The 456,602-nt window shown below is 40.2% G+C and overlaps 14 protein-coding genes across 16 annotated transcripts; 7 read left to right on the top strand and 7 right to left on the bottom strand.

Moving 5' to 3' along the window:
* Positions 1-41,845: 41,845 nt before the first annotated feature.
* On the bottom strand, positions 41,846-62,803 carry SLC25A24 (solute carrier family 25 member 24; the record flags this gene model as incomplete). The annotated part of the gene is made up of 10 exons (XM_084266407.1): positions 62,562-62,803; positions 51,960-52,086; positions 51,383-51,470; positions 50,814-50,925; positions 47,407-47,565; positions 46,894-47,046; positions 45,685-45,792; positions 43,925-44,092; positions 42,689-42,839; positions 41,846-42,024 (listed from the first exon to the last, which is right to left on the bottom strand). Exons 1-10 carry the CDS (start codon positions 62,745-62,747, stop codon positions 41,846-41,848), a joined length of 1,431 nt encoding a protein of 476 aa, XP_084122533.1. The 5' UTR covers positions 62,748-62,803.
* Positions 62,804-70,090: 7,287 nt separating this feature from the next.
* On the top strand, positions 70,091-94,507 carry EEIG2 (EEIG family member 2). The gene is made up of 11 exons (XM_084266423.1): positions 70,091-70,242; positions 84,291-84,411; positions 84,988-85,017; positions 85,488-85,604; positions 86,724-86,770; positions 90,195-90,301; positions 91,217-91,312; positions 91,874-92,060; positions 92,141-92,268; positions 92,643-92,712; positions 94,229-94,507. Exons 1-11 carry the CDS (start codon positions 70,094-70,096, stop codon positions 94,269-94,271), a joined length of 1,095 nt encoding a protein of 364 aa, XP_084122549.1. The 5' UTR covers positions 70,091-70,093; the 3' UTR covers positions 94,272-94,507.
* A 9,429-nt stretch (positions 94,508-103,936) lies between these two features.
* Positions 103,937-111,410, bottom strand: HENMT1 (HEN methyltransferase 1; the record flags this gene model as incomplete). Its single annotated transcript, XM_084266002.1, has 6 exons — positions 103,937-104,683; positions 106,462-106,639; positions 107,997-108,179; positions 108,534-108,668; positions 109,686-109,798; positions 111,294-111,410. 6 exons carry the CDS (start codon positions 111,408-111,410, stop codon positions 104,279-104,281), a joined length of 1,131 nt encoding a protein of 376 aa, XP_084122128.1. The 3' UTR covers positions 103,937-104,278.
* A 5,603-nt stretch (positions 111,411-117,013) lies between these two features.
* On the top strand, positions 117,014-126,173 carry PRPF38B (pre-mRNA processing factor 38B). Of its 2 annotated transcripts, XM_084266237.1 has the most exons (6): positions 117,014-117,370; positions 120,403-120,471; positions 120,767-120,918; positions 121,002-121,062; positions 123,615-123,838; positions 124,099-126,173. In XM_084266237.1, the coding sequence occupies exons 1-6, from the start codon at positions 117,086-117,088 to the stop codon at positions 124,949-124,951; spliced, it is 1,644 nt and encodes a 547-aa protein (XP_084122363.1). In that variant the 5' UTR covers positions 117,014-117,085; the 3' UTR covers positions 124,952-126,173. The 2 variants fall into 2 exon arrangements, with proteins under 2 accessions (XP_084122363.1, XP_084122364.1); XM_084266238.1 differs by lacking the exons at positions 117,014-117,370; positions 120,403-120,471; positions 120,767-120,918; positions 121,002-121,062 and adding an exon at positions 122,847-122,971.
* A 1,975-nt stretch (positions 126,174-128,148) lies between these two features.
* On the bottom strand, positions 128,149-142,595 carry FNDC7 (fibronectin type III domain containing 7; the record flags this gene model as incomplete). The annotated part of the gene is made up of 12 exons (XM_084266316.1): positions 128,149-128,302; positions 131,499-131,565; positions 132,155-132,409; positions 132,899-133,153; positions 134,039-134,293; positions 134,695-134,952; positions 135,629-135,883; positions 137,416-137,673; positions 138,177-138,437; positions 139,167-139,421; positions 140,762-141,019; positions 142,580-142,595. The coding sequence occupies 12 exons, from the start codon at positions 142,593-142,595 to the stop codon at positions 128,149-128,151; spliced, it is 2,547 nt and encodes an 848-aa protein (XP_084122442.1).
* An 8,883-nt stretch (positions 142,596-151,478) lies between these two features.
* Positions 151,479-167,073, top strand: STXBP3 (syntaxin binding protein 3). Its single transcript, XM_084266417.1, has 16 exons — positions 151,479-151,529; positions 152,152-152,230; positions 152,891-152,991; positions 154,853-155,007; positions 155,823-155,913; positions 156,834-156,962; positions 158,396-158,487; positions 158,960-159,017; positions 159,239-159,304; positions 159,756-159,836; positions 160,457-160,595; positions 161,102-161,208; positions 161,647-161,745; positions 162,589-162,674; positions 163,649-163,797; positions 166,154-167,073. Exons 1-16 carry the CDS (start codon positions 151,494-151,496, stop codon positions 166,243-166,245), a joined length of 1,560 nt encoding a protein of 519 aa, XP_084122543.1. The 5' UTR covers positions 151,479-151,493; the 3' UTR covers positions 166,246-167,073.
* A 1,265-nt stretch (positions 167,074-168,338) lies between these two features.
* On the bottom strand, positions 168,339-179,944 carry AKNAD1 (AKNA domain containing 1; the record flags this gene model as incomplete). The annotated part of the gene is made up of 17 exons (XM_084266315.1): positions 168,339-168,582; positions 169,159-169,300; positions 170,041-170,122; positions 170,993-171,103; positions 171,192-171,314; positions 172,827-172,912; positions 173,712-173,812; positions 174,455-174,548; positions 175,036-175,196; positions 175,833-175,965; positions 176,313-176,446; positions 176,933-176,992; positions 177,103-177,254; positions 177,369-177,498; positions 177,779-177,838; positions 178,455-179,582; positions 179,909-179,944. The coding sequence occupies 17 exons, from the start codon at positions 179,942-179,944 to the stop codon at positions 168,463-168,465; spliced, it is 2,853 nt and encodes a 950-aa protein (XP_084122441.1). The 3' UTR covers positions 168,339-168,462.
* A 12,484-nt stretch (positions 179,945-192,428) lies between these two features.
* GPSM2 (G protein signaling modulator 2) lies at positions 192,429-208,915 on the top strand (the record flags this gene model as incomplete). The annotated part of the gene is made up of 14 exons (XM_084266065.1): positions 192,429-192,490; positions 198,676-198,897; positions 199,939-200,074; positions 200,515-200,657; positions 201,210-201,333; positions 201,578-201,693; positions 202,392-202,547; positions 203,163-203,271; positions 203,675-203,804; positions 204,366-204,436; positions 206,339-206,515; positions 207,291-207,453; positions 207,574-207,791; positions 208,316-208,915. 14 exons carry the CDS (start codon positions 192,429-192,431, stop codon positions 208,478-208,480), a joined length of 1,992 nt encoding a protein of 663 aa, XP_084122191.1. The 3' UTR covers positions 208,481-208,915.
* On the bottom strand, positions 207,072-220,375 carry CLCC1 (chloride channel CLIC like 1). 2 transcript variants are annotated; one of them, XM_084266066.1, is made up of 12 exons: positions 220,336-220,375; positions 219,337-219,477; positions 217,512-217,607; positions 216,507-216,614; positions 215,354-215,575; positions 214,031-214,171; positions 213,348-213,441; positions 212,255-212,352; positions 212,026-212,172; positions 211,178-211,471; positions 210,427-210,673; positions 207,072-207,435 (listed from the first exon to the last, which is right to left on the bottom strand). In XM_084266066.1, exons 2-11 carry the CDS (start codon positions 219,466-219,468, stop codon positions 210,446-210,448), a joined length of 1,560 nt encoding a protein of 519 aa, XP_084122192.1. In that variant the 5' UTR covers positions 219,469-219,477; positions 220,336-220,375; the 3' UTR covers positions 207,072-207,435; positions 210,427-210,445. The 2 variants fall into 2 exon arrangements, with proteins under 2 accessions (XP_084122192.1, XP_084122193.1); XM_084266067.1 differs by lacking the exon at positions 207,072-207,435 and having other exon boundaries at positions 210,521-210,668.
* A 2,083-nt stretch (positions 220,376-222,458) lies between these two features.
* Positions 222,459-240,578, bottom strand: WDR47 (WD repeat domain 47; the record flags this gene model as incomplete). Its single annotated transcript, XM_084265994.1, has 14 exons — positions 222,459-222,601; positions 223,237-223,455; positions 224,210-224,341; positions 224,746-224,916; positions 226,226-226,395; positions 229,319-229,476; positions 230,685-230,760; positions 231,448-231,705; positions 231,812-231,990; positions 234,268-234,391; positions 236,098-236,900; positions 238,402-238,486; positions 238,956-239,039; positions 240,421-240,578. The coding sequence occupies 14 exons, from the start codon at positions 240,576-240,578 to the stop codon at positions 222,459-222,461; spliced, it is 2,760 nt and encodes a 919-aa protein (XP_084122120.1).
* A 13,474-nt stretch (positions 240,579-254,052) lies between these two features.
* On the bottom strand, positions 254,053-327,611 carry CAMSAP2 (calmodulin regulated spectrin associated protein family member 2; the record flags this gene model as incomplete). Its single annotated transcript, XM_084266314.1, has 18 exons — positions 254,053-254,578; positions 256,039-256,157; positions 257,824-257,939; positions 259,848-259,920; positions 260,967-261,187; positions 261,734-261,870; positions 262,965-265,176; positions 265,904-265,973; positions 266,396-266,466; positions 270,039-270,132; positions 271,176-271,269; positions 279,753-279,892; positions 282,178-282,319; positions 286,263-286,295; positions 292,101-292,184; positions 292,811-292,972; positions 316,984-317,243; positions 327,473-327,611. The coding sequence occupies 18 exons, from the start codon at positions 327,609-327,611 to the stop codon at positions 254,273-254,275; spliced, it is 4,473 nt and encodes a 1,490-aa protein (XP_084122440.1). The 3' UTR covers positions 254,053-254,272.
* Positions 327,612-346,909: 19,298 nt separating this feature from the next.
* On the top strand, positions 346,910-356,194 carry DDX59 (DEAD-box helicase 59). The gene is made up of 8 exons (XM_084266128.1): positions 346,910-346,935; positions 348,340-349,166; positions 351,515-351,682; positions 352,248-352,337; positions 352,695-352,946; positions 353,634-353,786; positions 354,255-354,383; positions 355,864-356,194. Exons 2-8 carry the CDS (start codon positions 348,351-348,353, stop codon positions 356,125-356,127), a joined length of 1,872 nt encoding a protein of 623 aa, XP_084122254.1. The 5' UTR covers positions 346,910-346,935; positions 348,340-348,350; the 3' UTR covers positions 356,128-356,194.
* Positions 356,195-359,652: 3,458 nt separating this feature from the next.
* KIF14 (kinesin family member 14) lies at positions 359,653-426,082 on the top strand (the record flags this gene model as incomplete). Its single annotated transcript, XM_084266313.1, has 32 exons — positions 359,653-360,749; positions 360,956-361,210; positions 362,102-362,189; positions 363,331-363,429; positions 364,897-364,949; positions 365,284-365,314; positions 365,672-365,779; positions 366,883-366,999; positions 368,258-368,376; positions 368,691-368,863; positions 369,194-369,341; positions 369,443-369,506; positions 369,714-369,898; positions 370,592-370,694; positions 370,917-371,077; positions 371,486-371,633; positions 372,303-372,455; positions 373,061-373,187; positions 373,727-373,820; positions 374,667-374,802; positions 376,796-376,896; positions 377,572-377,666; positions 378,405-378,626; positions 378,757-378,941; positions 379,510-379,668; positions 380,236-380,355; positions 382,372-382,446; positions 383,030-383,168; positions 383,307-383,678; positions 424,197-424,238; positions 425,124-425,280; positions 425,365-426,082. The coding sequence occupies 32 exons, from the start codon at positions 359,653-359,655 to the stop codon at positions 426,080-426,082; spliced, it is 5,844 nt and encodes a 1,947-aa protein (XP_084122439.1).
* Positions 426,083-426,346: 264 nt separating this feature from the next.
* Positions 426,347-428,983, top strand: ZNF281 (zinc finger protein 281; the record flags this gene model as incomplete). Its single annotated transcript, XM_084266149.1, has 1 exon — positions 426,347-428,983. One exon carries the CDS (start codon positions 426,347-426,349, stop codon positions 428,981-428,983), a length of 2,637 nt encoding a protein of 878 aa, XP_084122275.1.
* Between the last annotated feature and the right edge of the window lie 27,619 nt (positions 428,984-456,602).

The raw sequence follows: 456,602 nt of genomic DNA, 5'->3' as shown, positions 1-456,602 counted from the left end.
TATAACAGGGAAAAGCTAAAAATTGGCACAAGTAAGCCCTAAAGCAAGGAAAAGCTGTTGTTATGTTTTCATAGTCTCTTTGGGACCCAGAACTGAGAATCCAGGAAGATTTTCCTGCAGTGTTGGAAGAAGAGATCAATTGCTGAAAGTGTGATGCTTGCAGGAAACACTGTGCTGGGTGAGGTCTGGCTACATGAGAATTCAGGGGGAGAAAACCTTCACATTAAAATATTTTTTTATTTTAAAATCTCCATTCTACCTAAAGTTTGGAAAAACTGAGAAGTGCCATGCATGAAATACCTACTCAAACAGTGAAACAATATCTGGAGTAATGTTTACAACTCTATTGCTAAGAGAATATTTATTTTAAAAATTAGAAGTATTAGACAATTGAATTTTTCACATCCTAAAGGCAACATTTACTATCTTTCTCTGGCCTCACACTGTGTTAGCTGTTATAATAAATAGGGCAGTCACATATAAGCTCTGAGATGCTGTTCCAGTTTTCCACTTACAATGTTAGCTCTGTATTTACTTACTAATCCAAGTTTGGTAAATAAAAGTTTCCTTTTATGCTTACAAGTCAAAAATATTAATGATTTTTAACAACAAAACATTCAGATTTATTTTTAGAGAAGTCAGCAGGCAAAAATATTTCTAAACACTTCAGCAGGCAGTGCTGCTTCATCTTCAATGTTACCCATACTTGTCTCTCCTCAGGAATCAAGAGTATAAATATTTCATAACATTCTGCTACCTACTTTTTTTTTAACCTTTTATAAGATAGTTACTTGGGTACTGCCTGTCTAGAGAGGCAAGGCCAACACTTGGCTGCCCGTCAGGAGAGGCTGAAGAGTTAGGTGGCTCTTCATTCAGAGCACTGGGGTTGAACCTGCAGCATCAGGGACAATAACACTAGATTAGGGCCTGAGAGTGGCAGGGGCCACGAACCTCAGGCTCCAGCTGAGAAGAACAAGCTGCCACAAGCACAGGACGTGCATTTTCAGATCCGTTCTCTGCATGTGGTGCACTTCTGTTTCTGCAGGCTTGGTTTTAGACCCAGAGTGAGATTCCACTTTCCTGGTGCCAAGAACATCTCTTTTATTCTGACAGAAACCAGATGTTACTCCAACCTTTAATTTCACTACCTAGGACCCCCCACTTCAGTTGAAGTCATCAGCATCTGTGGCCTCCAGTAACTTCAGTTACAAAGCTGTGTATTCAAATTACAAACCCCATTAAAATAATGACTAGTAGTTTCTTAAATTACATGAGGGATCACTGACAGCAAGACAATGACAGACAGAAATTATCTCCTATCTTAAGGCATCAAGTCCAACACAAGATGCTGGTGTCAAAAGTTTCCCAATCCTGGTTGAGAAATAGTAGTACTCTTCAGATGAAACTATTTGAGTGGAATTGTGATTTAGAAACAAAAATATTTAGATTGAGATCTACCACATAGATCAATGTCAGAAAGAAAACACGCTGCCCTCACTGTGTCAGAAATAGCAGTAGGCAGTTGCCAATTTAAGGCATTTGAGACTCAACCACCCCACCAAAGAAGCAAGTGCCACACCCAAGTGGGACAACACAGCTTCTCTACAGACTTGTGTTGTGCTCTGAGGGCCATCCTCTCACCAACAGGAGAGAGATGGGATGCCAAAACTCCCTGCAGAAACCAAAACTGGCTTCAGGCATACAGCACTAAAGTGGCAATACTCTCATAGGATGCAGGGGATGCTGAAGGTACAGGATAATAAAAACACAGCTTGCCTTGAAGAACTTGCTAAGATAATATGAACTTCACTCCAGTAAGACAAAGACATAACCACCCAAAGACAGAAGTATAACAGATCTGTCTACTGAAGAGCTGATTTAGTAGGCAAAACAGAGAAAAAAAATGCACTGTCCAACTATCACTCAACCTTTTGGTTTTCCACGTTTCATTCAATCTGACCTTCTTGTATCACTGCAACCTGCACAGCCAAAGAAAACAAAGACAAACCTAAAGCACCTGTGTACCCTATTACAGCCTTCCCTTGTACTCTGCATAGGACCCCTTTACAGAACAGTCTGAAAATGCTAATACCCTAGGCACAGTTTTAATGATAAAATATCAAAATTTTTCACATCCAAGTTAGATAAACTGATGCAAACAGTTTTCTAAAGGAGTAAAAACATTCCAGTAAGTAACAGAAAGGCACGAGTATGACCAGCACAAACCCATGCCCAGCAAAGCCAGTCAGCATGCACTGCAGCAGAATGTGATGCTGCCATCACAAACAAGGCATATTCCTTCACTCCAAGGGAGAAATGTTCCTCCTAATTCCTTTCTCAGACAGCTGTGGTTGTATTGCCTCCCTCATTGGCCTTACGGGCCGGACATACAAATGCACACAAGCCAAATTCCAGGGTTTGATTTGGCTTCTACATCCCTTTTTACCAGGAAGGTACTGAAGGGCAGATGAAGCGTGGGTAGGGGCCAGGCAAAAGTCTGGCAGCAGAGCAGCTGTGCTGGAGCCAGCTCCTGAAGCAGGAACCAAGTCAGAACAGGCAGGAGCACCAAGCACCGGGCTGGCCACCAAGAAGCCCCCAGGGGCATGCAGCACACCTCCCCAGGCACTGCACAGCAAACCCTGGGGCAGCCCCAAAGTCAGTCTTTAGTCTCCTGGGAGACTAATGGTGGGCAGGTGGCCCAGCCAGAGCTTAACTGCTCAGGAAGCCGCAACAGCTAGTAATGCCAAACCAAATCTCCCCAGACAGGATCCTCATGGGCTTAGCATGTCAGGAGAGCCTGAGCAAAGACAGGTTAGGTTACACTTGTCCAAAGGCTGTATTTGGAGCATTTTGGGCTGCATAAGAGGATAAAACACTGTAAACTAAAGCAAGATGTATGTAGAGATTTCACTGATCTCACACAAAGCTATTAGGTGCATTAATCAAGGTGACTTCAAGACTTCTACAAATTATTCTGTCCTGCTAGTTTGTCAACATCATCTTTGTATGGAAATAAAGGGGCTGTGGATTTTTTCTTCTTCAAATACGTTTTGTGTTACAAATGCAATTACACCAGGATCTGTACTGATCCAGTAATACCTGGAATGATGGCTACTACACCAGTGACTGGTGGTTTAACTTACCAACTGTGGCATCCCCTACAATGGGAAACAGCAGAAATAAGGACAGCAATCAGCCAGGAGCTGCCATGTGCCAGTGGGTATCCCACAAATCTGAAAAGACAGAAGCCTGTTCCAGCCATGGGGGTGGTGCAAGGTGCTGTTCAGTCACTGGGAACCTGGCTAAACGCTGCGTTGGGCAGCAATTCCAATCAGGAGATCCCAACCTGTAACAAACTTAAAAATTCATTAATCTGAGAGGACAGGATACAAAATAAATGGACATGTATGGTGATATGCTTACAGTCTCATTTTCATCTGCAATTAAAAACTAATTAAGTATTTTCAATAGTATGACCAGTCTATCACCATTTTGTCCAAAATTTAGAGTGTGGAAAACGTTGAGTTGTAGAGATCCGAGTGAACAAGCTCCCTTTCTGGATGGGAACAATGTTGGAAAGGCTTGGCATGGCCTTTTACCTCTTCTTTAAACCATCTCCTTTGCCACCCCCCATGAAAGCCCTGCATGCAGCACAGGTTCAGAGCTCTGAGGCACATCTGCCTGCCCCCGTGCCCGTGGCTGGCTGGAGCCGCAGCCACCCTGGGGCACGGCTCCCTGCCACCCACCCTCTGCCGGCTCCGTGCCACCAGCAGCCAGCACGAGCTTTAGGGAGGGAGCTCAGCAGATGTCAGCTCCAGCTGTGTAGGATTATACACCAATGGCAGTCTCGTCCTCGTCCTGACTATGTGCTGAGGGATGGTGTGCAGAGTGATGAAGGATTGGCTGACTCATGAGCCATACTGGCCTTTTGGATGTCACATTTCTCAACAGCAAACACTCAAAAAGGTCCAGGGCTGGTGAGGTTGGTAGAGATTGGTAGTTCATGAGCAACAGTCACCACACAAGAGTCCCAAATTCCTGTTTAATTTAAAATTAGCTAGACCTTTAAAACATTCCATGGGGTATAAGAGGTGTCTGCTTGAATTTAAGTTGGAATTTCAGTGCCCCCAACAGCAAGAGTTTGAATTTTCTTCCCATTTTCAGGATAAACTGCTCTTGGGGTTTAGGATAAATCTCAGTTGCCCCTCAGCAACCTCACCCAGCACATGTAGTTTTTGTAGGGGTTTGGGTTGGGTTTTTTCCTAGGAGGGGGTTGGGAAGCTGCTGGGGGAAACACCTAGAGAAACTGATTGAAGTGACACCTTCAAGGCCAGGCAGCTTGGTGGCTGGCCGCTCAGCCATGTAATTGCACTGTGTTCGGGCCCGCTGCTAACCATCCCTCTTGCATGCATTCAGGGCACTTCTAGATACTGAGATAAATTCATCCCTGGTGAAAAGGGCTAATTTCAATAGAGTTATACCAGGCATGAATTCGAGTCACTCTGTCCTTGTGAAAGGAGCCCACTGGGATTAGTTACAGGAATGCAGTTAAGCTCAGATAGAACAGTTAGCAAGATCAGGGCCACTGCTGGATCACAATTACAACCAAGAAAAACAAATGCACTAACCAGCTGCCAATCAAACATATGAAAATGAATAGCAATTACAGTTATTAGCTATTTGTAACAGCATGCTCACACTAGGACCTTAGATACCTTAAACAATCTGGAAGCTCAGCAGAATGATCACTCTAAAAGGGGAAACCGTGTTGGTAATGGTCATTACAAGACAGTAAGGTTTTAAGCAGATGGTAAAAAGTGTCAGTCTGAGTCAAAATATAGATCTTCCTGCTGCTGAATAATTAATGAAAAGCTCCTTCCCCATTACAGCCATTGTAGCTGCATGACTGAATAGTCTCCATTTAATAAGGCTCAAGTCACCGCTTACAATCAGACTTTTTTTTCCAGGGCTGATTTCTGTTGTGCTCTCTGCCTCTCCTGATCCCTTTCCACAGGAGAAAATCTCTTGTGCCTAATCAAGCAGGGCTTCCAGTGAAAGCAATCAAGGCTGTTTGATTTAGGAGCACAGCCTTTATTAGAGAAATCCTGACCTCACTGAAGTTGGTTGGAGCCACGGCACTGACTCCCCCATGGAGGGCATCCTGAGTTCTCCCTTTTGACTGGAGCAGACCCTTCTGCTGGCTTACACCAAGGCAAATGGGAGCTTTCTCACAAAGAATTTTATTTTTAGGTACTGGAATACATTAATTGGAAATGTTCAAATATACCTGAACTAAAAAAAATAAATCATGCAGCCAGCTCTAATTTCAGGGATATTATTGTGACATTTAGATTTTCTTATCACACTAACTGCCATGAACTACTGCCAGAATGTTCCTGCATTTCATTACAGAAAGAGGATCTGGGAGCCTAAGAAGCCAGAAAAAAAAGAGTGAGATAAAAAAGGGCTTTCCAAAAAATGAGAAGGAAAAGGCGGTGGTCAGAGATTACACCCTAACATATCACAAGCTGAAAGACACTGATGTGCACAGAGAGATAGGGCAGGCCGTGAAAGGATGCTTGAAACCAGCAGCTCAGTGCCTGCTGCAGCACAGACGGCGAGCAGAGCACTAGCAGAGTACCCGAATGCAATGGGAAAGGACTGCTGCCTTACCCCCGAGGGGAAAGCTGCCACTCCATTCTCCTCTTAACAAATGCCCTTAGCTATGGAATTTGTCACAAAGTATTGAGTTTTGTCCAACCTCGGTGCTGATAGGAACTCGAGCAGTTATCAAATTCTCTGCGTACTCAGAGATTTAACAGCCAAAAGTCACCTCTGTCTCCACAGGCAGGGAAGGCAAACCCACAGAGCCACGCTCTGCAGCAGAGCAGGGAGCTGCCAGCTCAGCAGTGCCTCTCTAATGACTTTAGCCTGTGCCTCCCGGTCTCCATCATTGCCAGGGCTGGCATCCCTGCCAGCTACAGCCCTCGGGATCTCGGGGAATGTAGCTGTTTTCTGGGCAAAGATAGTATCCATGGTGGGTGAGGACTGAGCGGTGAGGGCTGCTCGCATTTTTCTACCACGGCTGAGGTCACAATTGAGGGGTTTTTAATGCAAAGTCAATGGTTTATTTTAAAACATGACACTATTGCTTTTCCTCCTCAGTGCAGGACCGCTGTGGTAGCTGGAGAGAATGCTCCACTTACAGTGCCAGATCAATGCAAAGATGGAAAAGGCGACAACAGCCATTATCATTTGCTTCTTGTGACTCTGCTGGATCATCTGCACTTAGCAGTGCAGCCCAGGGTACTACATGAAGCTCATGCCTTTGCTACATTAAAGGCTTGTAATCAGAGAAATACAGGTTCAATTCACTCACGTTCACGCAGGGTGGCCAGATGGAAACCAGACCTCTCTCTCCTCCACACTGTCTCTCAGCTCTGGGGCGAGACCCCAAAGTCCCAGGGCTGCTACAGGAGAGCTGCCACATCACTGGAGCTCACTAGCAGAACAGCACAGAGCAACGTTATAAGGCAATAAATGCTGGTGGGTGAGATGAAGCCCCCATGTTCCCTCTTACGTTCACCTTTGCTTTTGCAGCTAATGACAAATAATGGTTTCACATCAGCAGGCATTCCATGAGGTCTGTGCATGCAAATGCCTTTCCCCACTGCCAGAATGTAACATGGAAACATAAGCAATAGGGAAATATCAGCAATAAACACACTAAATTTTTAGTATGGCTGTCAGAGAAACGTAACAGTTCTTATTCGCTGCTGCGAGCCAGATACTGCCTGAAATTAAATCTTACATCTTCTCTTGGAGCTTGTGTGCTAGCAGATTTCTTTGCATAATACTGACAGCTTGTCTTCAAACATATCCTGCGTAAATAGCTCAGGGAAAAGAAACAAGCTTAAAGCTCACTTGTAACTGATTTGATCCTGCTATTCAGTGTTTGCCAAATTCCCCTCATCTTTCTACAGAAATTAAAAAAAGAAAAAAAAAAGATGTTTCCTGATGCCCTACGATGATCACAGGGAATTGCTTCCAAAGAAATCCCAAAGCTGACACCCTGCAGTCCCTTGCGAGGCACAGCCAGGTGAACAAAGACAGGTGACTCCGGACAGTGCCACACAGAACGCTCTGAGGGAAACACTGGGGCACTTCTTATAGGTTGACTGCCTTCAACTTTCTAAGAAGGAAAAGCATGTGATCTAATGTTGCCACAAGTTTACAGAAGTAAGCCATTATTTAAAGACAGTCTTTCTGAATGCAAGGTTCCCCTTGGCAGGATGCTGCTGCACCGTGCCTGGAGGCGGCTGCACCATTCCTCACTGGGCATGGCCAGCCAGGCCCTGCATCCCAGGGGCAAACAAACTCACTGGCTATGAGGTCAAGAAACATGTTGCTCCAGACCATGGTGCAGAGACCTTAAACCTTGCACCAGGAACTGACCTGGTCCCCGTGTACTGCACTTCAGGTGGGAGTCTGCAATAGTCCTGGCTTCCATCACTTGGGCTTGCAGCGAGGTTTGTTCAGCTTTGCAGGTCTGTCACAGCAAAGAGTGAACAAAGTTCATGCTAAAAATAAAGAAAAGGTAATTTGAGCCCTTGGGGTGACCACATTTTCTGTCTGAGAACACTCTGGGTGTGAGATGCTACCTAGCTCACATCGGTGAAGTATGGGCTGTCTTGAAGCCAGCAAATGTTCAATGATCTCTCTTTGGCAGTATTGACCTTCAGTCCTAAACACACTGGATGACAACCACTAGGTACTTAGCTACAAATGAAAAGCAAGGACCAACCCAGAACTTCTCAAGAATCCAAAGGTTCAGAAACCTCTGTCAATGTCTGTGGAGGAAGATGCCTTTAAACTGCCACACAAGTATACTCCTTTCAAGTAGAATGCCACTTGGATCATCAAAGCCTAAAATAATTATCCTAACAAAAATTAATTGCTGTTTTGAATTGAGGGAGATAATTATTTTTACTATCATTGCGAGCATTTTTGGATATTTAAGTGGAACTAGTGATGAAGCTAAAGGAAGTGCTTCTTGGAGATAGCAGCTCTTACTTTAACTGAGTTATCACCAGAAACTGCATAACAATAAGGGGTGGCAGGTATGACTACAAAGGAAATGAGTGTTACATTTGTATATTTTCCAGAGCAAAATAACCTAGGAGCATGCAGAGAACAGAGGACAGATGCATAATCTTCCTTCATAAGATATTGTGATGATTTTTCTAGCCAAAGTTCTTCCCAGACATAGTATATTATGGTAGGCAAGCATATAAATGTACAATTTACTGTTTCACACTGCCCTGTTTTCCTTCCACTGCCTCATACCCAATTGTGTTTATAAACAGACATTATACTTTGAACCTCTTGGCCTGGATGTAGAGGATAGAGAATTGACAGCTGGGGGACGTGTTTATTAAGCAACGTGAATCATCTGCTTCTGTCAACACATGCTTTACCTATTCACAGGAGACACAAATTTATATTCAGTTCACCACTATACCCACCAAACTATTACAACTACAATGCAATTAGGATATAAAGCGTAGTGCAGTGATAGAGCAGTTTCCTTAACCACCAAGGTGCTGTGTGTCCATAAAACTCCACATGGCTGGTATCTCCAGGGCACGCCTGCATGCCTCACCGAATCAACTAGCAGATCCCTGGGCAGCAATGTCCTTTCTCCCCCAAGGAAATTCTAGTGCTATTACAAAAACATTTGTCTTTCTATGTCTGCAACTTCCGATTATCTGCAAAATGCTATATATGGGATGTGGTGCTTCTCCCTGCCCCCGAACTAGCGTGCCAGCACATGCAGAGTGTATGGGAGTGCTTACCTTCAGTGGTCCCACTCTGTGCAGTGACTTCAGCAAAACTCCCTTACACATTACTGCTAGCTGCTCAGCTCCAAGGGCTCCTTTTACTCACGTTCAGTTCCTGCACACAGAAGTTCACCGTTTTTACGCCTGGACCAGCCTACAGAGCTTTGCTCCTACCACTGGCAAGAATGACAGCTCGGTATTACTCGTACCAGCCCAAGACAAGACAGCGCAGGACGGGAGGGATCAGAATTAGCAACCTGAATTACTTTCACTGACCGTGGCCTCGCTTTCCACAGCACCATATAGTGCCACGATGCTGCAGCGTGGCAACAATTTTGCTTTCAATACCGTAGGTCAAGGTGACATCGCAGCCTGGGCGCGGAACAGTTTAGCACGGCAGCGCCGCTCCTCCTGCACGCAGCACCCACGTCCCAGCAGGGCCAACAGCTGGCAAGGGCAGCGCGGCGCCTCTGCGTACACCCCTCTTAGCTCACAGGCTGGTCTGCTCCTGGTGCATTTCTAATGAGCGGTTACAGAGCAACACCTGCCTGTGGTCTAGCTGTTCTCTTCACTTTGGAAAGTAAAAATAAACACCAAGGACATTTTTGTCCTACGCAAACTCCAGCAGAGAGCTGGGGTTAAAGGGTCTCTACAGTTTGACAGCAAGGAAGCAACAGCAACCAAACGAAAGGCAGCCTGTGGAACTCCGATAGAGCAGGCTGGCTAAACACATGCATATGAATGATTTCTTACAGCAAAGACCCGCTTTCTTTTCATTCATGAAATAACACAAATTTAAATTATTTGGGGAAGCAACCATCTTCTAATAGGCAGACCGCATATTTAAGACTTAAAACAGATTGAAAGTTAAAATTATGCTAAAATCATGGGCCATGCAAATCCTTGTTTAATTGACACTGCGTGAGCTGCCAGGAATAATTAATAAGGCTAAATTTAACTGCTCTGGCAGTATTTCCCTTTCAGATGCAGATTGTTTTGGGCATAGCCCAGGCGATCTAAGTCAGGTCCTTATTTCCAGTGCTGCCAGGGAGGGCCAGTGCCCGGGGGAGAGGTGAGCTGCCTTGCTTTCTTTGGAAGAGCTGCAACCATTTTGTGTCCAAGGGTGCTGAAAAGTCACTCCTCTGCTGCAAGGTGCTGCTTCAGGCTGAAAAGTCTTTCAGCCTGGCTGCAAACCAGTGAAACGAGATGAAACCAAACAGGCTGGTTTACCATTCTCCCTTCTGCTTTGGTATGTGAGGTCTCATTGACCTCACGTGTTCAGCTCAGGAAGGAAACCCAGACACGGTGCAGGCAAGCAACAGAGTGTAAGCGATGCTACCCTACCCTGCTTCGGGTGCAAGGGAATTGGTTTTGTGAGATGTGAAGTGGTGAGTGACCTTTTTAACCCAGGCCTTTGTCTCAATTTCCTGTCTTAAACTTGAAGAAGAGAAGAAACGAGTAGAAACTTGTCATAATTTCATTTCAACACCCTCCTCCCAGTGTTTTTCCCATGAGACATTCAGGTATCCAGAATAATACTGGTGTATTAAGAAATCAGAAATGACTTGCTGCGAAGGCACGGGGATCCAGGCAATATAACTCAACACCTTCTGCTGTAATAGCTGGTAAAAATAGCTGCCCCTACCAAAATCCGCCTGAGATGCTGCCTTAAGCCCTCGAGGTGCTATTTGTGCATTCCTAAGCGTGAAGGCAAACCAGGCTTGCAGTGGGATGTGAGCACAGCAGCGCAGACGGCTCAGCAGCAGCTTCAGCACAGCAGCAACTCAGAGGAGAAAACGAAGCTGCCGGTCATAGCAGCAGGACCTAACCTGGGTGTTAGATCATCGGCTCCCTTTGTGCTCTGCGACAGGAAAAGATGACTCCAAAGCCCAGTCCTGTTAGCTGGCAGCCAGCCCTCTCCCATGCACACCCTCGGCTTCTTCTTTCCCTACCGTGTAATTAAAGAGAAATAAAAAGACCACAAGAATGACCCAACTGCCAATAGAGTGGCAGTTGGCAAATAATTGCATTCACATTAATTACCGCAGTGTTTGTCTGCAGGAGAAAGACGGGTGGTTTTATTACTGTTGTTTTACCACTAGAAACAGTGCAAAGCTCCTATCTGGCTGATGCATGCAACTACTCTTCAAGGTACAATGGGGAGAAGTACTTGTAGCAAAGGCTGCCTTGCAGAAGGTAAGATAATTTATATTTTAATCCACAGAGAGAGAAGAAAAGGCTGCAGCCAGAAAGCTAGTTATCCAAGCATCTAGGGAGCAACCATTACACTGTAAGAGTTTTAAATTATTTTAGCACTCCATTTAAGAAATGTTTTAAAATCCAGGACAAACCATCCCTAAGCACAGAGAAAATGTGTGTTTGTGGTTAAGATGAAACTAGAAATTCAAGACACACGTTAATTCCTAATCTGAATGACATGGGAGTAATTTGATTCACTGTGTCCCAGTTCCTCACCTATAAAATCAAGCTGAAAATACTCCCTTCTTTTTTTAAAGGCACTACCTTTTAGATTACCAGCTCACAGAGCAGGTGTTACATCTTACTTTGTGTTAGGTACAACAGTCAGAAGAAAGATGCTATAATCTCAGATGGGCAAGCCTATACTGAAAATTTAAACTTAAATGGTAAGATGCTAATTTTAACCTAATTCCATGTCTTGTCATGTCTTATTTGGGATGTACTGACTTAAAGGAAAGACAATAATAGCATCATACCTATGCTTCATCTACCGTAATAACTCTTGGAAGAAAAAAAATACCAAAAACATTAGCTGTGAACAAGAACTGAAAGAGATGAAATATAGTTGTAACCCCTACACTGACACAGCAACAGCTTCAGCTCCCCATACAAGCTGTAATTTGAAAACCTGAGCCTTTTACTTTAAGTTGCTCCATCAGCAACTGCCACCGTATCTCCCCACTCAGCATCTGCTGTCCTGTTCTTGCCTGCTTCTCGCCCCTCACATAGAATAATTTAGGTCGGAAAAGGCCCTTAAGATCATTGAGTCCAACCGTAAGATCATCAAGTCCAGCTGCAGGATCGTCAAGTCCAGCTGTACATCACCACCTATTGTACCCAGTGAGCTGAAACACCATGGAGGGAGCCCAGAGCTGGCAGTTATGGGGAAGGAATGAAGCAGGGCTCCTTGGGAGGGAAGGGGCACAGCCCTGCTCACTCCCAGCAGAAGCATTGCTTCATTGCCTTCCTCCCCTCAGTGGTGCAAGCTTTCATGGGAGCTTATGCCACTCCACACTGTCCTTCTAGTGTGGCCATACTGGAGGAGGATGTCTGACCCCTTGAACACCTGGCTTGAAACTGCATAACCTACAAAACCGTGGTCCTCTATGTCTGGGGACTCAGCTGTCAGCCTGAAAACTGGGGTTTCCACACACTTGCATGTTACTTTGCATATTTCAAGCCAAGATCCTGCCACACTACCACGATCTCTCCAGGCCCCACTGCTCTGTTTGTGGCCACCACACTCAGCTCCACAGCAGTTGCATACTCTTGCCCAAGCACTGGGCATCCCCCTTGCTCATGCACAGCTCCATCCCTCATCCTTCGCCCCACACAAACGAGCTTGGACAGTTCTGCTCCAGGATGGTTTCCTGCTGGGGGCAGTTCCTCTCCTGAAGCTGGTTCCCCCCACCCCCAGGTCATGCTTGGCTGCACCCCACACAAGCAAGCTTTTATTCTTCAGGCAAATGCAGGCAGAAACACTGCTGCCACAGGCCATCCCCACTTCCTACACTCCTCAGAGGCAACACCTGGCTCCTCTCCAGTGGTTTTCGCTGGCTAACCTTGGCTTTAATGGTGTCACCTATGGCATCCTGTGCCATTTAATGGCCAGTGTCCTTGCTTCCCACCAAAGCAGTCACTTCATATGGGCTGAGATTGAGTGGACTGCTTGAGACACAGAATCACAACAGGTAGGGTCTGAATATCTGTGGAGACGGAGACCTCACCACCTCTCTGGGCAGCCTGTCCCAGCACTCTGTCTCCTAGGAGGTGAAGAAGTTCTTCCTCATATTGAGGTGGAACTTGCTCTGTTCCTGTTTGTGCCCATTGCCCCTTGTCCTGTTGCTGAGCACCACTGAAAATATTCTAACCCCATCCTCTGGACACACCCCCTTTACATGTTTATAAACCTTAACAAAATCCTCTCTCAGCCTTTTCCTCTCCTGACTAAACAGCCCCAGGTCTCTCAGCCTTTCCTCATACGAGAGATGCTCCCGTCCCCTCATCATCCTTGCAGCCCTCCACTGGACTCTCTCCAGTAGTTCCTCGTCTTTGAAGCACACACAATGCTTCCCGTTCCCACGCACAGTGACCAAAGGCTGCGAGTGTTTCCACACTGATTGCAGTAGCTGACTGCTGAACCCGCCTGCCTTCTCCAGAGGTTCAATTTCCCATGAGCAACTTTCTAGGGAGAGTCCTGGTACTCCCTTCAAATTAATTTGTCTGTTTAGCGCCCCAAACTGGATCTCAAACACAAATTTCATATGTATGCAAAACAGTCAGTTAATTGGTAAGAGGAGCCACAGAGGCCTGGGCGGCTGGCAGTACACACTACATGATCATTCGAACGCCACTTGGCTGTGACGACAAAGGACACTTGCACAGCACGGGCAGGCACATCCCGAACAGCCTGCAGCGCAGCCCGTCTCTGTACAGCCCCATGAGTCATGCCGAGCTGGAAAATACTTTATAAATGCTGGTAATGGTAGGCAATCATTTTAATTAGATACGGCCTAATTAAAAAAGAATAGAGGCTTTTATAGTTCATGCCTCCCCAGTGTGCACTAGGGATCCCCACTCTTTGGCAAACAGGAAAGATGTTTGTATTATTTAATACACATAATGTTATCAGCGGAGCTCTAATGTGGGATTTAATGTGTATGCTCTGGCTCACCAGACCGAACCTTGACTGGTCAGCGTGCAGCCACGATGGAGGAAGGTCGTGGGCATTTCACATCTCAAAATGAGATCTCAGAATGTCTCGAAGTGATAAAGTACACACAAGGAATTGGCTAAACCTCCTGGGTGTTTAATTAAACTGCATGTGGGTGCTGGGCAGATTCATTCAGATTTCGTAAGGATTGGCCTAAAGCTGCACCCCAGGTCTATCAAGTGCCTCCACGCTGGCCCTCGGCCCGCCACTGCGGAGCTGGGAATGGCTGTGGAAAGCAGAAATCCAGCGCTCCCATGACCTGGCCCACCAGCGCCGTGGGTCCCTCTCTCATTTTCACATGCCGTTGTGTAATGCTTCCACTCTGCTGGGAGAGGAAGCAAAAATACCACAAGCAAAAGCACTTCCTGCAGTACTTCTGAGCGAGGCAAACCCAGGAAATAATGGACATTACAGTGATGCAGGCTATCGAGTTTCTTCAGTTTATGTTGCACTTCTGTTTTCTTCCTGTGTTTTTCACAGGAATATTTGAAGTCCTAAAGAAGTTAAGTCTGCACATATGAACACAACAGCGTTAAAGCAGCAAAAGCTGCTCTGCTCCCTGCGCATATTTCAAGTAACAGAGCGATATCCTTGAGTGCGTGATGGCTGTGCATGGTGCTCGACATAGCCCCCGCGCCAGACTGCCCAGCCTGCAGTCCCCTGGATCCCAGTGATGCTACAGACTAATCGAAGACCATTACTCCTGCTCGGGGGGCTCAGCGAGCCCATCTCACAAAACAGCCCAGCGAGCTGAAGATCCACAGTGTCTCCCTGAGACCCTGCTGCTTGGCACAACTGAAGCACCTCCATGGGTTTCAATCACCCTCCATGTTACCTACTTGCATGCGGGGGTGCCGTCAGCTCCCCAAGGCCAGGATCAGCAGCTGGGGTGGGCTGCCATGGGGCTGGGGTTGGCTGGGGCTGCCTGACTCTGGCATCAGTGTTTCTGCTGAGCGCAAGTGCTGCTTTCAGCAGTCCTGTATTGATTCACCTCGCCCGAGGTCACCTTAGAAGATGATTTACATTAAGAAAATCAATTTTTTAAAGTCATTGCTGGGACCAATGCTTGATTTCTAAATTCAGAGCACGACCAGGCACGTGTCTGAGTTCAAAGAGCTACCCACTTCTTATTAAGGGTAGCAGGAAGTCTTCTGCCCATTTCATAGCTTTACACTGGAAACATGCACAATGCAATTCTTATCATTATCCCAGTATCATAATTCCAAAATACTTAAAAGCAAAATACTGCTTTCTTATCATTTTGGCTTTTTCCAACCCTGCCTGAAATTGTTAGTGGTGACTCCTTTGCCTTGAAAATGAAAAAAGGGTTTTGAAATGGAGTTCTTTCCAAGTATGTCGCCCAAATGTCATCATTTCCTTCCTTAGTGAAACACATGCATTCACCTACTTTTTAATAACTGAGAATCAGATGATACTTAGTCATCCATTGCTCAAGGATGTCATGCAACGTGCCCAGTAACTCATCAGTGCGATGTCGGGAATATTGCCCTGCCGTCCAAGTTAATCTGTGTTTTTTTCCTCATGGATAGCTAGATGCTGTACACGCATTAATATTCCTCATCACTCCCTATGGAGGTCCCAAATCCCTTTCACCACCCCCTTTTCCACTCTGAAGGTCACTCTGTAATCTCTGTGATGACCTCCTTTAGTGCCTGGGTCCCAGAGGCGAGTCCTTGTGCCACCCATGGCGGTGCTGGCTGCTGCCCCAGCCTGCTCTTGCCTGCAGGCAGGATGCAAATGCTGAATGTCACAGGAAGAGGCAAAACTTGAAGAGAGCTGAGGAAGGCAGAGGCCCTAGCTCATTCCACCTGCCTGCAGCTGCGTCAGACAACCCGGCTGAGTTTCCAAGGAGGGTGTAGGTGGTGGAATGATGGTTAAGGCATGTTGGCACGCGATTTTCCTCTCCTTGTATAACAGAGCAATATGGAGAACGGCTGAAGGACCCGGGAAGAAGAGTGAGAGTTGAACCCTGAGCAGAAGAGGAGAGGCAGGAGCTGGTGTCTCTGTAAGCCTGATGTTCAGTGTTCTCTCTAAAGGAGAGTTCCTCAAGGAACTGATTTATACACAGAGATTTTTCTCAATCTGTCCCCTCAGCCAGAGCCTGCCAACCAGAGAGCAGTTATTTATACCGCCCGCCAAGCGCTCGCCTCCCCTCAGAGCCAAACTGGGCGGTTTGCCACCATCCAGGTCATCAGCTGGCCAGGCTGCTCTGCCCCACAGGCAGCTGCAGGATCTGCTGTGCTGGGACCTACTGCCTCCGCCTGCAGTTCCACTGTCCCTGAGCCACATGGCATCCGTGCCAAGGCAGCCTGGCTCTGACAGCACAGGGTCTGCACACCCTGTCCGTGCACCCATGCTTGGGCTGGGTAAGGCTAAGCTTCCATGCTACCTGGCTACTCCTAGCATCTTCCTCCAAGACTTCATCTGCCATCCGTCTGTCTCCTTAGACAGCTGTCAATCACCAGCCCAATCCTTTCTCCACTCTCCAGGGAGTCGCATAAATCCCGAGCCCATCCGTGGGTCTCTTTCTGTTCCAACTTTCCAAACCACCCCTCTGTTTGTGGGCAGAGGACGCTGTGCCAATCTCCTGTTACAAAGGGGATAGCAGTTGCAAGAGCAGTAACTCAACAGTCAGCCTGCAGAGCTCCTCTGTCCTACCACAGGTACCTTCAACGTCTGAACTATCATCCAAAACAATACTGTATTCTTAAAATAATTTAACATTTATTTGCACCTCAAAAAGTTGCTTAAATAATACATTAGTCTATGACAGATGGTAATTTTTTGAAGTCGTCACTAATGTACGCATTTATGCACATAAAAATGTAATTATATGCTTTTTATAGTCGTTTATCCTCTTTTCAGTCCACTACAGGTCCCTGTCAGGATGCTGTCAGCACTCCAAAGCGCTGACTGCATGCGATGCCTGCTAGCTGCATCCACACACTTACAGAACGTGTGCGTCAAGTGCGGCACATTTCCTCGTGTCAGCACCCTTTGCGCAACACGGCACAGACAAACGGATGGATTGAGGATTTCCTGCTGATGGCTTTTGCCAGAGGATGGAGGCGCCTGTTCCTGACTCTGTTAAATGAAATACAGATGCAGTGTTAAGATTGCCTTTTAAAACCAAAGGTGATGTTGCAGAACAACAGTATGTCGCCTTTGAAATTACACAAGGATAACAAAGGGTTCTCCAGGTCTACAGTACTTGGGAAGCATCACTGAGAGGCTGCTACCAGCACAGCCAGGCACGGAACAAACATTTAGTCAAGATCCTTAACCTGGACTATTTAGCCATCCTTAACTGGGCTGAGCATGGCGGTAGCTCACATTAAAACCCCGAGCTATGTACGCACCATAGGTTGCAGGTTGTGAATCCCAACACTTGCACATGCAATCAGACAAATACATCCCCACTCTCACTTGTATCACAGCATATTTGGCAGCTACTTGACAGGGTGATTTGGAACTTCCTCACCACAGCAGTCTCCTTTGGCTCAGAAGGACCTTCAGCTATGAATTTTGTGTTAACCAGTGCTCCAAAGATGCGTTGCAGCAGTTTTCTGGGGCCGTTAGCATCCAAGTGTTTTATCTTCTGTTTTCAACCACCTCTGAGCAGCCTCATACCGCAGCACTGCCAGGCTCCCCTGTCTCCGTGACTGGATTATATGAATTCAATGACACACCACAGACATTTTTTTCTTAAGCATTTGCTTTACATCTCCACCCTGTGCATTTTCTGTCCTTATCTGTAGGACAATGCCATATACTAACTTCGTGGTTTGCTTTTTCCTTTGCACACTTAATTACTTCATTAGAAAAACCTATGCAGACACCAGGCCCAATTTGCTTCTAATTGGAAATGGGAATATTGAATCATCCCATTTTAAAATGGGTGAAGTGGGAAGAGAATTAGGTAATTACATGGGAGGACGATGGGGAGGAACACGATACATCCATATATTAAAATTAAAATGCAGGGTAGAATTTTCTACCACATTTTCGGCTTGATGAAGTTAACCTTTCTTTGCTTGTCATACATAAATACTCTACAGAAGCCTCCTGAATCTGAGGATCCACTGGAGGTTTTTACTCACCCCACTGTTAAGGGAAGAGAAATAGATCCCAGTATCAAATTCACAACTGAATTTACGAGTTCTGCCATTCAAAAGCAAGGACCAAGCAGGGTTGGAAGGATACGCTGTTATGGAAGCATCAAATAACTGATCAGATAACAACTCAGATAAAACTGTATGCAACTCTAGGAAAGAAAAACAGCACCTCCATACAAACACAGAAAGGTCTTCAGCCCTTTCTGCCTCTTGTAATAGCACTTCAGGCTCTTCTGCCTCTTGTAGTGGTGGTGTAAGTCCTTTCCACCAGATGGATGTTATCCTTCTGTGATTTGAAATGCTGGAGATGTGTGAACACAATGGAAAGGAGGAATTTAACCCATGTTTAGTAGAATCAGGTAGGACAGAGTGAGTTTTCCCAGCGATACTAACATTGATAAGATTTTTGCTTTGTAAACCATCCAAAACCATGATTCTGCCAGAAAGAGCCCTACCATCACTTGGAAAACAGATCATTGCCTGGCAGGGACAGAGACTCACCAAATCCTCCTCGAGCAGCAAGCTCTGGCTTGTGGGTGCTGAACCACCCACATGGCCGCCAGGGATGCCCCAGGAACCCAGCAGGTACACTTATGTCAAAAAACCCACAATTCTACTAAATATAAGGGGGGAAGCATTTGAGTTAATTAATATTGAAGGTCCCCTGAAGTTACACCACTGAAAGAGGTCTGTGGCTTCTATAGCAGGGCCCAAGACCAGCTCCAAGCAAGGAATCAGCCAGTTCCTCCATGACAAAAGTCTGCTTGCCTGAAGTAAATGGCCAAAGAATCATACTGATATAAAGGGAAAGTAGGTCGGTTTTATCCCAGCTATCTTGTGCAGCTACTTTCTATGATCAGTAAAGATTTCTGGTGAGGCAATCACAATTCCTGTATGGTACATTACATATTCCTACCCATTTATTTGCTTTCTAAGATGAAAGACTTGAGTCACTGTACTGGATTTGATATAATATTAATTCACACATAATACTTCACTATCGTGAATGCTCTAACCACATGATATTCATAAGTGCTAAATGATTATGCCTAATATATGCAAGTAATAACGTTCATCCTAGAGAAGCCCAAGAAAGCATGGCATCAAATGTTTAAACATATGAATCCACAGGACTAAAGAGTAAGAGGGAAAATAATTTAAAACATATTTTTTTTAAAAAACCTAAGAAACCTCAAAACTGTATTGCTGTCCACCACTTAGTACGTAAAGACTGAGAGTCCTGCGGACAGCAACTGCTTTATCCACAGTGAACACGGTTTCCCTTCCTTCTTAGCAGCTGGCTGGGAGGAACTAAACTTAGCAGGCCTGAGGTGTAGGAAACCAGATAGCACGGTGTGCGGCAGGATAGGAAATACAGGGCTCAATGTGTTTAAGGTTAAGATTAAGCCCTGACTTCCTTTGGGTCTATTTTAAACAGTGGCAAATGATGGGATGCTTTCTTACAACAAAATAACAGATGATCAAAAGTCAAATATGATCTGTATGTCAAGCATTTGCACAAGGACCTTTCTTTGAGGGACAGGGCAGGAAGTGTTTTAACGTGGTGTCTCATACTTCCCCTCATCTGTGTTTGTTCAAAACATCCCAGTAACCGGGGAAAGCCGGATGACTGGCTGCGGGCGATGGCCGAGCAGCGCGCGCCCGCGAGAGGCGAGCAGCTGGTTCTGGATGGAGGGCAGGAGCGGTTAGCGCAGCCCCAGCCGCCGCTCGCGTGCAGAACACAGTACGGCAGAACAAGGTGGGGGGAAATGTTTGGAAAATTGGCACTTTCCAATGGCCATTTTCAACACAGTCCTGCAGCACCTGTGGCAAACAGGAGGCACGACTTGCTGTGCCGTGCTGACTGCCGACTGCAGACAGGCTAAATTTGCTGTTATTATGCATTACCTGTGGTTGGTGCTGAGGCAGCCAAAGGAGGACTTCACCTTCATGTGGGATGGAAAAAGACAGAAAAGAAAGACAAGGGGGCACCTGAGCACCACAACCAGGTCATCTACCACAAGGCTGGCTTCCCTCTCACCCTCCTGCTCACACCCAGAACTCTGTAGGATTGAAGTCTCTGTCTATAAATCCCTTTGAATCAAATTTTTCATCTCACCTCAGGAGCTGCTGCAAAAGTCCAGAGCTCCTCGGCTCCAGCTCCTACCCGGAGACCTGGCAGCATTGCAGCTGACCCTGCCCAACATGCATCCTGCTTTGCTCAGGCACAGCAACAGCTTGCCAAGATAACTGGGACCACTTTGCTCCTCTGCAAATCTACCCAAAAGCCCAAAAATATCAGTTATAGAAAGAGTTTTAGTAAGCTGGAAATAAATTGATCTGTTCGGGCCACCCTTTCTGAGGATCCTGCTGACAGGACCTATGTTCGTGAAAACATCATGTCTCAGTACAGCTGCGGGGACTCAAAGAGTTGCTCAAATCCTCCTTCCTCATGGCAGGTATCTCCATGCAACACAAGTGCATGGACCCTACAGCTCACTCACCAGCCACCCATCGAAACAATTTGGCACAATCAGTAGAGGGGTATTTTACCACTCTGGGCAAAAAAAAAAACCCAAAACCAAGCTCATTAACAAGGCAACCATTAGGGTATAAAGGTGGGAACGATCCCACCTAGACACATACCATAACTGAACTTAGAACCGGACTGAGAACCAAGATGTAGAAACCATAGTTTTTGGACTTGTGGCCAAACTACTAAAACACTGGGATCCATGTGAACATCCAAAGCATTCTCATTTCATACAAAACATTCTTTGTAAAACAGGAAAATGTACCCAAAGTGCCATTTCAAGTTAAAGCAAATATGATGTTCAACAAGTTTTAAGTTTGGGATTTCATTAACACCACCTTGTATGTTCCTTTTCACAACAAAGCAGTCACTTCCAAAACAAAACCATGATTTTGTTGGTGGTTGGATTTTCAGGGGGTTTGAAACTGACTGTTCCGTTTAGAAAACACCAAAACATTTTCCTAGTTCCTAACTCTGCCCCATGTCTCTGGCTGAAAGCTTTTGCTCAACCCAAGATAAAATCACTGAGGCTTCCAGTCTCTGTAAACCTGCTTTCTGGCAGGTCACCCAGCTCTAACAGGGGCCAGACCCGGGGGGGCGGAATCTCAACAAAATGATGAGCTCAGTCTTGGCCCATCCTCATACAGATGTCAAAACAACATGGCTGTGATGCAGGCAGGCTGCAGTGGCCTGAGTAAGTCAACACAGAAGAACATGAGAATCCTCCACTCCACACCTCCTGGTCCCACTGATTACTGTCTTCTAACATCATGGCAGCTATTAACATTTCAGCACATACACTACAGACCAGTACCAACAGTGAGGCCACAGTGAATAAATGACACCAATACCTCTGCCTTCAGGTTTAAACGCTCAGCAGAGCTGAGGTATGAGTTCTCTCAGCTCTGAAGGAGCCCTGCAGATACAGCCGAGTCTCAGAGCAGAGGTGAGATGCTGTCACAGTGACATGTCCACTGTCAGCAAAAAGGATCACACTCCAACTTTACCCTAGCACAGTGTCCTGGGCGGCAGAGAGCTGCCACCCCTAAACCTTCTCCACCTCCTGGTGTACAGTGTAGGAACATGGGAATGGACTGCTAGGTAAAGGAAATATCATTTATGCTACTTAAAATAACATACAGCATTTAAAAACAGTGTATTTAAGCTTATCAGGTAGAATTCCCACAGTTTCACAAATGTTCCTTGCGGACTGTCAACGCGACACAGTTGTCTCCACAAGAAATTTAACTCTTTCAGGTGCTCCAGCTTTGATTCAGCACGGAGTGGAATCACAGCATGAATAATTAATTTTGCTCTGTAAAAGCAATGGCAGGGCATCACATACATTTTCATCAGGCCTGGTGAGAAGGCTCGGGATTTTTCTGTGCATTCCCGTTCTAAATATAGGTCTGGCGTGGATGTTCTGGGGGAAGGACATGGGAGTTGTAGCCTCCCTCCTGGTGCTGCCCACATGTCTTGTGTGATGGGACACGGGAAGGTCTGCACCTCTGGGCAGCAGCATGATAGTTACAACTGACAACGTGACATAAACTTTGTGTCTGAAGAGGTACTAAAGGAATCAGGGAGGCTCCACGGGAGGCTGGCGAAGGCTTTAATTCCCCCTGAGCCGGTGGGGCTGGAAGGATAAGCACAGGCACTAAAGCACAGCACTTTTCTTGCCAGCTCTGCCACTAAGTCCATGCAAATCACTTAATCTTCCTATTTCATTCCCCCCTTGCTAAAAGGGGAATGTTAATATTTATTTACCGTCCAACTCACAGGCATGTTGTGAGGATTAATTAGTTAATAACTGTTAAGTGCTTTGAAGATACAAGTGACTGTGCAAAACACTAAGTATTATTAACTAACATTAGGCTAATGATGCAGACAGGAGTGGCAATGTTCATTAGCTGTATCAAAGCAGAGCCAAGGATTCAGCCCCAAGATGCGTACTAGCTAGTGAAAAATTAACGAGGTTATGGGAAAGATTAAAAGAATAAAGTAAAGTTTTTTTCTACCGGTCCACTGAAGCACAAGAAAAAATAAAACAGCTGTACCATTCCTGACTGAGCAGAGCCACAGCTCTATTAATAACTCAAGACCACGCTCTGAAAGTTGTTGCTTTACACCTTCATTAGTCACTTCCACCAACGTGCTAAGTGGTTTTGAGGTGGTGGCAACTTCCACTCCTACACCGTGCTCTGCACCTGCGAGAATGGCGGCAGGCAGGCTGAGGCCAGCAGGGACCCAGCGCAGCACGCGCAGGCTGCGTACGGCAGCTCTGCAGCGCGCTCACTTGGCATCCTTTAACTTCTATGGAACCCAGGCAGTTACAGCACGTCTTTAGGGAGAGGCTGGTTTTGCTCTCAGGTGGCTCTCCTTGTACAGAGGAAGGCGCTGTCTGGGTGGCTGGCCTGAGGTTCACGAGGGCCAGCTGCACGGGAACAGCACACACACCTCTGCCTTGCGCTGTTACCACAGTTCTAGCAAAGACAGATAGCAAAGATGCAGCCTGGAAAGTTGAGACAGCAACTAAAATAACTTCGGAAGATGCTTCTCAGAGCAGCTGTCCACATAGCTCTGCCAGGAAGCCAGGCACAGCCCCTAAAAGCCATCAGCAGCTTACACCTGTGGACCTAAATCACTTGTTGCTTATACAAAAAGACCAGGAATTCCCCAAACTGACTTGCAATCAAGTCTCTTGCTGATACATGCAAATAATTTGCAATTCATGTGTATAATATGTACATCTACCTTAGTATCTGGATGATTCTCCATGCTGTAGCTCCAGGTGCACAAGGCAGCATTTTCACAGCTCTCTCTTTTCACTTCTTTGCACCTGAGTCCACAAACTTAGCTTTGGCTCCCTGTTTTTAAATTTTTCTAGTAGTGGCAGAGGGTGGTAAGCACACAATGGTTTTAGGAGGGAAAGAAGATAACCTGCTACAGGTCACTGTTTCAGTAACCCTTCATACAACCATTCCGGTCCTGGGCAAAATTTTTAACTTCTTCCTATCATTTCACAACATCACTGGGCAAAATTAAGATCAAAATAAGCCTTACAAAACAGAGAAACACAGAAGTGGGGAAAGCTGAGGAGAGAGGGTTCCAGTTACCTCCAAAAATCTACAAGCCCCTTTTTCCTTCTGAGTGATACATAAATACCTGGTGCTGTTAATGTCTGTTGGCAGACACTGGGCTTGCTGCGAGGCAAAGATGACCTCAGATAGGCCACAGGCTCCTTTAGACGGAGGATGCCGGTGCTCAGGCAGGCAGATGGCTGAGGAAGCAACACACCCGGCCTTGGCAGTGTTCCTTCCACCCAGTTGTGAGGAAGGAGGCAATTCCTCTACTCTCACCTCCCGATTCCAAAGCTCAGGGGCATGATGTGATTCCCAAAGGTACAGGTTTGTCACCAGCACAAGAAATCACATTTTTCTCTGCATCACAAGTCATTAAGCCCTTTAGGGCTTACTCTCCCAGGTACCCTCCTCCTGGGAAGGTGAGAGAAACTCCTCTGTGAAGCCATCGCCTCACAAGCCTTTAGTCAGGAGAGAGGCAGCTGCTGCGATTGAAATAGGCAGGGGGAAGGGCTCCTGCTGAGCCCAGTGAAAGCTCCCGAAGCCTGCTGTTCCCTCTCAAGCCTGCACACTGCTGCAGTAGGGTGGCAAAATGTAATTAGCCATTAGGTATAGGAGGTTATCATTGTAAAATTTAAATGCAGTAAATACCTGCAGTAACTGCATCCCAACACAGGAAACACGAGAGGTTGAATCTCATGCCTCAGCGTAACGCTCAGAGTAGTAGCTACTGTTAAGGATGCTCAGCATTGTAACTGTCTTCTGATGTTCCACCTCTGTTTGCAGATACTTATAACGGGACTAAACAGTAATGATTTGAAGTTAAATGCTGCATAACTCAACGTCTTTAGACTGATCTGTTTACTGACAACATTTGGGGTTTTTTCCTTCTAAAATGCAACAAACAGAATCTGTTTTTCATGTTAAAAATACATCCAGTGTGATGTATCCCTTCCTGCATTTTATTTAATAGGCTTTAACATTAGCTTAAGGTTTCTGTGCCACTGTAAACACCAATACACATTATAAATATATCACCTATAACACTGGAAAGGTTAAAAACATTTAGGCAAGGACGAAGGCCAACTACTCACTCAAAATACCTTGCCCCCTGGACATATTGCTGCCTAATCATTTTTTACATGGGTTTTACTTTTGCTGCTGAAATTACTGGCTATCGTTTGACACACTGTGTTGGACCAGAAATACTATAAATCTGAAATGCTAACGGGCTTTCTGCTGCGTGTGACTCCTACCAATTGAATACATCATCCACAGTCACTTTTATCTCAAGCCAAGACTAGCAAGGGCAAAACACGGTCTTTTATTGACTTTGGAGCTCAGGCCATTAAATTCCCTGTGTTTTCACCCTCTAAAGCAAATCGCAGGCCGACAGCACCATCCTGGATTTTATTTTGCAGTATTAGGAGCCCAGCTCCACACAGGAAGCATGTGGTGGGGGCTGGGAACCTTCTCCGAGGCGAGAAGGCGGCCTGACAACAGGGTAATTGCTTTTTACTTTGGCAACCCAGGCGAAGGGCAGACCTAGCCAGCGCAGAGGCTTCTGCGGAGCCTCCGGGGAAGGGGGAAAACACTTCACGCTCTTTGCCAAGACGTTTTAGATGAGAAGTGGGCCTTCAGCAAACCTGAACTAAGCAACTAAAGCCCTCACAAGCCAGCCATGCAAACAAGGAAAACAACCCTTCAGGAACACCTCTTTTTTTTTTTAAAACAACCCATAGAAAAGCAAGCAAATGCACACAGTTACTAATAGTGCCGCCGCTTATCATACATGAACCAGAGATGCTGCTGTTGAAAGAATAAAAAAAAACCCCACAGGCTCTTACAAGTGCAATATCCAGCACTTCAAACACTGCTAAATTAGCAACACATCCTCTAGATTTTGTGGGAGAGTCACACCCTCTGCTTCATCTGTTGTCCCCACGCAGCGAAAGTGAGCAAATCCAGCGCCCTTTCTTTTAAGCAGACTCGGCACAATTTTTTGCAGTTCAGAAGCAGCTGCAGCAGCGTCCATGGAAGGTCTGTCATCATTCACCTCACAGAGCACTGGGCAGAGAGACACTGCGAACACAGCACAAAGTCTGTGCAAGCATCTCGTAACTCCTGCTGACACTGTACCAGCTCCCAAGGCCAAAAGGCAAACACCATGATTCCTATTCCTGTTGCTCACAGTCTAAAGAAAAAAAAAGTCTTACTCCGAGGGCAAAGGCATTTTGCAATTTTCTTGCATAACTGATTGTGCATATAAAAGTTAACATTAAACACCTGGCTAGAACTAATCAGAAAACACCACCTTTTTTTCAGGAGGAAAACCGAGCTGTGGCACCCACCGTGGCTCCAATCCAAAGTAACATCGAACTGCTGTCACATTCGGCAGAAAAGATCCAGCAGGATTCAAGGCCCCAGTTTCCACTGCAGACTCCCAAATCTCCTGCCTACCAATTCCTATACAGAGACCTTGTCATATGGTGCACACACAAGCCTGTGTGTGCACACACAAGCCTGAACGAGGGTCCTGACACTCCAAATTAATTAAAAGCTAAGAACCTTAATGCCACTCATACTGACCCATAAACAGGGGGCTACCTTGAGCCTACTCACCCCGCTACACTGAGTATACATGATATTGTCAGGGACATGGGCTTAAAAACTGCTACAGAGATGGTATTGAGAGTCCAGTCAGGAAACCCTCAGCCAGGTCGGTTTTCTCTCAGATTCCTCAAGACATTGTATTTAGACTACATGGAACTTTCTTAACATTTTCCGACTGTTGCTAACTCTCTATGGACACAGAACACAGGCCTGGGTTTGTCAGAAACCAGTTGAATCATGTAGCAGCTAAGCACTTGGGAAATGAGATAGAGGTGGATCTGGAGTGCTACAGCGATGACTGTTTACTGCATAGCCACTAGATAAATACAAACATTGTTTTAACAGCTGTATGCAATTTTGTATGTACAAGGTCGTGGATTGAACAATTGAATCGCACTAAAAATCCTTAAGAACAAACTAACTGGTTGATTTTTTTATTAATGAGTCCACATATTTCTCATTTGTTCTGGTTGGCAGCATTGTAACCTATTCATTAAGAGTGGCTCATCTGCTTTGTTAGAGCTATTGTCCAAATGTCCAAATATATATATCATTATATAAATTACAAGTTTAAATCCAAATTGCTTCTTAGTAGAATGGTATAAACTAATAGAATGTATAGATTTTATTTTTTTTTAGCTAGACTTCAAACAAAATGTTACAAAATGAGAAGATACTCACATGTTCAAAATGCACATCAACATGCTGAGTTTATTACAGAACAGCTCATTGGAAATTAACTGGGTACTAATCTCTTAATACTGCAGCTGATCCTTGGTCAACCTGTTCCAAGACTAAATTGCCATTCCCAGCTGCGCCATACTCTAAGAGGATAAACCTCAGAGTGGTCCTTAGGAACAACCTATTTCAAGACGATCTCCTCAGTCTTTTACAGCTAATCAGAGCAAGGCTAACAGAAGAAAAGCCACTAGATGTGGAATGGGATGGATGTGAATATGAATCCAGTTTGATGCTGCAGTAAGGCACAGATTTATTTTTTTTTAAAACTGTAAGACACTGAAAACTCGGCATTAAAAGGAACTGAGAAAAAAAGAACTGATAAATCAATTGAGCCCAAGGATCCATTTCAGTAAGACTCAGGGATCTCACAATCAAACCCCTGGGCCTTTGTACTTAGGAGAGTCTCCTTTCTTTCACTGCAGTAAATGAAGCTATAGTGGAGCTTGGGGGCAGTTACCTAACTGAGGGCTCAGGGTGGTTTGGAGGTTTCTTGGACCTGAAGTCACAGCACCAATCAGAGCGTGACATACATTTGGGCACCCAAAGGTCTCTGGCTCCTACTGGCTGCTACCGGAACCCAAATTTCCACCGAAACAAGGTGTGCTGAGCACTTCTTCGTACGTACAGGCTTTTTATTCCACCAATGTGTTTTCTCTTTCGGTTTCTTCAACTTTCATTTGCACTTAACTCTACCTTGCGCTTCCTCCACAATTTCAAGATGACTAAGTCACAGCTGAGCAGAAGCCCCTGCGCTCACAGAAAGTCTTGTCTAAAAAAAGGCTGCCAGCACTCCTAAGTTTTTAAGGCAGAAATAGTTCTTTGCTGTTTGCGTAACACCAAAAGCTATGGGACCTCGAACCTAGCTGAGGCCTTTGGTCACTACTGCAATATTAATGCTACACAGTGATCATAAATTCATAATGTTTTGCCCTCTCTTGCACGTGCAAAAAAAGTGTGTTCATGTTAGTTGACAGATGCCTAAACGCCACCTCATTTTATCACTCCCATCTCATTCTAAGGTGACAATATAGAACAGCTGCAGAATTACGCTATATTTAGCACGCTATATTATGTCAAAGAGCCCCCAGCACCTCCCAAAACACCTCTGTGGCTACGCAATGAGTACTAGAGAAGGCTACTTTCATACTGATCTCCACCACTTACAGAAACACAGGCTAGGTGATTTTTAATATTGATAAAACCTAGTGTGTGGCTGTGACCTGGCTCTGCAGAAGTCACCCTGAATCTTCTACAACCTAGCCCCTAGTTCTGGAGAAATCATCAGAGGAAGGAAAAGTTATTTCTGTACCATTGGCAACGCCCAGGGCAGCACCCATTCCATGTGGTGGGGCGGGACAGGCTGTGTTCCCCATCCCCAACCATGCAGCTGCATCTCCGCAGCATTACCCAGGCTGGCGGACAGCTGACACCCTCAGACTGCTGCCCTTGCTGATTCTCCAACCTGTGTGGACTGAAGGGAGAGTGGGAGGAGGCAAGACGGCTTGATGGATGACTGCTGAAAATTGGGAAGTGGTGCTAACCATGGAAAAAACTAGGGTGTTTGAGAACTGCTAATAAAACAGATAGTGAGAGATGAATGTAGTAATACTTTCCATGACTGATGACAGAGCTAGATTTAAAAGCTGGCACTAAAGAACATTTCTTCTTACCAGTCTTATAAGCTCTTTCTTTGCCCATGTACTCAAGAGTGCCTGGTACAACACAGACCAAAGGGCTTCACACCTCAGGATGAACTGGCATTATATGGACATTCTGTTTTGTTTTGGGGGGGTGGTGGTGATTTTTTTTTTTCCTCACCAGCCCTTCAACAATTACCCTCTCTCCAGCAATGGTAGAAGCATCTTTAGCCATTTTCTGTCCTCCAGCATGGGGAGTATCTAGCCAGCCCTCAGAAAAAGAGTCCAGTTTGAGAGCGGCCCAAATTACAAAATAATTACAGTGAGAGCCACAAAGCCACCCCTCCATGTAGAAGCAGAGTGTCTTGTGTCCTTCTGCTGCTAATGTCAGCATCACTAGAACAGCCTCTCCAAACCCACAGAAAGTACTTCCCTTTCGTGCCAATGCTTCCCTGTGTGCAGGAGGAAGGATGGTCTTGTGGCTCACCCAGACTCGGCTGTCAGCATGTGTGGCTTCTATTCCTGGTGGTCACCAACTTCTCTTGTGACTTTGGGAGAGTTACCTAACTTCTCCATCCACCCAAGAGCCCATCTGCTGAACAACATCATTTGATGCTGACCTGTAATGTAAACACCATTGGCAAACTGAAGGGGTTGGGATAGATGGGAAGCAGTGTAAGAGTTCAAAATGTCATTATTCTCTTGGTGTTACTATTTAGTGGCATTTTAGTTCTCCTCACCAAGAAAAACTTTTATCAAATGTGCAGGGCCTTTATCACCTACAGCATCAAGACACTGAGAGACAGTTAAGTATTTAAGAGAAGTAGCTATTCAAATATACCCATTTACAACATCCAAGGGAGGGTTACAGGAAACACAACCACAGTTCTTCCTTACCCAGGCTGGTACTAACAGCACTGCAGGTCACTCCTGCCAGAGAAAACTGCTTTGTTCAACGTTTGACCATTTTCCTGCAACATCTAAGTCAAGAGTCAGCTCTGTGCAGACAAATTATGGAAGCTGCCAAGGGGCTCAGTCTGTTGATTTCCACTGTGTGTGCTCCCAGAACCTCCAAGAGCAAACACAGAGACTGAAAGAGAGAATCAACTCTCAGAAATTATTTCAGTACAGTAATATGAGCTATTGTTACTAATGAAGGAGAAGAGCTGTTTTCACAACCAATGTGAGATGTTGTGGTGGTCTTACTTTTGTGGGGGTCAACCTGACAATCAGAACCAGAAGGACATTAAGTTCCTATTCACTGACTTTTTTCAGATGCTCCTTCCAGAACATCACATACTCTGTGCAGAGTATGAACACACAAAGCTGCTGCCTGTATCTTTATCCCACCCAATCTGTAGGCTCATTAGTCCTGTCTTGAGGGAAACACTTTGTTCTGATTCTTCATTCTCTGTTTTTATAATTTGAGAAGCTTCTCAGCAAATGTCAGAGAGTCCTGCTGTCTACTGATTAAATCCAGTGTCAGAGAAGTATTTAAAGTGTGATCAAATGGGAGATCAAGCTCCTTTTCTTTTCCTCACCCCTACAGCTAGTAAATCCCTACAAATTAACAGAAAAAACTCAATTACTGTGAACTGAAATGGACAGAAAATCCCTCTACATCACTTTAGCAAAACTAGAAGCAAAAAGTTCCCCTGTTACAAAAGCACAGTGTGGTCGTGGGCACACAGCAATGAAGAAGAAAGGGCTTTCAGACAGACACTTGTAAGGAGTGTGACTGAGTGATTAGATGTAAGGAGCACATCAGAACGCTGTCTGAGAGCCTTCAGTTTTTCACTTGAAGTTCTCAATAACTCAGAATCGCATTAATTAACACCTGGGGGAATATTCATGCATTTTTCATACACAAAACCAATTTGCATGCAGAAGCCATCCAGACTCTCCCAAAGCAACTCAGTAGAGCCAGTCTGCAAAGAAAGCCCACGAACTCATCCTCAGAGAAAGCACATAGCCAAAGCACTGGGGGAAAGGGGTGTTAGTCGGCTTTGTTCAAGTGGTTTCATAAGGCCAGTGCCTACTGAAGCACAAATAAGGTGCTGAACACATTCAGTGCTTGAAATCTTTTCCAAAGTTCCCTCCTAAGTTTTAAACCCCAGTAAATCAAAATTGCCTTTTTCACTAGAAAGGCAAAACATCTGACATGTTCTTAGGAAGCAAGCTGTTGGAAATTAATAGGAGGTAAGTAGCCTAAAGACAAATATTGAAACGTCTGCATGTACATAGATACAAGAGAAGGGCTGCTCCAGCCTCTCAGTTCTGGTATCTGCTGGAGGACGTTTATTTCCTTTCTCTCAAGTTGGGCACCTTTTAAAGGAGATAGCCTGGAGAACCAGTCAGAAAGTAAGCATAAGATCTTATTCCGAACATCCCAAATATTTCCATCTCTTCTTTATATCTCCATTGCAGGTTTTAAGGTTTTTTTCTACCAGGATTTTAAGACCTTAAACTTGATTATTTTCTATTTAGGTGCCAATAAAACCTGCAAACTGAGATTCAAAAATGTGAGCCACAAAAAAATTTCCTTGCTTTATCAGTTTAAGACAGTTCAATGAAATATTTACTACTGATTTAAATTCTTAAAGCCTGCTGGAAGCTGAACTACGCTTATGTCTTACTCCCAAACCCAGGCAGTGATACATCAAAGTACACAATCCCTAAAAAATGTAAAAAAACCTCCACCCTGCAACAAACCTAAACACTTCCTGGCAGATTGATAGCTTTAAAAGTATAACTGACAAAGCAAAGCCGCCTTACAAGCTGTCTCTCTTAGTTGGTACTGGATAGGTCACTGTACACACACACCACACACCAGCCCCCACAGTTAAGCACTGAATTGAAGCAGAACACTTTGATCCCACAGGAGCAGCCTGGGAGAGAGGGCAACTGCCCACTGCAGCAGCCTGCGACCGGGGACAACCTGCCTTAAGGACACAGGTTAATAATTCTTATTCCTCTACTGCCTTTTCATGTTCTACGTTTTCCTGAAGCCTCTAAGGACATTCAGCCCAGAGAAAATAGCGATAACAGTGAGGAAGCCGCTCTCCAGCCTTGGTCTCCTGAGGCACTGGGATGACACTGGGAGAGGGCTCCCATGCATAGTTTGGAGCATGGAGGAAGGCTTTTCACATAACATCCTCTCCCTACAGAAGCACTTGAACAGATTTCATACAAGCAGTTGAAAGTCCTCAGGCCACCAAGAATTTCAAAACAAGCTCAGTTACTCAGAGAGGACAACATGCTGAGGAATTTCCCTTCTGGAAAGCAACTTCCAGACAGCACCTCTGAGTAAAGTCCTCCCCTGCATGAGCCCGCGAGCACCACTTGTGTTGAGTTTTGGTCATCTTTTAAGTAGGGCTCATACTCAACAGTTGCACTATAAAGCCTTTGAGTGTTTGTATTTCAAGTATTAATGCAATGCACTTGAAAGTTAAACAAGCCTGTGATTACAGGTTTCAAATAGTTCCTCAGAGCAACAGCTTCTGGGGACAGAGATCCCTAGAGCAGTGGCTTCTTACCATGCAACTTCCATGGCAAAATCCAGCCCCGGTACCTTTACATGGAACAAACTATGGGAAACCCAACTTCCAGCACCCAGGAAGCTTCCAGAATGCTTGTGATTTCTGCACGCTATTTCACAATGGGAAATTAAGGGAGAAGACCGTACAGAATTGGTAAAAAGAGAGTTTATGTATCAGTTTTGGGTTTTTTAGCTATTAACTCCTCACTAGCACCAGTGAAATACCGAATTATCCACTGAGGCTTTCTCATGAGAAGCTCCTGTGACGCTTATTTGCACCTTTACTACGTCAGTCAGGCTACAGCCAGTGCGGGTTCATCACCTCAAGCCCCAGCAGAAAGCTGGACTAGGCTCAGGAGGCCGCTGATGGAACACGCTGCCCGCCCAAGGCCACGGGAAAGGTCGGCTCATGGTTATTTCAGCCCAGGGCGTCCTGCAGCGGGCGAGGGCTGCGGAACACACGGCAAACAGGTTTGATTGATTCTATTTTTAACATGACTCACGCGACAGGATTCCCTTGGGGAGCATCTGCCCCCTCAGGCGCAGTTTCCTGCCCCTCAGCCTCAGACTTCACTCGCTCGCTTTGATCCCACCTGCCCCAGCGCGGCGGGGCGACCCTTGCGCACCCGGGGCTACCTGACTAGAGGCTGACGCGCTCGTCGCCGGCCTCTCCTCGCTTCCCTCTGGCGCCGGGCGTGGGGCAGGGGGTGCTCGCAGCCGCAGAGCTCAAGCGCAGGGCATCGCCGCTGCACCAGCGCCATCTCTGCCGGAGGCGGGCATGACGGAGAAGGGGATGACGGAGGCGGGAGCGCCCTCTGCCGGGCGCGGCGGGCCTCGGCGCGTCGCAGCCTCGGGGAGAAGGGAGCGGCGGCAGCAAAAAGGGCGGGAAGGGGCGGCTGCTGCCAGCCCGCCGCCGCCTCGCGCCCGCCGCGTGCGTGGGAAGCCCCGCGCAAGAGCGGGGCAGGGCTGCCCGCGGCCCAGGCGGGCAGGGGAGAGAGGTTCGAGGGGCACCTTCAGGTGCCCCGGCACTGTAGCTCCGCGTGTCGCCCTTAGAAGCGCAGCGCGGCGGCTGGGGCCGGCTGCACAAGGGTGACAAATGGCGCTGCCAATGGAGAATAACCCAGGAGACAGGTCTGAGAAGGAGGAGGAAGCAGGAAGCCAAAGTTCTGTTCGGAGATGAGAGACCAATGTGAATTACCCGAGCAGGCGGCTTTGGCAACCACCCATTTTTTACACTGTGATTGCTTCCTTCTGGTTTCTTTTCACAGTGCAGCCTTGCCCTAAGCACCCAACTGACAGAAAATCTCTGCAGGGAGTGTATGTCACCTTAACAAGTGGCTGTCATAGGCTCAGATCTTCATTTGTTCACCAGAACGTTGTGTATGTACTAGCACGACCCAGGCTATGTGCTGAAGCGGCACCAAGTGATGGCAGGCCCAGGAAGCTTAACTGGGCAAGAAACCACAGGGCCAGGGCAGCTGACACAAGATCAGTAAGAGGACCGAGATGAAAATCCCTGTTTACCAGACTCCCCTGCTGACAGGATCATGCTGTTTCCTATCAAAATGTCCTACTGTGGAAACGATGAGTGCCATTAGATCTCAGTCCAGCAAACGCTTCCCAGCAAGGTATGGGCTGCAGAAACAAGCAAAAACAAAGGATAAATCTTTGCCTTTATCCCTCTTTTTTTTTCCTTCCTAGGATAGAGAAAGCACAGAAGACTGGAGAAGTGAACTAAAACCAGATACTCCTTTAGGGACTCGTGAGCACTATTTGATATCTAGGCCAAAATAACTTCAAGGGGTTGGCAGTGTCGTGACTGATTCAGAAGTGCTCCAGTTCCCTGGAGAGAAATGCAACACTAAACTTGCATCTTTTCTCCGCTGCACAGAAACCAATCTTCTGGCAAACTCTGTCTGATTGGTAAAAGCAAAATTAAACATTCATGTGCCAGGTGGATCAGATGTGTGCACTGTCACTCATTGGTTAGCACAGGCACTTAAAGGAGGACATATTGCAAGCAGAGGGCCCATTACTGCTGCCATCCTAGAGGCAGAAAGCTTTGTATGATCAAGTCAAGGAGTTTTGGGGAACCCAAGAGTTTTCCCACCTGCATTACACACCCTTTTCCTAAGCCATAAGGAATAACATCATCTTGCTCATAACAGAAGCAGCTATGGTGATGGATAAGTCAGGATTTTGTATCATTGCTCATCACTGACAAAATTTGCAATGATCACATTCCTCCTTCCCTAGTGAAACCTTCATACAATCTGTCCAGGCAGGGAGAAACAAGAAGCTACAAACATGGGAAAGCAATTCTAAAATGCAGCTCTTCCTGCAACCCCCCAGAGAAGGTAAGAGCTGTTAGGGATCAGTTTGGACATGGATGCACAACTGCGCAACCTCTGAGGTGCAGTATAAACCCAAACTTTACAGCTGAGGCCCATCCAAAGTGTACACTGATAGCTTCAGTATTTATGGGACAAAAGCAACAGTTTTGGTATACATCTGTTTTCAGAAGGATGGCATCAGAGATGTCACCAGGATCAAGATAGTAATCCGTCCCACCAAGATGACAAAGAAATCCTGTTTGCCAACCACGTCCTAATAAACCATCCCCAGGGTAACCCGGCCTCTGAACTTCTCCTTTAGTCAGTTACTGCCAGGCCACAATATTTGAAAGGTTTGCTTTGTGTTTTTATACAGGAAGAATGGAAGAAGCATGACACCACAGTAACCCAGTGAAACTCTCTGGCCTGTGAGTATCTAAGGAAGCTAAAAAAGATGGGCTAAGAGTGCCAACCTTAAAATCCACAAAGCTATATGCTGTTAACCTAGCCCAGCTACAGCCATGCAAACTTACAGAGATCGGCAGTAAAAGACACATCAATGCAATGAATGGAAGAGATCCAAGACTCTATCTACACAGCAAGCCACTTCCAGTTAAGGAATTCATTGGAGTAGGGGAAGCAAAGTGGCCCTGCTGTCAGCCTGCCTCGCACACAGTACTGAAGCACAGGGAGGGCTGCAAGAACATGCCATCACAGACGCTCTGTCAGTGGTAACAGCAATTCCAAGTTCCCATTTAAACCCTGCTCAAGCAGATCTCTCCCAAAATAACTGAAGCAAGGTACCACAAAGAACAAGAGTAAAGGATCCAAGGATTGAATGTGGAAGTCAAGGTGCTAAGCAGAAATGCCTGCAATGTATGATATGTTCAGAGGAAGCTGGGCCAGCTGCCATGGATGGGGCACACAAAACACTTCTTCCACAGAGCATCATGGCCGTACATGAGCAACCTACTGAACATCCAGCTTTCCAAGGGACAGGATTCATAGATCTGGAATCTGGCCTCCAGGACACAGCCTGTTCCAGGGGGAAATGAACTCATGGTGATCACCAATTTGTCCAATATCCTCAAATATACTGATGAATGGGGGTTTGGTTCCACAGACATAATTCCTACAACGAAACAGATTTGGAGTCTTAGATTGGATTGAAAGCAGAGGATAAGGAGCCTGGGTTATTTCAAACACACAGTTAGGTTGCAGGGTAAACAGAAGGGCATTTGTTAGAAGTCCAAAGGTGGAAATGACCGGGGCAGTGTTGGAGCTAGCTGGACCAAGTCCAGTTTGCTTAGCTGGGACGTGCACAGCAGTGGCATCCACAAATTGGTGGCTGCACCACAATGTAGTGGTCATTTCATGAGCAACCATGAGAAACATCCTGGCTACAATTAGGTGGTGTTTTAACATAGTGAAATGCAAACACGGCACTCAGTGCAGACCTTGATACCAGCACAATTAGCAAGTACTGAAATACAGAGTAAGAATTTACGCCTCAAAAACAATCAGGCAAGTCTCGTATCAACTTGGTTTTAGTTATATACCAGTAAGAATGATTAAAGAATCTTTATCCCCCATGGCAGTTGGATCTTACTGAGAAACCAAGACACTGACACATAAAAGTCATTTTATGAAAGCAAAAAGAAAACAACAGTATGGAGACTATTTTCTATTTCAAACAGTGTTGATTAAAAGGAAAACAGTCATACCAGTTGATACACGCTACAGATTCTCCCAATACCTTACCAAGATGTCTATTCCTGATTTTTGTAATTCACACCTGAGCACACTGCTCCCATGCATCACCTTAGTTCACACTAGTGGTGACTGCCACAGTCACCACGAAATATGGCTCAGGTGGGTTTATCCTGCACAGCTACAAACTGATTTTCCTTTGCTGTGAAGGTAACTTCAAGGAACGAGCTCAAAAGGCTCAGCCTAGAAAAGCCATCTCCTTACAAATCAGTATTACAACCTGGCAGCAGGTGGCACTGCCCGAATTTACGCTGAACCTATGCCTCCCCCAGACACAGCCAAGAGAGCACCCGGGAGACACTGGGCTTGCCCACACAGGCTCATAACAATTAAAAAGCATGGGGCATTTGCTTTAGAGAGTGCTTCCTTATCAGTGCTTTAGCAAGAGCTAAACTGTGTATGTTAGCAGAAGGCTTAGTTTGAGGTGGTGGGAGTACCCCTTCCAAAGTCCACCTACCTTGCCTACACCTACTCATTCATCAGGATGGATACTAGACACGCTGCTTCACGTGAGCCTAGTGGGGACAAGAACATTCCGGATTCTAGTCTGAGGAGTACTACTGACCTGTTACTCCAGGGGAAGTATTGGCAACTTCTCCTGCATCTCTTACTTTCTGCTTGCAGGGGAGAGGTCCGCAGGGAGAGCAGCTCGCTGCTGCTTCACTGTGTCCAATTAAAAGGCTGTCCTGGAAGCTGCTCCAGCTACTGCACAGAGAGGATGCATGAATTTGGTGCAGAGAAGAGGTTTTATACATATAAACACACGAGTAACTATGTGTTCACACACTATTTTTTATACACCTGTATCATACCTACTAGACTCCTTTGTTAACCCTTTAGCAACCCTTTACTCAAAGTCTAAGGTCTTGAAGTGCACAATACTCACACATTCAGTTAGTTGCCAGAACAAAAGTAATTGTTACTCTGAATCACACAAATATTGACCAAAAAAACCCCCAAAACTTTCTACATATTTTCAGAGGCCAGGAGCACTTAGAAGCCAGAGAACGTAATTCATACAGCAAGACTGACAATATTGCCACATCACTCTGTGGAGTATACAGTCCTTACCGATTATGTTCTCCACAAAACACAGTTTAGACCAGCTTCTTGTTTTTAGGCAAGCCTTAAAAGCCATCCTGAAGACGACTCAGACATCAGAAGTGGAAGCATATGAAAACCACATCTCCTTACGTGGCAGGTTAAGACATCCTTGCTATTTCAGTATTTTATGTGCAGCAACATCACATACTACAACACACCTCTTGGCATACCTTCTCTAGCCCCCAAATAATAGAAGGGAATGAAAAGATGTCAGCACATTCTGCTGCATAGCAACAAGTGCAGCTAGCTCAGGCAGTTGAAACGAGCCAGCAAAGAACAGAAGACATCTCAACATAGGCTTCTGAAGGCTAATTTGGGCCTCAGACAGGTCCACATCCAGCCTCACCGGGGTTCCTTTGCAGAACAGAAAGCTGCCAAGTGGATTTCATATGGAGCATTCACCGTAGTGTTTCCACTAGCAAGTGTGCATGACTGCTCAGGGCTGGGCTGGTGCCATCCTACGGAACACCACTGCAGCAGCAGGCGCACACTGCCAGGAAGCCCACCACAGCCCAGAGGGGAAGACGCACCCTGTCAGCCCTATTTTAAATTCCAAGCCACTTCTGCAGTGGTTTCTAGCAGTAATGCCACTGAATGGTGGTCACACCCCACATATAGCCTTGAAGGGAAAAAAATAAAGCTTGCCCTTTCCCTCCTGGGGCCTCATGCACAGGAAGAATCCTTCCCTCAAGGAGCACCACAGAGAAGGTTAGAGCTGTTAGGGATCAGTTAGGATGTGGATGAACAAGTCCCAAACCTCTTATTAACTGGCTGATGACACTACAGGATTTACATCCTCTTCATGCCTCAGTTTAAGGGGGTAGTAGCAAGTCACATGGCAACATTTTTACATGTGACCTCCAGGCACCATCTTTGCGTGCTTTCTGACAAACATTGAGCACTCAAACCAAGACACAGAGGAAATGGGGAAGATTTTTCTGGCCTAGAATTTAGCGAGTTCCAGACTAAACATTTTAAGACAAGGGACAAAGTATTCAGCAACCTACAAACCCATCACCACTGAATTAAGAACTCAGAAGGCATTATGGAAACACACTATTTCAACAGATTATAAAAATGCAGTGGTGGAATACACTAAAAGCTAAAGGAACAAACTTGAAGGAACAGTTCAGACACTTGCTTAGCAATCCTCTTGCCTCAGCCAACACACAAAAAACTTCAAAATGACAGTAAAAATATTTTTATGAGGAAGAGAAACAGGCTGTCTGTCCATGTGTTTTTGCTGACTCCGTGTTACTGTAAACACAAGCTGCACATAGTTGCAAGCAGTTAAAAATACTGGTACTACACAGTGATCCGAGCTGTTTCAAAAGCCCAGCATCATATTTGCTGTCTGTGTAATAACTCCTATTAGTAGGAAAAGCATCTTATCAAGAGCAGCCTTCCATAGAAAGACTGCAAAATTGAGTTTCCCAACAGGGAAATCTTGCCTGAAAGCAAGATTTTAAATACCTGTGCTGCGTTCTGTAGCAGTTCAGACTTTCTTGGTGGAAGGGGTGGGAGGACCATTTAACTCAGACACCTTCAAGACCCCACTTCACTGCTTGGTCACGAGACAGCCCCTCCAACTGCAGCCTCCCCAGCTGCAGAGCCATCCCAGCTAAAAGCATCCTTGCCTCCAGTGGAATCAAATGTCAGATCGTTCATTCAGTCAGGAGTCACAATCTGAGCATCTACCTCTGCTGTCATTTAAAAGGAAACATCCAAATCTTAAGTACAGTATTTGCAGGAATCCGAGACAAGAAAAGCCTCCCTGATTTACTTACAGTTCTCTAACATTCAGAGGATTGGTGTGAGGAGCTCTCCAGGAGCTGTCAGAGCTGGCTACCGAGCACACTTTAGCAGGCAGCCGGACTACACACACAGATACATTAACCAATTACCTTGGAAAGTGTTTATGTTGTTCCTTTGACTAACGAGAGTTTAGTCTGCAGTGAAGCAAGAGAAACATTAATGTACTACAAGCAACTGTGTTTGTACAGATTAAGAGTTCTGTCACACAGCACACAGAAACAAGTCATGGAGTAATACTGTTCAATTAACAAGCAAAAGTATTAACCCTTGTGTGATCTTCCATTAACCAATCAGGCAGCTCAGGTGTTTAACAGGAGGACAATCAACTAATCTCAGTCTAGGCTTTCAAATATCAATGTAATACCAAGCCATAGGCTAGTCTCAGACTTGTTTTTTTAGATAAATCAGCTCCATTTTTGACATTGAGTATTATGCATAGAGTACAATAAGTGGGATCAGTCAGTGAAAAAAAAAACAACCACACGCTCCAGCCAGATAAGAAAACAAACATTTATTAGAAACTGGTAGTTTTATAAGAGCTAAAAAGGTAAACATGTTTAAGAGACAAAGAGTACACAATTGAACACAGTCATTGTAAAGGCACATAATGAAAAATTAAATTTGAAAGACTTCATCTTTTCAACACCTGAAAACATGATTGCCGTAATTTTCAATACTTAGAGTGGCACTTGCACACTATAAACAAAATGGGGCAAGTCTAGAAGACAAGAGACCACTAAAGTCATCTTTGCATCACACACACACACACACAAACTCATTGGTCACAGTCAAACAAATGATTGGGAACCGATCTCACAAACCCCACCAAGATACAAGAATGCTGGCACACCCAAGAAGCATTCACATAAGAAAGGCGTCGTACGCATGGGTGAGTTGGATAGAATGACTTTTTGTTTTTTAAAAAAGTGCAAAGTCCAAGGTTTCCCTAAAGGGAAGGCCAAAAGACACAGCTAAAGCTGCCATTTTCTGAAATCTGATAAAACAACATTTTATAATACAGGTTTTATGGAGTTATGTATCAGTTTATGGAGAATAAACACCAGCCATGGAAGCACTGAACAGATTTACATCTGACTAAAAATATGGCTCAAATAGTTTATGTGGGATGAGGTTCAAGTCTTCATTCATGTTTGCTTGCTATTTGTTTAAATCAAAACAAAAAGCACAGGAGGGGAAAAAAACCAAACCCTTAATGACCTTACAAGAACAAAAGTTCTTCCTTCAGTAACCCAGTCTCAAGAAGTGGTCTAAGAGTTGCTTTTACAAGGTCAAGATTATCTATAATCTCGACTTGACAAATATTAAGACACCACACATTACAGAAAGCAGAAGCAGCACAAAAAATGAGCTTGGCAATAACTGTTACTCTGATTTCAGCGTTCAAGCCTGAAGACAACTGGAATGTGGCATCACCACCTCCTCACTCCCCCAGAAAAAGGAAGTCAGTTTGGAAGTATGTGTACATGGAATAACCTACTCCCTGCATTGAGGAAGTGCTGCTTTGCTTTTTGAGGAGCTGTTTCTGAAATGCTAAAGAGTTCTGTGTGTGCCCTTTGCTGCTTTAACATCAGTCTGATGGGCACCTGAGATCAGCAGTCCCATTTGGTCACTTGGACAAACTGCTTCGGTATTTTACTATCTGAATTTCACACACACACAGCCAGTGTGCACAGAAGACTGTGAGGAAAAGAGGATTTATCTCACTTGACAAACCTGTAAAACCTGTATATAATAATGCAATCCTCTACTGGCTAAAAGCACATAGTGGACTGCAGCCCTCTGAGTGAGGGAAAGAATGGGGGGGTCCAACATGAGAAGCATTTCTCTCCCCAAGGCGGCTATGATGAGCTCTGCTACTGGCTGTGTAACAATCGCTATCAGCTTAGTACTGAATCCACCCCACTTTGAAACAGTAGCTTGCACTTGTACAGAAAGGACCTGGTGACCAAGCTTCTGCTGTACCTGTATGCTATGATCCCATGGTGCTAACATTCACAGGTGCAATGAAAGGCAGGTCCAGTGAAGCAAGTTACAAACCCACTGATTGTATTACAAAATACCATGTCAGTCCATTTGAGGTATCCTGATACCGTGGAACAGCAGTTTCTCAGGCTTTTATTCTTAAAATATTTTTTTTAAAAGAAGGTTGGCCTGAAGAGCTACATTTTAATATGTTACTCCATTCTTGTCTGTAAGATAAAAGATCCTTTTTCATACGAACTTAACCATTAAGTCTTCAAAAATAACAATGGTAAGTGCTTGTAGGCATGCAAAATGTTGCCTGTGAATTGCTTGTGTATTGGCAGCACGACAAAACAAAAAGTCACTTTCATATATCAAGGCAGTATAAACTTCTCCTACCTTTGGTTTGATCCAGGCCAAATACATATTTAGAAAAGACAAATACAAAAAAAGCCAATGAGTAAAATATGCAAAATTTCCTGAAAATATATAAACATATTGCTGATTTAAAGATAGTTTCTTGATTTTTTTTCTTTTTAAACTCAGTGACATTTTAAAGTGCAATATAAGCATCTGTTTAGAAATGGTGAACTAGAATTTAAGAAAGTTTCTTCCCCCTTGAATGCAAAAGTAGAAGCTGCAGCATCTCTCCACAAAGATCTGTCTCTAATTGTCAGAGCAGATTACTTGAGAAATAATATTTGTTCTGGTGTTTCCAACATTAGCAGCATCTCACCTTTTTCCTTCATTTCATGCTATTCCCAAATTCTGCTTCATTTTTTCATATACAACATAGCTGATGCTCACAGCTGGAAGCACCTTCATAAAATTAGGAGCTATGCCCCTATAAAGTCCTTGGATTCCCTCTGTAGCAACAATTCTTTTAAAGAGACCAACCATGTTCAGCTGTGGTGCTCCTTCCACCGAGGCTAGAACAAAAAGATGTGTTATTCAGCAGAGAAAATAACATTACAGTTCTCAAGCAAGTATTAAACACTTGGGTTGTGAGCTCCCTATCACCTCTAGGGCCACTGGTTAAAACTTGAGTCCTCAAAGTGCTTTTTAATCCCAGACGTTTGAGATCCAGTGTCTAAATCCCGCTGAAAAGCATTATTCACCCACATTCTCTGGGAACTCTCTCATCCTTAACTCTGTGCACCAACCTATCTAGTAAAGATCTCAGCTATGAAACTGTCTTTATGAAATGCCCTCTAGAGCCAACATTGCTGTCTACCTTCACAGGATGATGCAAGTCCTTTCAATTTTACCTCTAAAGTGTAAAAAGCATTCTGCATTTTAGAGAAGTGCTCCCAAGACTGTGACAGGAGCTCCACGCCTGGTAGTCTTGTAAGGAACATGGTGCTCAGAACACGCAGAGCACTCATGTCTGAAATGCCAGGTCTGAACCAAGTATGACAAACAGCAATGCTGGGGATAGCAGGGAGAAGGGACTGATGTTATGAATGATTTTCCACCTAAGTCCTTGGTTTTCCAAGCTGAGCTTCTTCATCCTCATGTCTCTGCTACAGCTATCCCAAATTACACAGTTTTGATGTGATCACACAGAAACATTTTCAGTGCAACAGGACTCACCTTGAGCCTGCATGCGCGTTCTGATAAGAGCAAGAGGGTAACTGGCCAGCTGCCCACATGTGCTGGAAACAGTGCCACATCCCAACAACACAAAAACACCTGGGTTAGCAGAGCTTGATGCATAGTGTTCTAGCCAGGTACTCTTTAAGAGCTGCCAAGACACAAAGTTGAATATTAAGAGAAGAGATCTGCATTCGAGAAACTTAACATCTTTTTTCATAACAAATCTCAGGGGCTCAATCCTAAAAAGCACCAATCTCACTACACCAGTCCCAGATGCTTACTTCAAGTGCACACCTTAGCACACAGGTAAGGACTTGAACCAGACTACAGCAGTTACTGCCTAGAAGAGAAACCCTTAAAAGATCCAACAGCCCATGTTCTAGACCTGTTAATATTTTGGGGAAGGAGAGAAACACAACTCAGCACCCCCCAGTGTGCAACAGCAGCTTGCACAGTTGTTCATATCATACCATGCAGAATCAATGATGTGAACTGTAGAAAAAAGGATGCTTTGAAAATGTTTGTTCAAACAATTCTGCAAATTACTACTGCAGTGTCACAAGAAGATTAACCTAGACTAGGAAGTAAATTAGTCTGTGCATCTGAGTTACTTAAACTTTGAAGCAACACCTATCATCTAAGGTAGATTAAACATTTTAATTGTTGCTGATTATATCTAAGACATGCCAGATCCTCTCCTGAACAGCAAGAAAGCAGTGTTTTCAACTCCTCACAACTATATGTCAGCCACAAAGAATTCTGGTGACATGCACAGGCACACAAGGAATTCACATTACTATAATCCAATTATAAATCAGGGAAAAAGGCAAAAAAGTGTATCAAGTATCTTAAATGCAGGACAGGTAACAGCATGAATATCCTATCAGGTTTCCTGTAGAACGGGTATGTTCCAGTCCAACAGGGTTAGTGAAGTATGGAAGCACATTGCATTGCCATGGTCCATACAATCCTGCCTCATACATAAGTATCTTGTTTGATATCATTGTCTGTAAGGGCCCATCAGCACAGGCACTCCTTCCAGAGAGGCAAAGAAAAAAGTTATAGTCTAGTAAGATTAGTGGAAATGCTCATTTCTCTATTTTCAATTGAAGGTAACTGTAATGCTACAAGCATATGACAGATCTAACCAATAATACAGGTATTCTAAAGAATATTTACCCTTCTTGTAAATAACTAAACACAAGCTACATGCATTCAGAGATCCACACTCACCTCATAAACAGCAAGGTCAATGCCAGCGTAAGGAATTATACCCAAAATATTAGGAATGTAGCCTTTGTAAAAGGCCTTTACACCTTCTCTTTTTAAGATCTTCTTAGCACAGTCAAACATCCCAGAATATTGTCCTGTTTTACCCACAGCCAATCTGGTCTTTAAAACCTGAAGGGGAAAAAATGGTAGCCTTAATTGCATACCTGTTTGTTAATGTATTTTACAGACACAGGAAAAGACAGCATCTCTCTGCTTATTCAACTGTCTGGAGCTGCCTGGCATTTTAGTACTTCAAACCTCCTGTGATGAAGCAGGTTTCTGTTACGGCTTCTTCAGGTTTCCTCATTAGTGCCAGGTAGCACACATACTACCATGCACTACCTGACACATTGTCACCCTTTGAAAACCGTGGCTTAGCTTTCTTTTCTGGAGTAAAGCAGGCAGATTTTTCAGCAACTTGAAGGCAACCGTGTAGGCAATATGAAACAGAAGCATTAGCTAAAGGACAAGTGAGAGCATTAACATACTACAATGTGTATTAAGCCTATTAAGAAAATAATCTTTTAAAAAGCACAACCCTTTGATAGGTAGTTATGGAATATGAAGACTGTGTCTCTACTGAAACCCAACATCTGATTAATAATGCATAGAAGTCCATACAGCATCTCAGTACAAACAAGTTAAGAGTATCCAAAAGAAACCACAGACAGAATTTCCTAAGCAAGAATTTGGGCAACTTCAAAGCATCATAAGACTGCAGCTTCCTCAGGAGCTTCCTGGCACTTTGCTTTTCTCTTTTACTTCAAAACACCTTAAAAACCACTTCCAGGACAGCACTGTATCTTTGTTAGGAAGGCCAGTGCACCTTAGTGCAGTATAGTTCACCTGCCTCCACTAATCAGTATCATTCAGATGACCTACATAACATTTCAGTTACTCTTCAACTTAACATCTGAATAACTTCAGTTAATCTCTGTACTTCAGCTAGCTGTGACTGAGTGGCTCTAACAGCAAGGATGCTACTGAAGAAGAGATTATCTTCACTGTCAGCATGGAAAACGGTTGAGTTCTATTCCTACTGACACCCCTCCCTATAAAAAGGTATTTAGGTTACATCTACCATTACTTTCAAATCTTGACACTAGCATTGGTTTAATCCCAGACCCAACATATATTCCAGTTATTTGCACAAGATGATAATCCTTCTGGGGAACCAGCAGTAAAGGAAGTACATCCTACTTCCAGTTAAGAAAAGCAGGATGTGAAACAGCTACCCCAGAGCAGTTAATCTAGTAATGCTAGTTAAATTGCAACATACGTAGCACCACATACAAATACATCCTACAGAGGAAAGAGTAGTTACTCCATCCAGCCTCAACTGTACCATCCTAATCAGACACAGCTCCCAGCCATAATGCAACAGAACTCCATCAGTTCTGCTACAGACAATTAGAAAAAAACCACAAGAATATGTAATTTTAAATGCATTCTTTGATTATTTTTTCCTTGAAGATTTAATTTAAACATTGCTTTAGACAGTATTATACAGCCAAATGTATAGAAAAATGTCAAGTAACAATTAGGACACAGTATGTTCTAAAATGCTTACTAGTGTAATTCTTAAAAGAAGCCCAAAGTAAAAATAAATGAGAATACAGATGAATTCTTAGAATACTTCCAAGAGCAAAAGGGGTTTTACTTTGGAAACGAACGAGCTATTTGGCAGCGTGTCCAATGGAAGCAGATTCTCTGCTACTTACCTCCATGGGATAAATAGAAGTTTGTGCTGTTGCTCCAGCCAAAGAACCAGATACAAATCTCTCAACGGTGCCTAACTTTCCATCATCCTTAGTGAGTATCTTCTTATACTGTGTAGGTAAGACACACAAAATAAACACCACATTTCTTTTTACTATGAGAGGCAGGAGTACAGTACAAAATGTCTTTTGAAGCTGTACTCAAGGTGTACTTACTTTTTAATGTATTTACATTTACACCTACTAACCCAACAAATTTAACAGTATAGTCACTGCAACTCTGCAGATGAAGATTCTCAAGAACACAAAAATTAGTCCAGCCTGCAAGAATGTTTTACATAAAACACCTCAGCCACCCACAGTACTGTCAGGTACTCTACAAACAGCCAACATGAGGGTACTCACACCACGGTCCCCAGATAGCAGAAAGGATCCCCACTCCCTTGCACATCTAGTTCCTCAGTCAAAGAGTGAAAAATCAACTCACATGGTCACAGAGACACTCACAACAGACACCACCATGTAAGAAGGAACCATCAGCTCCCAAAAGGCAGAGCAAGAATAAAGACTAATGTGCTCACAGTTACTCTGTGGCATCACCACTCTGTGGTTCAGCCTTGTGATATCCCAAAGTTTGCTTGACTATTGCTTTTATTCCACAGTGGTATAGGTATGTACAATATGCTCATTTATTCTTACTTCAGACACTAGCAAACCTCACAGAGGAAAAATAAAGATCATTTACCTGCACCAGAATGGGAGTTCATTTTCCAAAGGAGGATTAGGCCTTAACATGATGCTTAAAGCTGATTCAGAGGTAAATATAACTCTGAAATCCAGGATGAGGGCATCTTACATAGCACCATGATATTTGACTTGAAAAGAAATTCAGCTAGCATAACATGCTACTTGTTTGGTAGTAATGCAGTGCTCCATATAAAGCTATGCAGACTGGAGGACAGTGTAAAACGTATGACAGATGTAGGTTATTTACACAGCCTGTAATACAATAACAAAATCTGCCAAATACTGAGTATTCTATTAACAGAATACATAGAGTATTTTAAATCTGAAAGTCACTCTAAATTCCTGTGACCAAGTCCCCCTACTGCAACAAGAACTCCTCCGTAACACAACAGTGCAAATAACGAACCGTGAGAGTGACACAGTATTTTATTTACCAGTACTTTCATTCCCAATTTATCATCCTACCTGCTCATAAGCCCAGAACTTAATAGCCGTTTCAGGAGCTATCTTCACAACATTTACACCATTTCCCCTCCAGAGGGATCGGACGCCACCTTCTTTCAACATCTGCTTAAAACCACTGGCAATATTCATTTTGTTTGATTTTGAACCATGAACCTAAAAATAACACCAAAAACCAAAACAAAGTCACAGTAAAGATACAGCTCTGATTAGATGGTAAAACTCATCACCAAAGTATTACATGGCTGACATACCAACTTGCAAAAAAGCACCCACTATTGAAAAAAGTATTTCAGTGGCAGAAGTAGTACAGTATTTTGCTCCCATTTTTGCCAGTATGAGTATGAAAAAACAATTTTTATGAACACAAAATATGGAAGTTGTCCAGGTGTAACCAGACCTCCAGAATCCAAACACTGTATTTGGCCATCAGTTTTCCCTAACAGCTCTGAATTAAATAAAAATTGGAGTGATATACTGGAAACTTTATAAAAAGTTCCTGAACATGGTACCTACCTGCATCATCACTTTAAGGCGGTCTAACGGCGCTGTACCTGTTCGTGAGACAGCACCAGCCACTCCTCCTGCCAACAGCTGTTTCCACCACTGTCCAGTCTTTTTCTCTTCTTCCGTGAACTCATCTGGAACAGTCAAACTATCTCCTATATCCAACACCTGTTAGAATCCAAAGCAAAAACGTGCCAATACCATTGCATTCCATCAGCAGTTTTATCAGCAGTTCTAATCCCAAATGAAACTACCACCTGGGAGTACGTCAATGAAATGCTAGTTTAAAAAAACAACAGTCTAAGTCACTTGCTGTGGATTGCTATTGCTATTAAAGGAACAGCACCTTCTAATGACTTCTACATAGATACCACACAGTTACAGCACAGACCCACCATTTCAAAGACCACCCCATCATCATTAAAAATGACGACAGATTTCCGCCTTGAGCGCGGCCCCAAGACAGACATTCTGTCATGGCCAGCAGCCCTCCACAGCCAGCACAGAGGCTCAAATGCTGCTATGTTGCTGCTAACCTTTCCCCAGACAGCCTCCTGGGATTAGTTTGCTAATCTCCTAAGGATGCTAACAAGAGATTTCTCTCTCATGATAATTTATTCACTCATCTGTGAATTTCCCCCTCCTCACCTCCCCAGCATTTCAAGTGGCACTTTCCGTGATATATCAGAATATTCTATTTCCAGTCACTGATGTGTATTATCTTGCAAAATTACAACTTGGACTAATGCTTTATGAAACCTCTTCTCAGCCACACTAAAACCCACTTTGGTTATTTTTTTCAGCTGTAAAAGTTTGCAATCTCATGAAGATGTGCTAGTTCGTGTTACCATTCAATTTGATCAAAGAACATCGTTACTGCAAGCTTTAGCAATAAAGCTGTCTGAGACGTAAGGCTACGGAACCTCACATATCACTGAAGCACATTTTCTGCACTTCATGGCATTTATAACCATGATATATGACTAAATACACTGCAAATAATGCAAAGCCAGTAGTACACATAAATTAAATCTAGGAAGAGGCAAGTATGTTTTAATAACTGTAAGTACTGACCAGAAAGAGTGTTAACTGATAAACTTTAACTACTGTTGATTTTAACTGTAGCCACTATGTCCCTTACTTATGCAGCGTTCCTTATCTGTTAAATAGACAGAATGCTGTCTTGGTCATCTGGAACACAACAATTGCAGGATGCAGATTATAGCGATAGCCACTGGACAAACGGGATAAGCACCAACTACTCTGGATAAGAACATAGAACAGATTAATTGAAAAAGCCTTTAATCTTTCTGACATTCACAGTTTCCAAGTAAGGTGTAATCAGTTGCTCAACCACATGGAATCATCAGAACTCTCAAAATATAAATTCAACGTCCTTGGAGATAGCATGTATATCTACTTGGGTTTAAACTTTGTATCTACTGAGCTCTAAACACAACCAAGAAAAAAAGCTAAATTTGAGGGTGTGTACAACAGAAAAGCAACATCTACCTCTATGCCAACACAGCTATCTGCTGGGAAGAGTCTGACAGCAATTACAACTTTACAATAAAAACAAATTGGAAGAGCTGTCAATGCCAGCCAGGCACGTGAGGTCTCACATCTGCTCTTATCTGAAACACCAGCTGGGTTGCTGTATAGCTGGATTTTGCTTGCAATGATAACTGGGTCATCAGCTGACTACAACGCTACAAGACCACAAGAGTCCTCTAAAATGTTTCTTGGGGGTAACTAATGACATGGCAGAATTACAAAAAATATTGTTCTTATGTTTAATACTAACGTGAAACATTTTCTTAAAACAAAGTAAACTGGGACCAGGACTGTCTGATCTCATAGCCATGGTTCAAGTGTTTTCTTCAGCAAACAGGGAGCTAACTCCCTTTTGTCAGGCATTTTAGAACTGAGTTTGTAGAATATGAAACACTCACAGCTTTTAGATATCATTAACTGTTTTTATTGTGGAAGTGCTGACCAATACCTGAAGATATAAATGGTCTCAGTATATTCAAATAAACCTCTCTTTACCTAACTTCATGGATTACTACAATTATCTACAGAGACAATATTTAGCAGACAGGTTTACTACTTCTAAAGATTTACTTAACATTTGTTCTTACAAGTTAGTCACTGACCTTCATTCAACAGTAACTTAAAGACACGTCTGCACAGTGGGTAGCCTATCACTGTACCTTCTGTCATTGTGAAATGAACATGTGCACAGAAAATCATCACTGACACAATGATCCCAGAATGGTTTGGGTTGGAAGGGACCTTAAAGACCACCTAGTCCCAGACCCTTGCCATGGGCAGGGACACCGTCCACTAGCCCAGGTTGCCCAAAGCCCCATCCAACCTGGCCTCGAACACTGCCAGGGAGAGGGCAGCTACAACCTGTTCCAGGGCCTCACCACCCTCACTGGGAAGAATTTCTTCCTAACCTCTAAACTACATCTTCCCTCCTTCAGCCTAAAGCAATTCCCCCTCGTCCTGTCACTCCATGCTCATGTAAACATCCCCTCCCCAGCTTTCCTCTAGCCCCTTCAGGTACTGTAAGGCTGCCTTCTCTTCTCCAGGCTGAACAAGCCAAACTCACAGTCTGTCTTCATAGGAGAGGTTCTCCAGCCCTCTGAACATCTTTGTGGCCTCCTCTGGACCTGCTCCAACAGCTCTATGTCTTTCCTGTAGTGGGGCCCACAGAGATGGATGCAGTACTCCAGGTAACACCAGAGTGGAGCAGAGGGCCAGAATCACCTCCCTTGACCCATTGGCCACACTGTTCTTGATGCAGCTCAGGATACACTTGACTTTCAGGGCTGCAAGTGCACATTGCTAAGTCATGTTGACCTTATCACCTGGCAAGACCCTTAAGCTCTGGTCCTCAGGGCTGCTCTCAATCCATTCAGCTTGTATTTGTGGTTGGGATTGCCCCAGCCCACGTGCATGGGTGCAATTCTCAAACCTTGTCAAGGTCCATCAAGATGGTAAATACTGAACTAATTTCAACATAAGAAACAGTTAAAGCATATCTTTAATTTATTTCAGCACATCAAAAGCACTGAACATAATTATGTACTGCAACATGAAAAGAAAAAAGATTTACTATTGTGGTGGTTATCTTTCTGTGGGCTGTGTTCAAGGGAAGAAAAGGATTCCTTCCTAAGAATTACTGATAACTAGTTGCAAAATGTAGAGGAAGTTCTTAGCTGAGAAGAAACTCACATCATGCTACCCTGCTTGTAGATGGGAAAGCATGAAGTGTAAAGAAAAACCAAACCACCTTAAAAAAAAGTATGCTTGAAATATTGCAACTGTGGGGTTGTTACACTAAATACTGAAAATTAACCCAAAGATGAACTTGAGAGCTGCATTAAGTTAAAAGAAGTGGAACTTACAGTGGAATGTTTCCAATAGCGAATTATTTCCTCAATGTCTGTAGCTGGGTTAAACATAAAGTGATCTCTCCACTCATTCCAGTCTACTGTCATTGTCCCATCAGCATCAATACTGAAAAGAAATTGAACTACATAAGGAAAAACTAGCAAGGATGAGGATTTATTCTGTTTTGTTTGTTGCCTTTTCAAATACTGGCCATCACATCAGTGACAACTGAATGTAAACTCCATATGGAGTTTTCAAGGCTGAATCTGCCATGGGTTTTCAATACTACACTCTTCTTATCCAAGTGTATCTGGCATATTCCATTTGAAACATAATATAACACTTCATTGTGTCAACAATATTTACAGGGAAATGAGAGATTCTCTTCCCAGAACCAGATGCTCAACTGGTGAGTAGATGTACCATCACCCAAAACCAGAGAGAATACATGAGATTTCCTATAAAAGCACCACTGAAGGTACCAATACCTTTTAATCCCATTGATCTTGTTCTGAGTTATAAAAATACAATAGAACACAATACAAAGAATCTTAAAATACTTTAAAAAATAGTAACTCCTGACCTTTGAAGGATCTTTTCTGCTTGTTTTTCTGAAATGCTTATACCCAATATCTTGAGAGACTGGACAACTTCTGATGCTTCAATTTTTCCTTGAAACATTAAAAGAGAGATGATAAATATTTAAAACATGAAGCCCAATAGGTTATATTGTCACACCTATGTAATAGCAAAGATAATTTAAAATAAATTTAAAACACAATGATATACTTTGGTTGTCTACTACAAGGACTGAGAAAAGGTAAATACATTCAAACCATGCAACCAAATGAGATGCAAGCATTCAGCAAGTTAAAAACTGTATTATCTTTAATACTTAGAAACATCTTCATAATTTCTGCATCCAGGGAACAAAAAGCCCCAGAACAACTGGCCTGGAAGATAATAGAAAGAAAAAAGACTATAATAATTTATTATTTCAACCTACAGTAAACTATAATTGTGATCCTATTAAGGAAAAGGATTAGCAGTTCCATATTCACAACTTTACCTCCAGTTCAGACAAATAATATAAATTAACTTACACTACACAGTTTCTTCAAACAACGTTTGAACAAATAAAATAAACCAAGCATACAGACCATCGTTGTTCTTGTCCAGGCTCTTAAATGCCAGTTTCATCTTTTTCTCATGATCTTTAAGATACTGCATAAATTCTTCAAAATCAAGCTGTCCATCTTGGTTAGTATCTCCAGCTTTAAAAATTTTCTGTCAAAAGAAAATTCAACATTTGACTTTTCCAAATTACAGCAGGTCACAAAGCAGCAGCATGGTACAGCCCTGGGTTTAAGAAAAGCATCATATTGGTCACTTCAGGAGTCAAATCAAGAAAAAACCTAAGCATACGCTTCAGAGCTGCATTTTATTTTCATAATTTAACACATTCACAGTATTTTCATGTAGAGAGAAAACATTTGTCTGCAAAGACAGATTTAAGAAAGTATTATTTAATAATTTACATAACCTTTCTATTCAAAGATTTTAAGGTTTCTTACCAGCACTGGCAAGTTACATATATAGGTAACAAATATTTTGTTGAGGAAGAGGTAGGGGACAAAAATCATCAAAGCAACTTTAAGCCTGTGACTTCCTTGGTTATACATGACATTTGTTAACGCCATCAGAATTTTAAAAAGACAAAAAAACCCAGTCTTAATCCTCTTTAATCCAGTCGTCTATTAATTATGAAGTACAAGAACACAAATAGCAATTAACTAACTGCTGACAAAAAGCCAACACAAAGGTCTTGCCTGACCAGTACTTCCAGCCCACAGTTTGGAGAAGGCAGGGCTTCCTTCTTCACACTGAAGTCCTGACAAAAAGCTAAACCAAGCAGAGTCATAACAAAGAGAAGCACAGTTACCTTCCACTTGTGCATGTGTTTCCTAGTAACTGTCCCGCAGAGAAGAAACACCTACATGTAAAATCAGCTGCCAGCTGAACACGTGGTATACAGTCGCCAGCACTGCAGGAAACAAGCTGCACACACAGGCAGGGCACACACTTCTCCATCAACAAAGGGCCACAACACCTACCCATCTCTCCGTGTGAAAACATACTGTTTAACACAGAGAAATTACAGCAGTGCCCCCAGACATCAGCCTGATGTGAAGGGAGGCTCATCTTCAAAGGCAAGGCCCCAGCCCCAAGGAAAGCCAAGCCCAGGCTCAAAAGCTCTGGAGGATTCCTCACCTTGGCCTTCATGCCACAGCAAGGGCTGCTGAGAGCCGTGGGGCAGAGATTCCATCCCCAAACCCTGCTGCTCTAGAGTCCCAGATTTAAGGGGAGATTGTGTGTTAGCACTTTGCTTGGGCAGGGTCCCTGTGGCTTCCCTCAGTGTGTGCAGTCCTACAGGCGCACTGCTCTGTGTAAAGCAGACAGGACACCAACCTTGCAGCACAAGCTCCTCACTGGTCTGCAGTCCTTGGAAGAGCACTTCAAGGTACACGCATAGCACATGCCAGAAGTTCTTCCAAATATCTTCTATTTTGCAGGCTGCCTCAAGAAACTGCAGTTTCTGAATAAAGTAACTCAACAAGATTTGCACAGCTTTTCTAATCTGCAAAATCTGGTTTTAATAATTTTTACTTCACTATAATTAGAAGTCCTCAAAAGACCAAAGTCCAACAAGTTTCAGCCTACAGAATCTAACAGAAAGGAAGCTGAAAACTCTGTTACAACTGTTACAGGCGTCTGAGAAAACCTGAAGACATTTGAGTACATATATGTTGTCTCCTTTATCTCTCCTATCCCTCTATGAAAACACATGTACTTTAATCTCAAAAAAAAACAAATTCCTAAGATTACCATAGATTTCTCAATGAAAGGGAGGAAGACTATGTGGTACTCCATAGGGAAATACAAAGCAAATTATTTACTTCCTGTAATACAGCAAGTTACACATGGTAAAATCAACTCCAGTTACCCCATACTCAGCTAAAGGCGTTCAGTACCAGCTTAGACAAACAGTGTAAAGCCATCTGGATTGTAATTTTTATTAAAACCCTGATAACAAAACCGCACTCATCAATTCAGTTCCGTGCCCTTGCCAATATGGTTAGGGCTGTTCAGAATTTCCTATTACAAAAAAAAAATAGTTTACATTTCTTGAAGTTTATAGATGGATTCCTGACCATGACCATTTAACAAGCAATTAAGGCTAACAGACTGTTAAAAAAATCCCAAACAAATTAAAGAAACACAAACAAAACCCCACCACTAAACCTTACACTAGCCAGAAAAGTGTCCCTGCTCAAAGATACTGCAATCTCAACCCATCTTGTACTTAGGCACAGCACCTTGTACCACAGGACCCAAACACCCTGCTAGACTCCCACAAGCTACTGCCAAGAGGTGATTTGTGTGGCAGCCATACACACACTTCGAGTGAGTTCTAATCACCACAGTTTGTTACTATTCCCCACTGCTATCTGCACAAAGAAAAACATGGAACAAGGAAAGTGTTGTTCTGGCTCACAGATGTCAAAACTTGAACTCAACTCCAGTTACAAAACCTCCACTGCTGAGGATGACGTGAGCCAAAGAAAGCAGAAATTCCTAGGAGGTTTAGAGAGCTGGCAATTACTGTGTTTGAAGCAGGGGGGGCACCTTCCTTTTCATCTGCCAGATGAGTGGATTTTATAATTGCAACAACTAGAAAAGGATAAGCACAAACACACTCCCCATTCACTGCTTTTGGTTTTACAGTTGTTTTCCAGACTTCCAGCCACTCTCGATGCAGCAGAACAGAACACCTATGCCTTGCCTCAGCAGCCACATGCATTTTTCTCACATTACAAATCTGTAAATTCATACAAAGCCTCCTGCTGTCTATGAAATGCAGTAATTATGTGGGTGTCAAAGTTTCAGATTAAAACCAGTAATTTGCAAGTCTGTGGAGCAAACAGGAACAGTGAAGGGTGCTTGCCTGCTGTGGCACACAAACTCCCAGGCACAAGCTGCCCATTCACAGCATCAAACAATAACTCAGGTTGAAAGGAACCTCTGAAGGCTCAAGGCATGCCTGTTCAGATCAGGTTGTGCAGGACTGCATCCAGTCGAGTTGTGGACATCTCCAAGGACAGAGATCCCACAGCCTCTCCAGGCAACCCGTTCCAATATCCCATCACCCTCACTTCAGTCCAACAAGGAACCCAACTCTGCTGTTCCCCACTTGATATTCTACCAGATGTTGCAGTTACAACCACTTGTCATTCTGCCACTTCCTGGTTGACCAGCTCCTCTGGTGGAGGAGAACTGGGTGCATTTTAAAACGGGCATGCTCACAACAATAAAGCAGGAACCAAACTACATGCCAGTCCTTGCTTGGAAACAATGTTCAGTGTGCCTGCCACGGAAAACCTGCCATTTCTAGTTACGGGCGTGCTGCGGGATCACCTCACCTTTACGAGGGCCCAGCCCCAACAGGCAAATGCTTATGCTTTAAGGTGTGCCATTTCCTTTCTCATGGTCTAAAAACTTTAACCCCAAGCAATAAAGACAATTCATTAGATAAAATTAAATGGTGAAGAATTGCTAATTACTGATAGCCACAGGATGATAGCTCAGATGACCTTTCTTTTTAATGCCATGGGCCTTCCCACATACTGATTACAATGCTCCTGTGCTGACCTACTAGGTCATGAGACTGCTGCCTTTTCTTTTTATTTTTTTTAATTTCTTCTACTTTTGTTCTTGTTCTGCTGTGTATTTTTGTTAATATAGCTGCTTTCAAAGTCCTGCACGGCCAGGCACCACTGATGTGAAAAGCCACAAGCAGACTGAAACACTGGAGGTTTTTGTTTTGAAATTTCTGAATTATATAAAGCATGTTGCAGTGCTGAATTCCTACTCCTCCAAGAGACCTCTGTATTTGGTATGGAAACATAAGCCAGCAGGTCTGCTAAAAAAAAAAATTCAAAAAATCACAAAAGTTGCAGACAGGCTTTATATACACCTCAAAATCCTGACGCTCTCTAAGTGTCCTGATGAATTATTGGGTTACTCTGTGCCAAAGTTGTGAACTTTAACACATTCATAGTTGCAGTGTAAAGCCAGAGAATGCAAGACACTAAAAGACTTAACGCTTTTATGTGCATGTCTATTTTAAAGTAACAATTTAGTTTTTATATTACTTAGTATCATTATTTGCCTAAAGCCTTCACAGCACTGTTACAAAACTGAATTGCAGGAGAAAGGTGGGGCTTCTCAGTACATGGCTAACAAGCTGATGAACAGATAATTAGTATTTCAGCTAACGAATATAACATAAAGAGTATTTAAAAGGAAGTGACCCATCAAGAAGTTACTGGGTGTTTCTGGCTTCCTATCACGCTATCTACAAGATAGGAATAAAACCCCCAATATTTAAAGATACATGATTGGTGCAATTAACAATTTGCTGTTCTGCAATCTATGACTAGAGCTCCAAAGGGCACAGTGACAAATATTGCACAGAAGCACCACGTTAAGAACAGCATGATGTGTGAGGACATTCACCAACTTCTCCTCCCCTTTTTCTGGTCTTGCCCCCTTCAGCTCCAAAATATCTAGTGCCAGCCACCCACACAGCTCTGCATCCTACAGTTTCAAGTTACTTGATTTAATCTTATCAGCAACCAAGTTCAGTCACAGCTCAGCTGTACACAGCTCTTTACTGGATACATACCCTTCAATATAAAAAAAAACACTGTCCTGTTCCTATCGGTGTCTGCCAAGACCACACAAATTGATGACCCAGAATCATAGCCTAAAAATCAATAGTGAAGTTTATTAAAGTGAATTTTATCAAAGTGCATGAGCTGGGAGAGAGATCCAGCACAAAGGGAAGGGGCCTGTGGATGTGTCCACACAGCATTAAACCCCAACCAGGAGCCCACATAACACACCAGGGAACCAGACTGCCATTTGACCTCCAGAACCCAATGCAACACTGCATTTTGAACAGAACAGTCATCTGCACTGCCTCCAAACATCTCCCAACTTCTTCAGATGCTGCATTCCTATTTATATGCCTCTCTCCCAAAAGACACTACCAACTTGTGAACAGTACCCAAGCAGGCTCTTAAAGAACTCCCAGAGACATGGATTCCCCCACTCCAGCATAGCAGGCTTGCACCCCTGCAGCAGCAGGTGCTGCTATCAGCTGCAGAGCTTCCTTCCCCTTCCTCTTCTTCATCCTGAGCACCACTCTGCCCTGCAACACGAAAGCATTACCACCAGTCTTCTCAAGGGTCCATTTCAGGTAAGAGAATATCTACAAAATGAGCCTAAAAAGGAAGGGATTAAAGTCAGGAGTATCCTCTCCAATAGGCCTTGCAGAAGCTGCTCCCTTGGGACCTGGATAAACTCTCTCAACTCGCAGCTATGAATTAGATTCCAAGAATCTGAAACAGCATAAATGGGAGATGCAAACTATTCCTTTTACCCTCATTCATCATTCCCTGCAAGCTACACTGGTATTTTTGACTTTGAACATACTTGGTAGACTTTTTCCATTAAATGACTGCTCTGCCACACAGGCATCCCCACCTTACAGTCATCTCAAAGGATTTACCAGTTCACCTTGTTTGTTTACCTGGGACACACTGCTGTCTAAGACAGGGATTTAGCAAAGCATTTCAACACACAGTTAAGAGATCTTCCAGAGGCGGGTGGGGGTTCCCATATTTGGTGCCTGGCATTCTTACACTTCGCAGCAACAAGAGCAAGAAATAATCATTCACCACCCCCTGTCACTGGTCAGGAAAAAACCTATCAAGTTAGTATTAAAAAAATTCATTTTATCTCCTTGGGTGTCTAAAGTGTTATGGAAACAAATTTATATTCATCTTGCTCTTCCATATGGAGGCTTGGAGACTACAGCATGCATCAGGTAAAAGCTTCTGGAGTCGTACACACTGAAAGGAGATGTTTGCCTGGAACTGAAGGCAGCTATACTACTGAAGAGGTTTGTGGAATTTCACAACTAAATGCCCATAATCAGGCATAATTGGAACACCTATTATGACCTGAAAAGCAAAGTTTAAGTGAACTAAGTGGTTCCAGTATTCTTCAATCATGTGATGTGACATCTGTTCCAGTAAAGAGTTCACGCTGCCTGTCTCCTCTCAGTCTATAGCACCAGATTTGTGCATGCTATTAAGGTGAGAGAAAGCTTCACACCACATAGCCCATGACACAGAGACGTGGAAGTGCTGAAGCTTACAGGACTGTGAATCTGCATATCAAGATTTATAATAATAATTTCTAAGAGTGGGTATCGTGTGATCAAAGCCACCAATGCTTCTTACAAAAAGTTGCCAAAGTAACAGGGCTTTTTGTAAGCTTCCAGCCAAGCTACCACACAATGAAAAGGCTTCAGTAGCCTTGGCCCACTCTTCTTCCGACTTTGCCACCTAAAAGAAGTGACCAACATTAAGAAAAGCACAGAACTACTAATAAAACAGGGAAGAAATCTTCAAGGACATATTTAGCTCGGTCACTAAACAGGTATGTGCTTTCTGGACTAAGAACAAGCGATGTGCAAGTTCTGACACCCTATCTAGCAGTAGTTTTTGGAGGCCAGAGAACAGTGCAGAAGGCAGTAATACACAGGTGGCCCTGTTCTCACCCAGAGATGTGGCACTGTAACACAGCACAGGGCCTGCCTCGCTTAATGGCATTCTGCATTTTCTTTGGTTTAAACCCTTCAACACACTTCAAGTGTTCTGAGTATTTTTAGATTTTGTTGGACTAAAATTTTCATAAACACAGCCAATTCCTCTAAACAGACCATATTCTGATTGCAAGAACTTAATCTTGCTGGGCCCTGTTTCCAGCACACAGAGGTGTCTCATCACACTGTTTCTCCATCTAAAGGAGCCTTAACACAGCCAACGACTTCCAGCAAAAACCGACAGAGAGTCAGCCCAAACAAGATCATTACACAGTTTCCAGAAGGTAGTTATTCATTCCAGTAACATCTTTCTACTCTTAGCTCCAGGACTGGATGTATAAATAGTACCCAAATTTGAACGCTTAGCTTTCCTACCCCAAACTGAAGCTTGAAATATGGGGTTTGACTCCTACAGGTTTACTGTAAGGATTGACTGCAACAGAAGGAAAGGGTGAACAAAAATAGTACTTCATATAACCACTCGCACCATTTATGGTACTCCTGCCTAAGAGACTCACAGCATTCTGAAGACACAGGATGAGATCATTTGAGATCTGATCCCAGCATCTATTTTGTCTCTCTACTGGACAACTCTGCTAATCAAAGTGACCACACACAATCGCTGTTAGTGCTGCTCGTGCAGCGCCACACGATACTGTCACCACACCGAATTCCTTCTTCATAGGCAGTGACGCGTTACATCAGGGATCCTTTGTCAAGCTTTGCAAAGTGACCCGTTGCTGGCAGGTAACACACTACAATATGAAACAGGAGCCATGCTGGCAGCCTGTAGCCAGCAGGCATTGCAGATTTTCCAGTGGTTTACTTTTGTCTGTCAGTATCTGACAGGAGGCAGGTCAAGTGAACAGTCAGGAGCTTCTGTCATGTTGCGCTACGATGTCTTGGACATGATTCTTCCTTAGAGGGACATGTGACCTACCTCCAAGCTTACCACATGGTTTCCCATCAGCTCTCATATCTACAGCATTGCATCACCTAAAAGAATGTCTCATCATACATTACATATTAATAAAACAGCCAGGACAACTGATGAAAGGTGAAATAAAAAGAGCATACTGGTCGGCTATACACAAATGGACAGCAGCTTGGTATCTTTTAAAGGCATGCATATTCTTTCTAGAAAAGAATTCCATTTTGAGAGGTAAGAGGAAAGTTATACTAGTAGCACAAACAATAATCTATACCCTGAATGGCCTAGAATGAACCAACTCACTTTGCAGTGAAAGCACAGTACCACTCACATGGTCCCCTCACCAGGAGTTGACCAGGGAGCAGCTGTGCTCCCCAGGAGCACGGGGACTCCCACATCCATGGATTTCATCTCATGCTAAGACAGCCAGCCCTGCAAGAGTGCTTTTGGAAACCAAACCCAGACCTGCATCTCAAACCTAACAGTGACCCAACTACAAGGCACTAAAGTCTACTCTCCTTTAGGGTATCCCAAGGCTTGCCCACCCACCCAGCAGTGCCACAATGCTGTCAGGCTAATCCTTTGCTACATCACCTAATACTTGCACGTCTCACTTCCTTACCCATTAGCTATCAGCAATCATAAGACTACTTTTGCCTCTCCAGATAAACATGTTGATTCAATACCTGACTTCAATTATTAAATACCTTTTTCCTGAGTTGTAAAAAGACATTTTACTGAATTCAGCATCACTTTAGAGCTTGAAGGGAAGTGAGAGAAGGGAGCTCTGAGCTGCAAGACAATACAGGAAGCAGCTTCACCACATGAAGACAGGAACAAAGCTGGAGGCAAGGCTGAGTGTCTCTTATTACAAGAGGTCTAATATGACCAGTCTAGTTTCTGGTTCAAACTATGCCCACTACTAAGTTTAAAATAGTGAGCATACAGGAAGTTTCAGTGTACCCCAACAACCCTTCCACCTCATTCAAACGTGCAACATGACTCACAGCTTATTTTGTTTACTCTTAAGCAACTATGGCAGCCAGTTCCTGCTCCCCATGGCATTCAGGTAAGTCTTATCTCTATTGATTGCATGGGATTCACTTCCAGTTTACCCCATCACAACCCATCAGAATTTGACAGATGCTCAGGTGTGCACTGTTAATGAAAGGCATCAAACCAATCTTGAGAAAGAACTCAGAACTTCAATTCTCAGCTGTTCAGAACTTAAGAAACAAGGCACTTGTGTCTTAAGGTTTTCAGTGAAATACGTGGGAAGACGACTTGTTACACACCAGAAAATTAACTGGTCACCTGCTCCCCTGTTGTTCAATCTAAGTAAAAACCCCAAATTGTTACAGTTAAACTGGTACAACAGGTTTTCAACAATGTGTATATAGTGTGTGACTGAAGTTCGCTACTAGCAGGCTCTTATTACTGACAACTCTCATGGAGAAACCAACAGGCCAAAGTGTCCCTTCTTTAGACACCCAAAACTGAGAACACGAAATGCACTTATTGTAAAGATGATTTTGATCAGCAGCAACTCTGAAGTGACAGTGTGTTTTCATTTATGCTCTCACACAAGCATCCTTCAAGAAGCCTGCTGGATACTTTTCCCTTAAGTATGAGGCAGAGAATTAAATATACCAAAAAGAAGTAAAATAGAGACCAAATAATGCAACAAGGGGAAAGAACTGACAGCACACTATGATTAGTATAAGGTCACTGAAATTGAATTACTGACCCAGTGTATTTCTTAACACCGCAGCCAAAAATGTAAGTTTACTTTCCTGAACCTCTTTCAGAAGGTGTGCAACAGCTGGTACAGGCACAGCAGTGGAATGTCACCTCACCATGCTGTATACTGAAATAAAGAACAGAACTGCTGTGGCAATAGCTCCAACGCACATCTCGGCCGTACCTGTTCAGCCTATCTGAACCTCTGTGTGCCTTTTCAGCACAAATACATGCCTCCAGGACTGTGCATGAAATTAGTTCATATTCTGATCCCTGGGGATTAACTAAAACAACTAGGGAAGGGAGGTTTCTCTTCCAGGTACAGGTCAGATTTGCTAGTCTCATGCAGTATTGCCCTGGAACACTCAATGACTCAAATTTTACTGACCTGTGAGGTCACAGCATAGATAACAGGAGAAAGTGTAATATCTGCCATAGGGGAATGCAATAGTCCAACCTGATCACTGGAGAACCCACTGCAATAGTCCAACCTGATGACTGCAGAACCCACTGCAATAGTCCAACCTGATGACTGCAGAACCTGATCACAGTACAAAGAGAGCACGCTGTCTGCTTCGTGGTTTGATGGCTGCTGTTGCAAGGCTGTATTTTTTAACAGAAGGGCCTTATTATCAGGCACAGATAATGCCAAGAAGAATCATTTCCATGTCCATGGGTCCACAGAGATCCAGTTTATAACCAGTTCTGACACTGCAGCCTACCGTTAAACAGATCCACTTACCTGCTGCCCAGAGCAAACCGCAATCTACTCCGACCTAGGATTAGGCAAAGGTGGAGCAACACAGCAGCTGTAAATCACCGTCCTTTATCAGGCTGAGGAGGGAATATGCTATCAAATAACATGCCACAGGCAGTCAAAGGAAGTCAGGAGTCGACTCATGATGAATGAACGCGGCCGTGCCCAGCTGGTGATAGAGGGGATGACAGCGGCACCACCAACGTCACCCGGGAGCCTCTACAGCCCCGAGGCGCGCCCGTGAGGCACGGCCCCGGAGCAGGCACGGCGTACCTGGTTAGGCAAAGGCAGGCCCCAGGCCGACTTCACCCGGGAGCAGCCCAAAGCCCCCGGGGCGCGGCTGCCGGCTCTGAGGCAGCCCCCGACGTGCCGCCTCGGCTCCGGGGGCATCCCGGCAAGCGCCAGCCGGGCAGCTCCCCATCCCTCGCGGGGCGGGCGGCGGGGTGGGGCGGTCAGGCCGCGCCTCGCCCTCTCCGCACGGCCGCGGGGTGCCGGAGAGAGGCCGCTCGGCAGCGGCTGCTCCTCCGGGAGACGGCGCAAGGCTGAGGCGGCTAAAGAGCGGGGAAAGGGCCGCCGCCGGGTCCCCGGCCCGCACTTACCTCCTCCGCTTCTTTTCCCAGGGGGATGCCCATGGCCCGGAGGCCCGTTTGGAGCTCGGCGATATCCACCCTCCCATCTTCGTTGAGATCCAGCTTCCTAAAGAGGTTGGCGTACCGAGAATCGCCGTCCCTGCTCCCGTCGCAGGCGGCCGACGGTAACGCGAAACCTCGCAAGAACCGGAACATGGCGGGTCCGTGTGGTGCCGAGAGCAGGACACTCGCCCCTCGGCTCCCCGCGGGCTGGGCGCGGACGGGAGGCACCGCCCGCGAGCGCCCCTGCCAACGCCCGCAGCTGCCGGAGGCGGAGCCGGCCGCGCTCCGCCCAGCAGCGGGGTGAAGAAGGAACCGGCCGCCTCAGGGCGCTCCGGGCCCGCCCGCCTGTCTCCCGCCGCCGAGGGAAGGGGGCGGGCGGCAGCCGCAGCCCCTGGGCCTCGCCTCGGCTTTCCCTCCCGCGCCTGCACGGTTGTACCCGCCTAAACGTTTCCCGTCAAGCGGAGAGCAGCCAACAACGCTGCAAACAAGCTGACTGGGATATTTTGGCTCGTTTTACGCACCAACGATGTAGGTCTGAGTTGCAGCCGTGTGTGAGGCCAGAAGGGCAGTCTCTGGAAGAGCTTGGCTCATTTAGTCCAACAGAACAAAGACTAGGAGAGGAAACTCCCCGGGTGGGGGGTTGTTGGGGTTTTTTTTTTGCTTCATAATAGCCTCATAAATAAATCAGTGGGGTAAATGTGAAGGGAACCACTTAACTGACACAAGTGGTATAACAACAAGTGAATAGAAAACATCTGCCAAGTACGCTTTCCATGGAGAGCATAGTGGGAACAAGTGCTGCTGAATGGAGCCTTGCTTTCCTGCTCTCTACTCAGCCAACACACAGCCATGGAAAGCACATTTCAGCCTTACCGCAGAAACTGAGTAGCCCTGCTCAAAGAATAATTAGCTAAATTAATGTGCTACATTGTCTGACTACAGACTAAGTGGCATTTGAAAGGGCCAAATGTATATGCATCATATAAAGGCTACACAATTACTGAATCACAGATTAAGTGGGGAAGAACAGGACCTCAGGGAGAATCTAGTCCAACCTCCTGCTCAAAGCAAGCTCTGCCACAAACTCAGACCTTCACAGATGGAGACTGCAAACTTCCCTAAGTGCCTGCTCTGCTGCCTGACTATCCCCAGGGAGGAAGCTTTTCCCCTTCAATCCAGTCAATCCTCTCTCACTTGATTTTGTGCCTGGTGTCTCTGCTCTTGTGCTCCCACCATGAAGAGCCTGGACCAATTTTCTTTATAAAATCTGTAAGTACCGAGGAGGGCTGAGGCTTCCTTTTAGATCCCTACAAAACCTGTTCTTCTCTCAATTGAGTAAGCGGTTTCCTCAGACTCTCCTCACAAAGCACATGCTCCAGTCCCCAGACATCTCGGTGGCCCTCTGGTGAACCCTCTGGTTTATCCATGAGTTTCATGTACTGGAGAGCCTGGAACTGGACAGGAGTATCTGAATTCAGTCTGGCTTGTGCAGAGTGGGAGGAGAGAATCACTGTTAACACAGCCAGTATGGTGCTGACCCACACTCAGCTCCCTCTCTACCAAGACCCCCAAGTCCTTCTCAGCAGAGCTGCTCCCTGGCCTGTATCACTGAAAGGGGCTATTCCTGCCTAGATGTAGTACTTCACATTCCTCCCTGTTGATTTTCATAAGGTCCCAGCCACCCCATTCTTCCACCCTCTCTGTATGGCATCAGTGAACATCCCCCTGTCACTGCCTCCCAGCAATGTAACACCGCTAAGTTCTACGGCCTTTGATTCTGTTTTTTCACTCATACCATCATCCTTACCCCTTTAGTAATTAAGTACAGTGAGCACAACATTCCCTTTTACCACTAACGAGAACATGCAATTTGTATCCATACTAGTTATTGACTACAATAAGTAGAAACATGACATAAGTGAGCATGAAACTGCACTACCTTAAGTACCCATTACATGTTACTCAGCTTCTAACACCCAGTACCATCATCATCTGACACCCTCTTGAAATTAACACCATGTATGGACTAGAACCACCAAAAATTAACACCAAATACATGAACCTTACACTTAACTGACCTCAGGCAGTTGTACCCTATATTCTGAACTTCTAAATGAATTAGTACATCAGCTAATTATTTCCATCTGATTCAAGCACTCAGAGGAACCTGCAGGTAGTGATCGTTAACATTTTCCTAGCAACATAATGACAGACAACACGTTTTGGTAATCAAATCAGAGTCAATATGCATATATTTTTTATAAAGACACACTAAAACATTGTTTAACAATAGAACTATTATTTTAGTGGCAATTCATACATATTTGTGGACCGATTATCTACTATAATTTACCTGCAGTGTGGGTTGAAAGTAGTATCTGATGAGGAATGATTGACTGAACTAAGAAGTAACATGAATAAAAGATCAAGACAAGAGAACTTCAATGGGATACTGACATTTTTTTCCAACAACTTTATAGCTGTCATTAACACTCATGAAAGTGAGTCTCCCTGAAAGTGGAGTAAGCAGCAGAGAGCTGTGCAGGAGATTTAAACACTTTGACTTTAGCATAACCAGCTGATACTAAGAAAAGTAGGTAAGAGCCCATATGTTGATAGGTAAACTGTTAGACTCACCTCTGAGGAAGCAGTTGCCCTTGTTGAAAGACACAGACAGTACTCAGACCTAGTTAACTTCCTGCAGCAGCATCTCAGACAGTGATCACAAGCACAATTCCAGAGCTCTGCCTCATATAGATCTCTAACAAGAAAATAAATCTTTCCTGTTATTTAGAAGCTTGCACCACCAAAACTACCATTTCTTCTACCAGTGGCTTAATATGACTGGTTTTGGGGCTGCACCATTTCTAGAGCCCTTCTTCATTACAAAGGAGTTTTGAACAATTAATCACCTCGCATCCTGATTTCTACCTTGCCTGAAGGAGCTGCACAGCCACAAAGGACATCTGAGTCGAGACATATCTTTGCCCAAGGTACACATCTTCAATGATTTTTTTATAAAACTCTGTAACATTTATATTATTTGTACTGAGTGTTACAAGGCTTGCTGATGTCAGTGTTGATTAGCATCAGAACAAAAACACACCAGGAAAACATAAGCATTTTACTAAAACAAGAGCTTTTAATTAGCATATGTATAATACATGTACAATCAATGTTTAAATTGCATCAATACTATCCACTTAGAGGAAATGCTATAAATATCACAAAATCTCAGAGGCTAGAACCAGACTTGCTGTATTTTATTAATAGACAAGGATAACTCAGCTGAATTGCATGATTCAGTGTCTGCTCAAGATCCCGTAGTTCTTTTTCTGTGAGCAAGGAAACACTCCATAATAACCTTAAAGTTATGAAAATAGGCTGCTGCATGAGCCAAAAGTAATTTCTGGCTTAACTCCAGGGACTGCAGTGAAGTTGAATAATTTTTAAATGATGAGATCAAATCCAGTTCTGCTGTACTGTTAAAAAATGGTCTAAGTACATCCAGAAATTTTCTCACCTGAAGGAGCAATCTTTAGAACACAGGAAAAGATAATTAGACCACAGAGAGGCAATAAATAATTAAAAGGAAACAAAGTTCTGTGTTTTTTTTCTTGGTTTAGGGTAACACTAATACTTGCTCTATTATATCAGTGCAATTAGCTCATTTTTACACTATCATTATAAAATAATTCCTCAAAACAAATATATTTTGGAATGTTACTATGACACAACAACAAGCTACAGTAAATTCAGATTCTTTTATGATTTTTCTTTACTGATACTTGTCTCTCCTAGCACAGAGACTGGGCTGGTTTAGATTGAAAAAACACATTATGTGTTAATTCAGAAAGATTGGTGCTGTTCAGATCAATACTGTTTACAGATCAAGAAGTGGTGATTTAGTGTTGTCAGTGGAGGTTAAACTAGGTGCATTGCAGCTGTGTTCTGAGTGACACACCACCATCCTGGAGGGCACAGAGCACCTCATTACCTGAGGCTTATTCACAGCACAGCTTTAAATAGTCAGGCCACATGAAGGCACTGGTCATTCAGAGGGCAGAGACTGCTCCTGTGGGCTTGCACTGGACAAGTACAAACGTATTTAGAGGACAGACTTCACCACATAACCCTTAAAGCAGCATAAGAAGTACCAGGGTATAGCACTTAGTTTCCCACATTGCATTTAGCTCCTACTGAGCTCACTCTTTAGTTTGATTTAGTTTCAGACATCTAAATTAAACTCTTTCATGATCAAGATAGAGTGCTGCTGGAAGCTCTGCTCTGGGTACAGGTTGTAGGCCAGACTTTATGTCAGATCAAGAGCAGTCTAAAGCCAAATCCCAGGAACGCTTCCCAATTATTTAATGCTGCTACTCTTAAGAAAAAGAGTTAAAGGTCAGAACCAGACACACCCAGCAGGGAAGTGGTGCAGCAGAAAATACATAGGCTGAGCAGGTGACCACAAGCCACAGTAGCACTGTCTCCAACAAGGATACATACACTGATGCTCCAGAGGATTTAAACACCATAGTGAACTGGGCTCTCCCATCCATGGAATCACTAGTCCATAAAGCAGCTTCACTATAAACTCCTGCAGTTTTGTGACTGAAATCCTACATTCTTCAGGAAAATAGACCTCTTTTATATTATTTGTTTTACCTTGGTATAACTGTGGCATTTTGAAAAATGCCCTTTTGTTGAATCTTTGAGATTTTGTACCTGCTTAAGTAACATCCAACTTGTTTAAAGATTTATGATTGTCTCCTAAAATAAAACATCAGTGCTTTAAACTTGCAGAAGCTCTACATCACTGACAACACAGGATTGTTAGATTGCCCACAGTGTTTATCCTTTTTTGAAAGGCTCCTCTGCTATTTTAAGAGTCTTTAGATTAAATGTTCTAAGTATATATTTAGAAATCTATAGTTCTGACACTTTTGACTTTCACTCTCTAATCACTAAGGCTATGCTCAGTCTATAAGACCTACACAAGGCACAGAGTTTCAGAATGCAAACATAGCCCCTAAATAGTGTTGGACCTTTCAGAAGAGAATTACATGCAACTTGAGCCTTTATACCCCAGCAGTTATTTCCGAAAAGCAGAAGACTCTCTCTTTCCAAGAACAGGTATCTAAGCAGAGAAACACAGGCAGCAGGGCCTGCACCACCCAGAGCCTCTCCTACTACACCTGACTGAAGACAGCCAGCACCCAATGGACACCATGACTCAGGGTCCAGTCCAACAACCAGATATACCTACAAAGACAAGACAGCACTAAAATTAAGCTAAGTCAACAAGCAGATTCATACTCGGAAAGAAAATAGAAAAGCCCAACCCACCTAGGACTACACCACAAGCATTCCCCCAGCACCCAGGCAGCCCTAGAGCATAACTCAAAGACTCACTGGGCAAAGCTGAGTTTAAATGGGTCCCCGGGCAGGGTGTGGTGAGGACACAGCTGAGGTTGGCCAGGGCTGTTGCATATAAAAAACCCTACAGCTTGCTAAACAGTTCTGTTATTCTGAGGCTCTGTGGGGACTGGAGGTTTGTTTTGAGGCCTGATAATAGTGGTAGGCTTTGATAGTTTATGGAGGCTATCATTCTTTTTTTCTGGTCAAGAGTAGATTAGTTCAGATTTTCTGATAAGGCATTATATAATATATTGACCAATTATGCTGATTAACTGCCCTACAGATAATCCCCCTGCAGCTCTTACTTTTTTTCCTAGACTTTAATATGCAGGGCCTTTCAGCTAAGTGCAGTAACTTCTTCATCAATCTTACCTACTGGTTTTTGACAAGCACCTGAAATTAGCTTTTCAGCTTTAGAAGAAAGGAGCACCTGGACATAAACCAAACCCTAGCTCTCTCCCTTCAGGTGGTGAAAGTCTTTTGCTTTCTATTTCTTCTAGCAGAGAGCTGATGAACACAGTACTCAAAGAATTTTCCTGCTACAAGTGAAAAAATAAAGACTTTTAGAACTATGTTAGACTTGGTGGAAGAAGTGTTCCCAAGGGGGGGAATTCCTAGGTCGAGGCCAAGTGCCTAGACCTTCTTCCAAAGATGTCTTCACGACAACTTTGCTTTACTTAATTCTTTCAAAGCCACTGATATTTGGGAGTTTTAGAGGGAAGTTTTTATTAGGCACATGGCACTGATAATAGAGTCAGAGCTACCCTTGTTTGTCATTCTTTCTACTGGAAAACACTGTATATAAATAATTTTTATGTCCTGGGTGTCGCAGGACAGGAAGAAGCAAGGACACTTCTCTTTCAGGTACTCTGGTTTTATGCTTTTTGCCTTTTCACTACTTTTGTTCTAGGATCATGCTGCAGGACAGCCACACGCATCACTTGAGAGGTTTGTGTTCATCAGGTGTGTGTTCTATGCAAAGTACTTTTTCAATCTGTTTACCCTGAACAAGGGGCAGCAGTTACCTTCACAAGCTGCACCAAGATTTCAGGGGCTCAGCATCATACTACATGCATGATCTTGTATGTTCTCTCTCTTGTCGTGTGAACAAACGTGTGGTTGCAGGAAGACATACTGTGTGTTAAGAGTCTCCTTACGCCATGCTCTGTGAAGAGGAAACTGACATGCTGACAGAGGTTGCTCAGAGCCTGCTTTGTGTTTTGGTCTCCTGGAATGGCCTCCTGAGACAAAGCTGTGCTTTGGAGAGAGGATGCTGGTGTGGAACCACACATTATATGAAAGAGCACTGCACGTGTGCTGCTGTGAGCATCGCTGCTGCCAGGCTGCTCTTAACTGTAAACCTGAATGCCCGCATATCTTCCTTTCTACAGAACAGCAGCTGTTGCTTGTACCAGGAGCCGAGCTAGTTGTAAGTTACAGGCTGACCTGCGGTACAAGACCCTGAGAAGGTCTGAATCAAAGTGGAAGGAACCTGAATTCGGAGTTGAAACTTCCAGGTCTAAACGGTGCTTCGGTAACGTCCCTAAAGCGACACGCGTAAGGGCTGCACGCTGCGAGAAAGCAGGCTTCCGCCCTGCGGGGTGCGGAGCGGGCAGAGCTGCCGGGGCCGGATTGCACAAGCCCCGCTTGGCCGGGACGGCGGCGCGCCCCTCCCCCGGACGGCCTCGGCTGCGCGGGACGGCGGCGGGGCGAGTTCCCGGGACCGAAAAGCCTGGCAACGGCACCGGCCGGCTCCGCGCAACGACGGCGCGGTGGCAGCCGGGGCTCGGCGGGGCCAGCGAGCGGCTCCTGCCGGCCGCGCCCCGCCGCCGGCCGTTGCCGGCAGCGGGCGGAGCGGAGGGCGGGCGGGTTTGAAAGGGAGGCGCCGGCTGCCATGTAAGCGCTGGCCGGGAGGCGCTGCGGCCGCCAGGGGCTGAGCTGGGAGCGGCCAGCGCTCCGGGCCGGCCCGCGGTGCCGCCCTCGCTCCGGGCATGGGAGCGGAGCGGGGTGGTGGGCGCGGAGGGGAGCTGCCACGCGGCGCTGAGCGGGCGTGGGGGCGGCCCCCGGGGAGCCCCCGGCCCATGGCCTTCATCATGATGAAGAAGAAGAAGTTCAAGTTCCGCGTGGAGCTGGAGCTGGATGAGCTCTCCTCCGTGCCCTTCGTCAACGGCATCCTTTTCTGCAAGGTGCGACTGCTGGACGGGGGCAGCTTCAGCGGCGAGTCCTCCCGGTAGGTGCCTCCGGCGTCCGCTGCCCTGCCGGCAGCCCCGTCCCGGCCGCCCCCTTTCCGAGGGGCTTCGCTCGAATCGGCGCCTCCGCAGAGCCGCGTCCCGGTCCCCGGGAGCCAGGGCGGCCGGCCGCCCTTGCAGCCCCCTCCGCCCGCTCCTCTGGGACCCCTCGGTGCCGCGCACCGGGGGCTGGGGCTCAGCCGGCTCCCGCGGCGCGGCGGCCGCTGCCCTGGAGGTCGGGGGCCCGGGGCAGGGAGCGGCTGCGGGCCCTTCGCCCCGGGACCGAACGCGGGCACGGGCGTTCGGCGGTCCCGTGCGCGGCTTGTCACCGAGCTGTCAGCTCATCCCGCCTGCGCTGCCATCAAGGGCAGCAGAGAATGGACGCGGGAGCACTTGTGGCTGCTCGCTGCCTGAAGCCGTAATGCCTGGAAGTACATTCTGAGGCTCTTAAGCGCTGGGTGTCAGGGGAAACGAATGCGTCGGTGGAGAAAGGTTGTCCTAGAGAAACCGGGCGCTTGTGCCACAGCGCTTCGAGCTGTAAAGCCCGCGGACTGCGTGGGGAAGGGGGGAAATTTCTTGCTGCCTTGTCTGAAGTCAGAGCTGTCCCCCTGGATGCGAGTTGTGCCACCTTGATGCTTTACTCTGCTGGATGCTGGCTCGCTGTGTTTCTTTCTGGGGGGGTTAACACTGAGTTTGATGGGGAAGTCATCTCTCATTTCCTGAACGTGCTCAGGTCACAAGTGTTACAGACCTTGTCCGTGCGGTTAGTTGTGCAGTGCGAGGGCAGCCGTAGGCAGGTGTCTCCTCTTCCTCTGTGCCTCAGCAACGGAGCTGTCATCCGCTGTGACGGGGGCTTCCCGACCCGCTGGTGCGGTGGGTAAACAGTGCAGGTGGATTAATTTTTATCAGGTGCCAGGCTGAGGCAGGAGCTTGTCAATAAGGAGGGTGAGCTGTGGCTTCAGGTCTGGGGAGGGCACTGCCCTGCCATTCCCCTCGGTCATGCCATCTAGGATATTCTATTGCTTTAATGTTGTTATGAGAAGGATTTACTGAAAAATGTCAAGCAGAGTTTTTGGAGCAGACAAAGAATAGTAACAAATCTATGAATATTCAGTTATTTCCCTATTAAAATACTGCTGTTACTGAAGTTGCTGAATTATCTGCTTTTGCTTTTGTAAATAGAATTAATCAAGGTGAATAAGGAGCATAAAAATGGAGCTTTGGCTAAAAGCTCCTTTTAATCTATGCTGTTATACTATGATATATAATTGAAGATTAATTTTCCTTCTTTACAGTTGGAGGGCCTTCACACATCAGTGTTCTGTTATCATTTCATGTCTTCTTCCTCAATGTTTTTCTTGTGAGCAACTTCTCCATGAGTAACAGATAATGATTATAATCATGATTTTAGGCAGTAATGTGCCATTACTGCCCTAATGCAGCCCTTGCTGCCTTGAAGTAATTTTCACAGGCTGATGTACATCTTCTGGAGAGTATCTCTATTTTAAAGGTTTCAGCTGAGCTGATGGGTTTTCATACATTACTGTGATCTTAGCCCTTTTTGCTTTGCCTGTTTATAATGCTAAAATTAAAGGCTTGAAAGAATACCTGCATGTCTTTGTGAATGTGAACAGTGTATTAAGAGTAAAATCTGCATGGCAGGAGGTAGTACATGTACATAGGAAGTGTCTGTGGAAGTGTGACGATGCTAAAAATGGTGTGGGAAATATTGTGTTTGATTTAAAGAAGCTTTGATATTCTTCCATTTGCTTTTTCTGTAAGTTTGGCTTAAAAATAAGAACAGCAGTTAAACTTACCAAAGTACCCGTGAGTGAAACTGGTCCATTGCTCCTGGACTGGGAAGTGTTGAGGTACACTGGTAGAAGGTAAAGAATTTCTCTGCAGTGATCCTTCAATGCCAATTTAGGGAGTGCCTTTGCTCTTGGCTTAAGAATTAACAGATGGATTTTCACAGTGGTGATTCAGCAAAGGTCTGAATAAATAAGGAAGAAATTAAGTTAAGATCAGAGTGGCAGCCTTTCACAACTTGTCAACAGCAAACTCTTTTTAATAGCCATCATCTTCTAAGTTGCATGCATTTATCAGTTGCAGTGAGAGCCTACAATTGCACCCTTGAAGTAGTGATCTTTGCAGCATTGTAACAGAAGTTGTGTTTCAGAAAGCAACATACAGACTCATTTCAAATAGGGTGTAATACATGGAAAACTGACCATGCCTTTGTCATTGCATTTTTGTTACTGACTGAGGTCTAGTAAACTATAGTTTTAGGAAGAGAAGTTATGAGAATTAACTTCTGGAGCTGGTACTGACACAAAGCAATAACTACCCTGCTGCCCCTTGCCTTAAAAACACAAAACCCCTCGAAAGACATACTGAAGGCACTCCTATTGAGGAGCTATAAAGGAGCCTAACGTTACAGGCGCTTCCTTCCAAAGCTTACTCACTGAGAAAGAAATGTCACCTAACAGGGGCTGGCAGCCCTGGAACAGAAGTACTGAGCTGTGCTGGAAGCAGACTGAAGCTTTCCAGCCCTGTAGGGATCTTGGTGCAGGAAGGATTAAAAGCCTGATCCCGCAAGCTGGGTGGCACTGTGGTGTCTCACTCCGAGCCATGAAGTGGGACAAAAAGAAGACAGATAAGACTCCTATAACTTTTTTTCCACTTCTTTGATCATTAGTGATAGAGATATGTAAGAAATATGTGATGGAGACACGGTCTGTGTTATTGGAGGCTTGTCAGAGCCCAGCTCCTTTCCCGGGTGATGCAGATGTGTGCCTGAAGTGCACAGAACTCCTGTGTGTGTGCAGTGTAGTACACAGCAGCCTGCTTTGTGTGTGAGCAGCAACAGAGTTTGTTGTTCACACATCACTAGTTTTTGTGTTTGTGTGTACTCTTTCAGAACTCCAATTTGAAAACTTCCATTTGACATTTACTGTAGGAAAAGAAAATTCTGTGTTATAGTGCTAAATGCTTAATTGCCTGTCAAAATATTCAACTTTTTAAAGTAATCTGTGACTGTTAAATCATAGTTTGATCGAAGGTCATTAAACAGCTAAGGAGTAGTAGTGTTTAAACCTGAGGGGAATGTTTGTGTGTCTGTGTGCAAGAACAGGACCTTAGAGGTTGAGGGAGAATGAATGAGTTGGAGGCTTTGACTCTATGGCAAAATCTCAGGGGAGTTGTGGAAGAGGGACAGGTTTTGTTTGGTTGATTTAGTAAACTGCCAATCAGCCTTATGGTTTGATTCCTGCCCTCTCCTGTTTGAAATCATTTTCATTTAGACAACTTTCTAGCTTAAGCCTGGCTTCCTGTGTGGAAAGGGGTCTTCCTATGTTTTTTTTCCCTTCCCTGGACCAATGGTAATAGATCTGACTCTTTGAAACTGGATACATTAATATTGGGTACTTGTGGAGATGCCAAGATACTATATACCTACTATATACCAGACGGTCATAAAATTGTGCACATAATGTCTATTGTACCATGAAAGGACAGAAGATTATTCCAGGACAGCCATTATACCTGTGAATTCTTTGAACTGAAAAATACTCTTTCAAAGTACAGATTTGACTAAATACGAAACATATTTATTCTAGTCTAATGCAGACATGAATACATTGAAAGTCTAGGCTGTCTGCACCTCCCCTCACTGTAACAGTGTGATGAAATAATTGATGGGTCCCTAGAGTAGATAGCTGCTCGTAGGTCAAGTTGTTGCTCAACCAGCAACAAAAGAACAGATGGGATATGAGGAAATCAAAGAAGTTTTGGAAAATAAAGGATCTCATTTCTTGAGGGTGTGATTTCAGCACTATACTGTACAGATTTTAGGCTACAGTAGTTGTAAGCCTGGTAGTTACATTTTTAGCTCAGCTTCTACCTGCACCCCACTAAAGGAAAGGAAGTCTTGGTTGCTGTGTTCGTCTGACTCCAGTCTTAAGTTTGTTCATATTCCCCTGCCTCTGAGATCTGACTTCTGACTCTTTAGACTTCATTCTTTTACAAAACAGCATTCAGAACTAAGCAGCTTAGTGTCGCTGGGATCTGTGTGACAGATTAGGGGCAGATGAGAACTATAATTTTTTCATCAAAACATTCTTTTTCCTGACAGATTCTGGGGAATTTTTTTATGCACACCATACACTTCAGTCCTGAGAGGCAGTCTCAAAGGTCTTGCTTTACTTGTATGAATATATTCTTATCCTAACAGACACAGGCTAGAATAGGTAATTGTCTTTTGTAGTAAGTGATTTCTTATCTTCCAGTTGAGTTCTATTTTGTTCTTGTGATGCTTGGCTACCTCCTTCTCAACTTCCTAAAACTACATCTGTTTTTTGTGACTCCAGTAAATACGTTTTCTGCCTCACTGGACTCTTCAAATGGCTTTTTAACCGTTGTTTTCCCCATTGTTGCTATTGCACTTGAAAGGCAAAATTTCTCCTGAGAGTAACACAGCTCAAACAACTTTGTTGTAAATAAAAAATGCTTTTTAAAAACCGTACCTGTCAGGTGGAATTACTGTCCCTATCACTCCCATCTTCCTGCATGATGTATGCATTCTGCTGACAGACTTCAGAGCTGGTAATAGATAATGCTACTTCTAATAGCTTTTCAGATGTAACTGGATTTGCAGTTGGATAAACTGAAACAAAGTAAGTTTTGAAGTGCCTTGAGGCAAATTGATGGTGGAATAAAAATTCTCACTTGCAATTTTGTAGCTGCTCTTTTCACATTGCAGATTGTCCACCAAAGTGTTTTATCAGTTGAGAAGAGACTGTTGGGTAAGCAGCTTCCAGGCCCCGTGTCTCTCTGTATGGAGGAAGAGATAAGAAGAGGAAGTTCTCTATACAAATTGTAGCCTTTTTAAAAAATGCAGTTTCTTTGTACCTCTTCAGCCTTTCATTGACAGCTACAGGACAATGGGTTCAGGCAACAGATTCAGAGAACAGGCTTGAGGAAGGTGATGTGGTGCAGAAGGATTGGTATGGGTATTCTGGGCAGGGCTGAAGTGGAAGAAACGAAGGGTAAAATAATAATGTTAGAGTTCACCTATGAAGGTGGAAGAGTAACGGTGTGGAAATAAGAGGGATGAAGAAATCAAATCTCTGAAATAGACTGAGTGGGGGAAAATCAAAGAATTAATCAAAGGAGTAAAGAAAATAAAATCAGATCTGAAGAGAGTTGTCTTTGGGCTTCAGCAGGAGGTAAAAACATGTTTGTACGGACTGCATTTTGCAAGGTGTGTAACTGGTCACTGCCCTTATGAAAAGGGCTTTCTGGCTTTGTATCTCTTACCAGTTCTTAGAGCTAACAGCAACAGCAAGCTTTCCAGGAAAAAGTTCCTCAAGTTCCTGATGCATGACAGGCATCTGTTGAAGAGGAAGGCGTGCAGGGGAGAAGCTTTTATGTTCAGTGTTTGGCTCGTGCAGAGGGGGTACTTGGGTTTAGAAGGGCTGGTGGTGGTGGTGTTTCCCCTGACCTCAGACAATACATGCAACACACTATTTTGCTGTCATCATCTTGCAAGCACTGCAACACCTGGCTGCCTTTGTGTTTTAAGGACTCCTTGTGTTTATGGAATAATTTGGGGGGGGGGGGGGGGGGGGGGGGGGGGGGAGACCTAAAGTTCATGTAGTCCAACTTCCCACTCAAAGCAAGACCAACTTCAAGTGTGTCAGGAAGCTCAGAGCTTTGTCCTGCCAACTTCAGAAAACCTGTAAGAACAAGGATTCTAGACTTCGTAGACATCCTGCCCCTCTGCTTCATCACTTCTGTTGGGAATGCTTGTTTCCCTTATTTTATTGGAATTTCTCTTGTTATTGCTTTTCCCTTCTCCACTCCCCACTAAAAAATGTCTGGCTCCATTGTCTCTCTAACTCAAAAAAGGTGGCTGAAGACAGCAATTAGACCTTCCTTTGCCTCTTCTGATTGACAAAATCCCATGTTTGTAACTTTGGCATCAGGTCCTTCATCCCCTCATCCTTGTTTCCAGACCCTCATCTCTCACCCCCTGGACTTGCTTCAGTTTATCAGTTCAGTTTATTGGCTCAGCTGAGAGGTCCCAAAACCAGATGCAGTGCTGCAGATGCAGCCTCCCAAATGCTCAACAGAGGGTAAAGCTCATTTCCTTTGAACTGCTGGCTAGGGTCTTGCTAGGGCAGTTTGCCCTTCACAGTGCTAATTCCCTTTCAGGTTTCTGCAGTTGCCTGTAGCAAGCAAGTTTTCCCTAAGTAAAAGTATTCCAAAGCAGCTTTATTTCCATGTGATCATCAGCTTACACACATTTTATAAGAAATACTTGACATGAAATGTTGCTACTTAAAGATTTAACCTGGGTTTTGTGAGTAAAAACACGTGGAGCAGAAAATGATTCCTCTGTTGAAGTTTTGCATGTACGAACAGCAAATTAACTGCAGAATTGTGCACAAGTGGAGCTCTTCCTGCAGAGCTAGCTGCTTGCTGGCTTGCTTAGTGCCAAAACTTGTGAAACATTGAAGCTCTGTTTGTAAATGACTGGTTTTGTTTGGTTTATTTGCAATGCTTAGGAAAAAATGTTTTTGTTGGAGAGTGTGTCCTCTTATATGACTCAGGCTGGAGGAAACACAGAGTATTAAAGGAAAAGTAAATTACTTTTTCCTGAATATAAGAAATAAACTGAAGTTTTGCATAAGTTATTACTACAGTGTATACATTGGAGATTGTGCTCTCAAACCTAGAGATGTGTTTCTACATGCAGACTGAATTTAGCATGCTGGTTATCAAAGAACCTAAAGCAGGGCTTGGTGTTTGAGAAGTCATAGTGAATATGCCTTGCTCCTTTGTAGCTCATCATACTTTAAAGATTGAGGTTGGAACTGGCTCATGCATGGGCAGCATGTGTTATGTGCATTAAGTTACAGTATTAGATGCACAGAATACACTGGAATAACACTTGTGCTACAACATATTTAGAACACTTGTGTTAATTTTGTATTTGTCTATTTGTTTGTTTCCACTTCCATCTTAGCAGTCAGGATTCTATTTTAATTGGGAAGTGAAGGATGATCTTGTTTATATTTTTATGTGTACAGTGTAGATCTTAAAAGACAAGACCATGAGTAGGTCATATTGTTTGGCACCTCAGCTGTATAGAACTAAACCAAACAAGAAAACTACATTTGTGTGTACTAAGAGTAGTTTTCTTCTGAGGATCTTAATGCTTTACAAATACCAAGCTACTTGGCAGATCTCAGGACACTGAATAGCATTGCATGATGTTTTGCCTGAAAGCAAACTGATAGAACAGCCACTCAGTTGCTCTGGGAGCAACCTGTGTCTTTCCCTCAACTGTAAGACTGCTCAGACTTGAAATGGAAGTAGACTTTGGGTAAGAGGGGTGCAAGAGGATATTCTTCCCTGGCATGCCAAACCATTATGTGTTCCCAAGTATAAATGAGAACTCTGTATCTAACAATACCTTCCTAATGCTAAAGATAGCCAATGAAAGGTCAAATCTTCCTGTGAAGTACCTGAACCATCAAGGGCACTGAAAGTGTGGCTGGTGAACTGTTAAATTAGAGGCTAATGCCTTAATTCTTGTCTCTGCCAATGTCATGATCCTACCTTACTCTGGCATTCTGCAGAAGACAGATGTTTGGTTTTATTTATATCTTTTTAAAAAGTATATAACACAAAGCACCATTCCCATTTTAAAAGGCTACTTTGTACACTAGAACTAACCAAGTTATTGCAGTGTACTAAACACTGTGTATGCATGAGAAGGGCAGAGCTAACTGTATGAAGTTTAGTCAGCCAAAGGCTGATCCGAGGAAGCTGTTAGGTTAGGTGATAAACATTCATATGCACTCCCAGAAAACAAGTGCAGGAAACAAAGGTAGGGGAGGGTGGAAGAGCTGCAGTGATATCCTCCCCCACCTACTCCCAGCCCTGTCACATGAGCCATCAGCCCAACAAAGGCCCATCTACAGAAGCCCAGGGACACAGAAGCAGACGGGGAATTGCAATTAGGGACTTGGACCAGGGGATGCCCTGTCTGGGCCCCTCCCAACACTGTCTCAGGAGAGACTGCTCCCATTGTCTGGGCAGGAAACCCCATCGTGTTTAGCTAAAGCACCTTTTGGACTGAGAGGAGTTACTGCAGAGCACTATGACACACATCATGGGATGCAAGGAAAAAGGCTTATTATGGGCTGCTTAGGGGAGGTACTAAAGGTGGAGGAAGGGATGAGTTTAGGTGACCTGGGGAGGAACAAGTGTGAGGAAAAAAAGAGTTAGGGGACAAAAAGGCCAGTTTGGTATAAATAGTTTGCTGGTTAGCATATTGGTCCATCCAGCCCTGCCCAGTTTCTAATTAGTGCACTCTGTTCTATCTTCACATTAAACCATATTCTAATTCTCTCCTGGGAGGAGGGCTCTCTGCTCAGTGTGTGTGGGGGACATGTGAGTGTCAGCAAGTGGAGAAAAAACATTGCAGCAGAGGCCCTAAGTGCCTGAGGTGCCAGCAAGAGCAGAGACCCAAGTGATAGACACAGGGTGGGACTGTGGGTCACAGAGGCCTGTGTGTCTGTTGTGACAGCAAGGGGCCTAGGACTGGGGGGCAGAGCACCTGAGTGCCAGCAGCTGGGGGGACCAGAGGAGTGAGACAAAGTGCTGGTGGTCACTGGTGTGGAAGCAGGGGTCAGGCCCCGTGTGCCTGCGGTGCTGGCACCTGGACTGAGTGCAGGTGTGCGAGTGAGTAAAGGCTCTCAGGGCTCAAGCTGGGCTGGCTGTCAAGTAGGTTCTGTAGCCTGGGAGCCGTGTACATAGGTGTCCTGCTCTGTCAGAGGGAGAAGAGGGATGAGGCTGGGGCGCTGGCAGGCTCTGTGGCTGTCACCTGTGTGGCCAGCGGTCTCCAAAATCCCTAGAAGGCCACAGCAGCCCTTCCATCCAACTACCAGCTTTTAAAAATGGCAACAGTAATATTCCAATTTACCCCATGGAGTGAGAAAGCTGCAAAACGTCTGAGCAAACACCCCTTTCCTTAATATAAAGCAGCATACTGACCCAACTGATCACAAAGTATTTCTAGAAGTAGTTGCATGTGAAAGTAATCTGATATAAAGACTGAACAACATCTTGAAACTGAAAACAACTGCTCCTAATTTCTTGTTTCTTTGGTGACCACTGATTCCAAAATAATTGCACTAGAAAAACAATCCATTTAACATAATTATCCCCATATGGCTAAATGTTATAACTGGCTGTCTTGAATAATTCAGATAAAAACTTGAATAAACAATTTTCTGATTATTGGAACATAGAGTTTTGGTAAATGCCCACAAGGAATTTTGGCTTCTTTATGTCTAAGCCTCTCCTGCTAAAGCTTTTCCATTTGGCAAGAAGGGATTTTTCCCATGACACATAAGGTCCTGCAAAGTGATTTATTTTTGCGTTTTTAGCTGTTTGCTGAAACAAGCCATTTTTCCTGTCCTTTATCTATGTGGAAATGAACAACAATCTGCTGGTCATAAACAACACCTAAAAAAACAACAAAAAAAGAGCCCTCCACTTGTCAACTGTTTAGGATGAAGAGTTGACTGGGTTCTTTCTTTTGAGTTGGTTTTCTTGTTGATTTTCTGTTTGGATCAGAAAAGCCAAGACTTTTATTCATCATTCTGAATGGCAGTTGGGTACAGTGCATAAAATACATATAGACCAAGACTTGCCTACAGCTGAAATCTTTCTTTAGAAATCTAGGCAATCTCAACCTGTCCCTCTGAAGAAAAAACATGGTTTAAACCAATGGTAACTGAAACTATACTTTGGAATCAATTTATTTAAAATGTCTATCAATTTATCCTTTGTTACACCTTACTGGCACCATTTGTTAAGTTACACCAAAGCACTACAACCTCCTAAGTATCTGAATGCAACAGTAACTAAGATATTTTTTTATTTGTAAAACAACTGGTTTTGCTTTGCATGTGGTAAAGTGACTGTGAGGCTCATAGGAAACTGACTCATAACGGAAAGCTTTCTCCAGCATACCCTGTAGCATAGGCACAGCTGCCAAGAAGTTATCTGGGTTCATTTCCATAGTAACCTATCAATATAACTGTTTATTTTCTAAGGGCCTTGCACTTGAACTAAGAATCTCATAAACTTAGATACTACTCTTTAAAGTTAAACGTTCTGATTTGGTTTTTATTTCAGCAAGAAAGGAATAAATTGCTGGTCCTTTTCTTAGAAAAAATACATTAATTAAAATATGTCAAATTTGTCATTATACAATGGAATTAGAAGAACTGTTGGGTGGTAGGCAGTTGGTTGAAGGTTGTTTTGCAGACTGTGTATGAATATTTCAATTTTTTTTTGTTTTTGTTTTAAATAGTGTGCCAGTGAAAAAACCAAACCATGTATTTTTGATGTTTTTATGAGGAGGAAGGAGTATTGCTCATTTTACCTGATATTATTTTTACAAGAATAAGAGCATCAGTATCTCTAAGTGAGGCCTTTTTACTGGAACTTTTGTTTTCTTGTTTGTAAGAGAAGTAAAAACCTATTCATTGCATTTAATGTTTATTACATTACTTGCCTGAATAAATCTTGAGCTGTGCTATGAGTGGATTGAGTCTTCCAAAGGCAGGGTGGTTCCTTACTTGAACAATAGCATACACCTATCAGTATCCTGAAATAAATTCAAAATCCTTAAAGGATTTAAGGACACATAATATTTCTCAAGCAGATGTGACTTAGATTTATCTTGTATTTACAAGCAAAAAACCCATTCAGTGTTCACTAAATTGTCTTTTGTTATAATGTTAGACATGTCTGGAATACTGTAGAAGTGTAAAACTATATAACTATAGAGCTGCTTTGACTGCAGTTTGCTATGAAGGTTGCAAGGTGTTCTGGGAAGCAGCAACATCATCTGAACTGTAATACTGAGCTGTACAAAGATTTTTGCACATTATTTTGACCTGAAGAGTTTGCACAAACATTTTTTGTAAGAAAATAGTATTATTACTTAAGTTACAGATGTAAAACCACTATGAGAACTTAGAAAATTGATAAATAGGATAAGTGATTCAATTCTGGGTGATAAGGGAAGGGTGATAATGGTTATGACAACTGTCCTACTAGTACAGTGCCATGCAAAGGGATTTTCTGACCTTTGTGGGTTGATTACAGGTGAACACTTCCAGTCTTGTAGCCTGGTTTTATAGCTGTACAGTGAACAGCAGAAAATCTACATCGTTTCTAGTCCCCAGAAGGACCCAGGAGGCTGGAATTGGTTTGCAGGTACTACTGGATTCATAGAGATGTGCAAATGCAGGCTCCCTGGGGGTTCATGGCCGTAGCTGATATGTCTTGATCTGAAACTAGAGATAGAATGCAGGAGGAGGTTGAGTCAAAGGATTGTTATGAAGTCTTGCTTTTTGAAACTTTATAATAAAGGTTTGTGTAATTGCATGCATTTTACTACTGATTAGATATTTCTGGTAAGATTTAATTTCAGTGATTCTTCAAAGTCTAGTAAAACAGACAGCTACGACCATAACTTTGTTTAATCAACAGCGTTTTTCATTATTATCTTAATTTAGAGGGTTTTTTAATTCTAGTGGTGTGCTATAACTGAGGTTCTCACTCTATGCTGAATCCATACATAATATCTGAATCTGGATTTTTTTTATGTCTATGCATCTGGGGGTGTTTGGGAAGAATACTACTAGTGTGTCAAAATGTGATGGTTTTAGAGAAAGAAAATCTCAACCAATCACATCACTTAGTTAATCTGTATTCAAGTTCCCCTTCCTGTGCAGTCTTTTTAGTCTAACAAGCTCCCAAAATTCTCAGTAGCTATCAGTAGGGTTGAGGCTGTGAGCAAGTCTACTGTCTTTCCATATCAATGGAGGCCTGTTGTTTCTGATGCTTACAAAAGAACATTAGTACTGCTTCATAAATTTCTAGCATTCTCAAGCTATCCTGAACTGCTGACAGAGTACTACAGTGAATTTAATGACTTAAGATGGTGACATAAATATCCCTTCTTTATCTGAAGCAAAAATTTATAGCTGGACAGCTGATGAATAAGTTTTTTTTTCTCCTTTTATCCTGCTTGTGATAAAACTGGTTTTGATGTGATGGTGTTTTTAAGAGAGAAAAGGGCCCTTTATATTTTCATTTTTAGGATAAACTTAAAATGTTACTTAGAAAAAAATAAAGAACTTTAAATTCTGGAGATTTCAATTCTAAGTTACTTTGAGTAAGGCTGGACCAATGTCACTATGCATGCATTTGGATAGCTGTGTTCTGCTGGACAGTGGACGTGCAATTGACCATTTTCTTTACCTGGGAGTTGAGAAAATATCACATTAAGTGCTACAACAGTTATTCCTAGTCCTTCTAAGTGTAACAAATGTTAGCTGTTATCAGATATCCCTTTAAGTCTGTAATTGTAACTATTTGTAATTTGCCTTCTTAAAATTCTGGTTCCATTGTGTGGATTTCAATAACTCACAGTTGGGATGATTTTTTTTCAAATCATGGGCAAGTGTACAATGTAAAACATAACAGATAAGTAGATCACTGTCTACAGAGCCTGTTCCTTTTAGGTCATATGCTCCAATGTGACTCAGTGTTGTATCATCAGAAGCCGTTAAGTCTGTTCTAGTCATTAATCTGACTCATTTTAGGCAGGCGACTTTATTCCTACCTTAGGAAGTGGTGCTGGCAGTGAGCACCAGAGCTGGCAGCCTCACCAGCACAGCAAACTGGAGCTTTTGCATGAGCCTTGCAATTCAGCATTTCTCCATAGGTGTGATAAACTGACTCCAGCTTACGTGGAACCACAGAGTTCTACCTCTGCTAAAGACATCAAACTGGATGTAAAACATAGGAATGTATGTAATGGAAAACTGGAAGAGAAAGAAAAGGACAAATGCTACTTTAATATGTGAAGACTGTATTTTAAAAGTTCCAAATTTAGAAATGTGGGACTAGAGAACAGCTTTTGATCACTGAGGCAGGTTGCTCAGAATCACAGTCCTTATGTCCCCTGTTACTGACAAACTGGCCAACCTTCCCTTTACTTACAAAAAAGAGGTTTTTTGCTCCTCTGATTTGAAGGTTGTTCTAGAAACTTGTTCTGTGGTAATACTCAGTTTTAAATGGGTATTTGATTATGCCTTATTTTGGTCCTAATCACTTGTCATGTGGCTTAATGTTGTTTGGTCTCTGAAGTGTTTGAATCACTAGAGTATTTTTATTATATGTATTTTTTTTTTTTTACAAGATCCAAGAGTTTTCCCATTGTTCTCCCTGTAGCTGTTCATGCTGGAGTCTGTTCTTGCTCAACAAGAGCTACCCCAACAAAACAATGTGTTCTGTTTGAGCCTTACATAATGATGTTAATATAGCTGAAAGCAGCCTGCATTTTGACTTTTTCTCAGCTGCATCATGCTGTCAGGTTGTAGTCCTTGGGTGATGAGCAAATCCATTCAGATATTAATCATCCTGCTGTGCTCTCAAACAGCAAGCTCCCAGTATGTAGCTGAAATTCTTGTTTGCCCCAAGTGCATTATGTTGTATCTGGATATTGTACATGATCTGCTTTGCACATTTCCAGGCCTCAAATTGATCCAGTTCTGCTGGTATGATGCCCCTTCTCTCTGTACTGAAAAACCACCTGTCAAAATAGCATCTTGAGCATGTCCCAAAGCTCAGCAGCTTGGAAGGCAGCACCTGGGAGCTAAGGAGGACTTCACTGTCCTGAGGCAAACTGGAGAAATCAGTCTCATCAATTCACAGAAACACATGGCTGCTGAATTGTTCTGTTAAGTTTAAGTTTAAACTGTTCAAGGTTTGAACAGTTATTAGTCTTGCTGCACACAGAGAAGGGAGGATGATTACTCAGCCCTTGGAACAGTCTTCGTATGAAGTCACCACCTTACAAACAGTGGAGCAGTGTTTGTTCTTGAACTGTCCTATTCCATCTGATGGTCCTGAATGTACATGCAACTGATCCTAAGCACATGTTCTCTATCTGCAGGGAGGTGGTACAGGCAAACTGCGTCCGCTGGAAGAAAAAGTTCTTATTTATGTGTAAAATCAGTGCCAGTGCCACAACAGGGATTCTGGACACGTGTGTTTGTAGGGTGTCTGTACGGAAGGTAAGCAGCACTTTTTCTCTCCTCTTTCCCTGCTCTCTCTCACTTGTTTTGGTTTTATTTTTAAATGCATGGTAACCTTCATAAAACAAATTTCAGCTGCAACCATGCAAGGTACTCTTCCTATAAAAAAATTTGTAATAATCGTAGTAATTACCTTAGTTTGACTAATTAATGGATTTTTATGTTCTTGATTCTAAAGGAATTGCTCATCAGTGTTTTATAAAGTTATCCCTTGATAGAAACTTTTAGCAAGAGGCAGTAAACTTAGAAGCCTTGAACTATGCAAAGTGCCAGAATTTTGTATGCAGTACTTCATACCTTTGGGGCTGGTCTTTGCAAGAGCCAAATGCTGGTTGGCATCAGGCACTCACCCTTCCCCTCCTCTGCAAGATGAGAGTCTCCCACAGGGCCTGCACTAAGGGCATTATTAATACTAAGTTCTAAATGGCAACTGTACACCCTAGCAAATGTGTGTTGAGCTACTGTAAAATTAAGATTACCATTTGCTTTTCTAAAGAAAGCAAAAAAACCAAAAAAACCCAGTCACTATCTTTAATGACATGTCTTTTTTTCTAGGAGTTAAAAGGAGGCAAGGCTTATGCAAAGGTAAATTGAGATGTATCTGACTTTGCCTAGCTTTTTTATTGTGCTTTTATGCCACTTTAATTCCATTAAAGTTTAATAATTCCATTAATTTAATAATACTCTAATACCCATTACTTCATTATGCACAGTACAGTGATGTGGTGGAACACTCGTCAATGTGGGGTTTTTTCTTTTAATTTAGTATTTTGAAAGGGTTGATTAAAAGTAAACCCTTCTTCATGTGCTTATTTTTTAAAATAAAGCTTTCCTTGTTCTGTTTCCTCTCTTGAAACATTAATTTTTAACTGAGTGACACAAAATTTGGTACCCAAAGTTTGTTTTCTGCTTGTTGCCTCGGGCCACTCCCTTCAATGGGCATCCTCTAACTCACATCTGAAACTGCTGTTGAGTGGCACTCCATACTGTGCACATAGCAAGCACCCACATTTAGTAGTATGCTTACTACTAACTGTGTAATTTTCTCTTAACAGCTGGGATTTGCAGATCTGAATCTAGCAGAGTTTGCTGGATCGGGAATCACCACTCGTCGCTGTTTACTGGAAGGTTATGATACCAAAAATACAAGACAAGATAACTCCATTCTCAAAGTAATTTGCTGCTTTTCTCATACTTAAACTAATAAGGCAGAGAACAAGTGGTATGATTAAGCACATCAGCCCTGTTTAGAGAGAATCACTGAAATCCATGCAGTCAAAACCAGAATTTGTCCTGCTCTCTGAACTGGAGCTGGATCAGTGTAAAAAGCTTTCAAAAGGTTTTCCTGTTCTAAGAGGAATTAAAAAATGAAATAGGGAAACACAATGAAAATTAATATAAATGTAGTAATTAGATGTTTAAGACTGGGCAACTTCTTGTGCAGCTTTCCTAAGGGTGAATCTCTTAATTGGTTTGTTTATAAGCTAGCTTTGACACCTCCATGACTCCTGGAACTTTCCCTTTTCTATCTGATAGTAATCAATGCAACAACTGGTGAGCACTGTTGGAAGGAACCACCCTACTGTTCTCTCTCATTAGTCCAGGGAGTTTAAAGAAATGGAGTAAGATGCATGAACCCAAAAGTAATTACATGCAGGATGTTACAAGTAAATTTTCCAAGAATTTCTTTTCCCACTAAGACACTGGGATTCATTCCTCATACCACTGAGTACACCCTGTAAGGATGCACTCTTATTTCTTTAGGACGCTCGCCGCCTTTGTCCAGAGAACTTGTAATTGATGGCTTTGCCCCAGCTAACAAGCCTTCTCAAGGCATTGTTGTCCTGCAGCATTATTTGCCTTTCGTGGCTGGGCTCTATCTCTTATGTTAGCACAACCTGTTCTCATGTGCCAGCAGTTTGCCAAACACTCTCAGCAAAGAAAGAACATATTTCAGCACCCACTGTTGTAAACAGTAAATTCTGTCTGCTCATGGATCTTTTAGATTTCCCTTGAAACCACTTTAACTGTTAATAATTCTAAGATTCTTATTGAGCTAAGCATCTTTTGCATAGCCTTGTCTATGCAACTATGTTACTTCAAATGCTATTTTGTGTTGTTTGCATATGTACCAAGAAAAAATGTATTTGATCTGCATATGTGATGATGTCATTTTATGTGACATAAGTGTAAGACTTGTGGCAAGTATAACTTAGGGACAGGACCTTATATGATAGACCAATTACTATTTTTTTTTTCCTTACAATGGCTTTTGTTTTCTTAATATGCAGGTTTTGATCAACATGCAGCTAATGTCTGGAGACCCATGTTTTAAAATGTAAGTTTATGAAAAAATCTGTGTGGGATATAGAGTTTTGGTCATGTACTCCATGTTCAGAATTGTCCTTCTAATTGGTGTTAACAAATCTCCTCATTATGACAAGAATATTAAAAAAAAAACCAAACCCACAAACCAAAGAAAGAAAAAGGCTCAAAGAACTGGAATGGCAGCTGAATAATGGCTAACATGATAAAAATGCCAATACAAATATCGTTGTTCTCCCTGCTGTTAAATACCTAATCATATTTTCAAGCAAAGCCTGTACATCTTTAAGTTAAAAAGAAAAAATTAAATCAAATTTATACTTAAGGGAAACTGTTCCTGCAGGAAGCTCATATAAAGATGTGGTATATAGTGATCTAATGCTTGTGTTTGGAAAAATGTGTATTCACAAGTCTCAGGTGAACTTAAAAGATTTATTTAAAAGAAGAATTTAGAAGTGTGATTAGGACTTAATACAAGAGAATGCACTTAGAGATTTTTAGTTGGCAAAGACATTATGCAACTTGATAAATGATGCAAGAGGTAACATCTGAAGCAGTAGCTAGGAAAACCAATGCTATGTTTTCAGGATCCTTTGGCTTCACTGTCCTTAAACTATACTTAAGGAAATGCAATAGCTTTGCTAAAGCACGTTAGCTTCCATAACTAACCATAGGCCAGAAAAATCACACGTGCCAGGGAAAAACCCAGCCATGAGTAAGATGAGATTGTTGCCTTCTTTCTAGGCTAACAAGCTATTTGTTATGAGGCACCCAAGCTTAGTGGATAACTAAACTGACAGGGTGCAACGGAAAAGCTTTCAGTTTCCAGAGAACACAGCTATCTTACTAACCATGACTTAATTATCCTGATCAGTATGAAGTGAAGAACTCTCACATGTCATTTGTATTTTAAGAGGTATTTCATAATAAGATAAATGCCATTCATTTTAAGGATAGACTGAGATATGTATAGAATCAGCTTCCATGAATGCAGGGTGGAAAATTCCTCAATACTTGCCCATATTCTTTGCCACAGTTTTTTCTGCAATTCAGAATGTTGGTAGACTGGGTTCTTCAAAGTGTATGTGCTCAGTTCAATGTCAATCTTTCTAATTCTACATGACAGCATGTGGCAATTTTGTCTAGATCAGGTTTAAAACAACTTAGTTGTATTTCACTTGTCCCAAGATGTTTGGGAAAGGGGTTCATTAAATAATACCTTGAAAATAAATCTGATCCCTTAAATTCTAGTTTAACTTAACTTTTTCTTCAATGCACTTCATTTGCCATGTTGTTATACTGAAAGTAGCAGGAGATGAATGATAAGGTGCATTTTCTTTTCAGAACATGATTAAGCTGCAGAATTCCTTGCTGCTACACAATGTGAATACTAAAAGCTTGAGATAGAATTAACACAAATTCCTTAATGAAAAATTCTTGAGGGCTATTAAGTCTAAAACATTATATGAGGCTCAAGAAATACCTAACTTATGGATGAGGAAAAGCTAGAAGAATATTCAGGAGATGCCTTACTATGTGTGCCATACTCTCTCAGCACCTGTGGTTTCCTGCTGACAGGGAGAGGATGCAAGGCTCTGCAGGCCTTTGGTCTGAAGCAGTATGCTTGTTCTCATGTTTGCTCTTCCAAGGCAGAGTTAAAAGAAAAAAATGAGCATAAGAAAAACAGTCTGAAAAACAATTGCTAGCTCCACCCTTGTTATGTCCATCTCAGCTTTTTGTGGGGGTTCTCAACTTTCATTTATGCTCTCAGACCTTATGTTGGATCAAAGATATCTTCCTTTGTAAAGATATAGTACTTGCTTACAAACTGCTACATGAACGCACTTATGCTTCTGTATGGATCAGGGGGTTCATTAAAAATACTCTCATTAACTCTATTTAAACTAATTTTTATTAGATTAGATTAATATCGGCAACCCATGTCCCTCTGAATAACCCAGTGAAGGGGCCTAGTAATGTCATACAGCCTTAATCTGTAGCAGTAAACATATACTGAAGTCTTCCCTAAGTGAAAAAGATTGTGTTTGAAGTGAAATGAGACTGCAGCTTCCAGAAAAGCAGCACTGATCTCCTAACTCAGTCTGAGGTTACCAGTATGAAGAACCTCATGATTTGTAGGTTTTAGCTGATTCAAGGTATGTAATTAGTGTAATCAAAAACTCTTTTCTGTATCAACAAGAGATTTTGTGAGCTGCTGCTGTGGCTGTTATGCTTACCATCGTTTCTGAGGAGACAGGCGAACGTTTGCTGCACCAGTTTTGCTCAGTTGATTCACCAGAGGAATTCTTCAGTGTCCCCCTTGCACTGACCAGTAAAGGCCCTTTGTCCTGTCTTCTTCCACCCTTCAGTAAGAGTAGAACACTGTAAGATCTCATCTTGTGCTCACTGAATAAATAGTAAGAGGGAATTCCCTGAATTTGATTGGGCAAAATGTTTCTGTACTTTCAGACCAGTTAACAAATACATCACTGGTACTGATAAACAGTTTCTTAAAAGCAACTAATCATCAGTCATGCATACTAATAAAACAGTGCATTAGTGTTCTTCAGTGGCTGGTACTGAAGTAGTTGAAACTACTACTTAGTTTTCTGTCCACCTAGGAAAAAAATCTCTAACTGAAATTATTCACACTTGGCATTCTCACCCAAACTGATGGTATAACCATTTCCTGGAATGTAAACTTTCAACACATGCAGAACAAAAAAATTATCTAATCCAGATGATCTTCACAGAAGGAAAAATAAACTTTACAGTATTTTCATAATCTGCACTCAGCTCCCTATTTTGTGAGGAAGGCTTTTTAAAAAGCCTTTTATTATTGAAGTAAGTTTATGATGTACATGATGCTTTTTTTATTTTTGCAGGAGGTATTATTCAGAGATGGTAACACAGGCCCCTTTGTTAGGAGAGGGAGGGTTATCAGCCCAGAATGTCTTTAAGTGCTCTAACAGAGATGAAACAAAGCCAGGAGCGTATGACACAGCGCAACCCAAGTAGGCCAAGTGTCATCATGCTGTTGTTTTGTTATTGGGTTTTTTTCCCCACTTAGCATCCTGCCATGCATTTCATGAAATACTGAATTACATATATTCTTAGCAGGTAAAGTATCCTATGATTCATACACATTAAGAACTTCAAAATAAACATGTATCACCCCATCAATCATTGAAAAAGGAAAAGCCTTCCCAAGGATCCCCAGAAGCCTGCAGGATTCTGTAAAATGTCCTTAAACTCAACAGAAAAAAACCTTTTCTGTGATTTTTAACAGGGGGCTAGACAGCGTTTTTTCAGGAAAAAAGTTACAACCCTGTTAACAGGGAACACAATATGAATTATTCCAACTGACTTGAAAAGAAAAATCTGTGCTGATCAATATGGAAGGATTAAAGCAAATCTTTACTACCTTTTTCTTACAGGCCTCCTTCCACAGCAATGTCTTTAGCAATTGCTGGAGAATCAGAATCTTTGCATGAAGACAGGAAAGGTGGAGACAATTTAAATGTAGTACATCTGGGCATAGCAGGTATAAAATAATGCTTCTAATTTCTCAATGCTTTTATAACTGGCTTCACAGCTTCAAGGCGATGTATGAAATATTTCTAATCTTAAAGGGATGCAGAAGGTTGGCCAACAGAGGAACCTTCATCCATTATTTGTTGAAGCAATCTTCTCGAGAACATCAGTTGAATCTCTCTTTTTTTTACTTTTGTAAAGGATTATTTAATGGAAAGGAGGAATAGAAAATAGATTGGAAGCCTACCTTTTTTAACAGTTAAAATATTTCATTTTGTGGCATGTTTCTTGATTTGCTTGGGATTTATGTTTTGACTCAGCATTTAATTTAGCTCATGATTTTCAACTTACGAATCATAGGAATACGCATAACAGTAAATTTTGAGGGGCAAAAGTTCTAAGTATTAAAATTGAAGTAGTTTTTCTACTATTAAAATACTTTATTAGATGTTGAAATTTGGGGGTGGGGTTTTGTTAGTTGGGGTTTGGGGTTTTTTTGGGTTTTTTTACAAGCTTCAGGCTCTGCCCTAGCTTACTTGCTTCCACCCTAACCATAGCCTAAGCTGCCTTAACCACAGATGTCAGAAAACATCTAGCACACCATTACACTATGGTACTACAGAAACTGTGGTAATGTCTTTAGTGTCTACAGTGTAGACAGATCTAGAACTACATTTCATACCAATCTTTCTAATTTAATTGGACTGTGTTATTCAGAAATATGTGATTTTTTTTTTAAAGGAATGCACATTTGTTACCATACATGGTATTTTTGCAGCACTTGAATCTCCGAAGCGTTTGTACAAAAGCAGTGTCAAGTCCCTAATTCCTCTGGGAAATCTGACATTTGAATCTAATCAAGATTACAGGCAAAGTAACAACAAAGTTTGCTTTAGCAACAGTATCTGACTTTCCTGTGTTGCAGATGTCTCATCAAAGAGTGCCTCAGTCCCAGATGAACTTGGTGCATGTGGACATTCCAGAACATCAAGCTATACGAGTCAGCAGTCAAAACTGTCAGGTAGCTGTTAACAATTTTGTTATGAGCTGTTGGAGGTTATTTACTTTCACTGTTTTAGACTGTAAAAAATAGAGTATACTTTACCAAAAATGGTGTGAAATGGAATGTGTTTTTTCCTAGGAGCTTAGGGAGTGGGGAGGGTTATTTTTTTTTTCCTTTTAAGAGCACAATGCATTATTTGTTCAGATGTGAGACAGCTTTTTCCCTTAGCTGTCTCCAATAAACATACCTGAATGAGATTTTTACTTCTTCCATTTGTAAAATCAAGTAACTTAGAAATGCAGACTGAGGTCTAAAAGCTGAAGGGGGAGTATTAACAGCAGGTCGTTATATTTGTTAGGAAGCAAGAGTTATTTAGAACAAAGAGAAAACAACATGTGCTAGATTATCAAACCCCAAGTGAGTTGCCTAGCTGATATACACACATACATTCATAAGGCTTTTGACATTTCTTTGTAAGAAGTCAAAACACAATCTCTGCTTTCAGGACAGTAAAATGTAAGTAATGACCCTAGCTGCCAAGAACATACCTAACTTACCTCTCCTGTACCTTCCCAACAGGATATAGCACGTGTCACTCCAGATCATCCAGTCTGTCTGAACTCTGCCACAGGAGAAACACCTCTGTGGGTAGCACCTCAACAGGAATTGGAAGTATTCTGGAGCCATGTGAAGAGACTGAGCCAAAAGTAGCCGAAGCTGATATTGATACAGCTGATAAAGATGCAGCATCAGAAAGACTCTGCAGGTACACATAACTTAAAAGCCTTATCTAGTAGAGGTAAAACATAAGTTACTGTATCACTTCTAAGAGCTCCTATTTTGCAGACATCCTGTAAAGCAAGACTCTGTGGAGTCCCAGCTGAAGAGGGTTGATGCTACCAGAGTTGATGCTGATGACATAGTTGAAAAAATACTCCAGAGTCAAGACTTCAGTTTAGACTCAAGTGCAGAAGGTAAGGAGATAAATAAGAATGCTTAAGGAAAACTGATGCACGTTACAGGCCTCAAGAATACCTACTTTTATTATAGTCCTTGATGCTTGCAATCATAAGGACGTTTTCTGCTTCATCCTGCCTTCCAAGAGTTGAAGAGATCCTTGTATGACTCAGGTAACTTTCCCAGAGAATTACTTCTAAGCCTGGAAAGAGCAGAGACAAATCTATGAGGAAGGCAGTTCCTACAATCCATAACATGAAGTTTTGTTCTTCATTATTTAAATCACTTGCATTTGAAAGTAACAGTAACAGAACTGAGAGACTTAAACCAACTCAGTTTCCTTTAATGTTGCCCTAACTAAAACTAACTTGTTAATTTGTTTGCTTTCCAGAAGAAGGTTTAAGATTATTTGTGGGTCCTGGTGGAAGCACTTCTTTTGGAAGCCATCATCTACCTAACAGGTATGTAGCCTGAAAAACTAGTCTACAGGTAATACTAAAAAAACACCACAAAATGCATCTCATACAGCAATTACTCTACATATACAAACTTCATCTTTGTATCTTTATATTCTGTATAATTCAAAAGCGCCAAAAGAACTAGATCATCAACTTCTAAAGCAAAGACAAAATTAGTTCCAAAACAGAAGTGATTATCAGCCATAAGAATTATAACTTTTGGATGTTCTGAGGAGTCTCAGTTCCAAAGTTTTCTTATATGAGTGGTGTTTCAGTAAGGACACAGGAAACAGGCACCAGTTTGAAATCTTAGCTCCATAGACTTACTAAACCGGAACTGGAAAGAGTCTCAAGAGATATACACACCTACCTTCACAGGATCAAACTTGTGTGTTTTCCTGATAACGAGTCGGATTTTCTCACATCTGTTTTGCTCACATCTGTTTCCATACACTACACTGTTCCTGTTTCAACAGCTTCTTTATTTTTCAACTACTTGTAGCCCTGAACTCTCTCCCTTGATAATAATTTTTTTTTAGAACCAGGGGTATCCCTTTCTTCTCTAAACCCTTTTAAAATATCCTGATATATGTCTTGACCTGAATGAACTACTGTCTTGTCTGATAGTGAAACATGAAAGCCAGGTAAAAATATATCCTAATACCATAACTCTGCAGTCCAGTGTAACTCTTAAGATTTTTCTTTATCTCAAAAAATTAGTATAGCATAGCATCAGTATTTCAGCAATATTTCTGGAATTAGCTATAAAAGCAGCAGATAATGTGCTGAAAACAACCCCTGAGTTTTACACAAGCAAGTAATACCAATGGTTAAAAACGTTCTCTTGGTGATGTACCAACTGGGCACTCTAACTTCTATCTGAGATGATGCGTATCTTTACAGAGCACAGTACTGTAGCATAGAGATCTATCTCAGTTCAGTGCCAGAACAGTACAGGCAGAGTGTTATAGGAAGGCATCTCACCCTATTAATTTTTGACACAGTACTGCAATTTGCCATGTAAAACTACCACTACCCTCTGTCATGTGGGGGGTGAGGCAGTTTCACAACTATACATGTGCAATTCAGTGTGAACAAAAGAGATTTTCTTCTATCTTAACATAAAGCTATCACTTACTGGTTTTTTAGACACATCTATGTATAAATGTATATGAAAATATTAGCTGCATAGGATATAGCTGGGGTGGGAGAGAGAACATTTAAGAAACTATATAGAAGTCCAACACTGACGTCTTTTTCAGCAATGTCATTTATCATCTTGAATGCAGTATAACACGAAATGCTTTAATGCATTGAACTGTAGGTTACTCAGTGGCACAGTAATTACACCTTTCCTACCCTTCACATTTAGCTCTTCTGGTACTAGCTGTTCAGTTGGGGTGTTTATTGGGGGGCAGTGTTAATTTAGGTTTTGTGTAAACAGTTAACTTGCTGATCTGTGAGGGGTGTTGTTTAGCTTTATTTAAATTGAACTAACTTCTTTTGAATATTCTTTCAGAGTAGGATCTGGAGCATATGAGCAGGTGGTGATAAAACGCTAGAGTGACAAACAAGAGGAAAACTTGGAGCTCTGACACGATACTTCTGGTTCTGTTTGCTCTGTTGCAAGAGTTGTGAAACCCAAAATGAACTCAATGTGGTTTTTTTTAAAAGTAATGGAATGTGTTTTGTTCATCAAGCTTCATCTTCTGTGGTATGAAGGCAATGTTTAACTGTATACCTTGTACAAGTACTTGAGGACAGTTTTGGTAAGCTCTACTGGTCATTAGTGTAATTATTCGCTTTAAGTTGTGTGAAACGTTTTCAGAAGCATACTGAGTCCAATTTCAGAATTTTACTCCGATCACTTGTGGTGATGTCTTTTGTTCATCATTTCTTCTCTAAAGAAACTTCTAATGTTCTTCAGTGAACCCAAAGAAATTACTCAAGTTGACCCTAACTGCCATTTCAGTCTTACAGAAGCTGATTACTTCTACAAGTCAACATTACTATCAAGTCACAATTAAGCCCTCCACAAAACAGCACAGCTATATTTTAACATAAACAAAACCTTCTCTTAAGAGGAGTACTGAGCATAACTTCTTTGTCAGCTTGAAGAGTAGAGGTGAACTTCACATGCATTTACAAAAACCCAAACTAAACAGATAATCAGTTGTGTTAACTGTAAATGAAGCCTATAGACTAAAATACATCAAACGTGACATCTGTTTTCATGCAAGTGACAAAAGAAGTGGGATTTCATACCAAAATACTAAGGCACAGTACTGTATTGCTGCAACGAGAGGGAAGAATGCTGCCAATCAATGTGATTGACAGAGCACTTCATCTTCATTGCAGGCACACACTTCCTTGTATACCATTCCTACCACGTGTTATACCTGTCGTATTCTAATTGGCTCTTAACTAAAAGTTACATTTACATACTCCACCCATCTTGCAGCCTGGGAATCATGTCTTCTTCTCAGTCCCAGGAACACTGAATCCTTATCACACCTCCTGCTCCCACATCTTGTGACCATGCTGTATGATGCATATAAATACGCTGGCCGACTGTTGACCCTTCTGTTCCCACCAAGACGGCGTGGGGCCTGGTCTGACTGAGCTACACAGGCAACTGCTTGGACAGCTGCTCCATAGGCTCATGGCCTTGCTCCTAAGCCATTCTGCATCAGGAAAGCTGGCTTAATTGTTAAGTCTGGAGTTCAAAAGCTGCTTCCACCAAAACTCACTTCAATATGCATGAGCCTCAAGATTGAAAGGGATGGTACTGTTTACAAACCTTGTCAGTAGTTTACTACCACTTACAACTTTTTTATTGTAGGTTAATTCTTCACAGTTAGTGCTTGGCTTGTGTTTTGAATGTGCCTTGTGGTTAGGGACCTACAGTGAGATTAAACTATTTACTAAGCAATTCAAGCTTTAAAGCTAGGTAAACATCTGTACTATTATCAATATAACTTATTAAGAGAAGCACTTTATTGTAGATGTACTCTGCACTCTGAAGAAGTCTTACTGTGCAACAGATCTGTTAAACCCTTTTCTTCACTATCTGTCCACTGTTATATTATTAAATTTGCACAAATAGTCATTTGCCTGACAGGCAAGAAAGATGAAAGGACTCTTAAATCTTTCATTGAGAATGAGGAAAGAATCCATTTCTAAAGGGATGTATAGATGACAGGTCTAATTCAGGCTTGGCTCTGCTGTATTTCATTGTAAACTGCCTATGACCTTAATTTTCTTAGGATTGGTTGTAACATTTATCAGTAAGGCTGGGATTAAATAAAATACAAATAGTGTGGTCATTTCTGAAATGCTTTAAACTCTGCTCAGAGTGATATCACCTTTTATTGAAGTAGGCCATATTTAAGAGAAAATGAGGAAAAGCATTCTTTGTTTTCCATAAATCCATAGTAGAATTATTAATCTAATTTTATTTCTTTTTTTAAGGAAAGATTTTAAAACTTGAGGACTGCTAATGAATGAGTTGTTTCTCAGTTATGGTACTTAAATACTTTTTTTCTACTGTTGTTTATAATCTTCTAGTGTTTTAATGGATTAAAGGACTAATACAAGCATTATATTATAGCTGCTGTTAGAAGTATATTATCCACTTCTGTCCTCCACATTACTACTAGTATACAACCATCTAACAGCCATGATAGTTTCCTTTCCTCTTATATAATTAATTTGTACAAAAAAAATTCCTACTGCAAGTCAAAAGATGCATGAAATTTGAATAAATTAAATGGCTTTCAGTACTTTTTAATACTGCTACACCTGTTGACGAATCTTATTAAAACAATTAGTAGTTAGATGGTAGCTTAAGTATACTAAAAAAAGTAGGTATAAAACCAGACTTATAAGAAACATTGTACAGTTCTTAATGGAATTTCCATAGTCCAGATTTGTATTCTATGTTAAAAGATACAGCTAATTGCTGTAGATTAGCTGGTTTGTTTATTAGAACCTAATTATTTTCTTGCCTGAGCAGATCTTCTAAACAGGAGGGAAGTTTACATGAAAAAAATCAAGCTTTTAGTAAAACTGTATCCTAGTAACTTATTGTTCTGAGTTACAACTCACTATGAAGTGATTCTCTAATGGTGCATATTTTAAGTGGAACATAACCTTCACATTTAGATGTAGAATTTTCTTTTGTGTAAACTGTATTGTAAGAATACTGGAGACTCATACAGTTTGAGATGCATTGGTGGGTATTTTTGTTTAACTATTTAAATGCAAATCTCTCAGACATTCAATAAACTCACATCCTGAGCTTGGAAGCTGGCTTTTAAACAATTATGTGTCGTTTTTAACACAAGACTGACAAACTTAACAGGAAGTTTGTGTCCATTTCAGTTTCTCTACTACTTTTCAAACTACTTCTGCAGCTTATTAAGCTTCATCTCCAGTCCACCAAAAATGTAATGGCACTGTTACTAGTACATAGCTATTTGTCTGCTGGAGACCAAATGTCATATGTCAGTCTTCTGCAACAGAAAATCAATTTTCAAGTTTGAGACTTATTGGTAGGTTAATTATTAAGCAGACTCCACAACTAACAGCAATTGGGGAAAGTAAGGACACTGTGTCTAGTCCCTTCTCACCCTGCAAATGACAAAATGAATCCTCCTTAGTCAAATGTAAAGACTTATTACTAAAGCTCTTCACACAGTTTGTGTAACTCTTTAAATTACCTTCTTATTTTTCTAATAAAGTTACTTGAGGTATGTATTTCTTTTCTCATCAACACATTCAGAATAACCAAGCTTTTTGGTACTGCAGTAAAAAATAATCAGCATTAGTAAGAATGCAGCTAATGATAGTACTTAGCACTCATCAGTTCAGTAATCAATTAATTGTATGGTAAGGATTAAGTAACTGTACTGTGTCTAACCAACTCCAGCCTCAGCTATTGTTCAATTCAAAGTAGAAGGAAGTTTTTTCCAAAATTTCAGCAGAATATACTATAATTTTTTGTAGTTCTTGTCTCTCCTTGTTTGAAGTATCATAGTTTTCATATGGAATAAAAGGCAAATCTCATCAGCAAAGAAATCCTTCAGTTATGGACCTCACAGTGGAAACTGTACATACATAGACATAAAATATTCATAGATACCAGTCACCTTACCAAAGCTCCCAATATAATCGCTAAGGCATTTAATTAAATGCTTTGCTTTTTCTAATGCTGTGGTTTCACACTGTGTTAGTGACATCAATGTTGTAAGGAAATGGGTCATTTAGACCTTTTTAAGCTGGAAGGAAAAACACTTTATGAATGAAAATACGGCTTATGAATTTTGTGAACCTTCTGACATGGGAAAACAATACAGAGACAAAAGGTTAGCATGAGAAGAAAGAAACCTAGTTTTCTGTAATACTTGAGGCAAAATAAATAGTTCTGCCTTCTCCCCACCCAACTGCTCATTCTTGCTGCTCTCCTCTTCCCACCTGTTGCACCACTACAAGTTTGTAACAGATGAGTTGATTCAGCTCCCTGTATGGCCGGCCCCACAGCAGGCTCTACCAACAAGAAAGGCAAACACTTATCTGTGAGACAGGTTATTTTTATTTTGTTGCTTCCTTGCTAAAAACCAGAGAAAAGCATTGTGTAATTTATGTGAATTTGTATTTATCTCTATGCACAAGCTAACAAAGCTGTGCTCAAGTTCAGAGTTGGATGCACTGTACTTTTGATCACAGCTAAAACTGTTCATACACTGGCAATGGTGGCACTAGTTTTTCTTTGTTTATGCCTCCTCTTACCATCTAGTTATGTTTCCACCGTGTTTTCATTCGAGCATAAACAGTCAGGGCATTTTATTTTGGGGATGTTCCCCCTGAGTTACTTGCCTACAGGACTGCATTAAAATGTGTTTTGTGAGGAAGAAAGTGCAAAGGACTCCCGTGGAAGAATTTTTCTGTCACTTCAGAAACACATCCCTTCGTTTCTTAAGTTTAAGTAACATCCCAACAACTAACTGTTATGAGTTACACAACCCAGCTATCACTGAATGATCCTATCCTCATTCATCAACATAATGATAACAAGCATGGAGTAGAGCCTAACACCATGGAAACCCATAGGAGGCTGGACCAAAACACATCAGAAATTTATTAACCGAGATACATTTGAGACACCTCTAGGGAGACAGCGAATTAACTCCTTCAGCTCTGACAAACAGGCAGTTGGGGTTTATTTATTAAAAGAAGTATTTATTTATACCACCTCTTTACTTTGTTATTGTTCATTTAAAGCACTGATACGAAACATTCTGTTTGGCTCTTCTGACCATAACCAACCCCTAAACTTGCCCAAAAGCTATCAAGTTATTTTCCTTTTATTTAGGATACTGCACTAATATTGGGATGTGTGTGCCTGTGTTTAGTTTGGGGGCTTTTAAAATCTGTTTTATTTGGATTTTATGGTTCTGAACAACCTAGGGCTCATGGAGTTTGTGTGTGCCATCTCCTGGTCAGTGATACTGCCACACACAGGCTGAAACATCTCATCTTCATAAACTTTCAACATCGTGATTTGAGACATCAGAATTGACCTTGTTTAAACAGGACATGACAAATACTATGTTTATGCACAAATATGCATAATATTTTAATCAAAAGACCAACCTGATAATGAAGAGCTGTCCACAACAAATCCCATGAGAGGGTTTAACTGCTCCTGAAAAGACAGTTAATCCAGTACTTTAGAGATCTAAAGTCTTTATTAAAATGGCCTTAAGCCAGGGGAAACCTGGCACACAAAATAGGATAACTTGTTTTAATAAAAGGCTAGAGTCTCAGTTAAACTGTATATATTCTAAATAGCCCTTCTGTACACGATATCTAATAGCCTCTTCAGTTTCAGGACAGATATGTATATTATGGAACACTGTCAACAGATGGGGCCAAACATCAGTAGTCTGACTTCAGATTTTCCCCAGGAAAGGCATAAGCAAGAATCTAACAATTTCTATTTGTGCTAGACATCATTAAAAACTAAACCCTGTTTTAAAGATAGGGGACTAGATCCATGAACCCCTTAAAAACTAACTTACTCTTTAGACCCTTTTACATCAGTCCACCAAATAGTCACATAAACATATAGCTACAGACCCCTAAGGGTATAATGTTTTGAGGGAAAAAAGCATCTATTTATACATACTTCTGTCTGTTCACAAGACATTCCTGTAATAAAACACTAACCAATCACTCAAACCTCAAGGCAAGTAATCATTCTGAATTTGACAGGTCTTTCTCTTCCCTTTTCCTCATTTTTAAGTCATCAAGCTGTAAGGAACACTAAAGATACAATCTTTCAAAAAGAAACAACATAGGAAGAAGTTCTATGGTTCAAAAAATCTTCATGTAAAACATACAGTTAACTGCAGATATTTTCCAAGAAAAACCAATACTGCTCTCAAACAGCTATGCCTATTCGTGTCCAAGACTACTTACCAATTTCAAATCTCATATATATTTGAGCATACCAACTATGGCAAGTTCATATCACTATGTCAAAAAATTGAAACCATTCTAAATATCCTATTAAAGATTAATTTTAATTATTAAAATTTATTCTAAATGTTGTGTTCATTTTTAATAATCCGTGCCTATTTAATGTAGGGGAAAGTCTCCCACAAAAGACAAAGCTTATTAACTGTGTGTTCTTAAATCATTCAGTATGACAGAGCCCTGCAGATAAACATTCGTTCCCTGAAACTCAGCCTGTTCTAGATTCTGAACCATTTCCCAATTCAGAGAATTACAGCTGCCCTTTCCCTTTCTCTGATCTTTAACCGTAATCATTTCAAGGTAGAATGCAGTCATTTTCCTTAAGTCATCTCTTACATAGGATTTATTTCAGAAAGTTGTGGAATTTTCATGTTTCACAAGCATGAAATCTAGGCCCATTCAGAGTAGCCAACAACATTGTGAAGCATACATAGAATGTGGCCTTTTAACTAACTCTCTCTTTACTCAGGAGTATATAGTTGAGATATCAAAAGTAGTTAAAAAAATTGGATACACAAAGAAACTTAACAACAGCATTTTCCTTCATTAGTTCTGTATAAACAAGCCAATCCTGTGCATTCTTCTTTCTAAATGGAGTCTAACATTTACTTACAGTGCAGCAGCACATGCAGTTCAGCTCTACTTAAGAAAGTCGTTTTGGCCAAGCCCAGTTAACCTCTATTATCTGTAACACCCCTGCCTTTCATTTCTGCTGAAGGTGTTGTCAAGACCTTTTGAAAACTGCTGTACATGAAGACACAGATTTCCCCCCAACCACCACCCCCCATTCACAACAATTGTTTTCCCCTCCCCCCAAAAAAACCCCAACCCTGAGTAGTCAGTTACACCAGTTTGAAATTAAATTCTGCTTCTGGGAAGTTCTAGGGTGCAAGTTAGTCCTCAAACAGCAGTGATCAAGAAACTGGATCAAGTCATAAGGCTCAAGCTACACCTTCCCCACCCCTCTCAAATTCAACACCACAGCGCTTTTCTGCAGTATTGAATTTACTGAGCTGTAAACATTTGTGGCGTATTTCAATTTATTTGGAATAATAATTGGTTTTCTCAAGGGCTGGGTATGTCCTCGTTGTCAGTAGATAGGGCCTGGCGGTCGGAAGATTTCGGGCTGTACGGAAAGGTAGGATCCCCCCCCCCCTCTCGTCAGGTAACCAGTAGGAGGCAGCCGGTGAGGTAAGCAGACAGAAGTGACATCCTACCCCTAGGCTATAAAGCCCCGTGCCCCTCGCTATTCAACGCCATTTGCCATCCAGCACACGGGTGTCTGTGAGCTGATGGCCCGTGCAGCCAGAGTGTGGCCCCGTTGCCGTTCCTGAGCCAGGTCACCACGCCTAACAAGGGCAACACGTGGTGCCGGCACCCGGGAAACTCGCCTGGATGCGGGTGAACGGCGGCCTGAGCGGCGGGACCAGCCTGGCGGAGGGGACACCCTCGGACCCGCAAGGAGGATGGAAGCCCTTGTGAAGGTCGTATTGGAATTGCATAAGCAGTGTAAGCCTAAAGATTTTACTCTCGCCGTTGCGAGACTTCTACAAATCGGGGTCACTGACCATTCTCCATCCTGAGGTGTGGGATAAATGTACTGAAGCTTTGGCCGAGGAAACTATGTCCTCCGGGGAGAGTCGTGCAGGCACTCCGGAAGGGGATACAGGAGCAGGACACTTGGAGGGCAGCGCAAGAATGTTTGTTGGTCACCCCAAAATTGGGAATCGGGGCGGCCACACAAACTGTGCAGCCCCCAGACGGTGATAAGCCTGCCGAGCCCAAAGATCCAGAGGGCGATACGCCGCCTCCATCCCTGAACCCCGATCCACTCACGGAGGGGCAGGTACCTCAGAATGCAACTCTGACCTCACAATTGCATTAGGTACAGAAAACTGATACTGGAGAGATCTTGGGGGGCTCCCAGCATAAAAAGACCTAAGGAGGGAGAGTTATGTAGATATTTTATGCTAAATGTAACAAATGAGAATGACTGGGGATGGACTACTGGCAACCCGGGGCTTTAGGTACTGGGAAGGTGGCATTAATGGGGGGGACTATTTTTTATTAGAAGACAGGAGCTGAGACCCACCTCAGCAATCGGTCCCAATGTTGGGATCAAAAGCAATAACCAACAAGGAAAAGACAACTTGACAGTTCCTACTTTGGTCCCAACCAGTCCCCTACCAGCTGAACGAAAGGTTCCCTTAGGCAATTCCATCACAGACTCTCGCCTTTCAGCTGGCAAATCATTCTTAGGTGTGTTAGATGCTACTTTCCGATCACTGAATCAATCCTACCCCAATCTTACTAATGCATGTTGGCTGTGTTATGATGCGTAACCCCCTTTCTACAAGGGTATTGCCCTCAACACTCCTTTTAGCTACTCATCGAAAGATAACCCGACTCAGTGCAAGTGGGATACACCACGGAGAGGAATCACTTTGAACCAGGTTAAAGGCCAAGGCATATGTTTTGGCAATGCCACCCTAGCAAGCTGGAACTGTGTGGTCTGTGCAAAACCCATTGTGATCAATAGAACCTATAAATGGGCAATTCCATCTGCACCTGGGATGTGGGTGTGTCATCAGACAGGTCTAACCCCCTGTGTGTCCATTAAGTGTTTCAACTCTACAACTGACTTCTGTGCACAAATTTTGATTGTTCCCAGGGTCCTATATCATTTGGATGAAGAAATAAGCTATCATTGGGGAGAAGTAGACAACAGAATTCAAAAGAGAGAAATACTGACAGCACTGACAATAGCAACACTGCTCAGCCTGGGAGTAGCTGGTACAGCCACAGGAGTGACCTCCGGTAAACCGTCAGCAAGACCTGTCTCGACTACAAACTGCCATCGACAAAGATCTGCAAAGACTCGAATCTATGACCCTTGTAGAACAATCTGTCTCTTCACTCTCAGAGGTTGTCTTGCAGAAGAGACAGGGATTAGACTTGCTGTTCATGCAACAAGGAGGCCTTCATGCCGCCTTGAAAGAGGAATGCTGCTTTTATGCTGACCACACTGGAATAGTCAGGGATTCAATGGCTCAACTGAGAGAAAGGTTATCTCAGAGAAAAAAGCAAAGAGAGGCCCAACAAGGATGGCTGGAATCATGGTTTAATTATTCGCCATGGCTAACCACCTTAATATCTACCTTGGTGGGACCAGTTGTGATGACCATAATAGCACTGATTTTTGGACCCTGTGTACTGAACAGGCTCACAGCATTCGTCAAGAGTTGGCTAGAGAGGGTTTGTATATATCAGTATTATAAGTCACCTTGCACTTTGCACTGTAAGTAGTTTTAGTGAGCACGGGAAGGGGGGAAATGTCCGTACATAGGGCCTGGTGGTCGGAAGATTTCGGGCTGTACAGAAAGGTAGGTCCATCCCCCCCCCTCCTCAGGTAACCAGTAGGAGGTAGCCGGTGAGGTAAGCAGACAGATGTGACATCCTAGCCCTAGGCTATAAAAGACTGTGACCCTCACTATTCAACACCATTTGCCATCCACCACATTGGTGTCTGTGAGCTGATGGACTGTGCGGCCAGAGTGTAGTGCCATTGCCGTTCCTGAACCAGGTCACCACACCTAACAAAGGCAACACCTCATCTTGAAAAAGGCATCTTTAAGTTCTACTCTATTGAGAAAAAAGTTACCCTAAACTTACATCTGATTCATACTATTCAGCACAACATAATTCTTTATTATCATCAACTATCCTTGCAAGTAGCAAAAGATTACCAAAAAGAACCTAGTAATGATAGCTACAACATGGTAATAGAAAACAAACAGAAATACTTAAGCTTTTTCTTCATGAGAATTCTTTCCTTTTAGCCCCTGATACTCCACTTCAAAACCCTACAAGTTACTATGATCTTTGCAGAAGCACTCCACTATTCATTACATCAGAGACATGCTGGTGGATAAATACTGCAAAGTTTAGAAAAGATTGTGTGTTTCTAGTTAGCATACAGAAAACATCATCTGACATACTTTAACTGACCTTTATTCTAGAAATCTGTGATCTAATTCTCTTCCTGTTCAGCATTGAGCATCACAGCAGAACCATCACTGCTCAGTGTGACCTTGCCAGCAATAAGCTTGCATAGCTTCTCAAAAGTACCGCAAAGTTGATTCACTTTAGGAAAAGAAAAGATTGTTGTAAGAGGTATATAAACCACATTTCCATCAACAAATGCTTCCATGCTTTTTTCAATGACCAGTTTTTCAAAATTTTCTGAACACCAGTTCATTGAAGGTTGGAAATTGGAACTTCTTTCAGTAGGATCATCATTATAGTCCTCACGTTCTGACATTAAACGGTCCAGCAGATTTTGCTTCATCATTTGTGCTCCGAAAATAACTTCATTGACCACTGCATTCTGCAGGTACTTCTCATCTTTAAGGCTTGGATACACTGCTTTGAAGATCTTTACAACATACAAGAACACATAACATTTATTATCATAAGCTTAGATTAACATTAACAAAAAGATCCTAAAATGTTGATGTTCTGATTCAATCCTGTTTTGCTTATTACCTCAAATGTTTTCAGGTACCAGGAAAACTAGACAGCATGACTTGATTTTTGTAGATTACGACAGCATTTGGGTAAGTTAACAGAACTTGAATAAAAGTCATGTTTGTATCTGTAAACTGAACCTGTAGATCCAAGTGAAGACCTGCAATTCTTCAATACTTTTTAATCATTCTAAGGAAAGCGTCATAAGGCCCTGGTGACAGTTCCACAGCTACCTAGATTCTAAACTTCTGAACTGTCATCTGGAAACTGGGACTGCAGCTATGTCTTTCACTATTTTCAGAGTAGAATTTAAATATGCTCTCAAAGATGCAGGGAACACTAAAAAATAAATTGACATCAAATTTGTAGTATGTTCTACACTGAGCTGTACTCCAAAGCAACTAAGAGAACTAGACTGGCCATCTCATTCCCGTTAGTCTACTGTCGAGTGCCTTATGCCAATGCACTACCACTGGAGTTCCACAGTCTGTAACTACTACTTGTTACCTTCTGACTGGATCTTGAAACGCTGATTTATTCATGTAAATTAGTTAATTAGTGAAATAAAATTCATAATCTAGGTTTGAAAATAAGCACCATATGTAACATTCTTGTTTAAACACAAAGGATACTGGTGTCAAAACCCTCTCCCATAACAACCCCATAACTGAAGATAATGAAAGCAATTTCTAGTACATGTTAGTCACCTGAACTTATTTCCAAGTTTGCTGAACATTAAAAAACACTTCACAACACCATTAAGGGCAGTAGATGGCAAGTGAAATTTCAAGTGAGTTTACAGCTTGAAAACTACATGAGACAATCCCATAATGTCACCTGACATTTCACTTCAGGTCACAAGTCACTTGACACATACATACCTTTAAGGAAAGTGAAATACTTCAATACATTCACTAAAACTTAATTTAAGGCCTCATGAGGTAAAACACCCATATATTTTATCTTTTTGCTTTAATACTTCATATTAACTCTGAAAATAAGTCCTTTGATTTCTACCACATTGTACTTAGATGCACTATGCTGTCAGTGTGACACTGCAACACAGAGTGCTTTACAAAAATACCATCTGATGTCATACAGATGAACAAAATGGTTTGATGTTCACCACTGGAGAACAGTGTACAAAGAACAGAGCTGGCTACCTGACAACACCAAGATTTCTGTGTAACACCAATGCTACTAAGACAAACTTCAGAAAAGAGGTCCTCAATCCAGTATCTGGAAAATGTCTCCCTTTTAGTAATATACTTCACAAGGCTATGCAGCTCTAAACACACACTGTTAGAAATTACTTTTAATGCTTTTTATTTTTTACCTATGTGAGAAATCTCATGTCACTGCCACCAACCACATAATAAAAAAATGAATGGTATGAGAAGCAGTTATAACAAGTGTCACAGTACACCTGGGGGAAAGAAGAACTTTCAGTAAGGATAACAGGATGTTAATTTAAGAATTATCCATATAGCTACTCAGCAAATAACCTAGAAGTTAAACACCTTTAAACATTTAGAAACACAAATCATGGAGACTTAGTCCGATGGTGTGTGTTAATCAGAGCTAAGACTGGATAGCAGCAGTAGACCACAGCAAGAACACCTTCACAAGCAGCTCACAGACAATTTTGCTCTGTTCATCCTCCTAAAGGAAGAAGCTAATACCTACTGTTTTGTACACTGCCTCAGGGGGCTTCTCAGACTGAGCAGATGTGCTGGCTTGAGGGTATTTTCTAACAAACACGCCTATTTGGGAACAAAACCCAACATTCTCCATTCCTGTTGGTGGGTGTCCTACACCAGTAAATTCCACCGAGTAACCATAGCGTCTGGCAGCCTCTAGAGCCCTAAAAAGACAAATTATTCCAACAATACTAAATATTGTATTACATGATAAATATGCATTCTCTAACAGAAGAAAGACACAGAGTCTGTAAATGCTCGAGAAGAATTTATCTAATACACACATGCCTGAAGATAAGCCCTGTCAAAACTTGCTTAGAGCTTTAATCATATGCTTACTACAGCCTGAATCATTTAGTATCAGTAACTCAGGCAAACAAATATTGTTATTTCTATAGCTGCATAGAACATAGAGTCTTAGTTGCTTACTCACTATTGAAAGGGAGATAAAACACTAGCTACATAGCATCATGTGTAGCTTAGAGATCAGTGCAATACTTTTCAATACAATTTCAAAACACAAACGTAAAGACTTTCTTGTATTTGCAGCTCAAAGTATTTCACTCCTTCCGTGATACCAGTGTTTTAAATTCACATATATCAAAAAGCAGAATCTAAACTTACTTTAAGCCATATAAATAGTTTCTAAGATAGTCTAGTCACCCTTCAGCTCATAATGCAGGCAGATTTTAGTATCACTATTAAGAGGACAATTACATGCTTCAAGATTTGCAAAGCTATATACTTTAAAACCACTGCATACTTTGAAGTCCCTGGCAGAATAACCTAATTTAAGGAGCAAATTTTCCAAGATACCATTTCTGACCAAGACTTGGCTACTGAGGTATGGCATCATTTACTATACCATATACTTTCTTCCATTACTGCCTAACAGTTGAATGTTATCACATGATATGTATCCCACTCCCGCTTCATTTTGCTTTTATTACATCTACTGATATTAGAATAAAATACATCTCACACAACCCTCTTACACACACGTTTTCAGTAAAATCTTTCATTGTGCCATGTGTGATTCACTAAACTGTCCTTAAGATTTTTCAACATGCTCTAGTGCTGTGATTAGGTGACAAATCTGCTTGCATACTTTCAGAGAAAGCTCCAGACTAATTGAGTGCTTTGATTACACACTACACAGAACAAGCACTTCTTTTTAAAAGGTTTTTATCAAGCATGTCTATAGCAGGGCATTATTATGCAAAAATGTTAATACCTTACACTTCAAATGCATTAATTATAACAAGATACCTAAAAAAGAAAGCCAAAGTTTAAAATACTTTTTTGCAGAGCAGCTACAGTAAAACCAAGCCAACTTAACAACCATCTTAGATACACGGAAAATCCACAGAGCATCAAGAGAAATGTTTCACCAAATCAGTAGGTGTGAAGCTCCACTGACACCAAACCACATACACAAAGCATTCTGAAAATGCATAGCTATTCCTTTCTCACATTACTGAACACTCCAAACCATCTGCATACGGTGCTCAGTCAACTCACCAGCTTTGAAACTGTGCTCGGTCCCATTCAAATTTATGGTCTGGATCCCTGAATAACGTCACTCCAGGAAGCAAAGGGTTGAACTCAGAATTTGGAGTACTGATCACAACTATGTTTGGAGCCATGAAACCAAACACCATCTCAGGAAACTTCTTTAGATCCCATTCTTGCAGGTGCTCTATTCTGTAAAGGATAAATCATACTACATTTTAATCTTCTTAACCAGTAAAAAACCAAAAATCCAGCAACAAGCCAAACAGCCACCCCAAATCCGTATCTGTACCTTGTAATTTTAAGCCTAGTTCTGTAATATTAGCACTGGCACTGTGGCTGAGTGGCAGCTTAAGAGGTATCTGTCTGAGAAAATTCTCTCTTGCATTTTCTACTTTTTCCATCACCAACCTTTTCCCACAAGCTAACACCACCATTTCTTAATTTGGTTACTTTAAACTCAAATTAGCCACGTTTTGCTATTCTTGTGGGCATGGACAAAATTCTAAACTGAATACTAATGAACATTGGTCTAAAAATACTCACAGTTCAATACACGTTACCAAGTCAAAACCAAGCATGCAAGGATCTTTATCAGCAATTGAACCATGATGCAAGGTAACAGTTAGGGATCTTTCAGCTGGTTGCAAATAATCAACAGGAAGAGGAGACAACCTGTGCCTACAGAAGTTCGAAAAGAAATTTGAAAAACGTGTCATGGAAAAGGCCTTAGCACAAGATGAATTGAACTAACTCACACCATACATAGATACCTAGTAAATCTCAAAAAAAGGTTAACTATTTTACAGGGATAAGGAAAGTTCTAATGTAAGCACTTTTTATGACTATCTCCAGTAGGCCAGAAAGAGCAGAGGACTTAATCCAGCAGTTGTCCTTCATGCTTACAAAGATTCCCACTCCACTCCCAAGCCACTTTTAATTCTGATAGTAGCTCAATTCTAGACAGAGTAAATCTGGCTTAGACACACTTTACAGGGACTTTGGGGAAGTTACTGAGCAAGCATATGAACTTATTTTTCCCCAATGAAATAGACCAAGAACTAAAACATACATGCAAATTTCACTCTGAAGTACTGCACCAGACAAAACACACAATAAAAGGCCACTTTTTTTCATTCTTGAGAAAGATCAAGCCATGTCAGCATCTAGATCCCACATATTAATTGAAATAACATTAATCAGATCTCAAGACAGGAACTTTGGTTTCTTCACCAGTCTGCATCATGCTTCGAAAAAAATCACGTATGCTTCATACTTTAGAGCTTTCTAAGTCAAACACAAAACATCGAGCTAATCTACCTATTTTGAAAAGATTAACAAAAATGAACTCCCCACCTACTATGCTGACTAGAGTTACACACACATTTCTGAAAGATCAGATTTTTATATCACAGTAATGTCATGTCTAAGCATAACCAGTAACATAACAAATAGCTATTTCTCAGATGTACACACTTTCAGGGCCACTCTGTGACTTGGACCTTTGCTACATTAGGTGATGCTATGGGCATCTACAGCCCAGTAGTCCCCAAATACTTTAACTTATTAACAACAGTGCTTTATTTGCCAAGTTGGTATTTCTGCATTTACCCTCATTCTGAAATTCCTGACACAAAATGATGTAACATGCTACTAGGTAAAGACGATTACAAACATTGAATTAACACAAGAGCTTACATTTTCTCTTTCATTACACTTGCACAGATATCTAGCCCTGCTAACACTTCAATGCAACTGCAGAATTTCAGCATCCAGAGAAGTGTGCAGTCAGCACACCCTAAATCCGCCACCTGTAAATCAGACATTAGACACTGTAAATGCTGCACCTTCCCAGGTAAATTCAGAGCCTCTCAATTTATTAAAAATTATACTTAGGTAAAAATATTTTTTATTATAACATAAAGCATTTCACAATCACAACTAAGACCTACAGTTGCAAGCAGGACAGACAAGGATTGCAATGTTCTTTTTAAGAAGGTATACAAAGATCCCTCTGGAAGTTTTAAATGGAATAACCTTTTGTTATCACAGCCATAAACAAGTACATGCTGAACATCCTACTCATTCTAGAGAATGTTTTCCACATGAAGGTGTATTCCCTCAAACAACAGTAAAATATGACTTAGTATTAAAGCTGTACCAATTTGACATTCACCAACCACTACTTTTCACTGCATCCAAGGCACTGAGAATAGGCTCACCAGCCGCAAGATTAGCAGCAAAGCATCTGAATAACCAGTTTACACCCTCACTCTAAGGTTTAAAGTGGGGAAGGCTGGGGATATTCAGACCACACAGTCAAATATGTAACAGATATTCTTTAAGAGGTAGCTGAGTACACAAAACAACCCCCACTGTTCTTTCCCAGGTTAAGTCAAAGTTGAAGCACACTGCTCATTTCTCAGTGTGAAAATCCTCAATTGTTTTATTCAGTTTATCTCTATCCCATGGGTAAACAGAAAGTTTACCCTCCTCTCCATTTCACATCAGAATATTCAAAACTTCAAATACAGATGCAACGCTACTGAATACATTCCATTTACAAGCAGATTATAGTGCCTTACCCTCTAGGCTGTTTTTTAACTAGCTACTGAAATATGATTATGTAAGCCCACTCCATGTGCATCTCTCAATTTCTTGCATACTCCCTAAGATAATAGCATCAGAGTTAAACCCTGAAGACAGAGGTATTTCTCAACTTTTTACATTTTGAGAGGAGGTGTCAGAGGGAAAGATATCAGAATAGAGCAAACAGCATATTTCTTTAATAATTGTAACTTCAAAATGAGTATTGAAATAAAAGTCCTGGTAAATTAGGGGGGAGGAGGTAACAGGAGGGGGTGACCAGACCTTAGAGTGGAGGGGAATTAGCTTCATATAGCCTCACACTCTTAACATCACTTATCATCTGAGAACATCCATATGAAAGAAGAGATAAACCTAATACTGCACATTGAACTAACACTTCTTGAAAGCAAAACTAAACTATGATGAAAGCAGCCATTAAAGACAGAGTACCAACTGTTCCCTGAAACAGGCTAAGGCATTTTTCTTGTTAGATCGTCCCCTTTCCATCAGCAGGCAACAATTATACGCACCCCTGAAGAACAAAATATGATCATGAAGTGTCTGCTAAGCAATTCCATTTTAACAATAACTCCTCCATTTTAACAATAACTGTTTGGTAGTTAGGTCAGCAAGTTATCTACACATTTCTGATCTTCTGAGTTACCAAATACTAAGTTTTTTCCATACTTATAATGTAGAAAGAGAAAGTGTACCAACCTTCTGAGGTTTGTATTTCTCCACTAAATCTTTAACGAACTGGTAGCGTTGTTTGTACAAAGGTGGTGTAAATTTACTAATTCCTGTAAGCCGTTCTTCTTGAAAGTTCTTATCCATAATATTTTGCTAATGCTAAAATTAAGAAGTTAACTTTTGTTTTCTGCAGCACTTTAGAACAAGTTAGAGAACTTGCTCTTATTAGTGGTGGTCAATTCACAATTAAGCACGGTAGACCTGATGCCCGTTCTATTCAAAGGACAAAAACACAGGAATGAGCAAAATCAGGCAGTAGCTGCTCCCTACACATAGAGCATAAATACCCTTTCTGCAAACAATTATGAATAATATACAACCAGAGAAAAACAAGACTCAATTTGTCATCCTACAAAGTGCATACGCAGCTGTAGCACACGAAATCTTCCTTAGTTTTTCTAGCAAGTGCAGAAAAACAATTTCTTGCTCAGGTGCCTTTGTGTCTCCCATCTATCATTTCTTTTATCTTACAATTTCAGATGATTTTGTATATGTATGGCTACAGCGTAACAGCCAGTAGGAAATATTTTAATCATTAGTCTATTATGCAGGAGGAAAGGTTCTGCTAGGCTGTAGCTTTGCTATAAGCTAAACCTTACTATTAGTGAATACATTTTGTAAGTAATCTAACATAACTCAACATGGCATTAGTCAAAACCATCCGTGCACTTGCAACTCTCCCACCTTTTATTAAAAAATACACCTTAATACACATAAATATTAACAAGAAATATCCCCATTAAACCTAAAAAAAGGCCCTGATGATAAAGGAACTCCATGGGAATCACGTAAGTGAAGGAACAAGGTCCTGTGGGCACAGAGCCATCCTCCCGCCCTGAGCTCACTAGCATGTCTAAGGAGAAGTGGGTCCAACACAACCAGAGCAACTGAGTGGAACCTGCCCACAACTTGACCGCCCTACAGGGTCTTTTATACCTAAATCTATATATTCAACATACATATTATTACCTGTTCAAAGCCAGGAAACCGGCTCAGCGTTCCGGCCAGCCAGTTGCCTCGGGAGCAAAGTGAGCCCGTTCGCCTTCCCTCAGTAGCAACCTGCGAAGGAGCCAGCCTCAGGCACCCACCTCCTCACCCCAGCCCTGCCGCCTCAGCCCCGCAGCCTGCCCAGTCCTTGCCCTCTACCGACAGCAAGCCCCTCCCGGGGCGGCTACTCCTCGCTCTCTGCAGGACCCGCAAGCGCTATAGCGGAGCGGCCCCAACCATCCCCCGGGCACCCCCCTTCACCTGACCCCCTGCAAACAACCGCCTCCCACACAACGCCACACCACCAGCCCCGGCCGCGGCGGGCGGGAAAAGCGCGTCGCGCTGCCTCAGGCGGGAGCTGCGGGCAGGCGCACAGCCGGCCGCGCGGCGCGGGCGGGCCTATCGCCAGGCGCCCGAGGAGAAAGGGCCGCCTATCGCTTCCGCCCGCGCCAGGCCGCTCCCGCATGCGTACGGAGTCTGGAGCCGCACCTGCGAGCGGAAAGCTTCGACGCTTCAGCAGCATCAGGAGCGCCGGGAAACTGCTCCCCGGGAAGGGCAGCGGGCTGCCCCCCAGCCTGACTCCTGCGCCTCAGGAGCAACCAGTTGTACCTTTTCCTAAAGAAGCACGTTCTCTAATGCCCCTTAGCACAACCCCATCCATTAGCATCACCTGTGCAGCCCCTGTTCTATTTATCTCTGCCTGTGCCAGCCTCTTCCTGTGTAATTAAAAGGTGATTGGCAGAGGGTGTGTGTGTGCCTAATTTTCACACCGAACAGCACTCCCGTCCCTGGTGCTGCTGGGTTCTGTAGCGCAGTCCCTGCAGAGGTGTGCGGGGTTCCCCATAGGGAAAGCTGGTCATGATCGCAGTGCACCGGCTGTGCCAGGGTGAGCAAGGTGGAGGCTGCAAAAACAGAAAGTTGATGGGGATTTTTTCAGGATTTCATTCGGTATTTTCCATATTGGGGTGAAATTTGTAATTTAAAGAGGACACAGCTGTTTGGATGTAGAGTAGAAAAGAAAACACAACTCTTAAATCTCCTGTTACTTTGTTTACAAGCTTGTAAAGCAATTTGCTAATCACAGGGTGGGGCTGCCATATAAAAAGGGTAGAGTAGTTAAGGTGCCTGGCACTGAGAGGAGTTCCAGTGCTTTTTGTTTTAGTAAGATTTTAGAAGATTCTGTGTTGTTAGTTGTCTGTGACAAAAGGTTAGCCAGAACTCATAGTTAAAACTAAATTTTACAGGGCAAGGCCTAGGCAGAGCATATATAGTTAATAACCTGTTAGCTGTGTTGTTCCTTTAGCAGCCAGGAGGTGTATGTATGTGTGCTTGCAAGTGAGAAATCCAGCCTTGGTTTTTTTCAGGTATTTCAAGTTACTGTGATGGTTCTGTTCTGGTTTTAGTGCATTTTGTTTTCCGGGTTGTAAAATACAAAAGGTATTAGCTTGTCATTATATTTGCTTTTGTTTATGAGAAATAGGGAGTTATCTGTACAATTTTTCATTGTTTTTCTGTGATGATAGTGAAGTGCTAATAGTGATGTGGGCAAATAAGAGTTGATATTAAGGCAGAGTTTGGATTGCAAATGGGTTTTAAATGTTATAATATTACCAATCTTTGCTTAAATAGGAAGTTTACTTTTGCAAAATATATAACAGTGGGTCAATTTTTTTTAAGAGTTTTCCGCCAACAAGATTTAAAGGTGTGTATAACCCAATCTGGCCATGTATAGGAAGTATACTTATATATGGAAAAATTCCAATTAAATTCCTTTAGCTAGACCAGTAAATAGATTTTTAGTTTTAAATTAGGTTTTTTTTTGTGAAAAAAACAAATTCCCACATATTGATTCAAAGCTCTTTCTTTTGTAGTACAGTTGTTCTTTTTGGCTGTTATTATTTAACCTTTAAGTATCGTTTAGTATATCTATTAAACTAAAGTTTATAGATATCTTATAAAGTAAAAAAATCAAAACTGTAGATAGCTTATAGATACTTTTTAAATATGTATTAAACTGCAGAATTTTTTTACTGTAGATAATGTAAAGTCTAGTAATACACGTCTTTAACTTCCTGGCTTAAAATGCTATATTAACTAAAAACTTGTTTTTAAAATTTTCATTTAAATGTTGTAAAATTTTAGTCCTAGTTCACTATGATATGCTTAAGAATAAAAAAGGTTATTCAGAAGCGTGGTAGTAAAGTTACAGTATACAGTAAAAGTGAATTTACAGAAACTTCTAATACTCTGTGATCCTACTCAAAGTACCCCATAAGTGAAACCTTCAGAATTATCAGATGTTTAATTCTCCATTATCAAACTATATAATCACAGAAATACCTTTTCTTTATTGCTCCATGGTAGGTGGTGATACAATCTTTTGATGATGGGAAACCTAAAAAGGATGGAGAAGTGTTACTAGCAGGTAGTTTTAAACCTGACAATCTGCTCTGACTCCAGGCTGTTTGAGCTTTTTCTTGCTAGGAAAAAGTTTTGAAATTCTTCTGATTATTCCCCATTAGATCAGTTTTTTATTGTTTTCTCTCAGTGGAAAAAAACCTCTTTTTATTTAATCTGTTTGAAGTTTGGGGGGGTGGTCCTCATGCATTAGTACTCTAGTTAACAGTCTCAAGGAATTGTAGAAGGATTTGTTGAAATGGACCTTTAGCAGTTTAGCAAGCCCCCTGCTCAAAGGAGGTCTTAGGCAATTAGGTTCTAAGAAGCTTCAGTTCAAAGATAATTTTTCCATTATGATCTGTAACTTCAAACTGAATATTCAAGTTGTATTCAGTTCAATATAGCCCCAAATTAAGCATGTTATTGTTAGAGAAGCAAAAGGGAAAAAAACCCCTAAAGCCAAGAAACCAAAAGCCCGCAGGTTGGGCTAAGGGTAGTTTCCTAGAATAGCAGAAAGATATAACAGTGACAACAGGACCTTAGGGCACAAAATATATGAAACTGTTGATACAGGATGCAGTTTCTCTCCGAACCCACAACTCAGGCCGTGCAGCCCAGAGCCACCCCGGAACCCGACCGTCCCCAAAAACTGCAGGTCCTGGAGCCGCCCGCTCCTCCCCTCACCAGCCTGCTTTATACTGAGCAGGATGTAACTGGCATGGAACACCCCCTTCGGCCAGCTTGAGTCACCTGTCCTGGCTGCGTTCCCTCCCTTCTTGTTAGCAGGGAAATATGAACAACTGGAAAAGTCCTTGATTGCTTGGCAGTGATTAGGAACATCAGGGTGATATCAGCACTGCTCCCATCCTGACTCCCAAACACGGCATTCTATCGCTATTAGGAAAGAAATGAACTCCAGCCTAACTGAAACCAGGACAGGAGCCTAGAGAGTCAAACAGGCCTAGAGCCGCTGGTAGGGCCCTGATAAGAACCCTGTTCTGCTACAGTACAAGCTCTAAGGTATGTTAAGGGGCTGGAGTTACGAAGATCATTCAGTGTTTCTTGGGTTTTTCAATGTGATGAAAAGTGAAGATATTTTGATGTTACTCCCAGCTGTATTTCTCTCCTTGGTTTTAAATTCGGAATTTAGTTTCCAATAGCACGCATGTAAAGATGGCATTTCCATGGGTGCTTTCATACCAACTTCCCCCTCCACCTCTACCTTGACACACTGAGCAATGCGGAGCCCTTTTCTGTGGGTACAACTGAATGTATTTTATTGCCACCATGCTCAGTTTGCAGTAATTTTGGTGGACTTTCAGTTACTTTTTTGAAGTCATTTGATGTTTAGCATCTCTTGATGGTTCTTTTAAACTGAGCACTCAGTCTGTCTCCTGTGCAGGTTAAGGCCTGACACTGAAGCATTTTGCGTCTGCAAGAAAACCACCTGCAATTCAAAACCTGTTGGAAACCTTTGAGTACCGAGTTAAATGCAATCTGAAAATTCGGTTAGTCTCTTAGATGTATTTCAGGCAAAAAGTGGAGGATTTATCTCGTCTGGTTTCCTGATGGCATTTAGACGTAGCCAGTTCCTTTCTTAAATCCAGCGGTTTGTTTTCAAAGGCAGGAACCCAGCCCGCACGCGGCACCACTCGCGTCAGAAAGGGCCGTTCGGCCTGAACTCAGCAGCAGCGGGAGGAGGTTACCGCGTTCTGGGCCTGGCACAAGCCTCTGGAAGCGGCTCGGCCGCCGCCAGGTGCCGGCCGGGGGCGCGGGCCGCAGAACTGTTTCAGTGCGCAGGCTGTGCTGTACCGCGGCCGCCGCGTCGCCCCCGATTCACGCGCTAGGCCAGCCTGTCGTTCCCTGTTCGCTCCTCTGCTCCCGCCGTGCCCTGGCCCCGCCAGCAGCCCCGAGGGCGACCGCCGGGACCCGCTTCCAAGCCGGCCGAGTCGCTGGCTTCGCATCTCGCGTTACGGAGGGCCCGCGGCCTAGGCGGCAGAGAGGAGGGGAGCGTCAGGCGGAGGACACGGCGGCTCAGAGGCGCGAAGGGGGAGCTGGCGGGTGTCGCCTCCCCGGCCCCGTGAGGCGGCCGACGTGGGGGAGGAGCAGCCACCCGGCGGGACAGAGCCCCGGGGGGTAGGGACGCCCCAACCTCTGCCGCTTCTCTCCCGCCCCCGCCCGGCGCCGCCGCCGCGCTTCCTCGCGGGGATTGGTCGACTCGGCCCCGGAAGGCGAAGCCGTCACTTCCGCGGAGGCCGCCATCTTGTCGGCGGTTGGCGGAGGCAGCGCCCGGCCCGGCAGCCCGCGCTCTGGTGTGGTGCGGCCGCTCGTCCGCCTCGCAGGCCGCGCGCCTCCGCTCCGGGCCACGAGCCGCCATGGCCAACAACAGCCCCGCTGTCGGCGCCGGCAACTGCCAAGGGCAGCAGGCGGCCCAGCACCAGCCTGGCGCCGTCCCTCCGGCCCAGCAGCAGCTGCAGAGCGGAGCCCCCAAGCCGGCGGCCTCGGGCAAACAGGGCAACGTGCTGCCGCTGTGGGGGAACGAGAAGACCATGAACCTGAACCCCATGATCCTCACCAACATCCTCTCGTCGCCTTACTTCAAGGTGCAGCTCTACGAGCTCAAGACTTACCACGAAGTGGTGGACGAGATCTACTTCAAGGTGAGCCTGCGGGCCGCGCCCTGGGCGCCGCGGGCTGCTCGGGGCAGCGCTGGCGCCCGTCCCGAGCCTGTCGGTGGCTGGCGCGTCGGGAAGGGAAGGCTCGGATGCGGCCTGCCGATTCTCCATTCCGCCTTCTTGCCCCTTATGTCGTGGTAAGGGACGGGAACAACATTTCCTTTCTTCCTTTTTTTTCCCCCTTTTTCTTTTAACTGCTCGATTGGCGGTTTCAGGGATGCTGCTCTCTCTCCCTTACGCAAGGAGCGTGTTCCGAGTCGGGCCCGAGTTTGGGAATTGTAGTTTTGAAGTGGGCAGCGGGAGCCAGGCCAGTGGGGACGAAATGGCCGTCTGAGGACTGCGCTTTCCGTCGGAGAGAGCGGGGAGGGGACCCGGCCTGGCTGCCGCTCCTAGGAACGAGCGCTCCCCGCAGCCTCGAGTTGCCGGCAGCCCGTGTAGCTGCGCTGGAGGTGCGGTGATGGCTGGAGGGGGTTTCGGCAGGGGTTTCCACGTGGCCGCTCCCGTAATTAGGCGTTAGGGCCTCCTCCCTGCACCCAGCTCGTTCTGGAGCTTCTCCTGGCGTTAGGTAGGGTGTGCTGGGGAGATAACTGTATCGGCGCGCCCGTGTCTCCGTTCTTGTTTTGTTAGTAGGGCTGAATTAGTTCTGCAGCGAGGCTTCCTTCCAGCCAGGCTCCCAGGTAGAGGTATGCATAATTAATGCTCATCAACACAGCCGCATTCTTTGTTCTGATAGAGAGCAAAACTTGGATAATTGAGGCCCTTGCCTTCAGTCCATCTATACTTTGATGGTTGTGAAGATGTTTTTCTCAGGTGAATTGATTCTGCTTGGTAATGTTACTGTGTCAGTAAGTGGGCTTCAGTATACTCTGAAATAATTAAAAAATAGCCTTTTTGTCTCATTACTCAGGGCAAGTCAAGATAGTTTGGGCACTGCAGTTGTGAATATATCCACAGCAGTGTGTTAGGTTTTTGGTATTGCTTGCACTGAGGAAGACAGGGCTACTGTGTTTCCTCTAAACGACAGCCTTTTCATTTCATTTCATTGCACTCTGTCATTTGAAATAGACAAATTAATCCTAATGTGTAGAGGAATACAGATTGTGAACAATGCTTATTTTCAGTTAATTTCTCACTTGTTGCATATGAGATAGAAATAACTTATTCTGACTATCAGAATGGAAAACAACAAAGTTCAATTTTCTAAGTGATAGTGAGAGCCCAAAAACTCATAACAGAAACATTTTAAGAAAATTGGAGCGTCTGCTGCATTTTACAGGGACCCTTCTGATGTAGTGAAAATACTTGATGTGATTTGTCTTGGTATTGGTGGAGCTCAACTGCAGTCAGTCAGTTCATTTGTTTGTCTCAGAGTTTCATTCTCTAAGTGCCTTAATCTTCAATTGGGGAAGAATTTGATTGTATTTCTTTTCTCTCCGTGTTTTTTGCTTCCCCCACCCTGAATGAGTGAGAGACACTCAGAAATATAGCTGCTGTGGTGGGTATTCATCTTCGGGAACCAAGATAAGTGGCTCGTTTAAAAAATGAGAGAGTGCTGGATCCTCAGGAAGAATGATCTTAAGTCACAGAGGCACCATCTTTGAAGATACAGATTCTGTCTAGATGTCTGAATCGATTCGCTTGTAATTTTGGTCTCCTGTTTCAGTTCTGCAAAGTGGATGACTTCCTCTTTCTGTATCCCGGATCTTAGCACCCTGTGTGCGCCCTCAACTGCATTTAATCTGAAAAGTTCCCACAAGTTAAACATGTGCAGAGGTCTTTGTAGGATCAAAACTTTAAATGCTTTTTTCTGAAATGTGTATTTTTTAGGGCTTTGGGGTTTTTATTAGTATTTGTCAAACCCAGCATGTTTATACTGCTTGTCCCCTATAAATGTGAGAGGCAAAACCATAAATAAACATAAAGGTGTGCAGTATTATTCACAAAGTATTTGTGAAGTTCTCATATGATGCTAACAATACAGGAAGTCATAGTGGATTTTAAAATTCTGTGGTATTGGCATATCTCATCTTTCCTATTTGGATAAGATGGCAACTGTGAAATAACCCCAAACAAACAGTTCAGCAGCTGTTAATGTATCTGCTTCTCCATCTGATTGTGTACAGAATTAGTTTTGTGTATTGCTGAAGAATTTTAGTTTGTGAATTACGGAACAACCAGGCCACAAACCCATATCCCTGACCCAGCATAACACCATTGTATCTTGTTTGTCTAGCTTGGTTTTTTAAGTTGACTTGTTCAGGAAACATGCATGCTTATTGAGCCAGATTTTATTTACTTGTCTAAATTCTACAATTTCGAGTGTAGCTTAGGCAGTTTTTATGGTTCTTAACTTGTTTATGATTCATATTGTCAAATTTAAGGAATGGTGTTGGTTAACTGTACCACTCATCTCTAAATGATCTAAAAGATGTGATAGGCAGGCTTTACTCACTAGTAGTTGGGAACCATTTTATTTCAGAACATAACTGTGCAGTCTACAAGAAAAAACCTGGGGTTTTAGTTTGAAATACAATACTTTATAGACATCTTCTTTTGTCCTTATTGTGGGTGATAGTCAAATCTCTAGTTAAACTCACTGCATGAATGAGACTCATGAATAAGAGACTAGATTCTGGCTTCTGTAGCTGTCATCAGCTGGTATCACTAAACTTAAGAGACAGTTTAAAGAAAGGCAATTGTTTAGTCACTGTAGAAAGTAGTAATGATGGGGTTTAGTCATAAAGTATTTGAAAGTATGTGGAGCATAGAATAAGCGTGTGGGTGTTTAGGGTTCATCGGTTTGTTTTGGCTTTTTTAAACTTCATTATTTTGTATATAATTTCTTAATGTGGTAATTAGGCCAAATCCTTTGCTTTAATGACAACGCAGACTTGATCCTGCATTTGGTAGGAGAAGATTGATTTAGGAAATCCCTTGTTTAAATTAGATTGGTATAGGCAGCTACACATTACGAAGTGGTAATTGTCGTATTCTTTCTTTCATTCCTACCCATTCAGGTGACACACGTTGAGCCATGGGAAAAGGGGAGCAGAAAAACAGCAGGCCAGACAGGGATGTGTGGCGGGGTAAGTAGAAGTACGTGCCTTCTTACGTTTTTCTGTCTGGTAAATACATTTCACAAGCATAGCTGAAGCTTGTGTGTTGGCTCGGTCCCTGGATGTGAAAGTATTTATTACAGAGAGTTGATACATTCCTCTTAGTTCTGGAGCTGTGGAGGCAATTAGTGCTACTTTTTCCACATAGCTCTGTTCGTAGATTTAGATCTTACCCTGCATAAGTTCTTTCTTTTGGAGGTTTGGGATAATATCTTTCTAACTTCTTGTGCTGTCACCTAACTTTTTTTCTTTTTCCTTTTGAAAGGTGCGTGGAGTTGGAACTGGAGGAATTGTGTCTACTGCCTTCTGCCTGCTCTACAAACTCTTTACACTGAAACTCACTCGTAAGCAAGTGATGGGCCTTATAACTCATACAGACTCTCCATATATTAGGGCTCTTGGATTTATGTATATTAGGTAAGTATCAACATAATCAGCTGGTGACTAATTTAATATACAGAAAGTTGTATTAAAATTCTACACTCTTTCTGTACTTAAAGGTACACACAGCCACCTACAGATCTATGGGACTGGTTTGAATCCTTTCTTGATGATGAAGAGGTATGTCGGCGAGGGTAATAATTTGTTTTCTTTTGTTCCTTCTCATGTTACTATTTTAGGTTTAAACAGTTTGATAAGGTTTTCTATAGTTTCACTGTTCTTGTCATTTTGTTAATTGGTGCAGGAAGTAGATCTGAGCTGGGCCCCGGACTTTAAAGATTTGACAGAATTTTCAATGGGTGAGGATGTTACTGTGTCAAATAATAGAAAGCCATGTGAAAGAGGTTTATTGAATCAGAATGCAGAGAGCAGGCAGTGTGAGTGCGGCTTCTGTGCAGTTTTTAGAAGAAAGTATTACTTTAAGCAAGGCGTAGTAACTCCTGAGAATGCCAAATTTGGCAATTTGCATTTAATTCTGGGTCAGGGGGAATTATTGCTTACATAAAAGGGTGAGAAGTATATAGTAGCAACCAGTGTTCGCTTTGAAAAATGTTTCTGGATATCTCTGTAAATGTTCATGTCGTGGAGTAAACTGGGGTTCCTTCAGAGGAGAAACAAACAGCCTAATTACTGCATCAAGTGACATTGTTACTAGTAACCTTTGTGTCTTTGCTAATTGGGGGGGTGGGGGGAAACACCAACAAAAAACCCAGGAGCTGCTAACTAAAGAAGTTGAGTAAAGAGGCTGTCCTAATGCAGTCAGGTAGGAGAATACCTGTAGTAACATAGTCCTGATTTACTGTCTAGGACCTGGTGGGTGAGGTTTGCCAGTCTGTGAATGTACAGTCTGCTACATACTGTTGGAATTTGTATTTATCGAGCAGGTTTTAAATTACGTCCTAGATTAAGAATGGAACAGGAAGGATCACTTGCCCTTTTCAATGTGACAGTAGGCATCTACTTCAAGCAATTTCAAATGTTGTAGTTGGAAATTATGTCCGAATGCTTGTAATTAAAAGCAGTGTTCATTATACCTGTATCTGACTGCAATACAGTGTATTTATTTTAAACAGCTTCTTTCATGCTAAGTATCAAAAACACTGTGCAAAGGAAGCAGCTGTTATTTCAGGTAAACCTGTGTTACTGTATGTTTCTAACAAAAATCAACCCAAGCTTAACTCGTGATTACATTGCTGTGATATGCTCCTTCTCCCCCAGGTTATGCTAGTTAATCTGAACTCTTCTCTGCACTGTTGCATTGTAACTTGTGAGGAGGATTCATTTGTGGGGTGGATTCATTTTCAGGGTCCCACAAACAGCTTGATCCCCAGGACAATGAAGTGATCACAAGTGTGATTTGTTGTGCAGGTCTTCAATGGTTCATTATTCAAAGCGCCTTTTTTAGTTGGTACTTTTCAGTTCTTGCAGTTATGGGTTGTCAGCATATATTTGTATACTGTTGTTTAAATTGTCTCAGTATATTTTTGGGATTAGTGTTTCTTTCCCAGCTGACCTAAGCAGCTTTGCCTTATGTAGGAAAAAGTGCTTGAGGCTGAGTAAGTTTGTCACCAGCCCTGGTCAAGCTCAGTAGGATTGTCCTGGGTTTGGCTAGGGTAGAGTTAATATATGTGGAATTACTTAAACCTACAGGATTTTCTTTTCCCTCCAGTTCTTTCATATGTGGAAGCAGTTCATCTTTTGTCATGCTGCTGTGAAAACCTTCCCAGGACACAGAGTTACTTTTCAAAATGTTTATGTTTATTTTGTTGAACTGTTCATACTCTCCAGGTGCTACGTTTAACTCCTTTTTTTCTTCTTTAGATCTCTGCAGCGATTATATTTGGAAAAACTGTTTATCTGAACACTTAAATGTGTGTGAGTGCAAGCAGTTTTACATTTAGATTTTCTCTTCCTGTTTAGATAACAAATCTCACTTTCCTTGTGTGCTTGCACTATAGGTTTGGGACTGACAATAGCTGACTAACATGTCCTGAGCTGTGAGAGGGCATAGCAAGAAGGCCTTCATGCGGTAATGACCCTTTTCAGAGACAATGGTCATCATGGATTATGCGTTTCCAATTATTTGTTCATTTATTTATTTTTTTACATATTTCTAAATTAGAAACCTCACTGCTTCATGGCAGTTGGTTTGCTATTGCTTCCAATTCTGTTAGGATGCCATTTTGTACTAGAGGTTTTTCTATGATCATTCTTAGTTAGGCAATGATGTAGTTCCTAAATGATTTAGACCACAGGGTTGGGTATGCTGGTATGCAGTTGTACATCCACAGTATGGAGCATTAAATGTAGTTTGAGAGGACTTCTCAACTTTGTGGCATTCTAAATAAAATACAAGATCATACCATGTAACCAGACTGTGTATGGGGATTTTGTGTTAATCTCTTCATCGACAGTCCCTTACCATCCAGATGGCTGCAGGATTAGTCTGTGCCTGCATGCATATGTGTTAAGTCCCGTTCCCTATCTGTAACGTACTGCCAAATCCAAAGGGCGCAGAGTTTGAATTTTTCTAAGGAAATGTATTAGAATGTGAGAGAAGTAAGCTTTCATAATCATGAGACTTCAAGAAGGCAGTAATGTAGCAGAATTTTTTTTTAAATGAATAGAGAATGTTTTTGACCATCAGGGTATTTTTCGCTTGTATTTTGCAGGACCTGGATGTGAAGGCAGGAGGGGGTTGTGTTATGACCATCGGGGAGATGCTTCGTTCCTTCCTCACTAAGCTTGAATGGTTTTCCACACTGTTTCCAAGAATTCCTGTGCCAGTCCAGAAAACCATTGACCAGCAAATCAAAAGCAGGCCTAGAAAAATCAAGAAAGATGGCAAGGAGGGAATGGAAGAAATAGACCGGCATGCAGAACGCAGACGTTCCAGGTCATACATACGTTATTTTGAAAACGAATGTTAAAAGTTCGTTTTTGAACTACTTATTACCAGAAACGCTTTTCACTGGGATAGGTTTTAAGGCAACAGGCAAAACAGTTCATGGGTGCTAATGGATTAAAATAATCAGGTGGTATTTGGTATTTATGGTTAAATATAGACTGTGTACGTAAAGTATTAAGTTTGAAAGTAAAGAGGGTCCCTTAACTTCAAAGGCTGTGTTTCACATTGAATATCTTTTCCTTTCACAGGTCTCCAAGACGATCCATCAGTCCCAGGAGATCTCCCAGAAGATCCAGAAGCAGAAGTCATCATCGGGAAGGCCATGGATCATCTAGCTTTGATAGGGAACTAGAAAGAGAACGAGAACGGCAGAGATTAGAACGTGAAGCTAAGGAGAGAGAAAAAGAAAGGCGGAGGTCTCGAAGTACCGATCGCACACTAGAACGGAGGCGAAGCAGAAGCAGGGACAGGTACAGAAGCCGTAGTCGAAGTCGTGAGAGGAAAGGAGATAGAAGAGACAGGGATAGAGAGCGAGAGAAAGAAAATGAACGGAGCCGGAAAAAGGAGAGAGATTATGATAAGGAAAGAGGCAGCGAGAGGGAAAAAGATCGATCTAGAGAAAGATCAAAAGAAAGGAAAAGTAAGGGTGATGCAGAAGATAGAAGACACAAGGATGACAAGGATGACAAGAAGCACCGGGATGACAAGAGGGAATCCAAAAAAGAGAGAAAACATAGTAGAAGTCGAAGCCGGGAAAGAAAGCATAGGAGTAGGAGCCGAAGTAAGAACACAGGTAAGCGCAGCAGAAGCAGGAGCAAAGAGAAATCAAGTAAACATAAAAATGAAAGCAAAGAGAAGTCTAATAAACGAAGTAGAAGCAGAAGCCGAGGGAGAACAGATAGTGTTGAGAAGTCCAGAAAACGAGACCAGAGTCCCAGCAAAGAAAAGCCTAGGAAGCGTAGCAGAAGCAAAGAACGCTCCCACAAACATGACCACAGTGAGAGCAAGGACCATGCGGACAAACACGACCGTCGAAGGAGCCAAAGCACGGAACGAGAGAGCCAAGAAAAGCAACATAAAAACAAAGATGAGACTGTGTGAACTCTTTCAGAAGTGGATCACATTGAATCCTATAAATGTTTGATTAAGTCCTGCTTATTTTTTCTTAAAGTTGAGATTGTTCAGTAGTTGATGAGCACTCTTCTCCAACCTCCTTCTAGGCTGCAGATTGTCATTTCCTATTTTGGGTAGGGAAGTGCCTTTGTAAACCCATTCAATGCATTGACGGTTTCAAACCATTTGTTTAGTTTAATTCGTAATTCACAGAGATTGTTCTTGCATTTTTATTGTTCAGATGTTTCTGAAATGTACAGTCTGTACATATGTCCTGAAAATGTTTTAATTCCTTTGGCATGGTTGCCATGTTGGTTAAATTTGTATGAGGCAATAAACTGCCACTAATTCTACTTTCATTTGTAGATGTGGAATTATGGTTTGTACCCTGACGTTAGCATGGCTGTGCTTTACATAATAGTATGGCTTTTAGGGATGGATCTTGAATGTGTATTATAGCTGAGATATTTATGTGCATACGATGTACATTGAGGGCTGCAGATTTAGAACTAACGTTTATGTCCACTGTACCTGCTGTTTTTTCAAAAGCTTTTAAAATGTGTTATGTTGTTGATCACCACTGGTGTTAAATTGAGAGTGGGCTTTCAACGAGATAGTGGTCTTGATGCAAAGATTTAGATTATTTTGAGGCTTGTTTAGTAATTCTTTAGGAAGGCTACCTCAGGTGGACACTGTAAAGGTTAACAGATGAATACCGTAGCCATCTATGCATTTTATTTGTTTGGGAAAAAATATCCATGTAAGCTTCCTTTTTTCTTTTTAACTCAATTTATCCATTTGTGATCTTCTACTGTTTTTTAATCAGCAGCTGCACTCTTGTCATTTGTGATAATCCTGGGCTAATAAAGGCATTTAAGATGGGAAGAGGGAGGTAGGAAGAAGAAAGTAATTACAAAGGATTTCAGTTTCAAGCTTCCAAAGCATTTTTATAAGTGTAAACATTTAAAATAAGAATTACCCAATAGTGTCCTTTTTTAAGTCATATTTTCTACGAATAGTAAGGATTGCAGTTTGTGCTGAACACTTCATCTGGCAGACTTTTTTTTTTAAACAGGTTGTTAGAAGCAAAAACCAAAATGCATTATAGAAAACCATATCATTAAAGTCCAAGTCTATTTGATAGATTATTCTGATGACTTGTATACTAAGTGAGGAGAACCATCTGGAATAAACTCTCAATTCATTCCTTTGTATTGGGTGTCAGCTTTTCCCTGCATGCTCATTGCCAGTTGGTGAGTGTTTGGGTTCCTCCATGTTTCATTTTCAGACTAAGGAATACTTGTATGAATAAGGGATTTTATATAATGAGTACCTTCAAAGGAAGATGCAGCTAACGAATTCAACAGCCCCGAAATAAGAGTAACATTAAATGTTACTCCTATTAATTTAAAACATTAATTTATATTTGTGCCTTTTTTGCATCTGTGTGATGCAGGTCACCTAGGCATGATTTTTATTTGTTAGGGTTTTTTTAAAAACCTCTAGGAGAAAGTCCAGAATGCTGGAATTTCTAGCACTATATTTCATCCATAGTATTCAGAGAAGCAAAAATAACCAACTCAGGTTTTTTCCTGCTCTTAACTGTTTCAGAACTGTTAGTCTGCCACTGTGATCCTTAGTACCTGAAATTGTCTAATACTGAGGTGGTTCATATATTGTCTGTTTATATTTGTTACCTGATACTTAAATGTGAGCTTGATACAAAGCTTAAGCTTCAACAAGTTTGTTCCCTTGCAGTGTAAAACTAAAACACTGAGCTCTCATTTAGTATGGGATGCGAAAAAACTATCGGCTGTTTAAGAAATACCCTGACTAGTAGATTGTTAGAACTGTCTTTGCAGTCTGCCAGGGATTTACATGGATTCTATTGGGAGACATAAGAACAATTTTAATTTACCTCACTTGCCACCAGAAGGCTTCTTTTGGCCTTGTTAGTTGTTTCAGGCTTTTTTGACCCAAAGTTTCTGAAACGAATAGGTTTTGGGCAGAGAAGCTGCAGGGACAGTGTTCTGTCAGGGAAAGTGGATTACTGATACCTGTTCCTTCAGGGCTTGTCCTCCTCTGCCATCGTTGGGAAATACTGTGAAAGAATGGCTTATTTGCAGGCAAAATTCAGTTATTAAAGAAACAATCTTTGACCTGAAAGTGGAGAGATCTGCCTTATTTCAGTGAAGATAGCATTCTGATACGGCTTGTGCAAAAGACCAGCCGATGCCAGTGCAATAATTTAAGGAGTTTGCATTTATTTTTCAGTAAATCATCCTTTCTGACTTAATTTAATCCATATTGTGCACTTGAGCTAGCAAAGTAATGGGTAGCACAGACTGAACAAGACTCCCATCTTAAGTTGTTACTTGGATTTAGTGTCTTGCAGCTCTTGGGTTTGGATCCAGGGACTTTTAATTCATGTTTGCCTTTCTGGTGCCATTTTATTTCATGTGAATTCACTTGTAACCAGAAGGAACAGATCCACAGAACTTCCCTAGAGAGCTCTGATCAGAAATGGTAAGGTAGTGGCGTCTGCAGGGCTGACTGCTCTGATGCAGTAAGCTGCAGTGGACGTTTGGCTCAGGGTCATTAGCAGTTTCCTGCCAATTGCCACTAGGTATTGGAGTTGTCCCAGGAGGAGCAGTTGCAGAGCTGTTGTCTTGACAGCCTCTGCCGTCCCCCTTCGGTTATCAGAGCCTGAAGCCTGCACGGTATGTCCATAGGTGGAATCATTACTCATCTTAAAGCCTCATCTGTTTTTCAAATTTCCTGTGGCTCCAACAGTAAGTTCCTATCTGGATTAAAACTACTAATGTGAGAAATACACCTCTACTTCTATTACTCCTTTTTTTCTTGCTAAGATACTACTCTACTGTTTGAACAATATTTCAGATCTTGAGAAGCATCAAATAGGAATTCTTTACAGGCCACAGAGATACACATCTATTCACTACCACATGCTAGCAAGTAATAAGCATCAGTACAAAAGGACTTGCATGTATCTGACATAAACAGGAGTGGTATTTTGATTTTTCTATTGAAAAATATAACTTGAATGGCAGGGAAATCTATGCTATCACATTGGGAAGTACTTGGTACGCTACGCACACAGATGTGTTTCATACTTCCACTTGTATGTTGGTGAAGGAACTTCGCCAGGCTCACACTTCTGGTATTTACCGCTGGCCGTTACTGTGCTGACAAGGATGGCAGACAGATGACCAGGATCTCTTAAGAGGAACCTGACTGAATCCGATGCCTCCTGGGCTTGGCAGGTTTTTAGCCTTTTCTACACTGCTACAAAATGCACATAATCCTGGAGACGTAATCCTGTTAAGCAGGGGCAAAAGGCAGTTAAGTGTCACTCTTGAGGTTTTGCAGTACAGTTGTCTCTTACTCTTTTTATTTCCTCTCTCTTCCCCCAGAGTAGATGTGGGAGAAAACTTAAATCTTGGCAATTTTGGGTCAAATCTGAAACCAACTGAAGGATGGATTTTTGCCAGTTTCTTTGCTGAAGGATAGATTTTTCCAAATTGTTTACTGGACTGAAAACAGCCTGTCTGAGAAACAATTAGAATGAATTTGCATTTGGAACAACACTTTTTTTTTTTTTTTTTTTGAAAATGTTACTGCAACTAACACATCTTTAAAGTCATGAAATTAATGAAGGCATCTGTCATGAAAGAGCTAGGTGGTTTTAATCATCTAAGTTACTAGTATCAGTGATTTTGTAGCTCCTGTTCTGAAAGTACTACTTAGTATACTGGTACACTGCCTACCTCTAGGTCTTTGAACTGGAATTTTCTTGATTCTCAAGTTTTTAAGAGGCTTGTGGGGTTGGCTAGGTGGGGTTTGGGGTTATTTTTTGGGGGGTGGTGGCTGTGTATGTGTTCAGTGGTTTGCTTTTTTTGCTGCACAAAGAGCTTCGTCCTAGTAAACAGTTTAGAAACTACATCTATGGAAACACTATGTCCAATTGCCCTGTGATCTTCTAACAAGTCGGTGTGACCCATAAAAAAGCTTTGCCTCAATCTGGGGGAATCTGAAACTAATCCTGACTAAATTTTTTTAATCATCTCTGTGAGTGCCAGTGATGTTTCACAGATGAGCAGTGTTAATTAGACAGTGTCTAATGCCTGAGTAACAACGCCTGCTACGTAGAGCCACAGAAGGAGGCTTGGATCTGGCTCAGCCTGGTTGTCTTGCTTTTCCTCCCTGTTTTGGTAAATTGTCTACATCCTCCAACTACTTTTTTATTGAGCTGAATCAGTGTGGCTTTTCTTGGAATCTGAATGCCTCTCCAGCTTTCTTCTTTTTCTTCACATGCATGTAATATGTTCTGTAACAATTAGACTTCTCATTTTCAATCATGAAAATGAGAGCAGCTGATGGAAAGTGTAATGTTGTGTGTAATCTTGAGGTGTTGATGTCTGTACCCCAGGAAGAATGGAGAAAGCACCAACAGTTTAAAATTGCTTAAAATGCATGACAGAAGCACAGAAGTATCAAAATTCTTTGTATGAAAAGAAGAAAGCTGTGGCTTGAATTCGATTCCAAAAGAAACTGATTGCTTTAAACCTCTGAAACTCCACTTAATAGCCGCCTGGTTAAACACTTAGGCTTTGGTGACAGTATTTTATGACAACTGCAAAGAAAAAACATTTGAATAAAATGCTCCATGAAGAAAGTTAGGAATACTTATTTTTACAATCTTATTTTTTCTTCAGACTAGATTAGAAATAAACCCAAATCTTTATTAAGTAATATGGGGCAGTTTTTAATGTTTCCAAAAGAAAGGGTTGCTTGGCAGTGATTAAATACAGATCATGTTCCAAGAAGCAAAATATAATCCCTGGGCCATCTACAATCAATGTATTGAAGAGTGAGATTCTCAAAAGATTATTTTGTGCAAGTGATCCGAAACAGTGACTTGAGATACCCCATCCAGATGTGTTCTGCCAGGAAAGGAAGCTTTCAGAATGCTTGGTGTCTATTTTTATCAGCTGAAAATAGCGTTAAAAGCCCTGTTCCCTTGAGTAACGTTTATACATAAATTTCTGAAGACCTTGTGAGTCGCCTCTCAAAATTGTAAAGGAGGAAACTTTTTAAAATTTAAAATGACATAGCCTCAGAATACTTGATTAAGCCTCAAGACACTTTTAATTGAGTGCACCTAACTTGTTTAGGGGATTTTAAGGAGTTAAATTTCACTCGATCTTTATTTCAGCCTCTACTATTTCATCAATACATTGGGTCTAGAACAGACCTATTGGTTAATAACTGTTTTGGAAGAGCTTTCAAAATTGATTACAGGGAAAATTACAGTTTAAGATCATGGAGATCTATTTGTGTTTGTTGGCATTTTAAAAAATTCTCATCAGTTGGGACTGAAATTTGATGTCCTGGATTAGATCTTGGATGTGGCTAGCTCTTCAGCTTCCCTCCTCCCAGGCCTCAAGCAGCTGTGCCTGTTGCAGTTAAGGACAGATGTCACTCCAGCTTCAGGGAAAGAAAGACTGAGAGGAGCATTTAGGAAGAATGCTGTTATCAACAACTTTAACATCCAGGATAGCTGCAGAACAGCAGCAAACAGGAGATGATCAACTTTGGGGGGGGTAAAGAGTCAGCAGTGACTTCTTGCCATCCTTTTGAGACAAGGGCAGTATATAGTCCAGAACACTAATAATTCTGTTAAAAGAATGAGCAATTTTAGCTAGCAGAGAGAAAAAGAGCTGCAGAGTTTAGTGATCTGTTTGGATTTTGAGGGCTTTTCTGGGAAACTATAGGATCTTAATGAAGTGAAAGTTGTATTGGAAATGGAGAGGAGTGGGAGTAGACAACATGAGGTTTCTGCAATAAATAGGATGGATTTTAACAAACCAGTTACATTTGGGGTATACAGGACTGGTGAACCTTATCACTCTGATCCCAAAGATATAATCAGCAAGAAAAGGTTGATCAATACAGTGTAATATGAATTATGTTTACCTCCTTATCAGAACCAGAATTTTCATCTAGATATCTTGTTCTGCATTGCTCTTTCCTCTATAAATCACTGTAACAGATTCAGAAATTACGACAATTTCAGTCACAGAGAAGCAACTCTCTTGAGAAGTGTTTGTTTCAGCAACTGCTTTTGAAGTTGTTTATAGCAATTTACACGAGCAAATAAAGCACAAGACTCTTATAGAAACCCCAGAAGAAATAAGGTAGATATGTTGAGGTAAGCCACACTCTTACTTCTTTAAAAATAAAAATCATAACTGTGAGCTAGTTTAATTTGTAATGTGATATGGCAAGGCTGTACAACAGAAGCCTGCCTTTTATTATGTCCTGTCAGATAAACAATAAATGCATGATGTATACATGCTGCAATATAGGTAAGGTTTGGGTTTTTTAATACACATTATAAGATGGGTGGGATAAGACAAACCTGCATAAACACTAACACATGCTTTGACTATTAAATGCATCTATTATTTGCATCTTATTTTTAGTTAACTTGATGATAATATGTTTTACAAACATCATAGATTTGGAATGAATGTACTTTGTGCTCTTACCCATTCCAACAGAGCTCCCAGAACAGGTTACTGAAATGAGATCAAACAGTAACATAAACGTTAGGTGTCAGGTCATAAGATGGAAAACATTACTGGTCTGTAGAATGTAGTCCATGCTGTACAACTGTGCAATCCTATCAGAGAACACTAATTTTTAAATGGATTAAATTTATGTCCTAGGAAAGGAATGGCAAGGAAATGACTGCCCCTTTAAACAGTTTCTACTTTTAAAATGTGGTTGGAGTGGTTCATAGAAGTTCTTGATTTATTTGTTCAAAACCAGTAATTCCATAAAACAAATTATAAAACTTACAATTAAAAATTCTCATTTATCTGCTTCTGTATTCTAACAGAATACAACAGAAAATGAACCTCTCTATTCACCAGGTTACGAGTGATCCAGTTGAGGCACCTGTGACAGCATAAGTATGCCCAGTCTCCCAAAATGTTCCTGTGCAATTCCTGTCACAGCTATTGCATGAGAGCACCCAATGGAGTCAACACTAGAACAGTATCATTCTATTCCACATCACCTTTTCTCACACAATTTAGGATTACCTTGTAATCATCTACCACGTGTGGGCAAAAATTACCTAATTGAAAGCAATTTCAGTTTTACCTGAATAGATTTTTTTCGGACAAAACGTAAGCTTCGGCTCAGCCACGGGAGACACCACCACCGTGTACACATCCCCACAAGGCACCTCAGTGATGTCGCAGTGACTGAGACCTGGGCTAGGGCTGCAGGTGAAATTGCCTTTGGAGCCACGTAAATCGGTGGTGTAGTTTATTGTTTCATCGGAAGCTTGCCAGTAAACCCTGATGCTATTATTGCCCAGTCTATACAGCTTCACCCCAGATGGGCAGCAAGCACCTAATAAAATAAATATTGATAAGCAAATTTTATCAACCTGGCTTATGCTATAAATTCCTAGAGACAATGTTATTACTATCACGCTAGATACCAGCATTTCAATGGGAAATGATTCTTTCACAGAAAGCCAAAATAATGCTTATAGTGACCTTAGGAAGAAAATGTTCTCCCAGACTCATGTTATGGAGCTGGAATTCACACGGGAATATTGTTGCTCTCTCCTGACTACAGAGGCATCCCAGCTACCCTACAATGCCCAGAATCCCTTTGTGGTCTCTCAGATTTAATTATGCCATAGCATACAGCCACTGTTTGGCTGTTATAAGAATAGGGTTTGAATGATACATAATCCAAAGTGCATTTATTTAAGAGAGGGAACAAGTATATTAACTGTGTATTGAGTTTCACTTGCATTACTGGTATGAAAGGAGTGCTATATGAACTAAGTTGTGTGCTTATTCTTCCTGATTGCACTTACAATTTACATACCTGAGGAATATCCTTGATATGTGCAACTGGATGCCAAACCCGTTTCACTGATTGCTTTCAGAGAGACTGTGTAATTGGTGCCACACATGATACATCCCAGGAGACAGTAGTTAAGGAGAGTGTGACACTTTGCCTGTCCTTTTGGAGACTCCAGTGTTGTTTCATATGTCTGTGCACCCATCCCAACAGACCAGCTGATATTTGTTACAGACTGTGTCACTTGAGTTAGTGTCAGCTCATTAGGGCAGCAAGGAGCTTACAACAAACAAAAAGTGAGAAAAGTCAAATCTTTTTTGTACTTGGAAAAATGGAAGGTATTTTGGGGGTTACAAGTAGAATAGTACATGTTCAAGAGCAAAGGAATGAAGACGTGCATACTTTTCAGGCAAACATTAGCTTGCTGAAAATCAATTGATTATTCTGGCAAGCTTCTAATGAACAGACCATCAGTGTAAGACTGATTTCTCTGTAACACTGAGTCATAACGCTGGAATTATTGTAAGATGATTGCTCACCAACATACTAAAAGTTATCATCAGAATGTCAGGGTACACCTGCAGTTCAGTTAAGCATGGGCCATCTCTACCCTTCAAGTTTTACAGCTCAGTCCAGCTCTGATTAAAATCTCTTTCTCTAGAGTGTAAGGTCACTGCAGCCAAACTGCCTGTTAAAAATGGATCCTGTTGCACATTAATGTCTGAACTGGGCCAGAGAATTGTCTGGGTAAGTGGTACAGGACAAAACTCTGCCAGCAAATTAAAAGCAGGAATGGTGGGAAGGGTGGGCTTTAATCTGTTCTTCACACTGTTTATTGACATGGACATCACCTCATTGCCTCTCTCAGTAATGTTAAAAGTCAAAATACTGACAAGGAAGTTATGCATTACATTAGTGGATTATGTTATTAGATGTTAGTTAACTGTGCCAGATGATAATTGGTTGCACTAAGGCTTCTCAGGATGAGGTAAATGCCAAGTCATCCTTCCTTCTTTCACACACAGATACATAAGATACATACATGTTTTAGCAATGGACACCCAGCAATAGATAGTATAAAATTCACACATGGTAATATATATATATAAAAAAAAGCCCCAAACATATGACATACATTTCTCACTCTATACAATTCCCACATACCTGTCTCTAAAGGGACACTGTAGCTTGGTAAGCTCTGTCCTGCTGGTGACCTTGCTATAGCACTAACAGCAAAAGCAGATCCACAGGGGAGGTTAACTAGGGCACAAGAATTTCCAGAGCTTGTGCAATGCCAAAGTCCAGCCTCCCCTCTGGCCGTGACAGTATATGTAGCTTCTTCATTGTCAGATTGCCAGTGCACGCTGATTACAGAAAGAGACTCCTTTGAGATATTTTTAATTTCAGGACTGCAGGGAGCTGAAATATTTCATGTTAAGAGTATTTAAACATTGTTTATATATACTGTATAAGTTAAGCATGAAAATTAAATTCCAGTTAGAACTGAAAAACTACTTTGGAAAAGTATATGATCCTTAAATGCTTACTTCTGGTGAGAATTCAGCATTTGTGGTAGAACTGACAACATAAGGATTTTGTATACAAAACCATGGATGAATCATAAATCTGATTTGGAGCTATCAGAAGCTTTCCATAGAACTCCCTGCTTACAGTACATTTTTAAAGCATTCCAGTTTTTTACAAAGTTTTACTTTCATCAGCCAGAGTAACTTAGCACTCCAGTAGTGCTTTTCATCCATGAGTCACTGCAGTGTCTAATAATTTCTTCTGCTAAAGGAAAATAAGAAAAATCACGGTACCTGTTGCCACGTACTTAGATGCACACGACGTGTTGCTGCCCCTGGCCTCACTGAAAGAATAGACGGTGATATTATACCGGGCGTCGCACTGCAGGGCAGACAAGGTGCAGGCCGTGGCGGTGTCGTTGCAGAGCACTGCGCCGCTCCAGCCGACAGCCCGCGTTTCGTACAGTTCAGCACCTCGGACAGGAGCCCAGGTGACGTGCACCGTGTCGCTGGAGACCAACGCGGCCGAGACGTCGCTGGGACAACAAGGTGCTGGGAACGGACAAGGCGGAGAGGGAAACTTGAATGTGAACGGAAAAGTGGCGCAAGGCGAAGAGTTTTGTTTCTTTTATCTGTTTCATAAATCTCCCAAGGCGACCGATATTCTGCAGCCTTGTTAATCCCAGACTTGCTGCTTCAATTAATTCAGTCCTCCTCCTACCGAATCAATAGAGGACATTCTAATGCTTAGGCAAAACACAGGAATTATGCATATCCTTGACTTAAAATTTCAAAGCATCACGAAGTTACATTTACAAATGTTCTTCACGATTTCCCAATGAACTCATTTTTTTCATTTTCCAAATATGAAAAATAATCTCTACAAGGAAGTTTAAGATTTTGGTTCAGCCTTATTAAGGTGATAGAAAAAGAAACAGTACTGGAATTCAAATGTTATGCCAGAACTCTGTGTTAACTCCTATGTCCTGGGTTGATGATTGTGAATCACTGAACTGCTTTAAAGTTTGTAAGCATGTCGTTGCACTTGACTATGCAAGTTTAATTTAATTGCAACGTGAAACCAGTTCTTTTTCTCTGCCAATCTTTGTGTGTTTGTTCAAAAAATTAATTAAAGTAGAAGTTTAAGTCATTATTTGACATAAAAACATCAAATCAGCTCTACCATAAACACAGTTAAATTAGTTTGCAAGAATACATTGCTACTTACCAGTAGTGTAATTGAATACATCACCCAAAGGACTCTGCCCTGCCTTGTTATATGCAAAGACACTAATAAAATACGTGAAGCCACAGTCTGACTGGAACCGGCACTCAGTATGTGATGTGTTGCAGTGCACCTCCAAGCCGTCATCACTCTTCACAAAAACCACATAATAATGACCAAAATTGACACTAGACCATGACACCAGCAAGTGGCCAGGTTCATCCTCTTCAATTGATAGATTTACTGGAGCACAAGGAACTGAAAACAAACATTTTTAGAAAGAAAGAAAAAAGGAATTGCAATCAGAATATTTTTATTGACGTGATACTTTTGGGGAATAAAGGAAAGTCAGCATTATATAGAATTATTCTACTCAGTTTGAATGGCTGTTCCATCTTGTTCAAGAAAACAGCAACTTACTTGCCTTCATAGAGGACACTACTTACATTTAGATGAACAGTGAGTATGACTTTTACAAAACAAAATAGATGCTACTTTCATGTTTTACAGAAAACAGATCTGCTTAAGGAACCCTTATGCATAAAACCAGTGGCACCAGGCAGTATTTCAAAAGGAACCAACACAGTCTGTACTCACAAGTAGTAGTTTTGGATGACAATCAGAATACTAGCTTGAATAGCAGGTGGCATCCAAAAGGCTTTATGTGAAAGCCCTTCATATATTGGCATGAAACTCGCTGGCTGTGTCTGAATAGAGCTGTCGATTGCTCAGGTCTCCTTTCTGGTGGAATCCCAAAAAGTCAATTCTTTCTAGTTTAAAAAGTTTAGCTGGCTGCTATGAGAATGAATAGGCATGATCTCGCTGAAACAGTGTTGGTGAGAAGATTAGCACTCCCAGCTTAAAAGCTGTATCTTCTTGTTATATCCACCTCTGTGCTGCTCACACAGATGATCTCTAGCTCATATCAGTGAGTCGTCAAAACAAGGGACGTTACATCAAACAGAGTAGAGCTATTCTGGTAGTTATGGTAGAGCTGGGGAAGGCCTAACATAGCCTCAGTAAACATTGCAAGGAAGCCCATCTTTTCCACAGAGAGAGACAAGTCGAGCCAGAGGTAAGTCATGTAACTGGTCACACGAGTGGAGGTCTGAACACTGCACGTGGTCTGTAAACTCACCCGGATGTAAGTAAATAACAGTGTGTCTTTAAGGTAGCACATAGTAACAAAAATGGTTTAGGCTTCGCTTGCATGGGCAATGCATGGACCAGGTCAGGAAGTAATAACCTCTGACATGGCAGCCTTTTGTTCTGACAAAGCTGCTACCTGAGAATGGTCTGTGATGGTATCTTAATTGAGTCTAGTGGTGCTACTTTAGCTGCAAGTGGTTTTGTTGACCTGCTTTTTAACTAACTAGATTTAGCCTAGAGCAGCTCTCAGCCTAAGGCTAGTCCTTAATGCTATTTCCTCACAGATTTCTCCCAATCTATTTGTGACAGACCTGACACAGCAGAACAGATCTGTTATTCCTCACATTAGTTTTGCACTCAGAAAATTGACTTTAGAACAGGTACTTCTGGTAAGAGGAAAATGCAGGCTTAGTGGTTCAGATAACAATATATACACCATTGCAAGTTTTTCTCACAGAAATAGGAGAAACACTTAGGCTATTATCACCAAAATAGAAAGGTATATGGCACAGTTCATGCGTGAAATTCATAACTTCTCTATTTGAGAAAGACTTATGAATTGTAATGGGCCAATTTACATTCAAAATTAAAGAAATATATGTTAAAAAGCTATGAGCTATGTAAGGATCAAGGACACATACTAGTTTTTAAGCTTACTGCATCAGTAGGTTTACTAGATCCAGCATCATTGTACGCTGTGACAGATACGTGATACTCAGAGCCGCACTGGAGTGATGGCACCACGCAGGAGGCAGAAGATGTGTTACACTTCAGTTTCAAGAATCCACTGGAGGCTGTCACACTGTAAATCAGAGCTCCTTCTGTTGGCATCCAAGAAACAACAGCTCTTAAAGCACCACTATTAAAAGCTACTTGAACATCCGCTGGTGTGTTAGGACCTATGGTATATCAGTTTGGAACACATAAATACAACTTAGCATACAGCCCACAGACATGAACTTTTCTATTAGCTGCAAACTAAATACAATTCTTGTGGTGCAGACCTTACCTTCATTTATGAAAGGGACATTTTTTGGAAAGAAACAGTTTTAATTGTACACCATAACAAAGCTTTCTTTAGTAACTCCTTGCCTTATTTTAATATTTGCTGCTCAGAGTTAGAAAAATCCTCAAATCAGTCTAAGCCTGTGTAGCCTTTATTGAGGCCTGCCCAAAGTACAACTTTAGGGGTAGTTAATGGTATCTTTGCTTCAGTAAAATTCATTAGACACAGCTATGTCATCTGAACTTTCATGAACTTTGAGAGGGGGTAAAAATTATATGATCTGAAAATCTACTCAATGTATCCTTGAAAAATCACAATCACACATGCACATAAACACATCCTGGTCTATCTTTTTTGTTTAATGCTTGTTTGTATTCAGAAAAGAAAATGTCTTACTTGTTCTTTGGTTACATGTGAAATCATCCCCGGGTATCCCATTGACATTCCAGGCATACGCCTTGATAGTATAAAGAGTTCCTGGATCTAGATTTGTAAATATCAAGGAGGTGTTGGTGGTGTTCTCCTTCAGCATTCTGCCCAAACCATCTGATCTCATGAGGGACACAGAGAATCCAGCTGCCATATACACAGCTTTCCAGCTCACTGCAATGGAGTCACAACTCGGAGAACTAACAGACAGAACTGGGGCAGCCAGGACTGTTGAGACAAAACACCAATGAAGCTTTTGGGTTTTTTTTCAGTAATACTGTTTGAAAGGGCCAAACTTGAACTGAATATGTAAAAACAACAATCACCCAACTCTTGAGAGACAAAAACAGCGACAACCATACCAGAAAAATAAACTAATGCAAGACTGACAGAATGAATATGGAGACTGATTTGGCACATTCGTTATGGTATTGCAGGTTTTGTAAAATCAATGTAACTGACATACAAAATATGAAAGATTGAGTGAGTAGAAAAATGAAAATCACCAAGAAGACACTGCATTTTTCCATCCTCTAAATTTTACATTGTCCTATTATTTTATACTTCTGGTTGTTTCTTCATTTCTTCCATTCTCTGTCATTATGTAGAATACAGTAAAATCTGGTTTTGTTAAAACAAAATACGACTATTGATATAAATTCTACTAAATCTTCCTATTAAATATATAAAAATCAGTACTGTCATAAAGTAAACTCTTAATTCAGACTGTTGCACTGGTCATTCGTTCAGATGGGTAAATTCTACTCCTCTCCTTGAAAGGAGAATATGATCAATAAAATTCAACAATACAAGATTATAATATTTTGGTACTGGCACACTCCTGGGCTCTACTGCTGTGGGGGTTGTTTGCTTGTTTTTTAAAAACCTTGCATGAGTGCTTTATATCATAATACCATTACAGAATTTGAAATAGGAGTAAGAATTTGAAAAGTGCACCTGTTTTTGCTTTTCTGAATGGTGAAGGCAGGCTTTTTCCTCCTGAATTTATAGACCTGATAGTGATTCTGTACAAGGTGGCAGGTTTCAATCCCGTCACTGTGCCTGGAGAATTTGTAACCATGGTTTCAATGAAGGAATCTCCATCTTGTGCAGTCAGCAGATAACCAGTAGCCCCAGGTACCACTCTCCATTCCACTGTGATACTGTTGCTAAGTTTTGAATAAGCTTGGTCAATAACAGGTATGTCTGGAGCTGAAATGCAAATAACAATAGACATACTGAAGTTGGGGAAGTCAGCCCTGTGAAATGCTAAGTGCTCTGAACATTTCATAAAGACTGGTCAGGAGAAATGACCTAAAATTTCTAGCAATGTTTAAAATTTAAGTTAAATGAAGTTTGAGGTAACATTAACAATATACAGAGTCTTGATATATTCTAGACCAACTTTCATCTTTCAATAAAAATATTCTAGTACCCTTGAAATCACTACTGACAATGACCATCACTTAACCTAGATTGCACTGAGAGGTCTCTTTTTTGTCTTGCTCCATAGACAATTAACTATATTGTATGTTTATAGAAAGCAATATACAAAGAAACATATATAAAAAGCAGCAGATGTTTATACAAAGCAGTCTGAAATAGGATGCTCAATCATAGGTATTTCTGTATCAGAGCAACATTAGTTTGGAAGGGACCATGGGAAGTCATCTGATCCAACCTCCTGCTCAGAACATATATACTTAGAAATACAATAACATGACATATCAAGTATTGCAATTAAATGCTTTTCAGTTATGCTACTCTGCAGACCATTCACAAAGGGTGCTCTTGGATACTGCAGTCACAAACAAACTTCAGAGTATTTCTTAACCACGAGTAATTTATATTCAATAATCTGAGTTGCTTGCCCAACAGTCAAGTACAGAATATATAATATATGATTTATACCGGAAACAAATGACAGATCATTAATCATTACTCTCTGTTCTCTAGCTAGCAATAAATTTTTTTACCAACTAATCAGTATAAACGCTGCTACTTTGTTATTTTCAATTTTTATTACAATAATAACTTTTACAAGATACAAATTCTAATAGAAGAATAATGGCTATTTCTAAAAATGATCAGTTAAAGTACTTTAAAAATAGAATTTCAACATGTTGAATGTTTTTTCAATTACATTTCGGTGATGAAATAGAAAAGCACTTTTATTTATGTAGATCCTCCTTCAAGATCTGTTGATGACATATAGTAAAAAGCCTTTTGTGAATGAAACAGAAATACTGTTTAACAGCATCAGTACTGAAAAACGTATATAGCTTCACATCTGCATTTGTATTAAAAGGGTAGATGATTCAGAAAGCTGCAGGATGAGCAAGCTGTGTGTGGCAGGCCAGGGAAACACACATATTAGAGAGGGAAAAAAAAAGCAGAGGAGAAAGATAGCTAAACACATTAATATTGAGCTCAGCAGGAGAACCAGCAACAGGCTTCAACAGGAATGGCAGCTACAGTGAAACATCAAGGTTAAAATCACAGCCCTACATAAGTCTATAGAAATTAAATTTCACAAAGTTTCTCTAACTAACCTGTTGACTGCAGAACTTGTGTTTCTGCAAGAACAATTCCGTTCTTGTCAACGGCTTCTGCTTGTATAGCATAAATAGTATTGGGAATTAATGAAGTTAGAGTTCCTTTAAGTGTAACGTCACTAAAATGAGCCAGTAATGAATGGCCTACAGTGTTCACAGCCGTAGCTGTGACTCTGTAAGATGAGGCTCCTGAAAACTTGGGCCATCTGAGATAAACGCTTCGTGATGTCACATCGTATATAGACATAGAGAAACCTGAAAAAAGAAACCATTGTAAAAAAAAAAATATTCAGTCATACCTAAATTTAGTCAAACCTCGTTGAGAAGATTGTTCAGTGCCTTAGCAAGAATCTGTGACCTACTTTTCACAAGACAGACATTCCACCAAATCTGTAGTGCTATTTCCCTTGTTCACTTTTGTAATCCGTTAATGACTGTAGTAACTGCTGCATGCTCTCATAATATCACATTGTGATGATGGCTGACTTTCTCAAAACATTCATATGGTAGCCTTAATTATTTAAAAAAATACTGGGTATAATCTTTATGTGAATAGACAGCCAGTGTCAACAGTATTCCACATTTGAATAGGATAAAATGCTTGTTTTGCAAATCATGTATAGACTCTGCTACAGCAAGTGTCCAGATAGATACAGCAAAAATTAAGATTTTAGGCTCTCCACAGTTTATCATGTGTATAAACAGGTACTGTCACCAGTATTAATGAATTCTGAGAGCATTTCTTGTAACCTTGCATTCCTCAAATTTTAAACTAAGCAGTATTCCCACAGTTAAGGCAATAGGAGCTGTAGCACAAAATACAAGACTGAAGGAAGTACAAAGTCTTATAAAACATTGGAAATATATTGCTTAAGAAATCATGCTGCTTCTGTTTTTGTTTTTGGGTGTTTTTTTGTACATGTGGTTGTTTCTGGTTGTTTTTTTTTTTAAAGTAAAAGATACAACAAATAACTGGGTGCAAATATGGAACAGTTTTAATTCATAACTGTAGCACAGTTATGTAGGTAATGAGTAGCATAATTTGTTCAGCTGAGTGTCCTCCCTCGTTCATGCTTGTGTCAATGCATAAGCAATCCATCAGAATCTTTGTGCAAGTGTCTGGCCTCATCAGGACTCTTAAAAATAAGGTTTAAAATTTATAAAGATATCAACATAGAAATTTTTCAAGATGAAAAAAAAATTGAAACCAAATTTTTTTTTATAAAGCAGCTAAAACTTACAGAATGTTTTATTAGAAACCAGATACATGAATTCTCTTTAGACACATTCAAAAATAAGCATGTAAAATCAAAATACCGTTTTGAAGATTCACCTGTGTTAGCTGTAGAGATCTGAAATGAAGATGTAAAAAATTATAAATATAGAATGAAATATTGTATTTGAAAAATTAAAAATTGACATTAGTAAAACCCATAAAATATTACATTTTTTAAAAACACGTTTTATTGTTATGATGTATTTGCTCACATTCCCTAAGCACAGAAAATTTATGCAACCAATGAGAACTTGTACAGGTATGCAGACAGTATTTCTTCTTCATTTTCCTTTCTGGATTAGCTATCGATCCAGTTTACAGTTGTTCACAGACTTCAAAAGATCTTTGGTCCTAATATAGTAGTTTATTTTTCAGTCACTTGCAAATACTGCAGAAGTGTATGTCAGTCTCCACCCTAACAGTTAGTTTACTTTTATAAAAAGTACAGTATCATTCTTGGGAACAGTTTTAAAGCAAATTAGTTGCACTTACCATTTCTAGGCAGCTGAAAACCAGTCCAAGAAATACTAATGATTTACTTTTTGCATCAAGCATCTTGTCAGAACTTTGTTCCAGCCTTCACACAGGGACAAGCTCCAGCTGATCCTCTGCCATGACCAGTGATATTTTGCAGCAGCGTAGTCACGGTAGGTTTACTCCCTGGAGGAGAGGAGGTGGTGCTATTTTATGCCCTCCTCCCAGTCAGGTTAGAGCCTGCCAGTGGTTACCATGGGAAAAAAGAGTCCAACATAGCATTGACCTTTTAGGCAGGTGGGTGGTGGTTCCTGTCCCCAACCCGCTTCTATCACAGGATACAGTTTCTGTATTGCATATACAAGATTCATAAAATAATCAAGACAGTTTAAAATCTAAAACTGCTGTTCATCAGATATATATTATTATCTATTGTGATTTTTGTTCACTTATAAGGCTTTTTTGTTTTTTTCCCCTGTCAGGAACGATGCCCTCCTCACAGTCCCCTTTGAATGGAACGCTGTGGCACTGACTGGGAAACACTCTTCCTCATACTTTGCCTTGCAGAAAAATTTCCTCTCAGTTATTTGTATTCATACTGGCTGCTGGTTCCCCTTTGACAACACGCCTTTTCGTCTTCAAACTATAACTTCTGACAGATTTTAGGCGTCAGGACTATGGCACCCATAATGCTTTCCTCGGTAGGGGACACAAATGGAACCGGGAACCCAGAGAGCGTTTCTATGAAGGCACCCCGAGGGGACCCGGGACTACAGCAGGTTTCGTGGAGGCCCCCTCAGCCAAGCGGTCTCCCCGCCCCGAGGCTACTCCCGCCTGGCGCAAGGAGCCCGCCTCGGGAGGCGGCTGTCTGTGTCCGGAGCATACCTGACGAGCAACAGGACGCTCCTTCTTCAGGGGACAAGCCCTGGCGTTGGGGTGCTTTCTCAAAGGGAGTTTCAGACACCAGACCCCTGCTGCTGGCACACCTGCCGGAATGCCCCACAACACACTCCACCCCCGTCCAGCTCCTCGAACCGCCTCTGAAGAGGGCGCGGCGGGGCCAGGCGGGGCAGCGGAAGGGCGTGGTGGCGGTGTGAGGCGTTACTTGTAAGCAAGATGGCGCCGGCAGTGTTCGGGTTGAAGAGTTTCGTGTGGCAGAGTGAGTGTCGGGTTTCATTCTGTATCCCCTTCCCTTCTGCCCCTACGGGCTGACAGGGCTCTGGGGGCTGTCGGCGGCGCGAGCTGTCCTGGGGCCCGCTGCGTTGCTGTTGAGGTGCCGTCTCCTCGTCTGTTGGGGCCGGGGGCCCCTTGGTAGCCGAGGATAGGGCTGAGACTCGGGCCTCTCCAGGTGTGGCTGGGAGCGCGATAGAGGCCGCGCAGCGTGTCGCAGCTGAGCCGGGCGGCAGGGTCTGCCGTCCGCCTGGGACGCTGTGTGGGAGGCTGGTGTGTGGCAGAGGCTGGTGTGTGGCAGAGGCTGGTGTGTGGCAGAGGCTGGTGTGTGGCAGAGGCTGGTGTGTGGCAGAGGCTGGTGTGTGGCAGAGGCTGGTGTGTGGCAGAGGCTGGTGTGTGGCAGAGGCTGGTGTGTGGCAGAGGCTGGTGTGTGGCAGAGGCTGGTGTGTGGCAGAGGCTGGTGTGTGGCAGAGGCTGGTGTGTGGCAGAGGCTGGTGTGTGGCAGAGGCTGGTGTGTGGCAGAGGCTGGTGTGTGGCAGAGGCTGGTGTGTGGCAGAGGCTGGTGTGTGGCAGAGGCTGGTGTGTGGCAGAGGCTGGTGTGTGGCAGAGGCTGGTGTGTGGCAGAGGCTGGTGTGTGGCAGAGGCTGGTGTGTGGCAGAGGCTGGTGTGTGGCAGAGGCTGGTGTGTGGCAGAGGCTGGTGTGTGGCAGAGGCTGGTGTGTGGCAGAGGCTGGTGTGTGGCAGAGGCTGGTGTGTGGCAGAGGCTGGTGTGTGGCAGAGGCTGGTGTGTGGCAGAGGCTGGTGTGTGGCAGAGGCTGGTGTGTGGCAGAGGCTGGTGTGTGGCAGAGGCTGGTGTGTGGCAGAGGCTGGTGTGTGGCAGAGGCTGGTGTGTGGCAGAGGCTGGTGTGTGGCAGAGGCTGGTGTGTGGCAGAGGCTGGTGTGTGGCAGAGGCTGGAGTCGGCAGCGCTTCCCCGGGTGTTTCGGCTCGGGATGCGTCAGGTGGCGGCCGCCTCGGGTTGCGGCCGCGCCGCGGGTGCCTGCGGTAGTAGCGCCTAGATGGCAACGATTTTGCCTTATTGCGCGATGAGGGGGAGCTCTGCAGGGCACAGTGCACCGCGCCAGGTCGTGGAGAAGTTAACCCGAGTTCGCTGTGCGAGGGCTTCTCTGTTGCCCGCGAAATGGCAGGTTTAGAGAGCGTTCCCGGTTGCCAAGGGGCTCTCAGGGCTGTCACAGAGGCACTGCCTGATTTATTTTGGGCTTCACGGTATAAAAAACCCCTGAAATCTGAAATACCACGTGTATTTTCATAAGTGAGCTGCAGGTTTTTATCTCCGTGTTCAGGAGCAGGTTGCTCTGGTGTTTTTTACAGACAATGCAGTTTTAACTGCAGCGTGTGTTACTGGGGTAGAAGAGCTAATGCAATTCCTGGCTGCATGGGACTCTTGGGGAAAGGCAACAGCAGACACCTTATGCCAAGCCTTAGTGTACTGAAGTTGTGACTTCTGTGAGCAGTTTGGCCAGCCTAGTAACAGCCTCACTGAAATGGGAATGTTCTGCTGCGTTGTTACTGGTTTTCCTCCTCTGCTCCCACCTGTGAGCTCTTGCTCGTGCCACGGGAGGAGAAAAATGAAAAAGAAGAGGGAGGGAAGCAGTCTGTTCCTATGGTGTTCAGTCTTTGGTGGCTGACATCTGTACCCTGCTCACATGAGTTAAATACCGTTGTTGAAAACGTGACCTTTAGAAATACTTTTGCTGCTTTGCTTGGCCTGTTATTTGTACTTTTGACTGCAAAGCAATTGATTTGCCCTGAGGTGTTTTATAGAAGACTTGGACCTTAAAAGGAAGGACCCCCAAACAATGTGTCATCAGGCTGTATAAAGACCTTTTGAAAATGGCATTGCCAATGTGGACAAAACCATGAGGGGAGAGTAAAGTGAGGAAGTATGAATAATAAAAGTGTTTGCACTGCAAACTCTGTAAAAAAACAATCTTCTCCTTAAAAGAATGTTTTATTAGATTGACTTTTGAAGACTACAACAGCAATGAAAACTCATGACCTAGGCTTTAGATGTTGTTCGGCACTTCGTTTATGGCTAGTTCAAGGTCATAAACTGCTGCTTCCTAATGCTTCAACAAACTGTTTTCTTTTAAGGCTGGTTTGTCTGAAAATAATGTGTCAGTGATAATGATGTTTCATACAGCAGCTTGTCAATGTTTATCTTATTCCTGTTCTGCAAATAGGCAAGGAAGTTTTACTTTTGTTACATCTACAGAGTGTTGTACCTGTGCTGTGGTGCTGTTAAAACCCCTTTCTGTCGTGATACCCATATACCCCTTTCTGTAAGGTGCCTTTTTAGACTGAATCGAAGTGGAAGTATTTGAAAAAGTTACTTCACCAGAGTTTGTTGTCAGTTAAGTTCATGGTTACAGGAGCAGGGGCAGCTGCCTGTATTTAGGAGGCAGTAGTTCTTGTGGGTAAAATGACAACATGATCTGTGCACTGCATCTCTGAGTGTATCTGTAAAGGTAATTTCCACAAGGAATTATGTCTTTCAGTTATGGTGAGTTGGTTTGGGTTTCTTTTCAACTTTAAAATGTATTTAGGACTTGCTATATAAGATTGTAGCCTAGCCATAGATATCTGTATTATTTTTTTACAAATGATTCAGCATTTCTGTAGCTTTACTGTCCAGAACACTTGCTTATAGTGAAAGCTGTTCTAGTCCTTTCTTCAGGAAGTGTGTTATAAATGGGTCATTAACTCTGGCAAGGTGTGGTTCGTTTTTTGGTTTTGTTTGTTTTTCACAAAGGGATTTAACAGTCTGCTGTTCCATCAGGGCTCTGTACAGTTCTTCTATGGATTGGAAAGTAAAAGTAGAAAAAAATGCCTTAAGCGAATTCAATGTATTCAGAGAAGATAAAATTAGAGAAAGGTAGTTAGGATGCCTGGTGAGTATGAAACTTGTGAGGAAACAAAAGCTTAGACAAAAATGGAGCACTTCTTGTATTTGGGTTTATGATTGGTTTTGGTGCATTTAGAATGCTCATTGGAGACAAGTGAGATGAATTTGAGAGCTTGTAAACCAGTGCAGGTCAATTATTTGGGTAAAGCAGCTGCAGGTGAAGGACAAAACAAAAAGTTGGAATGCTGTGGGAGCGAGTACACTGTATCTGGTGCACTGATAGCATGAAATCAAACTCATTTTTGTGATGGTACACAACTGGATTATTCACTTGCATGTTCTGGCTTAAAGGGAAGTAAATTTAAGTATTGTATAAAAAATAGATTTAAGATTTTGGACAAAAAATTTCTATATAATGCTGTGGATTCATTCATTGATAAGAGTGTTCTCAGAAAGTATCATGGTTAATGAAACTTTCATGGGGCTGAAGATTTGTTCTGACACTTTGTGTGCAGACTTAGAAAAATGTAACAAACAAATACACAATATAAAAGTGACAGGAAAATATGTCTGTACTATATCCTGGATTCAGGAGTTAGGAACAAATACATCTGGGTAGTAGCTGTGGAGTGACGAGCGTTCTCTAGAGTGTATCCGAAGAAGTCATAGGAGCTTCTACACCAGGCTAAGCAGAAGTAGAACCCGTTCAAAACTGCCAGAGGGCAAGTTTGAGGGATGCTAATGAGTTTTGGGAGTTGTGTAAGCAGAAAAAGGTTCAGGAAGACTGAGCTGGAGCGTTAGTGTTTCTAAACACCAACAAAATATGCCAGTTGTTTCCCTCTGTGCTTTCTGCATAACTTTTAGACCAGTGTTTTTGTCCGTTTTAGATGGTGTGTAAGTTTTTTTAAGCTGCTACAAAGAATGTAGATGCTGCAAAAAGGAACTTGATCATGTATTCCTTTTCAAAAGAAACTTCTTGTGTTAGTGTGAAAGAGTCTGTGTAGGACTAGCAGTGAGAAGCAAGAAGTGTGACATCTTGGGAGCACTGTGTGCTATGTAGTGTTAGAGTTGGTGAAACAGAGGTAAAATGAAGGCTGGGTGAGCAGGTAGGCTGCTCAGTTGAAAGTAACTGCTGAAGTCTGGAAGTTGGGGATAGAGGTGGAGTGATAGCACTGTGCTTAAGGGGCTTGCACATCAGTGAATGTACCAACATTTATAAACCCTGAAGAAATAGGTATACTTTTTGTTGTATGTGCACCTACTATTCTGAAACTTGTCTTTCACTTGGCAGTACATGTGTGCTGAAGTTGCTTAGTTGTTCTGGGCTTCTGTTTATTTTTTTCATTTGGGAAGAAGGTCCAGCTATTTTAGTAGACAGCAGTAATCATCAGCTGCTCTCTGGGTTAAGAGAACACTCAAACCTCTTTATTTCTGTTTATAAATACCACGTTTTAAACAGTAACCAAAGTATTCTAATGCTTAATGCACCACTGCTGTGAGATCAAATCTGTGTTAGACTGATGGCGTGACTTTTGCAAGTTACAACTTAGTTCTGATGGTCTTTAAAAATAGCAGCTTATAACTAGATGCTGACTTCTATTGCTGAATCTTGTACAAACTTTGTAGTTGACATTTCTCTCAAAATCGTAGGAGGAAAAGATAGTGGAGACATTATATAAGATAACTTGGAATTCCTGAAGGAAATTTGGTGTTCTCTTAGGCTTATTCTAGAATTCCAGAGAGAGAGCAAGGACATCTGAAGTCAGCACATATTTTAAAATAGGTCTGTGAATGTGTTGGTCCAGCTGCCTTATCTTAGAATACCTTAAACTTTTTTGCATGAGGACAATCTATTTAGTGGAAGAGTTCACAAAAAAAAAAAAAAATTAGTGATCTTTCAGACTGATTTTTGTAAAAAATGTTTATTATCAATGTGATGAAGAATTCTGTAGAAGAATTCTCTGTGGGGTATTTTTTTTGACTTGTTGTTTACGTCTCAAAACATTTGAGTTTATGTTTTGCAACAATTTTGTTCCTCCAACTGGTAAATTATCTCTTTTTCTTCTTAGAGCTAAAATCATTAATATTTGATGACTGCAGGAAAGAAGAAGAGTGGAAGGTATAGTTTTGTTATAACTTGTCTAAGAATGTTACAGATTACTTGTTCAAATGATTCTATCTATGAACATGCAGTAAATAAGTATCACTAGTGTCTGGCACTTAAAATTGTTTTCTATCCAAGGAATGGATTTTAGTCATCTCTGTAATGTGTAACAAAAAAAGAAATCCAAGGGCTACTATAGGAAGAATAAATGGTTAGTCATCTTGATTATTATTTCAAAACGAAAAAACTAATTTCAAACTGGTTTTGTTTAAACTTTTGTTTTGTAAAAATTTGTAGTTTATTTTCTTCAGAAATTATACTACTGTGTAATACATGTGGAGCTGGATTCAACAGTATGTTTGAACTGCTTAAGCTGTAAGGTCATTCTAGAGTAAGCTCAGATATATTGAGGCAGGCTGTGAGGTAGATTAGAAGGAATTCAGAAGACTTGTGTCACACTGAAAGTTTAAAAACATTTCGAGTTGGAGTAATGGGGGCAGGCTACTTAAGACAGAACTGATCTTTTGGAATGTAGGGAGCTGCCTTCTGATGGTATTTGGGATGAATTTTCCACAGTAAAGTAGCTATGTTCAGGTGATGAAAAGATACAGAGTAATAAAATGTATTTCAGCTTCAATTTCCATGGCAAATTTTTTGTTGAGGGCTTTACTCTAGCTGATTAATTTATCTAAATACTTGTGTTTTTAAAATATATTTAGGTAATGCTTTTAGATGATTACACTACTAAATTACTGTCATTGTGTTGCAAAATGACTGATCTACTGGCAGAAGGTATCACAGGTAAGCATAATTCTTTTTAATTTTATTATATTCAGATAGCAATATTCTGAGAAGAACAAATGATAGAGTGAAATTGATGGTACACTTGCTAGAGATTGTCTTAATTTTGTTGATGAAGGCAAGAAGCTTTGGGATATTAGGCTAGTAGCATTTATGGTAATTATCTTTTTTTAAATGAAAAGTGAAATGTTTCTCTGCCTAAAAGCTAAAACTCTTAAATTTTTGCTAAAGATCACTGCGAGCTGTTTTTTGGTGTTTCCTGGTTCTGTGGCTTTTTTTTCTATGGGGTTGGGTGGGTGTTTATTTGCTGATGTCCAGAATGGGGTAAATGAGAGAGTTATCTCTTACAGTGATATTAAGGATATTATTTGTCAGCTAAGGGAGAACAAGAGCTCAGTAAAGAATTGATGAATATTTGTAAAACATACAAGAACAGGCAAATTGCTCTCTATTTTTTCCTATTGTGTTCTGTAAATCAGTAATAATTACTGTTTCGAATTCATTATGCTCACGAACAGTAGAGAAAATGAGACCAATAGGCAAACTGGTGAGTTGCTTGCTGGCAGGTTGATATGATAGAGGCCAGAATTTTGAGTTCTGTATTGTGTAGATGTATTTTAGCATCTTCTCAAAATGAGAACTTTTTGCAATTAAAAAACCACACAACTTTGGGACACTAAATCCATAAGCAAAAGTTAGAGTAGTTAGTTTGTCACTTTTCTCAGCAACTTCTAGTGGAGTGGAATTTCTCATCTGTCTGAATGTCTCTCCTGTTCCTTGATGTTGGCCTCTGTCAGAAGTGAATAATAGATGTACTCTGATAGAGTCTATTTAGATAAGACTTTGTTTCTCTAGATAAATTTTCTCTAGTAAATTCTATGGGCTTTGCTTTCTTGTAACTTAAAAACTGTTTTTCCTATCATAAAATACTTTTTAAAGTTGCCTTTTTTTGAGATTGACTTTTCTGTAATGTCCATTGGTGTATAATCCTGTCAAACGTTTTTCCTGCCCGTTTTTAAAATTGAAATGAACACACAAAATACAAATGATCTAGCTTTTAATTAGGTTTAAGTTTAGATTTTTAAGAAATATTTTTGTAAGGAAACATTATTAAAACATAGGAATTTTTCACAAATAGCAAGAGTTTTTATTCCAGCTATTCAGTATAACATGCTATAACATCTGACAACATAATAGCAAAGCTGTAATACACTCAACTTTTTGGAGTGTATTTTTAATAAGAAGTACAGCTTATACTTTATGATATATTTTCAGTGAGCATGTGTTCTATCAATAATAATCCTTTTATTTTTAGTGAGTACAATACAGAAAAGAACCTGCTGTTGCACACCCAGATGTCTGATATTACTGATCTTCTTTGCTCCTTCCCCTTGAAATTACTGAGCAACATGAGTAATGACTCTATTAAACAGAGAAGAGCTGAGTGAAGATGACTTGCTGAAAATGTTTAATTTGTGCTTGCAATTATATTGAAACAGAGTAAGTGCCCAGGAAATGGACAAAGGACAGAAGAGGCTCTAGTCCAAAATTTCATTCTGTCTTTCCTTCAGTGTGCTGGAAAAAGAATGATCTTGCTGAGGTAGTTCTCTTGCAAGATGGTTCATACTGGGCCCCGTAGTTTCAACATGTTGGTGTTGCCATACTGTTCTTTGAGGGCAAAACTCTGCTTGTGTAGAATAGCCAGGAAAAAATTAGGCCTACATATTTAGTTGACACTAGACTGAGGGTTGAAGTCTTGTGCTAAATTGCTGTATTTAAAATAATAAATAAAAAAAATCAAGGCTGTCTTGAGAGAAGATAAGCCCTTACCACTGATTTTGTGAACAGCTTGATTTCTGTTATTTTACTTCTACCACCTCTATACTGAAACATGTATGGTGCTTCCCTTAAGGATGCATAAAGCTCTTAATAGTAAAAATGTAATATTTCTTTCTTTATAGTGGTGGAGAACGTATATAAAAACCGTGAGCCTGTCCCACACATGAAAGCAGTGTATTTCATAACTCCCACTAAAAAGGTTAGTTTTTAATGCATAGCAACATCGTTCAGAGTGAAAAAGCAGTAATTTAAAAATTTACTCTGTACAACTATCCAGCACTTAACTTTTGCATTTTGTGTGATATTCCTCTGTGTGGTGTTCAGTTTTCCATAATGAAAAGACAATGCATTGTCACCACAGAGTATGTTGCAAATGTGTACCTTTCCATCAATGGAGGCACTGTTTCATTGCTGAGATATTGATAACCCTGCTGAAAGAGATGTTGTAGCAAATAAAGATGCAATACTTTGAAAAGTAGAATTCAAATTAAAAGCTTTAATTAGAGATTGCTATTACCTCCTGGAAAATGAGAGAACAAATCTAAGCACTGTCATAGGTGGAAAATGATGCAAGCATCCTGCTTTGTGTGTTTCCAGAGGTGATATTGGGGTGTGACTCACCTTCTGTAATTGTTTGTTATTCTTGGTCTGGAATTAAAAATATTCTACTTAAGTTTTTTCTTATGTGTTGATTTGCAGTATTTTATGTGGGACTGAGTAATTAACAGGGCGAGAGGAGGGGAAAGCTTTGTCTGGGATGTGAGTAAAGGCAAAACACTGTAATGATTTTGTTTTTCCCTTACTTCACCTGTCCCTGTAAGTCTGTGGATGGACTTATCGATGACTTCATCAATAAATCATCCAGGAGATACAAAGCAGCGTATGTGTATTTCACCGACTGTAAGTAAGCTTTTGTCTTGTAGTTTGATAACTTTATGTAGTTTCTCAACTCTTCTTTCCTATACCTTAATACATGAATTTTGGGTCCTGTTTCTTGAGAGAAGATTTGAGACTCAAGTCATTAACCGTATTTGGGTTGCTTGGGCATGGTCATTATGCTGTGTGGCAATAGTAATTTCATTCACAATTACAAGTGTTGATCATTCCTTACATCAGCTTTTTATTTAGGTAATAGTTCTATTTTTAGAATATTCTAGTCTTTGCCTATGTTGGAGAGCATCGAGGTAGGCAGTCCAAGTAAAACTATACATTTCATAAAGAAAAAAGTATTTGCATGTAAATGCATGAGAATTTACTGCAAGTACAATGTTGTGTAATTGGTTACTTTGTGTAGTTCCTTCAGACTCGTGAGCCAGCTTTTTCCCATCACCTGGAGAAGGTGCCTATTTAGCACTTGCATGCATGAAATAAATTGCGAAGCAGAGACAATTAGTGCAAATGAGGTTAATGTGACTGCATGTTGCTCTGCAATCAGGGTGACTAAAATGGTGCATAATGAAAGGGAAAAAAAACCCACCTATGCTGCTGAAGGCCAAAATGGAGTTGTGTCTGTTTTTGGATGGTCTGTGGATCTGCTATACTTCCAATATTTTTTCCTAGTTTGTCCTGACAATCTCTTCAACAAAATTAAGTCATCCTGTGCAAAATCAATAAGGAGATGCAAGGAGATCAACATTTCCTTCTTCCCATATGAGTCTCAGGTGAGTTTCACTCTTTTATCTCAAAAGCAGAATATAGTCTGGAGAACTGTTTTCAAGTGTTACTGACCTGCTAGTAAACAATTAAATATAATTAAGTCTTTTTTTTTTTTTTACTCACAGACTCTATGTGAAACCTGTTGCTATTTTGGCAGATTTCCAGTGCATGCCTGCGCTGTTAGGTGAAAGCAAATGCTCTTGTACTCAATGGTTTACTGTTTGCATTTGACCTCTTTGCAAGACTTGCAGTAGAGAGGTTAGAGAGGGAATATTCCTTGAGAGATGGAAAGTATTCTGGCTTGTCTTCATTAATCAGTAGAGTTTGTTACTGCTTGTGCTTGAGGTGGTATTTTGCTAGGTTGGTGCATACTCGGGGAAAATTAGAGAAGGAGAGTGAATGAAGAGAACTGAAAGGGGAGGAACAAATCCACAACTTCACGGAATGCAGAAGAAATGCCCATGACTACTTGATAAACTTTTTAATGAAAGGAGAACATGTGAATCCAGGTTTTCTCAAATAGAAGTTTGATACTACCAGTGCAAACCAATGAGTGGCTTCCATGTGAAACTGCACAGTGGGTATTGTGTGCAAATAATTTGTTGCTGGTGCACTTCCTCATATACAGAAGGCTGAAATGTACTCTGCTCGCTGATCCAGTCAGGCTCTCACACCCTGTCTGCTACTGGGAGTTGTGGAATTAACTGTGAATGTTTCCCACAAGTCCTTCCTGTATTCTTCAAACCTTTAGGAACATACAAGGGGTCAGAACTCTTATGTGTACCATGAATATAGGAAAGGTTGCTGCTATCCGTGTCTTACTGTGATGGCAGTTTCCTAGTTTGAAGACACACTCCTCCTTATAATAAAGGGGGTTTATTATTTAGATTGAGAAGCCATGAGAGAATCACTAGTGTGGTAGCTTGTTTTACAGTGATGTTGAGTTCCCAAGCTTTCTGCTAAAGCTTACTCTTAAAGTTGTGTGGCTTCCTTTACCAAATAAAGCATATGAACCTCCTGATTCTCTGGAGGACTTCCCATGAAAGTAGAAATTTGGACTCCCTTTCTAAAGTTGAAAATAAGCAGCACTTAGTCTCTTCTTGCTAGTCTTCTCACTATTTTGAGTTGTGAGAACACTTTTGAATTCTTAGTAAAGGAGCAGAAAATGCTAACCAGCTTTCCTAATTTATCAGTCCAGAAAGCAGGCCCAGGGATTTTAAGAGTAAATAAGCAGACTGAGCTCTGGACAAAGTTCAAGTGATTATCATCTCTATCTGGATGGATATTCTTTGCCTCTGTAGTTACAGAGTCCATCTGAAGCTGGAGAAAATTCATTTACTAATGATAGGACAGTTTCTATGTTTGCATTCCGTTTACGAAGCTGTTAGAAAGCTTTGCTGTGCATTATTAAACATCTTTTATCAGAGTTTAATGCGTTTAAAGAATTTAACTTCTTGCAGGTAAAGTCGTCTTATAATCAAGAGCTGCAGTATGTAAAATTTAATTTTGAACAAATTTTACTTGATACCTTCTGTGGTCGTTCTGATACTGCATTGCATGCCTCTGTGGGACTGACTGTTACTTAGTGCTGCCTGTCTCTGGTCCCTTCATCTGTGTAGTTAGTAAGCAATTTGAAAAATATGATAACTTACCTAGCAGAGGAGAGGAATAGAGGAAAAGAGTGTGAGAACAAGAAGCAGATGAGCTGAAGAGGACAGAGAAAGAGGACTGAAGTGTGGGTTTGCTTTTTTAAAGTATATTATTTATGGTTTTGCTACTACTTTAAAGCATACTGTAATGAATTATTTTACCAAATATTTTAGAAATATACAGTTTAAGCCTTTTTCTTGGTTGTGCTTTACGTAGGTATTTACTCTCAATGTGCCAGATGCATTCTACCGTTGCTACAGTCCAACTCTGGAAAAGACAAAGGATAGAGAAGATGTAATGCAAGTAATGGCTGAACAAATTGTTACCTTATGTGCCATACTAGATGAGAATCCAGGAGTCCGATATAAAAGGTGGGGCAGAAATAAGGCTGTTTAGTGTAGTTGATTTCACTTCTAGGACTTCCCACACTGCTTGGTCATAATGTCATGCTGCAGTGTACTGTCTCTTACTGTGGATTATTTTGAATCCACAATTATGAAATATGGAATGATAGCAGTCTGAAGTGTAGGCAGAGCAGTGAATGATTTATCTGTGTGTGTCTTCATGTCACAGTGCTTAGTATACCCTGTTTTGTCAGTAGGATGACACTATTATGCTGTGTTCAAATATACCACACACATGATCCTGTAACAGAACTGTTCCATCAAGGAACTCATAAATTGCTGAGGCAGATGGGATCAGGATCTCTTTGTAGTAAATAACGTTAAGGAGAACAGGTCTTTTGAGGGTTGATAGAGAGTACAGAATAGTATAGTTGAAGCCAAAGTAGGTGGTGTCCTGAAATTATGTAAGAATTACATTCCACGGTGTAATGTGAAGCGGTGCCTTATTCTCTGGGAAGGTAGAAAAGAACTAATTGCTTGACTCTTTTCTTTCCCTCTTTGTCCTTTTTTTCTAGTTTCCTGCCTTTGTGAGAGTTTCAGGTGCCAGCTATTGTCAGTCTTTTTGCTGAAGCTGTTTCTAATGTGTGAAATACTTGAAGCGTTCAAAGAATGGACACATCATGTAAGAGAGAAAGTATATTGGAGGTGCTTAGAAAGGAGTTCAGAAACTGCTCATGAAACCAGAGGATCAATCTAGGGAGATGGTTTTTTTTCTTAAAGTTAGCATTTCAGTGTGTTGAAGAAACTTAGGTTATTTTTTTGCATGCTTGCTTTTTTCCCAGTGGACCATCTGATAAAGCCAGCAAACTTGCACAGCTTGTTGAAAAAAATCTTGAAAACTACTACAAAACTGATGAGCAAAGCCAAATAAAGGTAGAAAGTGAACGGTTTGCTTTTTTTGTAAATCTGGGGAAAAAACCCTTTGTAATATGTTTTGACAATAGGTTCTACAAAAACAGATTTTATTAACAAATAAAGGCAATTAGTTGCCACTTAAGTGTTTTTGTGTGTGAGAGCAGCTTAAAGGTACAGCAAATCTGTGTGTAGTTGAATATAACCTGCGTGATCAAACTAATTGTGCTTGAAAAATTTGTTATGTAGGGGATGACATAAACCTGAAGGAAAGTAGAGAACTTTAGCTTTAACATAATCTTCTGTATGGCTGTGTGTAGAAGGGACTTCACTGCAGGATTGAAATGTCTCCCATTAAAGGATTTGCTGTTGGCAAAGATAGAGCTTTTCACACAAATAGTGTTTTTGGTCTGTTGCTGCAGATTGGGGCAGATTAGGGCAGCTGCCTCAATGAGGAAGTATTTAGGGAACAGTTCTAACTTGGGCATGTTCCACTCTGCTGCAGAAATAAATGTACCTGATTCTACTGCCACTTTACCAAACCCCAAGATATAACTTTTACTAGAATGCTTAGAGAAATTTTCCTGTACTGCAGCACAGTATAGATAATCATCTCTGAAATATTCTTGACAAGTAAGTGTACTGTTTGTCAGGCCATTTTTCTGTGTTTTTTTCTTTACACATTCTGTTCATTAGGAGAGGTTACTAAATGTGTTGCAGTGGTCTAAGAGTGTTGCCTTAAAATTAGCATTTAAAACCACTGTATTCTGGTTATTTAAATGTTTGTTTCTATGTTAATAAACACTTGGCCCATACTTTTTAGTTGTTTTCATTATTTTTCCAGACATGTCAGCAGTGCTGCAATTTACCCTGAATAGACTTAACATGCATTAATTTTATATTGTATGTCTTGACTTGATGTTTCTTTGATGACATTTTAGGCTAAAACAAACGCCCAACTACTAATAATTGATCGTGGCTTTGACCCAGTATCAACTGTACTTCATGAACTCACCTTCCAGGCAATGGTGTATGATCTGCTCCCAATTGAAAATGATACTTACAAGCAAGTACTTTTAAAATAAAATCTTAACACTTTATTAACAAATCTATGGAATTGTTTAGCTGAATTGTGCAGTAGCAGTATTAGCAGCTTATATTGCATAAGGGTTGCTTCAGTTAATACATTGTCTTTCCTTTGGATCTGTAACTTCCTCATTTAGTGGAGATTAGGTAGGATCTAATTGGCATTTTAAGTTTTGAGTCTAACGAATGAGATGGCTTCTAAAAACAAATAACCTTTTTCTAGACTTGAAGCAAGACCATTTTAGTCCACATTCAGATGCTCTTTTATACTCTCAAACTTCTTTTTCTCAAGGCAAAGAAGACCAGTAATCAAATACTGAGAGAAAGCATATGTATTTCTCAGGAACGCTCACTTTTATAGCTCTAGCCATGTAATTTGTGTAGCTGTTAAAATGTACATGTGTCTGTCCTAAATGCATATTTGGGTAAGCCCTGTTCCACTTGTGAAGGTTATTTTGTCACTGTTCAGGGGAGTGTGACATTGTTTTGCATAAGGCATGTACTTCGTTGGATTGTTATGATGCCAAAGATTTTGGTAAATCTGATGACCTGCAACAGCAACTGAGGCCAAATTGCCTCACTGAGTACTTAAGCAAACAGGAATGCCTGTTTCCTGTCAGAAACCATGAGTGAATGTTTTTCCAGAAAGAGTAGAATTCTATGAATGTGAGATTTGCTGGGCATGCAGAGTGTGCTTTCTCAGTAGTCATGATCTGACCTTCACAATTAATCTTGTAATTTTTTTATATTTTGTGCTTGCTGGCTGCATACACTATGTAAGTCTGTAAATATGAGAATGTTATGTAGCATGATTGCTGTCCTGCTTTATAGTTTTTTCTGTTTGTAGAGAAGTAATAGCTGGTCTGTCATGCTGCAAAGAATGTTCCTTGTACCTGTGAGGTAACTTGTTCTTCTTAGTCTATTTTGTGGGTGAATGGAACTTATTCTTTCAGAGATAGGAAGTGACTTACAGTAGATACAAAAAGCTGCACTTGACAATCTCTGTGCCAAGTGCTATCTCAGTCTGTGTTACTTTGTACCCCATCTGCATTTGAAGCCAAAGGGAAGTTGACATTGGAAGCTGAAGAGAAATTGATGTGTGTGTAAACATATGGATGAAACTCAGTTACTGTTGGTTTAAAAGGATGTCTGGAACCTGTTGGCCCAAAGAGTCATTCAAATATTCATCTGCTTCTATATTCAAATATGTAATTTTCAAAATCCTTATGTAAATCATACTGTGTCAGACAGTAGCTTGGCTTATAAGTGAAAACCTTTGTCTGTTTCTGCTGTTACCTCGCATGTTGATTTAAAAAAACCCAAATTAATACTCTAATATATAAAGTTATGAAGCTGGGAGAGGGAAACCCAAATCAAACAACTGTCTGAATTTTCTTTTGGAAGATACAAAACAGAGGGATCTGCTGGGAAGGAACGAGAGGCAATTCTGGAGGAAGATGATGATCTCTGGGTGAAGATTCGGCACAGTCATATTGCAGATGTCATAGAGTATGTGAATAAGTAACGAGTTAAAAACACAGGTTATAAAAATTTCTCTCTGAGGGGAATGTATTTGAGCTGTTAAATAGAATAATAGGCAGTGGGAAAGATGGTAGTATAGACTGGATCCCACTAAATAATTGATGTCAGGGAGAAGACATACTTGGAGAAATACAGTATGCACAGAGAAATGCGATTTTACTAAAACTAGAATTCTTGAGGAAAATGGAAGTTGGTTTATTTTTTTTCTGGGGAGTATCTTTACATCCTTAAAATCTGTAGGACAATTTATTGGATCAAATACTACCAAGGTCACAAACAGAATGCTTAATTTCAGTTTCCTTCATCATAACCCACTTTCTTCTCCGAAATAGACTTGTATTTGAAGGTCTTACTTCCATTCAGAAGTTGTACTGTTAAAGATCTTATGATTTAAGATCTGTGGTTCTGTTGCATTTGATCACTTTTTTTTTCTTTTCAGGGAAATACCAAAGCTTTTGAAAGAAGTTTCGTCAAAAAAAAAAGCAACAGAGGGAAAAGTAAGTTGGATCAAGTAGTGCTGTTTTCCTTGGTAATTTAATTATTTCTATCTGATAAAAACTATGTAATTCATAGACCTATTATGGAAATTTGGCCTTATCTCAATGGCAGTTTTCAGGGGGGAGGGGGAAGCAGCAAGGCTGCATCAGGAAATGAAATAAGCATGTCAAATATTGGGGAAACAATGTTCAGCTTGTATCCTTTCTTCATTTCTTCACAGCTATCGATATCTGCTCTGAGCCAGTTAATGAAAAAGATGCCGCAGTACCGTAAAGAGATTAGTAGGGTAAGGGCTCTTGTAACTACAACTTCACAATCAAGAGTTTTGTACACCATCATTATCTGTGCTGCTGAAGCCTGGTTTTATTCTGTCATTTTCCGTTTAATTATGCTGTATAACATTTCTCTAAATTAGTATGTTCACCTGCTGCAAAATTGAGAAGATAATTTGTTCCCAGGTGTTCATTTTAGTATGTAGAAAAACCCCACATAAATTGTCTGTGTTCTTTGAGGATTGAAGATAGCACGGCAGTTCCATGCTTTGAAAGGTATTGTAGAAGCCAGTCTCCAAGTGAAAGATGAAATGGAGAAAATGCATGATGGTACTGCAGGGTACTTGAAGGACTGACTCTTGTAACTAGTAAAAATCATTGCTTGATACATGGGTTTTGTTGTGGCTATTTTTTTTAAAAAAGCAAGTATGGCAGCTTATGATTGTTTTATTTTTGGTCTTCCAGCAAGTTGTCCATCTTAACCTAGCAGAAGATTGCATGAGCAAGTTTAAATCTAACATAGAAAGGCTCTGTAAAACTGAACAGGTATGTTTAAAAAAACCCCACAAACTAACCAATTTACAGCTACTGTGACTTTTTTTAACTTGCAGAAATACATTGCTTGTTTTGAACTGACAAAAGTAGCATCTTTTTTCTCTCCTCTCCCCCCCCCCCCCCCCCCCCCCCATCATGTTTGGAGGCAAAGTGAGATATATGAAGCTCTTACTCTACCAATAAAGGAGGTGCTTTTAGAGTTAGAGAGGTTTTTTATATTCAAATCTGGCTGAGTTATATCAGGATCATCTTTCTTTTTTCTTTTGTTTAGAACTATGAAGTTGCCTTACTGTGTTCTGCAGAAGGCAGCCCTTTAAAAATGTCTGGGAAAAGCACCTTTTAGGCAGTACAATCTAATGCCTCACCCTATCTTAAGTTCAAAGCTACACTTGAGTTCTAGGCATCAGTTTTTGATGTTTGAGTGTTATGTAGTGTTGCTATAATGCTGTAACTATTGAAATAATTATGTCCAAGACTTTTCATATGGACTTTAAATTGATGTAGTTTAAATGTTTCTTGAAACCCATGATTTCATAAAAACGCATTTTGGAACCCACAACAATTACTATTCACTAAAACCCTTTTTAAATTTTTTTTTTTTTTAAATTTAGGACTTGGCTCTTGGAACTGATGCAGAAGGTCAAAAAGTGAAAGACTCCATGAGAGTACTCCTTCCAGTTCTGCTGAACAAAAGTCATGAAAGCTATGACAAAATCAGAGCTATTCTCCTGTATATCTTTAGCACAAATGGTATGGCAAGCTGCCCTGTTTGCTTTCCTCAGTGCTATGGGCTTAAAATCAAATTTTGTGGTAGTCCAGTTGTTTTAATGAACTTAAGCATCTGATGGCCAAGTTTGAAATAAGTATCCTCTGTAGCTTATCTTCTCTCAAATTAGTAGCAAACATAATATTGATACCAAGTTACAAGATTCAGTACAAGTACAGATCCATACAGCGCTTTAGCATCATTCCCATGCTTGGATGTGTGCAACAGTTACTGTTCTACTTTTCATATAGTACTGAAGCTGTTGCAGGGGGAGCTCGTGTCCATTGCAGGAAGGAAGAATTTCAGTACCAGCAGGGGGAATTAATAGAATTCCCTGATGAATCTGTAACAATGTTCTCTAAAATGTACTATTATGTTAAACTGGCCAAACAAAAAATCCGGGACTAAATAATAGCCCAGAATGTGAGATACAAAATTGCTCCTACTCATAGTCACGTGGTAATGAAATTATGTATTTTCCTTATTGCAGGAACTACAGAGGAGAAATTGGACAAGCTGATCCAGAATGTACAAATAGAAAGTGATAGTGATATGATAAGAAATTGGAAATACCTTGATGTTCCTGTTATCTCTTCAGTAAGAATGTTTTTTTTTTTTCTTATTTTCTGCCATACAAGCACTTGTCTTCAGCTTTTTCAGTAACTCTTGGCAGTATTATCTGGGATGTTACAGTGTTTTTTTGGAAACAGTCAATGAGTGGAATTCTGGTAAAGAATTCTTGGTAAATCTTTTAAACAATTAACATGAATACCTTTCAAAGATGCCTATAATGTTCCCTCTAAAATCATCAGATGGCGATGAGCTATGTGGTTTTGAGAAGTGCCAACTTACTCAGTTCCTCATCTCTGAAATGAATATTTCTAGTCTGTCCTGAATTCTACAGGTATTACTTATTGTTCTTTGTTGTTTTTTCTCTTAAATTTTCTGATGATCTCCTCTACTATTAACTGGGAGTAAGTTTTCAAAACTCAAAGCACACTGTTTAATACAGCCACGTTTTGAAAATCTTTTCAGCCTGCTGCTCAGCTGCATAAACACCCAAGGAGGGACCGCTCTTCAGAAGAGACTTTTCAGCTTTCTAGATGGACGCCTGTTATCAAAGATGTTATGGAGGTATATTTAACCAGCCAGTTAATTTATGGGTGCAGCACTGAAATTTACTCAAGTGAGCAGTTACAGCTGTATATGTTTTTCAAATCCATACTATCTTGAGTGCTCAACAAACATATTTAACAAAATTCCAATTTATCACTTTCAGTCTGTCTCTCTAATACAGTCTGTGTGATAGCAGTGCTCCTTTTGGAGGGTATGTTAAAGGTGAAGTAATTGGAAGCCAAAGCAAACATTCTTTTAGTATAGCTTGTGACTAGTAGTGTTTACTGTCATTTGAAGATCTGGGTAATTTTTTTTCCCTCCAGTGGGTCTTCAAACTGCAATTCAGATCTGACCTGTACATGGGTAGAGGCTGGAAAATGTTACTGGCCAGATGTGCGTTGGTCTTAAACCTTTCTAATCATCAGTCAGTGACTGATGTCAGACAGAACAGTGAGTTGACTGGACCTTAAATCTGACCCAGTGCTGTCATTCATAGGATTCTTGGTGACACTCACGCCTTATATATGTGTCTTCAGGGGACCCTAAGGTTTCCTATACTGCTATGGAGAAATATATTACATTAGCTACACATGAAAAATACTAGTGATATTGGAATGGTTAAATCCATTTATAAAGAAAGCAGATCTACTCCCAATTCCCTGTGATAACTCTTAATGTTCTGTGGCCTAGCGTTTTGTTGCACAGGAGTGTTGTTCATGAGATACTGCTTGAGATTGATTGTCCTAAGAAATTGCACGTGCTGGCATTAAATTCTGGTTAAACCTTCTTACTGGAGCTTGAAACTTGGTGGGTTTTAGGTCTGCATGGCTTTTTAAAGTAGATCTTTGCTTTGCCCTTCAGGATGCTATAGAAAACAAACTAGACTCAAAAGACTGGCCTTACTGTTCCCAGTGTCCTCCAACCTGGAATGGTTCAGGAGTAGTAAGGTAAATGTTTTAGTTTTCTTGAAACATACTTTACCTATTTGTCAGTGTGTTTGTCATGTACATTATAAAAGCACACATATGAAATGGTGAAATAGTTTATATAAGATTATGTTAAATGTGTAAAACCTGTATTTTTATTTCATCTGAAACATACTGAACTTTGTTGTTAGTTTAATAACTCTTCTATAGCTTTTTATTTGGAGCATATCCATTTTGCTTCAAAGGTAGAAATATCACTTCCATGTTCCCAGAATGAGAAGTTTAAACCATTGAGCTGCTTAGTGTGAAGCAGTTTCAGGAAAGAATTATCAGTATACTCAAACAGGAAGTTTTCATTTCTTAAAGCTATTTCTGCTGCAGTAGTCATTCTTGAAGATAATGGCTTCAGTAGCTGGTGTCTTTAGGGAACGCGGGCCTCTTAGATCCTGTTGGCAGGTTGAGGTTTAGAGAAGTCCAGAAAAGGTGGAGGTCTCAAGACTAATTCTCAAACCTAATTCAGGACTGCAGATGACTAAATAAGAATCTGCAATTGCTGTATATGTGCTAGAAGGTAGAGCTTTATTTTTTGTTGTTCTGAGCCTTCTGAATTTTAGTTGATAATCTCTAAAAATATATTTGGCTGTTCTGTTTGTTTGAAGACTTAAAAACCCAAGACTAGCTTTTTCAAATGAACCTCACATGAAAAATGCCAGTGAAATTGCTAGCATGCAGAACTAAACTGCTCAGTAGAATCCCTTTGTGAGCTGTGTGTGCAGCAAGGTTTTTGACTTGTATTTTTTCATTGTGATAACTGAATAGTTCGAGTAGTGTGCTAACTTGTTTTTATTTAAAATACTATGAATTATCAATTTGTCTGAATTCTTTTGCTGAAATTATAATCAAACCATGAAGTGCATGATAGGAATTGCTACTCCTTACTCATTTTTACCAAAATCGGTCAAGCTATATACATCTCATTGTGTGAACTTCTCCAGTGCGCGGCAGAAACCTAGAGCTAGCTATCGAGAGGAGCGAAAACGTAGCACGAGGCTGATCGTGTTTGTGATTGGAGGAATTACATACTCTGAGATGCGCTGTGCCTATGAAGTCTCTCGAGCCTGCAAGTCCTGTGAAGTTGTTATTGGTAAGCTTGTCTTGGGAAGAGGGTGTTATAGGGGGATTTATTATATGCATTTCTGGAAAACATAAGGATCTCTTTTCCTACACTCCCTAAGTTGGGTCTGTAAACTGAAAAGATGACTTCTAAATGCACAGGTTTTTAACAATACATTAGCTGGAGTATCAGTTAATCTGGACTGCTTAATGTTTGGGATGTTTTACAACAATATCCTAAGGGCGATAAAACCAGAAGAATCATCACTAATTTGGTCAAATATATTAAAAGTAGCTTGATGTATAACAAAAAGGGTTTAAGCAGATCTGTATTTCTTTGTATTAATTTTACAAAACCACTGCATGGTAGGTGTTGTAAGGGATCTCTGGAGATCACCTAGAACAGGTTGCACAGGAACATGTCCAGGTGGGTTTTGAATATCTCTGAAGAAGGTGACTCCATAACCTCTCTGAGGGTTACAGAGCACTAGCACAGGCTGCCCAAAGTGAAGAAGTTTTTTTTTCCTCGTGTTAAGATGGAACTTTCTGTGTTCCTGTTTGTGCCTGTTGCCCCTTGTCCTGTTGCTGGGCACCACTGAAAAGAGTCTGGCTCTGTCTTCCTGACACCCACCCTTTAAATGTTTATAAGCTTTGATAAGATCCTCTCAAACTTTTTTGCATCTGCCTGTGATTTACTTGCAGCTACACTTAGTACTTTCATTGCTATTGGAAGTAGTAGAAAAGCTAGTGGATGAGTGTAAAATTAATCACTTTGGGAGGAAGGGAAGCAAGTGAGTTTTTTTTTTAAACAAAACCCCATCAGCCAAGTACACAACCCCCCCTAACAAAACCTAAACAAAACGCACACAGTCAGCGTAGCTCTGTTGACTTTGCAACAACCGTAGTTCTTGTCATGGTTTCTTCAGAGACTTTGCACAAACCACACCATAATTTATAGCTTTTGCCCTGAAAACCAGAGTATATCTCCCTAATCTTGTAAAATTCAGCAGTAAATGCATGAATTACCAGCTGGGGTAGTAAACTCTCAATTAATATCTCAGAGCAAGCAAATATTTGTTCCATCAACTCTTGTGCTTCAATGAATTGTGTCCTGCAATGCTGTTTAAGTGCTAAAAGGTTTGTAATTGGGATACATCAAAACATAACTAGATACTTGAGACTTTTATCTGAGTGGCAGCTAGTGTCAGGGTGCAGGGGTACCTGAAGCATTCTAAATTGAGATGCCTGTCTGGCAACTAAACTTAGATTTAATCCATTTTGAAACTCAAGACTATCTACCATAATTTTGAATTAATAAATACTTTTGCCTAAAGCAAGGTCTCAGTCAAGGTTGTCTGTTACCTCAAAATAACGGGACACATTGTAGGTATGTCTGTGTGTCTTTGTTCCTTGTTTATTTTTTGTTTGCTGGTTTAGCTGGTAGTTGAGGTATGTCTATGGCTAGTCCTAGTTTTCAGTTGCAGTGGAAAGACTGGGACAACAGGAATGTAGTTTAACAAGCCTGTTTCTTCATTTGAGGCTTGTTGACAAAACTGTTCAGTGTAGGTCACTATTTCACTGAACTACCTGCTACAAACCACAGCCTCATCTTTTTGTTTAGCCATGATTCTTGTAGTTTTATTGGTAATCCTGGAAAGTGATAACTGCCAGATTATGTTACCTACTTCAAGATGAAAATCTTCCTGTATTCCTGATTCAGAACTTGAGGAATACTAGTCCATTCAGATTGACACTACTAAAACTTGAGGTTCAAGACAGCCCTAGCCTTAAACAGTTAAAAGTTCCCGTGATAACTATAGGCTGACCCTTCACAGCAGAAGTTATAATTGCTCTGTGAGAACAAGAGGGGTACTTGTGTGCTTCTGAAAAATAATAAGGATTTTCTTTGTTCCAGACTTGGAATTTGTTGCAAATATTTGAAGGAAATGTTAGTCAGTAAAAGCCAATTTTCTGTAACTGATATTTATGTGGAAAACTACTGTTTTGGTAATCTTTAATCCAGATGGCTTCTTGATTCTAGGATGAAGCTTGTCATTAACAGAGCAGGCAGATTTCTTGCAGGTTAGGAGAGTGCATAGAGTGAAAGTGTCCCAGGTTCAAGCCTGTGTTTCAAACCAGGGAGCGCAGAGGTTTAATGTGTATCCAAAGTCCTAATCTGATGTCTCAGTGTGTGGAAGAGGGACACTGCCTACATAATGGTCATAATGGTGACACTTTGTAACACACAAAAAAACTCGGAATTGTTGTACTTTTCAGTTTTCTAGGTACATTAAAAACCACTGGCATATGAGTTTGTTTTTATAGTAGTAGTGCCTGGAAGTCAGAATTTCAGACTAACACAGGAATACTTAATGCTCTTTTGTCAGGTTCTACTCATATCTTGACACCTAAAAGACTACTGGATGAAGTAAAGAACCTTAGTAAACCAAAGGATATGGTCTCCATCAAGGATGACTAGAAATGGTGATGTTTGTGATGCACTATGAAAAAAACAAATAAAATGTACGTACTCTTAGAGAATTGCATTTCCTGAATACTGTATCAGGACACTACATGGTTCTGACTAATGGAATGTAATTTTGTAATTTAAACTTGCTGCTTTTTGGGGGGGAATAGAAGGGAGAGGAAGAAAACAACACATGTGTTTCTTAGGTTGTATTTAATACAGATGGTGTTATGTTGTAAGTGCTTTTTTCAGAAGGGTATGTTCATTCCTAACACTATGCTAAAAGGTGTCATGGTTATATATGCACTGGAATTATTTTTTGAACTGTGAAATATTTCTATAATAGAGTTTATTTCTAAAAATGACTGAATTGTAAAAGGATCTATGTTCTTAAAGGCCTCAGAAGAAAATTTGTAATGAGTTCGTGGTAAAAATATTTCTTTGAGGTGCCATGTCTCAAAATCAATTTTCTGTAAAATAACCCACTGAAAATTCTTGAAGAAGTTCTAATTGTGAAAGATTAAAAACTCTTGTAGCTGGTGGTGGGTAAGGTAGAAAGTCAATCACAGAAATATTAAGCACTGTGAATTTCAATTAATAACTCTGGAGCAATGCTGTCAATTGTGCACTGAAGTACACTTTAACTATATACATGGATTATTACTAAAGCTTTTCAAAAAACCTGTAGCTCTATTTTCAAATGCTCCAATATGAGTATATTGACTATTCTCAATACCAGTACAGGAACAGCATCGTTTTAACTGTTTCATCAAATGTTGTGTGCATTAAAGCTTAAAAAATGTTGAGGTATCTACAATGTTGTTCTAGTTTCTAACTATAAATATCCTTCTGAGCTTTCAGCTTGCTAGGGAATGTTCTGAGGATGTGTCACTACACACTTGTCTCTTCAAATAATATTTTTTCTTTAAGCATTTGCTGTCAAGACCCAGGACAGCAGGTTCAGACAATGATCCAGAATAAACAAAAGATATATCAAGGTTCTTGTGGTGGAGAAAGATTTTTTTTTTTTTTTGGTGGAAAGGATTAATATTTTTTTTATGGGATCTAGGAAGCCTACAGCAATTATTTCAGCTATGAAGTTCAGTTGCAAAGTGCTATCAGGGCCATGCCAACCATGAATCTAGCACAGGGGAACGAGCTTTTCACTGTGCTGCTCTCAAAGTAAAAACGTGGATAATAAGCAGAGGCAAAATGAGTCACAAGGATATACCCTATACAGGGCGAAAACATTGGTGGTGTTGGCTGTGAAATGTGGAGAAAGCTCTGAAAATTAAGGCATTGACTCAGGCTAGTAAACCAGTGGTACACAACACCAAATTTCGTTATCATTGCTTGCATGAACAGTCTGGATTATCTCTGTCCATCAACTGATGAAACTGCTCAGGTTAGCCTGGAAATGACTGTCCCTTTCCAGGAATGCATTGATACTTCTGAGTGACGATTTCCATCAGTCCTTATATACTTCAGAAAGCCTTTAGCGAATAGCAGCCCTGATAAAAAATACAAGGCTGTTAGCTGCCTACTTGCTTTTAATCACTGCAGTTAAATGGATTTCAGAAATAAATAAGACTGCTTTTCTTGGCTGGATATATTTCTACAGTAAAATTTTTCCAATTTACTTATATCGGCTAAAATCTCTGAGCCAGATATATCTGCCAAGGAAGGATACCACACTGAAGAAAGAGACCATTTAATTGTTAAGTATACATAGGCATCAAGTGGTATTACTCAAGTTACTGAGACATATGAGGAAGTACCTTAAAACAAACAACTCTCAATGTAGGGCACTCTAAAAACAAAATAATTATATATGCTAACCATGACTTGGTAGGACTTGGTATGTTAGCGTGATGCTAACCTTATGTCTCAGGTGCAGAGGTTGTTTCCTTTTGTTGGTGTTTTTAAGCAACTGCTGTTAAAGTATGGGAAGAGAATATATGTAGTAATGACTGAGATTTATTCTATTTTGGGGTTAAACTTTCTTGAAGACAATTTTTATGAAGCTTACAGAAGGTAGCTGTACACAGTAACCAGGGGTAGCCAACACATTAAAGATTTTCTGGAGACTTGGCAATGTATCTTCTGTTTCTGAGACTGAGTGTAAACCTGTAGAATATCAATATCTTGGTGTTTATAACTTTGTATTTGTAGAGATACTGACACTTCACTATCAATCAGCAAAGCAATATTGCATTTGAAACTGGGTAATTAAAACTGATTTCTTTTGACTTTAGCTAGATCTTCTGAAACTGCTCGTACCATTCGTTCTGTAGCTTTCTTCAAGCTGTTCGCTGTCTGTATGGCATGATCCAAAGTGGAACTTAAAATCTGTTGGGAATAATAAATACAGCTTTGTTAATGCTGAAGGCAATGTTGAGGTATAGAATACAAAATTATGTCCAATTATGGTTCTGTGTAGCATTTTCACTCTGAATACATGTTGAGAAGCTCCAGGATTCAAGGTGGAAGTATCTGTTTAACTGTATAATCCTTTGAACTGAGAGATATTAATACCTTTCTACAGTAGCAGCCCTAGTGTGGTGCATGTTAGTTGTACTGAAAAGGTTTTCTTTTGTGTTTGACTTGGGTTTGTATGGCTAGGGAAACATTCTTAGTTTCAGTATATGTAACGTAATTCCAGAGGTAAGATCCAGTCCCCCTCTTCTGTCCTTTTCACCATTTATGCAGAGAGGAAGTTGCATAAGAAGTCTGTAACACAATAATACTTAATATATAAGCTAAAATACTTGGGGTTTTAGCTTCCTTTTGTCTTATCCTCAATTAGAATATACATGCTTAGATTGTAATAATCAAAGAGTGGAGATGTTCAACAGTGCCATGATGTGGGGATGAACTCTTTCTGAGACAGTTCTGTGGCTTTTAATTTCCATACTGAAGTCTTACATTTGCATTGGGGTCATTGGTGTTTCTGAAGTTGATTGCAGACTTGCTTCGGGCAGACCTAGACCTGGGTAAGTATTGATGTGAAAGGCTGATCTTGTCGTATGTGCTTGGATAGCAGGTTTTGGCAGCTTCAAAGTTTTGCCTAAAGATGAGATATATAGAATATAGTACAAACAATTTTGGGAAGTAGTTCCTAAACTATGAATATATACACCTTGATGGCATACTCAGTTGCAAGTTAATTGTACAAGTAGTATTTTACATTTAATTATAAGACAGAATCAAAATGTGTTTTATGTCTGCATTGCAGTAATACAGAAAACACTCCAGGATGCAGTCAGGAAACCTCACGTAATAGCATCATGTTCTTCGTGCTGTAACCTCTGAGTGGTTTGTGCCACTGATTCCCAAATGCAGCTACTGTATTGCCAGGCAGCTACTGCTGTTGTGTAATGATGTCGAAAACTGGCAATAAAACTTGTCTTGAGTTTGTCTAGTCTGTGCTATAGTTAAGAATCCATTTGACTTCTCAGAATCCCAGTGTAATTTAATGTTAATAACAGTTAAAACTAGGACTGTTACCTGTAAAGAAATAGTTGGTAGCAAACAGAATTGCATCCTACAAATATACACCTGCTTTTCAATCTGTGAATGGGAACATACTCTTAAAATGAGAAGTCAGATGTTCACTCTCCTTAAATTAGAAAGGTTAAAGAACTACTTTGAATTACTTACACTTGCTCACAGGTTAAATATTAGAATTCTATTCAGTAATGAAATGAAAATATACAGTTTTTTTGCAAAAGAAACTGGTGAGTTTTTTCCATGCTGAATTTAAGTGGCATTTTCTGTTTGCTGTGTACAGTTACTGCTACAGCTTACCTTTGGGAAAGTCTGTTTACAAGTTCAGCCGGCTGTTTATTTTTTTGAGCCTTTTGAGTGGAGATTCTTTTCCATGAATAAACTGGAGTCATTGAGGCCATGTTTCAACCAAAAGCCAAAAGAATTAATATTCAATGTACTTTCTTTAGCATAAACAAAAATCAAGTAACTCTTGCTGATGAATAAAACTTGAATATGTTTAAGATGTTTGGCAAATGAAGACATTGACTTTCTTGGGTTTGCTGTTGAATTTAGTTCTGTGACAAATGTTACACAGACTCATATTCTCTTTTGTACACTGAAAGACAGCAGGGGACCTGTAGAATAATCAAACTCTCATAATCCTAATAATTGCATGACTACTGCTGTAATTTATAGTTCTACAGTATTAATATAGAGAAGTAGCTAACTTACACTTTCTTCCTACTGTTTGAAAATTTATATTTTTCTATGCGAAGCTTCTTCCTGCAGTATGGAGGCAGCAGTCTGAGGTAAGTGCCTGTAAAAGCTACATGTACAACACCTTTTTTAAACTGGGCTTTTGGTGGTTTTGCTGTATGTCACAAGATTTGAGCCTGGAGCTTGAATCTTCTTTACTACTTGCTTATGCTACGTTAGGTAACAGGACTGAAAGCTGGCACAGTAATGCTCAATGTTAATATACTTCCATGTGGGCACTGCTAAAGGAGATGTTCCTGTCATAGATGAAATATGGAAAGGACTCCTCATGAAGAATGAGGGAAGGCTGAAGCTTTTAGGCATGGGGATTAAACTTGTCTAGGTGTATTAAAAAGATTCGTTGATCTTGCTTTATACCCATCCACTGCTTAGCTACAGTGTTAACAATTGCTTATAGTAGTTAAATTTGGTCTGATAAATGTGCAGTGGGGCTTTCTGCCCCTTAAAATCCAACCTGCGATTGGTAATTACTTCAGTAACACATCATACTTACAGGTTGAACCAGAACTTTTATTTCTATACAGGGGGCAAGACTGAACAGACTCTTTGTAATTCCTGAGTTTAAATTGATCTCTACTTCCTTTAGGGCATCTGCATCCAAGTCCTGAAAACAAAGGCATGTTGTTTAGAAAAACAATACACTATAAACAGTATTTTTTTGGTGCGTTGTAATATTTTTGTAATCGTTATACCTTTTTTCTCTCCACATAATCTTGTACTGAATGTTTTGTAACTTTCAGCTTCATAGTTCCCAAGTTCCTGGCTTGGTGAATCATTATAAGAATCACAGGCTGAGATGTCGTCTGAATCGCTGCCTAAAATCCCAAAAATACATTAGAGGTCTGAAACATTATAAGCTTTGTCTTGTGTACTTAGGTAATTATTTGGTTTTCAGCACCGTAATTTCTAGGCCCTTTGCTGCTGTTAACACTACTGCAGCTTGAAGGAGCACTTTTTTGTCTATTTTACAGGTGGGGATTGAATTTTAAAGATTGCCTTTCAGCCCTGACTGTAAGCCTCAAATGTGTAGGGGGTTTTTTGGTGGTGGTTTTTTCCAGTCTCAGAAGTGTGGGGGTGTGTTGGTTTGGGTTGTTTTTTTTTTCTTTTTAAACTCTCTATATCCCTGTCCTTAGGTTCTTGTTTTGAAGGTTGGAATTCCTACAAGTTCAAGTGTTATGAAAACAATTCGGCCTAATAGAAGCGTGATGAGTATTTGGGTGGATCTAGTACGGTACCTCTTGAGCTATTGCACAGACCAGTTCTAGCAGTAATGGCACCAGTGTATTTCACTGAAGTGAAAGGATATCACAGAGTAGTCAAGGGCAAGAGGTGGACCAAAGGTAGGAATAACCTACATATTCAGACTTCAACCTGAATCTATGACAGCTTATTCTATTTTAGCTATTGGGTGCTAACAGCTTCAAAGTGTTCTGCGGTGGGATGCTCTAACAGAAACAAATGCTGACAGATTCTTAGTAAACCTCCAGGAGCTGGGGTCTTGGTGACTTAGCAGCTGACTGAAGTAGCTCTTGGTAGCCTGTACAGGCTTTAGGTTGGATTTGGTGAAATTACATTATTAGGAGCTGGACCAAGGAAGGATAATGTTTCCAGTCTCTGTCAGTCCTGAAAGGATCATGGATTTAGGAAAACTTTTTTTCCTTGGTTTTCATGTGGAAAAGAAAGTTGAATCCCCAAACTAAAAGCAGCAGTACAGACACAGTCACTGCATCTGTGATTTCCTTCTAGGATGTGAAATAAATGTACATGATAAAAAGCAAAACCAAAGTATTGTGTGAACACTGCTGTTACTCTTTTGAAAAAAAAAAAAAGAAAGTAGTAGAAATATATGGAAACTTAGCTAAAAAAGTTTAATTAGAATTATAGAGTAATTTGGGTTGGATAGGACTTCTGGAGATTATCTGGCTCTCAAAGCAGGACCAACTTAGATGAAGTTGCTTAGGACCCTGTCTGGTTGAGTTTTGAGCATCTCTAAGGATGGAGATGCTACAGATTCTCTAGGCAAAACTATGTCAGTGTTTGACTTGACCCAGACTTGAAGCTTTTTTGCTTGTGCCTAACTGGAAATTCTGGTGCAGTTTGTCTGTTGCCTCTTGGACTCTCACTGAGACTTCCAGAGTGAATTGGACTTGGTGTCCTCTTTAGTCGCTCTTTTCTTCTTAGTGTCTTGTTCTTTGCTAAGCAGTAGCATCTGTTAAAGCTCTGAAACAGTTTTCATGCTGCTGAGATGTGACAGGAATGTATTTCTTAACAGGATTCAATAGTAGATGCAAGCTCAGTTCTGACTTCTGAATACCATCAGTACTTACTCAGGTTGGTATCTGATAAGTCAGTCGGTTTTCTCTGAATGAGGAGGGAATGTGTTCCAGTTTTCCTTTCCTGGATGTTTGTTTTTCTTTGAGCATGAAAACAGAATATCTTTATTGTATGACAAGCCTTATGAGCATATAGTAATGTTTGACCACTTCTTAGTTAAGGAGAAATCATCAGATTTATTCATAGAAAAATTCTGCTTGTATCAGCTATCTGAAAAAGTGGCAAGTGGAACCTTAAATGAAAAACTAACCAATCGCAAAATCATGGCCCCTTTACCTAATGAAAACATTCTGGCAAAAGGATCCTGCCTTGTCAGAGCTGTTAAATGTGCTTAAAAAATAGAACTCTCAATGATGACACCTTTGAATAACCAAGTAGTATGAAATTCTGCATCAAAATAATAATCAATGGTAAGGATGATATGATTTCTTAGTAACTTTGGGTTATTAAGGTTTTAGTTGTACTGCTGATAGATAATTAGAGGAATACTTTATGTACCTTCTGAGACAACAAGGAACAAGTTCCTTGTTTGCTGTATTCAACAGGTATTTTCAACACAGAATTACAGTATCATCAAACTTGGAAAATTTTCTAAACGTTCATGAAAACAGTGATCAGATGATTGAGCTAGCTTCCCTTAAATGACAGAGGTGGGGGGGAAAAAAGAAGCTAGGTGAGTTTTACTAGATAAATAGTAAGATCTACTCTGTAAAGTAAGAGCAGATTTAGGGTCATCCTCATAATTTTATATGCACTGAGGATGTTATTCAGTATTTCATGCAGGGTCCAGTATAGAGACCTATCAGCATACATATATGTGTTCACTGAGCTGTAGAAAACCATGCCTATGACTAGCCAAAATATGTAATAACACTTACCCTTTCATACCTTCATTGGCATTACATTTTTGACTTAAGGTACGCTGACAGTAAAGTGCAAGGCCTTCAACAGCATGCTTTTCCTCAGGTGAAAGGAATGTCTGTTGCACCCAGAAGGCAAAACAAATTTATGTAAGATTGTTTATATTACTGTCTGTATATCAAACAGCATAGTGTGAACAGTGGCATCACTGGCACATCACTTCTATATAGCTTTTAGTTGCCCTCAGCTCTACCCCTTGATTTTTCTATTTACAATTCTAACTGTAGAGCAGACTAAAAAACAGGAGAACTTTTTTATGAAGCTGGAGTTCAAGACAGATTTTCATATTGCTTTGGGAGGGATTAATAATTTTAATTTTTCTTACTACCTTAAAATCAATTTTTGCAGGCAAAATTAGTCAATTGCTTGCAATTACTGTCAATGGCTTGCAATTGACTGTAGGCTTTTGCTTTCTGAAGAAATAGTAAATGAAGACTGGTAAATGCAGTGAAGTCTTCCCTCAGAAAAGCAAATTTTATCAAAACCTTAAAAACATTTGCAAGTCAGCCCTTAAATTTCTCCTTTGGAAACCAGTTCAGCAATGTTATGATACGCAGTAGCATCTCAAAATCTAAGCCATCCTGCTGTGCAAAAACTGAAGAGAAAAATGTTGCAGAATCTCAAAGCTGAATGTTTATCTAAGGTGGGTTGTTTTTTTATAAAAGGAAAAAAAAAACCAACATGGAAATAGATCTCATACCATCTTGTTGGAAGCCTGCTTGTTTCCTAGCAAACCTCCTTCTCCCAGAGGCTCAGTTTCTCTTCTGGAAGTTGATGCAGATGTTGCTTGCAACCTTAATTGGGTAAGGAGAAACCATTTATTTTATTTTTCTAATCTCATTGAGATGATTAACAAACCCATGAAATACTCCCCTGGAGGGCAGGGATGGTATCTAGCATTGTTTGACAGAGTTTCAATGACTAACTGTGTAAATATCTGCTTCCTTCCATTTTCACATTTAATTGAAAATACCTTTTTACTGGCACTGTGCTTTGACTGCAGTCATTCATGTCCTGGATTTGTGTTTGCAATGAATTTAGTACAGATTTAACTCTTAGTGAAACTGCTGATGGTGTGTTTTGGCTTCAGTAAATGCTTTGAGGTCTGTAAGGTAAGAATGCTAGACTGGGAGGAATTTTTGGGTATGTGGTTACAGAATTCTGTAAACATTATGTTCTGGAAATGCTCCTGTTGTTATGGAGATTCCAGACATGCCAATTTTCTATATTCAGCACATAATTCCAGGTATTTTTTTATGCAAGTTAAAAGCTTTCACTTACACGTGAAGACAAAGATTGCATTTGTTGCTTTCTAAAGAAAATTGATTTGTCTGTGGGATCACATCAGTTGTCTGACTCTTCTGTGCCTCATTCTTGTGAAGAAATGCAGTTTCAGTAGCTCTTCTTTCTGGAGGATCAGCAGTGCTTGAAGCTACGGAGCTCTGTACCAAGGAACCATAGCACAGATACATGTAGTATGTGGTCATTCCATTGCAAGTATGTGACTTCTATTGGCCTACACTTCCTGACTGTCTCTGATGTGGGACTGAGAAAAATGTTTTCTGACCCGCTGACTATGGAAGCATTAGGGGGTGGTGATCTGTAGATTTGTACAGGGCCATAAGATTTTTGTGTGTGTGTGCACTCATGATCAGAATGAAGTATTACCATACCTGAAAGTAAACAACTTTCTATAGCACAACAGTGTTTGGTCTTCTAGTAACTCTGCAGCTTAATCTTGAGCAAACCAAGTAGTATTTCTTCCAACTAAATTATAAATTCCTAAAACCAGAGGCAGCTTTGTAAAAGCTAAAGTAGCTGCTCATATTTTCTTATTCCAAAATTAATGCTTTTGCAGCATTAATTATGACTATTTGGTGTGGCCATGGTTTTATATTTAAACTTCTGTTAAAATATCTGAGGTAGTATGAAATTAATACATTTAAGTAACATGCTATCTAAAAGCACCATGCTCTTAGATGACAACATACAATAGTACTACCATACAGAGGTTCTTGAGACTTGCATCAGTAAAACCAAACAATGTAGTCACTAAATAATAACACTCACTGAGTTACCTCACAAAGAGAATACGATGAATGGGCAGATTCATAGGAAGTAAGTAAAGATGAGTTGCATTTGCTGTCATCAGTTTTTTCTTGGATGTCTTCAAGCAGCATGCCAAGTCTAAATATTTCCCCTTCCACCTTTCTAAACCCAACGGCAACACAGTTAGTGAAATGTGTATAAACTTGCATTTTATTTCTCACTATGATAACCACATTAGGCATTGCAGCACACTTCCCATAAGAAAAAATAAATTAATGGAGTTCACTGGGTCCCTTTTTAAGAACTTGAATCAATTAGAGTGGTAATTATAACTAGGATATGTCAAGTCCAAGATAAATTTTGGGCAAATCACTACTAGTTTACCACATAAAACATGAAGATCATGTTGTCGCTTTAGAAAAATAGTAAAGGATTAATGAAGTAATAGTTGTAAGGCACTCAAAATGTGGAAAATACACTGGTGCATTATTCAGCATTTATATTCTAACCTTTCAGGATCAAACTCTCCAATGTTGATAGACTTGCCCTTGTAGTTCTGCTGCTGTGAACTTCGGTGCTCTTCTCTAGCTGTTAAGTAATTCTTTTCCAAGGCAGCAAGGTATCTTTTCAATTGATTTAATGCCTTCACCAAGAAATAATTCAATAGCAACTGTCATCATGATTTAGCAAGCCATAGGGATAGCGATTTATGCTATGTAACACAGGCACTATTTGTAGTCACACAGGTAAAAATTTTGGTACTGCTCTCAATTGGAACAGGACTGTATCTTGTATGTGCACCTAGTGCTCTGTGTTGCTCTAATACTATGTGCAAGTAAACTTTGAATTCTGAACTGATACCCTATGTGACAAAATTCACAACTTAGATGGCAACTTTCAGTAATAGGGCCTTTCAGTAATAGTTTTGAGTCTGAATTCTTAAATCTGTTTTAAGAATTATGCTGCCTACTGAAAACCTTAATTGTTTCCTCTTAAACTCATAATTTCGGTCCAAGATTCAGAAAAGTAGTATTTTAAAATGTCTGTTTGACATTTAAAATGGAAAACTTGGAGTATCTTGCCAGAAAACTGAGAGTCTACAGCCATTTTAAGTACATAAATTAATTACCAGATACTTGTCTTGTGTGAGGAATGTTTCTTGCGTCATATGCTTACAGAAGTCTTCTACCTTCAAGACAAAATATTAGATTTTTACTTGAGATTTTAAAAATGAATATGCTAAATGAATATAGAATTCGAGCATCACTGAAAGATATATATTGAAGCAGAGCTCTTTACTTTCTTTATCAGTTGATCTGTCTGATCCTTCAATACTTGAGACAGCTTTTCTCCTTGTATAGGTTCTGGCAGAAAAGTACAAGGATTGAGACAGCATGCTTCTGTGGTACCAGCTGCTGGTAATGCTGATGCTGTTGTGCCACGCTGTAATCCTACATAATATAAGATCAGTGAATTGGAATTTCTGCTGCAAATATCTGCCTAAAATGTCTACATATCAAGCTACATGAAATAGTCGTTTGCATAGTTACTGTAACTTCATTTACTTGCTTTAGAGAAACCATTTGTAGATTGCATAGGGATAGGAGCACATGATCTAAAGACTTGAGAGGACGTCCCAGTGTCTCCTGAGTAAATGGCAACGCTGGCATTTGGAAAATCTGACTGAGGAAGCATCTGTTAAAAATGAGAACTTTGGTTATAGAAACAATATATTGAACACTTGTGGGGAAAAAAACCCACCTCAATACATAGGAGAAGCTATTAATAATGTTTTAATTATAAAAATATCATACAATTGTATCTGTTTATAGTTTAATATATGCATAGTGTCTCTCATAAAAATACTTTGAAGATTATTTTTATAAATGTAAAATATGAAGGTGACAGAATAGTTTTGGGGAATAATCATAGTCTTTGAGATAAAGAGGAATAAATAATATCTTTAGAGATTTACCTTAGGATTCAGTCCCAGATGGTCAGTGTGACTCTGGGTGCCAGTGTGCTGTGTCTGCATGTTATTTGCAGCCAAGAAAGAATAGGGAAAACTATTAAAACTGATTATATCTCAGACAATTTACTAAGATAAAAGTCTAGGAATAGACTTGGGCATCTGTATAGCTCCCTGCATGAACTGTGGCAGGGCATCGGACTGAAAACCTATTATCTAATTGCTAACAAACTCCTTCCTACAGTAAGGGAAATACTGTTATTAAACAAATCCTTTGGAAAAGAATTAACTTGCCAATAAATAGCTGAAGAGTGATAACATGAAAAAAGGTAGAGATGCCAGGCACAATATAAAGATATATTTTTAAGGAAAACTTTCAATATAGTACTTTTACACACAAAATACTAGAGTTAACAATTTATAATGAACTTCCTAATGATTTGATAAGATGCTTTGTAATTGCAGATAATACTGTGGAACATCATTAAATATTTAGTAATGAGAGTTCTACAGAAATTCAGTCCCACAATTTTATTAGTGAAAGCAGTGTTGGCTGTGTACTTGCTGAAACCTTCAGACTGCCTGCATGAGCTAGTTGTGTTAGATTTTACTGGGCACAGAGCATCTCACAGTAAATACCACTCTACCAAGTGTTGAGAATTTCTTAAAGCACCGTAGTTACCTCTAGTTGTTGCACCAGTTGTGGCATGCTGACTTCTTGGTTCTCTACTTCCACAGATCTGAAATAGCTCTTATTTTCTAGGATGTTGTTCACAATTCCTGATTTGCTTAACAAAATAGGGAAGGATTTTGTTCCTTCAGTTGTAGGAACTGAGTTAACATGGTGACTTCTTTCTGGTATTTGAACTTGTGAAGTGACTTCAGGAAAGTGAGGAAGACAATGGTGAGCTTGACCTTGGCTGTATCTGAACTCCTGAACTGAAAGTGGTTTCTTCAACAGGGCATGCTCTCCATTCATTTCTTGCAAGATGTGTGTATCTTCGTTCTCATTAATCACTTGTGAGTTTTGTTGTCTGTACCCATACCTATCAGAAGAAACAGGCATCTTCACAAACCACCTGTTTTCATCTAGTAAATTGTGATTAATATCACCAGTGTCTATTTCCTTGTGCTTTTCTAAGTGATACTCCTCCAAGTTAGTTGCCCATTGTGTATATGCTAGAGGGCCTTTGACATGTTGTGAAGGCTCAGGTTGGTTTGTAGTGTCATCGATACTCTCAGTACAGGATGTCTCTGGTATTGTCTCACATTCAATTAACTGGCATGTGCTTATTAGCTCTCCCTTAGGAAAATGACGCAAAAGGACACTGGACATTTTTGAGCGAGTTAGATGTTCTTTGCCATCTCGTTTGCTAAACCCACTAACGGGTAGTTCCTCCCTGAACGAAGCTTCACTTCCAGGATTTTCAGCTGAAATTCGCACTGTTCCTCTGGCAGCTCTGTGGTGACCAGAGGTTTCTTCAGACTGCAGATGAGTTTCATTACTTGCCGTTGCTTTTACCTTTTGGTTGTCTTCAGGACAGGATAAGCGTAAAAGGCCAGAAATGCCTTTTGTGCAAGCATTCAAGTGATCCACATGATCACTGTATCTACAGGTGGTTTCTATATCTACATAATAAGGTAAGTCATCTTGTTCCTCCTCAGTTGCATCTGTCATGCAGCCTAATCCATCTGGAAATGAACTATTCCTTTGGTTTCTCAGCCCGTCTGGCACCCTGTACATCTTTGTAGTCTCCATCTCTGGTTTACACAGAATGTGAGTGCCATTACTTGTTGTGTGGATCAGGATCTGTAAGGTATGAGCAAGAATGGTTTTATACTTAAATATGCTTGCGAATGAGATCTGCTTCTGTCGTGCACCTGCTGTAAGCTTTGTTTAGGACCACCCCCATGGCGTGGATGTTTTCTATCTATGTTGGTGTAAGTCTCCATTAACTGCTGGAGGAAGTAGAAGGGCACACGTGAAGTATCAGGGATGAAGGAGCGTTGAGCACAGTGCCAGGTCACTGTCCTGGCTGGTTAACCCTCTGCAGCCAGCACTGTCCCGCCAGCGCCCTGCCGGGGAGATCTCGGATTAAACGAACAAGTAAGAGCGTATCACTCCTCACACGTTACCTTACCCCTCTGCAGAATTTCTCCAGCCAGAACCATAGCACCGGCCTCTTCTGAATTTCTCACCCTGCTCCTTCTGCCGCGCGGCTGTCACCGTGCCCGCGCCCGAGCGCACCTTACTGCAGCTTCGCCGCCGTGTCGCACGCAGGACCAGCAGCGAGCCGAGCACTTACAGCGCTGCTCTGCCTGTAGGGCTGTGCCTTTCGTTCCCTGGGGCACAGGGAGCTGTGCCGCTGCCGCTTTCACCAGCGGTGCCCCCCGCCCCAGGCTTTGCTGCGGCGGGCGGGCAGCGGACCCCGATGCGGCCTTGGGGCGGGGGGGCGGTACGGCGCCAGGTGTGCGGCGGCGCTGCCCTGCCCCGCCCCGCCCTGGCGCGGTGTCCGCTTACGCGCCCGCACCCCCAGCGGGGAGGAGCGCGCGGGCAGGTGCTGCCGTGGCCAAAGCCGCTCCCGTCCTCGCCCCGCCCCGCCACTCGCGGCCGTGCCCCCTGCCCCTACCCATTGGTTCGTATGAATGATGCGGTCTTCCGGGGGCGGGGAGGAGCCTGCGCAGAGCCAGCTGCGGGCGGCCGTTGGCCGGAGCTGGGGGCGGGTGAGTGCGCGGGGATTGGCGGGTTCGAAGAGCGGCTGCGCGTGGGCAGGCACCGCCCCGCCCCCTGCAGCCCGCCGCGGAGATCGCTCGGGGAACGGCTCCGGCGCCGGGGCCTGCCGGCGCCTCAGCCCGTGGCCGCGCCGACACCCAGGTGAGGCGCGGCCCCGGGCGGGGTGGGGGGCAGCGCCGGGAGGCCCGGTCGCTCGCCGCCGGCTGTGAAGGCGGCGGCTGGGGCGGGGGGTGGCGCAGTGAGCGCTGGATGCCAGGACAGGGGCTTCGCGGCCGGCAGGCGCCGCGCTGCGGGGAGCCGCCTGGCCCGGGTGCGACCATCAGCTCCCGCTGCCGCTCGTCGGCACCTGCTCCGGGGCCGCGCTCGGACCGTTCCGGCGGCGGCTCTTCCCGGCCCGACTTGCCAGGGCGGCTGCGGCCTCTGTCGCTGAGCCGCTTCTGAGGGCCTGATGCGCTAGCCGGTAGCCTTGCCGTGCGGGCGCTGCCAGAGGCCCGGCACTTGGGCTTCGCACGGGGCTTCTGGCGGGCGTCGGGCTCAGCCCGTCAGAAACAAGCGCGGGACGTACCTATCCAGCCGGGCCGCGCTGTTCGTGCAGCACTGAGAGATCGCCCGTGTCTCTCTGAAGTCAGCTGGAGGCAACAGGCATCGCTTCGGGTATGGGGGGGCGGGGGACCCGCAAGCGGGCCGAGAAGCGCTGAGGGAGCGAGCTCTGAACTCCTTAGTAACTCGCGTTAGGAGCTGTGCTGGGGTATAGCTGCTCCAGCACCAGACCTTCCTTACCCCCTGGCTTGTCGCCGTTGCGTGCGTAGTGCAGGTTTTGTACAGAGGAGTGTAGAAACCGGGAATTCCTCATCCCTGTGTCGACTGGATTGCAGAGACACGAGAGGCTGCACCCCGCCTTGAAGCTGGGGCTTTTCTTTGTAGAAGCTTTTCCAGGCGCTGTGCGGTTCCTGTCAGGCTCCTGCCGGCAGGCCGCAGGCATCCTGGGTTGCCATGGGGAGCTGCACAACCATCTCAGAATTTAAAAGAACAGGCCTTTGAGTCTTGGAGCTCAAAACGGTCCGTTGAGAGACTCCAGTACCTCCTGAAATTGTGTCTGAAAACTTCATACTTTTCGTTTAAGTAATAATTTCATTAGAGCTGAAAACTTCAGCTCATCATGGTCATCCTCACAATGCAATCCTAAATTCTTATGTTTTTATTGTGTGTTTCATTTCTAGGCCTGTAATTCCATTAATGGTTAGCTAGGCTTACGAACTGTGGCTGTGCCTCCCTCTTTGGAGGGAAGGACTTTACACTTTGCTACTTCCGTATAAAGCTGAGACAAAACTCACCTGAAACTTAAGACAGTTGTATTGGATGTGGAGAAACCTGTGTAGGTCTTGTCTGTTGCTTTATTTAAAATGCTAAATCCCCTTGCAGCTCTTTCAGGCAGCTTTTAAAACTCTGATGCTACCCTTGATTGAGATTTACATAAGAACTTGATGATTACATTAAAGTAATTTCTACAGACGTATTAATAGTCATTTACTGTCTTGTTCTTGTGCTCTCACGTGTGGTTTAAATTGTTAGGGTTTTTTCCCCCAAGTATTTAGAGACAACAATTCTTTCTCCTCTTAGACTTTCTTTTGGTAGTCACCAAGCCAGTCGCTTCCGGTGTGAATGCTGAGTAAAAGCATTGTAAAAGGGTAGAAAACTTGTTTATTTTAGCATGTTGCAGAGGAGAGCAGCACAGTTTTGAAAACGTTAAACTCCTACAGCTTGTCAGGGTGGGAATTTATTCTAATTTTGCTAGCACTCTTCTCTTTCTGATGTCAATTCTCAGCCTGTTCTTGTCAACAAACGACAGAAGAGTAATTTTCTAAACCAGTGTCCTTCAGGTCCCCATGTGCAGTATGATTTGGAGAGCAGCGTGGCTCCCCATTAGTTAGGAAGGAACAGTTTTGTTAAGAAGTGGGTGATTTTTCTAAAACTAAATGCTGTCTGCCCATAGTTTTAACTATTGAACGTGTTTTCCTCATTTTATGCAGCTTATTGGGATTTTTGTGTTTTGCATAAAACTGGGTCATTATTAACTTCTCCTAGTTTTCCACTTAAAAAAAAATTATAGAAAAGATACTGGTACGTTTGTCTTTGTCATTCATTTTTTTGTCGGTTGTGTGGTCAGTTTCACTTTCCACAAAGTAGTCATTCCTGCCCAGATCTGGTAACGATGGTTTTGGTTTTCTTAGTCTTTTATGGTTAATTTCATAAGGAAATTGTTTAAGGAGTAAGTATTGATCTTACATCTTTCTGAAACATTAACCTGCTACTGCTATTACTATTCCTGTGAATGAAATAACAAGAGAGATGAGATGAAGAATAAAACCCCTAAATGTTTATTTATGTACTTAATAGTAAATCAGCTGTGCAAATTATAGTATAACAAAAACCATGGCTGGTGGAAGATTAAGAAGGTAAAAATACAAGAAAAATAGAAGTGGAAAAATTGGTTAGAGATGGTCTTGAAACATAGGTATTGTTGAACAGGTGGTAAATGTCTAGCTGCTTTTGGGGAGTCATTTGGCAGTGTTTGAAGGTTATGGTTCTTGTTCATATAATAAGACACTAGTATTTTAAACCTTTACTAATAGGATACTAATAGGATACTTGCATACAGCTGAGTTACAGGCTATATGAACCATAGACTGCTTTGCAGACCACATATCTAAATCTTTTTAAACTTCTGTTTACCGCTTTTTACATTTTATTTTTGTCTTCCATCATCATGCTGGTGTACTGTTAGGGATTTTGCTCCTGTACCTTACCTGTGATCATTGCTTTGTTAAGAGGTCACTATTGTGACCAAGAGTATCTGTGTGATCATATGTGTATGTAGCAGATAAATCTGTAGGCAAGGGGGCAAAAGTGGAATCCAGTTCAGTACAAACAGACTGCAGAAAAATGGATTGGCTAACTTCTGAATAGATTTGCACCTGCATCCCAAATGTTAGAATAAATATGTAAAGCAGTCTACAACTTGGCACCTCAACACATGGATTTTCACTAAAACTGTCTAGGTGATGTGCCATAAATAAACTGTACCTGTGTCTGGCGGAAGCAAACAGTCAGAAAAAACAAGAGTTTCTTCTTATTACTGTCTGCTTCCTGCAGGCACAGGTACAGTTGTGTTCATCCTGCATTTTGACAGTTTTTACAGGTTGTAGCTGTATGTTGTTCAGGTGCAGGCTAATAATTGAGAAGCCAGTTAATATTTGCTGTGAATACTTGAGAACTGAGGGCACAGGTGATGCACCAAGCAGTACTGCTAGTGGTGAACTGTCACGGATGTTTCAGCTGCATCATACGGGTTCTGTGACAGCTGCATCTGCTCCTGGCTGGATAAAAACTTGCTGTAGTGGTAATAAGTTATTTATGCTGATTGCCTGCTTAGTCTTTGAATGAACATTACAGTGTTTGATAGAGTAAATTAAATCAAATTAGGAGATTTAAATTTCTTCATTTAAATTGCTGTTGTGTTTTACTGCCTGTGATTCTAAGGCTTTTAAATGAATTTATTTTTTAATTTATGAATTATGGCTAATTTTCCCCTCTCTCTGCAAGATGCTTGTGCAGCCTGCCTGTCTTCCTTTCACTTTCCAGAATAACTTTGTAAGAGATGTTATAGGCCAGTAAGGAGCTGTGCTAAGTGGAACGTTTTATTGGAGAGATTTCTGTTGAACTTGCTCTATCAGCTTAAGTACAAATAGTCAGTACTTTGTGCTGTGCTTTTCCCATCTGGTGTTCTTTCACATCATATGACATGCTCCATTTCCCAAACTGAGGGTACTTGAATAAATGTCTTGTTGGCTGGAAGAGGCCTGAGATCTTGTGTATGTTAATTTGTATGATGAGATAGTGTCTAATAAGCAGAAGGAGCAATGTTCAAATCTGTGTTGAGAACATCATAACAGAACTCTTACTGATTTTTTGCCAGTGTGATTTAAGCTAACACCAAGAATAAAAGGATGTCAAGTTACTGCTTTGTTATCAACTGTCGTTGAACTGTGTTATGACATTGAAGCGTATCTCACCTCCAGTTGTGGGATGCCTGGAAAGAAGGCAGCACAATGTTTGGTTTTGGTCTGTGAATGATAATATATTCAAACTAAGAACTCATTCTGATTTAAAAAAAAAAAAAAAAGAAAAGGAATCCTAATAATACATTAATGCATCAAATATGTGAAAACTTATTGTCTGTTCTGACCTTGTCCTTTTTAGGGCAAAGAGAGGATGCTATTCTGCTATCTCTTTGTATCTGAAATCTTAATCTTGATGCATTTAGAATTAGTTTTCAGTTGCCTGATTAGTTTTATTATGTGGATGTTATGTTCTGCTGGCACTTCATGTTCTTTTCCTTTCTTATTTTGTTGTATTGTGGGATTGCCTTACTTCAGGATTTAAATAGATGGCTTACATAAGACTATCTGCAGGAATATCCTTATAATAAAAATGCTTGTGGTTACTCATGTTAGCTACACCCAGTTCTTCAACTTGCACGCTAGACAGTAATTACGTACATTAAGTAGCAAGCTGATTTCCAGCTATATACTGATTCTCTTAGGAAAAGGATGTTCTATTCTGGAAAGATACTCTGTGATGGAGGCACTGAGAGGTCCCGGTCCAGTCTTGCATCGTTGAACACTGATACTTAATGTACTTGGATATCAGTCTAGTATGTGCATTTATTGCTACTTGATTTTACTCATTGAGACTGTATGTTCTGCTTGTTTGGTGGTGTTGACAGTAATCCTTAGGCTGTAAGTCACTATATGGCTTGCAGTGTTGCCAGATGCCTTCAATATTTCTATTCACAAACAGGCTAGAACTACTTCACTATGCCTAAGAGGGTATGTTCACGTTTACTAAAGTTAATAGACTTGGCCTGGAACTGTGACAGTACTCTGAATATTCCAGCGATGAGGATATGTATTTTTTTGTCACTTAAGTATTGTATCATTTTTCTAAGTTTCTGACATCTCTTTCTTAACTGAAATGTATATATAGTCCATTTTAAGGACTATATATACATTTCAGTCTGATTGCTGGGTGAAAATAGTGTGTTTAGTGTGAGTAGAGATACCAGATTCTGGCCAGAAATTTGAATGTTCCTTAACTGAAAGCTTTACATTTTCCTTGAGTCTTTGGCATGATACAGGTTTTGCTTGTTCCGTAATGTACGTGGTTTTTATCTCCTGCTCATGTTTTTGCATGAAAAACGTGACTCAGAGAAGGAAGATGCTTCTGGATTCAGTTATCATGGTTGTTTGGAATATTTTTATTATGATCTGGCAGAAATAGCTTGTGTCATTCATACTGATTGTGTGTTAAGGTTGATAATTGTGAGTAATATTGAAAATAATGTTAGGCAATGCTTGCTTGTTAAACATTCTGTTTAACAACAGAAGGGAAAATGAACAAAAAGAACATACAGAGTTTAAAAGGCTTGGCATGTCACACATCTTTAGTGTTATTTAAAGCCCCAAACACTCTATTATTGGTGCCCCATAAACAGAAAGGAAAAAAACTTCTAATATACAGAATAAATGGAAAGTGTATGCAAGTAATGCTAGAGAGCACGTAGAAATTCTCCTAGACTTTTGTTTTCCTTCAGCAGAATGTTGTGTGAGCCAGGGTGTTTGCTATGCCAAGAAGAGATGTGAGCAGAGGGGAAATCAGGAGGAAGTAGAATATGTGAAAGGGTACAGAGGAGCCGAACCTTCTTCTACCTGTATTTAGAACCCACCACGCAGCAAGGTCAGTTTGAGTTTAGGTAACTAAAGAAAGGCAGGGAAACACAGGCAAACAACCTTTTTAGAAACAGGGTTTCTAAACCTCCACTGTTACTCTGTGTCATCCTGTAGGACTGTATTAGCAGTTGGACAATAAATGTTGGACTCTGCTCTGGAGCTGTGTTCCTCTAATACTGAAGTCAAGTCCGTGCTTTCATTTTCAGCTGTGGATGCAGCGAGATCCTTGCTTCTTTGTGAGTAAAATTTGTCTCAGAAGCACTTGCCACCTAGTAGTGCTTTTTTTAAAAATCATCTCATGATTTAGGAAGATCTAATTGCTAAGACCTTTTCAAAACTTATTAAAAATATAATTTCCTATATGAGTACGATTTATAATTATATATTTAAACTTGTAAAGTAGCTGTGGATTTTTATGCAATGTTGTCATTGCTTATAGTTATTACTATTTTCAGTAAAATTCTTTTACAGTCCTACTTTGGACTACCATCCTGGACATACTTGTGCACCTTTGTCATGAGGAGTTTGCTCCTCCTGCAGTCATATTGATGACTAAATTAAAGCAAATTGAGTAAATTAAAATACTCGAACATCAAGTCTTCTGTTTGGGTAACAGTGCCAGAAACAAATTGGGGAGAGAAATGAAGAGCAGAATCACTCGGATCATGCAGGAGTTCATGACAGATGATTGTATTTGTGTCATTTTTCACTTAGCACTTATTTTAATTTTTTTGAGGGGTGGTATCATGAGTGTCATAGCTCCTGTCATTAGTATTTTTCCACTCTTCCATAACTTCAGTGCTTCTGTTACCTGTCTAGAAAGACTGCTGGTTATACTGCAGTAATTGTCTTGAGCATTAAGTGGCTAAGAAAGGAGATTAAATAATTTCAGATGGTGGAGTTAAGCTTTCATACCTCAGTGTTGTAATTCTATTCTTTTGATTCATAAAAGGTAGTTAGCTATGCATTGATGGGTTCTGGTAATAAATGCTTGCCTAGCCTTATGGGGCCAGTTACAATTTCTTTATTCTCTTTCCATCAAGGAGCTGATAATTTCATATATAAAAGATAGTTCTGTCTACGTTATTTGGGGAAAGGAGAGGAAACTTCATATTCCTTCTTCTATGTGTATCCTATGAGTGAAATTCCAGGCTTGTGAAGCAGAGGGTTCATACTATAGGATTCCCATCGTGCTGAAAGAACGTCAAGTGTGGCCCAAAGCTGACATGATACCCACCCATTCCACCCATTTTGGGATTGTCTACGGTATTCTATAGTGTATCTTGGTTTCATACAGGTCCATATTTCTAAGTCAGCGTGGTAAACATGATTGGGGTGGAGGAGAGAGCATCTGAATCAAGAACATTAGACAGTGGTATCAGTTTACTTGCATCTTGTCTGATGAGCCTGGTAGCATAGGATGTGTTAGGCTGGTTCTTTCCCATTCACAGCTGATTACAAACTGCAGAATCTGCTTTATCAGACTCACACCTAGGAGGGATGTCTGAGGTTGTTTACTAACCTCAGCTTTCCTGTTCTGTCCTTTAGATGCAACCTGTTAAAGTCTGATGTGAGCAGCACTTGGATTATACGCTGGAAAGTATGCTTGTGTGCTGCCAAACCAGTCCTTTAAAAGAAGCCTTTGGCTTATTCTGGGGGTATCTGCTCCTTATAAATACACAAGGAGGAGAAGGCAGTATTTCAGAGCAGGTTTTGCTTGATGCAGTTACTGACCCTAAATAACACCTCAGATTCACTTTATGAGCAAAGGGGGTTTCTGTGTGCTGTCAGCTGATCAGATGTCAAACTTCTGCGGGAAGTGGTGCAGACAGGAGGTTAAGCTTCCAGGAGTAACTGTGCTGGTCTTAGCACAGTGTCTCTTGTATCTGCAGGATCCATGCTCAGGACTAGTTGCATATACTGTGCTTAAAGTTTGGAAGAAAATAGCTTTTTCCTAGCATGGCACACAGTTATTTTAACATTTGTTCACATGGGTGTATTTCTTACTACAGAAATGCTAAGAAGGATGCTGATACATCCTTATTATGACTTGATACAGAATTCTAAGGGGGGGGGGGTGAGGCTTATTTTAGGCTTATTTGTTAATTCAGGTATAAACCTAAAAAATATCACTGGGCAGCACTGAAAACTAAAATTAAGGTTTGTCTAGTTCTCTGTGATCCTTGTTGAACTATTTGTGTTTATATGTTAGTTTGTGTTATGGTTTGGAGCCAAGCTAATTTCTGCATGACAGTAACCCAATTGTCAGTATGTTTTTGTTGATGTTTAGTCTGTCTCTACCCATAGGGTATGTAAAGCACTTCTTTGTTTTCAGGTAATCCACTTCAAGCTTCTTTTCCACCCATGCTTTAGCCTCTGCCTGAAAGGAAATTCAAACTTTGGGCTGATCTTGGAACAACAAATTTCTGTACCTTTTTTTTCTAGGGAAATACAATTTGTGCAGTTGGTCTACCTCTGTTTCTACTTTCCTTTAGTAGCTTTTGAATCTCTCGGTCTTCCTTTGGCAGCTGCTCTTTTCCTTTGTAAAAAACCAGCATTATTCGATTGTCTCCTTCAGAGCCAGGCAGAAAGAACTGAGCTGTGGGACCTCTGCCAGCCTCTACCGGCCAGTCAGCCGTGTAGCTGTGAAGCCAACGTGTAACTCTAAAACCGAGGGATCTGCCAGGGTGTTCAGTGTAACTAAGAACTGCAGATGGATTCGAGTCATTGTCTCCCACTGTGATAAGCTGTAGTATGTAATCAAATCTTTTCTGAAGTGGAAAATGGCTTAGAACATGAAACACTTCTCTGGAAGTTGTATTAAGTAGGGCAGGTAGCTTGTGTAACAGGCTTTGGAGAGAGAAGTCACAGGTATTGTTTTATTGCTGTCAGGGACTTGATACATCCTGATCAGAATTGAAGATGGAGAAAGTCTTGGTTTCTTCCTTAACTTTTCTGGAGAGGGAGTGAGCCTCATTCAGGTCTGTTTGGTCAGTTCAGCACTGCTAATGGAAGGTTGAGATGTACTTTCTTTGGGTATCAGCCACTCGGCCTTGGTTCCCTTGCTGAGAACGCTGGTAATGATGTTATGAATGATTCCAAATAAGTGCAACTGTGATGGGATTCCACTTTTTAAAGCACTATTGGGTGGGATTCCTTTCAGTCTGTGACATTGGTATTTTACCTCTTTTATTATTTTGCTGCAAAATTTTTAGAAAATAATGTAGATGTTATGCACTTTCAAAGAAGCAAGTTGAAAGTAGTTCCATAGAATTTAGTGAAGAATCCTGTCTTAAAACCTCCTGCCATGCAAACTCTGATCTTCTCTCTCTATAGAGCTTCTATATGAATCCAAGATTTAATAGAAAAGAATGGAAAGTGACTTTTTGACAGTGATTTTTAGATAAGATTGAGGCAAAGTTGGCTTTTTACTGAAGGAGGCACAGTATTTTTCTGTATGCTGTTTTCTGGTACTTCGAAATATTAAAAAAGCTAGGGCTTCCTGCATTGGATAGCTGGAATAGTAAAACTCTGCATTTTATATTTGTGCATGCAACCTCAATTTTCTATTCATGCTTTTCCTGAAAGGCAGAGCTCCAACACGGATATGAGTTTTGCATTGTTTAAGCAGCAGCTTTGTGATAATGCAGATTTTCTTCTGAGGAGACACCAAGTGCTTCTTTCATGCTACATGATGTTTTAATTTAAAAAAAAAAAAAGGCAAGTTTAGGAGACAGCCTGTTCCACTGTTAGATAGATGTGTGGAGGAACTTTGGGTTTCTGCTGCTTCACTAGGCTTTTCTGCTGAAGTACCCTGTCCTCTGAGTCAGTCCTCACATACACTGGCTCAGGAGGGGCTTGGTTACACAGAGGTAATTCTGAATAAAGGTGCACCAGTAGAAAGAGCAGGGCTTGGTTTGCTATAGTGTAATCCTCCCAAGGTGGGTTCGTGCCTGAGAGATGCTCATCAACTTCCACCTCCGGGATTTTTAATTCACTGCTGTAATTAATATGTTTAACTTTGCGTACTGATTACGTGTTGCAATGGCTGAATGTAGAACTTGACATCCTAATGACTTAGGAGTGAAGGAAGGGAGGTATGAAGACCAGACCCAGTAATTTTTGTTGGATCTGCAATCATCATGTATTGGCTGGCTCGGGTGTGTCCATATCACCCTCCCAAGACCAGGAACATGCCATATGGCCAATAAGGAGGGAGGAAAGCAGGAGTAGTGGTTCTAGCTGGTAGGAGATGGTGGCATCAGTCAGAAGATGAGGTTAAGTACGAGGCTAGACATATAGCTCAGATAAGATGAAGTTCTAAACAGCTGATGTGAAATTTACTGTTAAAAATAACTCATTTAAATAAATAGTCAACCTGATGTACTTTCAAATATTTTTTAAAAATTAAATTTGACTTTTTACTTTTAAAAAAAGCTTCTTAAATTATTCAGTTAATTACAGTTATTGTATAAATATACCAGTTGCCCTAGTCACAATTTCATGATTGTGGCAGTTGCCGAAGCACACGCTTCTGTTTGTGGCATGTAGTAATTTGCATGAGTGTATCCACCTATGGAAGAGAACTTACCTGAGCAGCAGGGGTGCTCATGGATTGCAGTAGACTGGGTGGCCTGCAGCCGTCTGCTTGGATGAGTTATCTGATTTGAGGTTCAGACAAACTTCCGGAGAGTGGATACCTGTAACACAGTCTTCCCAGCACGTGGGTTGCAGTGGTATTGTAAACTGTATGTGTCACACTTAGTAATTGCCAAAATATACCCACACCCAGTTGTTGATGCCAAACAGGTTGAATGATGAGCATGGAAAGGCAAAATAGTTGTTTGACTGGAAGAATGTGGATGGTCTGTCTGAGGGGTGCTGCTGAGGTAGTAGTGATAGGAAGGATGAATCTTCACAGCTCGTACTTGATAAAAGTAATGAGAGGAAAAGGCATGGCCTGCAATGACAATTAAAAATAGGGTTGCATTTTCTTCTGGTGACAGCTTTAAATCTTGTCTTTTGATGTTTCTAGTCTCTTGATGAAATATGCATTTGTGAGTTACACTATATTTACTTGCAAAGGAAGGTAATTAGTACTGAGCAATAAATGTGTCAACTCCTCTACTAAATATATACATAAAAGTGGGTAATTTTTTGAATACAGAGCTCCTTTTCTGTTAATCTTTTCCCTGCCAGCATAAACAAGACTAGCTTCTTTAGTGCTGGCTGCTGCAGTCCCTTGGAAGCGGAGTTTGGAGCTCATATGACAACGCTGCAGCATTTTGGAATGTGAAGCTGGTGTTAAAAAAAAAAAAACCCTAAATCAACACTTTCCCTCTTGCCCCCCATACCTCTTCCCCTTTTCTTTTGGAGGGGGGAAAAAGGAATCGAGCTTAAACCTCTGCTACCTTCTGTACTCATAGCATCCTGGGTGGGATGATCACCAGAACAGATCATCTCCAGATGGGATTGTGTCAGCCAGTTCTGACTAGTGTGGCACTTCAGCTAAATATCAGGGTTTCTGCAGTACCCATTACAAGTAACACAACTTGTGATCTGTTTTACAGTATGCCTTTCATTGTGTCACTTTCATCCTTTAAGCTTTTTGCTTGGAACTTCATGAGGCCAAAGAATAAATAACATGGTTAAATTACTCAAGATCTCCAACAGAAAAAAGCGTTGCTTTTTGTTAAACCTTCTTTGCTTTCTTGCTTGCCTACAGGAGCTGCAGTACGTATGGAGGGTTTGGCTCTGGCTTTAGTTTGTGATTGACACTTCCTGCTTGGTAGGAGTAGTGTTATGCTTTTGCATCAGCTGCAAATGGTTATGAGCTATTAACTGGTTATGAGACTTCAAGCCAAGCATCTTGTGTTCCCTTTTCAGAAACGCAGCTGAATGGACCTTAAAGGGCCACAGATGAAAGAACTTGAACACGTTTCTGAAGGTTTAAGGATGTGTCTGACAGTGACCTCCTTACCTTAGTAATAAAGAAGAGTTTTTCGACAGGAGCTTAGGAAATCTTATCTCCACCTTACTAATATACTGACTGGAATGGTGTTCTGACAACAAATCTCCGTAGTAAAGTACTTACCTACTACAGAACCGTGTTATTTACTGATAATGCAACTCAATGGAGGGAAGTGATGTTGTGGTGAGCATGCCTGAAGACCAGCCCTTTCATGTGCGATACAGGTAAGACTAATAATTCCAGTGTGGATGAACGAGTGCTGTAGTAATAGAAACCTAAACAAGCTGCGCCAGATGGCTGGTATCTTTGTTTATTACTGTTACTGAAAGTGAAAGCCTAATATATTTTTCTGGATTTTTGAACTGTGAAATTTCGCTGTTGTTACAGAGTAATTATATAATCACACAATTGTGTAGTATTGGAACTGTGTGCAGCTGCAGAACGGGACACAGTTGTCTTCATTTCCTTGTATTTCTGATGGAGTAATAATGAAGTATGATCCCTGCATGGTAGTAGCCTGCTCTCTTCCTTTAGCTTTTGAACAGTGTATGAAAATTGTTGTTTTGTCTGCTAAAGCTCTCTGTCCTTTTCCCATTACTACTTCTATGAATGATGAATTTTTAGATGCGTTGTCACTTAGAGCATAGTTTTCTTTGCTTAAAATAAACAGATTTGATTGATAGAAACTGCTGTCATACCTTGGACTGAAAAATACTGTTTGTGCAAGAGGTGCAGTTGACCTTCTGAGAGCTTTTACCATTTGTCTTCTGGATGCCCCAGACAGACCTGGGACAACATGTTAGCTTTGCAGGCTCCCCTAATGAACCCGAACAGCAGAAGCATTGTGTAGGACGTGGTGGTTGGGTGTTTAGAAGGGTAAATCTTGCAGCTCATTCAACAGGAAGAGATGCTGGAACACTGGAATGATTGTTTTAAAACTAAAAAGCATGATTCTTGTTGTGCACTCCCCTACCCTCTGCTCTGGTCGTGTTTGCTTTGGCGGTCTTTGTTCCTGTGAGCTAACAAGGACAAGCACTGCCCTTATTTGTCAGACAGGGCATGCTACAGCTTAAAATTAATTCTAAAAATGTTCTGACAGTGTTAGGTTGCTGTTAAATCAGTCTTCTGCCATTTCACAGAAGTACACTGTTACTTCTGGTTAGCAGTGCAGTCAGCAGGAGGATCTTATGGTCAGTAAGGAGAAGATCCCCAAATAAAACTGTAATTTACTTTCTGCTTGCTCTGTTTTGCTGAAATCTTTACATGGTGGCCTTGACAGCAGGAACCTGTCGGTGTGGGTGCATGGTGTTTCTTCTGTGCTGTTTCTTGGACGTATGGAACTCCTGGTGTTGCTGTAACATGTTTCCCCACGCTGTGCTGATGCGCTCGCTGCTGCCCAGACACCTGTTATCAAACACGGGCTTAAAATGTACCTGTTCCTTCTCTAGGTTCAGTACAGCTGGCTCCCTGTCCACCCGAGTCAGAGTGGGTAGTTTTTGTCTCTACAGAAGATTCTTGGTCTCTCTTTAATAAAAGCAGGAGCTGTTCAGGGTCCTGTTACAACATTAAACACTGAAAGTGGCACAGCCAATTGTCTGGTTGTGATTGACAAGCCAAAAATAACTTCAGAAAAATTGGCAAGCACAGTCAGGGCACAGTGTCTTACCACTTTGTGCTGTATTTCAGCACAGGCTTGAATGGTGCTGATTAACCATAAAAATTTTAATGGCCTTATAAAGCCCTTCTGTAAGAACTGTAATCTGATGAGTATGTAAAAAAAATCAAGGAATATTTTTTTTAAAAATACTAAACTTTTCCCAAACTTAAAGAGAAACTGCAGGTTCATTCAGTATATTGAACTACATTTTTATGATGATTTAATAGCTATAATTTGAAAGATTTTATTGGTTTTAGTTTAAATTTGAATGCAGGAAAGAACAGATGATAAATTACTGGGGGTGATGGTGTTATTTGTTGGGTTTAATTTTCCTTTTTACCTACAGGTATTGTGCCAGGCTGGTTTGGCTCTGGCTGCTTTTTCCTTCCCACTGGTATTCCAGTAGAACCGACTTTACAAGGGAAGCTGGTGTCCCTGCCCTGAGGAAAGGCTTCAGTAAGGGCCCGTCCCTCACTGTGCAAGCTGGCTGTCCCCAGTGCAGTCAACCAGCTGTAGCAGCTATTAAAATGCTTATGCTGTTTTGTGACTGAAAACAAGATGCTGATGTTAATAAATGGGACTAATAAGTGATCTATAGAGTAAATATTTGTAGAAAACTCTGGTCTTGGCCTGCTAAATTCATGCACCCAGAACTTGTAACTGCTTTTGTCTTGAACAGAGCAAAAGGACCCAAAACTCAGGTGTGTCATTTCTTGGTGTATGTGTGCGTGTTGTTTTGCGTTGTAGTTTCCCATCACATTTAGTTTGACTGAACACAGTGGTGCTGTGCAGGTGTAGTTAGGTTGTTTGGAGTGGTCAATGTGATGTGTAGAAACCAAGAGTAAGGGCAGGAGTCAGACATAGTATGTGATCATCATAGGATGCTGTGGCATTAGGCATTTTGTGCATCTGAATTAGAGAGATGTGATAGGGTTGGTTTTGGGGTGTTTTTATGTGTCTAGATGCATTACGTGTGTTGACATGTTTCATGGCAAATTGCATGGCAGCCCCCTTCCCCTTCAGCAGCAAAAAACCCTGTTAGTGGGAACTCAAGAGAGTAAAACTCTGTTATGCTCAGAGACTGTAGCAGTCAGTGAGTCTTCTTACTCTGTCACGTTATTTCCTACCAGCTTTCTGTTCTGTGTGGTAAGATGAGAACAGCTGAAGGAAAAGAAACTCCAAGATGGAAGCTAAAAACCGTGAGGTTAGGGTGAAGGCACTATGCTTAGGGCTTATATTCTTGTAACTATAAATGTTCAAAAGGGAATGTGAAGAAGCTGAGAGAAGAACAAGGGGGAGGAAAAGAAGAAAAAAAAAAAAAGGAAAAGAGAAAGCAAAGAGGGAGCCAGGTGAGATGAAAAGCTCAGGGGGTCAGATAAGCATGAGGTAGTTTTACAAATGAGGAATTATTCAGGAGGTGCCAGCCCTTCAGAGAACAGGCCCAGGCAGCGATAAACAGAAAAACAAAACGAAGCCCTGTGTGAGTATTGCCCCAGTAATATCTGGAAGAACATTATCCTGTTTACCAGGAACAGAATTTCATCACAAGTACAGGGATGAATAGGCCTCCTTCTCTGCTCCTCTCTGCAGATTGAATGTATCTTTTGTTTAGCCATCCCGTGCTGAATAAATAAGTAATTCAATTCAGCCCTGGGAACAAAGAAAGTAATTTCATATTCTTCTTGTAACTATTTAATGACTTCCTAAAATATTGATAACCTAGCCCTGCCTAGTCTGCCAACATGCTTTTTAATCATTACTAGGGACAGTTAAAGCGTTCTTAAGAGCTGATGGGGTTTTTTTGACTGGAGAACACCCATGTACATCATAAAAAAAACAAACCCAAGCTCTGTAACAGTCTTTTAAGTAATGGAGTTACAAACCTAAACCAAAACCAAACCTCTTTGAAGTCCAGTTTTGGTACTTGGATGGATAAGCCTAGTAAAGTTTTAAAATAACCAAATTATTTCTTAGCTCTTACATGACATGAATAAAATACTGATGTTGGGTAAAGGCAACTGCAGAAATAAATATTTCATTTTCTCTGTTCTTTTTTTATAGCTTATTTAGATTTTGAGGTTGTAGGAGGTCAGTAAGAACAGATCCAAATGGAATTATAGTTTTAGTTTGCTGTGCAGATTCTAGCAACATCTTAACACAACTTTTTAGAGCTGCACTTCAGAATAGCGTTAAATTTTGGGTTCTCTTACTCAATTACTAATTCCCATTCTCATTTACTTCCTGTAATTGTGGTTGAATTGAAACACCCTGTAATAACAGCTGATTTTCATGAACTTGGGTCCATCAGCTTGATCATTATTTATGTTCTGTATAAAAAAACCCCAAATCTTTTATAAGTTATATTGAGTTTGCTGCTTACAAGGTCAAGTGACTATGTTTGAAGTTCCCTGCTGAAATGGCAATGTTGCCTGGGCATTTGGCAGGCTCTGGCATAGGGTGAGGCAACTGCATGTGGTGCATCCGGAGTATTACGGGTCCCCAGTGTCCCCTGACACTGTCCTTTGCAAACTGTGCCTTCATGTCATTCATTGGGTGGCTGATGCATCACAGTGGCAGAGCAGACACGGGGTGGGGGTTTGTGGGTTAACTTGACTTAGAGAAGGGGAGTCCAGGAGAGCATTCTGGCTGTTGTGTCACGCACACACTTTGCTGCTCAGGCTGAAACTCTAAAGAAATGAATGTGATTGTGTAATGATCTAAATCTTTGCGTTGAGGAGCACCACATTTTCTAGCTGTCACCTTAATTGGACATGTCAGTTAACATGAGGTGCCCGGAGAGAACCTCTGTGGATAGGATTAAGATTACCTAATGAAGTGTTTTAAGTCTTAAACCTTCAGTTGCTGATGGTGTAATCATTTCTGCCTGTACTTAACTGTACTTAATCATTTCTGCCTTTTTCTGCCTTACATTCCACACACGCACAATGTCCTAAAAGCCAAGTGGTGTGTTCTAACGAATAGGAATGCTTTGCTTCTCTGAGAAGAGCTTCCAAACTTAAAAATACTGCATGTGTTATGGATATCCAACCTGAGAAGGTGGGCCTGGGAAGAACTTCGTGCCTGAGTTACCACTTGCTGTCTGCGTCTCTACCAGCTAGCAAGCACTCAGTATTTTTAACTGCAGAGGTTAAATATGTCTCTCATCTCGTTGTGCTTAAGTTGTGGAATGTCGAAGAGCAGCAGGTATGGTACTATTTTGTCTTGGCAGCTTATTTTACTTATGATCCAAATTGTTTTAGTTCTCTTGAAAGCCAGTGGATTTTTTAAAAACATTGCTCCTTGCTCAGACTTGAGTAGAATCTTGTATAACCTATTTTCTTCCTGATTTAGGAAAATTAAGAATTGTCACCATTGCAGGTGTGTTAAACACTTCATCGCTGTGTTTGGCAAAACAGCTGTCTCCTGGTGCTGTCATTAACGTAACTTGGGGCAGCAAACATTTGATTGTTGGTATTACTGGTCTGTGGGTATGAAAGGAATAGAATTCTACATGGTTTATTCTTACAAAAGGTAAATATCTAATGATGGTGTAACAAGGATATCTAATTACAGAGGATGTTCTGTTTTGGCATGCAAGCCCTTATACTTACTGTGTAATCCATCTTGAAGAAAAATCCAAAGCAATGTGCAGATTTACAATGTCTCAGTCTCTGTTTTTGGATACTAACACATCTTTTTGCATTCTTACAGAATGGCTCTTAGTTTGCTTTTTGAAAGCTCTTTAAAAGTACAGTGATGGTGGTTTTGTGAGCTTTAAAATGCACGCCTGTCGAAAAAGCCAGAGCCCATAAGGCTGCAAGATCAAGACTCTGAAGTTCTCTTCTTCCTTGTCATCCTCTTCTTCCCTCACACCTCGGAACTGGGAAGTAGGAAACATTTGTGTGCAGCCCCTGACCCTTCCCGAGATGCTACCTCTTGTACTCCTGGGTTCCCAGGGCAGAAGCACAGAGGATTGGGTTCTGGCAGCTGCGGTTCCCTGACGGCTGCTTTGCTCACTGTTCAAAATGTAACCTGCACGTGCTGCTGTAGATTAATTCCTGGACTGCTCACAGTATTTTGCACCTGTATAATTACTTGCTGATATTAATTAAAAAACCCGACTGGCTTCTCAAATGATTGCATCTCAGTTAAGTAACTAGAGTTGACGTTTTGTGGTTAATTCTGTCTAGATCTTTTCTCTTCACACTCTGCTGTTTTCATAGCAGTGCCACTATAGGAGATGCTCAGGTGCTAAGGAGCATTGAATTACAGAGGAAACAACTCTGGGGAAAACAGCTGGGGTCTTTTGGTACAGGAATATTTTAATTTTATTCTTTTCCGCAAGACATTTTGCAGGTAACTGTGGTATCAACCCAAAAATAAAAGGGCTGATGCTTGTCAAAATCAGTATTTGCCAAGAATAGCTTGATTTTTAGGTCACTCTTCTATAATTGTCGAGCTGGTGAAAACGGCATTTCTGAATCCTATGGATGCTATATATAGAAAAAGCAGCGTCTGCACTTCCTTAAAAAGAAAGAAAAAAGAAGTTGAAGCTGTTTGTTCTAATGTTATGTTTGCTCATCACTTCCATTGCAGCATTTGTTCTGTAATACTGCAGTACCAAGCTCATCCCTCGTACCGGGATTCGACTCCCTGCCCTACGCAGGCTAAAATAACCTCTTCAGACCTCAGGTTATTGGACAAAGAACAGCATTTCAAGTGATGTTTTTCTCTTTTACTTGAATTGTGCAGGATGGAGGCTTCCTGCCTCGAGCTGGCTTTGGAAGGGGAGCGCCTGTGTAAAGCAGGAGACTGCCGAGCTGGCGTGTCATTCTTTGAAGCAGCCGTTCAGGTTGGAACTGAAGACTTAAAAACACTCAGTGCTATTTACAGCCAGTTGGGCAATGCCTATTTCTACTTGCATGAATATGCAAAGGCCTTGGAGTACCATCACCATGATTTAACCCTTGCAAGGTAATCTCGGGTCTGTCTTCAACCACGTTCTCCATTTCCTCCCATTCTTGTGGAGATGAGCAGTTGACAGGTCATTTTCCTCCCGAGCCCTGCTACTAATACGGGATAAGGAGCAGATGTGATGGCAGAGGGACGGGGGGCTGGCAGGTAACTTGACTGCCCTTTAACCTGGGAGCTAATACCCACTCTAGCACTGTAATCCCAGTACTGACTGGGGCCTCACCAGGTTTGTGGGTAATTCAGTGGCTGCTGTACATCCACCCTTTCTTTACCCTCTCATGTTTCTAAAGCTGAGTGTTTCTGGTTCTCCAGAATGTTATGGTAGCGCTCTCGTTTGCTCATTCATGTTTCTCTGTGCGAAACTCAGAATACTGTGGAGTCTAACCCCTATTTATGCATCTGCCTTTTAATGATGTGGTATAGATCCAGTGTACTTGGTCACCTAAGGTACTTAACCTCAGTTTAGGCACAAATACGTGCTTTCACCCACCTTAACCTGTTCAAGTGCTGTCACCTTGTGGGAATTTGTATTATTCCCCAGGCATCACAGAGGGTGATACTGAGTGGTACAGTGACAGTCTTTGGCCTTAGTCTCATTTAGAACCTGTAGTACTGCCTCTGAGCTTTCTGGGAGACCCGTGTGGCTTGTAAATCATGTAAGAACATGGCAGTCAAGTAAAATGCCACCTGTCTTTCTAATGCTGGGACTGCCTTTCTACATTATCAGTAAGAATTTTCCCTCTGTTCTCTTCCTAAAAGAAGTGAAGGTTGTGGGCGTTTGGTTTTGTTTATTTAATGGTAAGTAGATGGCCAATACTATGAATGCTAGCAGCTGTACAGCCACCACCAAGACAGCATCTGTAACCAGAGGCTGAACAATGTTTGTGAGTGCACTTCAGATACAAAATGAACTGAACACATACACATGTACAGGGTTGTAATCTCCTTCCATCATTTCTTATAATTGTCAACCATGCATCGATGACCTTCTTGGTTTCAAATCCTACACTGTTTACTGGATGCCTGTTTCTGCAATTTTAGGACAATTGGAGATCTACTGGGAGAAGCTAAAGCTAGTGGGAATCTGGGCAACACCTTGAAGGTGCTGGGGAATTTTGAAGAAGCTATTGTTTGTTGTCAAAGACATCTGGATATTTCCAGAGAGCTTAATGATAAGGTAAGAATTGCATAGGAATTTGGAAGTGAACTGTCAGTGTGTATTTCTGAACCCCACTGTGCTGGCCATGTACCCCACGGTACCTTTCAGAAGGAAGTAGGTACAGAATGTCATATTGTTTCTTCCAGGCGATAAGAGGTTTGGTTGCACTTGGAAGATTGTAGATCCAGATTAAAAAGCGTTAACCTGCCTTTTAAATTTTTATAATAATAATTGGCCTCGAGAATCATTGTGTATCTTGCACCTCAAAAGGAATCAGTATGCAAAACAATCTGAGTGAGGGATGTGATGGGGTGGGAAGAACAAGTTCAGCATGGCTACAGCATCTGTTGACAATTAGTTAACAAACTTTTTCCTATCTATGGGTATGCAACACTAGTTGTTGTGAGACAAGACTTTGAAGCATAACATTTTAATGCCTTATTTTACTTCTGGTTTAGGTTGGAGAAGCAAGAGCACTGTATAATCTGGGAAATGTTTATCACTCTAAAGGGAAAAAAGTAGCTAGTGCTGGGACTCATGATCCTGGGGAACTTCCAGATGATGTCAAAAGCGCTTTACAAAAAGCTGCTAATTATTACGAGTAAGTAGTAGCTTTACATGTTGGGGGTTGAGAAAATAGGGTCATCCAGTCCACTAGACTATTGGGAGATCTGTGATGTCATGAACTAGCCTGTGGCACACTTCTGGTCAGAACAGTGGTACCTGTGGGTTTTTTTTCCCCGTTTAAACTGGAGAGTGTGCTGTATTTCTGTTACACCCTCATCCTCAGCGTACCTCTTACTGTGTGGTAACCCCTTCCCTTATGTCAGGATCCAGTGTTACTCTGTGAACCGGACTCGGCCGAGGGCAGGACCTCGGGGTACTTGTGTATAGTGCAGCTCTGACTAGAACCAGCACAGCAGCTTGAGTAACAACACAGTGAAGTGTGGTATCTCACAGGAAGTAGCTCCTGTTCAGTGGAAGACTTGTGGGTGCCATTAGAGGCTATTAAAATAGGTGAAAGTAGAATACCTCAACCTTTTCCTTTATCTAAATGGAAAGAATTTTTATTATTATTATTTAAATGATCATCAGGGGGAAAAAACCCTCTTTGAAATCACTATTCTTTCCCTCCTTGCTTTCCCCAAAACAGGGAAAACTTGGCAATAGTGACAGAGCTGGGTGATAGAGCAGCACAAGGACGTGCCTTTGGAAACCTGGGAAACACACACTACCTTCTGGGCAACTTCAGGAGTGCAGTTTTAGCCCATGAACAGGTACAGCCACATGCTAATAAGGAATTCTGCTCTAGCAAAATGCCACCCTCTGCTCCTTACAGGGGCGTGTATTGTGAAGCTGTGTGAGCAGCTTGGGAGTTCAGCTGTGCCTGGCAGGCAGCGGTGGCCTAGAGAACAGATCAAGGTGCATGGTGGCAAAAGGATGAGTGTGCATTTCTGTAAGCACCTGTATGCTACAAAGAACAAAATTCACTAAATAACACAATTATTTCACGTTTTTAAGCGTCTCCTGATTGCAAAAGAATTTGGGGATCGATCAGCGGAAAGGAGAGCGTACAGCAACCTCGGCAACGCCTACATCTTCCTGGGAGAATTTGAAACTGCTTCGGAATACTACAAGTTAGTTGACTGGTTACCTATTTATACCCCATCCTGTATAGTTCTGTTGTGCTTGGTACTTTAGGTCACTGTAGAACAGCCACCTCATTAGCATTTACTTAGAAGAGCTGCATTTGTTTAGCAAAAGTAACGTTTTCCCCCTTTAAACTTAAGGAAAGGTCAGCATTAATCTTATTTATTAAACTTTGTTACTTTAAATAGGTTCTTCTCAGCACTTGCAGGCATCTCTCCTGATAGGCATTTATTCCCCTTTGTTATAGAACCAAGCTTTGCTGCCTTTGCTCTTAGTAAGTTCTGGAGTGATCTGACTACAGATCACCAAGAGACACCTGGGATGGGTGGCTGTAGTCTGCCTTGGTCATGCTGATGGTGGATGTACAGTATTTATTGTAGTGCTGGTACTAAATTGTTTCAGGTGCAGCTGTTGGGAAACCTGCAGTGAATTATTGATGAAACAATGTAATATGTTGTTTGAGGGATCAGTCTGCTCTCTGATAAAGTAAATGGAAATAGGTTGCAGTGGAGGGCAGACAATTAAAATACTTCTAAGAATTAACAAGATAGTAATTTGTTGGCTGCTAATTTGCCAGTGTGGTGTCCTACTTTAATTTGTATAGTTGATTTTTAGTTGCACAAGTATACTTATATAGACACTTACTCTTGCAGTGATTTTTGAGGTGTCTAACCCTTTCTTTCAGGAGGACGTTACAGCTGGCTCGACAGCTTAAAGACAGAGCTGTGGAAGCCCAGGCCTGCTACAGCCTGGGGAACACATACACTTTGCTTCAAGATTATGAAAAAGCCATCGATTATCACTTAAAGCACTTGGTGATTGCTCAGGAGTTAAATGACAAGTAAGCCCTGAGGGAAGGCTTAGTTTACCCCTATGTATGACACCTAAACCAAATCCTGTCACCTCTAGCTCATTTGTCATGCAGCAGCTGAATTAACATGAGTTCCCTGCAATGCTGGGCTCCAGCTTTCATGTGTGTGGGGGGAAACTGCTCATGCACATACAGCACCTAATAAGCCTGAGATGAAAGAGGAGTTGATGAATGACTGTGTCTGCGCCATCTTCTGTCAGCATCTCCTTTGTAAATTAAGGAAAAGCAGGTCTCTCACGACTTCAATAGATGACTTCTGCAGACTGTCACAGGAATACTGCAAATTAAGATGAGGGGAAGGGATGGGGAGAGGAGAGTAACAAACACAGTAGCAAGTGACGCTTACTTTATAATCATGACTTCTAAGGCCTTTATGTATCACTTTGGGTGCAACTAAGATTTTTTACCATTTTAAAAGCACTGGTTCTAACTCAGTAACCAGAATACATGAAGACTAGTAAGGTTTCTGAGAACAGCCTTCACCTGTCTTGGCCCTGCAGTCTGACTGCGGGAACAGTGTGCAAACCTGACCCCTAGTGTTGTGCAGCTGAAGGTGTCATTGAAAATGTTCTGGTTTTTTTTCAGAATTGGTGAAGGAAGAGCGTGCTGGAGCTTAGGGAACGCCTACACTGCTCTGGGGAATCACGACCAGGCTATGCACTTTGCGGAAAGGCACCTGGACATTTCGAGAGAGGTACTATTTTCACACTTGGTCTATGTTAGCTGTTGGTTTTTGTTTTCACTTCCATGGTGATTTTTATGGAGGTGTGTCCATGATTTTGAATGATGGAATGGCATTTGGATGATTTTTGAGATGGCTGACCCAAATGACTTCAGTCATGTCTCACTGCAGATACTTCCTTTGTTCTTCTGCCACCTCCGGTACTGTCATCGTGGGATTCAAGTTAATAGCTAGGAGAGGTTCGTTTAGGCTTTGTTTTTAGTTCCTACAGACTTCATTAACAAGATGATTCAGTTTGCAACCAGGAAAAAAATGTCAGCCTTCTCTCAGGGATTGAGGGGACAAGGTTTGCTCTGTGTTAACATACATGTACGCTGTGTTACAGTACTAGAACTGCTTGTTTTGTTTGTTGCAGGTAGGAGATAGAAGTGGAGAACTCACTGCTAGACTTAACCTGTCAGATCTTCAAATGGTCCTTGGATTAAGCTACAGCACCAACAACTCCATGCTGTCAGAAAGCCAGGTGGTAGAGAACAGTTTGTATGGTAGGTGCCTATTTCCACAGTACCTCCAGCAGCAAACTTGTATAATAATGTGTTGCGTGCTGACTACTGTTGGTTGAATATTGTGTTGGTTTGGGTGCTCCCCCCCCACCAGCCAAAAAAGGTTTCTGCAGTGTTGGACCCCCTCAGGTCCTCCTTTTTTGGAGAATTTACATTGTGAATCACAGGTTACTGCCTAAGTTCTTCACATTCCTACTTGTGTGGCCTCCAGCCTGTTTTTTTTAAATGTGGGAGATTTATATATTTGCTGCCAAATTATGTCTTTCCACCCTGCCCCCCCCCCCATCTTAGCGACACTGGGGGTTGCAGCAGAACCCAGTTCATGTGATGTTCCTCTTCTTTCAGAGATCCATGGTCCTTGTGTCTCATGGAAGCAATTTGTGTGGCTCAAACTGGTGTGGGTTTGGAGGCAGCTTTTACTAACAGCTCCCTATTCTCCGCCCTGTTTCGGAACTCTTGGACCCTGGCTGAGCACAGCTGCTGCTTTGAAGGTGACACCGTGAATCTCAGAGTTAAGTTCATCTTACTGTCATTTTCTTGCAGGTACCAGACCACGAGCAGGACGCCGCCACAGCATGGAGAACATGGAGCTGATGAAATTAACACCTGAAAAGGTTGGCACTTTCCTTCTCTCTGTTCTGCTGCTGAGAACATAATGAAACGTTTCTAAGGGTTCAGCTTCAACACTTGGGGAGTCACACGTTTTTATACTTGACAACTTGGAAAGAACTCACCAGCCTGTCCATGCTCATCTGCATCCCTTTTTAACTTAGTTGATTTTAAGGGTTAGGTCTAACCATGCTAACAAATACTTTCACCATGTAACAGTCCCCACTTCCCATCTGTAATGGTTGTAACAGGGCTGTGGAGAGCTTGCTTGGCTCCCCTCACTAATAACAGTGGGGTCCTGTGGTGTGCACCAAAGGCATACCTTTCTTCTCTTTCAAAGTGGTTTGAGGTTGCAGCATGAAAGTAAAACTCCTAAGCTCTAAATACTTTTTTTCCTTGGTTAGAGTAATGTTATAGGCACTTAAGATACAGGCTGTGTTTTCACTTCAGGATTTTGGGCAATCTGCAAGCCATTAGGAGTCTGAACATCCGTCCTAAGTAAGGATGGTTTCAGAAACACTGAAACTGAGTCACAGAGAAGTCAAGTAACTTCCCTCTCAAGCTCAAAGAAATCTCGTGGAGCTGGGAGTTCCTGATGAAAATCGTTGTCAGCCTTCAACTGATTTCTTTCAACTTGTGTTGCCTTTAAATGCTGGGCTGGCAGTTCTGCATCAATGACCCCGGGGCAGACTGACAATGCGTTTTTCCCCTCCCTCCCGCGATCCCTAATTCCCGCCTCAAGTGATGCAAAGCCTGCCACCTGTCTGTCAAATAGGAAATGAACTCTCAAAGCTTACGTCTGGACAGCTGGTACAGCTGAGGTCGCACAGATGCTTAACAGCCTCTTTGTGCACCGATTAAAAAAGATCCTGCTGTCGGTCCAGGCGGGTTGTATCTTCTCGCCCTCTGAATCTGTTATCTGTGGTACTTTTAAAAGCACAGTGCCCTAAATACACTGCAATGCTTCACATGGATTTTTGCAGTGCAGTATTAACCTCATCTTGCAGCTCAGCTCTTAGAAAGGGCCCTTCTCAAGCTATAGACTTCATAGGTTCTGAACATTCATTCTGTAGGTGCCTGTGCCAGACAGGACGATGTGCAACACTTGCAGTTGGGTTACACAGACACTCCCTTTGGAGTCAGGAGCCTTCCAACAGAGATCCCTTTGGGCAGGACCTGTGGTTCTGTTCAAATGTTCTGATGTTGAATCAAGGAAAAAAGGGGTTTATTCAATTATTGTAAGAGTTTAACTATGGATAAAGCTGTTATTGTGTGGATGATTTTGTTTATTTTGGAAGAGAATTTAGGGAAAAATCTGTCAGGTTGCTAAAGCTATTCTGTTCTTCAGTGAAGACAGTTACTCCTCTCTGCTCTGTGCTGGTATTCTTCTCTCCTTTTTCAACCTACACTGGGCACTTTGTTTCTATCAGGGACTTCCAGAAGGCTGGTGGAGAAGGATCTGGGTCTGTATCAGGGTTCCTTTTCTCTTAGCTTTGTAAAACTATGGGATTTAAAGATGGTTTCTATAAACATAGGGGAAGGGCCAGTGCTGTCTTCATTTGAGCATACACCTTACCTACACCACTTCCTGCCCTGTCTTCAGCAACAGGAACTTCAGTGTGTTGGCTCAGATGGATGAGCATGTGGGCAAACTGTCTGTCAGGTGTCACCCCCAGTTCAGGTACAAGACTGACCAGTAACAGTACTGACCCCCTTCATGTAACAAGAGCTCCATAACACAGGTAGAGCAGTAGGACCAAACCCCAGGTTTTCACAGCCTTGTGCTTGGACAAACTAAATCATGTAAAGCTGCTTCGCTTTGGGGAGGAAAAGCAGCAGCAAGTAAGCGGCAAGGGTAGAGGCAATTAAAACCTGAAGGCTTGATTTCGTGACTCTTGTTTTCTTAGGTTCAGAACTGGAACAGTGAAATCCTAGCAAAACAGAAACAACTGGTTGTCAAACCTTCAACAAAACTGCATTTTGTAAATCGACTCAAAGGCAAAAAGTACAAAAGCGGCACCACTTCCAAAGTTTTGCAGGATGCCAGTAATTCTATTGATCATCGACTTCCAAACTCCCAGAGGGTAGGTCTGGCGAGCTGTGGAGTGTAGCCCTTGCTAACCTCTGTCTGGTTACAGTCTTGGAAAACATTCCCACAGCTGTCTCTTCACTTCTCCTGTTGTACCTGATTCAAACACGGCGGCTCTGTGAAACTGTGCAGAATCTGCCACGCTGCAGCTGTCTCATTCATTGGTGGTGCCAACTTTAAGCCTTTCCTACTACTGGAACCTTTTTTTCCTGGTGGATTTTGCTGAAGTTCCAGCTCAGCTTGCCCATCTATTTGTAGTGGTTTCTAAGCCCCGCTTCTCCTGGAGTCACAAGATCTAGTTGTTGGGGTGTAATTTTAGGTTACTGCAGTCCCAATGGGAGGCAGGTAAAAAGGAAAGCACCGAGATGCTTGCTCTGGGTGCCAGGTGCCTGCTTCTGACCACAGACCTGAGGAGACCATGGAAACTGTTGCTGTTCTTGGGGTTTTCCTCCCTGGGTGTGTGTTTGGGGGCTCAGTGGATTTGTGGCGGAGGAGGAGGAACCCCAGCTGTGCTGCTCACAGTGCTGTTTCTTGCTGGGTGAGAGAATGAAACGTTTCTAATGTATTTCACCTTCCAAAACCACTTGCCGTGCTATTAGCCTTTCCTCTTACGATAAGTCTCTGTCTACAGAAATGGATGACTACAAAAATGCATTTAATGGATTTCAGATATGCAAATACCAAACACATTACTGGACTGAAACTGTGATGCAGTTGTCCTAGTTTCACATACTCTCCTGTTGAAAACATAACTCTTCTCTCCTCTTCAGAAAAGCAGTCGCGAGACAATGGCAGATGAAGGGTTCTTTGATCTGCTGAGTCGGTTCCAGAGTAACAGGATGGATGATCAGAGGTGCTACTTCCAGGAGAAGAACAGATTCTCAGCTGCTTCAGTGGCAACATCCTCTACTCCAACTAAAACAATGAGAAAATGTAATTTTAAAAGCAAAATCCCTATCTAACTTTAGTTCCTGCCCAATACTACTAAAAATGTATTACTATGGAAAGGAACTTATTTCTAGGCTAACTCGTTCTCCTCCTCCTCCCCCCCAGCCTTTTCTGCTTCTGTAGTCTCGCCCCACACGGACGAGTTCCTAGACCTGCTCGCTAGCTCACAGAGCCGCCGCCTGGATGACCAGCGGGCCAGCTTCAGTAATCTACCTGGGCTGCTTCTCAATCAGCACAACAGCCAGTCAGTCCTGGGCCACCTCATGGCAAGTAACAACAGAGAACTCGACGACGACTTCTTTGATAGACTGATCAAATGCCAGGTAAGCTTCTTCCCCAAGTTCTTGAGCGTCTGAGTCTTTGGGCACTTGATCTGTGCATCCTGCTATTTACTTCCTTCAAGTAAGCCACCTTGTCCATTGTGTGTTTTAAGATAAGGATGGATTTGGCAGGTAAAGAAGAACATGGGGAACAAAAAATGAGGATTATTTTTTTTTGTTGACTGTTGAGGGTTGTCTCCTCCTCTTCACTTCCCTTCCTGTGGTGTTTTTATGGTGCCCTCCTCCCAGTTACCCAGTCTTTAGCAAGTGTAATTTTAGTATTTATGGCGTATCGACCATTTCAAGTAACAAATACTGAAAAATGGTTTGGAGGAACCCTTTTAGCTGCAGCTGCACTGTTAACTTACTTGTTTCATTTGAGAAGTTTAACTTGAAACAAGACTGACTTATAAATTAAACCCTTGTAAGAGCTCTAACCGAAAACAGAAGCTTGTAGTAATTTTCTTCTTACTTGATTATGCATAATTCCTGTAAACATGGAGCATTATTGCTTGGCCTGCCTGCAGGGTTCCAGACTGGATGATCAAAGATGTGCTCCTCCATCCTCTGCAAAAGGCCCGACTGTGCCGGATGAGGATTTCTTCAGCCTGATCTTACGATCACAAGCGAAGAGAATGGATGAACAAAGAGTCCATCTACCCCCGAGTATAAAGGGACCCAATGCTAGCTGAAGAAACAAGCAGGTGTGGGCTGTCCAGTAGCCTCTCAGGTCCCAGTTCTGTTTGCTGGAAAAACATACCCGTCCTTTTCCCATTTGTAGTTTTGTCCCTTTATATGAATTTTTGTATAAAGAGCAGCAGCGTCCCTCTCGTGACCAGTAGTTAGAGTTGCTACTGCTCCTCACAGTTGGCAACTGCTTTTAGCAGTGTCAGAGACACAGGTGACTCCATCTCCCCTTTGCTGTCTATGAACATTAATACAATTAAGGTTTTTTCCTGCCAAGGTACTCTCATTGCTGAAGCGTGGATCCTCCCACTGCCTCCATCTAGTGCAAGACATACATTTGTACTTTCTTTTTAAAGAAAACTTGATTTTCTTGATTTTTACCTCCCTGGAAAAACACCCTGTTTTCTTTTATACTTTTTTGTAAAAATAAAAAAAGACAATTGACAAACAACTTGAGTATCAGGTCTGTTTCTTCCAAACTCTGCTGCTACCATCTTCTCTTTTTTAATTACCAATTCCTAGTTTTAATTCTTTTAAATACAGAAACAAGTCTTTACAAGCTGTGCTGAGGTTTTGCTAGTATTGTTTCCTATGTTACTCAGTGGCATTTTACATCAGAAGAACTTTTTAAGATGGCCTTGTTTTTAAGGAACTGCTGCCAGGGCTGCTGTGTGGATTGTGTGGTACAAGTCCAATACCTGTAGCAGTCCCCGCACCAGGGAATCACAGGGCCGGAAGGTGCTTGGCATGAACTACCAGAGACAACCATACTTCCTGCAGGAGCTGAATTTAAAAACGTTACGAACAGTAGATGTATTATGCTGCTCATTATGTGTCCTCAACTACTTCTCCTGTTGATAAGCATGCACTATGCTGGGGTAGTTTTTGGGAACAACAGCTGTAACTTGGTCTTCCCCTTGGTCGATACCTGGGAACCCTGAGGGCTGTATGGTAAGCGTAGGTACCTTGAGTTAGAAGCCACTGGTTTTAATGCCAAAGGTGGCAAACTGTTTGCTTCAGGTCATTACAAATGAAGTGATGCCAATTTTTTATTGAAGTATTACACACCTAGATAAGAACTGACTGTTAATTTTAGCTTCTGAGGAAAATGGCATTGTAAGAGTAGTTAGACTCTGGGTCTCCATATTTCAAACTACTTCAGTTACTAGAAGTTTCACATTGCTCTTGCTGCTTTTTTAGCACTGAAATGGATGCCTACTAAAACTGTCCTCTGCATTTAAAGAGACATGCAAGAATATTCTTCCAACATCCCTGTACCACCATCAGTTCATCACCGGGAACTTGTCTGTTACCTAGTACTTACTACTCTTCCCCTAGTCAGTTTGGAACCACCCTAAAAAAACACCTGATACAACATCAGATTCTCACCCCTTGGCCAATTATTAAACTATAAGAAATGAAGATGACACCAAGGCATTCTAAAACCATGCTGGTAAGCAGCAATTCTGTTTATTTAAAATTGATTTTGAAGATTATAAACCAAAAGACAGGCCTGAGACAGCTCAGACACCTGTGACTAGTCCAATGTGAGCTACATGGTTACCAGTGACATCTACAGGTGGTTTTTGACAGTTATGGGGTTAGGCTTGTGTTTGCTAGAGCACAGAGTATCAGTGCTTCCCCACTGCTGAGGCTCTAGTTTTAATCAAAGCTCACACAAATTTTGTTTCTAACAAGCAGCAACACCCACAAGCCTGTTTTCTTGTCCACTTGAAATTGTATTATCTCAACAATGTATTTATTTCAAATTCCAGGCATAATTTATATAGAGAGTCTCCCTGTTTCTAACTCTATCTACTATACAGCTCTGCAATCTAGTGCTCTGACTGCAGCTGGGTTCCCATCACCTTCCCAGTGCTTGCTTCTCTGTGTTTCAAAACTAGAGTAGAACTGGCAAGTATGTGACAAGTAGAAATTAGCCAATACTTACAGCAGAGCTTGGGGCTTCCTTAGTGTCCTTCCTGTGAGCCACGTGAGTCGCTCTCTGACTTCTCTTCAGGCGGTTCCACTGTAGAACTCTTCCCTTGTAGGTTTTTAGTGGGCTCATGGTTTTCTCCAGTCTCTTGTTCTGCTTTGTCTGGCTCCTGTTTCTGCTGCTCAAGTACGTGTTCTTCAGTAAGGTTTTCAGCTCTGGTAGCTTCTGCTGTACAGACTTCAGACCCACTGTGCAATCTATTCTGTAAAAGTAACAAGCTATTTATCAAGCAATCCGAAGTGACAGCATTGACTGCTTCAGGTGCGCCTCAGCTGAGGGGGCACAACTCCCCTGAAACATAACTGGTGTCTTTTTTTTCCTGGGGAGACAGTACGTGTAAAGAACAACAATCTAAGGTATAAGTCTGGTTTTAATTTTCTATAGTTTACAGGAAAGTCAACACTGCTGCTGTTCCCAGCCTTCCCACTGTGGGTAACCACTCATGCCCTGGCTGAGGTAAGGACTGATCTCTCAAACCAGCTATGCAGGGTTTTAGTTGGACAGCTTCCTGCCATTGCACGGTACTTTTCCAGAACAAAACATGCCCAAGCTACCTCCACCGAACTGTCTGCAGGGGAAAAGGTTCTTCCTTAACTCCTCCCTCCCCAAGATTTGGGTTAGGCTTGTTGCTCAAACATCTTCTAGCAGATGATGTTTAAATCTATTCAATTTAATCCCAGCTCGAAGAGCACAAGGACTAACATACAGCAGGTTCTGGATTGTGAGCCTCCTCTACTTGCACGTCTGGCTCTCTGCTTGTATCCACAGCGTCAGGACTTCTGCCACCACTTCTGAGTCTCACAGGAATATCTCCTCTGTCGTAAGGTCCTCTGTGAACATCAGGCAGCTGCTGCAAGTAATACCCATCTACTCTACTCCCATCGTACTGCCCGAAGTCTATCTTCTCCTGCTGACTGTGAGGTGGAGGAAGACTTTTCTTCTGATGAGATGTGAGGTATCTTAACATAGGCACCGATGATCCTGCACCATAGCAGAAAGCCTGGGGAAAGGGAAGAAAAAAAAAACCACCACAAAATATTTGCAGCCCGTGGTTTTCAGAGAGAATCCAAAGTCACACAGCTCAAAAACACTGCTAGAAGCACTCGGGTGATCACACTGGCTACAGTGAAAGTCAAACTCTCTGCAGCATCAGTCCAGGGCAGGCACTGCCAGGCTCTAGTTCACATTTGGTGCTGCTATAAACATGGTGGAGGTTCTAACTCATGCTTTAGTGTACCCTATGCCAACTACATGCACCCGTGTGCAATGACACAAAGAAGAAATGGAAACTAAGCTGTCATAGAGTCTAAAATTTTAAGGAGTTTCATCCTGGTTTTCATCCCACTTGGGGAGTGAGGGAGAGATGCGGTTTCAATAGACTTACCTGTTTTCATTGCTAAACCAGCTGCAATATGCAGATTTTGTCAAGAAAAAACCTCCCCTGTAGAAATCTGTTCAGTACTACAAATAATAGATAAAATACTTAAACTTATTCCTATTTAACATATAACCAATAAACCTGGGCTTTTAAATATAAGATAAATGCATACAAACCAGAACACCCAGAGCCATGATGATTAGCACAGGAATCTGCAGAATAAACGGTATCTCCTTCATAAGGGCTTTGATGAATTCCCCAACTCCTTGTCCCACGTGCTTCAAAGGCTCAGTAACGAAGTTGGTGAAAGTAATTGCCAAGGCCTGGAAAAATGCAGACAGACAGATGGGGCTGTCACTGACCCCAGACGTAAACACACACAGTGTCTCTAGGCCTGGCCTGTACCTTTGTGGGTGGAACCAGCAGCACAGGATTCACCAGCAGAGTTTCGTAGTACTTCTGACAGGGATCGTCCTGAAACGTCCATTTACTCCGCAGCCATTCTGTTGCCAAAGCAGAGACAGATTTTCAGTACTTTTGAAAAACACATTTGAAGACACGGCAGCAATCTAGGAGGTAGCATTTCCATTATGGGTGGAAGAGAATTCTTCTCTGAACACGTGGTTCAAAGCTCAGATTTATTTTAAAAATCTGAGCTTAGCTCAGCAGTGTAGTTTATGTAGTCATGGGGATGCTGGGAAGAGAGGGAAGGCTGGAAATAAAGTCTTCCCAGGTTTAGTGAGAGAGTTCACTTTGTTAGCTGAACTTAGTCCCTAGAAGCCTCTGCCACAAAAAAATAATTCTGCTCTGTGGGAACTATTATTTCATGGATTTTGTCCATGGCTACTGGAACAGAAGTAATTCTGAGTGTTCTTACTCATCTTCAAGGCTGCAAGTGGATTAAAAAAGCCTATTACTTGGCTTGTTAGATTTCACGAGACTACTTTTTAGTTAGAAGCAGAAAGTCTTACTCCTTAAAGGAATTTACAAACAGTTAATTTATAACATTTGTGTTTCTGCAGTTTGATTTTAGTGCAGTGAGAAGATAACAGTCAATAAATTCTACAGGGAAGACCACAAACAAGCACTCAGGAAGATCTGCCATCATGCAGATCTACCTGCTTACAGCACTGGCTAATAAATACTGGCTGACAGGAACATCCAGCCTTCGCAGTAAACACTAGAGCAAGTAGTTACAGAGCAAACTTCCCAGGGCATCCTACTCCTCCTGCGTTCTGCCCTCCCCTCTGCAGTGCAGCGCTGGGCGGCACTGGGGGCGGGGAGCTGGGGAAATGCTCACGGGGCAAGTTTTAAGCAGAAGAAGTAACACATGCTCTGAGCCCTGTGCTGTGATCTGCTCTCCTTCAAAGGCCTCGCCAAGCGTCTTGTGCAACGGGAAAACGACCGTGTAACTGTGTGTTGCTGGAGGTTTCAGGTACTACTCAAAGAAATTATTTAGTGATCTTGACTCCTATAAAGTAACAAAACAGGTATTTACCAATAAGACTCGCCCCCCAGTCCAACTTCTCAGCACAGACGTTATCGAACTGCCCCATTTTGGCAATTTCTGCCTGATGCTGCGCAAAGGCCAGCTGCAGGAGAACAGGGATTCTTGTCAGACATAAACCAAGGGGTGCTGGGCACACATCACCTGCCTGCCCATCACGCAGTGCTACACCTGAGCTGCTGTCTGCTCTCAGCACATCTCAGGTAACTACATGGGTAAGTCGGCATTTATAAAGTCTGCTACTTGTACAGTTTGAGTGAAGTGCCAAGTGCTTCCTGGGAACAGGTGCAGACCACCGAGATGGCCACCTCCCAGCTGCCCTCCAAAAGGAGACTGAATTGCCAAGAAAGCAAACTTCAGTGTTCAAAGGTGTCAGTTCAGGGCAAAAATAATCTGACATCTCATTGCCTTCAAATGCTTCTGGATTTAAACAGAGACATCTGCCATGCAATTACTAATTGAAACATCAGGACATTCAGATTTTCAAATAATTCCCATTAGAAATACCTGCATGCTTAAGAATTCTGCCTTAACAGTTCCCCACTGATAATCAAATTGAAAAAAAAATTAAGTCAAATCACGTGCTGAAAACCTCTGCCATTCTTCACTGGCTCCAAGTCATGTAACTGTAAAATCTGAGGCCTAAAGGCCATAAAGATTCCAGAACAACTTACCTTGTACAAGTAAAGCCAATTCCACGCAAAACTGATGAGAAAACTTATTAATAAGATGCGTTTCAGCTGAACGAACCAATGAATCCGTGTCCAGAGCTCTGTAGCTATCACGGTTACAACACACACCAAGCACAGGAGTAGCTGGAAAAGGACACAGGAAAAAATTACCATCCAGATCTGGACTTTCCCCAGAGTCCTGCCAGCACACAGGCAGGGACTTCCAACTTTCCTTTTCACTAGTGGTCATTTGCATGGCACAGCTGAGAGAACTCCTCTGTGCTTTCACAGCATGCCTGCAGCACTACAAGGCAGGAAAGCTCTCATGGTAGACTAGCAGTTGTTCCTATCACAGCCTTATGCTGCAGCCACTCTTCTTTCTTGTGATATTTAGTTTTCTCTTCCACACAGTATTTATCACGTTACCTACCACATTTTAAAATTACAAAACTGATGTAGTTAGGGGCTTCAGCAGTATTTGCTTGGTACAAACCACAGAACTGCTGCTGCCAACTCCAGTCTGGTTAGGACACAGTTACAGGCTGGGTAACAGCAGGAAGACTGCAGAGAAGCACCTGCAGTCTCTTTCCAACCAAGGACCCCCAACAGTGAAGTTACACTACTGACCACTTGCTTTTTCATTTGGCTTTCATGGACTTCCTCAAAAATAGACAGGCTACTTTCAAGATGATGTTAGCATAAAATGTTAGCATATTCTGAATTGTAAAAACTTATTCAGAGAGCTTCAACTTACTATACTGAGCTTACTACTCTGTAATTCTATGTCTGAGAACAGAAAATACTCACACAGACATGCTCTCCTCTCCAACATTACTCAACTTTTTTCCACAAAGTCACAAAACCCTCTAACCTATAGAATCTAAGACCTCAAATACATGCTTGTCTCACCTGCACAAGCCAGCAGCTTTCAACATCTATCTGAACAAAAGACTAAATTGGAAAATTTACAACCCACACATCAGTTCTAGTGGTAAGTACTAAGTCTAATGAGTCAGGCAGCACAGAGAGACAAGATGACGAGAAAAAGAAAGCAGAGCAGAAAGAAAAACCCTGAACAAAAACTGCAAAGCTACAATAAAAAAAAAAAGACCAGAGGAATAAAAAACTTGAATTCTTAGTTCAAGTGAATATACTCCACCACTGCCTTGGGTGACTGTGAAACAGAGTGACTCACTGGAAGTATGAAGGGAAGAACTGCTTTAGGTGTGGAGCCAAGGTGACAGTATTCACTGGCTACACTGGCACAAAGAAACTGGACAAAACAGCAATTAAAGAACAACAAAACCCCCTTAATTCTTCTCTTACCAGAAACATATTGTACAGATCAATTCCAAAAGTGTCTTCAAATCTCCAGTGCCAAGCATTATAATCATGGTGCTTAAAATTGATCAAAATATCACTAAGTGCATCATCCACAGCACCTGACTGCCAGGCTTCTTCGTTGAGAAACCTGAGGATCTCCAAATACGTCTGTTTTGTAAGGATGATCTCAGCATCATAATGGGCATGACCCACATTTTCCTCAGGCTGCATTAAAAGCAAAGCAAAACAATGATTAAAAAGTGCTTATTTGGAAACAGAAGTACTGATGAAGAAACAGTATCCCTATGCAAAAACCAGATTATAGAATTATGCACCAGCACTTTTTTGAAGCAGACTTCAGGATGACCATGGGATGGGGAAGCACACTGTGATTCTATACCCTCTTTGTTAGTTCTTCTAAATGATATAAACCAGAAATTCAACTGGCTTGTACTATTTCAATTTTACTGCAGAAACCTAAAAAAACCAAGCTGGTTATCTCATCTGTTATTAAAATTTTAGAAACACTTCTTAAAAAGTAATTACTAATGTGCTAAATGTGTCCTGATCATGGCTGGATAATAGAGAGTAGAGAGAAGCTACTGAGTACTGAAATAAGAGATTTTACATCGCAAAGTATAATACTGAGCATTAAATATTTATTGTGCTTACTGCTGTAAAGTTATTTCTCTGTCTGCAGAGAGAAAAAAGTATCTCTGAATACAATGTAAGAAAGTAGTGAGGTGATTCTCATAAGCAAACTCTAATAAGCTGTTATTCCCATCTGGTTAATGTACTGGAGCCTAAAACAAAGACCTAAAAAGTCTACAACAAGTAAACAGAGTCCAGCCCTTTCAAGTTTAGCCACCGTTAATGTAAACCAAACAGGGTGTTACTACAGCAGTGTCCCAGCAACAGACTTAGATACATACTCTGAATTCACACTCTTTTCCTTCGGACACTCTACAGATCAAACACAAACTGTCTCTCCCTGACCAAGCACTGCTAACATCCTTCTACATTTTTTCCTTTGCAATTCAGTTCCACTCAATTTAAATTTCAGCAAGCCAGAATAATTAATCAGTACTTGATAACCATGAACATAAGGTAGTAATATGAATTTGAATTAATTTTAAATGGATGTTTCAATACTTACAAGGCCAAGTTTTCTAGCTTCATTTAAAATCTTATTCAAGTATCGCTTGAAGATATAAAAGCTCCGGCTCTCATGTGATTTGGTGTTTCTCTTCTCACACTCTGCAAGCTGCAATGTAAAGTCATTTTTATTCCCTTCGTGCTCGGACCAGCTTGTTGACAGGAGAGTGCCACCCCCACCCCCAACACATTAAACTCAGGCTTACAGAGGGTGCCTAACCATAAGCCCCTATGCCAGGTATGAAGCACAGACAGTTCCTGAGATAATACTTCTCATGGGCCAGTACGAGCGATTCCAGATCTGCTAATCATGCAGTTTGAACAGCAACCTCAGTAAGACCAGGAAAAACTGAAGACCTGAATCTCCTTAAATTTTAACTTCACATCAGAAGAAGAAGAAAGCAAACAAAAAACCCCTGTGGGAAATACTAAGTAACTAAACCAACCTTAAAACCACATATCCCATTGGGTCCTCAAATGGCTGAGGGAAGTGAGAGCCCTGGCAACTACACCAACATCACTGCCTCCTCCTGAGCTCCAAGCAAGAAGCACAGCGGGGGTCTTAGAGCAGCTTCTGAGAGCTGCAGCATTGCACACTGCGGTCAGCCACAAAGCTGTTCTCCATGCCCACAGCCCAGCCCTTAAAATCCAACAGAACTGAACAACTTGGAAATAAAAAGTCAGATTTCTTCGCTTTCGGCAGCATGGTGTAACATCAACACGACACAGTGGAAGTGTTGACACTGGACAGAAGCACACAGCTCCTATCAACCTCTGTTACACTATAAAACGTTTCAGGAAACAGACCCTGGTAGGCAGAGCAGCAATTTGGAATTGAATTCAAACCACTTCCAGTGTCTCCTCTGAATAAATAGGTGCCCCCTACGTAACGCACTGTCTCACAAATGAAGCCAGCCATTCACCCAGGCTATGCTACCCTGAAAAACATCATCAGAGAGCACAAACTATACAAGGCTGGAAAACACTATGAAGACCCGTAACAAACCTTCTGTTGCAAGGCATCTACTTCTCTGGAACAACTCGACAAGATTTCAGTATTGACTGTATCCACAGTCTTATCCTCAGAGTCATGATAGTTTGCCTACAATTACATAAGAGAAACACATATTTTTATGTTTTTATATGTCACGTTACACTTCCATAGTCAGATCACTTTGAAAGGAGCAAAGAAGCTAAAAACTGAGTGCTTGCCTTTGCTGCTAATAGTCTCCCAGGGATATGCTCCACCTACCTCTCTGCTGATAAGTGGGGCTCCAAACTGAAGACTGCTTTATCAAAATACATGCTGCCTGCAAAAGATGAGGTCTTGCCCTTTCGCCCCCCACCTGCCCTTTCCCCTCCTTTGAGGGTTGGTGAGCCGTGCAGATTCATCAGATTAGGCAATGGGACGGGCTACAAACTGACTCAGCAAGCAAAGGGGCCACTTGCAGCCAGACAAACTCCCAGTCCAGATGGCCACGCGGCCAGCCAGACCGAAAGTAAACACAAAACCCCACTCTGGGCTGCATGCCTTTCTTCTCTTACTCCCTCTGTGCACTGAAACAGCATCCCATTTCTTCTGTTAATTGCTCAGATTTAGTTTTAACAGTGCTGCTTCGACACAGCCAGGTATGTGCACTGACGCAAGGGCCACATCACACATGCTGGGGCACTCATGCTGATAGGAAGCTTTGAGGTCTCAGCTGGCCCACTCAGCCTGCCTACCTAAAACCTCTCACTGCAGAGCAGACAAGAGTCCTGAAAAGATGGATTAACCCCACGTAGTCATCCTTCTCCTAGAAGATGCAGTTCTATTTTTGTGGGAAACAACAGTAAGACTCCTAATATTTTTTTATATAAGGTGAAGCAGTTGGGCACCAAGCTTGACGACGCCAAAGCTTGCAGCTGAATTTTAGGGGTGCTAATGACTATCAGATGACTGATAGAGAAAAACAATGGCTGAGGAGAAAAATAATGCAGTTTGCGTCTTTTAAGCTTCAGGAAATCACGTTCTGAGGTGTATTTACATGGTATTATTCAAGACTGCCAGATCAGCCTTGAAAGCTGAGTAACAACAAAACCAAGGGTGCCCATACAACCAACCAGTTTACAGTGCCACATGTGCACACAGGATAAACTATACATATCTCATACGCTAAGTCCCTCCCTCCTACGAGACAACTGAGATGATTTGCCTGGTTAAAACTAGCTTTTCATATTTAATCTTCTCCTCAATGTTCATGAAATATGTATGTAGAGCATTTGGCCCCTATGCTGATCTTCCTTCTGCAAACTCTCATGCTCAGCATTACAAGGCACCACTGACTTTTATAATACTTTCACACAATAAATACAGTTTACTCCAGTGTTAGTGGGGAACTGGATAACTGAGGTAAAATATAATCATTAACTTTATCTCCCCCAATTTTTGACAGCTAGAAACTTAATTTTCAAGATATTCAACACTACACTTGAGGAACTAGCTAGAGCAGCTGAACCTGTACTTCTCAGACAAATAACTTGCAGAGCCACAACCTGCATAAATCAGTCATCCACCACCTGTGAAAACTTGATCACTGTGCAACAGACACTTGTCAGTAAAAGGCTCATTATGACAATAGCATAGACTGCTACCTTTCTCTTGCAAATCTAATAAGGGACATGCAACACTTTTCAGCATATAGATTCAGATGTAATCTTACAGGACCTGAAAAAGGCCATACTCCTATCGCATTCTGATTTCATGATTTAAGGGTGATTTTTCAACACCACATGGCTGAAGAGCTGTTTGCGACAGACACAGACACATTCATACACCCTTTTTTCCCTACCTTGTAAGGTCTTCTCATTGTTCCTGATGCTGCATCGTAATTGAGCATATCTGTGGGGTCAATCCATTCATCATCTTGGACTCTACTACTTCCTGTGAGCACAACTGCACACAATACCAACGGAAACAGCATCCTGTATCACTGAATATAACAAGAAATTCAGGTATTTAGTTCAGAATGTAACATACCATATGAAAAAAACCCCTCAGACAATTTTGCAACGTGAAAAAAGCATTCTCTAGAGTGGTTCAAAAACTCAGTTCTCCATTTAGCAGTTAACCTTCACTGAGATGTATTTAAAAAAAAAAAACCATTAGAAAACACTAGCAACAGTAGGCAGCAATTAAACCGCATTATATGACTACATCAATGTAACTATAGTTATCAGCAGGCGCAGAGCAGAGTTCAGCATTGCTAAATACGATGGAACAGCGCAGGGCTCTCCCAGGCTCTGAGAAAAGGGTCCAGCACCATCACCGCTAGGGAAAGTCACCTGGCAAGCCTCCGAAGGCCGTGAGGCAATGCCGGCCCTCTCCGGGAGGCAGCCACATCCTAATCGCCTCAGCGGGGCTGCGGCGGGCCCAAGGCCGCCCGCCCCGCTTCGCCCCGGCCCCAGAGGCCGTATGTTGCCGGCGGAACGCCCCATAACCCCTCCTCCGCTTTCGACTCGCTTGTTTATCTCCCGTCCGCACTGCGCGGTGTGAGAAGACGCGCAGGGTTCCGCGCCGCTGCCGCCTCTCCTCACCGATTCACCGCGAAGGGAAGGGCGCGCTAGGGCCCGGGCGAAGCACAGGCCGGGCCCGGAGCGCCGGGCTCCCGTCAGCAATACTCCGCCACGCACCAGCGGCAGGCCCCGCCGCCGCGGGCCCACCCCCCCGGCCGCCCCGGTACCTGGAGGGCCGCTAACGGTCTCGGCGCGTTTACGCGGCCCGGAACCGCCCCGCATCGCCAGGCCCCTCTTAGCCTGGGAGGGGTCCCCCACCGTTCCCTGCCCCTTACGCCTGCATTCCCGCAGCCGCCACTCGCTGCCAGGGCCCGGCCCCGCCCCAAGGTCCGGGCGAAAACCGCTCCCGGCCTACCGAAGCCGCGGACAAGCGGTGGCTCCGCCTCCGCTCCCGGCGCAGGCGGGCTGGGCGGCGGCTCGCGCTGCCCGGGGCCCCAGGCTGCGGCTCCCAGGGTCGCGGCCACCGCGGGACAGGGCAGGCACCAAAGCAGCCCCAGCGAGCAGGCCCGCCCGGAGCAGCCGTTGAAGGGCGGGAGAACGTGGCTCGGGAGCAGAGGCGCCAGGCCCGGGCCGCTCACCACAGCCGGTGAAGCGCCGTCAGAGCCACGCTGCTCTGAGCACCGCCGCCCCCGCCCCGTCCTCCGCTGCTACGGGGCAGTTTTTGTGACTCGTTTTGCCTGCCGCTCCACGCAAACGCCTGGGAAAGAGACTTTCCTTTGATAAGCGCCGGAGCTCCCACACAGCAGCAGCTCAGGCGCACAAAAGGCGAGAGCAGACCGTCTGTCTGAAGATGATCTCGTTTTACAAGTTACACGTTAATAAAATCCATTTAAAGAAATTAGAATATAAGTAGTCTTAGTGTAATTACAGTGGTCTGCCAGCTTTGACCACAGAGGTGGACAGCTAGAGCAACAGAATAGTTAGAATCATTTCCCTCCAAAACAGCATTAGGACCATGACCATTGTCCCATAGAGAAGTAAACCCACATCCAGCTCTGTGGCACTGCATTGTTACTTACGGCACAGCACAGTCAGGCACCTGGAAGTAGTATCAGAGATGTAGTCTTCAACAGCTTGAGGCACACTGTGGATTCTGACACACGCTTTAGGGATCAAAGTTACATTGAGGATTTCTAGACCAGGAATCCAAAAATAACAGCTGAGATAGCTGCAGGTGTTGGAGGTCTTTATTGAGATTATTAGCACAGATACACTTCTATAGTTACCTTTCCACTTTTATACGATAGTTAAAAATGCTTGCTACAGTGCACATATAATTTAGTAACCAAGAGAATCCAAAACTTAACTGCAGTTCAAATAAATAAATAACCTAATGTTTAAAGTTTAGACTTTAAAAAGTAAAAGGAACTGTACAATATGAAAATATAACAATACATAAACATTAGAATCTAAAGTTTTGTAGAAATTAAACTGCCATTTCCCATACATCAACAGTGCAAGAAATAAAATTCAGATAAGCTTCTGAACTGGAAATCGAAACAATTCTTAAATTATCATGCAGACATAGCATTTTAAGCCATGCTGGTTTCTATTACAGCATTAATGGCATCCCTTTTACTCGAAAGACTGATAGCCATTAAGCTCACTGTGACAGCTGCTGCCAGTCCACTCCTCTACAGTACATTATACACAGAGGTATTCTGTTGCATTCAAAAAGTAAAATACTGTATGTTTCTACAAGAAAAAAACCCACCCCAATATTTTACTTTCCCCCTCCAACATGTTATCTTGTTCAAAACAATATCATGTAGAAAACCAGCTATGTTTCCCCCCAGGTTTAGATGGAAAGAAAACCCCCACACTGCATAATGGACCATAATCAAGATGTGGTTACTACATAGTCACTGTTAAAGTTCAGCATTTGTGGACATGTTATAAAGTTTGACCTCTCATTGAGAAGTGATGAATATAATAAATCTGAAAAACCAGTGGAAGGAATTTATCCTCTGTGTGTGTGTAACTAGTCACAGACAGACTCGATTACAGTGTTGTTTGACTCAAGGTTTTGTATAAAATTCTCATTGAGGCAAAGATCAAGGAATGCAATTAATACCAAACTGTAAACACATCATTCATGTAACTTTGAGTGCACACCGACAACAAGAGTTGTCCTCATAGACTTTGGCAACAAGACTACAATAGGTCACAGCAGCATGAGTTCACATGGAAGACTGAAAGCACTGCAAAAGAATATACTAAAAACACCAAGACCTCCTAGAAACCAGAAAAATCTGTGACAAGTGCCCCTCCTCTTGATAAGACACTTTCCTGCTCAACTGCTGCTCTCTCAATGCCTAATTATTATTACTTGTTTTTTTACAGTTCTGTAGTCTCAGGTCTCTGTGCTTTAGCTGCATAGGTTGCCTTTGTTTGCACTCTAGCCATTGTAGGTCCAAAGGGTTACAGTCCTGTCTGCAGAAGATGACAAGAAAGAGAGATCCTGTGTATGCCATCTGCATTGAATAACTTTGTCCTTGTGCTCTCCTACCACCATCAGAGGAAGCTGTTTCGTGAGGTCCCCTACGACAGAGGGACAGAAATCATTAGTCACGCCATGAATTTATATCCCGGCTCTAAGTGTTTGGTGGTTTCCTTTTTCATTTGTTTAGTAAAGCTTGCATATGTATGTCTCCTTACGAAGCAACCTTGACCCCTCTTCTGTCACACAGAGTAAGACCAGGCCACTGTTTGGTTTTTGAGCATCACTGGACACAGTACAACTTTAAAAATCAGGTATTCACAGTTATTAAACAATGGGATTAAAATTTAATAGTCCAAGACAAGCTCCCTTAGACAGACGTGGTAACTTCTCTCTTAACACCTCCTAATAGAAATAAGCATTATTATACTTTTTCTTTAAGGGTTCATTTTATGAATGCTACCTGAAAGCAATGGCCATCTCATCAGGCAACAGTGTTAATTAGTCCTTTTATCATAATCAGACCCCACCCAAATAATATTTAATTCTCAGTGACACAACTGGCCACCTGTGAACAGACACAATCACATTTCAATATGTTTCAAATGCTTCAAAGCTCTACTATTTTTTTTCCTCTTTTAAGTTAAAACCCAGTATTTGAACCACGTTCTCTTATCACTTCAATATTAAAAGCATCAAACTGAAAGTTGCCCCAGTGTCCTTCGCAGTACATTACCTTGCAAGTCTGTCACCTTGATTTTCATATCATATGACCCTGTAAGCAAGTAGTGTGCCCCTGGAGAGAAGCGAACGGAACGGACATCACTGGAGTGAGGATGATAGCTCTGCACCATTCGTCCTCCTCTGATATCGTACAACATACAGCTGGAGTCCTCTTGTCCTGTAGCCAGGAGACGACCACTAGGATCAACAGCTACTGAGGCTACAGCACTTCCTACAGGAGAAAAAACCCAAACCAAACACACATGTTATATTTAAGTACATTTGTGCAAATAGCCAACTTTTAAAAAAACAAGAACCCACACTGTAAAAGAATACTGAATGGTGGCCTTAAATTTAAGGTGAGGATACCCAACTACTGTTACCCTAAGGTAAGAAAATTTTTATGTTCTACCACTTCAAACTTTGAAGTCATAGATCACACCAGAATGGTGCCAAAGCCACTATTATAGCTGTGTAAGAAAAAGCATCTGTTCCATCACAGGAAAACCACTCATTAAGTAATAATATAGACTAATGCAAGAAATTCCACCCCCCCACCCTCCCAATTAACTTCTTGTGTTCTCCTGATTTTAAATAACAAGTGTAATACAAGTGGTTCTTATGAATTCCCTTTCAGGTTTCTATAGAGTACGTTGACAACTTGCAAAATATGCCTCTCCTTCCCACCCCTCTCTTTGATTTTGAAAGTTACCTTGCATTTGTTTTAATATACTTGGAAGTGTGTTTGAAAGTCACAAGGCAAAAACTCTAGCTAACCTTTAAAATGAAACCTTACTTGAAACACACATGCAAAAAAGCCCAAAGACCACCAAAACATAGAGGTCAAAATGTCCTCACAACTTTTCTTTTAAAGCTAAGCCACTAATCTGTGATGGAAGCCCCCTTACGTTCAGCCTATACTACTCAGACACCTTTAAAATACATTTTTATGAAAGAATGATCAGAAGCACAACAGCAAGTCTTACCTGTTCCATGAAATGTTGTTCCCACAACACGAACACAGCTTGGCACTCTCAGATCCCAGAATCTTACAGTCTTGTCTTGGGATCCAGATGCAATCATCCAGCCACCCCACGTATAAAGTGCTAAAATATGACCTGTGAACAAGAAGACTTCTTTATTTGGTTAAAGATCATTAATCAGATAATGAAATATTACAGTTCTGATTATGTTTTTGCATTCAGAGACTTAACAGTCCTATGGAAAACCTGCATGTGGTATGATCTAAAGACCCAATGCTGTAAGGCAATAGCCAGCTTTGCCTCTTCTGGGGCACAAAGCATGCACTCTTCTCCATTAAGCCCACAGCCAATATATTTTGAGACTAATGCTCCCCCCCCGACCCCTGCCTAACACCTCAACAGAAATTTGGAGAGAAAACAAAAGACGACTTGCTAGAAAGAAAAAAATACAAAGACTTAAAAAAACCCTCAAACCAACAACTTTATTAGAATAGAATACAGACTTAAGAAGTGTGAGAGAGAAGCAATAACATACGTACCGGTGTGACCACTCAGAGCGTGTAGGCCTTGTCCTCGCTGGCAATCTGTTGTGTATATATTACAGTCCCCTGCTCCAGCACTTATTAAAATAGCACCACCACTTTCTGGGCCTTCCATAAAAGCAAGGTCTCTGATTGTCCCATCGTGCATGCTGAACTCCAGATCTGGTCCTAGAATAATTTAAAATTGAGGAAGACAATGAGGCATGATTTTGTTTATCACTGTTGCTGACACAATCTTTCAAGTGGGCACACTGATAACTCAGACTATTCTAGGCATGGGTGGATATACTCCCAAATATAAACATTACTCATATGAGGAACGGCTGAGGGAGCTGGGGATGTTTAGCCTGGAGAAGAGGAGGCTGAGGGGAGACCTTATCACCACCTACAACTACCTGAAGGGAGGTTGTAGAGAGGTGGGCGATGGTCTCTTCAGCCAGGTGACAGGAGATAGGACAAGGGGAAGTGGCATGAAGCTGTGCCAGGGCAGGGACAGATTGGATATTAGAAAAAAAGGTGTTTACTGAAAGAGTTGTCAGGGCCTGGAACAGGCTGCCCAGGGAGGGTGTTGAGTCCCCTTCCCTGGATGTGTTCAAAAAAAGGGTAGATGAGGTACTTAGGGATATGGTTTAGCTTAGGATGGGAATGGTTGGACTCGATCTTCAAAGGTCTCTTCCAACCTTGTGATTCTGTGATTATTGTGCACTTTCCATAGAACACACTATTTCAGTTACTTCAGTTCAAGTATTATCTTTAAGAATATTATTTTGAGTGTTGCCTGAGCTTCCTATGTTTCCCAATGCTTACACAAGGTATACAGACCACCTCCACTGCCAATTCCAGTCAGGATTTACACATTACATTTATTTCTTTTTGTGAACTATGGTAAACTAAAAAGGCTTCCTCTGCCAGGAGGGAGGGGTCACTGAGAACAGCGAAGCACGTAGGATCAGGTAGCTTAAATTCAAAATGGAAAAGAGAACAACCATATTCAGTGTATTGATTAGAAGGATGGGGCATGGAAAATAGGATTAGATGGGAGAGAAGCCTTAGATTTCTAAGATGTGGGAGATGATGATAAAACTAGGCAAGAAAAAGGGGAACCAGAAGTAGAAATAAATTCCAATTGACAGTCCAGACCCAGAGTTGAGTGATAAAACCTGGTTGTTTTACTAGATCTGGAAAAAAAAAGTACCAGAAAACAGCACAATACTGGAGTCTTGCAAAACAAAGCCCAAATGCAATCAAACAGAAAATCCCAAGCGAAACCCAAAAGATAAACCCCCAACCTGTAACTGGCTCTTGGATGGACAGAGACTACAGTGATGGCAAAAGGGAGAGTTAAGATAATCAAAGTATTAGAACAAAAATAACAAGGCCCATTAACTATGTAATCAATGCAAGTTGAATGTCTTTGCTAGGGACTGGACAAATAATGAAAAGGAAACTCTTCAAATGGAATACACACAGACACTACCTGTTGCATTGCAGGTTTCTGCATTGAACGGCAGCACCTTCACGTATTTATCGTTAGAGCCAGTAGCTAACAGCTGTCCACAGGGACTCCAGGCTACACAGTAGATTGATCCTTTATGATGCTTGTTCCTCTTGAAGCGCACTACAGGTTGTTTAGGAGTGTTATAAGCACTGGAAAAAATTAGAAAGAAAAAATAATCTCCTTTTATTTTTAAAAAGCCCAGTGTATTGTAAAATTAAAATATAGGTTTTCTGTTTTGGGTAACTGCAATACACATGACTGCTTGCATTGAGAAAATACGTGTGATTTAAGACAAAACAAAGAGACTTTCATGTTTTTCTCATGTTCTCATTTTTTGTGGTTAGACAAGCAAAAGAACTTGCACAGTGACTTCTCAGTCCTACATTGGTGAGATTTTTCTCTATATTCTTCCTACTTCAGCAACTTGATCCTCTGGCCACTTTTGAACATGTCTGAGTTCAATTAAGCAACATTAGGCCAAGAAGGCTCCTAAGGCTCACACTACCTATGGTAGTACCCAGTGCTGCTGCCATGGCTAAAGCCTGGGTCTGGGACTAAACTATCAGGCTGCAGGCTGACAAAATCCAGATTCCTGAAAGAACACAGAAGCCTGTAAGTGTGCAGGAAGGTGTTTCTCTTGCAGTTTCCCACCCAACAGATAAATCTCTTAACTAGGGATTGTGTTTGGTATGACAGCAGAATTATATGACTGGGCACCATACACTTGTGTTTGGGGCCACTGTTGTGCCCTCTAGTACAGCATGAAGCTGTGCCAGGGCAGCTTAAAATGCTCCTGTTATTCCTACCTGGGAAGGCAAAGCAAAGCTCTTCCCTAAGTTAAGTGTTGTCTCCTCTATGGCCAGTAAGTAACCGAACACCCACATGTTCATCATTATGAGATGTGCACTGGATATTATTTGTTGGATGAGGAGACTCAAGGCTTCACTCACCCACTAGAAAAATCTACAAGAGCAGTCTGTGTAAGAAAAGACACATTCACCATTACATGTTAAGACACTTCAGCATCTAGCCACACCACACATTATTCCTGAAACCAGACCAGCTTTACACACAGCTGAAATAAAAACAACAGTCCCACTGAGGTTCATTTCCTCTATTTCAGTCACTCATTTCCTACAATTTCATTTCTCTTATCCCACAGCCAGAAGTAGCCAAGTCCTTAAGATAAAGTACTGTCAGATCCAACTCCATCAACATTCACTGCAGTAACATCAACAGTGGAAATTCAACAGATTCTGTTGCTACTGAAAAATTCAGAAACCATATTATAAACTCTTGGACAGAGGCAGGAAGGAAAAAAACCCACCCTGAACAGAAGACACATGTATATCTATTCAAGAACTTCTGAAATAAATATGGCTTCAGTAAAGAATACTAAAATAAATCTACATGAAAACTATTTTTATTTTGTTGCCAGAGAGGAAATCCATGAGAGATTATCCTAAAGCAATATCACCATTCACACACTGTGATTATTTGAGCAACACCTGCAGCACAGTAACACATATCAATCACTATTTCATCTCAAACATATGGAAAAAAAGCACACCACTGTTACACCTTTGCAGAAAGGGAAAAAAGCCACAAACAGCCATCTGTCCTGAATCATACATCAGATTGAAGGACAATTTTACCAACTTAACTCAGAACATTGTGGTACAATTAAACAACTATTATTTATCAGACACTACACCATTGTAACTTTTTGGAAAACATGAACAAATGTTGATTATGTGCCTAGGCTCAGGGTGTTACAAAGATTAGAATATCTTTTAGGTAACCTAATCTCTCTGCAGACTTGTAAATTCCACGATGAAATGTTTTTGGCAGACTGTAAACATAGTGGGGGGAAAAACCCAACAGTAAGAGTAAGTAGTACAAGTTCAGAACTAGGGAAATCATAGTACATCTGGATATGAAAGGAATACTATGTCATTTGTCGCAGACTGTGTGCTGTAACTAGAGAATAAGGTTGCAGAATTAATCTAACTTTTCTCAATGGTTAGGAAAAGTTGTGTGAGAGCAGAGTTAGTCAATAAGGAGGTGTCTATTCCACTGAAAACATTTCATACTATTTATCAATCAAGAGGAGGTTGTCTGGGCTTCAAGCCCACCAAGGTGGCTTGCACTGGGTATCAAAGAAATCAAGATTTTTTGTTTTGTTTCATACACTGCCAATAAATATTTTGGAATTAAACTTCAAAGGTTAACTTACTGATGATATTTAAGGAAGAAGACTATTTTAAAAATCAGATCACTTTTTGAACACTTTGGAAGCCTGAACGAGTCCTAAAAGATCCTAGGAAGGTGTCCTAGATAAGTCACTGTAGATACAGGAAGCTTCTTCTGAAACTGAAATTTTAGATGCCTGTACTTCCCCCCTACTCCAGGAAAACAATGTAATTGGAAGAGAAACAAGGCGATGGTTATCAACATGGCAGCATATATTTCCAAATCAAAAAATACTTCCCTCCCCCTTAAAAAACAGGTGAAAACAGAAAAGACTAGGTGTGCAGTGAACCACCAATAGTGCTTTCCCTACCAAGGAACCAAAGCATCAAGAAAACAACGTTTATAGTCACAACAGCTAACAGACATGCTCTGGTAATTTTTGCTGTAAAAGATGATAGTCTTTCTCTGTTGTTAGCTTTACCCTCCTGCCAGAAACTGCACCTTATAAAGTCCAAACCTGTGCTGGCTTGTGAACTGACATGTGCTTACTCCTGTTTTTTTGCAGCTGAAACATCAAAACCAGAAGCCACCACAGCACACACAGAAAAACCCACCTGCTGAGACAAAGGTAACACTTCCAAGAGGAAAGGTGTGGTGTGGCACTGTGGCAGTGCCTCTTGCCAGTAATGGAAAAGCAAAAGAGTAGCCCACAGAACACACTCTTCAGATCACATTATTTTTGTTTAGCACTAAGTTTTCAAGTAAAGCACCACGATTTATGACAACAGTATAAAGGTATGAAATGTACAGATACCAGCAGCTACAGGAGAAAGTAGTGCTATGCTACAGAAAAAGAAGTGTTTATACAAACTTTCTTACCTTGGGTCAATTACTTCTGGATAGGCACAAACTCTCAAAGTCTTAGAATTGGAGCCGACAGCATATAAACTCCCGCTGGGATGGAAGGCTACAGCTCTGACAGCTTGTGTGTCTTCTAGAGTATTAATGCAGATGAACTGCTTTTTTGATTTGTCATCCTGTGTAGAAGGAGAACAGCCAAATTGGGTTCTTCAGCATAAATCTGGACATTTAAACGTGGATGTGACTGTTTTGCTGCATAACAAAACTGCTGTACCACAGTATTAGTCAAGTAGCAGCATCATGTTAGACTGTTCCAGTTACAGATCTACAAAACAATGGCTGGCCCAGGTCAGGGAATGGCATACGTCAAAAAGCTCTTCACTTCAACTCACTCTTTCAGCTAACATCAGATGAACATTTCTCATTCTCCCTCCAAGCTTAAAACAGCTTTTGTTCCTCTAACAGCCCATCTCAAAACTACAATATTACAGTTGACTTCTGTGTGAGCACATTTGATCCACATGAAACTTGCACGGGGAGCAAAGCTGCATTTTTACAGAAAACAGTCCCATTCATGAACATGAAACCAATACAATGCTAAACATGAGAAGCAGCTTTTCATGCTGTAGATAAGTTCACAATGCAATTATGCTAAGCTTCATTACAACATCCTCCAGACAATTTGTCATCTTTCTAAATTTTTTTTAATTTATCTGATGCAGAAGCTTTGGAATGCACTTATTGCAAAGTTATTTCCCTGATGCTGGGCCACACTCACTGGAGTCCAACTACCAAAGTTTTGTATTGTCCAAGTTGAAACAATGGCTGTAAACAATATCCCACTGGAACATCTATTGTACAAGGGGAAGCTGAGAAAGCTGGAACTGCTTGGCTTGTACATCAAAAGGCCTTTCAGCGTGGGTGTGTAAATCTCAGTGTATATAAATACCTGACTGGAATAGTAAAGGACATTGAGCAAAACTCTTCTCAGTGGTACCCAGTGAGAAGACAAGAGGCAATGGACACAAACTGAAATGTAAGAAATTCCACTTAAGTTTTCCCATTGTTTTAAAACCATCATGAGAATGGTAAGACGTGAGAACAGGTTGGCCACAGAGGTTGTGGACTCTCCATCAGAGATACTCAAAACCCAACTGGATCAAGCCCCAAGCAGCCTGCTCTTGTTGATTCTTCTCAGAGCAGTGGGTTTGGACTCAATCTTCAAAGCTCCCTTCCAATTTCAAAAGTTCTGTGATTCCGTAGGTATTACATCAACCAAAATTTATTCTAAATATCTCCTAACAATGACAGAATGCTGCAAGCTCAGCCTTAAATATGGCCTTTCTGAAAACACATATTGTAAAGGACAGTAAAGAAAACTTACCTCATCACCTTTTGTCCTAGATAAATTCCCTGAAGAGTCTTCCAGCTGTGACTGAGTGACAGGATGTTCTGATACACTGTTTTGATTTGATGAAGAATTTAATTTACCAGACAGAAAAAAAGGAGAGCAGGGATAGATTGGTTTATAAGTGTTTTTTGGACTAACATTAGTTTCAGTCTTAGTCAGAACTGATTAATTTACGTGGACAAGTATTATGCATGTCTGATTCTTTATCATTCAACTGTAATATTTACATGAGGTTGCTGTTTTTGCAGCAACTCCAGGCATTGAACAAGTGAATGCACGTTAAAAGTACTTGTTTTCATTCCATAACATACATACACAGAGACACATATATGTGGACAAATGGTTGCTGCTTTCAGGTCAGTGCTAACTTTGGTTAACAGATGAAATACAATTCCTACTCTACCCTGCCTCTCCATCGAGTTAGTATTTAATAAAAAATTTTCAGAAACTTAGAACACAAAGTAAGAATTATTCATGTAAAGTGGGAAAAACAAAAGAGTCTGAAACCAAAACAAGCATAAAATGTGAACCATAATAAATAACTATTATTTCTCATGTGGGATGTCCAAACAAATTTAATTATAAATCCTATAAAAATACACTGAGAACACTCCTCATGAGTTTAATACCCCTATGCCATACCAAATTAATTTGTTAACAGAAATACATAGAAACAGCTAGTCTCACTGTGCTAACAGAAGGACGTTTCTATCCTGAACAGTCTCACATAACTTACGTTTGATTCCCCTGCACAGGTGACTCTTCAGGAAAGGGTATCTGATTAGCTGATCCACGCTTTCGAGGAGTGCTTGTGTTAACATTTTGGCCATCAGTTGTTATCCTCTGACTAGCATCTGGAGGTGGTGATGTAAAGCTACTTGCTGGATTGGCAGATGCATTCCCTTTGCTCCCATTACATTGCTGGCTAAGTGTCTGTACATCATTCCCAAGACTATCCATACCTATATTTAATTCTCCTAGCTTCTGGATAGATCTAATAACAAAAGACAAGAAAAAAAAAAAGAGACCAGCAAATCAGGTTGTGAAAACTTCAAGAGGGATAGGAGTGAGTGAAAGAAGCAGCAATGAATCCCCCCAACCTGTTAAGAAACTGTTCAGTAAGATTCTGCTGCTGGTCAGTTCCATCTTCTTGATTTACACCTCCTTCCAACAACATTTGCTGATACAACTGTCGCTGTTGCTCTTTCTGCTCTAAGTGCTGCTGGTAACGTAGCCTTTGCCTGTAGTATTCTTGGAACTGCTCTGTTGAATCACGAAGCTTAAAGAAAAAAAAAAGATAAAAAGATAAATACTAATGAAAATTCAGTGGTAGATTGCAGTATTTAAATTAAATATTCACTCTTTGGTTCATTATTTGAATACAGGCACCAAAAGGCCAGCAGAAGACCAAAACCAGATGTAATCTACATATTAGAAGACAAAAATCACTGCCAGCCTGGACTACTCCCTGTTGAATTAGTTCTGCTCTAACGTATGCTCCTCTTTCCTACAAAGCTTCCAAATTATCATCATCAAAACAAACAGGCTACTGAAAACAAGAAAGACAAATTTTAAGCTAGATTTCAAGTCATATTTTTCACTACAAATTTAGTATTTTCTGCCACGTTGACACTTGTCTAGCATGAGTCTGCAGAGCACATTTATCTCTACTGGTAGCCAACCCTGAAGCAGCCTATCCAAGTGTTACATCTTACTCTTGAAATTTGTACCTTGTTCTAATTTTAAATTCCATACTTTGTGGACCAAGAATTTTCTCTTGCATTGCCTTTTGCATTTTATCTACTAGCTTCAGCTTCCCACACTGCCAGCTCCCTAGGACTCACTGTCTTTTTCATTCCCTGATCCTTACTTTCTCCCTGTGCCACTAGTTCCAAATGATATCACCATAAACCAGGCTGTGAACAGATGAAAAATGAACAAACAAAAAAACCCCAGAGAAAACCTTTTCTTGAAAGGGTTACTTGTCATGCAGCAAGTCTAAATTTTAAAAGAACATCCTGATAACTGAGCACTAATTCAGACAATTCATGCAAAGGATCCTTCTTCATAATTATGAGCTTTTGCATTTCTTCTAAATAAAAGCACTTGCATTACAACACTGCATTCTCTGACACATTATTGGTTTATAAGAGATTTCCTAGCTTCACTGCATTAACATTTGTGACAAACTCTGACGTTCTCTTTGGAAGCCTAGATTTCAAATACCCAATCTATCCCCCAGTCACTGGGATATAATCCTTTCAGGCAACAGGTATATTCTTGTATATACTTTCTTCTTTGATGCAATTGGAATCAATCCTTTGATCCTCTAGTTTGGGTAATAATCATACAGAAACCAACAAGTAAACATAAAATATGCTGCTCATTTGCTCCGGCTTCTCACTCAAGCCCTCCTGGAACAATGCACAAATAAAGCTATGAAAGGAAACTTACTTTCTCATTCACACAGGTATACACATACACCACTACAATGTGGAACACAAAACAAGGTGAAATTAGCTGGGTACTACGCTCTTCTCTACTGGTGCACAATAGTCTGGCCAACACCTTCAGCACAGCACAGCTTCTCCTGTCTTCATTTGCTGCTGTAAATTTTGCACCTGTGCATTTTTTATTTTGAAGCCTGGTCCACCTAACATCAAGCTAAGTTCTTTCCTCCCTCCCCTTCTTCCCAACATGCAACTACACTGTTGCAGCAGAGAGGACACTCGAAGTCCTGGAGGGGAGTGAAGTCCTCGGTTTTGGTGGACTTTGTTAATCCTCCAGTAGGCTCTGTTGCCTCACTTGAGTATCCAGAGTCTACAAGACTACAGCCCTGTCAAGACTAGACTGGTTTTCAGTACCATATAGATGTGATAAGCCAAGACAAAGTTTACTTGGGGGGAGAAGGGATCAAACTTGAGTCTGCAAACAGTCTGCACACTCAATGTTGCTCGTCATTACTGGATTAAGAGACAGATATTTTACGTTTTCTTTGTTTTGTACTGAACTATTACTTCACATACAAAGAAAAAAGGAAAAATAATGATAGTCAAGGCACAAGCCTTCAAAGATTAATGCAAGAAAGTCAGTTGTGCCATTGGAATTTGACAGCAGATATATATTTACCAGGGAATTATCCACATTGAATTTCTCTGTGTCCTACACAAAATTATGTAGGATGTAAGAAACTTGGTATTAACACTAAGAATTGCAGGCTACATGTCAGATTCTAAGAGGATTCTTAGGCACCATTTAATCTACCTTTGGTGGCTTTAAAAAAAAAGTTTTAGATGTACACAACAGTTTAACAACACTGTGGATGTGCAAGAAGGCACACTAATCAGCTGCATTAGACTCAAATGACAGCACAACTGCCAACACTAAAAAAAAAAAAAGTAGTTTCTTACACAAGATGCTGTTTCCACTATAGTGAAAACAAGATTCAAAGCTACCCATTGTCATGCATGGAGTTCTCAACACAAAGGCAAATCATTACAAAATGATGGGAACACAACTCAGAGGGCCTCATTATTTTAAAACAACCAAGCAGTACCTCATTTTTCTCTTGTTTGGCTGATCCCTGACTCTGTGCTCCAATAACTGGTTCATTTTCTGGAACTGAGCTCTGGCACAAAGTCTCGCTGCTGATGGGACGCTGCGGCTCCACGGGAGTATCCCTTGCAGCAACATGGAAGAGAAGAGAAGCTTAACTGATAAACATTAAGAGTAGAAAATCGCCCAGTAAGTAGAGAAAGATAACATTCCAGAGTAAAACAAGCAACTTCAAGTCACACAAACCTGAAGATATTGCTCAGGCAAAAAGCAATCAGTTACAATTCATAAAACAAACCATGTGTCACAATAAATAAAACAAACTCCCTAACAAACCAAAAGCCCAGGCAGTCAGTGTGCTTTGCCCCCACATTTTCCAAACAGTCTTACCATGGGATATCTACGTTTCACGTTTTCTATCCTTACACTTGAATTCTTTACCCTTCACCTAGCAAGTTATTCAAGACCTCCCATTTTCACAGCAATTGTGTACACTGCATATATCAGATATACTGTGTGACTAACATCTTCTATAGGATAACAGTACAATTAAAAATGGAACTCAACAGATACTTTGTAAGACTTAAGCTATCTGCAAACAAGCTCCAATGGTGAAGGGGCTGGTAAAATCAACAATTTAAAGTGGATCATTTAGAAGCAAACAAAACAGCTCCTTTCAAGATAAGCATTAAGGGAATGTATTAAGCTACACATTAGTGCCAAAATTTCCATTTATTATTGGTGAACTGACATTGGGATGGTGGTGTTTGTTTCCTTTTTACTGAGATTAGTTACAGCCGCTCTTTATCTCAAGACAAGATACAAAATGCTGCTGGCAAACTAATAGACCATGTCCCCAACTGTGGCCTGGATTCAACACCACAGCTCTAAGAGTGTCTTCTGCTGGCCAGTGCACCCAAGTGCAGTGCTAGTTACCCACCTGGTACTCTAAGCGACAAAACCCTGGCAGCTGATTTCTAGAGAGGCATGATAAAACACTTCAAAAGGGGGCGAAGTGCTGATCAAAATTAGAGCCAAGCAAAACCATGATGATGGTACTTGTCAGTTAAAAGCCTATTTCTTCCAGTTACCAGGCCTCTTCTCTCAGAGGGTAAAAAGCATGGAGGTTTGATCCAGGTCTTAGTTCTTAAGGAAGGAGAGAAGTCAGTTTTGCTGTCTACACTGCATTAAAAGAAGTTGTTCATAGCATTCACCACTACCATAATCCAACTATCTCCAGGTCAGGTCAATATAAAAACCCTAATATGCTCAGCTGCTTATTCAGATTTGTTTTGGAAGACGTCAAGCTGACTGACAATTTAAGCAATAGAGGTATGCTACAATGACAACATGTAGTCGTTTCCACTGACTTCATTGGGACTATCTCTATATACAGATTTTTGAAGTATATGTAATCATTTACAGTGCCGGGACCAAAATTTACACACTTGAGAACAGAACGGGACAAGGAAAGAAGATGGAGTTACAGCTACTCCTCTGTCTCCATTTATTTATCTGTAATGAAAGAATACAGTAAGGCTGAACAGTAGTCATAGGCAGACTCTCTTACATAATCAGAGAATTATCTGTGCTCTGCACTAGGATTTCAAACTTAACAAAGCCCAAAGTGAATCCATAAAGCTCAAGACCAAGTATGAAACCCACTTTGATCATAAGACCATAAGCAAGCACAGAGTTTTAATTACAGTGGAAATTAAACAATCGAATTATGCTTTAATGTTCGTTACGTTCATGTTACAGTGCAGGGAAGAACCCATTAATTAACAGTGTAACATAAACCAAGGTAAAACAAAGCTACAGTTGCACTTACCGCTCAGGTGACTCTTCAAAAATGCTGTGACACTCAGTATTCTCCAGCATGAGACTCCGGCTGAGGTTCTGTACTCCTGGGTAATGGAAGTTAGCAAATGAGTGTGACATGGGAGAAGTTTTGGTCCCAAGGTCTGTGACTCGCTTATCGTGATTCGTTAATCCGCACGACAGCCCATCTAAGGCCGGGTTTAAGGAGCGGGTCATGTAAGCATCGGCCGACTGAGGCCGTCTCATTGGGGAGGATGGATAAGGAGAAAGTTTGCTGATAAGAGGTGTCAGAAGATCAGCATATGCAGCTTTTGTAGGCTTGAGGAGTTTGTCAACATGAATATTAAGCATCTTTTGTTCAAAAGCACAAGAAAAAACAGTAGCTGGCAGGTTCTGCAGCCATGATAATAAACTAAGGTCCAAGTCATCACACCCATTGCCACACAAGAGATCGATGCCCAGCAACACTTCACTTTCTGTGATTTCTTCTCCCGTTGCTTTACTCTGACAGAATTCCACACAACACTCATACAGCAATCCCTTCATTACAAGCTGAAATAGACGATTGCTACTTGCTTTGAAGCCCGCTTCACTCAGTTTCCTGTCAGCAGGAATAAACTCCGCCACCATGACACAGGCTTCTTCAAAGCAGTGGACCCGCGCGGTGCTGGGATTCCAGTCCTTGAATTCTGCGTGGTTGGTCAAGCGAGGCAGCGTCAGTAGCAAGCAGAGTTTACTGTAGTCTTCCTTGGAGGGGCAGTATTCCTCCAGTGCATGCAGGCACTGCACAGCCTCTCGCATTGTGAATTCCAGCTACAGAAACATTAACAGAGCAGTTTGTAGTACGTATGTCTCTACAACAACATTCCTTTTTATTACTATTATTGTTGGAATTTAAATTAAACTAGCAAACAATATAGTCTGAAATCACTGATGCAAGTCACAAGTCAAGTTCCTTGATGCTTTAGCTTCCTAGAATCCACCATCCACTCCCATTTTCTACAGATCTATGGAACATTTTCACATCACTACAGGTTTGATAGGGTTAAAATTCTAATTCTATAGCTAAACAGCTCCAGTGCTACTGAAGAACAGGTTACTTCCGCTCTCAAAGCCAGTTGACTTATTTTCACCTTTTTATGTCTATGAAAAGCTGTTAGTTTAAGTTTCCAATGATTAGCAACTTTGAGCCGTCCTTTGTATTAAGATCTTCTGTGCTTTCATCAAAAATTATAAACGTGTTCCAAAATCTCCTCAGGAGATAAGTCCTCCCTAGAAATAGAGGGCTTTAATATGAGGCTTGTTGATAGCCAACAGCCTAGAGCCATGTTAAATACACGTAACTTGGCATTTTTAGTTAAAAAGATAAAAAAAAATAATTAATCCCCCCACTTGCCATGTTACCTACCAGCTGCCTAACAGAACAGCCTTTCATGCACAATAAGCCAGCACATCTGGTAAGATTCAAAACAAAAACTAAAGCACATAGATCTGATCTTTTTCCCCCTTCTACTGCTATGTAGTAACAGTATACAGATGGAGTGATTAGAGGAATAACACACCTTCCCTTTACAACTAATGACATATCTAGCTTTCTCTACACTGTGAAGAAGAACCTGCAGTACAATGTACATGTAACTGGACAGAGAATTAAATCAATTCAGTTTGGAAAATGAAGTCAGCTGTCTTAAAACTACTGGCATTCTTAATTTTCCATTTCGTAACATTTGTGTTAGAAATTTGTTGTTCCTGTATTATCAACATAATTAGTTTCACAACCTGCACACTTTCTTTGCCTGCTGTCTCTGCATATTAAAAAACTAAGTTCACGGCTCCTGCTGTTTGCACATTTAACAGATTAAGTCCTCTGTGAACACCTCTGTTCCCTCAAATGAAACAACCGTGTTCTTTCTCCTTAAAAGCAGCAGAAATTAAGTTTAATTCAAATTGGAATCTTTCACCTAGCTCTGATTAAGATAATAAGTTCTGGTGATTATAAGGCTTGCTTCAGAACACTTCTGAAAAAAAGAGAACCTTGTACTTGAGCATAACGACCTGCAGGCCACACGCACCACACACAGTCACTGCTGCTGCATTTTAAACAACCCTTGTATATACAGTTGCATTTGAGACCCGGGAGCCGCATTTGTTTCCCAAAGGATACCAATTGCTTTTCTTCTAAGGTTTATGAAACTATTTTGTAATAGCTAAAATTTGTGTATTCAGTGCTGGGAGCTTCTGCTCTGCCTTTAATCAGAGTATCTCAAGAGGCTTCTTGACAACAAAAAAGTCTAAAACTAGAGACAATTCTTACATGTTGAGGCTCATCTTCTGCTGACATTGCATTGTTTACACACAAGGCTTCCAAGAACTTCTGCTTCATTATAATGTAACGAAATCTGCAAGTGAGAAGTAAATATTATACATATTGATCCAGTAGCTAAACATTCTTTTAGAGACCAGCAAATCAGTAGCCACAAAATTGTTTTTAACAGGAAATCTATTTTTCAGTTATTGCTTTCAGAAACATTGCACTACAATACTAGAAGGCTAATAAGGAAAAAAGTAATCATCCTCATTTCTTGAACAGAATTATGACAGAGCAGCCAACTATAAAAGACAGTACAACATGCACCATATTCCTACAGCATATGGCAAATTAATACTCATTACTGATTGGGTGCACATATTTTTCAGTTTAAATTGAAAGAACACCCCCCCCCCCCACATAATGTACACAGGTCAGAAAAAAACCCCCATATTAAGGTGAAAAAGCCATAGTAGTACTGCTTTCATACACAATACTTAGAAATGCATGTATTGTGCACAGCTCAAAACACTGAACTCTTGACATACATTCCACTTTACCTTTTCTTGTCGAATTTTTCCATACATTCAAGAGGCTGAATGAACTGAAGAACCTCATCCCACTGACCATCAAGAATCAATTGCCTAATAAAAGAAAGAGTCACTCCCTTAATTTCACTGGACAAGGACATCCTCCTTATTTCTAAGTAAGCAGCTCATTAAATATACAACCAGTGATCAACCTGCTTTGAAGAGGTAATGCTTTGCACAGATGCAGAGATGATGGTCTGATGCGACTAGTTAGTACATGTAAAATCCAAGTCCTTTCTCATCATTCTAAAAAATAACTGCATATTGGAAGGACAACTATTAATTACTTTTAAAGGCACATAATATGACAAAATGGTCCTGATTCTCCTGCTTTACCTGTAATTCTTAAAAACTTATTTGAAGAGTAGAAGCAAATTGTTTATATTGATTCAGTAAATACACCCTGAAGAATAAAAGCAAACTTATTTTATCCAAGAGCAGTGGGCTAGACTGCACAGGTGCATTAATTCAGTTTCTTTAGACCCTCATATCACACATGGAGTTCTCTATAAAAGGCCCAGATTTACAGGGAAGGGATGAGTTTCTCATTAGATGTACTCTCCAGCTAAGAACAACACAAATAGAATAACTTTAATCATCTTTATCTAATTCTTCTTTCATTTCATTTATTCCAATATACACATTTTTAATCAAAAGAGAGGCCAGGTGAGAAGTATCATTCAGTGATAAAATGCATTTTTTAAGGTTTTAAAAACAGCTAGATAAATTATTTTTAAGTAACTTTGGTGTGAAACAAAAAACAAATACCAAAGAATTAGTGTGCATCCAGAATGACTCCTTTTAATAATTTTGAGGTCAGTATCATGAATGATAAATCTCATGCTTTGATGATAGCAGAAGCCCCTTACACATTGTTACATTTAGAGAAGTCTAGGTATGCAGATAATATTTTTAGGCAAAAAAGCTTGGAAAACCACTCAACTGTTCCTACATCTTAACATTAGAATATTGTCCAAGTATTTTATTTACTGTAGAAGTTAATCAGCAACAAATTCTGTTTCATGTGTCATGGTAAGCAGATAATAGCAGATCACTGCTGCCAACAGATCTTGCTCTCCCATCCTACTCCTGCTCATGTGAATTTTACGAATTGCCCTGCACTGACACTGGCACTTGTTAAGAATCCTTTCCACTTGAATTCATTATAATGCCAGAAAAATAACCAAGCTATAACAAATGCATAAACAAACAAACAACTCAACCTACGCTGATGATGCCTAGCCAGTTACTTGAAGCAACTCAGAATGAGGTCATTAACTTCAGAGCTGGACCACAGAACTGGGATCAGGAAGCAGCAGAATATGATGAGGGCATAAGGCCTTCTGTTCAGTGGCACAGGGCTGCCCACAAAATCACTGCCCAACTTCATGTTTTCATCTATGTGGTATGTAAACAGCAGAGAAAGAAGTCCTACCTTAGAAAAAGCATGTCATCAGAAAACAGGCCATTAATGACACCACTCTCTTTTTCAAGCGCCAGCATGCTGATATGAAGTTTCCTTGAGTTCAGAAAATCCAGTATTAGTTTAATTATTTCAGCTTCTTTAACATTCACTGTTTCTTCAGTTGTCATGATGGCAGCCTAAAAGGGAAAAGAAGATAAGATATTGATCAGAGCTAAAACATTATTTCACACTTGGTAAACAAACGTTTGTGACAAAACCCCACTTTTTTACATGACAGAATACTGCAGCATTGTAAAAATTAAATAGACAAGATCAGGAGTTGATTTTAAAGAGGTTTATTATGAAGCCACCATTAAGACCTAACAATGCAGATATGTTTTCTTTTTTTCTCCTTTGCACATGTAGGGGCCCAGATAAACAAGTCTAAGAAATCAGTGCTCCAGCAGTGTGAAAATACTGGGGTTACCATGTCTGCAATAGGTAAAACTCTCCCTTCTGAAATGCAAACATTGAAGTTCAAAGAGCATAAAAACCATCCAGTTGCCATGTCATTACGTAGACATTACCTTTTCCACCAACTTGTGTGTTGAAGTGGTTCAATGATTTAATGAGGTCTCCAGCGATGGAAAGATGCAGTTGGGGCAGTGACAGGCCAAGGCCCTGGCTGCCAGCAGTCAGCTTGTTTAAGGCTCCCATGCATACAATGCCCAAGCTTCTTTGCAACACAATTCCTCCACCCATATGAAGGCTGTAGCATGTACTTCTCTTCGGAAACTAAAATAAATTCTGCTTCTGGCTAAGTCTTGCACGGTTCCTTAAGCATGACTTAAAGCAGAAGCTGTTCAACTTGGGGTTTTTGTTTGGTGTTTTTAAGAAAGACTTTACAGATGTACCTCCCAGATTGGTCTGCTAGCTAAAAACTGTCCGGGGAATGTGTGGAGAAACCCTATAACATAGCCAAGCCACACAGCACTGCCTCGTTGGTAGCTCTTAAAAAAAACTGCTCATGGCTGCAAGGGTGCAGCTTCCCATTCAGCAGGATTCAATGTAAGCCTGTGTTGCTGCAGGAAGGGATGCAGGTTCTTGCCTCTGCCCTCAGCCCAATGGCCCCAGCCGCGCCATGGCACCCAGAACGGCACTGCGTGGTTACCCAAACACCCCTCTGATCTATTCACCCCACAGGCACTAGTGCTGACACAAGGAACTGGCACAGCTTTGCACTCTGCTACCCGCAAAGTCTTAAGCTGACTTAAATTGACTCTATATTATTGACTAAAGCACACCAAAAAACAGAGAAGCCACCAGTATCAGTGACGAACTGTCAATATCCTCAGAACCAGGAGAGAGCTGAGTAACAGCCATCGGAAGAACGATCAGAGAGAAATGAACACAGACAGCAAGATGTCCACAGCAATAAATTAGTAGTCATCCCAACAAAAGTACTTCTTAATCCCCTCAAACAATCATTTGCTTATGTGGAAATATAGCAACTACAATGCTGGAAGACACCCAGCTGCGGGTAACAGCTCCCAAGACAAGCAGCCTCCAGGTACCTCAGCCTGGGAAAACTCAAGTCCACAAGCCAGTTCTCTATCTCATGTTAGGACAGATGCACAGAAGCCAGTAATAACAAATCAAAGAGCAGATGTAAGTTTGAACAATCCAAATAAGTCACTCAAAGTATTAACAAGAAATTAATTACTTGCTGGAGAAGGGAAGAGACAATACTCCAGTGAAATTTCTCACGGTTTATCATACGCCAGTGCTAATCAACCTGAAGGCATACAAAAAAGAAAGCAGTAATGAGGTGGGTTTTGTACTACTTCATATAAATCCCCAAGTTTTCCATCTTCCTCACAAATTCATGCCAACTTTCTTTTCCCTGAGGAAGTTTTTGCCAGATTGTTTGACTAAGAAAGCATTCGATTACAGCAGTACAGTTTATTTTGGAACAACAGAGACCTATTTGTGCCAGATGAAATGGCCTTGCTTCTTTTAAAAATGGCAGGGTTTGATTCTCATTTTAGTCAGAGAACACTCAAATCACCAAGACGGGTCTCCTGAAAGACACACCCAGAGACCGTGTGCCCACTAGTAAAGGCAAAGGAAAGAAACTTAAAAACTGCCTTGCAGAAGGCTTTGCTGCAAGAAAGAACACAGATCGACACACAGATCCAAAGCCACAACTTCCCGACAGATGCTTTTTCCTTATGTTTTCGCACTGTTTTAGCTTCCTCTTTTGGCAAATGGATATGGATTTCTGGTCCCAGAGAAAAATTCAATCCTACTCTCATACACTGAAGGAAAAAACACCACAGAAATTTAACCAGCAGTTTAGTATTAACTAATACTCCCAACCTCACCTAAAGCATTTGCATTTATCTTTCATTATGTTTGATGGCACTGGTAGCTTTTATATAAGTTAAATTAACTCCCTTGACAAAAGAAAATAAAATTTAGGCAGAGGCATATTAAGATTCCCCATCAGAAAACCACTAGACAAATTCAGACTGATACTCCCTTTGAGGAAAGGAACACCAACTCCAGCTTTCTGTTAAACCGGATCTACTGGACTCAAGTCTACAGAGGAAGCCACCCTACAGAGCTTCAGGACTGTGTTAACAATTATTTATGTACTGTATTGATGGGAAAATGAGTGTAATACTCAGTACTTAGCTTAGGAGTACAACTGCATTAAGTAAGATCCAGCATCTGCAAGAAGCAGCTGGCTTGCATTTTCCATTGTAGTTTTAAAGCAGGTTTCCCCTGAACATAATGCCTTTGCCAATTCTAACACTACTTATATTGCCTGTATAAATTAGGATAAAGGATGATCAGCACCCTCCATATTTGATACAGGACTAGTACCAGCACTTTTGGGGTCCTATGTGTTAATATCCAAAACCAGTTTGTACACTGAACTTCTGAATAGGATTCAAAATACACCGAAAGCTCAAATATTATCAATACTATGAAAATATTTAGCATGTATTGGCAGTCACAGCAACACTCCCATTGGTAAAATAGCTAGAAAAGAACAGTAAATCTGCTAGAGAAGATTTTCGCTTGACAGTTTTTAGGCTGATGAGCTCAAACTTCTCTTATAAGCATTATGCTGTCAAAATAATAAGCAGCACTGTAACATTGTAAGGAAATTATAAATATGCATAGGCTCAGACATCACCCCCTATGAAATATATCAGTTTTTATGACATTCAATGGTGTACCTGTGTGTGTATATACATAAACATAATAATTAAAAGCCAAGAACAGCAGGAAAACTCAAGATTAGAGCTCAAGCTACATCTTTGGTCCATCCCAGTATATTGCTTTCTACGAGCACATATGGCATGTAACGTCACAATCTGATCTGCTCAGGCACTAATACTCAAGAATGATTGAAGCACAGCATTAGCTTGAGGTACAAATGCAAGCAAATGATTATTAGAGCTCAACATTGCAGGTGCCTTCTACCAATCAGGTTTTTGCTACAACTTTATCTTACTGAGTCTTTGGAGAACAGCACTTTGCCACACCTGTCCTCCTTGATTCTCTCTCCTATCCATTCCTCCTTACCATCTTCCCCTAGTTCTGTATTTAAATGCTGTCCTCCTAATCAAATTACATCAAGAAAACAAAACAAAACAACTTCTTGTCACAAACCTGGCACATCTTTTCTCAGTAGCTTCAACGGGTCAGGTGTCCCTTAAACAAGCTCTTTGGAACACAGACAAACTACTCTTAAATTTTCCAGAGAAATGTTTCACTCCTGTTCTTACTCATGTTTTAAGAGAATGCCAACAGGAAGAATCCTCTCTTAGTGTTATAAGCATAGAAAACAATTATTAAAAAACCCATACACACTTATGCATATAAATAGTCTAATTTTAGAAAATTTTTGTAAACCAGAAGTGAATTTTCAATAGTATTTAAGTTAACTCCTTTAGAAGAAATTTAAAATGCATAAGCATTCACATGATAGAATGTTAAAATAAGGTTTATATTCAGGAAAGCAAGTAAATAGGGAGATTCTAAAACAAGTGTTATTCCCATGCTATTCATTTTCTAAAATTGATCAGTTGCCAATAGTACACAATACACATCCACACAGCTGGGCAAGGAACATAAAAATCTCTAACTGCTCAGACACATGAGAAAGAAATACTATAGTTCAAATATTAGGTGTCACACAGAGAGCAGCAATATGTTTAAAGGGAGAAGCAATGCCTAATTAGAGGTCTTGGTTCACTGACATCAGTGACAGCTGCAATGCACATCTGTAACCTCAGCATCCTGGAGAGCTATGTCACAGAAAACCCAAATGCAATTAGAAATACATATTTTAAAAGCTGGATGTTTTGCATAAAGTTACACCACCTTTCAATCCATTCTTCAGTGACTTATATATGACTCTCAGGGCTGCCCAGAGGCCCCTCTGGAGTCTTGCCTACACAGACCCCCCGGGGGGCTTGGGACCCTGTGAGTTTCTGATGTGCCATCAATCACCTGGCAGTTATTCTATATCAAAAGAATTGAAAGGAAAGGAAAAGTCTATAGGCCAAATTTCTTATTACAACTGATTTCCACCACAGTTAGTGCAACTCACTGACACCCATTTGACACAATTTGTTATTTCAAATGAACTGTATTGAACACGCTGAGGCCTTTAATATTTTCTATTAAAATTTCTTCACCAAACTTTGTACAGTTGGACTGACACCTTTTTCTACACCACAAATACCTGTCCTCTGACACTCCAGCCTTTTCTTCCTCACAGATTTTTCACTGGCTTGCCCTCTAGTAATCCATTTTTTCCACCCTGCTTAGATCAGCTGTTGCTTTTGAGCCACCACAGTAATCCTCCTCTCCCCGTGCTTTAGAGGTGACCGGCTGGGCCCTTCGCATTCATCTGTCCCCGTTACAACGAGCACTCTCCTCACAGAGCCCATAGTCTGCCCCGTGAACGCAAAAAGGTGACATTAAGCCATGCAACGCTTCCAGGCTGGAGTGACAGTTACAAAAGATAATCCAAACAAGTTACCGAGACCACAAAGCAAAGCATCTGACTAAAAACCCCGACCACCTGGCTCCAATTTTTCCCCGTTTCACGTGTGGTTTCCCCACGAAACCCACCTATGCAGGGGGAAGGGCTCGAACCAACCGCGCTGTTGTTTAATGATACAGCGCGAACCCGAATTAGCATTTCGGGAGCGTCAGCGCAGCACCCGCAGCAGCCAGGGCCGCAGAGGAGACGACGCTCCTCTGAAGCGGCCCCGCAGACAGGGCGCACCCCGCGCCTCACCCGCCCCGCGGCCGGGGCCCAGGCACACACCTCGCCAGCCACCGCGGCCAGGCGGGCCCGGCGCGTCCGCGGACGCCACAACAAAGGGGCGGCGGCGGGCGGGCGTCGCCGCCGCGCCGGGGCGATGCTCCCCTCGGCGGGGTAAGCGGCGGCGGGCCCCGCGCAGCGCGACCCTGCCCGCTGCCAGGGACCGGCCGCGGAGGCGGGCGGCCCCTCGGTCGGTGAGGCCGCCAGGCAGAGCGCAACGAACACGGCCCCCGCCCCACCGCCCCGCACGGTCAGTCAGCCCGCTCCGACCCTCCCGCGGAGCGGCCCCCGCCCGCCGACACTCACCTGGGGGGGGGGCCCGGCGGCCCGCTGGCGCCGTTACCGGTAGGGTGCAAGGGGAAGATGGCGGCAAGCGTCGCTGCGGGGCGGGCCCGGGCCCGGCGTCGGGGTCTCGCTCCGCGCTGCGGCTACCACCCGCCCTCAGCGCTGACTGCCCGGTAGCACCGCACGGTGCGGGGAGAGGTGGGTCCTGGGGCGCCGGGGCGGGGTGCCCGCGCCGCTGCCTGAGTGGAAAGCGAAAGAGGCGGAGCCGGCCCGACTGGGCGTCGCCCGCGCCGCGGGGGCGGGAGGGACAGATGGCGGCAACGGCTGCCACCGCGCTGGGGCGGGGCCGCTTTGTTAGCGACGGGGAGTCCCCGCCCGCCGGGGCCGGCCGCGCCCCCCTCTCCGCGCCCCGCGGCTGAGGTGACCGCGGGATGGGGGGCCGCGGGGCGGCTGCCGGGCGGGGCCGCAGCTGTCGGCCTCGGCAAGTGCGGGCTCACCGGCGTCTCTCCGCGGAACTCGGCGGCGGCTCCGGGCGCGTCCCAGGGGAGCGGCGCAGCGTGCCTCCGCCCGGCCGCCGCTTTCCCCGGCGGGCGGGGCCGGTCCCTGCCGCGGTGGGCAGCCTGGCGGCTTTCTGACGGGCGGCGGTGCGACGGGAGCAGCTTCCTAGTGGTGCGTCCCGGCCTCTGGGCACCGCCCGGAGCGCGGCGGTGGTGCCGCCGCTTTCCGGGCCTGCCCTGGGCAGCGTTTGTACTCTTGTTTTTGCCGCCTTCTGCCTCTCGAGCCTGTTGAAGGCAGGATGCGTTCTCTGCAGAAACCACACGCACACAGGGGTTCCCCACACGTTAATGAAGGTGTGTGTATATATAAGGGGCCATTCGGTTACACTTCATGCATCTTCCTACCCGCCAGGGGATTATGGCATCTAAAAATCACCTGTGTGAACAGTGAGCAAGCTTGTGCTGAGTGTGGCTGTGAGCTGAGACCCCGGTTACAATGCTAGCGCAGCACTCGGAGGACGGGCCGGTGTGCCTACAGCAGCGCGCTGGCCTTGTCGAAATGGAGACGGCGATGGCTTCCTGGCAAAGGGCGTTGCAGAGGCACAGTTCTTCACATTATTTTTTTAAATGATGCGTGTGTGGCACGTGCCAGAGGCCTGGGGAAGGTTGTCAGGGATTTAACTGAAGCTGAACCCGATTCTCGCTCACACCGATGGTTAAAAGTGGTGACAGTGAGTTTGAGTCTGCTGTCAAATTGCTTTGCTGAGGATAAGGTGAAGGGCAGAGGGGAGTCAGAATCTTATTTTCTCTCTCTGTCCTTTCTGCAAAGGAATAGAGGGATGTCCCGAAGGCCATCCAGTGAGGAGTGCCACCTGGCTGCACAGCAGTGACTGGGCCAGGGACGAGGAAGGAGTGCAGAACACAATGGTCCCAGCATTGCATCCCACGATTCACTAGTAAACCACCCAATCCTTCCATTTACTTATAAACTGTCACTTGTTGCTTAGTTGCCTTTGGAGACACTGATTAATAGAAAATGTAATTATAGAAACTGTTTCCCAATGCATGCGATAGAGAAGATAAATCAGAGGGAGTGTGGAAAAACAAAATGACTTTAATTTAGTTGTTTAAACAAAGCTGTGCGTCTAACTTTACTAATATACACTTGGATGAGAAAAGTCCTTTTTAAACTTTGTTTAATCTACAAAACAGTAGGTAAACACACGTACGCTTTTACATTTAATCTTGCTTTCACCATGGTGTTACTGTGGCTTGCCTATCATTTGTGCAATAGCTTTGTTGTCAGTGGAAGTCCTGAGGTAGGACTATATCTCTGGAGGGTAAGAGTTTTGGGATGAAAGAAAGGTGAAGCTTCTCCTCAGCTGTAGGCCCAAAATTCTGAATTTAAAATTACTTTTTTCTGCTCAGAATGTCGAGCCTTTCACGAGGAAGCAGCAAGGTGTTATAGCCTGGAAAGGGACTTCAAGAACCAAGTATCTGTCCTCAGGAAGGGCTATGGGAGAATAGGTAGCGTTACCGAATACCTCTGCTTTGGAGGGCAGTCAGGCTGCTCTTAGATACTTGGGGAGGGCATCCTATCAGAAAAGGACAGGTAGAAGATCCTGTTCTCTTGTTGTTCGTAACTTTCCCTCCGGCTTAGAAAGATGTCTCTGGGATGGTCTCATCTTGCTTTGAACTCCTTACTCATCGCTGTCAAGTGGGTAACTCCCATGAATAGCAAAGCACTAGGGTGTGGGTTTGAGAGCTTGAAAATCAGGATTAGTAGAGGAGGAGTTCTGCATTGCCAAGTGACAAGTTCTTGGATTGCTTCAGAAGAGAAGCTGGTAATTTTGGGATGGTTTTACAGATGTTGCAGGTGGCTGCAGACAATGTCAGCAGGGCTGCGTGCAGTCTTAGAATCGTTCCCCAGTGCTGACCTTGCACAAGATCAGCCAGTGGACTCCAGCACTTTGTGCAAAGGATCTTTGTGTTGTCATGGTAAAATTGGGCCCATCCCCTGGTTTTTCCTCATTATAACAGCCCTTCGGCCCTTTATGTTTTATATTCTGTCTACATGATCATGTAAAAGGTTGAAAAAAAAAGTTTACCATTTTACTTCTGGAAACAGTTGTCCCTCATTTCAAGAAAGGATTTCTAGAACTTTGGGGTGACAATTCTTGCATGATATATAGGAGAATTGTTTATGTCAGCATCAGAGCTTCAGTTTCAAGTAGTTTAAACAAGAAAAATACCAAGCCAAAGTATAATCTGGTTTCAGGTAATTTAAATAATTGCAGGCTTGTGGGGCCTTGCCAGGTGTCATAATGCAGACATTTGAGATCAGTGATGTAGAAAGGATGAGACAGAGCTGCCTCAATGGAAAGCTTCCTATTAGCTTTTAGTCCTTCTACAAAGCTCCATTAACAGATTAGCTGTGACATAAAAACGTCTCCATAAGGTTCACATTCCGTGAACTGAAAACTTAAACACATCTTATGCAAAAAAAATTAATTCAGTATCTTGCCTAACAAGTTTGTGACTGGATAATGAAGTCCTTACTCCTAAGTATTTTATACATCCAGCTGTTCATAATGCTGAATAAAGGTCAGAAGAAAGCTTTAAGTAACTTCTTTCAGTGGAACGCTTTTAACGCTTTTCTGCTGTTTTCTGCCCTTGAAATCCTAATTATTGGGCTCTGTTCTCTTCTGATCCGAGGCAGTTCTGTCTAATGCCCATCAGTGTTATCCCTAAATTCAGAAATTTGGAAGCAAGCCTTGTGTTAAGAACTCCACCTCCTAGAGAGTTTGTATTGAGCTCCTGAATGTCTGAATGAATGAATATACACTGTATAGCTTCCCTGCCTATTAGGAAGACCAGTAAGTTCTGTGTGTAAAACAGAGTAGCTGCTCTGCTTTCTTTGTGAGAGGAAGTAAGGTAGAGGAACTTCCCTACCCTGTTTAGCTTTTTGCAGTGGTTGTCCAAATAAAGTGCATTTCTTTTTACATGTGTGTAAGCAAGTAAAGTCTGGGAGTATGTGAGTATTTATACATATGCATACACAAACACACTTCACATTTTTATCCTAAATGGAATAAGTGGCTTTTAAAAACAAACTGCTTATGAGGGAACAAAGAAAACACTGATTTTGCTGCCACCTAGACCTGGAATGAGGTAATTTGTGTGGAGGTGGTGGCTTTTTAATTTTTTTTATTTTTAATAATTAATTAGAAAATGTAAAAGCCAATGCAAAGGGCTGTGTCTGGCAAGATAGATCTTTATAGCCACAGTTCTTCAAACTGCTTATTCAGCCCATTAAATTAGTAACAAGAGAGCAAAGAAATGGTAATTTGCTGTTTGAAAAGACAGAAGCATTCAAGGTTTAGCCCTTACAAAACTCAGGACTTGTGAAGCTGCTGGGAAAAAAGTAAGTGACACCTACACTGGATCAGCACAGCGAGATTTGGAAACACAGCTGGGGTTTGCAGCACCTTTATGTGGCGACTGATCCAAAAGCTTATGGAAAGCTTAGGTTCCCAGTGTAACCCAGATTATTATCCTGCAGTTGGTGATACCAGATCTCTGCACGGGATCCCACAGCAGTACCAACTTTAATTCACAAATTCTGTCCAAATTCAGGCACACCGCAGTATCATATTCTAGCCAATTAACCAGGGCACGAACTACAGTTTCTCAGGTATGGTGTTATTTGCTGAAGCACAGAGAACATTGTCTGTACAAAGGTTGGGCTTAGATTAAAATTTTGAGCTGGGCTTGCTACTGAAAAGAATTACTTTTATTGGGTGCAACTGGGTGTTTGTGTTCCAACATAATTCCTTGCTTGTGTCACCCTGTTTGTGATGCTGCACAGGGAACCGATTGAGCTGGCTGAAAAATAAAACACTTTAGGGGAGAGGAGCAAGAGGGAAAGCTATTCATTTTCATCCACATTTGGTTTCACTTCAGCACTAAAAGCCCTCCAATCAGATTTCCTGTATTCCTGAAGCTGCCCTTTGAATAGGTCTGAAATTTATAGATCCTTTCTCTGTGTAAATTGTGAGCTCAAGCGTTCAGCCTGCTTGTTGACAGGGCAGCGATGTTAAGTTCCCTTTCAACAAGTCCTTGCTCTGGCTCTGCAACGCAGCAGGACAACATAAACCACCAAGAAAGGTGTGACTTGGACTGGAAAACACTGCTAACGTACAAATCTGGGAGAGAGACCTTATTTTTTGGATGCAATTTCTGTTCAAGACGGCACGCTAATTAGTTATTTCACTGGAAGTTGTATTTGTTATTATGAAGATGAGACTTCAGTTCATCCTGAAAACCTTCCCCTTCTCAAGCAGCTACATCGACCAGCAAGTTGCTGTAGTTTTGGAACAATGGAAGGTAACCGGCGTACAGCAGCTGGGTTGCAATTGTCAAAGGCCCTGCTGCAGGGAACAGGGGTAACTAATGTGTTGTCCCTAAGAATGAAATGAGAAGCTCAATTCTTCAATAGCTGCCTCGTGATCACATCAAAAAGCCAAATTTTTCGTAAGACAAACAATGGGGAACAAAAGGAGAAATAAAAAGGGTGCATATTTTTCTACACTATGTTGCTGAAATGGAAGAAAGATGATTTAAACCTTTGTCCCTGCCCACGGCAGGGGGTTGGACTGGATGATCTTTACAAGTCCCTTCCAATCCAAAACTTTCCATCATTCTGAGATTAATGTGAACTTGTTACAGTTTCAGTTTATATTTAGATATAAGCAAGAAAACATAAAAAATTATGTACTTTTGGTGCCATGCTTTTATTTAAATGAAAGGAAAAAAACTACACTGTACCACGTAAGTAGCAATGACAATATTTTACAGCACAGCATTTGAAAATGTATGGAAGCTATGCTCCATAGAAGTGGACAAGTAAGCACACAATACACTGTACATTTTTCAACTGTGCCCATTAAATCATAATTAAATAGCTGAATTTGGCTTTAAACAGCCAAATAATAAAAACTAACAGTCATACTAACATTTAAAAAAAAAAAAGAAAAAAAGAAATATTTCAGTAGCTATTATGACTGTTAGAATATGAAATTTTGCTCCAAAAACTAAGACAAGAGTTTGGCAATTCAGTCATAGCAACAATAATAATACCCCTGATGAAAGCACCAGTGTGTTCTGAAAAGGTCAGTGATAAATACTGGCCTTTATGGAAAGCTGCTTTTTTTTTTTCTTCTCTTTTTTTTTTATTTTTTTAAACATGATCCCAACTGAAGATCCACTGTAATTAGAAAATCTGCAGGCTTAAAAAGGAAAAGCATATCTTAGCTTTACTTTTCCTGTATGAAGTAAAACTTTATACTGCGAGCAATGAAATTCCCAACTGCGTTATTCACATTCTACTTTTAACCATTGTACACACCTGTAACCTGCTGACAAATGCAAATGTCAGAATACATTCAGATATATTTAAAATGACTCCATTCCTGTTGTGTTTGTAAGCTCACTTTGTTTAGATTGATGAGTGTGTCTTTAAGGTGTTGCAAATCTTTAGTTAAATCATAGTACAGAGTTTAGAAATAAAAAGCTTCCCGTAAGAAAACTTCTTTTGAAGTTATTCACCACTTGTGTATCAATTAATTCCAACCTCCTGGCTTCCTGAATCACTGCATACTGTACACAGCTTCATATTGTTATTCAAGATGTTCCTACCACGGTGCTCGTAGGAACTGTCTAACAGGCAGAATGTGCAAACCCTCTCCCCTTTTTTAATATTATTTATATCCTATATACACAATATGTATACACTTGAAATATCAGTTACATATCCTGGTGATACACATGCAAACAGTAGGAATCAGCTAGCCACAAATAGTTTTGAGCCACATACATATTAAACATGTATTTTAAAGTGTTTTTTCTTTTTTTACAGTTTTAACAAATATACATAAATATAAGAACATAAATTACAGTAAAACTGACAGCATTTTTGAGAAAATGTTTATAACCCAGATGCATTGATGCCTAAGGCCTTATAATAATTTAAAAAAGTACTGTTCTAAACTGCTTAATGACATCTCATTCCTGTGCATCTCGTATATAAGTAAATGAGCACATCGTAGTAGTGAGGCAGAGTTTCTCTCAAAGCAGTTTAATGAGAGAAATACGAACAGAGTTTTAGTCTCCCCATGAAACAGAATGGACTACATACTTAGAGCACAATACTGTCTTATGTTAATGTAGTTGTCACAACAATGAAACAGAACAGAATCACAAATCATTCAAGTCTTTTCCTGAGAATGAGATTTTTTTTTTCCCCCCAACAAATCCTCTGGTGTACATTATCAAAATAGCCACAGATTTAGGGGAGGCTTCAAGTTTGAAGTTTCTTTTTTTTTTTGTCAGAACAGTGCTATGTTAGAAGCAAATTGTAAGAGAAACAAACACTGAAACAGAATAGTTACCAATAAAATAATCAAACACTGTTATGAAATAAAATGCAGCCCTTTATAAATAATACTGAAATATGCCTAAAGTTTGGTTTTGTAAATGGTCATGTTATAAATTCAGTGAAATGTCATTTATGTTGTTTTGCCATATCTATGTGAACTCACTAAGTGTCACAAGACATCATCTGTTAGATCGTGTCAAGAAAACAATTTACTAAGATGCACTGCAGATTCTTAGCAGGTGTCTATTCCCTCTAAAATGGATTTAAGTCTGAGCTGGCAGATCTGAAGGCAGGAGGAACAGTGGCCTCAAACTCAATGGGAATTTGATACACGACTTCTGAAAGATCTGTGACTTAGTGAATTCTGTGATTCTTCTGAACATTTGTAGTGTTCTGTCAGGTGAACATCAGGGATCTAGTTCTGAGTGTTTCACAAGTGCCTATTCCTTCCTTGGAGAAGCAGTACCTGATCATGTGTTTGCTCTTCATCTGGAACAATGCAGAATAATGCATGTTTGCTTCAACTGTTTCAGAGATCTACCAAATGCTTTTACTTTGCCTTTTCACGGCATTATGAACATGCACATGGTCAGTCCTTGCATCTCAGGTTGTAACTTACTGAAACGGAATAACTGCATCACCTAGCTATACCCTGAGCTGTTAAACAATTAATTTGAAGGAAACTGTGAGCAGTTCAAAGGCTTTTCCTTTACTGTTTAGTCTGTAAGTGAGTCAGTATCATTTAATGGAAAAAGTAGTATAAATACTCAGAGGAAAGTCTTGATTTTGTTACAGCACACAGTAAGGACCTGGCAGAACAGACCCATTCATTCAGCTGTCCTTCGGTGATGTACACTTACCATTTAGTCTTTACTGTAAGTCAGTATGCAAAGTTCAATGGTATTGAGAACACAAAGAGTATTTCTTCAGTGGAAGAAAAAATATTTCAGGACAAGCACAAATACAAACATATAAGGCAACAGATGTAAAAAAAATGTATTCACTAAAGAGGAACATTCAGTGCTTCAGTGTATCTAATCAAAATACAGAGCAAATATACTCTATATGTTGTATTAGCACATACAAATCTCCACACAAGTCAAACATTTCCATAGTCAGTTATTCACCTAAGCCATAATCTTCTGCACTCCTAAACACTGTGTTTACATTCCAGTTGGACATAGTAATAGAACTTGGTGTCCAGTTTTAAGTTCTAAGAGTCTTGTTGGCAACTAGAAATCTATTTCCTATAGGCAGTAAAGATGAAGTGCAAGTTTATCATAATTCTCTGAAGCAAATTTTTTTCCCCATCTACTATGCCTTGGTGGGTAAAAGTTTCTTAGGAGTTACTGGTCTCTTGGTTTGCCACAAATGGCTGTGAATGGTAATTGCATCAACACTGGCAGACAAAGTTTTGGCAGGTATGTGGCTAAACTGCTTCCTGTCAGAGTTGTACTTATACAGTCCCTCTATCATTTTCTTTGTGATAGATTTGGGACCTATTCCCGTTAATTTATTGATTTCTTCAGTATCAGGGCAGTACGTGTACAGAGATCTGAACTGGCAGCCTGAATCCCGGAACAAGATAAGGAAATTATTGGCATCGGATTTTTCCATTTCCTTTAAAAGAAAAAAAAAAGAAAAAGAGATTCACAATATGAACTTTGCATTGTAGTTAGAAAACACTCAAAATCATTGGATCGTCATTTTGGATTTGTATTCTACAAGGGCTGAAACGTCTGTCTGTCTGTCCACTGAAAGACCTTATTTTCAACCACTAGAATTTGCTAAGCTTCACCTATCTGAATTTTACTAAGATGGCTATTTTCTTGAGCAAAACCTGATTTATTTAGACAATTTCAGCTATACTTGTTTACCTCTACCTCAAGAACAAATATCCTAACAAATTTTATGTAGGCCAAACAAAGCCTTTGATTCATTTCATCAAGCAGATCTCACAGCTGTAAGCCTGGGAACGACAAACGTAGGTGTGTCCAGGTGTACCCGAAAATCATCCACTGTTAAAATGGGGTTTCAGTCATCTCTAAATCCATTCAAGTTTGGTCAAACCATGAAGTCAGTTGAAGTGCACCAAGCAAAGGGTCTGTATTAGCTGAAACACTCAGATTCCTATTCCACCCAACAACTTCTACAGGAGGTGTGCCATGAACATGTACAGCTTCTACCAAGTGACAGGCCGCAGCCTGGAGTTAAGCACGATGCTTGTACAGCTGGGATTTCTGGGGGCTTTTATGTTCCCAGTTACTTCAACTGAAACAGGCTGTCTTGAGTCCTCACTTGTTATTTCCAAAAAGAAGCCCGAAAGACAGAGAAGGCAGCATCTACACACGAATGCAGAAGAATTACCATGAGAAGCAAGGGTAAGAAATACTGTCATGAAACGTATGCCAGGAAAGGAATTAAATCCTGATTCCAAGTTCTTTGAATTATTTAACCTGTCAAATTTGTTACAGCTGTTAAGAGTCCCATTACTCTCAACCCTCAGACTCAGTGTTACTCCTTTTGCATGGAAATACACTGGTTCCTGAGATCTCACCCTTACAATATTTGCACATCTTTAGAAAGGTTTATGCATGAGAGAAAAGGCTGGAAGGCACATCTCAGTAATAAAAAGTCCTGAACCTGTCCTACTGCTTAGAAACTGAAAAAAAAAAAAAATCCTAGGAAGAATTTATTTCAGTTCTCTGTTCACTGGGGAGTTGTGCCTTAGTTTCAAAGGTCCCAATCCGAGGATCAGTACGTACAAGACAGATATTATGGAAAAATAATTGTGAGCAAATTATCAAGTTCTACATAACGATGTTCCCCCATTAAACACACAGCAGGCATTAATGTCAGCTTCCTGTGCTGCATATATGATGTACTAGCTATAGTTTCTGCAGTACTAGAGAACCTTTCTGTCTACACAGGGAGCAAGTGACAGAAGTTCGTTCAAGCCTTTCACTAAGAGCCAGCTGGCATAACCTCCAAAGATTCCTTTCGATACTTGCATTTGTACTTGAGTGTCTTCCCAATACCAGATTGCCTTGTTTCTGCTTTTAGGGGAAAAGTACCCTTACCTCCAGGATCTTTTTCTTTTGACCTTCATTTACTTTTCCAGCCAAGCAACAATGTGCCAGAGCGTTCTGAATTATATACTTATTGGATTTAGCACTGGGTTCTTTGAAGAGCTTTGGTCCTATGGAGGAGGAATGAAAAGTCAGCTAAATTAATGAATAAACCAACGTAGAGTTACTTTTAAATGCTGTGAAGCATTTCTGGTATGGATCTTTTGCATGCATAAAAATACAAATCCAGATAAATAACAGAATTAGGCTTGAGACTACAAATTTCACAAACAAGCAAAATGTTATTTTTCAGCTGTTACTGAACTTGTTTACAAATGAGTCTTTCATTATTAAATCATCATTACTGGTAGTCTTAGTAAATATATTTTGTATCAGAGGACCTTTTCTATGAAACAACATGTTTTGCATTTTGTAACTGAAATTTCAGTCATCCAGGAAGAAGAAAATTCTTCATCTATACCTGTGATTTTAAGGGTGAAAGGTATAACAACAAATCTGATGTAGCATTTAGAGTAACTGTAGCCTGTCTGCCTTGGAATTCCAAAGATGCTTTACCCAAAACCAGGGATAAAACATCTGACTTGATGCTTGTCAGGTTATTCTGTCTGTAAAAGGACTTGATTCATCTGATTGAAAGAGAAATTTCTTCTGTTTTAACTTCTGAAATATGTATTTCTATCAAGACCATTTGAAAAAAGCAACATTAAAGTACCTATTATGAGTCTTAGAAAGGAACACAATATACAAGCATTTACCAGTTAAATTTAAGATTAGATCTCATTTTGTCCATGCTTTGGGAAAAAGCACCAAAAACCCTATATGGAGTCTAACCGACAAAATTAAGATATTAAAGCACATGAAAAAAGCCTTCTGTTCAGGTCTCAGGAACTGTACATGCCTGCATTTAAAAATAATCATTAAAACATGATCTTCAGCACTATGGGTCTTCACAAGAGTGCTATCCCTCCTGTGATTTCATTTGGCAAGCATGTGGCACAAACTGACTGAAGCTTCATGGTTTAAAGCCAGGTAAGTGCTTTCTCATTTCCAGAATGAACACTGCCTTTCCAGTTGTTTCAGCAGAAAGGAGGTAAGATTATTTTCAAAACAAATATTTGCCATCCCAAACAGAATATGCAGGCTCAGCAAATAAACTTGATCTTGCCAGAAGTTTATTGAAAATACCCAACATTATTTTACTGCTTACCAAACAAAGTTACATAAGGTGGGCAAAAATGGAGCTTTTATAATCTTGATAATGCAATGTCTTGGCAATATCACGTGCTGTATATTTGGACCAAAGGGATGAAGATACCATTATTATTTGATTCATAATATAATAAATAATTGAAAGTCAAATTGTAAAGCTTTTAATCGGTAAAGATCTGTTGGGGAAAAAAAAAAGGTGCAGAATATTTAAATTGACATTACTAAGGTTTTTTTTTTTTTTCTGTTGCAATTTGGGTTTTTGTAACTATTCTAAATTGAGCTTAAATTTCCACTCTTCTTGCCTTGCGAGACTGCAGAAGTGCACTGTGAGCCCATTTACTGCTCTACAGTTCACTATGGTTATCACAAACGCTACCCAGTCTGTAGTTTGATTTTGGATATAAAATTTTAACCTTGAAGTATTACCATCTACTTTAAAGGATGTGAAAGTAACATTTCTATAGAAGTATCCACAGTGAAGTCTTAGGAAACCAAATAAGAGAACTGAAAACTTTTCATAGACAGAACCACCAACAGCCACGTGCTATTCGGAATGTTGTCACTGACCTGTGTATTCTGTTGCAGAGGCAACTGAAGAAGTTGTAGATGCATTTTCCCAATCCTTCTCTCCATTCCGACTACCACAGCGACTTGGAGACAAGAATCCTTCCACCGACTCAGACCTAAACAGTAATTTTAAAATCTATTTAAAAAAATTTACCATGTTGAAGAAGCCTTCTAATGTGAAAGGAAGGCAAACTCTATCAAGATAGAGCACAATGATACGACCTGTAGACTATAAGCTTAAGTGCCTAATATTTATAGAAGAAACTAGCAGGTAACTGAGTTCATGTTCTGAGTAAAGTTGGTATTTGGGCTACATCTGAGGGACAGACACCTAATACATACTCTGCACTGTGGAACAACATTACTGAGCGGGCATGTGGGTTACTTTTAACATTGTTTTGCCAGTACCAATGTATCTCATGTAGCAAACAAAGTAGTTCTTGATGCATGTGAAGAAAAATGTACTTCATTTATACTTAATACAGCAGTTGGCAGTGATAACAGCAAAACAATTTCCTTTCTAATTTGTGTTTCTATAAACAATAACTTCTGGTGCTCTACTTCTTCAGGCTGTGTTTGCACTCAAATGTGAAGAGTTTTGCATTTAAAGGTCTAAGCAAGGCTGTCACATTTTCTTAAATCATGACAAGTTATTTGAAGTTTTTATCAGAGTGGCTACTGCAAGAGCCAAATTTTCAGCTTGGAATGAAAGGTTTTCTAAGTGAGAAGAAAGGCACTAGTAGCAAAGAAAAAGGAATAAAGTGGTATTGTAACAACATTTTTCTGCAACTTCCAGTAAAACCAGCAATAGATGAAAATGTAATTTTTAACATATCCTACACCCTTTGTGATTAGCACCTGCATGAAGGAGACCTCAAAGGTACTGCTGAATTTTACTCAATGTTACCGCTAAAAACCAATTCTGATGCAAGTCAAAGGAGAAACCACAGGTCTGAGAAAATACTGAAACTCTTTCAACTCTATTGCTTTAAACAATTTGTACTGAATTTTACTGTATTTTAAAAGCTTCAATCCCCTAAATCAAATCCTAGACCAGAGGAAGATGTACTGTTCATTACAAGCATAGTACAGTACTGGACAACTGATAGTGCATGGATAGGGGTCGTCATCTGGAACGTCTGCATAGATACATGCAAAATCAAGACTTTTCTAAGAGCTAATATAGCTCGTGGAAATCCTCCTCTCCATTAAAACTGAGAATTTTAAAGATGTGACAAGAGCTGTTAGGATAGATACATTGAAAAAATTCATAAAATGATCCAAGTAAGAACCAAGACAACAAGAAAACTGAAAAGTCATCTGAAACCAGCTGCAGGCATGTAAGAGTTGATGAGTGACTCATAGTGGCAATGAAAACATGGCCTGTGACATTGTAGTGCTCCTTACCAAACCCTTTTCCTAGTTTATCTTTCTTTCCTATACAAAAAAATATAATTTCTCTGAACATAAATAAGTAGATACACAGAACTAAACATTTTCCTTTGAATTATAATATTGATTTAGTACATAAAATTAAGGTTTTTTTTGTTAATTTATCTCTCTCTTTTTTTCAAATGCAAACTCAATTCTGGTGTTTGGAAGAGGCTGAAATCTGAGTGAACATTTAATACTTCCCTGAGCGACTGCTAAGGGGAAAAGAAGCTTCTAAGTGGAAAAAAAAAGCACAAAAAGAAAAGAAAGGCAGATGTAGCACGCAGATTTAATTTAATATCCACAAGTTGAGACTTAAATACAAGCAGGTTAATTAAAGAGGCTGAGTGAATAGCATTTTGGTTTGACCTTATTTATAGCTGCCCAACTGGTCTACTTGGTAAAATTTGTGAAACAAATGATCATGGCTTAGTTCCCTAATGCCTGACACTGGAAACTATCACTGCCTCCAAGCAGGAAAACATACCTCTTCTTGCAGTCCACAACATATACATGACCTCTTTAAAATTCATGCTAGTTTTACATAGCTGATTATCATATTTTATTAAATGAAATGGTTAGTTTAGCATTACCTTGGTGTTCTCTTGCCTGACTGCACACTCTCATTGTCCCCTGTATTCAGCGATGCCAATGAAAGACTAGATACTGAAAAAACACGATAAAGCTGTGAACCTGGATAAAAACAAAGTTAAGGCTCATAAACCTATGCAAGTGGTAGAGTCTGTTCATTAGAACCAACACCAGCATCAGGAAGTTGGTAAGAGCTTCTATATGCAAGACTCTTACACCCATACATGATATACCTGCATGCATATGTGGTACACTTCATCTAAACACTTGCTGACACCAGCCATTTGTAGCCACCTGGGATGGTCTCAAGCTAAGCATTAAACACAAAGCATGGACATAGGAATATTGCCACTACGCAAATCAAAGAATGCAAAGTTAGTAAGTCCTCATGAAAGAGAGCTTAAGAGGCTTAATGCAAAGCTTGGGATGGATTCTTGGCCGGTGTTAAGGGAACACTTTGAATTACACTGGAAGATAGAGGGAAGTAGCTAGAGAAAATGCAGCAGAACAACAAGGCTATGCAGTGCTGTAACAGAAAGGATCAGCGAGCAATCTGGTTACTTTTTTCTAAATGGGCACTATTTCTTCCAATCATTACTACAGTTATGAGCTATCTAAAAGAATGCTAAATTGCTCCAAATGTTTAGTGTTGTTATGTTCATAACTACACATGCAGTAGGTGAGCGAAATCGAAAAACCATGAAACAGGTAAGCAACTTTTAAGTTTTTGTCTGTGTTAAGCGGGAGTTTAAGTAGTCTTACCTTAAAATCACCATTTTTAAATCCATCTCATCTCCCAACTTTTATTCATTCTTAGCTCTACAGGTGCAAGAAGAGATGAGGGAAGACTACATGGGTGTGTATAACTTGCAGCACACGTTGGTGCTTCTTCCACTGGCTTTTCCTACAGTAAGCCTTGTCTGATGATATATGCATGCATGCATAGCACGTCAGTGACATTCATCTTTTCATTTCTATTGGCAAATTTTGCTTTCTAGTTTGGTCACGTGCAGCTTCAGTTTACCACAAGACACTAATAAATGCACGTGCTTGTTAGTACCAAAAAACAAGCTGGTGTTTTAGCATGAACAGACTCTTTTTTCCACATGAACATTTGTTACCTGGTGGACCTTTGATTGGTGTCTTAGGTGATTCAATATGATCTCTATGAATAGATTTTGGGCGTGGCTTTTTTTGTTTGATTGAGAGGGACCGTGGCTTTATGACAGTATCCATTTCTTCCATAAGCTTTAGTTGCTTCCTTCTCATATATTCCTGCTTAATAAATTCCCGACGTGCTCGTTCATCCTCCTTCTTCTGACGTTCTTCTTCCGTTTTGCGTCTACAAAAATTATGAAAGAAAGAAATTCAGTAGTAGAAACTTTCTAAATAAATAGTTCTAGCTAGCACAGTGAGGACAGCACAGGCACCAGGCTTGTGGAACTTTACAGTTCTCAGACATCAGTAAGAGGAACTTGCTGGCTTTTCTTTTTTTACAGCTTTCAGAGAGTTTAAACTTCTGGGGACACTGTTACCAGTAAAGTCTGCTGTAACTGAGTAAGCATTGTGCATTTGTACAGAAAGAAGCACAAATTGATGTGCTCTCCCTCAGAAAAAAAAGTGCCAGGCAGGGCAGTGCTCTGAGGAGTTTCCCTCAGGCCAGCAGAGCTCCTATGTTGAGACTGAATACAGACTGTGGACAGAAGCTGATTTTGCAGGACCAGATGGCATGTGGCTTCAGCTGGGCTACTCAACACATCTGTCTCTAGGATGAAATACCTTGGACATTACAATGCAATTTTTTGACGTAGAAGTTCCATTTTTAACTAAACCAGACATTTTTACATTCACTGCTACTGGTCATTTGGATCAGGACATATAGTTTTACCTTGTCTCTTCCTTCTTATGTTCTAGTTCTGCTTCCAGCTGCTGCTTTCGAAGCAGAGTCTCTCTTTCCCTTCTCAAACGCTTCTCCAATAATGCTGCTCGTTTCATTGCCATATCATTTTCTGCCTTTTGATCATCCTAGCAGCAACAGTATCCAAAGGAAAAGGACCAAAAAATATTAAGATGTCTGAATTCAGGAACTGATTTGCCAAGTCATTAGACACTTACTTCCGTACACTGAGTTGCAATATCCTAACATACTTTTGTAGTATGTGAAATAAGTTTATTTTAAAATATTTTTCTTAAGACTTCTAAAAAACTTTTCATAATATAATTTTTCCTTCTTAAGTTAAAAAGAAAATTCTCCACTAATAGAAGAACAGTTGCAAACCAAAGTATTTTAGTTTAGAGTCAGATCGCACACTGCATAAGCTGTACTCTGTTTTGGAAGATTCTACGTGTTTGGAGGTGATGCAATTTATCATAAAAAGCAGTAACTGTGCAGCATATAGAAATAACTTCTGTTGATCAAGCCAGGCGTTCTGTTAGAACTGAGGAATGTTTCCAAACAAGGTGCATCTCAGATATATGACACAAGATTTTTGGGTATTCCAAGATGGAAATTAAAAATCTCTCCTACCCCTCTCCTAAAACGTGCATTATAGTTAGAAGCTTGTTTGAATATAACTCTTCAGTAAGACAACAGGGAGTGCTCCTAAATACCCTCTTCACAAAGGAGTTTTGAAAAACTATACTTCCTTAGCCAGCCAGGAGAGCGGAGAAAGGCTTTCTCAGTGCAACTCAGATACATTCAACATTTTTTTAAATGCTGGCTGTTACGTACTTCAAAACCTTCTAAGTTAGATTTGGGGGTGGCATGGGGAAGTGAAGGTGAGATGTGAGCATGTTTAATTAAGGTCACCAAAGCTTATGTTGAAAATTATCTATATTCAGCATGCATCTTCCTCACCAAAATCTGCAAGCAGTCTTCCACAATTGTGAATGGAAATGCATACTCTGGGATGCTCAGAATTGCAGTACGGTAGAATCTCACCACTCTCATGATGCCTAATTAATCATCAAGTGCAAAAGATATACTTGTACATTCAGAGTTGCAGAACCACCTGCTTTCACTTCAATGGAAAGTCAGTGCTGAAATACATCTCTGAATTAAGAAGTTCCCCTTCAAAGGAATCTCAATGGCAGACATACACACCCACTAATTCTCTTACCTTAAAAAAGAATCCACAACATACTTTCTGGTCATCTTCAAATTGTTCTCTATCACTCTCACCTTCATATTTCTCAACAGATACTTCAGTTTTTTCTGGTGGCTTCAAATCCGATAGGGAAACTTCAATTAAACTAGCTGTTTTGGGAGCTGGTGCTGGTAAAATTGGTTGGCTTAGCTGATCTTCATTTGGGGTGAGGCAGACAGTTTCTGTGATAGGCTGAGATAATACTTCCGAAACATTTGATTCGATAGGCTTAATCTCCTTTTCCTCCAACTTCTGTTCACACTGCTTTGGCAGTTTTGGTCCTTCATCTTTTGGTACCTCTTCTGTAGACTTGCCTTCCTTCAAAAGATTTCCCCTTAACTGAGGTTCACCTATATGCTCACCATCATCTCCAAAGCAAACAAATGACCTAGTCTGAATAGGAACCTGACTTGGAGAAAATCTCCTCAAACGGGGAAGACTATCCACAGACCGTGGGGCAGTCAAGGTACGATTCAGAGGTGTTATTTTCAGTTCATTTGGCCTAGGAGTCCTTTGCATTTTAATGTGAAAAGAGGCATTCTTCCGGTTGGAAGACTGTGGAGACTGATGTGTAGGGCGAGGAGATTCCTGTGAGAAAGGTGCAACAGGAGACGGAGCTCCCATTTGCCTTGGTGAAGACTTAAAGTCCCGAATCTGCTTCTGAGGAGAAGGCTGAGGAGGAGAAATAACCCAAGCCTGCTGCTCCCTCATCTGCATCAACATCTCCTGTTGAAGGGACAGACGTTGCATTTCCTGTTGTAGAAAATGCAGGGAAGAATTTAGTTTTTCAATAGATTTTGTATATTCTAAAATATCTCCTTCATTAAAGTTTTCTTCTGAGGGGCTTGCTAAGTTCCATTGCTTTTCAGCATCCATAGGAGTAGCAGGAGATTTTAACCATTTGCTATGAGCATTTTCAGGGGTTTCTTTTATTAATTCTGAAGTCTTACTAGTTTGTTCATCTGATTTTTGAGCTTCTTTTTCTTTCAACCGACTACTGTCGGTGAACACCTTCTCATCTTCAGCTCCTGCTGCTTCTTCTCGGAGAGGTGATACTCCATCACCTTTCTTTTTCACAACATTAAGAAATGCTGTTCTTCCCATCTTCTGCCGCTGCTTTGTGAATGCAGCTTCAACTTTCTTCTTCTGTGCTTCAATGGCTCTCCTCTTTTCCTCTAGCTTCATCCTAAGATGTACCATTTCAGAAGCCAGTAACTGTGTAGTGTCTCTTCCTTGAGGAACAGATGCCTCCTCGGGAATATGAGTCCAAGCAACCACATGAGGGATGTTCAGCTCAGAACCTTCTGGTGTGGTTTTCTGAGAACTGCTCCCACTGCTTCTACTGTCTGTGTGATTCAACTTCCTGAATTTCTGCTCTGCAAAGCTAGTCATTTTCACCCCTGAACTTGAAGAAGCACTGCTGCCTGCCTGTGATTTAGTACTTACTGAGCTTGGACAGGGACTTAATTGATCTCTGTGATTGCTAGCTCGCGTGTCATACTCCTGAAGAAATTTAGATGGTTCTTCCATGTCAGAATCCATGCTTACAGTATAATCTCTCAAAGAAGAGTCCTCATCCATTGTCTCTGGAATATCTTCTGAAGGGACATGTATTCCAGTATCTACTTCTGTATTGTCAGTCACAGGACTTAGAGCACCTTTTGTGTCTGTAATTATATCAGGGGTTGACTGATTTGGTTTAATGTTTGAATTTAAGATGCTCAATTCCTGATTGTGTAGAAAGAACCCATTTGTAATTTGGTCTGATTGGATAACTCTGGGAGATTTTTCAGTGTCATGAATTATCTGCAAAGCCTCTTCAATACTTGGTGTCTCAATCTGATTGCCAAAATCATCCAGAACTGCCCTGTTTTGCAGAGCTCCGTTTGGAAACCTGTAGCGGCTGCTCTCATTGGCGTTTTTTTGATTTGTGTTAAGAGACTGACTGGCCTCTGTATCTTTATGAGCCATCATGTCCTTTTCCTCTTCAATATCTTCATCTTCCTCCTCTCCATTTACTGGCTTGAATGACAGATTTTTTCTAATGTGTTTTGGCATGCGGTTGCTGTTCAGTGTAAGGCCTTCATTGCTCACAGATCTGGTCATTCCTCTGTTTGGAGCAGCTACTGGAACGCTTTTTTCTTTGTCAAAGGAAATGTCAAATGAAACTCCATGTAATGATGACCTAATAGGGGTTAGAATAAAGGAAGTAACATAAAATGAGATATTCACATTTGGGTTTAAAATTAAGAAAAGACTGTAGCATTAGAGGCACTGTTACCTGCACTGTAATTTGCCTAGCTTTATATGCAAATACAGTAAATAAAACACATGTGCAATAAAATAGAACATAACGTTTTCTTTAGCAATAGCCAATGTCTTTTATTACTTTGGAATAAATTCTGGGCACTTCAGGAACATAGGAATTACCAGAGCAGATGAGAAGGAAGGTGTGAAAAGACTCAGTTTACACTTACTGAATAACCTATCACTATAACTCTTACCATTTTATCTTTAGGCTACAGCCTACAGATTGTTTAAGACTGGCCTAACTCAACCAAACCATTCAGCCTGATGGTTCTTACTATCCACAAAATAATGTAAGTTTATATACTAATGAGCTCATTAGCCAAGTGAGTCTTACCACTGTCTGTTGACCATGTGAGTAAATGTGAACATAGTTAATGCCAATGATTCGAATATCACAAATATCCCTCATTTTGGTGTTCGTTTCATAACACTGACTTCTTAATCCATTATAGTTTTCCTCTTTCTTTTTCTACTTTTGGAAGTCACTTACAAGGACTCTTACTACAGGATTCTGAAAATCCAAGCTACCATGGAGCTTTTATTACTATTTATGACCAACACATAATAATTTTTTGACCAACTTGTTTGTTAGGACTACTTACCTTTTTTCTTTGGGCCATGTCCCCACATACCCATCTACGTAAGACATTGATGTCGACCTTCTGATGACTCCTAAGTGAAAGTGAAATAGAACCCAAGGTAACTGCTATGAAAAATTACATCACCTTCTGTTGCTTTAACAAGTTAGTGGCTTCACTACTTAAAATACTGCAATGGCAAAAAAAGTGTTTTCATATGAAGAATACAAGTACAGCAATGGACTTAATTTCATCCTGAATGTATATTATGCTCCCCATCCCTCAAATAATTTTCTATTGATTAAAATATACTACAAGTATTTTTTGAAAGCCATATGCCACAATCAGAAGTCAAATGAAAAAAAAATACATAAAACAGAAGAGACTGAAACACAAACTTCCTATTTGTGTATTCTAAAAATTTCAGAACTCATTCAGCAGCCTTTCATGTCAACCTCTCCCAGGAGTGTCTGCTGCATAAATATCTGAATAAATATAAAATTTGTAAATTGTTACCTGAAACTGATGAATAAGGCTGCTGGGGTGTATGCAGTTGGTGAGATGGTGTATAAGTTGGACTCTCCAATCTATAAAGCAAGAGACATTAACTTGTAAGAAATACATCAAAGCCACATAATGAAAGGAGAAGCAGACTTCATGTCCTGAACCAACATAAAACCAGGTTTATTTTTCCTTACAAGGAGTAAAGCGAGGTATAATTATTTTCTTGAAGTGATAATTTATTAACTAAAAAGAGAACACTGTTATTACCTTTAACTGGACCTAATGCAGACAGACACAGAAAGCTGAAAAGGTAATTCTCCTACACAAGCTCCTACAGAGCAGTGTTAGCTTTTTAACATACTTGTCTCCCAATTTCTTTAATGTAAACGTCATTATTAGAAGGTTCTCATTTTTAGCTTTGAATTTAGAAAAAACACAAACAAACATGAACAAAATGAGGCAGTTCCTACTGGCCTCAAAGCTGAGTGACTACAGCTAATATCACATACTTGTCATGCATCAATCTTCAGTTGCTTAGTCTGAAACTTGTGCTTTGTGCCTGCACTGCAATCTCTACCAGAAGTGCATAATGGAGATTTTGTAATAGACATGACTTTATAAATACAAGAAATATATTCACTTCTAAACCAGTAATTACAAAGGCTGCATGTGTTTCTCCTCACAACAGATACTTCGTTTTGGTTCACAGAGAAGGTTTGTAATAGACTAGCTGTGTTAATCCAGAGTTGGATTAACATAATTCAGTGGTTTATCAAGGTGCTGCTTCTGGACCAGAACAAAGGCACATGTATAGAGATGCATGCATTTGTATGTAAAACACTTCCACAGGAGCCAGACTTCAAAACCACATTGGATTAAATCCTGTCATGTTTGGAATTTTGTTCACAGAGTTGATGAGCACACTCCCAAACTCCCTCTTTTCAACCAGTCATTTTCACATTTGTTTAGTGCTTTTATAGCTTATCTACATATGCTCTAGAAATGTTTCTAAATAATATTTGTGGAAGGATATTCACATAAATTTAAGAGAAATATTCTTGTTTTACAATCTACAAAAGCATCTTCTGCAAGTATATATTTAAGTACTCTAAATAGGTCATCACAATTTCCCAATATTGTGTTAATAACATTACATATTAGTTATATGACATATCTGTTTTAAATGGCATTTGAGGTTTCTGTGAAAATTTTAACATCATAATGTCTGTAAGTCATCTGAAAAGAAAAGCATGCATTCAAAATTTCATCCAGCAGCCTTTGAAAATCTGCTACCACAAAGAAAATCTACGCACTTCATTTTCCCTCAAGAAAACACTGATTTTGGCACCACAACTGTGGTTCCATGGCAACCTCAGACATCACAACTGCTCACTGCCAGAGCTGGCTCTGGCTCTCCACCGGATCCTCTGAGTCATTTCAACACGCTAAACCAGCAGAAAATCACACACTTTTTTTCTGACTGGGGGAGGTTTTTCTGTCTTTGTAAGCTGAAATGGTCACGTCAAACACTCCTGGAGAACACCAGGGAGAACAACAATGGAATGGCCAGGACTGTGACATCCTGGAGACAGATCTGTTCTGCAGCCTGTGTGTTAGATTCCTGCCATCTGCTGTAACTTCTTAGGCCCCTCCTTTGTCCCACAATGCAGTGAAGTATCATCCAGCTGGATGAAGTACATTGGTTTATAAGGCAAGATATATATTTTTATTACTCATGGATTGCTCTCATAATAGTCCCAACACATAACCCTATCCATCACTCGTAAACACTAAAACAGTGCTGTGATGGGCTACTACAATACACAAATACAGGGGTTCACAGAGATTTTTACTGCAACTCCTATTATGTCTCAGGAAACTTGTGAAGTATTACAGAACATGCTGGTGACCACTTAAAGATTTAATAGTTAAATTTGTAGTGAGCTGAACTCAGATGCTTACTGTAAAGCTTCCAGTCCTCTTTAGGTCAAAGCCATCCACAGCGACAAAATATACACATTTAGAGAAAAGCTAGGTTTGTTTGGATGAAAAAGATCCTATGTTACTGACAGAATTTGTCAGAGCACGGATAAATGCTTCAGCTGGGGGAATTTTTTTAGGTAGTCAGGGCTCCAGACAGATTACTCTCATGGTGTTTGTCCAGTGACCCTTCCACTAACTTTCTGTACATTAAAAAAAAAATCTACCCCACAGTGATCACAACAGCAGAAGAATAAGCACAAAATTCTGTCTCTCTTCAATTTGTTTTAAAGTGCACTGATGTACGATTTATTATGTTCATAGAACCTCTTAAAGGGAAGTCACTGAAATTTTGTGCTCATAACAGGGGGCACCAGGTTGGAAGCTAGATAAAAATAGTGATTTTTACCCGCAAACCCTCCTCTGTTCCATAGGACAGTCATAGTCATAAGCCCTTTGTTAGACTGCTTGCAGGGCTTTGCAAGGTGGAAATGGCCTTGGGAAGTTCCAAAAGATACTTTCAAAAATACTGTTTCTTATTCTCCTGGGCTTACATGCTTAGTTTATACTAAAATAACTTCATTCTCTGCAAAGGGAACCCTTTAGATACACACAAGGAAAAGAAATTCAGAATCACAGCATTTAACAGTAGGAAGAAATATTATTCCCTGATTATAATCAGCAGAGATTCTTAAACACTACAAAGCCCCCAAACCAACCAAACCCCCAAACTGACCAACCAACAAACCACTCTCTCCTCTGAAAACCCCATCCTAAACCAACAGAAAAGACTGAAGAGGATTAGCTGGGTTGGCAACCAATCATTTGTTGAATAACCAATTAAAATTTTCATTTTAACCTTCCCTTCTGTGTTTGTTTAGACACAATCAATAAACCCCAAATTACAAATATAATGTGGTGCCACTCCTCACACACTACGTTCAGATCAGATCACTGGAAAGCTTTTCTTTCTGTCAAAAGAAGGATTAAAAAGAAGGCTAATGTGCAATTTCTGCCTCTGAAGTGCATGATCAGCACAAGGGAAACAGTGTGGTTTTATATACCTCAAAATCTGTAACAGCAATAATAAAGTTTCACATATATTTACCAAAAATATAAATAATGCAAAATGTATTTAATAAAGCAGATAGCTTTCTATTCCTGTTGCTCAGAAGAGCTGGGAAGTTCATCATAGCAGAAGTATTTATTTTTACCTCTCTGACCTTCACGGTACTTAAGTAACGTAATCAGACCAAATTGACATCATCTTGCCATTATCTTAGTTCACTTTCTCTACCATTTTTGGAAAATTTGCTGTGAATTCTGGAAAAATAACTCTTTCAGAGCAGACTTGGTCAGGAGCCCCACATAAAATTGCAGAGGACAAAGGAAGCCATGTGATACTTCTCTGCTGAATAGTTAAGGCGTGTTTTGGAAACTGGTGAGACGCAGTGCACTGTCCAAGTGGCAAACATGAACATGTTGCCTGCCATGAAACGTGGTAGTAGGGGAACAAGCTAACCTATAGGATGTTCCAAAAAAATCTACAGATTATTATTTGGCAACTCAATCCTTGACCATTGCAAAAAGGCAACAAACCTAAATAAAGACCTGTGTTTGATTTTAATAGAAAGGAGGAGGTTGTGAAACATTATCAGTGATGCTCTGACATTACCTGGCTACGAAGTCAGAACCAGATGGGCTATGCATGTAATTTCTTCTGTTAGTGTTCAAGCTGTGAGCAGAAGCACCGTCTTTTGCAGGTTCAGCTGCCAGGAAAAACAAAGCTCAAGTTACTACAGTTTAGTATTTGGTTAAAATGCATTGTAGAAATGCTGTCTGAATAATCTGAAGTTACGATTTCCAAAGATCGAAAGATTTTTCACTGTATCCATTATTTTGATTAAAACCCAGTCACTTCCTTCCCACTTTACCTCCTCCAAGGTTCCCACATAAGCACTAACTAAGGAAATGAAGAATGAAAAAAAATGACTAGTAAAGGCAAGGGATGAAATAATTAAAAAAAACCCAACAACCAACAATACCAAAAAAACCACCAACCCTGAAAAAGAACCAGAGAACTATGAGTAAGCAATCTTTTTAACAAAAATAAATGTTATTCTTCTAGAAGACTTTTTTTCTGAAGAATTTGTTCCCCCAAACCCTTGGACTGACTTTACGACTAGCAAATACTATTTTGGTCATATCCTAAAATAGTTAGAAATACCTGATTTGTGAGTGCTGTAAAGTTTATAAATAGAAAAATAGTTATAAAAGCCACACAATGAAAATCTCTTCATAGCTCTTGTGGAGACAGGACAGCACTACCATGTGAACGTTTATGTTACCATCACTGAGAAGTGGATTTATAAATTTCAGAACTTACTGATGGAAGACCTCTGCACCCAGGTACAAATGGAATTTTACAATGAACTAACTGTCCACTTTCTTTTGGTATCTTCTCCTCAGCAATACAAGCTCTACAGGCTAAATTCTGTTCTTGGCTCCTTACTAGGTCTGTAATCCCTGTATGGGCATAAATGGATTCTAGGCTTGTTTAGGTTGGGACAATTTGCAAGTGATTATACTACAACAATTTAAACAGATTTTTGGTAATCGATAAAAATATCTAATTATGATTTACAAGATGAAGATTAACATGAGGAAAGAGTACTTTTTTCCTTCTTTAAGGGGACTGTACACCACCAAATCCTATTAACTGAAATACTTGCTGTATTTGTGAACACAATGGCAATCAGAACATGCGTATACGAAAAACATGGATATTAACACCAACCCTTAATATAATTACCTTGGGGATGCACAACAACCCGAGGTTGCACAAATGATGGCTTCACCACTTCAAACCACCAGAACAATTCTGCCATGAACACCATGTAGTTGCTCTACAGAGAAGAAGAATAAAAGAAAAAAAGAAGATACATTTATGTTACAGCACAAGCCTGCAAATACATAGATTAAGCAGCACTCAGGATCTGCCTCTGCATTTCACTCAGTTTACATTTTCTTCTCTACTGGTTTCTTAGAAAATGAGATCAGTAAGACCGATCTATAGCACCAACTACCTAACACATGACTTGACCAGACTGTGGCCATTTGGAATGTTTCATAACAAGCGTATGCTCACGCCTGATGTCTTGCGGGCAGGGCAGAGGTGCAGGATGGGCATGAAGCTGTGCCAGGGCATGTTTAGAGTGGATATTAGAAAAGAATTTTTTACTGAAAGAGTTGTCAGGGCCTGGAACAGGCTGCCCAGGGAGGTGGTTGAGTCACGTTCCCTGGATGTGTTCAAAAAAAGGGTAGATGAGGTACTTAGGGATATGGCTTAGCTTAGGATGGGAATGGTTGGACTTGATGATCTTCAAAGGTCTCTTCCAACCTTGTGATTCTGTGAAAAGGATGTCCCGTCAAACAGACTTGCCATTTCCATTAAAAAAGAGCAGTGAAAAGCTCAGGATTTTGCAAGGCTAGACAATAAAATTTTTTAGTTTTTTTAACATGAAGAACTAGGGTAGCCCTTGGTTTCAGTGTAGGTATCCTGAATCTGATCAAGGCCTTTGTGGCAAACGTGCTTTCCCTCTCTTCTCTGAAGTTCTACCCAAATTCACAAGTTTTTAAAGCAAAACAAACCCGAGCAGCAGCATTTGTTCAGTGCAGGTTACAAGATTTTAGCCCCCAAGATTTATGCAGACTTAATGTATTGTTGCTACATCTCCCTTGCTCCCATTCATACTGCTCACATTCAATGTTTAACTGTGCATCTGAGCACACCTGGCGTACACCCGGAGAGGATGTACTCAAAGCAAAAACTGAATCCAGACTGTGTAAGAATTCCATTGAAGACTTCTTTTGACAGCTTCACTACGTTTTCAGTGCCTCAAGTGTCAAATTCCACAGTTGCATTAATTTTATTGGCTTAAAAATGCAGACCTCAAATGCTGGAGTGTGAGCAAAAGTCCTGACAAAAATTCTAAGCAAAACGTCCTTTTTCTTCAGAAGCAAATCACAGCATTCAGGGCAAGAATGCCTTTTCAAAATAAAACCAAAACAACACAGAAGTTCAATAATAAACAAGATTGCCTCAATTCTGCATCAGTAAATTTGAAAACAATTTTAAGTATGTATTTGACACTTCTGGTTCAAGTTTCTCTGAATATTTCTACTGCAGATAAGCCTTTACTCCAAGAAGGGATACGCTTAGCCTGGAAGCTGATTTTGCACTCTAGTATATGAAGGGATCAGCCAGATGTTGTCATATACAAGCTATAAATAGAGTAGGAAAAACCCCGTCTCTACTGACTCAGCATTACAGAACAGAGTGAGGAAAACTTCATAGCAAAATCCTTTCCATTCAAGGAAAATGTTAAGCACAGCATTTTGCTATCACACATGGATTTCATTAGGAAACAGTACTCAAAGAAAAAAAAATCAGATGTACTTATAAGGCAAAATATGATTTTCATGGCTACATTTTCTAAATATTACAGTTTCTAGAATTATTCTCTTAATTTCCCTCTCCCCTTATTTCCCCTCAAACTTTTACATTTTTTACTTGAATTTTCATCTTGCTTTTAGCTGAGATAATTTTCTTTCTATTAGAGCTGTGTCTTGGATTCAGTATGAGATTCATGCTGATAACACACTGATGTTTTTAGTTGTTGCTGAGCAGATTTCACACCAAGTCAAGGACTTTTCAGCTTCTCATACTGCCCCACAAGGGAGTAGGCTGGGGGTACACAAGGAGTTGGGAGTGGACACAGCTGGGATAGCTGACTCCAGCTGCCCAAAGGGGAACTCCACACCGTATGATGTCATGCTCAATGTGCAATCGTAGCTGTGCTGGGAAGCAGCCTGGCTTGAGAACTAGCCAAGCGTTAGCTCCGGCTGGTGGGCAGTTGTGCTGTGCATCACTTGGTGTTTTGTGGTGTTGTGGTTGTCTTAGCTCCCTGCCAGGTCACACCATGGCAATTTCTTTTGCTACAAAAGTCAAATTATAAACTGTTCTAATTTTTCCCCATCTGCAATACTATTGTATTTAGATATTCTAATTTTGTATGTTTATGTTGAAATGCTGCATTGAAGAGTGTGACTATTTTATGAAGGACTCAGATACTACTTCTGAGAATATCTTTTATGCATTCCCAGGCTACTGCAAGAGAGCTTGTTTTTCCAATATTATCAGTGCAGTATTTACTGAATTAAAAATAAAATTGCTGTACAGTCCCACTTGAAACTGAGGCTACTTGAGATGTTTGATAGTGAAACATGATGGAAAAAGCATTTTCTCATCAGTTATTTGAAGGCTGTTGACAGTAACGATTAAATGGGGAAACCTGATACCAGTAACTTAGATTTTAAAAAAAAATACAACCCAGTGAGTTTGTATTAATCCTGCTCCCTAGAGCTAGAAAGAACAAAGATATAATTTCCACAGATTTTGCCTTGATTATGCAGACAGAATTGTAGTAGCTCATGATTGTCACGTGCACTTACAGACAAAAATACTAAGAAGCATAACAGTCTGGACAGTACTGGACAAGAACGAAGCTCTGAGAGCTCAGACTGGCTCCGAAGCACTGGACAGCAGATGGCAGACTTGCTGCTTCATAGACGCTTTTCTCTGCTACACATTTTGATCATTTTCTTTTAATTTTTTATTTACAGACTGTTCATTAGTTGCATGTACTGCTATTTTTTATCTATTGCATGTTGTGGTACTGTACAATAAAATCCTTCTGTTGAACAGATTTTGGAAGGCCATCTTTTAGGAAAAAAGTATTCCCATATTCCGAGGATCAAATCTAGTCATTACTTGATTCTTTACCAAAGGAAGACACAAGCCAGCTTGCTTTATAGTATTTTATACAAAAAGGATGAATTATTTTCTTGAGTGTCTCTACTCCCCCTCCACAGTTTTAAAATCACAGTTAGTTTTTAAATAAAATTAGCTAAACAGAAATAGTACATCCAATCTTGCCACTTAAAAGTAAAATACGTCCTTCCAATATTTATAGGTTGTACATCTGCATAGAAATACTTTGTAATGAGACTTGAATCCACTAAAATTGAATGAAAAAGCATCCATAGATGCTGCTTAGGAATTTTCTCAAAATGAATATAAATACACAGTAAAATTTATATCATGATGAACATTAAAATCTCTGTTGGCGAGGCCAGAAAAGGAAGTTACCTCAAATGCAAAACTGTAATTTATGCTATAAAAGTACCAATATAAATGCATCAACATTGAAGGAAAATTAGAGTGTTTCAGACTCTCTGGAGAAGGCCAAATTACAGGTCTGTAGATGATCCATGAACTACCAGTTTGTCATATCTCTTGCCACAGCAACTCAAGTTGAGAACTCCTTTATGGCTCATTTCAGACCAGAACAAAGGAGTGGGAAAACTGGCCAATTATCATCAGCGAAAGCAAACCATGCTGCTTCTCTTTATTTAAAGAGTCAGGAACATTTGGTCCCTCTCAGGAGAGAGGTCTCAAACTACTGGTCCCTGGTTGAATCTGCCTTTTCATTCTTGTTCCCAAAACCCCTTTAAATCAGTCAGATGGAAATCAAATCCCTGGGCAGACTCCCACACACTTACCTAAATTGCTTCACCAACCACAGCCAGCTGCTCTCCCAGGTCCTTAAGGAGTCCATATGCACAGGGACATAGACTTAACTCAAGTTCAGCCTTGGGTTAACAGTCTGGCACTGTGTTCATTTTTTTGTTTGTTTTTTAAACAACAGAAAAGCTGTACAACACATGTGTAGCCCTTAATTTCTCTGATTTATCTATGTGATATATCTGACACAATTTCTAACAGCACTGAAAGGCAGCTTCTGCCTTCATTGTTTGCAAAGTTACCATCAACATTACATCAGAAAGTACAAGTATTCAAAATGTTCAAATAGAATAAATATAAAAACAACTCCATATTCTCCTGACAATTCAGCAATGAAAAAAAAAACACCCCAAAAAGAAAAAAGAAGTAAAAAGGAAGTTCTGGAACCAGCCTCTCCATCTGGCCTACTGAGCCTTTGGCAGGACAAACATTTGTTCTACCTCCTCTGGTTAGTAACCAAGTGCAAAATAAGGTACCTGTTCCATGGGCTTAGTTGTGATTCTGCACAGTTTAGAGTCTGGCTCACATTTAGGTCAGAGGAACGCCTTTCACAGACAAGAGACAGCAATCACCTCTCAGGTTTGCTTCATTTCACATTCAGAAAGCTTTCATGCTGAATGAACATGCCTCTGCATGAATGTGAACGAACAGACTCTACAGTTACCAGTAAAAAGCAGCCGAAGAGAGGAAGCTGAGGGGCAGTACACTGAAGTCCCCAGGAACCAAGTGGCTGCAGAGATTCGTGGCCCTGTTGACTCTCTAAGAGCCCAGAGACTCTGAACAGCAGGACTCGCCGAGATCTGTACAAGGCTGTCAGCACATGCTGGTGTTAACAACAGGTTGTACAACCCTAACCATGCTCATGAGGGCAGTAGCTGCTATAAGCAGAAAAAGAGTACACAATTCTGTGTATATACACACCTAAAGAGACCTTCTGGACAACTTCTCAAAAGCCACCAGAGGGTCAGTATGATCCCCTACTTCTGTGAGGCCACTGGGTTGGCCTAGAACCCAGAAAAAATGACTGAGCAAGCATTTGTGTATGCGTGAACTGTGTGAGCAAATGAATGCTTTCTATCAATCTTTTTAATAATGGATTCATTCTTCTAATAACAGCAGTTGAAAGGTGTTCCAGTATTGGTTGTGATCTTTGTCTCACCCTGACTCAATCCTTCATCAATGAAAAAGCAATGTACAACAATACATTTTAAGAAGTAGTAAAAGTTTAAGATTACTTTTAAAAAAAAAACAACTCACAAAACAACACCCATTTTTGAAGGGTCAGGTAAATTGACTCAATGCCAAGTTCCTATGTGAACTCTGAAACATCACAGGATTCACGCTGTCTGTCAGCACCCTCTTTGACAGTAAACCTCGTAAATGACTTGCTCTTAGGTCTGAAACCTCTGGTCCTGCTAAAATAAACTGGCAAAGATAGATCTAAAAATACTGAGAGTACAACCAAATACCAAGCACCAAAGATTTTTTTTTTCCCTTTTAGAAATATTTTCAACATATATCTTGTGACAAATGGCATGTACAGGAAGCCTTTCTTCCCCTCTCTGTTCAGGCGCCACACATATCCCTTAAAACATCCTTCCAGGAATGTTACATTCCAGAAGACGTTTATTCAAGCCATTAATGCTATGCCATACTGACACTGTAGTGCTAATCAGCTGTTGGGCCAAAGCAATACAGAAGTCTCTACTTCTACAGAAGTTCTGCCAGGCAGTTTGTGCTTCCTGAGATGGCACTTCACACAAGTTCTTCTAGTTCTACAAACATGTTCTTTGGATAGGCAGAAAGTGTGTGTCAAGACACAATTAAAATAATTAAATCTCTCAGTTCTATGTCATTTCACAGCTCTGGGTGAAGACCAAGAAGAAAAATCCTATCTCAGGATAAAACTTCTTACAGGAGAAGGTAAGAGGGAGATGGGACAAAAAAGCACTCTGAACAACTAAAAAGAGATCCAAGACTTTCCATTCTTTCCTCTTGTTAAATACACAGGGAGGATTCAGAAAATATTGTGACTACTTCATGTAGTCTCTCTCTCTCTACTTGTGTTTGCTTGTCTCAAAGGAAAACAACCAGGAACCAGTATGGTCCCTTGGTGGTGCCTCAAGCATCCATGGAATGTATTCAAATATTTCTTTCTTTAATATCAGTAGCCTTGCCTTGGTAAACATCTCATGAAGAACTTCACAAAACTATTTTTCATAGAGGAAGAGAAATAGGCAAGTGAGGAGCAACAAAACTTACTTTCTGCTTCATTTGATTGGGACATATTAGAGCTGTCTAGAAAGCCAGACAAAGCTTATTTCTCCTCAGTGCCAAAAGAGAACTGAGCCAACAGTTTCATCTGCTGCAAAAGCAGAGCGCCGGTATCACATACTCTGGATATTTGTTGATCAGAGGTTTAAATTAGTCTGGCTTTGTTTCTCTGCATTTTGATGAGAAAACCAAAAGTGGTACAATCACTTGGTCAAGTCCCACACTGAATTTTTATATCATGTACTATCTACAACCTACCTTGATTTAACATTAACAGGACAGTGCAGTGTGCTCAGTAAGGAATGTAAGGTACGCACTTTGTCCTTGATGGCTGTGCAAGACAGAGGCTCTGCTCCCTTCCCTCTCAAGGACTAGCATGAAGTCCGGATACCTAGTGTAATTTCTAGGACCACACAAGGCCCACAGCACTGTCATTCCAAAAACTCAGCTGTCATGTTTTTCTTGCAGCTTTTCCAGTAACGTACCAGCAGCTTGGTTCTTTTTATTCTTTCTCTCACCACTATGAACGTAACAGACTTTTAATGAAAAGTGTAGTGCCACCTATTGTGCAGTATGAGTCACCCTGAAAACAAATAGAAATCTTTGCTGATTAACACAGACACCTGAAACAAAGGCACATGCTTCTAGAAATCCTAAAACTTGATACTATATAAATATTGTCAGACTGACATAAAGGTGACTTCTACTAACTCGACAAAATCAGTGTGTAATGTTTAAAATACCCATCATAACACAAGTTTTTATCAAAAGTGGGAATAAAATGCATTGGAGAATATGTCCATTTATTAAAAGTCACTTTAATCAGATGCACTGGAAAACTAAGAAAGAACTCCTTTAACTGTAAATTTATTTTGAAAGCATATTAATTCTTAACACCAGAAAAACAGTTTATAGCACTAGCCAAAGTTTCTGTGCCAAGTTTTAGAAGAAAAACTTGGCAGCCTTTCTTTGTAGCATTTACATCTAAATAAGTATCCACACCACAGCAACTTGTAAAAACATGATCACAGAAGGGCCTTCTCAACTCTAGAAATACTCTAAGTCTTTGAAAGAAACCTAAATCCCCTCTAAAAACAGTGCTCAGAAACAGTAAAATTAGTGAGTCTGTAGCATTTTAGAAGCGTGAAGGCTGATGCACTGGGATACTGACAAAATATTTAATAAAGTTACCTTTTTCAAAATTAAAGCTTCACAGTGCATACTGCCTTGAGAAATAATTCAAACCAGTAGTATAAAAATGGTATTACTAATTGCCACAAGTGAAACCAAAGAACAACAAATCCCATTTGTTCCATATATCCATAAGTAGAGAGAAACAATCAAAATGCAGGGAGAGAGTCCTACTCGGATCATCGGACATGGTTCTAGGACCGTATGTCGGGCAACTGCTGGCAAGAGAGACTGCAATGCACCAAACCTTTTACAAGTAGATTACCAGAAGCTGACTGAAAGCAGTCACTGCACAACTTTGCATACACAAAATAAACAAGCAACAGCTAAGGAGTCTAGACTTACAGGGCCTGGTCCTACTGCCCTTACTCACCCTGGCAACTCATTACTTATTTGAAAAGGACTGGGTTCGACTCCACAGGAGACAACACAGTTGCACTCAAGCTCTGGCCTCTGACTCAGCTTGGGAGATTGCTGTAAAGATCATACGAGCAGTGAAATGACCCAGATATTTAGAAGCCAATTACATCCCATCTGCAATAGAAATGCAGACTCCATACAAATAATATTCCATTCCCCAAAGGCAGGCCAACAAGAATCTTCAGCAAAAATCTTAGAGAAACACAATCAAAAATTAAACAATTAGGCAAGAAATAACTCCATTACTTCTTGTCTTTCCACACAGGCTTAAAAATTAAGCATTTTTTCCCTTTTTCTAAAAAACCCAGAATCTTAGAATGAATGAAAACACCTAATCACTTAAACAACTGTATGTGTTGGAATTGTGTTCCTGCCAGTGTTCTGGGCATAAAACCATTCGGATTTTCAATGAAATTAACTCAGGATCTTAGACTTACAAAAACAAAAACTCCTCAAGGTGTATATAGAAATGACTAAGAAGGGTGACTAATAATTCCATAAACAGCTTTTCAATGCTTTGTCCGTTTGTGAAAGCCTTAAGTTAAAACGTAATGGTGATCTGCTTGAGTTTTAACAGAAACATCACAGATTTCATGCTAATTTCAACTAATAAGAAAGATAAAAATGTTAAAGTTTCACACAAAATCAAAGATTTTAAGTCCCTGCACAATTGGTTTTTTAAAAAAATACTGTGAAATTACTAGAGCAATGTGACTGCCAAAAGGTGGTTTCACATGCTGCTGAAATTTGTGTTGCATGCTATACCAACAAGAGATGCAATGTGTTTTTTCATACAGCCATACAGCAATAGACCAAAAATACTAAATATATCCTATCTAGTTGTTTATTTATGTTTACCTTTATTGAAGAAGCTGCATAGAGCATATCCTCAAGACTGAAATGGCAACACTGGTTAAGATACTCCTGACAAAATTCTTGAATCAACTGTAGATTATACAAGCTGTCAGCCAAAGACATTGTCTCTTTCAAACAAATATCTAAAAAGGAAGAATAGAAGAAAAAATTAGAAAATTGCTTTTTGCTTTGCTGGATTCTGGAGCATTTTCTGGATAAATTCAGACTCTATTTCCCTCTCCCCCTGGAAGCTTTTATTTTCCTATTTCAAAAATTTAAGAAATGACAACTCTATATTTCATCTTTGCAGTTTTGTATCTTTAGGCATTTTCCTAAAGCTCAATTGTGTTATTTCACTATTGACAAGTTCATTTTTTTCTGCTTTGCTTTTTTCTAAAAATGCAAGTTATGCTCTAAATCCTCCTATTTCCATGTCATAAACCCCCATGTTTAATCACTAATACACATGTTTTTCAGCACAACAGTTTAAAATTGCTTAGGATAAAAGGTTTCTTCAGACACGGAATCTACTTTGGTAGTAGCAGGACAACGATTCCCATCCTGAGGGAATCGGATATCTTAATCATCCCAACTGCACAGATGATTATCAATGGAAAAAAAAAAAGTTTGACCAAACTTCCCCAAATAGGATTAAATTTAGTAATGCAAAATCACACATAAAATTCTAAGGTGATTTACGTAGGAAGGTATCGTGTATTAGCCAATGTAAAGATGTCCATGAGGTTTCAGAATGGTGCAGCTATGAAAAAAAGCAAACCTAGTGCTGAAATGCAGGAGAAAGTTTATTTCCAGTAGTGACAGAGAAGCTGTCTCCCTACAGAGACAACTGAAACTGTCTGGTTCAGTAGCCTGGGCAAAACAAGAGAAAGAAAAGAAATATATCAAAAAGGTAGATGTCAGACTAGGAGAAGCTATTCAAGCCAAAAGGCACTGCTGGAAGAACAACAAAGACACTTAGACAGGCTACAAGCACATTTAGACAGACAGAAAACAAGAACATAACTTAAAACCACGTAAAAATGGAGCACTGCAACAGTGGGTAAGAAGAGTATCCATTTTCAAGCACTAGGTATGTTTTATGATAGAACATAAATACATGAAAGAGATTACATTATTTTGTACAATAGCCAATTTCTTAAGTCATTGATGTAAGGAGTCTTTTCTAGTTCTGTGTTCTTAACAGAAACCTGGATTTGAAAGTTAAATAAAGTCTTAACGAGAAGAAACGATATATTTCAGACTACAGAGAACTACAGTTAAATATTTTTCTTTTTTGCTAATGCATTTTAAAGCAATTTTGCATATGCATTTTGTTACCTACCCTTCTCAGTCCAATACAGAACCAAATCTCAGTGAAATTTAATGTGCATCAAAAACGCTCTTTAAATACAGATAAGGTGGGCAAAGTCTTCTAAAGTGCTTCCAGTTGCTTCATAGTACCTTTGAATTTACTTCTAAGACAATGACATGCACATTTATATATCTTTAGGGAAAATTACGTCAGGACACCCAAGAAGAACATAAAACTAAAATTAGAAAGATAACACGTGCCTTTTCTTGTTTAATGCCAGATGCTGGAGAAATCTGCTGGTAAGTATATATGTGGTCACACAAGGTATACAAGATCTTTTGGACTGTGTGTTTTCAGCCATGATAGAACAGTTAGAAGGAATGAGCTGTTACTCCCATTCAACTCCACACAAGTTTTAACTTTTCCCTAATCACATGCAATAGTATATATTTGGCTGCAACATTTATGTAAATGGAAAGATTTTTTCAAAATTCACAAGCTGAAGAAGAATGGTGAATGCATGCATCTTAGTGTCTTTCATCTTCAACGCCCACTGTGCTGGAAGCTTCACATAAAGTGGTTGTGCAGATGAATTCCAGGTTTCAGTCCTTAGCAAGCTTTATACCCTTGTTCTGATTCCTGGATTTCTCAGGATGCTTCTGTGCAAGTGTTCCCACGACATCAAAGGTATCATGGACAAAACACAGGCAGAAAATGATGGGTGTTAGCTGCCAAGACATTTTACAACTACATGAGGCTCTTAGTTGCCAAGAGGAAGACATGACTTTAACCAGGCCACCAAGCAAAAGAACTAGATGTAGCTGCTTATCATCACTGACAATTGCTACTGCAGAACAGCAGGACACCAATACATTCTACGCTACATGTTTTTATTTACTCTATAAACATTACAGGCAACTATCAGGTGAACTAAAAGCCCAGAACACAGAGTAAGTATTAGCAATGCAGTGCAGCTATGCAGAGCTTGACTAACCTCTCACATGGTTTATATCTGTAATTGCTGAGATTCACAAGAAAGTGCTTATGCAGCTTCAAGAATAACACTTTTCCAGGTTGGTTCAAGCTCCACAGCACAAAGGCAAGTGTTAGACATACCTTCCAGTTTAACAATATCTGGACAGTAGAAGTGAATTAGGGCTGCTAGAGCACAACCATCTGTACCATCTTTCAGCAGATTCTCCACCAATGGAATGCAGGGCAGCTGCTTCAGCAAGGTTTGCTCCTTCCTGTAACGAGCCTACAATATAGAATAAGGAAATTTTGAGACACAAAGGCTACAGAACATATGAAGAGGGTAGGTTTTACAGTAGGTTTTACAGTTAGTGAAAAAGCAGTATTCAATAAACAGCTGAATATCCTTAGTGTTAAATTTCTTAAAACTATTCTTGTAATGCCCCATTTTGAATGGTGTAAATAATACATGAAGAAAGGAAGCCACAACTTTTCTTTCAAAATTATCTAAATTTTGATGATGTGTCTATAACATCCTATACCTTAATTAATGCTCAACACTCATTGTCATACGGTCAGAAATGATCTCTATGTATAAAGTAAACATGAGACAAATCCTTAGCTGATGTAACTTCAGTTTAATGGCATAATGACTAAGAAACAAGGAAACCTGCACGTGACCCACTCCCATTTTATTACTAGCACGTGCCAACCTAAGCAGTTGTAAACAGAGAAGCATTTACAACCATGCAGTGGTCCAGTTATACAAAGAAACACTTGGCAGAACAACTTAGTGTATAAAGGGATCATTAGTTCAGAACACCAAGATAGCACTTCTCTGTAGCAAATATACTTTGCATGGGTTTCTGGTTTTTTTGTGTGGAGAGGGGGCTTACTTAAAAAAAAAAAAGGTATTCATCAGACTTAATTTCTTTTCAGTTCTTCCTGGGAAATCAAACAGAGGGAAAGCGATATAGATTTTAATGTATTAATATTAATTTACTAAAACTTATTTTTAAAACAGCACTGAAAGGTTACTGTTCTATTCATCCCACAGAATGCAATGCTAAAAGTTTTTCTGAGTTAATTTTAGGCTATTTTAATTCATCTATACGTACTAAGCTGAAAGTCTCCCTGTAGGAACTCTGAGAAACCTTTGTGAATGTCACACTACCCAGCAAAGCTGAAGCTGATAGGAACTATCTCTTATTCTCTACACCTCTTGGCTGTGCTGGAGCAACTGCTGCTGGGACTGTGTGGCAAAAGCACTGATCCAGCTACATCTCCCTCCTCCTTTGCTTCTGCAGTGAATTAGTGGGCAGGGCTGGAGGTTTTATGGGTGGGGTGAGAATTGTTTAAGCTAGCTTTGCTGGCAAAAAAACCACAGACTAACCCTGAAGGCTATACTTACTGCCACTGGATTTCTGTCAAGGATTATCTTCAGTGAATGTCAGTGTCCTTTAAATGGTCAAAGAAGTCTAAGTCTGATCTAACAACAGTAGACACATCAGTTCTAGAAAAATAAAGGCCCAGATAACTTCTATTGTAACCAATTAATATTTTTTCAAAAACACCCTATGAGTTAGTCTATTTCATACTTGAAACCCACTGGTATTTGTGTGTCAAGTGTGGTGTGTGAAAATGAAAATGCTGTTTTTGCATGCTATGGGAAATATTCACTAATACTAATCAAAATCACATTAGTGTTTCATGCATTATTAATATCCTTTTCTCCAAGTGAGCAGTACTTCCTGCTATTTCTAAATAAATAGGCCAATTATGCTTGTAGGGAAAGTTTGTTCTTTTTCACTTTATGGCAATCTAATGACCCACTATGATGAAAAATCTCTAAGTTTTAAATACATGTAGTTCCTCCTCAAAATGACTAGAATTCAGCCTATGAAATATTAAAAATAATTATGAATAATGATAAAAGATACAGGATACAAATGGAGTCTAACATCATGGCCCCTGTGCAATTTATACATTCCTTTAAATAGCATATTTTTAATGGAGCGTTCAAAAATATTTGATATCAATAATACAGTGGTCTTGCACAGTGAAAAGTCTACTGTCACTTTAACGATGCCTTCACTGGCCTTATGAACAGTGTGTGCAGATGCTAGAAACTGTGTCATACCATTAAAGTGGGCCTAGTAAGAGGACTTAATTCACTGTTGAGAGCATGCCAGGCATGTTACTTTGGGAAAGAGAAACTTATATAACCTGACATGCTAGGTTCATTAGGGTTTAACAGCCATCATGTTTTAATTTGGTTGAAAAGATAAAAGAAGTTATACTGAAAAATAAAAGGCACTGGCAATTCCAATGCATTTTTAATAAACTTCCATTTGAAGAAATTCTTCTCATCAGTTGTAATGTTTGCTAATAAATATGGATGCAATAATGCAAAATATGAACTCTGTTTATTATAAAGCTCCAGTGCTAATTTCAACATAAATGCTAATACGTGCGTCTTGTTTCTGAGATCCTAAACCAGCCTGATTCAGTGCCTTTGAGCTTATTCTGCTAAAACAAGTCCAGGTATAGCCCAGACGCTTGTAAACAAGGTCAGCTAAAGATGAACCATCAGCTACACGAAGTGCTCATGTGTATTCTGAGCTAATCATTAACAATGAGCACTTCAGCATTTACTATATAGCAGATAATGAGTTACAAATTGACTTCTCAGAGTAAGTTTTCAGCTGCCTATATGCTCAGGTATGTCTGTCTGACTATGAAACACTTGCTGTAGGTAAGGGGAAGCAATCAGAAGGCTGGATGGACTGTTAAGAGTGAGCCACTGCCTTCCTACTACATTATTAGTAGCACTCGGGTTTCAACTCTATCTCTACCAAACAACCTCAAAGCAACATAAATACCACTAGTTGAGCTGCTTATGGACAGCTGGCTGGCAAATTGGAGTTACCTTTTCAACAGATTGAACATTTTACATTCAAAATATCACTTTTATACAGTGGAAGAGAATCATTAGTAAACTGAACACCTTAGGCCAAAATAGAACAAAAACATACTCTAAAACTGCTTTGAAGTAGCCACCTTATTTTGTAGAGATGAGGCAAATAAAAAAACACCGCTGCTTAAATTTTTGATCACAGCCCAGTTTTTTGCATTATTCCCTCCATTAAATCATGTTATCTTAATTGCAAAACACAATTGATTGTGAAGAGCAGTGCATTTTCGTGTCAAAACTGTAAGAGACAGTACTGTAAAGAAATAGCCTGAATAGCATAAACTGTTACAAATTTGAATACTGATTAGCCTGCTGAAGACAGTACTTCTTAACTGGTTTTCCAGACACCAAATAATTTCTGTTGTGTACATGAAACTCCCTTGTTATTTTTTAACTCTCTTTGCAATGTATGAACAGTTTTTTACTAGTCAGGGTAACTTAATATCTGAGTAACTGCTAGATCAGTTATTTGGCAATCCTTACATCAAAGACAGATCAGAATTAGTTCTTTGGAATTCAGACCAGGGGCACGCAATTCTGCATGTACCTAACAAGCTGACTGCTTTGTTCCCAGACAAACCTGTGGTAGAATAAACAATTCAAATACATTTCAGGGGTGAATTACTCTATGATAGAGGAAAGTAATGATAATCCCCAAGTGACACAGCAGAAAGAAAACAAAATGTATTGCTATTGCAGACCTAAACAGTTACTTTTTATTGCTTTTAGTGAAATTACAGTATCAATAGAAGTAGATTGCTTTGGGTTACTTTGTGTGGGAAGAGGTCTAAAATCTGCTGAAAAATCAGGAAAACCTCAACAAATGGTGTAAGTGATTTCATATCGTTAAACCAGAACTTTTCTGGTTTCATGTAGCATCAAAAACTCTTTCTGCACATCTCTTTCTAAGAGTCAGCATCTAATTGCCTATGTTTGCTGGAACCTTCTGAAAAAGTAGTTTGCAAAAAACCCGATCATTCAATGTTAGTTAATGAGAGGTATCACTACCTTACTCAAACCCATAGAGAACCTGACTGCTTGAACAATAATTCCTTACCCAGCATCACAGCTTTAATTTCTTTTGCAGATTACCTTGCAAAGAAAAGTTCTATACTATGTGTACCTTTCCAATATGATCTGTTATAACATTTTCTTGTAGAGATAAATGAAATGAATGATTAGATCAGCATGACATGGACAAAGCCATTCCCAAAATAAGCTAGTTGATCAAAGTGAAGCAGTTGGGCAAACTTACAGGAACCAGTTTCCAAAACCATTTGGTAGGAGACTTCAGAGGAAGCAGTAGGAAAAAAGAATAAAAGCAAAAAGCAAAGAAAAAAAGGAACAATTTATCAGATTTCACAAATCAATTTAACAAAGCAATTTTTCTTTAACATTCTCAGTTTTGTATAACAGTGAAGTCTAATTTAAAGGTGAGCATTGGCACACTGTAACCTCTGCATATGGAGCTAATTAACAGAAGTAACACTGGAGAAATATGCTTGCAGTCTTAGTACATCATCACTGTAATTCTCCCACATGAACAGGTAAGATTGTCAGATCAATGCAGTTTTATTTAATGCTTTCACACATTTAGTTTTACCCTACATATCCAATCTGACTGAAGAATTCATTTGAGACTTGAATTCATGATATCACAAGTATCAAAATGAACTCTAGCAGCACACATGGGGAAGCAGGGAAGCTAAAGCAATGGAAAAAAAAGGTATAAACACACTGTAGTACACAATACAACCAATCCAGTGAAGATTGCATTAGTTACTTCAAGGCAAACAGTTATGTTTATAACATTTAACAATGGTTTTAAACCATTACATGACAGTTTTCAGAACAACAAAATGTGCAGGCAGTTATTTTTTTTGCTGTGACAAGTCACATTAGCATCAGCTGCATGATGTGTAATGACCTGAAATGTAGATGGAGTTTTGGCTACTGGCAGAGAAATGATCAGAACCGATACATACAACTCTACACTCATACATGATAAAAAACCCAGAAAAACATATAAAGAAAATGTTTATGTAATTTGACCTAAAAGCTTAACCTAAGCATACTGAAGTCAGTGAACTTTTCTGTAACTAGTCTGCATAATACTTCTATTATTAAGGAAAAGAAAAAACAAGTGTAATGATACAAATACATACAGCAAACCTCACCACTCTGTTGATTTCATTGTAGAAATTAAAAAACCCACCCTCAAACAAATTACCAAAGTGCAAGAAAGAAGACATTCTAGGTTGTTTTTTTTTTAAATGAATAGAAGTATTTTCTAGAAATGATAAAAAAGTAGTTTTAAACTACGATGGAAAAAACTGCTATAGAAGCTTATTATTTTATGTAGTTGTTAAAATAATGTGCTTCTAGGAAACACTTAAACTGTAGTAATGAAACACATCTGTCATATAAAAAAAGCTATTCTACATGACAGTGTGTGCAGTCTTCTCCTTCGTTTAACTGCAGTGTTCACAGTGGAGAATCCCAAAGCCACTCTGAAGAATGAACTACGAGATGCACGTTCATGCTTGGCCCTAGGCATGTCAGCCACACCAACTAAATCACTTTCCACAGGCTTCAGTTTCTCTTCACCTCACTGAAATATAGTCAAAGCCTGAATTCAAACCCCAATTATTTTAATTTTCAACTGCAAGCAGGAATTCTGAACCATATCATAAAGCAAGGGTTTAGGTAAATGGACTGCAATCAGACCTGAGCTGCTTAACACTGACAGGGAACATTCTTATTTGATTTGTCAAGGAGAAGTGTATTTCAGACTGGGGCTCAAAGTCCATCAATACCTATTCAATGACAAGCTGAAGAACTACTCTTTGTAAAAAAGCACCCTGTATTTATTTTTGTTTGTCCACTTGGCTGAAACTAGGGTTCAGATTACTATAATTCAAGAGACTGAAAGATGATGATAAAGTTTAAATTCAAACAGACTAAGATTTATAAATCAACTTCCGCTGTGTTTCTTGCACCATCATTTGTGCTCATGCAGCTGTGCATTAATTGGATCAAGTAGCTGATCCTGCTGCAAAATTTTCTTCTTGCCAGGTTAGCTTTTGCTAGCAGCGTGGCTTTATGAAACATAACATTCATTGAAAGTTAGTGTTTTACCTTCACACAGAAAGTTGCACTGTTTAAACTCATTCTAACAATTTTGAAGAACTCAGGTCTTTGGATGAATACTCTTGCATTTTTTTCCTCTCATGGGATTTACACTGATTTGGCTTAAGTCTGTTAAAACTGATTCTGCCTAAGCACAAAAGCAGATGGAAAAGTAACAAAAGAATGTTTTTGAGAAAGCTTTGATAGCATTGAAAATCCACAGTTTAACCAGTGCAACTTGACAATCACTGCATACTCTTCAATGGAAGCCTGAAAACCAAAGCTATTTACTCCAAAACTTGAAATCCTAATTCTGAAAGAAGATGCAGGGACTCTACCAGAAGACGACGAGGTTATCACAACTCATGCGCTGTTTAAGATCCACAGAGAACCACCTGGAACTAAAAACCATAGACAGTTCTTCCTTTCTTCTACAGGAAGATAGCAGCAGAAAAAACAGTGAAGGACAACAAATGCAACAGCATAATTGGTAAATACTGGCTTTAATCTATCCAGAAATAGACAACAGGATATCTTTTCAGTTGTATCATTTATTAATCTGCATATATGATGCTTACAGTTTTAAGAAATGTAGAGGCTTACGATTTATTTTTAAAAAGGTGCATCATGGTTTTGTAACAAGACAGTAAGACATGAATTTGTCAGTCTTGAGGATTATGCTGAAATTATTTTTCAACATCTAATAAATGTATGAATTTATCATAATTTAGGAAATAATGAAACAATTCAAATGTTCAGTTGTTAACTTGATTTCACGTTTTTGGTACCTAACTTTGCTGCTTCTTGGCCAGAACTTAAAACTAGTGACAAGTTTTCCTTAATAACTAGAACGATGTATTCCTCCCATGTTTGTCTGGCCATCTCTCTAAATCTGCAGGAGAGGCATTCTTAATTTTAGTTTATGTTCAAAACCTGATCACACCATAGAAGCTCTGCAACTTTAATCTCGAAAAGTGTTTGCTTAGAGCAGAGGGGAGATTGCAGAGTTTTTCTCTCAAGTTTTAGAATGGAATTGCTGCCTTTAGAACTGCTAACTGTGTTGGTAACAGAGAAGCCAAACTACGAAACAACTCCAACCTGAAAAGGATGGTGGAAAACAGAAAAAAGGGCACAATGAAATAGTCCAGTTGCCCTTCATACTAAATTTTAAAATACAAATAGAAGTGGCAGTTAGGGGTTTAAAAACAACAAAGAAGGAAAGTGAAACACTTGAATTAATAAACCAAGATTTAAACTATAACTGAAATATAAGCATAGGAAATGCTATGCTTAATAAATATATAGCAGTATAATTTAATTTCTCTATAAAATGGTAAACTGTGTAATAATATTGCTTTATTACAAAAGCAAATTTCAACACCCCCCCCCTCTGCCTTTAATGAAAAAAACCCACTAGTAACTAAACCCAAGCAGAGCTTATAAAAAACACCCACCTCATCAATACCCAAACCTGGTATAGGAATTTAGCTACAGTTATTTGACAGCACTGCTAAGATACTTCATGGCATTGGCCCTACTTCTGTAACAGGATGTCTCACTGATTCTATGCTATAAAAGAGTACACATGGACCAGTGCAAAATGTCAATCAGGGTAAAGCACTTGGGTATCTGCCAAAAGCTCCTAGGACATGTTGGACAGCAAGCCACATCATCATTTAACAGAAACTCCTGTTAGGAACTCTGATCAATATGATTTGATCCATCTAGTGGACCTGCATTATAGTTCTCTCTGGAAAGCTAGCATCCAGTATGATCTACAGCTGAGAAATACAGGTTTTAGTTATGGTGTTTAATGTGTTACTAAATCTCAAATGCTGACATGTACAGTCACCATTCGCTTTAGCAAAATGAAGGGGAAATTTGGTAAATACTGAGAGGCAAAAAGAATGGCTGAGATTTCAGAGCAGTAAGTTTGCCATCAGTTGAACAGATCAGTGTTTCCCAAAGAAAACCTGGAGTTAAATACACTAAGTCAAAAATGTTGCTATTGTCCTGCATGAAAATTATAAGTTCAGTAATTCAAGCACTGTATATGTAGATTCTAGAAACAGATTCTGTTTATCATTGCATTCACTGAAACTTTAATGTAAAAATGATATTTCGACTCATTATACAAGTATTTTTGCTCTTATGTACTTAAATGTGGAGGCTGCTCTCTAGTAGCCTGTTGGGCTTTTAAAAAAAGAAAAATTAAAAAAAAAATCACCCTGTAACCATAATAGATTTCTTGTCAGAAAAGACATCTAGGGGTCAACTGGAGCCTGAAGCTCTGCCCATGCTGAGATTTTAGCTTATAAAGTTATGCTAATACAGCCCTGGAGTACCTGACTTGACAATGTAATTTATGCAGCTGAATCCTACATAGGCAAACAGGAGATGCACTTGGGGTAATAGTATCTAAAATTCAATGTATAGAAGAGAAGGCCTTCATTACAACCACATGACAACTCTGGTGGTATTGCAAATGCATTTGTACACTGGTCAACAGAACAGGGCTTTGATCGTGTTACAGCTTCATGATTCAGATGGAAACCTCCACAAACGCATATACCGTTTTTTACGTAAATGTTTTCTTCCACTAAGAATTTATACATAATAATGTTTATATAATAATTTTATGACACTGCTTTGAAAAGAGTATTTTCTTTGATAGACCTTTACTGTATCGACTTTCATCCACTTTCAATTTGAAGTTATTCTCTTCTTTCAACATAACCCAAAAGCACTTAAACCTTCCTATTATTTTTAAGAAAAAGAAAAGCCTATGATTTTTTCATATCTATCAAACCTCTATGTCCTCTAGGGATTATCTCCCCACATCCCCATTTACTTTCTTTTATCTAAATTTGAGAAATGAACTTGTCAAAGACTTCTTGTTCTTTAGATTTCTATGCCAGTATCACTATTGAACACAGCTTAAATTTTCCATATCGAGATATATGCACCACTGCCACACTACCACCACTTTCTTTTGCTGAGTCACACACTTAGTAATTAGCCTTCATCATTCCTCATATTTAACAAGAAGCCACAAGTGTAGGGACATTCACTGCACTTGCACTTTTTGAAGCTGAACTTCTAATCTAGCCAGGCAGCCTGCAACTCCTTCCGAGCAGCACTGAAAAGGAGAGAGCTGCCTACACGAGAACAGATCGGGAAGGGAACTGGGATTACAGCCTTGCTAGGAAATCTGTTCTGTGTACAAGTGCAGGGATAATACCAAAGGGTGTTCCCACTTATTACCAATTCCCCAATAATAATTAGATCACAACATGAACTCCTTCTAAAGCAAGCAATTTTACATACTCTGGAACTGCATGCTACCCTTCCGTATTGTGACGGCTATAATGCTATTTACCTAACTGAGCTCCGCAAACAAAAGGAAATAACAAATCCTGTTAGGAAAGGTAATCAAACATAATCTGGTTTTATTGTAGATATAATAAAACCTGTAATCAACCGGTATTTTGGATTATAGCCAGAGCAATGCTTTCCATGATGCCACGTACAGATTTCTCCTTTGCAATGCATGCAATTCACAAGGGAAAAAAAATCTACTGAAAAAGGAATAAAATTGTGGTGGCCTTTTCTGTATCAGTAATGACTAGAGCTTTAATTAATTTGAATATATTCATTAATCTTAATAAATTCCTTAGTACTAACATAACAGGTGCTTCCCTGCTATCAAAGATAGAATTGTCAAAAAGGACAACTGGGAATAAAAAGGCGCAACTCTATTAGTGTTACATTTACATGGAGATTTTCATGGGAACAATGAAACTAATAACAGAATGACTGAATATGAAAACTTTGCTTTCTTTAACAAGCAGTTAAAAGTCTGTGCGTGTCTGCAAATATATATTTACCTATACATACTATATGCAAATAGTTTTTTATTACAGATATTTATTCTTACTTAAAATACTTCAACTCCTACGCCTACCTTTTGACCTCCTGCAGATTCTGCACCATGATGGTCTTTCAGTTTTTGCTCCTGTTCCATTATGTCTTTCAAATGTTCATTTACCTAGAGACAAAATATTTTATTCAGCGGTTTGTTCTGAGCTTGTCTGTTATCTGAAAAGATTAAACAAGTATTTCAGACTACAGCCCTGAAGCACAATCAGCAAATGCCAGTTTTAGATGCAGTCTGGGGTGACTAGCTGCTGGCTGTGCATTGTACACAGTAACATCCCCCTTCTGATGCTCAACCAGATTTGATAAGCAATTTATCCTTGTTACTTGATTTGACTATGCAGCGAAGCAAGATATGTTCAAATACAAACAGAAAACCTTAGTTTTAAAACGTGTTAAATTACACAAAAAGATGACAAGTCTTAGCAGAGCTAAAAAGCAGCCGCAATAGCATTTGAACATGACAGTGACTGCTAACACTGTAGTGTATATTATAGTATTTTATTTAATATTTCTACAGCACTTGTATGCATTTAGACCTCCCATTTGTTTCACGTAAACATATTTAACTTGATTCTGAAAACCTTGCTTTTTATTATCTGTACACAGCAGATGAAGGAACAGTCTGTATCAGTCACAGTCTTGATGTGCCTACATACATACATATTCTACCCACTCATCCTTAATCGAATCACGTAGACAAAGAAAACTCACAGCTTGCTTCTCCAGCACTCATACCTTGTTTATCCAGTACATGACAGCATCCTCAATGTCATAAGGTAGATCTGCAGCTTGGAAGAAGGATGAATACTGCCGAGTGCATGCAATGACTTTCTCAACGCTGACCATCTCTACAGTATACGCCATCATAAGAGTATCGATCATGGCCAAGTGAGCACTCTACAAAGAGACACAGCAATAGCCCATTAGTTTGCAAATCACAAGATCACTTTCTTACATATCATTTCTGAACACAGCCACGTGCATGCAAAGATAAAACTAGGTGCTACAAGTTTCCTGGCTGGTTGTCAGTTTTTGAATGAAAGACAAATGAAGGCAAACATCTGTTACAGATTTAAGAAAGCAATTACAAGCACGAGGTCCTTAATTACAAATTATTTATGGCAAATTAAAATGTACACAAAATTAATAATAAAGACCAGAAATGCAAAGAATAAACAATTTTAATTAAACATTACACTGCTTTGAACAGAGCTCTTAAATTTGTCACCCTACTGAAAACAAAATCCCCTGCCTGTTCATTGTTATTTGTACTGGAACCAAAAGGTGAGACTACCTGGCAATCTACCTTCATCATCATGAAAATGCTGCACTAATAAGTGGAAGTTTATCTATTTTTAAGTCATAATCCAGGAAGAAAACACAATTATACTAACCTTAAATAAAAACCAACCTGATAGAAAATATTTGGTTTTCTTCTAGCAAACAAATTACCCAGATAAGGTTGAAAATAAGCATATAACTGCTAATAGAAAATAGCTTCTGTTAAAAGAGTAGGTATTTTTCTCCTGATGGTGTTATATGTTGGAAGACAATGGACATGATGATCTCTCGAGGTCCCTTCCAACCCCTGAGATGTTATGATCTATTTCAGTTTGCAATAATTAAAAAGCCCAAAACCAAAAAAAAAAAAAACCCAAAAAAAGGGTGATGACCAGGATTTATATTAGATTCTTTTGACTGAATAAGAAAATGATGGCAGTTCATAGAGGCAACACCTACAGCTAAACAGATTTGTTTCTGCTTCATAAGAACAGCAGCAACAGTTTTCTATGTACAAAGCAACATTTGTCATAAACAAGAACAATTTCCAAAGACAGTTTTTAAAACGTTGCTTTTAAAACACAGCTCACAATACAAATATCTCAATTACTTGGTAACACCATCACTTCGATTCCACAAAAATATTCATATAAACATCTCACAAGGTAGCTACAACAGCCATGGCAACAGCAATGAACCATGTGAGTCACACAGCAATATGCTGCCTAATTATTACAGTTAAGGTAATACATGCACATCACTTATTCCAGAATTCCCATCAGGAAAAAGATGAACAGATCCAGACTTTGTGCTGTGCTTAGTGTTTGTGTCACTGATGGGAAGTGGTGACGCTGGGCTCGCAAGCAGGCAGCAGCACATCACTTTTTTTATTAAATGCAGTTAAGTTACTTTGTTTGACCAAAAAAAAAAAAAAAAATGCAAACTACACTTAATTATCCACTGAAGACATTCACAAAACTGCTCCTGACAGCCAATGATCCTGGAATGAGCTCATTCTCTTTGAGCCCTGGATGTGACTCAAGAGCATTCTGTCTGCCACATACTCCATCCATCCTCCTAGAATCAGGAGTGGATGTAGGCTAGGAACCAACCCCTCTTCACTCCTGCCACCATTGATTGGCTTGCTGAGAATAAACTCCTTTCACCATATTCCTCAGCCTTATGAACTTAGTTACAGACATTTAATGGACAGCTACTGGTACAAGCCCTTAGTTGTGAATGAAGTAAAGAGCCAAGGAGCTGAATTCTTGCTGCACAAGTTATTTAAGCTGACAGCCCATGACCAGCTTCCTGACAAACCTGCATCCCAGTGGGAAAAATGGCAGTTTGTTATATAGATACAAACCAATCACTCCTGTGTTGGCCCAGAAATGCAGTGCACAGTTCAGAGAGAGTATCCCATGAACTACTTTACCAAAGTAGTTCATACCTTGTAAGGGATTGCAGAGCCTCGGTCAGCTGTACAAATGCATGGAGTTCTGGAGGAGGTTCTAGGGCAGTCTAACAGGTACAAAGCAGTAAGGAAGAAGGGACAATTTGGGTCATCTCTGACATCCAGGGGTCTTTCCATGCTATCTTTGCTGCCTTGTCTGAATGGTGTTTCGGTTATAACTTCATGCCATTTCCAAAGCCTCCCCAGAAGATGAAATGGAGATATTAAAATAGCAAGAGAATGTTGCATTTTCTTTTTAAGGGGAAGTAGTTAACAAAATGCATTTGCCAGTCAGGCGTAGGAGCGGCCTCACATGGATTGCTACAGCTAGAGTCATCTGTGCTGATCCAGAACTGCTCAAACTGCCTGCTGCACAAGAGGATCATTTTCATCCCCTGCCTGAAGGGTGGACACAGCCTTCCATTTGTAGCCTGACAACCAAGGAAACTAAGCATGTTTGGGAGTAGAATCTTCTTCCTCCAGTGTTGATTCTCAACTAGTTGACTGGCTACTGGGCCATCCTCTGAGACAGGCTTGCAAGAAAAGCAATCACCAGCTGCTCTCTCAGAGGGGATCAAGTAGCTTTCACGTCCCATGCTGGATGACCAGTTTCTCTGCAAAACGTGATCGTGCCTATGAACTGGATTTCCAACAGAGAGAAAGAGTCCCCAAAGTGTTGCTGGAACTGCCAACACACTCAGTACATCACAAATACATTCAGAAAATTAATAATTTGCTACAAACACTGAAAATGTGAGTCAGCTAGCTAGTTGTAGACAATTTAATGAACTGCAAACTACTTCAGCAAATAGAAGGAACAATGAAAGGGATGACCTTAGATAATAGTCTGTGTTATCAAAACCAAGCATAATAAACTTTCACCCACACTGCCTGGATCCAAGTCACAACTCCTTATTTTATACAATTTATCTAATACAAACATCTTCAGAGTTTCAAAAGTGACTCCAAATTATTTTCTCTATAACCTAGGGAGAATGCTCAAAGAACATTTTTTTAAAAAATAGTAAATATTATAAAGAAACATTTGAGTCCACTGGCAACTATTCTTCCCAGTTAGCAAAAACCAAGCTTCATTTTATAGGTAACTTCTTGAGTAATCAAAGTATTTAGAACTATTAGCATCTTCGATTTTCCCCCCAGAAATTTCCAAGCAACCAAATAAGCATATAACTTAGAGTAGTTGTTTGGGTTTTTTTTAAACAAGATGTACAGAAAGCCAAAGAAATCCATTTAATTCTACATAACAGCTTTACAGGTTTTCTTCCACTTTTGCAGCTGGTCTGACCCTTTCCAGAATTCTTTTACATCTTGTAATACACTATACTCAACAAGACAGACTAAATTAAAAACTGCACTACAAAAATAGTATCCTTCTGTTCCAAATACAGGGTTTATCATCATAACTGATGAAGTTCTCTAAGAAAGCAATTCCATGCAGGTTCAGCTGATAGCAAATGAAGTTCCATTTTTTGTGCACCTCTCACCAAACAGCACATTTTAGGCACAGCTGAAGCACCAAGAGAGAGAGGTCGCTTTTACAAGTCAGATCCACAATTATGATTGAATTATGCCACAAGGAAGCAGCCTTTCATATCTGTAGGGGAAACAGCGATACCACTCTCAGCCAAGCAGAAACTAGGATCAGCTCTGCTCAGCAGTGTCATCTTTCTCTGGACCAGCCTGTAACACAAGGCCTGAAGGAACCCCCTGGGAACTGCTGATGACTGGTACCAGGATGGTACTCTTAAATGCTGCTATTGCTTCCAGGATGTCAGCAGTCTCACATGCAGCATAAGAAAAATCCAGGCAGGATTTTATGCTGTTACCTACAGCAAGGTATATTTGAGTAAGGATACATGGTTTTTTTGGGCGGGTGGGTATGTAATTTACAAAAGTTGGAGAAATAGGAAAAAAAAAAAATCAGTAATACATTAAACTGCACAAAGAAGGATATAAAACTATTAGAGAAATATCTTTAAAAAAAAATCAAGATCAACACAGCAGCAGTGAACAACACTTCTATCACAAAAAAGATTTTGTTTAAGCCAATTTAAAAAATCTTTTCGTTCTTTGATCATTTCATTACAATGATGCAAAGTAATTAAGTCTTACATGGCACACTGGAAGTAGTTTTAAAAAATACAAGATGCTGAATTCTTACAAATATTTTGTTTTGAGACACAAACGTAGTTTTGTCTTTCCCAGATACACTCTGCACAGAACACAAGTTTTAACTCAGTAATCTTTACAATCTCATGTAATCACTAGTTAGTTTCTGCTCTGTAACGTATGTTCCACAGTTTTATTTTCTACTGCTAAATAGTTCAGTAAACTTCTTACTCAGCTGTAGAAGAATTATTCTGAGCATGACTGCAAAGGCTTTCTGTTTGCCTAATCTTTGATTACAGAGCTCACTCCACCTCCCCTGAAGAGCTACAAACAACTTCATTAAGCAAAAGATATATCTGATACAGTACAGTCAGATACTTGTGGATAAATACTGCAAATTATTGACAGCTCTTATATTATTACCTACAACTAAGGATACTTCACATATTCCATTGAAGAATATTCAGGATATTTCTTTTTACCTGCCCCTTTAAGAAACTCAGAGACAAAACCATTTCCCACTACAATGCCTAAAGAAAGGGGCAGAAAGAAAACAGGGAATATAATTGTTATCCTCCTGCTGGAGTAAGTAAATAAACTACTATTTACTTGACTCTTTTATTGAAAGAAAAAGTCCCCTAATCTCACAATGCTTTGGAGAAGAGATTAAATCTTTGACAGAATATGTCTTTTGTAAACAGGAATATGTATACTTCTTACTCAAGTTGTTTGTGTGAAGGGATTTGGTCACTCTTCCCACTATAGTTCTTACTTGCACAACAAAAACATGTATTTCTGCTAAATTCTGTAAAGATTTTGCCTACATTGCATCAGGCACTTGAGCAAAGAGCAGGAGAGATCAGCTCTCTATAATTAGCTAGGAAAATACTTATATGACCTTTGTTTCAATAGCTCAGCATGTAGCCAACTGTTTCTACCTGCTAAAAACAGAGGTTTCAGATCCAGGTGCTTCTCAGAGTACAGCAAAACCCAGTACCATGGGCCTGGTGACTTCAGTTAACAGTGAAGTAAAGATTAAATTCCATGGGCCTGATGAAACTTACTCTCAAGATATTACATACAAGGAAACACTAACACTACAGATAAAGTTGAAAATTCAGTATAATCCTCAAATAATTCATCAGTTAATCTTAACTGTAAGCATAATGTCATAAATTAAAACTAAAATTCCCATTACTGTTCTGGAAGTATATACTAGTTCCTAAATTACTGCTACATCTCCTTGCATGATTATAACCACAGATTGGCTGTTATCAAGACAGAGCAAAGGTAACTAGTAAGAAATAAGGCTAGGAAAGAGAATAGAATAGCCAAGGCAGAGATTGTCCCCATAAAACAGTCCCTGAATTCATTAAGGATCATATGGAACAACTCTTACCAGATGCCTACTTTAGGAAAAAAGACAGGTAGAACCAGTGTTGCTGATATGCAGAGCAGGGAAAAAAAAGACGACAGGAACAGCAGGCAAGTACAGAGTTAAACATACAGGACAACCTCAGGACAAGGGGTGTCACTAGCACTGTAGCACTGTGATGATCTTCTGTCCCAGCTAACCCATGCCTACAGTTTTGGCTTTCTTGCAGGTTCTGTGAACAAACAGTTTGAGGAGGCTGAGTAGCTTTAGCTCTCATGCGCCCTTTCCCAAAGCCTCTTCCCTAGATAATCAGAGTCTCAAATGACTAGCATAGAGAGATACCTCCTAAATTCCAAGTCTCAACTAAGAGTAGAAAAATTGCAGAATTCCAGGTCAGGGGAAGCACAGACCATTGCTCAAAACTGCAGGAGGTAAGGAAGGAATTCACGACTAGAGCAAATACATGATAAACTTCAAACCTATTGCTTCATTTCACCAAATTTCCTATAGCAAAATGAAGGCAAGTCTGATACTGAAAAGGAAAGAACAGTTTTAAAATATTGTCATTGACAAAATGGGAGCAGCCTGAAGTAGTCCTTTCCGCCCCCCTTGATGATTTTTGGACACAATTCTTCTGTAGCCTCACAGAGTATTTATGGCTAGCACAATTCTACAATAACTTGTCCAGTTATTCTTGTCCTGCAACGGAATGATCATGCTCAATTACCCATGCACTATACTTCCATGAACAACAAGTGCCTGACTCTGATAAGATGCTTGTTCGGCGAGTACAGGCATTACTGAGTCATGCCAAACACATCGTGGCAGGTTCTGCAAGGTAGAGGGAATGCTTTTCACTTTCATTATTTACTATAACCACCTGTATTTGGTTAACTTTTAAAATTTAGTTGTCAAATCATATGAATGTCTATAGAACATCACTACTAGACTGAAAACGCACATCTGACATGGGAAATGTAACTAATTTCTAAGAAAGGGTCTGTCAAATACAGAACCCTGCAGAGTTAAGCATTCTGATAGCACTTCGAAATTCTACCTAAGATTTTCTCCTTGTGCTGCATACAGACGTTAAGAATTTGATCTATTAATTCAACCCTAACTTAGCACTTAACAGATTCCCAGAATCTTCCTGAATCACACAACCACTTGAGACAGTGCTCCCCACTCCAGGTCATAGTGAAACAAAATACCAGCGCAACATGCACTGGAATCAAGATCCAGCAAATGGTGCCCATCACATTATAAGATAGGACAAGATAAAAATAATGTCACACTTTGTACAGTTCATTGTGTTTGGTTTTTTTTTTTTCTTATTCTAAATTACTCCAGAAGTTGCCTGTATCCTATATACTGGAATAATCAAGCACCTGATGATAAAAGCAACAATGGCATTTCAGTGCCTTCATGCCAAGTATTCCATGTTGCAAAAATAAAACATTTTTAATTGGATAAGTTAAACTGAACTGAGAAATAACTGATAACAAGATAGTTATACACAATTAGACAAATAAATAGCAGCAGCTATTTCCCAGAGGATTTCTGTTTTGAAGATAACTAAGGATTTTCCTAGATCACATTCTCAGATCTTGTCCAGATAAACCAGAAACAAAAATCCCTTACAAAAACTGATATCCTGTTACATATGTGCACTGTGTCCCTGCTGTTATGCTGTAGACATTTAAACCAAGAGCAAGCAGTAATTATATAAAATACCATCTGAACGTCTTTTGTCACAAAAAAACTCCACTGATCTTTGAAGAACACAGTGCAAAAAGAGAGAAACAAGGCTTTGGTTATGAACGAGCCATATCCATATATATAAATAAAAAGTAGTTCCTTCTTCCTTTCTCACTCATACCTGCATAGTAAACCACTGCTTTTCATGCCACTTATTTCTCTGGCAGCTCAGCTAAAACACCTCCAGAAGCAGTTATCACCAGGAAGTATCCAAGCCTGTTCAACTCAGAACATCTGCTGCAGAAACACTGCCTTAGGAGTTCTGGAGAACTACCACTTCCTCATGGAGATGGCGGGAGCAAGACAAGATCCAGTGAAGAGTTCAGGTTTGGGCAACGTGCTCTAAGCACATAATAGAGGAAGCCAGAGAAGGTATGAGAGGCTGAGGTCCCAAAATTAAAACCTTTGTAGGAACGGGGTAATAATTTGGTGGAGATGAGAATGGAGAAAGAAATAGAGACATGTCTTCTCCAGTGCATGTCTGGCACTGCCACAGCATGCTACAGGTCCGACTGACAAAGGGAAATGTGTATCTTCCAGCATTTTAGATAAAGCAAAATAATTTGACATTGAAGCTAATGCCTCTGATGTGTAACCATCTCAGACCTATGGACAACTTCATTCTGTAACATGTCAGGTATCAGAGTACCTTTATAAAGCTGCTGCTCAAGAACCTGTCCAATGTTTCTATGTTTTTTGTAAAATTGCTCATGTACAAAAACCTGTTTTTAGGACAGAAACGTAAGGCTTAGCTTTCTTTGTTCATCTAGGCAAATATTGGCTAAAGAAGTCAAAACATTATGTCTGTTCATTTCAACATACTATCTTCAAAAAGAGAAACTGCAACTTTCACATAAACGTAACATGAAATCTTCCTGCATTTGCATAATGAACAGCCTTGTGATAATTTCCTTGCTGTTTCTTTATTAACCATAAAAGGGACATAGAATTAAGGTCACCATGCTCATCACTCCAATGGCAATTACATTAAGAGTTATTTTTCCTTTTCCTCAAAGATTTATAGGAGTATCACATTTATAGACCATAACACAGCACAGTATGAGAGAAGAAGGAAACTGACCTTGTCAAGCATTTTCTTCTAAAATAACACCCAAGGTCAAAAGAAGTTTCCCAGTCACCTACTTAAACTCTATCAGCAGTGTTAAAGAAATTAAAACAGACACAGAAAATTATACTGATCACAAGAAACCTGTTTCTCTATGGTTGTTAATGTAGTAAAACCTTGTCAGCGACAAGCTGCTGACTAATAGCATTACTAAATCAGACAGCTGACCAGTATTTTTTCATCTACTTATTAAAGGATTGCGACAGACCAGACACCACAGTGGCTGCTTAACAAGGACATGGTTCACAGTGATGTTAAAGCAGACATGGGAAAGGTGCATTATGGTCCTTTCAATGAACATTCAAAAGCCTTTCCACTCATTTCTTTAATCCAGACTAAACAGCAAGCATTAAGACAGAACCCAAACCTCTAGAGCAAAGATGGGCTCCTTCAGAGAAAGACTCATATGCACAAAGAGATAGAGAGCCATTATTTTCTATCTTCCCAAGTAACTGCACTCTGATGCATATTTTATACTTAAGAACAAGCAATGTATGCCCTCAGAGAGATCCTGCTGTAATAATCCTTTTCAATAGATTACTTGCACACAGCAATGCCCACTTCATCCACTGCTGTAGATTTTTGCAGGACATCTGGCTGCAGTCCCCATTACTATAAGCTTCTTCTAAGCATCAGGCCATATAGGCTATGTCTGTGTCAGGAACTACTGCAGATCAACAGGAGCAGATTGGTAGACAGAAAAGGGTTATGATGAGGACAGAATACCTACTATATATATTTCTGTTGCAAATTATCACTGCACTTTGGAAATAATCTGGAATTTAAGCAGCTTACTAGTAAGGCAATGTCTTAACTATCATCTTTTCACAAAAATGGGAAGGACCATGAAATGCTAAATAAGGCTGTTCCTAAAAGTTACTTAGGTAATGTCTTAAAATAGTCATAGATATGATACCATCCTCAGTAAGCTTGTGGACTACACATAGAAGAGACTAGAATGTTCTTTTCCAAATAATTAAGACAGGATTCCACTTCTCAGATAACAAGCAATCAAGGTAAAATGGTGCCCACCCTTACCCTTCACAACTAGCTGTTTGTAAACTAATACTTTTTATGGCATGAAAATGAATTGGACAAGTCTCTCTCCTCCACCTCCCTTTGGTAATGAAATAACTCCCAGTTCATAAGTCTATTTAAAGATTAAAACAATGAAACACATGATCATGTTCTCATTCTTCATGCCCTTTTGGTTCACAGTGTTGCATAATTAGTAGTTCTCAGTAAAGTCAATTGCAGCAATAACCTATTCACATCCTAGTAAACAACTATTTTCTTTGACAAAACATCACTCCTCCTGTTCTCCCTGGCTAAGGCAAGTTAAGTAAGAGGGCAGGTCGATAACTGAAACAAAGCAGATGTTGTGGTTTCGCCCTGGCTGGAGGCCAGACATCCACCAAAGTCAGTCTATTACACCCCTTAGCTGGACAGGGGAGAACATAGATATATCAAGAGGCTCAGGAGTCAAAATAAGGACAGGGAGAGATCATAGTCATCAACAACATGGGCAAAACAGACTCAACACAAGGCGAACAAGAGGGAAACTACTCTACTTTATTACACTACACAAAGAACAGCGAAGAAAAAAAAAAAACAAAACTGATTTGGGAGCGTGACCAGATCTTAAAACAAACGTAACCAAATCTTAAAACACTTTCCCCCCACCACTCCCTTCTTAGCAGACTTTAGTCAGGATTTTGCTTCCTTCTCCCCCCTTGTTCGCAGTACAGGGGGGGCAGGGACTGGGGAAAATGGGGTTCTCTGTAGCACCTTCCCCACACCCCTCCATTCTAAGCAGACTTCCCTTTAGCCATTATCTTGCTCCCTTTTTCCCCCTGCTTGCAGCACAGGGGGGCAGGGACTGGGAAACAATGAGGTTCTTCGTTACTTCTTCATGAGCTGTTTTCCTTTTCCAGATCTGAAAACACCTCTAACCTCCCCCCTTGCTCCCTTCTTAGCGGACTTCATTCTAGTCATGATTTCACTCCCTTCTTCCCCCTGCTCGCAGTACAGGGGGGCAGGGACTGGGAGATGGGGGCTTCACTCAGTCCCTTGCAAGGTGGTTTCCCTCTTGGCCAGGGTGGGGGCGGGCATTCATTCCACACCCTCCCCCTGTTGCACCATAGGGTCTCACCCACAGGAGACAGTCCTCCATGAACTTCTCCAACATAAATCCTTTCCCCAGGGCTTTATCTGTTCACCAGCTGCCCTGGCGTGGGTCACTGCTATGGCCGGCAGTCATAAATCACAATGTCTGTCAGTCCCAGTCCTCTGTGGGGTCACCAGCCTCCCCCAGCAAACCTGGTCCAGTGCAAATCTCTCTCTCACTCATCTGTGTCTGTTTCTCCTCATGGCTGCAGCAGCTTGTTCCAACGTAGGGTCAGAGCATCTTCTCTATGTCTCCACCTGCTCCATCCAGCCTGGAGCCCCTCCACAGGCTGCAGGTGGGGTCTGGGCCTTCTCCATGGGTTTCTCCAGGAGCTGCTGGGGCATCTTTCTCTCCAGCACCTGGGGTGCCTCGTCCCCAGCCCTGTTCCGGCCTTGGTGTCTGCACAGCTCGTTACATCTTCTCGCTCCTTCGGTGGCAAAATGCAGCTGCTGCCGGGTTTTCTCCTCTGTGTGATTCTCAGAGGCGCTGTGACCATCTCTCAGGCCGTGACTTTGGCTTTGAATTGCTCGTTGTTTATAGTTTAGGCTGGCAGAAAACTCTAACTGCTGCTTAAAGAAACCATCTCAGCAGCACAGCCTCACACAACTGCACAGCAGAAAACAGCTGAACAGAAAACACAGTACAGAAACACGAAGAAATGGTAACTCCTTTCAAATAACCCACTTCAGTGCCTTAAGATGGCGATTACTAGAATGAAAGTATTTGCTGTGCTCCCAGCAGTAAATACCAACAGCATTATTTGAAACCACTGCTGCAAGCACAAGATGTGTCAGTGCATGCTGCCCAGAAACCACACAAGCCCTCTGTCTAATGATGAAATCCTCACTTCAGCAAAAGCAATCATCCCCATATATGAACCTCAACTACTAAATCACCTTGTTAGCTGGGAAGAGGAGGGGAGATGAAGCAGGGAAGGAAGAGGAAAGGGAAGTATTTTATAGCTGTCCTTAAAGCTCACCTTTGTGAAAGCACTATGACTGAATTCCATTTGAACTTAGTATGATACAAGTGTGCAACACTAGTTACTGGTTTAATGTATAAGACTAACATTAAGTAACATCTGTGATTAAGTAAGAACATGTATGAAGTTCAAATACTCTCTAATTTTCTGGAGGTCAGTATTCTCCCATTTTAATCACAATCCATTATTTTGCCCCCAGAAGTTATGACACAAAGGTAAGAGACAGTGGCATCTCTAGTTGCCAACAGATTACCAATGTATTATTTTAATCTGTAAAGTACCATGTACACTGATGCCACTGCAAGAAGCAGAGGAGAAAGGTGGGAGTTATGCCGTGGGAGAAAAAAAAATTATCATCCTTCTGGATAAAGATATTCCTGGAAATAGGCTCTATCACACCATGCCCACACACAGATGTGGAGGTCTCTGCTTTATTGGGGTTGACACAGATTGATGATGCCCTTTGAATAATACAACTGCAGCCCCAGTCAGGAAGTAGCTCCAAGCCTGTGGACGTGGTTACCTTTTGGTAACAAAAAGCAAGGCAAGAGGGAAGAAGTTGCTCTATGACAACAAAGCTTTGTTGACTGATGGGGCTGTGTGCTTTGGGCTCAGGAGGAGCTTCTCTTTTCCCACTCACACACCACTAATCATGGAATGTTTTGGGTTGGAAGGGTCCTCAAAGATCACTTATTTTCAATCCCCCTGCCATTGGCAGGGACAGCATCCACTAAGTCTTCCAAAAGACTCTGTTCCCACCCCTCTAATCTCTCCCATTTTTCCTCACACCTATATCCTGAAAACCTTCTTGAACTCTTCTCAGAATGCACTGGGGTTCAGGAGGGATGCTCAGAGTCCATGGCTATTTGGTCTACGCTCCAGCCTTTCCTTTAGCAAAAGAAATTAATCTGGCTCACTCTCTGCTAGACCAGCAGCTATTTCCAACACACCTGGAAGAACTTGTAAAGAGTAAAGTGATCTATAAAGTACATAACCTGCAGAAGACAGATGTGGGCTGTAAGTAGTATAAAAGACACTAAAGAAAAATAAATCATTTTACTACAATTAAACCTGCAAATTCAAATAATGCCTTACATTCCTTTGGAAGAAGGGCTAGGAAAGGTATAGAAGCAATGCAAAAAAACAGAAATAAGCAGCATATGCCTTCAGGAAAACAAAGACAAATTTAGTCAGTGGTTATGCTGAAAGAATGAGTTTTTTTCTAGATAATATAGCTAGCAGAAAAAAAAATCTAGAAGACTATAGTTTGGTTAAGACAACAAATGGGACAATAGGGTAAAAAAAAACCTATTTAAAGATAATACAAAAATAGTCTTGCATGATTTTAACTTGAATTTATTCATCAAGATATTAGCTAAGATGAATATTCCCTAAAAATAACTATGAAGTAAGAGCTTCATAGGTGGAAAAAGTGATGTGACTGGCAGGAGAGACATGCTGCTATCCTTTTCACACAGTACCTTTTCAAATGACTCTAAGTGCTGCTGTCCAAGGTTTCAGCCTTAAAAAGATGTCTAGTAGCTCATTTCTTTGACAACTGAGGACACTGTATTTAAGGACAAGGAATATAGGCCTACAAAGAAGCATCTCATTTGTATTACAAGTATATGCAGTAACCTGCAAGCTGATACCTTTTTTCCCCCCCACTTATTGCAAGAGAGCTCTAATCTTCTCTGACTTCTAAAAGGAATGTTAATTATTGATTGCCTTTGGATTACCCAGAAGTTTGCCAGTTTCATACATAAGCTACAACTTCATCTCAGAGTCCAGAAAAAGAAGGAAAGAAAATACTGTATTATAAAAATTACAAAAGCATTTTGAGAGGAGCTCTCTGTACATACTGAGCTATTCCTTCCGTAACTAAGAATGCTGGGGACATTCCAAAAGGCTTTAAAAAAAAAATAAATCCATTGTTTTGTTTTTTTCTATAGACAGACAATACAAATAATTTTAAGGCCCCACATCCTCCTTCTGATATCATGCAAAATCATTTCAGATTCAACAAGGAGCCAGGTTTATATAAAACAAGTAAAATGATAATGCTAATTAAACCACAAATTTATAGAACCTAAGTAACTTGCAAATTCACTTATAAATATAGCTGAAAAGTGTAAGACTGTCATACGAGTACAAGGCATCTAGCTTGATACTGATACATTCTGATTAAATAACTTTTTAAAATGCCAGATCCATTAAACTGAGATATATAATGTGGTTGACTAAGCTGAGTACAGAATCAGCAAGGAACAGGTACATTTTCTGGAAAACGCTACAGAGATGAGTTATCAGCTCTTCATCTCTTACTATTTTTACCAATGGCCTGGAAGAAAAGCTCTTCACTGATCAGGTTTGAGAGAATAAAATATTTGTAGGAAAAGTAGCTAAGGATGTAGAAGAATTGGAAGAGTAATCAGTTCTCCCTCTAAATCTGGGAGGGTAAGAAGAGAATCAAAGAAGCCACCTTTGCTAAACAATGCAAGCATTGGTCAGCAGAAAGCTACTACCTTCTCTACTAGAGACTTAAAGCTGTTTGAGAAAAGGTACCTAAAATAATTGACACTACAGCCATATGTACGATAAGAGTATAATTGTGTTTAAGTCATAAAGACATCAGATCTTGTTAGAACAAGCAAGGCTGTATTATCCTTCTCCCTCCCCCGTAATCAGTACAAGCCAATAATGCCAAGCCACATGTAGCCTGTTACACAAGCTCTCAGTTTCCCTATGTTCTGGGAAAGCCAGACAAGTTATCCCCCAATGCCCAGAGGCGTATGGGTATTTTTTTTTTAATTCTTTTGTTCTTACTGTTGTTGTTGAAAGTACATAGTACATGAGCAGGATTGTTTATTCCCTGCTGAAAGCCTTGACCTGGAAAAGTAAAGAGTTTTCATGCATGTGTGTCTGCTGATTTAAAGAAAATACAATTCATGATGCTAACTAACAACAGAAAAAAATTAACACTGCAGAGTACCTGGGGATACCATACCACCTCAGAGACACTGAAATAATTTGACTGATGCTATTATTGTCTAATCACTACACTAAAACTGATAGGAAGCTGAGTAAATAAATTGAGTAGTACTTTCGGCATCAGGATTTTCTTATCCCTAGCAGTTCTTTGCTAGTGTCTATACAGATTTCTCCAACTCCATCATTACCATACTATTTTACTTCCCAACTGTGGTAGTAAAGAAGTTAAGTTTTCTCTGTATTTATTCCTGTTGCTCAAGAAAAACCAAAAGCAAGAGCTTGAATAATCTCATTCTCTCCAGACACCTACCTATTAGACACATTTTATTATAAAAAAAATTTCAGCAACACATATTATGAGGCTTCCCTGACAGAACAACACACTGAATTACACTAACATACAGTCTTTCTATGGGCAGTCACACTATTGTTTGTTTTTAACCTCAAAGTACCTGTTGTCAAGCCTTGAGAGTTAGAATCCTGGGTCCAGATTTCATCACAACTTGTCAAGGAAGATTTGTGCCAAATAGAGTACATTTGGAATGAAGATAAAGTTTGGGAAACACAGTGAGAGAGGGGCATCACCTGCCCACAAAGAGGAGGCTTCTTAGAAAAAAGAAAAGGATGAACTGTTCTTCGTGTTCACAGCAGACACAGCACAAAATAAGGGGCTGATAATGCAGAAGAGATCTAAAAAATAAATTTAATTCCGATGGCAGGGTTCTTCTGACTGCCACTATGGCAAAATAAAGCTCTCACTGCCCCCACACCCCAGGGATATAAATTTGTATGTTGTGGGTCAGCAGGCCAATGTCAGTAAAAAGGGGGTAAGGTGCTACAATTTCTGTAACTAAACCTTTCAAATACTCTTAATAATGTTGACTGCATTTTCTGTTTTCAACAGCACTTAATTTGCACCTACTGCAGTAGGTTTGCTGCAATTTACTTCCAAGATACATTAGTATCCTTCAAAAATATAAGATACCTCAATTTCTTATTTAATACGCATGTGTCCCTATATAGAGAGATTTTGTATTACATACTATGTATGTTTAATAATGACATAATGTAAAATTTATCTGACCTACTACTACATGCTTACTCAACATCTACATATTCACACTGCTTTTCTTGGCTTTTTTGTCTTTTAAAGCTCACAAAGAAGTGGCAGGTTAAAAACTATCATCAACCCCAACAGCTAAAGAAACTTCAATGTGTACTTCATATCGTATACACTTACTGCAAAAATACTGGTGTCCAGGTGTTCTAAATTCCGTTCCAAACATCCAACTTAAAGCTTATAAAAAGCTCTTGCCATTTCAACTTTTGTGAGATGTCATCAGTCTTGACAACTGACTGATTTGGATCTCTAGCTACTGCTAGATGATTATATAAATTCTGATAAAGATAGCTTTTTCCAATCTTCTGAAAATTATTAGAGTTGTACGACCTCATTCTGACATAGACTTTGCTCTTTACCCCCTGGTCTTCGATTCACAGCTCAGGAAGGCAAATAAATACATTCTCCTAGGATATACTCTTCCTAGTGGATAGGAAAAAGCTGAAAATCTTCTACATTTATAGTAGACAGTTAATTGGTTAAAGAGCACTATTATAGTCAATTCATCACCTAAATAGTTTAACAAGTTATGGGATAATGTTTTAGTACAAGTCTTGAATCATTTTATTTATGTAGGACCAATTCTGTTGATTTTGCTTGTGGTAACTTGGAAATACACTTCTGCAAGGAAAGGAAGTTTCCTACTAGTTCTTAAACCTATCAGTTCATATAAATGACTGAAGTACACTGCTATTTCCCCAACTGTCAAACAAAAAGGACTTGACATACTACGGAGAACTTACGTTTTGTTCATTCAATTTTGGGGGAGGGGGGAATAAATCCCATAATGTCATTAAATTCCACAGAGCAGGGATTTTAATGTGACAATACATCTACTGTAATGACTGAGTGTTCTCTGCTGATAAATGCGGGCAGATTGCCAGGTTTATGCACGCAGATTAACAAATGCAGATTAGCTGAGTCCTTCTGTACTCGACTGGAGCAGCTGCTACATTATGGGGAGTACAAACTGTATTCCTTCAACAGTCAGTGGGGTTTTGTCCCCTTGCTGCTGTGTGCATGTACTACACAGAGCTGGCAGTGAAGCTCTCCTTATGTTTACACGACATACCCACACCTCCTGCTAGAAGCAGCTCACTATTTTCCATAATAGGAAGCAAGCCATGCTCTTAACCAAGTAACTGCCTGTTACAACCATGCAAGACTTTTAGCTTTCCCCTATCCTGCAGAAGGGTATTTAGAAAGATTTCTCTTAGTATATTATTTCAATAAACTAACTGATGAAGAAACACTGTCTAGCTAGTCTGTACTACCTAGACATAGATTCTTCTTCTAAACAGTTTAGTTACCATACTTTGAAATGGACTTAACGTAGCAGAAGTAAAACCATTCCTAAACATTTATTTAAATAACTTTTTAATACACCTAAAGAGACAGAAAGAAACTTCATAATGCAAACCAACAGCCAAAAGCTGAAACTTATTACTTAACAGTGCTATTGAGACAGGAAGAAAGTGTTCTTAAACTGTTTAGCAAAACAGTATTTCTTTCAAGGTTGGTGAAAATACTTCCTGACCCGTTCAGAAAGCATTTTCTACATAGTATCTGTCATTCTTCAGGACTTCAATTCATTCTTTTTTCACAATGTATACCTCCTTCTAGCTGTTCTCCCTTGGGCTTCAGGAGTGGGGCTTTTTGTCTATTTCTCAGTCCTTTCTTTGGGTTGTATGCATGGGATGTTTTTTGTGTATTTCTAAACTGAACTACAACCACCTTTTTCTTTACACACATCCCCTCCCCTGGGCAAAGAGCAACATAAAAAGGAACACTATACAAGAAAACAATAGAAAGGACCAGTAAAGAATTCCTACTTTTCATTCTTTACATACACACCTCTGGTGCCAGTAGCTCTGCTACCTTCCACATTAATTGCTACACTTGGTGCACTGGTTGAGCACTGAGCATTCCATGAAAACCCAAAGGATGTTGCTGTGGTTACCTAAGTCTTCCACAAATTTCTAATACAGGTATCTCATTACCTTTTGGGGTTAGTTGCTACCTTTATTTGCACAAAGGTTTCAAAACTGATGCTTTAAGAATAAATGTCTATTTTCTTTCTAATAAATAATGGTCCTTCATTGCAATTTTTCCTTTTCAGCTATTCATTGCCTAAGATACATATGAATAAGAGTAAGCACAGAACAATTCAATTCTGTAATTGTTTCATCTACAGCTTCGTTTGACTGGCCTGGAAAAGAACCACAGAAATGACTCAATCTAACTGCAGCCAAGCTAATCATTTACAGCACAGAAGAATGGCAACTAGCAAGTGATCAGTTATAGAGCTGAGTTTCAGAAAAGGAGGAGGCTTAAATTAAATACGCCCTTCAATCCCACAAAATTACAGAAATAAACCCAACCCTAGCATGGCTCACACTGATAACCTGGATTTGTTTGAACACACTAAATTTCAGACAAACATACCATAGAGCACATCCCAAGTCACTGCTGCTATTTACACAACACAGGAGAAAGCATTTTATACATACAACACACACACAATTACAAACAAGCAGCAGGCAAAACAAAATCCCTAGGTTACGAGTCTAGATAAGCTGCATGAAAAAAGCTAATGGGACACTACGTTCTAAGTTCATGGTAAGAGCAGAATAAACTTTGTGAGGAGTAACAGCAGTTGCCATGACCAAAGCACAAACCGGTACCTTGCGCTTGAGGGAGCTTGTTATCCACATTCCTTTGCTACGTCAGCAGATGTTTGTGCAGTGCTGACTAAAGTGAGATGGTGTGTCTGGCACAAGACCAGCAGAAACACTGGATCCCTGTTTTCAAGCAAACGAGACCCTTACAAGTAACGTGAAGGGTTAAGTCTGAAATTCAGTGGCTACAGCAGAAACGGAGAAAAATACAGAACATGTAAAGTTTACATTATCCCAGCTCAAAGCCACAGCTGACTGGTTCTGTGAGGCACCTTAGACTAAACACAGCTTCTGTTTCACCTTGCTTTTTACTTTAATCTTCTGTGAACACTACTATGCAAGATGCTTAAACATCAAAAATCAGTTTATATGAGAATCTGGTGTTTTGTTTAATGAATTGGGGTACCTATGGGCTCAAGTCAAGTCACTGCAAATTCTTTTGACGTGTCCTCATCTAACAAGCAATTCACAATAGCACAGGAATGGAGACTTGTTACATCATGCCAAAGCCTGATTCTTCAGGGCAGAAGCCACATCTGATTGCTTTGTTCTGTGAAGTGTTTAGTACACTTCTTGTTGCCTTACAGAGTTAAAGGAATTCTACAGCATGAAAATGCAGAGGCTGCAGCATGTAGCTGCAAGCAAACTGGGTGAGCTGCGGGAGTCCTTCGTCAAGGATAAATACTCCTCTGATGAGAGGGACTGTAATGTCAAGTGAATGCAGTCTGTCAGAAAAAAAAATCTGGATTGCAGACTGAGTTAACTGCTTATTGTCTGCTACCTCAGACAGAAAGAGGTGCTGACTCTGGCTGTCAGTACAAACTCAGTATTACTAATTCCCCTTTCTTCTGTCTAAGTTTCACTGACTGTGATTAACTTAATAAAAAGTACTGCACAATTGAAAAGCAAAACTGATGCAAAGATCCTAGGAACTGCCTCTGCTCCACTCTCAGGTGATTGACCTCCATCAGCTCTTCTCTAGTCCTGTGAAATGAGTACCCCTTGTCAGGTATGATCCTAAAGCCCATCTTCCAGTTTAAACTGCTGAAAGAAATTGAGTTCGTTTTCCCTGAGATGACTCTACAATACAAACCACAAGTTCAGTAACTGGGAGAAATATGGAAATTTGCATCAAAAGCATATTTCTGATCACTACTGAAGAGTGAATACAGGCACACCTAACCATGCCTCAGCTATAGCCCAGATTCACAACTGCTACAACGAGAATTATTGCCAGATTGCCTCACGGAAGACATCTTCAAGGAAGAAGGTAATTTGCAGCTAAATGGATAAACAATTTGGATGACAGCACAGTATTTAATATATTAAAAACCCATACACAGGTCATCATATCCCAGAATTAGGAATACAAAATTTTTTAATCCTACCAGCTTTTATGGACTTATTGTGGGGGGGTTTGCTGGAGCCTCTCATTCCTTCCACATCTTGGCAGACAACTGTGGAAGCATATGGAGGATTTAAGTGTTTCCTGATTAACGATAGTACTGTTCAAAAATAACTATACATGGGTGTAAGTTTAAGGTAGCTGCTCAGCTAGCTGACTTTTTTCTGCAACAATATTTTTCCAAATTAGAGTTCAAATTTACAGAGAAGTTGTATTTATTGACTGCATTATCCTTAGTAAAGTTTTTACGTTTTCCTATATTGAGAAGATGACACAAAGAAATATTTGTAAGTATGATATATTTTCCTGGAGATTTTATATACATGGTATTCACTAACCATTTTTTAGTTCTTAATTACAATTTGGCAATTAGATCTCTAAATCTGCCTTTTTTTCCCTTTCAGAATCCTGGCAAGATAGTAATTTTCAATTTATTTTTTTTTTTAAAGTCAGATGAAAACGCTCTATCAACATACAGTAAGAGCAAGAAAATAGATTTTTGGCTCAAATCTAGTAATGGTCTATAATGTTACTGTATCCACACAGCCCCCAAAGCACACTGGCTTTAAACAGGTAGATAAGATTGGACAATATTAGTCATCAAGCTTAAAATTTATTTGGCCTTTGCTCTGCTACATTAAGGAGAGACTGGGCAGTCCGCAAGTCTACAGCCTGGGTAATTATGCAACTTCAGTTTCCCCCCAGAGTATCAAGCAGCAGAGAACCAAGATGCTGATTCTTTATTCTTTTTCCCAAATGGCAGAAGTACATTGCAGGGATTTGAAGGAAGGAAACATTTCTTAAATCCTCACTGAATCTGTTTGTTCTTCCCTCTACTTTACACGAATTGAAAGAGATCATCAGCACATGAATACAAAATGGCCAGCCTGATTAAATATTAAATAAAAGGAATGGACTTGTCAAAGACATTATTCAGTTGATAAAAAATTATTAGCATAATACAGAAGCTTGTCTAAAAGTCTCTTCCAGTTCACACTCTAAGAGCAGATATATATATACGTTTTTTAAAACGTAAAGAAATCAAATATACATATGAGCAAAACCGGGAAGGTGTAAGTCAATTTGGCTCAGGAAATAAATGTGAAATTTAAAAGAAATAATTCAACATGTGGAGTAATCTATGGATATTATATAGGGAAGCATTAAAACAAGATTATTGCATAATTGTTGGAGGCATGCTGAATTCTTGAGCTATTTCAGACTTCTAGCCTGTCAAAATCAGATATGATTTCCATCTGGAAGTGCCTATTAAAGACAGGTTGGTGTTTGGTTTTTGTTTTATGCAATTGGAGCTGGCCAACTGAAATAATTAACTTTCCTTGTATTTTTGCAATTTGGCTTTCATGAATGTTTTAAGCATCAGGTAATGCCTTTGATACTCCTGACCTGAAGTATAATTTTCAGGAGGAAAATGTTTTGTTTCTTGGTTTAATACTATTTCAATTACAAGCTCTAAACGTATTTCTGCACTGTTTAAAACCTAATGTAGTAGAGCCAAGACCACGTGAATTTCAACCCAGAGAGTGAAAATGTGGTATTTGGGCAATTGGAGTCGATGTTTTCTAGAGGTCCCTTCCAACCCCTACACTCCTATGAATCTGCTCTTTTGCTCCCATATCAAAAATAAAGGCAAAAGGATTACCTTATCAAATAAGAATATTTAACAAAATTAAACACAGAATTAAGTTTTAATGACTTGCAATACATGGAGAACAGAAATACAGGTACACAAGGTGTAATCTCTCAGGAACAGACAGTTTCAATTACAAGTCCTTAAATCAGAACAAATTTTAAGAATAACCTAGCTTTCAATTTTATCAGAAAAACAAATACAAGACATGTGAACAAAGAAAACATAAGAAAGACTAAACCAAACCAGACTCCACATGAACTTCCTTACCCCTACAGAGGGGAGGCTTTAGTAGAAGCCTTTGCTTCTGTTACTGTGTGTTAATTTCTTAAGTGCCTCCTTCCTAATCCCATTCCACTGGAGGAAACTAATTGTTACATATACACATAGGTGTATATATACACAGAGACACACACAAAAATATGCAGCTTCTCAAATTAGATAATACCACAGCCAAGTCACTCACAGCTAACAATGAAATTACCATCTATCCTCACCTCACTGCATAACGATACACATATAAATTTCCTAGACTTGTCAAGGACCTTAATATATAGGGTGCTTGCTAGAAGAAAGGTTCAGTTATAGCTATCTAAAAAACACAGGTGGTGAAAATTTTACATGTCTGCTTAGGTAGTCACACATGAAGGAAATGAACAATTAATCACCACAGCCATCAATGCTTCAAACACCCCAGCTACCCGCATTACAAAGGACAAGTAAAACTAGAACCTTCCCCACTCAAATCTCCTTCCACGGTTTCATTCTACATAACAACTCACCCCTTTTCAGTGACAAACAGAATATATCTGAGCAGGTAACAATAAGGTCCTCCAACAAACACCAGCATCTTTCCCCTATTTATGGAGAAAGGCCACCATACTACTTTATTAATTACTCAAAATGAGATTGAACACAGGCTTAGTGCAATCTGGTCTACTGGAGGAATGTATGGGTTAGATATTGAAACTATCTGTTCAACATAATTGAAAAAGAAAAGTTGTTCCATGCTCTAAAATAGGATATACATCTTTGTATGGCTTGTAGAAACTGTGACATATGGAACACTAGCAAAAGGTACTAGAAGACATCAGGGGGATAATTTTAAGACTGCCAATACTGCAACAGCCAGAATTTAAATGCTCTTCCAACTCTGCTAATCATAGAATAAGGAAAAAGGTTGAGACTTCCCAATTAAAATGTAGCACTGCTGCTAGGAACTGCATAGAGACAAGCAAACTAAAACTTTTGGGCTCAGAGTATTATTATTGAAACTACAGTTTCATAGCCATTTCTTTGGTAGCTGTTGTCATACACATGACAGCACTTCCACCAAGCCAATTGCATTTCCACTCCAGTGTTCCCTCTCACTGTCACACCCTGGCTGCTTGTGAACCAACTCAACCATATCATGACACTCATCTGTTGTGGTACTGGACTGGGGACAGGTGATATGGCAGAGTAGGAATCTGGAAACGTCAACTATTATGACACAAATACTTGAATTTGCTGGCCTGTACCTAACACCACAGTGAAGTAAGACACAAACAGCCACTCAAGCACAGGGGAAATACAAAATTGCTATTCAAATGCATATTAGTCTTATTGCATGTTTGTAAACACAAGAAGCCAATAAGCTAGAGAGAAAAACATAATTCCCTTAATTTTCACATACCTTCATTTTAGCAGCAGCCACAGGCCCCTGACCATAAAAGTATGGAAGGCCTTAAAACAGAGCAGTCTGCCAACTCCAGAGGATAGATTCAATAAAAAACAAGACTGGCAAAACTAGACTGTGAAGTCTAGATTCAGCTAATGGATGACAGAAAATTTATAGAAGTCCTTCCTCTATTAGACATTTTATTTCCCCTGAGTCCATTGTATTGTAATCTAAAAAGACCAGATTGTTCCGTAAATACCTCCTAGTAGGAACATTAGTTCCACTGATATCATGATAAAATTTGTTTGTGATTTCAAATGAATAAGCTTAAGTTCTGTATTAGAATGGAAGTTGTCAGCTCAGCCTTTGTAGACTCAGCTCTAGGTTTACTTTTATCTGTATCAAGTAATAAAAAGGTGAAAATAATTTTCAACACTTCATTTCAAATACAGCTGAAACTTATTCCATCATGCTGTCGTGTAATAAGCAACCTAGAGAAAGGATTGGCCATATGTAGTCACCCTTTTTACAGACTTTTTAAACTCCTCTCCAATCAAGAAAGAAAATCCACAACTAAGGAGCTTACTAATAGAATCATTCATCTTTACAAGAATGCTTTAATAAGCAGTTGTATAAAGCAAAGACATATTAATAAAGACAGAATATACCACTGTTGCATGTTTTACACTGACATACGTAGCTAGCGATTATTGAATGTTATTAGGTTGAATTACCTATGTCAATTTTTTTAAGCCTTTAACCAAAAATTTCTAGGAAGAGGAAAAAAAACCCCAAAACTTATTTTCAAACCACTTTTTGAACACAAAAATATTCACTGACAGTACTGTAAAACTAAACTCATATTGTCACTACCGTATGTGACAGTGTAACACTTGAACAAAGTAAAACATTACATGTTTTCAACCATTAATGCAGAAGAAATACACCTGCACTGACACCTATGAGCAGTCAACAAACTGAACCAAATCACAAGCCTCCCAGTAATGAATCACATTAAGCTCTTGAGAAAAATGCTTCAGGGTAATAATGTATATTGAAAGATAGGTATGTAATTATTTGGAATACAGAGAAGGATGCAAGAAACATAAAATACACACTTTAAGCACTCACCATCTGAATTGGTTTTTTGTGAAGATCTCGTTCAGTCACCAACTTTTCTTGGTCAGTGACATAAAGGCCTTTTTGTGCCAGGGCTTGTATAACAGCATCATGACCTAGAAGTGGCTTTGCAGCATCACTCTTGAGAATAAGGCTCCCAGCACGGCAGTAGAGTTCTGCAGACAGCAGCAAGTTAACAACAGGTGGTTTAATGTGCTCCTGGTCATACTGGTCTGTGTAAAATGGTTCTCGTAGTTCTTCTGGAACGTTTTCTACAAAGACAAAAATTAAAAGCATTAGTCAGTATCGTAAAGCTTATAGTATGAGGAGGTTTTTTTTATACATATGAACTCAAAATTACGTTAAAGGTCATTGAAGGGAAAGCCAGAGTCTCTATAAGTCATCATGATATAAAACCCTGGGAAAAGTTGCATACAAATGTAACATTTGAACTATAAATAAGAACTTAAGGAAAATTCAAAGAGTGTTCCACACTGAGAAAGCCAACCTGTGGTTTACGGCATCTTTACTTGAAAATCTCTTGGCTTCTCCAAATACACGCCCAAGCATTCTCATCTCCTTTGGCATAATATTATATAGGTCAGAAAGATAAGAGGCAGAACAACATCCATTTAAACACAAAACATTGTCTCCATTACAATAAAATAAAACATTATCTTTTAGCACAGAATAATTCCAGATGAAAAGGGAAACTTCCACTCAGCAGCCTCCTAGGTTTCACACACGCAAGAGAAATTTGGTGACTATACTTCCTATTTCAAAGGTCACACGTCACAGAACAATGACAATCCCACAGTTTAGCATAAATACATGGATTTTTACTGTAATTAAAGGAATGGAAAAAAGAGGGGGGGAAATTATCCATTTCCTTCAGACAGAACATGAAATTCTTTTCTGCCTATTGCTGTTACTGATTCCTATAAAACTGCTGTGCCTTTCCTCCTTTTTCAGTTAACTGGCTTAGTGCCCACAGAAAACTGTAAGATTCTGTCAAATTTATGCTGAGACTTTCACCCCGAAATTTGCATTCTGAGACAATCTAACCATTTTCCCAAATACTTTACACAAAACAGTATTTAGAATTATCTACCACAAAAGTTATAAACTAATTATGGTACTAGATCGAATGAAATTAAATCACCAACAAAGTGGAAAATAACTTAGACATGGTTTCAGGCCTCATATTTCCAGACACATGTACTGCAAGATGCTTCATTTTCCCCCATGTAAGAATTTCACTCTCATTAAAAAATAAAGCCAACAGCATTTATGAAATAAAAAGCATTGGATTCTTTTCCTGAGCCCAAACAGAAAAGCCTATTTAACTGCCATATGGATAAAGAGTGCATACAACAACAGCTATGTGACTCCAGGTTCCTATCCCCTTTGCCTTCAGTAGGATAAAGAGCTGAACAAGGTTTGAAGCAGAGGGTGGAGCAAACAGCCCAATATGGGTGGAGCAGGAGAGAGGAAAAAATCAGAGCGTGTCATCACAAGATAATGACAGATTATCTTCTTCCTCATACATATTCTACTGCCATCCATGTGCTTCCATTATGGGCTTTGGAAGAACAGCTAACTGCCTTCTAGCCCTGAAAGGAGAAGATATGCATTATGGAGTGCAAAAAGGGAAAGAAATATTAACACATACCTTCTTAAATGTCACGAGGATGGTAAAAATGGATATCACTTCTTATCTGCCAATGCAGAATATCAAGGGGAAGAGTGATAATTTATAAATTCCTTAAACCACGAGCCTAAATTTGGCTAGAAAGCTGACAGTTCTGCTTTAAATTGCAGATAAGAATATACTGTCAGGAAAACAATTTTGCCCTTTAAAATACAAGGCTAGTGCTCAAGTGTTACCTTTTTTGCCAAATAATAATAAAAATACTTAAAAAATAATTAAAAAAATTCTATTATTGGGCAATGGCATTGCAGTCTTCTCTTGCCACTTCTCAGCCCCACTTACTGACTCTACAGAACCTACAGTCACCTAATACTATAAAAACCACTTATAGTAACTCTGTGAGCTGCTAGGCACCTGCTTCCCTTGGTATTATGTTCACCCACCTCAGTTCTATCTGTCCTCTCTTTTTCATGTTTCTTCACACATTGCCTGTTTAAATATCAAGCTCATTATTTCTGAGTCCCTCGTGATCCATCTCTACTTGGTTATCAGGAGCTCAGTCCTCATCATGATTTTATCTTTTACAAATCCAAATTCTGAAGTATTTTCATGCTATTTCCTCAAATTAGAGAGCATTAAAAAACATTTTGTGTACCTATCTTACAATGCAGAGGCAGCACATTTGGCCTTTTTTGATTCAAAACACACCCTCTTTTTCAATCACATATCAAGTTAGATGATAGAAAGTTTGACAGGGTAGGAGGCAATACTGAGGAAGAGAGAAAGCCAATTGTAGTTTCTTGAAGACCTGAAAAAAGCCTCATACCCATGTGAAAAAATACCTCAAGTGTTTTAGATTCACTGAAGAAAACAGATTTCAAGTCTGAAAATTTAAGTCAGAAGAGTTTGGAAATAAAATACCCAGTGCCTCTTAATGAGTAATTTCTGATCTTCTACATCACTGAAACAGACCCTAAAGTAACAAGATGCAATTCACTTATCATGAAGGAATTCTATCCACTTTTGGGGTTTAGTAATAAAACCCCCTCAATACACTTAAAAAAAAAAAAATCACCAAAAAGCAAAGAAAATAACAAACCAAAATCAAGATGATAACTATCAAAAGCAAACAGAATTATTTATAAGGGATATTTCTGCTTCTGAAAAATACAGCAAGAGACATGTGCCATTTTGTTTACTTCATTGGTGTTCACGAAAATAAATCTGGAATGAAAACTTAGTGTTCATAAAAATAAAACTAGAAATTTATTAGAGAAATAGAATGCAGAAACAAAGGGCTAGGAAGAGAAACTGACTACAGACAGATTCTGAATTTATGAAAACAAAGCATGTGAAAGCATACAAATAAGGAATCCTGCTGCAACAAGATCAGAAGTCACCAGAAAAATTCCCCTCAGAGTTCCCTTTGCAGACAGAAACACATGCACTCTTCCCCATTCATAATGTGTATCAAACTGTTTAATATCAGAATAGACCTTGATAGAAGACTCAAACTGTGCTCTCTCTTTATCTATAATAAGACCAGAGCAGCCAGACACAGAGGAAACTCTTCCTGCTGCTGATCTAATGCAAGAGAACCCTTCCAGAATCGGCATGCCTTGCCTCTGCAGTCCTGTGGAGGGGATTTCAAGGCTACACCCAGCTCTCAGCAGATTACCAGAGCAACCAACAGGGTCAAAACCCTTTTATTTAAAATTTCCAATCCTGCCAGAGATGTTAAATGTCTCTCTTCAGTAGAGAAGAGCCTTAACATTAATTCCTAACATGCATTTTACCAGTCACTTCTCTTTGTCCAACTGACAAGTCTTTCAAGACCAAAGTCTGAAGTAAACAAACAGTTTTAAAATACCTTGTTGCACATACTGTCATAAAATACCATTTGACCTTGAAATCTGTGGCAGAATACAGCAATTATGTTAGAGAGATGTATCAGGGGCATTGGCTTCGGGGATTTGAGCACATGAAATACCCATGAAACCAACTGAACTGGGTGTATTTCTGCTGGAGAAGCAGGAGGAAGATGTAACTGACCTCCTGCAGCACCTAACCTGCTTGGGTCCTTCAGTGAAGTGACAGAAGGCAGCGGTCACAAGCTACTGTATGGGAAATTCCAACTGGATAAGGAAGAAAAACAATGCTCCACAGTGAGAGAAGCAGAGCAGAGTTTGCTTGAGGACCTGGCTGTGAAACCACCAGCTCTCCACACTTTCAAAATGGGAGTGCACAAGGCCCTGAAAAACCTTCTCTAACTTTGAAGCTGGCTGTGCTTGGAGCATAAGGTTAAACCAGATCATCTTCAGAGACTGCTTTCACACTGTTTTCCCTAAACTTGTCAACAGGATCACAGGTTTCTTACTTGGAAATCTTTCCTTTACATGGGTTTAAAAAAAAAATAAAACCAAAAACTTGACTTTTTGAATTTTGTAAATATTGAACTGAGGAAAATAAATGAAGCTCATATAAATGTTCAATACAAAAGGAAAAGAACAAAAAGGAAATACCACATTAGCCCAAAACAATAACACAAGCTTAAGAATCAGGCTAAACTAAAACAGTATTCAACATATCCTCAGGTAATTTTTCCATAAATTATAATGGACCTAAACGTCCAGCAGATGCTATCTTGAGACAAGGAAATCTTTAAAGCATACAAGGGATCATTAAATCCCCTGCTACTCCTCCAGGAAATAGAATTGTAATTTAAGTTTCTGTTCAAACAAACCAGTCTAAAGGGAACAAAATGTCTAAAAATAATTCATGGCTAGCACCCCTGAATTAACCTTTAAAATCTGTTTCATAAACAAAACTCTCTACTCAGGTAAACGTGAATTACTCCTTGGAGGACTGCATCAACTCCTCCTTTGGAAAAAGTTACATGTATTAATGTGGAAAGTCTACACTTCTTTAAAAACAAACTGGTTTTTTTTATTAAGTTTCCAGACTGCCACACAAATTAATACAATCCTTTGAGTTACACAACTATTTAAGTGTATGAGCGAACAATTCCAGGTTTATGAATCCCAAAACTTAGAAGTCTTTGTCAACAAGGTCAGTTTATATTATCCTTGGGAGTAAAAAAAAAAGTTTAAAATATTTCACCACAGGCTTTTTAATTAAAACATAGATCATTCTTGGGAGCCACAGGGCCACATTAAGCCTCAGACTAGAAAATTTCCATCTCTATAGGTTACTGACATCAATCAACAAAGACATTAAAGAAAAAAAAAGCCATTGATTGATGACTTTGAGACCTAATGCAGAATTGTTTAATGAAAATTCTGCCTGATATCTTTTATCACTTCCTAGTACAAAACAGTAGATTAATTTAGGCCTTAATGAAATAATTTACTTGAAAGTTTTCTGCAAGACAGCAAAGGTATGGTTTTGCCATGAAGTAACAATGTTAAGTTACTTCATTCAGATTTCCATTTGCCAGTAAGCGTTCTGGGGCCACATCTGCCATCTGGGCACAAAAGAGCAAAGCCTGAATCCAAGTCAAGAGTTGAGCACAGGTCAAGAAGCATGATTTCTATTATTCTGCTTTTGATTAATTTCTGTAGTTGCCTCAGAAGAGGAGACACCTTCAAGTTCTCTGGTGATTACTCCAGTTCAAAGATTGACAGCAGGTTAGTAATCCATTGATCAAATTGATGCTATTGAAAAAAGTAATCATGAAACGAAACTTTCATCAGGAAGCAGAAAACAAAATGAGGCAGTTGATATTAAAAAAGAAGTTTTACTTTTTGGTTTGTTAAATCAGTCTGCCACTTACATTTTTCCTGGCCAGCTGGCAGGAGGTATACTTCTGGGGCAAGCATCTAAAGGTCAACCTTTATAGATTTGAAGAAACAATGCCAGTAGCACAATTCTTTACTCTGTCCACCTAACTAAACCAAACGAGAGATTCTTAGACCTACCATCGAAGTAGTACTATGACCCTTGCCTCCTGCCTCTAGATGCCACAAAAGAATAGACCACTATCCACTGCTTTGACCACAGTTCTACACCCAGAATGAATTATTAAAAACAAAACCCAAAAGCATCTAGGGAAAAAACATGTACAGGTTCTACCTTCATAGTCCACCCAGATTTCAGTTATGTGATTCTCAGTGCTCAAAAAAATAAGAAATGCTCTACTGGGCCACACTAATTGTCTTTCCCATCCAATATTCTGTCTTCAGTAGCACAACAGGAAGCTCTACTCACAAAGTATACAGAATTAAACTGGTAGGAGCATATCCTATTAAAATGGGGAAGTTTAATATCTACTTTATTAAAATCTGCATACTGATTCAGGTTTTGATAAGCAAAGGAATGACTTAGAATTAACCTTGGCAATAAAAATATCAAATTTTATTAGCATAAATGCCTTCAGAACTTATTTGTGGGAAAGGTAAGGCATGAGAAACATTAAGATAATAGTAGTTATTATCCCATTTCACTCAGCTAGCATTCTGATGACTGCTACAGTCAATATATGACGCAACTAGCCTATAGAATAGGGTAAAATACTATTTCAGAAATTTTAAGGAAAATATTTCTTGAGCTACAGTAAAGGACTTCATTAAGCCAAAGAAAACCTTTTGCCAGGTGTATCTAGATAGACTTGACCTGACCAATCTGCTTTGGTGCCTGTCTTTCAGGTTCAAGTAACCTAAAACTGCTTCTAGTTCTAATTCTGAAAATATTAATCATCAGAAGGTTTTTTCATGTTTCTCAGCTAATGTTTAGTCGCAGATGATGCAATTTGTAATCTATTGTTTCAGAATCTACAAAGGATAAATTTAAAAGGTGTATGTATTACTTTATTGCAAGTTTAGAACAAGCATACAAATTTCTGTAGCTTTTATATAGTTTTTATACTTACCCCTGTCAAAAAACTCCCATGCTAAACCAGTGACATTTAATAGAGTAGCAGAATGATGTCTTGTATGGGTAGTATAACAATAACAGATTTAACAACTTCAAAATTGTTCCTATAGTTTTCTGAGAATTATATACAGAATCACATAGCTTTAACTTCTAGAAAAACAATTCCAAACTACAAAGGTACTGACAGCACTTTGGAGGACAAAATCAAAATTATCTGGAATTAGAAAGAAACGGTTTGAAAATAGGATGCAGTTATATAAGTAGAGCTGCAAAGCAGGAACCTACAACTGTACAATTACAAGATGGGAACAACTGAGTGGGCAGCAGTTCTGCAGAGAAAGATATGGAGCTACAGTGAATCACACACTGAATGAGTCAACAATTCCAGGCTGATGCAAAAATGACAAACATCATATTCTAGTGAATAAATGAAAGTATTAAAGGTTAGAAAGATGAAGTATTTTTTTTCAATTCTACCCCACGTTGGTAAGGGGTTTAGCTGGATCATTAGATCTAAATTTAAGTACAGAATTCACACAAACCAGACACAAAAAGAAAAACCCAACACCACAGGAAAGTAACAAATCAAAAAAAAATACGGAGTCCAAACAGCTCAAATAACAAAATTGAAGTTGAAAAAGATTATTGTGTCTGAACAGCAGAACAGAAAGGAGACGTTTCTTATTGTGCAAAAGGTAATATAAAAAGGTAAGGCACCCACCATACTCACGTCCATGAGGAATAGGGTAATGGGTTTACAGTATAGCAAAAGACATCAAGATTATTATGTTGTTTTAACATCCAGAGATAAATAAAGATTTAAATTGACTAGCAGGCATACCGTGGAATCTCTGTAATTACAGATTTTGAAAGAACAGGCTAAACAAACATCTGTCAGGGATGATGTATATTTAGCTCAGCTTGTCTTTAGGTTGGTGGATGGATAAGAAATTTTCCAGCCACATTTTCTATGTCTCTAGCAGAGTGAGAAGACAAAAGCCTCACGTTCCAAATTAATGAAACCCAATGCTGTTGTTGAAGAAATAAAATGGACACTGAGTAACACAACGTCAAGACCTTCTAAAAGCTATTCTTATGAAGTAGGTCCCATTATACTTTTAAATTGAAGCATGCAATATATTGAACCAGTTCTTCGGAAAGCAGTGAAATGGTTAACAATGAAATGGTTCTCTTCCTGGATTAAGAGTTAATGCTGAATTTTAGTGTTTGCAGATTTAATTTCTAAAAATCACGCTTCCACTTTTGTACTTCACACTTTTTGATAATTCTGCCCCCCTTTCAGTTACTCTAAGTTGTGTCAAAATTAATTTATTATTAAATTATTACAAAACATTTAATGTGACCTGTCCTAACACCAATACAACTTCTTGTAGCAAAATGTCAAGGCACAAAATCCTATGCTCCCTCAACACTTCAATATGAATGCTGTCTTCAATTAGTATTCCTTCAGAAATTCTTCATAAAAGAAGTCTTCAACATGACTGACAGTATAATTTTAATCTCATAAGGAACCTTATCAGTAAAGACAACTCGCCTGTGTTGTGGGCCAGACTGTGCTCTTGCAGCTTTACTAAGACATAAGAGCAATATATAATTGGTCTCCCACTTTTTGTATGTAGATATCAATAATCAAACACCAAGAGCCACTAAAACATGTTAACGAAAAGTACCTATTTCAAAGTCTTTTTTCCCAGAAATACTTCACTACACCTAACCAAGCTGTATCCACAATTCTGGTCTTGTTAAAATATGCTTGTATGATTGTGAAATTTGTCCATTAAAGATGTGATCATTTGATATGTAAAGATTTAAATTTCTTCAGTGGATACATAACTGCAACAACTTAATTTTTTCTTGAATCAAAATGAATGGCATTACTTTATTTCAGAGCAGGTGGTGAAAAAAACACTTCCCCTGCCCACTTAAGGAATTCCAACATTTCAGGGCTTAAAAAAAGGAATATGAAGAGGCATCTGTAAACACACGAATCATCCTTTGTAATTCTTTTGTATAAATGCATATAGCAATAGGTAGAAGACATGATTGAGGTTGTGATCTACTCCAAAGTACTACACCAAATAATTTAACAAACACAAACTTCCTTCCTTCCTGGAAAAGGTGAAGGCCAGTTCTTCTGTTTCATTCCAAGTATAAAAGGAAGTGTTTGCATTGCAGGCATCCAAGTCCTGTATGCTGTATTTTCCCACTTCAGCCACCAACTCTTCTTTGAGGCTACTAGTGATATCAACATAGGGAAGAACTGTGACATCAGAAACACTACAATTGTGTATATTCACCCCTCTTCCTACTATTACATTTACACGGTAGATGGAACTATCATGTCTCTAAACATGTTTCATTTTTACATCTTGGAGCAACCACAGTAATGAATGGGAAGAGTAATAGAGTTTGACTTAGATCACACTTTTTATAGAAAAGTAGCAGTCAAGTACCCTGCAAGTTTCTTAACACATCCAATAGAAACTCAACCAAAATGAACCAAAACGTTTCAACCACAGGCTGTGAATTTGTCACACTCGGTTAGAAGAAGGTTTTCAGGTTAGAATGATGGGTTATCTAATTGCACAAGCACTGTACACCCACAATCCCATGAGTAGAGACTATAGAACCAAGCTACCTGAGATAATGATTTCTGAAAACATTTGATCAAGGACTTCCAAGAATTTTCACTCCTACTCTTTTAGCTCTCATGTCTGCATAGAGCATAAAGCCATATATCACAATATTATATACTTGCCCAGACTTCACAAAACAAGCAGATCTTACTGCCAAGTGTTTAAACAGAAGCAGTATTTTGATTTTTTTTTCTTTCTGAAGTGATGAACATGCACCTTATTTCACTTACTACTGACCTTACTGAAATTTCACCAAGTTCAACTACTTTGAAAGTGGCATTTTGGAAGCACCACATGAAATAGCATCAGTTCCCAGGGTCATCACAAATGTACACATTTAACCTGTTCAAATACATAACAATGCTCCAGCCCTAAATACAAAAGTTACAAAGTTGCCAGGACAAGGAACCTTTTCCTGTTATTCTACAAAAAAACAGGGGTAAAAATATTGACTGTTAATACCTACATTTTTCAAAGAGAAACCTTCTTTTTAATCCACAGAAAATTAAGTGCTTAACATAGCACAGTTATACTAAAAAAGCCAAAACACCGCTTGGTAAATTTTCAAAATGCTTCCCTCAGAAGACCTCTGTAAGCCTGGTATTCCTCAAAGCCCAACAGTATTTCAGGCATAGAATAATAGGTCTGGTATTCCTCAAGGCCCAGGTTTTCAAAGACAGAGCAGTAATGCCTTTCAGAGGCACTACAATCAATTCCATTTACACTTACAGACAAGGAGAGGCTTCTGTCTGGTGCAGGCCAAACACCTGGCATTAAATACTATTTTCTCCTAAAACCCTTGTTGCTTAACCACTCAAATGGCTACAGGCTACTGTCACACATGTCAAAACTAGCAGCACACATCCATTTCCTTTGCTAGCCCCCAATTCAGTTCGTAAACAACCTTAAGAAAAATTTTGAAACAACAAACACGGATTGCTGATGTTTTCACATTCTAGAAGTACAACCCAGGGAATAAATAAAACACAATTAACAGAGTTCCACTCTTCTAAAAAAATTGTATTAGCTCTAATATATAAAAAATACTCATGTAAACAGTGTTTCTCAAAAAATAGTTGCACGTAATTGAAGGAAAATGAAAGAAAATAAAAAACATACAAAGGGTAACAGAACCTAAAAATGATGGAACAGACCAAACCCAAATGACCCAAACCTAGGCACCTTCTTCTACCCCCCCCCCCTTTCCCAGCTCCTCAGGGAAAGGCTCGCACGTCCTCAGGAGCGGAGCAACCAAGCAGGAACCAGCATCAAAGAAAAGGAAGAAGAAGACGCCGCCTACCTGTCCCAAAGGCTTTGGCCACCAGCCAGGCGAGATTACAGGCGATTTTCGCTCGGGAGAAATCATAATGGTCAAAGGGTTTGATGGCAGGAACAATGAAAGTCTTCCTCATCTCCTTGGCGTCTGCGGCATCCCCCATCTTCTCGCAGGACCCCCGGCAATTCGGAACTTACATGGCTCTTCCTCCTGCTTTTCCCGCGGCCGGGAGAGACGTCTGTAAATACGCCGACAGCAGCTGAGGGCAGCGCTGAACCCAGCTGTCCGTAACGAGCTAACGCCGCCTCCCGCCTTCCTCTGCACAGGAATGTGGCAAAGCCCGAGTGTCCTCTTCTTCCTCCTCCTCCTGGCTCTTTGTCTCAATTCACTCACGCCGCCGCCCCCCACCCCCCCAAAAAACGGCCCCCGGCGGCCCCAGCCCCCCCTTCCCCGGGGTGACCCTCCAGCCAGGGCTGGGCACCCCAGGCCGCCACAGCCGCCAGCTCCCGGCCCAGGGCGGGAGCCGGCGCCCAGGCCCCCGCAGCAGGCCGGGACGCGGCCCTTCCCGGCCCCAGCGGCGACGTCGAGATGTCAAAACGCCGGGCACCGACCCCAAAACGCTGCGCGGCGTGGCCCGTCCCGCCTCAGCAGCGGCCTGCCGCGGGCCGGGAGCGATGCCAGCTATCCCGCCGCTGCCCCGCGCCCGGGCGCTGCCCCAGCCGCCCCTGAGCCAGGCGACGGGCTCCCGGTTTTCCTCAGCTGCTGCCGCTGCGGCTTCCCACCCGCGGCTGCCGCACTGGATGGGCGAAGCGTGACTGCGCATGCGCTAACGCCGCGGCCCCCCGCCCCCGTCCCGGTCGGGCGGGGCAGCCGGTCACGTGATCGCCGCCGCCCCACAGGGGGATTCTTGGCGCCGGGCCGGGCCGGGCCGCTGTCTCAGGTGGGGTGGGTTTTGCCTTGGGTGGCAGCGCCGAGGGAGCTCGGGAAGGCTCGGCCGGCCCATGGCTCAGTGGGAGAGAGAGGCGGGGTGTTTCCCGCCGCTGAGGGGGCGCTCGGTGGTGCCCGGCTGTGGGAGTAAAAGGTGGCGTCCGCCGGGCCCGCCCGCTGCTGGCGTCGCTGTTTTCCGCGGCGGGGCCAGGCGGGCCTTCCCGCGCGCAGCCCTGGGCCTTGCGCGGCGTTTTCTGGGGAGGTCGAGACCAGCCCCGGCGCCGGGGCACCCGCGGGCCTCGGGCAGCCTGGAGGAGCCGCCGGCCTCCTCCCTGCGGGCCACCTCGGTGGGCTGACGGGCGTGCGAGGGGCTTCGTATCCCCCCCGTGTAGATTTGTTTCTCCTGTTTTAATTTGCGTCTGTGTCTGAGGTCTGGAGGGCGCGGGTAGACAAGCGGCGGAGCCCTGGAGAGGTTCAGGGCCCGTTTGCGTGACCGCGGTCGGCCGCGGTAGTAACGATGCGCTGGAGTGGCCGCCTGCCTCGCTCAGGAGGACCTGGGCTGGTTTTGGAGTCTATGAGACCACTGTAACAGTGGCTCGTGTGGAGAGAAGTATTAGTCACAGGAGGAGCCGGGTGATTAATGACTCGCACTCAAGCAGAATGTAATGAGTTGGCTTTGAAGTGTGGGCCTGAGGGTGTGGCTGTGCTGGTGACCCAGCCGTGCTGGTGACCGGCAGCTGCCTGTGGAAAGCTCATGCCTCTCTTCGGCGTGGGCACTGTGAAATTGGGTGACCAGCTTGCCAGGGGCTACTAAGCTTGTGTTTTTTAAGCAGCAAATAGTTATTAGCTTGGTGTAATGCAGAAGTGTGTCCTTCCTTGCTAGTCTGGGGGCTCTAAAAGCTATCTGGTGGGACAGTTCAAGAAGCTGATTGGCCAAAAATTACTAGCTTCTGTTTGTAATTACATTTTTAACCTGGCTTATCTTTTTTCTGTTTTATTTATCAGTAAAGGACCATTCCTGTTTTACTGTAATTATTAGTTAACCTGTCTCCTCTTTTTCCTCTTTGTGATACTTAAGTATCTTCTCAAACTCTTGCAGTGGAGGCAGTCAGGTGGCCTAGGTTTTTTGGGGGTTCTTTGACCCCACATAATGTTTAGACTCAGTCTTAGCATGATGCTATAATGTTTTAAATAGGATTTTATCCAAACTGTTACTTCTTTGTGTTCAAAGTTGACTGAATTGATCGGAACAGATACTTTCCATCTAGCACTTTATGTGCACAATGATACAAATGCTGGGATTATGTGGCTGTAGTGTACTTTATGGTTTTGCTGAACTGAAATACTGAATCTGTATTTACTGGTGATGAGTCAATGAAATGGTTGTGGAGGTCGACATTTGAAGAGATTGTTGTTGACTCTCTCCCCATATGCTCTCCAGGATGGGATTCCCAAACTGTCATGCATACCACTTGATGCCACACTCATAAGTGGCTAGCTACAAAACTGGGAGCTACAGCTGGCAGTATTTAGCACAAGGGAGGTGAGGAGGGAAGTTCATAAATCCTCAACATAGCACACTTATGACAGAAATTCTTAGGTTCTTAGAAGCAGGAATAGGAATAAGAATACCAAATTAATATACAGGTGTGACTTGGGAACGTGCTCCCCATTCAGGAAGAGCGTGCACTTAGTTTTCAACAACTACAGTAAAACCTGTATTTGTAGACATTCATGAATTATTTTTATATAACTTACTTTCAAAGTACACATATATTAAATGTGTAGCATTATTTTGACTTGTTTGTGTTATTTTGCTACTAGAAAGCTAGTTTAATTCCTGTATGTTTAACAACAAACACTTGGAATTCACAAGCTTTGAAATACTGAATTATTACAGTTAGAAAAAGTACTTATGTCCCAGATCACAACTCACTTGTTTTTTGTTTGGCTAAGAAAGCACCTAAAAATTAGATCAACCTGCAGGAGAACATGTTTAGGAAAACTGTAAGGCCATTATGTGGATATGATGGGTATAGATAGGATCCACTCTGAGAGGTCAGAAGATTACAAACTAATAATAGGATAGAACTAATGATAGGAAACTTTCAGAAACACCTTTCTTGCAGAGATGGGGCTTAGTCAAAATAAAGTGTCACTAGCTATAGGTAGTGTATTCCTGTGTTTGTCATCTGGTCCTATGCACTTGCAGAAATTAACATCAGTGTATGCACTGTACACTGAGACTAGTGATGCTTACCTGAAACAAATAAAAATGGTCTGATCTTCCAGGTTTCTTGTAATCACGAGTCCCTTCTTGAAAAGCAAAAGTGAATGTTGTTTTTGAGAATGCATCTCAAAAATGGCAGTAGATGCAGTGCTGGATAGGAAGGGTATAAACGTTGCTACTAGTCTAATTAAAAATGCAGAAACCTTTGTGAGTGCAATAAAACCTGCTCAGAGTCACAAAACAAGATCTAAACAAAGTATTGTGGTAATTGCAATCAGAGTATTTGGTTGTTTTTGTTAGTTTTTTGTTTGGTTTGGGTTTTTTTTTTTATTTGCTTGGTGCTGTTAGGAGTGAATGCATGAATATAACACCCAGTATGTGTGAGAGAAAGACATCGCCACCAGTTGCTGGAGTTCTTGTGCCAGTTTGTCTACTTCTTCGGACATGCTAAAATGTCATCTGCTTATTGCACTGTCAAAGATATCAACATTCAACATGGAAAATGATTACAATTGGTTCTAATTATTCAGAGTGGATAAAAACTGAGTGGAGGAGTCATCTACTTCTGCTCTGCTCCTGTTTACCCATCTTAAAATATTTTAAATAGTGATAATCTGTTCTGTACACAATCTTTCTTCTGCAAAGAATTTCCACTTAAAAGTTCATTCTAAGCACAAAGATGAAGTAGCAGGAATTAAAACAAGCAGTTCACAGATACTTTGTTTACCTTATTTCTTCCTTCCTTTCCCTCCCCTCCTCTATCTCAAATTAGAAACCCATTTGACTAGTTTTGTCCTGTAATAACATCATAGGCCTGATTCTTCACTGTCATGTGTTGAGCCATTTACACAGTTGGTGTACCAACCCTGTAGTCAGTGTCAGGCCACAGGAACAACTATGACCATGAAGCTATGAATAATGGTGTGGGTGATGGTTATTGCTAATAGTCTTAACCTTGGGAGATAGTGAAATGTGCCTTGCCTAATAATTTTATGCCTCCTGTTTTTTCACTTCGGATTCACTTGGCTTCTGAGGAGGCTGTGTATAGAGTAGGTGCCTTTCAACTAAATACAGGCTAGTGCTAGGTTACAGAGTGTTCAAGGCAGAGTAAGATTTCATGTGTAACTTCCTCCTTCACAAAACTTGATGATAAAGGTAATGTAAAATATGTTAAACTAGCAATACCATTACTGTTTTTATGTGGCACTGTCCATAGCCAGACTGTGCACTAGTGAATAGACATTTTATCAGGCTCCTTGAAAAGGGCAGTAAAAGTTACCATTTCCCATTAGCTGGTTGTATAAACCCACAAGCACAGGAGTTCTGCTATGTAATGCTTCAGTCTTGATGTTGGAAAAAGGCTAGAAATAAGACTATGAGGATATTGCCTTTAATTGCAGCTCTCAAATTTGCTTATTTAAAACAATCCCATGTATTTGCCTTAGTTTAGGTGCTAACAGTCATGATAGAAATGGTAGTGGCTGAGGAGAGGGCTGTGCCCTGTAGCAAAGAGGCAGCGTGCACAACTTGATGTGGTGCTGTCAGACTGTCAACACAGAGACTAGGAACTGGTCATGTCCCAGTGGGATCCTTAAGAAATGTGCTTGATGACTGCAGTTGTTTTTTGTTGTGGGTATGTGAGGTTGAATCTATAAGCAATACTGTAAGGTTATTACAGCCTAGGATAACTTGGGAAATGCAATTACTGATATTCCAGCCTCCTAAACTGAAGATATTTTATGAAATATACTTCTTTAATGGTAAAACCATAAAAGTTAAGAAATTAAACTTTTAAATAGATGTTACCAAGTGAGTGACTGTCTGAATTATTAAACTACTTTGGCATTATTACTGAAATGCATTATTTCTGCAAGCTAGGAGTTTTCTTGGAGCATTATTTTGGAGGGGAGTATGTTCTTGTTGTTTCAGGATGATACTGAAGTACAGAAACAGTTACATAATTACAAATTGTTTTAATAATTTGTAATCAGAAACTGCTGAGACATTTAAAAGGGAAGAAAAGTTTACCAATTTGACAGTTTCTAGTGGAGTCATGGATCAAAGGCAAAATAAAGCTTTGTATTATGTTTTATTTGAATTGTCTGCATTTTTTTTTCCTTTTTAATATGGTTAAAAATTAAAGGGAAAAGAATAATAGTGATTTTAGCTCATTTATTACAGAAATCTGCACAATCACAAAGTTGCTTCTGTTTACTTGGCTGCTACTGGTTTCATTTCCTGAACTTAGCTTTGACCTAATGTGTCTCTGTGAAGGGGGAAAAATATACATCTTGCCCTACCACCCCCAAGTTCCCCTGAGATGCCAGCCAGGGAACAGATCTGTCCCTTTGGTGTGGTCTGTGAGAGGCAAAACCTCTCAGCGCCCTCAATACTCACATCTAGTTGGCTTGTGTTTTTCTCTTTTCTGAGATGTGTATGTATTTATTAATCTGTTTTTCTTACTGGCTGCTTTCATGTTCTGCCCATCTCCTAGATTTGCAGTCATGTTTGGGGGGCATGAGGAATAGTGTTGGGTGACTTTTCTTTCCAAGTGTGCTGTGCAATACTCCCTAATTCCAGTGTTTTCTTTCTCTTGACATTCCGCTGTTGTCATGTTGTCAGGAGAGCAAATATCCTGCTGTAACTGTTATGCAAGTAAAATGAGTGTAAGGTGGGGCATTTACATTAAAAAAATTCCACTTTGTACAAAAACAAAAAAAAAAACCACCAAACCCAAAACCCCAACCCAAGCAACAACCATGGAATGTTAGTACCATTGTGGTACCTGCTAGATAATGCTTTATTTGCACTCAAGTTCAGAGGAACATAAGCCTGACTAATTTTCAAATTGTGCATTCAGGTGCAAGAAGTTTAAATTGTCTGGCAAGACTTCTTCATCAAGTCTGAATGAGAGTGAATACTAAATCATGCACTTTCTTCTGTGGAACTATACTCAATTGAACTCAGTGACTGATGTTTTGTTTTTTTTTTTTTTCCTTCATGCTGCTTCTACATGTGCAGAAAGATCTGAATGTTCATAGAAGCTCATTTGTTTTGAGCGTACATACGCATGATTTAGCAGCAGAGCATGAATAGACTTCAGTTTCCTATCTTTTGGCCCTGCTTTGAGTTTCCACTGAAGCCTGTGTGTGTCTGAGACCAGCAGTAAACAGGAGAGAATGCTGTATTAGAACAGTAAAATTCTGTTGTCATTTAAACCCAGCAAAATTGTTTTTTGAAGGGAGTGGTGGTGAAGATGGATGAGAAGAGGAAAGCAAGGGAATAGTGTTGGAGACCACCTGATGCAGGTCTTTTTTGTATGTATCTTCTTTGAGTCATCATAATCCAACTTTTCACTGAATTTTTTATGCAGTTTCATGTTTCCGTTAATTTACTGAGAAATTCCAGGTGTTTGAGGAATTTTTTGATGGCTACTTTAGGGAGCAGCGGTAAATAACTGCTACACTGTTTAAAAAGTTACTCTGAAAAATGTTTTTAAAAGATTCATATTGTAACCATAGTGATCCTTGATGGCGTTGGAGAATTGATTATGCATGCATAGTGAAGTCAACAGAACCTGAGTGCATAGAACTCCGTTTAAATTTAATTACCTTTTGGCATAACTTTCTTTTATAATACTTTCTGAGTAGCTTTACAATATGTATGCCTTAGAGTTGATTTGGAAATATTTTCAATAGTAAGAAAAATACATGGGATGTCTAACCCTCATGTAGATGGATTTAAGTACTACCCAATTTCAATATATATTAGAAACATGGAAAGAGCAACAATTATTTTAATAGTTGCATTAAACTAAATGTATACATACATTTAGCAATAAAAACTTGGCTCCAACAAGAATTTTTAAACGTTAGGTTAATCCTATGTGGAGTTCCCACTTGAAATTGCTGGTGCTGCAGACGTGATTCAATTTAAGGATGCTTGTGGTTTTGGATTATAAGTGTCATGCAGAATGTTTTTGAAGAAATTACCTAGACAATTTCACTCTCCTGGAAAGTCTTAAAAGAGAGATTTCCTGCAAAAGGTTTATACATCTCTGGTTATTCTGTCTTCATGTGGTGTTCTTGTTAACTAGTATACATGGCTTTATTAAAGCGTAGGGTATTATCTAAACTGTCTCAGTTGGGCAGGGAGCAGTCATGATGCCAGCTTTTGGCACAAGGACTAGAAATGTGCATCCTCCTCACAAGTGTCAGAAGCAGAGCCCTCTCTTTGTACTAGCCAGTGTAGTTCAATATTGATTGAAGGCAGGGGGCAAGCAGAGGCTGAAACATGCTGTTCAGGGAATGTTTCGGCCCTAGGTGCGATGGCTACGGCACTGGAAGCGATCGGAGACAGACAAAGTACACCTGGGATTTCCAGTTCTGCACAGGACTTCATAATTCCCTGTAATCCGGGGTTTGTTTTAACAGCAACAGTACATCCCTTATGGATGTGAACTTACTAAATGAGGGAGGAATCAGCCTGCGGAAGAGTATGCTAGTAGGCATCGTGCTGAATCTAGGGCATCGTTATATGAAGCAACAAAAGTAACCCCTGGATGTTTTGTGCAAGAGCAGGGACTTGCTGGGATATATACCCATCAGTTTGCCTTTAGTCTGCCAGGTCTCCTCTTCTTTGTGTCACACTCTTTTCTCTTCTATTTGTTCTTAACAGAAAGTAAGCAGTTGCCTGGCCGGAGAGTGTAGGCTAACGGAAGAAATCCCACTGCAGTGAACCCTGTCTTCATACTGGTCTGTTCTGTGCAGCTGAGTATTTCATGGTGCATAGGGCAACTGTTCAAATTGGGCACTTGATAGTCTCTGTGCCAGCCTTTAGCATGCCCTTTCAGAAGTGGGAGAAGCAGTAAGTCACAGCCACCAGAAGAAATGGGGAAGTAAAATTAGGATCAGTAAGAAAATGTATCCAAGGTAGAAGGCACACTGTCCTGTTGTATTCTCCTTTATCACCAATATCTTAAGTGGTATTGTGCTGGCGTAGTTAGGAATACTATTTGAGTTAAGAGATAAACTAAAGGTGGGATGCTTAAGCACAAACAAGTGAAAAATAAGAATTATAAATACTATTTATTTTGTACAAGGTCATGGAAATTCTAGTCAAAGATCGGGATGTCACCATGGAAATGCAGAACTAAGTGATGACCTCTTTTTAGTTCAGAGTCAAAAGGATAAAGTTTTAGATATTGTAGAGTTAGGCAGGAACAGAGAAAGCTTTGATATTATTATAATGCTGTGATTTAATTTCTTAAGAGAGCCTAGTTCCACAAAAATACTTTTGCTACTGCTAAAGAGCAAGTTTTCTGTGTATCAACAGAAGATTAAGAGCCATCTGCATGGAGATGCTCTGTCTCTGTTCTTCTGTTGGCTCTTTAATCATTGAAAGAAGACCTGTCATGCTTCCCAGGGCCAACACCCTCTTATAACCACTGACTACCTCTGTTGCTTCTTGCAGAGCAGACAGTATCCGTAATACAGAAGCCATTTCACTACATTGCATTTTTCCTCCAAGTTCCACTGATCTTCTAGGAGCTCTTTGATCTTCCTTGTCTCTGGTCTGGCTAGCCTTCCTGCCCCCTTCCCCCAGCCCCACCTTGTTCAGGTTGTATAGTGCAGCAGTGGTCTGTTTTCAAGTATTTACGTTGGTAGTGGCAAGGGGAGCTGTTCCCCTTTGGATTTAGTTTACTCCGGAACTGAGCAGAGAATCTGAGAGCCATGACTTCCTTAAGTTCATGCAAACTCCTGAAGAATGGCAAATTCCTTACTTATTCTGTGTTGAACTTTAAAGTAGATAGAAATATTCTGGGGGATAATATACTCTAGGCAAATTCTCTTGAGGGAAACCCTAAGTTAGTAAAAAAAAATTAAAAATGAGCAGAAGCACTTCTAAGTTACTGTGATTTATGGTATTTTCTGGCCCTGTTCTTTCCAGTGTTTCCTTTGAAATTATCTCACCAGACATATTAGGAATAATTTTATAATTTACTAGTATGTTTTCATTGTTTCTTTCAGTTTTGAATCGATGGGAGGTTTCTTCCTCTTAGACATAAGCCTAAACACTACTTTTTCAGAGCACAGGCACATAATGCAGCCTTCTTGCCTCTTGACACCTGGCTATTGCCTGAAAGAGGGCTTCTTTAGGTTTTTCTCTAATCTGTGTTGTGCTTGAAATCTAATTTCTATGTATTTTGCTAGTTGATATTGTTTCCTGTGAAAACAATATTGCTTTGGCAAGGAACTGTGCAAAATGACTTTGTCCTAATGGATCCCATGCCAAAAAAGAAAACGGGAACACTGAACTTGGACTTTAGCATGGCTCAAAGCTTTGAATCATTTGGTTAAAAGCAAAACAAAACCATCCCCATGTAATTGAATACGGAAATTCTGCTCGTGTTTTAGCCATTTTTTTCACAACTTGGCCTTATAATTAAGTCAGATGAGTTGTATTAAGAATTAGCACAGATTTAACCCACTCAGTTGTTTAGCAGATAGAATCCTAAGAGTGTTTCATATGCATTTCATACAGTCTTCTTTGAAAAGAAAATATTCATCACTGGAGACTTGACCATACAGCACAAAAATCTCCTTTAACTCTGGAATACTTCAGACTTACTTAATTCCAAAGGGTTAGAAAAGATATAATGATCTGGGGTGCAAACTTGCTAACCTGAAGGCATTTTCAACAAGGCAACTAGAAAATAGATGAAGTGCTATATTGTTTACCTTAGTATGTTTGGAATAAATGTAAGTTATTCCAAATATTTGAAATATATTAAAATTTGTAATCTGAATTCTTTTGAACTGGGCGCTATCATGCTGGGGTTTTTTTTTGTAGCCAAGTTACAAATCCCAGAAAAACAAGGTTTGCCTGGAAAGTTCTTGGCAGATCTCTCTTGGAACAGCACAAACAAAACTGCTTAACAAGGCAGCATTCATTTTTTCTGTCTTGTTACCCTCTGTTATTACAGAGTCACCAGCTGTATGTTACTGGCATCTCTGAATCTTTCTCATAAAAAGCATAGGGAGCAGTCATTCAAGGGTGGTTGTGAGAGAGATGTTGCATTTTTGAGGCTTGCTTTTTTTTCAATAGATATTGTGCTTTATCAAGCTGACCTAATGCATTGTTTGCATGTTCTCACAGCAAAGGAAGTTTAGGAAACAGTGAATTTCAGAAGGGCTCATCTGTTGCTCTGTGATCCTCAAGTGTGCTGTTAAACCACAGATGGACAACTTAATACCACCAAGTCATGAGAAGTGGAGGTGTTTTTGCTTAAGTGTTTGAAACAACTAATTGATAAATACTGCAAATGATCCGCAGAAGTAAAAGCTCAAGAAAGTGTTAAAGGATATATTGGGGGGGGGTTGTTAACACCGATGTATTCTTGTGGTTATCTTTAATACCATAGACTCCTATCTTTCTCACTTACTCAGTGCTTTGAAATCCTCAGTTTTATCCCACCTTGACTTGATTTGCTGGTGTGTCTGGCTTACAAGACAAAATGTTTACTCTTTTTTGCAATAAAGCATAATCAAACATACTGAGTTTTAGCTGTATCCTTTAAGACAAAAGTATTTCAACTTTATGTTTTCTTATTTAATATCATACTTCCTTGCAGAGCTTTGTAAGAACAATATTTATGAGAAAAATCCATACTATATCAGTGTTTGATACAGTGCCGTTCTCTGGCTGATCGGAGGAGCCATGTTCTGTGAACATCTGCATCTCACTTTAGGTAGGTGGGACTTTAGCTGGACTTAGATGAGGGGATGGAGAGGAAGATGCTTTCAGATGAGTCATTTCTACTTCTTGGGCTTGTGGGGCTATATTTAATTGATGTGCAGGTACCAGAAAGGGCTGATTTAGCTGTAATTGATCTAGGAGCTCAGTTCTTTTGTTTGAACTGGGTGTCTCAGAAAGGTATGAAAAAGAGAACTTCCCAATAATTCTCTAAGTAGACCCAAGCTTTGACATGCTAAGTATTCAGGGGTGGACTGTTAAGGCTCTGGGTTTTGGATTTACACAGACTTGGCACCCTCCTTGATGCTTCATCTGTCTTTGGACTGATCCATGGGACTTTGGAATATAGCCTGAAGCCTTTTACTCCTTCACAGACTAGAGATTTTGTACAGTAAGATAGATCTAAACTATGTTGAGACCTGCTATTGAGTCCTGTCATTTGTCATTCTTTAATCTTTGCATTTTTGTCTCTGTAGGATTAGTGTTACATATTTATCTGTACAGTAGTATTTGCCTGGGAGGGCAGTTTCTTTGCCATGAGTAAATATCCAAGTGTGAGGATGAATTTAATTTAAACGTATGATCAGATTAATGCTAAAAATAAATAAGCAAATGGAATTACTGGAATTTAAGGTATATTTTCACTTACAGATTACCTAAGTGGTTTGAAGTCCCTGAAATTTGAGCTGTGTATTGGTTTTGTAATGACTTGCTTATGGCACGTTTAGCTGTATTGAAATACATTTTTATAAAAAGTTCCACCACTTAGGGGGCTACTTGAGTTTAGTTTTACATATAAATATTATTTAGAAAGTTATTTTTCTCAAGCACTAAAGGAGTAGAACAGTACTTGAAGTCATAGTTAAAATATAGAGTGAATCCTTTCTAAGGCTAACAGTACCATGCGATAGAAATCACTCGTCCTGTATGTAATTGTTCTTTGACTTGAAGTTTTGGTGTGGTAGCTTTCTACTGACAGGTTTTACCCTGAGTTAGGTGTTGTCTGTTCTAGTGCAGCCAGCTAGTGAAATCAATGCCAAGTACGCCACAGGTCTGCAAAATCAGTACTGGGGATCTTCAGTAAAGGCAGCGGAAAAAAATATCCACAAGGTGTGTTTTTTCTATTTAACTGTTCAGACTGCATTGAATACACTACACACAAAAAGTGGTGTTTGAGAAATCGAAAAATCTGTAGACTGGAGCCCAGCAGTCACAGTTGCTTAGAGCAGTGGTGAAGGCTGACATAAAGGAAGCTTTTGAGACCTGCTAGCAGACAAGTACAGGAGCTGGAATGATCTGCTGTTTTGTAACAGCTGCCCATGGGTGCCAAAGGCAATAGTCACACAGTAGCAGGGACATCCCAGCTTTGGCTTCCACTCTGGCAGCAGTGAGGTGGCTGTTTGTAGATGCAGTTTAAGCCTTTCCATGTCATTTAATAATTTTTGGGTGAGGGATTCAGCAGACTTAGAATAGGGACTGAATTTAACATAGGGAAGTATGAAGGTTAAACCCACTGATTAGTATTGGCACAGGCTTTAACAAGATGACTGGTAAAAAGTCTAGGTTCTAGCAGCTCTCTTACATGTTTTCTAGATCATTCTTAGTACAGTGGTTTGTACTGTCAAAGCTAGCAACTCTGGTAGGATGTTTAGAGTTGGAAAAGGAGATTTATTATTCACTCCTGTGCTTGTTTTGGCTGGGTAAGAGTTAATTTCCTTCAAGGTAGCCAGTATGAGGCAATGTTTGGGGTTGTGCTGAAAGCAGTGTTGATAAAACAGGGATGTTTTCCTTACTGCTGAGCAGTGCTTACACAAAGGCAAGGCCTTTTCTGCTCCTCACACCACCCTTCCAGCAGGAGGCTAGGGGAGCACAAGGACTTGGGATGGGATGCAGCTGGGACAGCTGACCCCAACTGACCAAAGGGACATTCCATACCATATGACGTCATGTGCAGCATATAAAGCCGGAGGGGGTGAGGAATAAGAAGGAAGAGGAGGAACATTTGGAGTGTAGGTATTTGTCTTCCCATGTAGCCATTACGCATGATGTAGCACTGCTTTCCTGAGGATGACTGAACACTTGCCTGCTCATGGGAAGTGGGGAATGAGTTCCTTACCTTGCTTTGCTTGTGCACTTGGCTTTTTCTTTACCTATTAGATTGGCTGTATCTCAAGCCCTGAGTTTTCTCACTTTGACCCTTCTGATTCTCTTGCTGTGGGGGGCATAAGCAAGTGGCTGCATGGGGCTTGGCTGCTGGCTGCTGGTAAACCACGACAGATGTCAATTTTTCCTTCAGTCTGTCACACTAATGGATTCTAACTCTGTTTCTTCCACCTGTCTCTCAGTAATACCAATGCAATGCACCAGAGCAGAAAATGTTACGTTTATCATACTTACTGATTAATTAGAAAGGTCTTAATCTCTTAAGAAGTGATGTGGATTGGGGGGCAGGTGGGAATACACATTGAACAGTCATCTGGGAAGCTGTAGTGTTGTTGTCTCTAGTGGATTTTCTTCCACTCCCATCCTTTTCTCTGCGACCCCAGTGGGTGGAAAAAAGGCGTTTAATTTCAGTAAGTGCATGTTGTGAGAGTGTTATCTTGTTTTTTAGAATAGATGCCAATCTCGTATGCCTCCAGAAAGCCTTATTAATTGGAACACAAATGTAAATGGCAAACTGCTAAGCAGCTTTCAAATATAATGTTTTGTGTCCTTTCAGAACGAAAAATAGATCAGCATGAAAGGATTTTATTTGATTATTTACAAATTATAATATTTACAAATTAAGTAAATTCTTAGTTCCTCACCTCTAATAAAGTTACATTTCAAGATTTAATTAATCCTCTTAATTTCCACCAGAATTCTCTAAGAATTTGGGTTCTAATTTACTCAGTAGTGAAGTCCCTGGAAATTTGAATTTGTCTTTGAAATCTTTTGATTGCATCCTTGTTCTGTAAGTCTCAGAGACCTAACAGAGATTTGCAAGTTAGTTTAAATAATTCTTATATCCTAAAATAATTCGTTTTAATTGGAAAATGCTACTCTATATCTTCTACGAAGAAGGCAGTATTACATCAGAGCCCATTGATTCTCAAATATTTATATGTAGTATTTGATCATATAATCACATACATTAATTGTGTTCATCATTTTTGCATTATTTGCCCTGTACAGTTATTTCCCTGTGGATTTAATGCTAGAGCTTTAGGATACGACTGCTGTTTGGGTTTTTTTAGAATTCAGATTTAATTAGATTTTTTGGTTTTTAACTCCAATTTTACCACAGATTTCTGCAGAGACTAGTATTGACCAATACTTCCTTACAGTGTGGCTCTTAAAGGAAACAGAATGCTCAGGAAGCCTGAAAATCTTAGTCCAAGACTTCTTTTACTGATTATTCACTTTCAGAATGCTTAGGTGTTGTCTGTTTGGAAAAATAGTCTCAGAATAAGTATACTGTTTGCATTATCTGAAGTAAATCAGGACATTTTATATGAATATTAGCAGAATTGACTAGTTAATGGTTAGCCACCATTATTTGTTTTTAGATTATCTGGGTTTCTTCCTGTGTTGTTCCTTTTAAAGCTGTAATTCAGAAACCAGTGGAGGCATTGACTCACGGATTCTTTCAGTCAAAGAGCTATTCATTAAGTATGCTTTGGGTTAGAGCTGCTTTTAACTACCTACCTACAAATCTGCTGAGTGGTTTCAAAATCTCCAAACATTAAAGAAACATAAAAATATTTAGTTTCATAGCATCAGGTGGAGCAGACACAAGTGCCAATCCCCAAGTAAACATGCTTTGACTTGTATGTTTTCTGAATGGAAAGATGTTCTCTCTCCCTTCCACCCAAGAAGTGATATTTTGTTAACTCAAATTATGTGTACTGTGCCACACTTTAAAAAAAATTAGAAAATGAGGGAATAATATTTATTCTGTGATGTCTTCATAAACTTAATGCACTTCATTATAACATTAAAAAACAACATTAAGACACTGGGTTTCTTTGGTTTAGAACTGTAGGATATAGGGTATGTGTTGAGGTGCTTAAAATAATTAATAGCATAAAGAAAAAACTATTCCTCTTGATGAGACACATTGTTTTGAGGTAAATTTAATTCTAGTATTTGTCAGTACAGACACTTGACACTTGAGGGAGCGATAAGGCTCTATTTGGGCTCCATCCTCAGTATACACTGGGAGCTCAATCTAAGTGCAAAGCTCGGAGTGAGAATATATTGGCTACAAAGCAAACTTGAAATGCACTATATTGAAATGTTTTCGACACTTATGCTTTGGGATGTGTTTGTCAGTTAATCATATCACTGTGTGGAACTCGAACACCCTGCTTGCCAGGTTCGTGGAGAGGTGGCTGTAGGTTGTGCTCTGGTACAGGCTTTAGTTAACAGGGCTGACTGGCAGGTATCTCTGTGCAGAGCTGAGGCCTATGCTACAGCCAGGCAGCTGTTTGAAATGCTTGTGATATTGTCTCTGAATTAGCATGCACAATGCCTGCCTCTTATGAATTTAGTGTCTCTGGGAGTAGAGGGATTTCAGTCTCCTGCTGTAATCCCGTCTTGTTTTACTGAATTATTCATCATTTGCAAGTGATGGGAAAGGTTGGCTTGTGCTTCTGAAGAATGGCTGTGATGTGTTGTAGTACAGAGCACCTGTTTTTGAGATGAGGGCAGAAATCCAAGATGCCACATTTGGTTTCTTGATACAGAAACCATGAATGGATATGGAAGAATCTCCTTGATGTAATTAGAGCAAAAACTGGGGTACCTTAGTATTAATAATTTGTGCTTGAATGATTGCTTTCATTATTTATTTTGACACTTAAGAAATAGCTAGCTAGTCTTTGTTGTTCTATCAGAAATTAGCATTAAGTTGAAATCTCTTGCTGCATATCTATGAGTAAATCTCTGTTGGTACATACTATTTCTTTTGTACATGTGGGTTTGTGTGTGTTGTTCTATGTCTGTATGCCCTGATACTTATTTTAGAAGTTGCTCTGAAGAGGTGTATTAATTATAAGGACTGTATTTGAACAGGAGTTTCCAGTAACAATACGTGGTACTTTCCTAGGTACAGGCAAGAAAATTGTAAATTCTTGGTGACCAACTAAATTAAATTATAATGTGACTATACAAAACACAGATGCTACTTTCTTTTCCATTACCTGGAAACCGTAAGATTTTCCATGATAACATCACCAGATATGAAAAAATGACTGTCCTACTTGTTCATGGTTTTCTAGTAAGTCTTAAACCCAATTTTATTCAGCCAGTACTTGAATTAACTAGTTTTTAGAAAGAACAAATCAAGACATAACCCTTGTAGGTTATCTGAAAGCATCTTGTCTGGGGATGTTTTGTACAATCTGGTGAGCTCTAAAGGTACAAAACTTGAACAATCTTACTAAAATGTCATTTGCCTTAGAACGCATTAGTAGCAAACAAAATGGGAACTAAATTTACCCAAGGTTTCTATTAACTTTAACAGATTTCAGCATTCTAAAAAAGCTTAGGAAAGTGACTTGGCCAGAATGTTTATGCTTTATTCCAGGTAAAAACCCTATAAATATTAGTGAACTCATAAAGCACAGTGTTTGTTCTGGAAGAGTTTTTGGTACACCTGTGCTATTTAACATCTCTATGTAAAGAGTAGTGTACTATGTTCTGTGGCAGCTTCCACTCCTTTTCAGTTGTGAGCACTCATTATAAAGCCGATTACAATTTCAAAAAGTGTAGTGCACTTAGAGGGTCAAAGCAGTGGCTGAAAAAATAAATCTGTTTTGTGTAGGTCTTTTGTTAATACCTCACTCTAGGTCATGTTGTTGGGTATTAACAATTGCCTGTATTGAACAAGTCTTTAAAGATTCCTAGATAATTGATCAGGTAATAAGAGAGAAGGATGTTACTGTTTATTAATAATATAATCATGCAGACTGTTCAATACTTGGGTTTTTTTAGTCTTCACCCAGCTTGAATACTCTCTGTGACCTCTCTCTATTTTTACTGCTGTGATGAAATCTCAGTTAATCTGAAAGACCATTATATGCTCAAGAAAGCTGTTACTGTGTACTATAAACAACAGTAGAGACAGGTTTTATATTTGGAGAACATAAATTTGTGTTACATTGATAATAATTTGTTATATAATAGTGATCTGATAAAATTCAACATGTTTAGCTTGAAGGTAATTAAAAAAATAATCTGTGCCTAATTACAAGTGTTGATTACTAACAAAATAGTGTTGTCATGAGAGAAATACGGGGCACAACAAAAATGGAAAGTCATCCATCCATAAGTGAATTATGGAATACACCCACTGACTACATTATTCCTTCCACAGAAATGCATGTGCTAGACTTTGGCATTTTGCAGCTTAGAACAGCAGCAGTTTGTACTATGAACAAAAGCAGTAAGTGGCTATATTGCAGTATGGGCAGTATTAGTGAATCCTAAGAGCTTGAATGTGTCTGCGTAATCCAAGTGTGCAGGCACTTGTTGAATGTAAGGCCAAATGATAGCTTTCAACACAGTGTTCTTACCATAATGAAAAGGTAAATTTCTTTAGCTTCAGTTGTTTCCATTAGATTAGTATTTTGTTGCATCTACTGTTAGCAAAAAATAGAATAGCAGATACACATGGGCTATTTGCATTTTGGTATGTGGACTTTATGCAGACCATGATGCATCTTGTGTCAGATTGAATGCTGTTGAAATACCAGTCTTTATTGAGTAGAAGATGTTTTGAATTCCAGGAAATGACCTTGTAAAAATGGAAGTAAGAAAAGGAAATTATCCTATGTTAGAAGCTCTCCAGGAGGGAAAATGAAAAAATGAAAGTCAGTGCAAACAAAGGGGAACGACAGAGGCTCCTTCAAAGGAAGGTGAAGATTCTCACAGAGAATGAGGAATGTATGGAGTGTGGGAGAAAGGTGACTGACAGTTTTTGACCTAGAAATGCCCACCTAATCTTTCCAGAAACTCAAAAGGTGATTCCAATTGCAACAGTTCTCTAAAAACCCACACAGACTGAACCCTACTCTTTACCATAGCAGCAAGACAAAGTGAGTGCCATCTACCACAGACAAGTCCAGCATACTTTAAGGCAGACTATGTTTCAAGTGTGACTGACTTGAATGTTATAGAATGTTGTAGTCAGCTGCTTGAAAGCCCTTAGCTTTGTGGCTCCCTGTGTCTTCAATCCCATTCCCACCCGCTCCTCTGACTATTCCTCTGGGCTGCTAGTAAACAGTGTTTCCAAAGGGGCTGCTGGTATTTATGGATTCTCCCTTCTGGCAGGAGGTGGTGCTGTTGGTCACCAACAGAAGTGGTGAGCCAGAAACACAATGGAGCTCCCTATCAATCCGAATGCTTTCAGACTAATGGGATTAATGGTGGATGAGGAGAGAGTTTAAGTACAATCTGTTTTGGACTCTCTGGAGTGTCTGGGAGTACACCAACACAGACAGCTCGCAGAAAGGTTCACCAGATTATTTGTAGCTATAGGGTGTGCTTTGACTTTGTGAATACTCTGGTTTTCCTGCTTGGGCTCAAACCCAGGACCTCGGGCAAATGGCTGTGGACGCAGTAACACCCCCTCAGTGTCCTGGGGTTGCACGGGAGTGCCTGGGATAGGTTGATTCACCTCCTTCTGCTGATGCAAGTCCTTGGCAAGACAGGGAGTAGCAGTGACCACCCCGTTTGCAGTGGCCAAGCAGCTAAAATCTTCTCAGTGGCTCTATGTTCAAACCTTAGTACTCCCTGCCGTGAACTGGTGCCAGTGCCCCTGCGCCAGGCACAGTGGCTCACCACGGCTGGCCTGCAGAGCGCGGCTTGAAGTCAAGTCGGAAAGCTCGTTCTGCTCCGCGGTGAGATGTGACAGATTGCGCTGTTCCCATGTGTTAGGATGTCGTGTAAGGAAGGTATGCGTGCTTACTGAAAATCATGGCTTAAGTTGCAGTGAACAGCGCGCTCATCGCGCTGTTTTAAGTGGGTCATATGCTGGCCATTTATCCGTCATACCTTAGGCCTCCATCATTTGCAGTAATAGCGTGTTTTTCTCGTGTGTGCCAATACCTGTGTGTTTCCCGTCTGAGGTGACAGATGCTACGGCTGCGGGAGGCGAGTGCGGGGCGAGCCCAGCCCCCAGACCTAAAAGCGGAGGGGGCGGGGGCAGCCGGGCGTGCAATCCCCCAAAACCGAAACTGAACTCAGTGGCGACATCTCCCGGAGACGCGGCTTTCCCCTCGCAGGCCGAGTGCGCAGGCCGGGCCGCCACTGGCCGGGACAGCCCTCCACAGCCCGGCCGCCCGGCCCTGTCCGCCTCGCTCCCCGTGTAAGGCTGCGGGCGGCAGCCGGTGAGGACCGACAGTGCCGCACCGCCCCTGTCCGTGCGGCAGGAGCCCCCGCCCCGCTCCTCGCTTCCCTCTGGCTCGCCCCGTGCCCGGCGCGCTGCGGCGGCTCTCTGCTTCCGCCGGCGGCTCTCCTGGCGCTGCCCCGGTGGGATGGCCGCCATTTTGTGAGGAGAGGCGGCGGTGGGGCCGACGGACGGTCGATAGCGGTACGTGAGGCGGCGTCCCAGCGAGGGGGAGGAGGTGGTGATGAGGGCCGGGCTCCGCCTCGCAGCGGTGGTGCGGGAGAGGCCGGAGGATAGAAACGGCCCAGCGCCGTCTTCTTCCGCGGTGTGTGTGGAAGCTGCCGGAGAGCGCGGCTGAGGCAGGCAGGGGAGAGGAGAGGGTGCTGTGCTACGCTGCCCGGGAATCCCGCGGTTAGGGGACTTCCCCCACCGACTCCGGAGGAGCCCATTAGGGGTGTCGTCTTCTTCATCAGCTGGGCGCTCCATGAGCACGGTTTGCGCCCGTCGCCTGAAAGGTTACCGAGTTGGTTGTGGGGAGATCTCGGTAGGTGCGAAAGAAGTGGAGAGGTCTGGCTGCTGGTCCAGCAGCGAGGGGGAACAGGCCCCTCGGGGCGGCTGCCCGTGTTCTACCTGCAGGTTTTGGTCGGCGGAGCTCATCTGACCGGTGAGCTCCCTGCCTGTGCTTCATCGCTCGGAGTTGCTTTGAGTTACACAGAGAAAAAGCCTTCCTGTAAACACAGAGGTAGTCAGGTGGTTTTTTTTTTTAGAAAGCTGGTGTACAAATAGGTATGCACAGTGCCATTAATTCAGAATAAGCTTATGGTATTTGGTGTGCTTTGTTTATCAGTTGTACCACACCAAACGATTGGTAAGGACGTAACGATGCTTTGCGAGTCAACTACTGAAAGCTTCAGAATATCAAAGTTATGGTTATCTATGGACACTTAATTTGGCAACCTTGTTTTACAGTAGAGACTTGGCAGATTAATCATATAGGTCCTTTCATTTTCTTTGAGTGCTGAGCTGTAAATGGACCTCAAAGTTTACAGTCTCTTTAAATTTGGGTGACCCTTGAAAAGGACAACAAGAAGAGTAGTCTTGGATGGGTCCTGTACTAAATTTCACATTGTTTTCAAAATCAATGATAGTTTGGTGGTGGTTTTTTGTTTGCTTGGTTTTGGGGTTTTTTTTGCTGTTTTTTGTTTCTGTATGTCATCGTAGAAACAACTAAGTTGTCAAAAGATTTAAATATGACTGATTCTCAAAATGGATAAATTTCCCAACAGATAATGAAATTGAAAGGTTTTATTCAATTACAAACATTTAACATGGAAAACTAACAGTGGGTGGATGGATCTCTTTGTACTGTTTCGTGCTTCCACTGTTAATTTGAAGCACTGCTTTACATTGCATCAACATTTAGACCAAGATTATTTTTATACAAGGCAATTTCTGGATTTTTTCAAGGGTTAAAAGTTGGTTTCTAGGTTTGCAAATCTTTCCTGTGCTTTAGGGTTGTGGGGGATTGGTTTTTTTTGTGTGGTAACAGTAAAAAGTACCTTTCTTGGTTGTAGTAGTTTCTAACAGCTGTAACAATTTTCTTTCTAGTGTACTGAAGCATGTTTTTACCAAGATCTGTTAAAGTCAAGAGGACTGCTGATGACGACGAAAGTTGTACAGCTAAGAAAAGTAAGTTGTCTTCTGGAGAATCTTTGCTGGAGGAGACCACCGAGTTCCAAGACTGTAAGTCAGTTAGAACAGAAACTTCTGCTTCAAGATGCAGTTTGAATGAAGTTGTACAAGAAGGTGCAGAACCTGTAGTTGAAGATCTGGGCATTGCTAATACAACTTTGGGAACGGACACCCAAAATACTGATGAAGACATCCCTTCTGAAGAACCCATAAAATCCTTCAGCAAATCCCAGCGTTGGGCAGAACCTGGAGAACCTGTGTGTGTTGTGTGTGGTCGTTATGGAGAGTATATCTGTGATAAAACAGATGAAGATGTTTGTAGCTTGGAATGTAAAGCCAAACACCTTTTACAGTTTCAAGAAAAGGAAAAAAAGCTAAAATCCAGTCAACTCACGAAAGACTCTCAAGCAGAAACACACCTGCCTGATACACCTTATTCCTACAGAGATCATTCCTTTATTTTAGGTTTGCAAGATGAGCAGATTGAGAACCTTAAACAGCAACTAGGTATTGCTGTCCAGGGCCACCAAGTTCCGAGACCTATAGTAGAGTTTGAACACTGTGGTTTTCCTGAAACTTTGAACCATAATTTGAAGAGTTCTGGCTATGAAGTACCAACTCCCATCCAAATGCAAATGATCCCTGTTGGACTGTTAGGGAGGGATATTGTGGCTAGTGCAGACACCGGCTCTGGAAAAACAGCAGCCTTCCTACTCCCAGTTATTATGAGAGTCTTGAAAGAGGTAATGAAACTTTGTGTGTTTAAAGAAAGTGCTTGGCAGCTTTGTCTCTTAGATTCTCAGTTCCATTGGGAATTGAATTGAAGGAGGTTTACAACCTTTGATGATGTATTTTACTTTTGATTGATGCAGCATTGGTTCTTAGGGGAGTGTCTGTGCTGTGGTTGGGTTTTTTTTTTGAGGGAGGGGGTTAACAATGAGTGTTTTTTCCCTTTGGGTGGTAAAGATTAATACGCAGTTTTTCCTTGTTAAGAAAGGTAACTAAATTCCGTGGTAACTTTACAAAATGACCTAACATAAAAAGTCAAAATCATTCCAGGCACCGTGTAAAGTAGTTGTTAAGAAACTTTTACGTTGTGAGGACTTGAATATGTGATGAGAAGTAATGGCAGATAATCTTCTGGACCTTGTGTGTGGTTCAGTATTGCTTTTTTAGTGGCTTTATTCAGAGAGACAAGTGTAAGAATATATTTGGAAATCCTGGACCTGGTTCCAGTTGTTTTGAACTATTTAGATGCCTTTGTGTGTGTGTGTGTATATATATGCACAGACATATGCATATATACATGCATACACAGAGGTTTGTATGTGTAATTTTTTGCAAAGGAATAATTTAAACATTAGGTAACTTTTAATCTTCAGAGTACTGTAGCATTAGTTTTAAGAATGGAAGCATTATATGGGAACATATAGGAGCATGTAGGAACATGTAAATACACTCCAGTATTTTCTCTGTCTAATAATCAATGTCCTGGTTTCAGTTAGGCTGGAGTTAATTTCTTTTCTAATAGCGATAGAATGCCGTGTTTGGGAGTCAGGATGGGAGCAGTGCTGATACCACCCCGATGTTCCTAATTACTGCCAAGCAATCAGGGACTTTTCCAGCTGTTCATATTTCCCTGCTAACAAGAAGGGAGGGGACACAGCCAGGACAGGTGACTCGAGCTGGCCAAAGGGGGTGTTCCATGCCAGTTACATCATGCTCAGTATAAAGGGGGCTGGTGAGGGGAGGAGCGGGCGGCTCCAGGACGCGCGGTTTTTGGGGACAGTCGGGTTCCGGGACGGCTCTGGGCTGCACGGCCTGAGTTGTGGGTTCGGTGGGAAACTGCATCCTGTATGAACAACTTCATATATTTTGTGCCCTAAAGTCCTGTTATCACTGTTATATCTATCTTTCTGCTATTCTAGGAAACTACCCTTAGCCCAACCCGCGGGGATTTGGTTTTGGGGTTCTTTTTTCCCTTTCCCTTCCCTTCCACACACTCCCCCCCCTTTTTTCCTTTTAAAGAACAAGTGACTGAATGGTGCTCAGCTCTCAGCTGGGGCAAAACCACGACAACCTGCAAGACAAAATTGGAGCCTTAGTGAATAATGCTTAATTTCTCCTCCTTCATCATCAGGGTACTTTACAAGTTAATGTATATGTCAAGAAATAATTTTATTTTACTGTTTAAAATTGTTTTCATTTTCAACATGGAAAAGAAATGAGGTGTCAAGAGCATAAGGTTAATCTGGTTATGAGATATTTTTGGTTTTGGCTTCTTCACAAACACTTTTTCTTTCATGTTAAGTTGTTCACTTAAACACTGTTGCACAGTTGAAAACAGCTCAAAAAGCCTTTCTTAACACAAGTGTTTACCTGTGTAGTTCCTTTGATGCAGTGGGAAAGGAACAACCTCTGCCTGTTGATCAGTTGTAAATATCCCAGCTGAAGACCAGAACACATACCTACCTTTCAGAAAAACTGTTTAGGGCATTTGTGATTGTAGTATTTGTATACGAGAGAGCTTTGTGTATTTGCTGAAAAGGTAATCAGTATTTCTGAAATAATGCCTCTTGGAGCTACACCATTATTCTGCCTTTTTTATTTTTCCCTCCTGTTATACCTTATGTTCTTTTTACATTGTTTGTGTGTGTTAACTGGAGTTAGGAATCTAAATTAATCTCAGAGGAATCGCTAACTCTAATTTTGTGTTTTCTGGGTTGCAGAAGTTATCAGGTGAATAATTTTATTGAAAATGCTTATATAAGGAACAACAAAAAATCAAGACTGTTAGCTTTCTGGGCCTTTTTTTTTATAAGGATGCTATTTTAACAGTATACTTAAACATGCATTTATCTTTTTGTTTTCAAAAGTAGAGTAATTGAGGGATAGACTTCCTTTGCCTTCATTGTTAAGGTATAATCCATGTTTACCTTAGCTCTTCAGACAGAAAGGATGTCAGCAGTGTTATATGTGCTTGCAGAATCTGTGCTACGTACTTCAGTATTGGCAAATTTTAACTTGAAAGTTTTTTATCTAAATAATAAGGCAATTCCATGTTCAGTAGATTTCTTCCCTCTCTTTCTAGACAGAAACTCCATCTGCCCTTATTTTGGCACCAACAAGAGAGTTAGCAATTCAGATAGAGAGACAAGCTAAAGAACTGATGGCTGGTTTACCAAACATGAGAACAGTTCTCCTGGTAGGAGGTTTGCCACTGCCACCACAGCTTCACCGGCTCAAGCAAAGCGTTAAGGTAAGGACTATAGCATGGAAAGATCCTGTGGAGTGTTATGTTTTGATGACATTCACAGGAAAGGAAAACGTTACTGTTGACATGTATGGACATACAAAGACGTGCTTTTCTGAAATCTAAGCTCCTAAAATAATTGTTAGCTCTTAAAAAGTATGTAGTAATATATTTTGTGAACTTTTTGACTAAACATAAGAGCTCTTTTTGATTTTGAAAGTGTCGTGTGTGATATTGCTTCTGTCAGAGTGTGAAATAATCCTGTTTTATTAGGCAAGGAGCTGTAATTTACAGCAAATAGTCCAGTTTTAATGCAGATTACATTGCTTGTATTTAGATGCTTCCAATAGAGTTCTAAAAGGCTCATTTCCTTTTGAGGCTTCATAATTTATTAAGTTATTTTTGAAAGTCTTAATACTCAATTGAACGTTAAGTAATTTCACTGATTAGTGCCCTTTTCAGTAATTTCTTTACAGTTTTCCTAGGACAGTCATCTGTCTTTTCAAGGAATTTCTAACTCCTGTTTTTTTCTTTTTTTTTTTCTTTTTTTTTTGTTTTTTTTTCTGGTTAGGTTATAATAGCAACACCTGGGAGACTTCTTGAGATTTTAAAGCAAAGTTCTGTTCAACTGCATGGCATAAAAATTGTAGTGGTGGATGAAGTAAGTTTTTCATTATCTTCCCTATACAGAGGTCCTTGAAGAGCCAGCGTGGGTGCCTAGTCAAACTGAATAAACATACAGAGTGTTCATTATAAAGATAAAATATGTTAAGTAATTTTTAACAAAATTCAGTATGTGTTTGAACAATGCATATTCTGTTGGCTGTAAAGACTTAGATACCTGTCAGGATAATACTGCTAGACCACTGTGAACCATTTGTTTTTAATTTTCTCACTTAGCTTTTCTCCTGACTGAAAACACTCCTGTATTTGGATTATTGTGTGCACATGATGGTTGTTATGTCAATTCAAGTTCAGGGTTCTGCTGTTCGATAAAAATCTAATATTTTTCACTTAGGTGGATACCATGTTAAAAATGGGTTTCCAGCAGCAAGTGTTGGATATTTTGGAAGACATCTCTCACGATCATCAAACCGTACTGGTGTCAGCCACAATTCCAGTAGGCATTGAACACTTAGCAAATCAGCTTTTGCACAATTTCGTAAGAATAACAATTGGAGAAAAGAATGTGCCATGTTCTAATGTTCGACAGATTATCTTGTGGGTAGAAGAACCATCTAAAAAGAAAAAGCTGTTTGAAATATTAAATGTAAGTGCAGTACTTTTCTCATAGGAACAACTTATACAGTCCTTCATGTCTTCACACATCTTTGTCGGGTTCTTAGCTTTAATTTTAATCTGTGTGTAGTAAAGAGGTGAGGGGTGAGGGTAAGCATACAGCTGCACTGATCAGTCATTCCGCAGTGTAGGAGCTTCAGTGGCAATTTCAGGGATTATTCAACCACTGTTACTCACACCCCCTCTGTGCAGCAGCAAACTAGGTGCCTATGATGGGGTCCAAGTATAAAATATATTTTTGATCATTTTCTTGGGATTTGCAGTATGGCATCTTGAAGATTTGTACCTGGTTATCTGTGAATGGTAAAAGAACAGGACTTTCTTAAACTGTTGTAGTGGCTTTATGGCCTGGGAGTGCCTGCTAATCATTTGAAAAGTCAGTAAAGAAACCATCAAGAAAGCAAATACGGTTCTTTCTTGAATTTTCTTTATATAAATAATAAATGTATCTTTTATATAAGAGTACTTTGGGGGGAGAATTTGGGAGTCTTGGATGAGGTTATACAAGAAGTATGTAGGAATTTTTAACTGAACCTCAGAATTTAAATGCAGAATTATGTCATCTTTACAGAAATACAGAAGAAAGCTTCTGAATTCTAAAAAAAAAGCATGCAAGCAGCTGTTAATACTTTCTTATATAAACTGTTTCATTTTGCAGGATAAGAAGCTTTTCAAGCCTCCAGTGTTGGTGTTTGTGGACTGTAAGCTAGGAGCAGATCTGTTGAGCGATGCTGTTCATAAGATTACAGGATTGCAATGCACAGCTATGCATTCTGAAAAGTCTCAGGTGGAAAGAACAGACATACTGCAGGTTTGTGCCTTCTGAAGTTATAGGTGTTTTGGTAAGATTTAAAATGGACAGTTTCTCTAAAGGTGGCTTAATTTTGAACGAGTTAATTCATAATTTACTGCTTTCCTGCAGTAAAACCTGGAGTATAGCTGGGGGAAAGGACATACAGATTGGACCAAACCAAACTGTGGTAAATAATGCCATTTAAGTGCAGATAATCTAGGAAATTCTCTCTATTATTTATTTGCTTTTGAAATAGGTGTTTAAGTATGCCTTTAACTTTTAAAATGTTTATTATTAAAATGGTGGGTTTGATATCTCTTTAATTAGTTGTGAGTGTTATATTCCTATTTAAATCAAGAATATGAAGGAGCCATTCTCCCTTCTGCAATAGAATAATCTGATTGGTTGTTAAAGCTTATTTTTGGAGATTTAAAAAGTATAAATAAGGAGAAAAGAAATAATTTTTGCTCATTCCTTCCTTGCCAGGGATTACTTCAAGAGAAGTACGAAGTTATAGTAAGTACTGGAGTCCTTGGACGAGGGCTGGACCTTGTCAATGTCAAACTGGTAGTAAATTTCGATATGCCTTCAAGTATGGATGAATATGTACATCAGGTAAATGATTGCTAAAGCATTATTTAAAAAGTATGTCAAAATATGATATCTGCCTATAGGAATTTAAATGTAAACATAAATATTATTTTCCTCTTCAGAGTATTGTTTTTGTAGGAAAGAAAGGTGCCAAGAATCTCTTCCATAAGTCACTTCTGTAAATTACTAAAATCTCTAACACTGTTTTTGTATCTCATATATAAATTACAAAAAGCTGGAAGAGCATTCTTATACCCATTATATTTGCATTATTATTATTATTTGTTTTGCACTGTTGTATCACTTTGTGTCGATAGCAAGAAAGTTTACTGTGTTCTTCCAGAAAGGCCAAATACCCCTCTTCCTGCTGCAGCTCTCTGCAGTGTGGGATATGCATGTAATACAATCAGGAAACCAGTCACAAACTTTCTTTTCATTCCTCTTCCTACTCTGTTACGTTCTTTGATTTTTATTTTTTTTCTGAGGATTTCTTACTTTAAAAAGACAAGGGGTGTGTTTATGTATGTGTACACACACCCCAACCCCAGTTTGGCTAGTAAAGCAAGACAACTAATTATTACCCTCTTTTTGGCACTTATGATGCCACACTATTACTGTGTCCACTTTTGAGACCATCACTACAAGTGAAGTCGTCAAACTGAGGAGAGTCCAAAGTCAAGGGACTGCCACACATCATGTGAAGAGAGGCATGGGGTACTGGGCTTGTCTGGGTTGGAGTAGAGATTTAATTGAGGTCTTCTATTTGGTAATGTGTAGTTACAGAGGAGATCGAGCCAGACTCTTAAGAGATGCCCAGGGAAACCATGAGAGCCAACAGTCACAACTTGCTGCAAGGGGAATTCTGGCCTGATTAACAAGGAAAAATGTTTTTCACAGCAAGAGTGGTCAGGCAGTGGAACAGCCTGCCCAGAGAGTGGTGGGACCTTTGTGCTTGGAGACGCTTGGAACTCCACAGGACAGGGCCCTGAGTAAACTGGTAGAACTTGGAAGTTAGCCCTCTTTTGAATCAGTGGGAAGGTCTTTCAGAACTATATCAATATTAATGTAGTACCTCATCCTAAATAGAGTCTTTATTGTAGAGTCTTCTCTAATTTGTTCAAGCACTTTGGGTAATTTAGAGAAATAATTTGTTACTAGAACATTGGAAGTTAAGTCTTGTGCTTGATAGAAGATATATGTATGTGTTGTTAGAATCCACATTTAAAAAACATTTTGTTTGGTCCCAAAGGCTATGTTACATATCTCAGCATCAATACTGGGGTTCTGGTATGTCTTATAAACCAGTGGTAATTTTAGATGTGTTGAAGCTAAAGCTTCAGATCAACATTCAGGAATTCAGGAAGTTTAATAAAACTTTGTGCTTAGAGGACAAGATGAAGAGATTTGGCTTTGTCACTTAGGTTAGATTTGCAACAGAAAATGAAGGATGAATGAAGGACATGCATTTAATACTGATAACTTAAAGTGAGGATTGCTTTTTCAGGTTGGAAGAGCGGGGAGGTTGGGTCACAGTGGAACTGCAATTACTTTTATCAATAACAACAGCAAGAAGCTCTTCTGGGATGTTGTGAAAAGAGTAAAACCAACGGGCACCATTCTTCCTCCACAGCTGCTTAATTCCCCGTATCTTCATGACCAGAAGAGGAGGGAACAGCAGCGACTTAAACAATTACAGAATAGTCTTGTAACAGGAGATAATATTATGGACATTATTAGAAAACATGACAAAAATAATTCTCAGAGGTAATAGGTTTTATATATGTTATCTTATGTAACTATAATGAAAGTGTAATTAAAAATAAACATAGAATTATGATGCCTTGTATCTTGCCTTTTTAAAAGAAGCTTGTTTGTTTTTTTTAAGGAGTCTCATGTTTATTTCATCTTCACTTTGAAATGCAGGCTACTGTGGTTTTGGGTTACAGTAGTAAAAATACTGCGCCCTTTTTTCCAAAACCTTTACCCTTGCTTGCAACATCAACTGAGAAGACACTGATTTATTTTGGTTTAGTATTTCTGAATAATCATTTCAGACTTCATGAAACACATTCTTCTGGTAATTTTTATGGAGGGGAAAAAAAAATGCCAAACAACCAGCAGCGGTGACAGGTCTCCAAAAAGAAGCCTCTACCTCTTCCTGGTAGTTTACATAAAAGCTTTCACTGGGACCTCAGGATCCTCGCTGGGGCTTTCTTGTGAACATGTATATACATCTCTGCAAGTTTTGTTTGTAATAATCTTAGTTTCTGCTTTATTGTCTGTAACCATTTAAAAGTCCTGCTCAAGCACTTTACCATGGCAGAACCACTCAATTATTAGTATAACTTTACTGTACAGAAGTAGGGTAAATCACAGAAGTTACAAGAAGACATTTGTGTTCTTATTTAACGAGACAGTGCAGTTAATACCCAACTGATGGTATTTACTAGTCGTTGGAGCATAACTCTTGCCATTCTTTGACCCTAGATCCTGTTTCAGTTTTTTGGGGAAACAAGACCAAAACTGTTTTAGGAGAGTGTTGTATGGCTTAACCACCCGAAGGTGGGGAGAGGTCCTGAAACCTTTTTCTTTCTTTTAGACTGAGGCTTGAGCTAGTAGTTTCACCAGACCTTTCAACCTCCTGTGCTGCATCCTCTTTTTCACAGTGAGGGTGACAGAGCCCTGGGACAGGCTGCCCAGGGAGGTGGTGGAGCCTCCTTCTCTGGAGATATTCAGACCCTGTCTGTGCAATATGAGCTGGGGAGCTGCTTTGGCAGGGGGCTTGGACCCGATGATCTCTCGAGGTCCCTTCCACCCCCTACAATTCTGTGATCCTCCCTTTTTGGCAGACTGCGGTGTCCCGGATAGCCCTGTGCCTTATATGTGTACCCCAGCCTGAGGACAGCAGTTTGTAGTCAGGCAGACGCAACCTGCACCCCCGTGCTTTGCTTTTTGCCTCCCTCTGCTGGCTCTGCTCCTGGAACTCGCTCACCCGCTCTCGGTGACAGAGGTACAAACGCCCGCCCCTGCAGCGGCAGACCCTTCTTTGGGTGCTTGGGGAGTTTTCGTAAAGCCGTGCTTGATGAGCTTTCTCCTCCTGCCATCCTCACTCGTTTCCATACTGCCTTTCTGAGGGTGAAGCGGTGGGAACGCGCCTCGGTGCCCGCGTAGCGCGTTGCTGAGGGGCTCCCTTCAGCAGGCCGGCTCCCTTAACGGGCCGGCGGGGCTGTGCCTGGCCTTTGAGGGGTTACCGGCTGCGCCCGGCTTACTGCCCGCGCGCCGCAGGATGCCGGCAGCGGGGCCTGGCTGGAGCCAAGGCAATCCTCCCGCTAGAGAAGCCGCGGGCTGCCCTAGCACGGAGCCCCGACCCGCCCACCCTCCCTGCGGCGCGCTTGGGGCCGCCCCTTCTGACGTAGGTCCTTGCGGGAGCCAATCCCCGTGGGCCCGGCGCATTCAAACGGGACCCGGAGCAGCCGGGAGCGGCGTCTGGAGTGGAACAGGGGCGGTGGGTGAGGAGGGGCCACTGAGAGGTGAGGGACGGGTCTCTGTCCCCGAGCTGGGGGGGTGGGTTTCTCTGGGGCCTGTGGCTGCTCGCGGTCGGAGTGGGCTATTGTTTTGGGAGCCGCGGAGCTGGGCTGGCGGCGCGGGGCGGCGGGCTCCGCAGGCCTCTGGCGCGGTGAGGCAGCCGGTGCTTTCTCTTCGGTGTCTGTCCGTGGCCGCGCTGGGTGACCCGGCGGCGCTGAGAGGCTCCTTCAGCCGGGCGGTCTTAAGCACGTCTGTGGCTGCGTTGAGAGTCTTGCGGGGGCTCGCCTGAGGAGGGTAGGTCTGCTAAACCGTGGAAACGCCGTCCGTTTCATCTCTAATTAGGGTTTGTCATCAATTCAAAACGAGGAGCAAGAGTACTTTCAAGCTGCGATGCTTTTCCAAGTCTTGACCCTCGCTTTAGGTTTTCGTGGAGGGCTGGAGCTTTTCGACAGGGGAGAACTGTCCTTGTGCCTGTTAATCTAGAGCTGAGTGGAGAAGAGACACTTCTCAGCAAACACTGAAGCAAGTCAGGGTTTGCAACCGGAAAACGCGTGTTTTATAACTCGTAGTGTAAGTAGCTTCCTGTATCAAACTGGATTGAGCAATAAATGCGCTCTCTGGCTTCAAATTGTTGAAACTTTTCTCACGATTTATGAGTTGAAGGCCTTGTGCAGTCAGGGTACGTGTAGGCGTGGATGTAACGATGTAAATTCTGAGGGCGCTGTGAGAGCCCTAACAAGTGCAGCATTAAAAGATACTTTTAACGGAGTACTGGTTAGGTGGTTGTCCCTCTCACTTTTGCTTTCCTTCTTTATGTTTAATTGTCTCTTTTTGTTAATGATATATGTGATTTGTGAAGACTTGAAGGCAGGTGACTTGTCCTTGGCTTCCGTTAGCAAACTGATTGCAGCTGGCATGTCTGTAGTGTCAAACCTGCAGCTACCTGGTATCTCTGATGTGTGTGCAGCAGTGGAAGCGTGCTTTTCTGTACAGATTGGATGGATACAGCTTTCTAAATATTTACTTGTAGAAAAGATTTGGAACGGTCTTTCTTTTGTCCCCTAAGCTAGGTATCGCTTTCTCTTGCTATGTCCTGTTGTGAACTAAAAGTTTGTATGTACTGTAATTGTCATCTCTTGTTAAGAAAGATGCTTTATTCTGATAGTGTGACTTATGTATAAAAATCTTGGGGGGGAAAAGTCTGCTTTCTGCGTTCCCAGATTTACTGTTAAATTATAATAACTTTGTTGTTCTGTTAGAGTCTGTGAATTATGAAACACTGAGCATAAATAGTTGTGAGGAAATGGGCGCATGATCTTGAATCCCCCTTCTTTGGGGACTGTAGTAGATCATTCTGAGTAAATTCATATAGTGTTTTTTTGTTGTCAAATAGATTGTTCTTTGTACCAACTAGTGCTTCTTCGTGATGTTTGATTTTCCTCTCTGAAACAAATCATAGAATTTAATATATGGAATCAAATAGCCTACTTTTATCAGAAGCAGTCATTCAAATGTAGAATTACTTTTTCAAGTGCTTGAGGTGAAACGGGATACTAACTGTTATTGAAGTTTGGGAACATACACTCACTGCCACAAACATGTTTTGGTGTATGGGGAAGTCTTCACGTGTAACTTGTACTGGGTATGAGCTTCATAAAAAATTCTGCTTTGTATCACCAGGTTCCCTAAGAAGCAGCAACTAGAAGTAACATCTTACTCAAGGTGTTGTACTTACTAAAAAGCTAATGTTAATTTGCTGGACGATAACATGCCAATTCACATAATTCCTGCAAGGAGTTCCTCTGAGGATCAAGGTGCTACCACTTTGCAGAAGACTTCACAGAATACTGTTACCAGCTGCAAAGTTTCTGAGCAGCAGCTGAAGTCACAGGTGTCAGAGGAAGAAAAGAGTAGTTTGCTCTCATGTTCACAGAATAAGACTGATGAAATAAATAGGACCTATGTGATTTCAGCCTGTAAAAAGGGGACTGACTCATTAACCATATTTAAACCTGAAGGCAGATTAACACTCCAGAGGAGAACTGGAGCAAGCAAAAAATCAGTGTCCAGTAGTGAAGAGCTGCACGCAAAACCCACGCAGGGCACTGATAATACACAAACAGAGAAAAAACTCACTCTGCAGAGGCATGTGAGGACTGGCTCCATAGATAAAAGTAAAATCAGTCTGAATGTTTTGCCTGGAACAGAAAACTACTCTGCTGCACAAAGGAATTGCAAGACTGCACATCCACCCAATGTTACGAGTAACAGTGCCCCTGATGTTAAACCAAGCTTTAAGTTAGCTGAGGGTCAGTCAAGCACGAAGCTACAGTGTAACCCAAACAGGAAGGATTCCTTAGGTTGTTTTCATGGTCTGCGTGAAAGCAATAGCTGCACACCCTTGAAACGTAGGACATGCACTGCTGAGGTAAAACTGCAAAAAGAAGTTCCTAAATCAGCACAAGTAGCTACCTCAAAATATATTAATAGGATATCAGTAGAACAACTGACTAAGAAAGGTGATATAAACAAGCCACCTGAAAAGCAAAGGTTGTTCTATAATAAACATAACAGCTTGGAAAGACCCAGGACGCCGATAAAATGTTCAACAGAAGGGCTTAGGCTTACACCAAAGACCAGTGCTTCGTGGGATCAGCCGTCTCTCTCTGCTTCCAGCAAACGAATGCCTTGTCGCCAAATTGTAGCCAAGAAGAAAACTAGTGTCTCTAGCTCTCTTCCCGTGGGTTCAAAACCAAACGAGAACCCAGGAGCTCTAGTGGAGAGCAACAGCACTGAGGAAGATGTTTACAAAGTGGAAAACAGCAGAGTGGTTGTAGCTGTGCGTGTGCGGCCTTTCAGTAACAGGTTTGTATCCTGGACTTACTTCTGATGCTGTTACTAGCACCTTCATCCCTGCTTTGTATTTTTTCAATTGTTTAATCATTGGCCCAATAAGGTTGTAATACATGCTGTGGTTACCAAACTTGTTTTCTATAAGACAGTTGACTGAAATGAATACCTTAAAGCATGTATCTTGTGGTTTTAAACTTTTTTTCTTTCCTTCCATTCAGAGAGAAAAATGAAAATTCAGTTCCTGTAATCTCCATGAGTGGCACAGAGACAACTGTACAAAATCCTACCACAAACCAAGTTTACAGCTTCAATTATGACTTCTCCTTCTGGTCTTTTGACAAGTGTCATCCTAATTTTGCAAGCCAAGCAATAATTTATAAAACTTTAGCAATGCCATTCCTAGAAAGAGCTTTTGAGGGATATAACACTTGTCTCTTTGCTTATGGGCAGACTGGTTCTGGAAAATCATACACGTAAGTTTCTAATAATTGTTCAAGTTCTATGTGAGCCAATTGTTATACGATGTCAAGTCATGAAAAGAGGTTATATGGAATAGACTCCATGGTTACTGAATAGTGTTTAACTGGTTTTGCATATTAAAAAAATAATTAAAACCTATATTTATAAGAAATGAGACTAATTTAGCTGTAGAATATTTTTGTGCTTGACACTGACCTCTTTCTATGTCTAATGAAGAAAACAAAAGCTCTATTTTTACTTGTAATATTTAGTTTCCTTGCCCTAAAAGAAAGATACGCTCAGTATTGCAATTGTTATCCTATTCGTAAGTTTGTTTTGGTGTTCTCCAGCTTCAGGTAAACAATTACTTGCCTTCACCCTTGCCTGTTTTCAGCAAGGCTGAAATTGATAGCAGTAATTGCTTCCTCGGGTCAGGTCTACACAACAGGCCTCTGCTGACAGCTGTGTTGGGCAGCTGTGTGAGTCTAGACTGAAGCTGAATTAGCCCTGTAGACTGGTGTTCTGCAGTGGCAGAACTAGACAGGAAAAAACTGTGCCAGAAGTGGTGAGAGGCTTGGGTTGCTGTACTGGCAGGGTGCAGAGAATATAAAATGCATGCATGTTAGGGTATCAAACACCTATAGGTTTACTGTTTATAGTACAACTTACTCTTCAGCTGCCTTAGGCTTTTTGATCCAAGTTTTCAACCCATTTTTTAATGGCTGAATTGGAAAAGACCTCTGGACATCATATTATCCAACTCTTTGCACAAGCAAGCACCAGCTTAGATCAAGTTTATTTCTATTGCTTGTTACCATTGGCATTGTAGAGCTGTAAAGCTGTACAATTAATATTGAAGCTCTAGAGGGTTACAAAACAACTAGCAGATATTTTTGTTACTACAGGATGATGGGATTTGATGAAGACCAAGGAATAATTCCAAGACTTTGTGAAGATCTCTTCACTCGTATAACACAAATGGACAAGCAGCAGGTAGTGTGCTCATACTATTTACCTTGGGTTATGAGGAAACAGATGCATTGCAGTGTTTTGATACTGTTTCATTCTTCCATCTTATACCTTACTGTGGATCCATTTATTAATGTTGGTATTCTGCTGATTCTTATCATATTTCTGCTAGTAGCTCTGATGAAACGGGGTTCCTAAATAGCCAAAAATGAGCTTTGGTTTGCTTCCATAGCAAAAATAATGTAAGAAAGAAATACAACGTGCTGTTTTTGATGTGTCGTTAGACTAGAGTTCTTTCATCTGTATAGCATGTCTTAAAATATGAGATTTATGTAAGGAAAGGTTGAAAGATCCTAGTGGGTTCCATACTTTCAGTGGAGGCATATAAAATAATAATTAAAAAAATTATCTTTCAGTGTTGTCACATAATAAAGCAAAGTATGCTTTAATAGCGTTCTAGTTCAGTATTCTTGCTGAAGTCAAAGAAAGTCACCAGCTACCCCCACTTGGTAGGTTCTTTAAAGACTAAGATTTTCATTCTAAGTCAGTCATGCTGTTCCTGCAAATTATCTCAAATCTTGTCTTCCTGACTTAAATGTTTTAGTTCCAATCTTTCTTGTACCTTAAAAATTCCACTTTATAAAGAAAAGAAATCTGGATGTTTTTTTGAGGTAGGAGATGTGCTTTCATGAAAAGCTCGTTGTTTAGTACTTCTAAAAATTCCTGTAGGTGGAATTGAGGTTTATCTTTCCATTAGGTCATTCTATTCCATGCTATGATGTTGGCAACATCAATCCGCCCCTTGTCTGTAACACATATCATACTGTAGAAGCCCATTCCCTAAGGGAATGAGACTACTGCAGGTGCAAATAAAACTATTTTCATGCACTAAAACCCCAACACTAAAACTTCTAAGGTTGATATATATGATTTTTTAAAAGTTTGATAGCTGTCAGCTGGGAACAACTATGGATAGAATTCCAATATATGTTTGGCAAGAGCAGATCCATGGTTTAGGATATCCCTTTTCTTGAAGTCCCTTCAGTATAAAATCCTGTAACACTGAATAGCAGGATCTGTTAATTTAGGGTAATTTTTTTGAAACTAAAGGATGATGATGATGTTTTGTGGCATACACTAGTAACTCTTCTATTAATTTTATTAGATTTTGTACCATCTCGAGATGAGCTATTTTGAAGTCTACAATGAGAAAATTCACGATTTGCTTGTCTTTAAAGCTGACAGTGGACAGAAGAAGCAGCCAGTAAGTTGCTCATGGAAACAAGTACATGTATAATCTCAAAATAGTGGCATCTATTCCATAAACAAAAATGCACAAGTGACCATTGTTTTGTTATCCAAATACCCTAGATTGTTGTGAATAATGGGGTTTGAGTAAAAAAGAAAATATATCTTGCTCTATGACTTCAAACAAAATGCTTGGCACTTAAGGTTTTTTCTTTCTGGTACAGAAACAAAATGTTTCAGTAGAACCTCAAAATTGGTACTAAACACTCTTATCTGCATAATGAAGATGATCTTATCAGCCTTTATAATATGTCTCTTAGAATATTGCTTATCTAAATCTCCAGAGTACATGAAGACTCTTCTTTGCAATATAATTTGAGTTACAATCTTGTAATTTAGATAGAGTTCTGAAATGGAAGGATGATAATGTCAGGAGGCTTCCAATGGTGTTTGGAGCGGAGCAGGGGAGTATGTGCCTAATTGTACTTGATCTGTTCTTGATCAGTTCTCAGCACTATTGAAATGTCTGTTTGCTTTCTGAAAATATCTGTCTATAGTTTGTCAATTGTGGTGTCTCTTTGCCACTGACTCTGCAGATCTCATTGCAGCCCATAGTATGTACATTAAAAACACTGTGGAAGGAGACTTTTTCACCATTTGGTTTCCCCTGTGTATTTACACTGCCCAGCTACAGAAAACTACTGTTGTATAAGGGCTTAGCACCAACATGCATACTCTCAGATTCTTTGCCAGGCTGTCAAGATGTTCCTTTGTTGTTATTTTTCCCCCCTGTTGATTGTTTCCCAAGTGACCTGATTAACTATTTAAGAATCACTAGTTAAACTAGTTTAGCTAGTTTTTAATATATGTTAAGATATGTAAAACCATAGATTTAAGACATTTGTGTTAAGTAGGAAATGCAGGGAAGAAACTGATCATGTTTGATTTATTAAAAAAAGTGTTTTCTGTACTTTGAAATATTTAACTCTATATTGGCCACTTGTGTAAATTACAAGTATTAGTTTATGATAAAGAAAATATTTCAACAGAAAATTAAATGTAGTATAAGTCCTTTATACTTAACTTGGGATTTATGTGGAATAGTTATATATAAATAAAGACTATACTGTCTTAATTATAGTTGGAGTGCTTTCATCTGAGTTTTGTCAGTGATTTTTAGCTGAATTATTTAACTTGGAAAAATAATAGATTTATGTAGTACACTTACATAAGAAACATTCTCCAACATAAGGTATGTGTTCTTGCAGTTAGCTATGTGAGGGATGACCTGGTGCAATCTGCTGTGATATCTCAGGCAGCTGGAAAGATTCAGTTGTAGGTATTTTCCTGAAAATAGTGTTCTATATGAATCATGCTAAGCCTTGTTGATGCTAAAGGTCATATTAGGGACGTAGATATCCCTGAGTGGTAGGGCTCGCTATCATGCTCCTAATAATCTTTCTTTCAAAATTATTCTCACCAGCTTCGTGTAAGGGAACATCCAGTATTAGGACCGTATGTGGAAGGCCTGACAGTGTAAGTCTTAACTCAATAGATGTGTGGTGTAATCCTGAAAGAGTATACTAATTATTATATTGAGGCCCTGTGAAAGCTTGTTGTGTACTCACCAGTAGATTAGGCAAGATTTTGTTCCCATACAGCTCTACAAAAATGCATACTCATGCCTTGTTTGACTTCATGTATTTCTTTTAGTGAAGTAAGTGTGTGGAGGTCTTAGGATAATTGGAGCTTTCCTGGTATATTTCTATTTTGTGTGTAACTGGGGAAATATGTCAGAACTCAGGCAGCAGGGAAAACTGTAGAAAGAAAACAGTCTGAACCCAAACTTTTCTTTTTCCCCCCACCTTAGGAATGTTGTCAGTTCTTACTCTGATATTCAGGTAAGAGTTATTTGGTTACCAAAAGGGAATACAAATACTTCTGCTTGCTCCTTCCTCCTCCTTCCTTCGCTGCTGAAAACTAAATTCAATGGATGGGAAGAAAACACTTTACAGACTGCCTGGTAGTTGGTATTTCAGCTGATTTTATAAAAGGATAATGAAGACTAGTACTAAATAATAGAGCTAAGAAGATGCATGCAGGCAAGTGCCGCTGTGTTCATGTGGCTATCTCAAGTTTTAATTCCTCCCTTGTAGAGTCATCATTTGTGTCAAAAACTTTATTTGCAAACATTCTAATCTTCAGTTGACTATCTGCAGTAGGTTTTGGTTTTACATCCTGACTTCTCTCTCCTACAGAGTTGGCTTGAACTAGGAAATAAGCAGAGAGCAACAGCTGCTACGGTAATGAATGACAAGAGCTCTAGATCTCATTCTGTCTTCACCCTTGTCATGACACAAACCAAGGTATTTCTGGGTATTTTATCTGTTCAAATTGGGTAGCAAAAAGTAGTTTTGTATGTTGCCTATTAAATTGTTGTGAGAATATACTCAGATGAACAAAGCACAGGGCATTTTAACATGACTTTCTACACAGAAATTTATTTTACATACTTTTGAGTAGATTCTGATGCCTTTGTGCTTGTCTGTATTTGTAGGAGCAATATAAATATGCCTAGACTGGCAGATCTAGGAGTAGTTTGAAGCTTCTGAGTGAGTTTTTAGATATAAATGGAATCCAAATTGAAGCCAGACCTAATTTCACCCTGCTGCCAATGCAGCTTCTAAGAAAGTTAAGTTGTGCAAGGCAAATAGCTGTGCTGAGTTCCTGCAAGTGATGAGCTGGGACAATGGTAGGAGATGCACTTTCTGCTCAGTTTCAACTCAGCTCAGAGTAAATGTTTCCTTGCTTTGGGATAATTCTCTTACCTGTGCCACTCCAGGATGTAGTGACTACAACTCCACATCTGATTTACTGATGTGCAAATGAGAACCTGACTTACTGAGATGAACTTGAAAACAGAAGTAGAGCTCTTTGGAAGGATACAGGCTGTCAGTCTTGTCCATTCACAATTGACTTAGTGATTTTTGGATTTTTTGTTGTTGTTAGTTGGTTTAATTTTTTGGCCCGATTGCTTAATCTTCTCCTCCTTTCTCTCCCTCACCATTCTCAACACTGGATTATTTATTTTCTTTGAGAGCTAGTCCTGAAACTTTGCCACTGGCTACTTAGCTCATCTTCACTGGTTGAAGTCAGTTACAGTTTACAGATTTCTGTGTGTATTGGATGGCCACAATAGTCAAACTTTAGACCCAAACCTGTGATTTGTTAGTCTGTTGTTTGTGCAGTTCATGCTTGTACTGCAAGCAATTCAACTACAAGCAATTGATACTATAGTTAAAAGTCCAAACTTAGTCTCCTTTAAGGTTGTACTTGAAGATATCCTGTCAAAAAGTAAAAGGAGAGTATCAATCTTAAAATGTTCTTAAAAGGATTGGCTTGTTATGCTTCTGCTTGTCCTCAGGCTTTTTACTTCGGTTTGAATGCAAACATCTCCCTTTTTCTCTAGGTAGAATTTGTGGATGAAGAGCAATGTGATCGTAGGCTTACGAGCCACATAAATCTAATTGATCTGGCTGGCAGTGAATGCTGTGCAACAGCTCAGACCACTGGAGAAAGGCTGAAGGTATACTGATTCAATGAAATGTAATCATGCTGAGTGGATTGTAGGTGTAGCTTAAGAGACAATATAACTTTGATGTAAGAATTTTCCTGGTTTTAAGAATAGATTAGCTTAAGAGAAAGCCGTAAACTGTCTAAGTTGCTTGTGATAGCAGCTGCAAAACTTAACCATAACAATAGTGTAGCAGCCTTTAAGCTGGAGGGAGTAGAAGATAGGGGAGTCACGGATGGTGAGACTGATGACCAATGGGGAGACAGAGTATATCTTGTTTTCAGCGACAAGGAGTGTGTTTTTGAGCTCAGATAACCACAGAGAAGAAATGTAAAGAGCATGCACTGAGAATGAGGAAGACTCCTGAAGACCACTGGAAAAACCCCTAAGTGTCACTGAGCATGCTCTATCTGGAAGAAGTTAATTTAAATGATTTCCTGGAAGTAATTTGCATAGCTCTGCATTTTTTTGGAAATTATAATGAATATGTACAGTTCATCTGTATAAATATGAGCAATTTGGCTTTAATGGGCACACACATTTGGAGGAGCGATCCCCTGTGTGCTTGGCGCTGCAATAAAGAATACCTGCTTGATAGTCACCAAGGATATTGAGTTTTGATTCCAGCTTTCCAAGGCATCAGTACCAGGATTGGAAACTTCTGGAAAAGGATTGATTTGAAAGAATACACCAAAACTTCAAAGCATCCTTGCCTATCAGGACTCTTCGGCAGGAACTGTAGTTATAAAAGGATATGTAGCCCTCGTGCTTATAAGTATTGCCTAGCATTCTGCTAGTGAGGGTGGGTGGATGGATCTAAGAAGCTGTTTTGACTGTACAGGAGGACAGGGCAGGCAAGATGTTCCTTAGTACATTGCTCCTTTGTGTTCTGTATGCCTAATGATGGTTTAGAAGGAACGAGGAAAAACTTCCTATGCGACTTTCCAAATCATGAATTGGGTATTTCATGGTGTTGGGGCTTGCCCCTTTTTTTGGTATTTAACCAATCTGAGTTTCTAATAGAGACTTTTTTCCAAGCTGCTTTTGCAAGTTTGATGTTTGTTATTTAAAAGCCAGGGTCTCTCTTTGGTCCAAATAAAGATAATCTAGAATAATATTTTGCATCTTGTTGTGCTTTTAATCAATAGTGACACTTAACATGGTACAGCTGTACCAGACCTTGAATAAGCACAGTTAAATCAGCAGTACAATCTGTAACATCCCACAGAACACAACTGTATTAAATTGGTTTTATTTTTGCTTTTTTTAGGAGGGTGTGAGTATCAATAAATCACTGTTAACCCTTGGAAAGGTTATTTCTGCACTGTCTAAGCAATCTCAGAATGGGAAGAAAGCTTTCATTCCTTACCGGGAATCTGTCCTTACTTGGTATGTATGTTTCAGATGTTTTTTTAATGTAAAATTAAGTAATGGCTTTTTTAGACCGTGGATTCCTCTCCTATTCGGGAGGCATTACTTCTCCATCCTTCTTTCCCTCTCTCTAATATGACCTACAGAGGGAAGAAGTTAGCCTGTTGCATCAGGTAAAGAAGCAGAACCTTGGCTTGCATTTTAAGTAGCTAACAATCACTCTTAAATAAGTAGCAAGACCCTAAGCATTTGTGTTTATTCATATTGAGTTGTTTAATTTTTATTTCAATATGGGGGCTGGGGATTGACTTCGACTCTCCTGTCAAATGAAGGTTGCTAAAGGAAAGTCTTGGTGGAAATTCACAAACTGCTATGATTGCCACAGTAAGTCCAGCTGCCAGCAGTACAGAGGAAACACTCAGCACTCTGCGCTATGCTAAACAAGTTTGTTCCATTATCAACACCGCTAAAGTAAATGAAGATGTGAATGCCAAGCTCATCAGAGGTGAGGTTGACATCTGCACTCTTCAGGGGTTTCTCATTTGCGTGTGTGTTTAACTTATTGCTCCATAAGATCCATAGACTATTGTGGTGACTGACCCCTTGTCAAATAGGCTAAAACAACCTAGGATATCTTCCTTTTAATACTATTCTTTTTTTCTGAGCTTTTTTTGGCCGAAGTTCACATGTCTTATGCTATGCTTGAGAACCTAGAGTGGGGAAAGGTGTTTAACTTAAGTAGCAGGATGAATTTTTTAGTGTAATAATGAAATGTCTAAACCCTATTTTGTCTTAATTTTTAATATGTCCTGTGTGTCTGGTTTGTCTAATGTAGAGCTGAAAGCTGAAATTGAAAAACTGAAGGCAGCTCAGAAAAGTGCTCTGAACACTGATCCTGAAAAATACAGACGTTATTTGCAGGAAGTAACATCTCTGAGGATAAAGTTGCACCAGCAGGAGAGGGACATGGCAGAAATGCAAAGGTCAGGCCCTCATTAATATCTTGCTTTAAAATGAAATATAGTAAAATTATGGTCAGTAACAAAACTAATATGTCTTGTTATTTTCTCCTTAATATATTAAGAGCTTGGAAAGAAAAACTTGAAGAAGCAGAAAAAAGAAAATTCGAAGATATAAAAGAATTACAGGTACATTTTATTTCTTCGTGTCACTTTCTATAGTGAGATAGTAAAAAATATATCAGCAAGCCTTCCAAAAGAATTAGAACAGTTGTAAGATTAGGTTTCCTTAATGCTACTCTTCTAATGGACTACTATGACTACTTAGGAAATGCTAATATAGGTATCTGAATGCATCAAGTAAATTGTTTTTATGCAGAGCTCTCTTTTACCTAGAAAGCAGGAATTGCATTCAAAATGGACAATGATCTACCAAACCTTGTCAACCTCAATGAAGATCCTCAGCTTTCTGAGGTGCTGTTGTATATGATCAAAGAAGGAGAAACTACAGTTGGAAGATACACACCAAATTCAAAACACGATATCCAGCTTTCTGGAGTGCTGATTGCTGATGACCATTGGTAAGTAGCATTCTTTTTATACTTGCAGGGAGAGCAGGAAATATTTCTTCTCACTCTTCCTTTCTTTTGGAGTTGTTCTACCTTCTGGCAATAACAACCAGGAAAACAATTTTCAGGGATATTTTTTGTACTGTTCAATGATTAAAGTAATTTCCTTGTGTTCCCTCTAAAAATCTTTTAACCAAGGTGGTTTTCCTTTTTTGTCAAAAAATTCTGGAGAATGACCTAACCAAATGATGCTATGTGAGAACTGTTGCCTTAAGTGCAACGGAAAAGTGCAGTTCCTTACTTAAAACTAAAGGCAGAGAGCAGCTGGGTCACGTTGCAGAAACACTGTTACGAGTACATTCTGTGCAATTGATCCTAGGCAAAATGTTGGGAGAAATTTAATGGATTAATAAAATAAATGAAAGATGTGGGTGTGTTGGGAAATTAAACATAATCAAAGAAAGGCTCAGATGACAGAGGATTATAATAATTTTTTAGCAGTCAATTCTTAGATTTAAATACCAATTCTCTTCCAAAATATGGGTTGTCAGTCATTAGTTATGTGGTAACTAGGTGGTATGAAGACAGTCCATATCTGGAGAAAGAATAACAGGATGCTATCAAAAGCATGAATTTTAGTCTATTAGGAAACATCATTTGCAATTGACATTAGATGCTGAGATTCCAAATGTTTCATGTTTTCAGTGTTATAAGAAATACTGCTGGCAAAGTGAGTATTACTCCACTGAGAGAAGCAAAGACTTATGTAAACGGGAAATGCATTTTGGACCCAACAGTTCTGCATCATGTGAGTAATTGGTTTGGTCAGATTAACGTGTTCATATGTGGTTTTCTTACATTATTACAACTTCAGACAGCAGGATTTTCTTAGAAGACCCTGGAACCAAATATTTGTCTCTTCCTCATCAATTTCTTGCCTCACTTGTTATGTTTTAATAAGCACTGTAAACTTGCTTATAAAACTAAAAGTTGTAGAACAGACTTTTTCCCCCCTTCTCTTTCCCAATAGGGTGACCGAGTGATCCTTGGGGGAGACCACTATTTCAGGTTCAATCATCCAGTAGAAGTTCAGAAATCTAGAACAACATCTTGTGGCACTACGTTACTGCATGATGGTCCAAAAGATTTTGAATTTGCAAAGAATGAGCTGCTTATTGCACAGAGAACACAGTAAGTATTCTATTTTCTTGTAATTCAGTTATTAACGATGTAATTCAGATAGTTATTAATGTAGCTGTGCAATAACTGTTTATTGCAGTTCTTAACTTTGGGAAAGGTGCGTAATTAAATATAGCAATCAAGTAGACTTCAAACTTCTCTTTACCTATATGGTTTTCATTTCACAGGGAAAATGTAGATACTGGTGAAGCATAAAAGTGAGGGTTTTGTTTGGTTTTGGGTTTTTTTTTTTAACGAGCTAAACGCCTCCCTCCCAAAAAACCCCCCCAAATAAATCCTCATATTTTAACTGTTGAAAGTGTAGGCTCTGGCCATCATAGAAGCAAATTAATGTAATCTCTGTGCAGCCTATAAGAGATCAAAGCCAGCATTCTAAGTGTATGATGCTTCCACTTGCAGGCTTGAATCAGAAATTGAAGAGGCAAGACTGAAAGCCAAGGAAGAAATGATGCAAAGTGTCCAAATTGCAAAAGAGATGGTTCAGCAAGAACTGATCTCACAAAAAGAAGCTTATGAAAGTAAAATAAAATCACTGGAAGCAGAGGTGGTGAGTTGTCCTTGCATCATTACATTACATCGTTACATCAAACGTATTAATAAAATAAAACAGAACCTGTAGCATGGGGTTTTTATTTGTGCACTTCCTTTGTGCCTTTCATGTTGTAAGTGCCTTATGGAATGCTAAACTTCATAAAAATGAAAAATGCCCTCTTAAGTGTTATTCTAGGGATTTTGTTCTATAGAATTAACCAGGAACTAAAATCCAGGAACTGAGTCGTTAATCATGTCTGAATTTGATGCAGGTGTAACTTGTATGTAAAGACAAGCTGTCCCTACAAATTCTGTTATATGAGACTTTAAAATTAGTACAGTATTTTAGTTAATGTGACTTTTTTCTTCCAAGTTTGTATGCTGCTTTGTTGTTTGTATTTTAAATGCTTGTACTATTCTATGTAGACATATATGCTGTATGTCATGGTAAAACAGTAATAATGATGAAGTATCTTGTTTCTTAAATATGCTATAGGAGACATAATGTCAGGTTTGTGATCTGTGATATTACCTTTCATTGCTGATGCTGGGCTGAGTGGTCTACAGGGGCTGGTGTTTTCAGTGTACTGGAGTGAAAATAAATTTTAATATCTGCCTTGAGGGGTGGATCAAAAATGCTGAAATAGTAGTATTCTTCCTCTCATCTGTCCTTTCTTACACTTAGAGAGAAGAATCTCATAAGAAGGAAATCCAAGAAATGAATAACCAAAAAGCTGCAACTAAAATACAGGAACTAGAGAGGGCAAAGCAGAACCTTGAGCTGGAGCTGCGCTTCAATAAGAAGCGTTTAGAAATGGAGACCTTAGCTACCAAGCAGGTAACTTTCTTTTTAAACAGCAATGTACAAAACCTAAACCACTCCAACATTTTTGGTTATCTGAGGTTTGTTTTGTGTGGTTTCTTGTGTGTATTTTAAATGATTGTAAGAGAAATATTTACCTTTTTTTTTTTAATGCATGTTTGTATGCTTAAGAACAGATGTTTTGTTTACATGCTGAATATGATATTATAATAAATTTGGGGATAAACGAATATTTGACCTTATGTTATGTGGACTATTTTGTTTGTGTACTAAACTAGCAGCTATTTCCCTGTACCAAAAGCTATGGCTCAAAGCATTAAGGTAAGCAATGACAGGATTTTTTCATTGTGTTCATCTATATCTGCCTGATGCAACAAATGAGACTTAATTTTTTAAGAAGCTGTTTCTTTTTAATTCCAGTATCTTTTAAGCATGACAACATCTAAGCAAAACCTGAAAACTGTTAAAGTTTAAAGATGAAGAATTTCATGTGGATATGGCAGATGTTGAATATAAATTTAATTCTGTTATGAGAATCCACGACAGCAACAAAAAAATCTTTGCTAAAAAGCATTAAGAGTTTTAGATATTTTTTTTTTTTAATCTTTTTCTTCTATCAGGCTCTAGAAGATCACACAATTCGTCATGCAAAGATACTTGAAGCTCTGGAAGCTGAGAAGCAGAAGATTGCTGAAGAAATACGCACCCTTCAGAAGAATCGTGGAAGTGGGAATAAACCCCTCACTAGTATGTATATGCATACTGTTGCAAGGGCAATGCTGACTTTGTCTTGGCGGGTTTGGATTCAGTGGATACGGATCCAGAAGCTTTTTCTTTTCACCTAATACTTTTCTAAGAATACTGAACAAGAGCAGCCTTCTGACTGCTATGATTTTTTTCCATTTGTAAGCTGTATATATCAAACCATACTAAAACTGCATGTTAACTCATTGGGGAAACTGGAGTAAAAGAATGGATTCTTTTTAGTTCCTATCTCAGGTTATACTAAATATATAGCATTTGGTGTTATGCCTCTATCTCTGAAATACCCATTACCTGACCTTTTTTAAAGGGTTATTTTAGTGTGTGTGCATAGGAATAATTTTATAATTTTTTCCCAAAATATTGGGAATTCACAGAATTGTTGTTGGCTAATTCCACTCCATTTTTTTGATCTTTTGGGGGGTTTCAGCCTCTTTTTTTTTTTTTTTTTTTTTTTTCTTTTACTGTGGAATTGTTGCATCTCATTGTTTGATCTCCTTGTTATATGTAATGCTCTTCACTAGCTTCACTTAACTGGAATTCTCTGAGGCTGTCTGTGATGATCCGAGAGGCCAACGCTATTAGTAATGAATTTGGGAAAAACACTGTCTTCTGCAGGTGAGTATCTGAGTTGGTTAATTGTAAGGGGGTGTATATATAATTTTATATATATATATATAAAAGGGGTGGATTGTGCATGTTCAGTGAGTTATGTCTATAGACGTTGATTTTGGATTGAGCATGCTTTGTGGATGAATTCTGATGCCTATGTCCATCTTACTTTGGTTCACATATTAAAGTGTCCCTAAAGCTAAAACACAGTAACTCTATTCTTTTTAGAGAAAAGTAACATGGGGAATATGTGCCAGCAACTGGGAGGTCATCTGTTCATAAAACCACAACACAAATAGTTTCAAGTATAGAACCTCAGACCATGCATATAGGGGGTAGTGAGTTGTTTCTGTCCACAGTCTTGGCCTGCTGAGCTGCTGAAGAGTAAGTATTCTAGAAGTGTGCTTTGATGTTATTCAGGTATTAATATAAGCAGAGATCTGTTAGTGCAGAGGGAGCTCTATAACTAAAAACAAAACCAACCCCAAAATCTACAGTAAAAGCAGGCAAGTTAGGACTTTCTGGTAGGTGTATGTGTCACTGTCTTTCAGATGCTGTTTCTTCACATAGAGTTCTGTAATGCTTATTTGGGCTCTGAGTTTCTTGAGCCAGGAGTTGGTATAATATATCTTTTACAGTGTCTGAATTCAGGGACTCTTCTTCTTTCCTTCCCATAAAGCTAACTTTAATGACTACACTAATTCTGACACACATGTAGTCTCAAGCAACTTCTGTACTTGCAATACAATTTTTATTCTGGGTATTTTTATGTGTTTTTTAATGATTTACAAGTACCTTGCTTGCTTTAGCAGTATTAATGCTTTTGTTTTCTAAATTTTCTTAAATTCTTAGGCATGACAAAATTGATAAAACAGGAACAGGATCTTCTGTTCAGGTGCAGGTTCGTAACATCAAATTGGGAGTAGCAACTTTCTGGAGCCTGGAGAAATTTGAATGCAAACTAGCAGCAATGAAAGAACTCTATGAGGTCAGTAGCAACTGAATAAAAATCAGCAATATTTTGTCAAATATGAGTTTTTGATAATCATATAGGAGGAAAATCTTGATGTGTTTTTTGATTGTGTGATCTTCAATACCAAGGCACATTTTTTAATACTTTGTGTGGACAAATGTGTGTACATGTAGAGGACATGGGTTAGTAATTTTAGTGAGGTTATTTTGTGTACAACAGTATGAAGTACTAAACAAAGACTATGTTATGGTCCTTCTGGCTATTCAACTACATGCCTGTTCTACAGGACAACTAGGCTTTTCAAAGGTATTACTTGAGTTTTCATTACTATGTTCTACCTGTTTTTCTTTGGTTCTGGTAAGTTAATGTGCTGCTGGTTGCTTTTGTCTGTGTGCACCTTCGGTTCTTTAATGGGAGTTTTTGAAGATGTTTTGCACTGCTCCTTTTTTTTGTTAAACTGACAATTGAGGTGCGCTTCAATTCCTTATTCTAATCCCATTTCTCTTAGACAAACAAGGTAATTGTGTCCTGTACCCCTCTAAATGTGCAGTATTTTATTCTGGAGCATTCCATACGATCTTTTGTATCAAAATTGAGGGGGATGTAAAATAGAACAGTGCCTACATTTGATTCTGTATCTACAAAAGCTGTATAACAATCAGCTAAAATCTTTGTAATTAAATAAAGGTAGAGAGTGGTTCCAAATGATTGAATACAGAGAAGATCATGGTATCAGGTCTTACTTGCTGGGAGGATGATTTTTTTCATCTGCGAAATAGAGAAATGTCCTAAATTAGTTTATCAACTCCCATCTGAACAGACAGTGTTTTTCTACGGCATTCTTTTCTCTGTTTTAGAGGTCAAGATTTGAGTGGCCTAAGAAATACTTTTCCTTTTACAGTGGCAATAGAGTTTCCAATATCCAGGGCTGATGGCTGCGTTTAATTTTTCTAGTTTATGCTGTACGAGTTGAAAGCTGCTTTAGACTTCAGTGAAATAATGAAGGGTAAAGGAAGTTAAGTTCTTGGAGATGAGAGAGCACTAGTTAACACAAAGGAAGGATCCAAAGCAATTTGTTAGAGCTGTAGTGACCTTGGGTTTTATGTTATAATAATTTGGAGGTTTTTATTTAATACACAAAAGACAATCATCTATTTAAGCCCAAGTATTAGATTGAGAGCAGCTTTTCTAAATTTGTTCAGTGTTTGAATTTGTGATTCTCTTGATCATAGGAATATTTTTCATTGCATTATCTGTATTATGTACAGCCTATAGCACTAATGAAAAATGAGTAGAAAATGATTCAAGTAATTGATAAGTACTTTGGATCTTTTCTGTTTCCAAACTTAAATCATGTTCTGGCATACATAACATACTTAAAGTTTGCAGTGGAAGAAGTCTTAAGTATTGGAGCTCTGAAGGTGCTGGTAGGGAAGAACGTGAAGGCTTTTTACACTTCAGAATGTTCCTTTTTTTTTTTTCCAACCTTAGAAAAATCTTACAGTATTTTGTCCAAAAAGGTAAAAAGCCATGAAAAGCCAGAAAAAAATTTGAGGAAGTGCTCTTTTATGATACAACTCTGTAACATGCGAGTATTTTCAGAGACAGAATAATATTGTCATATTTATTTCTAAAAACTGGCAATATCAGAGGCTGGTTTCTATTTCCTGAGGAAAATTATAGCTAAAACTGTTAGAAGTCCAGATGCAAAAATAAATTAAAATTATGCGCCCATATTTTTAACAAATGTGGCATGTGGAGGGAACTCTGAAAAAAGTTTTGTACTTTGCAAATAGCCTGGTGCCTTCCCTGATGATTTATTTTCCACCTCAAGTTGTCTGACAATCAGTCATCTTTTAGGATATGTATGATCTAGTAAAAGAAATAAAAACCATTAAAACTGTTCTATTCTTCATAGAACATGTTGACTTCATGCATAGCTTGTATGCTTTGTCAGTCTTTCTGTTTAACCCTCCTCGTCCCCTGTCTTTTTGTTACTTTTTTTCAGAGCAATGGCAGAAATAAATCAGCTAATGTATTCTTTGACCCTGCTGATGAGTGGGAACCTGACCTTTCAGATGCCTCAGTTTCCTCCCTTTCCAGAAGGAGGTGATTCTAATTTGTAGCTCCTTCATCTATGCTTAAAGCAAAGTGAAATATAATTTCTGGAATTACTTAAATATGCTTCTGTGCTACTAACATAGTCTTTTCATTATTCTTCTACCTTATTATAATGTCAAACTTGGAAATCAAATTAAAAGTTATATATACATTTATGAGGAGGAGTAAAGTTTAAAGTAGTTATGCTATCTTAATGTTCTCCATTGGCTCCACTTATGAATATGAGTTAGTTTGCAACATATTGCTAATAAAAACTGCATGCCCACTAAAGCAGTTTGGTGGATAGGGTATCTGGCTTTCCAAAGCAATTCTTTCTGTGCATTAAACAAGATAGAAAAATCCCCAGCATGTCTGCTTTCTATGGTCCCAATAGGTAGGAAAGAAATGTGTTTTGTTTATATTTCTAGATAAAAATAATTCAGTAATAAAACAGTAGCTTAAAAATAGGAATGTACAGTAACAAGAGCCTGTGGGTAAAGGGAAGTAGGATCTGTCCTACGGGCTGTACTGTCTTGCTTTCACTCTGGTTTAGGTTTTGCATTTCATTACAGTAGGTGTTTGTTGTAGTTGGCTATTTGTTGATATTAATTGAACTTTCAGTGGGTAGGGGAGAGAGATTACAGTCTTTTTAAAAAATGTTTTTGCTCTATCATCGTTTCCTAGAAGTAGAAGTTTCATGAAGAACAAGAGAATTTCTGGATGCTTGTCTGAGATAAATTTGCAACCAATCCAGAATATACAGGCTTCCTATATACCGGGTAGGTACTGTATGGCAGAGCACCTTTCATTTCATACTGAGAACTTGAAACTGCTACATGTATAAAACTGATGGACTTCAACAGCTGTCAAAAAAAAGGGTGAGTTAGAAAAAAAATTGAGAAAAATCCTGGTTTAACTATGTTCAAGCTTAGGATAAACTTAACAGTAAGTTTTTTGTGGTTTATATTATGCTTTCTTAGGCCAAAAGCTTCCTGACTGGCACTTACAATCCCTATTGAAGAGATTTACTTAAATCATTGCTCCACTTAACTATGGAGAGAAAGGTGGCTGTTCATGTAACAAATTGCCAGAAGCTGGATTCTGACACAATAACTCGGAGACCTGGAGTTGTTGATATTCGTTCAACTACTGAAGTTTCTCAAAACTTGCTGTCAAGTTGCATAGTATTATTTTTCTGAGATAATAGATACTTCAGTCTTCCAAATATTGCTTTTATGCACTTGGTTATTTGGGATTGGCTGGATTTTGATATTTTCTATCTCTGTGGGTTTGCCAAAAAAGAATTGGTTCACGTTAAAGAATTTTACTGTGAAATTTGTACTAACTGAATCTGGAAAATATGTAGAATGTCGTATGTGTGTTTTGTCCTGACTTGCTGTCTTGAGTAGTTGAAGATTGCTGAAGAGGCAGTTAGAATGAGTCGTTATGAAGAAATGCTGACAGCTATCTCCTATGAAGTGTTTCTTGCATAAGTGTTTTGCTTTTACATCACACAGGTTCACAGAGTAAGCCCAGCATGTGCCCGGGTGTCTCGGAATCATTTCTTCCTGGAATTTGCAAAGAATCTATAAATTCAGCTTTAGGTTTACTAGAACAGAATCAAGGAGGAGAGAAGAGCATAGCAGATAGTCTACTAACTAATTTGTTTACCATTTCCTCTGGAGTTTCTGCCATTTTAAAAGCCTATGAGCAGCAAGATGAAGAATGCCAAGAAAACTGTAAGTCTCATTTTCATAGCAGCTTAAAGCAAACGTAATTAATGATTAGCCTTTCAGAGGCATAAGTATCCATGTGTTTTCTGTTGGCATGCACAGAGGAGACTTTCTGATAGATCTCTTTCTCTTCTAGTTTTCTCTCTTGATTGTGCTGCTCAGTCCTTCGGCATCAGAATTACCTCTGCTTTTGACCAGCTTGTGGTTCTAACCAAGCTCTGGCTTAACAATGGTCAAAAGTGCCCTGGATCTGTAAAAGTTGAAGAAGAAATAAGACAGGAAGTAAAGAACTTGGGAGGTTATTTACAGTTACTATTGCAGGTAAAGTATACAAAGGATTTCATTTGTGTGTAGAGAATCTATGTATTAATGCAACATTTATAACTCAAATGCTTATATGTCTAATGTGTTTGATGGACACATCTCAAAAAGATTAGCCAACAAAGATCCACCTTTGGCTGTTCAACAGGTCCTTCCATATGAAAGTTCAGAGTAATGCAGACATTCCCATGTCCAGGCCCTGACAACAGCATAGGTTCTGAAACATTAAAGGGGAGAACAAAACACACAGTGACAAGAACAAATGCTGGTTTGGATTGTGAAGTGGTACTCCTTACTGGTCATTGGTTTATAAATTCAGAAATTATACTCTTGTTTGTGCAACAGCCTTATCAAGAGTAACTCTTTCTATCTGAGTAAGTGTAATTACTGTTCTTCTCTGTGATTGTAAGGTGTGGGCTTTTAGCTGTGGTTGATAAGCCATTGAAGGTGTAAAGCTGAAAATGTCTCAAGCTGTTTTGAGTTACAAATTCTTGGGTTATAGAAAGTGTCTGCTCTTTGACTAGAAATGCTTTCTAGCATCAGTGAATCATATGCCTTTATTTCTCAGGGTTGTTCATCAGATATATCCTCAATGGTAACAGAAGCATGGAGCAAAGTAAACCAAGCAGTAAAACAAACAGTGAAATACATAGGACACTTGGCAGTAGTGACAAAAGCTGATATTTCCTTTTCTGTGGATGACAGTGTTCCTCCAACTAGTCTACAGGTGAAAAAATACTTGTTACCAATAGTGACAATTTTTAATGTTGATTTCACATTTATGTAAAGTAACCATGCTCAGAAGCGAATTGTTACATAAAATAATCTGATTTCTGAAAATACTTATTCATTAGTTTAATGCTTCATTTTTATAGTGAAAATAAGTATGTATTACTACCCTTGATTTTATTTTCTTTCCCCTGAAAAAATGCACTTTGAATCTGTATCACTTGTACCTCTAAAGCGTAAGAAATACTGTGCTTTTAGGACTGTATCTGCACTGAGACTGTACAAGTCTACTGATTTTCACTGATGCCCAGTACTTATTTCAGTAATATGTGATTAAGTATCACCCAGGATTTTCTGAGATCTGAAGAAAGGTAGGAAGAGGAGGTTAATGTGCTGACGCTCTGTGTGGTCCAAGAATGACATTTGATTGAAGAGACTAAACTGAATAGCGCTGAATGATTTGCTCAAAATTGCGTTTCTATCTCACCATGGAAAATTGTTTTAATTCAAGTCCATATCAGTTCTTGCAATCATTATGTTTTGGATCTTTTTTTTTTTTTGAAAGGACTTTTTACTTGCCATTTATGATGGAGTAGGCTCAGGGCTGGAGTTTCTTATTGATACTGTACAGGAAAAGGCAAGAATGGTGCAGGAAGAACTCATGAAACAACATGCAAAAAATGAGGTGAGAGAAGATGAAAACCTACTAATATATCTTAGAGGGACTTTGATGTCTCTTTCAGCAATTCTGTCTAGAAAGTTTAAAGTTGTGACTAGTAACAGAGGCTTGACATGGGTTGTAAGTGGGAATATTGACTATGGTCTTGCAGAATTTTTGTGCTGTTTAGCTTTTCACCCATCTGTAGACTGAACATTTAAGTATATTTTTTTAGACCAGTTTCTCTGTGGATTGAAGAGCCCTTTGTGTAAAATTTCACAGTGTAACCATGAAAGAGCTTGTGAAAACTGGTGCAAAGGAGCGAATGGACCTTTTATTTTGTATACTGTTGTGAAGTCTGTTTTGTAAAAAGGTTGCTTATTTAATATGTAACACTTCATGATCCTAAAAGTTAATGTTATTTTATACTTATAATAACAATTACCTCTGCTCTTGCTCCATTCACTGAAACGGTTGTGAAGATTATTGGAAAGTTTTAAGACTTTATTTTGTTGTCCACTGTTCTTATAGTACTTAGTCCCAAACAGCATGCTATCTAAATATTAAAATAGTTCTCAAGAGGTAGTCTTCTGTGCTTAATGGCTGGGGTATGCTGAAGCACCTTAATGGATTTAGCACTTTAGAGGCTTATTGGTTGACTACAGTAGGTATCTAACAGCACACAAGTCACACATGTCCTGCTGGTGTGCCTATTGTATTCAGACACTTAAAGCAGAACAGACCTTTAAAAAAACATTTAGTTTAGTTAAGTAGGCCGTGGGTTTCTTGTTTTGTTTTGGGTTTTTGCATGGAAGCGCTTGTGTTTGGTGTTGTGGTGGGTTTTTTAAAGTTACAGCCTGTTGTTTTGTGCTTAGGTTACAAGTTGGAGGAAGTTAATACTTACAGGGATTTATGTGAAGCAAAGAATCAAGTTTAAAGAATAAGCACCATAGTTAAAAATAGTTTTGTGTCTGTATGAAACTTCTAGTAGGCAAGCAAGAGTACCCCTTAGAAATATGCCACTCTATTAGTGGGTGAGTCATTTTGACAGAAAGCTTGGCTGAATTCCAAGGAAGTACTTTGGGAAGATTGAAATGTTCTTCAGCAAGGCACTAAGTGTATGTAGTGTACATGCTTCCTTTCGGTGGTGGGATATATAGTCTTGTTCTGCCACTTTTCCTCTGAGTAAATATGTTTTGTACAGACAGCATGCAAGGCCAAGGGTGATAGTTTACCTGGGTGAGCAATCCTGTCCTCTGCCTCATGTTTTTATTTTTGTTCTTCAAAGTTGACAAGCTTTGTTAGCCACAGTTCTGCAAATGTCCTTCCTTAACGAGTCAGGATATATGAAATACTTATTCTCAAAGAATTTGCAACTCCTCAATCTGTAATATGTGACCTGGGATAAAAGATAAAAATCAGTTGGAGAGGAGTGATAAATGCTTGTCTTGAGGAAAAAAAAAAAAAAAAAGATTTCTTCCTACTTAGGTTTCCACTGTTGTTATTCTTAATCCTCCAGATAACAGTAAAATGTCCAAAATCTTCCATGTTCATATCAGCTTGTTTAATTCCCAAATGCTTCATGTTTCCAGCAAAAGGAATTGAGCTGTCTGCTTTCCAGATAGTCGTTCCTTTCCAGCAGATGCCTATGTATCTGTAGGATTCCTGTAAATGCTTGTCACTGCTGGAACTAATGTGGAGTTGGGGAGAGAATATCAAGGTATTAACAAAGAGATCACCCCTGGCACTTAGAATGACACTGAGTCAAAAATTAAAGGACGACCATTCTTTAGCCAATACTTAAATTTGATCATTCATTTTTCTTATATTAAGGGGTCATTGAACTTTGCAGATAGTTAACAATGTTTTCTACCACTTAAGGTTGTTTTTGAAAAATTGCATGCTCTGTTGCAGAAAACATTACTTCTCGTTATGAGCATTTCTATCATTGATGTGCCAGCATTCATTCTTACTCTAAAATAATGTACTTTCTATGTTGTCTTGAATCAAGTGTACAATGTAATTGGAAGTGTTGTTTTATAGGTTCAGAAGCAAATAAAGGATAATGTTTTGGCATTAGCCAGATTTCTGGAGATTAACATCTCTTATTGCAGAAAGGTAAGAGAAACATTTCCCAAAATGTGTGCTTTGAGCCTGGGGTTTTAAGTTTAAAGGATGTATTAACCATGAGGAGGAATTGAAATACCTTCTTTATACTTACAACAGCATGGTAACACCTCCTGTTTTGGTGGTATTCTTGTGATTTGGAACGCTAACTGTTCTGGCTACTGCATTTCCACTTAACTAATTGATTTTAATTTTACTTAGGAGTATCTCCAGAAATACTTTCATCTTCCTTGTCTTTGTGCTCATTGTGTACATCCGAACCACCTGCTTTGTTTTCTTTTAAGTTGAAAGCCTCAAGTTCAGTAATACTACTGTAATTGTGTTTATAACTGCTGCAGTTGTTTATGGCCATATTTATTAATATTTTGAGTTAAAAGATGGGCTAATTAATCTTCTAAGAAACAAACCTCTTATCTTGCACTTCTTTTCAGAGCTATCTTATGTTTCTTGCCTTGGCATTGCTTTCATTTTGTATTTCAGCTGTGTTTTATGTGACTGAATCCATAAGTGTGTTTCCTAGTTACTGTGCTGTCATGTGTTTTGGTTCTTTTTAAAATGCTCTTTATTAATACAGACAGAAATAAAATCTCTGTTACCAGAAGAAGATGGTCTGTATCGGGAAATACAGAAAAGTATGAATGTTGCTGCAAGATATTTGGAATTGGAACAGTGTCTAGCTGAAATCTGTCAAGTTGTTTCTTTGACATTAAAAGGTATTTACCTGGGTTATTACCTGTCTTGATAGTAACCTGTGGGCTACAGGAAGCCTGTAAAGCAAGAGGGAGGGAGGGCTACTTGGTCTCTTGTAGCAAAATGCTGCATTTGATTTTTCTTGCTTTTGTTTTTTGTAGGATCATACAGAAACACAAGCCCTCTTAGGAGCTTTGCAGAGAAGGTTTCTGTCATAGCTGGCTATCTTAACAACTATTTTGGTTTATTTGCCTTGTCTTCTACTTCTGCTAACAATCCTATTCAGAAAATACCCATGCCTTTCATGAACTTGGATGAACTGGATTCTCTGGTTGATTCCCTTGTTGTGAATTTTGAACTTGAGCAAGGACAGCCATCACTGAAATCTCAAACTCTTTATAATGAAACTACAGAGGCTTGGGGAGGACAGGTTGAAACAGGTGAAACTGAATTTGCTTGGAAAGAGAAGGAGATTCCAAAACACACACACAAACTCCAGTCTTCACCTCCATTTTCTACAGAGCTTTTACCTAGTAGGATACAGTGGGTATAAAATACTATTATCAAGAAATTCAGGGGAACTCTTTCCTTTGACATGAGGGAAAGCAACATGCCAAAAAAAAGGTTTAATTTGTTGTAAATATTATTACTAAGTGGTATGCAAGTAAAATAATTATTTGTGGGAGTACCCTAAATTTTACAAGAAAAATTGGAATTAAGGGGCTGTAAGATTTTCAAGTATGTTGTCTTTTTTAAAAGTCTGTTATTACTAAACTAATAAAGAATTTAATGCAGTAAGTAAAAAAATCTATTGTAAATAATATGAATGGAGAAGCTTAAAAACCGTTGGGGAACACTATAAACACAGTGAAACCCTTGATAGGATGTTCACGTCTCCTAAAATATTTAGCTTACACCTCTTGTATAACATGGAAAAGATTCCTTTGAAGGGCATTTGCAACATATTGATATTGCTTACAGTTAGACAAGGAGACTACCTTCCTATGCCTGATGCTGGAAAAGCAGGTGATGTTGATACCAATTTTTGTGTTAACACTGTTGCTTCACCTCTGCTGCATTATGATCTAGTAGCGCTATGGGAACTCTAAAGGGCTTTTTTATGGCTTTCACTTTTTAAATGGCAACTTCTTTTTTTAAAAAAAATATCTTTAAACAAAGCAAAGACTTCGTATTTATTTCTGTAGGGGCAAAACTGTGAGAGGTGGTAAAAATACTCTGGAACTTTGATTAATGCCTCTCAAAGTTTTTGTAACCTGTTGCAAAATCTCGGCTTGAAGTATCAATGCTGGTGCTCTTTTATATTACATCTGAAGTAAGTTCATATTGACTGTTACTGCTAGCAAATAATCTTTTGATTGCTTTCAGTACTACTCAGAGTGGATTAAAAGCATATCTCTTCCTAAGTAATATGTAAGTCATCCCATGAGGTCACTGAACTCTCCTGATCAACTACTTCCTTGTGCATTTTACTATAGTCATGACTTAACATCTTATCTTCAGTTTGCTGACTGAAGCCAGTGAAAATTAACAGCAAGGTTGAAAATTAATTTGAGTTTTTATTCTGTAATACTGGATTCTAGAAGGCCTGGACCTGGCACATTTTACAACAGTGCTGAGAAATCATTAATTAAAACCTAAGGGGTTTTTTTTCTACTTATCAAAGCTTCCAAGCCACATGCTCATAGCTATTATCTTCCCTTCTGAGGGAATATGCTCAACATCTTGAGAATTTCAGTCTTTGAGAAGAGTCAGGCTCTTTAGAACTGGTTTCTGTGAAAAGACAACTGTAAAGAGAATCCTTGTCTTTTGAACACCTTCATGCTATAGTTATTGATGCTGTTATTCAGCAATTGTGTGCTGTTCTGATTTGGAGGAAATGGGAAAAGCTGCTGGTGCTGAACCAGTAACCCATGTATGTTTTTAAGATTAGTATATTGTAATACTTTGTCAAACAATGTCTTTCAGTACAGTCCTGCCATTAAAAGTATCCAACAACGTTTATTTCTGCTAATTTCCTTCTCACATGAGGTGTGATGTTGCTTAATCACTTTTTTACCGTAAAGGCTTTTAAAGTGTGCTCAAAGGTTAACAAAGTATATCTAATTGTTCAGATTTTCATTCTAAAGTTCTACTTCTGTAACTGTGTGTTGTATTTGGCTGAAAGTTTTAAGAACTGTTTCTTCAGAATCATGTATCTGAGTGCTGTAGATTATGTAACTTGATTACCCATTCAACTTTGAAGTTATTTCCTTAAAGTGTAAACTCCTTGCCAGTTTTCTTCTGTATGCAATTGTTTTTGAGACCTTCCTTTATCACAGAGTATTGCTTCCTTGCTGAAGGTATTCTAGTATAAAAATCTGGAATGTGAGCTACAGAATACACTTCTTAGTAACAAGTGGATGAAAACCAGACTGCTACTGTACTGAAGTTTCTTTCTTCTACTGAGACACTTAACAACACATACTGATCACATACAAGCTGAGTATTTGAGGTAATACTTTCGGATTTTGCTAATATACTGATAATAGGTCAAGTCCCCATTGCAAAATGATTTAAGGGTTACTATTGATGGTCTGCCTGCCCAGATGATAAATCATGTTTGCTTTTATTCTTGTGCTTAATGATAAGCTCTTGCTCAGAAAACATCATAGTTTCTGTAGCTCTGTGTGTTATGAGAATTTGTCTTCCCTTCTCCCCAACCCCCAAGTTAACGTTCTTTGCAAACTTGGAGTTCCAACTGACTTTTAGTTCTTAGCCTTTCTGAAACTTGGGAGAAAGAAAACGCGAACAGATGGATTTCTGATAGAATTCTAATTGAGGTATTGGATGGGCACCTTTAATCATACCCAATTTAGCTTTTGTAGGATGAGTGAAAATATTGCCAATAGCTTTCTGATGCTTGGTTTGATTTGTTGTTTTGGGTTTTTCCCCCTCTACACTAACATCTAATCAGTCAACTAATAGTCTCTTATTCACATTATTAATACTACATTCACATTTTAGAGTAATATGTTAACCCAACCTACTTATGCTAGTGTTTTCTTCAGCTTGGTGCCCTTGTTATAGTTATACATCAGTGAAGTACTTCATTCTTACAATATATATGGTGACTATAGATCATCAGTGTGAGCTACTGCTCTCATAACGTATTGCATTAATACATCAACAAGCCTAGCGGAGGCTCCAGTAATCTATTGGTGTAATATACCATAAGGTAAGGTATATTTATAACTATAGGCTAGTCTCTCCATAAGTTATGAATGTCAAGGAATTGGGATCATAGCAGGCAGATTTTGGGATGGATTGATTTGAATGGTAAGTTATTTTGCTGGTCTTTCTGAAGAGCTGGATGTAGGTGTGGGTTAGGCTCAGGTCAGCAGAGGAATTGATGTGGCTGGATGTAGTATCTGCATCACCTGCTAGCCATAGCGATGAGGTGAAGTAGATGCCAAAATACGGGCTGTGCAGTATGGTCCAGGTATTTCCACCCTCTTGCATTTTTGCAGATCTTGCTGCCTAACTTACAGCAGATAGCAGTAATACGCAGAAGACTCTTGTAGAGATGTTACTTTTGGTGTTTTTTCTGAACCATAAAACTAAAGCAGATACCAAAACAGTGCAATTTAACCAGTTTTTACTTCAGTATGTCCTAAAGTTAATTACCTGTGCAGAAATACAGATGGTGGCATAAATTTCCCAGAGGTGGCAGTGGTATTTATTATGTAATAAATACAAATGGTATTTATTAAAACACTTTTTTATTAATTAACCAGTGATAATAGAATTACTTCCAGCAGATAACTGTTCACACAGTACATTGACTTATTCTTTCATATTTCACTTGTACCAACATGTACAATCACTTGCAGCTACAAGACTGGAGCAACAACTGTGAGTTTCTGACTCTAAGGTGGAGAGTCCTGTAGGCTTACTCACAGGACCCTGATGTTCTATACCCCTCAGCATGTTTGTTTCTTCTCTTTGGCCAATGTTTTCTCAATTACGGTTTCTCCATCTGTACACACTAATAAAGCCCATTCACACACACTTGCATAGATGGGGATTTTATGGCTTTGGCTGAAGCTTAGTAGCTCTAGTAGTTGATGTTATGCTTCTGCTAAGAGCACTAAATTTCATCTTGGAAGGTTCTCTGAGGGTCTGAAAACTTAGTCTTGAGCTCTGTATCCCTGAAAGAAACCTCGGTGAACAGTCAGGTACATGCACTGTAGGGTAGCAGGTAGAATTATGAAGAAATGCTCAGAGACATGAATGAGATGTATTGTTTACTGAAGTCATTAAGGCTTCACTTTTATTATAGGTATTGATGTAACCTGTAGTTTGTGGTCACTTGTTAGTGTGGTGGTTTTGCTTTGGGTGTGTGTTTTGTTCTTGTTATTTGTTTTAAGTGATTTCGGTCTTACTCTCTCAGGAAAACATTCTCTGGTCAGATTTCAGGTAATTAAAAAGTAATTGGGGCATTGACCCATGGATTTGATTGACTAACAAAAGAAAAAGAAGGGGCCTTTTTGAATACCTCACCTCCCTGCTTTTAAATTTTGACTTCTGTACCATAGTTTCATTTGAAAATACAAAATGAAGAAAAATCTAATGAAATAAATTCTTATCATAATAAAAATCACTTGCTGTTAACAAGGAACAGGTATTTCTTCAGTACAATACTTGTACTGTATTAATGAATACATAATAATTCTGAGAGTATTGATCTAATACTTTACTGATTTTTATGACTCAGCCTCCAGTTTTATTTGTTTAATTCTAGGAAAATAAGAATAAAATTACACATTCTCTCATCGAACATTAATACATGAGGTAAACTGCTGTTGTCAAAACCATGATGTAAATTATTTTTCATGCAGAAATTGGTAAAGCTGTGAGAGCCTATCTGGTTAAGCACTAAACTGTTCATTTTATCCCTAATCAGCAATAAGAATCACTCTCATTTCAGATAAAGATAACAGCTCTGGGAGAGAGTATATCATCAGAATACAAAGACTGGATTACTTAAGAAGCCTTCAAACAATGTTGAATTATGTGTAAATACATTTTTGGAAAAAACCCACGTTCTGCCAATGCTTTTTAAAGAACACATGCCAGTGTTAGAAATTAAGGATAAGTAACTCTTCTAGCACTTGCTGACTTGTGAGAATGCTCTAGACGAAGGAAGACAAGCTGCAGTTTGAACTTAGTTTGATCCAGTAATGGCATCTGCAGGCAGGAGAGGAGACTACATCTGATGTACCTCTGCAAATACAAGCTGCTATTTTCGGTCAGGAAATTTCTTCTCATTCTTTATATACTGTAACATACTACAATTAGTCTTGTTTTCTGATTTCATGGTGAGTATTTTGTTTGTTTGTTTTAACTTTTATTTTAGGACAGCATTTTAACTCTCATCCTAGCTTTCAATAGGAGCTGAGATTAGTTTATGCATTTTCCCAAGGAAGGGCCATTTGCCCTTTTTAGTGTCCTAATATTTAATTTTTAGATATTAAATATGTGTGTGTGTGTCATCTCTTGATTTTCTGTTCTTTTCAGGGCTTGGAATTGGTATATCTAGCAAGATTCAGTTACTCTTAAATTTTTTCCCCTGCCTATTTTGTTTTTGACTTAGCGTGTCTTATTATGAACTTACTTCTGGAATAGGAGATGGAGTATATCACCTAATCAACATGCATACAATTGGTTGCAGTGAAAAAAAGAACAAAACTAAAAGAGGTCTCCTGAACTCATCAACAGCAAGTATCACAGACTGCATAAAACATTATTTCGGGTACCTCTCAATCTGAACTAATTTTGTAGCTAACTATTAATTAAAGCAAGCCCAAGTAAACTAATTAGAAACATCTACCAAGAGTTGAAGGAAAGGAAGGAAAGTATCAGGAAAAACTCATGGTAGTTGTCTGAAACTAAAAAAACCCAACAAAACTACACCCCAAACCCAATCTTAGTCATATGGAGTTAGACTATACTTGATGTCTTCCATGCAGATTCCTTAAGCCTATTACAAGCATTACATGTTTAATCTTTATGCAAGTCTAGTAGCTTAATAACTTACATTCATATCAGCTATTGTCTGAGCAGTTCAATTTTTTTCCTCTTATAGGTATGTAGAGCATAGAGACAAACTTCAAAGGGTAAAACAAACCCCAGCAAACACATTAAGCATGATTACTTTACTTTGTTATTTAAAATATTGTAAAGACTGGAGATTTGTTGAAATGTTATTTGTAGTGATTCAAATAAATGTCAAGCTCCAACTTAAAGTGTATTTAACCCCATGCAATGCTATTTTTGATCTCACAGCCTACCAAACTATGTGTGTTATATATTGGTATAAACCCCTCATTTGCTGAATTATGTTACGATGTGTGTGTTAATTATCTGTGGTAGAAAATGACATCCCACTAATGTGTTTCTGCCTCCCACCCTAGTGTGCAAGCAATGGTATTGATAGAGAGATTGTTTATCTCAGAAAAATGAAAAACTATGTTGCACATGGACATGTTAGGACAAAATCTTACACTTAAATGCAGAAGTATGATGAAGCTAGCTATGGCTATACATATATAAGCATAAAAGGGAAAATTACAAAATAACATGCAAGAATCAGCTATAGATACAAAGTAAAACTTCCCAAAAGCTGAATAATAATAATAATGTTTCCTACTTGGAGCTCCTGAGAAGGAAACAGCGTGGTTAATGTTTTGTGCACCTTTGCTATGGTGATGCTTTTGTTATACCATGGTACCAGTGAGTTCTGTCAATGAGCGTGGCTGCTTTCTCCGGGTCTGTTCAGGCCTCGGTATTAGGTTTTTAGAGAAGCCTTTAAATTTTTATTTGGAATATGCATATCCATTCACTGGAATGCTTTCCCATTTCTCAGTCTGCTGTGTTTTATTTTAACTGTATGTTTCCTTCTCAGCCACATTCTGGGAATCTGTTGTGCCCTATTTAGAGTGTAAACTGCCTGTAAACAGCCCGGTTTAGGAAGCTCTCCTAATTTCTGATCTTCTGTTAAGACTCTGCCACCACAGTAGCTCTGACAGCGCATTCCATCGAGTTTATTGGTGACTAAAGGGGCATTTGAATGTATTTCTCTATAGCAAAATACTATTGCAGGCCATCTTCAGGCATTTCACATCACAAAACAGTTCTGGGTTGAAATTCAGAATTGTGTTAATGAAATACAAAACCAGTGTTTTTTTAGAATTATGCTTTTCAGTATTTTTATTTGTTTTAATCACAACTTTTAAAAGCACTATTGCATTTTTTTATAAGTGTAAATAAAAAATCTTATTCATTATAAAATAAATGCATAATGATAGTTAAGTATGTTTTTTATGTAGCATCAGCTATTGCAGGTGACCACCAACCTGCGTGGGAGAGGGAAAGAAAATGTACATCAACTTTTTAAACACAAAATTGAATCTGAAATTCTTTACTGGTAGTTTGTCTCATTTTTCTATCCATATATGGTCATGTATACATGGTTACAAAACCCCCTAAGATCACAGAATTGTTGGGGTTGGAAGGGACCTCCAGAGACCGTTGGGTCCAACCCCCCTGCTAAAGCAGGTTTCCTAGGACATATGAATAGATAAAGTGTGAATTTGAAATGTGTGAACTAAATGATGTTTAATACTAGTAGATACTTTTGCTTCAAAATGAAATGGTCTTTTAATTCTGGAGTCTGATGACAGTAGTTGTCCTAACTGCTTTTTACAAGAATGCTTGATTACAAGGGACTTGATAAATTCAGAAGTGTAAGTGTGGAATGAAGTAAAGGCTGGTTTTGAACTCCTTAGCTGTCTTCAACAGTAGATAGTGAAGCTAATAAACAGGATTCTGTTGGTCTTCAGTTTTGCCCCTCTCCTCTCCCCTCGCCTGTCAAAACTTCATCTGTGCTTCTTATCCCTAAGATACCCAGCTATATTCTTAAATATTTGGTTAATGAAGATAAAATCAGAAATCAGTGCATCAGTGTTAACTTAGCTGGCCTTCAGTTTTTGTTTATGACCAGTAATGTTTGAGGTAAACCTTTCTACAAGATTAATCAAGCTGTGAAGTATGTGTATAATACATATAAACCTTTAATACCGTGCTAACCTTGCACAGAGCATGTATCACACAGTCCAAAAGGAAGTATGCCAAGGTGTTTCTTTGTACTCCTCATCCTGTGCAGCAGTGTATTGTTCTCAGGGGAGGGGATCCAGCCTGCTCTGTAAAAATGCTTACGGAGTGCTGCGAGGTAGCACTGTGAGGCTTGGGAGTAGCAAGAGAATGACAAGCAATGGATTAATGCAAGGAGGGTACTGGACAATTTATTTCCTGTTTGCATAAGACTTTTGTAAATGTGCCCCTAAATAGTTCCCTTGGACAGCTGTAGCTGACACTCCAGTGTGGAATCCAGGCTGTTTCCTCTGCTGCTGCTGTCATTAGAGGGTCACTGCTTCTGGGATTGCCCCAGAGACTGCGGGGTGTTGTCTCTAGCTTCAGGTGCTTAAATAATGTGCTTAAATACTTGACTAATAATGTTCCAGAGAGAGTGCTGATGACATAGTGGGGTTTTTTGGTGGGTTGGGGTCTTGTGGGTGGTTTCATTTTTTAATATGGACCCCTCACAAGAGGCCTTGCTGGTGTTCTCCTGCGTTGATGTGCTGCCCTGTCCCACAGCTATTTCATGAGATAGATGGGACACTTCCCTGTTTTGTTTTACTGTCAAACTAAGTCTTCCACTGCCAGGCCTGATTCAGCAACTCTTTATCCAAAGCAACTTGTCAGTTGTTGATGCTTATTCCATGACTCTTGTAGCTGTTTGTTCTTTCTCCTCTGGGAAGGCGCTGGTCAAATATTCAGCAAATATTAAGTTCGAGGACTGCTTGTTAAAACATTGTATCGACTTGTCAGTATTTTAGGTGGGAATTTGCTTCAGCTGCCCGTGGAATTCCGCTTTTGGCCACTAGATGGAAGTGTTTCACAAGGCGTGCCCGCCTGAGCCCGCCCAGGCCTGGCGGCACCTGGCCGCGGCCTGAACCGAGCACTCAGGCCGCGCCGTTATGTGTCTATAGAAAACTTCGGAGCGTTGTGCAGCTTAGAGGATAACTTTTTCTGTTACCCATTCCGTTAAGTAGTTATATTACAGCTTTGTCCAAGAGGCTGCACATTTTCTATATCACAGCTATCCTAGTTTTAATTTCCTACACTGTTACTTTAGTGTTTTCAATGTATTGAAGATACTGTTATAAAAAAGCACGTAACTTTGCTCGTCTGGAACATAGTTCAAAACTGTTTTTTATCAATACCTCAACTAGATTTCTTAAATATCTGCCTAGCTGTAAGGAATAGCTTTTCATCTGGTGTTCATGTGGATAGCACAAAGGAAAAAAATTGCTTTATTGGCTCAGATTTAGAATCGGGAAACATAAAGCTAGGAAGGGCTATGGCCCAGTGAAGCAAATCTTATGCCTGTTTACCTTCAAGTTCATTCTTCAGCTACTTCTAATCACCAAATTGCTTATGAATAAACTAATGTTTTGCTGCACAGGGACTTGGATGGCTCCTTATTCCTCGTTGTCTCTACTATAAGTTGCATAAGGGGTTGAAGATGAAATTCAGGATGGAAATTAGAAATTCTGGTGTTTCCTTTTCTAACTTGTAGGTCAGAAATAGCTTACAACCTTCTTTTGGTTTTTAACAGGTTAACTTGGTGAATAGAAGTTGTTGTGAATGTGTTCTAATGGTGAAACTGAGATTTGTTAAGGTTTATATTTTGGCCGCACTTAAAGTTGGGGGTTGTTCTTTGGGGTTGTTTTGGTTTTAGAAAGCAATAAGTAGATAAATTTCTTGATAGATACAATTTAAAGAGAGGATTTCTTTTTGCAAAGTACTGATGTACTTGGGTCATGACAACTGTAACTTGACCTCTGCCGAACTTCTGATGTTATTGAGTCATTATAAAACTATCTCCTGTTCTGCTTTGGCTGGAATTTCATGAAAATCTACAGTGTTTCTCAACTAGTAGCTCTCAAAGTGCTTTGCAAAGGTAGAGAAACCATTTCTCATTCCACAGATGTATTCAAATAATTAGATGGTTCCTCTCTCTCAGCTGCAAAGTAAATCAGTGGTCTAATTATATCTTTATGAACCACTTACTGAAGAAATAGATTCCTAACTCCAGGTGGATCTCCTTGTCTGAGGTGGTATGTTTTAACCTTTAGATGAATAGCCGATGTCTAAGCTGTTGCTAGAGATAAAATACTAATACATGCTTTGTGAGGTTACAGTTAGAAGCCTGTAAAGGAACTTACAAACCAGCTGTAGACAATGTCCTATACAGTAATAGGTTAAGCAGGTGTTATTACTTAGGAGCACTGCACGTACATGAGCCCTGCAATTTGGCTTGACTGTGCTTTTTCATAATGTTATGAACATGTGCAGCTGTTCTTTCAGCACCTAGAACCCCAGTGGAAGCTGCTTTTTAATCTCAGTTCAATGGTCCCTTTTCGCTGCTTGAGACTAGGATTCCATGCTATTTGTTTACAGCAGTAGTCTAGGAAAGATGGGACTTCAGTAAGATACAATTCATAAAACACATTTATGACACATTGCACTGGCAACATTATATTGGGAGGCAATGCTGTCCAGAGAATAAAGATCTTCTGTGCTATATGCTTTAACCAAGTGATGCTGTGTCCTGAGAGAGTGTTTACCAGCATTTTCTGTGTGGACAAGTAAAGTCACCAGTGACCTCTTCACAAATGCGCAGAGGTACAAAACAGTATTGTTGGCTTTTCTCCTGATTTCTCAGATAAATGGAGCTTTCAGAGAAACACTAAATTCTAAATTCTTGAAAAAATTTGTTGTTTGTAGTATGTAAAATACCCCAAAACAAACAACCCACAAAAACCAAACTCCAAATCCTAACATTTTTGTAAATAGTAGTGAAAATCATCACGGTATTTTGGAAGTGTTGAATATTGCATACAAGCAGCTAAAAAATAGGGTTTTGTGAGTGGTACGCTTAAGTGAACTTTGTAGGGTTTTATTGAGGCTGAAGGCATAATGTGAGTCTAAAACATTTCACTGTTTTGTCTTGGTGTTAGAATGCAGCAGCCATCCATTTAGCAGGTTGCTGAGAACTTTTTTGCAGTTACGCAGTGTTGGAGAGACTACTGCCTAACAGAAATTCCCCTGTCCCAAAATGCTTCCATTTCCTATGTCTCTTGTGAGGAAGGAGCTTTTTTCAATGGAAACTTTAAAATCTCTGGACCAGCAGGCAGTGCAGTGCACCAGCTCCTCTTCCTATTTCTGTTTAGGCTGCACAGTCACAATGAGGTATCATAGTAACACTTCTGTTACGATAGAATTGGCAATATAACTCTGAATGCACAAAGTTGGCTTTTGTGTTGAATAAGATTATTTTTTGGCAGTCCCTTTTTCTGATTGGAATATTTGAGTATTTGTTTGCACAAATTGGGAGCTGGGTGCATTTCTTCTGACAGCTTATCAATGTTTGCTTTGTGATCAAAAGACGTCAATAAAAAACACGTTTGTGTAGTAGAGTGGTTTATGACTAAGTTGTTAGATTCCTCTTAGGTTCTTCTAAACCTGGTATGTAATGGATTTCCATGCTAGTATGTTTGTTTTATAAAGAGTGAGCACATTGTTATGTGTGTGCACAGCTGATCTGTTTTCTATTACTTCTGTACTCTCACATGTCTCAATATTCAGAGCACATTGGTATACTCCATCTTCATGAGATGCAGACCTCGAGGTTCATACTGTCTGTAGTTTCTTAGCTTGCTTGCTTGCTGGAAGCAATTTTTTTCCCTTCAGTTGTTCTTGTTTGTTTTTTTACATGAGAAATATATAGACATTTCTATTATAGTGTAAATGCAAAATTGGATTGTAAAAGTAGCTTGAAGAGGCTGAAGCTGCTTTTAGTTGGCCACTGCAGGGGCTGCATCAGGAATTTGCTTCAGTAAAGACAACTGTTGTTATTTAGATTGTGTAAATGCTCGCTGTTTGGTAGGCATTTTTCACATGTAGAGGGAATTTCTGTCCCAAAGAGTTTAGAGCTGAAAACAAGTGGCTGGAAAAAATAGTTTAAAATTGTTGTCCGGAGAATCAGAATGCCTTTGTCACACAGGGAGCATTTTTACATTGTTCTATTGTTCCTAGAAATGCCTTCTAGAGGAGAGTCAGTTGTACCTGTTTGAAGGGAGGTCAAGGAAGTAAAAAACCCCAAAATCCTTAAATCTCCAGTATGATGAAGGTGACAAAAGGAAGGAAGGTAATGCAGGTGAAGATGAATAGCAGTTGTCGTACTTACCAAGGCTTTCATAGGGTTAGAAAAGTAGTTATAAATAACGGATCACTTTATTTGATTCGAAATGCAGAATTTCCCCAGCACGTCTAATGTGTCTGTTTTGCAATGCCAACGCATAGAGTCATCTATTTGTCAAAATAATTTTAACAATAAGCACAAAAGTGTATTTTATGGTGTTACAAGTGACATTAATGATCATATGCATGACATGAGCAGCATATAAGATCTCTCAGAATTTTGTCTTGGTAGTAAGAGATCTAAGTTTAGCATGAAAAATATCTCTTGACATATTAAATACAGGAGGAATTCAAAAGTTAGCCAATTACTTGCTATTGGTAGTTGAGGGATGCTGCTGAATAACTAGCATAGCCTTCACTGTTTGTTCTGTGGTGTTGTACAGTAATTATGCCAGGCTCTCTCTTGTTTGTATATCAACTAGAAAAACTGTTGATGCTGTGTAAATAACAGTAACTCTCAGCAAACACACACGTTGAAGCCCTCTGAATTGCATGCATTTGTAATGTGGTCTTTGGAAATTACCTGTGCTGTTCTCTGGTAATTAGTAAAACTTGACAAATGTCACAGCAGCCATCTAGCTCTTGTAAACCCATACCATTATTAAAATACACAGTTTTTTATAAAAGGTTGAGTGCTATTCTTCAGTGACATGACAGCTCCATAAATAAGGAAGCTGTTAAAGTGGTGTATTATATTGGGAGATTTTCCAAAACCTGCCATGCTCTTTCAGTGCACAGATACCACTAGGTAGGTGTAGAAGCTGGAGTCACTGTACTGTCTGGTTCATTCTGAAAACCTCCTTCCAAGCTTTAAACTGACACTGCAGAGATAGACAAAGTGCACTTAATCCATTCAAGTGGTTGCTTTAAGTAGCTGGGCTTCTGATTAAGTGCTTTCTTTGATGCCTAGTCAAGTTTAAAGCTTCTGGCCTGTCAACACTGGACTGAATTCTATGTAATGGAAAGTAGTGGGGACCAGAAATTCAGCAATCTCACTCCTTGTTCTAAGGGATCTCATTCAGTCAGGATTATTCTCTGAGATCTGTGGAAAGGTGTTCCTTTGTTATCCTTTAACATCTTGTGGAACTTGTGATGGATAAAAATGTTTTCCTTAGCTCTGCTTTTAATTTAATGTTGTATTCTCTGAACCTGCAACTTTGTTTTGGTGTGGTTAGACCTGGGGTCAGCAAAGACAGGGACTGTAAAATGCATTAATGACTCGAAAATTTGCAAACAAGCAAGCCAATTACACAACTGCCTCCTCAGTGGTTTTAGTGAATGAATATTACTGTAACTTATGTACTGAAGGAACCAGACCACTCCTTTCAAACCTGCAGAGTTTGCACACCCATGTGAGTTGATATGTACAAATAGTGGGCTTGAATGTTAGGGAGAAGTATGCTTATTAAAGAAAGCTTCAAAAATAATGGGAAATTTACTATCAACTAGAACATATCTAATGATGTTTCAGTGCAATTTGGTGCATTCCATGTACTGGTGTATTCTGTAATTTTTACTGTAATTCTAGTTATTTTTCACATAGAAGGTGAAACATATTTAAAGAGACTCTTCAAATGGTATAGTAAAAATTATTTATATTCTAGGTTGTTTTGAAGATACAGACCCTTTGGTCTACTGTTGGCCTTGAGTTCACCTGTGGCACAACTTTGAGAAAGCAGAAGGGAAACGTTTTCCTTTTCACTTAAAATTACATACACCAAAAAATGAAGTGAAAATTTGAACCCTTTCAGGAAAAGGCCTGTTGGTATTTTAACTCTTGCTTGGTGTATTTTAAAATGCAAATACAGGGATATAAAATGGACTGCCCCTCTGACACTTTTTTCAGATGAACAATTTTTCAGGAGGATTGCAAGGCTGAGTAGTCAATTTTTGAGAGGTGGAGTATAGTTTAGTTGGTGGGCCTGCTGTGATTGGAATTGATTAATGGGTGTTGTGATAAGCATAGAAACAGATCGGTGGCAGCTTATCCTGCTTTCAGCTGTCACAGCTGTGCCTCTTCACTCTTCTTCGAGCCCTATCACACTCCCCGGCAGCCTTTAAAGTACCTTCTTCCCTGTGGAATTTCTGCAAATCATTTACTCAAATGCCCAGATACCACAGAAGCAGCTGTTTCTGAGGAAATGTGTCCAGGCTGACATATTTGTTGCAATGAAGAACATTACGTTAGAGAATGCTTCCCTCCTGCACTAGGCAGAGTGCTGAGCTGCACCCTGAAGAGAGAGTTAAACAATGGTTCTGATGGGCAGGTGGCTCCTCAGTCAAGAACTTTCAACCCTGGCTCACACAGTGACACAGTTTGCAAAGTGCTGGCTAAGGGCTATCGCTGTTTCTGCTTGAGGGTTGCAATAAATAATCACCAATTGTTAATTTTATTGCTAATGGCTTGATAGAAGTAGTGCTGCAAAGGCAGCTACCAGGATTTTAAAGACACTGTTGTTGTTGTGTTCAGTACACATTTACAGGCACGTATACATGCAAGTTTCAGAAGTTCTGATGTTTTCCTGCTTCCCTCTTTTTGAGAACAGTCATCACCACCCTGATCCCATAGGCAGCTAGGTAACTTCACAGGAATCCTGCAGCCCTAACAGAAAACTAGAGGTATGTGGGTTTGACACAAAAGAAGGGGTGGATCCAAACTACTTATGCAACGTTATGGGTTTGAGAAGGACTGCCTAGTCATGAAATAGTTGAATGGTTTGCAGGATATGAGACTTAATGCACTATCTTTCCTATTAATTACTCAAAGATTTTGTTCTTTTTATTGGAAACTGCATAAGCCTAGAGCATGAACATAATTGTACTACTACTCTTTCTAGATGTTTTGTAGATTATAATACTTAGGTGATAGTCTTTTTGTGAAGTATTTAGGTGTGATGTAAATTGTTGATTTCCTGGTGTGCTTTAAATGCCTGAGGCAGCTGTATCAGCATTATCAATAAATTAATTTTTTTTTAATTTCAGACACTTAAGTAAATTAAAGCTTAATTTAAAAGCAAATGTTACACTTGTAGGTCTTATCTCTGGCTAAATCTGCAGTATCTAACTGGTCCACTAGATAGTAAATGTTCTATCTGCTGTAGCAGTCTGAACAAAAATAAGTTTAGACAATTTGGGGAAATACAACCAAAAAGATCTGTTACAATCCTATATGTCTGCATGTATAGTATCTATTTTTAGTCAACTATGTCATACTACTGGATAACTAATTCTTAAAGAAATTTAAATTAAAATATTTTCTCTTTCCATTCCTAAATTTATAGTACTGAGGGGAGCATATCTAAGAACCTTTTTTGGTCGAAAATCATACTATTTATTTATTCTACAATTATATTGCATGTCAATTATATCCTGTTATGTCTTCTGTCATATAAAAGCAAACAAAGTCGTGTTACATTAATGACTTCTCTGAGATCATGTGACTGCCTATAATTCCAAGCTCCTTTGCTGTAGAAAAAACATGACCCCGAATCTTAAACAACTTTTGAGTAAAGGTACCTACAATTACCCTGGGGTAAAAAAAAAAGTTCATAGTGTTTTTGACTTAGTTATTTCAGGTTTTTTTCACTTAGTGGTTTTAGCTTCAGCTCTCATTTGCATGTTATGCAATTAACAAAAAAGCTGTGCTGAAAGCATGATGTTTTTCACAATGTTAAAATAATATTAAAATAGTGGGAAAGTAAAACCTATAAACTTACACCTATGTTTACTCAAATTAGAATTAAGCTTTCTTTTTTGTACAGTATTTTAGGTATTTGAGTTCAGTATAATTTAAATATGTACTGTTTGTGCATTAATTACCTAATGCTATGTAAAATTAAGATTTTTTTAAGTGAGAACTGATGAAAAGAAAAAAGGTAAGTGTGATTGAATGTTGTTCACATGAAGCATAGTGGTTGGGTTTTCCACTCCTTGGTCTGCTGTGAGAGATTTGTTCTTTGGGAATCCAGCCTGCACTTTTGTCCTTCCTGTGATGTTTTTTTTCTTTCAGGCTTGATAGAGAAAGCATCCACGGCTGTATAGCTTCCTTCAGTGCTAACAGCTTTTATTCTCTTCAACAAGTGTTTACAGAAAAGTGTTGATGCTTATTAATCTGTTTCATGTCTTACAAATGTGCTTATGCATGATTTGTGGTAAAATTGGCATTTCTGACAGCCCTCAATGTAATCTGCATAGCACAACAGGATTGTTACATTGAACAGATGTGGTTTGGAGTTGTTATTCTTTGTAATTGCCGTCATTAAGTGAAAGCATGTGTCAATCAACTTTGTTCTTTAAACACACCAATCATTTTTGAGACATGTGCATCTGCATTTCAAATATAGGTGTACAAAATTTTGTTTTGAAATCTGTTTCTGTTGTTTCTATTCAATACAATACTAAATGAAACACTCAGTGGCCGGAGATGTCAAAGCAAAAGATGAAGTTAAAGGCTTTATTGCAGGATCACCTAGATACCTTTAACTTCATGTTTATTTTTTAATAGACTAATCCTCCTTTTCTAGTGTAAAAGGAAGGCATTGGGGTTTAATTTTATAAATGTCCAAATTTACTATGTTGCTTTGATCTTGGACAATGACTTTCTTCTTGGAGGGAAGGAGGTTATGTAGGTGAGCCCTGCGCCTATTTTAGATGGATTTTTAGCGTCATTACTTGGGAGTGAAAAGGAATCTGCATCAGTAAACTGACATACTGCCTTTTTAAGAATTAATGTTTGGGTCATTAATGTTGCTAGGATACCTTTTAGGGTCAAAATGTTTGTGCTGTTAATAAACAGGATTAGATTAGGGAATTATATTTTGAGGGGAGTTGGTAACAAACAAAGGTATTTTAGCCTGATTGCACAATAAATGGCAATTGAAGTCTGACCAAGGCACACAAAAGCAAATGATATTTGGAGCTGACATTTATTTCTCCTTGTTTTCTTGATACTGACTTCAGTTATTTGTGTTAGAGACAGTAGAGATGATGGCACCTATGTATTGGGGGTTTTGTGGGTTTTTTGGTGTGTGTCATTGTGTTGTTTCCCCCCTGTCCTGTGCTGTGACATTTCTTCTCAGTGACTTGTCTACAAATACTTGTCTATTAAGCGTAGCTCATCATGGCGAGGTGGAGTAGCCCTCAGTCTTTGAGGGTATTTTGACCCACACCTTTACAATGAAAGCTATTGGTTTGGGTGGGGTCTTTTTTCTTTAACAAACAAGTTTTTACTCTTCAATTTCCCTGGAACTGGTTCTTTTAGAACTTTGCCTGCTGGCTTAGAGATGATTCTGGTATCCTGTACACAATGCGCGACTTGAATCTGCCTCACGGACAAATAAAGCATTGCATGAGTATCCTTTGGTATCATTCATGAACTTATATTGTGTAGCTCCTGCTGGGGGCACTTAATCTTTCATATGGGTGTCGATTATTTGTTCAACCCTAATTGTATGATTCTTACTGAGTCTTCTGCAGGAAGTACTGAAATAGAAACTGAGAAAGTATCTGAGATTTAGAAGTGACTTCCACAGAGTAAATGATTAAGAAAGAAGAAATAACTTTTATTTTTTTTCAAGGAATTGAAGAAGAAATTACATTTGCAGTCCAAGTCTAGTGCCCTATATTGAACCAGAAAAATAAATGGAAATTCCATAAGGAGCATAGCAGTACAGTCTGACAGATACTGAAATGTTTATCTCAGCCTGTTCTGTTACTTTCCCCAAGTTTCTTCCATAACTTGCCTGTTATCTGAGGGCTGTGTAAAGCCATCATGGAGATACATGAAAACCAGTTCTACTGTTAACACTTAAGCACTCCCAGACAATTTTGAGCTCCCTTTGTGTTAGAGTGGTATTTGGTAGTTGTCTTTGCCTTTAGCATCTCCACCAGTTGATGGGGCTAATACTTGGAGTTCATAACCATAGCTGCAAAGCAGTTCAGAAGTGTTAAAGTTCACACAAAGACATATCTGTATCTGGGGGCAGAGGAAACGGTGGCAGTCTTAGTGACTTCTTTGGACAATTGTCTGTTATACTTGCAGACTTCCAGCTGCACTATGAAAGCAGCTAGGGATTCCACTGGAGTGCTGTGAAAAAGATTGCGTCATACATTTTTAATGTGATTCTATTGATAATGAGGAGTTGAACTGTTGTATAGGTTGGAGTTCAGAGTCCTCTCGTCACTAGTAGAGCTGGTTGTGTTACTGGTGTTAGTAACAATTACTGAGCATAACTGTTCATCTGTGAGCACATCATCTGTCTGCAGTTCGTGGGAAGCAGGCTGCAAAGCTGAAGCTTCTTGGTGTGATCCAGATGTAAGAATTTTAAGCTTTGTCTGTAGGGTAAAAAAAACCCAAACCTGAAGTAGACCAAAGTATGAACAGACATTTAGGGTGACAAGGCAACTTAAAACAATGGCATGACAGCCTTTGCAGTCCCTTGCATAATGATGGTTGTAGAAACTAGTTTGTACTGATTTTATTTATCCCTGCCCTTATCCCCTGGACTAGCAAAATTCAGTGAGGGTGTTTGGAAGTGCCTTACCTGAACGTGTTGTATTTGGCTGCTTCAGGTGCAACATACAAATGATGGCAACTTCCCATTTTCATCAGAATTTTACATGAAGTCCCATATGAATGGAAATTATCTATTATTTAATTGTCATACACTATCTTATAAAAAGGAGACTTGATTTCAAGGGGAAATTGTACAATTCTTGTGATTTTTCTAATCAGTAGTTTTCTTGATCTTGGAAGTCCTCATAGTGCATCTTTGAAGACTATGATATATATATGCTTTTCTGTTTTGCTGTTTATTTTAAATATTTCAGAACACCTGCATAGTATTCAGTTAAAGAAATGGAGGACGGAGTCCTGCAATTCATAGTATACAGCAGGCACAGGCTGCTTTTGTGGTGAACCCCCAACATCTGTCTAGATTTCCTGCAGGCACACCTATTCTTCAGCACGTTATTTTAATTGTTGGGCTTTCCAAGAAACTCAGTATTTGGCCACTTTGCTGTCAGATACTGGCTTTATTTTAATTATTATAGCATGTGATACTTTCCATTACTTGAAATGTAAGGAAATAATATATAGAGAGGTAGTGAAAGTGATGCTTAGCTTGAAACAGTGGGATGTGCTTTTTATATAGTTGATTTTATTTTGTCAGTTTGTTTAAATTTCAAAAATCAGTTTAATTCTTTTACAATCTTTTGGAACACGATGTTTTGTTTCTTGAGGTTTGGGAGCTTCTAGATACTTACGCCTTTAAACCAGGTGATTGCTCAAAACTTAAAACATCAATAAAAAAGGTATGATGTCAGAAACAAGACAAGTTAATGAACTGAATTACATACTAGATGGAAGTGGAGCAAATACTTTATTCAGTACAGGTTTTAACGCATAATTTTTTTTCTTAATTCTAGAGAGGCTGTACTATTTTTTAGCTGGAAGAAGCCTGTAGCTTCCTGAATTGGCTGAAACAAAATACTTAAGTACATATGAGAAGAAAAGGTAGATTTCTGATCTTTCGACCACTGGATTCCTCTGAATTAAAAACTATGTTATGAAGGGACTTTTTATTCAGATGCTTGCAAAACTATGGTTATTTAAAACAAGTTGAAGGTGCATTTTTAAGAAGTTTTGCTTTGGGTTGATAACACTGTATGAAGAAGCTATATTTAAGAGAAATTCCTCTATCTTTGTCAACCCTATATGTCTATCATTTGGAAAAACAGCGATCACGAATACATGATTTTTTTAGAATTTAGAACTTGAAAAAGTTAAAAATGAAGATAGGCTTCATACATCCCCATGAAGTTTAGGTATTACTATCAATTGATACCTTTTCAGTTACCTAGTCTTGCTAATTTCATGTACTAATCTTTTTTTTTCCCAGCTATGATATTACTTAGAGGAAGAAAGGCAAATGAAAACATTTTTGGGTTGTTTCGGTTTTCTCAGTTAAATATCAGAGTAATTTATTATACTCTAACTTAATTAGAAGTGATGAAAAAAATTCTTTAGCCAGGGACTTCTTATTTTATTACTATCTTGGAAATTACTGAGAATATTTCCTTCGAAATGGCAACAAAAGAGAACATAAAATCATCTTACTCAGTACATAAAATTAAGAGTTTGAAAGAGTAGTTTCATTTATTCCTGTCCCCTAAAGCTATACAGACTTAGAAGTTAAGCAGCACATAAAAGAAAACGCTGGTTGTAAAGATATTCCTCTGTTCCTCATGTGCTCAGAGATAGGCTTATGCAGTCAAGTCAGTGGTGTTGGTTTCTCTTATACATATTTATTTTATTGTTTAATGTAGAAGCATAAACAACTTTATCAGTAACTATTTAGAGATGTTTTATGTCCCTAAAATGGGATCCATTTGCAATCTGGAACAGGCATATGTTGTGTTGAGAATAGCAAATTTCTTGTAAAAACCAACATAGTGGGGCATTTTCTCCTCCTGAGGTGTATGTGTGGTTTTCATGAATGTTAATGAAACCGCAAAGGAAAGCGTGCACCAGAGTATATATTGTGTAGAGGATTTTAACATCCCATAGGATTCTTGTAATCTCCTTTATAGGTTAGGGAGCCCAGAGATGCACAAAAGGATAGTTTGACTTGTAACATTTTTTGTTGCATTTGGCATAATTGCTCTTGCACATAATTATCTCCTTTAGACAAACCTGTCGTATTTTGGCAGCAGTCTTTATGTTTGCTAGTAGGAATACACATACTCAATGTTAGTTGCTAAATATGAATTAACAGCTAACAGAATGCTAGCTTTCCTCATGGTTTATGCTGGGTTAAGTGGGTATTAGTTATTATTTTAACTCTTTGAACTTTTTTGTATTCCCGTGGCTTTAGCCTTGTTTTGCTTGAACACTAAAATTATTTTCTGAATATCAATCTAGTGCCTGGAATCCTTCATGCAGTAGCTATCACTCGAACAGTTCTGTTTGGATTTAAGATCTATTCCAAAATATGAAGGAAACCCTTTAGTTGTGGATAATGAGATCTGACAGTACCTGAGCTGCAGGAGGAGATGAAACCGCTATCTATAGAAAACAATAATTTTTCTAGATATTCAGGTTAAATGTGTGCACATCCTGGTAGCTGAAACATCTGTTTCTAGCTTGTTGTTCCTCATGGCTGCTTCTCAATTGGATTTCCTCAAGCAGGTCCAAAGCTTGTCACCTTAGCCAGGGTCTGTTAACTATCACCACTGGCCCCACATTAAGTAGGAGGTTCAGGGCTAAGCTAATAACTCTCCTGCCTTTCTGACTGATCACAGTGATTCTCCCTGTGGCTACTTATCATGCTGTGCTCCTATGGGAGGGTTATCTTCTTTGTCTATACTGCAGATGGGAATTGGTTTTGTTTTCTTCATTCCTAAGTTTTCAGGTAGCAATACCAAGAGCCTTGCTGCTTCCTGAAGCAGCCCTTTGCTTACTGCCCATTATTTCTCCCTCAGGAGTTTGAATTGGGCTTTCTCACCTATCTCAGTGTTGGGCTTTGCCTTTTCTCTGGCCACAAATATAACTGCTGGTTTTTCGAAGCAGAGGGGGTAACTAGGTGCATGTGGCAGAATGGAGGTAATGTGAACACAAATGTAAGACTGCAGTGGTAGTTTGTGTGAACCTTGACTCCAATTTGATATTGTCTCAGGTGAAGGGATTTTCACCATCTTGTCTTCCATGTACAGTGATGCACAATATTTTAATGCTCCTTATCTTGCAAGGTAAGCAGTATCTACTGATGTTGTAGCTCACCTGCATTAGCTGTTCACTCAATAAAGGGAAAATACGCTGGTATAAAGTGTTTGAGGGGAGTCTGAGTTTTGGTATTTGGGGGAGGAAATGGAAGAAAAGCAAAACTGCAGTCTTCTGGATTTAGGTCTGGAACAAAAATATCCTGGGTCAGGAACAACACTGTGGAGAATTTAAATGCTGTTTCACTAAGTGAAACTCTGTCATCTAGTGTTCAGCCTTGGGTTTTGTTGGCTTCTGAAGGGATCAGCATAGAGCTACAGTGTGCCATGAGAATGGTAGCTTTGGAACTGAGAACAAGGGGTAAACACTAAATAATCCCCACACAATTGTTCTTCTCTTATCTTTGCCATGCTGTGGTTAGCTTAGGATGAGTCAGGGCATAACATGAAACTCTGTGTAAGCAAGGACAGGGAAACTTAGCAGCTCAGGGGGCAGTTAGGACTTGATCCTGTCAGGATCTGTTTGCTTTTGCTTTTCCTTTCTCATGACAATAATTGAGAAGTCTGAACAGAAATATTGGGCGCTTTTGAGAGACTTCAATGATTAACATAAAACCAAATCTTTCAAAATCTATCAAGCAGTGGTTATATTTTCAGCCCATGATGAAGTACTTTTAGATCTCCTTGAGCTGTGAAATGAAGGAGAATTGGTGATGGCAGCAGCTTTCCCCAAAGATACAAGGCTCTGCAGATGGAAAAAAAAATTCTCAACTGATAGACCCTAAATAGGAGTGATCCCAAAATTGATCATAAGCTGAAGTCTTGCAAGGTAGCATTGCTTATGTTAGAAATAGTTTGAAGTGAACGTGAGAGAACAGTGATGAGAACCATGTGCTCTGGAGACTGAAATGTGAAGAAAGTTAGGGCAGAAATGCATAGGGAGAGATGGCTGCAAGAAGATGACAGGAAGAGGCAGGGAAGCCTGGGAAATGTGAGGAAAGATATTAACCATTTGAAAATAAATAGAAAACCTCTGTGTAATAGTGCACTCCAGACACAATGCAAACAGCAGGAGAATAGAGTGAGGACTGCTATTCCGAGAATTCTCTTGCTGGTTAAGAAACTAATATTTAATTTCTTCCTCCAACTTATTCCTCACCAAAAAGTAATAACTTCTTTGTTGCTTACTGCTTTGTAGTCATTGTGCCCTTTTCCATTGCACACTTCCTGTCTCCCTCTTGCCGGTTTTTATTTTTTTGATCTATTTTACCTCAAATATCTGATGCTTTCTTCTGTAAACACTTTACTTGGATCTTAAATGATGTAAAAATCAAGCATTAATAGCCAGGTGCTTGTTATAAGTTACTGTAAGCTCGATTACTAGCCAATTCCGACAGGGACCTACGTGGTCAGCTCAGCTGAGTGCTGGCAGATATGAGATCTATTACTTCAGGCACAAAAAGTTGCTGGAGAATTTAGTGAATCTCCCACCCAGTGTAATGAATATGCTTTCATTTGTTGCACGTAGTGTATTCTTTCAACAGGGAGTCTGAATTAGGCCGCTTAAAATGACCAAAGTTATGAAGCCAAGCCCTTATTTCTCTACAAAATCAAAATAAATTTAGTTTAGATAGGCAGCATAAAAATCTAATAATGAAATGTAAAAAAAAAAAGTTTGTCTTTCTGTGGTAGTAGTCTGTAGTGTCACTTAAAATAATAACAAAATGTTCTGCAGAATAAAATAAAGTATTGCTTTGTTAAAAATATTAATTAATCCTACAAATATAAAAAAAATGACTCTGACCATGTAGAAGAAAAAGCAAAGCAGCCAATAAGGATAAAGAGAAGAAAAAAAGACAGAAAAGTTATTAATAGGTCTGTAATGATAGCAAGTTTATTCTAGGGTTGAGGTAAAACTTAATGGTTCATAAATAGCAAATTCATTATGTTTTTAATACTCAGGTTATATTAACACTATATAACATCTTTATGGTACCATTAGTACCACTTAATCCTAAACTCAGTTTGGAAATAAACACTTCCAAACCTTTTTTCATGGAACAATTGGTTATATAAATTATTTTAAAAATAAATATTATCTGATTAGTGCGTGGTTCATTCAATCATAAACAGACTTATAAATGTTTTATGTCAACTCTTACACGGAGTTCTTAAATGTTAACAAATTAATTTATTTTAAAGGCCATATCAAGGTGAAAACACCAGGTCCCTAGGCAGCAGGACAATACATCACAGAGCTATTTCTCATTCAGTCACAGTAATGGCAAAGGATATGTTAAGACATAAAACGTGATATGGTTTGTTAAATATTCATTTATAATTTGCATTCATTATTAAATCATGTGTTAGAACTAATCTTTAATCCCAAAAATACATAAGGTGTCGTAAAGTCTATTTGAAAATATAACACTAAATATTTTATGGTTTTCATGTTGCTTTTTAAAGGGTGACTGGAATACACCGAAAAGCTTGTCATTACTGCCATTTAATTATTCCGAGGAGGTTTGGTCTACGCTGACGCTGAATTCAATAATTTATTTCAACCTTTAGGTCAATATAAAATAAATACCTGTTTGGGAGATGCTCTGTTGTATGATTAATGGCAATTTAACTCCCCCAGTACTCCATGGCAACACTATAGCTCATTGTCTGAGGCGTGTGCGGTGCAGGGCGGTAGCTCATTCGATACTGGACCTGAATGAACAGTTTGCTTGGTGATAACAGCGACTCTTCCTTTTCTACATGTCCTATTTCGTGGCTTGTGGTTGCTGGAGACTTTGTTCACGTGATGCTTAAACCTTTTCCCTGTTGGGAGGTACACTGGAATGTAGTATTTGCTCAATTTCCACAGAGCTGCTACTCAATTTGCATTGTGCCCACTGCGAAGAGAGGCCTGTGTGAGAGGGCTGAGAGCGACGGAGAAGTGATTTGTATTATAGGAGACTAGGAGCTACCCAATGAACCATGTAAAAACAGTTCATTAAAATGTTTATGTGCTTGGCTGGATAATGCAAAGAAAGCTTTATTGCAGTCTTATAAAACCTGAGTAACTTCAGGTTGTAGTCAGATCAATGCAGCTGGGCATTTGTCTGAATTATTACAATTCAGATGAAGAACCACCAAAAAAAACTTGGCAAGAAACAGTATTCTTGACGTCTTTCTCCTCAACCATAACATGTTTTAGTATTTAACTTGTGCACCTGCAGAACTTCCTTACTTAGTGAAAGATTTTTTGATAGAGCTACCATCAGTCTAGATTTCCCTGGATCTTTTCAAACCTGAAATGTCTCTTAAGCAGCGAATAAGGTGTCTGGACACCTAACTCTACAGTGCTGGTGCTGAGGCACTGTGAAGATGTGGGATGTGCTTCAAATGTTTATTGTGTCTCATAAATCCACTATGCACCTCCCTTTATTGACAGTTAATTCTGGTTGTGTAGTTTGAAAACTGCAGTAAAAAAGAAGTCAAACCTCTAAATTCTTTTTCCAGTCTAACTGTTGACTTGTCCTGGGAGTAAGCGCTTCTCTGAAAGGAAGGATGCCAGTGACCTGGCCTGGGTTTTGTTTGGTTGTTCTTTTTTTGATCTTGGCACAGTGGGTTAGCAAGAAGGTGCTGAACAGTGTGATTGGCCTAGTTGCATTCTCTGCGATTCATAGTAGCAGAAGGACCCCCCTTGTAAAATAAGGCTTCCTGCTCCTTGTTGGAGCCAGTGGCAGAGAGCGCTACAAAGCTGTAATTCTACCCACTTGCTCAGTAGGTGACTGGTAAAGAGCACCTGCAAGGAATGGGACACGCTGAAGATTCTACAAAAGCTAAAAAGGTGGCCTGTGTACGAACCCTACGAGTAGGTGGAGCTACCTGAGAAACCATCCTGGGGTGCCGAGGAACTGGGAAGGGGTTGGGTGGTTTTTCTGCTTAATGAAGTAACGAAGCAGACCTCCCTCCCCTAAAAGCAATACCTTAGTTGAACAGGGGCGACTCTACTCTTATTACTCATATTCTGAAAATACTGAAGAGGAGGAAAGACATCTTTTAAAAAGATGCATAGACAGGGCAAACCCCTGATTCCTAATCAGCTACATCCTTTCCCTATCCTTCTGGAGAATATGGACCATCAATTTCCCCATAAGATGAAGGGGAGGCAAAGCAATAGTTTAGCATCCTATGCATTATCTCTCTTTTTATGATTACAAATAGAGCACTTATGTTCACTGACCCATATCTCATACCAGACATCAGTAGCCAGGTCCAGATTTAGGTTATTGTTCCAGTGCTGGATTAGGCCATGCGATCAGAATCAAATTTATCTAATATGATCACTTGATTGTGATGTTCCTTATTGGTGCTGTGTGTATGCACAGCTGAAGCCTGAAGACATAAAGCAAATGCTCTTGAGCCCCAAAAGAACAGTTCTTGGTGCTTTTACCATGAGCTTCAGAAAGGTTGAGGAGACCTCTGTATTGAATTTAATTAAGCTGGCCTTTTACTTGCAAGTTTAAAAGGAAAAGCTAGTTTGCTCCCCATGTGGCTTTCCCAAACTCTTTCAGATGTAGCTGTAATCTTAAATGACCCTCAGTCCTGCAGCATATCAACTTGATGTGTGTAATTGATTGCTAAACACTTTTTACAGCCTGTTAAATGGTAAAGCAAAAAAAAAAAAAGAGTAATATATAAATGTTGATTAAAGTGCTTTTGTACAGGGGGGTCAGAGACATTAGTAAGTTAAAAAGAAAGTGTGAGCTCTTCTAACCTGTATGCTGTGTTTCACATAATTGATCCCACATGGCTGCTTTAAGGGTGTAGGTTGTTGGGGTTTTTTTTGTCAGGTTTCAAACTGCAAATATTAAAATGCATTTAGAAAAGTGTGTGCGTCAGTAAGGATGCTGTGCAGAGTGCTCAGCTATGCAGATTGCTGGGTTTATAATAGCAATGATGACAGAAGGAATAATTGAAACGACCACAGTAGCTTCTGATTGTGGGGTAAGGTACGAGGGGAAGAAATAAAGATGCTGTAAAACTTCAGAGTAACAGCAAATCTGAAATGGATTGAGATAGACATTCAAATTGTAATTGCCAGTAATTTTTTTTTTCATTATAATTTGTGGGGTTTTTTTTAATAACTGGCATGAGACATAATGTGTTTTTCAGGGTTCTGTGATAGCAAGCCAACAAATGGAATCTGTCACAAAATATTTGCAGCTCCTGCTAGTGACGATGCTGTTCCTAGTACGGACTGAAACGCATTCTAAGCCTGTACCTGGGAGGGTTGGGGCTTAGTGTGAAGCCTGGGTATCTGCAACAGACCACATTGCTTATCCATTTGTAAAAAAGCAATTAGTAAATTTTCAACCCTTGTTTGGGAAACAATGCCTCAAGAGTTTAATAAGCATAACTTTGTAATACCAGTATGATGTTATGTATCGTTTTGTTCTTTAAATAATTAATATTTTAAAAGGTGTTAACTGGAGTTGCCTGGCCAAGGTAGGTAGCTTTAAAATTGGCAGAATTAGAGTAATAGTTTGGTGGTTGCTATTTCTCTAATTATGCCAGTTAATGCTAGTTACAAAATACATTCACGATGAATTATACACAGACACATCTCACTCTGAATGTAAACCAAAAAGAAAAGCTCTGTATATTGCTGAACATCCATGCATGAAAGCAAGTTTTAGTCTGTACCAATCCAAGCAGGATTTGAAATGGTCATTTAGGGGTGAAAAGTTCAGTGTTTCATGTACAGAACTCTTGGACTCTTCTACATAGGTTGGTTTGTCTGTGTTTTTTCTCAAAAGCCTAAATGTAGAAAAATGTTTATTTTCTTGAATCCTTTTAAAATAGATTTAAACAGAATTTAATTCTCTGGAATGTGATCGTTCAAGTGGTGTTTTCATAAACATGAAATTTCAAAGGGATGCTTTACATTGATATCTATGCTATTGAAAACTGGAGAGAAAATTTGTCTGGATGGTAAACTCCAGCAGGTGTTTGATTTTTATTTTTTTTAAAGTTAATTTAGGGTTATAAATTTTTTTAATTGGTTATATCACCTGCCACAGGTATGTGCTGTCTGTAAGAAAGATATAATAAAGTGATTTATCTTTTAAAAGTGATGAAGAAGGTGGTATCCAATTTTGAGACGTGATTAATTTATTTTTGTAACACACATAAATTTTGGTAAGATAATGTTATTTTAATTCCTCTGCCTGTAAATAGAATCAATGCTCTTAATGCTGTATGGAATTTTTAATTTTAATTGATTTTTTCAAAGAGAAGACGTAATGGGTTTAATCAAAAATAAACCAGTGTTTATGAGGGTACTACATCTAAAATGTCACAACTTTTCAGCTTCATAGGACAATATGAGTTAGCTAAAATGACTTCAGAACCAAACCAGACAAAAGTTCCAAACAATAAATCCTATTGTAGTGGTAAAATGATAGGAAAAGGGACAAGAGGAAATGAGAAAAGAATATCTCTCTTAACAGTAGGAGGCATATGTTTTATTTCTTAAATTTTGCAGAAAATTATCAGTAAAAAGTTTTTACTGTGCAGTTATCTTTTTTTTTAAATAGAAAATTAGCTGTGTGCCTGACTTTAACTTGAAAGCTGTGTAACTTGGACAAAATATTTCTGGAATAAGTTTCATTTAAGACAGCACAACAACACTGAAGTTAGAAACATGTTTGTGTCTTTTTTTCATGACTAGCCCATGTCTATTCTCTATGAAATTGATGTCAAAAAAGTATTATATATTTTCAGTGGGAAATAGAAGGCTGCCCTCCACTATCCTTGTCAGGACGTCGTATCCCTTTAATCATACTTTTCATTTCAGTACATTGAAATTTCCGTTACCAAGGACAACATCATAAATAAAAGTGTTTGTGAAATTTTTACCTGCAGCTTCCTAACTTTGTGCATTAAGCATGAGACTAGCAGAGAGGTGGTCAAATGTGAAAATTTATAATCATTTATTACGTACGGCTGAAGCGAGAAGGGAATAAAAGCGTGAAGGCATACATCTATAAACTGGAGCAGAAAAGCTTAAATGAAAAGTAAAGTGAATTTCTGTGTCTTGTCATAAAGTAATGAGAAGCTAGAGCTTTATTCATAGCAACCCAAGATGCATTTACTCTCAATCTAGCTTTAGCAGTAAATGCTTCCCTGATGTATTGCTTCGGACTTACAAAGAAATATTTGTGCTCTACATAATAGTATAGTTAGGAGAATTACTGCATGGCTGAGGAGATTCTATAAAGGTTTATAGCTGGTGGTGTTACTGTAATTTAATCACAATGTAGCTAATGTAGTACTTTAATATCACAGGTTACTTTTTTATTTACCATTTATTAGTAACTGACAGTCAATCATCACCACATCATAAACAAATCACGCAGGATTCTATAGGAACCCTGGAGTTGCAGAACAGATACACTGCAGCTCTTACCCGTGTTCCATAATGAGCTAAAAATCAAATTATTTTTTAACAGAGTAACTGTGTAAGTCAGTCCATCAGCCAAGGAAAATGTTTCATGTGATGAATGCAATTAGCACTGCATAGTGTGCATACCTGTGTGAGGTAATGCACCAGTCTATTACAAGCTATACTGGAGAATGCTTCCAAAAATATGAAGATGACTCAGGCAAAACGCACTGCATGGAGGAATTTGCACATGGTGATGAATGAGTTTATGCAAACTAAGAATTATGGGCTCTTAATTTCAGCCCCTTCTGTTGTTAGGACTACTCTGCTTTGTAAACCGAGAAAGTCAATGCAGCTGGTAAAGGTAGTAGACTCCATCCAGTGCTCTTCAGGCACTGAGATCTCAACATATTTGTGATAAGAATAATTTTTTTTCTTTATTGTGCTTTTCCAGGTCTGCTGTAGGAGAGACTCCCTCCAGTTTTCTGTCTGAGATCAGCTTTTAGTACGGAATCACGGTACTGCACCTGAAGTTGCGTGCGTTAGCCAACTGCAATGCTGATGGCAGTGTTCAACGTGTTGCCTCTTTGGGCTGAAAGCTGAGGTTCTCCCAAGATCCTAAAGCCACTGCAGTCTTTTAATTGCAGATAAAATCTGTGTTTCTTTTTCAGTGCTTTCCAGCTTAGGGGAATGACTAGTAACCAATGTCAGGCTGCCATGTTGATTAATATGTAGTAGTAATAAGCCACACAAAGATGTATGTTTGTAGGCTATTGGTGCGTGTCCTCGGTACACTGCAAAGGAACAGGCTGAAGACCAAGTGCCTTCAATCACTTGAAAGGCTTGCCACCAAGTCTAGTTATGCACACCCTGGCATAGCTTATTGCTATTAGACTTTGTCTCTTTAAAATTTCATGCAGTCTACCCTTTCATGGTGAAAAATCATTCTTGGAAGGAAAATGTAAAATCTGCTCTGCAATTATGCAGATTAGAATAGGAAATCTCTCCCATTCAGCATTGTGCTGCTTACCTTTGCAGCTTCTCGAGACTAACCAGGTATTTCCAAGTATTAAATCTGATGTTAAAGGAATGCTGTTGATGTGACTTTTCCTGAGTAAGGTAAAAAACAAGACCAAACCCAAGAAGACCCAAACCAAAACAACCCCCCTGCTTAGCTATTAGAAGACCTTGTGAGCATTGTTTTCCCTAAAAATACTGTGTAATTTTTTCATGTCATAATAAACTCTTTGAGTCTATTTACATATTGATTGACCCTTTGATATAAGAGTTTTTCAAAAGGAACCTGAATCTCTATGGTCTGCCCTTGTAGTTAGCTCAAGTAAATTGGCAGTTGTGCCGTGCACAGCCATGTGAAAATGGCTACTGAATCGTTAGACATAAGATGATTGGTAATATGTTAAAGAAAAAAAAATAGTAAAAGACAGGCACTAGTTGAAAAACATTCATTTCTATCATCTTTTCTGCTTTCCAATTGCTCTCTGGCTACAGCCACTTTCGGTGCTTCCTCGAGTGGTCAGCGAAGATGTGATTTAAATCACACTGCGCGGAGGCGAATTGGGTTTTACATTGTGTGATATTCTGTCATTGTGCTGTTTAAGGGCATTTTCTGGTTAGATTAACAATGGACTGAGCTGCAGACACTAAGCTCTAACGTGAAAGGAGGATTTAATACCACACGCGTTCAATTAATACCTTCCTTGTGCAGATTTCCTATTCACAGCCTATATTGAATCTTGAAAGCTGTCGGGCCATTGGGGTTTTATCAGAGTTTTCTTTTAAGAATTATTCTGCTGGTTAGGTTTGGGTCTAAATTTCTGACATCTAGCCCATCTGTTCTAATCTCCTTTTATCTCACCTGTCTGAGCAGCCTGATACAGTCTCCCACCTTGCACTTCTCTGCTCCTCTTGTCTGAAACTCTCCTGTCTGCTTGTCCTCCTTACCTTTCCTCACAGACTTTCTGTTAATGTTTTCTCCATGTTGCTTATCTCATCTGGAGTGGCTGCTTTCCCCCTCTTGCTAACCACCTGTAACTTAGAGGATGATACTGTGAGGAGAGTGGCATGGCTGGAACATGTCTTCCATGCTAGTTACTAGGTGGTCAATAAGATCCGAAAGAGGTGATGCAAAGCAAAATGAGATGATTCTTTGGAATGCAAAACTTAAACTACAGCTTTTCATAAACCATGTTGTGAGAGCACTTCATCATGTTTGCAAACTAAAAGGGAAATAGACTTTTTTTTTCCCTTACCACCTGATGTTTGCTTACCTGAAATACAAATTGTTTAGTGCTGGCTAGAAATGAAACAGTTCAACAGATGTTATGAATGAACTTGCATCAAATTTTCAGACTAGCTTTCTCAGAGCCTTGAAAATGTGGGTTGCTTTGAGGTATAATTTGTTTTAATATGCTCACCTCTTTAAAGTGCACTGCGTTAAAACATACTTTTGTAAGGTCTTAAAAAAGTCCAAAAAGAAGCCAAATGCAATTTCACTGTTTCTTACCTCCCCCCAATTAAATGTTTGTATTTTGCCATGAAAACTAAGAACATACGTGCTTTCCAGTCAATCCTGAAGTAGCAATTAATTTCTGTGTTTATTTTCAAACAGTGATTGAAAAATCAATTATTTACACAGCCCTACAATTACGTGGGGGGTTTCTGTAAGGTAAAGTGCTGCAAGCTCTTTTTATTAATTAGAGCCAAGTCACTGTTTTATATTTAGTGTTCCTCAGGTTTTTTCTAAAGGTCAACTACCATCATCAACCGAGTCATTTAAGGCTCCGGTGCATAGTATGCAGAAAAGCTGTGAAGAGTCCTTCAAAGCACGTAAGCACAGTGATCTTTATTCTAACTGCAACAACACATGATTGAAAGCAAAATTTCAAAGGCATGTTTGGAACCCAACATGCAGTATAAATCTAAATAGTTGAGATAGCTTGATTATGCATAAGCAGCCAGAACCCACCGTGGCTTTTACAATCATGTGGCAGTGCTGGCTCATGAAAGAACTGAAATTGTAAACTGAACATATTTGCTGGGGAATAATCAAGACAATGTAAGCATGACCTTTGGAAACTATTTTCACGTTAACTTTTAGACTTAGAATGAATTTCTATGTTTCCCTCTCAGAACAATGTAGTGTATATTTGACACATGAGTCTTTGTTTTGGAAGCATTTGGCTTTTTCTACTTTTTCTATGAATTATTATCCATTTGAAAACATGAATTGAAAATTAAAAAGCTAGTATTTGTAAATTTTTTTTCACTTTATTATGAAGGCCAGACCCCATCTTGCAAACAAGTGTTAAAAGACGGAAAATGGGGCAGGGATAAAAAAACCCAACCAACCCTATTTCAGTGTAGTTGCTCATTCTGCAGAGTGATTCAGATCCACAGCCATAGTATCCATAAGCTAATAAATGGTTTTGAATATAGTAGTGTATTATTACGGGCCCCAAAGATTTCTCAGATCTGCAGCAGTAGTTAATAGTCTAACTAATTTTGACATTTATTTTGAAATCTGTACAGCTGAGATCTCTGAGGACTTCTGCAAATCTGGACCCAAGTGGTTATGACCTCTTAGGGAGATTCAGAACCAGCAGAAATGTGGGATATCTGGTAAGAAGTAGCATTTCAATAATTTTTTTACAACGAGAATTTTTGTGGACATGTTTTATAGCTGTTTTTAAGGCAGTTATTACTGTTGCCCTGTTGTTGGTGGAGGAATATCTGAAAGGCCACAGCTACAGTGGTCTCCCTCTCATACTGAAAGGGGAATGTTATCTAAGCAAAGGATCCATTGACCTGTCACTGGAGGAGCTACAGGCAGCACTTAGCGCTGTCTTGTCTTTATGCCCTTTTCTAATCATTCAAGGAGTTTGTACCAATAACTGTGCTTTTCTTTGTACCTATAGCCTTCTCTTTACTCAGGCAAAACTCCCAAATGGGCTACTGCAGTGTCAGGAACCTGAAGTAACTGGGGAAAAAAATCTATTTGGAATAAGGGCTCAAATACCAGTTTTCTTTTACAGTGTATCTCCACAGATAATCCAAACAGCATTGATCTGATGTGGAAAATGGGGGAGAGCATTGTGGCAGAACTGTTGAGTCATGTAATAAGATTAGTTCTATGGGAAATAAAGCTATCATGAATTGATCTGACCAGAGAGAATTTAGATAGAAAGCTTTCTAAATTAAGCTTTGTTTGTTTGGTGGAGGGGTTTTTTGGGTTGTTTTTTGGGGGTTTTTTGCTAGTAATGAAATCTAAGATGAATAACCCTCTAGAATGTGTGAATATATATATATGTATTTTAACAGAATACTTTAAGCTACATAGATTCTGTCCAGAGGTAGAGGTTTTAAAACAAAAACCCCAAAACCCCAAACATTCATTCATTATTCAGAAATAGCTATTATTATATGGGTTTTGTCATAGCAAAAGAAAGAATGCCTAGAGTAGAGCTTCAGCAGCTGATCTAAATGGTTTCAAATCTGTGGAACAGATCCTGTTGGGTTGAATGGGAATGACTCAGGTGGTATTTTAGCCATTGGCTATAGGTTTATAGGGCTCTGCCTATTATTTCTAAGGAGTGCAAGAAGAAATTTAGAAAAGCAGATACTGCATTCATTATAGTTCCCTGAAGTTTTTCTGAGGTCCATGGATTCAGAGAAGCTGTAACCTTAGGCTTTAAACACTGTATAGCTGAAAGGAGGGCAATACCTGGGAACTTCAAACCTTGGCATCTTTTGCAACACAGGTACTTGCTTCTGTATATAAGGTGGAGGAATACTGGAAAATGTAAACTTGTAAATGACAGTCATTCCAGGATTACACTTGCACTGTATTCTAGCTTTCTTATGGAGATCTTACAATGATCTTATATGACAATCTGCCTCATTGAAATTCTAAATGGCTCATTTCTTAAGAGATGGATTTTTCTTCCCTCTATTCATGTTTAACAATATTGTAATGCCTGCAGATGGTCTAGACTAAATTGGCTTACTGTGCTGTGAGATGCTGGTAAATGGAAGGAATATGGAATTTAGCTCAATGCCGTGTGACTCAACATTGGTTCTGTACCATGTAACACGGTACAAACAGGCTTTGTGCCTGTCTGTGTGTGTATTAATTTGTTTTGGGTGGAGTAGACCAAACCTTGGAGTGCAAATGTAATGCAGATTTTTTTCAACACAAAAATTGTAACAGGTATATTATTGTTTTAAAGAGCATGGATTATTTGGGTGAAATATAACACACTCCCCTGTATGTTTCCCAGCTCAGTACAAGTGCTTGGGAGAAGATTTTATAAAATGAGTGTGGTTTAATAACGAGAAGGTCATCCCAGAGCTGAAGAGAAGTTTGAGAAATAGCTGGCAGTTGAAAGAAGTTCTAAACTGGGGAAAGTAAGCAGGTAGGATGAAATCTGCAGTTCATTCCCAACAGCCAGTGTTCAAAGTGCAGTGTTGTACAGGGAGACTTTTTTGTAGAGAGGTGAAATCACACAGTGGCATAATGAGACCAAGCTGAGTACGTGTTAATTTCTTCCCAACTGCTTTGTGTACGTGTGTAAACAACAGGCTACTGAAAAAAATGGATAGGAAAGTGTGACTGTCTTTATCTCTGGGACTGGAGCTGCATGTATCTTTAGATTACTGATGGGTATCATGATGGTATGCTTATTGTAATGAATTAATTTGAGTAAAGAAAAAGACCTTGTCTTGGCTTTGTGTGCTACATGAGAGTATCTTGATTTTTAAATTATAACTCTGAGAAGAAGAAACAGAAGCAGAAAATCTGGCTGTAATGCTTATAGACTTACTCCAAAGGTCAAGTGTGCCTCCTAAAAAACAGGTGGGGAAAAAAAGGATGCTGATCACCTCAAAAAGTAGAACAACACGTGCTTATCTAGGTGCCCCAATAGGATCTTGGTAAGGTGGTTAAAAATCCTGTCAGGTGACATATTGAAGGCACGTCAGAAATTTGCTGTATCGGCCATACGACAGCTTATTCTGACATCCAGGCAGCCTCTCCTCACTGAGGCAGGGAGCTGGACAGGTGACATCTCTGAGTCACTTTCAATCTTTTTTTTTTTCCACATGAAAATTTCCTATCATTCTAAACATACCTTTGTGAGGAGAGGTTATTGCTGACTTTATCTAAAACAAACCTCAGGACAGGCTTAAGTTGGGCAACACAGAATGCTTAATTGCTAAGTTTGTGGAGAATCTAACCTGCTGTTTTGATATATAAGATCCTGTTATTCTACTACAAATACTATATATCCTTTAATCTAGAATTTCCTGTGTGGCTCCTTAGCAGCATGTCTTTCTGAGAAGTAAAGGTGCTTTAGCATCCCTGGGAAGCAAGGCAGGGGTTTTGTTGTTAAGCTCTAAGAATTATGACAATAGGCCCTTTATCTGGCTAAAATCAGATTTTTAAAAACTGTTGCTGCTCCTTCCTTTAAAAGCTGTTGAAGCAGAGTTTCAGAACTTGTCGGTTTTTGAATCATCAGAATTTTTATGGGTAAAAGACAGACTTTGTGTTTCAGGTTATTTGTTGATACTGTTTTCATTATGGGATGGATTTGTCTTTGAGGCAATGCATACAGCCTGAAAAACTGTTTGTGTACTTAGTTTCTTGCAGAGGTTCTTGGTGTGGAACCCAGACTGATACTCTAGGGGCTCATCTCCACTTCATCTGGCATTAATGGAGGTAACTCTAATGTGCCTCTGACCTAAGGAAGTATAATCTGGTTCCAGGTGCAACTGAGGCAGAGAGGAATTAATCTGCAAGGCCACACCACAGAATCTTTTACAGGGTAGGTTCCTGATGTACTCCAGGGTCTTTGCTGTGGTTAACGTTAATCTGGTAGCCTTACAAAACTTCTGCTCCATGGCTCTATAAAAAGTAGAAGTTACTGGGAGGGCAGGGGGTGGGGAAATGGGAATCCAAGTCATGTTGTCACCTCCTCTTTGCCTCATTTGCAAGTACTAATTCAATTTAGAAGAGCTGAAGTAGTTGCCTGTGGGACAGTGACTTCAAGATTTCCCAACAGTACTGTTTTCAAACGTCAAACTTGTTAACTGCTGAAATAAAGATTTCTGACTTTTTCATCTCTGGTGGAAAAATCCTTTAATTTTGGAATTTGGTATCCTTTGCATTAACCCTGATGTTGTATGACACAAGTTTCCTGAGGCTCATAGCTTCTAGCCCTGGTCAGGATTTCAAACACGCAGTAAAGCCCTGATCTGTCCTTGCCAAGACAATTTTTGATTCTTTTAGGATTACAGGAAGATGGTTTGTGTGAGTGAAATCAGTTCTCTTTGCAATCTGTAGTTTCCATTGCTGCAATAGCTATCTTTTTAATTTATGAAAAAATAAGCAGTATTAATTCAGTATAGCTGTGTATGATTTACTGTCTCCCACAGAGCAGAAAGTTTCTTGTAATGCATACTACAGGCATGTTTTAAAATCCTATTAGGTATTAATTTACTAAAAACTTATTTAATTGATTTTAATTCTTCTATGTAGTGTTTATATGTATATTTTGCTAATATGGTTTTATGTAATTGAGCGTTTGAATTATTCCAGTATGCATTTTAGTAATTAAAAATTAAAAATTCATTTTTCATTATGCCAGAGAAAAGAAAGATCTAAGGGTTATGGAGAAGATGAACTAATTCCACATACTTAAAAATGGGTAAGTTAAAAATTGCTGAAATTCACAGTAAGTATCAGTGTGATGTTTTTCCACCACACCAAAAAATGACTGTATTCTTTTATTTAAACTTGAATGAAATATGCTGTCTATAAAAGAAAGCTTTTAGGAAATGTCAAACAGTAACAGATTGAGAGACAAATGTTAATATCAGGGAAAGAAAACTTCTGATAAAAGAACAGCCATTCAGGTTTCTGTTACCCTAAAGCAGAATGAACTTCTGATAAGTTCCCAAAATGGAACAGATCCCAACCAACTTGCCAAAGATTAGAGCTGTCCATGGACTGATTTATTCAAGATAGCAAGGACAATTGTGTTAAGACCTGCCAAATTTAAAAGCTGGGCGATCCATTTACGCCCTGCACAGAGTGATGAATAGAACTGTAATTAAGCACCCAGCAGTTCTGTTCCTCAGTCTCCAGAAGGCAGGATTCTATCTCAGCCAACGGTTTTATAACTTCTACTTGGCATCTACCAAGAACATGCCATACTTTTTGATGAGACTTGAAAAATGACAGGTTTGCTTGCATGTTCTCTTTGCACACAGCCAGTTTTCCTCTCTAGAAACCTTTACCCTTTCCAAGGTGTAGCTGGCTTTACTCTGTCTTTATGCTACGTAGCATAATGTGGTTACGGTCCCTCTGGGTGTCCGTACCTGCCACTGGAACACAAAGCAAAACTACATCCTTTCTCCATGAAGGATTTATTCTGTTCCTTTTCTAATCCCAGCAAGATACAATACATGGTTTGGGATAAAATCACTGGCTTGATCCCAGCAATGCTTAATTCCCAGAAGCCAAAGAACATCTGACCAGCCCAGACAATGGAAGGGTTGAGCCAGCCGCTCACAGAACCATCCTGCAGGTAACACCACGGCTCACTGGAGAAATGGGGACACTCTTACTTCTTTCCAGTTAAAGTGCTGAAGAAACTGAACTATCAATTATGCAAGACACTATTATTTTTAACATTTCAAATGACCTGAGGATCTTTACCTCTATTTTTATCTCAGCCAGACCACAAATATCCTGTACAGGTAACTGTGGATGACAGTGTTGTGTGGAAAATTACACCTCATTATTGGTTGTGGGTGCCAAGACCTTGTATTGTACTGCAAGCAATAAGAAAAATCCTTGTTGGGTTGATTGCATTAGCATAGTTTATTTATGTAAAAGGAACCACCACCACAACAGTAAAAAAAGACATAAAAGTTTCCCAGAAGTCTAGAAAAAGAATTGAGACAGGAATCTCCACAGCATTGCATATCTCTAACAGAAATATTTAAATGAGGTGATATCAAGCTCAGAAAAACCAAAACCTTGGCATGCCAAGTTGAGAACTGGAATCTTTAATAATTTGTTTCTCAATTATCTGTAGTATTACTGTCTATCCAGATCCAAGTAGTGAACTAGTTTGTCTACCTGAGATGGAGAGATTCTAAGCTTTCAGAGGAGACTGAGAAGCAATTAAAAATGCTTTGTTAGGTTAAAAAGGAAGCATTCCAGTGTGTTGGAAGGATGGAATGTGTGGGGTTTTCATTCTTAATGTAGCAATGTTGTATGCACTGACAGTTTTGGCAAGACTTTTCCCTCATGAAAATACCTGAATAACAAGCGGTGTGTGATTTTACTTGGTCTTCTGGGAGCAGCCTGAGAATGGTGGGCTGTTGGTTTTTTGGGTGGGGTTTTTGTGTTTAGGGTTTTTTTTCTTCCTTCCCTTGATCTTAACAGTTGTTTATTCTCTGCCTATTATGGGGTATCTACCCATTCCAGCCTTTTAACTGGGAGGAAAAACCCTAAAGTCCTGGGAACTTGAAATGGAGATAGGAGGAAATACAAGAGGATGTTTTACATATCCCCTGATTTTTTAAAATGCAATCCCTTATCACACTAATAAATTAAATGCTTATTTATGTGGTTTACACTATTTATGTTTGTATTGTTCCCACTAGCATTGAAAGCCATCACTCACAGCTTTCAGTACTATCAAAATCAATGATTCTCTAAAACCTTTGTACAAAGGGACTTTGTTTACAATGCTTTTGCAGAACATTGTTAGAAAATACCTGTGATGCTTCTTATAATACACACTGTATGTGGAACAATGTGATTAATCACTGCAAGTTGCCTATGTTCAATGCAATTATGATGTGCACATCTTCCTATAACTTCAATATTTACTTTTATCTCAGATAAAACTAATTTTGTTTCAATGTAACTTTAGACAAAGTTTCAGATTTATTTTTTTCCCAACAGAGTAAATGCAGATTTTGCATGATATTGTGAAATGGGCCACTAACACTATATTTGGAGACAACTGGGATTTTATTCTACAAGTAATTCTGCATGTGAGTAATACTCTTACCTGAGTTGCCTGTTCTGGTTGTAGCATGATATAATTGTGGCATATTTCATGTGAAGGTACACTCAGAAATGTAGCTGTCTATTCTTTCAATCTATTTTTACCTATTGTTGAGATCATTGATGTAATATTTAAATAACTGAAAGGAAGTATTGGATTTTTTGGGGGGGGGGGGGGGGGAAGCACACAACAAACAAAACCCAAACCCAAGAGAAATGAACCAAATGTACTCTCTCTCCCCATGATTTTATACTGGTACTGAATAAACCATGGAATAGCAAATATGAATGATTTCTATTACTACTCCCAGCCTAATAACAGAATGATACTGCTGACAAGCAAATCCAGAATTAATCCAGCTGTCTTCAAGTAACTTGCATGTTGGATTTAAAAGTTGTAGTTTCTTTGTTAGTCAAATGTAGTTTCTTTTCAGAAGTGTTTTCCATGATATATTCAAGTGGCCAATTTAAATATTAATATGACATGATAGGATAATTTTACAAATAGATTTAAAAATAGGTTACAAGCATTTTTAGAAATCTGAATTAAAAAAAGCATTTTCTTGGGAAACTATCTTTTACATTCTATTTATGTTTGCTATTCTGTTCTTCCTAATAATGTACCTGTATTTTTCAGGATTCTGCCTGCAGACTGCAAGAATCAGTGACATGTTGCACCATTAACTTTGATCCTTCAATAAGGTGGAAACATTCAGAGAAACCCACTGGTGAGAGTGGTTCGGGTTTTTTAGCTTGTTTTGTCTAATAACAGATCAATCTGAAGCAAGCTGTTAAAAGCATTTTGATAAATCATGTATGCTATTTGCTTACTTGCATCATTTCTTTTTTTTCTGTCCTCATACATCTCTTACTTTCTTCCTGGTTAGATTTCTAAAACAAAGTGGGGTGTATACACTTGTCTATACATACATATATGTATGTATGTGTATATATATATACACACACACACATTCAGGAATACACTTTTAGTGTAGAATTGGGTAATAATGTTTTCTTAATTTCAGCTAAAAAAATACCAGAAATAGAGATGTTTGCTCCTTCTCAATTTGCCTTAGCATCTTTAGTGTTTTCACTTTCTCATTTATTTGGCATTTTTCTTCAGCAGACCATTCATACATTTTTTTTTTCTAATTAACATTTTAGATCTTTTGGTGCAAAGTTTTTTCATTGCCAAACAGTTGAATACCACAAACACTGCAGGTGATGCACTCCCACGTTATCAAATAAATGCTCAAGGTACAGCTTATAATGTTGAAAAATAGAAAAATAAATTGACCTTGATGAAGTGTATCTTCTTTTGTCTGTTCCCAGGAAAGTTTATTTCAGGTATTTCTACTGCTGAAATGATTAGAGTTAACAGCTTTTTCCCTCCATTTTATTTTACAGGGTCTCTTCATCTTCCTGATATATGGGGTGTACAACACAGAGGTAAGTCTGCTTGGAGTATCTCAAGGCTGACAGAGTGAATGAGAGAAATGACAGGTTTCTTATCTTGATAACTGAGGGACAAAGTTGGCTTTCCATATGAGTGTCCTACTGCCCTTCATGCTTGGACTAGCTTATATGCATCCCAGCTTACCATTAAACACAGACACCCTGAATAAAGGGACAGACTCATTTCTCATAGACACTGACTAATATTTTACTGCTGCTTTAAGTTTTTTGAATTCCTGGTCTTTCTTTTAACACTTAGCTAAACCCAACAGCCCTAAACTTGCATCCTTTAATTTACATTTAAAAATGAACTGCTAGTTTACATGCTGTTTAAAGGAAACCATGAGAATTCTGAAGAGAACAAGTTTTATTTACTTGACCTCAAAATTTTGTGGGGTACAGGAACTGTCTCCAGTTCTGGTTTTTAGGTGAATTACAGAGTGTTAAGATTTCAAAATCTGACCCAAGGCTTTGTACCAGTTATTCCTATGGGAAATGCTTCATCTGTCCAGGCTGAACTGTGGGAAGGGGTAGAATTTTTGATAGCTAAAGCATAAAAATCATCAGGAATTTCTTCTCCTTGTTCCATTTGGTCCATTATGTTGATGGTAACTAAGGTTTACCTCTTTAAGCAGAAGTTTACACTTACATGTGGTTTGGAACTCAGCAGTAAAACCCTCTAGAGATACAATCCTAGAGAGGAGGCAGAACTCTGTCCTGGTTTTGTGAGCAGCCCCGGGGACAGACCCCGTCAGACACACGGAGGAGAGAGAAGGTCTCCTGATGGCTTTCACAAAAAAAAAAGGCAGCGTTTATTTCAAAATAAGTAAACTTTTATCTCGTTTCCGTTATTAGGATGAATTATTTCCGTCCGTGCAGCTAAAATAACCAGCGTTGTGGGGCGGCTTTTGTTGCAGCAGCGGGCCGAAGGCTCCCGCGCCGGAGGGCTGCAGCCTGAGGGGCAGGGGCGGCCACAGGCCGTACCCCCCGCTCCCCAGGGGCCGCGCAGCAGCGGCCCGAGGGACCCGCGTAAAACGTTCGTCCTTAAGGGCAGCGTCTCCCTTTTGGGCGCAGCTTCGTTAGCCCGAGGGGCATGACGCGCGCCATTGTGTCGCGGCAGAGGTAGCGCCCGCCACGCCGCGCCCTTGGCTCGAAAGCCTCCCGACACGGCACCTTCCGGCAGGAGCGGGCCCTCGGCGGAGCGCGCGGCCGCCGCGCTGCGTGGCGCGCCCCGCGGCTGGGTGAGGCGGCGGCGGCAGCAGCGCACCTGCGCTTTGAACTACGGGCTGAGCCCGCCCGCAGGGGCAGAGGGCGGCGCCCGCCCGGTCCCGTTAGCTGCCGGGCGCGTGCTGCCCGCCCCGCGCGCTCCCGCCCGGCTCCCCGCGCTGGTGGAAACCGCCGCGCGCTTTGATGGCAGGAAGGATGTCGCTCGCTCTATTCTTAGCGCCGCGGCGGCACGTCCTAAAGAGCGCGTTCGCTGCCCTCCTTCCGCCCCCGCAGACGGCGCTGGGCGCTGCACGGGCCCCGGCGTTGCACGGCACTCGGCGGGAACGGGGCAGGGCCCCCGCGACTTCCCGGGCGGAGGCGGCGGAGGGCGCTCCGGAGCGCTGCCCGAGCACCGGGCCTTTTGCGGCGGCGCCCACCAACATGGCCCCGCCGCCTGCCGCCTCCCCCCGAACCGCCCCCCCCCCCTCGCCATGCGAGCGCCGCGGCGGCGGCGGGCGGGGGTTCACGGCGCGTGCGCGCTGCCTGCCCGCCCGCCGGCTGCCCGGCCGGCCCGGCCGTACCCAGCGTGCCGCGCGCGGCGCATGTGCAGTGCGGGGCGCAGGGGCTGCTAATTCCATTGTGGAGCGGACGCGGCGTTATTTTTAACTGGAGGCGGCGGCGGCGGGAGCCGTAAGTGCAGCCCGGGCCGGGGGCCGCCCGTCGGCGCGGGTGGGGGTGGCGGCGATGCGCCCGGGCGGCGGCTGCCGGGCCGCCGCGGGAGCCAGCCGCTGAGCGGGCGCCCCGCCAGCGAGGCAGCGAGCGGTGTCCGGCGGGCGGGCGGCGGGTCCCGCAGCCCCTCTGGGCCGCGCCTCCTCTCCGGCCCGCCTTCCCGGGGGATGAAACTCGGCAGCGGCTTCCTCGGCGGTGGCGGCAGCAAGAGGGCGGCGGCGATGGAGCCCACCTTCCCCCCCGGCATGGTTATGTTCAACCACCGCCTGCCCCCGGTCACCAGCTTCACCCGGGCAGCCGCGCCCCCCCCGACGGCCCAGCACCCCCCGCAGTGCGTGTTACCTCCGGCCTCCGCCGCCGCTTCCTCCACGGCGGCGGCCGATCCCCCGGCTCCTCCTCCCCCTCAGGACATGACTTTCAAGAAGGAGCCGGTGGGGGCTTTCCCCTCCGCTCCCTCCTCCTCGCAGAGGAGCCCGTGGGGCTTTTTGCAGTCCCTAGTGAGCATCAAACAGGAGAAGCCCAGCGAGCAGGAGGAGGATGAGCAGCAGCCGCAGCACCATCACCACTACGGGGGGCTCTTCGGGGGAGCAGGGGAGGAGAGGCCGTCCGGCCTGGGCGGCAGCAGTGGGGAAGGAACCGGCCAGAGTGTGATTCAGGACCTTAGCCTTCTTCACCACCTGCACCAGCATCCCCACCGAGACCTGTTACTGAGTGGCAGAGGCGAGGGCGCCCCTGGGAGCTCGGGTGAGCCAAAGCACGATGCCCAGGTCAAGAAGGCTAAGAGGCCAAAGCCAGAAACTCAGGGAATCAAAGCCAAGCGGAAGCCCAGCGCTTCATCCAAACCCCCCCTGGTGGGAGATGGGGAAGGTGCCATCGCGTCCCCCAGTCAGAAACCTCACGTCTGCGAACATTGCAGCGCTGCCTTCAGGAGCTCCTATCACTTGCGCAGACATGTGCTCATTCACACGGGGGAGAGGCCTTTCCAGTGCAGCCAGTGCAGCATGGGTTTCATCCAGAAGTACCTACTCCAGAGGCACGAGAAGATCCACAGTAGGGAGAAGCCTTTTGGGTGCGACCAGTGTAGTATGAAGTTCATCCAGAAGTACCACATGGAAAGACACAAGAGGACACACAGCGGAGAAAAGCCATACAAATGTGACACTTGTCAGCAGTATTTTTCCAGGACTGATAGACTGTTGAAGCACAGAAGAACATGCGGTGAAGCCATAGGTAAAGCAGGTGCTGGAATGGAGCCGGGATCATCAAGTAACATGGGTAACTTGGCTGCTTTGTCTCAGGGAAATACAAGTTCCTCAAGGAGAAAAAGTAAAACAAAAAATATATCCTCTGAAAACAAAGGAAGTAAGTGTAGCAGCAAAGTAACTGAATCTCAAGTTACAAGTAATGTGGCCATGCCAAATTATGCAGTTGATATTCCTATTGTGTCTTCCAGTGGTGGTCTAGTTGGCACGGGCGTAGAAGAGCTTCAGAAAAAGGTGCCAAAATTGATCCTGAAAAAAACAAGCAGAAAACAGGCAGACAAAAGCTACCTTAATTTTGTATCACCACTGCCAGATATCTTGGGGCAGAAACCACTGTCTGGGAAACAGAGTAGCTCTCTAGGCCTAGTCGCCAATACTGGTGTAGAAACTATTGGCCTTCTCCAAAGTACAGGTGGTAAACCAGGTCAAATAAGTAGCAATTACGATGATGCCATGCAGTTTTCAAAGAAAAGAAGATACTTGCAAACTGCAAGCAGTAACAGTGCCTTTTCAATTAATGTCGGACACATGACCTCCCAGCAGTCCGTCATCCAGTCTGCAGGTGTTAGTGTTATGGATAATGAAGCTCCATTATCTCTTATTGATTCAGCATCTTTAAATAGTGAAATAAAGTCTTGCCACGACAAGTCTGGGATTCCCGATGAAGTCTTACAGAGCCTTTTGGACCAGTACTCTCACAAATCAGAAGGCCAGAAAGAAGATCCTTTCAGTATAACTGAACAGCGTGTGGACTTGCACACCTCAGGAGAACATTCAGAGATGGTTCAGGAAGAAAACTTGAGCCCTAACTCTCAAACCGTTTCAAACGATAAGGCAAGCATGTTGCAAGAATACTCCAAATACCTCCAACAAGCCTTTGAAAGAACAACCAATAGCACTGGGTTTGCTTTTGGACCCAGTTTCCAGTTTGTTAGCTTGTCTTCAACTCTCCATAACCACACTCTGTTTCAGGACAAACAGATATACACTACATCTCCACTTGAGTGTGGCTTCAGCCAATCCGTTACCTCAGTATTGCCAACTGCGTTGCCAAAACCTCCGTTTGGGATGTTGCTTGGATCTCAGCCAGGCTTTTATTTGTCTGCTTTGGAGGCTACGCATCAACAGTTGACTCCTTCTCAAGAGCTGGATGATCTCATTGATCCGCAGAAAAACTTAGAGACTTCATCTAACTACCAGTCGACATCTCAAAAACTGACTGGCCAGAAGGAACAGAAAAACCTAGAATCCTCAACGAGCTTTCAGATCCCGTCTCAGGAGTTAACTAGCCAGATAGACCCTCAGAAGGACATAGAGCCTAGAGCAACCTACCAGATAGAGAACTTTGCACAAGCGTTTGGTTCTCAGTTTAAGTCGGGCAGCAGGGTGCCAATGACTTTTATCGCTAACTCTAATGGAGAAGTGGACCATAGAGTAAGGACTTCAGTGTCAGATTTCTCAGGGTATACAAATATGATGTCTGATGTAAGTGAGCCATGTAGTACACGAGTAAAAACCCCAACCAGCCAGAGTTACAGGTAAGGTCCTGACTCTGACTGGGCTGTGGGGTCTTCTTAATGTAATTTTGTTTTACTTTGACAACACTGCCATTGGAATGTTTCTACACGGTCCTATTAAGAATAATGTAACATGCCCTTTCAATGCAACTTTTCATATTTAGATTATTTTGTTAGCGTGACTTTTTTTTTTTTTTAGATCTGTTTATTATGGTTTTTAATCAAAAAAAACAATAGATTAAAATAGTGCTTTTGTTCAAGTGACAATGTTTAGCAATCAAATTTACATTATATAGATTGTCAGGGAATAGCCCAAAAGTTTAAAATGCAAAAAATTAACTTTGTTCCTAGGACTAAAGTTTATTCTAATTGCTTTACTCTCAGGAAAGTGTAACGAAACATGGGAATTCTATGCACCACTAGTGTATTGGAACTTCCAATTTACGGATAGTGACAAATATATCTCAGCTTTTTGAGGAAGGGATCTATGACATTTCAAATCGCTGTCTCTTATGCTGATCTGAAAGAATTTTGCTACCTAAATCTCGTTGTTTTTCAAGTACTCCTGTTCTTCCAGGTGATGCTCATTCCAGGCAGGTGGAGCAAATATTCTCGGGTCTGTACTAAGAGCCCAGAATGGTAGCTTTAATATGAACAGTCATGTCCCCAGAACTCCTGTGTAAGACTGTAATTCCATAAAGAGATTCTGTTGACAGAAACCGTGAGAACAAACTGCGCGCGTCTGGTTCATGTCACTAGAACCCCAACTTGAAACTACAGTCACAATCCAGATCTGCTTTTGGGATACAATGTTTATTTTACATGGTTCAAAACAGTCTTTTGCTCGCCCCCTTTTCCCATTTCTTTTAGTGTGTAAGGTTCCCTCTCTTCTGTTGTGCTACCCGTTCCTCCAGACTTGGTCTTGGGTGTTTTTCTACCCTCCCTTAATTTTACGCCTTTTCTTTCCTACTCACTTGCTCACCCCAACTTTCTAGTGAGCATTTTAAAAGATTTACATTCCGGAAAGTGCATATCTTGTGTACTTTCTGATGTCGTGTGACATCAGATTCTGAACGGTGAACACCCACATGTTTTAGAGTTACATCAAGGTTTCCACGTACGGTAAGAAATAATATACTCCCAATTGTACATACTCAGGCCCTTTTCCTGCACCAGGATCAGCTGGTGTGGACCCCCGTGCCCAGCAGCGCACCAGTGGTGTCACTGGAGCTCTTCTGGGATCTGTGGGGTTTGCAGCAGTTCTTCATCGCAGGCTTGTAGGGCCTAAGGCTGCAATTCCATCAAAGGCTTCTGGTGATGACACCAACTACAAAAGTAGAACTTGAGTGGCTTGTTAATATCAACAGAACTTTTCTTTGGAATTATTGCCTTACTTTATGTATATTTTGTGGTACATTATTTATTATTTGTGAATCCTGATTAATGCCTGTGGAGCCACGGAAACCTGCTAGAAATACTGGTGGCCATTCAAGCTGCTGAAAGGCAGTGGCACTGCTCTGAACCACTTTTTTGCAAATGTATTTTTTGATTAGTTTTTTAATGTAATTTTGGTGATGTTTATGCTGATGGTTTTTTATGTACTCTTGGTGATGTTTCAGTCTTACGTACTTTTCTGGTGTCGGGAAAGTACCGGTGGTTGTTTGCAGTCTTATTGTGTAATCAGCCTATTACAGGCTTCCATGTATAATAAAGTTATTAACATTGTGCAAGTGTAAAACACTTATGAAAGTGGTGTATTATTAAATGAATTGTTACAGAAGTTCTGGGTAATTTCTCCCGTTGTCCCTCACCACTAAAAATTGAAACCTGAGCCCGCTTGTAGTCTCTTCCACTAGGTGATCTCCTTTTTTTCTGACTAACCTAGACTTCGTTCTCATAGAGTCCATGTAACTCCATTAACTTTTTCTTTATACTTGATTATGTATTTCACCCTATTTCAGTTTAAATAAGCAAACAACAACAGTCCCCCTAAACACACAAACCCAGCCTGTTGTCGGGGATGAAATAGTCCATTAACCACTGTGTTGGTTTTTTCAGTACCTTTTCTTTTTGTTTTACAGAGGTTATAATTTACATTCTTTATATTGTGTGTAGTAGAAGTTGCATATGTATTGTTCTGGCTGTTTGCTTTAACTTAATGCTAATAAAACCCATTATTCACAAAATGATAAAGATATCACTTCTATTATCCAGTCACACTTTTGAGAACCTATTAAGGAAATGTTGTGAGATTAAATTTTGAGAAGGAACAATATGGTTTACTGGCATGTTTTCAACTTTTCTTCCTTCGGTTTCTTTTTGGGTTAGATAATCTGAATGCACTATTCTAGAAATCAAGGCTCTATCTCATACCTTTATCTTCCAAGGCAAAGGCTAACAAATTTCCTTAAGTTAAAATGTTTGTACAACCTCATCTTTTATATTGTGTCCTTTTTTTATATGATTTTTTAAAAAAATAATATTGTTAACTTCAAAGACATTTCTGTAATTGCTGGAAAACCAGAATGACACATATATAATACAGTTTTGTTAAAAGTAAAGATTTTAGAAAGTTCACTGATTTTTTTTGTTTTGTTTTTCCTCTTCCCAATCTAGCTTCTGCTTTATAAGGAAAGCCCAGGTAAAAGAGTATTACAGCACAATACTTAAAGCATTTTATGTAATGTGAAGATTGAAAATGGTTTGTGAACTCCTTATTCTGTTTTTCTTCAGCTTTGCATTTGAACATGAGAGTAGCAGCACTGAAAGTCTTCAAATGGTCTGGGGGTAGGATACTGAAGGATAGAAGACAGCAGTTTGAATCAAGGCAGCGACGTGGACAAGAAGAAAGTTATTTGCATGCTGGAAAGCAAATGGCAAAAGCTTTCCAAAGTAAATACGAAATACACTAAATGCTTAATAGTCAGAACATTACTAGGAATGGTTTCAGGAAATCTGAGGGGGAAATTACTGGAATGCTGTACTTTCCACAGCCTAGTAGTCATTCAAAACTGTTTCTATATAGAACAGAACTAGACCGTTTCCTAATCTAAAATGGGGTTCAAGTGTATTTTTTTTTTAATAATGAATGTTAAGGATCAGATAAAATGCACAGAAATTTGCCAGTACCTTTGCCAGCTAGGTACTAGAAGGAGTTACTACGTAGTTAACAGTAGTAACCCATGGGGGCTAAAGCTTTATTTAGGGATGTGACATGGAGAGATTGAATAAGGAAAGCAAAATGACCCTTCAATTTTGTTTTTTGTTGTTTGTTTTTTGTTTGGAACCAGTGCATTATAGTTCCATGAGCTGCAAATGTGTCTGTGTGCCCCAAGCCACATCTGACTTGCCTGCAGGTGATCTAGAAGAGCTAGCTAGTGTGGGTAGGGGGCGAAATTTCAGAGTAAGAAATTGGTGAAGTGAAGGAGGGATGGAAACAAATGTAAAAATACCATGGTGTGAAGGGAGATGGCAATTTCAGGTTTATGGACAGCTGTTCAAGAGAAGCTGCCTGATGCCTTGTGAAGACCTTGAGAAGATGCTGGAATAATTTGTTCTGTTAGTGGGCTGTTTGTTGTTGGAATTGTTTGGTCTGTCCCCTTGCTCCCAATATTATATGCCTGAAAACAGTGTATTTGTCAGAATGTTGCCTGTGGGCTTTTCCCCACCAACTAGAAATCTCTGGTGGTTATGTGAAGTTGCAGTTGTGACTGTAGAAATGTACCTCAAAAATAGTGTGAGAATGTGTAAGCTACTACCTGGCTGGGTTTTTTTAATTTTATGTGTTGAAGGGAGTCAGGTCGCTTTAAAATTAGAAGACTGTTTTCAGCTGCTGCTGACTACCAGCTTTAACCGTTTGGGCTGGAATTTTCCAGGCTTTGTCTGTCTCTCACTTATATATTCTGATTGGGTTTTTTCCTCACTACTTAGGTAAGCTGGAGAGTCTTCTAATATTCTTTTAAGGTAAATCTGTGCTTACCTGTATTGTAGAGATATATATACCCTGTTTACCAAATGAACAGCTATGATACATTGTGTTAGCTGTGTTGTTCATAACATGTCTTGTGACCCCCTTTTTACATACAGTCAAACCCCAGATTGATTTCAGACTTGTTTTCTCACAGATGGTAATGTCTGCTTAGAAAAGAAGTTTATTTTTTCATGTTATATTGTAATCTTTGGCGTTTGATGGATGCTGATGCTAAAAATTTCCTTTTGAATGCCCAGTTTCATTTTGATACCTGTGACCTAGAGGGTTAGGTGCTGGAATTGCATCTCCTTGACACTGATTGAAGTTGAGTCCCTTGGCACAAGACCCCTGCTGTTCCAAACTGTGTCTGCCTGGAGAGAAACTGGGGAAGTTACCAGCTAAGTAAACGTGGAAAAGCTGATTGTCTAGAGTCAAGTAGAAGCCGTGGGGCAGAGTCTCAGGGTAATTTAATTCTCTAAGGTGACGTTAAGGAGCCTCAGTCATTAGGCTGTCTTTTCTTGTGTTCACTGTACATCTGGGATCTGCAACAAGTGAATCCAGGTTCTGCAGCTAGCTGCCTCATTAAGCATGGTCCTGCTTCATACTCTGAGCACTGGCATCCTCTTTGTTGTGAATACACAGAGCAAGGCAGTGGTGCTTGGAAATAATACTGTGTTGTCATGTAATCAGTCTGTCATAAAGCACAAGTAAGATGGGGTGAACTGGGGATTGAAAGGAAGACTTGGGTATGGCATTTTTTTAAACTTTCAATGCTTGTTTCATAATCTTTATAGTAATGTAAATTTTTGTATGTACCAAACTACTGTATTTTCCTACTGATAATATGCTTTGTTTCCATTACATTTCCAGGGGACTTGGTACTTTTAAACCCAAGCCTGTCCTGAGTTACTGGTGTGATGCTAAACTGGAAAGCTGCCTGCGTACTTGCTATTTTTTGGTCCAAAATTTGATAACATATTATTTAGCCACACTCGAAGAAAGAATTGAGAGGTTATTTAAGAATATATTTCTTAGATTGTTTTAATATACCCTTATTTTAAAAAGACATTTTTAAGGTAGTATCTGATTTAGTGCTGCAAATATGCAAACGTTCTGTGAACTAACGAGGTTTATAATGGTGGTTATGCGGGATCTGCAGTAATCATCAGACATTCTGTAGTAGCCCCTGTGCTGCCTTCGATAGCAAAGCCTGCTTTATTTAAAGCTGTGTCGTTGCTGTTCAGAGTAGTCTTGTGTTCAGAAGGACCCTTTACTTTGTGCTGTTTCAAATTTCATTTTGATGTTTCTCAAAGGCCAGAAGACTGGTTGTCTTTAATCCTACAATTTCTTCTTTCAGGATGCACTCCTCTGTCTGCTTGTACTCTGTTCCCAGTGGATAGGAGATTAGGGTCTTGACTGGGAGATGATGTGTGTGGGTGCTGGCATACAGTAAGGATGGTTCAGTCTGCTCTGAATGGTTTTTTTTTTGGAGGAGGGAAAAATCTCACAGGTGGGAGTTTTCCTCTTATGTTCTGAGATGCTTGGGAATGGAATAAAACTAGGCTGATTCCTCAAAAGTAGAATTTAAAAAGAAATGCACATGTGACTCAATGAGTGGCGAGGTTTAGAATCACTTTGCTTTCCAGCAATAGGGAAATCTCTAGATGTGTAATAATACATCTTGCATGTTTTGCTGAGGTGCTTTTAAATTATGGTGAGTAAAACACACCTGTGAATCTTACCTAATAACAAAATGGATCTCCAATGTGAAAAAATATAAGTGCTTAGTAATACTGGAAAACACGACTAAAAAGGATTATTTTATGCAGCTCAGGAGGGCATTTATATTGTGTTAGAGGTCTGCTTGGAATTTGGTCAGGCTGGTGATGCATTTACTTGTAGAAGCTCACGGCCCCGTTGTTTCTTAAGGGGCGGTAGGCGATCATTCAGTCTGGGTAGAAAGAACGTGGCCTTCTGGAGCTGAGTTGTGGTCACTGATCTGGAAGCGAGATGCAGCACAGTAAGCTCCGTTTCTTAGAAAACCTAAGGGTTTTTTTAAGACCTGCCATTTCCAAGTATTGATTTGCTTTGTGAAAATGAAATTCTGCCCAAATTTTGCTCTCTCGGGTTTAGCCATCTTCAGACCACAGAGTTATTTAGCAGTAATCGATGGAGATGTGTCACTAAAAGTACTCAACCGGTTTAGCTCAAGGAGTTTGCCGACCTCAGAAAGCTAGGTCAAGTTAATCTCATGAAGCAGTTCATGTACTTGTTCCATCAAACCCTGTAACTAACCATGTGCACCTGGTGATCTTAGTGTAGAGTTAAGTCTGTATGAAATGTGTAGAAATTTAAAAGTTTATTTCCTGAGCATTCGTAATTTAAAGCTTCTTTCCAGGTTACTTCTGTAATGGCCACTTGAGAGCAGCCTGAAAGATGAGGGTTAAACCAATTACTCGTCTTGAGGTGTTGGAACTTGGATTTTTTGAGAGATTGCAATAAATTTTGTGTAGGTGTACTAAATTTGATTATTTATCTGGAGTTTAGAGAGGGCTGCTAGAGTAAAAGTCATATCTTGTTTTACATGGTTTAGAAATCGTACTTCATGTGTCCTGTTGCAAGTGGATGGCAAATGGAGTAAGACTGCCGGTGGTTAAAATCATCAGTGTTACTATTCTTAACACCATGTTCTGATGCTCGCGTGTTTTGTTCTTCTCACAATGAAGCTAAATTAAAACCTCTGAGAAAGAAGTCCTTCTAATATAGCATAATGAAGTCTTTAAATGGGTACAGTTGTAGGTCATCATGAATAGAAATGCAGTGACCTTTGTCTTGACAATGAAGCTGACACAAGCTTCTCAAAGAGCTGTTCTTTTTTTATTTATTATTATTTCTCCGCCAGAAAGGACACAAATAAAACAGAGGATTCCCTTTCTCCCATCAGTGAGCAAAATCAAAAGATTAGAAAATGTATTGTAAATTGTCAGTTTGCAAAATCTAGAAATGACATGGTGTTCTTTCTCAGTATAGGTATTGTTACAGGAATGGTGTGTGCCAGGGAGTCAGGAAAAGGGGGAGAGTTGGAGGATTATATGACTCGTAAAGGACCTTCTGATTTCTTAGATTCTTTGTAATAGTGGGTTTGATTTTTGGATCCACAGCAGTGAGGCATTCAGAATTACCTGTAACTGCTTATAATTTTGAATCTGGAATAGTCACAGATCTTTCTGCCATTCATTTTCCAGTCAGTTCTATGTGTGACATGATGGCTTGTAACGTAGTGTGTTGAAATATAGGAAGGCTCAAATTTCTTGGTGGTCTGGATATAAAAGCAAAGTGTTTTGCAGAGAGCATGTGAATGTGGCTGTTTCCTAATGGGGAGACCCTCTTGCTCCATCCAACTTCAGCAGAGGTTTTTGAATTGTAGGGCTCAGCACTTTTTTTTTAACCATAGAGAATCATCTGTCATTCTTAAATAACGGCACTACCTGCTCGTTTAGGACTTTCTCAAGGCTTCAGCAATGTCACTCTGAATTGTGCTGTCTCTTGTAGAACAGAGGCCTGTGTAGCAGTGTGTGATGAGGGTAATGAATGGAGATTTGTCCTTTTTCTGTAAGAAGCTGTGGCTATAGTACTGGTTCTCTGTGATCAGATGATACTTTTTTTTAATCTTCTAGTGGGCTAAAAATAGGAAATAGGTTGTTTGACTCTGTTTACCTGGTGCTTGTTTGGCGTAGCCAAGGACCTTAATACATGTTCTTGTGAAGAGCAGGTTGTTTCCTCAGGGATGGATGCTACTCCCATACGGCCACAGCCTGGGAGAGCACCTGAGTCAGGGACTTGGACTGGGAGTGTGCCTCTTTGAGAATATGCTTCAGCAAAAAGATGGCTGTTTAAAGCAAAAAGCCAGGTGTAGAGTATGCACATGCTGTTTTAGAGCTATGTAAACTAAAAGTGAAACAGCACTTAATGTACAATAAGACCTTAAAATATATTCCAGGAAAAAAATATAGTACTAATGTATAAATGGATATTCTGTACAGTGAGAAGCATCTTTATTATGCCAAGATCAAAAGACAAGTGTAACAGCCTATTAATAGCTGGTCAGAAAAACTTAGTTTACTCTGTGAACAAGAAGATGTACCCATAAAGCTTAGTCTATAAACTAGGACCTGACCAATTTGATACCAAAACTTGTATTTTAGCTACTTTGTGCTGAATTCTGTGGGGGATGGAAAGTGGAAACAATAATTTTTTTTTTTTTTTCAAGGGGAAAAAATGTGCCAAGGGGGGAGGTAAATTCTTAGTGAAGATAAGTGCTGTGTGGTTTCTGGTTATGTTATGGTAAAGCAGTGACTTCTACTTGTTTCCCTTAAAGTGCTAATTTGAAACAAAAACTGCAGGCTGCCATGCCTAGCATTTAGCAGGCTGATGAAGAGAGCTGATGGGAATCTCGTGAGGTTCACCAAAGTGAAATGCTCAGTCCTTCATCTGGGGAGGAATAACCCTAGGCATCAGTACATGCCAGATGCCAACTGGCTGGAGGGCAGCTTTGCTGAGAAGGACTTTTGGGGACCTGGTAAAGAGCAAATATACCAAGAGCCAGCAACATTCCCTCCTGGCAAAAAAAGACTAACAGTATCCTGGAGTGCATCAGGAGGAGCATTGCCACCAGTCAAGGAAGGTGTCCTAATCTACTCAGCACTGGTGAGGCCATGTCCTGGGCTCCCCAGTGCAAGAGGCAGACTGACTTAGCAGAATAAGTCCAGTGCAGTGCCACAAAGATGATTAAGGGCCTGGAGTCCCTTTCATGTTAAAGAGGCTGTGAGGGTTCAGCCTGGAGAAGATGAGGCTCAGTGGAGCTCATCAGTGTGCACAAACACCTAATGGGAAAGAATGAAGATGAGGGAGCCAGACTCTGCAGTGGTGCCTGGTGATGGGGCAGAAGGCAGTGGGCACAGATTAGAACACATGAAATTCCAACTGAGCAGAAGAAAACACTTTTTTTTACTGAGAGCATTGTCAAACACGAGTAAGCTGCCAGAGAGTGTGGAGACTCCGTCTCTGGAAATGTTTAAAGCCCAGCTGGGCGCAGTCCTGGACAGCCTGCTCTAGCTGACCTGGCTTGAGCAGGGGATTTGGACAAGATGACCTCAAGAGATCCTTTCCAACATCAACAATTCCGTGATTCTCCGTAGTTTTGTTTGATTGTTGGTCCGTGCCAAACAGCAACTACAGATTTTATGCTGAGGAGACAGTACTTGTCTCTAGGAAGTAGTACAGTGGGGTGTCTGCAAGTGGAACAGACGGGCTAGAGAATTGAAGAGGTCAGGGATCCTATCACTGTGTAGTGTTTAAGCAGTTAAGTGTTGTTTCAGATGTCTATCTCGGACACTCAAGTCTGCTTTCAATTGTGGGTGTTTCCGTGGCAAGTCTTCCTTAGTCTTTTAGTAAAGATTGAGAAGAAAAGACAGCAAAAGCATTTTGAAATAAAATCCTGTTTGCTTCCTTATATTTTACTAATTTTCCTTTTTTTCCTTTCTTATTAACTGTAGAAGGTTGCAATAAAGAAACATCTACCTGGCACACATTTACATGATAGGGAGATGGTAACTGGTCTGGGTTTTTTCCTCTTCTCCCCCAAAGTTAGCTTGCATGGCCTGGCTGGGAGCTGCTCCAGTTCAGAGCTCATGTAGGAGAACAGAAAAAAAAACAAGCAGGAGAATGCAGCTTCTGGGTTTGGTTCAGACTTTAACTTGAAACCTTTCTGCTGGAGAAAGGCAGGGACAGAGCATTATCTTATCAGTCTGTTGATAAGTTGTAACAGCGTTAGGCTGTTTCAGGCATTGCTGTTAGCTGTTGTTCTTTCTGGTCACAGGCTTGGTTATTGCAAAAGATTGTCTTCGCTGCTTGAGCCAGGTTTCATGTATTTATTTATTTATTTTAGAAAGAAAAAAAAATTATTAAAGAGGATTAAAATGTATATAGTGAATGGATGACAGCAGGAGCATAAATTTTGTGTTCCAGATGTTTTTCAAAGCTTAATCAAAGCTGGATATTACACTGATGTGATTTTGGTCTTTGGTGGCTTTGGTCTGGCTGCTTCTGAGGATCAGGGCAGTAACGTTAACTGATGTTGCCGTGAAATCCTGGTTTTCCATGTGGTGGTAGAGTTACTAGTGACAATGGGAGATTGTGTGCTTTTTGGACACCTATTTTAGAACAAGATTTGAGTAATCACTTAACAGAGATCAGCATTTTTCTGGTACATCAGCTATAGGCTTTTCCTTTCTGTGCCCTATGCTGCTTTTGTTTGTTGGGCTTGATTTCATCACAGGCCTTGGGTTTTATCAGTGGGTGTTGTTTGGACTAACTCAATATTTCCATCCTCAACTTTCCTGGCTTCTATAAACAGTAAGTCTTTTTTGTTTGTGCTTACAGATATCTCTTTCTTGCTTTTAAACCCTCTTCAGTGCATGCTCTGTCAGTAATTAGTTTGTCAAGTACACATATAATGTAAACGCAATAAAAATTTCTGTGAAAATCCCTGGTTCTATGAAATGTTGCAGTAGAAAGATGTTATCTTTTAAATATTTTTTATATATTTCTTTTTACATGACCAGTACTGGACTGATGTGCCAGTGAAGTGCTAGAGAATATTATCCTCTTTGAGATGCAGAGCTATATTATTGCTGAACACTGGGATTGATGATTTTTATGGAACTTTTTGTTCTGATAACATGGAAAGCCAGCCTGTTATGCACGTCAGCCTATAGTTACTGAATTTAGGGAGTTTGTTGGAAAATATTTAACAACTAGCCTCAAGACAAATTTATGGCTTCAAGTTGTAATCTTTCTATTCTTATACAGTTTTTTCCTGGTTTTGTGTTTTGGCTCTTACTGCAGTTCTTAACTCAGTAAGCAGACGTCACAGTTGTCTCGTTTAGATCTCTCTGCTCTACAAGTCTTTTTCTCTTTTCTCTCTTTGCCTCTGCCTTGCTAATTCCATCATCTTTTATGTGTACCCTTCTTCTGTCGTAACCTTATTTCTGTTCTTGCGTTTCTTGCCTGACCAGTTTCTGCATCCAGCTACACGTTACGTTCCTTCCTGTTCGAGTTTCGCCAGACTCCTTGTCCCTGTGCGCTATCTCCTTTTGTCTGTGTATAGATTTTATGTCTTCTGCATGTCTTGCTGCTGTCACGACACAGATAGAGCTGCTTTAACTGGCCTTCATGTGGACAGTGTGGTTTTACCCCTCTTCTTTTTTTCCCCCTAGTTAAGACAATGTATTTTTCATTGCTGCTGTTCTTAGAAGGGAGCGGGGCTTTCTGAAGAAACACCGTGCATGTTACTGTAACGCGTACGTGTGCACAGAAAGCATCTGACAGTGTCACATGTGGTTGATGAAAATGCCAGCTGGAGTGATCAGCTTTGCAGTCACAAACTACTGACAACAAGATCTTGAAGGGCTTTGGGGTAACATTTTGGAAGGCAAACTATACGCTATTAATTATAGCGTAGTATATCAGTTGAAATAACATAAAGGCAATGCAGATGGACTGGAATTTTACTACTCCTATTGTAGCATCAGGAATTACATTGCCTCAGGCAAGTTATGTGGCCAGATACAAAAGCTAGTTTATCTGATGCTGCAAGTTCCATATTCCTACAGATGAGCTAGTGCTGCAAATTAGCCAGTTATAATACAATAATCCATCAGACATCTACTCCTTTTGAAGGCTATTTAATTGAATGAACTGCAGTATAAGCAAGTTGTATGGTTATGTATATGGAAGACCCAGAAGAATGTGACTTGTTAGTTCTGTTGCCCCTCTGAAACCATTGTTTCTTTTTTTGCCATGGAGAATTTCAGCAGGGTATTTCATTCAGGTAGATGTTTGACTTTTCTAAACTTCTGTATATAAAGTAAATACCAAATTAATTCCCTCCAGCCTTTTTTAAAATAATTGGAGTTTATGGAGTCTATTAAGGAAAGACACCTTCCCCTTTTAGTACCTGCAGCCAGAAAGTGTTAAGGTTTGTGTGTTAAGGTGGTACCATTGCATGGAGGGACCAGTCTCAAACTGCAGGGGATAATGAACTATAGTTTTGAGAAGTGTAACTATGACAGCACAGATAATTACTTGCTCTGTCTTTCTGAATAAAGATGGTGATTACATCAATTGTATTTAAAATGTATTTTTAAAACCACTTTAATAAAACTTCCATCAACTGTTATTGTGAGTTGAAAGAGGTGAATTTAGCTTAAGTTGCAGAGTTACCTACTTTAAGCTAAATGTGAATAACCTTCTCATATTGCAGAGTGAGCACGTGCAAGGTGTTATAGTTTCGTTTGATCTACGATTTTACCCCAAGCTAAAGCAGCGCGTGACTTGCAATCCTGTATATGCTTTTCAGTCTGGCGTAAGCACAGTCTTTTTGGCTGGTGTGGAGTGTAAGAATACTGCAGATAAGCTTGGTAGGAAATGTATTTTTCATTCAATCTTTTTTTTTGCATGATGAAGTCACAGTGTGAGGGATTTTATTTAGGCTTTGGCACTGGTAGTGGACTTGTTTTCCGAGGCTGTATTTGTAATGCTTGAGGGAGGCAGTATTACTGAAGGAAGCCAGCCTACCTTCTGCAGTCTCTGGTTGCTTGCTCTCTCCAGAAAAAAACAGAAGGCTCATTTTTCACACTAGTTGTACTCTTCACCCCGTTCTTTGCAGCCTACCAGAACACTTACCCTGGCACAGGTGTATGTGGGGGGCACTGAATTGGACAGGGCTAGTGTTTTTCTGTGACAAATGTAATTTAAATTGATCATGTTCTTCCATTTTTGACCCCATTAGTTTAATTGCTGATTGTTCCTTTTCTTTTGTTGTACTCTATCTAGAACTTCAGGTCAGGAGGTCGAGTCTGCTGGCATATTTTCCATGCCTTCAGAATGGAGTTGCCTCCAGCCCATGCATTCATCTCCCTCCGTCTCATGCCGTCAGTAGTTTCCCTGATACGCTCACTCTAAAAGCAGTAGTCACGGTTTTTGATACTCTCTTCAAAACATAAAGATCAATAATTTATTTTATGTGACATCCCTGTGTTATAAACATGTGTAATTATGTATAGTATGTAGGAAATAATTATTTCAGCTATAATGCCTGTTCTTTCTAACCAATGGCACTGTCTTTTTGCTAAACTAATCTAAAAGTGAAGAAATAGCAGAGCGCTTCATTGGCAGTTGACCTTTTGAGAGTTGAATGTCGCTGCTTGATGTATGCGCTGATTTTTCACTTCTGACAAGAAGACATCCTGTGCCATCCTCGTTTATAAGGTCTGGACTTCTCTTTTCATATGTATATTATTAAAAATAATCCTGTGCGTTCTCTAAAATAATGGGGTTCAAGCATAGAATGTGTAGTACCCGGCCACCTGTATGTACAGGTTGGGAATGTGGCTGTGGTCGTGCTACCTTAATCACTGTGTTGCTCCTTTTCTGAATGACTGAAACCTTGAAAAGCTGGGCAACTAAAGACCATCTGATTTTTCCTGTTTTGAGGACATGCACAGTTTTGACACCTCAAGGGGAAGGAAAATTCCCTAATTCTACAATCCTTCCTTTGAGTTCTGGTATTCTTGCTGAGACAATGTCTATCTGTGAGAAACATGAACTTTCTGATTTAAGAGTAGAAGGGTTGAGTTTTATTTAGACACTTGTCCTGTTTTTTGACTGTGATAGAGTTAATTCTCACCAGAAGCTGGGAGGGGATACAACCTGACTAGCCAAAGGGGTATTCTGTACCATGAAGTCGTGCTCAGTATGTGAGGGCAGGGGCTGGCCAGGGAGGAGGGGTTATTGCTCTGGGTTGGGCTGAGCAGTTCACTTAGTAAGGCATGAACCAGGACTACCATAAGAAGAGAAAGAGGCAGAACTAGAGGGAATCACCTGATTCCTGTTCCTTAGAGAGCCGTGAGATAAGCAAAAAGATTTCAGCTGTGATATGCTGAAAGAAGTAGGCGAAAAGATTTTCAGTGAGGGAAAGGTATAGCTTCAGTGAAGGGGTAGTATGTCATTCAGGCAGGTGGACCACCATGGAGGAGGAGGTATCCAGTGCCTGAGAGAATAAGCCATGTAGGAGGATGTTTATTACAATCTGGACAACACACAGTTACCCACAGATCCTGATGAAGTCCAGTGCACACAACCCATGTGGTGGAAGTGTGTATGGAGCACAGCATCATTGAACACCAACTCATTGGCAGTAATGGACTGAAAGGTGAAGAGGCACCAATGGTGGATGTAGTGGCAGGCCAACTCCAGCAATAGAAGGAAAGTCTCCCATTTTGTCTGGGCTGTGCAGAAACTGTCCAGTACACCTGGAATCGGCTGCCCCTGGAGTGGAAAGAAAGCCTTCACCATTTATTGTGGGCTGATGCAGACTGCCCTGGAGGAGGGTGAAGCTCTGGACCACCTGCAATACGTCGATGCCAACATCATGTGGGTCAATACAGCAGCAGAAGTTTCTGAGAAAGGGAAGGAAAAAGTTCATATCTTCCTGATAGCCAGTTTTGCCATAAAATGATGTGAGGTTAAGGGAGATCTCACACAGGAGACAGCCCATGCAGTGGCCCTTGGGACAGTCCAGGCAGGACCAGATGTTAAAAACGCTCTACACTGCGGCCGGGGAGAATGGCCCTAACTGGAGTCTCTGGCAGAAAACACTGCTGGGCTTTTGGAGTCGGGGCTACAGAGGATCTGAGGCCCATTGCACTCCAACTGAAAAGGAGATGTTGGCTGTATAGGAAGGGGTTCGACCTAGTTTGGCAATGATTGGTACTGAAACCCAGCTCCTCCTGGCACCCTGACTGCTGGCCCTGGACTGGATGTTCAAGGGGAGGGTCATCTCTACACATCATGCAACTGATGCTACGTGGAGTAAGTGGATCACACTGATCATACAGCAGGTACCTGCAAATCGTTAGGTGAATGTATAGCATTATCAGTATTGAGTGTGCATAATTAGAAAGCCGGTTACAGTCTTCTGCTTTTAAAACTGCCTATAGCTGTATAGCTGCTAAAGGATAGCAAATGCATAAACAGTATTACAGAATCCCAAATCAAACTTACCCACTTGTTTTCTTACATCAAAATTTGATTTGGTTTACAAGACTATTAATAAGCTTCAATTTAATTTTTCAATGCAATATTTTTCTGATTATCTTATGCTAATGTAGCACTGCAATATATAGGATTACAAATATAGCTTTATTTAACTAGAAACAGCTTTCAGTGAGATTGCATTACCTTTCTGTTACTAAACAAAGATTTATATTTGGGGACTGGAACACTGAAGATCTCTAAGTCCAATGTTATAAATGGGAATGTTTCCACTAGCTAATATTTATGCTTGTTCTTATTTTCTGAAAGGTAATATTACTTGTTAGATACTCATAGTGGAGAGCTGAATATCCTTTTCTTTGTATGAAAGTGTAACAGTCTTCCTCTGACTGATTGTGCAGTCATGACATAGCTGAGGTGAAGATCCAACTTCAAACATTGCAAGATAAATCATTTCCACATTCTTGCTTAAGTGGCTATTTTAGTGTAGAGAAACACATTTTCTGTTGAGTGCTAATGCCACTGTCTCCTTGACCCAAGGTCTTAACTATTTTGAGCACCATGGATTTGGTAGGTAGTGTAAGAAAGAGTTTGTGAGTAAAACAGTTGTGTAGAAATTTTGAAATTTCTGTACCTCGTGGGGTTGTGTCTGTTGATAAAAGCATTGATTGACTGAAATGTGCTTCATATAGAGCATTAACAGACATATATTAGTCTTTCTTTTTTATAGAAACTGGGGGGTAGGGAGGGAGGGAAAGGGCTGGCAGTGCAGCCAAGCTTGCCTAAGGGACCTGGGAGAAAGGAGTAAGTTTCCCAGGTCGTTATTTTGCTCAGCTGCTTTGCTCTTGTTTTCAGCAATGAGATCTATTAGCATGAAGCATTCTATTTTTTGCTGAAAGGGGAGGAAGTAAGAGCATTTAGCGTTGCTTAATGGAAACAAGACTGTAATTTAATTTTGCTGTTGGAGCTGCCTAGCAATTTACTTATGAGAAACAAAGCCATGGAGTTATTTTTGTGGTCTTAACGTAGAAATTTCTAGAATTAGCAATGCTGGTTAAACTTCAGTAGCTTCATTGCTAAGAATATAATGGAATTCACTGCAGTCAGGTACACTTAATGTGAGCTAAAGTTAAAGCCATTTGTTCCTTCTATATGCTGCCTCTGAGATGTGCTACTGCTTTCAATCTGTATCAAAAGTCCTGTGTCCTGAGGATGTTCCCAAGGGCCCGTGCAGAAGCAGTCCTATTGCAGCAGAGCCTCTTTTACCCCTGGATTGTGCCAGTTTGTTTCCTCATCCCAGAGAATAGCCTTGTGAAAGATAGAGGGTATTTAGCTATCAATTAATTTAATTGGTTTTAATTCAAGAAGCAGCTGTAGTGAATGGTTATCAAACATCATCACGCTGCTTACTTTTTAAAGGAAATGGAAAATGTGTCTGAGACAAAGGCATCTGAAATGAAACACTTGTCAGAGCATGGCAAGAGCACAGCTAATGGAAATATTGTGTGAGACTGTTAAAAATAAAACATAGACTCATTTAGTCTGTAGCATTTAAAAGTAAATTGCATAAAACTGAAGGGAATGGATGGAAAATGGGTTTTCCTGGGAAAGAAGCTGATGTGCTTTAAATTGTTCTTTCTGCACTATCTCACAATAGGTTGTTTAGCATGTAATAAATGTGAAGTTATTATTTAGTAATGTGAACAATAATGATGGCAATAAGAAGGATGGATAATGACAGTCTGGTGGTATTTTCTGGCTGGGGGTACTGAGGGAAAAACTATCATTACTCCACAATTGGCAAAGTATTGTTTATATATTTTGCTCTTTCTTTCTTACTTCCTTCAAGCTGCCTGTCAGTCAACTACTACTACGCTCTCTTGTGTCGGTGCATTATAGAGCAGACTTCCAGAGCTACTCATGGAAGATTTAGCTACATTAAATGGATTTTTTAAAAAAAAGAAATTCCTTACTGGCTTTACAGGAATGCCCAAAGGAGTCAAATGTACCTGGATGCAGCAAACAGCTGTGTGGCAGACCATCAGGAATCCTAATTAGAAATGGAAAAGTTAAAAGTAAGTATGGTGAATATTTTGTGCAATAAATATATTTAAGGATGCAAAGTTATGCAGAAAAGTCACTTAAGACTTTGCCTCCCTTCCCATTCCTCTAAGGCTGACATGTACACACAAAAAGAGCTTTCACTGAGTGAGTGAGAAAACAAAATGCTTTTTTTTTTTTCTTTCCCCTTTGGAAACATACTCAATGACACTTGCTTAGCTGCTTCATGTTTCTAGTCTTTTGTTTTCCTTACTTGAAATGAAAATATTTACAAAGCATCTAGAGTTGTATGGAACATGATGAAACTATTAGGTAATTTTTGGGCACGGCGTGCTAGATGCAGTGAATATGTGCTGAACACACACAGCTTCACGGGACAGAATAAGGTGGTAGCTGCAATTGAAGATAAATATATGCTCACATACTCTGCATAGTAACTGGTGAAGTTCTCCCATTTGTTTCCAACCTTAAAAATGATCTCTTTATAGTAAAAATGCAATGCTGGTTTGCACTTAAATTAAGATTTTTTTTTTTAAATGTATTTCATTGATTCTAGTAAAATAGATGTAAACTCAGGCATGGTTTCTGTGTTTTTAGATGGAAGCTCTTTCAGAAGCATCTGCTGTTTTTATGGCTGTTTTGATTAAACATTGAAATAAGAGTTAAAAACAGGTTGCATTGAAGGATGTTTACAGTACTCAGTGTTGCTAACTGCAGGTCATTTGCACCAAAACTATTTTTGACATTTTTTTTCATTTCAAGGAAGAATTTAATAACGGAATAACTATTTCGCACAAAGTATTTCTGTATATATAAAGTATGTTCAGTGTTAATTTGCATGCCCATTGTTATAGACCTTTCACTTATCACAAAGATTTTTCTTTTGAAGTTGATAGCTCCTTTCAGTGTTGAAAAATGAAGAAAAAAAAAAGAAAGGTCTTTGAAACAAGTAGTTATAGCCTAATTTAACATGGACTTAGTTCAATATAACATAGAAACAACATGTTCTCAAATGGAAACAATAGGGGGGGATACCTGCCTCTTAAAGTACTTAGTGCAATCAAAGTATTTGGTTTGACATTTTTCTTGCTATGAGAGGAGATGAGATTTGCATGGGGCAAATTAGAGGCTAAAAGTTTAGTAAACCTTATGGTGTTTAGCATAATGAAAAAAGTTGGATGTTAGCATGAATTATCAATATCAATAGAAGAATGATCACTTAGGTTATTTGACATCTTTGACATAAATAAGAATCCTTGAAAATTCATTTTCATATTTGCATTAAACATATTTTTTCCTTCAGATTTAATACATTTGTAGTAAATTTGTTGGTTTTCAAATGTAAGGTTTGAGATTCCTCAGTCTTTCCCGGCATAGTTTCTTGCTTTCTACTTCCCTCTGCTTACATTTTTGTACCCTGAATCATCATCTGTTAATAGTTCTTGTCTTTGCTTTCTCTGCTGGTCCGACTACTATCACGACCTGTAACACAGAAGGATTATTTCTTTTTTTCCTCTGTAATGGCCTTATGTACAAAATTGTGATTGTCTTTGAGGAGAAACTATCTTCTGCTGGCTTCAGTTGACTAAAGCTCTGATTTACATTCTTAATTGAATTTAGAATTCTGTTCATGTAACTGTGTTTTTTGCAAAATAATATGCATACCATGTAAAGAGAATGCTTGCTCGCAGGGTGCCGGCACTGGTATTTCCCTTTCTTGGATCATAGGGATTTTATATCATTTAACGTTTTCACTGTGGGAGATGATTCTGCAGTGTGTGGTGGAAGGAAGCACCGGGGAGCAGAGGAGCTCTGGGTTTAAAGCAAAGTCAGTTGTGTGGAAAAGTGAAAATTGGCAAAATGTGGGAAAGAGAAATTGTTGGCTGGAAGAAATGTCTTATCTGAGGTGATTCTGAAACACAGCTGAATGACTGAAGTGAGTATTTGATGTGTCATGAAAGCAGCCTGACATCCCAATTAGCAGCAATTCAATTTTTATGGACAAAACCCCAAATTAGATGACTTCTGAGTGGCTCTAAACACACAAGGGCCAAGAGTTCAGCATCTCTCATATTAAGCTGATTAAAGAAACATATTCTGTTTAACTTCTTGTCCCTGATTGCATCAGTGTTTGAAATTTTCTTTTTTGTTGTAGCCTGTAGCTTTGATACATTAATTTACATAACCTAATATTTTTAGGATTCATGTCCTTGGAATGCCTAATTTCTGCTGTGTTGTACAGGAACCAACTGCACGTACACTCTGAATTGGATCGATTTTTTTTTTTTTTTTTAGTTACCTCACAATTAATTTTTTGGTATGTCATCCTCCTTTTGGAAAGTTCAAGGTTTCTGTTTTATTGAAAATAAATGCATGATTCAGACCTGTAATTCACCATTGTGCCGAGCCCATCGGAAGAAAATAAGGCCTACACATGGGTCTGCATTGGTTTAACTTAATCAGTTTACTAAGTAGGGAAAACTTGAGTGTGAGGATATAAACAGTGGACTTGGGAAATCCTAAGCAGGGGAAGATTGGCTGGTTTTCAGTTTTGTGGTGTTTACTTGCTTTTCCTATTGTGGCAATGGGTTTTCTTCCCTGAAGCCTGTTTAAACATCAGCGTCACTGTTTAACCTGAGCAGCTAAATAAAATATTTCAACTGGCAACTTAACTTTCTCTCCCAAGTCAAGTGGGAGGCACTGTGCTAGATTTAGAGGAATCAGTGCTGATTTGTGATTTGCATGCTGGCTTTGGAAATGGAGATGGGGAGGCTAGGCCGCACGCCTCTGAGGCACTAAGTGCTGCAGCCAAGGAGCAAGCAGGGGCGGCCTGGCACCCTGGCTGCCCTCCCCTCCCCTGTGCGGGGACAGGGTTTTCCCTGTTTTTCAAGTTGCTCTGCCTCACCATTTCTCTGTGAGGTCTGGCTGCTGGAGGGGAGGTTTCTGCTAGTGTCACAGTCTGTTTGCTGGATCACACTTGGGTTTACAAGAGATGGTGACTGCAGTGGAGGTGGGGCTGGTACTGGGCCCTCAACAGGTGGTCTTTTCAATAGCTCATCTCTTAGAGGTCAGGAAAGGAAATAATTTAAATTGCAAGAATTCTCTGTGCTGTAATGAACAATGACATTTATAGCAGAGCCTTCATGCTAAGGGGTGAAGGTGCTGAGGGCTGAATACCTCCTAAAGGGTTGTGTGCTCCTATTTCTTTCTCTTCACTGACTTTGGAGCTCTGAATGCCATATTTCCATTGCAGCTTCTTTCCAAGGATTTTTTGAGAAAGAGCATGAAGCCTGGCTCATTCCTTGAAAGTAATCAACTTCATCCTTCTGTAGTTTGGATGAAAATCTTAAGGCAGATTTACAAAATAGTCAACAGATGTGTTCTCCCTGACATCAAATGGGAAAAACAGTCATGGTTAAGATGTTTCTTTAGGGTTTTTTTTTGCTCAGTATGTAAGATAGAGTATTGTCCAAGACAGATCGGAGTGAATTGGGAGTTTCCATGAAGTTGTCTTTCAGTATTCTTTTAAGGGGATAATTTTATTACTAAAATTAATGTCAGGTTTTTCCTCATATTGCACTTTGCTGCCAAGCAACTTGATTTTTCAATCAAGCTTGTGCCATCTGTTTTTAATTCAAATATTCATTGTAATTGAATACTGTGTTATCAAAGTGACTGTACTTGTTTACTAAGGAGGTACTTAGCTTGCTGACATCTGCATAGGTTTGAAACTTGTCGCATCCTGTAATCATTCCTCCTTAAAGATGTGGCAAGGAATTGAACCCTCAGGAGCTACAGACTTGATGGCATTCATGGAGGGGTTGTCAACATTTCTGTAATCGTTTATTATTCAGTCTTTTCAGGGTACTTAAACATTACCCCATCATCTCAGGGTACTGTCTCAAATGCACCTTGCTTCTGCACAAGTTTTACTGTAATGTAGAGCATTCTGTTATCAATTCAAGGATTCTTAAAGGGTTTTGGGATGTGGGGTGGTTTTGGGGGCTTTTTTTTTGTTGTTCTGTTTTGATTTGGTTACTTTTAATCTTTCCCACCATCTAGGCAATGCTGTAAGGTTAAGCTAATCTGTAGGTTAAGCTAATCAAGGTAATCATTGTAACCCAATGATAACAGGGTTATTTCTTTTCCATATCATGATATTGGAAGGTATTCTTTCACTCCATAGCTTACAATTCAAGGGGAAAATTTTATTGCAGAAATTACAACTTTTTGGTAATGCTTTTGAATTGAGTTTGTGGGGACTCAGGTGTTTTAGTTTATAAATAATTTCATTTAATTATATATTATGTATAAATGGTTATGTAGTTATTATTACAACTCTGTTTTTAACTAGTAAGAATTTTGTAGATAATGTGTTTTTGTTTTGTTTTTTTTAATCAATAGTTACTCATCAGGAACATGCCAAATTTCTGTTCAGGTGACTGAGGAGAAGCTGAACAGCTCTAGAGGTTACATTTTTCTGCCTTAGGTAAGGGAGAAGGAAATCTGGTGCAGTATCATGAAGAAGTTGTGAAATGAACTACAGCAGTTGAAGGAATGCGATGAACCTGGCAGATTATTTTCTTTATCTTTGCACATAGTGGTATCAAGAAAAATTGAAAAGGGGAAGCTCATTTAGCACCATGTGATTTCCATCCTGCTTAGTGAAGAATCCCCATAAGCCCAAATTGTCCTTAGCCTCGCTCTGCTACCAGGCTAGGAAATGGGAGCAAGGGAGATGTGAAGAAGCTGCTCACTACAGCTGCTGCAGCTAAGTAGGAGGTAAGGTATCCCAGGATTTGACTTTCTGTTAATTTTCTTTCTTTCATGATGGCACTTGAGCTTGTCTGAAGTAGTTATATATGTTATTCCCAAAGGACTCAAAGATTATTTTTTCCTTTCTCTGAGAAATACAATATTTAAGCAAGCAAAATTTCTTCACTTTGCCTTTTATATTTGTTTTTCATTACTGTGTCCTTTTTGACCTGAAGGTTTGGACCAGCTATATACACTCTTGGCCTTTTATATATTTTACAGTGGTGTGGTTCTCTCTAATACATGTAAAATGTGTGCCACACATTGAAAGCAAATTTGTTAATGTATAAATTGGTTTATAATTTCTACTGACTTCTGTAGTGGTAACATGGAAGTAATAAAATAAATGTGCTATAATTTACAAAACAGTGCATCCTGAAAAGGTGTATAATATCTAATATGCATTCACATGTATCAAAAATCCCATTGGTTGCAACATGTGGGTTTTTTATTGGGTGGGATTTGCACGTTTCTCTCAGCCTTTAGTGACTGTTGTACTTTTGAAATGTGTAAGTACTAACACTGAAAGGACACATTTAAGAGGCCGTAAGTCAAATCATATGATTACTATGAAATTTTGTTACTAAATATTTCATGTTAGTTGGATAATGGGTTGATTGAGTGACCTGTTTGTCTAGTTTCTTGTTTGTTTGACTACTGATTTAGTTTGAATTCCTTTGTTCAATGCTGTATACAGAAAATTCCTTGGATGTGCATAGTTATTTATAGCAATAATCTTATATTGTGGAGTTAAATACAGCAGCCAGCCACTGTGGAACTGGAAGGTAAAGGAATTTTCTGAAGTGATATCATTCAAAGGACCAAAAGTGGGGAAAAAAAAGCAAGATGGTTTGTTTTTGTGTAGTTGTTTATGGGATACAGGCTTTTTAAATAGCAAGTGTATGGCATTTCTGAATGCAAAAGTGGGTTTTTTGGAGCTGTTTTCCCTTTTCTAATTGTAGTACTTAATAGTCTTATGCTGGGTATTTTACTTCTACTATTCCAGAAAGCAAGACTGGAATTGGAGAGTAGCAGATCTCTAATAGCTTCTGAACAGCTGATTTCCTTAATAAGCTACTGGGCAAAATAATTTGAAGCAAACCCTATTCCATTCTTGCTGGCAAAAGAACAGTGACTGTTGTCATGAGGATGACTGTGGAAGTATATTACATGTGTAGTTGGGAAATTGGCCAAGGGTTCCTGAGCAGAAGACAGCAGTGCCCTGAAATACTTTGAGTGAACCCAAGCTGTAGTCCTAAACAACGTACTTTATCCATTGTCTTCTTTTTAACATTAAACTGTTGTTCAGAGCAGTATTCAAGAATTAGCCTTAACAGTTGGGCTTTATGCTTTTGGGGTTTGGATTATCAGATACAAAGTAGGTAAAATAGCTGGGAACAGGCTCTCTGTGCTGCCTGTGCAGTGAGTGTCTGTGATTTGTGCTCAGAGATCAGTGTCTTGTGTGTTTTCCCTTATATCCTTTCCTTTTTCTATAATAGATTTGTAATTTAACAATGTACAATTTTTCTATCCAATGTAAAGTTAGATTTATTTCCTGAATTATGAAAATTACTCTCATCAGAGGAGTAAGTTTGGTTTATTGTTTTGCTTCATTACGTGCTAGTGGTATTATCTTCTCCAAAATAGGCTAAAATAAGATGCCACTGCCACAGCTCCACTATTCTGAGTGACGTTGTTAATGTGTTGTCATACATTTCTTTCCAGTTGCTAGTAACTGTTAAACTAAAGCCACTGTTCTGAAATTTTACTTGGCTGCTTGAAAAATTTCAGCAGGAAGCATTTGCTTTTGGATGTGAAATTAGTGAAAAACAGGTAGTTTTTCCCATTTTGACATTATGTTTATTTTCTTTGAACTAACATGCTCTCACAGATATATTTTGGATGTCATTGATTGGTCTTTCAATCATTGTTATGAAATTTTGTCTGAATTGAAAAAGTTATAAGCTTTGGGATACTCTAGTGTTGCTACACCAGAGCTATAGCATTGCTATACCTGGGGGTGACAGCGTTGACTGTACATGTATGTGCTGTGGCCACGTACTGGTGTTAGGGGCTTTGAACAACTGCAGGCCTGGCTGACAGCTCTTGCTGGGGCAGCTGAGCTGGAAATGGGGATTCCCTGCAGGCAAAGGCATGAGGAGGAAGTAAAGGCAGGAGAAGTGAGCTTTCTGGGGGACTGTTAAATGTGAGTGTGGAGGTTGACAGCAGAGTGAGGAGCAGGAAGGAGTGCAGAGTGTGAAGGACTGGTTATAAGCCAGTACGCCAGCATGTTCTGACCTGGGAGAGAGGTCACAATAGAACATGTTCTGGATTTGAATTTGCTGGACTGACAATTGGATGTGATTCCTTCCAGGAGGGAAAGAAAGAAGTGAGTTTGGGTAGTTGTGTTGGTTACAAGCTAGGAACATGATGGTTGGTCCAGAGTCATAGGTTGCCGAAGGCCAGCCTTCAGACATAGGACAGTGACATGGACAGGTCTTGAATTCTGGATGGGAGCCTACCTGCAGTGAATGGGTGGACAGGTCTGGAGTGCTAGGGATAGGGATGGAAGCTCAGTATCCTTATGGGTGAAATCCCCTTCCCATTTGATCCACCGTGCATTTAAACTGGACCCAGGAGATACGTCTTTTTCACTCCTGTGGATGCATAGAACACCTCTGAATACACATTACGTGTACATGGAGGGATGAAAACAAAGGAATAAAGAAAGTGTGATCTGCTGTTTGATCCCATCCTCCCATGTTGGTGACTCCTTTTGGTTGCTGTTCAGAAGAGAGTCAAGAAGTTTCAGTGAGAAGCCTGGAGCTGGAAGGAAGGAGCTGGTACCTGAGAACCAGTGACACCAAGGAAAAGGGGTGGTGGATATCTGTGTGTTATTTTCCGTTTAAAATTCCTGGTTGGAAGTCTGGTGCTATGTAAGAGCACTAATTGATCAGTGGGCAAAGTGCAAAGGAAGAGGTGACCCATAATGCCAATAGGCTGGCAGCTGGTAATAGATACTACTAGTGAGCTGACCTCCAAAACCCAGTGTTGTTGTGTGTGCCTCAGAAAGTGACATTCAGTTCTGAAGAAGTTGAATTGATATTTTCTTTTTCAAAAGCATATGTATTCTTGATCCCTCTTTCCTCCTGCATTAAGTTATGGGAGCTTTGAAGTTTGGGATTTTGTTCGAGTGAGGTTTACTTCTTTCTTTCTTATTGCCACTGGCACTTGTGCTTTATGAGACACTGATAAATCAGCTCCCTTGTGTTATCACTCTGTTTCCTGTATGGTTATGCATATATATCATGCTAGTGATTGTAGTGCATCTTAGGATGAGCAAGAGTTTGTCATCTTCAGCAAACTGGAGTACTGGTCTCTTCCTGCATGCTCTCATACAAACAAACAAACAAACAAACAAAAACCCCAAACCCCCAAACAAACAAACACCAAAAAAAACAGCCCAACCCCCAAACATCTGCTTCATGCCTGAAGACAAATGTGTTAAGGATATTTGTTGTGACCTATGTCTGTAATTGTGAAATAAGAATATGATGGTGAGAAAAGAATCAGGAGAGAGTCACACACTCCTTTGAGAACTCTTATTTTTTGATACAGAGACTAGTTTAATTCACCAGCCTAACTGATCTCCTCTGGCTTTTGTTGTCCACAGATGTTGAAAAATCTGATGGCTGTTTTTCATTATTAACACGTCCTTTCTTGTTCACGAACATAACAGTCTAATGCTGGTGAGAGGACAAATGACCAGAGCACCAAGGAAGTTGTTATGCAGTAACTAGTTGTATAGTTTATTAAGCCACACGGTGATCTTTTTGCTATCCCTGTTGTATCCTGCTTACTGTGTAGCAGATTCAATGAAAAGATCCAGTCCTGTGTTTGAAACTACTGAAGTACTTCGCTTAGTAACGACTTGTGTGGTACCTGCCCAGAGTGACTTTGAACAGAGTCAGTTCTGAACTGTTTCTCTTGCCCATGGGTTGCACAGCCCGCCATATGTTTCGTTGCTGCAGTATGTTTATGTTCTTAGATTAGCAGTATCCTCTCTTGGATTGGGCAGCTACACAAGGTCAAAACTAAACCAACTGGGAATGCCTATGCAGAACATGGTGAGCATTGCTGTTGGTATTTTAGGGACCCTCTTTAAGGATGTTATGTTATGCATCTGATACGTTACTACATGCAAAGCGCATGAAAAATCAGGACCGCAAGAAACAGTCCCAAAGTACCTTAATCCCTGTATCGATAACACTACTATTGGGTTGCACAGTTTTAATCCCAGAGGAGTTGTCGCCTGACATTAAACTGTCCAAATAGTATTTATATCTGCTGCTGCCCTGCAAGATCACTTAACCCTGCACAGCAGTTTAAAAGTAGTTAATGACAGACCCAGCATGACTTGCCCCTTATGAATGATCACATAAGTTCGACCTGTGCTGTCATGGTTTATGGAGGAAGGCAGTTTGTCCATAGCCTGCTTCAGCCACAGCAGGTAATTTGAAATGAAATGAGACAGTTTCTACAAGCAGATTGATTTGGGAATCTTGCCTGTTCTTCCCTTTGACCCTTGACAAGTTGACACTACAAAGATTGTGACTTTAAAAAATGATTGGGTGCAAATACATTTAGGTAGATGATTTACTATGTGTTAAAGCAAGGACAGTGCATTTAGAATGGAGCTGTGAGGGAAGGTAATTGTAAACTTTAACAACTCATGTTTTATGTTTCTGTATCTTATTAATTATCTGACTAGGTGAATCTTCTGATAACAGAGAGCAAGTGCTGTATCTAATAAACTCTGTATGAGAGACTGCAGACTGTGGATATGAGTATTCAGAATTTTAGCTCTGTGGAAATAAGTACGTGGGATTTAGAAATGCAACTGGAATGCTTTCTTTGAGCTGCAAGGGTTAAGTCTGAACAGGAGCATCTGAACGTATAGGCTCCAAATCCAAAGATGTCTTTATTTTGTTATTCTTTTGTAAATGCAGCCTTGCAAACACAAATATTGAAATAGCAAGATCCAACATATGATAGGTAACTCGCAAACAGTGAAATAATAAAACGATGCCAGAAAGAGATAAAAATCAATTATGTGTCTATCAATATTCTGTTGCAAAGCATACACCCTCTTAGTTTAAAAGAATTATGCAGACTTTATCAGGTACTGTATGAAGATTTTATTTCAGTGCCTTTTTCTGATTTATGTAATTGGATTTTTCCCCAAACCATTATGTGATTATGTCATTTGAAAATAAATAGCTAAAATATATCGCTCCTGAAGAAATATCCTGCAGTGATCCAGGTTAGTATGTAAAGCATGTGTACAAATACCGCTGAAGAAGGTATCATACAAATTTCACAATAATTTAAAATTGAACATTTAATTAAGTATCAGTCCTAGCAAGCAGAACCTTCTCTTTGTTAAGCCACCTGGCACTAACTGTGCCTGCATCTATAAATGCATAATACAAAGTAAATGCTTGCACTGACAAAGTTCATCTTTTTGCAGGTCTTTCTCCTAGTCTCTGCTCCAAATACTTTGTACAGAGCATAATTTTGAAGATGCTTATATATAAAAAAAAATCTTATTGGTCTCAGTTCAAATTATTTAATACCCTTTTGAAGGTGTTTTCACTAAACTATGTTAAAAGTATTTTGCTGA

The sequence above is a fragment of the Gallinula chloropus genome (assembly GCF_964237585.1).
Source record: "Gallinula chloropus genome assembly, chromosome: 6".
Taxonomy (NCBI): domain Eukaryota; kingdom Metazoa; phylum Chordata; class Aves; order Gruiformes; family Rallidae; genus Gallinula; species Gallinula chloropus.
This window is presented reverse-complemented; position numbering and strand designations above follow the sequence as displayed.

What these genes read in the sequence shown, in the direction of transcription:
- EEIG2 (XM_084266423.1), top strand. Translation starts at nt 70,094, where the DNA reads ATGGCCTTCATCATGATGAAGAAGAAGAAGTTCAAGTTCCGCGTGGAG. An exon ending in TTCAGCGGCGAGTCCTCCCG is followed by an intron (nt 70,243 to 84,290) that starts GTAGGTGCCTCC and finishes CTCTATCTGCAG; the next exon opens with GGAGGTGGTACAGGCAAACT. An exon ending in AAGATAACTCCATTCTCAAA is followed by an intron (nt 85,605 to 86,723) that starts GTAATTTGCTGC and finishes CTTAATATGCAG; the next exon opens with GTTTTGATCAACATGCAGCT.
- PRPF38B (XM_084266237.1), top strand. Translation starts at nt 117,086, where the DNA reads ATGGCCAACAACAGCCCCGCTGTCGGCGCCGGCAACTGCCAAGGGCAG. An exon ending in AGACAGGGATGTGTGGCGGG is followed by an intron (nt 120,472 to 120,766) that starts GTAAGTAGAAGT and finishes TCCTTTTGAAAG; the next exon opens with GTGCGTGGAGTTGGAACTGG. An exon ending in CTTGGATTTATGTATATTAG is followed by an intron (nt 120,919 to 121,001) that starts GTAAGTATCAAC and finishes CTGTACTTAAAG; the next exon opens with GTACACACAGCCACCTACAG.
- DDX59 (XM_084266128.1), top strand. Translation starts at nt 348,351, where the DNA reads ATGTTTTTACCAAGATCTGTTAAAGTCAAGAGGACTGCTGATGACGAC. An exon ending in AGCTGTTTGAAATATTAAAT is followed by an intron (nt 352,947 to 353,633) that starts GTAAGTGCAGTA and finishes TTCATTTTGCAG; the next exon opens with GATAAGAAGCTTTTCAAGCC. An exon ending in TGGATGAATATGTACATCAG is followed by an intron (nt 354,384 to 355,863) that starts GTAAATGATTGC and finishes TTGCTTTTTCAG; the next exon opens with GTTGGAAGAGCGGGGAGGTT.
- CLCC1 (XM_084266066.1), bottom strand. Translation starts at nt 219,468, where the DNA reads ATGCTGTTTCCGTTGGTATTGTGTGCAGTTGTGCTCACAGGAAGTAGT. An exon ending in CTGGGGGGCGAGTCTTATTG is followed by an intron (nt 212,353 to 213,347) that starts GTAAATACCTGT and finishes CTTTGGCAACAG; the next exon opens with AATGGCTGCGGAGTAAATGG. An exon ending in CTCACAATCCAGAACCTGCT is followed by an intron (nt 210,674 to 211,177) that starts GTATGTTAGTCC and finishes TTACTTTTACAG; the next exon opens with AATAGATTGCACAGTGGGTC.
- STXBP3 (XM_084266417.1), top strand. Translation starts at nt 151,494, where the DNA reads ATGAAAGCAGTGTATTTCATAACTCCCACTAAAAAG. An exon ending in GTATATCTTTAGCACAAATG is followed by an intron (nt 160,596 to 161,101) that starts GTATGGCAAGCT and finishes TCCTTATTGCAG; the next exon opens with GAACTACAGAGGAGAAATTG. An exon ending in AATGGTTCAGGAGTAGTAAG is followed by an intron (nt 162,675 to 163,648) that starts GTAAATGTTTTA and finishes GAACTTCTCCAG; the next exon opens with TGCGCGGCAGAAACCTAGAG.